The sequence below is a fragment of the Pipra filicauda genome, unplaced genomic scaffold (genome assembly GCF_003945595.2).
Source record: "Pipra filicauda isolate LSUMZ 115617 unplaced genomic scaffold, ASM394559v2 scaffold56_size3634133_pilon, whole genome shotgun sequence".
Lineage (NCBI taxonomy): Eukaryota > Metazoa > Chordata > Aves > Passeriformes > Pipridae > Pipra > Pipra filicauda.
Window position 1 is genome coordinate 1,055,394 of NW_024104720.1, and position 478,551 is coordinate 1,533,944.

General features: G+C 37.8%; 1 protein-coding gene and 1 long non-coding RNA gene across 2 annotated transcripts; one reads left to right on the top strand and one right to left on the bottom strand.

Moving 5' to 3' along the window:
• Window positions 1-431: 431 nt before the first annotated feature.
• GABBR2 (gamma-aminobutyric acid type B receptor subunit 2) lies at window positions 432-472,252 on the bottom strand. The gene is made up of 19 exons (XM_027741022.2): window positions 471,759-472,252; window positions 367,823-367,960; window positions 286,374-286,544; window positions 251,509-251,610; window positions 246,050-246,115; window positions 239,344-239,535; window positions 237,976-238,212; window positions 202,238-202,298; window positions 166,912-166,992; window positions 163,985-164,135; window positions 163,356-163,488; window positions 152,332-152,439; window positions 138,436-138,558; window positions 41,033-41,143; window positions 28,016-28,240; window positions 20,805-20,987; window positions 19,016-19,145; window positions 9,939-10,056; window positions 432-2,916 (listed from the first exon to the last, which is right to left on the bottom strand). Exons 1-19 carry the CDS (start codon window positions 472,071-472,073, stop codon window positions 2,751-2,753), a joined length of 2,811 nt encoding a protein of 936 aa, XP_027596823.1. The 5' UTR covers window positions 472,074-472,252; the 3' UTR covers window positions 432-2,750.
• On the top strand, window positions 436,477-439,244 carry LOC120324519. Its single transcript, XR_005565887.1, has 3 exons — window positions 436,477-436,549; window positions 438,478-438,709; window positions 438,980-439,244. It is a non-coding gene; the product is annotated as an uncharacterized LOC120324519 (long non-coding RNA).
• Window positions 472,253-478,551: the final 6,299 nt, after the last annotated feature.

Sequence of the window (478,551 nt, forward strand, 5' to 3'; positions counted from 1 at the left end):
TTTTACTATTGAGCTAGAAGTTTGGCTCAATTTCAATAGTTTATGTGAAATAGTAAAATCATTCTCTTCTGAATTCACACTCACTGTAGTGCAAGACAGAATAGTGAGTGGATTAAGTATGGTTTGGATATAAATGTTCAGTATATGTTATAATATTTTCCCATTTAAAAAAGGTCTTAGACTTCACTCATGAGTACTGCAATAGCTGTATTTTAGGGCAGAGGCTCATCTATCTATTTTGTCAAAATGCAAACCCTTCAACTACTAGGATGTGTATTTTTATTACATATTACATTTTTATTAAAATGTGGTGTTGTAATAGGATTCCTCTTTCTCCAAGGAGGCTTTTATATATATTTATGTTTATATACATACACACTCTCATTAAAAATGGTTTTGCTATGGGGAAGAGGGCATTGAGTCCAAAAGGCTAGGTTTTACATATTTTATTCATAAAAACAGATTTGCAACAATTTATTAAAAATTGATCTCATGCAGTATAAGGTTATACAAGAAATTCTTCATTTACATTTTATTCTGGCAGTTCCAGTCTAGTTTAAAGCATTTGTGCACTAACATCATTGGAAAATGCCATTGGGGCACAGCCTCTTCATAAATTTACAGTACATTTTTGCTGCAGTATAAAAGAACAGAAACATTAAATAGCTATATTCACTTGGTTGGTCTTGTTATCTGCAGTAAAGTAAAAAAAAATGTTATGGGAGAAACTACAGTATCATTGAGACAAAGAATGTACTGCATGGTTTAAACCTAATAAACGTCACACAGTCAGTATTCACGAAGTTACAGACACACACACACACACACACTCACCTCCAATGGTCTGATACTTCTGAATTTTTTTCCTGCTAAGTTGGAATAATATTTCTACAGAGATCTTTGTGTATACATTATATACAATATTGTAATTTTCTCTTTTTAAAAATTAACATTCCTTTTAAAATAAACCAGGCCCTGATGATATTAATAAAGCAAGAGAATACTGTCAACACACATTGAGTGACAACGTCAGTGTTTAGTGCTTAAACAGAGTAATGAGTTCTATTTTATCTGTGATTATACTTACAGGTTTTTTTTGTTCTAAAAACTACAGATATTTCCATACCCTCTCTTACTGTATGTGCCAAGTGAAATATTTTGTGATGCTCCTGATTGTAAGATTCAGATACATATTCATGTTGGTTTTGGCCACTATGAGGAGTATTTTATTTTTAATGGAGATTTATGCTAGCTTGTCAAAGCTGCAGTTAAGTCCCTCAGCTAATGAACCCCTTCAACTGTGCTTCAGTCATTGCTATTTGTAAACCTTTGTAGGTATGCCATTCCAAAGGTTTGGTCTGAGATGCACAGGTGTTGGTCAAAGAAAACTGAGAGCCCAGTGGGTGCTTCATGTGTTTTTTCCCCCTACTTTCAGCAAACAGCCCTGGAAGTCAGAGGACACATTTCCAGTCCCTTGGAAAAAGAAGCTGCACGTGTGTCTCACATGTGCCTGAGGGTTTGGCTCTAGAGTTGGTTCAGACGGTACGCCACTATTGTTCCTCCTAATTGCTTCGGTTCAGGGAATGGAGCTAAAGTATAAAAACCCTTTGTTTTTTTTTCACAGTCCTTTTAGGCTTCAGATAAAATATTCTATTGGTAAATTGGATTTGTCCTCTCTATTATCTGCTACAACTGTCACACACAGGTACGAAGCAAACATGGTGTATATTCACATCTATGTGCTCTGCAGGCTTTGCCTGCAGCAGCAAAGTGCTGTGCCCTAGCCCCTCCCCCTCTCCAAGTCAACAAAATTAATTTTATTGTAATTATGTGTGACACAATTCAAACAAATTAGGAAAAACAATTCATCCTGTGACATTAAGACTTTACTACCCATCTGTCCTCAGTTTCCTGAGTTATCAGCCCTAGGACTTTTCCAGACAGTTTAGTATGTTACGATTGGTGGTGTTTATTCTGAAATAGGTGCAAAAACTTTGCTAAAAATGAAGCTGCAGATGGTCAGCAGTTACTACCATTGCCCCTGGAGAAGGGCAAAGTGCTCCTCTTGCAACTAGCAGCTCTCCAGCCGGTGGCAACTCAGAGCTGGAGCTTCTGGCTCTGCTTGGGTTTCACATACAGCTGCAAGATAGAGGTGACCCTGCTCACAGCACTGCAGTCTCAATGACACCTGAGGAATCATTTCTCACAATTCCTTCCTACTGAACATCATCACCTGAAATGAAAACAAGCAAGACTAACCAGTGCAGAATGTTTCCAGCAATTTTACACAACTCTTGTAAAAATGAGTGTATCTATTTCAACATGGTATAGGTCAACCACTGCATTTTCCTTACATGGATACAGTATAGAATTGCATGTTCTCAGCAGCCACACAAAGCTCAGTGACATTTGAGTGTTTGGTTTTTTTTCCCTAGTGTCTTTTTTGCAAGATCCGTATTTCCCAGCCTTCTTGTTGCTAGTAGAAATTTTGGAAGAAATGTTTTTTTTTTCAGTGACTTCTAGGTGAAGAAATAAAAACTCCATGAATAAGGCTACAGATCAAACTCCTTGTGTCCTTCTCCTTTGCCTTCCCACATGAGTTACACGGGCACTCCTGTGATGAGGGCCTCAGCGGCAGTTCCTCTGTGGTAAGAGCCAATGTTACATGTTTGTAGCAGAGTTCCAGGTCAGATGTTTAGTCCAGTCATTGAGTACTTAAAAGCAGTTCAGGAAGCACTGATCTTCCTTTCCTACAGCCCCGAAACCATCACTCGGAAGGAGGGCGGCACGTGTCTGTGCCGAGGGCTGGCACTGGGGCTTACGCACGGACTGGCACAGCTCGCGTCCACTCCTCCTATGGACGGCAAGTAGGCATGGTGAAGGATGGGCAGCTGCAAGGACAGCCGACGCTGTATGCTGAAGGAGACACACAGAGAGAGAGGGGTTAGCCAAGGGGAAGATGTAATACATTACATGGTTGATATGTTCACAGGTTGCTGCTAGGATGTTTCCTGTGCCTGCTGCTGCGACTGGGAGGGTTAATGCCAAGAGCATTGCACTTGCTGCTGTTGAGCTATGCCACCATGATGTTATTTCCCCTTGGGGAATTTTTCTGACAGGTTAGACATGACAGAGGAATCTAAGGGTGCTTTCTCAGCATCCCACAACCTTGTAAAATTCCCAGGCACATTCAGGTTAATTGCTAGAGTGCTGATGCCATGAAAAGGGAAAACCTTAAGCTTGCAATAGGGGTGAATGGCTTGGTGATCCCCCAGCCCCTTGTAAAGCTATCTACTGCATGCAGAGCCCTGGCTAACTGTGTAGACATGCATGAAGTCACAGAGTTTTAAGCCATGCACCACTTAGCACAAGGATTAAGGATGGCATTTTTGCAACTCCAGCTAAGGCAAACACAGGTGCGTAGCGGGTGGGAATTGGGACTGATGGATTTTTCCAAGTAGTTCCTCTTTAAAGCTTTTGTCTGTGCTTTTGAGGTGATGGACACTTTTGAGTTCCAGCAGTCAGTGCTACGGGCCTGAGGAGCTGGCACTATAAAAGCAGCCTAACCTACCACCAAAATTCAGTATTTAAGAACCTAACAATCTCTATTCATTTTCCCAAGCAGGTTGACATAATGATATCTTGTATTAGGTTTTTCTTAAATGGATACTAAACTGTGCTCACATGTATCCCATCTAACCCCTCTCCCTGGAGAAGATGGTGCCATGAGGGGCTCTGCTACCCCTGTGCTGTGAATATACTAGCACCTTTCACAAAATCAAAATCCAGTTGATGTTCGCTAGTGTAAGAGATATTTTCAGTCATCAAGATGTTATCAACAAGATGGCTTAGCATTTGGAGACAGTCACCCTTGAAACACAGAGGCACTTTCTAAAGAGAAGACAGTTGTCAAGGTGACTGAGCTGAACTGAAGACTGGCTTTTTGATTCCAGAAGAAAAATGCCCATAGAAAGCATTTTATCAGTAAATTTATGTTTCCCTGTTAGCTGATATAATGACTGTGTATAGGCCTTTATAAGAGGTGTGTGTTTGAAAGCTAGTCTTTGGACAGCCTTTCTAATTCAAACAACATTTAATTTCTTTTTTGCTTTGTGTCAGGAAGCAGAGACAAATACCAAAGCATCCATTGCACTGCTCAGGGACCAAGCAGTATAGCTTTTAAATTCAAACAGAAAGAAATGTAATACTCTTCTCTTTTGCTTCTTCACTACAAATTTTGCCTTGCTTATAGAGATATGCAGTAGAAATAGATGTTGTCTGTCTATTCAGGAAACTCTTTCTCATTGTTTTTCACCCTCAAACTCCCTATAAAAGTTTCATGCAATGTTAATCCACAGTGGTGATCATTCTAGTGCTGGCAATGCATTCCTGGGACTAAACAAAATCCATTCATTGTTATTTTGCTACTGTGCCCAGCTCTTTCTGATGCTATCAATGAAATCATGCCTTGTTCCCAAGGAGTGCAGAGGTGGCATGGCTCTCTGTTTCCATGTGCTGAATCCTTATGAGCCTGATGCTGCGGATTGTCATTCCATCTCTTGTTGCAGGGTCAAATGCAGAATTGCCTGTGCTTATTTTCCCACCAGTGGAAATGCTTACTCTGTTCAACTGTTATAGACTTCTCATTAAAGAGCTTTCTGAAGCTATTCCAAAAGAATCCAGTTGCATAATCAAGTGAATAGGATTGTTTTTTTCATCCATTTCAGTGTTAGCCATACCATGGACAAAGCATGTTTATTTAGCTATGCCAATGGTGGCTGCAGTGAGTGGCAAATTTTCCTTTAACTGTACTTAAAAGTTTGCTTTCACTTGAAAACTAGTTCCTGGAACTGGGGCAGAGAACTGTAGCCTGGAGACTCACACATAATAAAGAGTTTAGACAGAACCCTTAGAGGGGAACACAAAACAAAACAAGTAAAAAATCCAAACAAACCTGCCATTTTCTCCTTAAGCGAAAGTAAATCTTGTGACCTGCTTCACTCTTTGTAGGGTTTGTGCCTTGCCTCACTCTTTCTAGGGCTTTTTTTGCAATATCAGTGATTTTTCTCTTCTCCCTCCCCTGCCACACCAGTGTTGTCAGTGCTTTTGGGGGATCCCTCAGTATCAATAAAAGCTAGGGGATGAAGAGATCAAGAACAGCCCTATCAAGAAGTTGGGGATGATGGTGGATGAAAAGCTAGACATGACCCAGCAATGTGCACTTGCAGACCAGAAAGCCAACCGTATCCTGGGCTGCATCAAAAGCAGCATGGCCAGCAGTTCAAAGGAGGTAATGCTGCCCTCATGAGACACCACCTGAAGTACTGCATCCAGATCTGGGACCTCCAACATAAGAAGAATGTGGACCTGGAATGAATCCAGAGGAGGGTCACAAAAATGATCAGAGGGCTGGAGGATGTCTCCTATGAAAAGAGGCTAAGATAGCTGGGGTTGTTCAGCCTGGAGAAGAGAAGGCTCCAGGGAGACCTTACAGCAGCCTTCCAGTACCTAAAGGGGGCTTACAAGAGAGATGGAGAGGGACTTTTTACAAGGGCATGGAGTGATAGGACACTGGATGATTTTAAACTAAAAGGGGGTAGATTTAGACTAGATATAAGGAAGAAATTTTTTATGATGAGAGTAGTGAAACACTGGTGTAGATGGCCCAAAGACGTTGTAGATGCCCTATCCCTGGTAACATTCAAGGCCGGGCTGGATGGGGCTTTGTGCAACCTGGTGTGGTTGAAGTTGTCTCTGCTCATTGCAGGGAGATTGGACTGGTTGACCTTTCAAGGTCCCTTCCAGAATTCTATGAGTATGAAAGCATATATATGGTCCAGTATTTTGAAGAGGGAATGGTTAGTATTAGCGGGTCTAGAATCATAGACAACCACTGAAGGACATGAAAAGGAAAGGTGGTACCACACACATAGCAGCCACCCAACAGGACAGGGCATATGTCCTCAGCTCTGTACAGAAATACCATTTATTAGGAAAATATAAATCAGGTAAAATCTTGACTTACAATGTCAGTGTAAATGGGAACACAATGCAATGCACATGGGAATGCACAATACCACAAAGGGGGCAGAGGCATTTGAAAAAATATTTTGGTTTTGTAATAGAAAACTACTACTGAGATCTATTGGTATGTGGGGGGACAGAAACAAGTACTGTAACTGTCAAGCATCCAAAGTTCTGCGGGAGTGTGTAAACTGTGTCTAAACACTCAGGGATTATTTCAGTTAATTCTGCAGCCCATAAATGTTGATTTTTAGCAGCTGCAGGGAAGCTGGAGCAGTTTTAAAGACTACAATAAAGCAAGATGTTGAACAAGCAAGTAAATTAATCATTCTAAATCTACTATATTTTAATGACAGGTTTGAGTAAGATCACAGACTAATATGATCCACTGTCAATGAAGAAACTGAATAACAGAGGCATGTTCATGCTGAGGCATATGGCTGTTAATGCAATAACCCAGCCACAACCAACTTCTTAGAATGAGAATTTTTAGTTACTAAAATTAAAATAACTGGCTCCAGTTATGCTTTGAATTTATGCTTTGAAGGTTACAAAAAAAACTGCATATAGAAATAGTCTATTAAAATGGCAGGTTTCAGTGGGTTCCTTCAGAAATCTATCATCACCTTTACTTAGAGATCTGGAAGGCTGTTACATACTGTTGCTCTTAAAATGAGAACAGTATAAATTTTTAACAGTGCCAAAAACTAATTCAGTGGATGTAGGTCACGGATGAGACAGGACAATAGACAGAAATGAAGGTGCACAGAAGGATGACTTTGAGGGTCACAGAAGATAAACCGTTGAATGTATTCATGCAGCCATCACACAGATAAGCTGACTGATGAGATCTTTAGATAAGCAAGCAGGACTGCCCAGCAGGAAAGAGCTGACTTTGTGTGTGTGAGAGAAAACTCAGTCTGCTGGGAAACGAACTGTTGCATCTATTCTGAATTGATTCAGGCTGCTCTCTGGACCTCAGATGAACCGGCATGGTGCAACATCCATCCGCGCAGCTACGCATCCCCCAAACAAGGTTTCTGAACACCAGATTGTTGCTGAGCATTACCCAGGAGAGTACAAGTTGAAACAGTTGTGCTAGGGAGTATGCTGAAAAGCACAATAGAAAATCAAAGCACAGGGCTTGAGCCTGTGCACTGGCACTGTTTTGCCTACTGTAGGAAGTGTTAATTTACACTGTGTAGCCAGTGTAAACAGGAGAGAAAGCAGTCAGCATCCACTTTTTGCTCTTCTTATCTGATGGTCTGACTAGGTATGGCAAATTTTGCACGGCAGTATGGATAATGTATGGCATCCTGGCCAGCAGGAAAGGGACTAAGATGCAACAGGAACTGAGAATCATCTCTATTCCTGCTCTAGGGCTGCTTTACAGTCATACAGACCACATTTTCCCTAGGCATGGAGTTCTAAGTCTAAGGCAAGCACAAACCAAGTGTTTCTCACATTCTGATTGAGATGATGTAAACATCACACCATCAACAAAGGTGAAAAAGCTTCCTGCACTACTGAGGCTGAAGTGCATGTATACTGCTGTGCCTTCACTTTGGACACAACTGTAGAATAAGAAATCATACTTGCAAACAGTGAAATATAGTACTAGTGGTAAGAAAGAATGAAAAAATCCCAATTCAACTCTTTTCTGTACTCTATAAGAACTTTTATGCTGGAAGATGTCAGCTGTAATGAGTGCTGGCAAGCACAGGAAGCTGGGATGATTCTTTTTCCAACAACCATCAAAGAGTTAACAGTTCTGCAGGCAAATTATTGTCTTAACATCCTCCTTTCACAGGTTTGTGACAAAGAGGAAATATTTTTCAGACTAATATCCTTGAGATTTGTGTTCTTGTAAAAGAAATAGGTTTCTCAGACTGCAAATACCTATCAGGTGCCCTATGTATGAAGTGAAATGAGAAAGAGAAGACAGAAACTACAGCTTACTTCTTACTCCTTTCTTTCTTTTATTTTTGACAAAAATTGTATATTTAGTAACCACTGAAGGCCAGAAGTCCTGCCAGACAAGTTGATAAACAAGCCCTCAGATGCAGAAGGATATCTTAAAGAGTAAAAAGTTTGGAGAGAGGCAATCTCTTGTCAAAAAGAAGGAAGTCCTGAAGATGGCTATACTTCTCCTCTCTGTCAGGTCCACTGTGCCTAGGCAGTGTGGCTCTCAAACTGCCAGCTCACCCTCAGGGGAGACATTGATCCTTGGACCTGGCACATTCACTGCTGTGCAAATGCTGAATGACACTGTTTTGATTTAGCAGGACTTTATTAATTGCTTTCCATAGATGTCAGTGACTGTTCAGATTTGTACTGACCCACTCTTCAGGACCTTTAGGAAATCTCAGTCTTGTCATCAGTTATCACTAGCGTAGAAGTTCTGTCATCACCTTTCTTTTTTTTTGTCTGTATTAAATCTATATCAAGACAATTGGATTATTTGAGTGTCTGTCTTTTTCTTAGCATCTTTCTTAATGTAAGGAGGCCACATGTGGGTGAGTCTGCATTCACAAAACATTATTTCTGACAAATGGTGCTGAAAAAAACACAGGCCTCTAATAGCTGTGCATTAAAGCACTCTGCTGACCCCATGAAGTCACGAGAGCTCTCTCAGCAAGAGCCCTGCCTTTGTGAAATTACAGGATATTTCGTATACTGTGGGCTTTTCTTGGTGTATGTGTGTATGTGTGTGTGTGTATTAGCTTCTTTGCAGGTTTGGGTTGGGATTTTTTTTTTAAGCGGAAGGACAGAGTTAGAAATCCACGTGTTTTCCTGCACCAGGTAGTACAAGAGAGTAGCTACTATCTGAAATTAGGGTTGTTGTCACAGATGTAACATGTGACTCATTCTAGTAATCTGTTTAATTTATTCTGTTTTTAAATAAGCTTTTAAGTTGCTCAGGAGTCCAACAACTATTAGCTCAGATCCGGATGAAGCAATGCTCGTGTCACCAGGCTGCCATGACAAAATGGATGATCCAGGGACGAATGAATATGGCACTTCTCTGAGCTCTGGCCTATGGCAGGTCCTTATCAGCATTAGAGGGTAGGACATGACTTTATTGCATAGGTTCCTAGAAAGAAAGGCTGACACCATAAGACTCCTTCCCTTCCAAAAATCTAGCCACTGTTTTGTGCCACCCTCTCCTTGTAGCTGCAGCATTGTTTCTAAGGGAGACTACTTGGTGCAGGCTTTCCTATGCCAAAACTCAGGTCCAGCTGCTATGGCAACGTTGAAAAGCCCTCAGAATGTTTTTTATTTCTCAGTTAGCTTGAGATTGGAGAATAAAATGTCTATGTACACCATGAACCCCTCTGGCAGGTGTGTGGAAGGACTTGGACTTTTGACAAGAGCCATAAGATATGTGTGCACTTATGTACACCCTCTTCGTTCCTCCATTCATTGGTGGTCGGGCACAGCTCATTCTGCAACTTTCTACAGAAACTTTAGCTATGGATGTTTCTGACAAAAGAAAAGCAATATGTTAGTTTGCCTTTGGGGCACCTTTGGATCTCATACCCCTGATATCCTTTAAATTTCACTGAGGTGGTGACCAGGTGGCAGGGAGGCATCACAGTGCAACGTTGCTGCCTAGTGGTGCTTTAGGAGGCACCATTCACATTCTCTGTTGCTGATGTTTCAGGCCCTCTCTGTAGCTGGGGCTGGCTGAAAGGGGGTTACAGTGAAGATCTTCCCATAAAAAATGCATGAAAGAGAAATATGGGCTTTGAGGAAATGTAATAATTTAAATTAACATTTTGTCAGCAAGGCAGCTGGTGTCCAGGATGGAATGTACGTCTAAAACAGTAGCAAGTATGTGCACCCAAGCATGTGCATACCCAGGAGAGCAAGGGTATCTCATATTGTACCAGCAGCTAATGAGATATACTTACTGTTCTGGAGAGTTGATGTCTTCTATGGGATCTTTGCTTGTTCTGCAAGGGTCTGATGAACCCCACTGTGCTGGTGGATTTTGATCAAGATGATTTTTCAAAATGGCTTTCTCACCATCTGGATGGACAAGACATTCAATTTTATTTTACTGTGACCAAGTGACCATTTTAAAATTGTTCCATTTTAAAATTTCCCAGATATCCATAATGACACAAAGTAAAATTATTCTACCTATATTCCAATTTGTTCTCAGGTTTTCCTGTGAGAATTTGGTACTCTTATGTGTTGGATGATGTATTCCTCCATAAAAACTATCTTGAAGAAACAGAAAAGTGACAAAAACTCTTTTGTCCTTCCTTTGGATCCCTCTGCCTTTAAAAAAACCCCACAAACCAAACCTTGTTGCCCGCCTCTTTGTAGCTGTATAAGGCTCTCTTATCTACACTGAGGCTAAGGGGAAAATTAATGTAACTGTACTGTTCTTACACTCAGAAATTGTAACCTTTTCATAAGAAACACCCTTCTTTGTTAAATCTTTTCCTAGAAAAACTATAATATCATTGATGTATAAAACCTTGGTACTCTCATAATCAAATAGGCAATTAGGTGCTGTCATTTGACTATCTGCTACTGCTATCATTTAGCATGGAAATATGATTCATATCAGTTGCACTGGTCCATAGGCTGTCTGCAGGAAGGACAGCTAATGATGTCATTAAGCTTTTTCCTGCCATTCTCTTTTCTGTGGAGTGATAATGAAGAAGATAATAATTTTCCCCATCTCTCACTTCACTTGATTCCCCTGGGTGTCCTGTGAGTGCTGAAGCCCATGGCATCATTCCCCTTGAGAAACACGGGCAAACACAGCCATTTTAAGAAGGCCATCTTTGCCAGGGATCCTTTCTGTTCCTGCCTGCTTTTCCAAAGTATCCTGCTGTGTTAAGCCAAATAAAATCACATGGAAAGCATCTGAATAATGAGGACAGTTCACAGCTTTCATAAATAATTACAGAGCAGCTCCAGATCCATCACCAGCAGTTGTTTGCCACACAAACAGAGAAACAGTGATTGCTGCAGGCATTGAGGCAGCAAAGAAAAGAAGTCTAAGGTAAATTCTTGAAAAGGATACTGGAGGATTTGAACATAAAAATGGGCATGAGAGGGAAAAACAGAAAAAGAGTAAAGGGAAAGGAAAATAGCATGAAAAAGCCAGTGTATTTTGAAGGCTTAAGTTGCTTTTCTGCTCAGAAGCCCCATCTAATTCTCCCAGCATACAAGGAATATATGTGTTATAGACAGGCACTGGTGGGACAAAACAAACAGCAGAAACACGAAGTGAGGAAAGAAGTTGAAAGCATAAACAGAAATGTTTTGAAGGCAAACTCCAACACGTATAATTGCCCTCCCAGCAAGGTCATCCCTGGCATTATTTGACAGCATTCCCTTTCTGCTGTGAAAAACATAACAAGCAACGTGGAAAGAGGAGTGTAGGTGAGGATGCAACAACGTGCAGACATGAGGATCACTACAGCTCAGAAGAGAAGTTTTTGCACTTATGTTGCATTGAAGAGAAGGGTCTTGGTGAGAAAGGTGACCAGAACACATGAAGCTGCTTTGGGTGGGGCAAGAAAATGTCAGTAAAAGAGAGCTAAGGAATTCAGGTGTGGCAAGAAGACTGTTTAAAAGAAAGAGATGGCAAGATTCAGTGATGGTTTAAATGTGAAGGGAAGACAGCATAGAGTCAAATCTGACAGTTGTTAAGCAATGAGGTCTATTGTCTCAGGGCAGCCTGAAGTTTGCTGGTGTGGCATTTGCTGCTACAAGAATTCAGTTTTTATTTTCTATATAGCACATTTCTTCGTATATTGAGTTTGACATTTTTTGCATAAAAGGCTTGTGATGTCTATAAACAGTCACGTAGAAAAGAACATTTTTTATTCTATGATTAAAAACAATGTTCAGTTTAGTTCAGATCAGTCCTGAGCTGATCTAAGCTGACAATGAAAACTGCTGACTTTTTGATATAGACCAAAGTAAAAATCTGAGTAACCCTTGTAATTAGGGATGGAAAAGCCCTATGACTTAATTATTTTAGGGTTTGAACTCATTTGGCCCAGATAAGCAATTTAACATTTTACAAAGCCACTGAAGATATAATTCTTCATCAAATAATTGGAATATGCAACTGTTCACGTTTGAGAGTATGTGATTTAATATATAAATCTATGTTGTATGCCACTAAAGGAGTTTCATGTACTTTCAGACGCGCTGTGTGAGTTTAATATATTAATTTGTGTTGTATGCCACTAAAGGAGTTTCATGTACTTTCAGATGCGCTGTGTGAGAGAGAGAGAGAAGGAGGTGGTCCCTGTCAAAAAGGTGGGGGATTTAGCTTAGAGTAGAGCAGAAATCATATATTCTCTGCCTACTCACCTCTCAACACCAACCGTCCATTTATCACCGTGTGTTATTCTTAATAGACCCTTTTCTACCACCCTTGCAGATGACTCTCCCTTAATACACTGAATAAATTTCTGTATACAAGGCTACCAAATGCAAGTTTTAATGTATATGCATAAAATACACACAAAATTCACATAAAACTGTCACTTTCTTTTTTTTCCTTTTTCCTTTTTTTCTTTGCTTCTTTCAAAATACAAATAATAAAAAAAAGGGGAGATAATTCTTATTTGTTAAGCTTTTTGGGAGAGGAATGGTTAGATTTTTATTTTGCAGCTACGGAAACTAGAATATCTTCATTTGTCATTTACTTTTCAGTTAAATAATGAAGAGCAAGATTCTCACTTAGTCATATGCTTCTAGGAGCTGGAGCTTAAAGGAAAAACACTTATATACACTTAAAAAACTTACAGATGGAGAAAACTAGTTTTATATATATGAACAACTGAAAGAAAAGAAATTAAGGGTAGTCGTAAGCATTTGAGTTCCCAGTTTCCCCTGGAAAGTGTAGCACTGCTTTTAGTACTTTCCCAGCTTCTCCTCCTCTGTCCATTAATTATGCCACTTGGAAAATGCTTTCCATTCTCAGGGTACTATCTTCCAATGCAGATACTACTGAGAAAGTTGCACTGGGATGATATAACTACCTTCTAAATTGAATTTACATTACCCAGAAGCACCTTCTAAACAATTTTCACCTTTGTAGACCTCAAACTGGAACTCAGAAGTCTGGATAAGTGATGCCTGAGCACTTTCCATTCAGAAAACTGTTGGGGAAAAAAGACAAATAGATCTCAAGGGCCTCGAACAGCACTCACTGATGGGTTCATTAGAAAACAAAGCTTGCTGTCAGTTGTCGGTGAGAGCCAGAAGGCTTTAGCTCGGGACTTTTTCCTACCTGTAGCAAAGCTTCCAATTACAAAGCTCTGAGCTGCAAGAGCACACCCGATGCAGGTTGTCCAGGGGCTCAGCAAGGAGGTCACTGCTCCCAGCTGCTGCCTCTCCCTCTGCCAGGGGTGACGGTCGCTTCAGACATATCATCACTCCGCAGCCCGGTGCTGCCAAAATTACCTGGGCAGGCTTAAATGTGCCATGCATTTTAATAACCCCTGTTCAGCTGCAGGCAGGAAGCACCAGGTGACTGATGCTACTTCAATTTCTTCCAAGAGTTTAGAAACCATGTTTCCTTAAGTAGAAGCTTGTTTTGTTGATGTTTGTACACTGCAGCTTTATTGAACATCTTCATCATTACATTTTAGCAGCAATATTCCTCTGATGGCTTACAACTGGGTGGCAGAACTGCTCTTCATCCAACATCAATTTTACTGTTGTTTTCTCTTTGCTATAAATCGTATTTTATGCCCCATAAAGAAGCAAGTGTGATTTAATAATGACTTAAAAGAGCTGGCAGAGATAACTTTGCTGATGTATTAAAGAGGTCTAGAAATTTTAAAGCTTAGAGGTAGATTTTTAAAATCTGCTCTAATATTTCCCAGTTCTGTTGCTTGGACTGTGAAACATGACTGACCAGTCTCTGCTTTTCAGGTGAATTGGATATAAAGAAAGTAAAATGAAAGGAAAAATTAAAATGATCACATTGTCTGCGGGGTAATCAGAAAAAGTTCTCCTGAAGTAAGCGCTCCACATAGGCAGTCTAAATTATGACTTCTGATAGTTATGTTATGAGAGGAAGAAAGGAAAAATCAGCAAAGTTCTGCTCTGATTTATACTACTTTAAGTGAACTCCCTTTACTACAGATTAATTTCTGTGAAAGAAAGGACAGGCACTGAACTTCTGACAGTTTGATCTCCCTGTTGAAATAGAAACAAGCTCCTATCTCAGGGTTAAATCCATTTGCTAGGCTTCATAGAAACTAGTATACATATCTCTATATACCTCTATATACAAGGGATATAAGGAAATCTATCCTTTCTTTAAAAAAGTATTTTTTTTACAAGAGTTATTTCTGAAAACCTTTACCTTTGAATCAGTATTTCAATCTCAAGCTTAATACTTGAATCATACAAACTTCATAAAAGTGATATTTCCCCCATCTATCACGGGTGAACTCTGTTTTGCTTCACATTTGAGAGCAATATGCCTTTGAAATCTGTTTTTCTTTGAGCTGCTTTTACATGGGGAAAAACTAACACTAGGGAACGTCATAGTGGGGTGACAGGTGACAGTATGTAGGCATATCTGACATGTAAATGAATGCTCCCAGTTCATTTACAGCAATGAGTAAAGGCTGCTTTCTGGCTTAAAACAGGCTTTCTGAGCAAGGAAGGGTGCCTGCAGAGAGATCTTGCGAAAAGGGTTTGTTCATAAGTGGGGCCTATGGCAAGGCTGTCTCTTGCTTCTTCTGTACTTCCCATAGGATGGCTGTCATTCATTAATTTCCCTAATATGCTACTCTGAAATGTACTGGCCAAGGTAGTGATAGATGGATACTCTACTGCAGGATTTCTTCTGAGCTTCACTTTATATGAAACTCTTGCAATCTATGAATCTATTAATTATTTCATGTGGAAATGATTTCATGTACTAAAATGTCAAATAGAAGTCGAGTAAGATAGTAAGATTCCAAGCGCAGCAAAATTATCCAGCCCCCTTCCCCCCCCCAACTACATAGCATCTTCCCTCTGTGTATGTTTTTTTCAGTAGTTTTATCTCTACAGGAACTTGCACAGCAGAAATAACTTCTACTTTCATGAAGTCTCTCCTGTTTCTGGCATATTGATTGGGTGCAAGGAGCCCTTTTGGGAAGCTCTGGCTGTTGCTGGGCAGCTGCTTCAGGCTCCCTAGCCTGAACACCTGTTTGATTTCCCACAGTTTTGTCCGTGTTAGGGTATTTCTTCCCTGGAACTATGTGACACAACCTTCCTCTTTACGCAGAATCACAGTTACAAGCATTCGTCCTCCTTTTTTTCCAAATGTCAGCCTGAAAAACACAGCTGTGCCTTCAAGCCTGACTCTTCTTGCTGAATGGCACTGCCAGTTACAGGGACAGCCTGATCCAAGCATTGGTCTACCTCATAGCCTATCCCTGCCTCAAACCCAGGCTCTAATGTGACTGCTGCTCCAGGAAGGCCACCAGATCTAAAAAATGCTGGGGACAGAAGTTAATGTTGCATTGTGTATACAGGTGAGGTCACTAGCAGACATAGTGACTCAAAGTCATCCAAGGAAAGTACTGAATGAAGTTAAGGGAATACCCTTTTAAATTCGACAGGGAAAGCCATCTGAAGTCCCAGAGCCACAGTCTGTGGAGCATGTTGAGAACTGCTTGACCACACAAAGCTATCTAGCAGCACAGCTAAAAGCCTGCATTAAAAGAAAGCAATCAAACCATAAACCACAAATCACATTTTCCTAATTGCCTTTCTTACGTAGCCAATTGCTGTAGATGTCTCAGGGACATTATGCATTTGTGAACAAGAGATGAGTGTTTCAGATAATATCTCTCTTTAAATGAGATGTACTGAAATGTGCTGTAAAGGAGCAGTCCCCGTGCCAGGAAAGAGCTCCTGGGCTACACTGGGAGCTGTTGCTGTTAATAGCTAACCAGGAATCCCAAAGTTATGAAGCATTTCCTGAGGTCAGGCAGGTATAGGAGTGCACAGCTGTGTCTACCTATTTTGGCTAAAACATTTTAAAACTTGTATCCTAAATCCATATTTGATATAAATGAGGGTGGCGGTGAAGGAAGAGTCAAATAACCTCCTTTGGTACTTGGCTATAGGAGTTAGGAATTTTAACTCGGGACAGTTTTTACAGATCAGAAGCCTACTGAAGTGTACTATGACATGAAAGTTTGATTAGGGCTTGTTAGAGATGCATTGCCTAAGTCCCATGTTGTGATCTGTAGTGTGAAGAGCTGTGCCCTGAGTTTGTGTAAGCAATAACAGTGGGTTACACTACGTGGCATTCTCTACATGAACTCCTCCAGAACAGCAACGTATTTCATAAAGACAATTGACGTGAGACTGAGTTAAAAAGTGAATGTGGCAAATGATCTGCTACGATTTTTAGCTCTGAGCCAGCCCCTATTATGAGTGTTTCTCTTCACTATCCTATTCCTGCTCTCTCAGCTCATGTTTTTCATAAGGTCAAGGTAGGCATAAACCTCATCATCACCTTAAAAACAATATTGGACTGGCTTCCCCAGTTGCACGGTGCAGATGAGAGACATGGTTGCTTCTAGGTCATGCTAATAGTTTATTTACAATTCTGAAGCTTCACTCAAATACCATCAGGCATGCATAATTTCAAGACTCTGTACTTTCCTTTACAGAAACTTACATGAAATACATAGCTACAGAAAGCATAGTTATGTCATTCAGAGTTAGCTTATCTGTAGCCGTAAGGGTCAGAATTTTTTTAAGTACCATTTAAGTGATGTCTGTTTGAATCTGCACAGGAGCAGCAGTGACTCAGCAGCATGAACTGTCCAAAGTTATTTTGATTGGAATGGCAAATTTAAATTAAGCACATAGGTTGACTATTGGGAATGGATGCAGTGAGAGAGAGAGAGAGGACATTCAGACATGTAGCTAAGGGACAGGGAAATGTGGAAAGAGGGAAAACAAGAGGCAAAAGAAATGGAAATAGAGGGACAGAAGAAGGCTAGCAAGGGTTGTTGGTCATGGTGGCTCAGAGCCTGGAAATATGAATATTTGATGTCACTTGATTCAGGATCAGGATACACCATAATATGCATGCTGCTTGGAGCATTTGCCACCAGGTATGGGACTAAGCTTCGAACACCTGCTTCAAATTGGGATCCAGGTCTTCCTCATTCCCAGGTAAATGGATACTCTAATCTTTCAATACCTAGATGGCCAAGGGAAAACATCTTTCTCCCCCTTCCCCATATTTTGGGTGAAGATTTATGTAGTAGGTCCATTGAGAAAATTGTCTGGCAACTTCAGTATGCAGAAGAATATCTACCCTGCAAATCCCAGTAATACATAGTTTCAAGCTACTCTGGACATTAAGGCTCTGTACCTGCAGGTGATTTTAAATATGTACCCCACAGCAGAAATGTCGAAGTCAGGGAACTCTACTGTGGGAAAAACAAAAACACAGAAAATTTTGGATGGTGCTGTTTAAAGCAGCAGTTAGGCAGCAATGTCTTTTGTAGATATAGCCACAAGTAAGTGCAGGAAGGTTATATTTTATCCTTGATTTCTTTGCCAACATCCTACTGCTAATGGAGTGTATCCTGCTGTGGGAAGCATCCCATCCTAAATTTATACCCAGTGTATCTCTTGAGAATAATTTTTTGTTTCTCATACCCAAATTCAGATGGGCATTTGGCACAATGCAATGTATCTTTTCTGCTTGAAATATTATTCATGATTTATCATTTTTCCTGGAGCATCTGACATGAGAGGAACATTCTATGTGTTCCTTTCAAACACTTGGTAAAACTGCCTCATCCCACTCACTGATGTTAGTTCTTGCTCCTGATCTCAGCCCAATAATCACACGCCTCCAGCAGCTATTTACGTTTTCATTTTCCTCCTTTCCCCCCTTCTGTTTTTTATTTTTAAAAAAGGACACTGGAAACTCTTCCTTTTTTTTTCTTTTTTTGCCACAAGTTACACAACCCAGTGTATATCCAGGCTAAAACAAAAGGCACAAGAAAAAGTAACCTCATCCAACCAAAATTTCAATATACTTCAAAAACATATGTGAACTGTTTGCTGTTGTTCTAAAATTATTTTGCAACAACTATATTTACAGGAGTAGCTTCTGTTCCACTTAACCAAGCTTATGGTTTCACATCGATAGGAAGCCTGCAGTGTAACAAACATGCAAATCTACAACTTCCCAACACAGGGCAACTAGTTTTTCACATACTATAGTAATATTCAGCTGTACAAAGTTATTTGCCAGAAGCCACAAAGTTGATCCATTCTAGAGTTAGAAATGGAAGGTGGGTGTCCTGGCTTCCACTTTTATTGCACTATGCACCAGATCTTATTGCTTCCCAGAAGCGAAATGGCTTTAATGGAAGCAATTCTCTCGCATGTATTTCTTCAGGGAGCGATGCAAGAGACAACTTAGGAATATTACAGTTGTCATGAAATCCTTTTTTATCAGTTCCAAGGGAAGAATTTTCATACATGAGTGCCTTCAATTCTGCATTTAGAGTCCAAATCAGCACTGAAATATTTACATTCTTTTCTTTTATGTGCTTGATAGCAGTGTCCAAAAGCAGGATTTGAGCATCCTAGTGAAGCAAGCACATATTAAACTAGGCTTCCTACTGCTGAAGGCTTAACTCTTGCAAGATCTGAAACATTCTGTGACTTTCCTCCCTCCATGCAACACAGAAAACTTGACTTCTGAACACAAGTACTCTTTTAGAAGTTTCCCACTTTACCATATGTGTTACAATAGCTGACATACATACATACATACCTACAGAAATAACTATTCAGTGGGTACCCTATTGTTTGTTATGTGAATCTGCATACTCTCTATAATGTAACCAAAATATTTAAAGCTCTGTCTTACCAAAGTCTGAGTGCTCTGGGACCAATCCAATGAGATTGCTATTCAAAGTTTTGACGGGTTAAGCTACTAATGGATTTTACTAACTCTCACCTTTGCTGTCTGTGAAGTTCCGTATACTAAGAATATCATTAAGATCCTGATAGTGGTTCTGCTTAATGTATGTTGTTTTCTCAGGAGTGTCCTGAAGTTGCATTGTGACCTCTTCCAAGTCTTTGTCCAGCTGAAAAACAAAGAGAGTACAAATCCCTAAAAATTCAGAAGTCATTTCTTCAGGTATCTGCACTAACTGCATAGCTTTCCATAGTTAGACTAGAGGGCAGGTGGTAATGCAATTACTACACTGTGCCAAATACAGCTGTCTTCTTATAGCACTACTACACTGCCTCTAAAAATCATGCTACAAGTAACAAATTGTGTTCAACTGTTGCACACAGCCGTATGAGAGGAATAAGCTTTAGTAGTTAGCAGTTTAAGCAATTCACAGGTACTGGTGAATGAGAAAGATATGAGATATGGGCATCAGAAAGCCCAATCTACAAACCCCTCAACTCTTTATTTTTTATGTGTAAGATTGTGGCATACATAGCTATAACCACTTCATCCATCAAATTATCAAGCACACAGGAGAATATAAGTCAGCTGTGACAAGGAAACTCTGATTTGGATCCACTGGTTCTGGGCATTTAGTCTATCCAAGCAAGGTCCAAATGAGATCAGCAGAGCCCTGTGTGCACTAGTGTGGCTCAATTGCTCTGATCAACCTTACCTGTGCTCACCATCATGAACCTTGCAAGGCACAGGCTGAGATCTTGTGAGTTAGGAGGCTTAGAAGAAAAAACTATGGTAGGGTAAAGGAACAGAAATAGCCAGTAGGCAGATTATTCATTAAAAATTTCAAGGCTCTCACATGAAAGGGAGCTGGCAAAGCTGAACTAATTTTTCTTTAACAAAGGCAGAGATAACTTTTCTTTTGGAGTCTTTGGTAGCCTGAGTAAAGTCCTTCTAGTTACCTACGCAGTTGTTGTTACTTAAGATCTGGACAAAGAAGTAACTGTTGCAACAAAATACCTTTTCTTCAAGGTATAGGAGTACTTTACAGATTGGGCAAGAACAGGTTAGTTTCTGCACAATATAGATCTGTTATGGTTATCTTATCTCACAAATTGGACAGTCTTCAAGACTGATTTGTCATTGTTTCAGGTCTCCTGAGAAAGGATGTATATAATTATAAATGTACATCCTGTAGCTCTAATGGAATTCATGTACTCCACGTACTCAGCCTTTCCCTCAGTAGGTGGAGCTCCTCACTGAAGGAGCTTCATGGCCTCTGTGCCAAAAGGATCAGCTTACATGATCATAAAGGTCTTTTCTATCTTAAGAAAAGATGTAATTCTGTTTCATAGAAGATGTAAAAACCTATCTAGCAAGTTTTTGAGCAAACTCTCAGAGAGATTGAGAAATAACAGCAACAGCAGTCTCTGAACTCAACCGTAAACAGGAACAAAGACTTAAGTGCCCCTGGGGCTGCGGGTCTCTGTTACGCTTGCGCATAAAGGTTACACTCCTAGAACTACTGCTTCTGTGGTGCTCAGCATGCCCATGTGAAACAGCAGGGTAATTGACCTGTTACAAATAAATAGGGGACGTTTCTTCTTATTTTGCTGAGGTACATTTTCATTTTGTCACACCTGCTAAGTATTCACTGTACTAATTAGCTATTCATATAAATCATCCCTTTCTTATTATTTTAGTGTTTTTCTATGGGAAAAGCTATTTTTTTCTCTTTAAAAAGTAGTCAGCATTTAAGCAGATTTCAGCATTGCTACCAAAAAAATAATAAAAGATAAAGTTCCTGGGCAGTATATACAATAAACAATACCTCTGTGATTTTCATTCTCAAGCGGTGGTTCTCTGACTGCAATCCTTCTAGTCGAGATGTGCTGGCCTGATTGACGCTGGTGACTGATGTGGATGTTTTTGAATCTTCTTTCTTTTGATTTTGAGTGAACTGAAATCTTCTGTTCTGTGTGGCTGCATCTGGATTTGTTCGAAGTGTGATGAGCTGAAAGGTTGAAAAGCCTTAAGAAATCCTGTTTTATTTTTGCAGCTATTTATTTTGTATCTCAAAATACTGAGAGGTAAGCCAAGAGTTCCTTTTTGACTTTCAAGTACAAAACTCTGGAAAGTGAGCTCTGCTTGTCATAAGCAGTACTTGAGACAATTTCTGAATAACTTTATAGAAGAGGTTGAATGAAAATGATTATGACAACGGAAGCATTAAAAAATTTAGAAAAAAAATAATTGAAAATATATTTATCTGGATTTTAATTACATTGAAATAAATATATTGTAACATTCTATCAAATGTATTTTTCTCCTTCGTTGATATATTTTTACTTTCAGAGGATATATTCCTTCCCCAAGAAAAAAAACCAATCCACCAAGCCCTTCTCTTCTCAAGCACAGTTTCATCTGAAATTTCTCCTTTCCTACTGTTACAAGTTACACTCAGGCAGAGAGAGGCATGAAGCAGGAGCATTAACAGAGAGAACTCATGGGAGATTGCACTCTGGAGATAACAGAAACTTAATTAGTTTTTAGCTACCAAAAATAAACCAAATCTGTTCAAACAAATTAAATAAGCCATTTAAAAAAAGGTTAACCTTAAACGTATTTAATTTAAGCAAATATAAGTAAAATTTAACACTCAGTGACAATGTGAAAATATCACCTCGACATGAGGAGAGAAAGCTACTGCTGTTTGGCAAGGGGGAGAGAGATTCTCAGATTACTCTAGAGAATACAAAATTTATGTTACTTGCCAAGCAGCATACATATACATTTGTATACAGACAAAGCTGAAGGAGCTCCCTGCCCTGAGAGCATAGGCATGGCATAATAAATCCAAAGCTGTCTGAAAAGAGGGAAGGGGCAATAATTTTTTAAGCATAGCCTAGACAGATTTTGTGGTATAGCTGCATTTTGGAATTGGTTCCTCTTATTTTTAAGAACATTCTTAAAATTCCGCAGCTCTGGTGGCATGAAGGAAGGCCCTAACTTCTGATTGAGAGAGATCTGACTGGGCAGACACTGGAGCATCTGGTCCCTGGCATGTATCTACAGATCGAGTCTGCAGATTGGGATGATGCTTGCAGACAATAAATTTCCTCTTTACGGTGGTAAAATAGATGGAGAAGGCTAAGGTTCTCTGTGTCTCCTTCACCATAGTCTTTACTGGTAAAACTTGCCTTCAGAAATCCCAGAACCCTAAAGCAATTGAACACAACAAGTTCAGGCAACCTGACAAGTTGCATCCCTGAGGACTAAGAGGATGGTCAATGTCATTGTGAGGCCACTCTCAGTTACTTTTGGAAGATGATGTCAACTGGGAGAAGTTCTTGAGGACTGGAAGGAAGGAAATGTCACAGCTGTGTTCAGGAGAGTGAGAGGAGGATTCGAGGAAATGCCTTCTTCCCACCTTCACCTCAGTCCATTGAGGATGCTGCAGCAAATCCTCTCGGGAACCATTTCCAAACATACGAAGAGCAAGAAGGTGATTAGAAGCAGTCATTGTTGATTTATGAAGGAGAAATCCTGCCTGACCAGCCTGATTTATAGCATTCTTCAGTGAGATATCTGGGCTGATAGATAAGGGGAGAGAATTACTTTTCTTGACTTAAGCAAAGATTTCAACACTGTGTCCCATAACATCCTCATAGTCAAACTGATAAAATAGTGACTGGGTAAGCGGCCACTGAAGTGGATTCAAAACAGGCTAAACTGACAGGCTCAGAGGATTGTGATAACGAGTCACCAGTGTTGTACCTCAGGACCACAGTAGGACCCATCAGCGAGTTTGCAGGTGATCCTTAAAGAGGAGGAGGCGGCGGCGTTGATACACCGGATGATTGCACTGCAGTTCAGTGGGATGTCAAGAGACTGGAGATCTGGGCCAATAAGCTAGGCCCAGATCTGGCCCCTGAAGCTAGGTAAAGGGGAATACTAAGTTCCACCCTTGAGGAGAAATAAATTCAAAGCACCCACCCAAACAACATGAGGGGTGTTTGGCTGGAAAGTAGCTTTTCAGTAAAAGCTCTGGAAATTGTGGTGGACAACAAGTATAACATGAGCCAACAGTACCCTGGGCCAATGGAAATGATCCTTCCTTTCTGCTCCGCCTGAGTGAGAGCACAGCTGGAGTGTTGTGTCCAGGTTTGGGCTCCCCAGAGCAAGAGAGGCATAGGTATACTGAAGAAAGCCCAGAGAAGGGCTACAAAGATGCTGAGATTGGAGCCTTATGATACAAGTGGAAGCTGATGATTACTTAGCCTTGAGATGGAAGAGATTGGTGGGGCAATGACATTGTGTGTAACTATACTACGGAAGACAGTAAGGAGGATAGAACCAGACTCTTCTCAGTGCTTTGCAATGAAAGGAAGGGAGGCAGAAGCTGAAAAAACAGAAATTTCACCTAAACATCAGAAAAAACCCTTTTCCTACTGTGAACATGGTCAAATGCTGGTATAGATGCTCAGAGGGGTTGGAAAGTGTTCCTCTCTGGAGATAACCAAGACCCAGTTCCTCAATTGCAATTACCCTGGGTATCCTACTGTAGCTGAGCCTTCCTTGAACCCCTGCGTATTCACTTCCACCTTCTTTATTTCTAATTAGGCTGGTTGTAATGACTGGCGTGCCCACACCAAAAACTACATGAAAATGAAGTTAAAGGTGAAGAATGGTAATAACAAGGCTTATTAACTTAGCAGGTAGAAGCATTACAATACAAAAATTCTGCAATTTGTTGTGGTCTAGGTTCAAACTGAATATAAGATTGAATCCTCTTCACCTGGAAGTTTATAGCTGAAAACTGGATGATTTGCAACAAGGACATATGATGCAATAAATTTATTCACGTGGTGAGGATTGTCCATGGGCAATGTTGTTGGCTTACACTGCACAAAGAATGAGGTTAAATGAGCATTTTTCTTTTTCCTTTTTTTTTTTTTTTTTTTTTTTTTTTTGTTCTTCAGGTCATAAAATCAGTGAAACTTATATCTTGCTGTCTTACATCTGTGCAGTTTCAATTTCAACCAAGGGTCAATTGTGAATAGACAAAAATTGCTACCAACACTGAAAATTAATGTTTTAATCCCTAGAACTGATTTTGCATTGCTGCTCTACAGGAAACTCGATCAGAATTAATGTGGTAATGCCATTGCAGCTAACAATGGTATGTACTCAGTGGGTGACTACAAGTGAACACAATGTTCTCTCTCCAAAAAGATAGAGTAGAAAAAATAAAAGGACATGGAAGTTTGATAAACATGGATAAACGTGGGACAATCACTTCATTAATATTAGGCTTTCTTCTTTTAAAGAAGTGAAGATTATGCTGAAAAATACTATAGACATGTCGGTCCTTAAAAAGATAATCAGATGTAGCAGTTAACTTCTAACAGGAAATATATGCATAACATGTTTCAATTCTGAAGGTCACTTCTACAAGATATCCTTGAACCCAGAAATCAATAATAGGTCTAAAAATGTTTGGACATTTTTTTATTGGATAACAAGAATGTCTACAATTACTGTCAGTAGGATGCAGTCTAATGTTATCAACATTTGTACCTTTAAATGAAGAGAGTGATGAGCATTTGTTCCCTGATCTGTCTTACTCCACTATGGGATTTTCTTCATGGTTTTTTTCTGAGGCACTTGGTACCAAATTAAATGGCAGTGGATGAAGTGGACATTTAACTGGAGAAGTATAGCAATTGCCATGTTAGATGTAAATAAGATTAGTAGAGCTGAGAAGAAGGAAGGGGAAAATGTCATGTTTCATTCCCTAATGTGTCTACATTGTTGAATAGTTGCCTATTCAGATTCATAAAAGGACTGTGGGGCAAAATTGAATTTCAGCACTGTTGACCCAGGGGACTGCTGAAGATTAGTTAAAAGGAATACACTTTACTTGGTATAGCAGAGAAGTAGTAGCACTCACCTGGCTCAAAACCACATTATTGCTTGTATCTGTCTGGTCAGATTTTAATAAATGAAAAAGCGCAGTCTTTCAAGTCTTCATTATCATCTCCTGTGCTCGACAAGCCATAGGCTTTAGCAATCTTCCTATGTCACCAAAATTGTACTAATTTAGGACATACTTGTTAAGGAGAGCGATTTGGTGCCTGTCTCACACTAACATCTCACCTAGACGTGCAAACTGGGTGGTGCCAGATACAATCTTTTGTGGGGTCCAGAAGGGCTATTGTGAAACCTGTGCTGAAGCAGGTTGCAGAAGAGGGCGCTTGCCAGCCATCCTGCTGTGACTGTGGCACAGAGCAGAGAGAAGAGACACAGGACAAAATATACGAGTGTAAGAATAAGAACTCTACAGCTGTGGAAGCACTCCATGGGCATTGGAAGTGCTGCGTTCCAGCCCTTGCTTCAACATTTTTTTTTGTATGTTATCCAACGACGAATTTTGTTGCAAAAATGCTAAGCATTTGAAAACCTGAGAATACATGGAAAGAGGTTAAATACTTCACACTAGATGGCTATGTTTCATATTTGTATTTTGAGGAAAAAAGAACTGAGAGAAAAAATAAGGGTAGGGTAATTGGGGTTTAAAAGAAGATCAGACGAAGGGGTTAAAAAAGGAAACAGAAAAGTAATTTCAGAGCCTGTGACAATGTAAGAGAAGGATGGGCAAAGGAGCATGAAAGCAAAAGGGCAAAGAGCTTGGACAGCATTAATGCTTCTCTTTGAAGAGAGTTCTGACATTCTATGGAGGTATTTTTGGCATCAGAGTTTTAATATGCATTTTCATACAGCTTACACACTTAAATCTTGCAGAATTTTGAAGTACACTCTGTTTGTGAATGTTCCCTTAATTTAGAATGAAGTTATGAATCTTCCCCAAGATCCAGAATAAAAATATGACTAGGCATGTCTACATATGGCTTTTTAATATTTGAGAAGGGAATTGCAGAACTTGTAAAGCCATCCTATTTAGTCAGTCCTGGAGGATGAATTACTTTGCTTTTTTTCAGATCAGAAATCAACTACTATTGCTAGTCTATGCCTCTAATTTCCTTCAGAGGGTACACTTCTATATGAATTTATTAGTTTTTTATTCTACACATATAGTTCTTGCCCCCCTCAGTAGATGGGATGCCACTTAGCACCAGAATCTACTGACTACAATTTGCTCAATACATTGAATGAACATTGTCCAGTAAAGAGCCACAAACTTTTTTGAAGCCACAAACTCATTTGAAAAACCTAAAAACAGATCTGAGAGGTGAAAGGACCTATATTTTGGCTCTTGCCTTGCAAACATTTTGGACATCCAACTGCATATGCATCTGATTTGGGGTGATAAGCTACATTTATGCAAGTCACTTAAAATTAATACAATTGCACATTTTACTTCAAAATATCAAATACATTCCCTAGCACTTAAGGCTTTGCTAGAGTAAGCTTACGTAAAAACCAGTTTTCCCTTCATTCAAGATTTGTCATATTCACATCTAAAGCTTAACTCTGCAAGGAAAATGGTCAAGTTCCAGCGCTCTGTGGGTAAGGGTCTTCTCAGTTCTTCCGACAAGGTGCAATGAAAGCACCCTTAGAGCCCAAAAGAGCAAAAAGAAATGAAAACATATGCCTTCCAGTCTGTGCCTCACTTAGTCCATTAATATACACATTAAAAAATATAAGTTCAGCACTTGCAGTATACATACAGATTTCCTCTTAAGTACTGAAAAAGCCTATTGTAGCACCATACTTGAATACTTAGAGATTTCAACACAGTTGACCTTACATAGTGCCAGTGAACTAAAATGATCTTATTGTTTTGTAGCTATAGAAACAGAGATCTTGATTATCTTGCTTAGGATATGTAGGAATCATAGAATATCCTGGGAAGGGACACACAAAGATCATTGAAGTCCAGCTTCTGGCCCTGCACCTCAAGAGTCACACCGTGTGCCTGTTCAAATGCTTCTTGCACTCTGTCAAGCTTGGTGCTGTGACCACTTCCCTGGAGGGCCTGTTCCTGTAGCAGTGAATCTGATGAGAAACTGGTTAAAACATGTTTCAAAATGGCTTTTTGTATTTTCTACAGTGTCACTGCCTCCCTCTTCCCAACACCCCCCTGTGAAGGGCTATTGTGTTCCATACAAGGTGCCCTGGGAAGGTGTCCTGAGGTGTTTCTCATTGGTCCTTGGTTAACCCCTTCCTATTGGCTGTTGACCCTTTACCTGATGGTTTTTTCTGTGTGACCCTGAACTTGTGATTGGTTCCCCTTTGACCCTCCTAAAAGCCTTATAAACCCCTTCCCAAAAATAAACTCTCTCTTGCCTCCTCTCCACGCCCGGTGTGCTGTCTCTGTGCCTGCCATGGAGCCACGTGGGTGCTGGGGGGAGGGGAGGGCACCTCTCCCCTCCAGGCTCGGGGCCTGAAAAACCCTGTCGCTGGAGTCCCCTTTCCCCGTCCCTCAAGACGTCGGAATGGTTCTTCAGATGGAGAAGGAACTAGAACTGGGCTCCCCCACGTCATGGGTGGGGAAAGGGATCCAGATGTTCCAGTGCCCAACTACCCTCTAGCTGAAGAACCTTTTCCTAATATCCAACCTAAAACTCTCCTGAGACAGCTTCATGCCATTCCTTTGAGTCCTATTGCTGGTCACCAGAGAGAAGAGAGAAGAAACATGGCGGAGTAGATAACAGGACCTGGCCCTCCTGAATCTCCACTTACAATTCTTTCCAAAAAGTTCCTGGAAGTTGGAAATAGAGACTATTCCATTGAAACTACAGAAAACAATGTTTGTTTCCCCAGTCACAGTTTCGGTAAAAATATAGGCATTAGAAACTCATGTACACACTCCTGTAACTTTGCATATTCCATTTACTCCAAAATCTCATGAAGCTTTGTTTTTCCCTCAGGGTCCAGAAACAAGAGTTTATAGATGGGCTTGATTAAGAATTCACACACATCCCCTGCACTTGGAAAGGCAATAAACATTTATATATTAAATCGTGATTACAAAACAGAAGGAAAAAATCCAGATCCATGCAAAACATATTCACCTACCTTAGGTACAAACACAAGGCAGAGAGTAATGGTACTGCAGAATATTATGACTAAAGCAACAATGCAGAACTGCACATTGGGTTGGTCTCGGGTAAGGAATGAAACAGCAGCACCAATGATGCACATTATCCCCACGTTGTATACACTCATTCCAATGTACTTGCTGTCATTCAAAGCAGGAATGCTGACATTTCGTGTCTCCCAGGCTAGGAAACACCCAAATAACTGAAATGTTAAAAGAGAGAGAAAAGATGATAATTATAAGAGGAACTGGCTGTCATCCAGAAAAAGCATTAATTTAAAACAGGTATGTTTTTTAACTTAACAAATGCAGGTGCTATTACAATACAGAGCTATACACCTACCTTTTATTCAGTATCTAATCACATATGTGATCTGTTTTGCTCACTAGGATAGATTCCTGCTCTCTCTCTCATGAGGGAAATGGGAAACTTGAATTAGTCATTATGGGAAAAAATTACTCTAAATGCTATGGCTATCTTTATTTTGTGCTTTTAGTAATTTTTAAAGACAGTTCTTCCTCTTTCTTTTCAAGGATTCCAATAAAGATGTAAAGTGCACTGTTCTTTCAGCTATTTTTAACAGCTGTTCTCAATATACACTTATCAATCCAGTCATTCATTATATGATTATCACCTACATTAATAAGCAGCAGTGCCAAGATGTGTCCCTATGGGACATAAACAACATAGAAAGTGTCACCCCAGTTGTTCAGATTGCAATTATAATGTCTTTTATTATAGTGGGAGTTGGTAATGGCCTTTCAATTGCAGTTGTCTAATGATTTCTGGCATAAAACATTCTTGTGGCAATTTTTTGTTTGCTTTTTTCTTTGGTGTATTTTTAAGTTTTAGCCCCTTTGTTATTTGCAATATGCTTTTGCAGTTCAGCAGGGGAAAGTCTTTAGTGGAAGGAAGCCATCTTCATCCCTTGACAAATAGGTTGGTCTGGGCTGAGCTGTTTTGAAGGATAGAAGAAATCCTTGTCTGTATTTCTACATCACATTTTTAAAGGATGACACCCTGATTAACTATGGAGAAGATTTCTATCTTCTCCTACTACTGTTCATTATTAATGAGATTTTTAGGGTTGCTGGTCATCCCTCACTCTCCTCCACTTCTCCCAGTATGAACAAATTCCCTTCCAAAAGCATTATTCTGGGAATACAGCCAATATACTTATGTGAGGACAGCACTTATTACAAATAATGGGGATTAATTTATAGCTGAGGCGGTTATAAAGCGATCTAAAATATCAATTATAATGGAAAAAAGATGGTTTGAAGAGTGTTGTGGGGGTTATGGTTTGGCCTATTCTCATTTATGATTGAGAACAGCATGGAAAATAGTTAAGTATCTTCCAGATGAAAAGAATGTATTTATTTATACAATAACTAAAGAAAGGGAGAGGTTCTTGCAGCAAGTGGGTTTCCTGAGAATGATGAACTATTGTAAGGGCTTAAGGATCACAGTTGCCTGTCTCAAGCACTGTTTAAGCCACAGAAGGACTTAGTCATGAGAAAAGCACAGAATGGAGCCACAGGATGGTGCTAAGTCCAGGCCCAGCAGAGACAGGATCTGGTTAGTACATCCTAGGTAATGTATCCAGACAAAAATTCCCACTGTGGCAGTGGGAAAAGAAGCAACTACTTGTACGAATATCCCCACATCACAGGTCAAACAAAGATCACCCCAAACCATGGGACAGAGGCCTCCATGTATACCTGAAACTCGGACTGTAAATTAAACCATCTTAATGGGAACTTGAGATAGGATAAAGGGGGTACTATTGTCTGAGTGTTATCTCAGGCCTATGGGGAGATAAACAAAGCATGGGAGAAGAATGCATCACTGATAACGGACACGAAGAATGCAGAATTTACACACCACAGAGAAAGCCAACTCAGCAACTGTGCTGAAATCTGCAGCAGGTAAAAGGTCACTCCAGCAGAGGGAGACCGTGACCACTGACTCACGGCCCACTGACCCAAGAAACCCACTGACTCAAAAGGAAAGAAAGAGTCAGCATGCAAATTAATTAGCATTAGAGAACTGTTTAGCCGATGAGCATTAATTCCTTTGTTTGCAAAAATGTGTAAATAGCAAAAAATTTTGAACGGCCTTGGGACCTCCAACACAGAGAATCCCAGGGTGAAGAAGGACCAAAAGGATGCCGCTGGATCCATGAGTGATGACTATCTTCTGCTTAATCTCTCTCTCTCTGTCTCTTTCTCTCTTCCTCCCTCCTCTCTTTTCTATGTTTTTTTGTCTTTATACCTCATATTTTATCTGACTATTGACTTTGGCATATGGTCTCATTTGCACCTTAATTCAGGCAGAGGCATCTCTCAATAATCAGATCTTAACAACTATAAATTTGAGAGCATTTTTTAAATTTTAATTACCCCTTTGGGTAAAATGCTTGCCTCAGGAAGAGAGATCTCCTTTTCTAGAAGTCACAGCTCATCTTTGAAACATGGATAGAAGATGAGAGTTTTCTGCAGCCTGTTGCCAGGGTAGTGGTGATTGCAGAGGTGCTCCTTGTTTGCCTGCTACAGATGCCTGCAGGGCTCCATGAGGTTGGTAAGATTTCTCCTCTGAGATAAAGCTTTCCCAAGGGAACATGATGCTTTGCTTTCTCCCCATCTGCCCTTCTTATTTTCCCCCTTCCTGAGGCTCAGACAATCTGCACAAATAAAAGATTCAGTTTTATGACTATAAAAATCCTGTAAATCCCCAAAATGGCTTGCTTGAGGAATGGGATGCAGACATTGGTTGTGAAAGGTTCAGATTTCTGTGATTCCTTGACAAGTTTTGAATATGAAACTTAGGAGCTTCAGTTAAAAACACAGACTCATAGTACCTAGTTCAGCTCCTCTTTACTCCTGGTACCTAAACTTTAAACATCAGTCTTCTCCAGATAAGTAAATTACATTTCAAATTATGCTTGGGGGCACCTAATTCTTGAGACTGCTGTAAATTTAAGGACTATTTGATATTTAAGGCTGCCTGCTGGGATTTGCAATGCAGCTGTCTCTCTTCCTATTGCTCCTAGAGGGTTCAGGCTGCTAAAGTCTTCTCAGACTGTCTACTGGCTTGGGCCTCACACAAAATGATGCTGGTGATGACCATTGCATATCTTCATGTTTGAAGAACACAGCACAGTGATGTGTCCAAGATGTGCTCCCCAGTCCCAGAGTAGAGGCTGGCTTCAGAAGGAGCTCTCAACTTCTTTCAGAGCTGTCAGATTTTACGTAGTCAGAAAGTGACTGTCTTAATTACTTGGGCATTTGCGTGGGATGTTAGTTCTGATCTCTGCTGGGAGTTTTGATTAAACAGTCTTTAGAGAAGGCGTGCATGAATACACATTGGGATAGAGGCAGGCAGCTCTTAGCAGTGCTAATGTGCTGGATTCAGAGAGGTGTAGGACATATTTGTCCCACTGCTTTATATCAGCCCACTTAGGCAGCTCCTTGCTGGCAGTTACAATTCCCATCCTGAGGCTTCTGATGGACCCTGTGAATCACAGAAGGAGTTTGAACAACTCAGGGCTACGCATTCTCCTATAGAAAGCAGTGGTCTAAAAGTTAAGGGTATAACAGTCTACTGTCAAGTCTAATGGCCTAATTTAAGTCCCTTTGGGGATCTCAACCAATGACTTATAAAGTATGTAACTGGAAAGGCTTTCTATATTTTTAGTCATGAACTTAAAGCCTTTTTCCACTTTGATCTTCTAAATACACATCTTACCGATATAGAAAGTGTCATAAAATGTTGTTTTGGATTTTCTCAGAAGGTATGGACTGCTGTACAGGCAAGAGATTGGTTTGTTTCATTTTTGTTTGAGGGTAGGCAGCTTCTATTTGACACTACATTGATGTAAAGTATTAACTTTGTAGTAGCTGGTATGGTAGTTTAGGCTGTGTTGTCAGTGCACCTGAAAAGGGTATGAGACAATGATTGTATAAATTTGGGGAAAACAGTACCTGAAGACCACATAGTCTGAAGGATTATATTGTGAATACACTGTGACTAATGATAGAATACTGCTCACTAAGAGAAATCTGTATTAAAATCTCAGAGGAATAACAGAACTATGGCGAATACAATACCTGTGTTTATAGAGTTTAACAGGAAAACTTTAATTTTAAAAAATCTTGTACTAACCAAATTGTGATAGCTGGGGGTATAATAAAAGTGTTTGCAGTTGATGTATTGGTAAACATTTAACACTGTCTTTTAAAACTCTACTAGCTAATTAATTTTAAAGCTTGTTCACGGGAATTACTGTTAAAGACAATAACGATTGCCTACTGATGCACAACATATATTGATACAACCAAGTGCCTAATTTGATATTGGACTGCATAGACTGTCAGATGACAAGCAGGAAATTATTTATCCTTCTCCATTCCCTCTTGCCCTGTACTGCCCTTAAACCATTTTTTATATGTTTCATTTCAAAGTCATGTCAGCTTTTACTTTGAGTGTGGGTTATGAGCAGTATTGGGAAAAGAAAGATAAAGAAAGAAAATTATACTGAGGATATCAGACAGGAGCAGAGAAATACCAAAGGAAAAGTCTCCAGTGTTGCCAGAAGTCAAGCTTGCCAATAACTAGTGGATATGGTTTTAGAAAGATTATATATTGGACCGGGCTGCAGCTAATTGCTGTACTGTAGTAGCACTTATAGTGCTCACTTGTGCATCATAGCCTTGCTATGTCACATGAAAGAATAAAACCAAGCCTTTACTACAAAGATTTTACATCTGGCGATTTTTGCTTGGTTTGGTTTTTGTTTGGGGCTTTTTGGGGGGGAGAATTGTCTTTTTTTTTTCCCTTAGCTAGGTTACCGTGAGATTTTTCCTTGTGTCTCTCCTAAAGACAAGGGTAGTTCTGGACTGTGGCCTGTAAAGAGGTCTCAGTCTGAAGTAACTGTGAAGCTGGACTTGTGGATTTCCCCACTTATGTTCAGTCATTAAATCCAGATCATCACAGACATAGGCACAATGGCTGCAGATATTTTTCAATGAGATTTTTCAAAACAAAAAAAAAGAGATTTTTGGTTTTCATGTTTTCACTGGAGAATTGGGCAGTAAAAAAATATTGAGCATTTTCCAGGAAGATGCATAGAAAAGGGATTTTTTTTTAATTAACGTCACAATAAGTAAGATTAGAAAACTGAAAGACAAACTATGGCCTTGTAGGTGTCTTACCTTCACAATTAGTACAATCTGATGTTAAACCATTGCTCACTCCCCTGATCTGGTATGAGTCAGCTGTGTATTTAGTTCATTTTCACAGAGCTGCTCTAGATAGACATTACTAAAAGGAAGCTTAATATTTCTACTGATCATTAGGACAACAACTAAATATTGTTTTTAATTGCAAGATATGATATTTAGCTATTCAGCTGAAGGACTTTGTCTTCTCAAAGGTCTTGGCAAAACCCTTTATGCCCAGTGCAAGATGGAAAGGCAGTTGCACAAAGCTGTGAACACTAATAGGCGCCCAGATAAAATTTTTCACTTTACACTCCAGCCTCCAAATCAAAGGGTCAATAAATTATTTTCCCTTCTTTCCATTCAGACTATATTTGACTTTCTATTATGAAAATTCTGCTTAGTCATTAAACACATTATGATAACTAAGTTGAAACAAATACACAATTGGTTATTAGCAAACATCCATTTGGAATAGCTTTATATTTTCTCTGGCATGAGATCACCACAAACAATCATAACACTGTAAAGAACTGAAGCACGTCTCGTCAAAACCAGTGTGTGCTACAGTTCAAGTCTTTCTGCTATACAAATATTGATGTCAAGAGACATGTAAGGGAATACTGCACTATCTGCAACATTTCAAAAACATATTTGAAATTTCCTTATGGCCATAGCAGGGAAAAATTTATCGAACAAAACCATATGAAAACATGGGGTTTTGGATACTAAAATAGTGTCAATGTTTTATTAAAGATATAATATCTGGTACCACTATAAATTATACCAGAAAGCTTAACTATGTTCTTCTCTAGTCATTGTAAGATGGGACAGATGGCTTACTGCTAAACCCATCATAAATTTGAGCTGGAATTATGAAAATTGGGAAGGGGGGCAGTCCCTTCTTCCAAGTACTCTTTTTGATCATGAAGGGAATTAGGAAAGAATGCAAGTAAATGTGTTAAAAATCAAAGGTATTTTTAGAAAATAATTAGGAATTTTAACTTTTGAAAACTATTCAATTTTTATACACATCAAAATTATTAATTTGCTAAAGAGATTAATTAACAATACTGTTGACATAGTATCATAAGATAATTTGGAGAGACTTGAGGAAATTATCTAGTGCAAGCTCCTTCGCAAAAAGCAGGCTCAGATGTGAGATCAGACTACGCTGCTTATAGCTTTATCCATCCTGGTCTTGAAATCTTCCAAGGACAAAGGGTGATCAGCCTCTCTGGGGAACCTGTTCCACTGCTTCACTTTCCTCAGAGCAAAAAAAAAACCAACTCTTTATATCCAGCCTTCACTGAGTAAATATAGTAAAAGAGTAAAAAGGAAGAGCATGTGTTGCACACCACAGCTATATGATTCATAAGCAGCTCCTGAGCTAGACATATAGAGAGGGCATAAGTACCTGAAGCAGTAGTAAGAAGCTACATCCAGCATCCAGCAAGGACAATCAGTCCATCCCCATTTGTAGGTACCTAAATGCTACTAGTGACTGAGTTTCTGCTGAGTATTTGATTACTGGTGCCTCTCACACAACCAGCCTCTGCTGGAGTTCAGAGAAGCTAGTGAGGACCTTCTACCCCCAGCAAAACACTCTGCCCTCCTGCCTACCACAGCAAGACATGGAGTGCTAACCAAAGACTGGGCCACTGGGCACCGACTGCAGCCCAAGGTCTAAATCATGGTATCTAACTCCTGTTTTGTAAATCTACTTCCAGATGCATGAAAAAAATGGAAAAGTAATGTTTATGGATTAGCCACCAAAGCAAAGGAATCTATTAGAAGAGAAAACAGGGGAAGCAACAGGAATATTTACAAACAGCAAGTAAAAAATGTTTGGGTATGTGTGTAAACAATCTGCCCTAAACTTCATGGGTAAAAAAGCTTTTCTTACCTTAAAAATTGTTTTGGTGTTGTGGAATGCAAAACAAATAAGCAATAAAATTGGCCAAAGTCTAGACAGAATGTAACAAAGGTTAAAAAGAGGAAATTAATAATAATGTTTATGAATTAAAGGTCTAAAATAGAGATAGTGGAAAGGGTAGTTAGATATATAATAGTAAATTAGTAGCTAGCAGCATTAACAGAATTCATAAGGATTCCTAAAAATGTATGTGGAGAAAAAGGAATTGTAATAATGATTCATTCCTTGGAAGATCACAAATTCAATAGTAATGATGAATGATAAGATATGCTTAACAAGTGTTTTTATCCTATATTTACATAGAGATGGAACAATCCACTCCCATCTTGCCAAAACAGAGGACTCATTGAAAACCCTGTCAAGGCAAGCTGCTGTAATCACCGAGATCTGGGAACTTACATGCAGGAGTTTTAAGAATTGATTTAGAAGGTGTCTGAACTGGGCTTAATTGTTGATATTTATTGGAATTCTGGCAAAGCTCCAGTTAAGATACAAAGACGCCATATGGGAAAAGAGAAAGTGGAACATCTTCAGTGATTACAGAGCTATTACTATAATTTCTATCCTAAGCAAATTAATAAAATGGTTGACACATGAACTCAGGCAATAAGTGAAAAAAAAAAAGTGATAAGAATATAATTCAACGTGTTATTATTTTTTTCAATGAGATTGCAAAACTGAATAGAGTCAATCACATTCACGCAGCTTACTTGGATTTCTCAGTACTGTTTGTCTTAATACTGCACGGTATTGTTATTTAAAAATAGAATGTTATAAAATCAATACAACAAATTTAAACTGATTGAAATCTACATAATTGATCTCAACATATAACTATTAACAAGAAGCCACTCAAAAAGATAATGATAGGTTTCTAAAAATTCCTAACCTAAGCTGTCCCATAGATGTACATTGACTTGAAGGAGACTATAATATCACAGCTGAAAACGATGCAGAGGAAGAAGAGGAGGAGCAACTCATAGATGTCATTTTCAATAAAGAGCAAGATTTTTGGAAAAATCACGGAAATTTGGCCAAATGCAGGGAAGTTTGCCTAGAAATAAAGGCACCAAGTCATTTTAGAGAAAGAGGGATAAAATATATGCAAGACCACCAAGGTTCAAGGTTTGGAAGTAAGAGAAATTCAACTTATCGATTAGAGAGCCTCAGAAAACAGAAGATTCTTTCAGACTTGAAACTAAGATTGAACATTATCCCAAGGATATATTTTAGTTGAATTAATACTTTTTTTGGCTTCACAAATCAACTACGGAGTTGTGTTGTGCAGTATATCAACTATAGCAGCCACTGGAATTTTTGAATAGGAATCATTAGAAGAAATTAAATTTCTTATTTTTAGTGACCTTTATCAAGTCCCATGATGCATATGCATTATTTTTTTCCTTACCTGAAATTCTGATACTTTCATCCTAAGCAAGGTTAGCTAAGGATGATACGTTAAAAACACTGTATGAGAAGTGGTCAGTATTATTATGGCTTAAAAACGCCTCAATTAACACTTACAGGGAAACAGTAGGATTTGATACAGAGAGTAACAGTCAAGCCGAAAACACACCTTTGCCGCAAAAGCCTGTTTCTCAGTGGCTTAATAACATACCTGTAATAATTTGTCAGGGACAGAATAAAACTTCCAACGTATGTACACCTTGAGCCTAATGTTAATTAAAAGCATTATCAGGAAGAGAGGAATCAAATAGTAGACAAGACTAGTTTGTGTGATTAATAAGCAAAGAATTATAGAGGAGTCTAATCCGGTATTGTTCTGGCTGAGATCAGAAAAATAACTCATATCCCTCAGAAATATGTTAGTGCACTCACTAACAACACAGAAGTCATGCAGTTAGAAGCAAGGCAATTGAAGAATTGTGAATCTGACTTTTAAAGTTTGCTTACTTTAATATAGAGGGATCTGGTGCATCCTGGAGAGTAATGCCTTCCCTTATTTTGCTTTCCCTTGCCTTCCCTGCCCTTTCCTGCCCTTCTGTGCTCTGCCCTACCCTGAGTGATTTATTCACTGTATCAGTGCATTTAAAACATCAAAATGGACAGTATTGCTTCATACTTCAAAAGAAAAGTTTTTTTTAGGTTAACCCAGTTTTTTGAATTCCCATTTTGAGACAAGAAGTCATGGTAAATAATTTTGGCCCAAGCATATCATTAAGCCATTTCATCTTAAATATTGCTTTGCTAATTGTAATGAGCAATACTAGATGTTTAGTATATAGCAAGTTAAATTAGATATAAATATTTCATTATTACAAACCACAAAATTTTGTATCAGGTAAACTTTTATAAAATGATACAGTAACATAGAGGTTCTGTTTTTTTTTCTGAAGACAAATTATGTGTGGCATACAGAAACATCTTTGGGGATGAGATAAAACATGGAATCCCATAAGTATGGGGGAATTTGAGAAGACTAATAAATTGGTCATTAAGAAGACTTACACAATGGTAAAGGCAAGATTTAGGATGATCTCCTTCCTATTATTCTCTAGTCACCAGTCCTGAGGAATATGAATCCAATAACTGAGAAGTCTTCATGCAGTTAGTAAGCAATTCCTCATCTCCCCTCAAAGGCAATTGAAGAATTGTGAATCTGACTTTTAAAGTTTGCTTACTTTAATATAGAGGGATCTGGTGCATCCTGGAGAGTAATGCCTTCCCTTATTTTGCTTTCCCTTGCCTTCCCTGCCCTTTCCTGCCCTTCTGTGCTCTGCCCTACCCTGAGTGATTTATTCACTGTATCAGTGCATTTAAAACATCAAAATGGACAGTATTGCTTCATACTTCAAAAGAAAAGTTTTTTTTAGGTTAACCCAGTTTTTTGAATTCCCATTTTGAGACAAGAAGTCATGGTAAATAATTTTGGCCCAAGCATATCATTAAGCCATTTCATCTTAAATATTGCTTTGCTAATTGTAATGAGCAATACTAGATGTTTAGTATATAGCAAGTTAAATTAGATATAAATATTTCATTATTACAAACCACAAAATTTTGTATCAGGTAAACTTTTATAAAATGATACAGTAACATAGAGGTTCTGTTTTTTTTTCTGAAGACAAATTATGTGTGGCATACAGAAACATCTTTGGGGATGAGATAAAACGCATCAATTCTCTTGTCCTCATGTCACTCACCATCACAATTATTTAAATGACTCAGATGAATATATTCCTTTTTCTTATGTAGTGATTTGTGTGATAAGAGGGCAATGGAGTAATAAAAAGTGTATATTTCACTGCTGGTTATCAAACAGTTTGCGCCTGAAATAAGTATAGCGAGTAATGGCATTTGCAAAATAAGTTGCAAATGATGCTTGCAGACTTAAAGAGAGTCAAATACCTTGTAGAAAATAGTCCAACAAATATGTTGACAAATGAATCTAGGGCGACAGACTAGTGAGAACCAATGCAGTTTGGTTATTGTCTAACACAACTCAAACTTGAAACATCAAAGAAAATTGCCTGAGAATGTAAATTAAAAATTTATGCTGCTATTTTCCCTTCCTAATTTTTAATCGAAAACATTAATGAAGTTATTTTTATAAAAACCCACCAAAAACCCAAATCCAAACCAATCCAAACAGAAACCCTTCTACCATTTGTTTGAGTCCTTGAGTACTTTTAAAGCAGTTTTAATTTGATTTGTCTATTTACACGACCTTAGGAAAATTAAGCATATTTACTTGGTTACTTTTCAAACATATTCACAGACAAAAATGCCTTAAGCAATTGTGTAAGAAACACTGTTAAATTCTAACTGGAAAAATGCAAAATGAACTGCTTAAAATTTCTATACAAGGGGATTGGAAAGTAACAGAAGCAGGAAAACTTTTTTACTTTTTACAAATTATCTAAGACAAATCTTGTAAAATTAAACTTGCCCTCCTAAGTTAAGGGCAGATATGTCAAACCATAAGTAAAGTAGTATACTAGAAAAAGGATGAAAAGTTAAGAACTTCATCCCTGAAGATAAACCCAATAGATACAAACAGACCAAAGAGATACCAGCACAAAGTATGCAAATATTGTAATAAAGTCAAATAACTTGCCAGCAACTGAGTACTAAAGCTATGCTTTCCAGTCTAACTATGCCTCTGGAAGATTTGTCTTAAAAAAGAGACAAAATCAGAAACTGGCACTATTCAGACTAGAAAGAATCAAACAAAGAAATATAAGTAGGAATTTCAGAAGCTCCCAGCTCCACAAAAGTCTTTGTAGAGGGGTACAACAGCTTTGACAGCCTGAAGGAGCCCTCGCTCCCTTTTGTTTGCAGCAATCTGTTTTGAGCTGGACTAGTTCCTTGGTGTGCAAAGGAACATGTAATGTTCAGGTACAATTTTGGGTTGTGTGCTGCGTTTTTTGCATAAAGAATAATGTTTTATGCCAATGGACAGTTATATCTTACTGTAAAGCTGTGGCCCCAGTGCTGGTCAATGTCATGGCTCCTAACTTCTGGTTCCTTGCCTTCAAGACACATACCCCTCAATTCTGTGCTACATGCTGAGGCTACTGTGAATCTAGAGCCACTCAGAGCTGCCCAGTAACACATGCTGAGGTGTGGAATCTATGCTAATTCCTGATCCCTTTGGAGGGATCAAGTATGTCCTACCTCTTGATTTCACAGCCTGCTTGGACATTCTCTGAAAAAGAAGAATCTACACCTAAAGTTGGTTTTTAAAAAAAGTAATTATTAAATGGAAATATGAGAAGGATTCCTTTTGGCTAGTAGCTCCAGGATCAGAGCTCTCACCTGGGAGCTGCAAGTACTTGGTGCTAGTGCCTTTTTTGCCTGAAAGCTCACCCCAGCAGACCAGTCTGATGACAAAACACCTGTTCAGAATTTATCCCTCCCTGTTGAACCTTATATTGGATATTTAAAGAGCTTTCAGCCTGAAAAAAGCAGCATGAAAAGAAGCAGGACTCAACAGAGCAGTTATTCACAGTGGAGAAGGAAGAGGAGGAGTCCAGGCACCAGCAGCTCTGTCTCCCTGGCTTAGCCCTGGGCAGCAGCACCAACCATGCCAAGTGGAAGCGGCTGATCCAGTCTTTCATGGATGTCCTAATGAACCAGTACGCTACAAATTCACAGAACAGATTGAATCCTTCGGGCAGTGTAGACTAATGTTTATCTAGGCTTAGGATCCAGATGGGGCTCAACTCAAGATAGGTGTTCTGCTGGTCAGTGCTGTCAAAATCAGATATTTTCAAAACCTTCAGGCTTGGGAGCTTTTAATCACTAATAGTCATCTTTACAATTTCTCTCTCTCTTTTTTTTTTTTTTTTTTTTTAATTAACTATCAAGCTTCAAGGTTCCTGGTTCCTGAGGTCTGTTTTAATAACTAAACCTTTTTGTGGAGATGGGCCTCAGTGATAAAAGGGTTATTTTCATTCAGGCCCCAAATTAATCTTGTATCTTGTGACTATTCCTGAAGGACATTTTCAACTCAGAGGCAAACATCTAGAACAACCTCATCCTACTTTTTTGGAGAACCTACAGGAATTCAGATGATTTGGCCTCTTTATTTATAAAGTTGCCTCATTTATAGACCCATCTTTTCATTATTGAATTTCTTGGTTCATGGTACATTTATGGTATTCCGCTTAAGTGCTATTAATATCTTATTTATTTTAGGCATGTATATATCCACATATTATTGCCCAATGAACTTTAGACCAGATCTGATTATAAAAGCTGTACTCAATGCAGTCTTAACTCACTCCCAACCATCAGGAAAGTAAACATAATTCAGTTCATGCCCATCATAAATAACAGCTTGAAATCCGTGTTGTACAGAAAAAGCTATGCTTACCATCAGCAGCCCTTTATAAGCGTAGACAATCCCAAGCCAAATTGTCATGTGGGTGTTTTCGCAGTGCTCCAAGATTGGTCGGATGGAGATATCTCTGCCTGCAGGGTCCGGCTGCAAAAATAAAATATGAAATATTTGGATTCAGATTCCCTTTGCATTCACACCTCAGTGGATCTTAAATCTATTTTCAGTTGATTGAGGATGTGTAGAATACAGAGTGGACAACTTTAAAATAACTTGTGATGAGTGCAGACCCCTGAACCTGCAGAGAAATACGGTGAAAAACAAGGATCTGAGGAAACAGTTGCATGACAGCTACCACATGGTGAGGTCACATCTACTGCAAAACAGAAAGAAAATGTCTGAAGTCACTCTGTATTTAACACTGTCAGTCACATTTATCAGCTTTAGGACGTCTAATTTTTCTACAAGGCAAACAGCTTGAAAGCATAGGAATGAAAATGAATGTATTTAAATTCATCTTTCCTTTCACCTGTGGTTCTTGTGTCACTGGCGAATGACTGATAAACAATGTATGAAACATTGCTGTGTTTCAGGTGTTTTTTCATTGATAACCATGAGCTAAATCAAAGATCATTTACTATGGAAACTACAACAGTAGCTTAGAAGAGAGCATAAATCATAAAAATAGGGGAAAAAAAAGTCCTTTAGAGCCAGGGGTTGCCTATAAAAAAATGCAATACTGCTGGAAGCTTTGTAACCTTCCATTTATTTTGAAAAGGAGATTGTATAATATTGCAGAGTCAAGAGGACTTGGATACTATCAGGACGGTTTGTATGAAGACTCAGAAAAACCTTCAAGAACCACCCCTTGCTCTCCTCACCTTTTTTTTATTTTTTAAACAGGGGAAAGAACATACAGAGCAAAGGGGTACTAACTACGATTCTGTGTGCAATTAGAACATATATTAGGGTCTGGTCAAACTGTTAAACTGTTTGTTAATGATGTACGTTATATAAAAACACAAGGATCTTCTTGTATGTGATTCTAAGAGATCTTGTTTTACTTATATACCACAGAACACTCCTGTTGGCTATTCTGAGACATGTGTACCTGCAGTCTGTCGTGCTTTACATAATATTGAAAGCTATTTTTCCTTTCTACTCTGAAACACTGGATCTGAACTTCAGCCAAACCAAGATCAACCCAGACATAACTTTCTGTACTTGTTTGTCTCAGCGGGCTTTGCAAATTTCCTTTTTGATGAACAACATGAGTAAAATGTGTCATACAGAAGTATAATGACTATTATATAAGAAAAATTAATGTTTTTACTAATGTAGAATGAAATGTAGAACTGTATGTAGAAGGACTTTGGAAGGATCTGAATAATTTCCTAAAGCTTATTCTTGCTACCTCTGATGGTGCATGACTTTTGCCATGGATTTCAGTGGTCACAGCATTAATCTGCATCTCACTTTCTTCCACTGGTATTTTTGTATGTGTGGCACTGCCCCATACCTCATATACTGTAAAAAAATAATGTAACAAATAAGCAGATAGATGGTGGTGGAAAAAACCCAAACAATCTTGTGCTATACACTGCAAAGTCAAAGGATTCACAATTTTCTTTGCAAATCCTTCAGTAGGCAAGACATTAACATTTAAAACCTTTTCCTATCCTGGACTTCTGTAGAAACCCTGAACAGCAAAATAAAGCTCTTTGAAAAAAGATGTCTTAAAATAAAATAAAATAAAACTGAAGGCAGCAATATTAAGTCTCCCAGAGAGACTCCATCCTAATGGTTGTTGATGGCAGGCAAACAACCATTAGCTGAAGAACTGAAATGACTGTAAGCATTAAGTGTCATCCACAACATTTAAGATGTTACAAATGTTTGTCTGGGGATCAGTTGAACTCCCTTATTCTCCATCATCAGTGACACAAGCCCAATGTTAAGTTTTAGGTACACTGAAAGCACTGTTTCACGTCAAAGTTACAACCTGTTATGTTCAACATAATTTCTTTCTATTATGAAGTAAAGTTCACAGGAGAAATCATTCACATAGAGCTCTGAATATGTAACTGATGTGTGAACAGGACTGTACGGTAGAGTAATTTTTCTGAAATTCTAAATTACACCTAAGCCTGCCAACAACTTCATCTCTCATGGTCTGGAATTATGGAAGTTACATAAAATTTAAGGATGTGGTCATCAGACTGTTTTTTTTATTTTTTCCTTCACACTGATGAGTCAGCACAAGAGTCTCTCTTTGTTTCCCCAGTTCCATATCACTCCTGTCATGTATTCCTTCTATTTTGGTTTCATCCTTTTCTGAAACAAGAAAGTGTATAAATAATTTAGTCTTCCACCTGGTGCAACGGACAATGTCATGTGGTTCATTTCACTTGTTCCTGGATTGAAAACTCCAGTCACACTTGGACTGAAGGATTCCACCACTTTTAACCAGCTATAAGTAACTGGAATAGTTCCTTGTTTCTAAGAATATTACTGAAATGAAAACTGCTATTTGATCCTTGGAAGATTATATTTTTATTTTCCCTATGTGGGTATTCTCTAATTTAATTTGCTTCAAAATTGGAAAGCATATGTCCATTCATTACTCAAAAACTCTCTTTAAAGACCCAGGCAGAAAAATGATGAAATGGAAAACATAACTTGTTTTCAAATACTATTAGAGAAAACCCATCATTTCCTTAGTAGGAATTTTGTCAGATTTTGTGAGGCATGATAGTTTAAAATTTATGTTAATTAAATAAAACAGTGTCATGGTTTGAGATAGCCCCAACATCCAATTCCCTAGCTCCATTCCCCCTCCCACATCTCAACCTAATGTGAGATGGGTTTTTCCAGACAAAACACACCAGACTCAAGGTGGGGGAAAGGGAAATATATTACAATGACTGTACAAATAAATATAACATCACATTATACACATGATCACAAACTATTTCTACCATGACATATGTATTTACAATCAGATCTCTTCTCCCCTCCAAATAAAAGTCCAGGAGGGAAAGAAGGACAGATCCCTTCCAGTCTCTGAACAGCAGCATCTTCTAAGGCAGCAGGTATCTCATGCAGCAGCTGATAGCTGGATTTCTGCCAGCATCCACGAGGGAGGTATTCAAGCTCCCCCGGCCCCATCGCCTCACAACCGAGGGGTCTTCCGTGGACTTCGTAACCCCAGACAAGGTCGGTCATATCACGAAGACACAGGGGGGGCTTCGTGACGGTCTGGTATCTCTTGCAGGGCCTCTGTGCCCTGCCTCTCAGGCTGCCACCGTGGCAGCAGTGCGAGGGGGGGAAGCCAAGGTCAACTCCCCCTGCATTCCTCTCGGAGCTCTCTAGCTCCTTTCTACAGTGCATGTCGCACTTCAAGGCTCTTTCAAGTAAGAGTCCATCATCTTCCTCCTTCCAGGAGGTCTCACAGGAGTTTTGGGGATCTGGTATCAGTCTTACCCCCAAGAACTCTGTAGCTCTCAGCTGCTGGCTCTCCTTTCCTCGACTCTCCTTCCAGGAGTCTCCTCTGCGGTGCTGCGTGTTGCTTCTGCTGCTTCTTCAGTTCAGGTTCTTATCTCTGGCTCTCTGCCACTGTTTCTCTGGTCAGCGTTGGCTGCTGCTCTGTGCCCATGGAGAAAACATCTCCCGGCATACTACAGGCACCTAGCCCAGCTTTATGCTGTTCCAGGTCCCTGCAGCCCCCAGCCAGGGGCTGGGAGGGGGCCAGAGGCCCCAAGGGGCTCAGAGCCCCTACCTCGTGGCTCTACAACATGGCCACCTCTCCTACAACAACCCAAAACCACCACTTCTTCTTTTCCGGTCTGGTTGTGGTATGTTTACATTTCTGCAGGAGCGTCCATTGGGCAGAACTTCAAAACTTCCGGGGGTTTCCACCCCTTGGGGTCTACCACTTCTCTTAGCCTCTGGGGAAAACAAGGTTCAAACTACTACAAACAGTGTATTTAGATTTTCTTTGGGAGATAGGGAAATCTCGTGAAGTGCTCTAGTGGGAACAGGGAAAGAGGATAATGATTGCAACATTAGCAAAAATGTACATGGGGCAGCACTTTTTCAAAACAATTTCCAGATCTGCTAGGTAGTGGTATTTTAAACAAAAGTTTACCAAAGTTCTGTGCATGTGGAGTTAAACATTGACAGGTAGCAATAATTTTACAGTGAACTGATTTTGCTGATTACTTATTGCTACTGCAAAATGACATTCCTGTTATACTGTCTTTAATTTGCCATTTTGTTTCTTCACTGATTTTGCATGAATTTACTAATCATAGCAAAAAGCTGGGTTAAAAAAATGATATTTTCTGATGTCAAAAGAATTTTTAAATACTCTACAATTACAGCTGAATGGGACACTTGACTGACCTCTCTAATCATCCACCATTTGTGCACTTTGCTACTGCTTTAGAGAGGATGACAACATAAATGCTACCAGTGATTATATATGTACTGGAAATTTGCCCTTTCCTTTTATAGAAAACAGTCTCAATGCCCTTCAGATGTCATTCTCAAAAGCCTGAAGACCTTCTGCCTTGTGATTAGTCTGAAGCTTTCCTACCTCTTCTGAAACCTAATAAGATTTCTGACACTGACATCAATTTCTGGAGTGCTTTCAGCAGTTGAACATAAATAGTTTAATCTGTTCACTTCATACAAGAGTTGTGTATCATCACCAGTAAAATGCTTGTTTTACATGAGATCAGCTAGGTCTAGAAAGCAACCCAAACCGGTAAACAGATTATCCACAGAAAGTTTACATCCTCTGTGTGTGTGTGTTTAAACTATTATTAGTCAATTCTGTAGGCCTCTGCTCTTCAGTCTGCCTGGAGTGCTGGCAAGTCCTCATCATAACAGGTGAGCGACGGCTTAGATGGGTATTGCCAGAATGAAGAGTGAAGCTTAAAACTACCTGGAACCATCAGGGAAATTTGCAGGAGAGACCCTGTGATGACGGAGACTGCTGAGTGCCTCCTACCTTCCTACATCCCCTCCAAATAGCTGAGCAGCACTGAGACTCTTGTTTCCTTCGCGTATGTATGGATTGCAATACCAAACTACAGGCTTGAGTTAGGTTGTTTTTCAGAGTGTCCTGTGTTAGGGAGGCAGAAAGACAGTGCTTCAAGTGCAAATGCCATTTTAATTGAATGGTTATGTCCATTTCCTTTAAGAATCTGGTTCCACTTGAATAAACAAATGTATTCAATGAATTCCTTGTCTTAAGCTCAGGTGTGGGAAGACAGGGCAAAACAGACTGAGGCACCTGTGCCTTTTGGGCACGATGATGCTATATGATCCATATAGAAACAGCTCTTATCTCTTTTATTTTGTTTTATTTTATTCTATAACTATGATTTCTTAGTGGCTACTATAGTGGCCAAAATCCCCCTGGAAAACGGAGATATTTGTATGATGGCTAATGTATCTTTGACTTTTTGTTCTTTATAGCCATTCCTTTTCTATAGCTCCACAGAGGTCTTAAAAGGGTCTATGTTCCATGGGAAACTTCCTCCAGCAAAAGTCCAGGAAGAACAGAGTGGGCTAGTACACAGTATTCAAAAGTCCTTGACCTTCCTAAAGTACTTCTTCTACACGGTCACTTCTTCAGGTCCCTTGGCCAGTACAGTAGATGATTCTATTTACAGAATTGTGGTGTTGCTTGTGTGACAGAGCTTGCAGGTGGTCAATCTCAGCACGCATGAGAAGAAACTTTGCGATCTCTGGTGTGACACTGTGCCATTTCTGAAGCTGCAGTTTCACCAGTGAGAGAATCAGAACATTAGGCCCCAGACTTTTCCGGAGATGGATGTGGAACATAAGGTAAATAGTTGCAGCTTCTGTTTACTAGGTTTAAAATAAACTGTGCAGTCCCCATAGTACAGGAAAACACAGGATCGTACTCTCCTGTCACACTGTTAACATGGTCTTCATATACCATCCCAGTGTCTGTTTTATCTTCCCTTTAAATGGTTTCAATAGAACCAGCATGAATTAGATAACTCTGGCATTTTTAGTTTGGCACATTTAACAGTCATATGGAGCTCAACTGTGATTCCTTGTCTTAAAATTCAGACTTTGCTAAATTAGAAGATCATCCTTACTTCTTAAATTAACTTTTTTTTTTTTTATTTAAGGATAATTATAGTTGGCTTATTCTATAAGTTCCGTAAAGGTGTTCCACAAACAGATTTAAACAGTTTGAGCATGCAGTGTGAAATTGAGAGCTAGGCTCTTAATTACTGATGAAAAGAGAAAAAGAAGGATCAGATTCTGTTGACTTTCCAATTACTTAATAATTTGAAGGTATTTTTACAGGAAAACAACTGTGATATGAAAAAGAGATTTTCCAGGAAATGGATCCCTTTTGTTTCATATATTTTTTATGTTGTGCAGTCATAGCTTCCACTAATGCAAATTAGGAAGTGCAATACTAAGCTGGGGTAGCTCATTTGGAATATCTTCCAATTAAAAATTTGGTAGACTAAAAACTTGTTTGTCTTTGTTCATATTTAAATTTGGGTTCAAATACATTACGAATTACATTGTATGTTATGCAGCAGCTCAGCCAAGTACAAAACTATTACTGAATTCTTACAGTCCAGTGACCAGTTTAATTTCTCTTCAAGATTAATTGAGGAGTTTGAACTTTTCTGTAACATTCTAATGATTAAGAACTGGGGTATGAAGTGTTTCAGGACAGAAGATCTGAATGCACGTAGATCTGAATGCATACCCCTTACCCTCATGACGTGAACTAAAGGATATCTTTAGGTTGTCCAGGGGGATTACAGGGCATTTTCTGCTTCAGTCATTTTCTTCCCACCCCACCTGAGTCAATGGACTGGATTTTAAGCGTTATCTGGCTGCATAAAAACTTCAACAGCTAAACTCTTCCCACAATTCAAAAGAAATCCTGTTTATATTTTAATTTCTAAAAAAAAAAATAATTCTAAGTGGTATTTTAGTATGGAACAGTAACTCTGTAATGGCTGGCTACCTAGAAATCATGGCACAATGAAATGACATTTGCCAGAATATCAATATATATATATTCTTATTTTTGATCCAGTCATTTTTCTCAATTTGGTTTTCTAAAGAATAAAAAAGATGTACCATGTAAGTCAAGGAGAAAAGAAATAATACACTGGGGGCTTCAAGGATATTGACAATGCTATTTTACATTACTCAGTTTGTTACATATACAGAATTCACGTCTAAACTTCCAAGTGGATGGGAGCAAAGAAAGACAGGAAAAAAACCCCAAAGTGTCAAAGATAACCACTGTAATTCCTACTATCCCAAAACAATAAATTTTGGTAATACAGACACAGTGATATCACTCTGCAATATATTTAAAAGAAACTTACTTTTTAGGTCCCCATCTGTCTTTTGTATAAATAATTCCATAAATCAGTGAGTGTACATACTGTAAATTAACATGATTTAAAGATGATAAAATGCCAGGAGAGCTATTTATAAGCTCTTGTATAGTGAATTTGTCCATACACTTACTTATAGAAAAAATCTTCCATCAGCATTATTTATAACATCACTTCACTTAATGAGTTTTATTTTCCTGTTGTGGTGGTTCATTTTGTTTAGATGAAACTGGTTTTTGAGAGTCAAAAGGTTCCCAGAGATTTCTTGCTATTTTTATTAAGACCATCCCCTAATCCAAGCAGTTTCATTTATTTGCATTAACATAAAATGCAAAGTAGTAGTTTTGACTGAGTAAAGAAACCCCTGTGATCCCTGCGAACAACTGTAGACTAGGAAATGAAAGGGAAAAGGCAAAATTGGCTTGGAGTGTTTCAAACAACTGTGACTGAGTCTTCCCACTCCACTCAGCTATTGCTTCAGTAGAAATTTCACATCATATTATTTCCTCAGAGGATGTTGCCCCAATTGCATATCTAGTGACTGGATAATGAAACGTTTCCATGTATGTGCATGAAGGCAGAGGGACAAGTGTTACAAAGACTTAATAAAGTATTCTCAGCAGTAGAACACGTCCTTTTCTGTGAAGGGAGGGCAAAGGGCTAAGATGTGTAAGAAAAGTAGGTCAGAGGAATGAAGACCTTTTTCACTATCCAGACCCTCTTGCTCTGCACAGATTCTTCCAGAAATGTGCTCTTCTTGGTATCAGCTTCACAAACTGAGTATGAGTATTTTCCCCTCCTTTCCCATGAAGCTGCCCAGAACTGTGCCTCACAAGGCGGACTGGCAGTCGTTTCCAGTTTTTTTTCCTTTCCTAGCTAGATTTCCAGCTATGCTGGAGGCCACGCCAGTCACTCCTTCTGGTGACTGAAGGAATTCAATATCTCCTTGCTTATGGTAATGGAAACAGACAGCTTTCTTGTGGAAGTATGGCAAATGCATAAACAAGAAGAGTGGAGCCAAACCACAGGGGACAGCCATGAGCAAACTGTTTGGGTGGCCCCAGATGGAACCAAGGAAGAGGCTCTTTTTGCAGATAATGGGGCTCTTTTTGCTAGTGGGTAGGTTTTGGGTTGTAAGCAAGGATATGAGTTACCATCCTTTCTGTGGCACTCAGAGAAACGGGATTTAACACCTTTCCTGTAAGTAAGGCAGATTTGCAACCAACAACAAGCAGAATCTATCATCAGTTACATTTTCCTGTAAGAAAAATGCTCAGGTCCTCTATTGTGCCCAGCTATTTGGGTCAAGGAGGAAAACAATCTCACCTCTATGATCATCCTATATTTTCTGGTTAATGCTATAGTTTTTTTGATCTATGGTTTATGAAAATGTTTGTTACTATCCTTATTTGCATTGCAGTGACAACAGCAACAAATGGATGCTGACTTCTTGCAGAAAGTGAAAAATCCATTCCTTAAGAGGATGTAAAAAGATGAGGTGTGGAAGAAGAGAGAAGCATAATGTGGGGTTGTATGACATTTTCACAGCCAAACATCATTGGAGACCACTATCACCCTGTGTAGTCACCGGTAAATTAATAGTTTCTGGGCAGGGGTAAATAAAAAAAGGATTATTTCTTAACATTAAGGAACAGTTTAACTTCCTCAGTTATTCTTTTATATTCTCCAAAATGATAAAATGGTGGTCCACTAACCTACTGGAGGATTTTCTGTTATTTTTATCACTGTCAGGTCTTTCCATTGTTTTCAAAAATTTTGAGTGAAATTTTTAATTTCTAAATGCTAAGACTAACTTAATAAGTATATTCCCATAATTACATCATTATAGTTGTAGCAGAAGCATGTACATCTCCTCCAAAGTCTGTCTAAAATTGGGTAATTCAACTTCTCCTTTACAAAAGCTGCCATCTTAAATCAACTCCCAGTTTCTTGTTGACAGTCAAATGTAAGGTGCATCTCAATATACAGAAGTACATGAAAATATTTGTCTTTCATAATAATTTTGAAGATTTCAGTTTTTTCTCCCACCTTGCAACACTAGTAATGTATCAGATATAAACATTTTTACATACATTTTTCAACCAAACAATGGGTGAATGAATAAATCAATAAAGGTCAAGTCAACAGAAATATTTTGATTACTTCAAAAGATTTAATTTGATTTTGACCTTCTAAAACTGCTCACCTTCTTTGATATAACCTAACTCCATTTTGAGAAGAAAGGTCATGCTGAATTCAAAAGAGATTTTCTTTAGTTAACAAAGGTCAACAAGAACATTTTAGCACTTTTCTACCAAAATAATTTTGCATGAGGAAACTGAGATCACCTTTTTTTTTTTTAACAAGTACATAAATCTTACAACTACACCACATTTTCTGAGAAAAATATCTCAATACTTAAATTAAGGAATATCATCAGCAATAAGATTGCAAATCCACCATCTTGAAAATTACCTCTGAATGTTCACACTTGCTAGTATAACTGATCCTGTATCAGAGCGGTGACACCAATGAACGAACCACACAGCTTTACAACTTTTACTGGCACAATTATGTCAGCAAAGCCTACAGACTGGAGGCCAGGACAGGTGATTAAAGGTACACAAAGTATGCCTTCATCTTTGGTAGAGTCCTGCTTCAGGTATAAAAGATGTAGGCCTCAATAAACTAAAATTACTCTCAGAATCTTAAATCTAAGAATCTCATTAGTCTTTCCCACCTTAAAGAAAGACTCTGAAGTGAGGCTTAGTATTTCATAGTTATATTGACATTACAGTTAAATTATACCATTTTAACTGTTTTATCTTCAGCAAAACACAGTATATAGATTTTTATTGCATTTAACTTCAGTTTGAAATAAAACATCTCTTTTAGAAAAAACATTCAGTGACGATGAACTTATATAGCTCTTGCTGAGCCAATTCTGTTGATTGCAAAAAAAAAGGACCTAATTTTTGTTCTTATGTCTAAAATGAATAAGGTTCCCTTAGTTCTTACTATGTTTTGTCTACTGACTTGAAAGGCTACATAACAAAATTGTGTTCCTCTCTTGGTATTTACAGATTTTGGCCCAATAAACTCTTCATTTAGTCCTTGATCACCCACATGTTTTTTACCATGGACATGTTTTGTCTTTATTAACATGTTTTATTGGTCTTCAATGGATCATTGGACCAGCATGTTTCCTGAAGACCGGAATGGAGCATGCTAAGCCCTGCAGACATATCCAGTATTAATACCATCATAATACCGAAGGTCAGGTTAGATCAATATATATATATGACATCACAGATGCCATAAAATGTCCCAATTTCTCTTTATTCTAAATGGATAGACAAATGTGAAGATAGTTTAAAAACTACAGAAAAGAAAAAAGATAATTTTGAAATCTTATTCACCAAATACTTCTCTTGACTTCATATGAATATTTGGCATGAGTAGAAACCCATAATAGTTCCACTAAGGTATCTTGAAAGTTACATGACCCCAAAACACAAAAAGAATAGCAGTTACAGGGATTTTTGATTTTTCCATTACGCCTTTCTTCTACAAATAGCTATTTCGGTGTCACTATTTCTATTGACGTTATTCAGAGCAAAGTAGGTAGTCATGGGAATTTTTTCTTTCTCTCAGTTCAGTAAAACTTTTATGCAACACTTTTCTTAAATAATTTATCTTCTTTCAGCATCTGTCAGACCAGATTTGATTTAACACAAGTCTACCACACACTTTAAATGTTGCAGGTCCTTTGCTCTGATATACAACAGGAGAATTTTCAGTTTATAAAGCAAGCCAATGTGAAACAAAACCTAGCAACCATAAAATCCATTTTATATTTCCATAGATTTTTGTTAAATTCCAAATCATATAGTTTTTTGTTTTGTTTTTGAAACATATTTGATATATATATGTAGCACAAGCAGATAACTCTGAACATAGTCTGCCTTGCAATTCCTAAATCTTCTTGACAAAAGCAGTACATTTGCTTATTTTTAAAGTTTTTTTTTCAGTGAATTCTTGCATTAGAAGATCTTGACAAGACAAAATGTTTACTTTCAAACTAAAGAATTTATTGGAAATCCTGATCTGTAACGATTCTCTGATGTATTTTTATATTTTTTTTCTATAACTAAATATACAGTGTATATCTATAGCTATACATTTTTCACTTGTCATGAGCACTTGAAGCTGTCCTGGTAGGCAGAAATGATCTTACCTACAAGCATCTTCCTAGTAGAGGTGTATCATACTGTGTCAGGTATCAGCATGTTTCAGGAAACTGTATTGTTCCAGTACTGGTAGTAAAGCTTGTAATCTTTACTGGACCTGAAGAATTTATTGAGATGGTTATTTCTGTGGTAAAGTGCTTCCATCATCCTCTGAATCTATCTATCATTTTTTTTAATGGAGTGTACTTAACAACTTTATCATTCATCCTGTTATTTTTTTAGGGCTGTCCATTGCCTACTGCATCCCTATTGCAGTTTTATTTTAGCAGGTGAGCATGTGTAATTCTCACAGAGCATTTCCAAAGCTGCCATGAAAGCCATCAAAAACTCTTTCTCAGCATAGCCCCTGACAGCTTACATTTACACCCAAGTTTTAATTTCTGAGATCAAGGCATTGAAGAGAAACAGTAAGGGGTTGATGCCTTTGTTCTTGATGCCACTTTTCACTGCTCACTGAGAGACCATCAGACGACAAGATAAGCACAGGGAGACAGGCATTATTACCACGAGGGCAGGAGAAGCAGCACATTTCTGAACAGTGATGGCTGGTGTCAACTTGGGTTTTCTGACTTGGCATTCACCTGCTTTGCAATATCCACCTACAGCCACTAACTAGCCCGTCACACATTCCTGAACAAACCTCTTCTGTTTGAGCTACCTGAGCAATTATAATGCTATCACCATATCCCCCTAAAGGTAGCAGTGTGACAAGACTTTAGGAGAGGTGGGAGGTGTGACTTTCTGGCACTTTGCACAGGGTTGTGTGTGGCAGTGCTATAGGACTCCTTGGAGCAGGACCAGCCTGAGTAGCTGGGTAAGCAGTAGCAGTATGGCCCCAGGAAATCTCAGTTTCACTGATGTGCTCTGAGAAGCTGATGAAAACGCAGAATGTTCTGCTACAGAGCTCTTAGTTGATCTTCCCTGAAGGAAATCCACACTGAGGATCTCTGGAGCAGGTATGGTAAGAGCAAAATGATCCAACTCAGCAAGGTTAGAAGTCTTGGCTCCTCTGGTGGAAGAAGCTTTCCTTACCATTGAGAAACTGAAGCTTGAGCTGGTGTTCACAACTCATCCGAGGCTTGAAAAAGGGTCAGTGGTGACAATTCTCGATCACTTGATTCTCTATACAGCAGAGTAGATTTTTGTTAAATTAATCAGGAAATTAAGTAAGAATCTCACAAATCAAGGACAGAAGTAAACCTTGGGAGAAATGCTGAGATCTGATAGAACAAGGGAAATATGAAAATTGAAGAAGACTGAAACATTAGACATTTTGGTTCAAGAAGACTGTGGGGAAGAAAGGAAATGGTGGTGAACATAGTCCATTCTGCCTGCCAAATTAAGGAGAAAAGGAAGAGGGAGCTAAAGCGGAAAGTGGACATGTTCACATGCTCCCCTAAATAGTGTTTCCTTCTATCACTTCCTGCACCAAGCGGAGTATGAATTGATTCAATACAAATTTCATACACAGTCTCCCTGTTAACATATACACACCAAAAATAGGAAGGAATTCTTTCTGTAACCTGATCAATATATTAAAAAAAAGAGTATCTCTTAATGAACTTTTATAAAAGTGATTTTTTTTGAAATGTGTTTGTATAAGTAAATGTGTGCTTTCATGGCAACAAGACCTGATATTCCAACAATAACCTTGACATTACTTTGTGAATACATGAGGCATTCAATAAAAAAAAAAAAGGAATTATTTGTTAGAGATGGAAAACTTTCTTAGGAGGTGGTTGAAGGCTATGAAATCTACCTCTATAGGAATCAAAAACTGTATTAGTGTTTTAGAAACAGGAACTCCTATTGAGGCAAAACACAAATGCATTGTTTTGAGCTTGACTTAACAAAACCAATGTTTATTAAATTGAAAAATATCCATCCAATATTACTGTCCAGGGACCAATGGACAGAGAAAGACACGCGACAGTTTCTCATACACTTATTTCTGAATAGACAAGTATATCCACTACTGAGTAGTGCTAGGATATCTTCAATGGGGTGAATAAATGTAAAAAATTTGAGTGGACCATGATTTAGCTAACCCGTTAAAATTAAAACATCAAAATTTATATATAACTTATAGTGAATATGTAGCATGGTTTGTTTGCATAGTTTAGGGGTTAGAACATTTATTGTTTATAAAAAAATTTGAAAGAGCCACCAAAGGTGTATTCATACTATTATTTTCAGGGAAAAAACCCCAAACAAATTCTTACCTTAAATTTCAGAATATTGCAGTTTTTACCTGGACTTTTTATCACAGTTGAAATTTACAAGAACCCATTCTGCACAGTTTATCATATGTAATTTATGATAGCCTTCTCCAATTAAATAGAACCAGATTCCACAAATAATTCTTTTCTGTAGTAATTTGGGCAACCCATGGAATAATTAATTAAGCAAAAATTACCTGAATAATGTAATCTAGTGTTTCAAAAGCCAAAATAGTTCACATTATCCAATTTGCATGTTAAATAGCACCTTAGTAGTGTATGAACAAATTGTCACAATATGGCCCTATGCATTTAAGTTTTTATGGAGGCATATTAACTTCTTATTGTTCTTTGAATACGTTTTTCTCCTTAAGAAATAAAGTATGAGGTATCTCGATTACTATAACTGCTAATTATGATTAAATAAAAGGTTTCAATTTTCAATGTAGTATTTCTAAATACATTCCTTTCAAATACTGTACCAAATATAATAGTCACAATATGCAATTTAGAATGAATCAAGCAACCATGAGTCTAAACATTGAGATATGCATTGTTCACATGTGAATCAAATCAAACTCTAAGGATCAGTACCTCTTGTGACAAGCAATAAGAAGCTTCCTCCAAGTCTCTCTGATATATATTAGCCGTGTAAATATGTTCTTTTTAATTAAATGTTCTTTTTAAGATGCAGATGTTATAGTTTATTTTCTATTCCCAACATATTTTCACTAATATGACACCTTGTTCTCTGTTTGATAGACTTTAATATGACTCCTTGTTCTCTCTATATTTGCCAAAAGTCTCAAAAGAATCCAATAACATCTAACTCTATGGCTAAAATTATTTGCCTATGCCACGGGTTACAAACACACAGTATGCAGCATACAGATTGAAATCAAATCCATGAGGTACCATTGTTGCTTCTGGATTTTTTTTCCAGAATATTTTACTTGGTGGAGAATTAATATAAATATGTACCTGAAATTCTCTGATCAAACACCTGCCTATATGGACATAAGAGTATCCTTACTGGCATCTCCTAGAACAGATGTGGGGTTATCTGCACATGTGAATGGCTATCTTCAACCCTTATCTTTCAAGCATTATCTAAATGAAACAACAAAAACAGAAATTATAAATATACAGATGAAGGACAAGACCGCATATGCTTTTTTTACCATCATCATGCCATTTTTTAACAAATGATGAACACTCACATCTTTAAAAATAGTGTTTAAAATGGCTGTAAAAGACAGGCAGGTGCAGGTTGTGTTTGCAGAGGAATTTGTTTTGTGTGTATGGACAGTGGCAAACAAGCAAGATATGATGTTATTAAATCTATCCGTTAACATGGCTGTCCAGCAGGGTTAATGTGTCTTTGTTAAAAGGTGTATTTTTCTAGCTCTGTGGATCAGTGCAATTCAGAGCATATTATTGGTTTGGATCCAGCAGCCATAACTAAAAATTGATTGCTGTAGTTGTTCATTCTTGTCACCCAGCTGCTGGGGTGGGAAGAGTGCCTAGTCTAGATACAACATGCCTTCCCTAAATTGAATGGGCACCTTATTTTTCACTGGAGTGTAGTCAGGATTATGCTGGTGATTTTTTGCATTTTTCAAGCATAACAGGATTCCTGCAACTGCAACTACTTTGAATCACCACCTGTATTAATGCCTGGGTTAGTCATATAATTTCAAAGTCCTGTGGTCTTAGTACCCACCAGTGGATGGAGTTCTTTAGGGACACTTTTAGAGCACACTTGATGCAGTTTCACTGAAAAAGTGAAGTTAAATCAGAATTGCATTCCCAAATCAAAATGCTGATGTAGACAAAGCTCCTTGAGGAGAGAAGCTTTTTCATATTGTATTTCAAGATTTACATTAAACTGAATAACTTGATTACCAAAGGTACATGTGTGTTTGTATGTCTATAGTTTCATATGACATAACTCTGGTATGGATTTTTTTTTTTAAATTGACTTTTAAGAAGCTGTGAGTTGAAGATTAAGAGTTTCTCTTTTAATTTGCATTAGAAAGCTGAACTATGATTTAACAAGAAGATCAAAACAGAAAATTGAACTACCTTACAGAAGCTGTCTTTCAAGCATATAGAGGGATTCAGAATGTTTCTGTAAATTGCAGTCTTCAGGCTGATTAGACATTCCCTGTGTCAGCATCACCACAGACAGAAACCTGGAGGGTCTTTTTAGCTATACCTTCATTCCTGATCTGCGTTTTTTGAATTATGTCAAACCACCTTGTATGGTAAGGCTGATTTGTGAGGGTTGCTCCCATGTACTGTAATACAGAACACCAGTCATTCTTGGTAGTGCCCTTGAGGTATTGTATCCAACTGGTCCCTTGTAATACTGTGGTATGTGCAGTACACCTGTGCACGTGCAACAAGTACAGAACTTTCTGAAGGTGACCAGGAGAAAAGCCACGGTGTGCTGTCCTCTCCTTAGTACACAAAGCTTACACAGCCAACAGCTTGAGCACCTAGCAAAAGGCATTGCCCCCAAGCATTTCTTCATATGGCAAAAAGCGTGTCCGGTTAGTTAACTAGCAATTTTTGAAGTATATTTTCAAATTCTTAGTCTATGTCAATTTGACAATGCACAGAGAATGGTGGTAAGGGGGTGGAATTTACCCAGAGAGCTTTCTTGTCTTTTCCACTTTATATCTATGTCTTCTTAAGAATGTCTCTAGCTTAGACTGTTGGAAGGACAACAAGATATCAAGCTATTCATGTATTTCAGGGAACCAAGGAATAGCTGAGGTCACAAGGCACCTCTGGAATTCATCTTGTCCTCTCTGCTTCACACAGAGTCAGCTAGAATTGACCACATATTATCTCCTGTGGTGGTATGCAGGACCCTTCTAAAAAGGACCAAATATTCAGCTTGTTTGCCCAAAGCTGGCCAAGCTGTAGAGCTGCAAGTGAATATAGGGTACTCACAGCACAGGGTACTCACGGCACAATTAGCTCAGACCCAAGCTCCTGGCTTGTCCTGAGGTTTGCATAGAAATACTTTGGTATTCAAGTGTGGGCTTTGTTCTGCACTCAAAATGAAGTATAGATAGTCCAGCGGAATATTTCAAACACAGATCCACAGACAAAAAATCCCATGTTTTACCTTCTTCTTAGTCTTCATGTATATGGTTTTTCCCCTAACATATGTCCTCAATTCCCAAAGTGATGAGTATATTGAAAATTTATGCATGCTTTACATTTAATTTAAGCATTACCATAGCAACCGCTAGATTTCAGGATGTTTTACTTTTGTCCCAAGATATCGAATATATTCTTTTTGGAACAATTTCCCAGGCTGCATTTAGCCACATTCATATGACTTTCTACAATTCAATTTCCAACAAAAATTACCAAATCATCCACCAGAAGCCAAGTTTTAACAAACAGATTAATGTTTATTATTTCTTTCATCTCACCGTGTTTAAATAAGTAGTCCTGTATCAAATGGAGCTAATGTAGCCTGATTGATCAGAATCAGTGTTTTTGATTGATAGATGCAGGTGTTTAGGAAGGTTCAACTTCCAAGGAATAGATCAAAGGTGCCTCTCCTCCTCTTTCTCTCTCTTTCTCTCTCCCTCTGGGTCTTTTACACAGGTGCTCTACTCTCAGGAGACTCTAAAGGATGAACACACTTACAAGAGGCCTGATATTCAACCAGTATTCATAACGACATAATGATAGGTAAAGCAAACATAACTGTCTGTATGCTGAAGCGTCAAACAAAATTAAAGGGACTTGAGGTGAAGTATGATGCACCTAGCAATAATGAATTGATGAGCCATACTTCTACATGGGTGAACTTAAACACTTTCAAAAACATCTGAGATTCAAGGAGGAATGAAAAACCAACACAGTTAAAAGAGGAAATTTATATACAAATAAAGGAATACAGGGGAGGTATGGAAAAAAATCTTCCTTGTACATTTTCACTTGTTTTTCATCTGCATTTTGCCTTTCTAAATGTCACTTCTGAAAAGGATTCCACAACTGCAAGCTATTACTCCTGCCCCTTTGCTGTCACAAAAGCAAACTTTCATCATGTTTGATTCCTGTTCCAGGACCACAACTGGTACAGCACACATCTTTTACACTGATATACCTCTGTGAGCAGTCAGCATAAAGCAAAAATCTAATGAACAGTAGGCAAATGAAGCATTTAAATTTGCCATCAGGTTATGCACACATCACCTTCATTTTGTTCGAGCAGTAATGCCTAAGCCAGGTGGTGAACAATCAGGCTTCCCATCCTGTCAGGCAGTAACCTGACGCTTTACTTGCCTGATGTGTCACACAAACCTGAGCTGCTATGTAAACAGCAATAAGTAACAGAGAAGTAGGTGGTGGCACATTTGCATTTGCAACTTGCGCATTTCTTCCAGTCCCATCACTTTCATGCTAGGAAGCAAAACGAGGCAGTAAGGAGAAAGGTACTCTCAGGGTCCTGGCAGGCTCCAGGATATAACTATCAAATAAATCAATTAATTTAACCCTAATGTAATTATCTGCTTTAGAAGAAGGGTGATTTTAGCTTGCTGAATTCACTTATAAGATCAAACAATTATCCTAATAAGTTTATACTGTTCTAAAGATGATAACATTCTCAGCAGCCCCAGTACAACTCCAATGGTTTGAGTAGAGCTGCTACACACTTACATAAATCAGAGCAGCTTTCAGTCAGGCAGCAGTGATTTGATCTCCAATGAAAAAATTAATTTTCAAAAATAAAGCCAACCGTTAGAATTAAACTGTTGTCAGAGATACAGTGAATGTACACCTGTAGCATTGAAATTATACTTGGTTTGTGGGTGGATATATCAATAACAGATTCAAAATTGAAGCCATTTCCTCTGGTTTCCATGCCCAGTCTGTTGTAAGTCATAATGTCCTTGGGAGGGAAGTCTATGGGTGAGGCTCACAGCAAGAACCTAGGATATTAAATGTTACACTTTAAGACCTGCTGTTTATTTTTTTGTAAAAATGGTGTAGTGAGGAGGAACAATGTCAGACTGGGAGTCATAAAAGCTGAGCACTTCACTGAATGTATGTGGTGTTCTCAGGTCCTGTTCCTGCAAAAAGAAACACCAAGGTACTTCTCCAAGAAATGTGCTAAAAACCAGGAGAAAAAAATCACAAATGTGCCTCCTGTATTTCAACAGGTTACTAGAGTAGAAACCGCTGCTGGTGTCGTATCTATTTTCACAGAATCACAGAATATTCTGAGTTGGAAGGGACCCACAAGGATCGAGTCCAACTCTTAAGTAAATGGCCCATGCAGGGGATTGAACCCGTGACTTTGGTGCTATTTTATCTTGAGTCCTCTAATACAGACAATATGCTCCAAGACTGCAAACAGAATATCAGATGGAGGAGTGCTCAACCTGTAAACCCTGGCAGACTTGGAAGAGCCCAGCTGCTCAACAACAAACATGGCTTAGGCAGTTCTGCCCTAGAAACTGTGCTTGGGCATCTGAAAAGTTAAGAGCTAGAATTTCAGAAGCCTGAAAGAGGAGAAGTGGCAGCTAGACTGAGATTGTGTTAAGATTAATTTTCACCTAGGGGCCTATGAAAAATCTAGGCAATTAAGAATTTAAATTAGTTTGGGGTCCTGACCCTATATTCCCACATGCCTCCTACAGTACTTTGGCTATTGTGGGCTTTCCCTAAACAATGCACCACCATGCAACAAATACTGTCAACACAGAACCGTCATGTCTGCCATCACCAGCTCATTTTCTTCTGCTTCCCTTGCCACTGTCCATCTTCTTCTGTTCAAAGCAGATTCCCTCCTTAGCTCAGAACATTATCCACATAGCTAATTAATCTAATTTCATGCATCCCTGGTATTTGTGGACACATTCCTTGCTCACCATTTACTTCCTTTCTGGTGACAGAGGTAAACACAAAGCAGCCAGGTTTTTAGGGGGATGAGAAAAGCTGGGAAGCATCAGAGAGGATGCCACAGTGCCCACGCAGCACAGGGCAGCTCAACTTCTGGGAAACTGAGCGACAGGCACTCTTCTACTCAGGGTGAGTGGGAAAGAGAACTAGATGTCTGAGAGAAGGTTGGAAGAGTAAAGCTACAGAGACCTAGTAATAATTGCCCACTGCATCCAGAACTCCCCAAGCCAAACAGCAGCTGTTACGTTTAACTTCAAAATTACACGTGTATTCACTCCATCTGGAAGGCATACTTGGCAGGCTATAATGATGGCCTCTAAATTATCAAAAGTATTTAACATATAATACCAAAGGAGAAAAATGGCAGCTGAAGCTAATAAACTGTTAGTAACATATTATTTCAGCTATCCACATGTAAACTGGTCAAAAGTCACGTTGGGACAAAGTTTAGAAAAGAAATTTCTTTACAAATTAAATGAACTGCCGCAAGCATGACCTAGTTCCAAGTACTGAGAAGAAGGAATGAATCTCAAGCAAAAAAATTACTTCAGCTAAGATGCATTTGGACATTATTATTCTGAAACTATAAAGGCTACACAGATTAACAGTAAAATAGTCAAAGTTAGCAATTGATTTAATTATTTCAGTTCATGTTTATTTGCATTTCAGTTCTCAGTACTAAATCTAGAAGAAGGAGTTTGTTTTAGCAGTAACTAGAGTTGAACCTTAAATAGTAATGATAACCAATTTCCTTGAAGAATAGAGAAGGATACAGTGCAATTTCTATTTATGCCTATCATGAAAATTTAAACCCATCTCAAACACAGCCATTAGAACACGAAGAGCCAATGGGTATATAAACACAGGAATAAATAGCAGGCAATATTTTAAAAAGTGTTGGAGGACATTTCATGAGACCATTCTCACTAAGGCCAAAGACAACAAAACAGAACAATTGAGAAGAAGAGAACTGTTACAAAGATGCTCAAGGATGTATTTACAAAGAGGGCAGGAGTGCTGGGTTTCAAGGATGCATGTCCATCATTTTGATATCATCAGTACCTGTGGCAGGCCAGCCTGTAGGCACCCAATCCCTGTGACACCTCAGTTTTCTCTGCAAATATTTCTAGTAGGCACCACTGTTTCTGCATCTAGGTGCATGCATGGCACCTCAGGGCATTTGTCCACCTGTAGCTTGCTTTATGATGAATCTCACCACAAAATGCTTCCCAACTGACTGACTTGTGGGGCCTGATTTTATAAATCTGCTTAGCCAGTACCTATGCCTTTGTAAAACACAGCTTGTGGGAAGGAGAGAGAAGCGTCCTTTTCCTCTTCCTCTTCCCTCACCCCATCCCAGCTGTTGTCTGTCAGGATGGAATAGAGATGGAATCCTAACTCTCTTGCCCTTCGTTGTATTTAAACCAGCATCTTCCACTTGAGCACACTAACTTGCTGGAGAACAGTAGTGTTTAAAACCTAATACCCAAATTGGGAATAGAGAGCATGAGAGAAACTGCCACTGCCACTACCCTATGTACCCTGATGTATAGCTGTCAGCTAGAGGATTGGCACTTCAAAACCTAATTTTGGGTCAGGAATTCTATTAACTAGTGCAAGTACTTCAAATGGACCTAGTTTTCTGTGTGGCTGCACAGCAGTGAAAGAAATGCACATGCAGATGTGAGAGTGATGTGTACTGGAATATGGAAATCACTGGCCATGGAGTGTCTCTAATCCTCTTCTATTTTTGGTGTAACATGTGGCACTGAAATCCATCCTGCCAGCTGTTTGGCTAGCTTTAAGGAGAAAAACAAGTTCAAAATGTGGTACAAGTCAAGGTAAATTAAACATTTCTTGACAAATTGCTGTGTGACTCAAATAACCAAGGAGGTAATAAAATAAAGAGGCATCGTGGTCATCAACACCCTGAACTGCCATCAACAGATCTCTTTATACTTTTTAAACAAAATTATCTCCAATGCTTCCTTGCGCACAACAAACAACTAATTTCTTCTAAATGTGAGTAATGCTGGCATTCATGCATATACTAGTCACTTTTTGAAAAGATGGTGACAGGAAGATGTACGTGTACAATCTACATTGACTATTGGAAATCATCCATTTAATCAACAGTCAGTGCCTTTAATTTGTTTCCTGAGGATGAAGACAGCTTCTACAGCTAATCCTAACTTTAAGTCCTTAATATTCTAATCCTTCTCGTACATGGACAACACTTAATTAGAAGTAAGCTGCATTTGGTAGAATATGAAACTGCTCAATTATCTGTGTCACCATTCATTTGGCTGGCTAAAAAGAGAGAAGAAAAATCATGTATTTTTCATAAGAATTTTGTAAGAATGACAAGTTTTATCACAAAGACATTTAACTATTCATCTTATTATTAAGTAATAAAAAATATCTTTTTAAAACCCCTATAGAGTGAAGAAATAATACCCTAAAATAGGGTATGTTATTGAAATTTTCCCACTCCAGTCCCAACAGCAGACTATATACCTCCAGTATATTTTAGAGAAAAGAGTGATTGTCTCATTTTAGTGGTGGGGAACTGCAAAAGACTAAATTATCCAAAGTTATTATCCAAAAGTTATAAAGGCTGTAGCTACACTCCAGTGGACTTAATTGGAATCCTGAGTTAGTTATCAGACTATTATGCCAATCTTCTACCCTGGTTATTGATAGGTTTGATTGTAATTTATACCGAGCATCATAAGATCTTACCTGTTCCTTGCTACAAAACACTTTTTCATGGCATAAATGACAATTATTGAATTAATCTCAAGGACAAACGTGGTAGGAAATGAGGCTTCATCCTTACACTTTGATATCTGAAGTGCTTCTGAGAACTAGGGTGGGGAAAGAAATAACCTACCCAGAAGTGTCATGACAGCATACAAACAGCATGAACTTCTGCTGTGGCAGCAGAGTTGCTTCGTTTACACAAAGAATTAATTTATTACTGATAGTAAAGAATATTTAGATTAATTTAAGTGGACTTTAAATAGAACATAACAGAAAAAGTTAGGCCTTCATTATTGCTGTTGCTATATAGAAATAATGCTTATATTTCACAGACAGGTGTGAATTTACACTTAAAAACACAATTTCTTTCAATGTTTTTACATTTTTTTTAGGGTAATTAGTATATCTGCACTGCACTACAGCAAAGACAAAGGAACTGTCACTGTAGTTAAGACCAATAGCATAGCTAGCTGGAACCTTTCTTGCAGAGGTGCTTTGCAAAATGTCCAAAACTTGTTAGCTAAACATATTTCCAGGAAAATGAAAATAAAATCCTTCTCCCCAGGTGCTGGAATTTTCTCTAAAGGAGTGGTAAAATCTTTTTTACTTGTATAATGGTTAAACTGCATTTTTTCCTCTGCATTTCTTACACCAGTTATTTTAACAGGTTAATTATTCATAGTCTGCAAAGTATATCCTTTTATCTTAAAATTGTGTTAAAAAAAAAAAAGACTTCTGCTGGCAGTTTGCTTATGTCATATTAGAAAGAGTAAATACACTGTTTGGCAATTTTCACCATTAATTATTTTATATACTACTCTCATCTTACCTCCTATGTATTTTCTGAGATTTTCCAAAAGTATCTGAACTAAACTGCTTCATCATTTTTGTTGTCCTCCTGTTATCTGAAATTTGTCCTTCATCTCTCTGATCTTGATTCCTTATATTTTCCACTTTCATCACTGTGTGCCACAGACATTTACCATTCTTATTAGCTGTAAAATTGCTCTTCAAAATGGAAACTCTTACATTATGTTTCTCTTTGCTGCCCTTTCCTCAGTCCTTTTAAGTTGTCTCACAACAATTTAAATTTAACTGAACTGATTAACTTATGGCCAGATGCAAGTTTCACTACATAAACATGACAACTTTTAAACTTGTTAAGTATCTATGATCTTCATGTTGATTTTGAGGCATTTCATCGTTAGATGAAATATATACATTTTTCTATTTATTTCTAACCAATAGATGTATGAAGCCAACTTTTCTAATCTGTTAGTCACTTTTTGAACTAAAGTAGCAGAATAAAAGCACCATCCTCTCACTTTCACTGGTAAAATGTAAGGTAATAATACCACTTTGCATTTTTTGTAATAGAGTAATGACTGCCTGGATCACTGTTTTATGTAATACATATAAGTTCTATTATTGTGATATACTTATGATTTAGTATATTGTGATAAGTGAGATAGATTCTGTAAGAAAACCTTTGGAAAATATATATAACTGCTCAAGCCTACATACATTCAAATTTTGCTACTCTTCACACTTTTTCTCAGGTATTCTTGAGAAGAGAGTATTTCAGTATATTCTTTAAAGGTTTAAGAAGTTTTAAAGCTTTAAAGATATAAAAGACAGGAATGCTTTGCTGTTTTAGTGATGTCTGAAAGTAATGGTAATCCCATATTCTTTCAAAACACCTAAAAGGTATTTGAAAGCAGGGTATTTCAGCTTCTGCTATGCTTGAAAAGTGAAACTCCAAAGGTATCCCCATTGACTACGACACATTTTATTTATTAGAATTACATTTCTCTTTAGGCTTCATACTTGAAAGTGGGAGGTTTGTCCTACAAAAGTGCTTGAAAGTTTCTACTTTCTTCATATATTACTACTAGAGCATGTCGGATATATTTAGTTTCTGTTTTTCACAACTGGATGTAGTGACTCACACTTTGTGGCTGTTCTTTTCATTTTCAAAGCAATTATTCCTGCAAAGGCTCATATACCCAGGTTGTCAGCCAATTATTTCTTATATGCCTGAAAAAAAGGGCATCTTTGCAGAAACGTATCATTTGACAATTTGCCGGAGTCTGTGGTATTGTTAGATTTCTTTGAATATTTCAGCTTGGATTTTAATTGTTTCTGTTCATAGGTGCTAAATTAATGAATTAAATCCAGGAACACATTCATCCCCGGAAAAAGCATAGATTTACTACCTTAAAGCAAGTCTCTGTTTATTCAAAAAAAAACAACATCAAGAACAAGAAGGAACCTTCAAGGTGCTCTGAAATGAACTTCCCTATACTGTGCAGTGAAAGCATACAGAAAAGAGAAGTTATGTTTAGAGCTTGCTTTGCAGTCACCACAAATAATCTGTATTTTAAATATGAAACTCAACAGTACATGAAATCTGCAAGCACATCTCATGTAGGATTTCACCCTGCTGGCTGGGGAAGAAGAGAAAACTATGACAGCCACGGTAAATTATTTTGAAGAACCCTTTCATACTAAACAGAAGCAACTCCACTTAACATGAATCTTACATCTAAATAAAATTCAAATAACTACATAAAGGCTACAGAGCCTTAAAGATTTAGAGTCTTTAAGCTAAACTGTTTAAAAAGAATGGCAGAAGTGGAAGCAATCCTTTCTAGTGTATAACCAGTGTTACACAAGGGCAATACACTTCATGAGTTCCTCCTGTCAGAACTTCTTATTGTAATTTTTCCTCCCTAATGTCAACCTTGCTGTAGACATTTCCATGTCTATGACAAGGAGAGGAAATAATATTCTCCTGTGGTTTTAGGGATCATTAAGTGTAATCATGGCAAAGCTCCTTTATCAGAACAAATCCAGTTTAGCATGACATTGTTGGAGGTCTCTTGAGATGGCTAAACCTCAGGGGTTTTCTCATGTAACTCTTACTGTGTCAATATTGCATTTAAGTATGTTTGTGACATACTGATAGACAATTTGCCTTTAAAACAGTGTATCATAGGTTCACAGGAAAATTCTAAGACACCTCAGGGACCTGTCTGTAGTTTAAACCACTGCTGAAAGCAGGGTCAGCTATGGAATCAGATCCAGTTACTCATCCAGTTCAATTTTTAAATTGGCAGACTGCACAAACTCTCTGGGCAACCCGTTTTAAGGTAGGATTGTGCTCTCTGCAAAATAAGATTCTCTTTGTGTCTAGGCCAAGCCTCTCATTTGTCTTTTTGCTCATTGTTCCTTATCCTCCCACTATGCAGTTCTAAGAGGAAGCTCACCCCATCTTCTCAGTAGTGTTCTTAGAGGTAATGGAAGGCTGATGTTAAGCCAGCCTGGAGCTTCTTCTTCCCAAGGCCATTCTCTCAACCTCTTCTCTCATGTGAAATGCTCCAGCCACTACCATGTTGGTGCTCTTTGCTTTGATTCCTGGAATAGTACAGGAACTCAAAGGAATGGTATTCAAAAAAAGTTGCATTTTTTAAAACTAATCAGTGATATATTGAAATTGAAATTTTCAAATATAATTTTAATGATTTTCAAAAAATTGAAATTTTAATCACATGAATTTTAGACATTAGCAGCAAGAATTTTAGGACTACAAACTAGCTCTGTCCTAGTGTCTTGCTTCATCAGATCTAAGATCGCATGTGACCTAGAACATGAAAGAGTGTAAATTTTATAATCTCCATTTAATGTGAATTATGGTTTTGACAGGTGGATGTATATGTTTGTAAAATCAACAACTCTACTTGAACGCTCATGGCAAGTAGCTGATTCCGTAAAAGAGAACTGCAATAAAAGTCTTCCATGTGCAACAAACCAGGTGAAAATACAAAGAAGTAAGGTTTATTCTGAAGCATATGATGTGGTTTACACTTTATTTGAGACAATGACTTTAAAAGCTGATGTTCAACTTTGTGTTTGCTGACAAACACAATTTTTTTGTTTCATTGTCTTTGCAGCGAAAATAGTTAGCAACAAGGTTATATAAGAATTTGAAATATGATGCAAGGGCATGGTGAATACTCTATCATCTTTTTTTCTGAGATGATGAGACCTTTCTGAGATGTTTTGAAAGACCCAGAAAAAACAGCAGCTTATTTATTAAGTGGAGGAACTACAGTCTGACATTCAGATTAGAAATGCCTCTGACACAAAATATATGGGAATGCATTTTTTTAAATTAAGGAAAGAGAAACTGGACCAAAAATATGGAAAAAAAATATATTCAAGGATCAATATTTTAAAAACATAGAAATATGAAGAGTCTGGATGTTAACTCTACATTGACTTTTTTTCTACAGGTTGGTTGCTTCACCTGTGCCTCTGGGGCCACGTGTACCCTGCCAGGGCAGTCGCTCAGGCCACATCTGCCCCACCTGCTCCAGAGAGCAGCGAAGAAATGGCCTGCAGGCTGAAAATGTTCATTAGAACTTCATGGTGAATGAGCAGCAATGTCAGAGCAGCCAGACGTGTGCAATGTGATTGATCAGACAATATGTGGTCCACCTGATGCTGCAGGAAAGTGGGTAGAGAGGGATGTTATGCAGGCCTAGACTGAATTTAATGCAACGGTGCTGTAGAAAAGGGGATGAGGTGACATGGAGGAGGCTGCAGTAAACAGCTCACTCTGACACTGCAAGTAAGGTGGAATGTCCTGCAGAAGGATATAAATAAGTGGTTTTCCAACCTCTCTTCCAAGATAAAAGCTACAATATCTAGCACACTCAACCCTCCTGTAGCAGTTCTGCATTGCATATTTAATTAATTACATATAGGGGACAATTTAAAATAACAGAAAACAGAATAACTATACTTACCATTGTTTCCTGCTGGAAGTAACTAATTTTTTTTTCTAAAACAGTTTGTCCAACTCTGAAACTGCTTGCTAACAATAAGTCTTGTTAGTGACTACTGTTGGCAAAGAATAACTACAATCGCACAAACACAAAAGCACAATGAAGAAAAAAACAGCATTAAAAATTGGGAGGCCATGAAGATTTTGCAAACAGAAATTCTACGAAAAATAACCAAAGGAACGTTGCAAACAGTATTTTGGGTTCCGTAGCTGAATCCGTCAAGGCACTGCTGTCAACTCCCACCAGGTGGCTCTCCACTCTGGAACATAGCAGCTTGGTAAATCCCTTTTCATAGGAGAAAGGAGTTTGTGCTTATGCAAAAATACTAAGATTTTCTTCTGAATCTAAATATCCACCTCAGCTGCTGAACAGATGCTCAGACTAGAAGATGGTGCAACAGCCTCACACTCAATTCTTCTGTTTATTTAGAGGCTGTTATTTCTGAATTATTTTCTGAATCTGGAAGGACTGTAACCCCCTCCTTACTCAACTCCATATCCTGCAGTACGTGCAAACAGAATGTGTCTCTGAGTTTGCTGGGTGCCTGTCTACTATAAAAAATAACATGGCTAAAGTCCTGGGCACCTCTAATATCCCAATTAAAGGATCATGAAATCTGGCTTATGAAATATAATTTTGCTCATCGGCTGAACCTTGTATTTCTCTTTAAATCTTTTCTATCTCTACCCATGACTGCTTAAACTGTTTCCACAATTTCTCTGAAATAAAGTTTCCATTCCTTAATAATGTAATATATTTTTGCTTTATTATGGTGGCAGGCATTTGTAAGATGTTTTCCTCTCCATCCCTGCACACCTGAGATAACAATGATTATCAAAGTCATCATGCTAAACTGAGATGTCATTACTGGGTCAGAGTCTGAAAAGGAGGCAGCAGAGAAAATCACCTTTATGTGCACCCTGCTTTAATTAAAGGACACGGCAGATTGGCTCCTGTTGCACTAACTTTATATGACCTTGGTCTTTTTTGCCATTTTAGAGGAAGACACTGTCCGTGATTCCAAGTGCTTCATTTTTTTCATACCTCACAGCATTACATCATCTTTTCCCCTCTGCCTGTTCAACAACAAGGTTTTTAACATTGAGAAAGAAGCAATGGGGGCACAGTTCTCTTTGTTTTCTTTCTCACCCTAATCTTTCGTTTTTTATTGATTCTTCATAGTGCTGGCACCTGGACAAAGAAAGGGCACTTTGCAGCCTGGCCTTGCTTCTTTTTGGGATTAACACTTCGTCCTCATTTCAGTCTTTGCAAAGCAGCTGCTTGTAATGTAAAATGTTATCACCAAAGCAAGCTAACAAAAAGAGATTCATTAACTGAGCAATCAAAGCTATTCTCACAAAAATGGAAATATTGACTGATATTATGGAATTTCTGTGAAACAAGCTGAAGTGGTCAGTATATGAGGAGATAATCCCTGAACCAGATCACAGGTGCTGCTCATTTTTCCCAAAACTCAACCCCAAATTTCATAATCCAGGGAAACTGAAATCTATCCTCTAGGTATAATGTGTTACATAATAACTTCATCTTTAGACAAAGTATATCTTTATAAATACATTTTTGTATTAATTTTTTTTAAAGTAAGAAGACTTCTAAATTCAATGCTGAAATGAGGAGCACAAACTACCTGCAGTTGAAAACCAGGTTCTGTTTTCCCCACTTCTGTGGTTAAAGTCTCCCCACATTGCCATATTTTACCAAGTGCATCACCAAAAATCCTCATTCTGACATGCTGATGTTGCACACAAGGAAATGGAAAGTGCATAGGCAATCTCCTGGGGAAGCAACACCATCACATTCTACTCCACTCAAGGATGCTAAGAGAGAGAATGTGGCCATGGCAACAGAAAAGGGATGGATGGGGCCTGCCTCCTAGGAAATACAGAGAAATCCCTCTGCCAAATAGCACATATGTCACAGATGGTGGTAGCATGGGCGACCCGGGGATGCTTTTTGCCAGCAGCAAGTGTGTTTCCACACATACACCTGAGCCCATGCTATAGAATTACAGTTGTCAGGATTTTAAAATAATAACAAAAATTATCTCCCAATACTCTATTTTAGCTTAAGGTGCAAGGGCCATAGCAAAATGTAGTATGCAGAAACTTAATTTATGTCCCTAATTTATGCCTACTTTAATTTTAGTGTGTGCATTTGTAAAGTATATATGGTATTGACTTCACAGGCACTTAAAAAAAAATAACTATATTCAATTTTTTTTTATTGGAAGGCTACATGTGTCCTAAGGATAATTAAGGGGACAATGAACAAAGCAGCAGTCACGTTGTTTGAAAAATGTAATGAAGAGTAGACTGTGTAATGTTAGGAATGAGTTACTTCTAATTTCAAAGACATATGGCCATGACAAATGTTAATCATGAGGAGTGTCCTGCTAAAATTAATAGGACAAGCAAACAATTTTGAATAATGGCAATTTTTTTCAAAAGAAGAGATAAGAAAGCCAAGAAAACCCTCAAAAGTATGAAACTCATGATAACATTGTGAAAACTCCAAGGCAGTAGGCTGATCTTTCTTATTTGCTATAACTAATATCCAACTGGACTTACAGATACATTTAAATATTACCTGGTATTATTTCTGAAGACAGAATATTTCTCTACTTTCTGCTTTTTTAGTGCTTTTGAATTTGTGATATGAATGCACTAATGTAGTTTCTGCTTTCCTTTTTTTGTTTCTTTGCATTGCCACGAGGAAAAATAGAATAAGAAAAAACTTCCTGCAATTCTAATTGTGACCAACTCAACAGCCCATGGGGTTTGTGTTCACAAAAAACTCTAGATGTGGGTCAAGTTCAGACTTGCCAATTTTTGCCTTGAGGCTTTTTCCTGCAAAGCTAATTCTATAGGGCAGAAGTGCATGACATTATACTCAGACAGACAGCTATTTTTAGCAATTAAAGACATTATGTTTTAAACAATAAAAGCATTGCAATTTGCAGAATAATTGTGCTATGCAGCAAAGATTACACAGACAACCTGAATATGCAGAAATGGCATCTCTTCCATGACAGCACTTGTTTTCTGTCCTTGATAGTGACAGCTTATTTATTTTGTATTGTTTTTTGAGATTCTGAAGTGCCTGAAACACAGTTGCAGTGTTTTTCACGTAAAATGATTCCAACAGCAGCCTGATGTGGAAGTTCTTCTTACAATCAGGTCAAACAAAAAGAATGCATTATTTTAATAGTGGAAAAGGCTAATCACGTAGGAAGCTCTGTTTTGTAGCACAAGCACTTTGAGACAGCAAACGTTAGAGCAAATTGCCATAAAGAATGAACAAAGCTGGGTTTTGAGCACTTATAAAGTGTTTTTTCCAATCCTTGCTGCGGTTCATTGTATCTCTGGGAGATGCTTGGACAAAAAATGGAGCTGGGGAATTTTACATCTCCAGCTAACAGAGAAGTATCAGAGAGACAATAAAACTGATATTTACAGTAGAGCAGAACATGATGAAAACCAAGATACAGATGTGTCTGAATTACCCTTGGTATCCCAAACAAGGAGGTGGAGTGGAACCTTCCTTATAGATAAGACTTGCCTGCTGATCCAAGAAGATAAGCACTGGAAAACACGCTATCAAAAGACACTCCTGAGCATTCTTTTCTTCCAAAACAATTTTTCTTGAGGATACAGGGAGTCAACTGTTCATTGATAATGTAAAGGAGATGTGTGGTCCAGATTATCAAGTTTGCTTCAATTACTTTTCACAGCTCAACTAGTAGAGAGGATGAGACACATTTGCCACCTAGGGATTCTTTCAGTACAAGACAGTTCATTATGATCACAAATACAGTAGTATCCCACCATTCCTAGAAAAGGAAACATATTGGAAAGGGCTGTAGTTTTCTTGCACTCTGCTTGGTTTGGCAAACAGCTCCTTTAGACCAGTTGCTAATTAGCAGTCTTCTGATCAGCACTTAATTCTCCCAATAACATAACTCATGCAAAACCATTCTCGGAATCAGCAAACAGGCAGTCTCAGTCATGATCATTGTGAATGTGAAAACAAGCTTGTTACAAAAAGTTGTTTTGTCCTATGAAAAAATTAGATATTTTAAGTTTATGCTAATTCAAAAAAAAATGCAAATGTTACAATATCTTAATTTCTTCAAGACAGTTTTCTCCAGCAGCCTCAATCGAGGTTCACAGCAGTGCCCTGCCTAACAAAGCTGTATGAGTCTTCCCCTCGAATTACACAGGTTATTTTTATTTGTTTTGCATCAGGAGTTATATACAGATTATGCATAGACACAGAATTTGTGTGAGAGTATGTGCCTCATCCATATGCTAATTATCGGGTTTTAAAATATTTTCAATTTGGGAATACGGATTTTTCCCCTCCAAGTGTCTGACTTATTGTGTAACTGTTTTGGTCATAATAGTTGACTGTATATCATTCATATATTTTCAGAGATAGTAAAAGTAATTTTCAGATACCTCTGTATTCGTGAAAAATTATGCTGTCACCAAGAACAATTACGAAAGACTGTTTCTTTTTCCTGCCATTCCAATTATATTCACTGTTTCCCTTACTTTTCTCTCCTTGCTGGATGGAAAGATGAAAATTGCCCATGGTTTCAATTCATTTTCTCACTCTGCAAATTAAACTTCCTAAAAATTGTTCCCTTAAAAATGAATTTATTACTTTTGCTGTTGCAGTCTGCACCCAGATAATCTCATTGTCACTCTCTCTCATATATATCTGCTAGTCTCAGATGGTTCCACTTCATTATGCCCAACTATGGCATTAGGATGGCTATGCAGAAATGAGGGAGTTCAGGATAAGTAGGTATTGTTTTTGGAAAACTGATCCCTACTACAAAGTAGGAGTGTGTTGTTTGGAGGATAATGTCTGACTATGTGGAACTTCACCAGCATTTGTGAGATGTTAAAAGTTATAGTCTGCTTGCTGCTGAGACAGAAAAAGGTAAGTGACATTTGACTAGCAAGATCACTGAACTGAATAGAGCCTCAACCTTGTAGACATGTAACCTCTGTGTATCATACTACAAATAAAAACGTGTTTTGCATTTTTCTGAAAAAAGATTGGAAAATGCCTAAACCACAATAAAGTGCTTGGAAATGGTTCCCAGCGGCATTTGCTCCACCACTATCACAGCGATCAAGGTGTGGTTGACTTGCCTGTAGTTTCCTAGACCCTTCTGCTTGCCCTTATTGAAGATATTGGTGACCTTTGGTTTTCCAGTCCTCTGAAACCTCCCCCAGCCATCACAGTTTTCCAAAGATAATCAAGAGTGACCTCACAATGACATCAGCCAGCTCCCTTAGTCCTCAGGGATAGATTCAGTTGGGTCTCACAGATTGTATATGTCCATTTGGTTTAATGCTCCCTAGTGTGATCTTCCTGAGCATAAAGCTCCACTGCTCCAGCCTTTCTTATGGGTCTCAGGGGATAGAATTCCTCAGGGCAGATTTTATCAGTAGAGGCTGAGGTGAAAAAGGCACTGAGTATCTCACCCTTTTCCATGTCCTTTGTCACCAGGTCCCCTACCCCTTTCCGTGTCAGGCCCTCATTTTTGTCGATCTCCCTTTTGCAGTAGATAACCCTGTAAAATTCCTTCATGCTGCCCTTCCTGTCTTTTTCAACTGCAGATGGGCTTTCGCCTTCCTAATGCCATTTCTGCACAGTCAGAGGGTATCTCTTTATTCCTCTGTTTCACCTGTTCCAGCTTTCATCTCTTCTGCTATTCCTTTCCAGGTCTGAGTTGACTAAGAAGCTCTTCCTCATTCATCACAGAATTGTAGCATCATTAAGGTTGGAAAAGACCTCTAAGATCACCAAGTCCAGCCGTCAGCCTAGCACCACCACCATATTCATCACTAAACCATGTCCTCAAGTGCTATATCCATGTTTTTTCAGCACTTCCATGGATGGTGACTCCACCCACTTTCCTGGGCAGCCTGTTCCAACGCCTGACCACCTCTTCCATGGAGAAACTTTTCTGAATATTCCCATCTCTCTACAACTTCCTTTCAGGTAAGAAGACCTTTCAGATAAGGTCTTCCCTGAGCCTCCTTTGCTCCAGGATAAACAACCCCAGCTCTCTCAGCTGCTACTCACAGGTCTTATGTTCCAGACCCTTCACCAACTCCATTGCCCTCCTTGGGACATGCTCCAGCACCTCAATGTCTTTCTTGTAGTGAGGAGTCCAAACCTGAACACAGGTATAAGCCTTCTGCCACTTTGGCTTGATTTCTTCCTCACTGGCATTGTTCACTGTTATACATGGAGAAGGTGACCCTGAAAATCATCCAGGGCTTCTCATCTGCTCTTCTCTCCATGACCATCTCCTATGGGATCCTTTCAAGTAGATTCTTCAACAGTCCGAAGTCTGCTGTTCTGTAATCCAAAGTTGTGTTCCTCCTATTTGTCACTCAGGAATGGGACCTCCATCATCTTGAGGTCACTGCAGCCAAGACTGCCCCCAACTTTCCTATCTCCAATCCTTCCTTGTTTGGAAGCACCCAGTCCAATGGAGGGTCAGCCATTGCTGGGTGACCAGCCAACCCTGCTGAAAAGTTGTCATTAATGCAATCCATGTATCCTCAGGATTGCATGTTTAATGCTGTGTCTGGCACAGATTAGGTCCTTTATGAGAAGCAGGGTTTTTGAACATGAGGCTTCTTCCTCTTGTCTGAAGACAGCAGCATCTTCTTCCCAATTAGGCAGTCTGCTACAGCATGGTCTCCCCTCTAATCCGAAGCCATAAACTGCTGACTGGCTTATTGTGTGTCCCAGGGCAAGGTTCCATTAAGTCCACCAGTCTCTCACAAAAAGCTGAATTACTCCACAACCTTCCTCATCACCCGTCTTTGCTAAAGAACATGTGTCCATCCATTGCAGTACACTGGTTGTGGGAGCCTTCCCACCACGTCTGCAAGGTTGTAGAACCACACCTGCATACATGCTTTTGATCCCTCCTTTTTTTTTGGTCTCATGCTATATGCACGCAGCAGTGTAAAACCATTTCAGAGAGGTGCTCCAGCCTGTTGATTTCTCAGATATTATGAGAGCTTCCCCCATGATGCTGTCCTTGTGGCACTTCCCTGTTTGCATGTATATGTTTCACCCTGTTTTGCCATTCTTAAGCTCTGTCTTGTCTACTGCACTTTCCTGCCAACACAGCCCACCACTTCCGCAATGGACTGTGGGTCACCATCTCTCTTCACCCCCTCATTCTGAGTTTCAGTCTCCTCAGCAGGCTTTACTGCCAGTCTGCTGGCAAAGATACTTTTGCCTGAATCCACCTCAGTGCTATTTTCTAAAATCCACCTAAGTAGTAATTTCAGACATTTGCATTACTAAGTAGAAATCACACAAAGCTAGGCTGAAAGAAATCTCTGAGACAGGATGAAGTATACTCAGCTCACTCTTGATTACACATTCATCTAATGTGTCCTCAGAAATCTCCAGTGAAGGAGACTGCACAGTTAGCATGTTCTAGCACAATCTGTCCCCACGCTTACATTTTCTTAGCATCTAACTTAACTCTCTTTTGGATAAATCCAGCTAACTATTTTTGTTCTATACTCAGTGGATAAGAGGAAATTTGGATTTTTCATCATTATAATAATCTTAATATTTCATGGTTCTTTTTATGGCAAGCTTTCTTATACTTGTTTAGAACAAAGAAGGTACAACAAATCAGCAAATTCTCAAACCTCCCTCACAAATCTTTTTCTAAACTTCTTGTACCTATTCTGACTTTCTGCTGGACTCATAGCAATTTGCTTATCTGTTCCTGAAGGCCGGGTATCCAATGTAATTGTCTAGATAAAATATCATACATAAAATAAAGTACGTCCTATCTCCCACGCTTTACATAAAAGCATTGCAATTCATCACTTTTTTTTTTTAGCAGTATTAAACTGCAGTTTCATAGTTAGATTGTGAGCTATCCCTACTCCTTTGTACAGTATAATCACCGTTATTTCAAATCTTCTGTTTGGGTATTTTATTCTTCCTTAGTAAGTGTTGCACTTCTATCATGTCTAATGATTTTCAGACCACTTCTTCAAACTACTGTGACATTTGAATTTTAATCCCCTCCTCCAAAATATTCCCATCTTATCAGTGGAAAAAAAAATCTCCATTTTTTGATGAGCATTTTCTGATAATTAATGAAACTGGAACAAAACACAGGAAAAGTCTGTAAAGAATGTTACATAAAATGTCCTCCCACTTTGACAGTGAACTGTCATAACTGCTTTTTAGTACATTTCTGCAGCCAGTGGGTGCACCCACCAGATGGCAATTTCATCCAGAACATTTCCCTAAGTTGCTTACGAGAATATAACTGGTAGTGTGTCAAAAACCTTATTAATGTCCAAATATATCACATCCAATGCTTCTTTTGTATCCACTAGGCCAGTTATACTGTCAAAAAGGAAAACAGATTGATTTGACTTGATTTGTTCCTGATAAATTGGTGTTGGCTGTTTCATATCACTTTGTTATTCTATTATCTATGTGCTTATAAACTAATTATTTAACAATTTGTTTTGGTACATTTTTCAGTATCAAAGGCAGGGTGACTGTTCTACAATTTCTATTTTGTCATCGATAATATTTCACAAAATGATCATTTCTATTGTAGTCAAAGCATTCTTGAATGCTCAAGTTCAAAGTCTACAATTTATAATGTAATTGTAAATATTACACATTTTTAAACTATATTACAAATTTCAACAGGAACCTTTGTATCTCTGTCCCTCTGTATTTGGGTTTTGCCTTTTGTTTCTTCTACTATTGCAGTTATACGTGCCCCAAGCCTGTTTCTTTATGGTAAATTATGAGGACTCCACAGAGAAATTTCTGAATTCCCCCTCTGAATTATGCCACAGACCGCTTTTCTTACCTCCCTTTGAAGTCCTCCTCAGGAAGGTCTTCCTTCATGATCCTTACACAGAATTAGCAAAGCAGAAGTGGTTTACTATGGGCTTGTTTGCAAACTCCTAACAACAATTAACAAAACAAAACTACTGATTGCATGTTTTATCCTTCCTTTGCCAATTGTTTTTGCACATCCCAAGGGTTCAGGAATTCAAACCATCTCACTGTTTGGACAGTGCAGCCTGATGGTTTTAAACAAGAGATCCAGTAGGATCTATTTACAGCAATTACAGATCTACCTTTACCTCCAAACTTTTTCTTTGTGTTTAGCCTGACTAGATAAGCATGAAGCAAGGAATCTGTAATTTCTGAGAGACAAGAGATTTAATTAGCTCATAGGACAACACATTGCAGCAAAGTATTGTGAGAAATAATAAACCAGAAAGTGCTTCAGCCTCAGGAAAATATTGTTTACAAGTGTTATTCTTACAAAAACCTCAGTAACAAAATACTTTGAGGTTGCTGTAAGAAATCTGGATGCTTGGAATGATGGATTAACTATATTGTGAACTGTCTGGTCTTAACCATTATTCAGAATGGTGTTCCCTTACTGTGTGTCTCCCAGAATTACTCTGGATGGAGTAAGGAAGACAAGGAGTTTCCTGTGGTACACAGTCCTACGGCTTCATCTTGTCTGAAGTTGCTGAGCTAGTGGAATATATTATCCAATACTTGTATGAATTTAGCACTGAGGTGCTACACAGTTAACCAAGTCAGATAACATCATCCTAGTTTATATCAGCAACTTATTTTAAACAAGAGAGTCTCCTTTTCATAAGTCAAGACCGTCTTTTTTTTGGTCAGCCTGCTCCTGCACTCTTAATGCAAGGACCAGTTCACTTCTCCGTGCTGTTTCCTCTCCACTGCAGGATTTGTCAAAATAAGGTCACTGTAACACGGTTTTCAGAAAGAGCTTCCTTATGATGCCTGAGATGTTGAAACCTGGTTACATAGAAGGATGAGTAGGAGTTAAGCCCATTACACTACTACCCTCAGCACCACTGGCCTTCAGTGAGCTCTTGGGTGGAAGTGAAAGGGACAGTTTAAGCCTATAAAGCCCTAAGTAGTCTGACAAGGATCTAAATAATAATTGCAGAATAAACTGCTGAAATCGTTATTCTGGCTGTGTAGCCTGTGAGGGTACCAGAGAAGAAGAGTCTCTGCAGAAGATATGACAGGCAGCCAGCTTTTTGCCCCAAGGGATCTTCATTCTTACTCTTCTCACCCCTGGCATTTGTTGACTTTTAACATGCTGTAACTACCAATACTCTTCTTGTATTTCAGAGGAAACGGCAAGATCAAAGTTTGAGAAGGTGGGGGATAATTGATGTGAGTATACAACTGAGCATAGGATTATGTACTAAGATTTATACACTAAGAGCACAGATGTATGTGGGCACCTGTAACTATTGCAGTGAATCCACGTGTTTATACTTTGTCATCCCAACATCTATGAAAACTATCTATCCAAACTTACAGATAAGAAAGTGCCCAATTTAATCCAAAACTTATTCAAACATTAATGCCAGCTCACAAGCATTTCTTCAGTGATGTTTCTCTCTCTTCAGATCTCAGACAAGTGATAGAAAGACAAGACAGTTGATCAAAGTAAAATTAAACCGCCTGTGGCTGAGATTAGGGAAAAAAGTAATAATTGCTAAATGAGAGAAGGCACTTCCCTGCTAATCGACACACTAAAACCTTAGGTCTGTATTTGAAACGCCATGGACTTCACAAGTTTGTGGGGGGGAAGGCTGGCTTGACATTAACTATGTGCTGCTTGGCACTCAAGGGGATAGAAAAACTGCAACAATTAAGTTTTCAAAAGGCTTTTTAGGTAATTCAAATTTTAAGTTTCAGTTGCTCTTTTAATCATTGCTGTTAGCAGACAGGAATTCCTATGAAACAGACTGCCAAGAAAATGGCTTGTTTTCAACACCCTTTATATTCCTGTCAAAATTGAAATGGGATAACTTCATTTGTCAGTCGTTTTGCATTTTGCAGTCCTTTTCTTTCTCTTTCTGCTTCTGTTATTTAGAGAAACAAAAAAGGGAGCGCACAGAAAATATTTTTCTCCTTCATTGCTGCACACTCATTCCCACCCAAATCTTCAATTTTGAAATTAATGGAATTTTCACATAGGACAATATAATCTAAAAATTCCTCTAATGTTCAAAGTGTGTTTACTGTGTGCTGATGCCATCCCTTGTCACTCCACAGGGAATTGCAGGCATTCCAATACAGAGCACTCCTGAAACTGCTTTTGCATGGAGAAGTAGTGTGAACTGTTTATGGTCTCTCAGAGCTGTTTAGCAATAATCTCCATTCTCAAAAGAAGAAACAACTCTAAGTACTTCCTTTAACCCCTCCAATCAACTTGTTATATCCTGTAAACATAGTTATGAAGAGGATACACACGTCTTCTTAGAGCTTATTTTAAGGAAAATGTCTGTAAAGACTGAGTCAGGTTTGCCAAATGAATGTCTTTGCATACTGTGTAATCCAGAACTGTGTTTCACAGACCATATTAACATGAATTGACCACTTTTATGAAACCAAATACAGCTTGGAAAAATACAGACTTAGTCATTATAAGAAGAAAAGTTCTGTTCTCCTCCAACTCATCATTTTCCTGTCTCAAAGATGCCAGACAGGATATCAACAATGCAGACAGATGGAATTAGAGTAGTTTAAAATTATCATGTTGCTTTTTGAGTTAACTAGTACCAATATGTTTTACTTCTTTCTGACCTTTACACTATATTTTTTGTTGTATATTTTCTTTTCTCTTCTTTCCAGATGATACGTTCATTTTGACAACAAGGGTCCTCTTCTGCTTGGAACACAGTGCCCTGTAGTGCTGTCAGATGCTACATGCCTTTACCACTTCTCTATGTGCTTTAAAAAGAAATTGCTGAATGCTCTTTTAGAAAGAAAGACACTTTGAATGTCCCATGGCAAGGAGGAGGATGGGGTCTGGAAGAAGTGGAAGAAGAGTAGGAGGTCTGGGCAATGAAATCGTTGAAAGAGAGAGCTGAAAATTATTCTTCCAATGTTTGCTGAATGCTTGTAGACAAAAACGTGACCGTGTCTCACTACTGACCCTGGACAGGGTCTCCTGTTGTTGTCCTTCAAGTGGAACAAGCTAGGGCTGAGACACATAAGACAGTGACAGTAATGTCAATGTTTCTGAAGGAAGGGGAAATAGCCTCTGATCTCCCCAGGATTACAGTGCTGCTCTTCAGACTGCACCCTGGTCATGAAGAACTTTCACTTAAGGCAGCTGAGATGCCTGATTTAGGTGCGCAGTATTCAGATACTGTCAGTGGAAGCTTTACAGAGTAACTCAGATAGCACAAATGCCCTCTTCAGATATGGAAATTCAGATTATGGCTTGTATTCTTCTTTCACACTTGATTGAAGGTATGAGGTTCATTGTGAATCTACACAAACTTGGGACATAATCCAGACTTCCAACTTTGACACAAACACCTTACTATTCTTTAATCATTGATGATTAACAATGGATTTTCATGCAACCAGTACTTTTCTTGATGAATGTTTTGTTATATTGAAACTTATTTTTTTTAAATCAACAATCCTATTAGCATAAAACTGAAAAACTAAAGTTCTTAAAAGAGAATAACATTTTGGAGGATGAATAGTAACAATGCAGATATGAGCAAGTAGATTTCTTTTCAGGAGTTGAATTAATTTTTTAAAATTTTGCACTGATTTTCTTATTTGAAACTAACCATAATATCAGTTCCGCTTACTGAATATTATAAATTTAACATCTACAGGCAATTGTTCTGCAACTTGGCAATGCAATGCATCCATCTGAAACCCATTACTCTAAGTTCTTTCTTATTTCCTTATTTTCTAAATAGAGGACACATAAATAAATTGCGGTGTTGTTATGATGGTGTAGGCAGGGTACTTCTTACAGCATTCAGAATTGATGGAACTTATTTAATATGTCTCCCCTTTACATATGTTAAGATAAAAAGTTCATAGTTTTGTAGAACTCTGATATAAAGCAACTGCTCCAGTTCTGGAGCACATATCTTTTAACCTGATTTACAGAAAAATTAACTGCTTTTTCTTCGAATAACTGTGCTTTTCTGGGGCATGACCCTTCATATGGAAACTGTACCATATAACATTATTGTTGTCTGTATGTGCACACCGACACATGACGTATGGAAGACCAAGTATGCCTGTGTATATGTATATAGGTAAAAGCATATATGAGGAGTATTGCACAACTATAGCTTAGAGCATAAATAAATTGATAATGACTAAACACAAGCAAGCTCAATTAGAATGATAATATCAAAGAGGAGCAGTTCTGTAGTGTGATCTATAAATGGTACCTTGTGCCAGATACTACTCAAAACCTGTCCCTCAGTGCTCTACTGAACCACTGGATGGCATCAACCTGTAACATTATCAGTTGCTGCTGCTTTTGTCTTCACACTCTTGATTATTCTACCATTTACTACTGCTACAATAAAATCTGTGCACTCTTCATCTAAAACATCAATCCTGTGAGAGCAGCCTTTGGGAAAAAAGTTAACAATTTATTATCCTAATAGAGATACTGTGATCTTATCGCCATTTCAGTAACTGATTTTATTTACACTACAACATACAGCACCAGCTGCACAATACTTGAAAGAAATCTTATTTATGCAGTTCATGCAGTCTAGTAAACTTGTTAAGGACTCATAAACCATTTATGCTCAACAGATTTTAAATAAAAAGATAGTTTTAGAGTATGAAGTCATGTACTGTCAAAGGTATTTTTTGTTTTATACCTGTCAATATCTGCTGGTAAACCAGGAAAACTTTATAATGAGTCATATTCTATGAAGAAGAAATACTACTTTTTGTAATATCTGAAACTCAAATCTTGGAATTTTACTGAATATTCATTTCTAATGGTTGTGAAAAAACATGTGTCTCATATTTGAAAAACTTCTTGTCAAAGGTATTCATTTCACAAAACATCTGGCTGTGTAGTTAATGTTGTCAGTGGGAATCTTTGTAGGATGAGTTGTTTCCACACACATCACACTTTGCAGCAATGGAGCATTTTATAGACTCAGTTCTACCTTCAAGTATATCTGAACAACTCCGTTTCAAGCCAATGTAAATTAGAAAGAAGAACTGTGCTGTTTTTATAGTTTGGTATCCCTGATAACCTTCTTCTAAGGAGAGGAAAAGTGCTTGACTGGGATGTTCAGACTATTATAGATAAATGCTGAAATTCATTGGTGCATTTGTATTGTGATACTGTCAAATCTGTACATGAATTTGTACACACTAATCCAGTTATGCTATGTACATCTGGCATGTGGTACTTGAATGGATGGTCATTGCAAAAAAAAACCCCATAGCACACAGCTAAACATGACTGACAGTACACCTTATGTATTCCTTATAGAAATTACAAACTTTTTCACTGCCTTTACAGGGTCAACTAGCCAAGATCTCCTGGTAGAAGCCTCATAGTTCTCATTCATGTTACAATTTGCTGTCCTGTGCCCATCAGTGTTTATGCCCTCATGCTGTTTATGCTTCACTTGAGGGCAGGAGTCAGCTTCATTTATCTCTGAAATATTCAACAATGAGCATCCACTAACTGTCCTTATAATTCATGCTGGGCTGTCTTAATTAAAATGAGATTTATTAGAGGGAAAGAATCAAATTAAACTTAAGCAGAGTAAAAACAGTCAGATTAATGTCATGATAAATTTAAATCTCTAGGCCAGATTCTTTCTCTTTTTTAAGGTTGTAATATATTAGATAGATAAGAAGGAATTTAAAAACCCTATATTTCATAAAGTTGATTTGCTGCTGCCCAACAGCAATGTGCTCTCAAGGCTGTATCCAACAAGATGATCCAAAATATAGGGACAGGGATAGCTATCTTTCAGGCATCTGCCTTCACAGGTTTGGTGGCTAGATTAGATATGTGGCTGTAGACAGATATCCTCAAATAAAAACCAGCGCAATCAGTATCTTGAGTGGAAAGCCGCCTAGAGTTAGGCATTAGGATGGCAGGATCATTAAATCTTGCCTCTTAGGCATATCATCCAAATTTCATTTTTTTTTTTTTCTCCAGCATGAAATACATTCATCAAACTTACCGCTGAGTTTTTCTTTAAAAACAAAGCTACAGAAGAAGTGGTCTTGCAGTCCCACATAAAAATTGGTGTCTTACAGCTCTGATCAGGGAGAGGGGAACCACTTCCTAGTTCATCGAATAAAATGCAAAAAAAAAAAGTAACCCTGAGATTAAGAATCAATCATCTACAAAGGCAGTTTGTTTCTCCAAATAATAATGCAAAGTGACAAGTTTCCAGGAGACAGACAAATGTGCCTACGAAGAAGAGTCAATGCCTGAAACTGGGAGCTTAAACTCAGAGCAGGGAATTGAAATTGGTGTTCCAGTTCTTGGGCAAACAAGCTCACCATCATCTTGTGCCATATAAAGGGTTATGTTTTACAAGGAAGGGGCAAGTGTCACAGAGATTTGCTGGTTTTACTGAAGTCTAAGTTGTTCAAACTTAATAAGAGAAGTGATGTTTCCCTTCCAAGTATTGGTGTAAAACAATGTATGTGTTTGTTCCATCCTCCCAAGATTGAAGCAACTCATCATATGTATTATCATTCTGGAAGATTTTGAAGCAACAAATGGAGTGTTACTGGTTTAGGTCACAGCTGCACAATAGTCTTCAGCAGTTTTGGATTTAATTACATAACTCTGCTCAAGTTTCAGTTAAGATGCTTGAACTTTTTCCTCTTTAATTCCAGTTTTTAATTTGTCTGTTAACATAGCCTTTTTCTTCATATTGTATATCAGCTCAGATTTGCAAAACTAAGAATAAAAGAAGGCAATCAGTAATATTATTCTTAGGCTCAAACTTCACTTAATAGAGCCTCAAGTCTTTAACCAAATTTACTCAACCCTAATGTAACTCAGTCTGTGAAATCAGCTGTGCTGATGTTTATGCACACCAATTCAAGATATTTGGACTTAGAAAGCATCAAACTGAGCAGCTCAACACTGGCTGATGCAGATATTGAAAAAGATATCTGGCTTTTCTGGCCCCAGATATTTTTGGTGTGGAGGGATGGAGTCTCAGTTTCCATTTCCTGCTACTTTATTCCATCATGGAAGGGAGGTGCCATTGCCACTGCTTGCTTCTCTTCAAATAAGATTAAGTAATGCCTGAAAGGATTTCTGATAAGTCTGCACCAATAAACTTCTACGAGTAAGTACGGCTGGAGGAGTGGTGTGCTTTTTGGTTTGAATGGGAGTTATCTTTCAGAAGAAAAAACTATTTTTTAGTCTGGTTTGCAATGATAACTGACTTCAGGTGGTGTAGAAGAGGCAAATACTGCTAGTGTGCAGCAAAATATCATGTCAGCTGGTAGCATGCTTCTCAGTCTGTAATTCCCTCTATATTCACTTCTGCAGAGCTGTTCTGGCTAATGGACTACATATTACAGTCCATACTGTTGTTTTTAGTAACAGTGTGGTTAAAGACATGCCTGTAGCAATGCAATGAGAGTATCAGAGTATATAACCGAGAGGTTTCTGGAAAAATTCCTTTTTGTCTTAAAAGTCAGGTTTTTCTCTGTACAGTAATGAACACCTCCCCTCCATTTACCCACGGGAGCAGACGTGCAATAGTTTCAGAAAGTGGCCTCAGAATCCAGGCATTTAGGCTGGATTTGAGATCATTGAGGAATTATTATGGCCTTATATTTTCATCTCAGCTGTACAATCTTACTCTTATTTTATTTATATTGGGAAAGGGAGCATAGATTAAAAACAGATTTATACAGAATAGACAGACCAGATTAAAATAGCCTGTCTGAATATTTTATCTAGTCTGACTCTCTGGAAGGCTCATCCAGGTTGGTTTAGTTATATTGGACAAAAATTACTTTTCTAAGAAAGCATTTTCTGCTTTTCCCCCTTTGACCCTTTCCATCTCTCATGCTGTCAGTTACTTCTCGATTAAAACCACTTTTCTCTTGAAATCCCAGACCAGTGAGTTCATGTCATTTGCTTGTAAAAATCTGACAGAATTCATCATCCTATCAGAGAAACTGATTGGAACTTTATGACCATTCCAGCGATACAATGTCTGATCGGGTGCTCTGTCTGAAGTGGATAGAATAGTTTTTTGTTCCTGGTAGATTAGCCACGTCTTTCATTTCTTTTGACATACATATCTGCTGATATATCTAACTCTGTTGTATTTTCCAGTTCCATCAAAATTTAATATTTCAAATGCACCTGTCATTCAACTGGTGTGTTACTCAGTGAAAAGAGGTCAAGGTGCACGGATCTCGGATGACATATCAATTATTCTTGTCTGAAGACAAACCATGTGTTTTGTCTCTGTATCTTAAAAGCAAAGGTCCATAACTTAGATTTCTGCCAGCATGTTTCCTTCTCTTTATTAAATATGAATTATTTATAAATTTCATAGGTTTTAAACTGTCATAGTGTTGAGCACTTTAACTTAAAATATTCCATTCCAGCATTTGCTGAACAAATCCAGATAAATGTTAGCACCTTCCCTCACACCAAAAATAACCTGAAAACAAATAGTGAACCACTTATCAAAACAAGAAAAAAATAATGTTTTCTGATTTATTGCCTATCATTTGAGCACTGTTTGAATTTCTTGCATGAATGATTAATATTTTTTGAAAAGGAGAACAAATAGTGGACAGTCACTGTTCCGGAAAAATAAATTTGCTCTATTAGTATATATTAATTTGCCATAAAGTTCACAATGCTTTTAGATTGGAGAACAATTTTCCTAAGTCTTTTAAACTTAAATTGAGAATAAGTAAGTGCCTCACAAATTACAGAAATGTAAATCTAGTTTGGGAAGTATTTTCTGACTCATACAATAGCTAACCCATTATACTACTTATAGTAATGTCAACAGTATAAATGTCATTGTAGCAGTGGTAGAGCTCAACAGGGGAGACACCAAGAATTGCACAGTTAACATTCAGATTTGCACATACACAAACTCCAGAAGAGGAAGAGGACTTCAAAAAGCGATTGAATAAACCAGGCTATTTCTGTATAATCCCTCCTCCCACTAACCAAAACAGATAACATTCACATGTTCACTGAATTTACTATAACTATATTTTTCTGAATACTACTCTTTATGCATCCCTTATACATCGGGACACTCCCATGTCTCTCATACTCCTTGACTGGCACATACATTTAAGGACTTCAAGTGCCTCATCTCAGAGTCTGTAGAAACTTGTATTCTACAACTTTGAGTGACGTTAGAAGCACAGCAAGGTGATGATAGAGAGAAAGAAAAATAGATAATAGGGTCCACAGAGACAAAACATTTTGAATGACTGTCATTTCTTAAGAGCAAATAGATTTAGACTCTAGTAATAATGGTTTTTTTTATAAGGATGCCAAAAGGCATCTGAGAAAGAGCCAAGAGCGTGGCCTCTTATGGCACAAAAGGGTATATTTTCAAGTCATTCTCCTTCTTGTACTGACGGGATTGGTCTTTCACATTACCTGGAAGCCTGGGGATTACTGACTGTTTAAAATAGTCTGGTGGGTTGTTGTTTACACCTGGTAACTGCAGTGCTGTGAAAGTTATTTCATGCTGAATGTATAAGGGTGAAAACTGCTTCCTTACACAGTGAATACGGCCAATGTAATGTGCACAGTGCAGTCTGTCAGGATGCAAAGTGTGACTTCTCTTTTAGGAAAACAAAATCATTGCAGGAGAACTGGATTGTCTGAGTTTCAATGCGTTTTCAGGAAGAGCGGACGACTGAGGGTGCATATGCCTCCTGTTTGCATGTGTTGAGGTATGTGTTAAGACCATACGTTTAAAGGGAGGGAAATATGACAGTGCGACTGGTGACGCTCACCACTCCTGTGTGAAGATAACGTTAGAGAAGTGATACTATAAATGCCCACATGCTGCTTCGAACTGGCAGTCAGCTTTGAAGTAGCCTCAGGTGAAATCTTGCAAGTGAAGCCATATGGGATAATGATGATTATAATCACATTGCAATGCTAGGATTTAAGCTGACCACACTGATGATACTGACCAAAACTCTTGATGAAATTGCTCAGGATCCCAGGACAGTTCCTATGGAACCAAGAATGGAGCTGAACACAATATCTGGATAAAATATCCCAAGATCCTAATGAGCATGACAGGGCTGTTGTCACAGTCCTGAGCTGAAGATCCATATGGGAAAACCGACTGAGCCATATTGGTTACATCATCCCATTTTCTCTTGGATGTGCATAAGGAAGCGATACAGATAGCAACAGGAATTTTTCCTGTAGCTCTGAGATGGAAGTAAGATATATATTTCCATAAGATACACTGGTTTACAAAACTTATTTGCAAACAATTTCAGAAATTGAAGAAGAAGAAATGGCAGCAGTAATATGTGGAAAGCAAGTGGAAGGGACAAATTTGCTGCCTTTTTTTAGGAAAAGATGTCTTGTGTCTTCCCTGTTTGCAGGATCGTCTTGTGTTAGGATCTCCATTACTGATTTACGGATCAAGAAACATCCCCTCTGTCTGATCCTTTAACTGAAGTGTGGGCTTGAAATCTATAAAAGAATGGATGTGTAGCTTTCACAAAGAAATTCCTACCTTTCAGTGACATCTGTCATTAATTGGAATGATTCAACGACTTTTATCTATGAGGCATGAGGCATTACATCATAATTGCAGGGCCAGAAAGATGCGTGCACATTGATGGAAAAATGTGTGTACATATTGTAATGTCCAGTATTTCAAAAAGATTTCTTAAATATAAAGGGGAAGTCAGCGTGACTTTGAGCAATATCAGAACAGAGCATTAAGGAATAGGGACAGAGATTTAAAATGCAGGAAAGCATTCCACAGTAAAGGTATAATGTCAATGTGATTGACAATGGTAATGCCAATGGTAATGTCAGTCTAAAGAGATGTAATCAACAGAACTGATAATAAATATCATTTTTTTCAATTCTAAGGAGTTCCAAATCCATCTTCTTTCTCTACTTGTCTGAATCGTAACATATTTTCCAAGAAAAACACCTTTATTTAACCAAAGCAGGATTCCTGTAGGCCAAAAAAATCCTTATGGTAGTCATTATTCTTCTACAAAATTTGGATACAGTGAGATGTAGAAAGAGGAGAGACCTGGTGACTGAATTGCTGTACTGAATGCAATTTGAATGGTAAATCAGAATACGTCTTTCACTGAGATTGAACTCTCTAAGGAGGAAGTTACAGAGCAATTAGAGACGCAATTACAGTAAGTCATCAGGACCAGATGGTATTTCATTCAAGGATTGAAAGGAATAATGTGAAAGAGTGTATTGAAGAGGATATTTATTCTGCAGCTTCCAAAGAGGCAGGTTTGACTCTCTCAGCAGAGTGAACAGCATACTGAATAGTCCCTGACAGTTGTCCACCGAGTCTCTGGTGACACAAGAGCAAGTTCTGGTCTCTGGGTCCTTGCTGCTCCCTGAGAAAAAGAATGAGTTTTATACTGTAAGTCTGAAATTCAACACATTTGGATTCTGCAGAAAATTTTACTTTCTTATCAAGTGATTTCTACTGAGAAAAAGGTTTCAAGAGGTCAAGATGAAACTCTCAAACTCTACCATAATCTCAGATAGCAAAATTAGTAGAAATGTAGAAGGTATTGCATTTTTTCCTCCTGGAAAGAGGAAAGCCATGTGGTTCAAGCTGGATTGGTTGTATCTATGAAGTAAATATAAAACTCTGGCTAGTAAGAGATGTGCCAGTGCGAAGAGCACTGGTTGATGTTAATCTGCAAACAGGTACAGTATAACTCTCATGTCAAGGATATGCCACAGGATTACAGGACTACCCAAGGGAATATTGCCCCATCCCAGAGTAAACTGTATGATTCTTCAGAACTAAACCCAGTTCTTCCCTGTGAGTTGTCCCTGAAACTCTCTTAGATTCTGTTAAGTGATAAATGCTTTATTGCTGTTGACCATATATATGGTCTTATATGGTCTGCAAGTTTGGACTGAGTTTTGTGTATTTGCTTTTTTGTCTGCCCAAAATTTAGCATAAGGTTCTTGCCAGCAATGGTGGGGAAGAAAATTTTAGCTGAATGTAAAGAAAACAAAAATAAACAGATAAATGGAGACTTATATAAATTCAGACCTTTAAGACTGATAACAACTATTTCAATAGGCAGCATACACAGGATTTTACACTGAATGTGCATATATTTCAACCATGCTATGCTGGCCAATAAGAACTGATTAAATATTGAAGATGAGACCAATCTCTAACATTTAGCAGCTAGAAAACATGTTTTGTTTCTTTTTCTGGGCACATGTGCATACTGAGCTAGCTTCGCTATATATCCAGAAACTACTGTGCATAATTCAGTGCAATTAAACCTACCGTTTATGCAAGTTATTCTTAAAATAGCAACTGTTTCCAAAGATAGCAAGGCTGCTCCTAAAAAGACAGTCTTGTAATCTGTAGACAGAGGCAACTTAAATCAGAACCAGGAAAACGGTCTAAGAATCTAGTTTATAAGTTAGTAAGATGCTGATACTATTTCAGATGATTAAATTTAACATCTGATCTATCAGACAAAGCAAACAAAAAAAAAAAGAAGCACAAATTTTGGCACATTTTGTCCTCCCTCAAGTGTCCCTGTACTTACAGAGCTTTTCTTATGTGAAATGTCTCTGCAGCAATCACCAGCAGTCTCTACCCAAAAAGCCAATCCCATTCCTGGATGCCCACAGCTGATAAGTCAATTGAGTAACAATATATCTAGCTTTATACTAGGTTAGAACACAGAATGGCAGGAAACTGCCATTTTCACACTGTTTAGTAGGGTTAAAGGTCAAAAAGTTATGTCCTTCAGAGTTATTATTAGGAATATTTATTTTACATATTTATATCAAGAGAGAACTGGACTGTGCATTACTAGAGTTTACTGGTTGTACTAAGTGATTTCAGACATTAAAACACTACAAAGTACTTAAACTACAGCAGGATTTGCACAAACTGGGGGGATTGGACCATCTTATAGAAGATGTTACAGAAATGAGCTCTTCAACTTCTGAAAGCATAATGCCAACATTAACTAAATCCCTGGAAAACTTACTTTGGTTTGGACTGTGCAGGAGTATGAATAAACACACTTAATGAACTAGGTGGGAAAACTGAGAGAAAAGATTATGCCAGATAATACTGTGTAAGGTTTTTTATTCCAGCAGTTCCACAGCACTGATTCATATTTTTCAAAAATATTATCCAGGTCCATATATTTATAATTTTGAATGCATAATTGAAACTACAAGATGGAGCTGTAAGATAATGCAAGTAAGCAAGTCTGCATTTATTAATTTTATTAACAAGACCTAAATCTGTAGCCCTCTGGAAGGGAAACAACTTTGGAGTGTTATGTTCACCAGCCATCTAAAATCTGAAATCAAACTAAAAATCATGTATTGTTTACAGTCTATTAAAATCCCTCTTGTCCCCTCAGAAAAAAACCTGCTGAATATAGCTAGAGAGTTTTCACAGTATCTGGGATGGAGAACCTGTTACAAAAAAAGAATATGTACCCTGTTCCATTTAACAATTTACCTATGATTCCTTACATGATTTGCAAAGGCTGGAGACATGAGTAGCTGCCATGCTTCTGTGCTTTGATAGTTATCTGTGATGAATTTTTTCCTGTCTAGAATATGTTGAGTGGAAAGTGGCAGTGGCTCTGCCACTCTGTTTCCAGACACAGCAGTTCCAAATCCCGTCTGATGGAGCCTGACTATGGATTAGTACATCTGCATTCTGACAGTCCTTACCGATCTTTGTTCTTTGTTTTGGCTGGTAGGATGACCTTTGGTACACCAGGAGAGCTGGCTTATGGATAGTTTGTTATGCTGTAACCCTAATTTGGGTAAAATTGCTGTCATTCCCGGCTTGAAACCATGTTTCCTCAGTTATTCTCCATAAAGTCTGTTCAGTTCACTCATTGATAGGTGAAATATCCCTGGCAGTCTTATGAGAATATTTGACAGGCTTGTTACCGAAACAAGAGATTCTTCCACAGAAAGTACTGCAGGGAAAAGGCCATGAAATTACCATCCCATGAAATGTTTTCTGCAACATTAGCAGAAATGCTAATGTTTCCTCTAAAGGAAAGACTGTAATTCTGATATTGTTGACTCACAGTGAGGATCGCGGTAAGATGCCTGAAGCTGTTACATAACCATGCCAAAGGATGGTTGAACCACACCTGCAGCAGTCCATAAACAGCTGCAGAAAATGCTCTGACAGAGACCATAATTTTTTTCATCTTCTGGGTTGAGAAAACTTCATGTATGGTCCAACCACACCTGCTTTGGAAGGGGCAACATCTGGGGCAAGGAGTGGGAAAACTGGTAAAGGCAACACGCACTTCCATATCTGTTAATTCACCGTGTCAACTCAACTGGATTAAAACAGAAGGGAAGAAAGGTAATCAGTGCACCAACCTAGATGAGTAGCTACACATGGTTGCTCCATAGCGTAAACTTGAATGCTTCAGGCTAGTTCATCAGACTGTGAATTGGTATAGTCAAAGCAGGTAAACAGAATTTTTGCCAGCTCTCTGCTCCTTCTCTCAACAGAACATGCCTTTAGATCTTCTAATGTGATCCACACTGTAACACTCCTGTAAAGTGCTTTTTTTTTAACTGAAAACTAATATCCTGTAAGGATGGTCAGCAGCATCTTCTTTTAATATTGACAGTAACATAAATCTGTTTGTAAATAACAGAAAAAGTATAATATCTTTATCTTCTGTCCCAAAGCACACAAAACATTACAAATCTCTAAATACTTTTGCAAATCTTGGTTATAGAGATGCTATGGTTTTGTAGAGAAGGACATCAGTCTGTATCAAACTGTTTAGTTCAGTCTTCATATTAAGTTTCAGGGCCACACTCAACCCAGATGCAGAAACGCAGCTCACAGTAGCAGTCTTCATAGTTATGACAGTAAAATTTTAGCTATAGTAAAATTAAAACAACTACTGTAATAGAAACTGTGAGCAACCTCCAGATTTTAGATGTTCATGCATACCCCTGGCTTAAATAGAAACAATACTACTGTTCATCTTCTGGAGTTACTGGGAAACAAAATTATTGTAATTCTTCCTGATTTCTTTTTTCCATAAGTCAAAAGTTAATTACTTCACAGATGGCAGAATGGCGAATTGAATGAATGCAGTCAGCTTGCCTAGAAAACTGGATTCCAGAACATATGCAGTGAAATGAGACAGAAAAAAGGGCTGGCAAACAATAAATATCTATTTCCTTTTTGCTTTAAATAGACTGAAAGGTCAAGAGAAATATATGGCTGATATTTTCCAAGTAAATAGCAATATTACTAGGTATATTGGTCCACAAGCAATCTCAAACAGAAGGATGAGCAATAAATTGGTTAGTAAAAGGTATTCCTCCATAATAATTTATTTCTTTCATATTTTTAATCATAATAAATTGGGATAAATAGTCCCAAGTTTTGCTGCTATTCTGTCTTATTGCTAACAGTGATAGAGATCAAGTTTTTATTACACATTTAAGGGTATAAAGAAAGTGTATTATATGTAGGAACATCGTAGATTGTAATTTGCAGCATTCATGATCAGCACACAGGAAACATTTAGTACCCATAGCAAAAGATTCCCTCTTATTCTTTTGTGCCAAAGCTGTTCTTCTACCTCACTGATTTAACACTGACATACTATTAGGGAACTATACTAATAATGAGAATGGCATCCCAGAATTCAGGCATCCCAGAATGAGCTGAGCTCAAATATTAGGGAGCTAACATTAGAGACAAGGCTCAAAAGCGACAAAAGTAATGTGTCAGTTCTGGCTAAATTCATCAGACATGTCTACACCAGAAACAACAGACGCAAGTGAATGCTGCATTTTTCTTTAGCTTAATCTGCTAGGTTTAACTATTTCAAATTGTACAGGTTTATGTCATGGCCATCAGAGCCTTCCCATGGAAGCCTAACTCCATTACCCACAGTCTGAGATTAGGGAACGAGTGTATTTAAAATCAGCTGTATATGAATAACCAGCTGATAAAAAGGTTGAATTCAACCAGCTGTTGAATGAAGCAACATCTGTTGTCCAAATTGCAACACGTTATAATTAGTTTGTTTAAATTTGTTTAAATTTGTTCCTGTCTTCATAAGAGTTCTTTAAATATGACCAGTAAGGAGCCTCTGCTTTGAACTGCTACTGTATGAACTTGAATAGGCCAAGTCTTGCAGTAGAAGTTCTGCGATCAGATTTTGTTCCTCAGTGTATATTAAATATTTTCCTCATATCCCTTTACAACAGTGATGGCATTTAAATAGCCAGCTATGGATCCCTTATGGTACTAGTGAAAGAGTACAATCCACCATAGAGGAGTTTTATTGTGATGTGATACTTTGGCACCTGAGAACATGCGATTTACACTCATTCCTAATAATACATTTTACACCTGAGTTAAAAGATCCATTGGATTTGGAAGTGTATTCACTGGTTCTGTTGTGTTTAGCAGAACATCAGAATGAAGCAAACTCTCAGTGCAATAGCCAAGACCTACACACAAGTCAGCAACACTAACACATCCCTATTTAGAGCTGAACTGTCAGGTATGGCAGCACTTTCAGCACCCTTGAAAACCTAATGGCAGGATGTAGCAGGTTGAAGAGCATGGAGATGAAACCAGCATACTTCTACAGGGGTTGTCAGTGCTCAGAACAGGATTTTCATCCTCTACAATCAACTGTGCTTCAGCAAAAACCTTTTAGAAGGGCAGATCACAGTTTTCATTTATGTGACTGTCACCTTCAGTACAATAATTTGTACCTTATTGTGAAACCTCTGTCTTGCTGGAATTTCGCTGTACAGGTAAGACTGTAAAAGAATCTGGGAAATTTCAGTGACTGATTCCCTTAGCTACCAGCTGGGATTTCAGTGCATATTTCCTCCACATCTTTCAAATATTGCAGTCTGGGGAGAAAAAAGTCTGTTTTGGAAACAGATGCACTTAAAAAGTAGTTACAAAATGAAGCCCTATTTAAGCATAACCACGTTTATGCCTGTATTTTTAAAAAACTTCAGAGCTTGATCTTAGCAATTCTAGGCTAATAAATTTCACATCTAAACCTGACAAAAGGGCTGAAATGATAAATTAAGCAGAAGGAAAAGAGACCTGAGAGACCAGACTTGCTGACACAATATAATTGGCATGGATTCCCACTGTTCTTTGACTGCAAATAGAATAGTGGCTATGTGAGAAAAAAATTGATATATTTCATTTTAAAATCTAAGTTTCTACAGAAGAGGTTATTGCAAAGCTGTGAGGTGATAGGCAAAATGCATACAAAAACAGTGAACTGCAAAAAAATAGTATCAATATGCACCTGACACAAGGGGCTGTTTCCAAATATTTGCTTTAAAAACTCAGTGTAGGGGTGTGAGGGATGGGTGAGGTGGGGAGACAGGAAGGGGTGTTTATTTTTGTGTGGTTTTTTTTTTTTTTTTTTTTTTTTAGTTATTTCAAAGAGACATTGATTCAAAGTACCTAAGTGTTAAACTATCCAAGTTAGACATTTAAATTCCCAGTGCAGTCAATGACAGATTTCTAGTCTTTTTGTAATCACCGGGAATTCATGAGGATTCAAGAGGTCACCAATCTGAGCCATTTACCTCTGGCACAGGCTATTGCCACCATACCAGACATGGCAGAATGGATGATATACTTGCTGCAATTCAGTTCTCACACATTAACTTAAAATCACTGCTGACTTTCTTTTAGGTTAATGACTTAGGTGGCACACTATGGCAGCCAAAATGTCATTCTGTCACTTCTGTTAGCAATCTGGAGAGCGCCAACAGATATTAGACTTGGATATTTGGTGGCAGTAAATTGCCCAGAGACCATCTGCTTAAAGCACAACCGATGGCAACTGAAGTGCTTGAAAAGGCATTTCAATATTCTTGCATAGTGGAAGTTGTCCTAGAAGGAGTGCTAAACTGTGCCTGACCACCGACCCCTCCCAGATGCTTCAGCCTGTGAATGAAGGTTGCATGGTAGGCACTTTGGTCTGCTCAAATCCAGAACTGAGAATCCTCTGCAGCTACCTGCATCTCCTTTCAAAGAGGAGAAAGACTGCATAGATGGTAAGCAACAGCACTGAGTAGCAGCAAACTCGCCAAAAAAGAGGAATTCCTCAGTATTCTTGTTGACATGGGCCCGTCTACGCATAAATGCCAAAGAGAATAAAAACTCACTGCTTAGCTAAAATCCAAGATGAAGAGAACACAGCTGGGTTTTGACCCTGCCCTCAGAAATCTCTCTGCTTTCCATTACACTAATGGGCAATGTAAAATAAAATAAAAAAATCTGATTTCATGAGCAGATTATGTTAAATATATTACCCTAACACAATTCATCTATTACAATTACAGATAAAGAATGAATCTGTAAGAGAAGCTGCAAACTGATGCATTTGAATCCAGCTCCTTCAAAGTTAATGAATAGAATGAACAGTGAAAACCTAGCACTATTTCATGACCTGAATAGACACTCTTTGCAGGGCTGTACAAAGAAATAAATCTGGAGTACAGGGTAGGACACAATCTTGTTTAGTATCTATGCAACAAAACCTGATATTACGCTATCAGTCTTCATAGAAGTTAAACAGATTATCTGTGCAAAGCATTAGCCAAACTGTTCATCCACCCTTCCAGTTACATAATGAAGTCTACAAAATTCGCTTATGGTTGTAGAGGATGATGCTACATCAGCTCATACACCTATATAGAAAGAAATCCCGCAAAATATAGCTTCATGGCACACAGACAGAAAATGCGGAAATATGTCAGGTGTTCTGCTCTTCCACATGGTGGAATAACAGCAGTTTCATTACATTCAAGCTTCTCCAGCTTTAGATCCAAATCTGAAAAAAAGCCCCAAAACCTCACTACTTAGCCATATGCTTTTCTCTAAGTATGAATCACCTGTTTACTTAAGTATGAGTACCATATGCTGAAGGTGCACAACATATTGAAATACTATCTTGGTCTGGAACCAAAGCTAGAAACAAGACAGATATTTCTAGAGACCTGAAATGGTGTGAAGTTTGCAATATAAAAGATTTACAGATTATACCAGGATAATGAAAAATAGAAGATAATTATCAATGCAATTGGGAAGATGAAAAAGAAAGGGATTGCAAAAATGGCAAGAAAACTTCTATATTCTGAGATGACTAGAAGTAAATTAATTCACAGTAATACAAAATTGGATCACTCTGTCTTTTGCAGTTTGAATGCTACAGGGCACTGTTGAATTGAGGGTTGCAAAAAAAGAGGAATGGCCTCGTGGCTCATTACTGGTGTATTTAAAATGTTCTGTCTTGCTTCTTAATGTGGGCATTAATAATTTTGATTGTCACTCAGTAAATAATTTTTTGTTTGTTTGCCGGATCAAAAGGCTAGTTAACTTTTCTCTCAGCAAATGTATTTCTGAATTTGCCTTAATATTATATTGGAAAATAAGCAACACAGATTGTAGTATCTGGCACAAAAGTTAGATCAGACTCCAAAAAGATAAAAACTACTCAGTAATGTGAGATAACAGGGTTACGAATTGGGTGTACTTGAGCATTCTTAAACTGCATTTGATACCTTTTCCAAAAGCTGTTTATAGCTCAGAGGAATATTCTCTGAGGTGTGGAGTCCCAGCTCTCCCACTTACATATGGTAATATTTCTGAATATTCAAACCCCTTAGCATCAGGCAAGGCCTCTTAGTGCTATTGTTCAGGAGTAAGTACGTATCATCCATTTCACTCATGAGGTTACATAAGGATATTTTTGGCAGAGCTGTGCACAAATGCAGGTTTTTAATGAAGCAGCTACAAATATTTTCCCTTGCTGCACCACAGAACAAATTTCCTAAAAGATAAGCAATATTAGTGTTGTTCCAGCTTCACTGTTTTAATGACATAGAAACGCAGGTTTTGTAGGAGGAGGGGATACATTTTGTCAGATTGCCTGGAAAAATCAAATAAATCTATGGATTTATGAGCTTATCATCAGGTTTGAAAAGGAAGCAAAACTTCAAACTAATGCAGGAAGAGAAAAAATGTTCCGAGTTAAACTGAATTTTGTTATGCACTTAAGACAATTTGAGGCAAATAGATAGTTAGCACTAATGGCTAAACCAGGTATTTTTATCACTTGCTTGTTCCTGGATTGAGGAAGGCAAGCCAAGCATCAAATATCTAATGTACTCTCTCAGCATCATTTATAATTGTACTTCCTAGTAGGTGCTGCGCTATGGTTCTTACAGCATTAAAGGAAAACATTTCTTCTGAATACCAGAAAGCTCCAAAGGTGGAAAAACTACTAATGTCCCCAGGATATAAGATACATAAATGCAAGAAGATTGATCTAAGGAGTAGTTCAAGCTTAGCTCAAACATTGCTCTAGAATTTGATTACCTGATGATATCTATTGTGGTCTTTTAAAATTTATTTTATTTATGAGTAACACTAAACTAACTTTGTCTTTTGACCTCACTGGCAACAGAACGTTTCCTCCATATAATATCTACTGTACTTCAGCCCTGTTCAGTAGGATGCTAGAGCTGTTCTTGCTTAAAAGACTCATGAGGTGAGCTAGTTGGCAGCCAGACTCAGCTTCCCTGTCCATCAGCATGGTCTGCATGCTTACTAGAAAGTCAAAGCTGTACAAATCATTGTGATTGAAATGCCTGTTACCTACAGAAGAATTTCCTCTTCCCTTCTGGTTTTAGTTTGTTCACAGACCACTGTCAGAGAAAAATTAGCCTTAATCTCAGTCTGTAGGCATAAAGCTTCATTCATCAAAATTACCAACTTGCAGTCTTTCATCATTACAAAATTTATATGAAGGAAGGTAATCTTCAGAGAAATCTGCAAATTTTTTAAAAAATTTTGTAAAATAATTAATGGTTAATGCATGATGCAGGTCACAACATTAGATAATAGGGACAGCTTCTTTCAGTACCTTGGGATTCTGCACTAGAATCCCAAGAAAGGACATCATCCTGCCTTACTTTCAGAACACCACTAAAAACCATCAGATTTTCACTAGGGCAACTCTACCCTGTCATGTATCTTCTAAACATCCAGTTCTCTGAAGGTTTCAAGTTCTGTTTCCAGCCTTCATCTCTGGACTCCTCACTAAACTAGATTATTCAAAATGGTTATGCTCCCAGTATACACTTGACTGCCCTCTCCGCAGTGCAATAACCACAACGAACATTGAAAATCAGTCTGTTATGAAATTCCTTTCACTTCCAAGGTTCTTCCTTAACTCCCAATGACATTTTGTTCAGTCTCAGGAAGGATGACTTTATATATCTAGACTTTCTCAGAAACTGCCAGAAGTATATATGGGGAAGTAAACTTTCTCCTTTCATAGAAACAGTCCAGAGGATTTCTTTACGTATACTGGCAGACAGATTTTAAGCTTGTGAAAGCAACAGACTTCATAAAGGCAGCTTTCAGTAGACTAATTAACTAGTTTTACGATATAAAGTTTGTGTTTTCTTGGTATATAATCTATTTTAATTAACCATGAAGTGGAATGTTAATTACTGTTGTTATTTCATTTTAGACAGTCACATCAGTTTCAGAATGGACTTCACTGGATGTTATTGAAAACGCATTTCAAAGTAAAACATGTGACAAATAAAAGTGTTTCAAATAAGCACCATTCAAATTTGATTCTGCAAGTAGGTGGGAAAATAATTTTGATCTACAGCCTAGATATCATGTCACTGTATGGAAAAGCCTTTGTGACAAGGAGATTAACATACACAGCGCTTCACTTTTCCACATAACCAGAATTTTTTCAGTAGACATGGATTGCAGAGACAGACTGGAAGGGTAAAAAGAAACTGGGCATTTCTAGACAGAAAGCTTCCCTCAAGAATTTTGGAATATTTTGTTGTACTAGCACATGCATTTTCTTATCTGCACTTTGCAGCTGCCTAGCAGACACTAATGAGAGATTTCATGTTCATACCAATTACTTGAAATATTTAATGTCCTTCTTAAGGTGCATTTACACATCAAAGAAATGACTCAGTCCAAGCATGTCACAATGCTGTAGAGGAAAAAAAAATGTCCCCACTTTGTGTTGTAAGAGAAACGACTTTGAGTTTTCCTGTAGCTAAGGCTACATCATCAGTTTTATTTTAGATATTCGTTTTTAGAGGTTCATAACCCAGGGCAAAAGCGCTGTATCTGTACAATTCTGGGTAGACAGTGTATCAGGTAAACACTAAAGTCATAGTCCCCTTAGCCAGTTGGTGACATTTTTAGGTAGGCAACAGACAGGATCCCAACAACAACTTGGACACAACAATAGTGAATAAATGAATAGTGAATGAATAGTTGTGCACAACTAATAGGCGTTTGGACACTGAAGCAAAATTACCCAGCCTATGTTATAGAACTAGGGTGTTGTAGCCAATTCTTTAAGGTCTGAGACAAATCACTAAACTTCTCTGTCTGTAAATATACCCTTCTTGAAATAATAAATTATTTTGCTTCATTGGTTTTTTCAGAACTCATTAGATAGCATTCACAAAATGCTTCTGTGAAGAACGCTGGGTGTTAATTAACCTTTTGATGTTTAAAAGTTACTGACACAATAGTTTTCAGCTGATGAGAAAACCATGAAAGATGTAGGTTAGGTTGCTAGTGATGTGTTGCAGTGATGGTGGCCAGTAGCTTAGGAAGCAAGTTGTAAATGCATAAGATTTTTTAGTTTTTTTTTCTGCTAGAAAATACATTCAGTCATCTCTACCATTATAAACATGAAACCAAAGAAAGTTGGGTTTGTCATGTGAAAAGATCTGATTAATTTTATATTGATTTCATTTTCTGTACTACTATCTTATTGACAAATTTTTACCGTGCAGCTCAGGGTCATTGGTTACAGATCACTGTTGCCTACAGGAGTACTAGCCTGCCCCTACCTAAACTCATCTACAACTACAGTGTTTCTAGTTGGTGAGAAAGGATGTGATCCCTTCAGAAGGCAGTACATCAGCTGGGTGGTAAATGGTGAGCTCAGCAGTGTCTGAGTGAAACACCAGGCACTGAAGCACCCTTCCTTCACCACAACATGAGGTGACCTCTGTCTTGCCACTTTCCATCCAAAGAAATTTTTGTTATTGCCACAGATTGTTGCTCACAAAGACAGCTTACCCTCAGTACATAAATATTATCTGAATTTAGCCTCACATCTTTTAAGGTCTTATTAGACCTGTCTCTGATAAGGAAGGATCTTTAGCTGTTAAATCAAATAACATTTTCTTAGCACACACATTTAAATGTCTGAGTTTGGTTCACAGCCTACTGCTTCATGCTGTATATACTTTAGTCTTTTTAAAAAATACAAGTCAGCATTGGGAATACATTTGCAGCCTTAAAATAGTTGGAATCATAGTGGAACTATTTTTTTTGTTTAGAATACTAATACAAACAAATACATTCAGAGATAGGAAGTATATTTCCATATGAAGAGAATGTTTATAAATAATATCAAGATTTTAAAATCTGTAATTATCTCCCATTTTTCACTGATTTGAAGAGAATTTATAATCTTAAACTTATGAAAATTAAAAATGAAAGTATTAGTCTTTGAAAAGCAATATATTCGAGATATAACAAAACCAAACCTCTCTATTTTTATGGCAGCTAATATGCAAAATACCATAAGGTTATCTTTTCTATAATGAAACTGATAAGTATCTTTTAGCAAAACACATATTCATCATTCCATTTAAAAAATTTAATTGCTGAATTTGAAAGAGTAAATTTTGCTATTATTAGTGCAGCCAGTCTTTGATTTGTAGGTCAGATGAAAAAATGGTCTCTTTGACACAATTAGCAAAAATCTCTGTGGCTTTTCATTCCAAGCAAAAATTAGCTTTTGGCACTTAGCCTCCTTTTAAATAACCTTTTCTTTTTTTTTTGGTGGTGAAATGTGGCTGAAATTGTTCAGAGGTGCCCTTTAACCTTTGTTACTGTGTGGTCAAGTATGGTCCCAGGAAGAGAAGAGAGAAATTCAGTAAATTTCCCAGAAAATATTTATATCCTCATTCAGAACCCAGAAATTACACTGTCAAAATGATACTAAAATCTCTACAGAAATGTGTGCAATTTCACAAGTAGGTGTGTGGGGTGGGGAGGAATAAAAACCTACCAAAAGAGGTTACTGAAATGTCAAAATCTGAAGACTTCAAAGGAAGCAGGAACACAACCATCACTGGCCTTCAATAAGACCTAGGAACTAAATACTTTCAAGTGACCCTTTTGCAAGTTCAGCACGACTGAACCTGTGACAGGACACTATGCAGCCATAAGTCAGACACGGATTGTTGTGGTAAAGAAATAAAATTCCTCTATGGGTGCATAATAGCTTTATGTGCGTGTGTGACTGAAGATTTCACACCATCTTCTAAAGCATGTGCTATTGTCTGTCACAGAATATTAATATGGATTGAATTACTAATGTACTCCTTAACAGTTTTATAGAAAAATTTTTACCAAATCTGGAGGTGATATAAGACTACGAAGTGTTTGTATACCTACAAAAGTAAAGAGAAAGCAGACTTATGGTACTTGCAGAGGATGATCAGGGGTGTGAAATACAGGGGAATAAAAAGATAAAACTATCCTCAGGATACCTGTAATAACAATGCCCATAAAAATTCTGCACATCAGACGCCAGTAATATTAAGAGAACTGTGGAGAATCAAGTGGATAAAAGCTTTTAGTGAAATATTAACAGAATCTTCATCCCTCTGTTTTGCTTCTCTTTCCAGAAGAGTCATAATGAGGTCTTCAGTATATGGCTCTCCCTGTTCAGGGTCAGAACAGTTGATGAAATAGGAGGAGCAGTGCAACAAGAGCAGAAATTATTCTAACATGGATAAGACTTTAGTACTGAATTTAGAAATAAACATAATTAGCAAAATTATATGAAGAGTAAGTGTGTCCTGGATACCTGCCTACAAGAATTTAAAAGAAATAAACTTCAAGAAAGTGTTTCTTTATATTTATATTAATAATATATCTTAAAAGTGTTTAAAGGTAAACTAAAACAAGGGAAGATTCAGATTGCTGAAAGCAGAAACTTTAAGAAAAGTGATGTGTCTCTAGCTGTGGAATGGTCTGGGACGTATGATGACTTTGGAAGATATTTTATGCTGTGTGGGGATACCATTGCACAAGCACACAAAGGAAAGACCCAGCAGAGTGAGGGTGCAGAAGTGGGAAGTGACAATTGATAAGTACATCATGACTCAACAAGAAAAGAGAATTCTGCTCGAGGAATTCAACGTGTCTGGAGCCTGTTGGCTTGTCCAAGTCGCTCATCCAAAGACTGCGGAGTCCTGCCCTACCTTGTGCCAGCCTGCCTGATTACTAAGCTGATGACTGGACAGGCTGCCTTGAGCTGCTGCGCGCTGAAATGGACTGCATGAAGGCATTTAGCATAAAGCGCATTTCTGCAATGCACAATAGATGAAAGACATGACTCAAATGCTTTCTGTCAGTGGCAGATTAAAAGATTAAAATTAAAATTGTAAAGGTGTGTTACGCAAAAGGATACAGACACAGTGTGAGACCTGGCATTGTGGTGCCTGACTTTGAAGTGGTTGGCATCTGCTTCTGAAGTGCAACCTACCACCCCACGTCAGCTGCCTGCGCTGTCTACAGCGCTCTTCCGAATGAGATTCAAAGCAGCAGCACATTGAGCAGTGAGCCACAAACACTACGCCAAGAAAAAAATCTAACAACAGAGGTGTGTCTGAAATTACACCTTTCTTCAGCTTTAGACTCCCAGAAGAGGATTAGCTATGCTAGGGAATCGCACACCGGTGTCTTTCCAGTACAGTAAACCAGCTTCCTAGCTTCAGGCAAAATCTGTGGAGATTTTACTCCAACCTATGGGACTGGGACACCCAGATAGCACAGCTGCAGTAATCACCCCCCAGTTGTATAATACATGTCTTCTCAAGGACACAAGGAAGTGTAGATGTTGAGATGCTGAACTGCCATCACACTTTCAGTTCCAGCTGCAGAAACTGCTATTAGTCCTAACAGAAGTCATCTTGGATATGCTGGGCTACAAAGAGAAAGGTACAGTACAAAGTACAGTACAACAGGCAGGCTGATGGGGCACATCTCAATTAGGGTGGGTGAACCGAGAACAGTTCCTCTACTTTTTTAATTAAAGCATCTGACACTGCTGTGTTTTCAGCTGACTTTATTCTCCTTGAATGAATTAGACTTGCTCTGACAACAGACACAAGACTGAATGCCTAAAGAGACATACGTAGAGAAAGGCCTGAGGTACATGGTGGTGAACATCCAGTTACATGGAGTCTGCCCAGATGCAGAAGTTCAGATGTGAGGGAACTAATGAGGGAACTAACTGGTGAAACTGAAGTGTCTGCAGACCAAGGGGCTGCAGAACAAGGGATTTCTAAATGAAGTATAAATACTGCTAAAGCTCCCCAGGAGTACAAATCTTTTGTCTTTTCAGAATATGAAACTGAGAAACAGGAAAGGACAGAACTGAAGGAAATATCAAACAAACAACAAAAGATAATTTTGGTTTTTTTCTTAAATATCAGAGGTGCAAACTATGGTGTAATTTACACATGAAGTGTGAATTAGACAAATATACTAGCTACACTGAGTACATATAGGCCACCAGAGCCTGCCCTCAAAGGCTGCAAAGCAAATAATGTAACATTAAAAGAGGACGACAAAACAGAGTGAGTGCAAACCCATAAAATAATTGTGAAAAATCACCACTATTTTGGTTACGAGAGAACTTCAGAAAACTGGTACAGGATTACATGCCACTGAGAAAAGTTCTGCATCCACAGATGGAATACTACTGTTGCTTTCTAATAGTTAAGCCTATTAAAAATCATAAATCATACCCTAAAATACATGTGTTTTACTGAATGTAAGAATTTGTGAGTTGCAATTCTCATTCGTTCACCTTTGCTAGTTACTGTAATCAACCAGCACCACTGCTGCTCTTCTTTGTCTATATTCTTCCTAGTTCTCATTTGTGTGAGAACTGCTTTCCTCATTGTGCACCGATAAACAGGAAGACATTGTCCTGCTCATAATATTCCAGGATCTTAGCAAAAAAATAGAAATAAAAAGATATGGAAAGTAATTCACCTTAATGGCAGAATCACAAAGGTGATGTTTGGCAGATTCTGTTTTAGTGCACGCATACAATGCTACTACATACACCTTATGTACAACCCTCCCTGCACTATTAAAGACCAATAAAGTTGTAAAGTTTTTCATGGCTGGGCTTCACGAACGAAGATCTGGGAAGAGCTCTACCCACGTTTGTTGCAAGCGCGTTGGTGCTGAAAATGCCAATACGAGACAGGCATGTCCGGTTGCAGAAGGCACAGCAGAAAGACTCCTTACATGGTATATTCTGCAAGGCACGATTCTTTCTGCGTTACCTTTTCTCCTCAAGGGTGATCCTGTGTGCTTTCTCAAAAGCATCAGCAGCGTTGTAGATGGTGTGTCTCCAGGCCTCCTGATTGGAGGCCAGAGTAGACCAGTTATGTTGATCAATATGGCCAAGGCTGAGATGTTGTTTTAGGGAGTCCTTGTATCTTTTCTTCGGGGCTCCTCTCATGCGGCAGCCAGTGGCAAGTTCACCATAAAGCAAGATCTTAGGGAGGCGGTGGTCCTTCATCCTTGAGACGTGCCCTGCCCAGCGCAGCTGTGTTCCCAGCAACATGGCCTCAATACTTGTGATTGCTGCTTGTTCTAGAACAGATGTATTGGTCACATAATCTGACCAGTGGATGTTTAGGATTGAACGGAGGCAGCGTTGATGGAAGCGTTCTAGGAGACGCAGGTGGTGGCGGTAGATGACCCATGATTTAGATCCGTATAGGAGAGTAGACAGCACAATGGCTCTGTAAAAACTGATCTCGGTGCTTTTCTTCAGGTGTTTATTTTGCCAAACTCTTTTATGAAGTTTTCCAAAAGCACTGTATGCCTTTGCTAACCTGTTGTCTATCTCTCCATCAATCTTACCATCTGAGGAGATGAGGTTACCTAGGTAATTAAACTGCTGGACTGATTTGAGTTCTGATTGGCCAATGGTGATGTGGGGATGATGGAAGACTTCCTGAGGTGCAGGTTGATGGAGAACTTCTGTCTTCTTTAGACTGACTCCCAGCCCAAAGAGCTCAGCAGCCTCAGCAAAGCAGGATGTTAAACGCTGCAGAGCTGCTTCTGTGTGGGCAACAAGGGCGGCATCATCAGCATAAAGCAGCTCCTGGACAAGATGGTTTAAGGTCTTGGTGTGGGCCTTCAGACACCTTAGGTTGAATAGGCTTCCATCAGTATGATATTGAATGTAGATACCGTCCTGATCATCGAGGTCTGCTGTGGCCCTTTGGAGTATCATGCTGAAAAAGACTGTGAATAGGGTAGGAGCGAGAACGCAGCCTTGTTTCACACCATTCTTTATTAGAAAGGGCTCAGAAAGTGCGTTGCCATATCTGACTTGGCTGTGCTGATCCTCGTAGAGTGAGGTGATCATTTTAAGGAACTTGGGGGGGCAACCTAAACGTTCCAAAATCTGCCACAGACCTTTTCTGCTTACAGTATCGAAAGATTATGGATAGGATTTGGATTCCTACAATACCTTCACTATTGTAGCAAGCTTGCCTTTGACAGGTACACATTGTTCTTAGTTGAAAAGTCATGATTTAAAACCTAAATCCAAGCACTGCTCAAAACCTCCCCACTGAAATCAGGTGAATGCTTGATGATTAATTAGTTCATGCAAAACATGATGCAAAGGCAGGAGACACAATACTAATATCTCAGAAGAATGGAGAGCACTATTAACAAAACCAATTACATTTGCAACAGCAAGTGACAGTTCCTTTCCCTCCCAGACTCCTAGGTCAGCAACTGTTTCTGTCTTTGGTGAGAGGCTTTTCATCTCAGGCTACTGAATGGTGCCGACAAATACTGCCCTTGCTTAACCATGGTTATTATCTATGTTCACCACCACAAATTTAACAGCACTTCTGTTTTATGCTGCTTTCTCTGAACCATTTCTTCCTGGCTTCTCGCTCAGGCCTGGCTCCTGATTCCTCTTTGCCAGGATGAAGCCTCAGTGTCAAGTTTTCCCAAATGTGTTTTGTCTTTTTTTATTTTTTTTTATTTTCTTTTCAATCTATGACCTGGCTCGGCTGGCTAAAGGGGAGAGGCTCAGCAGTCTGTCAAGTCTGACAGTTCCCCCAGGCTGGAGAAGCAGGCATGGCTCTTTCAAAATGTATGAGTGCCAAGGGGACTATTAAGAAGAGAAAAAGAAGGGAAAACAGTCCACTGGATTCTACTTTCTGAGCATGCAGTGTGGAATAAAACAATTCATGTCCTAAGTTTGGAAGACCAAACAGAAAAGCATATTCCCTGTGGGAAAATGAAAACAGGTTTTCTTGCATTCATAATTACAGAGCATAGTTGTCATGATTTGAGAGACCCCAAAATCCAATTCCCTAGTCCAAACCCCCTCCCACATCTCAACCCAGTGTGAGATGGTTTCCAGACACTACACGAGACTCAGAATGGGGGAAAAGGAATATATTACAATGACTGTACAAATAAATACTACAATACATTATATACAATCTTAGCTATCTCTACCATGACATAAAAGTATTTACAATGGATCAGATCTCTTCTCCCCTCCAAATAAAAGTCCAGGAAGGAAGAAGGAAATGATTTTTTCTACTTTCAGAGCAGTAGTAGGCTTTCTTCTTCTCATGTATGCAGCAGCTGTGGCTGGATCTCTGCCAGTACTCACGAGAGGGTATCCAAGCCCTCTTGGCCACTCGTCTTCAAGTGAGGGTCTTCTTTTCCGTGGGCTGTGTTTCCCAGGACAAGGGTGCTATCATCACATCATACAACGAAGTGCAGGGGTCTTTGTGACTGTCCTTATCTTCAGGGGATTCAAGTTCCCTACAGAGCTCTTAGGCTCTGTCTCAAGCGGGGGGGGGGGGTGGAGGGGGGGGCAAGGTCACCTCTGCATTCTTTCTTTGAGTTTTTCAGCTCTTTCTGCAGTGCTGTAGCACTCTAAGACTCTTTTAGGTAATAGTCCATCTCCTCCTCCTTTTCTAGGAGGGGTCTCCAAGGAGTTTGGGGTTTTAGTTTCAGTTCTTACCCAAACTTTCTCTGTAGAACTCAGTTCTCTCTCTGCTGCTGGTTCTTGTTCTCTTTCTCTCTCTCCTTCCAGGAGTTCTCTCTGTGTTGCTGCCTGCCTGTTGTTGCTGCTTGGTCTTATCTCTTCTGGTTCTCTGCCACCGCTCCGGCCAGTGTTGTTCTGCCGCTGCTTCTGCTGCTCACTCACAGTGGAGAAAAACTCCCAGCTTTCTAGCTACAGATACTTGGTCTAGTTTAACACTGTTCTAAGTCTCTGTAGCCCCCCTGCCGGGGGCTGGGGGGGCCCAGAGGCCCCAAGGGGCTCCAAGACCCTTCCTCGTGGCCTCAGAACATGGCCACCTCTCTCAACAACAACCTTCTCTTCCATTCTGCTTGTGGTATGTTTATATTTTGCAGAAGCGCTCATTGGGTAAAACCTCAAAACTTCAAGGGTCAGCACCCCCTGGGGTTTTACCATTTTATAACTGCAGGGGGAAAACTGTTTCCCCCCACCACAATAGTTGTCCAGGTAGTTCAACTTTTTACAACATACATTTTATTTAAGCAAATTTTCTATGTTGCTCAACTTAACTATTAAATTACTTGGCACAGGTATGCAAAATTTCACACTAAAGAGAGTGTTTGTGCTAATTTGATACTGTGAGCAGTTAATTTTGATGGATGGAAAATATGCAATATTAAGAGAGGACACTTGAGTAAAGTGAAAAAAATAAGCACTATAAAATGTCATACCTTAAAATATCATTGGTTCAGAAGTCTCACTGTTGTTGGTATGAGCTGATAAATGAGCAGTGGAAATTCTGTATTTCAGGGAAGAATAAATAGGCTTTTCCTTAAGTGTCAGATGCTTGTACTTTAATAAGTGTATACATGTTAACAGAAAGAATGGAGTTAGAACTGTCAAAGGTGGTTGGCTCTAAATTGCCTCAGGAGAGCCTTGCCAGTGAGAAGTCTCAACTGAAATATGGTATTTCCCATTCAGCAGTGAGGATGAAATCGATAGCCCATTCTTCAAAGTTAATAATAATCTTTATATAACAGCAATTTTAAAAAAATGACAAGAATATTTATAAAAAATCTGATTTATCGCACATTGAGAATATGCTTTGCCTGAAGAAGCCATCTGTCTCTGCACTTCACAACTCTGTTTTCTGTAGGAGATAGGCTGTCATATGAAACATTTCTTTCTGCTGTTTATTTTGGGGTTCTCAGTTTGAAGGAGATCAAATATTTTGTATATTTTTTTCAGCACAAGAAGACATATTTGAAGGTTGACACATGAATCAAAGGCCCAGGAAAGGTGTTAAGCTTGTATAAAAGTTTAAGTGAAAGTGAAGATTGAGTAAGACAACTGTCAGTGGCTGGAAAAGCTTTCAAGCAAAGTGCCTTGGAGAAGGGTTATAGTAGTGTTTGAATCTGAACGAACCAGTGTACTGAGCAGAGTAGTCTGGAAAAACAAGTGCTTTGTTTGCTCCAACACCAATAAGTGCACTTTTGACGCTGCCATTACGGCAAGAGTGCCCTTCTACAATTCTCTTCAAACGAGCATTTTTCTGCGTGTATGAACATTTGTGATGGAGTTCTGTTAAGAAAGTGTATTGTTAACTCTCCAAAGATTAATTCCTTTTTATCTGCTTATACATGAAAGGAAAGTGAGAAAAACCAAGACAGTTTCAGAGGTTGATAAAGATCTGATCTGTATTGGATGTAGATGATACAGGGACAAAACAGGGGGTGTGCTTTACAGCTTGTTTTGCAGCAATATAGTCAACTTCAAAACTCCAACAATAAGAAGAAACAGTAGCAGTGATCCTAAGGTTTTTGTTGTAGAATCACATTATGGAACATTCTAGCTGGACAAAATCAGTGCACATCTGGCTAATTACAGAGGTACAGTAGCAGAAAAGGAAGCACTCTATTTAACTAAACACAGGTGTGTCCTCAACAGAGGAGAGGAAAACAAACATCTTTCCTTGAAAGAAGAAGCTTTTGATGGCAAAAGCTGAGTCAAGAGATGTAGTAGGTCAAAAATTAATAAATTAATAAAGAAAAAAGGAGTAATATGGAAAGGAGGCAGCTGAAAGAATGAAAAGAGAAAAAGAGAAAATGTAAAACATCCAGAGAGAGAGAGAAAGAGAGAGAGAAAATGAGAGAGAGAGAGAGAGAGAGGAACCCAAGGAATGAGGGCGAGGAAATAAGAACATTTAAGTACTTATCTGGATCAGTCCAAAGCCACTAATTTTTGTAATACTTTCTCATCAGTTTCAACAGGAATTGGCTCTGGGTTGTACTTGAGTTTATATTTCTGTTAGACATGTAACTGTGTGAAGCAAAAGGAAAATAATAGTGGGATCTGATTGTTTCAAAATAGCAGGAATGCTGGGCTGACAAGTCTGGGGGAAAACAATTCTGCCCACACAAGCAATAAAATGGCTTAGAGCATGTGTGTTTCATGTGGGTTCAGTGGAAAGACTGTGCAGAAGTGGTGAATACACACCTCATTGCTCCTTTAGTGGTTGTATTTTTTCAGAATAAAAGTTCATTTAGGACAAGTTGTATCTGGAAGGGAAGCAAGAAGTAGCAGACAATTCTGGTACCATTTCATCAGATACAACATAAAAGGAGTTGTGTGTGCTGAGATGGAAATGTATACTATAAGTGTTATAAAGTGAAGAAAAGCTTGGAAAACAACTCCCCTTCAGGGCTTAGGTATACACAAAATCCAGAGTTCTTTCAGTTTAGCGACAGGTATTATTATATTTTTTTTCATTCAAGGAAGAAAACAAAACCCAAGACCTGCTAATCTCAGGCAAAAAAGTTTCAAGTTTCCTTCAAGGTCAAATCAAATAATCAACCCAAAGGACCAAGTCACCTTTTTCTGAGAAGTTTAAAAGAGACTCATTACACTGGCTCACCAAAGTCCACAACTGCAGAGAACCTAACTCATGAGCACATGCAGCTTACAACAGTGACAGAGTCAGACCTTGGATAACTGGCACCAGTCATCTTCCCACATTCCCCGCTCTGAAAAACGGGTTGCACCTCTCTGTTCCTTCCTCCTGCCCTCTCCCTATAGGTGCAACATGCCTGGGGAGAAGGTGCTTAGGAGGGCAACAGGGGAAAGAGGGAGAGCAGACTTCATAGGAGATATCCAAGCTGAAAGTTGCCAGGGTGCATAATAAATTGCCGAACTGGTGAATCAAAGAAGAGTGTGAGAAGAACACAAGCAGTCTAGACTTCTTACAGTAAAAACAGAGTGCAAAATCAAAACCTGTAGTATATTAATATCATGTGTAAGAAGTTAAAGGTCTTTTACAAGTCATTCCAAAGCACTTTCTCAGGAAAACAGTCCATTTTGGCCTCAGAAAAGCTACAACACACAGCTTGGGGATTTCTGGGAAGAACACTGACCAGTGTGAGCTCCTGCATTGAGTGCCATTGCACTTGATCTACATTAAAGGAAGCAATTCAGCAGATACACCTGCAATCAAATGAATTTTGCCAGTATATACCCAGTATATTTTATGGCTGGGTATTACATGATAACCACTTTAAGTCAGCAAAAGTTTATGTGTTAATCATTCTGATGACCCAGCCAGGAGAGCCACAGGTATTGCCATAACGTTAAATGAAAAAGAAAAAACAACCAAAACCACATCTTTCTTGCCAAAACATGGATATGCATCAAGTGCTTTTCAAAATTTTAAAAAGTCAAAATACACAGTACTGTATTCTTGTTTCCAGTTTCCAATATTGCTGGATATTGCAAAGAAAAAAACAGACATGTTACATGAAAACAACGAGCAAGAGAAGAAAAAGATGAATTTGTAGTTTGCCTAAACAAAACTCTCTGATTATTTTTATTATTCACAGCTTGTTCTTTCAGCAGGTGATATCATCTACTGCTACAGCCCTTATTCCATCAGAATTACCCCTGGGGCAGCCTAGGGATAGCCTGATAAATAGTTATTCCTACACATCCACCAACTTTCCTCTGCAAAACTAACAGAGGAGATCAGAGGGACTGCAGCTGTTCAGCTGTACCAGCCAAAACACAGAAAACAGGTCACATAAGGGGGTACAACTATTCTGTAGCTTGAAGACCTTGGAGCCATTCTCTTGAGGTAAGCCACTCTTCCTAGTGTTTCATGTAAGTCCATAAGGAATCAGCAGAATACTGGTTTTCACAGAGTCTATAATCTGTATTTGATGATCCATGTAATTTTTGGTTACTGTGGTTCTTAGTGCTTTTTGAGTTCTTGAGATCTTTTTAATAAATAGTCAGTTTGCCAGTTTTCTAATGCTTTTCCTTATAAGACATTACAATGTTTAATAAACAGTCTCTCATTGGAGTTTTCTCAGTAGTTACTGACTTTACAACATGCCACTTTAATGTTTTTTTCCCTCTGTAACTGTATTTAACCACTGAAGCTCTAAAGCAGTACCTTTTCATCTAGACTGTCTCAAGTGAGTATTTATTTTCTTTGAAGAGTAGCAATACAATTAAAAAAAAAAAGGAGAAAGAAAAAGAAAAAAAAAAGAAAAAAAAAACCACCACCTTTCCCAGAATAATCTTCAGTATCTTAATGCAGAATTTGTGGTAAAATGAGTACTGCATGTGTCCAGAAAAGTCACAGTGCAGCCGGTGAGCACATGTTGGTAGCTGTGCACAACAGCTTGCAGAGTCAGGGCCTGAATCAGCAGTATTAATGGTAAGAAGAAAAGACAGAGGATAAAAATCTATGATATGTTATGAGGAGCTGTTTCATGAGACAGAGACAACAAAATGGCATTCTGTACTCTCATTGTTAAGGACAGGAAATTCTGTCAGTATTTTTACCCTACTCTTTTTCAAACACTAAATATTAGATACAATAAATTTCACAGATTGTGCTGACCATGTTAATTATGTATTTTGTTTCATGATGATCTTCTACCCAATCTTCAGGACAAATACTAATAGTGAATACTTTCTTTTTAAAATGTAAGTTAAAAAATTATACTGAAATGCACCTGTGCATAGGACAGTCCCCTAAACCTAATTTGATCTTAAAACAAGACCTAAATTATAGATAGCTTCACTGATCTTATTAATTTCCTCTGTTCCCACTACATATTTCAGAAAGCATTAAATGGTGTTATTGTGTAAATATGATACCACTAATAAATCTAAGCTGATAAGGAAAAATTACAGATTTTAAAAAAAGATGCAAAATACAAATCCAGACCATACTGCATTCAAATACATACTTCTGTTATTTTCTCAAGCATTCAATGAAGTGAGCAATAGTTTCTGTTTTCTTTATTATCAATTTCCCTTATTCAGCTCCTCATTCCCTTGAAAGACTACTTATAGGCTTCATTACTTGATTTCTTCTGCTTCTCTGCCTTTGGTTTCATGCCAACCAAGGTAAAATTAGTAGCAGAAAGGAAATCCCATGCAGCCCTGAGGTAAAATCTTAGGAAATTCACGTTTTTACTTTACGAACTTGAAGAATCACAGAATGGCTAAGGTAGGAAGGGATCTCCTGAAGTCATCTTGTCCAACTCATTTGCTCAAGCGTGGCCACCTAGAACAGGCTTCCCAGGTGGCTTTTGAATATCTCCAAGGACAGAGACTCCTCCATGTCTGTGGGTAACCTGTGCTAGTGTTTAGTCACCCTCACAGTGAAAATGTGTTTTCTGATGTTCAGATAGAACCTCCTGTGTTTCATGTTGTTCTCCTTGCCTCTGGTCCTGTCACTGAGAGCCACTGAAAAGTACTTGGCTCCATCCACTCTGCTCCCTCCCTTTGGGTATTTACATACATAGACAAGATCCTCTGTGTTGGAGGAAATAAGGATGACTGGGAAAGATATGAAGCTTGGAGAAAAATATATAATCCCTGAATGGACTCCAATGTACCGGACTTGACCTCTGATAGTTATTATGACACTTTCTGGATGTGACAGTCGTACCCCAGTTACCCCCAGTTCACTATTGTATTGTTCTAATGTTATATGTACCCCTAGTTGTTGTTTAAAAATTTGTCCACCATATTGTCCCCTTCTTCTTCCCTCAGTTTTCCCGCCTTTTCCCTGTTTTCCCGCTCCTCTGCCTGCCATTGGTCAAAGTTTGGTGCAGTGCAGAGGTAGCTCTCATTGGTCCTTCCCCCCGGTGATGCCTGGACTCCTCCCCTCTTTACTCAGCTACCCAATCACCTTTTTCCCTGGGTTGTCAATCCCTTGCTCCTCCCTAGCCCAAGTTCCACCCCTCATCCAACCCTATATAAGTTGTTACCCCTCTAATAAACGTTGGCATTGCTTCACCAACCTCCACCGTGTAAAAGACCCTTCCTTGCAGTGCCCGACCCCTTTCCCTTTATCCCAGCGGGTCGTGGCACCTCTGCAGTCCCAGCTCCCTCAGTCTTTCCTCATAGGAGAAAGGTTTCAGTTTCTTCATCTTTGTGGCCCTTCATTGGACTCTGTTGTATATTCATGTATCTCCTGTACTGGGGAGCCTGGAACTGGACACAATACTCCAGGTGTGGCCTCGCCAGTGCAGACTAGAGGGGAAGGATAATCTCTTTTCACCTGCTCTCAATGCTTTGCCTAATGCAATCGAGGATATCTTTGGCCACCTTTGCGGCAAGGGCACACCACGAGTTTTTGTTCCGTGTGGTGTCTATCAGAAGCCCTGCTCCTTTTCTGCCAAGCTACTTCCACCTGGTCAGCCCCCAGCATGTAAGGGTACCCAGGCTTGATTTTCCCTGGGTGAAGGACTTTGAACTTCCTCTTGCTGAGCTGCCTGAGGTTCCTGTCAGTCCATTTGTCCAGAATTTCAAGGACCCTCTGCCTGGCAGCACAACCCCCTCATGTATTGGCCATCCCTACCAGTTATGAGTCATTAGCAACCTTTCTGGGTGTGTGCTTCTCACCATCACCCAGATCATTATTGAAGATGTCAAACAGGACTGGATCTAGTATTGACCCTTGGTATACACCGCTACCTACTTGCCTCCAGCCGGACTTCGTGCTGCTGATCACCACTCTCTGGGCCCAGCCATTCAGCCAGTTTTCAGTTCACCTCGCTATATGCTCGCACAGCCCCTATAGCAACAGTTTCTCTATGAAGATAAGGTAGATAGTGTCAAAAGCCTTACTAAAGTCAAGGTAAAAAGACAGTATCCACCTCCCTTCCCTCATTTAACAGGACAGTCCTTTCATCATAGAAATTTATCCCCCTTACTAAAAAGGAGAATATTAAACTGAATTTGTGGTTTGATAAGATAGTTATTTCTCTATCAGGATTTATGTGCAGTGAAAATTGCTAATGTACTTGTACGCAACAGCCACTGCTTGGAGAGCCACCAAAAACAGTCAAGTATCAATAGCTATATTGATGAAATCACTTGGCCAGCACTCATTTGAAAAAGAACAAAACTAAAGAAGGAAAGAGGGAAGAAATAGAATTATCACCATTTAAACAGGTTAGGATGGAAAATACCATTTAATCGACAAATAAGTAAGTAGTCAGTTTTATCTGAACTTCTCTCTGGTGTATGAAGTTACTGTGAAAAGCACTGTTGTTGCCATGACTGCACTGCCATATGATAAGATGAAAACTTTTAAGCACACAGTTGCAGGAAACAGTCTGAAATTTCTGTCCTTTTCATTATCAGGCCATGAGCTAATTAGTTGGAATAAGTACGAAAACTTCTCTCAGGGCACATTAATTCACAATGCATATTCATGGGGGTTCCTACTCATCCTCTCAAGCATTCTGGACTGCCTACTGAGAGGCAGCATGGTTTACCCTCCAGTAGTGCCCTGCAGAAAAGTGGGTATAACACCACTTACTGTGTTTTGAAGTCTAATTAGCTGTTTGCAAAAAGAACTGAGGTCGGCAGATGAAAAGTGCTTCAGAAATGCAAAATATTATTATTACTATTAATAATAGTAATAAAGCACATGCACCAAATAATTACCATAGCAAAACAACACTGATAATTTATAAGGTTCCCAAACAGTATGAAATGGATGTTAAAAGGAAGTTGAGAAAATACCTTCTTTTCCTTCAGCAAAACCACTTGAATATCATTATTCTTGTTTTCTTAATAGATACTGTTAATAATACAACTGGCATTAAATGTTGTGCATAAGCTAGGTGACTTTTCTAAATAGAGAAAATAATACAGCTAATGTTTTAAAATGAAGTCCGTATTAGGTTAAAAAATGCTGAATGTTAATCAGGAGATTTTCCAGATTTTCAAGCACTGAATTGGCTGGTCTCTTGAAAAACATGACCTATTTTTAAACACTGATCTTCAAAATGCTCTACTTACAGTCTTATGTTCAAAGTATTAGGCTGCAAGGTTTGGAACAATCTAAATAATTGATGATCGCCTAATCAAAAGGGACATACATCAAAGAGAAAAAGCTACAGTTCTGTTCATTGAAAGAGTTAGGCAAACATGGAAAAAAGAAAAAGGAATGTCATGACTGAAAATGTGGGCAAAAAAGGAATCAAATTACTACTGAACGCTTTTTTTGCAGACCACTCCTATCATAAATCCCACAAATTGTTTATGATGAATAATTCCATTGACAACATCAAGTAAAAACTGAATCCCAAAGCAAACTAAATTTTCACAAGTCATACTTTTTATCCCTTTGTACACAAGCTCCTAATAGACTCTGATAAGTATTCAAATGTCTAATAGACAAGATTCCAATCCTTCAATTTATTCCACCTAGAATGAATATGTTTTTGCGACAGGTAACTTGATAGCTTGGAAATTTGTATCTTCCCTGCATAATAAACATTACTGGTTTAATTTATTTTAGTTAAAAATATTTCAGTTAAACTGGTGAAAAAAATTGTAGAATTAGAAAAAGTTTTACATTAATAACTGTTCACTGACAAGAGTTCTGATGTGAATTAAATGGCTATAAGTTAGGTCAAAATCAATTTAGAGATGTCACAAAATATGTCCATCTTAGAATTCACCTTTACTTAAAGCCTCTAAGCTTCATATGCAAATTAAATCTAAGGATAAAGACATATCTTAAATCTTGCAGTACCAATGGAAGTAAATTTCCATGCATTCTAATTTTATAAAATTGTGTCTCTTTCTCATAGATGAAACATAGGCTCTGAGAAACCTGATCTTGTGAAAGATGTCCCTGTGGAGAAAGGTGTCCCCATGGCAGGGGGTTTGGAACTAGATGATCTTTAGGTCCCTTCCAACCCAAACTATTCTATAATTCTATGACTTCTGACACAGAATAATATTGACATCATTTCACCATGCAATTTTCTGAATAGATCTTTTAAGGCAAGAGTCTTCTTTTTAATTTATATTTACAAACTGCACTAAAATAGTCCTAACTTCTAAAACACACTCCAAGCCCCAAAATTTTAATGGCTATACTTCATTAACCTTTTAAAAGGAATATATTCCGTTATACTTTTCAGTCTGTGTTTAAGACAATAAAAGAATTATCTTGGTATTTTCTTTATAGATGTATATGAGTTATGTCCAGGCACAGGAATTTTCATTTGTAGCCATGTACTTTAGCCTTCTTTTCTTTGCTGGCTTCTGGGACTCTGTTTCAAAAGAATATTCTTCTGTTCCTTTTACCTTTTTTCTTGAAGTCACTTTTACGTTCACTGCTGTTTCTCATGTTTTTCTGCTATGTAAGAGCAATAGAAAAAGGGCTTCTCCTTTTTCTATGACACTGTTGTATATAGGCAGCCTTACAATTCAGGAAAGATTAAAAGAATCTGAAATCCTAACATCAAATTATTTTTAAAAGATTAATATGTAGGTTTCAATCTGTTTTATGTATTAACTCTACCATTATAAAAGTAACTAATTTTTTGTCCTTTCTAGAGCTTTTATGCAGAGCTTCAAATAAGGCTGTATTCTCAGTGAGCTGAATATGGTGCAAACATGTGATAGAGAGTCTATGAGGTAGGTTGCAGGATTGCAAGCAAGCAAGTTTGCTTTGTATGAACAGCTACCAGGCACCTGGTGAGAGAGATCAAAAACCAGAGAAAAGTCTTCATGGCACAGTTCCTACACCCTAAGGCAACCACACCCCTAATTATTAATACAACTTGGAAAGCAAACTTCTTTTGAGAAAAGAAATTATGAAATTAAATTTTGTCCTTTACAGGATACACGTACATAATGTTTGCAACTATTTGGATACAAAGGCAAAATATCTTGCAGCTCTCCTCTATCCATCACAAATATAAAAAAAAAAAATGCAAATTTTCTTCTAGCTAGAATGTTTTACAGGATAAGAAGAAAAAAAAAAGTTCAGCACCTGCACTTGGCACTTTCCCTGATACACAAATACCCGTTGTTCCCCTTTATCCCTCTAAATTGCTGTGAGGTTTTGAATAACACCAAAATAATGTGGCCACTTCTTGTAGGTGTCTCCTCTTTCAAAGACGGGAAACAAAGGAAGACACTACAAAAATGACTATGCCTTACTAAGCTGTTTCACAGTATGGGATAAATGTCAGACAATAAAATCAGATTTTATTCCCAGACTTAAAAAGAAAGGAAAGGTCTTAGAAATACTTACAGACTGGACATCTAATATCTTGGTATCTCCCATGACTGAATTGAACCCAAAGACTAAACTAAAAGCTCTCCATGTAAAAGAATAAGGGTGTAAAGATCTACAAAGGTGCCTTTTATCACACTCTTGGACCTTTATAATAATTTACTGAATGGAAAATCAGAGCAACACACCTTCAGGTACTCTCCAAATGGCACACACCCTTGACTCTTCTCCAAAGGAATGAGAATTGGATGTCTTAAAAGACATCCTAGGGTCCTGTTGTGATGTGAAGCTGAATACAGAGGGACCTACTTAGTTTGTAATATTTCCTTTCACTTCAGAATGTCAGCATGACACTGTAGTTAACAAAGAGGGCTGTTGGAAGTGCAGAAATGCAAGAGGTAAGGGGAGGACAATCACTAACAACTCAGTCTCTTGGCTTGTATCTCAGTCCATTTCCCACTTGATAGGCAATATAGCTCTTCTCTACCTGCTCCAAAACATAAAAGATAACTGCTTTGTAATGAAAGCAATTAGCTTAAAAAATTATGCCATTCTCTATAAACTTGGTAGTTATGAGAAGTTGCAAACTTATTTGATGGTCAACATTAGGTTCATTTGCCAATGTACTACTAGTTTGCTTCAAACACAAGGCTGCTAACAAGAAACTAAAAATGTTTTCATTTAGTCCCTCGTGATTCATGTATGAAGTTCCTGACAGAAATTAGAGTACACTGCTCCCAGTTAAAAGGTGGCAGCTCTTTGCTGAAGGACTGGTTGTCACCAACTATTAAACATTTCTGTTACACAGTTGAAAGCACCTTAATTCTGAGTTTAGATGAACATGCTTCTCTTTTGCCAAAGGTTAAACAAAACTTGGGGAACAATTTGTTACAAGGATTGACACAACTGTCACTCTTTAAGCCTTATATTTTTTTTTAATTTGCCTTGTCTAGCTTTTCCTATTAGTTTCTACAATATGCTGTGACAGTGTGATACATTCAGAGCCCTAACAGTAACTCATAGAGCCTTCTTATGTAAAATGAAAATAACTATTTCAAATAGGTTAAATATATTTACACACAGACAGATATAAAAGAGGTTTTGAGGTTTCCAGATGTGTATTATTCTGTGTTGGGCTACTGAAAAGAAATTGTGATCTAAAATAGATTTTATTTAGCCATGCTTTATTTCTTTGCATTTAGTACAGTCTTTTACTTTCCTAGTCAGCAGCATGCCACCTGCTCTTTCATTTCCTCAAAGTAGGTCAGCAGTCAGCCATCAATCTTTCATCTTCATTACAGCTAAATCCTGAAGCCTGAGGCAAATGAACCATTTTAAAGAAGATGCAGTGATAGCGGTGGTATTCTCTCTCTCGTGTTAGCCATTTGTGGTTGAAAAAAATATCACAAAATGTAGGTGAAACTAACCAACATTTAACTGGAAAATAAAAGGACTGCAAGCATTTCTCACAAGATCTTTGTAAAAATCTGGGAACTAGTTCCTAAACACAGAAAGATGGGTCCAGTCTACACATCATATAAGATTCTTCATATTATTATTAAACTCTGAATTTCAAATGTTAAATCATTACTTCCCTAAAAGAAGACAATTCTAGATCTTCAACTAATCTAGTGCCTTAGAAACATAGTCTTACTCCAGTGTCTGTTCACTTATGATCAATTTTTAACAATTTTTCTCATGTGTCAGCACTGACACACAGTTTGAATAGTTCATCTCCCCTCCTGGTATATAATATCCATGAAATTTAGACGTAATAATCATATATCCTCCTGTCATCAGTTCTGCAAAATTAAGCAAGTTACTTGAGAGAAAAAAATTGACCCCTGCCTTGCTCTAACCTCCTATCAGGTAGTTGTAGAGAGCAAGAAGGCCTTGTACATATTTGTACTGAACCTTGGAAGCCTTTGGCTTCACAGAGCATTTCTATTTCTGAAAGTCAATGAAGCACAGTTAAGTTTAGTGAAGCATGGAATAGTTATCAGAAACACAGATATTTGATAATTTCACCAGATACAGGCAATAAGTCACTGATATTTTCTTGAACAGTGAAAGACCAGGGTGAGGTAGACAAGAAAAAGCTTTAAAACAACAAAACAGGATGGAAGGAAGCCCACATAAAGTATATATGTGCAAATGACAGGTGGACAAGGGTGAAACTGGGGGAAGCGTTCACACTTTTTCTGGGAAGTCAGCATGATGGAGCATCTCTTTGAAGTGCCTGTACATAAATGTATGCATGCAGCATGGAGGAAAACCAGGTGGAATTAAGAGGTATGTACGCAGTTGCAGGGCTGCATCCTCACTGGAGTCACAGAGATGTGGTGGGAAGGTCCCCATGACTGGAGTGTTGCAAAAGATAAATAGGAAGGAAGAGGCTGAGGAGGGAAAAAGGGAAAGTTGTCTATTACATGATTCAGCAGCAGGAATACACTGGGTTCTGCCCTGGGATGGATGATAAATCCAGGTCTTAGGGGTTAAAATTAGAGGGCAGAACAAAGTCGTGTATGTTGTGGTCGGTGTTTACTACTGACCACCCAATTAGGAAGAAGCTGATGAGGTCATATTCAGACAATGAGAAAAAGCTTCATGTTTGCAGATCCTGGTTCCCATGGGGGAATTAATTGCCTTGATATATCCTGGAAATACAACACAAGAAGCCACAAATCCTGGTGTTCTGTAGATTGCATCGATGAGAACTTTCTTACACAGACGATGGATAATCTGATGACAGGAACTACACGTCTGGACCCAGAAAAAAGGCAGAAGCGGTGGAGGAGGTTGGTGACAGTCTTGGCTGCTGTGACCACGAAATAGTGGAGTTTGTGATCCTGGAAGGAGGAAAGAAGGCAAATAGCATGATAACAACGCTGGATTACAGAACAGCAGATTGTTGAAGGATTTTTCCACAGCAAAAGGGAGACTACAGAAAATGAGAGCCTGCCCTCATTAGTTGAATATGAATGGGACAAGGGACCTGGTGGCAAAAGACGTGAATGAGGTACTCAATGCCTTCTTTACCTCAGACTTGGCTGATAATATTTACTCTGAGGACCTGCAGCCCCTGAAAGCAGTGGGAAGGTCTGGAGCAATGAAGTTTCATGCTCATTTAGGAGAATCACATCAGGGAACATTAAAGCAAGCGGACATCCACAATTCTGTGGGACATGACTGAATGCATCCATGAGGACTAAAGGAGCTGGTTGATGTCATTGTGAGGCCACTCTTGATTATCTTTGGAAGATTGTGCTGACTGAGGGAGGTTCTAGAGAACTGGAAATTCCAAGAACTCTGTTACCATTGATATGGGCAAGTAGAAGGATGTAGAGAACTACAGGCCAGTCAACCACACCTTAAGTCCTGTTATAGTGATGTAGCAAATCCTGCTGGGAACTATTTTCGAGCACATTAAGGACAAGGGAGTCCTGGAATTAGTCAGCAAGGATTTTTAAAGGGGATCATTATAAAGGGGATTATAAAGGCCCTTGCCTGATCCACCTTATAGCCTTCTGTGAAAAATGCCTAGCTTGTTGGGTTAGGGGAAAGCAGCTGGTACTGCTTATCTTCACTTGAGTAAGGCTTTCAACATTGTTCCATAATGTCCTCAGGATCAAACAGTAGGGATTAGATAAATAGACCATGAGAGGGACTGGAAATTGGCTAAACTGTTAAATTCAAGGGATTGTGATATCCAGCAGCATGATATTCAACAGGAGTCAAGTCACGAGTGATTTTTCCTAGGGATCAACCTGTTGCCAATGCTGTTTAACATGCTAATGATGTAAATGGTAGGGCAGAGTGCTTCTTCAGCAAGTTTGCAGATGATACAGAAATAGGAGACATTGATAAACCAGATGGTTGTGCTGCTATTCAGTGGGATGGCAACAGCCTGGAGATCTGCGCTGAGAGAAATCTCCTGAGCAAAGAGAAATACCAAGTCCTATCCCTGGGGATGAAGAACCACAGACACCCACTCATACAGGCTGGGTGGTGTTTGGCTGGAAAGTAGCTTTGCAGAAGGTCCTGGGTTCCTGGTAGAGACCGAGTGGCCTCTGAGCTAGCAGTGTGCCCTTGCATTAGGAAGAGTGTCACCAGCAGGGTGAAGGACGTGATTCTTCTCTTCTACTCAGCCATGGTGAGATTATATTTGGAGTACTGTGACCAAGCCTGGGATCCCTAATGCCATAGTGACAAGGCAAGGACATACTGGATTGAGTCCAGGAATAGAGCATTAAAATGCTCAAGGTATTGGAGCGTCTGACATGAGAAGAGGCTGAGAGCTGGTGTTTTGCCTTAGAGAAGAAGCCTTTAGAGAAACAGCATTTTATGTGCATAAAAATAAAATGGGAGGAACTAAAGAAGAAGAAACCAGACTTTTGTCAGTGGTATTCAATGAAAGAACAAAAAGCACAATTTGAAATGCAGGAAGTGCCAATTAAACATCAGGAAAAAAAGTTTTTGTTTTATGAGGGTGGTTTAACACTATAACATGTTGCCCAGAGAGGTTGTAGAGAGTCCACATTTGGATATATTCAAAACATGACTGGACATGGTCTTGAACAAAGTGACCCTGTTTTGAGCAGGGGCATTGGAATAGAAAATAGCCAGAGATTCCCTCCACTCCTAACGATTCTATAATTCTATATTTCAGTTCTCAACTTCAGTTTCCTTTTCAGAAGTCAGTTTGTATGAATTAAATAAAAACTGGGTAAACACTGGAGATGTCTTCCTCTTTATGACATTAGAAGAACATGTTTTCCCACTTTAGCACTACTATCAAGTGCTCTAAAAATATGATATTGTGACATACTTAGAAAAGAATGCAGGGAACCTGGCATAGAGAATTACTTTCTAAACATTCTTCCATCAAAGTTCAGACGTGCTATCTGCAGTTTGCCAGAACACCTCTCTTTATTCCATGAAAACATTATAAATAACAGAAATAAAATTAAATGCCAAATGTCAAGAGAATTAAAAAATTACAAAGGCATTTTCTCTCTCCATAGCTGATGCATATAACAAGAGGCGTACTTACTCACAAAGGTCTATCTAGCCTAATACATATCTCAAGTTCTACCAAACTATCCCTTCCCTAGTGAGGGATCTGAAAAAGGCCAAGCACACAGAAAAAACTCTCTATAATATTCTGTCACTCAACGATTTCTTCAGAGTGAGGTCATGCCTTCTTATTTAACATCTCAAGACAGCTTTTTCTTTCATTGGTGTGCCCGAAAAAGTTGCTATATTAAATCCTATGTAAACATTTAGGATGGACAACACTTTGCAGAAAAAGTTCTCCATCTGCACTATGTGTTGTCTGTTCTTTGAACCTGCCAGTTCCACTTCATGCTCCTTAGCTCTTGTATTGGAATAGACTATGTGTGATCACTTCTAATCGCATTTGCTAAGCCACTGAAGATTTTATTCTTCCCCGTCCTCATCAATCTCTCTTCTAGACAGAAGCAATCACAGCCTGTTCCTTGGATGGGGGCTCTTCTGCACTTTCAAGGCTCTATGTACCTCTGTATGTTTTCCACCTCCTGAAGGTAAGGAAGTGTGTTGGGACTGTACACAGTAGATGTATAACTCCACTCTGGATTTAAACACTGGCATAATATTGCTTTATATTTTGTTGCCTACTTGTGGTCTTATAATTCCTTACACTTGGTTTGCCTTTTGACTCCTACTGTGCATTAAGATGATATTTTCTTATAACTGTGTGCTATTTTATCAAGATCTAACCGTCACTTGGTATTTATTTACATTCAGTTTCACCTGTCGTTTCATTTTCACCTAAACCAGAAATCTTGCTTGGCATTTCAATTTATGAAATCAGTGTCATAGGGACTTGTGGAAATGACTTGTCAAAGGTGATTATTTTAACAGCTTAAATAACTACTTTGATAATTTATGATATGGATCTCATTTCATATTAATTAAAATTTTATTAATTTATTAAAAAAACCTCCAAACATGGGAAAATATGGAAAGAATATCCAAATTATCACACTGTTGCCCCCACAGTGATCTCTTCCATCTTATTCCAGCTTAATTCCTTTGTAATGCCACTTCTTATAATGTTCTTTGATGGTTTGCCAGCACATGTACATTTCCATCCTCAGTGTTTCTCCATAGTGCTTTAACTGGCTCCTCTTTCTTCTATTTTAATGTATGGAAATAAAGAATATGACAAAACTTTGCTTTAAACTGCTCACAGCATTATTGTAGGATTAGACTCCAAAGAAAGCATTAAAGATGTGTACCTTCAACCTATATAACCAAGGTGAAGAATGCCTCTGCCTTGGCAGCAAGAAATTTTCATTTTGCTTTTACCTGTTGCACAAAGTTATGTGCTAGCTCCATGGCATTACTGCAAACAGAAATTCCATAGTAAATGGAACTTTCAATCATTAGCTCTACCAATTTAGGTCCTAGATGTACTGTTCCACTTTTATTTGCAACAGTCTCACAAAATGAGAGAGGACCGATCAGAGCTGTTAAATTTAAAATCCCTTTTCTGCAGAGAAGTAATCAGCATGCAGAAATAAATAACAGGAGGAATATCCAGCTTTCACCTACCACAATCTGGACAACAAATGGGTTGTTTTAATTATGTTTAGGTCCTCTACCATTGCATAAGAGATTCTTGAAAATTCACATAAGCTAGGAGTTCACCCATTCAAGACTGCCATAAAACAAGAGAGACTCCATGCTCTGTGCCTTTTGGAAAAACATATGAACAGAAAAAATAATTAAAAAAAAATAAATTCTTTAATTGGACATTTGGTCATCTGAATCATCCCTGACCAGATGCCAGAACTGAAATATCATCAAAACATTAAACATATATATGTATCTATTAACACTCATTCATACATATACATGTACATCTATATGCAACATACTGAAATTAAATATTTAGAGAAGCATTTTTTCACAAATATGTGTCTTTTGGAGTATCTAATTCTGAATACATTAGAAGACACTCTTCCACATCAGGACAAATTACACAATATTTCATTTGCTAACAAAAAACCCAGACATAATGATTTTAAACTGTAAGCAGGGTATTTCCATAAAATGAGGATTCTAGCCCTGTAAACTCTAACCTGACATAATAATAGTAATAAAGGAACTATCAACTGCTTTGAAAGATTCTTGGAGCCCTAAAATTCTCAGAAATGCTTACTTGGGTCACAGATGCAAATATCTCAGAGTGAATGCAAACTGTCGAATAAAATGGGAATTCTAAAGAAATAAATACACCAATCACTTAAATCCAAGATGTTATTTGAGATAACTAAGGGTACCTTATAACACAATCATAATAAGGAAGTTATATATTATAGTAGAAATTACATGAGAAATATTAGGATGGCTAATACAGGTTTTCAGAGTACCTAAAATGCAACACTGTTTCTTTAAATGTATGTGAAAAATCAAAACACTGGATCCATGACATGGATCCATTGCTGGATTTAAGGTGAGAAGTAATGGTGACAATAGAATGAAGTCTCAGCATTTTCTGGTGAAAATACTCTCGATTACCACCACCAAAAAAAAGGACAAAGCTGCCTGGCAACTACAGCTGTGGGGAATGGGTCTCTCCCTTTATGAGTCACCCTCATCCACTAGCAACTTGCTCCACCTCTTCCACATAACTTAGTAAGCATTTATATTTGAGTCTTACTACAGCCATTAAATCAGGTCTTACTGGGAAGCCTCAGGTTGACTGTGCAAAAGCATGTCGATACCAACCTGTGTAGCTCATGGTTGATGTGCAATTTGTAACTCTTTCTTTAAAGAAAAAATGAATGATTGGATCTGAGCAGCCTGAGCATCCTTAACAAAAACATAAACCTCGTACCTCTTTTGGAAAATCATCAGATCTGCATCCATTCTTCATTTTTTCTGCTTACTCCTGACCCATGGTCACCTGCAGTTAAGTCATTACCACACTTTAACAGCTGCATAAGAGTGGGTAGCGATCTAAAGCTGAGCTAACCCAAGCTGTCCTTTCACACAGTCAGTTTTATGAATGACCTGAAGATTAGAGTAGTGAAAATGAGCATGAGGTAAGATTTGGTGAGCATGAGGTAAGATTTGGTAAGCATGAGAGTTCATGGACAGAGGCAGGAGAAAGCATTACAGGAGGGTAGAGAAGCATGGAAGGAAGGCATGCACTGCCCGTATTACAGCTGCTGGAGGAATGAGAACAAAGACAGTTAGGAAAGTAGACTTCAGGGTGACTGAAGTCATTAAAAAGCAAGACATCCTCCATTTTACAGCTTTAAAAAATACATATGTCATTGAAGTGTTGTTAATGCATATTGGCCTCATTAACAATGCAGTTAACAGCTATTATGTGCTTCTTCTCTTTTATCCACAGAGAGTATATACAGAAAGACATTTTAAAATAAAAATGTATATGCATAAACACATTCTGCTGGATCTTGATGCTGGAGAAAGCTAATTGAGAAACAATCCTTGCTTTTGTAGGAGTGAGGAGATTTGTGATAATCTGAAATTTTTGTAGAAAAGTTCATTCTCATGTTTGGCAGATCCAAAAAAAAAAAAAAAAAGCTTTTTCTCACGTATGAAATGTCCATTTAAATTTTAGAGTATGCTTATCAGAGAAGAAACAACTTTATCCTCAAAAGCGAAGCAAGCTTTAGTTACATCATATAGGCATATAAAAGCTCTGATTTTACTACCATATGGGAAACGCAAGCAGAGAATGGCCCAAGGCACTTGCAGCAAATATCCTGTTGGCACTAGCACTTTTTTCCTAAATAATTTTCAAAATATATCTATATTTTCACATCCAAATATACTGTATTTGTGTTTTGCAGATGACAAGGTCTAAACAACTGTGACTGCATTCCTTTGCCGGGGTATGACAGAGTCTTCAAGAAATAGAGTACGTTGCTTACAGATGCTGCTCTGTAAGAGAGCCTAGTAACAACGAGGACTCCAGGACAACTAAATACAGAAGTGAAATGACCTGTAGTGCATAGAAGTAAAATGGATGGCTTTGGTCATGGAAACTCTTCTTTAGGCCTCTCCCCACCAGCACAAAGTCTATTTTACTTGGGTTAAGTTTGCAGCACTCCGCCATCTACTTATTGCCTCTGTGTGTGCCCATGCTGTCTAGCTGGTACTCCCTGTCTCCCTGGGTTCCACATCTCCCTGGGTGTGCTAGGATCAGACGTACTCTACCTGGTACTTCCCCTGTAAGTGAAAGTACATCAGTATCTTTTAAGTTTGAGCAGCATTGAAGTGGTTTTAGTGCAAAGCCAATGTGCACCTTTGGGATGATCAAGCACTGCATAAAGATCTTGAGGCTGGTGACTCAATGGCTTGTTTGTCCCAATTGACAACAGGACTAATGGCTGCCATTAATCCATTCCAGCACAATATCTTGGCCAGAACTCAGGACAGTCCAGGTGAACAATATTGACTATTATTGCTTGTAACGTAAGCTGAGGCTTGCCTTCTCCATAAGATTGCTTATGACTGAAAGTTTAAAGAAGTACCAGGATACCCATGTTATATCTTTTCAGTACCAACCTATCTAAACATTTGAAGGAACAAGGGAATATTCTTCCCCCCAAAGAAGTATTAATTACATTAGACAATTTGTTATCCTAAATAGATATTTTAATGCAAGATTCTCTATCTTCAGAGAAGGATTTTATTGATCTCTATTGCAGCCTCAGCATATTCTTGGAGTAATTCATTATGGTTTGTTTCATCCACATCAGTATGTGTTTTCTGACATAAACATTAAAGTCTGTTTTTCTTTATACAGTGGTGATTTGCTTCCAGAAAACAAGAGATATGTTACAATACTAGAAAGGGTTAGACATTGAAAACCCAGGATAGAATGCAAAAAGGAAGATTAATCAGTTCCTAGAGTCTGTTTTCTGGAAGTTTTTTTAAATCAGGTTTTCGTGATTTAAAATTTGGAGAGAGAGTTTTATTGTCTTTTTTGCTTCTGATATTAAGAAAACTCAAATCAGTGACAAAAGAGCAAAAAATGTTCCTGTCTGGATTACAAAGCCTGTAAATCTTGACTCTCAATATACAGTTTAGGTTCTCTGAAAGAAAAAAGAAAACACATGAGGAGATGAGCTTCTAAGCCCTTGTTGATGTGGCACTGTTAGACACCAGACCAGTTATTATTGGGTCAGAACCACCTTGTGGGGAGTGTGTAAGTGTGTGTGTAGGCGGAAAGAATGGGTCGAACCTCACGGAGGTGGGGTGGCGTCGTATCCCTCATGGCAGGCCCTTGGAACCCACATGGGGAATCCCCAGAGTAGCTGTCAGTCACAAGGAGCCTGGGAAAACTGTGACACACCACATCTCCTGCAGCCCCTAAGCCAGGCTCAGATTGGCAGGGGCAGTGAAGGCGCTGTCCCTCATCCTGGCCTGGAACCCCAGAGTGGCTGGTGGGTCAGAGATCCCACCTGGAGGGGTTGGCCACAGGGACCAGAGCAGATAAAACCGTAGGCATATGGTTTGCCTCATGGTACGGCCCTGCCACGTGGACTTGTGAGAGCTGGTCTTCTACAACACTTCTCTCCCTTTTTCTCCTTTTCTCTTCTTGCTCCCTCTGCTACTCTTTCTTTTCTCCTTTCTTGATGCTTAGGGTGGCTTGGAGCTGAAGGGATTGGATCTTAAGTGTTGTGGAATTGGTTAGATTTTGCCTTAAGTGTTGTTGATTTATTGGATCTTAAGTGTTGTGGGTTTATTGGATCTTGACTTCAGTGTTGTGAGTTGGTTGGACTTTGAATTAAGTGTTGTGGATTAATAGTATATGCTGAGTCAGTATTGTGGTAGAACATTTTTGTCTAGCTTGTGTAGTGTCCTTTTGAACTTAGGCCAAGTTCCTTTATTTGCTTCCCTAACTTAATAAAGAAATCCCTTGAGAATAAACTCGTGGCTTATTCTCTTGATGCTATCTCAAGGTATTAAGGAACCCTATATCTATATATTAAAGTAAAACTCCTAGCCAAGCTGGTGACCTGGTAGCTCCTGGGGCTTGGAGTCTTATGGGACCTGCTTTAACAAATGCTGAAATATTCCAAAGCCAGGTATGTTGCTATTTGGTAGTCAGTTTCTAATTGCCAAAAAGTATCAGTGTTGTCCTATACCAACTTTGTAGTTGTTTGCAGCCTTTTAAGGGTGCATAAAATCAGTATTAACTTTGGATCTGGCTTTAGGTTTCAGAGAAATAAACCTGAATGATTGTATCCTATGTATGTGACGTTTAAAGTCAGGAATAGCCACCAAGCCTATGTCCTAGTTACCTGGACTAGGACCAGTTTATCACTATGTGGGTATAACTAAAACTATGTATTCTACACCCTCATCAAAAGAGGTAAATAATTGCTTTAGTCTGTGTTTATGTGTTGCCTTCCTGGTGTTAGATTCTGGCATCTGATTTCCTTTCATCCAATAGACTAATTTCACTTAGAACTAGGGATTATACCTGGAATTCCCAAAGGAAAAACAATAATCTGAGTTTCCAAATGCAGTTGAAAGGATGGGTTCTGTTGGGTACCTCTGGTAGCAGAGTCCTCAGAACTGGAGGAGCTACAGCAAAGAGTTCACAGAGCAGCAGTGACATGCCAGAAGTGTGACTACATAACTGTAGCACAAGTAACAATAATTGTATTTTAAAACTGCTCCACTATCATGCTTCCATATTCCAGAATAATTCTTCCACTCTAAGAACCATAATTCCATACTAAAATCGGTGTTGCTCAACAGCACAAGCATGAAAATATGCAGACAAAAATACTGAAGCTAATTGAGTCTAAAAATGTGTGAGGAAAGTAACTGAGTGGGCCCTATGATGACAAATATAATTTGATTTCAGTAACTGTAATGCCATTTTCACCTAAAAACAGTGAAACTGCTTATATATTTTCTCAGAGTCATAATTAATTCGTGGAATTGATCTGGGAATTGCTTTGACAGTAAAGTCCAAAATTTTGTTGAGTGGTGTGCAACAGTGAAAAATAATACACTAAATATAAAGAAGAGGATGAATAATAGATAAAACACATTACATAGATCTTCTAAAATATGTAATATTAGTCATCCTAACTAAAAAGGATGCTTTATAGTTTCTATGTCATCGGAAAAAGAGCTTAATAAGATTGGGGCTGCCTACCGAAGAGAAAAGAGGAAAATAATGTTGCAAACACACAGATACATAGTAATAACTGGTATTGCAAAAGGAGACATGGAAGATTCAATTCTCTTTTTTTCCCTAAAAGAAAAATAATGTACGTTCAGTGAGATTGAAAAACGACACTTCCAAAAGTGAAAAAAGAACTTCTTCACACATTGCCTAGTTAGCAATTACACTGAACTGTGCAATGTTAGCAAGAGTCAAAACCCCCTGACATTTATGGGAATAACAAAAGTGTTCAACTAGTGAGGGAATAAAAGAGTTATGAGATATACTCAACCGTACACTTCAAGTCACTACTCATTATGAATTATGGCCGACATTTCAAGTGTGACTGGTAAACTCTCAAATGTGCAGTACACACTTCTATCATCCACTTCTGAAGGTATTTGGGCCAGTCATTGTTTTAAACAACCTGTTGGACAAGAGGAATTACAAGCCTTGTCCATGATAGTGGTTCCTACATTCCTGATGTTGGAAAGTAGTGCTTTTTTGGGAAGTGAATAATGGAGGCAAACCTAAAATTGGATTTGCATACTGAAGAGGAATAAATACCAGCAAGCCTCATCTTATTAAGTAGCTGAAGCAGCAGCCATTGTCCTGCCATTTTGTAACTGGCCCTGCCCCATTTATTTTTTTTTCCCAATTTGATACGTGTTTCCATGGGAACAGAAGCAGGACTAGCCACCAGCTGAGTCAATCTCAGCTGCTGGCTCCCAGTTCTCACGTTTTGTTCTGTTTCCTTGGAAACTGATGTCAAATGAGAAAGAGAAGTAAACCAGTTTTTACTCTTTAATAGTTACTCTTTCTTTGGACCTGCTCTACATCCTCTGGGCTGGTGGAAGGTTTAGAGCTGACTTTAATGGCCATTCATTTTCCTCTCCTTTGGAATGTCTGCCAGCCACCGGTGGGTCCCAGCAGATGCAAGTAAGAGTTCTCAGTTTCAGTTACTGCTGGCAGCCGCCTGCTGTGAACTACAATGGCAAGATTTTAAAGCAGGCTACAGATTTCAGGAGACATTTGGCTCCTACAGTCTGTAATATTTCAGATTGGAAGGAAAGAAATTAAATTTATTTAAAAAATAGTAGGGGAAACAGATGGGCATAATGATATTTAGAGAACAAATTGACTAACAAGCTCTGACCTGCATTAGTCTGAACACCCCCAGAAACTACTTCAGCCAATTAAATTCTTCATTTCATATTACACATTTGACAAAGTTCTCTCTAATCCAGCTGTTAGCTGACTGAATAGCCCAACAGCACATTGTAAACAACACCCCATAAACACATCTGTTTCTGCATACACACATATGCAGAAAGAGAAAAGAACATGATATGATTGTTTCAAAATGGCAAAGAATCTACATAATTTTATTTGAGTACATGAATTTGAAACAGACATCTTTATCAATTCCATACCTATGTTACTCCCACATTTTTATCATGTGTATACAAACACACACATGCACACCCTGCACTCTCTATATAATTTTGGACCAGGGTATTTTCCAGTTCCTACAGCAGCAGTGTCATTAATGACGATGAATACTGAGGAGAAAAATCTACATTTGTGCAGGTTGAATCCAAATTTTCATATAACTTTCATTTAAAAATGTAGAGACAAGTCAATTTTACAAGACAATAGTCTGTCCAAAGGAAAAGTTTTATATTTGATGGCCTCTCCTCTTAGTTAACTAGTCCATCAAGGTATAGAAGCATGCTTACCTTGGACATGCTTTTACCCTTCCTTTTCTATCACACCTAGTGCATGCATTCCTTGCTGAGTATTCTTTACATCACATCTCAGTTATGAGAGAGAAACCTTTAGGTTTGCTTCTGCAGCTGCAATAAGGAAAGAGAATTCCACTTTATGTTGAGCTTTGCAAGATCTGTCCAGAATTCTTCACAATCAGCCCTCATTTTTATTTTCTGAAATAATTTACTATAACCACTAAAACATTGTCATCTTGTCATTCACCTTCTCTTCCACTGAACAACACAGGTACCAGCACAAAGACTGGAACTTGCCCTGAAGTACTCTACTGGCTACATCTGTCCATACTAGAAAAGGAACTGTTATTTATTTCTTAATTCTGTTTCCTTATTCTAAAGAACTTAATACCCATTTCAGGGCTTCTCTCTTATTCCGTGGTTATTTTGTATCCACGAGAGCCTTTGATGAAAGAAATTGATGAGTCCTTTCTGGAGACCTAGCAGGCTGTGTCAGCTTCTATTCACATGTTTGCTGGCTTCTTCAAAGGACTTCAATAAGTTTTAATGACTTGTTCCTTCACAAGTGCCATGTCAACTCCTCCTCAATGTAGCATATCAATTACTAATTCTACTCCTGATTATAATTTTTATAAGGTGGCCTACTACAGACTTTAATTTACAAGTCTGAGGTTTCCATTCTGTCTTGAAAACATGGCAAGACATTTGCAACATTTTGCTCAGATATCAAAGTAGTTCTGAGCTAATGATTACATACTGTTGTCGGTAGTTTGACTGTTACTCTTTTGAATTACTTTAGAAAGCCTGGGAGAATATAATATTTTTACAGTGATTTATTTCTGATCAGTTTCTCTATTCCTACCAGAAACTCCAGTTACTCCTCAGTGGGTTCATCAGAAGGGTTCTAGCACAGCAATCTCCACAAACTCTTCCACTAAGAATTTTTCTGAATGAAGCAAATCAATCATTTAATCATTCTACACGGTCTTGTTTTCTGCAGGTAATGCTCTTCTATTCTGATCAAATATTGTTCCAAAGGTTCCCTGGCAAACTTCCCGCTATCTGTATTTACAGAAAGATTTATTATTAGTTTTTCATTCATTGCAAGATTTTTTTTTAGACTGCTTTATTGTCTTCTACATTTAACTTAGTAGACTTTATGATCTTGTCTGTTTTCCTCATTTGGATACAACTTTAATTTTTTTGAAGGATGTCTTCCTGCTGCTTTGTCATGCTGAGTCTCTTCTTTTTCAAGTCTTACTCAATGTGTGGCATGCATTTACTCTGTGTCTCAAATCTGGTATTCTTACTAATCTCTAGATCACCCACAAAGATTTAACTCTCTACAGTGTCCTCTTTAGTCTCTCCTCAGTTTAGTGTTGTTCCCTTTTCTGAAGCCTGAGTATCTGTCTACTGCTCTTTTTCGGCTGTTGCTTCTTCAAACTATGAAAACTAAGAACAATATATTTGGAAATATATTGGAGAAAACTCCTTCAGATATCTAGACATTGGAACAGATTCTGTATGCTATTCAGAATGAAATGAAGGGTTAATTCTCTGTAGGTTCTCTAATCTGTTGAATTACAAAGCAGTTACCAAATGAGTTAGTCTGAGCAGCACATTCATCTAGTTCACATATGCATTTTTTTGCTTTCTGTGATGTTTATGACTCCCTCAACTTATCAGTCAAAGCTAGCCTTCTGGCTTGTTGGTTAGTAATATGTATCCAACAGCATAGTTATACACTTGGAATGCACAAAAATTATTAATATGGTAATTTGAATTGATTTTTCGTTAACATACTGCACTACTCTGACACTGGCATGGCATACTCAATTTTTCCTGCATATTGGCATTTTTGTTATTGCAATATCCTCATATAAGGTTGGGTATTCTTAGTCTCCTCACTTTGCATCTATATCAATGCTAGAAGCCCAAATAGGTTGGGTTTCATTGATCTCTCTTTCTCTTCTGTGTCTTCTAAAATGGCACTTTTTCTCCATTTCACATTTATTACCATCCCAGGACAATTCAGTGTGAAACATTAAATACTAGTATTCCAGATATCAGAATAAAGTTAACTTTTAAGTATTGATATTGTTGTCATAAGAATGTATAAGAGACAACATCACAGAGATAACTACATAACTGGTACTAAGATATCAAGGAATGGAAAGGCTGCTGCACTGGACTAACAGGTTTTAAAATTCTACAAGAAATATTGTAGAATCCAGTGTGCAAGGTACTGTTTTTATTGAATCTAACACTAATGAAGATCGTTTTACCTTGGGAATTATAAAATCTAGTCCATCTCCCCTAGTATACAAGTTATTATTTATTAAACACTATCATTGTCTATCTTCCCTGGCCACAGAGGTTCAGTCTGTTGTGTTGTGAGAAGATAAGCTTTCAAGCTAAACTATAAAGTAAAAGAGTTATTACACTATTGCATTATGAGCAAGAGGTGAGTGTGACTGTATGTCTACACACAGACCCTTTGAACTGTACTAAGTACCTAAATGAATTATGCTATGGTTATTGCACAGACTCCACTTTGTAAAGGATTTTGCTATTTCAGACTGTATCTTCTCAAATCTGTCAGATTTGACTGAAACAGGAAAAGTTTGTTAGGCAGTAGGAAAAAACCACACAGAGCCCCTTGTACATAAACGCGGCCTTCTTAAGAAACCAGGACAAAATCCAGATGGTTGGGAAAAGATGGTAAAGCCTTTCTACTGGGGCAAAGCTCTTGCACAGTTACATACACAGAAGTACCATAATTCCTCATGGCCTGTTGAGCTGAAGAACCCAGACAGCAAGACAGAGAGGAAGGATACGCTCCAGTTCATACAACTGGGAGACACTTAGTCTGGCAGAAACCTAGCTGAGATCTGATCATAACCACAGAGCATTTTGACAATGAAAAAAAAGGTGACTTATGATGAAAAAAGCAAATTCCTAGTTCAGCCTAGGAAGAATCTAGTGAGAAAAAAAGCGATTGGTCTCTCCACTGGTCTGAAAAATTAGCAAAAGGAAAAATGTTACAGCCAGTGCAACTAGCAAAACAGATGAATAGGGGTAATATTATGGATTAATTCCTATTTTTTGCACTGCTGCTTGAAGTTGAGAAGCATTTTTTGTCAGTAAACTTTTGTGTTATGTGAAAATCAAGCCTACAGTACTCTATGAAATGTACATAGGGGCAACCTTACAGTTCTTCTGCAGGAGATCAACATATAGTTCTGGAAATTTTAAAGTTGTGCCTGCCTTGATCTTTAACCTGTTTGCTTTTATCCAGCAATTTTATTATCCATATATCATATACCATAAACCACTCACCCTACTGATGACCGGAGGATCTGGATGCTTTATGGTTCAGTCATTAAAACTTTAAAATGGTGTCTTATAGCAGCCACAGATGTGCTTTTCATAAAGAACCCATACATCTGGGGTCAGGATGCCAGAGACAAGTCTGAAAACTGACAGACCCAACATCCCATGTGACTTTTGTCTTCTGTAAGGGCCAGAAAATCTCCACAAAAGCCTTCACTTCCCTTTGTATTTTTAGATTTAGACTGCCTATCCTCAGCTTTTAGGCATGGATTGCTTGGACTTTGCAAACTACTCCAGAAAAGGAGCCTGAATTTTTACATTCTGGATTTAAGAAATTTTTAAGAGTTCTTGATAATTTACTGCTGTTAATTCATTGAAACAAACTATTTTGTGAATAATGGCAAACAGCAAAGGACACTGCCAGTTTTTAGGCTTCTTTTCTTGGTTACTTTGATTGACGTGTTTACGAAGACACAACTAAGAGAGGATCACCTGATAGTAACCAAATGCAGAACTATCATGTAGGAAGCCAGTGAGTATTCATAAACAGCACTCAAATGGTTCATTAGCTAGAATGACTGATTGCATTCATAACCTTGGAGCCTACAGTTAGCTTAGTCTTCATCACTTGGATTAGCTTTAACTGAGGGAAGTAATCCCTTTGAAATTATTTCATAGAAGCAAGTGGGACAAGGAATATACGTTACACAATATTCCTGAAATAAAACAGAAACTTGCCTCCAGCAGTGTTTACTATGTGGTAAGTACTTTTCAAACACAGAAAAGATAATACCTGCTCAGTCCAGCTCAACTAAATAATTGACCATTGCACTTAAAATTTATTTATATGATATGATATTAATTATATTATAGCATAATAATAATAGGGGCAAAAAATTAGTTATTTGCCTCTACTAAGGAGTTTTTTAGACCTGAAGAGGTGTGCATCAGGAAAGCAAATTGCAGTTCACCTCATGGCTTATATAATAAACATATTTTATGCACATACAATATTTTAATGACTTGCTTGCATAATACTTTTATTTTCTTCCCACCCCAAATCCACCAGCTTAAAAAACATTCTGCAAAACTTATAGTAATAGCTAAGAGCTTTAACAGTACGTTCAAGTCAATTCTACGCTGAGTGCTCAAAATATTAAACAGTCTCATGTGTGCATTCCCTGAACGTGACTTTGCATGGGATTACATAGTTCCCAGAGAATTTCAGTTCTGTTAAAAAGTTCAGGTAACTGGTGTGCAGCCCCATGGTCTAGTCAGCCCCAAACGCGGAACAATTACACTAAGTTTTTAGTATTATACGTTACATGATAAAAGAACACTGAAAAGTTCATATGGAAATTGCAATAATTTAAAACTGCAGTAAACATTATTTCTCAAATATATGGCATTTTATGGTTTGATAACTTCACAGTAATTGCTGCTGTCTATGGACATTTCACTTAAGTGATTCTGGTAAGACTAGATATCAGGATTTTTAGTTATACTAAAGTAAAAAGTAAAATTCCTTCTAAATGAGCATTATTTCAGCTGGATTTCATGACTTTTTTCATGTTTTGTTTTAGATGAGCAGAGAAACTGTTAATACTGACAATTGAAATATCAGTTCCGATACAGTTGGAACAAAATGATGTAAACAAGGCTCTGAACAAGCTACTATGGCTTTAAGCTGTACACACATAGAGCAGCAACATCTCCACAAGACAAATTTCAATTACATTTTCCATTTTTTATTGAAAACCATATTAATTAAGAAGTCTTTAAAAAAAAAGTTCAAACTTTATGGAATGACTGACATATCTTTTCAGACTCTAAAATGATTTCTTGAAAGGCAACCCTTGCAGTTCAGGAGGCATTGTTCTAAGTTATTTTCTACAAATTACATTCAAATAAAAATTAAAATCTTCTCCTAATAAAATTCCAGAGCTACCCTGCAAAGTAAGAACAAAGTAAAAGCAATGGAGTAAAATAGCATATCTTTTCTTGTGCATGTTAACATCAGAAATCTCCCATTCTTTTTCTTACTGATTGCCAAATATTGGAGAATAACATCTCTAGACTGCCCTCATATGATCTAGTTTTCAGATATCACCAGTTTCCACGTTGGAAGCAATAAACCCTCAAAAACTGCTTATCTACATACAGATAGTTTTTATTTTTTTCTGGTTGTGCATTGCTGCTGTCCTGTTTCTTACTGTCAGTTTGTCCAGAAAGCTCTACTTCAGCTCCCCTTCTAGAAACCAACCAGAATGCTGGAAAATATGTACAGTTAGCACCTCCTCCCTATTACTTCCTCCCTATCCAAATCGCAATTGTGACCTTTCTGAGAATGACATTAAAATACGAACAATCAGTATGGATGTATGAATATAAAATTACTAAAAATAAATATAGCAGTAGGTAACATAATTCCTGACCACCTCCACAAAGAATGCAGTCTAAGCAGTGACCTCTCCTGCACTTATCTTGAATGAGCTGTTACTGAAATCCACTAATGGGTTCTGATAATCTATTATTTATTGCAACAAACTCTAAGAGAGAGTCTTAGCAGAGGACTCTCCTGTATTTACAACCCTTTCAAATAAAATCTCTCACAAGTGACAGAATTGTGGCACCTTCAACTACAGATAAAATTTCTTCTGGTTGCAGTTATTTCATTTCTATTTGGTTTAAAAAACAGAACCCTTCCTCCCCCAAAATACACAGTTTGATTTGCTTTCATATAACCTACTGCATTTGTAGCTTGGTCTTATAGAAAGCTGTAGATATTGATATGCAACCACAAGTATTATTTGGGCTTGAGGACATACCTCCATGTTATATTTTTCCACTGTCCTCCTCAAAGGATCCACAACCTGCCAGCAAATCAGGATGCAAAGATCAATCAGTAGCATCCCTCCAACTATCACGAGTAGCTTCTGGTCTTTAATGATCTGGAGAGACAAAAAAAAAAAAAAAAAAAAAAAAAAAAAAAAGAAAAAAGAAGCAGGGAGATTCCCATGAGCCATAGATAGATCCCTGTACAACTTTTTTCCTATACAGGGAGAAAAATACAGGTTGCTAATAATAAAGGTTTTTAACAATGAACAAAGAAAAGTTTCAGAAATATGGAAAGTTGAAAACAAGAATACATAAATTATTTTATTTCATTTCATCATTATTAGAAGTATCTAAAGTGCTTTCCAATTTCTAAAAAGAAATTTGGAGGACTCTTAAATATTAATATTGAAGTCCAGGTTTATTATTAACTCCTGGAAAAAGAAAAAAAAAATTAGGGTGCTACTATTGTGTCTATGTATGCAAATGTGGAAAAGTGTTCATCTCACCTCTCAGAGTAGCAGGAGTTGAGATAGTTTTCACTAAGATTTACAGTGCTCACTTCTTCATAACCTTCTTGGATGTGGAAAACACGCTCAAAAGGTATCAAAAGATAAGTTTATTTTGGAGTTTTTGTGTGTCTATGTGTTTAACATTTGCCTTTGTTACCCAAGGAGTAGAAAGGAATGATGTATTTTTTCTATATAACAAAGGTCAGAGGCCTTAATGCACATCCCGTGTAAGACATGCTTTTAATTCTGCAAGGATTTTAAGTTCAAAAAAGAAAGACAAGAGTTGCTGATAAAAATAACAAGCCAAACCACATATTACAATCTTGTATAGCTTTATGCAATTCCTATGTTATATGCATAGCAACACAAAAAATATACTGCAAAGACATTATTTTAGTTGCCAAGTTGTAAACATGTTGAAATGTCAGGCTTAAATTAACTTTATGTTGGTGCTCTTGAACCTATGTTCATGGTTTTTAAATTAATATATACCTCTATTACTAATGAACACTCATACAACAGTCAAAAGATGTTGCCAAGTTGCTTTAACGTGGACAAAGCCACATATTTTTTTCCCAAATTTTGTTTCTCAGAAATAGTTGGCTTAATCAAAATGAAATATTCAAAAATATTGAGACTGAGAAGCTTAATAAAGTTGTGATTATTTCAGTTCAATTTAATGAAATCGTTAGGATTTTGAAAATGCATTATGAAGTATTAGTGTCAGCTAATACTGGCAAGGTTACTATTTCTGCCTAGAAAAAACTGTATTTGCATTGAATTCTTATCAAGTTTAAGGAAATTATTAAAAAGGAATAAAATTTTAAATATTGTAAGAAGAAATTTAGAAAGTTTGGTTTTCATATTGTTTGCTGTGATACATTCTTTATTTTGAAAGATGCTTCTGCAACATTGTGCACTGCTTTTTGTTAATCTGCTGGTTTATTTTACAGATAATTTGGAGTAGACTAAGATAGCAATCAGAATGAGTTAAAGGACTCAATACATTATTTTCATTTCCCGAGATAAGTTATTTAAATCCATGTAGCCACCATCATTATAAAGGACTGGAAAATTATGCTTTCCACATGTTTGCAGCAGTAATGAAGCAGTACATCCATTTCATCAGAGATAGCACAGGCATGCCTGGAGAGGGCAGATGAAGAGGAAGGCTGCAACTTTCATGGTGGTACATCTTGCTGCTGGATGGCTTGGCAAGGAGAACTTTGCAAGGAAAAGGTGCCTTGGTGGGATGTGTAAGGGGAGAAAGACTGTTGAAATGTGTTTCCTTATTAAGCTAAAATGAAAGCAGATATTAAGCAAAGATTCTCAGACACAGCTTGGTCCCTTGTCTTCTTTGGGAAAACAGAACTATTGCCTAATTTTTTAGTTGCTTACCAAGAGACAATCAAAGCTGAAAAGGGTCAAGTTATCAGCTGTAAAAAAAAGCCCATGCATTTTTTAATCTCCCTTACAATGCCTCTAAACAGGTCTTGAGTGAAACAAACCTAATGCTGCTCCTAGTATGAATGGAGATATGGAAGAGAAAAACCATGGGGAGTCAAGTTCAAAGAGATTTTGGATTTAGATGACATGTAGACACCTCAACTCAAATTTCTTTTCCTCCCTCTTAAATGGCTAGGGAAATTATTGTATTGGCATACTTTTGTTGGCCTTTCTTTTTAACTGATGGGGTTTATTATACTGAAGTTGGCTAGCCTTTCTCAAGTAGCCAGTGGGCAAGGACAGAAGCCTTTAAAGGACAATTCATCCCACCTATCTGGGGCACAATTTAGGATCAGAAAAATTACTATTCTGAAACATGTCCCTCCCTTCTTCCCTCCCCACACCCTAAGAGGATGTGAAGACAATTAACTTCAGCTAAAAATACTTATTTGAGAAAATTAAAGCTATGTGAAAAGCATCTACCAGAAATGTTTCCCTTTGCCCTCCTAAACCCAAAAGGTTCCTTGAAAAAATACCCCAAAACATCTTATCTTTCTAATGAAAATAGTGAGCATTTTAGATGCAGATTTACCAACATCTGACAATACTAATTAAACTGGTACAATGTCAGAAGCAAAAGAATGAAAGGATATTATTAAAAGCAGTAATACTCATAATCCATTCATAGGATCAAAATAAATCACTTCATGATCACATTGCTAACCACTCCTCCTTGCTCTTGGATGTCTTTCTTTCATTCATACCTGACCTTGCACTACTGTCAGTATTTTAGTTCACATGTAAGTTTGGTAACCTTTTTTTGGACAGGTAGTTATTAGAATAAATAAAAGTAGAGATATAACAAACAGTGGAGCTCTGCCTTGGATACCTCTTGGAGCTATTTTTCCCTACATTATGCTGTTAATGGACCTTTTCTGGACAGAAGGGGAGAGTTATTTAAGAGCAGCTGTCACTGGCAGTGGGTATTATTCGTCCTTTACTTCTGCCAGACAGCCAGGAGGAAGGCAAGCAAAAGAGAGCCCATAAGACAACCAGAGAAAGTGACCTACACTACTGTAATGAGCTCTGTAAAACACGGGGGTACTGATGCTGTGTGCAGGGTGAGCAGGCTGAATGCAGTGTGCCTGGGGCTGCCTCACACGCTCAGCACAGTGCTGGTCTATCCCTGGCAAAACCATTGCTGGAATGGTTTTTTTTCTGCTGAAGCAGAACTCTCCAACAAAATGCTAGCTTTCAGAACAAGACACTGAACTTCAATTATTTTTCATTTCTGTCAATGATTAGTAGCTTGTCCTAACATAAATTTGCTCTGAGAAATGCTGCTGGTATATCACTAGCAGCATTTCTAAAAGGCTTGCTACTCTCCTCCTTCCACCCGCAGGAAGCCCAGCTTTCCCTCTCCCCAGCCATCACTCCCACCCACCAGCACTCCTTAAGTTCAGTACATTCACTCCTTGGGAAACACCAGATGCACTGAAGGAGTCTTGACTCAGATATTGTGAATCCAACAAATCATCTGTTTGACAAAAGAAAGTCACAAGCAACTGAGGCTCCTCACAATCAAATATATCATTCTTCTTTAAGAAGAAAGCTCTTATTTTTTCCCTTTTCATTTTCCTTCTAGCACACAGTAAATCAGCTTTTGGAGAAAAGAACAGTAGCTAATAAAATCCGTTTTTGCAAGTGCTTCTGAATCCTTCCTGAGGCCAAGCTCTCACACAGCAGCATCTGTGAGTCATATTTTCTACCATCTGTGATTGGATAGGTGAATCTGTCTCATCCTGGCAGATCTGCCCACTGTTATAAATGCCATTGCTACCAGTCTGGACTATATATCTGGAAACGATGTCCTCAAAACAAATTCACTCAGTAGAGAAACTGGTAAGCCATTCTTTTCTCAGCAACATTGTTGCATGAGCAAATAAAAATTATTCTGAAAACTTGTGACTATGGAGATAGATCAAAATCTTTACCTTCCATAGACCTTGCAGTCAGATCAAAGGAGACATAAAATCTCTCTAAATCTCTCTGGGATAAAGTTTCTGCTCATGGAAACTTCAGGGGATTTTCTAGAACTATCACAGGCTACGTGCCACAGTAACTTCAATTGTCCATTTAGTTATTATTTCACAGACTTTTTGTGGGGCTTTTTTTTCCTTTGCTTCCTAAAGCACATCCATTGTGCCCTGAAGGACACTATCGTCAATCAGTTCATGGGATTACTTGGCAATCTGGCAAACAACAGTAATTAAACATTAGGCTCGTTTTTTATAGTTAAGGTTAGGGAAAACTTTTGTTATTTCTTACCTTATTAGAAATCAACTCTGCAAATGCATATGACATAGAACTTAAAGCTGAACTTCATTCTAAACCAAGAAGAAAGAGTCTTGCATATGAAGACTAACCCTTTCCTCCGGGATGCAACATTAGTGATGTACTGAGTTCTACCAATGGCTTCTCAACATCGATTGAAGAATTAATTTACCCTGTCTTTTTTTCAGAGTTAGTTTGTTTGTTCCTGGTAACAGAGTTAGTTTCTTGTTACCAGGAACTTCGCCTGCCTTTGTCAGAAGAAAATATCTTTAGATTTGAAGGAAGGTAAATTATTAGGTAAATCTTTGTGGTTTGGTTGGTTGGTTGGGTTTTTAATTGAATTCATAGAAGCATAGCAAGTCTGGGAGTATTTTTGTATCTATTTATAGGTTTGGATATAAATATATATATATATATTTTCTTTTTCATTTAAAATGTAGGGGTTTTCTGTTTAAGAAGGTGATTCTGATTTCTCTCATGTAGATCAACCATTTCTAGTCTAGCTGACAGAGCTGTCCCTTGCCTTCTGGCACTAGCTGGATAAACACTTAATGGTATTAATTAACTTTTTTTTCAGTTGTCTCTTCCCCAGACTCCGGGGATGGAATCTGTAGAGAAAAAACCTTTTTAAAGGATCCCTCTGTGAAGCTTCCTAGACCTTATTCAATTAAATGAATAGCACTGACAGCAATTATAAAAGCCCTCAGAAATCTGAAACCAAATATTCCTCTCCCTGGTACATAGAGAAATCATGCTGATAAGAGTTCTTCCTCTGAGCTGGAGGGGAAAGGGAAAAAATAATAGAGTTTTGGGGGCAAAAAATTATAAAGTCTTAAAGGCTGGAAAAGGAACCATAAAACCACTCCTGAATTTACCTTCAGGATACTCTCTCCACCGCATAAGCTACTCCTTCCTTTCCCTCAGTATGATTAATAGACACCTTTGGGTTGGTCCCCTACATTAAGTGGGTTGACACAAGTGGGATGGCGCCATGAGGTTGGTGATGCAGAGTCAGTGGTAGGTGGATGAACTTTGCCATATGTGGGTTGGGGGAGATATCTATCTTATAGTTATTAAAGCCATTAATATTTTAGAGAACTGTACTGTAATACATTCTTAATTTCTATTGTGTAATGGAATGAGAAAAAAGGACTATTGAAAACACATTATACATTGTTCCAAATAACTCCACAATGTTTTTTTCAACAGCTATTATGAGTATTTCCTATAATAGATTCTATGATTAGTATTGGGAACACATCACACTGCAATTACACTAGCTTTAGTGAGTGAATGCTAACATTTTAGAAAGCACGCTTTGTAGAAACAAGGTTTTTTGACCAGTAAGTCACTGGGAGTAAAAAGCTAAGTTTTACACTCTTAGAGATATTTTGATTAATTTCATGGAAGATTTGTATATCTATTTATAAAAAACAAACAAAAAAGTTACATTTCTGTTTCCTGTGAGAATCTACTGTGATCCATCTAGTCTAGGAACCTGATGACTTTTTCTGCTTTCCAGGATAGTGGAGTGTGTAGTACTCTTGACAAAAATGGACAATTGGATATCATCAAAAAGCTTGGTTTTGAGAATGAATTAGCTACAGTCATTAGCCTGTTAAAGAACACATTTCTAAAGCACGTTCTCTTTGCTAACTCCTGTTTAGGATAATTGCATCATTGGGCAGACTCATCCTCTCAATAACAGTATTGCGAATGTGGATCTGTTGACTCTATGCCTTGATGCCAGGAGAAGCTATCCAATCAGAGGACACATTTCCTATTTTCCAATTCATATAAAAAAAAGCAGGAACATCCTAGTGGTAATGCTCCCTAGGGGATGTAGAAAATAGAAACTTTACAGATGTTAGAGAAGGAGAGGGATTCAGTGACGGGTTAAAAAAAGTTATAAAAATCCTCATTTTTGAAAACCTGAGCCTTAGTTATGACTACAATGCACTAGAGAATTGGAGAGGTGATTGTTTTACTAATATTGCTAATCCAACCATAATGAACCCACAGAGTGATACAACATGGCTATTTTTCACAAAACTCTTTCGAAAAGACAAAAATAAAAAGCATTTTCGTTTAAAAATGGCACTAAAGAAATCTAACTTGACAAAATCAGAACCAGCCATTTTTGCTGAACTGTGCTTTAGAGAACAGTATTACAAACACCCCTGAATATTGTGTTAACTTCTGTTCACTACCATAAATAAAGCAAGACATTTTGCCTTGAGAGAGCTGCATATGACATCAACACAGCAGGTCAAATTCACCTTCGAGAGAAATGCACCTGTTGATCCCAAAGTCACATTGGCAATAAGGGTGAAGGAATTTCTGCGAGAGCTGTGAATTCTCATGTTTACTGTCAAAAGGAATCCCAATCTTCAGGAAAAAAATGAAAGTGCATAAAGGATTTAAATGTTCTAGAAGAAATGTTCTGATTTTGTTTGTGATAACATTAAAATACCTAGACTTTAATATTTTCCTTAATGAAAAATTCTGTGTGAAAGCATACTACATCATTACCAAATAGTTAGGAACATCAATGCACTTGATTACATTTACAATCCAATTTCAAGCTATTCAGGAAAAAATTGCCTCATACTGTGTAGCGACATGTCTTTATTTCTCTGTCATCCATTAGTCTCATAATACATAGAAATTCTGGTTGTAGTACCATTTATGAGCAGTTACATTTCACACACAGTTTTCATTGTTTTTGTCACTACTGAGTTTGAGCCTTATCAAACTGTACCATGCAGAAATTTACATACATAAATTACTTCAAAAGCAGATTTTTCTCCTAGATGTACAGTTCATTAGCTCAGTTTCTCTCTGTGACAGGAGCTTGAGATTTAGCTCCCTGATCCATATTTATATGAATGTAAATTTTAGAGATATGATTCCTATTGTTCCTTGGTTGACACTTTGGCTGATCAGCTCTTATGAAAACCAGGATGCTTATTTTACATCTAAACACGGATTCTAGGATTACATTGACTATTTTTGAAGCTTTGGACTTAAAATTTATAGTTGTAGCTATTTGAGGGAAAAAATAATTTGCTTTCTACTTATATCGCTTTAGGAAATACTGTATCTGTATATTAATAACCCATGAAGTCACCTGAATAATTTACACACTGCGCTGTACGTTTCATAGATTACTTTGTCCAGTGCTAAATATTCATAATAAAAAAAAAATCCTAAACATAAGCAAATTTCAAGCTGCTGTCTTATTTCTTACTCTCAGGAACTGAACAATAACACTGAACACTGCTTTAGGTATCCATATGCTGGTTCATTTTCAGCAGATGGTCCCTAATAGATTGTTATACTGTTGGTATGGTTACCCAAAGTAAATTTCTGGATCCTGACACATCTTGTCTTCAGACTTATGATCTCTCATATATATTTAGTAGAATACATGTGTATTCCAGGGGAAATCCATCGTATAACTTTTTTTCATACACACAAAAAGCTCTGGCTAGATTGAACAAAAATGTTCTGCAAAAGTATGAATATTTACTGTCTGAAAACTGACCTGGAAAAATATATTATAGCAGTGATTACAGAAAGAACTATTGGATGATATGAACTATATTCATGCTAATACAGAACCGCATCTACAAAGGATTAAAGTGAATAAAGGAGACATGGCCTGTGAGGTTCTGACCTAAACCCTCTGTCATTATAATCTGGAGAACTTGGCTTCATCTATTTTTAAATGATTAAGATAATGGGTAACTTTTTTTAAACCTCTAGCACTTTTGTGAGAAAAATTATAGATTGTAATAAATTCTAAATTCCACAGGTGGCTCAAAAAACTTATAGCAAATTTATGTCTAGAGGTTACACTCATTCTATAAACTTTCTCACAGAGGTAGTCAAATGAGAGGTGCAGATAGCAATCAACAGAGACAAGTTGTGAGGAGAAGAGAGCAGTAAAAAAGCTGATAATCGTGCACACTCCAACTGCTTTAATCTCTCTTTCCCCCCAGGGACACTGTGCAATTGCAGGAACTGGCAGCTTCCCTGCAGCTGGCACCATGCAGGTATAGGAGCACACAGCCAGCTGCTGCCCACCCTGACCTGGGGGGATCAGGACCGGGGGCTGCTCAGAGTAATCCGTGTGCCCTGCTCCCCAGAAAGAGCCTGGATGGTCTTATTCCTTCCAGTTTTCCCATGTGCCTGTTTACAAGACATTAAGTATACAAATTATGGAGGTAGAGTGGCCAGATTTGTGTTAAACATGGGAAGGCAATGAGCTACAATTTTGAGAATTCCTTCTCTGTTTCACTCAGGTAATAAATTTCCTTCTCAGAAACAATGAAACAAAATAATGATTTCTGAAAACTATGCTCAAAGACATTCCTAAAGCATAACAAATAATTCTGTGAAGTAATTATTTTTTTTCATTTGGCATTTAACTGTCTTATACATGAGACTATCTTTCTCAAAACTCCACATTTGCTCCATGACAGTGGGATTATGTAGAAAACTAAGGCTGAACTGGGGAATGCACATGGGGAAAGAAATGGAAATTGTAGAGATCTGAGCAAGCTGTAGGTTTTCAGTTATCGACATTTAGCCACAACATAGAACTTTTAATGTTTTCATGAGCCCATTCTTCATAAAGAAAACCAAAAGAAAGAGAATTCAATTATTAAAAGCTGCACGCATCAGCAAAAGGAGCCTTTACATCTTTGCACACCTCATCAGCTTGAGCTAAAACAGTCACTAGTAGCTATCATGAGCTGTACAACCACATAACAGGAAGACAAGGTACAGATTTTGCCTGTAGGTTTTATAGGAACATAGTAATAGAAAAAGAACAGTGAAATTCTAAAATCCTGTGTTCAGATTTTATGCTCTGCCCACACTTCTTGTGCAACCATTTTTGCCAGTCCTAATCTCAACTTTTTTCTTGCCTCTTACTCCTTTCTAATTCCTACGTTCCTTTCCCAGTCTGGGTCCCTACTTTTCAGGCCTCCCATTTTGCCTCTAAATTTCAATTGTAATCTAATTTTAAGTCAGACCTAGTCTCTCAACTAGTTTGCCACTTAAATACCAAACTCAGGCTCTATATTCCATCATACTCAGCTTTCTTCATCAGTTCTTACAGTCTTTCCTGTCTTTACTGGCTTGCAAACTTAGTTTAATTCTAGGGGAATTTTATACAAATTCAGTCTCCCTCTTCAACATTTTCTCCCAGTATACAGTTCCAAGCTTTTCCCTACCCTTTTCACATGGACAGGTTTCCCTGTTGAAGCTCCTAGCAGCAAACCCGATTTCTCATCTTCAGCCTCTTTCCTGCTCCCAACGTCTTGGCCCTACCATTCCCTTGCAGTGCCAGGCTCCCATCCTAGTGTCAACAACATAGTCTGTACAATCTCCTACCCATCTTTGTAAGGCATGAAGACCATAGCTCTCTCCAGTAGTCTTTTAAGGACCTAGGAGGCCAAATACATGAAAATAAGTTTGCCAGATGGCAGCCTGACAGGCATAGCTAAGTCGGGTTAGATTGATAAGTCATTTTTCTCTGTTGTGGTTGGTTTCTTGCCCTGTGATAGTACCAATACAGAGAAAAGCTTATGAATTATCATGAAGGAGTAGAATAATGTTGGCAAAATTATAGCAGCACAAGCCTCAAGAAAAGACGCTGTTATACATCCCTTGTGTAACTATATTCTGTATTTGTCTTGTAACAAATTTTGTCAGCATAAAGACATATGCCACCAGAAGTCTACAGGGGTAGTAATAATTGAGTACAAGGATAATTATTTTAGTGAAAATTAAACATAAAAACCCCCACTCTGATGTCACAGTTAAAGAATTAAATCCAAATAGACAAAGCCAGAATGTACTATGTTAACGGTAAGACAAGCTTATAACGTCAACTGAGATGTATTCCACTTTCAAATAGGAACTGTGACAAAGCAATATTGTGACCCACATCATATTCGTGTTTTATTGTAGTCATCTAAAAATGGCCAAATGCTTGTCTTTGTAGGAGCAGAATATATAAAACTTATGGAGGCTTTAAATACCACGACTTTGAATTTCTTACGATTCTGGTATTTATCAAAAGTGTATGGGCTTTATTTGGCATGCAGGAGTTGTGCAGGAGCAGTCATTATGCAGGACTGCTTTAACACCCCCAAAACCCCAAGACAGTGCAGTTCCCATCAAAACAGACAGCTTCTTATCCTTCTAAGTTTTACCAGAAGGTCTGGCTTCTTCAAATGGTTCAGCTCACTAAAGCTTCCTCAGGACATCATGTGCTCTCCTGCCACTGATATTCTCCTCTCTCTCCTCTCATCTCTGCTGCCAGCCCTCCCACTGCCAAGGGAAACATAAAAGTAGTTCCCACCTCTCACTGAGCAGAAGACATTCTGCTGCCCAAACCAACAAAAAGGAGACATATCAAAACCAGAATTGCACAGTTATTTTTAATACTAATTCTATTCTACTTTCCATTACCTCTACTAATCTTTTCAAAACTGAAAAGTAATGTATTTCCCCCTACTGACTTCGTAATTTCCATTTGACAAAATTGATTCCCTTGCACCCCTCTGTTTCTGTTCCAGTTAAAATTAATGCATTTTTAATTTGCTTCCTTTGAGCCCTAGGAAGATCAAAGATGGTAACCAAGCTCTGGGAATTTTGCAAAATTTGTTCATTAGTAGTCTGATAGCAGAAGGAGCGTATCCTTAATTTTTTTGTTTATTATTTTCCAATAATAGAGGAGTGGATGTATAAATGGGTGAAAATAAAAGAGATTTTTGAAAGCTTTATAAACAACAGTTAATGAGAATCTTTGACTAATTCAAGACACTCTAAATACTTTAGTTCCACTCTCCACTGCACTAAAATGGAGCCATAGTGTATTTTTATTATTTAAAAATCTGTACACTTTCTCACAATGAGACAGAAATCCACTCATCTCTTCACAAAGCCACGCTGTACACTTAAGATAAGTGTCCAATAAATGTATGGAAGCAAGCTTGCCCTATCTGATGAAGATAGATTTATTCATCATATTCTTCTCTCCCTTACTTAATGCCCACTTTAATGAAATCAATTAACCAATATTTTCAAAAGCTGAACAGAGATTCTTCCACGTTGTGAAGAAATTTCACTGTTGGGAAAAATTTTCCTCATGAAAATATTGAGGATGACAGGCAAAAGTGGTAGGCCTAAATGTTATATGGATTTTACTGTCATACTTACATACGAGTAGTAACTGAAGCGATTACAAATTAATAGGATCCACAGTACTTAAATAATTTTGGAACTTTGTACTCCTCTGATTGTAACACCAGTCTGCTCTATCATGAGACAGCTAATTCAAAAAACATTAATGTGCTTTTTCATGCAGCACTACTTTTGTTTATTTGTCAGTATAGATATTGTTTGTGAAAATTTCTAATGTCTGTGCACCCAAAGATAGAAAATATCTATAAATAATATCTGCAGAAAATGGAAATGGCATTCTTGTAAGACATAAGTAAAGAGTGCCACATTTTTCAATCAAGTCCTAAAACCAGTTTTATCTATCCTGGCAAATCAAAGACAGAAAATGTATGACTAGTAAATATTTATCCTGGATAGCTAATTTGTTTTACATTAAGAAAACTGTTGTCTTCTGTGATTCATGCTTGTGTTTTGGAGTGGGATAGCCAAATAAAGCACTCTTTAAAGTTTACAGAACAAAATGCATTATTTACTTAATTCCAGAATATTGAATAGGGCACCCTAATAGCCTTGAATTTCCAGTATCACTCAGAGCAAAGTAGTTCATTAGTCAGCATCCAGATATCTGAAAGTTTATCTCCCTTGTACTGGTTGGTGTCTTTTTAACTGATCTTAAATAATTTTTAACATCCAGCTGTGCATAAACAATTGCAATTTGCAATTTGTTGAAGAACAGGGGCATTGTAGAATTGGAAAAAAAAAAAGTAATTGCTTAGTAAGAGTTCATTGTAGTACCTGTTCATTCCTATTTGAAGTGTATGTGTTGTGAAGATGATAAAGTTCTGAGGATAATAAAGGTTATTAAGTAAATGCTTTTATGTGTTAGACTGAGAATATCTTGTGTAAATTCACTGATTTACAAAAACTTGTACCAACATAGCTGAAAACATATTTGCAATATAAAATTTAATTTTTCAGAAAGGTAAAATACTGGTTCATCTTTCACTAAAGAAGTTTAATATAGAAAGTGTAAGATCCTTGACAAATATATACAGAAGACTCTGGTAGCATAAACTGATATATTACAGTGGGCTCTTTGCACAGGTGAAGAAAGGGTGGTTTCCAATTCCCTCCATCCAGAGTATCCTGTTTCTGGTACAGAAATTTTTTATAATTTCAGGGTTTTTTAGCATATTTTGTATTTACTCTTCATTATTTTTTACAATGAACGATATTTGGGATTTAATTAACAAACATTTAAGCAAACCTGACAGGACAGAATAGTAGGGGGAAGTACTAGGTGGTTGTGTTGTTAGAGTGCCAGAGTGCTAGATCCAGTTCCAGATGCAATTCCTTAATAACCTCAGACATAAATCCTCTTAGAAACTGAGTTAACTCTCTGTGCCTATCTGAAGTCCAAACCTTTCAAGGGAATGATGTATCCCATTGTAACAGACTCCCTACACATTGTAACTGTGGAAAAAATAACAGTACTGACAAAAGAAATTAATAATAGAGATCTCTGACCACACATAGAGGGAAATAAAGAGAGAAATCTGATGAGGTTTTGGAATATTGTTCTACTTATTTTGGATGTGACTCTTTATCACTTATTAGAATAAATATATTCAGATGCACATAGGAACTGCATTTGGCACTACTCTATAATAATACTGATTTTGTTTCTCTGTTTCATGTGCATTTCTCTTAATGCTTTTTCTGTCAAAATGATTTCTATTCACCATTTTTCCAATTTTTAAATAAAACCATTTGATTAAAAGTACTGCATGAGTGAAAAGAAGCTCCATGGAGAAAAATATCAAATGAACAATACATACATGAAGTGCTGCACTACTCCTGAGCTGAGCCTAGTTGTTTACAGAAAATATGCTGTACCAAAAATGACAGAGACGGTTGTAGTTCAGTTCTGATCAGAGTAAACTTGTGGAATTTCAATCAAAATTAGAAATAGAAAGCTGTTTAAACAACATTTTCTCTCGCCTTCTCCTACTAATTCATGAGAAATCCGGGTGTAACATCTGTATCTAAACCAAACGTAATAAGAAAACATTTCATAACAGTTGTGAATCTACCAGAAGGAGCCCTCTGGATGCTGAAACAACATACTAAGTGAGAGTGGGGATTCGAATTCACTTTGACATTTTATGACCATCTCCACTGCCCACCTCTCGTTATAAAGACTGAAGAGAGGATGCTTGACTCCAACTCTCAGAGACTAAAAAGGAGATCAAGAAAGCCCCAGTCTTAAACCATTCAGGATCTTTGAACAGGACACATGAACAGGGTCAGCACAGCTGTGGTCAATTAGGAAAGGTAGCAAAACAATTAGAAAATTATATTTAAAAAGCAATAAGAAAAGAGTTTGTTTCTTCTCACCTTTTTCTTCATTTTTACATTTTTGAAAATTGCATGAACCCTCCATGTTTTTGCAAACATTGCTCCAAATGCAGTTGTGTATCCCACTGTAAGAATCCATGTTCGGACCTAAAATATATATACATAAATAAAGGCAAAGTCATTTAATTTTCAATGTACAATGTGGATATCACAATTTAAGCCAACTTGTTTCTCAAGGCCTCGAGAAAAAAATATTCAAAGAACTTCACAAAAATTTTAACATTTCAGAATTTCTCATTGCTTACTTGCTTTTTTAACTTCTCCCTCCATCCTCTCTCCAACCGAAACAAATCTGGATGCTGAATTAACCCTCTCTTTCATATATAAAATCACAAATCTCTTACAATATTCTGCATTTTTGTTCACTTTTGTTGTGTTCTGTGCAGATAGAGGAAAGAACTAATGGAGGAACTCGAGACAGACTATAAACAGTACTCAGCGAGCTAACATTAACAGTAACATTTTGATCAGAAATGAACAGAGAAATAGAGATGTTATTCAGACTAAATAAGATAAAATTGTACTATGTGAGATATGCATCACTCAGTGAAAACCCTGAGTATTCTGGAAAGGTAAGAAAACAGGAACATAGTCTTGGTAGACAGGTCCTGGAGATGGTGAGCTTGCACAGAGTGATGAAGCAATAGGACCCTGAGCTGGCCACAGCTATGACATAGACCTATCTAGACATTTTCCTCATAGTGAGCTTCACAGAGAAAACCAGAAAATTTAAAAACTAAAATAGAACTGATGTATTTAGTGTAAAAAAAGAGAATAAGGTGTGTGTTGTTTTTTTTTTTTTTAATAGAAAAGCTTCAAATTGATCAAGAAGGAGAGAACACAAGTTACAAAAGCTTTTTTCTGCAATTTCCCAACTGCCCATAGCCTCTTGTACATAGGCCCTCGCTTTCAGACTTGCTTTGATCTAGGACAGTGACTTTCAGAGTTGTAGTAAGTTCTGCACAACCCTCTCTAATTCCTTGGAAGTTTCTCTTTTCATTACCTATAGGTTTGGTTGTTTGAAAGCTTTTCTGCCCTCAACAGGCCATCTTCCTCCCCAAAGATGGGTCAGACACTACAGAGCATAGCAGGTAGAAGACCATGCAAGAGGCACAGCATGGAGCTGGAAGCCAATAGCTGAGAAATCACAAGGAGGAGGAACAATCTCATCCTCTTTTTAGAGACTACACATGAACCAGTTGTCAAAAAGGGAGACTGCACAAAAACAAAGAAAGAAGTCCCTTGCAGATGAAAAAAATGAGGGAGAGACAATGACTAAAGAAAGGGAAGGGAAAGCTATAAAAAAGGAAAGCCAGACTTCTTTTGGCCGTATTGATCATGCATCCTTGGCCAGTGGTGTTTTGTGATGTAAAACTAATCTGATTTAGAGAAACCAGCACATTCTGAGAAAGTATTTGGAAAATAACCTTTAGATGACCTAAAGGCAATGTTTTTCATTGGAAACCAGGCTAGTTTCACATCTAACATCTGGAGAGTTTGGGATTTTTAACTTGTAACTTCAGGATATGCATATTGATGAGAAACCAGGTGTTCTAGTAAGACGAAAAACTTGGCATCTAAGATAAATATGAGTAATAATCTAAGTGCTTCATTTCTAAATATATGCTATCTAGCTTTTGCTTTTCCAAATTTTTTCAGAATTTCCATTTTAGTATTCAAAACGTGGGTTTTTTTCTCCCAAAATTTTCTGTGGAAAAGAAATTCTGAGTTTTCATAAGTATTAGTGATTGGGCATCAAAGCAGGAAAGAAAAGATATGAAAAAAAATATTACACATTCAAAAACATTGATAAAGTAATAAGTGACATAAAATTACTGTCGTTCCTTACAATAAACAAACAAACAAACAAACAAACAAATAAATAAGTAAATAAGACACATTTGATCCATAATGGTTGGGATTATGTATAGAAGACTGTTTAGATATATATTAACATCATAGTGGCACCTAATGTTGTGGTTTATCTTTAACATTGCTCATACTGACCCTGAATGTAGAGTTCACCCATTGCTGGTTAATCTTGTTGTTAATAAAACTGATAAACCAACTGCGATTAGATTGAAACCCCACTTTGTGACATTCTTGAATGTGATATTGAAAAAGAAACCCCTAACCAAAAAAAAAAAAAAAAGAAAAAAAAGTAATAGATATTTGGGTCAGCAAAGTATTATTTTTAACTGAAATACTTCTCAAGTCTTTGCTCATTATCCACTATCATACATTATGCTTCAGTAAAACCACTGTTAGATCAACTCTGAGTGATTTAACAAATTCATTTCATATCAACATGTTCATCTTAGCCAGTTACATTTTTTTTGACTTGACACCAATAACCATACTTAGCATTCAATCTTTTTGCTGCTATTAATAAGTATTCAGCTCTTTTCTGTACAGTTTAGTGATATATTTGGCAAACAAATACATGGTATTTTCGTGTCTCTAATAAGAGTCTGATTTGTTCTCACTGAGACAGTAATTGTCTCTTGGGAATAGTAATAAATTCAATTATGCTCATAATATGTTTCTAACCCAATATTCAGAAAAATGTTATTTCTAGAATATTTAATTCAAAAAGTTTTATATATTCCTGATCTGGATTGTGCATATTAGAATAACATAACCACTGTCTGTATTGGAAACATTCTAGCTGAAACATACCAGGAGATTTTGTCAAAATGAGATCACTGTTGCTAAGAAGGAGATGGTAAGTTTCATATGAAAATAAATTTTTTACTTTGAAGAAAATTACCTCGAATTTGTCTGTTATAATTCATTAATGCAGCTGGCAAAATGAAAAATTTAGAAAATAGCAGAAGCCTCTGAAATTCATATATCTGCTCATTTATATTAAATGTATTATACCTCCAAATCCCACTCATTTGAAAGAACATGATAAAAATAACACCAATAATCATAGAGGATGACCATTATGTTATAGAATTGATCAGTAATTCTCTCATGTTGGAAGTTTATAATGACGTATTTCGACAGAAAAAGCTGAAGAAGATCACCCTTCACCCAGTACCCACCAAATGAGCAGGAAAGAGGTCTCTTTGTAGACAAGAACTTGCATTCAAATACGTATTCCAAACTGGACACAAAACTTAAAAACATTCTTTTTTTTTTTTTCTAATTAAATGGTCAGGTCATAACAAAATTCTTCATGCCTTCAATTAATTTTCGGACATACTGACTAATTGAATATTTCCTACTAATATTTTTTTCTCTATAATTCAAACACAATGTAGAAGTGTCAAAGGAAATTATATTCTTTGGTATACAACAATCAAGTATACTTATACAGATAGTAAAATGCAGTCTCCTAGTTCTCTTTCCTTTATACTTACTACACTATTTTGGTTTAGGGTCTGTTTTTGAAAGTATCATGTAGGAATTTGCGCTTTTTATAAGTAGAAGCTCTTACAGGTGCATTGCTTGTGATAACTAAAAAAACTAGAAATCATTTATCTGATGAACAACACTGTTGACAATCACCAAACACTGAAAGTGTCTCCATAAAGAAACAGACCTTTCTGGGTAATTTTTTTTAATGGAATAGTGAAACAACTTGATTCTTTAAGAACTCCTTCTTCAGCTGGTACAATATTTAAATTATGTTTCTGTAGTGGAATCACTTAGACTTAAAAATTCTTGAAATATATTTTTTACCATCTCAAAATGTGTGTGGGTTTTTTTTTTTTTTTGATTAGAGTTTTTTTGGATTTTTGGTTGGTTTGTTGGTTTTGAGGGTTTGGTTTTGGTTGGTTGGTTGTGTTTTTTTGGGGGGGTATGTGTTTGTTTTGGATTTGTTTTGGGTTTTGTTTTGGTTTGCTTTGCTTTGCTTTTTAATAAAAACTTGCACATCTTTCTTTTGTAGGACTTGACACTCCAGACACTCTCCAGTTTAATATATGAGACTCAGACTGATTAATTTAGGGAATATCAATAATTAGCCAGTTCTACACATGCACTGGGTGGAAGCTGCAGTGCCCACAGGGTTAGGCTGCAGCTGAATACTACTGCTGAGCATCTTAGAGGCATCTCGTACTAGACTTAGGCACTTAAAAGGGACAAATGTGAGAATAAATCATGCTGTTGGTTTAGCCCTGGAGAGCACAATTATGTTTAAGAGGACAATTCTGTTGATTCTTATGGACTACTCATGAGTTGAAAATTAAGTACCTTCTATTTTTCTTGGCAAACCAGAGACGTAAAGTACAATTATTATGAACAAAAATGTGTCATCTCAACAAGTTTTCACTGGGTCGTGATCCTGCTTCTATTAACCATGGCAAAACTCCTTGCACAGGTCTGCACAAGTGGACCACAAAGAATGAGTTCATCCCTTTGAATTATACTTTTCTCATTTATATCAAACATTTTTGACAAGTTTTTATGACTCTTAACACATTTTTAGAATTTGTGTGGCACCAGCACAGATTCCTGCAAAACGTAAGTGGTAATAATGTTATAGAATTGAATCCTGCTGTTTTCACATAAATTAAGTACAGTGGCTCATCACATGCTGTGAGATCTCCTGTGGTGATTTCTTAATACACTTTAGATCATTTTTCAGAGTTAATCTGTGGGCAGAGTAAAAGATGTTACACTTTCTCCTTTTTCTATAAGGAGCTTCTGAAATCTGTCTGCTGTCCTACTGTAGGAGAGGTAAAACACTCTAAAAATATTACCTTAATAAATCTCTGGCAAGGTTGTGGTGTATTTACTTAAGCACACAACATAATTTTGTTTCTAGGATCTATTCAGCCTCATAACTTTTGTTTGAATCCTTTTTTTTTTACCCCCAAGAAAATGTCATTTACTAAAATAGAAGCTGAGCAGGCCTATGTTAAACTCAGTAACATGAGTTTTTCAAAGGCAATGAGAATTGCCTTTGAATTAATAGGAGTGAGATCAGTCTCAGGCTGAAGGACAGTGAGGACAATTATGGAAGTGATTATACAAAAAAGGGATTAAAATTAACAGCTAAACAATTAAGTAGGAAATAAACTGAAGAATACACACAAAATTAAAAAGGCCAGATGAAAAAAAATAAACAAAGGCTATGGTTTCTGGAGACAAAGAAATAGATTAGAGGTCTAAATCCTCTTGCAGTTCAGTAAAATTTGAGTATCTGTCTGTTTGGGTTTTCTTTAATTCCTGTCCAAAACTAAACAATTTGTGGAAAAGAATTAGGCAAATATGAGGTCTAAAGATGGGAAAAAAACCTCACCCCAAAACCTGAGTTTTGAAAAATGCCTAAAGAGCATAAAGAACATGACTAAGGAGCACATCTTCAACTACTGTCCAAATATCAAAGCCAGACGCTATTTGGTAGCACAGCATCTAGTCCCAGGGGCTCTTGCCCATAGTATAATGAGAAAACCACGGCTTCAAGGTGGCACTGCCCAGATGTTTTACTTTCAGTCAGTTGCCTCAAAAATGATTAAACAGAGAAACTCAAAGTGACAAGTGAAGACAAAGCAGAAATAAATAATTAGGCAGAAGGTTTGTATGTCTTCTCCCTCTCCCTGTTTACCCATTAGAGGTAAGTCCCTTCTTCCAGAACTGCTCTCAGCCATCTTTCATAGTTTTAGCAAGTTGCCCACCATGCCCCTCACCCTGCAGCCTGCTCCCATTCCTAGGAATCTGTTTCATAACATCTCACAACAGTCTTTTCCTGCCTGCTCCTCACTGTAGCCTCTCAGTGTCTGATGTCTTTTCCAGGATGTCTCTCCACTGTTAAACCACCCTGCAATCCTCACCTTGCACAGGTTCAGGGTATCCCAAGAAAAGATGCAACGTGGACCATGGAGTTCCACCTTGCCTAGCTGTTCTCTCAGCATGGCAGACATAAGACTATGAAAAATCAGTAAAAAAGAACAAAACCTGCCTTTCACATTGTTACACGGTACAGAGTCAAAAGTGTTAGTGATCCATAACTAAGAATAATACTAGTTGAAAACTAGAAAGGGCTTCCTGAATGTCTAGATACGTTTAAAGGTCACATCTTAAAGTACACCTTTGAGAAGATAAGGTCTATAACATCTACTGTTGCCAAGAATGCACATGTTCTCAAAATGTTTGACTGAGAAAAACACAAATTCTGGATACTAGCACAGACACACTGCAGTAGGTAGCTGGATCTTTCAGTGGTCTGACAAAGTGGTATCTTTATACTCTCTCTCTTTCTATCTCTCTATCCCATCTCACCCCACTGTTTGGTTTCTTCCTTATGTACAAATTACCCCTAGAAGAGTATGAATCCTATACCGAATTATTTTAAACATATCATTTGCCCCTTTTCTATCACTGCCATCACCCAGTACAGCACACTCTCTAGGAGATAGTGATGCTACACATCACAACTACCAAGACTGAGGAGAAGCAGAGATGTTCAGTCTACCTAACGCAGCAGGCCTTTCTTTGCAGAGATTATGGGCATTTTACTCCAATGTGGAGCACTCAATCTTCAGCCCCAACTTAATAATTAGAAGTACCTATTTGAGGAAAATGCATAACAGAGAAGACTATGGTCCTCCTCGGGACCATAGTAGTCTTTCATCCCATAGCAGTTCCAACTTGCAAAGACATTACTTAAATGTAAACCATGAAATTCTCAGTGGAATGTATTGCAGAAGTCTAAATGTTATGATCATATCTAATATTCTCTCTATTTTAAGTATCTACATTTAGTATGTCAGCTTAAACTCTATTCATAGGATATGTCACTGGCATTGCTAATTTTGAGTCTCTCTCTTCCATATAATGAATGTTTTCAATTATATTTCCACTTGCTTGCATTTTTCCAGTTGGCATCACATCTCGTTTCACACCCTTACTTCTAACTTTTTTTTTGCTATGATATCATGGTAATTCTGAGATTAAAAACAAAGACAAAACATTCTCATTCTCTCTCTCTCTCTCATATCTGAAGCACTTTGTACTTTAGCATACATGGATTTAATGAAATATTGTATTGCTTTTCCTTGTTCTGTACGACCAATAAAGTTGCCATTAAGTAAGACACGATCTAATGATTCAATAATACACTGACCACTTTCTCAGAACTCACTGTTCTGGATCATTTTAATTCCATATAACTGGAGTTTTAAAATATGATACCTAATCTCTAATTCTGACATGAAACTAAATAATGCTACATTTGCTATTATGAATTCTTACTGCAAGTACGAACAATTATTATGCATATATTTGATTACTTTTCCATAGAAAATGGGCATACCAAGACAAAAAAAAGTGTGTTTGGGAACAAATTACCCACTCTATCACAGAGTTAACATTATATAATTTCAAAGACAAATATAATACCCCTATTCAGCAAATTATTTGACCATATGTTTGAAGTGCTTGCTGACTCTCAAATACATTTACACTTGTTTCTGTTTCAGCATAATGACTTATACACCATATCCTCCCACAAGTGCCTTACAGAGTGGAAAATGGTACTACAGCTTATCAAATAAATCCTTTGAAACTTCCAGGTGTTAATGGTTTAATTTTGGACCACATTTCAGTGTCCTTGGAATATCACAGCAGTAAGCATATGGCATATGTAGATTTAGATTTTAGAAAAGTATAAAACAGACATTACAAAGCATTTCACCCTCCAAACAGTGGTATGAACACTGTACTACAAAGGAAACACACCCAATAGAGTTGAAAGTAATACCTACAATTTGGAAAACATTTTTTCTTGCATTTGTGAGTATAGAATCATAGAATCATAGAATCATAGAATGGCCTGGGTTGTAAGATATCTTAAAGATCACTTAGTTCCAATTCCCCCTCCATGGGCTGTTATATACAGAGACTGTATATAACATATCTAATTAGGTACACTTGCTCTTGTGTATATTCTGCTACCCTGGTGAAATCTAACCACTTTCGAAATACAGAAGACAAAGAGGGTGATTACTTGGCTTAGAGAGGGGATAACACTAATGACAGAGAGGGGATAACACTAATGACAGCTTTATAGTTTTGCATGTGCTTATAAAAGCCAAATGAAAATTTTTACTTCCCTACCAAAAAAAATATCTCCCTTCATTGACATGGTTCTTCTCTGTGCCTGAGATGTATTTATTACACTCATGATTTGACTCAATGGCTTTTTATGGTCATTCTCCATTGTAGCTAGTTCTTTCAGAGACTAAGCCACAGTCTTACATAAAATGGGAATTTTAAACTAATCTCTCATATGGCTAGAATGGGTAATCAAAATCATGCATTTCCAGGGAGATGGATGATGAAGAGAGATTTGTAATGGCCTGATCCTATAAGCACTGGTATCTGTAAGCAGTCCTTATAAAACCACTAAGCATATTGCCCATATGGAAATCTGGATGTTTATGACATGGAGCCAAATGCATGTGCTGTACCCATCACTTTGTGGAAGTTTTGAGGAGAGGAGGAGAGAGAAAAGAGTTACTGAACAGAAAAGCATGTTTGTCTTTCATATTTATGAATTTCCCAGCATTAATTCAGAGTTTTCTAGATATAAGAAAAATGCATTGCCATAGTCAATGATAGCCATGTAAAGATGGTTATCATTATCTATGCTATATCTATCATTATTATCTAAGCTTCTAAGAGAAGCATAAGCTATTCCATTAAAAAATTATAACTGGAGAAGGAAATTTTATAAGAATTGTTTTAATGATCAGGAAGTCAGAAAAAAAAATTTCCTGATTGGCAGTTACAGAAGGGTTTGTTGCATCTATGGATGAAAAACTAATTGCTGACAGACCTAGGATTCATAAGGTATATAGGTAGCTGTGCACAGGAAAATACAATCAGAAATGCTTCTGTACTGGACTGAAAATGTGGAAAGCCAAGATTGGGAAGAAATCTCACAGAAACAGCATTTAACTATGTAAAAAAAAAATAAATCCAAAAACTCTGTTTAAGGCAGGTGGTGTTACTTCTTAATCAAAGTTGGCTTTAGGACACAGCATTCTCCCTCACCCTTTTCTTTTATTGGTCATTTAATCAAGTGGCTATATTAATCAAGTGCCAGTCCAGATCTATCCCTCTTCGGCAGATAGACAAACAGACTTAACATAATGTGACAGATACAAATCAGAATAAAAGGAAGAGATATGTAAGATATGACAGAACAAAACAGCTCACAGTTAATTTTTTTTTGCATTTAGAATATGAGGGTAGTGGTTACATTTTGAGAGGCGAATTAGATAAAAATCAGATAGAAGAAAGGTTCTAGCTCAGAGGCACGGGATTTTAGATGTTGGTTCACTTTTCAGACTGAGCTGTTTCACATTTAAAGAAGGGCTTAAATTTAGTTTTATATAGCTACATCTGTTTGGAATCCTGTTCCTTAGAACAGCTCAATTCTGATCAGTAGGTCTGATTCCCACATTCCTTCTATTCAGCAGTGCATGGCTGCTTCCAGAGGAGGGTTGTAGCCCAGTCATACAATGGCCTGCAGCCTGGCAATGAACTCAGGAGCTCTGAATACAAGCCCCTCAAGGCTGAGCAGACATCAGGACATGGATATTGCATCCCTTGCCACTACTGCAATGGAGGGTGAGAAAAGGTTTCCTAATGGCTATTCTGCTCCACTAGAAGTTGTTCCACAAAAAATGGTATAATTGCTGGATAAAAAACAGATGATGGCATCTTTCACTTCCTAATGGCCCCTATGTATTCACAGAGTTGTATACTAGTTTGGGAGAAGTGAACAGGATCATCCTTTTCAAGTCTTTGAGGCACCTGTTTCTACTAGCTCTATAGAGATTTAGTGCTTTACTGTAGAAAGACTGGATATTCTTTCTTTCTCTTTTCTTTTGCTGCTAATGTTTGAGTGTCTAAAATACAGCTGTGTCCATGCCCAGCTAAGGAGGGTAGGACTTTCCACAGACAATCCTGTATGTTCACCTATACTGTATCTTCTAGTCCATCTTGGCATATGCTAAAGAATCTCCAGTGTTTTGAAATGGTATAACTGAACAAGTCACATGGTATTTCACTTTTTTAATGGTTCTAGACAGTATGGAGGGTTTCAGCTGACATATTTGGATGTCTTCGCATCAACTAGCTTTATGCATCCAACTTTCATGCTTTGAATTATCCTGTCTCCAGTCATGACATCAGGAATTCAGACTCCTAAAAAAAAGGTGCAGTGAACTGCAACTTTCTACAGACTTGAAGAAGGATCAAAACCGTAGTGAAGATAACTCCTAAGTAAGTCTGATATTCTTAGGCAACAGGTCTAAGCACAGTCTTCAAATTTTTTGAGAAGAAAATGTTTGATTAAATGCCCTTCGTATTGTTTCTGGAGGGAATATCCTTGCAGTGAAGTTCTTTCTCTTTTCCCTTCTTTGAAATGTCCTCTGTAAGTTAGGCTGCACATTACAGTGAGCAATTAAGACATTTTAGGTTTCTAGGTGGACATATTTAATTTGGTTTCAGAGTTGCTTGTTTTGATTTAACTAGACTGTATTCTATATGGATCTAAGCGTGTGTGAGTTTATAGTGTAGCTTGGAAGTAGTAGTAGTCGTCTTTGGAGATTCAGCCAAAAAGATTGACTAAAAAGATCTAGGCAAACAGCAGTCATGAAGTTTAAAATAATATAGAATATATAAAGACAACACAGTAGTTTTACAGGTACTACAGTTGTCATGCTATGAACACAACCTTTAGTAAATCATCTTCATATATATGATTTCAAAACAAGAAAGTATATCTACCCTTTCAGTCTGAGGTCAAATACCAATGCACATGAAGCTTTCAATACTAATACTAACAACAACAACGTCAACAATAATAATAAAGCTTTGTGCAGGTCTCAGAATTTGGTCTCAGAAAATACCCCAGTAAAGAACAAAGAGATTCAGTTATTAAATGTACTAAGACATCCAACTACCTAAATTTTCTGCTTGCATTTCTCACAGGGCTTTCTGTAAGACTGTCTTCAACTAGAATATATGGAGTTACTTACTGTGCAAAGTGTCTCAAATGTCTTTTCGGAGACAAAGGATCCATCAAGACCAAAAAGAAAAATAGATGCATAAGAAAGCATCCCTCCAAGGATAATAAGGTTGTTCATGTAGGGACTGGACATCTTTATTAGTCTATGGACAAAAGGTGATAGTGCATTAAGAGGAAAAGATTACTGCTAGGCTATTAGAGCAATAATGAAGAGCTTTTTGTAACCAGGCAAACAGATAAACCTTCTTGTAGAACTTCGTGAAATCTATAGGCATGCACAGTATTTGCTGTTTTATAAAGTCTAGCATTGTCTAGAATTGTTTTAGTATTTGAATGTTTACTAAAAAGACCTCCTGTTTTACTGATGAATTAATTAGCAAGGGTTAATATTATTAGAAGACAGTCAAACATAGATTAAAAATATTACACTTTTCAGACAGTATAAAAGAACTTAAATACAGTCTGTTTCATATATTACACAGCGATTTCAATTAAACAGTTCTAAAATATCATCTTTCCACAGTTTTAACATTTTCCTTACATATTTATATGTAGATAGATATGTATACGTGACGGGTTCTACAAACATGGCATTTAAATATGAAAGAATTAGTGATAGAAGTAACACAAGTGTCTTACTTTTGATTTCTGTTTTTGATGTTAAAGAACAAGAAAGCACTGGCCATTATCATTCCTAGGATGGTGAGGGCAGAAAGGATGCTGTAGAGAGGCAGGGAGATTTTGCGCAGCTCCTCTTGTATGATTGTTTTGTCCTTTGGAGGCTCAAGTCCTAGAATTACATGAAGAAAAAAAAGGCAAAACCTCAACCAGAAGCAGAATTTCTGTAAGAAACTTTGCCTTATATATGATTCAGTACATTTAGCAACTGTGAACTACACCAGTAGTTGATGAAATCATTGACTTTGACAGACATATGTTAGTCACATAGATTGACATGAAGATTTGTATTTCTGGAACAGGTAAATATACTTTTTGGAAGAAAAACCACAACAAAACCCTGATGCAGAAACTCATACATGATAACTAGTCTCATTTTAAAGTTTAGATAAACACTAAAATGAATACTATGACTGTAAATTTTAACATGAGGTTATTGCTTTTCTGAAACAAGTGACAGAACAATGAGTAGAAAACAGAAAGCATCTCTTCTGTGCATACTGTCATTACCAGAGCAAATTCAAACGGCCTGTTGAGACCATTCTTGGTGTAACATCACTAGGACAGGAAATGACAGCCATGTGGGATGAAATGGGGTCCTGGGCTGAGGGCAAGGTAGGGGAAGCCCTGGGAGAAGGGGAGGCAGGACTGTTGGTGCCCTCAGAATAATGGAACAATATGGAAAAATATTTTTTGGTAGAAGTTTTATAGGAGCAGATCCACTTTGCAAATCCCTGCAGACGTGGACTTGAACATATGAACTTAAAAGATATGTTTAAAGCCATGAGCTTGATTGACAGTCAGCTCCCACTATTAAAAGTCTTGGTTTAATGAGGAGAATCACTGTCTAACAAGTGCAATAAAGCTCTGCATACCCTACTTCCCACACTTCAGTTTACCTGCTTACTAACTTTTTCCTTGGTGCAGGGAGTTGGAAAAAGGCCCTTTGCATCACTGCCTTCCTTCAGAATTGTATTTGTGTGCTCTATACTGCCTGAACCTGTCCTTTTTCATCAGTCCTCTGTGGGGCTGCAAGGGTGACCACATGGGGCCAAGAAGCTCCACTTCACAGCATGGCTGCAGAAGCAGAGCTCTGCAGAACCACAGATCACAGAGCTATAAGTAACTGACTAGCAGCTGCCATGGCTAATTTTTACGTCCACTCTTCTACTTTGCACCTAAAAGAATATTCAAGGATTTATACAACAAAATAACTTTACGCATACCAGTTAAGTTGAAATAATTCAGATCATGGAAACTTGCTATCCTTTTGTCTTTATGCCAAAGATTTTAAAAAAAAAATCCTTTAGGTGATCACAATAAAGTGACAGTGAAGGGATCATTTGCTGTTTTGATAGTGGAGAATTTTCCTCTTTTCTTTTTCCCTCCACAGAGCATGCATTTACAGTCCATGGCAATTCACAAAACTAGACGAGTAACAAAACAAAAAGATAATAAAGCACACATCTGACTTAAAATAACTAACACTAAAGAATAAAACCTCACAATGCTATATCTGAACCATAGAGAGTATACTGATGGTTTGCACTTATTAAATATAAGAACACCTTCAGATGTGGTCAGAACAAAAACTGTCTTGTTCTGAAAAAAACTATATAGAGATTTTTTCCCATCATATACTGTCTATAAAGGCAAGGAATTATGAACAAAGCCTGTCTCCTGTTACTTGATTCATCCTGCATATGTTCTCTGGAAATTAATGGTATTGATTCAGTATTCAACTACATCATTAGTTCCTCCTTGCAGCAAAAATAATCTGCTGGGTCCCAGACTCTGGCAACTGGGACAGGTTCTGAATTCTTCATTTCCAAAGCCTCATTCTCCAGACAGATGTGAGTTTATGTAGATGTGCTCTTTAAAGTCCTTTAAAGCAAAGGATACCAAAAGGAAAGGCGGAAAAGCAGCCATGAATTAGATCACTGCAGTGAAACTCCACCCATGCTCATGCCATCCTTGGGTTTTGGGACACTAGAGGAAGGTGTAGTAGAGTACAGCAGCTTGATACTCATGCACCTCACCACTCCTAGAGAAAAACCACACAGAACTGACAAAGTCAACTTGACTTTATCTTACTGAACTGCATCATAGCAGAACTTAGGAATAAATCTTAAATATTAGCTTTGAAAAAATAGTATGTATGCCTATATTCAACAGGAGACACCCTTAAAACTCATTTCAGCTCACATCTGACTGCCATGACCATATGCTCTGAAAACCATGGGTATGCCCACACTCCAACTGCTGTGAGGGCAGATGAAGTTCCCATGTTATCTTTGGAACTGCATGGGATAAAAAAAGGCAAGAAGATACAGCAACAAGGCTATATGCGTGCTGTGGACCCTGGGAGAGTTGCTGGGCTAAACACCCTCTCTGGCCCTGTTTCACATGGGCCATGTTAAAACTAGTCTTTGTATTTTAAAACTCTATTTTCTAACTAGCTAAAAGACACCTCCCAAAGAAAAACAACCACCTCCCTCTTGTGTCTGCAAACATAGCACAAGAGAACATCCCTCAGGTGAGATGAGCTGGGGGAGTGGGAAATGGGGATTAAATAAGAACATTATTCATTAGTGGAGACAAAATAGAAGACACATCTGCTTGCTGAAATATCAAAGAACATTTGCGTACACATATAAATTTGAATTTGCCCTGTCATTGGAATAAAAACTAAGTATACAATTTCCAAATATGGCGATTTTCTGTTCAGAATCCTATTTTTTAAGCACAGCTCAGTTCCCTTTCTCTTTCTTCAGTGTCATACTTTTTTATTAAAAATACTAAAACAGTTCTTTAATAGCATGCATTCTTACGAACTACATACATCTATTCATGTCACTCCTATACCTTTTTCCAGTCTTCTCTCCTACCTTGGAATCTGATGACACTGTTGTTTATTTCCAGTGTGTCAGCTACAGCATTGTATTCTCCCACCTTTACTTCCTTTCGCTCTGCAGAGAAACAAACAAGAGTGATTGTTTATGGCAGTTCACATGTTCTCAATTATTTAACTGATTTTTTCTTCTTTTTTGACAGTATGTCAAAAGGAAAAGAAATACGAAAGAATAGGGCATGAATTATTAAATCAGAATGCCAGACAGCTAACATCATTAAAAGAAATATTTCTGATTCTTGAAAGATATGCAAAGTATTTTTAAGAACTCATTTACATAATCAGGAAACTGTTATTGGGCACAGACATCTCCAGCTTAAAGATCACACAGTTTCTTACTGGCTCACACTATGCAGGACATTTTTGCTGGGAGAACAGGCACGGCTAAATCACACATTCCCCTCCCATTTAAACAACTAGGACATCTTGCTTAGTGAAGTATTTCCCAGGAGATTCATAGCAGCAGGCTCCAGCCAGTATGAAGTAGACTGGCTAGTTAGCAGATAGGCCAGGAATCAAATCTCTTACTCTGACTGGGAATTAGCAACTCATTAGTACCCTGACTGCAAACCTTACTATGTTATATAATTAAAGCCAACATGCACTTGAGATAAAATTTTACAGTTAGTCTCATCTGCTATTTTGGGACTATGGTCACATACATGACTTTCCTGCACCTAACGGAATAGAGTATGCAGATAGAGGAATTTAATTTGTTTGTCTGCTGCCTTGGCCACTGTAGCTGGAACTCTGACATGCATTTTCCCCACACATCTGATAGCATCTGGCATGAACGAATTTCTGTCATTTCTGTTGGGTTTTTGGAATGGCTTAGAAGTGCAAGAACTTACTAAATTCTCACTCTTACACTAAAACTTTTACATTTTGATCATACTTATAAACCCCAGGCACACTGGATACAGTTTTCTTTGATGAGTTAGCTCAACAGAAAGGTAGGGCCTTCAGGCCTCTATATTGAGGCATGCAATTTACATTTAAATTCTGAGCTCATGACCCTATTTGTGACACTGATTTTGGGAGCTGATGACCTTGAACTAGATTGCGAATTTGAAAAGTCTGTATTTTACCCAACAGATCCACAGTAACCTTTTCTCCTTTCTCACTCAAAGTGATTTTTGCCTCTTCAGCTCTGCTGAATGGAGCACCTAGCTCCATTTTAGTAAAATCTGCAGGCTGACTAATACTAACCTGAGAGCTCACAGGAGGTAAAAGTTTTCCTTACATAAATCATTATTTTTATTGTTAAAATTGTCTACACAGAACTGTAGATTGGGCTGCAAATCTGGCAGGGAGACCTAGGCATTTGCCCCCCCCATCAAAAGCTGGAGTTTGCAGCTCCGAAGACTAATTTTCGTTTCACATGAGTGTGATCTACTTGGAGGGCCCTAAGACTAGTTTGGAATAAAAGCAGAATCCCCTGGTCCCCAGCAGCAGCTTACAGAGCCCATCCATGTGGCATCATATACTCTTAGGAGTGAATATAAGTTTGTAATTTCTGTCACCGACTGAAATTCTCTGTGAAATAGGTACATGAATAAATTCCTGACAGTTGTAAACTGTAAAAGAAATATTCCCAGTAGTCATTTAAAAGCCAAACTTTTAAATGTCATTTAATGCTAAAATCAGAACTGATTCACTTCCATTTGTATTTATATCATGACAACTTTTACCTGTAAATCTAAAACATCAAAACACAACCTAGAGAGAAGAGAGACAAACATCAGAATGCATATTGATATACAGTGTGTATATTAGATGCCAGATGGTCCACAGCATCTACTGATAGGAAAGAGGGAAGACGTGCACCTTGATGTTGGTCTAGCCACAACTTTACAGCAACAGGCTAAAAAGCCTGATAGCTCTGATAAATGTAGAGGAGAAAAGAGTGATTGCTCTACAACTGTTTCTGGAGCTGGGACTAGGTGAGATGTGATAAGCATGTAACAGGTGGAGAAGCATACAAAAAAGACAGTGTAAATCCATGGTCTGATTAAAGTACTGCAGGTGAGAAAGTTTTTCTGTGATTACTTCATGTGACATACAATGTCATTCCTTTTCAACATTTCTATATTCTTACATGGTTTCCTTTGCAGATGAAGTAACACTGACAATGTGCCTGATGAGGTAGCCTACAACTACCTAGCCTGGGTACCAGGAGCTAGCCCTTGTAGGAGTGGAGCTTGGCAGCTGGAGAAACAAACTTCCAGGCCAGCCCGAAGATCAAGACTTTTTTGACCGAGAAACCCAAGACTGTGGGGAAAACCTGCAACATTTAGTACCAGGGAACCACATTATCAATGCCTTGTCCCTTACAAAAAGGAAAGGACAGTTCATAGAGAACATGCCAAGCTTTATTGAAGTCAAGAAAAGCCATAAAGATATCTGATATCTTAAACAACTGGGGGAATTAGTCTATGAGGGAAATAAACCAGATTTTTATTGAGAGGAAGGATATACTATCCTCCTGGTATGATTAAAGGGGTGCTGAGAGGGAGATATCAAAAGGTTTTGTTATCCCAGCAAGGAGTACAACTCAGTTGTAGGTTTTTCAGATCCTCAAGCACAAGTGCTGATCAGTGAAAAAGTCACCTCCAAATACTAAATAAAGGAAGCAAGGAGGCAGCATTATGGCTCTCTGCTGTCTTGCATAGGTCAACATAGATAAGGATGTAAGTGCAGGCTCTATATTTCTATGTGTCATTTCATCCAGTTTGCTTTGAAAGTTCTGAATTATTCAAGTTAGTATACTGTTGGTATAATGTAGCTCAGTCAAAACTTCTGAGTGTTCAACAACAAAAGGATAGGAGGAAGTGGAACTCCTCCAAAGAAACACAACAACAAAGTGCTTTGTACAATATGCACAATATGATGCTGACTTCTTTTTGTAGTGCTTCCATTATTTTTAACTAGATTTTTCCACACTCATGATAGAGAGATTGTACTGAAATCCCTCAGCTCATGTTAAAATGCGGAAGAAAAATATTGGGGGAAAATATACTGGGTTTGTGAGATAATGTTTGTCAATACCATGACAGGAGTGGTGAAATTTCAGAATTTGAATCTGCAGCTGTTCTTTCAAACAGGAACAAAAAACTATGAAAACTAACCAACACAGAGAAAACTGGCCCAGAAATACGTGAGTGAAATGTATGCCTATCTCACAGAATTATAAACAACTAATCCTTGATTTTAATTAATTATCTCAGAATAGATTACTTATATGATGAAAGCCTTCTACCAACAAAGAACTGAGCTAATCTTAAAGGTATATTAAAATTTTTTCTTCTACATATTTTATTACAGAATTTTATAGCCCACTTTAAGCAACTCCAGACAACACACTACCACTAAATAATTGGCTTACATTTCACAAAGTTAATACAGAAGATTTTCAATGGCATACCAGGTAGTTACATGTTCTTATTCAATAAAAGCAAAAGAATCATCCTACAACAGATATTAGCTGAGTAAAACAAACTTAGCAAAATTCACAGCAGTATTATGATTGCCAGTATGACTTATTCACTTACACTGAGAATTTCCAGATAAGACAGTGCTTAGGTTCAGTTCCTTTCACTACATAATTTCCATTTCCACCACATTTTTGTAAGCGTATTTAATTTACACCTCATGAAGATAGTTTCTACTGAGAGATATTTAAGGATGAGAGAAAGCATTTGTAATGCATGAGATGGTTCTTAGTTTGTTTTGAAAAAACATCCCTGCATAAGGTGCTGCGTCCATGACTCCTTCTCCTCGAAGAGCTTTTCAAAATTTTTTTATATACCTCCTCCTACTTCTCAACTCCCTTAAAACCTTCCTGTGACAGCAGTTTAAGAATCTCTTATCCCACTCTTTGTCAACTGCCCCTCTTGCTTAACCATCCTAATTCAGTGGGAGTGATTATATGCTTAGCATGTTAGAAAATCTTGCTACATATTCAGCTCTTAGCAGCCTATCTCAGGAGCCAATGTTATTAAACCTTGTCCTACAACAGATCATTTAGTTCCCTGGACATTGTTCCTCTTCCATGCATCACAGCTCAACAGGACTGCTGGCAGCTATAGGGAAAATTTACCCATCGTATCTCAGAAGAGTTTTGGAAAATGCCCAAGTGATTGCAAACTGGTAAAACTAAGCAGGGTCCATACACACCTGAAATGCTTAAAAATCCTTAGGAAGAGAATGACTCTGAAATTTGGAAAGACTTTAATCTCAAATTTCAAATCAGTCTCCTAGACATGAACCAGAAATCATGTCACTGCACAACTACTCACACTTTCAAAGACACATCTAACCTATCTGAAAGCTCACCATTCACAGGCTGTTGGCAACTCATTGATGGGCTCAGTCCAGAGACAGGGTGAATAGTGCTCAGAAACATTACATTAGCCTCCAGAGGCTTGCCTTTCTCCATTTTAGCCTCTGCTCACGTTCCCTTTTAAAGAGTGAATGCTTTTCTGTAACACTTTACACTGTCAGTCTCATCTAGCAATCATTTGTCACTCTTGGGTCTTAGGTCTTCTATGTCATTCCCACTATAGCCTTCTGTGAAGGTTCCTGAAGAGCTCATGTGCTGCACTGAGTGACAGCAATCCTGTGACCAAGAGTGTTCAGAGAGCAAGACACGGTAAGGAAGATGGGCCAAACATAAGCAGTGAAAATTCTAAACTGGAGACTGCAAACTGATGCCAACTTTGAGAACACTTCCCATATTTCAGTAAATCCTGTGCAATTTGCCTGCAAAGTCTCTTCTAACCTGCCCTACCTGTCTCACTCATTTTGAAAGCTGTTTCACAAAATAATGATATATCACAAAAGCTGGAAATGCTGTTTCAAATGCCTTTACAATGCTAAATGAAACTAAGCACGATGAAAGCTAATTTCCTTCAGAATAAATACAGAAACATTTCATGTTGTGGTTCATGTAGAAAGTCTTAGCAAATTAATGTAATTTTAACTTTCATAATATATCCTTGTCAGACAGGACTGAGAAGCTTTTCAGTTATCCTTATCACATATCAGCAATAACCAACACAAGTTGAAAGCTTCCAGTTAAAAAAAAAAAAAATCACAATAGAAGCTTATAAATAATGAATGAGCAAAGCCTTTTTCATGAATTTCATCCACTTGCAGGCAACTATTTCTTTGTTTAAAGACAAAAATGCTGAGATTAAGAATCACAGTTCAAATAAGGAAGAAAATGTCAGGTCAGATAAAAGATTATTCTTCATCAGAAGCTGCCAGAAAAGAGAGAATCAAGGAAGAAAAATAGGTTACCTTTGCAAGGATTTGAATTACCACAGTTTTTACCCTTGTAACTAGAGTTTAAAATCTGTTTTGCCTTAAGAAATATTACCTTCATCTTTAACTCCTTCATAACTATTTCCTTCATTTGAAGTTATTGTCTAATGTTTTATTTATGAAATCCCATATTCCATTGATTTGGAAACATACATACACAGCACACAGGAAATCCTGAGTTATGCAAGTAGTATATCTAACAAGTGATAATTACTCCTCATAGCCAGTTCTCTGGCTATGAATCTTTCATTCATCCATAAAACAAAACAGACAGAAAGGACAAACCATACAAAGGCCAAACAGGGTATCCTTAGAGTTGGGATAAAAGCTAAGCAGTCTTAACCCTGGACTTATTTCACTATGTTAGTTATGGTATTTAGCCAACCAGATACAGCAAGCAAGGAGGCAAGTTGTAAATAAAATATCATTAAGTAACCTGAAGTCATAAAAAAACCTAGTAATTTTGTAGTCTGAGTAGATTTTTCTATAAAAATTTCAAGAATCTGTATTTTTAAGAGCATATAAAAATTATTTTAACTGATTCTTTTTTTCACTTTGTTTTGCATTTTTACTGATTCTTTGTTTTCACTTTCCTGATTACACCTCTGCCTCCTATTTTGTTTGTTAGACTTATGTCTAGATTGGCATAGAAATTTAGTAATATAGTTCACGTGGATTTAATACCTAAATGTCTTAGGTATTTATATATTATGCATTCAAAAGCTATATAATGAAATAAAAAAATAAAAGCTTTGAGTTTAAAACAATTATTTCTTAAAATGAGAATTGTTAACACCATCATTATAGCTTTCATTCTGGAAACTGAGAAATCCTGAGATTAGCTCAGTTGGTTAAAACTGGGTGCTAATAACACCAAGGTCATGGGTTCAATTCTCTGTATAGGCCATTCACTTGAGAGCTGGACTCAATGATCCTTGTGGCTCCCTTCCTACTTGGAATATTCTGTGATTCTGTATGAACAAATATACAGTAATGAAGGCAGATCATCCATGAAGCATAACAATGGTTGTGATGAAGCAAGTGTACAGAGCAAACACTAACTCCATTAAATAAGCTAACAGACAAAAATATCTATTCAAATGGGTACAGTATGATTATATTTTAGGATACATGCATGTGCAATAACTGCAACGTCTCGGTCCAGCTAAGGGTTCTCCTATTCCATTGTTTATTGTCTTTTATGATTTAACTTTTGAGAGAATGTAAATCTTCATCGTTCTGAGAGTTTATCTGCCACAGTAAATTATTCTTTGAAGTTATACAGTGTAATTATACATATGTTTTTTAGTATTAATATTTATCTAAATGTATCATGGTCTATAAACAAAAATTTATATTTATTTCACTTATCACTTGGAATCACCTCTTCTTAGCAGAGGCCAAACCCAGAGTGCTTTTCTTAACTCAGAATTTAGAGTGAAGAATAACACTGTACATGTAAAACTACAGGCAGTCATCATGAGAAGACGTTTTCTCAATTATGAAATAATAACTTCATTACTTGTTATATGCCTTTAAGTACTTCATGCACTCTAGTCACATACACTAGAACATTTTCTACAGTGAGTGTGCTAGGCAATCAGCCTGTGCAGACACACAGGCTTGGGCTGACTTCCCAGGAGAACTCCCAAGAGCTTCCTGGGTTGGAAAGGCCATCCAGGCAGTGACAGGTTTGGACGTGGATGCCACTGATCTGCAGAGAAGCCCTCCTGGCAGAATCCCAGGGCCCAGCAGCAGCTCCATCTGTCAGAGTCTCTCTGGGAGAGGGACAGTTGAAGGCAGGACCAAACAGGGGGTGGAGGTGCCAGTGACAGAGGGTGTGGCCACGTTCTGTTGCCTCATGAGCTTGATTTCAGTGTGAAAGATCAGAGGCTATGAGGCACAATTCAAGATATACCACGATACTGCACTCATTCAAAGTTAAAGGGACAGCAAACCACAGGATGGGAGCGTATCCATTTTGACAATCTATGATGCTTCCAAAAAAAACCCAAGATGACAAAGCAGTAGTGTATCCACGTATTTTATTCAAGGGGAATAAATGTAATTATTGTCTCTCTAGTGTCCTGGAAACTCAGTATGAGTAGGCACAGTGTGCATTATCAGGAGAGTTTTGCAAAAGAAAGATTTGAATCATGATCAAATTACCAGATAATTTTTTTTTAGTTAACCTAAAAGTTACTTATCAACTTAAGTCAAATTCACCAAGCAGTGTCATTTAGGAAGAAAAAACTATGAATAGCACTGCTGTCGGTCTTTTCTGACTCACCAGGGTTAAATGCATATGCAGCTGAAAAATGCAAGACACCCAGGATAGTGGCCTAATCCCAGTTTCCATCTGCTAGCTCAGCATTTAAGCTTTCCATACAAACATGACAGAAGATGTGACAGGGAATATCCTGACAGGAAAGACAGAGTCCCTAGGGACCTGGATGACCCAGTCTCTAGCCCAGTTGAACACTCTGGTTGAATCAGACAGAAGACCAAGGTGATCTTTTCCTTCTCTGGTATGTTTAATATTCTAGCATTTAATTTGATTTTCTTGTGCGTGCCCAAAAGAAATGTTTCACTACACTTACCTAAACATGTTACTTGTAACTGAAATTTTAAATTCAGTTCAATGTGGAAGATCAACTATTTTTTTGCAGTAGACAAAACAAATTTAAAAACCCACATCAGATACCTAGAAAACCTTGTGCGGTTACCTTTTCCCAGGGAGGCTTTTCTTGTCTCTGTGGTGATTTCTTGTCAGTGTGGGGATGCACAGCACAAGAACTGACAGAAGCTCTAGTCTGTGGACAGCTTCAGCTGACCTGCACATGGCTGCCAAGTCTCTGCCACAGTGTTTTCAGTGGCTGCTCAAATGTACAGAATGAACTGCACGATACAGTTCTTTTGAGGGCTCGTTGGCCCTTCCTAATTCATATGATAACCAAACTTAAGTGCATAACATGACAGAAATAAAAATGTCTCCCAACACATGATCCCAGTGGATCATGCCAGCAATCATGCCTCTCAACAAGGTTGTTTTCCCTCCACTTAGCAAGGTGTGCCTGCTTTCTGGTGATCTCACACCACACAGGGACAACGCAAAGGCTCCATTATCGCATATTTGGATGCATACACACGATTTTATAATTAAGGCCTTCCCTCACCTTCTGTCAGGGCTGTGTTTTCCCTCCCCTGGGAGAAGAATGTTCAGCACACCGCTGAGCAGCCTCCCAGCAGGCAGTGCCTGCTCTGCTTCAGCTGAGAGGTCCGAAAATGGAATGCTCTGGCTTCTTCCTTACACACTGCATCCTTAAAATTTTTCAGAGATAAGAGGGCATTATTTAAAAGTTGGAGTTTCACAGTTACTATGCCTGAGATGGGAGGAGAGCAGCAGCTGCTGTGCATATTATGTGTGTTAGATATCAACTACTCATTATGTCCTCGAATAACCACTCTTGCCATTACACCAGGTGGCCTGTGAAAACACTGTAGCACATGAAGAGCTTTGAATATCTTCATTATTCAGGGTCAAAACCAAAGACAGAATTCCTGCTGCCTTCGTCCTAAGATACTAAATAAGGGATGTGAGGCAGTGTTAAACACATTCATACAATGCTGCAAACTCTATGCTCTTTTCTGTTTTGTCATTTGTGCTGTAACTGCCAGGGCTTTTTCCTGTACAAGAAATCCCATTTTGAATCACTCGGGCCAGTTTGTTCCAGATACTTTATTCCAGAAGAGTAGGGAAATCATTAAGGAAAAAACTTAGAGCAACAAAAAGCCCACTTGTGTAATAAGTTGCAAGTGCAAGTGCACCCTCACCAAGGTATAGGGGAAACTACAAAGGTACCCAGGCAGTGATACTCCCCTAGATCACTCGTTCAGTCTCCTCTGCTGAGATGAACAGGAGAGCTGTCACTCAAGGTGCCATCAAAAGCCGTAGACTTTGAAACTTCCCAACTCTTGCCTACTACCCCTGACAATCAGCTCCCCATCCAGAAGTCACATGGGATCACAGATTGGATTTCCCTGTCCTCAGGGAGGTAGTCTCTGCTCCCATCCCAGGGATGGGGTTGTCACTGCTGTATTTAGGGATGGCACACTAGGGAGTGAGAAAACAAGAAATGTTATGCAATGCCAGGATGCCCATCTAACTCAAGAATTACATGATTCGTAGAGAGAGAAAAGTGTGTGCATGAGTGCTACTTTGAGTGTTTCTAGAATCATAGAAAGGGACCTTAAAGATCATCTAGTTCCAACCCCCCTGCCATGGGCAGAGATGCATTTTACAAGCAGTGGGTGGCTGCTCGAAGCCTGGGGCACTGGCCAAGGAGCGCAGGTGGTGAGGTTGTGCAACCCCATGCCCTCAGGCACTGGAAGATGTGAAAGCTCAGCAGTTAGGAAAAATGACCATGGCCTACTCAGTTCTCACAGGCTTTAAGAGACAGATCCGGGAGATGGATCACCTCACGAAGGTACTGTCTACAAAAGAAATGGTGAGTTTTCAAACACCAGCATTTGAAATGTTTTGTGTGCCAGCCCAGCCCAACAGACTCCTACAATGATATTTTTCACTTTATAAATTTCCATTTGATGCTTTTTTTTGAAATGTAAGTGTATGCAAATTGTATGTCAGGATGAGACCAAAGAAGTTTTGAAACATAAGATGATAGTGACAGTCAATTCAGAATTTATCTATCCTGATACAGGTTTTTCATGAAGACAGAGTAGTGTGGTTTCCTTCAGGTACCAGCAGTACATTTTAGTAAGATGCATTCTAGTCTTGAATTTCAAAATTTATCAACATTACTATTCCTTTTTTTTTCCTTTTAAAATCTAATAGTGGTAAAACTTACTGGGGAAAAAAAAATCTTTGCAAAAAAAGCTCATTCAGAAAACTATGTTGGTATAGTCAGATTTTTTTTAATCTGAAAGCTGATCTTGTATTCAAGAGATAAGAAACACACTCCAACTGAGACTTTTTAAAAACCAAAGTTCCAGAGAAATAATTCCATTCTCCTGCTAATTCAGTAAACTTCCACTTGCTTTAACCTGTTTTGAGTAATCTCTTTTTACTAATGCACTAGGAAAAACAGAAAGGAGGAAAAAGATACAACAGTGATTTCCTCTTAGTACTAACAAGGAACAATGTGTTTTACTAAGAGCAAAAAAAGTAGTGTAGAAGACTGATTAAGACACAAAGAAGAGTTTTGAAGTAAAAGTCACTGATTATATCCATAATGATTGCTTCCAAAGTTTCCTAAAATATGGTAGATATCATTGTTGTGCTGTTTCATTTTAAATTCTGATTTATTTTTCCTTTTATTTCTTCATCTGGAATAGCTACAGGAAACAGACTAGCATTAAGAGAAAGAACTTTCCATGGAAAGCTACAGCCATTAAATTATAATTACTCTAAATAATAAAGGATTTAATAATTAATATAGAGCAGTTATATAATACAACCTCTGGAATAACGTTGCCTGGCACAGCACAGCCAGAGCACACAAGCATTTATGGATAAGCATAGTGTTGTTTTTGTGCATAACCTTAAATACACTCCTCTAAGAGCTTCCGGAATTAAAACTGATATTTTAGGTACTGAGAGAAAACAGTTCGACAAAACACTCATAGTTTGAAAGAATCTATTCTGCCCAGATAATTGATAACATACAGCAATGATGATTTTTAGTTTGAACATTATCTTGTTAGAAGAGGACAGGATTTATCCCTGTAGGAATGAAATATAATATAAGGCAAACATCCTTGAAAAGCGGATGAAAACTAGAAAATCAGAAGTATGCATTTTTTCTCATGTATGACTATTGCAGTATGAGAGTGAAGAATGGTAGAAATTTTTACAACGGGTTGGGCATAAAAGACTAGGTTCAATAACCTCCATAAGAGGAACAAAACCCTGGAAAACCACAGTACAGAATTGATGTCATCAGCTTTTTATTACAACTGGCATCAAAAGCTGACAAATTCTAGTGCTTCAAATGAGAGGGATATTTGTGTAACTCTTCTAACATAATGATTTGCCTTTTGCCTGAGACAATGTTAAAATTGTAGATGCACAATAAGTAAAGAAAGCTGAAGCTTTTTAAGAGTATGAGAGTAAGAGGAATTTCAGAAGCAGGACTTGCTAAAAACAGTTTAAAAATATTTTTAAAAGTTTTTCCCTGAAACTGCTAGCAAAGTATTAGTATAAGCTACCTACAAAACCCAATTGTCCCACAAAATTTATTTCTGACAAGTCTGAAAGTCAAAACCATGGTGATTAAACTGTGGGAAGGGTTTTAAAATCTTACTTGAAGTGAGTATGTATGAAGTGAGTACTTCAGTGTATCTGTATCTGAGTATATCTTACCACTAGTTACAGCATTCAATGGAAATTTAAGTCATAGAATTTTTCCAGAAGGAAAAAAAAAAGACTGAATGAAACAGAATGATAATCTATATCACATGTTTTATATGGGTAGTAGAATTATGAAAAGCAAGTACTTTATATACTTGACCATAAATCTTTAACTACCCAAATTTTAAGAATTTCAGTGCAAAACTATATTAGAAAAATACTACTAAAACTTAGATACAGTTTTTGTCTATTCATCGTCTTATACAAAATTCCTTCTTCTGCAATAGCATGTACAGATTAGTGAGAGCTAGCAATGCAAGCAAGTGTTCTTACTGCTTTTCAGTAAAAGATGTAAAAAAGTTGTCTTGCTTTCCTGTGTTTTGGCTAGGTACACAAAAATCTAGCACAAATTTCTTGTTTCTAGATTTAAGTACATTTGATTTAAACAAGAAACATAGGATGTAAAACAATAAAGTCCAAAACTCTGAGCACACAGAAGCCAAAAACGTATGAAACATAACGTAAAGAAATGGTCACCCTTCTTGTGTGAGACTGGTGCCTGGATCTTCACTTGAATATTTGGAAATCTAGGGCCTCAAATTCTAGTCACAGTCCTTTCCTTATTCCTGATGCCTTCAATGGTATTATCATCTGACTTTCTTGGAGGAATAGAGATGTCCTGGTCTTGGTCCTAGTAGGACCAGTACCAGGAAAGAGAAGAGACAATAAAGGGGTCAGGATTTATGGCACATATTGCATGCCCCTTGCTAAGTTTTGCCTGTGCCAAAAACCCATCCTGCCTAAATTACTTTTTTCACTCAACTAGACCATGCATCAGTAGCATGAGTAAGCATGGGGAAAGCACAGCTGCTGAACAGAACAGTGATGTGTTGCATCCTCCTCTGCTCTGGCCTTGCTGCGAGGAGTCGCTGGCTCCTTTTCAATCACACCATTGGTGGGAAAGTGCTGCTGTTTGGCAGCACCTCTGTTTTCCATGCACAGCATCAACACTGAACTGTATCTTAGTTTGCCTTGCTCTACTGAATTATTTCTGGCACGCAGCAGTGGATATGTTCCCAGAAATGGAAATTTCTCACTTAAATGGAGAATATTCTATAACTCACATATCCTATTCATGGACTGTTTCTGCAGATGCTTTTCATCCCTAAACTGTAAAGGATAGCAGTGTTGCAATTTCTCAGGAAACCAATTCTCACTTCTGCAACTGGTATTGAAACCTTGTCAACGTGCTGTATTACTTGGGTTATTTCTTCCCTGTGCAGCATGCCCTCAGGCATTCTGGCAGATTTTTAAGCTGCTGTTTTACTCAAAGATAGCATGTCATGGGTTTTCTAGTATTTCTTGTGTGTGTATGTGGGAGAGACAGTAGACCTACCATAAAGACAAAGCCTGACAGAGCTGAAGTTTGGACAATGCTCTCAGGCACATGGTGGGACTCTTGGGGATGGTCCTGTGCAGGGTCAGGAGCTGGACTCAATGATCCTTATGGGTCTTTCCAACTTGGCATATTCTGTGATTCTGTGAAAACTTTATGGACTCTTGTACTAGCCATTAACAATACAGTCGTTTCCCATTCTTACTTCTACCCTCAATACACTGAATCCCTTCACAGCTTTGACACACACCCCACCACCTCCTGCATACCAAAAATACTTTGCAAGACCAGAAGGAGTGACAAGAGACATCCCTGGTGACCAGTAGGCACAGGTGGTGGGAGGCACAGAGAAATGATGGGAGGACACAGACACTGCTTAGCCATGCTTCAGTCCCAAAAACTACAGCAGGTAATCCTGGAGATATCAGAGCCCCGAGAAACAGCAATATATATCCTTAATACTCACGTACTTCCAAAAGAAATATTATTTATAGGCCTTTTTACCTATTGTTAAGTCCTTAATCTCGTATTTGGAGAGTCTAAGTTCCTCAAAACGAATCAACTGTTTTGAGCAGAAAAGGTCCAAAGAGAGAGTTACAGGTATCGTTCAACTAGGTCCATTTCAAAGGCAGCGATTCACCAACCAGAACAGCATAACTACTTGGTTTGTGACTTTGGTTTGTAAAATTGTCCTATTGAGTTTCCTGATTTTGCCTATAAGGATGAAGTAATGAACAAGCAGAAAACATAACATTTTTGATAATGTATAAAATCATTATGATTTTTTTTTAACTTGGGGCATGATACTCTCAGATATACTGCTTCTATTTCCTTCAGTGGGGCTTCTCATGTCTTAGGTTTTTACAGGACGTGCTGTAAAACAAATATGGCTGAAAGACAGTTGCATCCAATTGAAAGGAAACACCAAATCTATCTTATGATCTAGCTTGTGCATTGTCTGTTACCTTTAATAGTTGATACTGGTTTTGTGAAAACCTGCTCACTGATTTTAGTAAGAGAAGTTGGGTAAGTCTGTTTTGAAGAGGTTCAATTTCCTGCTCCTATTTTCTTAATAAAATCCTCCTTCTTTACACCCCATACAAACCTTTCATAGAGCTTAAACACAAAATTACCTACTCTCTAAAACCCAGTAATATGCTCCTAAATTATCTAATTCCCATTCATTTAAAAAAAAATAATAATTTATTCTATACCTTGACCTAGCATAGAGTGTAATTTAACAATCAAGAGAGCACTATACACATAATTTGAATGGTGAAAAATCATTTGAATTTCTCTGCTTCTTGTATGAGACATTTTCTTAGAGGAATCTGTGTATGACTAATTTAGTTCTATATCTGAAAGAAAACAGGCCTCTTGAAGATAAAGTTGAACAGAATTATCACAACAAATTTTTGTATCATCATGCCAGCTTGGATGATATTTTTCTAACATTAAATTGCTATTGCTTTTGTATCAATCACAAATAAAAGAAAGTTTTAAAGCCAGTTTAAAGAGGACTGTCTCCAAATTAAATTACAATTTTTTGTCAGTATTTAATTTTTGGTGGAAACAAATAATGAATTAATGAGATCAGCTTGTAGTTCTGAATACTGTATAAATGATTTTTTCTTACTACAAATAAATTATTCTTGCAACTTTATTTGATCATCAAAACATGTAAAATATTACATTTGAAATATTTCATCTCTTTCCCAGGTATTAAACAGGATTACTACATGTAGCAAAATTCAGTAAATTTTAACAAATGTTGTTAAAAGAGAAAAATAATATTGCAGAGAAGAAAAATTTAAAATTATACACTTATAACCAAATGCAGCATTTGTTTTTTGCTTGTTTTGATTTTTTTGTTTGTTTGTTTTGGTTTTGTTTTTTTTCTGTGATTGCCCAAACATTCTGTGTTAGTAACAAATTTGAAAAGAGAGAGGCACAGGAATCTGCACTGATGCAACTAGATACCAAACTGGCTTATTGTACTGGACAGGCACATGGGGACAGAGTCAACCACGGCTGTCCATCAAGTGTAAGACAATGAGCAATTAGTGAGGTGCTTCAGGGAGCCCACAAAATCTCCAAAACCCAAGTATGACACTAACAATTTCTGTGCTCTTAAAATTCATTCTAAAACTGAACTTATTAGCCTGAGGTGATACATCCCGCAAGACTGCTCAAGACAGTCTTCTGCTGAAGACACAAGGTACCACACACAAGAAAGTTGCACCCTTTCATAGGCTGTTGGGTCACTAACCCAGCTACACTGGCTTAGCCAACTCAGCTTAAGTATCATAAATACACATTTAATACAATTTATCAGACCATTATCTATTAAAAAACCTAATTTGCTCAGTTTTTCAAAGCAAATGTTTATTCCCGACCAGTTTTAAAGTCAGCATAAATGGTGGAAAATGTGGATGGATCTTCCCATTCATAGTTCGCCATAGAGAGGGCAAGAAGTGCAACAGAACCTGGTATTAACAACCTTGCTGAAGTCTTCCTGGTTCTGGATGGTGTACTGTTTGACATTTACCATGATTTGCACGTACAAGAAAACTTTATGAACCAAAGCAGTATAAGTTAGGATGGTAAAGTCTCCTTTTTTCCCTTGTCCTTCTACAATAAGTCATTCAGGGTGATATCCCTACCAGTCTTACTCTGAGGAACTAGTCTTCAGATTTGCCGTGTTCTCCAAATTATTGTGCTGGGGAGGAATCTAAAATGAGTTTAATCTTAATTTGCATTACTAAAAAATACAGTTTGGGCTTTCTTAGCAAGGATTCCGAGTTCTCATATTTACAGATTTAATTTTGGTTGATTTACTCTTCAGCAGTACCAAATTATTTTCTTGAGCTCTAAAGCCAGTAAATAATAAGTGTCTGAACTTGGCTATTTAAACTTTATTATATGAAAAGAGACTGCAGATTTGAAATGTACAGAACAGGCAACTGAATAGTACTTATGATTATTGAAATATTACTGTAGTTAATTCCTCCCTTTCATAGCTACTACACTGTTTATTAGTTAAAAGATGATTTGATGGAATTCCTCTGTCCAAACTTTGATGAGTACAGTGTAGACTTCTATATCACAACTACCTTGTCTAGGGTGCCTGTCAAGATGTTGAGGAAAACAGGCACTTCTTACAGAGCATGATTTGCTTGATCTACCACAGACACATACCAAAAGATAAGATTCAGTTTCTTCTGGAATTGCCAGTATGTTTCCTTAACTTGGATCAAGACAACTTGCCTGGATGCAAATATCTGGGTAAATTCTTTGACTTTTCATGGATATCACAGGTAACACAGATTTCATCTCCTGAGATGACCATCTTACAAAAGGAAGATGAGTTAAAACATATTCTCTTCTTACACAATGATCCATCGCATGTGGTAGCATAGCTTTGAAAAGAGTTGAAGAACAAATGTTTGAAAGAAAGGTTTCTAAAAACACCACGGAAGAAAACAATACCAGCTCACAAACAATAATCCTGCTGTCACACCTGTACAACTAGAGGAGAGCACACAAACAAACAGAAACTGAGCTCAGCCAAAGATGGCTGCTGGTGCACAGATATATTTGAGCTTAGGATTTTTCTTGAAATTTCCTATTGGTTTAACTAGTTTAAGCTAATTTTTTAGGTTTTCCTGTTAATAAAGTACTTCAAAGGTCTATGACTGTTCAAATATATGTTAAAGAATTTCTATTTCTGTTTCCAGTTTTGTTGGCCAGGACATTCAATGAGCTAGGCACCAAGGTCAAACACAAATATAAGCATAATTAATAGTGCAAATATATGCTAGAACTGACCCACTACTTTTTTGTTCCATGAAAGAGGAATTCCTGTTAACCCTACTTAGTCTTGAAACAAGAGTCAGGCCTAAGAGAGTTAACTAGGACAGGCCCCCTTAACATCTACTCTGCCTGAGCTACCAAGACTCATTCTGTTCTGCCTACTGGATCAAAACTTAGAAGAATGCTAGAAGCAGTATACAATAGGCCTAGAGGTAATAAATTAGGACAAGGTAAGATAAGGTAGACATTTGAATAGGAGAAATAAGCCTGGAGCCAAGGCTTTCTCGAAGCTTCAGTGAGCGGGTTGAGAACAATGGAAAGGTAGAGAGGTCAGACCCATGAAGATGAGAAGAAGACCCCAAAACCCGGGCTGAATGCCAGAACCCCCACTGAAATTGGGGGCCAAGAAAAACACCCCCCTAAGCGCCGCCTGAGCTCCGCCTATACTCCGTCTATCATTAATATGTATAGATAGATGTTGCAATCATATGAATATGTATAAGAATTATATATGAAAATTGTATAAAACCCCTGACTTTGTGATACCTCTGAGTAAGTTTTCTGTGGTGCAAACCACACTTGCTCCCAACGTTGTAATAAATACCTTTGCTGCTCAAAAGATCCAAAGTGTCTGAGCAGTTCTTTGTACTGGATTTTTTGGCATCAGTCTCTTAGGTCAGTCACAGGACCACCCCTCTGAGATACATTACATAACAGTTTAAGTTCCCTCTCAGAAAAATCTGGATGAGGGATCTAAACTCAGCTCTCCCCTACTCTAAATGAATGTTCCAGCTTCTGGACTGTCATTTTGCTCTTTCTTTGTAGTAAATTAATATTTAGTTACTTATACATAGCAAAAAAGTACCAGCATTAATGACTTAGAAATTCACCCCAGATATATCTCAGGAGCAGTTCAGTAACTTTAGAATAAAGAGAGGTTTTTATGTAAATTCCTGCTTTGCATCGACTGGAGGATGGAACTACGTCTGAATTATGCACTTTTCATGTGGGTGTTCTGCTTGCTAGGCACAGGAGCGTCCTGAGTAAAGTTGCATCTGACAGCATACTTTCTTGTAAGAAAACATCTAATTTGTCCTGAGGTGTTAGGACTTAGAAGTGCCATATTTCAGTGCAAATGCGGAGCAGAAAAATGCTGGTGTAATTATGGGCATGCAAGGAGTTATAGAACAGGCAAATATCTGAGGAACAGTTCTGAGGATCTACATTCTTACCATTTAATTGGTAAACCAATCAAAATCAATTTCAATTAAATCCATAATATTCAGTTACCGAAGAAAACACATTTATCATTCAAACTTAGAAGTTCATTTTCACCTGGCAAGGACAGTCAGTTTGTGCATGTGTCAAAAACAAAGCAGAACCACAAAAAACAATTCAAAATGACAGACACTTTTGCAATAACTAAATTCTATGTACACCTTTTACGTTTGTAGTCCTGGGAGAAGGCGTTACAACGGAATTTCACATACTGGTATAAAAGAGTTTCTTGAAGGAAATAAGGATTTGTATTTCATATGCTTCAAGAACATAATTTCTACAATTGGGCACTTAATATTAATAGTGGTTCAGAGATCAAAGTGGTCTGTGGAACAATATCTTAAAAATTAAAAGCAGCTATAGTCCCAGATGAATATTTAGTCCACATGCAAAATAAAGTCTCTTGCATTGTCTGTAAGATTACAGGTTTGACTATGTGAGATGCTGAAAGTCCTGAAAGCCCAATCAATTTAGTATTTCAAGACTGACTCAGGACTTTGCTGTATCAGGCTCAGAGTTTACAATGGTACAACTACACTGCTTCATAAAGCACTGCTTAATTAAAGCACATACACAGCAGTAATTCATCATACCATAAGCTATTGCTGATTAAAACCTGTAAGCTGGTTTTAAAACCCTGTGCGCTCATTATAATAAATAGTAGGGAAGGATTCCCAAAGACTTGACCCATTTCCAATGCGATTTGACCCAATTCAGTTTGATGCAGCTTCATTTATATTTTATCTGTTGATTGAGTTTTATCCATCTAACAGATCAGCTATTGATTTCTACATAACAGCACAACTTATAGAATCACTCCAGATGAAAAGGAGAAACAATTATTGTTCAGTTTTGTTTGTCTTTGGTCTCTCCATCGGGATTAATTATCTAACATCATCTAGCCAGCTTGTTTTGAAATATGAAATGTGGATGGCATAACCTCCCTGGCAGCTTGTTCTACTACTTGACCATTACACAGTTATCCAGTGATTTGGCTGACATGTAATCTAAATATTCCCCTATGTCCTTCTCTAGCTCCATAATTATGGACCACAGGCAAAAATCCTGCCTTGAGAATAGCAGCTAAATTGTATTATAGGAATGGAAACTTATCATGTGTACAAGCCAGGAAGCTTTCCTCCTGTTTCAGACCTTTATGATGCACTCACATCTTTTAGTTTAGGGAATCAGTGGCAATTTCTTGAACAGCAATTTACAAATCTCAGATGAGGAGAATTCCCAGCAAACTCATCTCATCTGAGAAAAGGGAATACATGGGAGAATATTCCAGTCAAAGCACAAAGGAGTTTACCACTATTCCAGGGACTGATTGTTACTGGCCCTCTACAAAGAGTGGAAAATACACACACAGTGATGACAGAGGACATATTATATATTGCTTATGTTGTACCTGAGACAACAGTATATGCACATGACTATCTTTTATACAAAATTTGACCAATTGTAAAATTCTTATCATTTTTTTCCACAGGAAGAATTACACCTAGTTTTCAAGGTCTAGTTTCCCAGTAGTCCTCTGCTCTGGGAAGATACTAACAAAGATGAATAAAAAACGATCAACAAAGGGGAAATTCAGAGAACCCTGATTGTACTTCTTTTCTGTCCATCTTGGGAAGCCTTCCCATTTCTGTATTAGTCAAGAAACTGGTATGCTAAGTGGCAAACAATTTGACTGAATTAGAGTAACATTATGAAACATTTCAACTCTGTGTTTCCATCTCCATCCTGAGAAATGCAAAATAGGGACACAATTTCACTTTCTTAATGCAAAATGACTAAAACCAACTCTATGGCCTAATCTCTCACTCAAGTTAAAGTCATGTCTCTCAGCATAAAATCATTCCAGTTTCTTTATCTGGACCTTGAATGAGTTTACCTCAGCTCCATGTAACTTTTCAATTGCTAGAGATTTTCAGCATTAGTAATTTTACACTTAAGAATAGAAGGAAAAAAAGTACTTGTGAGCTTTTACCTTTGATCCTGTAAGTGCTGACTTTTGAGAGCTTGGTTTATGGCATGCAAATGTTGCATTTCAGTCCCACACTCCCATCTCCCTGTTTTTTGCTTGTTTTTAATAATAGCTGCAAAGCCAAGATGAAAGGAAACCAAGCAAGTGCAATATATCTAGTCTTAAATAAAGCATAATATTTCATCCTAAATTTATACAAAATAATGAGAATATAAATGTCACCTGGAATGAATACCTCCCGAATGAGTGTGAATTACAGATAGTCACAAAATCAATTACATTTTAATGAAGAATACTGATGAGCTACTTTTACACCTGTTCTTTTAGTCTATATGTTAGGGAGCTGGTGAAAGCACAAAGCAACAGATACTGCCAAGGCCTAGAAACCATCTCTTCTCTCACCCTCCTTTGCATCTGCACCTTGTAGTTATCTGAATTTCAGGAAAAGCACTGTTAATTTTGGAGTTCAAACATGCAAAATTTTAATACATGCCAAGAGTCCACAGCTGGCATCAGCCCATAGGCTTGAGTGCACCTTCCCCCCATTACCCATGCCTGGCTATGGCAATGCTACTTGAGGGAAGGAGGCCGAACATAATTGCAGAATCACAGAATGATTTAGGTTGGAAAAGATCTCCAAGATCATCAAGTCCAACCTTTGACCAATCTCCACCTTGTCAACTTGACCATAGCACAAAGCATCATCTCCAGTCATTTCTTGAATTCCTCAAATCTGTCACAAAAAGAGGCAGTACATATTTCTGTAGTATCTGTTGCCCAGCACAAGGAGGAATGTATGCAGATTGTGAAGGCTCAGAGTTACTCTTCCAGTACATCTGTCCATGTCCCTGAGGGATAGGAAGTCCTGCCAGGGATGCTAGTTGGACTGCTTTGCATGGATGCATCTGTAGGCAGCAAAAAGAGCCTTTTCTTCCAACTTCTCTGCCCATGCAAGAGAAGCCAAGGTTTTGCTAAATGGAAGAGCTCCAGGCCAAATAAATTGAACCTGACAGATCATTTAAGATAAACTTTTATTCCTTTTAGGATCTCATGCTAAGTAAATCTCAACATAAAATTTCACAAGGCAGAGATGAGGAACTTTGCAATGCTCCTACCTAGACTGTTTTTCTTTCTTTTATCCAGTAAAGGAGTAAGAAAACATTATCATTATTCTGTCCAGATCTTCTTTGTCAATCAGAACAAATGTCTAAGGGGAGAAAAGCTTGGAAAAATGCTTGCCTGATGAAGTCTTCAGTTACAAAGCTGAGGGAGATGCATTTATCTGGCTACATCGTCTTACGAAAGAGTTAGGTTTTGGATTTGCTCCATTTGGGATGGGAGGATGTGTTTATTGACCTGGCTGCCAGCTAGCTTCACAGAATCACAGAATATTCTGAGTTGGAAGGGAGCCACAGGGATCATTGAGTCCAGCTCTTAAGTGAATGGCCCATACAGAGATCAAATCCGCGAGTTTGGCTCTAACCAACTGAGCTAATTTTTGGGAAAACCCATTTTGGGTAGCCTTTTCAAAATGCCTGAGTGACTTAGAAATACATGCCTTGTAACTCATTTGTCTTTCTCCCTAACATTTTATCTTTTATATTTCTTACATTTAGTCAGCTTCTTCCATACATATAGATAGATCATAGGGGGCTAGAAAAAAATAAAATCGAACTTTCATTAAAAAAAAAATTGAAATATATATTAATAAGGGAAACAGAAGCACATGTCCAACTCAAGCCCAGAGGAGGAATGAAATATTTTACTTCCTCAGTGGTCCATGGCATCTGTAGGGCATTCTACATCCATAGGACACGTCTACATATTTATGGCTTACGAGCCCAGAGTCTTCTCCAGAACTCACGCTTTTGTAAACACCACTAATTCCAGAGCCAGCCCACAGTTAGAGTTATGTGCTCCACTGATTTTAGCTAGCACAGTACATCAGCTGGCCAAAAGCTGCCTGAGTTTTCCAGGGATTAAAACAGGACTAAAGTGCTGAAAAATGAACCTGTAACACAGAGGCAATAGTCTAGCATTTGGTTACAGGTTATCACTTAGGTTGTCAGCTTAATTTATCAAACCTGGATACAAGCAGTTAGAGAGCTTTTGAGGATTTATAACTTCTGTATACAACTGCAGCCTTAAATCCACCTTAACATTTTCTCAATGTGAAAATTCACATATGGTTTTTCAAAAATTTTTCTTTCTTCTTGGAATTCAACAAGACCTTTGTGTATTTAGTGACCTTTGGGATTCACACTTCAGGGACTTTTCAAAGTCTTTCCCTTTGAAGGGGGTGAAGCACAGACTAAATACGTGAACAAGTCCCTCCTTTTTATGGGGCCCTCTGTCATTTACTAACACAGCACAATGCAACATTCACCTGCTGTCACATCAGACTGCCACAGCCATGCCCCAAATGTCACATTAGCAAAGTCAGGTTAAAATCACTTTGTGTTACAACACTGTCTGCACCGACCTTTTGAAGGGTCAGAATGAGAGGAAGGCTTAGCTCCCCTTGCTTCGTGCAGGGAGCATTTCCTTATTTTCTCTCCAAAATGCGAGAAGCACAGGTTTCATATTCAAGAGGGGGTTGTCAGATTTTATGAATGTGCAACATTTCTGCAATCCACTGAGCTCTCCATGGCTCCATCCTATAACCTGTGGGTACAAGCAGTCTTCTAAAAGAATAAAATTGATTACTTGTGGATTTCGGTCTGTTTATGTCAGACACCTTGTTCTTTCCAATATGCAGGTTGAGGAGCACAGGGATCTGTTTTCCCCTGATGTACTCAGCTTTCCATTTTGACACTGTTTAGGGCAGTATGTGGAGTTATTTGACTCACCAGGTTTATTAATAGCTTGACCTTTTAAAATGGCCAGAACAGGGTATGTGAATTGCTAATTTGGGACCTATAGGGTACTCTTAACTGAAGCAAGGATCCACCATGACTGTATGACAGATGGGAATATGTTTCCCAGGGAAGAGCTATCCAGACTCCTCAGTGCAAAAGCTTGTGGACAGCTATGCAGAAGGACTGGAACAGACTGCCCAGTGAGGCAGAGGAGCCACCACATCCCTTGAAGCATTCAATAAGTGACTGGACCCAGCATTTAGTTCTATGATCTAGTTGACAAGGTGGTGATTGGACAAAGGTTGGACTCGATGATCTTGGAGGTCTTTACCAACCTAAAGGATTCTATGATTCTACGAATTTAGATGAAACCCTTTCATGAGGTATTGCTATTTTCCTCCTCCTTCAAACTAGCCTTTATTGGTAAAGCTGAGATGATTCACAGTGGCCAAGCCACTGGCAGGAAGCTGTCCCAGTGCTTCCAATGTCATGTGGGTTTTCCAAGTCCACCTAGTAAAACCTATCAAGTCCAAAATCTTGCAAAATAAAAGGAAATTGGTTGTTATACATAAATGCTCCTACACAAGAGATTAACAGGTAAAGATTGTACAGTCTGTCAAGGTCAAGAATGGCCTGGATAGCTCTAAATTGGATATGCAGAAAGCAGCTCAAGGAGGAAAAATATGTCAGTGGCATAGAGGTTAAACAAAGTGTTGAGGAATATAGTGAGAACACAGTAAGGTATCAAACAGCTTTGTGTCAGTAGTTTGGGATCATATAAAATAGCACTTAGTTTTATGTACAAATGACAGTTCCCTATTTCTCTGCCTGACCCTGTTCCTTACATGTACAGTATTAATTCAATACATTTTTCATACTGGTAGTAGTTTGAACTAAACCACTACTAAAACATCCATGGTGAAATAATTTTGTTACAGGTAGATGTACTAGATCAATCTAATGAAAAAACTTACTTATGAGGAATTCATCCCTTGTCCTCTATAATCATTTAAGGAAAAAATTATACATGCACTCCAGTTGAAGATAGCATATACCAAGATGAATAGAATTGTAAGCAGACATTTTTCTCAACAGTCCACACTCATGTTCTCCCTTTGGCATTAATCTCTGAACCAGTAACTCAAGAGTAGGAAAATTATGACTCAGTCCTTTCATTCCAGGGGCAAGGGGATGTTTTGGTCCATAGTAAGCTTTTTAAAAATGTTTTGCCTATGTCCAAAATATCTGGAATGTGGTTGTTGTGGTTTTCTTGACTCCTAGAGTCTGTAAGAGAAAAGTCTGAAAAAATGAGCTTACTCTCAGTCAGATTATGTGACTACAAAGGGTCTATACTGCCACTTGGAATAAAGAAATGGAAAGCTACTGTTTTCTGAACTGGCATCCCCACTTCATTTCTTTTCAAAAGGAGGGTGACAAACTCCTGTTCAAGGAAATCAGCAGGATTCACTGAAAATAAACAGAGAAATGCTTATCACAGATGTGTAAACAATTCAGTATCCAATAACATGATTCAAGCCAGAAAATGACACCTGTGCCATTGTGGAGTACTACCCAAGGTCAGACATTTAGAAACAAAATCCAAAAGATTTTTTCCTTCCAAATCTATTAATTACTTGTGCTCATTTTCTATTACTATGTTTACAGAATCAGAATTCTTTAATTTTTGAACTAGAGTCCAGTGATGATGTATTGAAATAGATAGTTTTTCCAGAAAAAAAAATGTCAGCTTAGAGAACAAGGTGCCAATACAATGACTGCATGATCTGCTATGACTTGAAAATAAATTACCATTTGTAATGACAGAACAAAACTAAACTATGATTAGGATGCAAAAAGAAGGACAAGTAAATCTGAAAAGCAGTTCAGTCTTTCTGTAAGCTTAACAAGGAGTTAACACCTGGATTAATACTGCTCCTGTGCTCTAAAACTTTTAGTATGAATGCCTCTACAAATTCTGGAGCATAAGATTCACAACTGCCTTTGGTCACCTACACAGTGAATGAACCTATATTCACTGTTTTTAAAAAAAATATTCCTTTTTCACTTCCCTTATCTATGATAGGTCTGCCTGTCATAGTTGTTTTCTTATAAAACTGTGATGAAATTGTCTACCATCTCAGAAGTAGTTCTATAAAGGACACTTTTGTCAAATGTACTTTGTTATAAAATTCCACAGATTTAGAGATCTGTTAGACTTTATAACCTTATCTTGGCATCTCTAGCCTACAACTATACAAACATTTACATACTCGCTTCCTGTACTACTAAACAATATTCTGTTTCATCTATTCAAATGGTGACATCAAATGATAAATCTATGTCCTTTCAGTCACCTAGATAAACTTCATTTTCTTATTTTCCATTAATTAAGAATTTAAGTTGTTCTAAGTCAACGTTCTCTGTCTCTTGGGGAAATATTTGAACTACAAGTTAGGGATGATGCCACTGCAATAGATGGCATTCTCTAATTATTAACTCAAATGAAATATTTTCCCACAATATATACCAGAATATACCAGATAGATTTTTTGTAAGTCTTCTGGCTCTTTTTATCCCCCTGTAGCTGTATTAAAAATCCTTCCAGAAAAAAAAATGTCTCTGAGATGTCGAGGGGAGAGATTTGCCAACACACAGCTCTGCAGAGATCAGCAGGTCATGGTGGCCCTGTAGCCCTCAAGAGAGCCTCTGCCTCTCTTCAAAAGACAGGGAGGACTGGGTGGTGACAGGGTGGGACAGCGTTGTACATCACCTGAAATGGAACATCTGAACAAGTTAGCTCTAGTAGAAGTAGGATTCTGAATACTAATTGAAAAAAAATTGTTTTCTAAATTGCAGTAAAAGTTGGAGATTTCTGAAGGAAAGACCTGACAATTCTTTCACGTCCTTTTTAGACACCATTTCTTTAGTAGGATACTAATTTCTGTTAACTTTCTGGAGCTGGGTACTTCAGTCTTTTGTAGAAATTAATTATTGTAAAATTACTTCCATTGCTTTCCAACTTTTTTTCTTTGTTGTTATGTTTGAAAGTTAGTCCTTTTTCTTGGTATTTAAGACATCTCCTAAGGAATTTTTGCACAGCATAGTGACAGAGACTTATCAGATCCTGTGAAACCGTGTGCCTCAGAGTATGCTGGATGCACTGAAACAGAATCCTATAAAAATGGCAGCTATCTCTATAATGCATGTGCTTGTCCCAGTAATAATTATTTGCACAGTTCAAGCCACCTCTCAAGGGATGAACAGTTCTGTAAAGCACAGGCACAGACACAGTGAAAAATAGGTCTCCCCCGTTCCTCACGTGCCCGGGGGAAAACAATGAGTCCAACTCTTCTCAGCAACCCTGCTTACTGCAACTTTCAGTGGCACAGAAGTACACCCATCTAGCCTGAAATTGGTTGTCTCGAATACCGACAGCTGCAAAGCTGTGGTCTCCCATAGCTGCACTCCCAATGGAAAGGTTACCTACCAAATGCTGATTTTGCTCCTGGGCAGATTTCCAGCTTACAGTCTGCTCCCTGTTATTGTTGCTACACTGCTAGCAGCACCCCAGTTGGCCTGTTTAAAGCTAGCTCAGGTAAAACAAAACAAGCTGCCATGACAACCAGCAGCTGCAGTATCAGCATACCCTTTCAGTGTGTCCTTCCTGGCCTTGCAATTTATATCCACACAATACCACTTGCTCAAAATGAGGTGACTCAAGTAACTCCACACACTTAATCCCATTAATCTTTCTTTGTAAGTAATGCCCTAAGACCTCAAACAATTTCTATAGCCCTTATCCATCCTTTTTTCAGTTTGACAGCACATGTACGCGACTTAGGTACCTGAATCTCAATACATTATTCCATGTTTATTTATAAAAACAAACCCAATGAACACAAACCCCAACTACTAGTAAGTAATACTAACAGATTACAAGAGGAATAACTGGCACAGGGGGAAACAGTGCTGCTGGTAGGTATGGAACAGAAGAGAAATCGAACAGGAAATATGTTAAAAATAATCTGAAAAAAGGGGGAAACCACTATAAACGTATATTAAAATATAACCTCCTTTATGGTTTCATCTAACAGAGGGCTGTTATAAAATTGCCTCAGATACTGATAATAAAATTATCAGGTGGTGTTCAGTGCTAGTAAGGTACAGTGTAACATACAAGAGAAAAGGAATACAAACGTAGTGGTTGGTGCTAATTAATTAATAATATCCAGGATGATACCTTGGACTTACTGTGGCTGGTTCTTTGAAAACATCAGTGGTGTGCTCACCAGTGGCCAAAGAAGCAAAAAGACGACGAATGTGGCAGAACAGAATATTGGGAAAGCAGTTAAAATAATACAGAAAGGTCATTCAGAGTGTGAGGTATGGAGGTGGATATTTCAGTGCTATGTGTGGCTCTCATTAAGCTCTCACAGAAAGGGAATAAGAGTATCATGAGAGGTAGGGGCTTATTGGAATTATGGAGTAGGTTTTACAAGATGAAAAAACTAAATGGATGACAGAGACTCGCGTTTCTAAAAAGACTCATTGATAAGAGAGACCTGTAAAACATGAACAATGTGTGGAAAGTAAGACACATTTATTAATTGCTTCCCACACTATAGGAATCAGGGTATGTCCAATGAAATTGTAAAACAGTTAATTTAAAACAAACAAACAAACAAACAAACAGATGGAAGGGCTTTAATCCTTACATGCATATTTATTTTGTGAAACTCATTGCTAGTGGATGTGTTGAAGGTCAAAAGTATAAATGGATTAATGAAAGATATGACAAATTTATAGACAATAAATTCACATGCAACTATTAAACCTGATGGTCCAAAGACACCTTCCAGCTCAAAAAGTCATGAAAACATTTGCCTTTGGGAACTCGGAGTGTAAACCAGACAAAAAACAATTCTATACACTCCTGTTCTGATACAGATACCCATAACATATAGAGTCTTCACACACTTGGGAAATCTCAGCTTCAATTCACTTTCTGCCTGAGGAGCATTATAGTTTTCACTTCTTTGTATTTATGACCAGGCGATACATAAGTCTGGATAAAGATTTTCACTATTTGTCCTGCTAAAATCCTGTACAACATAGAAAAAAATCCAGACCAATAGACAGAAGATAAAGAGCAAGAGGCCCTGACACTGTAACTTTTAGCAGTTATGGTACTCACTTGGATGAGAGATCTAAGCCCCAGAGATTTACATTCAAATACTGTGGATTTAAAGGAAAATAGAGAACTAAAAAAAATAGAACTGATGTTGGAAGAGCAATTAAATCTTATGTTTTCTCCTTACAAATAATCTAACCACCAGTCTAGGGTTTCATGATTATCCTTACTAGAAACAACACAAAGAAATACACCAAGTGGTATTAGTAGCATATCATGGACAAGTATCTGTAAATAAAGTGCCAGAATCACATGCTGCCGAGGAGCAATAGGTTAAGATTAAATACAGCTGGCCTAGCAGAGAACTCAATGTGTAGTAAAAGTGATCTGTCTGTCTCAAGGCACATCTACAGCACTTCAGAGGTCTGTTTAACTTGTTCTTCAAAATTTCCAGAGGTAGAAATTTTATGCATTTTCCAGTGTTTAAATATCCCTTTCATTAGAAAGTTTTTCCTAACATTTGGCTCAAATTTCCACTGCTACTATTCAAATCCCTTAATTCTCAGCCAGATGATGAGAGGAGGACAAGCAAAGGTTTTATCAGCAACTGTCACGCATTTCAACCATCTTCTCTTCTTTAAGCAGCCTAGATATTTTGCTTTTCTCAATGAGGTATCTTTTTAGTCTTCTGTCATCTCTGCACATATTTCTTAAATCAGCACTGGACATAGGAGTTTGCTATAGCCTTTTGGCACTGGGGAAATTAAAAGGATTATTTATACATCCCAGTGCAGAATTTTTTTTTTTTTATCTTTTCAAGTTTTTGCTTATTCATGTTCAGCTTATGACCCATTGTAATTCCTAGTTCCTTTTATAATTATAGCCTGGTGAATTGTTTCCCATTCTGTTTTTGTAGAGCAGTTTACTCCCAATGTAGCACGAGACATTTGACCTAAAATAACAGCATTTTTTTTTTCCTGATTAATTCAATTTCTTCATATTTGTTTGAATCCTTGTCTAGTCCCCCTCGTACCTGCTGACTCTCTCAGACACCACTGTACATTTTGATAATTATATTTTCTAGCTCATCTTCTTTATCAGTAATGACAATATTCCATGACTCAAGATTGAAGGCACCTTCAGAATTCTTCTTGATATACTTCTCCATATGAGGAGGCTATTATTTTCATTGAAAGGGGACTTTAACTCAGTTTTGTGGACACCTTCTATTTTGATAGAGATCATATAGACGATAGTATCCCAAACTGCTTAAGAGAATGGCATTGACAAAAAAAGACAAAAGTAGTACTCTGCAGAGTTAGTGTGACTGAAATGCAATGCCTAAAATATTTTTTGAATCAGTGTTCTAAATGACAAGTTATAAGACAAGATAACACCCCTGGGGTTTTGTATACCACAGTTCATACCAACAGAATAAACTGCTATTGAAATATCTGACAGAATGTAGAAAATTATTATTTAGGGGATATTTCAATGGGGGAGGACCTATGAAATGTTCCCCAAAGTCATCACTAACTGCCCTGGAGCTGAAAAATGTTTGGAGTGGGGCGGGGTGTCATCATGTGTGTCAGTGTATCGGAAAATTGCTACAAATCACCATGGGCACTGCTTAACAGACTTAATTTGACAGCATTTAATTTTAACGGGACTTAATTTTGACGGAACAGCATTTAATTTTGACAGGACCTAGTTTGACACACCTACAGGTTAGAGCAAAGAAGTGATTGAGAGCAGCCCTGTGGAGAAGGACTTGGGGGTGATGGCTGATGAAAAACTCAACATGTGTGCTTGCAGCCCAGAAGAACAACCACATCCTGAGCTGCATCAAAAGGAGTGTGGCCAGCAGGCTGAGGGAGGTGATTCTCCCTCTACTCTGCTCTCATGAGACCCCCACCTGGAATACTGCATACAGTTCTGGTGCCCCCAACAAAGAAGGGCAATGGAACTGTTGGAGCAAGTCCAGAAGAGAGCCATGAAGCTCATAAAGGGACAAGAGCACCCTCCCTATGGAGACAGGCTGAGAAAGTTGAGGCTGTTCAGTCTAGAGAAGAGAAGGTTGCATGGAGACCTCTCAACCTTCCAGTATCCGAAGGGGGCCTACAAGGAAGTTAGAGAGAGAATCTTCAGCAGGAACTGTAGTGATAGGAAAACAGGGAACAGCTTCAAATTGAAACACAGTGGGTTTAGATGAGATATGAGGAAGAAATTCTCTACTGTGAGGGTGGTGAGGAATAGGTTGCCCAGAGAAGCTGTGGATGCCCCAACCCTGGAAGTGTTCAGAGCCAGTTCGGAAGGGACATTGAGCAACCTAGTCTAGTGGGAGATGATCCTGCTCATGGCATGGAGGTTGGAACTAGATTATATGTAAGATGCCTTTCAACCCAAACCATTCTATGATTCCCTAAATTGATCACTAAGCTAAAAAAATACTGGTCACTAAGATACAGATAGTTACAACCAGACTACACTACTCATATGGAGATAAAATGAAGTTGATACGGTACAACAAGAAGTCTACCAAATACACATTCATGCAATTACAGTCAAGATCTCCAGTTAGGATGTGTCAGAAGAAAGCTTTCTAACTCCTTAGTTAACTCCCTTTTTTTGAGTGCAAAATGATAGTCATTAATGACACAGTGGTCTTTTCCAGAAGTATCCAACTCAGAATCCTCTGACCAAGATAAACAGCACACAGTTTAATTTACATCTTTATTGTTCATTACATGACATTAGCAATTTTTTATTGATCACTAGTCAAATTCTGTTCAACCAACAGAATTCTGAATTTCTTTATATACTTTTCCCCAAAGTTCATATCCAGATATTTGAACATACTCCTCAACCTCAAAAAACCACTTAATATTTACAAGGAAATTGTATTCTGAATTTTTAAGTTTTCTGCAGAAGCAGTGAAATATGAATCCATCAATTCTGGATATTTGACACCACAGTTTCCAGATATATATCTCTAAGTTTTCAGAGTTGTTACTAAATATTTTCTGTTTATTGAACTGTATTCCTTCAACGTTATCACAGAAATAAAATCCACAGACTGGCTCTTTGGCATCTATTCTGGACAGATGTTAAATATAAAGAAAAAAAAAAACAACAAAGGCAAATAGTCTCATTATTTAAATGAACATTTATGGAAGCAAGGACCAACAGCAGTTAAGAGTATGGTGGCCTGTACTTAGAATAATTGAAGGAAATTTTTCCAGGCTTGGATTAATGCCCCTGGAGAAGAAGCTACTGTATCTGTGGATGATTCTGGAGAATTTCTCCTTCATTGAAGCAGTTAAGGACAGTAAGTAGATGAACTGAGGCTCAAGGACAGCAATCCTGGATTCTTGTGTACCTTTCTCTTGACTGTAGAGTAGACATTTGTCTATGTCTTTTGATTAAACTCAGAGAAGAGTTTAAGTATATCTGGGGCTCTTACTGCAGAAATTCAGTAGAGCTTTTTCTAAGACCAAAGGGGTTACACTTGACAAGTTACACTCTTCCTCTTACTCAGCACCCAGATCACCTTTCAACACTAACAGATGTCATGCCATATTACCTGGCTAAACGAGTTGAAACTCTTAAATTCTTCCCAGAAAGACACAGCGGGTGATCACCCACTCTCTTAAGTTTTCTCAATATGCAGTACCGCAGACTTTTGTGCCTATCTACATGAAGCAGGACTTATACACATTTCAATGGTATTTGCTTACAGTTCACCTGTAAGTTTCCTTTTGAACCTATTTAAGCACAGATGTCTCTTAGGTTTTCTCCACAGCCTGACAGGAATAGGCATCTGACTGAAAGCCTTTTAGGCTTCAGTCTGATTAATCAGAAAAGACCTGCCAAAGTGAAACATTTTGAAGAACAGGTATAGATCTGTTCTTGAGGCCTCCTGTATCCCAGTAATCTATAATCTCAGCTTTTTTACTGTCCTCCTTGCTCCTTGATATGCACACAAAAGTTGTCAGGATTCGCTTTCAGCTCTTACTAGAGAAAAGATTTTTACAATCTACTTCAACTACATGTTTGACTATGAGAATAGTCCTTAAATTGTACCTCTGGAAAAATTGCCATTCATTTGGAAGGATGCCAGCTTCAAACATCACTTGGATACTTGAGCTAGGCTGGCAGTCTGCTCTTTATTTACCAGGTAGAGGAAGAAAAGGTTATTACATGTGCTTTGAATTCTTTGTTACATATTAAATTGTTCCTGGGTAGTATCCATGATCTATAAAGCACTAAGTAGTTTGGTCACAGCTATCTCTGGCACCATCTGTTTGACCACTTGTAAAAGTAACAGACTGCACAGAAGCAGAAAAAGAGGTATGACTAGCATGAGTTTGGGAAAAATTATATCTAGATTCAAAATTAAACCAGATATTCAAAATTTCATCACAGTGAGTCAGGCATGCTGCAGTTATCCCCTGAAGCCTCACAGGCTGTTTTTCCCTTGCCTCTGGTAGACATGACTGTCTGCTTCTTCCATAACTAAAACTTTTGCAGATAGTCTCATTAAAATAAAAATTTCCAGCAAAGAAGAGAAGATTTAGCTCCTGAGTCTGCCCAGCTGATTTTCTACCCTTGAAAATGAGGAACAGAGGTTTGGGCCATATTCTAATATATGATTCCCTATTTATCTGCTTTATTTTTCTGCACTGAATTATTTGTGACAACTGTGATAACTTTCATTCAAATTGTTAAAAAATCTGTAAAGTTATGTAAATGAAAAAATGATTCTTGAGGCATAGAGAACTAAAACTGGTGATTCCCAGTTATTATGTTTTGATAATAAGCTACTAATACATTTAATATATTCTATATTAATAATTACAATTAATCCTATAAAAGCATTTCCAAGACATCTTTGATGTGGTCTTTTTTCCTTGAAATCATCATGATTACTATTACATTCCAAAAAAAATTTAACCAATGAGTTGTATATCTGACTCATGCTTGATAGTACCTAATAGCTATAACTATAAAGGAAAAGCCCATTTTCCATTTTAAGTACTGGACTTAATTAACTTCTTTACATTACTAGGAACTTTCCCAACAGTCCAAGAATTATTAAAAGTTAATGAGACTGTTTCAGGAAGCTTCCTAACCAATAAAGGATTCTTTTGAACAAATTAATAATTTCTACAATTATACCATAAGTATTGAATATAAAAGCTTTGGATAAAAACAATACCAACAAAAGAAGAACAGAAAAAATCCCTGTTAATAGTTAGAATATAATTTGTAGTTTTTAAAAAGATAACTTTTATCTGTGTCATTCTACTGCTCCTTATTTCAATTTCTCATACATTTTTGTACATTCTTTTCATTTCCAAAATGATTGAGAAACTAAACAAAACTTGAGACCAACCTTAAGATGTGTTGACAGACTATTGTACACACAAGAAAAAAAATTAAGCCCTTCTCTGGCATTTCTCCATTGGATGACTGAGTTATTTTCTTCCCATAGGCTAATTGGAAACCTTTGTTTGATGATCTAAATCCCAAGTATGTGCCTTAATCAGTTCTGAAATAGTAATTTTTTTAATTTCAAGGAATTATAAAATGGGCATATATCTCCTATGTTCTTATTAATCCAACAGTACTTTAACTTATGGTAAAACCACTGGCATTAAATAGTATCTGATATGAAACCGAAGACATAAAGAAACTCAATTTGAATGGTTGGAAATATAAATTAGTATAAAATCAGTTATCCTGGACTTGTATTGCTCCTCCAGATTAGTTCAGAAGATACATGTTGGAGCTCCCCACGATTCCAAATCATATCCTTAATGCGCAAAGGAAATGCGCCAAATTCCCTCCTCTCTCAGATGTTCTCAAAGGTACCTGCTTTAGTCATAATGCATAAGAGCTCCTTCAGACTTCTGAGGAATAAACACATCTTTTAAAACTTTTCTCATGATTTTTGCATGTGGCTGTAAACACTGCTATTATGAAAAAAGGGTGGTGGAAGGGAAGAAGAGGAAGCAATCAATATTTATTAGTAGTGTTGAGCAAGAATTGCTAAATTATACTACCATGAGATGATGTCTGCAATGTTTTAGTGGGTTGAAATGCTTCCGGGAACAAGAGTTAATAGCATCAGTTATAGTTGTGAAGGCAAGAGCAATCCTGACCATTGCTTCAGTAATTTAGAAGGAGTAACAGATCCCCTCAAGTGCACTGCTGTTCATTAATAATAATGCTCATACAGCAGATGATTTCTGTTTAAAGAATGAGTCTTTGTAACTTGGTCAGCAGGATTATGTTTAAAGCGATCTCCTGAAAACAAAGGGAGTGCAAGCTTCTCTCTCACACATTGTTTGAAAAGATTTGCCATCTTACTACTACTCTCACGAGATCATCCAAATGCAATCATCTCCAGTTTTATCTCAGCCTCAGCCTAAGAACAAAATTGCATACTATAAACTGCAGAAACGACTACAACATGAATCACCATTTCTGCAAAAAAACTCTCCCAGCAAGCACCTCATCCTGGCTGCAAATGGCCCTTGACAAATCCCTGCGGCTGCATTTGTGGTCTCTGCTGCTGAGACCATTCCCTGGAGGCGCAGCTCAGGCTGAGAGGATGCAGCAGGCTTGGTGAGTTGTGCTTTCGAGTGTGTTGCCTCCAAGGGATGGGGTCAGCAGTTTGTGTCCTCTGCACGCTGAGGGACTGACTCCTCAAGCAACTTTTAGCAAGCAGTTGCAGAATGTCAAAAGTGAGTCTTAAGAGAGCACCAACACTAACTTGAAAGAGCTTAACAGCAAAAATCTTCTCTAAATTCCCCTTCAGATTTCGTTTTCAGAAACAACTGTATTAAGGAGTGGATGATTAGCTGACCAGGAGGGTTTTTCAAACAGCTGCTGGTTGTTAAAGATCAGTAATTTCTATAAATATGTGGACTGTTGTCAAGAAAAATTCTTGGAAATACTTCACAGAACTCAAGATTCAGAACATAGTATTTTAAAAAGCTAACAAAAACTTATTAAGTACTTTGCTGCATCTTCTAAGCAGTTCATTGTACATATTTAAAACATCCTGAAACAAATGCAACTGATACACAAGTTTGAAACTGTATACATAATTATAATGAAAATTGTTTGCAACCTACCTTGGAATTGTGTAAATTTGATGGTTCCCATCCTCTCTCCATTTCTGAAAACAACTTGACCCTAAATAAAATAAACAAATACCTTAAAAGTTTTATAAATCTCTCACAATATAGTTTCATTAACACTGTAATTTTCTATTAACTATTAAAATTACCAAAACAATATTTAAACTCTGAACATAGTAGATAGTAGATTCAACCATGGACAAAATAACTCAATTAACACCTCCTTAAAGCTTTCTTCAAATGGCCTTAGAAAGTTGACTGGTGTTACCACCCATTTTTCATGGATGTAAATGGAAGTACAATAAAGCCAGTAACTTATTGAATCTCAGATGATGAGAGATATGCAAACAAACAATTTTCACGGTTTGACTGTTTTTATCAAGGATATGTGAATCTATCCAAGATCATGCAAGAAAATCATTCTCCATTTTATTCATCATACAGTTCTCCAAAGATAATTATCATATCTTATATACTTACCCTACTAGATTAGGGATACCAGTGGCTCTTGTGGCTTCATTTTGTACTATGCCAACACGTGTGTCCTAGTATTCATTTTAAATGTAATGTCTTTAAGTCAGTACTACTGTTTGTGGTGCTACAAATTGTTATTCTCATTATAATGGTCATGCAAGGCTTAAGCCTCCTCACATATCCCTAGGAAATTACTCCCATCTTTCATCACATCTTTCTGGAGTAAATTAAGAAAAGATCTTGTTAAATTTCCTCCTTACTTCAGCTGTTTCATAATTAAGTATGAAAGAAGAGGGTTTCATTCATTTATGCTAAGAAGTATTTTTAATATTTTGAACCTGTAGTAGAGGTCCGAGTGTTGTCAAGATGGATTGCTGTTCTACTGCATCCCTGGTTTGGTTTATTAACATCATCGCCATTAATCTTTGTTTTGGCAGACATGAGGGTAAAAAAACCCAAATGGTAAACATGTAAAGCTACAGTATATTTCTCTGTGCAAGCCTGCCCTTTCTTGAATAATCTGTTCTGGTCACTGAAGAGATGCACTGAAGGCCTCTGAATTACCGAAATCAGCTCCCTGCAGGAACTGATTGGAGCAACAACAGTTTGGTAGGACAGCACACATATCTCCCATTTCCTGCAAGCCACAGAACACCATTTCCCTTTGATAAATAGAAGCCAACACTCTTAAATAAGTGTAAGCTACCTTGTGCTAAGCCTTAAAAGTCAAAAGCCCTGATCCATGTCTAAAAGGGACTGAGAGAAATGAACACTGGTAATGGGAGGGACTCTGGTGACAGTAGCCAAAGGACACAGTAACCACACCTGCTGAAATCCAGCTGAGATAAGTCTCATCTAGTGGCTGCTAAGGCAGCTCCAGAAGAGAATATAAAACATTAGCAGGCAGATTTATGCATATATTTTATCAGCCTTCATCCAGATCTCCTTTAGTTAGGAGAAATACTTTTTAATATCCCTTCATTGGTTTGAATGTAATGATAACATATTTGGCTAATTGGCTTAAGTAAAAAGTAGTAGAAAATGTTAAAGAAAAGACTTGTAAAGATGCTATGCAAGTATCACCTATTGCAGACATATATTTATGATCAATCCAGTCTTAACTTTGGTTCTGTGACCTGTGTTGGAGAATGCTGTAGTTAAATTTTTCAATATGTGGAAAGATTATTTTTTATTTGATTTTAAATTTACTGCCTTCTACTTTAACTCTGTCTCCTCTTATTCATTTATTACAAGCTAACAGGACTGTAGGTAAGAGTCTACTAGAGAGCTCTTTATAGACACACATACAGGAAGCATCACTGTCATCATCTATGGTGAGAGGCCTCTACAATTTTCTTCCATTGTTGATAGTATAGTGTTGTATACAGACTCAAGAAATTTTCTAGATTCCAAGTGCAACTGCTTGAAATATTATTGCTTCCTGTAAATCACCCACATTTTCATCATTAAGTAGTACAGACATACACCATATGCGTCTACTGACTAGAGATAAATACATACACTCTTGTTGGCATGTTCTGAAACTATCAACAGAATGTAAATCAAGTTTCAATAAATGCAAAATTTGGGATTAAAAATATAAACAGGATTTTATGGCTTATACTGATCTAAGCAGCAGATAAATAAAGATATGGATGACGATGATGAAAGTGTCATGGAACAAATTATGAAAAAATGTCCTAATTATCTGCAAAATTATTCAATCAGCAGTTTACTTTCATTAAAGATTACTGAAAAATCCTGAAAAGTCAAATGGGTTATTATAAGGAATAACAATTTCTAAATACTATTTTATGAGATGACATTGTCATGACTATTGTTTACAAACTACAGAGTTTGTACGTAACACATACGGATACTAACAGGAAAAGAAAGTGGATAAATTAAAATAGGCTACCTTTTCTGTGTGTAATCGAATTACTAAATCTGTTTTCGAAGGTCAAATCAATAAAAATCCATAACAGCAATAATTTTCAAAGCAGGATTCTCTACTGAAATCTCTGAGGTTGACAGTACGTACTTATTACCCAGGCACCAAAAGTGGACCCACAGCTGCAGTTACCATTTCGTTCTTTCCTCCTCAGGAACAGGCTGCTTCATAACAACATGTGACAATTAGCTACTGTGCCTCAAGTACCTTCAACCCCTAAGGTTCTAAAGGAGAGCTGAGGAAATCTTGAGGGTTTCCTTTAGGAAAGAAAACATTCTTAGATGTTTATTGGGGTTTTAGGTAGTCCCAACAGACACAGATATGGTGTTGCTGCTGCAGTATTTGATTCTGCCAATGTGGCAGAAAGGAGTGCTCCTCATGAACACTGAGAAACTCTATAAATAGCAATACCTTCATTTCTTCAAACAGGAATAGGAGGAAAATTAATGATAGTCATCCCTTGCTCTATGCTTCCCCTGCTATTTAATGAAAAATAGAAGAATTTGAGGTAAGTGATATAAATACATAATAAAATGTTGTAGAATTTAATTTAATAAACTACAGCAACACTAGACTAAATAAGTCAACCAGTGTTTCAGAAATCTGTTTTCTAGAAATTATTGTGCTTATTTATGGCATGGGAAGTGAGTTATAATTTGATGATGTTCTCATCAAGCCATTTCATTGCCACTGAGGTAACCTACCATAAGATTTAGCTAGAGAATTAACTTCTTTAGACTTAAGATTCATAAATTACTAAAAGCGTTTTTCCTTTATTTAAAGTAGCAGGTGTTTGAATAATAGATATTACTAATACACACATTAAGCTCTGACATTACAAAAGCTAGTCTTAGTACTATTTTGTCCTCCAGCACATGTGCCAGTATAGACTGCAGCCATCACAAAACCTAGATCTTATGAAATCCACATGAATATAACAACAGACAAAACCCTCTTTTACATTCCATTGTGTTTTAGTGATATTATATAGGCATATTTAGATACTTACGAGCAAAAAGATCAGTGGTTGTACAGATGAGAAGTACCATATTAAAGAAAATAATGGAAGTAATGTTAATACTAACTTCTTTAGAATATGATCATCAGATTAAAAAAAAATATTTCCCAAACAAGTAAATATTTTATTTCGAGAGATGTAAAATAAGAACTCTGTCCTGAACTGGCATTTAAATGAACTGCAAAAGTGAATAACTTGCACTTAGACCAAACCACACGTCTTTAAGTCAGTTAATAGTTAATCAGCAAAATTTTCCTCTTCCGTTACACACAGATCATCCCCAGGGAGACCGACAGAAACCACACTGGTATCTTAGTGCCTATTTTATTTTCTTCAATCTACCATCTACAATTTTTTTCTTTTTTTACTAGTTGTAAAAGTCAATGCCAGCGTAAACACCAGTTCTATAACAGATCTGCCCAACTTTTAGCTGTGGACAGGCATGTTTACATCAGCAATGACCCTCGAAAAGTTGATGGGAAGGATATAGAAGGTATGTGGCTTGGAGTTCAATAGACAGCAATGTGAACAGAGGGTAGAAGAGGAGCTACACGAGCTCATTCTGGCACAGTGTGGCACCCTGGTGTGTACAACCACCGCTGCACACAGTGTCCTAGTTTTTTTGGCCCAGATATATCCCTGTATTTGGGATTCACTGCAGCTGTGTAACTTATCATGCAGCCTTATGCAGGTGTACTTAATTCAGTTTGGCTAAATCTACAGTCACCCCACAAGCATAAACAATTCTAGCCTCACATTACAAGTTAGGTAGCTTGGACAAGAGAAATATAGAAGCTTATGTTGTAGCTTTTTGGTTTGGTTAGTTTGTTGTTTAGGTATTTTTTATACATCTCTGAGTCCAGCTGTTTTTCCTCCCCAAAAGGTACAGTTCTTGAATGTCCTTTACAAATTACGAAAACCAGAACCAAGCATTTCAGTAGTGTCAATCTCCCAATTGCCACATGCAAGGACATCATCTCCCTGGTTCTTCTGAGTAACATCATCTTCTTTGTGCTCCATTTTACAAGCCTAACATCAATTTATGTACTTAGTTATACAGAATAACTCTTTCATCTCCTTAATAGAAAGACAGTCTCAACCCTCCCTGGATGTACAATATTCACTTTTTATCTTGAATTGATATTCCTTAAGTAATTAGTCCTTTATTTGTGGTCAGAATAACAAATTCACATCATCTATTCACAATTACAAATTATTAGCTGACATCAGCTTTATTTCAGACACATGGGACTTCCCCTGTCTTATAGCAGTTATTTGCCTACACTTGGAAGCAGCTGTTTATTATACTTCTATATTTTTTTCATGGTGGATAAAATGTAGATATCTTTGCTATATTGTGAACATGTCATTAAGCTCTTTTTGAGCTATAGAATGCTGGCATTTACTAGAACTTTCTTTGTATTATCTCTGACAGTATTATTATTCAGCTCTGGACATAGGCCCATGCCAAAGTTAGAATTCTTTCATTCTTCATATGCTGAAATCCACAGCCAACACATTTTTTTACTGATGTCTTTAGTTTCCTTCATCTTTTTCAAGCAAACCAAAGTTCAGAAATTTCTTAACTGCTCTCTCAGTCAGGGCCAGGTCTGCACTTTGACCACCATTTGATTTTCTGTGTATTTTCTTCTGCAGAGTATCTTAAATATAGTAAACAGAGAAATACATATATAGCATTTACTTCACAATTTTCAGTACTATTCCATCAAAAACGGTCTATTTTAGACCATCTTCACTTCCTTCTCCAACACTCTTCTCCCACATGGCACCATAAATTAACTCAGTCGTTTTTGGAGTACTTGAGTTAGATATTTGATATCATGTAAACCATCTAAATAAATGCATGCAGAAATACCTGAAATGCAGTGGGATAACTATGACAACTTAATGATATTACTATACAATTTTATATATATATATATATATAATTTTATATACTATTTATATATTTATATAATGTATAAACTTAGAGCTGTCTCTTTAAGCTATATGACATCTGCTGAAATCAAGGTGTACTTCTGAACCTTCTGAACCTTTAGTTTCCTTATGGCACAATGTCCAACAAAAGTAGAAGCCAAGGAGGGTGAAGCATCACAGGACGGGAAACCTAAGAGCTAACATCCAGAGAGCAAGTATTGCCCTCCCACATTGCTCCTAGTTGCACAGTTATACACCTACCTGGTGGTAGCTCAGCATTCATCAGGCCTCTTGTGTGAGCTGCAGTGGCCTATTAAACCATCAAAATAGTTTGGTTGGTTGGTTGGTTTGGTTTGGGTTTTTGTTTGTTTGGGGTTTTTAATTTTATTTCTTATTGTTTTGGCAAGTGGGCGACATGTTGTTTCTGAATTGTCAAAACCGGAGCCAGCACAAAGGAACCCTGTATGGACGCAGAAAGAGCGAGGAGGAAGGGAGCAAGATATCCTTTGTTAGTCCCAGACGCTTTCAGAAGACTTGTTATTTTATCATGTAATTCACACAGCCTGCTACTCACATGTTGTACTTGGTTTACTCACACAGGACTCCTTAGCTGCCAACATGCCTTCCCTGACATGCACAAAACAGCAAGCTGGCATTCTGTGGGTCTTGGCTCTGCAGCTTCTGGAAGGTGAAGAGCTATACTCTGCAATTCATAGCCCCTTCCACCCTCCAAACATCATGTCCAAGAGAGCAGTGTTTTATAGAGAAAGGGAATATCATTTAGTCTACCCAATGGGCTTTTAGCTACAAGTATAACCTCATTTCTGAAACAAAACAGCAAACTTCCAGCTGGGGGCAGCTTGTGCACAACTCTTCTGGTTTCAATGTAGTTACATCACTAGCCATATTTAGACACAGGCAAAGAACTAAGCACAGGAGCTGTAAGCAGAGTGCAAGAGAAGAAGGATATTAGGGAGACAGCAGTAAAGTTGTAACCCCTTGTGGGATAAAGAGGTAACTGTCACCTTTGGATCAATGAGAGGAGAGCAGAAGGCAGAGGGTGACGAAAATTAAAATGCTCCATAAAATCAACAATGCTGCTGAGTCCATGATTTTATGTCCTTAATCCACCGTGGATAAAATGTTTCCAGAACATTTGGTCAAAGCAGGTCCAGTGACTGCTGCTTTTCAAGGCTTGAGACTACTTTCAAAAAAGGTGTTTCATTGAAAATTTTCAAGATTGAAGATTAAAATCTGAAATAGTTTATGATCCAAAGGAATGCCTTTTCCCTGCCTGTTTTCTCTCTTATGGCATTTTCTAAAAGCTTTGAGTAACTGAACTCTGGAAAGCAGCAGCAGCAGGGTAGCTCAAAGAGGAGGGTGAAGCACAGCTAAAAATCTGGTCTTGGCTAACATTTTCTAAATGAAGCTAACATTTTCTAAATGAAGCAATAACATCACTCTCATCTAAACAGAAACTTGTGTTATAGCTATGACAGAGCAGACATAAAATAGCAGCATAATGTGCTTACTTAGCAGGCATAAAATGATTACTTACAAGCATTAAGGATCTGTCTGCACCACAGTAAACATGCTGTGTGTGCTTAAAAAACACACCTCAAAACAAGTAAGTTTCCCAAACACAAAAATGTGGGTTTTGGAGGAAAAAAGTGTGGACTTTCTGTGAAGGAAGATAAGTTGTTGGAAGAGAATTGCACAGAAAAAATATTTCTGGTAATCATGACAGTGATGGAAAAGAAGAACGCAGAATTGGCATTCATCAAATCTCATAATATTGGAACTAGGAGGCACTCATCTATTAGGACAGTAGTCTAAAACAGAAAAATCAGTGATGTTTTTCATATTGTTCCTTTGCACAACAGGTAATGACCTTCTGAAATTTATACTGAGTGAGATTTCCTTGTTTTTTTCTTTTAGAAACAGAGGACTGGGAGGTGAGCCAGTCTACTGGCCTCATGAAACACTTCACATATTCTTATGTATCTTCTCTATATAAGTAAACTTAGCAAAGTCTAGTCATAAAGGTACATGGAAAATCAGCATTATCCCAGAAATCAGAAAATTCATGATTTTTAAATTGGTTACAGATACTGCTCTAACATGAGTGAAGTATGAGATAAGCAGATGTACAGGTTAACATCAGAGGCCATTTGGAGATAAAGAACACAGGATAGCGATATAAGTTCCTTTTTTATTTTTCCCCCATGGCAAAAACAGTTCTGGGCAAAAATATCCAGAAGTTTTAATAAAAAGATGGGCTAGATGTCTCATATTTGCCAAGATCTTTGTTAGCATCAGCTGATTCAAGTAGTCTGTGGCATTGGCCCATTGTGCTCTGCTTTGGCACTCATCTACCTTAAATGCCTACAGAATAAGCAATAGAGTTTCTAGAAATTAAAAAAAAATATATATATAAAAATCGCCGGAAATCCCTGGTTCCCTTAATAAATCTTCAGTTACAATAATTTCCTAAAAAAAAAAAGTCTACACTGTGCATCTCCTAATGTCATGAGTATCATTATAGGAATGATTTACAATGTGAAGACCAACACCTTCAAATTCTGGGAAAGGTGATCAAGTATAACAACATCTTTATGTGTCTACCATTCATATACATTCTGAGTCAATGATTATGTGAAAATACAAAGTCCTGTAGGCCCTACCATCATGGTTTCACCATGTTGCTGCTTCACTCCCTTCTAGATAAAGAGGTCTAGTCTATTCAGTCTCTTCTTCAATGGAGAGTGGATTTTTTTTTCGCTATCTCCACTCTAAGCCCCTTTTAAAATTTTATTTATTTTCTGACAAAGGCTCAAACACAGATGCTCTTGCTGTGTAGAAGGGTGCCTCTATTTCTAACTATGATTTTGCTATCTGATCTTTATCACCTTTTGGGCAGAACTTCCTCTCTCTCTTTTTTTTTTTTTTTTAGGGAAATGAAGGAATCAAATAGGGAACAGAAATTCTTTAGTTGAAATTTCTTCCCTCCATTTCAGCATTATCCTCTACCTTCAGTTGTCATTGCATAAAAGTGTGCTGTTGCCAGCACAATGACATAAGCTCAGACTAAGCTGCTCCATTAGATTAGCATTTAGATGCATCTACACAATTTTACACAGCTATGCTGAAATAGGACAGCATAATCATAGCATTTCTTTCAGCACAGCAAGCAAAAGCATCGTTTACAAACATCTGAGCTCTCCGTTTACACACAGAAGGGAATAATGTTCCTGACAAGGTACTAACATTCCATAAGCAGGTAAAGGTGCGGGGAAAAGGATACTATTCAGGAAATCATGTATTGAATGGTATCAAACTTGCTGGCCATTGCAACTGAAGACAAAACCTTTATGCTTTGTCACTCATTAATGTGCTTTTACGCATTCATCTGAGCTTAGGGTCAGCACAAGATAAAGCAATTAGATGCTCTTTTTTACCAATTTTTTTTGACATATCATTTTCATGCAGTGATGGAATTTTTTTGTAAAGAAGTTTTTTTTAATCCAGTGATAGAGATTTTTTTGTGAGCCACCTCTTTCAGTGATCAGGTAAGCTCTGTATTGGACATCATTAGTGATCCTAAGTTTAAAAGCATGGCAGGAAAGAAATTAAAATGAAACATATATATTTGACAAACTTTCTGGCAAGGTTTTTTTTTTCTCAATGCTTCAGAAACAAAATGACAATCAGGGGAACGGTTTGCAACAAATGCTTTCAAGTCTGGTGATATATATAACTGAGAGCGGACTAGTAGTATTTAGCCAATTTCCTAATCTGTGGTTGGCCCTTGAAGCATGAGCAAAACAATTCCTTTACCCTTGATTCAATTTCTTCCAGGAGTGCATAAAATCATTGATGTAAACAACCTGTCTTTCAAGGTGTCAAGAAAAAAGGAAATTGTCTGAAGCACTGGGACTAGGAGCTCAAGCCCTTTCAAGAGTGTATTAAAAAGTAAATATGAACTGCTGAGGTGATGTTCAGAATTGTTCTCATGAGCTTGAGTCCCTGAAGATTTCAGTTTCTAGCTCTGTGTGTCTGTAGAAACAGCATAACAGCACATTATATTTCACCATCATAGTTTTTTTCCCCACTGCTTTTGTAAGAATGAATCAGAAGAGATGGCACAAAGCCTTTTAAGGACACTACATTAAGCAGCGTTTCCGTCTCTTCACCAGTGCAATTTCAGATGATGTTCTGAAGTAATTTCTTCTATTTTCTTTAAAATACATTAAACTCAGCAGAGAGCAGAACTGTGCAGTCTGTATTTCATTTCTTCTGATGATGACCCAAACGACTGCAAGAGCTACAACCTCTTCTCTGTGCACTTCCTGCCCAGGCTCTGTCACGTTGGCTGGACACAGGAGATTACTTTGTTTACTATGTATTTTCTAATGAGCAGGCAGCCTCTGTTATTAAGAACAGAGCAGGCAGCCTCTCTTATTAGCCAGTTCTTCACATGCAAAGTAGAACACACTGTCATTACCCATGTGCAAGTGCTGAGCACAGTATCTTCAGACTATTATCTTTCTAAGTGAGGAACTTTAATTCAAAACTGCCTTAACAGGAAAGGGGAATTAAAAAAGGCACAAAGACCAGACAGCTTTACAAATCTCCTTTTAAGTATGAATACCTGTCAGTCTTGGACAATTCTTGCTACTGACTAGAGAAAAGGCTATGACAGCAGACTCATTCCCAGTGTTAAATGGCTACTCTACACCTGAAAATTCCCCAGGCAGAAGTGTGAGCTGATGCTGACCAGAAAAGACTATTTGAATCAGCTAAAAGATGAGGGTTTTTTAGTGAACAGCCATCCGTGTCTAGAACACTAAAACCGATTTTCCCTCTTTTTGCTCAGGACAAGCTCTTACACAGAAACTCAAAATATTTTATTCAATATTCATAAAATGTTTCTAGTGATTAGAGGATTTTAAACTTTTCTTTGGTAAATCAACTAAGGCAGTTCAAAGCACACTGGAACTTCCAGGACACTGACTTTCTAATACATGTTTCCCAGTGACAGTCACTGAAATGGGTCCCTTTTTCATTTCAGAATGAAACAACCATAATGTTTGTTCATTTAAATTTACAGCAAGCTTCTAACAGCCTTTTATTTTAGCCCAGATGTAGTTTCAGCTCTATTTGACAACTGTCAGAATTGCTATGACATTTAAGATGGCTATTTCTGTAAAGCTAAAAAGCCTAGACTAAGCTATTTCCAATGCTAGAACTCTCAGAACTACTTTTCTTTAAAACTTCAGATTTTTGTCTATATTGCTATCAGAAAGTATTCCTGAAGATAGCTATATTTGATGATAATGAAGTAGAAGTTTCATCCTCTTCATCCATTTTTTCAGTGCTGCATCCCTCCAGGTGATGCTTTCATCAGCATCAAATTCTGACTGAAATCTGCAGAGAAGAGCATTATCATTGCTGAACACAGACTTGAACAGGCTTGGCAGTGGCAGGAAGGAAGTCTAAGCAACATATTCTTAATAAAATCAAATTCAGCCCTTTTCATTGTCTATTTTAATCCTTCAGGCTATTCTAACCTGTGCCAACAACCTGCAGAAAATCAGTGAGATATAATTGGCATAGTTTTGACACTTTAAGGATTCTCTGTTTATATCCTTGTAGCAGTTTTGCTGAGAAAAGATGGCAGTCTCCAGATTCTTTGTAAAACAGTCAGATCCAAAGACACTGAAGAGGTTCAGTTTGGTTTCTGAGTTGGGAGTGATGAGCATCATGTACCATTAGATCCTACACAACATCTTTCCAGCTGGCATATGTCAGAGCTCTCAAAGGTGTAGCTCTCTTCATAAAGCAATGCTTAGAGTAATGGTCTTACTTTGGGATCACTTTTCCTACATTTTCAGAATACTAAAATTAAGGCTTACTGATACTTAAATATCTTCCCACTGTGATGAATGCTTAAAAAAAACTTGTGAAATACTTTGTTATTTCAAACAAATACTCTACCCAAAATTAATTAAAAATCAATGTCATACAAAAATTTGAGACATATTGAGTCACTTAACAGAGAAAACAGTGCATTTTTAAAAGAAATAGACTATTTGAGAACTCTTTAAGATTCCCCATGTATAAGATGATGGAGATGAAAGTAAGACAACAGATAATATCTCATTGTTACCCCTTAACTCACGCTAGCTAATTTGCCAAAATGAGAATAAATGCAAATTATTAGTAAACTGAGTCCTCTTTTTGGTTTTCTTCTAATTCAAAGTAGTGTTCAAAGTCCAGTCAGTGATATAAAATAGCTAAGGGATAGACATCTCTGTCTCTTTTTACCCGTGCCCCCCAACATTCCCACATCCAAGACGGTATCTACACTATATCATGTAGGCTAATTCAGATGCACCCAGGCAAGGGAACTGGTAGATCTACATAGGAAAAAAGGATTGGTTTCAGCCTGAAAGTACAGTCAGATTCCCAGACTACCAAGCTTGGTCTAGTGAATCTCCTTTCTCAGCTCAGACACTACAAAGCTGCTTCTGGACAAAAAACCAACCAGGCAACCAAATAAAAAAAAAAAAACAACCAAAAAGACCCCCCCAAAGCAGAAAAACAAAACAAAACAAAACAAAAACAAAACACAAACAACCCCCCCCCCCAAAACCAAAACCAAAAAAAACACCCCCTCAAAAAAAAAATAAAAAAACCCCAACCAAACAAAAAAAACCCACCAGCAAATCTAACCAACCAACAACAAAAAAAACAAAACAAAACCCCCCCCAAATCAATCCCTTCCTGAAAAACAAACAAAAGGATTTGCATGTATCTTTAAGGTACTGCTCCCAGTTCTAGCTTCAAGAGGAGTTCAGGCAGAATCAGCAAGTAAATTTGGAAATGGAAGGGAATTACTACGATCAATGCCTTTGCGTGGGGTTGTATTCATATCTAAGTCCTTGGGGTGATAAAACTCAGCGTGAGGAGTTTTTTTTGCTTCCATTATTTCCATCAGAAGACTGCTTCTGAACCTGAATCTTCTCATCATTTTAAGCTTTCCTCTAGCTTTTAGGTTCCTCTTACTTTTGGCCATATACTTTTAGGCACACAGTATTATTTGGAGGAGCTTTCCCCCTGGTTTTTTAGCTGATATTTATGCAGAGAACAAGTAGTTCTCCACTCAGCATACTAGGTATTCTCGGAGCTGCAACAGGGAGACAAAAAACAAACCAGCTCAGTTATCTTTCCATCACGAAAATTGGTATTATATAGGAGGTAGACTTTTACCTGCCCGGTCTGAAATGTCTCTCTCATGCACAAAGTGTATAGGAACTTCATGTTCCAGAACGTAGGCAGGGATTGGTTTTCAGCATCCTGCAAGTGAGACTGGAGAGGAAGCAAGCATTCTGGGCTGCTCCTCTTTGAACCCTGGACACCTAAACTCTCTTTAAATGCCTCTGGTATGTCTAAAGTAGACAGGTTAATGTTCTCCTCTGATTATTTGGCAAACAACACAAAGTTATTTAATACTTTAGAGAATTTGAAATTGGTATATCCCTTTTACTTAATTCAATGAAAAGGAAAAAGAATAAATTTTAAAAGACATACAAAAAATGCTTGCAAACAGGAAAAATGCACAAATTTTTCCTAATGAAAAAGGGCTAAAATAAGTTCTCAGATTTTAAAAATACTTTATTTGAAACAAAAATGTTAAATGTTATCTTTTGAAACTGTAAAAATAATTTTCTACATATTTTTAAATATTGAAAATACTAATACTTAAATTTTGAAAAAAATATTTGAGTGTGTCTATCAAAAGGGTGATGGTGTCAAAATATCACTCAAAAGAGCAGATAATCTTTAACTCATAAGTGCACTCTTTAGAGAATAATGTGCACAAGTGTACATCAAGTTCCCCAATTTATATTCAGAAAGGACTGCACTTATTTGAATACAAGGTGAGGTTTCATTTCCCTCTCAACAGCGGTACCCCAGCCCCACAGACCTGAATCCCGCTGAGCTGCGCTGAACTGCTGTTAGAGCCTCAGCAGTGTGCTCTAGCAACTGAGCAAGCCAATGCCAGGGCAAATCCACTGGGACCACTGCTGGCAGCACCTCAACTCGTGCTGAAGGAAGTCCTGAAACTGAAACTGTTCTGCAGAGGGTGCTGAACTGATTTAAAGCAAAGATTTTCAAAGACAAGCACAGACACCCAGCCATTGCTTTGCTCATTTTTCTATTCCCAGGGAAAGAGACAGTTGCCTCACACCCAAAAGCCTCATCTTATCAGCTTGGCTGATTTCTTCACCCCTGTTTAAGAGATCAGACCTTCAAGGTATAGGAAGCATTACAGTTGGAAGAGATCTCACTGGAAAACAGAGAAACTGTTCTTTAAAGATGCAGTACTATTCATTTTCCTACAAGAGATCCAACACTACAAGTTCTAAATAAGCACCATGAGTTGAAGCTCACGCTGACACCTCTGTAATTAAAGCATTTCAGCATCAGGCGCTTGGCTTCTTGGAGAGACAGCAATAATATCTAAACAGCCTGAAGGAAGACAAATGACAGATTCCATTATTTTTTCTGGCTATCTCCAGTATCGTAACCTTTTCCTTATCTTGGTCAACACACTCACACTGAATGGAATGGGACTAAATTTCTTTTTAATACTCTGATGAACTGCACTGCTCTGTACAATAGCAGCAAACCTCGTATTCACAGCTGCCCTTAAAAATCAGTTACTTCTATTTTTTAACACTCATCGTCAATCATCTATGTTAATTGGCCAAGTGTATGGCATGCCTATAGAGTATTAAATGTCCCAAAATAACTAATGAGAATTCTTTTATTTCATCTGTCTCAAATGAAAGTGGTATTAGAATAAGAAAGTGTTTCCTTCTCTGCCACTGGCATTCAATGAATATTTATGATGTTTTTCACTATATTGCAGTGATATGACAATGTTGAATTCCAGCTAGAATGAGGATACAGCACTTAAAAGGAGATTCTACTCTCTTTCTATCACTCATAAAAGGAATTAATAATTGCAAAACAGCTAACAAACAATTACTTCTCAAATTAGATCTTATTTATATTCTATGCTGAAAAAGGAATCTCCTAATGTGTAGCAATAGCTATCTTTAAAAACACTAATAATGTGAACCCATTTATTAAATATTTGTAAAACTATTTGATGCATAGCACTAATGCTGACTGATCAAAGCATATGTAATTAATGGACAAGAAAACAATCATTGCAATAATGGAAATCTTATTAACATATAAATTATGTTGTTTTCAAAAACTTAGAATGTTCATATAAGAAAGATACCTCTTATTCCAAAACATTTTTCTGAAGCCATTGAGCCAAGTCAACTTCCCTGGAAGGGCCATATTGCTGTGTCTCATGGTATCAGAAAAATCGTTATCCTCTGGAGAGGTACTTGTCGGAAATGATTAGGAAGTTTCAATGCAGATCTGGGTACCAGGTGGTACTGTTGGGCTATGTTACTGTCCACATTAGGTAAAGGAATTTATGCAGCAGTTTTTCAATCCTATTTCTCTCTCTTCTATTACCATCCACCAGATAATGTACATTGGTAACCCCTAGAGGCAAAGAGGGCTTTATCTAGCATGGTCTTTTTTTCCTCATCAGAAATCTTCCCTCTACAATGTGGCAGGGGGACTATACAGGAACAGTAGAGGTGAGGCATTTGCTAATGACAAAGGGATTTTTTTGACTCAAAGGAATTTTACTTACTAAACCCTGACAGTAATTTTTGGGCTGGAAGCCAGGAACAATTTCCAGCACTCTCTGACTTATCTCCCAGGGTGGACACAGCCTGTCCTACAGACAAAGACACAATGTTCAGACTCTTTCCTGACAAGGCATGTTCATACTCTTGAAGAGAGATACAGTGTTCACACTCATATTTTAAAGACTGAATTTTATTTGCTTCCCATACAGTGCACACAGGGAGTAGCGAATCCAGTGATAAAGCTGCTCTTAGCTGCAAACCTTTTTATATCTAAGCCCCAGAAGACTATCAATATCCTATTTAAAGGTGATGTCTGGAGAGAAAATTCATGTCTCCAGGCATCCTAACCAGTATTTGATCAACAGTATCATAGAAAATATTTGAAGTCTTCTACTGACATCAGTGATGTCTAATATAAATTTCTGTCTCAAGACAGCATTCATCTTTTTTTTTTGTCAAAATGTGTCCAAATGATGACTATTTTTTCCCAGAACATGCACTACTTTATTAATAAAGACCCTTATTTGGAGATTTTCTGAGCCTTTGAACATCTTTAAGATTTATTCCTAGAAGGTGGGCCACTTCTCACTTCACCAAGATTTTAGTAATGGAATTTTCCCATGGAAAGTAATGGACTAAATATTCTAGATGATACCTAAGAGAAACTTTCTTGCTCACTTCTCTCAGTGAGAAGGATGAGACTTTTATTTTGTATGTGGACTTCCAGATGCCATTGTCACATGTCAAAACAACATGCATTTTACATGGGGCTAAATATTCCCACTGAAATTAAAGCAGAAGCCAGCTGCTGTCTTTATTCAATAGTGCTGAATTTATATAATTTACACATGCAGTAAAGCACTATGATAACTCTTTGTGTCCTCATGAGTAAAAATGATGGTCAGGTGGATATAAAACATTCCCTCTTTTAAAATGTATAAATAGAGTGTACTAAAAAAAATCAGTTTTTTACACATCACAGATATACTTAATAGTACATACAGGTGAGGAATAGGGAAATGACAGGCAAAGCATTCTCCATTCTGATTGTTTATATTTAATGAAATAATTGTAATTTCCATGTTGTAATAGTCTAGTAACCCAGTACATCAAATATATAGGAGTTAGTATGCTATTTTAGTATTACAGAGTTTTCCTCTAAAATTTTCATTTTATCAGAAATGGTTTCCTAAAAGAATAACTCCAATTATAACTTGAGATGAACCATCTTTAGCTCCAACTTTGTCTAAGCAATCTATGGTAGGAAAAGCAAGTAGTCTCAAATGCATAACCTTCTATTGGAGGTTTATTTTAAAATTTTCTGCACATCAAATGCTATAAACCTCCTGCTTCTGATTCTCTTCTTCCCAAAACGTATTAGTTATTATAAAATTGTCCTTTTTTTTTTTTTTTTTTACGTGCATTAACTTCAATCAACATTGTTTGGTCACTGTATACAGTCAAACAAAGTTAGTATATCTGAGAATGGTGCTAATCAGGGAAATATGTTATCACCCCACAACTTTAGTCCACCCTGTAATGAACTAAGGGTGCTGTCATAGTAAGCACTTCACAACTCTTTAGGCCTTTTGTTTTTTTCCTATTACTTATGTCTTTTACCCAATGTAAACAGAAAATCAACTGAACAAAAATATTGTCTCTCAACATTTAAAATAAGCAGCAGATTTCCTCAGAGCGAGGTATATTCAAAAGTCTCGTGTTAGCTCTCCTTTTCCTGTTTAGCCCACAAACACGGCAAAAACTTCAGCAAGCATCAAATCCAGAAAAAGCTCTCATGTTTTGCCAAATCTGCATTTTTTTCAGTAAGCAGCAAACATGAGAAGTTTTTCATTCAGACGCACTGCATGAAACACCATTCATTAAAAAGAAAGATCATGCAGATAGTCGTTATAAGGATATGCACTCAGTAAAAAAATGCATTTAAATTCTATTATGCTGGCTACACTTCAAACACACTCCACAACCGCATGCTGACTTGTGTCTGACCTTCAAACAAAGCCCTCTCACCATGCAACAACTGACAGAGGCTATCACGGAACATATCTTCAGGTAAAGTTCCAAATGGTGCCTACTGCAGAGCAGGCTTGACTCAAGTGCTGCCTCTGCAGGGTGCTGTATCATGGTTCTCACATGCCAGCCCAAGCCCATTGCTGCTGGGTTATTCTGCCTCTGCACCAAGAAACAGCTCCTTAAATGGCAAGAGAGCAGTTCTCAGACTCCAAGTTCCCACCCGTGCTCAGTTTACTGTCCAGCAGAGTGGGTTTGATAGTATCTCAGCGTTGAAAAGGAAACAGTAAGACAAAATGAGGGGGGGAGCAGAATAGCAACCCTGAAATAAGAACACGAGACACCGTTTTTTAAGATGAATCATCTTTCCTTCTTGCATATCCTGGATGGCTAATCTGAAGAGAACTATGACCCCTTCTGCTGAAGCAAACAGTACCATCTGGTTTCTAATTAAGTTTTACTTTTTCTTATTTTCACCTTTTTTAGCAGTATGAAGACATACAGCCCTTAAAAAACTGTTGGTTTGCAAGTTACATAATCTTTAAACTTAAACTTTGCTCTACAGTGAAATCAGGTCAGGTCAGGTTTTTCAAATAGATTTTAAAAACAACTTCCTATGAGCAGCATTCGATGTATAGCTGTTCTAAATAACTAGCAGGAACAAGCTTCCATAAGTCTAATAACCTGTTTTGGGGTTCGGAGGGTTTCTAAAAGTGGTTTCCACTTTACCCAGAATTCAGAAAAACCCCCAAACTCTTACAATTTCTTTCTACTTACATAGGTAGAACTTAAAAATGCCAACAATAGCATTACAGTTTTGGAAAGAATTTTGACACATCCAACTTTGAAAGAAATATTTGGTATTTTTAATGTTAAAAACCTGCCATCAGTCATACGAATGCATGCCAATTACTGCACATTTAGAAGAGGTATACAGCAAATATGAGAATCACTTGAAAGTTTTATAAGTATCATAGAGCAACACACTGGACATACTCTGTCAGTAAATGCATCTTTGTTATTCTGTCTGCAAAGAGACTTCATCAAGGAAGCCTGGAGAGGGTTCCAGCTGTACCCACCTACATCACTACTACTTTCATGTATTTGATTACAAGATTAAGATAAAAAAAACACACAGGCTTCAGGAATCTGGAAATCAGGGCAGAAAAATAGCCAGTGTTTGCAACAAAATAAGGTATATCTAAACAAATAATCTTCAAACTAGAGGCAAAGAGGAAAAAGAGTGAGAAAGATAAGAAAACCGCCCCATCTGTCTGGAGTAAGCTTTAGAGTAACTTATATTGAGAAAACTCCTATCCCTTACAAACACTTCCACTGCAGAAAGATGTGAATTAATGAAGACGAATTCAGAAAGCCAAAACACAAAAGCAGCTTTTGCCAACATCATGAAAGTCCAATACTATTTCTCCTCTCAGATCACAGACTTTAAATCAATGGCCTACTCACTGCCACATAACTTCCCAACATACACATTGGTAGAGGAATTTAAATTAAATTAAATACATAGGGATTAATTTCCTGGGGAGGATTAAGACCTTTCCATCTATACGGAATGGTTGAATAAGAAGTGAAAAGAGATATTGTCTAAAATATTTGAAGCAGGCAATCAGCAAAGGAAAAAGCTTTTTCATTTAGGAGATGCAAAGGTAAAGAACTATAGCAGGAGAAGCAGATTAGATCTACAGCACAAAGGCGAGGAGAGAGAAATATATCTTTAATAAAGACTTCAAGCTTTGGTCATGACCAGCAGAATTCTTTTGCAAACACAAAAAATAGGAGCAAAAGATAGTGCCATCTCAGAGTGGAAGAGAGATGGTAGAGATGGTGATAAGGTGCATATCCTGGGGGGGGACACTTCAAGGCTGTGCACTACAGCATCTGAAGAGCAAACTACGCACATTTGATAACTACAATCATTGTTTAAGTCAAACAGACAGTGTTGTCTGATTTCTGAATGTAAACTGGGCTTTATTTTGGTTGTCAGCTAACAAAAGGTAAATGGACATGAACTTAAAGCTGCATTTAGCTAAAAGGTTGTGGCTATTAAAGGTAAATTCTCATTGTTATAACTAAAAGAATTGAAACAACAAAATCTTGTGAACGTGAGAGAGATTAAACATTTTACCATGAGGCAATTAATTTTAAAAAATGGAGAAAACAATTGACAGAGAAAGATAGCCATCCCTCTTTTCTCTTCTTAAAAATCTCATTAAAGCATGAGGGAATTTTTTCTCTTGTTGCCCTTCCTGTATGAGATCCACTGCTGAATGAGTTTATACTAGTGACGCACAGGGCATTTGGAGCACCTTCTTTCCTGGCTACTCTTGCCTATGTACTGCCAGGAGTTACTGAGCATTGTGGAAAGCAGCCTGAGATGTAACTGGTATGACAAACACAAGAGAAAATAAGGTTTTTATGTTGTATTGGGATTGCACTACATACAGCTGTGTTTTAATACTAAATGAGAGGAATCCATGGTGTATGTATTTTAAAAAGCATTTGTAGACCTCAAAGAATAAAGTCAATGTAAAATTACAATAATAACTTCAGCTTTATTATCTCCATTTGAACTCAGGATATTCTGTGATTCTATTATAACTCAAGATCATAAAATACATGCAGTCTGAGAAAGTCTAACACACGATATCTCTGATGTAGGACTGCCTCGCATGTCACTTGGAGAAGTGAAAAGCATGTCACAGACTAGTTTTTCAGCCATGGCAAGCCCCCAGGCTGTAGTATGACTTTATTTAAAAACCTAAGCCTGACATGCCTTTAATTTCACTGAGATGCACATTAAAAATTGTATAATATTTGCATTTTATATAACCAAGTTTATTCTCTCTCACTGCAAGCATTTGGGATATTGTAAAACAGTTCCACAGAGAGAGGAGACTGAATGTTAACTCTATAAGGGGTATGTTTTTCTTACTTGAATAGAACCTACCTTGCAAAACAAGGAGCCTACTCTTTTAAGGCTCGATTCAATACAGCCCTTCACTAGTCCATTTGGAATACTCACGCGTAATATTCAGGGTGCTCTTAAGCACTTCACTTAAACAGAGCCTAACAGAAAGACAAGTATAAGCAGTTTAAAATGCTCAGAGAAAATACTTTTCAGAAATAAAATATCAAATGCAGCTATTCTGCCCCTGATGTTTCTAAGTATCTGTATTAGAGAAAAATATTCTACGTTTTTTAAATATTTGGTTTCACAGTACATATTCCCTTGATTTACAGTGGAGAGATATGTAGTTTGACATTTGTAGATGAGCAACAGTTAGGATCTTCCATGTTTATTTTATAATTTTTATGAAGTTATTTCTAATACCACTCTTTTATCACTCATCATTGTGACAGCCTTTGACCAATTTACAAATTTATCACATCTAAATTCACTCCTTATCTAAAAAACCCTGAACGTATAAGACAGATAACATGATTATCAGGATATACATAAAATACATCATCATCACTTTCCTGTAGCAATACTTCATAGATGTATTTCAATCAGAAATACAATATGGTACGCTTATGTTTAAATACATATAAATAATAAGTTTCATAATAAAATCAATATTCTAAGTGCTTAGCTGCATCTTTACTTGCCTGAACATTTTAACAGTTGACATTTACTCACCAATGCCCACACAAATACAGAAACCTAAAATGCCCAGATGTTAAAAACCTCAAATGCCCAAACATAAAAAAACCCAGACTTTTTACTCCCATTAAAACGATCTTAGCTTCACGACCAACCAAACTCCATGAAAGTCAGGACACAAACTGGGATTAGATACCCCACTATGCCTTGCCCTAAATCTTGATGCTTTCATCACTCAAGCATCCGCCTGAGAACTACGAGCATAAATGCTTAAAACTCTAAGGACTTGGCAGTGCTCCAAACCCACCTAGAGGAGCCTGTTCTATAATGGATAACCCACAACATATCCAAACACCTCTTGCCAAACCAGCCTATATACCGCCGTCACCAGCTCATCCCTAAACTGAGGGACTAACAGTGAGCACAATAGCCATACTACGCTAACAAGACAGGTCAAGGTATAGCCTATGAGATGGAAGAAATGGGCTACAGTTTCTAACATAGAAAACTCCATGACAAGGAATGTGAAACCACTTCTGAAAGGCAGATTTAGCAGTAAAGCAGGACAATAATGCCTCCTTTAAGTTGGCTCTGGAGCACGTACATACCGCCCGTCACCCTCCTCACAGGCCATAATCAATTTCATTCCTAATAAACCCCCATGCTAAAGATGAGGCAAGTCGTAACAAGGTAAGTGTACCGGAAGGTGCACTTAGTCTACCAAGACGTAGCTATAATAAAAGCATTCAGCTTACACCTGAAAGATACCTGCTCCACACCAGATCGTCTTGAAGCCTAACTGTAGCTTTATATGCCACCCACCAGCATATAAACCAAATCAACCTCACCCACTAAACTAAAGCATCTTCACCCGACCCAGTATTGGCGATAGAAAGGTACATCCAAGATGCGATAGAGACCGTGTACCGAAAGGGAAAAATGAAATAGCAATGACAAACCAAGCACTAAACAGCAAGGACTAATCCTTGTACCATTTGCATCATAATTTAGCAAGAATCACCCAAGCAAAATGCTAGTTTAAGCTTACCATCCTGAAACCCAAGTGAGCTACTTATGAGCAGCTATTTACTGAGCAAACCCATCTCTGTCGCAAAAGAGTGGGATGACTCGTTGGTAGAGGTGAAAAGCCAACTGAGCTGAGTGATAGCTGGTTGCCTATGAAACGAATCTTGGTTCTGTCTTAATTCACCTCCAAGGACCCCACTCAACCTACGTGAAGTGAATTAAGGGCAATTTAAAGGAGGTACAGCTCCTTTAAAAAAGTATACATTCTTTCTCAGCAGATAAGCTAATTCACACCTTAACTGTGGGCCTTCGAGCAGCCATCATCAAAGAGTGCGCCAAAGCTCTACACCAAAAAAAAAAATAAATTCCCCACAACTCCCTCTCCCTTAATAGGCCAACTTACATTAGATAAGAGGATTTATGCTAAAATGAGTAACTAGGGATCCCCTCTACAGTGTAAGCTTACATTATCACATTATTAACAAATCACAAGATATTTACTAACATTAATAAGACCAAATATCAAAAACTCTGTTAACCCACTCTGTTACATTTTTCTTCCATCCTTCTGTCCATGTATATGCTATTTGTAGTAAGAGCTACAGAAATTCACGAGCTCAATGACTCAGATGCCACTACTCAGGTTTTAAGGGAAAGTATGCTTAATATTCATGATTCATAACACTTACTTATCCAAATGTTTTCTGAACCACATCTACAGGGATTTCTGTTCCCACTGTCATAGTTTTTCCCACAGCCCAGGAGCAGCTGGAATGCATTTTAGAAGTGCTCTGAAGCAGGTTCCCTCCCCTCCCTGATAGGCTAAGTGTTGACTCAAATTGGGGAAATGGCCCCTGCTGGGTCCCTTGGGACTTAACACCTGTGTTATGGAAAATAGACCTAAAGGAGAAAGAAAGAGCTTGCTTTGCTCTACACTGTTGGGTAATACCCACTAATGTATGTCTTTCTTCCCATAAACTTTCCCCTTACTTTCTGTAAGAGGAAAAACTTGAAACTAATATGCACAGGTCTGAAACATTAGGCAGAAAACTGAACACTGAATCTTTTCTAGGATACTAATTGCAGCTTTTAGGCCTCTATAAAATAACCTGCATTGTCAACATGGAAACTAACAGAAAACATCATCTAGATGCAAAATTTCCACAGTGCCACATTAAAACAAGTAGCTTTAATATCACATAATAAAATCATGAATCAATTAACATCTCCAGAATTTACAATGGAAAGGTCCTTACAATGCATTTGTGTTGCTGCTGAGGTCTACTCACAACAATCAGTATGTTATCTAGTATTAATGATGTGTTGGTTTGTTTTGTGTTCATATAAAGGGACCGGCAAACAATTATTATTCAGATGTATGTGTAGCTTGACGGATTTATTCCTAGATGCAATTTAAGTGATCTATGTGTTCTTACCTGAGGCAATTTATATCTTTAATCCCCGATCAAATTTTGTGGTGCCATAATTGCTTTTCTTATATTTTTGCTTTGCTTCTATATCAATGAAACTGTCATAATGGAGAAGAAATTGCGTAGCCTGACACCGAGAAAAGATTTTAATTAAAAAAAAGGAAATTAACTGACAAGTTAGATATTTTGGGTCTCAAATGCCAAGCTTCAGTGTCATTCATAACAAAAGCACTAATAACAAAATTTATGAGATATGAATGTGATTTTAGAAAACTCAATGTTAAGAAATTCCAACACTTCCAATTAGAAAACACCATTATCATTGCAGCCTCCTTTGGAGACACTCACATGCTTCTCTGGTCTGCAGCAAACATCTGAGTTCAGCAGAACAAGAACCTCTGGGCTACAGAAGAACACCTCTGTCTCACAAAATTCACATTCACCTGAGACATGCACTTCTGACCACTGAAACTTCCTTTCCCCTTTGTAACTCCTGAAGAACATTTCAACCAAACATGAACAGTCACCAGGCAGGTGCAGCATCACCACCGTGCATCAGAAGGCAAGTCAAGCAGTGGCACACAGGACAAGAAAGCCAGCTGGGGGAAGACCTTCAGTTCTTCAGACTTCACAGGCAAATCAACAAACTATTTCCTCCACTGCATGGAGCAGGACCCTGTCCTTCACCAAGGGTGGCTGAAGGAGGGAGGGAAAATTGCCGGGGTCTGCTGCTGTCTCTTACTCCTGGGACAATATTCTTTGCAGTCTCTAGCTGTGTCTTTTAACTCTGTATATTTTGCAGCACTCACAATGATGACTGCTTAGGCACAACATTATCCTAATTACATGATCAAATACAACTGAACCACTGTCTAATTCAGCAGTCAGAATGAATGAAGCAGAACTGAAATCGCACAGGCAGAAGAATTTTGCCAGAAGTTTTTGATAAACAATTTACAAGGTAGAAAAGGTGTAGAATTTACAAGGAATAAAATAATATCTTTATTTTTCAAAAATTTCCATTTAAAGGCTTGGCTCCTATATAGTTAATCTAAGCAGTCCATCATAGACGGAAAACCACTGTAGGTTTTGCTGATTTTGAAATACACTATTATGGACCACTCTTCCCTGAAATCATTCTCTATAATCTCTTGATTTGTGTTGATTTACTCTGGAAAATTCTTCAGTTTTTCAGCATTACAGTGATACTCAGAATTTTACATGTCATCACTGTAGAATGAACTCTTCAGTGATGAGGAAATGTCAGCCCTGGACAGCTTTATTTACACATTCTATGATATTGTTTAGCTGTAAGTTCCCTCTTCAGATTCAAATTACCTTTTTTTGGTTAGAGCTAGGTTTCTTAATCTATTTACTTGTTATGACACCTACTGACACTAAATGAGTGACATGATACAGAAACTGTGCAGGTTATGCTCAGAGTGAAGGGTCACTCAGTCAAAAAGGCTTGATCACGTATAAGTAAGAGAGCTGTGTACAGCTTTGCTTGTCTTAGTCACAGACACAAAATTAAAGGTTGTCAGAGCAGTCCAGCAAGTTCTTGGATGAGAGGCAGGAAGACTTCTTAAGAGAGACAATAAAGTTTCATGAAGCTTTGACTAGATATTGGAGGCTGATATATAAAAATATAGATGCTGTTGGAAGAATCAACAGCACAGAGACATGTGAACTTCTATTTAGACTGTTTGAAAAGAACGATCTGATTCCTGACAGTGGTTAGTAGGCATGGTTATAATTTTTGGTGCATTTGAGGTCAATACTTATTAAAAAATTGGAAAAATTACTGTCACACAGAAAGATTCAACAAGTGAAACATGACAGCTCTGAGATTTGATTAAAACCGTTTATTAAAAAAATGAGCCTGCTTTCTGTCCAGTGCTTTGGGTTCATATGCCAACAACCTTAGCTGTCACTACAGACCAGATATAAAGTGGGTGATAGTGTAGAAGTCAGACTCCTAGGATTGTTTTGCTAAAATTTATAGATCAGAAATACTTACAAATAGTTCACATTAGGCGACGGGGCGGAAAAATAAAAAAAAATAAGGTAAACTCCTTTAATTTGCAAAGTACTGCCTTTGGCTTCTGCCTGCTATGTCATAGCAGATCTGAAGCTGGGACACAGCACAAAGGAACATGTTGTCCTGTACTAAAGGAGCTCCACCAAGGCCTTGCTGCAATTTCTACTTCATCACCTTTCACAAGTTTCTTCATGTGAAGAACTCCAAGGGGGAAGTCCTACCACACCATATCCTCTACTAAGTGCAAGATCTTTCTTGTTTTATGAAATCTTAAAAAAAGAACTCTCTCTGCATTGCTATAGTAGAGGCTAGACAATGCAAAACCTATCCTCATCACCAGCGGCAGCTGAGGAAACAACCTCCTATAAGAAGATGGTGGGGAGAAGAGCAGAAGGTAACAAATACAGAAGTTCTAAAAGCTGACTCCAAAAATACTAAAAAACTATTTTAAAATATACTGTGCATTTGTCCGCATTAAATGTCATTATAATACTTAAATTTTCTTGTGTTTCACTAAAATGCTCGCAGGCTCCAAGAATCCTATTTGCAACTGGAGCACCTCTCCAAGGAAGAAAACTAGTTCATCATAGAAATCATGACTGTCAGAAAAGAGGAGCAGTGATGTATGAAAATATAATCCATTGAACATCAGACCTGACAACCCCAGAGCATTTCCAGGCTAAGTCAGCTAATAATGCCACTCTTAACATTGCAGGTGGATTCACACTCAGCAAAATGACATATTCAAGTTAAGGAATATTTTTGCCTAGAGCTGTCATAAAGACTAACAACAGCAGAGAGTATGTTAATTGGTGAAGCTAAAATTTCAGAAGTACTGCAGTGTGAACAGAGAATTAAAATACAGTTCTGAAAGTTAAGGGTTTTTTGCTGGCCATAAAGTAAAAATGTCACATTGCAAAATATTCCCCAAGGCAAAATTTTGCTTTTAAGTGCACACAAAAATTCCCACCAGGCTAAATTCTAATTCTCATAACATCAATGTGGGTCACTTTCACTGAAGACAAAAAAGACTCCTTTCAAAACCCTTTTAAACTTGTCCACTGATGGGGTAACCCAGATGAAAGCAGAACATAAATTAAAGTTTGCCATGCAACTATTCAGCAATGGAAAGAAGTATATTTTACCAAAATCAATTGATCTTCGTGAATATGGTACAAAAGTTATCATAAAAATGTACTTATTTAATTTCTTCTCTTAGAGTATCCAAATCAGTGCTGTAAAGGATAAAAATAAGCATGTTAAAACTAATTTTATCCTTCATAATTTATTTACTAAATGAACCTGCTTTCAGATCTAAGCATATTTAGAAAGATATTTATTATTTGTGTGCTTTACTCATTCTCTAAACTCTCAAGAAAGTCAGATGTTGAGAAGATATTAGAGTAGTATGATGACAACCCTTCAAAAATTGTAGAAATCATATTCTTAAGATTTCGACATACTGGCTTATGAATAGTCTTCCTATTGCTTCAACCTTCATAATATTATCTCTATGCTTTGAGATTTCTCGTTCATCTTTTTTCTGTGTTTCACATTCCCAGCCAACTGATACCCAGTTAAGAATTACACTGTTGTGCCAAAGGACTATACATAATGAGCACAACTGATCACTAACATATTCAGCATTTCTTTGATTTACATGATCTGCATTAAAAGTTGCAGGCTTTTATAGTCATCACTAGACATTACTTCTAAATTGCTATACTCCACCACATCATTTTAATTGCTCACAGCTATTTGACATCTGAGTCATGTAATTCCACGTAGTATACTATCTAGACACATTCTCTAAACGTGCTTGAACAAGCTCTTGAGACTAATCAAGAGCTAACTAACTTAGAGCACTACACCTGATCAACACTCTTAGAATATATTCATTAATTCTAGAAAGCATTTCAAAAGAAGTTTCTTTTAAATTTTCTGTGAATAAAAAGGATTTTGGAATAACATTTTGAGTTGTATTGGCAAATTATTTATTAAAGCACTTTGCTAGGTAAGGACCACCTCCTTCTCACAATGAAGTTAAAAGAGCTTTGCCACCGACTCAAAGAACAGAATCAAACCAGTAAAATCTTAGTATACTTTGCCTATGAAGTGAAATAATAATAAAAACAATGTCTGCTAAGAGAAGGGAGAACAATAACACTAAAATTTTGCATCTTTATGGCACTTATTGTCCCAAAGAAGTCCTGGTGTAAAGCTAGTAAATAATAACTTCCTTATCCATCTGAAATCTCAGTGAGGGTTTTAGGTACACAGAACAGAATTACCAGAGCTGGAACATTCCCAAGGCAGCAGGGCTAACATCTGTTCCCGTGGAAAATAAAACAAGAACTGTAATTCCCTCAAGCACTCAGGAATTCAGTTTTATACTATTTCTAAAATATGTTTTCTCTAAAATCATAGTGGTTTTTAACTCTAGAATCATGACAGAAAGGCATTCACATCTCAAACTTTAAGCTAAATCAGGTACTCCTGTAGTGCCCTCTTCTAGGAGAGAAGAGAGATAAATCAGAGACAGGTCTGAGGAAAGAGTTTGCAGATTCAGGTTGATGCAGAATATCTAATTTTGCTGTTCTGACCACTGTACCTAGCAAGACAGGATGGTGCACCTGAAGGCTGTACTGTTTGGTGAATTTCATCCCCAAGAAACTGGGCAGCTGAGGGCTTGGAAATATCCATGTAAGACCACTTTGCTTGTAATTTCAAATGGAGACATAGCAGATAGTAGCATCCCTAAATTTGCCATGCATATTTTTTCCTTCTCTTAGGGGCACCAAACACAGGAATAACTATAGCACTGCAAAACAGTTACTCTGGAATGTCCATAATTCATAGATTTTTGCCTATACTTCATTGCATCACTTGCAAATACGCACCTGGAAGTATGGTTCAGCTGTGCCTGTACTAGCCTGCACTTGAGTCACACACCGTCTGCCAAGTAGCCATAAAGCAGCCTAGCTGACTCTTCAGGACCATCAAGCTCCATCTAGGAAACACTTATATTGTCCATCTTCTAAACACATCTATATCTCAACGTATTTCTGTGGAGTGATCGTAATCTGTTAGTGATATGCTCTTCAACAAGGACAGTTTCAAGAAAAGCACAGTCAGGTGGGGAAATGTTTATTAAACTCTAAGCAGTACTAAGTAAATCAGAAATAGAACAAGAGATATTGGAGACTGGAAACTCAGAACTGCTCAGTGATGCAGATTAGATGAACACCTTCCAAGAAATCTTTTTCCTTCATATTATATTCTCCTAAATGCACCTTCTCCTGCAGTCTTTCTTTCCAGACTTGTTCTTCTCAAAAAAAAAAAAAAGGTGTTTGTGGGTAAGGGACACAGCTATGGATACAATTCCTCTCCCAGGGCTTCTCCACCCAGAACTCAGACTCTGCTGACACTTCATCTGTTCCCTCTCTTGGGAAGGGGCAGTCCTCCTTTACAGGCAACATTACTTGAAAGGGCCTTGAAATAATTTTAACCTGCACTATGTAATCACAGCACTCAAGTTATGATACATAACCCTAGCAAACAGCTGTTTGCTAGGCTACTGTACTGACTGACACACTATGTCAGCTACCACAGCTACCAAGAACTGCATCAGGTCCCAGGGCAACTAAATCACCTCGGACTTTTCTTTCTCCATCACACTTAAATTTCCTTCTGCACCTGCCTTAACAGCAGTGTTCTAATCTTTCCTTGGGAGGTTGCAGCTGCAGTTTCAGTAACAGTAAGGGTGACATTTCAAATTAGAACTTTGCAACATTGTCAACATCACATACCTTGGACCACATTTTCCATTTTGGATAATAATTGCAGGAAAGACTCTGTCAAAACAGTTCTTTATAGCATATATTGCAAATCCTTAGCTCTTTCCTATGGCCTTTTGTATGATGAAGAGAGATGTGTATAATCTTTTGCTGATATGGGAAAATCACCAGAGATCCACGCTGATGTGTCATCTGCCTTTGATCATAAGATACTGACATTTTTTGAAGTCACAGTGTAGGTGAGTGGAGTTACTCCAGGTTTTCTATAAGTTTTAAGAGATGGTATTTCATTGGTATGATTGTTACAAGCCGGTCACTTCTTCATAAGTGTCTGTAGGATTTTATTCTATCACCCTTTTTCAACAGGCACACAAACAACATTTCCTGTCTCTTATTAAAAAACACCAAAACACCTTGGTGAAGCAGAGCACAGGGCTTTACCACAGTGGAAGAAGTTTTCCTTCTTCTTCTACTGTATGCTGAAGGAGTGTCAAAAGAGCAGCTTACCTACCTAGTACTTCTGACTAAGTAGAACACAAAAGGCCATCTAATCATCAGGAAAAACAATCTTCTACTTATGCAACAGATACCAGAACCTGTAGTTCCATATAGCATGTCCAAAATGTATACACTGTCCACTCTTTCAGAATCCTTCTATTTTCAAACAGCCCTGTGCACCAAACTCAGAGAAACCCAACTGGTAGAGCTAGAAACCATCTTGAAAACTGTCTTTAAAACCGCTGATACCTTCTCCCAGCTTAACTGCTGATCTGGAGTAGAACAGAGATCTCAAATATCACAAATATATATTTTTTTCTTTAGTCTTTCATCCTTCAAATTCAAGTAATATAGACACAAAAAACAAACAAACAACAACAACAAAAAACCACCAAAACCAAAACAGAGCAAAAGAAGAAAAAGTCCAAAAATATAAACCAAAGATGGATTAGAAACAGCTATAGAACAAAGCACACTTCAGAAAAAAATAAGGTGATGGAATTACTGAAATGTGCTTGCTTTCTTCAGAAGTTGTAGGAGAATTACCCTGTGAAGTACAACCTGCATCATCATTTATACAGTGCAATCACCTTTCCTTGGCTTTTTTTTCTTAATTATTTGTAGGGATTTCCACACTTTGTACACAAAATAGCAACAAAGCAGCTTCTAGGGCATATTAAACATTATGTTGAACACTATCTGGATACAGAATGAATTAAATACAAAGCAGAGGAAGCTAAGAGACGGTAGCTAGAAAATATTTCACTAGCTTTTCTATAAATATATGTTGTTCATTTATTTTCATCAAATATCCAGCTATTAAAATGATAGATGCTGCAGTAAGTGTTCTACAACTTCAGACTAAAGCCTTTTTTCCTTTGACACCTACTATAACTATTAAATCATCAACTGCTGATTAGCTTGAGGGTTAATCTTTGAAATGTCATAGTTAATTTCAGTTCTCACTTTAAAAAGTTAGGATTTCCTTCTGGATGCAGTTTTACACTGTTGGCAGATGAAAACATTTGCACTGAATTTTCCTAACGAGCAAACATTGCTTATGACCTTATGCAAACTTGCTGATGGCTTACTTTAAGAGCTCTCTATTTTGAGGAGTCTCCTAAATGAACCGGCCAGATAGAGAGCAAATTAGTTCACCAACCCAGTTCACTCTTCTGACTTGCTCATCTGAGTTGGATAATGCACTGAAGTCTAGAGGAAGTAAAGAAGTAAGAGATTCACCATGTTTATCTCCGCTCAGTTAAACTGAGATTCAAAATTCAGGAAAAACAAAAAGCTGTGTAGGGGGTCTTGCACACAGCCAGACCCCAAGTATTTTTCTCTCTTGTGCTACACAAAAAATTCCATAACAGGAATCAAGTTCTGGAAAATCAAAAGACAACACAAGGCATTAAAGTCAGCATAGTTCACATTCATAATCCATGGGTCTAGGTGTGGAAAACAAACAGATTTGCCAAGTGTTGCTGGGGTTGTGACCATCTCCATGTGTGTGCATACATACACATAGTTTCCTATGTGTTTTGTTAGCTTATTGTACTCCCTCAAATCACTTCGTTAGTATTAATGTCCAATCACAATTTTTCAAGTGCTCAAAATTAAGTCAAAATTTGAATCTAAAAGCATTTCTCAGGAACAGATGTTAAGTATTCCATTGCACAGTAAACCCCCACCTCTCCCACTCCCTCTTATAAAATTAAATGTATTTTTAAAGCTCTATTCCAGATTAACAAGAAGTTGCTTGATTGAAACTTCTGCCCTCACCCCAATACTATTTACCCTACCTCAGGCATATCAACAAAGAAAGTGGAGGTAAGTTACTAAGATAAATCTTCAGAAACAATCAGTATCAAAATAGAAAGTGAACTTCATATCAATAAGTATTTTTTCAGTTATGAAACATGACTGGATCCCTTCAAACGCAGGATGCCAGGGACAGACTTGAAAGCTATTTCATGGCTGTGGTTTCAATTGTGTAGCAGTTACTGTGGTGGAATTTTACCCTACTGTGCTAGTGTCTTTGGCTCACATAAAAGGAAAAGACAACACTGTATTTAATTTTCTCTCTCCTCCACTGCAATTCTTTTTCCATTACACAGAAAAAAAAGAAGGCCATGGGGATGAGAAATAAATTAACAAATTTGAAACCTGATTTATAATAGCAGATAATAGCAATAATTGCAAGGAGCAGAATACCCCACTGCAACAGTTATAAGACTTCAGGCATAAAACAGTGAGAATGATAACATTCATGACTTCACATCAGTGACAAAGGTGAAACTAAAAGAAAATTAGAGAAAAACATTTTTAAAGAGCAGTGACATTTTTTGCATAAAAAAGGAATTAAAAATTACCTCCAACATGCACTGTATTTTTCCCACTACCTGGCTACCCCATGGAACCAATACAAACTTCTACCATTCTGAGAACAAATGAGGTATTTAATACGCCAGCCTTTCAGTAGCTACAGGGGACATGCAAGAAAACTGGAGAGGGACTATTTATAAGAGATGTAGTGATAGGACAAGGGGGAAAGGATTCAAACTTCAAGGGAGTAGGTTTAGATAAATATTAGGAACAAATTCTTTATTGTGAGGGTGGTGAGACAAAGGAACAGGCTGCCCAGAGAAGCTGTGGGTGCCCCATCCCTGGAAGTGTTCAAGGCCAGGTTTAAAGGGGTTTTCAGCATCCCTGTCTAGAGAAAGGTGTCCCTGCCCATGGCAGGGCGGGTTGGAACTAGATGACCTTTAAGGTTCCTTCCAACCCAAACCATTCTATGACATCTTCCCAGGTATAATTAACCTTTTTTTTTGCTAACAAATATCAATGCTGCTGTAGTTGTAAGTGTATCAATGCTGTGTAGCCATTGATAGTCTTTACAAGGAGAAAAAAAAGGAAAAAAATTACTAAAACAAAATCCTTCTGTTCTCTAGATGGATTTCAATTCAGTATACACTAAATATTACTTGATATCCTGAGAAGACAGCACTAATTCTTCACTAATTTTTAAGCCTACAAGCTAGGTAGTGCTATTATGGTAGTACTACACAAAATAAAGTTTGACTTTTCTTCTTCTCTTTTTTTAATTATCCTTTAGACAAACAATCTTGCTGTAGGAGAATTATTCTAGCTCTGTGGAAAATTCTCTTCGGCTTTCATACATACTTGATGAGCATGTTATAGGTAGCATGCTATAAACTGCTGAGTAATTGAAATGAAGATATATACATATCCCAGATATATATTTTGTCTCCCACCACTTTATCCCTCTGTACTGATTCCAAGTAGTAACAGAGACCTCGGTAGATCCTCCAACTCTAAATTACTTTCATTGCTTCTACCAACTATATAAGGGAACTCCTCAAACATTTAAACTGTGTCAAAATAAATTGTTTGAATATTTCTCATCTTCCATTTTCTAACAGTTAGGTTATCAGAAAGAATGTGTACTATTTGAGAAGAGGGATATATTTAGCAAGGAAACAGGAACCTTGTACTTTATAAACCACTAAGGTGGTAGTGTTGCATTCAGTTTACACAACTGCCTTTACCTGAATTAGGAAAAGTGGAAAAATATTGTCCAAATCCCTTTAAGGTATTTTCCCATTTCAATAACTTTCCCATTTATAAATAATTAAGTGTTCTGATAACCAAAGAATTAGAAAAATGTACACCATGAAGACCAAGCTAGTCCCAAATCAAAAGAACTCCAGTCCTGAAAGCTGGTCACTGCAGATGGACCATTCTAACCACACAATGCCTTACTCAATTAGAAAACAGCCACCACTAGTGAATCTGACTCCAGAATTAGAGTATTTAGATTAACAAAACTGTAGGAACATCCCTGCAGGTCTTTTGTTTGTTCATATTTCATTTCTTATCACAAAGTCCTTTTGTACCTGTAAAACGGTATCTAGTTTATCTTTGAAAAAGTGTAGCAGATAACTGTATTACTATTTTCTGATAATACACCAAATTTATGTTTCCTTGCTCTGTATTCAAAACGCATAAGAAATCCATATGGTAAACATAACTTTGATATGCACAGAGAATCAGATAAAGACAAAGGAAAAATAACAGAAGGAATCAATTTGCTATGAAAAAAAAAATCCAGAAAGAGAGCAGAACACTCAGGAATATTTAAAAAATGTCCATAATTTTTTTTTCCAATAGATTTCTGACAGCAGAATTAGAATAAATAACACTTATGCACTGAGTTTCTGATGCATAAAAATAGGGTTAGTCATGTCAAGTCTCTGGGCAATAGCCCTAACTGTTTTCTAAATGTTTCCTCCTAGAAAATAAAGAAAAAAAAATAACAGAAAACTGAAAGAATGATATTCTGTATAATCAGGAACTAGTCCACTTCATCCCAACAAGTCTTTTCAAAATTATTTAAAAATTCCACAAAACACACCACTCAACAGTTTGGTTTGCTATAAATAATTTCAAAGAAAATGAAAACTGGGTAAAGGGATTTATTATTTATGACACAACAGTGTTTCTGATATCATATTCACAGAAAGCATAAAGAAAGATGCCTCTACCTAATAGATTTTACATTTTTAGATTCTTGGCTACAGCTTCTTGTCTGTCTTCTCTTACCTAATAAATAACATCACAGTTTACAATATTATTGGATGAGGTTTTGAATATTGATAAAATTTAGTCCTTTTTATGTCTTCTTTTTTCAGAAACTCATTTTATATTTGGCATAGATACTCTTGAAAAGAGGAATGTCCTTTCCCTGTTTAGAATAAGTTTCTATACTAAAATACATTTTCTGTAAGAAAAAAAATTAGATTTGGCACTCCAAGACTTAAAACTTATATTGCAGTGAAAGTTTTAAATTAGGTCAAAAATTACAGCAGATTATTACACTGAAGAATAAAAAGTTTAAAAATATTTCTTGTACGAATCAATCTGTTCCTTCAACTTTCTGAATACTTCAATGAAAGACATTTAGTATCTCCTCTAAAACACTTTTTTTCTGTGCTCTCTGGAAAAACCTGAGTATCATTTGTTGTAATTATGTCCTAAGAAAGTTTAGCTGCTACAGATTTTTTTCTCTCCATATCTTGCACATTAAAAAATTTTGTGAATTACGGGAACAGGAAACATGATCCTTGTATGTACCAGATTTGGGCTGTGCATTGTCATTATGACTTGGTAGAGCAATGTTAAAGAGAAAGATTTTACAAAGCACCTCAGACATACACTAAATACAGTGAATAATCATGCAGTAATTTCTTTGAAAACCATTATACCTGCGAGAATAAAATAAGTAAACAGCTGAATATCGTTGGTGGAGCTTTGATTCTTTCACTCCCTAAAGGGATGTGTGCGAGATTTTGCTGGTGTCCCTGAAACTAATGAAAAAACAGGTTTTTTTCAGTCTCAGAGATTTTGGATTTGGTTTTGTTGGATTTTGGAGGGGGAGTAGTAAAGGGCAATTAAGTAGTACTAATGAAATCTATCAATGTGACCATAATTTGCTATCCCATTGCATCCATAGTAGGATTGGATCTTTGATAAGTAGTAGCTATGAACCAGACTCTACAGGGACTCAGATATACCTGTCCTGAGTTATTCCAAGTACAGCATTTATCAATAGGCTTGAAATTGCATACTGCTATGTAGTTCCTTTTTTTTGTTCAGTTTTTGTTTTTCTTTCTTTGTCTTAGCCTCTTTGCCTCCTGCTAAGTTCAGCACTGGAGTTAGAGATGGTGTACTATAACCTATTAACAAAAATTAACGATGGAGGGAAACATGTATTTTCACATCTCATTCCATCTACTCCTTAACTGCTAAACATTCACTTAGGTCACTGCATCTTGTAACACTTGTGGTTCCCTTGAGACCACTCTGAGTTCTTAATTCAAACAACATTCATGCTTAAAAATTTGACAACTAAGAAATTGTACAGTGTCATCATTTGGTATCAGAAGACAGGTAATGCACAAGAGTCTCAAGGCAACAATATTAATTTTTAATATAAAGTAGAACTGTGGAAGCTCTGAAGATAGAAGAAATACACAACTGTGTTTCTTTTTCAAGAGTACTTAATATTTAATGCTTGTTCCAACTACTGACACAGAATCACAAGCCTCCTCCACCCCACAATTATCTGATTTGGACCTACCGTTACTCCAAAGAAGTTGGTTTCATTCATAGCATCCAGGAAAATTTTGCCAAGTTTGTGATTTGTGTAGTTAAAATCTTCGATTTTTTGGTGCTTGGTGGTGGCATTCAGATACTTCATTGCCCGCTGCAGGGTCTTGGCAATCACCCATATTCCATCATAGGCATAACCATGAAATTTGCTGGATTGTCCATCACCACGCTTAGCATTGTATTCCTTTTCATACTGCTGTGGAGTCTGCAGAGGAGAAAAAACTGTTTTACCTCAATACTTAACATGTTACAGAGTTGCATCCAAACCAACACCTCAGACTGCACCCTCCTATTTAGAGACATGCATGACTAATACAGAAAAGGCCACCAAAACAAAAATTATGAAAGAAACTAAAATTCAAAAAACGTGCTGCCTGACTTATAAAACTGCTGATGAGAGTGGGAGAAAGATCTAGAAGACAGAGAGACTGAAAGCAACTGTGCTGCTTCACTGTATGAAGAACAACTTGCTTTATTTTGCTTTTGTACAAAAGGCTTTAGTTCAATCAAAACTACCAGTGTACTAGTGAGCTATCATACTTGAACAGAGAATAAGTCTGTATCCCTTCAAATTATTGTTCTGATTACACTCTACAGGATAATGTAAATCAAATAACCTTTTCTTAAGCAACCATTTGCTTAATATGAAATTATCTGAGTGGCAATTTGCCTATGTTTTACAAGTTCACTACATTCTTGATGGTGTGCTCTTTTATGATGAGTTGCCTTTCAGTAAAGTTGCCTTTCACGCTCACTCAGCAAGGCATGAAAGGTACATGGAAAAAAAAAGACGAAAATCAGCAAAATCAGGCATGTTTATTCATTGGTCAGAGTTTGTATGGATTTGCTCTGTGATCAGATGTTATGTGCTTTATGGAAATACCACATATTTATATATTAAAAACAAGCTTCACCTACTGCCCCCTAGTTCTGAAAGGCACAAATCATCACTGAAATTAGCTGTTTGCAGGAATAGGTTTAAATATAAAAGTTTTCTCTTTCTGTGCTCAACCATTTAACTTGACATGACACAGCACTATACCGCAATTATAATTCAAGCTTTAATGTACATTTGGCTATAATGTTCATACAGAGGGAAGAGGACAGATTTGAAGCAAGGGACTTTAGTGTTTTCTTACCCTGTAGAGAATTTGAATTGATTTTTACATATTTAAAAATTGCAAACCAGTGAAAAGATGAGAATAACCATGATGACTGCCAGGTCTCTTGGTAGAAGAATCATTTAGCTTCACCTCCCTTCTTGGTGCTTTATTGTGCCAATGCGCTGGTGAGACAACTGGTGGTATAATAAAATAGATGGAGGAAAAATACTAACCCTTCCTGATATAGTCTTTGATGTTTTCGAGCTGAGAGGCTCAAAATCCACTCCAATATAACCTTCCATGGCTGCGAGAAGATTTTTACTGAGACACTGTGAGGAATTAATCCAGGATTCCCACCAAAGATTTTCATACCACCCCGGAATAATCCACAGATATTTGCTGCCATACATTTCTTCATCATAAGCCTGTAAATAAAGAAAAACAAAAAAGATAATAGTCATTGTAATAGAGGTATTGAACATAAAAGCAATTGCTTTCTGTTAGCGTTTTTTTCCTTATTAATGAAATTATGGCATAATCAAAGGATTCACAAAGTATTTTGAACAGTTTAGAGTAGTCACTTGCTAATAATGAAGACTCTTTTCTTGAAGCCTCCTGCCTTTAGAATACAGGAAATTAGAAGAGAATTTACTAAATCCTATTCTGCTTTCAGTAGATCATTTCTTCAAAAACAGAAAACTGAAACTACATTCTAAAACTAGGGGAGTTAAAGAGGAACACTGGCAGAAGGCACAGTTGTGCACAGAAAATTCTTCATAACACAACTAGTACATGAGTGATAGGACTACCACCATGCTACCACATTTAAACTAAGTTATTATCACCCTTATATCAACTTAAAGACTACATAAACTAGGACTAGCTTAAACAAGAAAACTTGGATCATAGGCACCATCAAATCACAATGTGGCAAAGATGGATTAGATGACTGTGCTAAAACAGAGACCGCAGAGTTTCTTCTAAGGAGTATGAATCAATAGTAAATTGATAAAGCAAAATCTTAGTGATTTCTTTTTTTTTTTAGCAAGAAATTTCTTCATGTGAAATTCTGTACTGCTTGAATACTGAATACAGCCCACTGTACTCCAAGATACTGAGGTGGTGGTTATCTCTTTTCAATACTTAACAGATATATATAACTGGAAACAGAAATACTTTCTTAGTCAGACACATATGCTGTTGTACCTAAAAGCTGATCTATTCACAACAGATATTCTTTTTCATTGTGAAAAGTGTTCTAGGATAAAATTAGCAAGTTTTATCTCAGATGTTTCTCTCACTGTCTTGCAACTAGATATTTTTCTTTTGACATTTCAGTCAGACTCCATTTCAAAACAGCACATTTCATGCTTCTTGGGATCCTAATAGAAGCAATACTGGAGATAGAAGGCATAAGACAAAAAGTCCAATTTTCAGAAATACATGGCACAAGCTTAGAGCTCTTAACAGGAAAGTGGCAACATTTTCACAGAAAATATTACAGAAGGAGGAAATTATAAGAATGCAAACAGGACATATTAGTCATTCAGAAATAACTGTTTTGAAAAGTATCCCAAAGATCATACAAAAAGCGTATCAGATTTATATATGAATAGCAGAAAATATTAAATAGGGCAACCTCTTAAATATGTTAATACCTAAATTAAAAATGGGCTTTAAATCTGTGAATTCTATTATAGTGGTGCCAACTCAGTTCATAACTGTATTGTGCACAAAGCAGATTTGTTTGGCCACTGGTTACAGGAGCTTTTGTTCAGCTAAAATCAAATTTAATGTGTTTGTATACAACGCTGTTCAAAGTCCTCGTGTCTGAAACCTTATGTCTTGCATGTCATATCTTACTGTATTGGGTTTCTGTGGCCTGGTCATAGAAGCCACAGGGGTGGCTTCTATGAGAAGCTGCCAGAAGCTTCCCCCATGTCCTGCAGAGCCAATGCCAGCCAGCTCCAGGGACAGACTCACTGCTGGCCAAGGCTGAGGCAATCAGGAATGATAGTAACATTTTTGTGATAAAAATAAGAAGGGAAAAAAACCTCATTGTGCAGATCAAAAATGCAGCCAGAGAAAAGCGGAGTGAGAACATTGGAACAACCCTGCAGACACCAAGGTGAGTGGAGAAGGAAGTGGAGAAGGTGCTCCAGGTGCTGGAGCTGAGGCCCCTGTAGCCCATGTTGCAGACCATGGTGGAGCAGCTCCAGCCCATGGAGGACCATGGGAATGCAGAGATCCACCTGCAGCCCATGGAGGAGCCCATGCTGGAGCAGGTGGATGCCCAAAGGAGACTGTGACCCCGTGGGAGGCCCAAGATGGAGCAGGGGCCTGGCAGGGACCTGCTGACCCATGGAAAGAGGAGCCCACACTAGAGCAGGTTTTCCTGGTAGGACTTGTGGCCCTGTGGGGGACCCATACTGGGTCCTGTGCCTGAAGGAACTGCACCCCATGGAAAAATGACCCACATGGCAACAGTTTGTGCAGAATTGTTGCCTGTGGGATGGACTCATGCTGGAGAAGTTTGTGAAGGACTGTGTCCCATGGGAGGGACCCCACAGGAAGCAGAGGAAGGACTCCTCTCCCTGAGCAGTGGCAGAAACAACTGACCGTAACCCCCATTCCCCATCTCCCTGCACTGCTGGCGGGGGGAGGAGGAAGAACTTGGAAGGAGGGAGAGGTGAGGGAAGGTGTTTTTAAGATTTGTGTTCTTCTGCTCTGATTCAGTTAGTAAAAAATTTAATTAATATTCCCACTTTGAGTCTGTTTTGCCCATGATGGTAATCAGTAAGTGATCTCTCCTGGTCCTTGTCTCAACTCATGAACCTTTTGTTATATTTTCTCTCCTCTGTCCAGTTGCAGAGGGGAGTGAGAGAGCAGCTTCAGTGGGCATCTGGCATCCAGCCAGGGTCAACCCACTACACTTACTTATTCCACAATCACAGAACCATAGAATATACTGAATTGGAATCTGCAGAAATAGTCTTTCTCTTACTCATTAATTCTACCCTTCCAGAAACACATCTGCTTTTGTCCCCCTGCCCTTCTCCACTCCTGCCACAGCTATGGCAACACCGCATCCCAGATCCACGTGGGTGGAAAACAGCAATCCCATCCTGCAGTACTTCCTTAGGTATAAAAGAGCTTCCATTACACAATTAGGTTATTCAAGACCTTTCAGTGACACAGTGTCCTTTATTTGACAGTTTTCAAATCACTAAGGACACAAACTGACACAGAATAGTGCTTTTAGAGAAGGACAAACTTATGTAGCTTCCCCCTGCTCTATAGAGATTAAAGTATCAAATTGTGTGTTGCCAGAAAGTATTGGCTGTGAACTATTCTGAAATTAGAGCTGTTGGAATTTTCTGTTTGCATAAGCACTTGAACTGTTTCCTGCATAATCTGTGAATGCCCTGGGATATGTGATGAAAATTGAATGTTTCAAAAAAGCCAGGAACTCCATCCTGGAAATGAGGGATCATTCCCAGCATGGGTGCACTGAAAGTCTGGTTGCATTTTCACATTTCTGCAATAATTTGGTTTAACAAAAAGCAAAACAAACACTTGATGAGCTGGTAGCTCATTGGTAGAGATATGGTGACATGGCAGGGCTTGAAGGGTAGTCTGGGGAAGACAAAGGAAGGAAGAAAATCAGCTCCTCTATGGCTTAGTGCCATGACCATATAGTCATTTTTCTAGTGATAGCACAGTTGATAGCATTCAGTAACAGTGTTTGGGTTCCAGAAGACTTAACTGCAAAATACTGCTTTTTACCACCCTTTCCTCCCTGTTCATTCTGTTAAATGGAGATGATTTTGATGCTTAAAAGATACAATCGCTTGAAATATGTGGACCTTTGCAGAACTGTCTGAATGCATGCAGACCAATTCTTACAAGTTTTAGTTTCTAAAGGAAGATTTTTTGACACACAAGAGAAAGGTGAGGAAGGTTTACAAGTACTTTGTACCACCAGAACAGCATATATCTTCCCTACTTTTTCTCTCATGCCCTATGTAGGCTGCAAAGCTCTGAGTTGCTGTCAAACAGCCAGGAAACTGTCATTGGCAATTTTTGCCCTAGTGAAATTGAATTTTTATTTTTCTTTTTAAACTTTTTAAAGTTTAAAAAGAGAGATTTGTGCTTCAATTAATAAAGAGATGCTTATTTACAGCAAAGAAATTTCTGTAAGATATCTTTCTTATATGTAGTAAACAATTACTGGCAACTTGTTGATTGCTGAAGTATTAGGTTTTGAGCAAAAAACTCTAATTTCTATTCCATGAAAAACATCAAATTCATCCCACAGAGGTGGAAATGACATTACAAAGCTAATATTTCCCATAGAACTAAAATTGCTTACTGTTTTTGACACTGGTGTTAAATGAATAGCTAAGCTTATTTAAATCATTGTAGGAAACACCTCCTAACATTCACTTCGGCTTGAACCAGTCCTGTCTGGTTTTTAAAGTCTGCCATTGAATTATACAGTCTTTTAGCACATTTATTATGTGGATGTCAGTCCCTTCCAAATAACAAGCAATACAACAAGAGGAAACGGTCTGAAGTTGCACCAGGGAAGGTTTACATTGGGTATTAAGAAAGATTTCTTCACTGAAAGGATTATCAAGAAACAAGGAAGTGGTTGGGTCGTCATGCCTGAAGGTATTTAAAAGATGTTGTACTTTGGGACATGGTTTAGTGCTGGACTTGGCAGTGCTGGGTTAATTGTACTTGATAATCTTACAGATCTTTTCCAACCGAAATGATTCTATGATTCTATATAAACTCAAATGAATGGATATCCTGAGGAAACCTCACAGCACGACTGTTGAATCCTGGCGGAAAAGTGAGGCAGACTTTAAAGATTTTACCACCTACATAAGTCATTAGCAAAAAATATTCAGGTTATAACCACAATCAGAAAAAAAAGAATAAAGCTTGCACTCGTGAAATAACATCTTCTTTTAATAAACTCAAAGTCTTTCTCTGGCTGACATCAGTCACCCTGCAAAATATAATAGGGAATCACAAGTGAAACCTACCCAAAGATAAACCTGGAAAAGAGGGGTTAAAAACCTTGACATATCTAAATTATTGTGCTTTTAGACATATATCTGTAGGAGTCCATGAGTCAACAATATATTTTATGACTAATAACAAGCTCTCTGACATATCGTAGTGCATTAAGATATAAATGACCTACTTTGAAGTGCCCTCTCCTGCATATAGTCTCCTTCTGAAACTCCCAAATAAATACATTTGTACAAGTCTAAATACAAGATCTCTCAGATTTATCTAGGCTTCAGAAAAATCCACCTTTTTATTTTTGACACTAATGTACTTTAGAAGCAGCCATCATTCTTCAAACCGCTCAGAGTTACGCATGTCTCCCATGTTCATACCAAACCATAGCCACAGAAAGCTCTGGTGGGCATTTGTGTGAGAGAGACATCCTCTCCCCGAAATCCTTCAGACTAGAGTGATGCAGAGGAGAGGACAGCCTGCTTCTCCAAGGGCTTCTAGGATTTCTTCAGTGGTCTCACATGCATGTGGACTTAGAAAAGAATTATAGAGGAAGACAACTAGAAATAAGGGGCAGTGGCATAAATGAGATCAATCTCTTGCTAATGTTGGATTGCAAGACAATTCTGACCAGGATCCCTCAGCTGGGGAAATGCAGCCCAGTTCCAAGAGATCTGAAGAGGAGATGGGCTGCGAAGGACTATTCTTTCTTCCAGGAATGAAAAAATAACATATTATCTCTGTCAATCCAGCTTAAATGCCAGAACAAAAAGATCTATGTACAAAGACCTAGAGATGAGAAGAATGAAAAATAAAAGAATACTTTCCATTTCCTTTTGGATGAAAACAGATTTTGTTCCTTCCAAATATACTCTAAAATTTACTTTCCAAATTTTGCCACCAACTGGGACAGCTGCTGAGTATGAGCCAAAACGCATCTGGGCACACATAGCACTCAGATTTTGAATTTCTGCCTTTCCTTTCTTTTCTTGGGTAGGTAACTGTCTCCCAAAGTGAACACTAAAAAACACCCTCTGAAATTTAGATGCCATCATTATTGCTTTTCCATTATATCTATTGTGTTCTTGGATCATACAGGATTAATCTGACTATTTAGACTAAGAATTCAATACCAATACAAAATTTAGGTCATTAAAATCTGCCTCTTTGGGATTTTTTTTTTCAGGCAGGTACAAATATAGATCCACGTTTTAATCCTGCTACTTCCAGTGGCAATAACAGTGTGCATGTTTGCAGCACATTCACACACACAAACAAATGGTGAGGATAGGGAATTTTATATTTGCTAGTGTTACTATATGATTTTAATTTAAAAAAATATTTTTTACAAAATAATTAATTTACTTTTGTGTAATATATTTAATATGTACAGCAGTCAGACAGGAATGGCAACTATACAATTAGCAACATTTTCAGTAGCAGGAATTACTGGTGTTGCTGAGTTCCAATGTATAAGAACTGGCTTGAATTTCTTATTCTTTCAAAGCTAACCATGCAAAACCGCATACACCCAGACATTGCCACCATAACACAACTCTTAAACATGATTCAAATCTTGCAGTTCTCTGTATCTGCCGCTACGTATACAAGTATTTCCCTGGATCTGATGTGAAAAGAAATGCTTAAATTCGATTTGGCATTTAATTCCTCTACAGGAAAGCAATAAGAAGAAGCTAACCTTGCAGTCCATGCCTAAATTCCACTGAGTTCAAGTGTGAAGTATTTTATTGAAAGGGAAATGGAGCTAAGCATGTCTAACCTTTCTTTAGGATATAAATCTTCACAGAACCAAACTCCATGAAGAAATGTTTATGCTCAAGTTACTTTTTATTTAAATGTAGCACATTCTTTATTCTGATAATGCAATTAAATATATTTACTTACACAGCAGAAAACTTTCACAGCCATTTCCTCATCAAACTGGCCAAGGATTATCCGAACATCATTTCCCTGCAGATTGAATAAAATATGTGGCAGTTAAATACAGTCACTTTCCAGATACCACTTCAATTGGCCAGTCAGATCATGTAGGGAGTTAGCACAGATTACAACTGCAGACAGTAAAATTAATAAGGAACTAGTTAACTTTCTATAAATTCAAGAACTTGAAGCACCGCAAAAGAAAGAAGCTGAGGTGTTCGAAGAAAATGATTAAGCAATAGCACTAATTAGAATAAAATTGTGATATTACAGTCAAATATTACTTGTCATATATTACTATCCAATAACATTAAAATATCAAATATTCTTTTGATTCCTTGCAAGATTTCTTTTACAATTTTGCATTTTAAAACCAGCTGAAGGCTTACGCTTTTCACTGTTCGCATGAAAAAATGCTGTAAAATTAAGAAACTATATTTGTGAGATAAAATGCCCTGATATTATGCCGCTTTAATAATTTTTAAAGGTTTTAATCATACAGCATCTTCTCTACAGTCACTATAACATATTGTCAATCCCCCCTCTTCTCTCTGTCAACTCCGCAGATTAAAAAAAATCACATTTTAAGAATCTATGACTGAAGTCCAAAGATGACATTTTACTTTCATATTTAGAAACATATTTAGAAAGTATTCCTAAATTCAGAAGCATATGCAGGAAAATATTTCTCCAGGAACAAGCAGGGCTAACCTTTTTCTCATATGAAAAATTACTTCTAACATCTATTAAACACAGAACAGATAGCTTTTTATGACTTCATATTACCTTTTCTTTCACACAAAGGCAGAGTTCTTGGCAAAAGTTTGAGCACATAAAATTTTTCATTTCTTTCATGAAACACCTGGTTAGAATTACTAATAGCTCTTTCCCTCTCCAAGGAAAAAACAAACATATGATTCAGATTGAATTTCAGTGGCGAAAAACATTTCAGTTTTAATTAAATCAATGTATCAAAGATTTTTAGTTTAGATAATTCCAATGTTTATTTCCCATTCAGCAGAAAATATTATGATGGGCAGTGCAAAAAGATATTGGAATGCTTCTGCAATTGAATGCATGAAATTATTATCACTCTTAGCATGGTTAAAGTCAGAAATAATGCAATTTTCTTTGCTCATTCTGAATCTGTGCATTTTCAGTAAGCCTGCTTCTCTTCATTTTTATATTTAGCCACAGACTGATAAAGTAATGTAAATCTTATTCAAGTGGATTAAATTTTTTTAAACAAATCTAACAGGGTCATATGAAACTAAGCAAACAAATTACACAAATTACATCAATAGTATTACAGTTTTTGTAAGGACAATAAATAGATCTAGGAATTATGCAGAAAAAACCCACCTCATCTACTATTTCTATTTTTCACATTTTAAAAATAGTTCTGTCACTCTTGGAACCCCAAGTCTGAATCACTTGATTGCTCTGAACATAAAAATGCAGATCTGATATTTGAAAAAAGAAGTAGCAGAGTTTGATTACAAAATAAATGGCACAGTACCTAATTATTAAACTTAAAATTGAAGAAATTCCATTTCATTTTATAACATGATGAGAACCAATTTACAAAAAAACAACAACAAAAGATGTAAACTATGTGGCCTCATAGTTTATGAGAACCAAAGACTGTAGTCAGGGTGTAGAGAATAATCCCACAGTGTACATACAGCAATGCTGCCCGCTGGCTGTGCAAAACCCTTCAGATTGAAGTCATAGTGTCTGTGGTGTGTGGTTCCACTCCTTAAGACTTTGCTTGCGCCTGATTATCATATAATTCAGTAAGAAATCATGTAACCAAAGAACTGTGTGTTAGAACACAGGTAGAAGGAAATAATTTAGGAAAGTCTGTACAAGAGCTCTTCCTCTTCCATGCATAACATTCTTCCTCTGTGCAATGATGAACTCCTCAGTAAGCCTCTTTCTCTTAACTCTGCTTTTTGCAATCCTTTCTACATTTTTCCCAGATTTGTTCCTGAAGAATTGTATTCAAGATTACAAATAAACCTAGACCCATTTGATGCCAGGCTTGGGTGTCCTGTCTCCATCCTGCATAAGATACATTGAAGCTACAAATTCATTCAACTGGACGTAGCTCAAGACCCTTGCAGATGTTTTATCTGGATGAATAATGAAGTCTGTACAGAAGTGTGTCAGAGTTGGGTTAAGGTCAGCGCTTGTGGGTCAAAGTATATGCCCACATTATAGTCTTATACAAAGAATACAACAGCCACTTTCTGGGCATAACTTTTTTTGCCCTTCATTCATACTGACAACTGACTATAAATCAATATGATTTCCTGGCAAGGATATACTCTTCCTTTACATCAACCCTCTTGAGCTGATGCAAGTTAACACGGTGGAACTTTCTTGTAGGGATCAAAGAAGTCACCCACTGGATCCCAGGAAGTGTCAAGTGTCTTTCTCAGAGAGCTGTAAATTGCTTGCATGGAGCTAAAAGATATTTGACAGAAGAGTTTTTAATTCATGGAACTAGGCAGGTGATCTACAAGATGATTAAAAACATCCTGGGGGAAGGCAACTCCCAAAACTGCACTTATATAAAAAGACCAATGTTTAGACCATTTGCCAGATGGTGAGCTGTCATATTTACTCTTCTCAGAGATTAGAGTAGCAATATCAGCCTTTAAGCTTTGCCCCTCAGTAAGAAATACATATGTTCCCATATGGAGTAAAGTTCAAACAAGATAATGTACATTTCATTTACCCACAGTTGTGGCAGCCTCTGCACAAAAACATGTTTTAAAAATAAAGACAATAGCACAGCCTCAAAAATTAATGACTCTTTTGCTCCCTTCTTTCTTTCATATAGGTGAGGATATTATTCAGCTACTAAATATAAAGTGTCTTCGGTAGCACCATCAGCCGAGTACTATAAACCCTGAAAACAGTGAGGATCAACACCTCTAAGATGTTCCACCAAGGGATGAAGAACAACTTATCTCCTGCACTGCCATTTCTAACAGCCACAGACATGAGACACTCTTTAGCCTTTTCAGAGTTTTTGAGTGATGCACATTATGCTGGAATAGGCAGCTATTTTTTTCAGCCTGCAGAGCTTCTCTTCTTTGCTCAGATTTTAATCTGTCTCATTTCTAATGAATAACACGACTGTGCTGTATTATAGAGCTTTCCGGAGAAGGATTGCTACAATATCTTATATGCCAGGAAAAGTCAATGTCTTGGCATGCTCTTTATGAAATACCTAAATTGAACAGCTCAGATACTCTGTCTTATTCTCTACCATTTATCTGATAGTCAAGAGGTTATCAATAAATCTACACAAAGCGGGGTAACTTTGACACGTTCTGCCTTCTAAATACCTGAATGTCCACTTGAAGCACTATAGATGAGCCTGACCTTAACTATGGAATCACTGATGGTGAAGGTGAACTAGAGGATGTCAACTCCCAGCATCATAACACGCTGGCAAAACTTGTTGATGCCTGTTAGTGTGCATGTCACTTACTGAGATTGATGCCACTTCCAAACCTGTTCAAGGCACAAAATTTTAAAATTATTAAACTTGACTGTTAGAATGAGAGATCATGTTCAATCAGTATTCAAAAAACCTACTGTACTTGGAAAATCAGATGGAAACTGTTTCATTGAATTGGAAGTCATATATTGCAATTTTTTTTTGCCCTGCATGCAAGACACAAAAAAGTTGGAAGCAGAAGTGTCATTGCTGATACAATTTGTCTGTGCATGTTTAGAATTTTTAAGCATTTAAGTTGATGTACAAATGCATATCCTTTAACATCCCTTTCTGTAAACACAAAAATGAGTTTTCAAGATATCTCTAAGCCTAATTTTACCTTTCAGCTGTGATTCAAAGAGGCTGGGGTCAATGCAGTAGAAACTAAGGTGTTACTGGGAAAAATATAAAATATATTTCTGCAAATCATACCAGATTTTTCTATTTTCCATCACATAATCATCGATTTCATTAATTTAAACTGTGTTTATGAAAATAAAAGGTATTTCAGTAAGCAGATACCAGTTTACCTACATGAGGTTTACATCTTGAAGAAAAGAATGAACATATTTAGAACTGGATAGCTATGTTCTATGTCTAACCTAATGCCTATTATGTCTATGTGTACCTAATGACAACTAACCTTATATTTCAGTCAAGAAGAAGACATTGTCTGGATAATTTCTTATTTCTTATTTTACTAATTTGTTTTGAAGAAGAAATCAAGAGATTAATATATTTTTAGTTGAGTCTTCTGGTCTTCCCTATAAAACAACCCAGTGTGTTGTTGACGCACAGAAAAGCTAGAATCACATCTAACTTTCAGCCTAAGTATATATGCTTATATGAATTTTTCTTGTTATTACACTATCTATGGGTTAAAATAGTTCTTCCTTCATTATTGTTAGTCAAAAATGTGGACTTCACTGATAACACATACCAGAGTCTCTTCAACCCCACATAAGAAATGCAAACTGGCTTAATCTGGGCAGACACAAATGGTTTCCTATAAAGATAAACTTTACCCATTAATACTTTAAATATTCCAGCTTACATTTCTAGATTGTGGGAATAATAAAGCCCACTTAATTTACCTTGCTCCAGAACTTTTCCAGCTAGCGTCAGTAGTCTAGTCTTACACAGATCAATATCCTTGCTTTAATTTTGTTTGAGTTTTTTTTCTAATAACAGTTTACTAAGATTTTTGTAACCTGTTTTACAGATATTTAAGTGTTTACAGGATCATGGCTTTGATTGTATGTCAAATGTACTTAGTGCCAGCAACGATTTGACCATCACCATTTAAAAATGCTTTCTCCTGCTGTTCAATAATTTATTGCTGGTTGCACTGCGTGGTAATGCTAAAATATAGTTTGAATTTTACGAGATGCCAGGAGTCTAATAAATCATTATAGTAAGAAAAGGTGGTAAATTATTCTGTTATATTTTTTTTCCTTTTTTCACCCTATAATTCATATGAAATAATGCAGATGATGTAAGCAAAGAATTCAATCTAAAATGTGTAATGAAGCTAACGGAAAGAGGCTCAATGCTTTTGCTACATTTATTTACCTTTGCTACAATAATTTGCCTTAAAATGGTTCTGATTCCAAGCCTCAAGAGTTGTCACACTTATATCACTAAGATTGGGGCTTTAGGTACAAATATTAAGCTAGCAACAGCTTTCTTTACTTATTGTCACTACTGGGAACTATTAAAAATATTTACTATACGCATGGACCTTCATTGACTTAAGCAGGACCAGGCCTTCAAAATGCCGTTTTTTTAATCTTATTATGCAATGGAATGTAATAATATGTCATTCTAACACAAATTTTGTTTCATTAGCCCTCTTCATCGGAAAAAAAAAATGCTGCTTTCTTGTTATTCCTCAAGCAGCAGCACATACCTTAAGCTTCTTTACACTTGTGCAGGGATCATTGGAAAAACTCTCAGTATCTGAAATCTCGATGTCTTCACCATAAAGGACGCCAGTCAGATCATTCCTCACCTGTCAGAAGTTGAGAAAAAGGCAAACTAGTGAACTGAGATTCAGTGAGAAGGAAGCAGATGGAATATATTTATCACTGTGATGACAAGTAACAATCTTGAGAATGATAAATGAACCTGCATATCTTTTTCCATTTTGTCTAGAATCTGATCAAGGCACTATTCCTTTATGACCATAATCTACTATCAATGGCTATACTATGCAAGAAGTCTTATTATGTGTGGTGAAGAGTTCACAGTAGGCTCCCACTTTGCACCATGGGGATGGATAATTCTCCTATATTTCCTAGGCTGTTAAGACCAAAAACTTTGTTGCAGCCAAGATGATGTTTGAGACTCTATAAAGGCAAAAGACTCATTAAGGAAAATCTTACACATACTCAAGTACTGATTTGAAACCACTGTCAGCTGGTCCTAGCATGAATCAGCAGAGCTTAGTTTCCAGCATTTAGGGACTGATAAAGCTTAATGAACTCCTTTGTGCCCTCCCCCTCTCTTAGACCATGGAGCAGCAGGTGGTATAGGTTGTTTAAAGGTGACACATACAACCATGTACCAACAGATTTTTGCACCTATTTTTTTTTAATAGTGGCAAGACTGTCCTCTTTGAGCTGTGTAATAGCACAAAGAAGCCAGATAACACACAAAGCAATCTGGCTTATCGATTTAAGGGGTTTGTTTCATATAAATACTTCAAGGTTTTCTGTCTTAATCATTGATGGTTTTCCTCCAGCCACATGACTGCAAAACTAGTTTCACATTACTATTCCTAATAGATAAGCAAAAATAATTTTAGTCTGTAACATGATTACACACTGAAATGAACAGAGTGGCACACCAATTTTAAGTTAATAAAATTATGATCACATTCATGGCACTGATTATCTATTTAATTTGTTTTTAATGACAGAAATAGGAGAAGTAAATCACGGTGTAAAGCAGGTATCTCAAAAGCAAACACAGAAAATAGAAGATGGAAGATATGTGGTATTAAACATGAAAATTTAGAAGCCTATATATCATATGAAGATACTTTCCGATGACCCTCTGTATGGGTCATTTCCTGACAATCATTACTACAACAGCTGCCCTAATTACTTCTTCCATGACCTCTATGTAATTTTATCCCTTTTAACCATGCTTTAAAATCACTAAGACGCATTTTTACATTATAACCTTTTACAATTAAAACAAACAGGACATATAAGTAACTTTTAATTTAAAAAATAGTTTATCTTAAAGAAGCAAGTCAGAATGGTCAGCTCACCAACATTTTAGTTAAAACTTTTTATCTTTTTGTGATGTTATCAGTTTTTAAGCTAATTCTGTGAAAATATATTCACTGACAAAAATGATCAGTAATGACTCCTTTTTCTGCTAGTTTACTAGTAAAAATGAATTATTGTTATTTTAGCTCCAACAATGCCATTAACTGCTCCTCACGATACAGGTTTTTCTCAATAAAAAGAAAAACTTTTTTTCTGAAACAAACCATTAGTGATACCAAAAGAAAACAGACCTCTCTTGATCATAGTTCAGCTAATGTCCAAAATCCTTTTACCTAGTATGAAAGTTCACTAAAACTATCATTTGTTACTGACAAAAAGTAATATTTTCCTTAGCTATCAGCACTGTACTTTCCAAGCAAATGTGTCATATGCTTCTACCCCATACTGTCCTACTTTCTTCTGTACAAGAACATTTTTAGTTTTAGATTTGCTTTTCTGATATTTTCTTGATTTTCTGCTGAAACCTATTCTAGTCATTTTTTTAATCTAAAAATAGACTAGTTTAATACTATTCAGCTACTCTGAGCAGAAAACCTGATTTACCCAAATACTCTTTAGTCAAATTAGACCATTATTAATGTGAGAACCGTGATAAAAAAATCCACATTAAATATTATTAAAATAGATTAACACTTATAGATAGGCTTCAATGGTGGGCATAAAACTGACAATTATAAAAATTACGCTTCAGACTGTCTACTGACTTGCTGTGACTCCATCCTTTCAGAACTCATTCATGAGCTCTGCAACTGAAGAATACAATTGCATACGTTTGGTTTTTTTTCTGAGTAACATGCATTTAAATTCAGCCATTGAGAAATTTCTCTAAAATGTCCTGGCTCATCTGCTAGAAGCCAAGTCCTCTGTAGCTTTCAGAGCTCATTGAACTACTGATCAACCTCCCAAAAGACATACCTTACTAGATTTTTATGCCAAAGAAGTTGAAAAACTTTTTCCTTCACTGCTACAATCACATATTTGAAATTTTCCAGATGCATGTGTTGTGGAGATTTTGCCAAAGAAAGGTGATTCTTTCCCATTACCCCAACAAGATACTAAGAGCTTTATAAGCATTTACAAGGTTTACACTGGTTTTCTAGAAGGCAATGGTTTTTTTCCCCTTTCAATGCTCTAACCGCTAGTCTGACACGTCATCTTGTGCCTGGTCTGGGGTATTTATACTATATTTCCCAGTCTTTGTTTCCTCTTTCCATACTTTTATTTTCACCATCCTCAGGGTCTTTTCCTCCTTTATAAATACTCTAAATATATAATGGAATGGAAATTTCTGGTTTTCTTTCTACAAAGGTTATTAATTTCTTTCAAATAAATTTAACTACGGAATCTTCTGATTTGGATTTGGGTCCAAAGTCAGAATTTGCAAAGCCTCACCTCCAGTTCTAGAGCTGCCAACTCCTGTTGCAAACATTCCGATTTTGGATGAAATTTGTGAAACTCAGAACGCAAAATTATGGATATTTTGTTTTAGCAGATGCTTGCAGTCCTGGAAAGTGTGATCACCAGCAGTACAAGCAGTTTTAGAGCTCAGCAGCAATTGTTTCATTCCAGCAACTCCAAGTAAAGAGAATTATAGAACTACTATACTTCTGCTTCTTTTTTTGTGAAATAGGATAATTTCAACTTGAGGAATTTGCTGTAGAAAATTGTAACAAAACTGCATTAAGTTTTTGTGGGGAATCCACAGTTCCTAAGTAAATATTGCGCTGACTTATAATACAGAAGCAGTGTAATTCCATGTGCTTTTATTCCCTCGTTAACGATTTAATGAACGTTGTAGATCTATATCTGTTTATATCAACTTTGCATACCTTGAAGACAGCAATATTTTATTTTTCCAAAACAGGAACTACCAAACCTGATCATCAATAAAACTGGAAATTTTCACAAATCACTGCTCAGAGACCCTAGTCAGTCTCTCAGAGACCCTAGGCGGTAACTCAGAGAAAAAAACATCATTAAAATAAAGACAATTTTACTCTGCCTACAAAGATGAAATCAATATTTTGCCAGACTACATATTTAATCTATGTGTGGTCAACTTCAAAACTTACTGGGGTGGAAATACCAAGGAGCAAGCTCCAAAAAAAAATATGAAGGGTTTGTGTCATGTGTAAGGGACACATTTGCAGCAAGGAAAGGATGGCCCTTGTGCTTGAGGCACAAGAGAAGGTGGGATGCAAGAAAACGGCTTTTTCCCTCATTCTGCCAGAGCTCCTCTTTCACTCAGCTCATGACTGAAAGGTTTTAAAGTTTGCTACCAAGTCTGGCTGTATCTTTTTCCTGTGAAGTGGATGGCAACAATACTTGCCTACCTCATAGCTGCTGTATCAGATTCAGTGATGTTTGAGAGGCAAACAACAAAGTCCCTGACCCTGCACCTGGGAAGGAAGAAATACAGGGGTTTTGATGAATCAAGAACTTGCACTGCCAAGGAAGAAATTAATTTCTTTAATCTCTAGCAAATTGAGAGAGTAGATAAAATAACGAAGTGGATTGTAAAAAATAATGAATCTAGAGGAGATCAAATTGCGACACTCTTGTGCTCTGTATCAGGAGGGATGGATGAAGGTTTAAGGAAAGGAAGTAAATGTTGGGGAGCAGCATGGGCTGGCTGCCCCATAGGGAAGAGGGGTGCAAGTGTAATCACAGAGCCCCTGGGCCAGGGATCTCACCAGCCAACACCCCAGCAAGGGGAGCCTTGGAGAGAATAGCCAGTTTCAGCCATGAGGTGACACCTCCATGCAAGGTCATAGCAATAAGGCAGGTCCAGGGCAAAGCTGGGAAGTCCATCCACAAGTCTGGGACAGGAAGGGGTCTGGTGAGAACTAACAGAATCAGACACAACCCGTGATTGCTGGGTAGATCCATACCAACAAGACAGATCTGGGAACAAGCCAAGACATGGATCCAAGCCAACAAGGTCCGTGCCAGGCATGGCTGTGATGGAGAGAAGGAGAAACCAACACTCCCACAGCATCCCTGGGGCACAGACCGATGGCACCAGGCTGAGCTGAAATAGAGTTATGGACGATGAGGTAGTCTTGGGGGGCAGGTCAGAAAGGCCTTTAGATGTTCTCAGAGCCCTGGCACTGAATTCTGGTTGTTTTTTACTTCCTATATGAAGTATGTATGATGATTCTCTGCATACAATATATAAATGATCCCGTACCTCACAAGGATACAAAAGTTGCACACACGTTGATCTTGTTTTAGGTGAAATGAGAATTCTCACTTCAGTTGGAGCAAGCACCTGCTGACCAGTAGTAAATAGTATCCATTTGACCACAGTATTTCATTATTTTTTAAGCCAATTTTATCCTTTTTTTTCTCTAGTAAAATAGTAAAGAAAGGTGATATTCCTGATGCATTGTCACTCTAGTGATGGTAGTTTGGGTTCAGGGGTCTCCACTGACCAAGGTTTCAGACTAGGTTTCAAAATATATTCTCAAAGGCACAGTTCATTCAGTCAATCCTAACTCCGCCAGTTATTTACTAAATAAATTTAATAACTTTTAGATTAATAATACTACTTTGCTTTTAACAGATATTTCCCATGACCTTTTGGTTCACTAAAGCTGCATGTAAGTACAGCAAACTAAATCCTTGTCATTCAGAGCAGTTTAATCCTACCAGATGCTGACCATAAGAGACTCCTAACAAATGAGAACTGGTCAGACCAGATGGATTACACAGTCAGATATTTTACTAAGATTTCCTGCTGCCCAAAGTATACTGTGTACTTTGAAATGCTGTGATGTAGGAGTTTCAGTACAGAGTTATAAATATATGTGTACAAAACAAATGTTTGAATGATAAGAAAAAAATACTTCCTCACTATATGGACAGAATGTAAATTGTGAGTAATTGCATGGGACAGATTACAATTTCTGGGATTAGTAGAGATCTCACCATACATGATGCATTACAAGCAAACATAATTATCCTTATTTTCATTCCAATGAAACAAACACATTACTCACATTTAGAGGCTTAGAAGCATTGAGTGAAACTTACTTTCAAGAAACACTATCTGGATAAATTAGAGAGACACACTTTCATTGATATACACCTCATTTAGGACTATAAAATGAGACGGGGTAGAACCTAATTTGAAGCAGAGAGACAATGTAAAACCAAAAGATGAAGCATAAATAAACCAAGAGGAAAGAGTAAAATATTATTTTAGCTATTAGTAAGGCATCCTTAATTTCCCCCAAATTCTCTAAGGTAAAAAAATTAAAGTAAGAAAATTTCTTTCTCATGCTTTTTGGTCACAGTGGCTAAACATAATCAGGACTCTGATGTTAAACCTACCAGCTGTGTGTAAAAAGACTTGATAGGAATGTAGGGTCTTGTGGTAGGGGGATGTTAATTAGGGGGCTTTAAGGTGATTTACAAACAGTTCAAGTTAGAAGGTGATTTCTCTGCAAGAAAAAGATAAAATCCATTCATCTTATTAAGAGGTGAATCACTTGCTATCAGGTACTGGAAGACACCAGCATATTACAGTGAAAAAAAAATTTAACTAGGGAAAAAAACAGGGATCTGCACTATGACAAAATATGAACAGATTAAATTTCACTTAATCTACAAGCATGCTAAGAACATGCTCAATATGTTCAGCAGGACTTTGTTTGGTCTGAAAAAAAAAGCTCTCTTCAATAAGATTGGACACTAAGACAAGTTAACATACAACTCAGTAGTACAGAAGAGAGGGGAAAAGACACAGTACATTCCTTACAGGAAAAAAATGCATAACATATTGTCAAGCTATAAAAGCAAGGATTGAAAATTAGTGATATATGCTATAAAAAATAACATCTGTTCACATGAGGAGTTCAGAGGTACCAATGAAGAAAATGGAGGAAGAAAATATACACAAAATATACTTCTGGATCCTTCAGTGTGAGACACTATCTACAAAACTGAGGGCAGTGTGGTTTCTGATGGCTTCCAGATAAATAGGACAACCATCCTTCTACAAGTTTATTAGACTTGACTCTTACAGATAGCAGAACAAAAGCAAAGGCTCTGGAGGTTGTAATATTATACAACAGTAATTTTCACGCCTGGTATTATGGAAGTAAATAGGGGTCATATTGGGAATAGATTATTTAATAATTCATAAACCAATGCCAGAAGTGCAAGTAATTAAGCAAGCGTTTAGAACTGCTTGTTTATTAAAGCAAGGGAATGCAACAGGACTACTGAAAGTTGGTGCAAGAAGCATTCAAGTGACTAGGAGCGCTGAAATACTCAACATTTGATCTTGGAGGGAATGTGGAGGCAGACAAATAAAGGGGCTCTCTATTATTATGTGTGGAGTATAGTCACAACATATAAAACAAAAAATAGGCTATACCCGCATCTTTTTCTGAAAAATAAAATTTCTCAGGGTTTAGACTACGTGTTTAGAGAAAAAAATACTTATAGAAATTTAAAAAAACCCCAACAACTACTTAGAATACATAGTAAAGCTGCTTTACATTGGTGAATTTGGCCTAGATCAGGAAATAAGAACAGAAAAAGAAGAAAAGTCTCATGGCAGCAGAGAAGAAAAAAATAAATCACAGCCTAGAAAAAGAAAATTAATTTCTTTTGAAACACACACTGTTGCACCACCCTCAAAACCATTTCTGTAGTAGTCTTCATGTAGCAAATAGACCATTCAACTACTGAACCAAAAATTAGGGACTCAACATCTAATTACATTATTACAGGTGGACAACATATAGTAGTCATTAGTAATTTTTATATACATACACATTTCAAGCAGATTTATTATACTCAGGAAGAGCCTATTTACTAAAACAATTCTAAGCAGAATTCATTGACAGAGATAATTCAAACAAACATGAATGACAATTAAATATTGCTTAAGAAAATGTTAACAGTGTGAAAAGAGCTATTATTTAGAATTACAAAAGGAAGTGCCTCTATGCAAATCCTCCTTGATTAGGTAGAATGAAAGCAACAGTAACATTTATACATTTACAGTCTCTTCATCCATGAAGGATGAAATACTTTTTATTCCAACACTAACTAGGAAGGATGTTACATGGATGCTGGCAAAGTTAATGGGCATTTCTAAGGAATGAGTCATCTCATCCATAAATATATGCCTGGAACAGGTGAGATAAATTGCACCCTGGAAAAGCCTCTCTTCTTTCTCCATTAACCATAAATGGAGCCTAGATGACTCTCAGATATAGCAGCTGAACTGTAGCTGAATTCCAGGCCTCAAAATCTAACCTGTCTCAAAATGCCGGTGTACCACCGGCATCCACTGAAACTTAGAAGCCCCAGAGATCTCTTACTCTCATAAAAGGTTCTCAGGGCAAGGTCAGAGCAGCGGGCTGCCTTCCTGCACCCATTCTCAACCTGACCACCCAACAGCTGAGGGAGAACACACAGGTTCCCGCCACCTCTTGGCTGCTAGAGGAGGTCTGTACAAATTGAGAGGTTTTTGAAAAACCTGGAAGTCTTTATGCATCTGAGATTTTTTTTCTTTCAGAAACCCTGGACCAAGTTTGAAGTTTTACCACGCACTCAGTTGCTGTACCAAAGCTACAGCGGTTTACTAATGGTTTAATCACATCAGACTCAGGGGACTATGTCAACATTTATGAAAGTCTCTGCATCCAGGAGTACATATTGTTATCAACTGAAAACTATGAATACAAGCCTCAGTGGGAAACTAAAAAAGAAAGAAACATTTACCTAATATAAAAATTGGATGACATTTTGAAAAAAGGGAGACTATAGAACCTGTGAGAATACAGATGATGAGAAATTATTACAAACTTATTTCAGAAATACTCAAAAATATCAATCCACATTCCTCAGGCTTCCTAAATGTCGAAAGGTCAGCAATATCAAGCTTAGGTTTAATTCCGTTCTGTGCCTGAACTATGGGAGTATTTGCCTTTATTACAACACACTGGGGTATTTGGGCTTTAGGCATTTCAGGAGTGGAGGTTTGCATAAAGTTTGAGAACAGTTTAATAAAGCTTTTCATTAACTTACTTTCACGCAGCAATGCGCTGCTTTAAACAGTTTTGGTTAAATCAACTTTGTGAAAAAACCCTGTGGTTAAAATATCATAAGTCTCTATTTCTTCTTTCAGATGAAAAACAGTAAAAAGACATCATTTTAGGGTCAAAGGTCATCACATTACAATGTTGCCCAAATGATAATGCTATTATAAATAGACAAGAAAATTTTACCATATGAACCATTCTTCAGCCCCATGTTCCTTCTGGAAAAATACAGAAGTTACCTTCTAATCTCTTCTGAGTCAAATTGGTTCTGCTACATTAGAGAACTAAATTGGATGCTAACTGAAGTGATATTACTGGGCAGAGACAAGTAGTAATAAGATTTTAAAAATAAATATTCCTCTTTCTCTCCATTGTGTATCATTTACATTCAAAGAACCTTTTTCACTTGCACTTGTCTATTAAATTGAGCCATCCTTTTTGGTTTTCTTAAGACTGGAATTTTGTAGCACATTGTAGTAAGGACTGTAAACTTAATCCATTTGGAAACTAAAGTTAGAAGAAACTAAACTGAAGGTACATGACGGTCAAGAAGTAATGCATTTCTTAGTGTTACGTATTGAAATTTCATACTAATGTATAATTTTCCGAAGTAATTTTTTGAGGTCTTTAAAGTAGGAATAATTAGTCACTGATTGATTTTCTTCTGTCTCAGATGCTTACTAATACCATTCCGGTAATCACTGGGATTATTATCTGAGGAAACAACTAATTTACAAACTTAAAAGCCTTCTTTCTGCACATGCAAGCACTGCTGATCTGATCATTCTGTCAAAATGCTTCAGCATCAGCTCTCTGTGCAGACACAATATTTGGTTTATTTATTTTTATAATGCAAAAAATGAAAATAATTTCACAAATATTTCAAAAGTGCAATTTTATTTTTTTTTGCATCTTCTCTGTTTGTGAGACACAGCAAAACATCAGCAGCTCAGACCTTTGAAAGTAGGATTGTGAATCTGATTATAATAGTTGGCATCAAGAGTCTGCACTCACCCATCTCTACTGGAGGAACTGAGAAGTTATGAAATCTTGAAAAACTGAGATACTGTCAGTGTTACAGGAAATCTTCTTCCTGCTTTCAAACCCACAACCCAGAAGACAGCTGAAATTCACAGTCTTACTAGTGGCAGTCTTCACAATAGGAACCACATCCTTCCCTTTGGATCTCCTCGAAGTACTCCATATTTCAAATAATAGACATACTATCTCACAGAGTAGCTGAAAGACTACATAACCTAGGATATGGGGGGGGAAAAATAATCCCCAGTTTAATTTTTTTGTCATTTGATCTGCAAGAAAGTTCAAATGGCCAAAGACAATACTTTTCTATTTGGGAAATTTATTATTCAGTGCAGTAAGCTCTGAAAAAGTGTCACTTCAGTGTATAGTTTCAAGAATGTTCACAGAGCCTCCTATGGTATTCATTTAATTAAGACAGTTCTCTATGTCTTTTGAAGACATCCTGTAGTGACAGCTTAATGCTACAACTAAAACTTTTGTAAGATACAGCTGTTCCAGCGTTTAACTGTATGAAAAATAAATGCCCTAAAAAGTATTTTCATCAGTTGTGGAACAGTCAGAATGTTTTAAGAATTAGTCCTTGATGTCTTGACTCTACCCAAACAAGCATACACATGAGGGAGTATTCTGTCTCATCTGAAACTACTATACTTGCTTGAAGATAGGCCTTAGATAAAACCATGGACTTGCTAAGAAATTGGGGCCACTCACCAGATGACCCTCTCAAACAGATTCTACTAGCTAAAGATGAATTTTTGGTTCAGGACAGCGCAAGAATAAGCAGAAAAACAATATATAACCAACAATTACTTTTAATAAAGAAACAGAACAAGACAGATGTTCAAGCATCCAAACTCTTCTGTTTCTTAAAGCAGTACATTCATATGCAAGATTTTCTATGCCAAGACTTGTTCAATAAAGGCTGTTAATCACCTCTTTGAGGAAAAGACATTAACCTTAACACTGATTTCTGATTTCTGCAGATGCTATACCTGCAGGAAGAAGCAGTAGTCTTGTAGGAGCTGTATGGCAACTATGCACCCAGCTCTTAATCGTTGTAGGAAACCTCACTTGAGTCTACCCATCAGTGAATGCTTCCCGAAGAAATGTCTTTTATTTTACTGCTCTGTTTCCAAACAAAACAAAAAAGAAGAGAGGCAATCCTAGAAAATGTAAAAAAAAAAAAATGAAGTGGATCATGTGGAAAATTAATGGTATCTAACATTTAGTGAGCATGATAATGCCACCTATGGTCTCAGAAAAAAGTATAAAACTGAAAATAAAGCTGGCAAAATTCATAAAAGACCAGGCATACAATTTTAACTACTTATATGTATTTTGAAAATGTGCCATGCAAATCATCAAATTGTGATTTCTGGGAAGCACATGAGGTTGTCCTGTTCCCTCTTCCATATATGCAGCAGCAAGTTGAAGTTCAAGGTTGCTTAAAGGAGTGTGAGAGGAAGTTGCTAAGAGTCTGCAGCAGAAAAAATAATTGGTGTTTAAATGGCACTCCCTGGCATAAAAGGAACAACAGTAGTTGCTATCTCCCAAGGAGAAGAAATTTACAGACTAAACTATAATTTTTGCTTCCAATCTCTCTTTGTCTCTCCCCACCAGTTTCCCCTAGAAACTGATACTGGCTCTGTCATATATTACAACACTGATTTTCCCAAATTCATCATAAGAGACATGACTGTCCTCTGCTAAAGGCTTCAGAGAGTAACTACTTCTGTTAAAAAAGCCAAGCAACTAAATAATGTGTAGAAGCCATAATCAAATTCCTCTTTGGAAAGTAGGAATTTAGGTGAGTTAGTTAATAGCTCAGTTAACCCATGCCAGTTAATTTAATCAGGTTAATATATGGTATGCTAACTTTAAATTAAATTCACTTTTTAAGTTAAATTAAGGTAAAGCAAGCTAAAGTAGTGTCACTATTAGAGCATTTTCATCCTATTTTCTAGGACTACTAGATGATTAAACTTTATTAGGGAATTTGGGGATTATCCCTTGGTTCTCCAAGATTAAAGAAAATATGAAAACTCTATTAACATCTCTTTTAATATTGAAGAAAACCTTGCAGCAACATTTCCTGCAATGGCGTATGACTGTTATTTCACACTTTATTTACTTCAGAATCCTCAGAAGGATGCCATATGGTGGTGATAATTTACTGTACTTGAGCGTCTCAGTTTGGTTCACATACTTCCTCCACTGAGATTTCAATTGTTGGCTGAAGCTGTACTGCAGTTACCTGTGAAAAGTCCTTCTAGAAAAGAGATTTTCCTCTGGCTCTTGTACATATCTTTTTGAACCCTTTAATACCTTTGTTAATTGCCCTTTGACAGACTTCTGTGTTCTGAGATTTCTTCCTTCCAGTATCTTTTCTTGAAACTTCCTAAAGCACAATAATTCTTGGTATATCTCATATCAAGTCCTTCATAAATAAATTCTGCACATTATTTTATGTTATTCTCAGTGAGATTCTGAATAGGCATTGTGGTACATCTTGGCATATTGTCTTAAGCAGCCTTGTGGGGGTTGCACTCATTCTTACAGTAATGGCCAGTCTTCGCGAGCGAAGATTTTGGGAAAGGTCATTAACCCTTCCAGCCTGCGCAGTGGATTTTTAGGTGAGACACAGCGTGCGCTGAACTGAGCCCACCCTTTAGTCCTGAGGTTCATCTGCCGGGGCCGAGCAAAGCTTGGACAGTGGCAGTGAGGTCCCCAGGATGTAGGTTTGTTTAGAGTGACCTTCTCTTAGGTGGATTGCCTTCCACGGCTGACGAGCTCCACCTGCCCAGGGGGCCGGGAATCGAACCCGGGTCGCAGCGGTGAGAGTCAGACACTCTAACCACTAGACCACCAGAGGCCCCTCATTCTTACAGTAACGTAATTAAAAAAACATGGTGGCATCTTTTCACTTCATTAGTTTCAATTTCTCTTTTTCTGCAGTCAAATCCTCCAGGATCACATTAATACAAGCTATTTGGTTTAAGAAATTAAAGCAAATTTTATCCATGACTGGAAAATCATACAAAAATATAAGCAGTTTATCAGTACTGTCTGAAGAAGACAGTAAGAAAACAAAATCTCTAGGTTGCTAAGAATTACTTGAAGTGTTTTATACTACAAATTAAGGAAGCGGTTTCAATCTGTGTCTTTGGGCAACTTGTTGGCAACTTCAGATGGTAAATATGTGTGTTTACTATGGACTGGTGGTCATCTCCTTGACCATGTGTGCTAATACTTTTTACTGTTGCTGTCCTTGGAACTCACAAAACACCTGCAATCAGACTTTACCCTTCTATATCCCCACAAGAACTAACAACAATCTGGTATAAAAAATGTTTGGTACCTTCATAAGCGTATGTAATGTTTCCCTCTTAGGAAGGAGAGAATCCTTGTAGCATTATTTAGGGATACACATTTGACCTCACTGGAATTGGAATCTCTTTAAAAATAATTTTTATCTATTGCTGAGTTTTATACAAATTCCGTGTCATTTGTTACATGTTTTTAATTGGTCTGAAGGATAATGCCCATTTAGCATTAAAAAAACCCCCCAAACTGTAACATTAATAGCCTGTAAGGAGGGATCCTTTAAACCAGAAAGAGATTTAGAAGCACAGGCAATAATCCCAGTAGTCCACACAAGCAAACTCTGGCAAGAAGCTGGGACTGGGAGTTAGGAGAAAGCCATTGATTTTGTTTAAAGGATGTTCTCTTTTTTACAGAATATTTCTGTTAAAGCTCTGCAGGCATATTTGAATTTAGATGTGTAGATCCTGCAACCTGAATAATTCTTTAAATTGTCATCTATTTATTAATCTTAACGCTCAGAAAATTTGACAGATAATATCTAAGAGTGTAGGTGTTAGAGGATTCAGGAAACTGATCGTCCATCACTAATTTGTGTGAATAAATGTTTAAATATTGATCTATTCACATGGAACCAGAGTCCCCTTCACATTGTATGAACACGTCAAAGTAAGGGAAATACAAAAGTTATTGCTGACATTTGGGTCTAAGAATGTATATTAGAGAAAGGAGGAGGGGAATCCTTCCTCTTTCTCTCCCTGCCCTGATTCCCTACGTCACCAGATGATGTGATACTCATAAGTAACGGCCCTAAAGAAGAGGAGAAATGAAGAAAGTGAGAATATCTTACAATGCAATGCATCTCTTAGTTTCCAATTGTTTCTCCAAACTGCTATACCATAGAGTTTAATAGATTAATTTTCAGTTTTACAAGAGGAAGTGGCATGCAAGTGTCTTCATATGGTGTCATGGTGTGAAAAGAACCTACAGGAATTGAATAGGGTACCTTACTAAGGCCTTTTATCCTTGCGAGAAATAGAGAAGTAACAATATACAGAACAGAATAACTTCCCCCAAAGAAGCTGTGCTCGATTCAGGGGGTACTTAGATTACGTAAAGGGTGGAGCCCTTGCTGTGAACATCTGTTTCCAAAATGTGCTCTCCATAGGAAAAGTTTGCTCTCTAAAGCAGTGACTTTCTCATTCACTGTTAAAATGTCACCTTCATATTGAAGGGACACTTTAAGTGTGTGTCTTTTTTTTTTTAAATATCTACTATGGGTAGCTTCCTTTCATCACAGAAAAGGTCAGCAAGTTTGCAACACTTGTTTGTAAAATAAAAATGTGTAACATCTTCAAGTTTGACAACCTTTTTAAGCACTTCACCATAAGAAAACCAGTGAACTTCTATGGGCTACAATGAATGTTCATGGTCATTCCCCACCTCATTAGAGAGTACTGTAAATATATTACTATTTAAAGGTATTTTTACATATAAAATTAACCACATCGATAGCACCCTGGAGGACTTCATAGACTTTTGGCTCCAGCTGCTTTGCTGCAAGAGCTTGTCTATGGCTGACACAGCAAAGGAATTTCATGTGTGATGCTAGCTCTGCAACTCCCTAGAACACATTTTTTGTCCCAGCTGCTCCATTAGTGGTTACACTTACATGATTTTTCCATAAAACATTACTCTCATTAAAGAAGTCATTTACTGCCAAGAATGTATCTTCTGCAGTACATTTTTCCTTCAATAGCTTACAAAGAAGTACTTCTTTATTCGTTTCATTATTGAAACAGAATCTAGCAAATACCTGAAACACATTAGAAACATCTGTATTTTCACCCAGCTGCACTAAACCTCGTACACTGTATGCTTTGTTTTAATATCTGATTTTCAACTCTTCAGCAATTCTTTAGTGCATCTTTCAACAGTATATGCTGACAAAGGAATGGACTTTTTTGTCATATTGTTTTCCATGTATCATTTCAGCTATTTTCACTACAAGAAGAACAGGTGTTGCCCTAATAATATGGGCCTTTTTGTCTTTTCCTATAAAGAAACATCAGAATTTGATTTTAAACATTTATCATTATGTTTAGTTATGTAAAGTACTGGACAGAGTATCACATGACTTTAAATATCACTTGAGGCTTGTTTTCATGTTCTGGATGCTTAACTTCTCAACGTCTTTCTAATTGCTATGTCTTCATATGCTATCAACACCAAACATCTCAAGGCAGAAAATAACTTTAGAGAAAGGTTCACTATTAGCAACCGTAGCTATAAATCTCTATTTCAAGTTGTAATTGGGGTGGGTTTTTTTGGCTCGCTTCTTGTCAGATCTCGTTAGCTGATCCTTGTTTTTACCCATAACGTAGCTGATGAAAAGCTCATACTAGCAGGGGAAAAAATGCCAGCTTTATCATTTTCTTCTTGTTCACTTCTACTGGCATTATCAGTATTATCTTTGATCTGCAGTTGCTTTGCAGGAATCTTTTTAAGCCACTTGTCCGTTTTGTAGTTTAGTAAAACTAGATAATATAATCCGTAAATCCACTTAACTGTGGACATGTAAACTGTAACACATCACAATATGCTGAAAGTGAATGAATGAGTGAGCATGCCCAACCCCTCTCAACCCCTCAACGCTGCAAAGTACCCACTTTTCCCTTAGGACACTTCATGAACCCTACATGACCATATGACATGGATCAACTAAATGCACCAGTGTCAATTTGCGTACTAAATATTAGTAAAGCTTAATTTCTTTCTTATTTTTAATATAAAAAGAAATATAAACGCAAATTTAGCCATTTTCTTCCTGCACCCCAACAGATCATCCACTGGGGTGCAGACACCCCTATCTGGAGATCACTGCTCTGGGGATCCTTAGCCCTACTCACTCTTTTGCTGGGCACAGTTCAGAGTATGCCAGCATGTATTGGATTGCAGCATGGATTGAAAGCAGTCTGTGCCCATCTGAAAAAAGACATGCACTTCAAGATATATGCCTAGCAAAAAAGACATATGTTTACAGTACCTGGAGTACTTTTAAAGCACCTACTCTCCCAAAACTGAAGATAGCCAATTCTATCCAGTTTTTCCACTAAAAGCAATACCAAGATAAAGCTCCAACTTTAGATGAAAACTGTAAGATTGATTTGCAATTTGGAAATAGACTGTACAGTGAGAGGCTAAATGAGCTCTAAGATGGATTAAGACAGAACTGAATCTTGATGATACAGTCTGTACATGATAAATTACCTACTTAAGGAGATTTTCTAACTCCCATCTCTTTAATCTAGCAGACAAAAATACATAAAATACGGTGTCTGGAAGTTAAAGATTAAATAAAACAATTTTTTAAAATGTGTATCATTGGACATTAAAGCAGTGACAAAAATATAGTAAATTTCCCAGATTTCTAGTGTTCTTGAGTATGAATACATGCAAAACAACAGGATTATACATATATTAATTAGATTCTGTAGCATTTTTCCTTATCAAACCAAGAAACTCTGTGCATTTTGACTAGATATAACAAAACTTTCGTATTTTGTACTTACTGGCATCCGGTCTAACTCTTTCACGTATTTTCACCTTGGTGTCTGCATTGTCAAAGTGATAATAAATCCCTGCAAAAAGTAGATCTATTTAAGATCTACTGATTAAAACCATTAATGGCTTCCATTTCACTGGCAGCAACCTGAGTACAAACGAGTAACATGATGTACTGGGTCTGGATGGAATGAAGTTACGAAGTCAATTTTGCTCACAGCAGCCTGTGTGTTGCTGTGCTCTAAAACAGCAATGATAACCCACCAATGTTTCGGCTGTTGCTAAAACATGCTTGCATAATATCAAGGATTTCTCTCGGTCTGCTGCTCCCAAAAATCAGTAAATGGGCAATACATAAAATGTTGTGAGGGGACAAAGCCAGAACAGCTGATCCAAATTGACTGAAAGGGTATTCCCTATCATACAATGTCATGGTCATCAGTAGAAGCTCAAGAAAAGATTTTTACATTATACCACATAATACTGTATTAAGATCTACTGGTACGTAACAGGTTTTTAAGGAAAAATAAAAAGATTTTAATGCCAGAAGGAAATCTATCAGTCTGAACAGCTGCAAAATAGAGGGCATAATACTTTAGTCAGAAAGTACTGCATCAAAACTATGTAATGGAGGCTGACAGTATCTCAGCCTTAATAAACAAAATCCTTTTTTAAAAGTCCTTTCTGTCTTGGAGACAACTAAGAACTTTTAATTTTTCTTGTAGACATATTATTAAGATCACACTTGGAATCTCTGATCCCACAGAGTTTAGCATTTGCTTATCAAATAATTCTATTTAGTTTTATTTTTTTCACAGATAAAAGTTTGCAGCTAAGCCTTACTACAGATTGATCTTCTTTTGTTGCATTGCTGACTGAAATGCAAACGTCCATACTGTGTACACCTGAAAAGACTTGCATTATTTTTCCTTGCCTATCTTTCATTCTTACATTGAATTTTAAAGGAAATAGTAAAATTAATAATTGAAGATTAATGTGCATTCTGTACTTGTCTACAGTTTTATTTAAATTGACTAGAATTTCTACCACAGATTCAAAGGATCTGGGAGCTTTATTTAAGTTTACTTTCTAATAAATGTGAATCACTTCATCACGAATTACCAGACTGCTTACTATTCATTCAGCAGAAGTGATGTTTCCACTAGAGAAATAAAAAATAATCCATTTAATTTCAATTAACTATTTTTTTCTTATGCAGATATGTTAAGCCAGTGTTCAAAGCTCAGTACGTTCCACATTTCAGGCTGCCTGATTACTTCCGCCAAACTCTGATCGATGAGAATAGCTGTCACAACATACCAAGGCTGTACTGTATTTTTCAGTAAGGGACTACAGATATTTGAGGCAGGTGTCCCTTCACCCTGCTATATTGTTCCTGTAGTCTCTCTTGTTCCCATCACTCTGCACCCTGTGCTTTAGCTCCTGCCTACCATCATCTCACTCAGCTGTGATAACCTCCTTCCCCTATGTGCAGCTCTACAAATACGAATACTTTCAAGAGAAATGAAAAGCTAAAAACAACTAGTTTCCAGGTGAAAGGGTGTTGTGAAGTTCTTGCTTTCTGTCTTTGCATTCATCCTAAAGTGTCTAACATTCATATAAACAAAAGCCTCAGTGAACCCATGGATGGTGGCATTTTAAGGAAACAAAGTTTAAGCTAAACAAGGCAGTCCAGGTAGGGACAGAAACCTTCATAACAAATACCATGGTTTTTCATTTCAGCAAGATGGACAAGAGAAGCAAAGCTGGTCTGAGGGCAGACCTCAGGACTGATTGCAGAAGGCTGCCGAGTTAACACAGAGCACTTGTCTGTTCCACCAGTGCAAGAGTAAACACTTGCAATTATTAGACTTGACAGAGGCAAAACATGAATATTTTCCTAGGCTGTAGGCAGATTAGTTTGCTAGTGCATCAGAACATTATACAGGCTGAAATTAAACAAATAACGCTAAAGTGAAGAAAATGTCTGGAAAACAAAATAAGAGCTGAAGGCTACACTGCAGAGTATCATAATCAAAAGATAATTCATACATTTCCCTCCTCTCCTTCTCCAGGGCATAGCATTTCAATGTGATGTCAACAGGCCTACAATCTCCGGTACTGCAAGAAGTATAACTTTCCAGTATAGACAAAGAAACAAATCAGAGCTGGGAACTTTGCATGTAACACTCCATGAGCATGGCAATTTGGAACTATGCTAACCTAGGGGTCAGGTCTCTGAATTCTTACTGTAACTGTCAGAACTGGATAGAAAACCATGTAGTGAAAATCAAAATTTATATAATTTTTGTATTTTGAAAGATATTTCACCCTCTTATACCTTCCAACTAGTGATTTCAATGCTTATATGAATTGCTGGTTTAGAGCATTAGAGAGAAGATGTCTTGAAAAGACCTATGGACATATTCTTGATGAAGCTGGGAAGTGATGAAAATTACTTGTAGGACATGAAAGGCTAGGTTTTTCATTGATAAAGTTGCTGCAGCTGGATTCTGCAGCCCTATTCTGTTTAAAATTAGCATCTCATATACAGAATCACTTTAGACAGATGAAGGGTACAGTGACCATATCTCTATTGTATGCAACCTCAAGAAGCAGAAGGATCAGAGAAGGGAAGTTTTCAAGTTGGAGGCATGACAAGATTTAGAAGAGTTCAAAACAAAGCAAGGGGGGAAAGTGGGCCAAGTAAAGTCTGGGGAAAACATTTCTGCTTCCTTCTTAGTGACTGCAAACAAGAACTTTGTTGTGTCCTGAGCTTGAAGGCAAGAGGAACTGTGGGGGAGTGTAGTTCTATATTGAATAGGACATTTGTTCTATGGATGGATTCTTGCTTCGGTAGGAAGCCATGGTTTCAGCAATCACCATGCAAAGCACCACCCCTGACAACTGCAAAGCCATAGCCTCCCGTTTCCCAACATACACTTTGACTAATGCATTTTTTAAATGCTACTGTTTATTTACTTATTAGGAAAAGTAACTGCATCCTGAGGTATGCAATTGAGATGGCTTAACAGATTCCCCTATTCCTTGACACCTATTTGTCCTGTCTGGCAAGTTGCCCTTGATCACAGAGTTTTTTAAGGAAGTTTTGTTGTGACTGTTAGGACCTGTTAATGCCATACATTGTCTTGTCTGTCATCACGAAGTTTTACTTTCTCTTAGCAACCCCTCTTTAGATCGGGGATGTAAAACATGCCAGAACAAATCTCCACCACATGCCTGCATGGCAAACAAAGGTGCAGTAAAGGCACTCCTTTACTGCTCATGCCACATTACTAACTGTACATATTGAAGGAATGATAAGAACAGTCTCTCCAAAAGAAAGACCAACATCTGCTCATTTCTCATCATCCAAACAACTGCCAACTCAATGTTCATGTACAGGCTGAACTTTAAAAAGTTTTGTAAGTGAAATGTTCTCTACAACGCTGTCTAATTCTGCTCTGTATTCCTCCTCTCTTTAGTACATGTGCAATTTGCAGAATGAAATACAGGAATTCACCACCCACCTTCCTCCCTCAGAACAGTGCAGAGCAAACATAAGCATTTCTTGTTATGGATCTGTTTAAGAATATCTGGACATATTCCTAGTTTTCCACCTACACTGTACCTTTCTGGAATGTGTTACTCTCCCATTTATTACAGTACCGAAAGTACTTGGAGTTACTGCCCGAAAAGGTTGCAGATGTCTGCCACTTGGTCCTGACAGTGGGCTGATGTAAGTTTGCATTCCTTTTAGAGGATTCAAAGAGAAGGGAAGAGAAAAGAGAAATCCCATTTCTTTGGTGTCTTCTTCAAAGAGAAATTAAGATAAAAATATCATCATCTGCAGAAATAGCTTTCTGAGAGAAAGGACTGACCTCCATTCAGCCTTTGAAGTACAGACAGTAGCACTCTGGAGTCCAGAAAATTATTCAGGGATGCGAATTCTGCATGTACAGAAATACATCTGTATAGCCCCAGAGGAAGGCTTTAACTTCCTAGAAAAATGCCAGGATTTATAATACATAGAAATCTCAGTGCTGACTCTTTGCTACCTTTACTAGTTCCTTGGTCTGTGTGCTGTCATCTCTGACTGATTTTAGGAATGCATCCAAAAATCATTTATCCACTACTCCATCAATTGTGTAAGGAGTAAGAACAACTGAACTCCACAGGTTTTGAAGCTAGAAATAAGAAGCCTAAATACTTTTTACAGACCCAGCTTTCTGAGCCTCCTTGAAGCTCCTTCACAGCACTTGCAAAGAGCTCTGGAGAGGAAGCCAACATAGCCACTGCAACAACATTTTTAGTGAATCTAACTCCTATTTAACATTTATGTGATTTAGCTTTTGACATTTACAAAAAGGTTGATCTCAAGTTCTTTTTTAACTGTATTGACTGCAGTCAAAGTTTAGACATGTGTGTGCTGGAAGCCTTCATGCATTCATTCAGCCAGGCAATACTAATACAATGTCCAAGTAGTTTGTCTGATCCGGACTTTAAAAGAGGCATTTGGCAAAAATTAGAACATCTTCAAGTGTAGTTTCAATATCAAAACAGAATGATTATTATAATAAAATTTTCAATAATTTGGATTTAATTCTGTATTTTCTAGTAAAAAGAAAAAATACATTTTTCATAAATAAGTTCTCCACAGAGTGATGAAACACTGATTAAACAAATCAAAAATTTTTACTTGCAGAAGGAACTCGTGGTTACAATTCTGATTGATTAGACGTAAGAAAGAACTAGGAAAGGACACTCTTGTTAAGAATGGGGTGTGTTTAAAATCCACAAGAATTTACCACTGAAAGGGACTGCCTGGGACAACCAGACAGCTGATACATAGTTTTAAAAAATCCACACATGGGAAGTCTCTTCGTGCGCTGTAGGCTGTAAAACATTTTACAGAACCAAAACTTAAATCTGCAATAAAATATTTAAAACTACAGCTATAATGTTCCAAAGCAAAAGAATTTAAAAGGAAAATAATTTGAAACCGTCACCAATGTATTATGGTCCTGCAAGAGCTGAAACCTGTTTAATTAAAATCCTAGAAATTCTAGTAAGCTTACCACATGTGAAGCCTACCACACTTCCTTTCTAATTCCTGTTAACAAGATCATTCAGACATCCCCTATGATGATTCGTTTTTGTTTTTTTAATGGGAATTTCTTCATTCCCTGTGTCATCTACAACTTTCACAAGTTTGTAAGTTGTTCTCCCCAAAGTAATGAATTAATACAATTAAAACAATTGGTCCCAGGGCTATTCCTTTAAAAAGAAAAAGTCGCTGGCAACTTCTTTATCCTGAAAATACTATTTGCTGCAGTCTTCCTTCTGGTTGTGCTTCTGAACTGCCTTAGAAATCCCTGCACTGATCCTATCCTCCCTATTCTACCAAGGTCCTGCAGGGCACTGTGCCAAATAAAATAAAATTCAGCTAAGCACTAAAATCCACTCTAGTAGTTCTAAGAAATCAATTAGCTTAACATCTCTGAAATAATTTTCCTTTGATGAAACTATTTTTCCTGCCCTCTGCCTCCCCCTGTATTATTTCCTTACAGATTTTGCTTTTCCTGAGTCGCACATGGACACGGCAGTCTGTGCAGAAGTCTATGGGCTTTGCTTTGCAATCATCTAGGGACAAGGTCTGGCATCATCAGGAAACTTCTAGGAACCCTCTGAGAAACTTCTTGCAGACACTACAGTCTCAATATCTCTGTATTCCAGGGTTCAGTAGAAATTGAGACACCATCTGTCCCAAATTGTGATCTCTGCCACCAAGAGGAAGGTTCCTCCTCCACCTAAAGGCTTAAAAATATGAAAGAGATTCGCCACCCTCAAAGTTGAAGATGAGCCATATGTACTTTCGAGTAAAGTATCTGGGTCCCTTACACCCAAACCTGACCCTAGACCAGGCAAGACCATCAGGAAGAAGTGGCAAGATATAGTAATGGGCGGCTCCTTCCTGTGGAAAACAGAGGACCTGTTCCATCTGTTACACATCCATCTGCAGACCTGACCTACCACCTAGGGAAGACGGCTACTTGCTGGGGACCTCAATTCAGGATGATGTGGAGAGGACACCAAGGCTTGTCTGACACTCTGACTATCACTCCCTGCTGTTCTTCCATATGGGCACCAATGATGCTGCCTGGAGAGTATCAAAAGTGTCTGCAAGCTCTGGGAGCAATAGTCAGGGACATGGGGGCCCGGGTGGTGGTGTCTTTACTCCTGCCAATAAGGGGAAAGGCTGGGGGGAGGAGGCAGCTAATACATGTCCACAACTAGTTGTGGGGCTGGTCTTGGTTAGAGGGTTTTGATTTCTACAATTATGGAATGTTCCTCGTGGATCAATATCTGCTGGGGCGAGATGGGATCCTTCTCACTGAGTGAGGCAAAGTTATCTTTGCCAGCAGAATGGCTGACCTGGTAAAGAGGCATTTCAAATTAGGAATGAAAGAGGAGAGTTACCACAAGCCCTGTGAGAGAGTGATGGGCAGGGAAGGTTGATAAACAAAGGACCTGGAATGATGTGACTAAAAAGGGATCACAAAAACAACAAAACAAGGCTTAAGCAGGTCACTTCCAACAGCTAAACAAGGATGTGCCTACAAGGCACCATTATGGAGAAATCTTTCCAATCCTTTTAGGGAAGTCAGCATGTGGGGTGCCTCTCTGAAGTGCCCATACACTAATGCAAGCAGCATGGAAAATAAACATGGTAACTTTGATTCAGTGACCAGTTGTGGGACTACCATTTTATGGGGCTCACAGACGAGGTCAAATAGATCCTGTCACTTGAGTGCTGCAGTGGAGCAATACAGCCTCCTTAGGAAGGAGGGAAGGAAGATGAGGAGGTGGAGTTGCTGTTTATGAGGCAGAACAGCCTGACTACAGGGATAGAAAATGAGCCAACTGAGATCTTATGGGCAAACAATTACTGAGCACACCAATGCAGGTGATAGTGTAGTGGGTCAATAATCTTTGAATAATCATGGTGACTTGGAGAAGTGAATGAAGACTGGAGGAAAGGAAATGTCAGAAAACTACAGACTGACCAACCTCACATCAAACCCTGTGAAGGTGATGGAACATATTTTCTACCTAGAATTCATCAATGCTTTTGATACTGTCCGATAAGATTCTCCTAGAGGAGTTAATAAAGTCTGGGCTGGAAAAGTGGGCAGTGAGATGAATGGCCTGAATGGCTAGGGCAGAGGGTGGTGATTGGTGGCATGAGGTTTAGCTGGAGGCCAGAAGGTACCCCAAGGGTCAGTACACTTGAACTTCCTGTTCAATATCATCATTTATTATCTGGACAATGGGGTAAAGTGTACCCCCAGCAAGGTTGCTGATGATATGTAACTGGGATGAATGACTGATACACAATAGGGTCATGCTGCCATCCGGAGGGACCTCAATAGGTTGGAGAAATGCGCTGACAGGAACCTCATGAAATTCAACAAGGGGAAGCATAAAGTTTTGGGCTGCGGAGGAACAACATGCACCAATATATGCTGGGGACTGTCCAGCTGGAAAGCAGCTTGGTGGAAAAGGACCTAGTAGACACCAAGTTTAAGATGAGCCAGCAAAGGGTCCTTGTGGCAAATAAGGCTAATGGCATCCTGGGCTGCATAAAGGAGGAGTGTTGTCATAGTAGGTCAAGGGAGGTGATCCTTCTCCTCAGCGCATACATGGAGTGCCAGGTCCAGTTCTCAGTTTCTCAATACAAGACACATGGAGACACTGGAGAGAGTCCAGTGAAGGGCTATGAAGGTGATTAAGACACTGGAGCATCACTCCTATGAGGAGAGGTTGAGAGATTTGGGACTGTTGAACATGAAGAAAAGAAATCTTGATAGGGAATCTCATTAATGTGTACTAATATCTGAAGGGAGGATTAAAGAGAATGGAGCCAGGTTTCTTTCAGTGGTGCCCAGTGGCAGGATCAGAGTCAATGGGCATAAACTGAAACCTAAGAAATACCATCTGAATGTCAGGAAACACTTTGTAACCATGAGGATCACCAAGCACTGACACAAGTTGCCCAGAGAAGTTGTGCAGTCTTCATCTGTGAAGGTACTAAAAGTCTGCCTGGACACAGCCACTTCTAATTACTTATTATTCACAATTTTTACCTAAATATTACTCCTTATTCTGTAGTTGAATGTGCACAGACCATTTCCCATAAAGAAGGGCAAATGAAAGGCTAAGGTTCCATCTCCAATTTGTCCCCATTTCCTATATCATAATCCGAGGATCTTCCTATAATCTCAGGGCCTCCTGGACTCAGAAGAATCATGCTGGATCCAGCACTTCAGTAGTGTTCAAAACCTCTAGAAATCCCACCAATAACTTTTCCCTGTTTTGTTTTCATCATATTGTCATATTTTTTGCAAACAACAAAAGAAATTTACCATGGCAATACTCTTTCCTAGCAGAAATACCTAGATCCACTTCATGCCCCACTCCTTCCTCTCAGATGTGAAAGTACCTCTCAGTGCCCTCCCCCAAAAACAGTCCTTTACACTCCCACCATGCAAAATCTTTACTCTTCACTTTGAGTGATGTCCAGTAAGTCTCCATTAAATTTAAGTTCCCACTTTTCCAAAGGACTTTAGAACTGCAGTGGAAGTTATAACCCTAGAGCTTGAGTCACTCCGAAAATGAAAAATTAGCTTTGGACAGATGAGCTGACTCACAACACAGTGAAATGACTGCTAAGATCAATTGCAGCAGAGAAGGCCGAAACTTGGGAGAGGGGCAGAGGACCGCCCCTTTCATCAGCGGTCTGCAATTATAGGGAAGTAAATAAAACATGAAACTGCACTGGAAGCCAAACTATATGCAGATCAATCTGTCTGTTCCAGACAAATAAAAAAAGACTGGCCGGCTGTTAACAGCTTACGTTCTTATTTCTCTGGGAGACTGCCAGACTGAGCCATAGGCTGCAGCGTGGTCCATACCACTGTTTCATTCAAGATCCCCGCTATATAACTATAGCACAGATAATCAGAGGATGAATAGCACTGTACTAATAACAGTACAGATACATGTTTTGGGCATGACTGAGAATACATGAAAAAATCTTAGAATAGTGTTAATCCTCATCTTGGACCCTTTCTTCTTTTCCTGTAGAGAAAATTATTAACATGAAAAGATGGCAGAATTGTGACTATGTGACACTATGTATGTTCTCCTACATTTCTAGCTTTAAAGTCCAAGAGGGATGACTATGATGTTTTTTCTTAAAGCCTTTTCTTAGGAAAAGGTATCTCTAGCTCTACAAAGGTTCCAGTTTCCTCACAGGGCACAAAAGGTTTTGAAACCTGCTGAAACTCAATTCTGAACCATCACAAAACCATCTAAAAGCAAGAATGAATATAGAGAAAAGATGGTATAAATCTGAGTTGGATACAACTAGAATAATACAGAAACAATCACATTTCTTAAGAAACTATTAGGTTGCTTTTATTTAAAAAAATTCAAATAAATAAATGTATCTATGAACAGACAATAGTACTGAAGAGAACACACAAAACCACTTAAAAATTATTCTCATAACCCGAGATAATTCTAGCTTTAATCATTCATAGTGAAAGTGATAGGAAATAGGCATATTTTTTAAATTGAACTCAAGTAACGGCCCTAGTCCTGGACATGGTAACTCCAAGCAGCTTAACAGCTGATTTATCTTCTTGACCCCAGTACTTGCAGATTACCTTTCACAAAGAACAGATTCTGTTAAATTTGCATGCTCTTCTGGGAAGGTTCATCATTCCAAAGGACATTCTGCGACTTTTCCAGGATCTTATTTTAATCTCTTAGCAATCAAGACCCTGGATTTTGAGAAATTGTTTCAGAGATGGATATTTCATGAAATAAGCTTATCATCTTCTGATTTAGGCAATATCACATTTTTCCTACTACTCAGCTACATCATGTGCACTTTTAAATTTTATCACTTTACCATTGATTTTAATTTGAAAATATCCTGTAATTGCCTGATGAATGGAAGGTAATTAGAGACCAAATCAAAACTATTGTGTGAGGGAGGATGGTTGCATCTGAAATCACTGTTTTGAATCACATTTCATCCTTGTATTACCCTTTTCTAAAAAAACAAGCACCGAAGAATAGAAAAACCCAAAACAGAAACAGGACAATGCTGCAGTATAAGCAATAAAATTTCAATGTGCAATGTTAACATCTGTTACAATTAGCATTGTCTTGAAACATTTTTTTGATATAATCTAAATAGGATTTTTTTTCTTTAAATACGTCTTGGTTTCAGATAAAGTGAAGATTTTTGTATCAGATCCATTAGGAAACTCTTAACCATGTGGAATTCTCAGTCATGAGGTATTAGACATATAGAAGGTATTGATCATTCCGCTGCTTTATCTTGTGTTGCAAATACCAACCTATCACACGTGCACTGTGTAAGGTTTAAACATGAAAGAATGGTGAGCAGTTCTCTAAAAAACTCTTCAATTTGGTTTGGTTTTGTTCAAGGCATGGAATTTGACAAGGACTAATCAATTCATGTGAACCCTGGGAACTCTTAGGGTGATAGTGGAGTGTGAAACTTCAGTGCCAGATGACATAACCATACAATACTACCGCATAGCTCTAATTCTCGGCCAGGTGAATTTCTTCTTTTCTTCTCTCGTTTTTGGAAGCTAAAAAAATTTAAGAAATGTATTGAGAAACAGACTAAAAAGTGAAAAATATTGGATAAAATACTACTGCCATAAAGAAAAAAATTTCCTTAGCACGAATGATGTTTGTGCAAAATGCCAAAAACACACTTATACACGACCTTCAGAAAATTCCAGCAAGTGACCATTTGCCTAAATAGCTTCTTTTAAGAGTCTGAAATTTCTTACTTAAAGAAATATCTTGGTTATTTCCATCTGAAATTACTGCAGTGATTCTTCTTTAAACCACCTACAAGCACCATCAAAGATATAGTTTCCCTTTTATTAGTAGAAGTCACTTTCAGAGACTGCTTTTCTGTGAAGATCTTAATGGGTCAACTTGAATTATAGGAAAGCATAGTTATAGAACAGAACAGGGCAATTCATTCTTCTTTGCAAGCTCAAGAAAACTTGAATTAAATTGTTCCTAAGACCTTGCTATAGAAATTAGCCAAGAACTGGGAATATGGCAATATGAAGGAAGACCTCAGGGACATGACCCTTTAAAAAAAAGTATAAATTAGGAAGTGATAGTTTTAAAAAGTTTTATAGTTAAACAATTACATTTATGCCTCAGTTTCTCTGCTCTCATTTGCTTCTTTCCATGCCTTTTCCCACATTTTCCCTCTACTGCCTTCTGTGTCTCTCTTACCTTCTACCTTTTTACTGTTCAAAGTTGAAGGCATGGCACTCCTTCTAGGATGAAATCACTGTGTACTGTTCAGAGCTCCAAGATTTAACACTGCTGTTATCGGTCAAATTTGAGGCTTCCAAGGTCATTCGTGGACAAAAAGTAACATTATTCAGCTGCCTTAAAACATCTCAGCAACTGTGATGGAGAGCGAAAATCTCTGCTCTTCTTTTCTTTTCTCAGAAGTCAAGCCTAATATGTCAAGAAGCATAATCACACATAGAAGTCTACATGATGTATACAAAGAGTCATTAAAAACTGGTGTCTCAAGCTTGTTTTCTGCCTGAAATTTGAAAGGTCAACAGATATTTATTTTCCCTGCTTAATCCCTCTCAGCCCCTCAATAACTCTCTCACTGCCTCTGCTTATTCACTGAATTCTCATCATAACTGACCACTAACTCAGATCCAAATTTGCAGACTCCACAGTGAGAGAGCAAGGCTACAATAAATAAACTTCTAGATTAACAATACTTCTACCCTGCTTTCTCTAGAGCAACAGACACATACTCTGTTGAGAAGACTTGTTTGCTAGCTGCTTTTCTTTGGAACAGTTTTCTTTTTCCCAGTATTACATTTTCTGGGATAAGACTTGGAACTGAGATGCTCAATTCCTTTAAGTTAGATAAAACAGACCCTGATAACCTGCTGATTTTTGCAGATGATGTCTGTGTACAAAATGCAACACAATCTAAAGAAATCCTAAGAGTGTTAATCATGTCAGAAAAAGTGCTATTTTGTCCACTTAAAAGGTTTGTTTCTCTTTAGTTTCTGTCACCAACGTATTTTTAGGTTATTGAACTCAATGAAGTCTGTGACAGAGTCACAAGAGAGAATATTTTATCTTTTATTTTTCATATTGTTAATGTATTTCATTAGCTTGCTGCACACTTCTCATTTCTTGTCTTTTTGAAATCCCACCTACACTGATAAAATTACATTAGAAGTTCTCAATATTTCCAAGAAGAAGCAGAGAAAGCACATAAAGAGACAATTAATAAGAAGTAGCGAAAAACAGTCACTTGAGACGAACAGAATTTAACTTATTTTAAAAACAATCCCAGACAAGATATTCAGTGGGAGGGAAACATATATTTTAAAAAAATCTAGAAATATCATGAATATGATACCAAACGTCAAGTTAAAATGCAGTTTCACTGAATTTTAACACGAGAGGATAGCAAAAAGAAGCAACTGAAGCCAGTCTAGAGGAAGTGTCCTATCACAAAACAAGGAAGACAGAATCCCTCTTAGTGTACCAGTGCAATCAAGTGGCAACTTTCATCTTGAAACATACTATGAACAAAAAAAAGTGTATAAATAAAATGAACAATATGCAGGAAACAACAGAAAAATGCTGAAGTAAGGTAAACTAGAATTACTGATTAGCATATATAGCATTATCTGAAACCCAATACACAACACATATACAGTATACATTTTTCTGTTTAGCAGTCATATTCTGAAGCCTGTACATCTTCTACAATACTGGTGGCTCCCATCAGTTTTGACTTATTAATAGGTAAGTATAACTTCATTCTCATTACTCTTCCCATTGAAGCATGAAAAACAGCAAACAACAGATCACAGGAATATTGCTTGGTTTGCCTAATTCAAAATACAGTCTCAAACAGGTAGTGCCAAACAGCATGAAAATTGGAGGCACCAGTCACTGCATAATCTCTAATCAGCTGAAACTTCACCTGGGAATTGGAAACAGGACATAGTCAGGACTTTTCCGAGAACTGTATGTGCAACAGTGTTATGGTTTAGGAATGTTATTCTCCAGTTTAATGCTTCCAGTGAAACCATGTGCCACTCACTCACACTCTCCCGCCCCCTCCTCTGCAGTGGGCTGGAGAGGAGAATCAGAGGCACTGAAGTTAAAGATCACAAGTTGAAATAAAAACAATTTACTGCAAACAGCAATGAGATAAGAAAATGAACAGTAATAGCAACCATACTAATGACAGAGGGTACAAGAAAGAGGTGAATGATTCACATGGAAACAAAAATGCTTGGCCATTCCCTCCACCACACTACATCAACCTCGAAAAGACTCTCTTTCCCTGGCCCTTGGCAATGAGGTGAGGTGGTATAGAATAACCTATGCATCCCACCCATGCCCCCTCCTGGCTACTGCAAAAATCAACCCTGTCTTGGTTGGAACCAGGACAAACAGCTACAACTCTCCAGGGTTGATAAATATTAAAGTTAGCCTTGCCTTGAGCAGCAGTTTGGACGAGAGACCTCTCAAGATCTCTTCCAGCCTCAATTACCCTACAGTTTATATACAGCAAACACTTTTAAGCTGAAAATCCTGAAAATATTTTGTAACCTCATTTATAAATCTTTGCCCCAGAATTAACTTTTGAAACACAATCTTCTCCCAGAGGATGAGAACAGGGCAGCAATCCATAAAATCTAGGACACAGAAGCACAATAGGTATGAGCCTGTCCTACTTAGGTAACAGAACTGATGAAGTGTGTATATTATCCTTATACCAAGTCAACTTACACAATTTAAAAATTAATCCAACGGAAGGGATATTCTCACTGTACAAACAGACCTGAAGAACTCACAAAGAATGCTAACAGTGAGCTGAGCTATTGGCAGCCATAGAATTCAGGTCACTTGAAAAGTCATAATCCTTGAGATTCAAGTAATGCCAAGAAAGGGAGTCTTGAGCCACACTAACAGTATGAGATGTATAGATGTTGCCCATGTGCTTTAAGAACTGAAACATTAGCATAAACTCCTCCATTCTCTCTACCTATCCTTTATTTCCCTATGCAACCTGGAGAATAAGAAAGATGTAACAGTTTTTAAAAAAGAAAGAGAAGATTTGTCACCAAGTAAAATGAAATGGATGACAATGCAAAGTCTCAGCAGAAAGGGTTACCAAAGGAAACAACTGAAGTAGAAGTAATAAATCCTCTGTGATTTTGGCCTTCAGAGATATATTGGAGTAAGACTGATAATCTAAGCAATTGAGACAACTGTCTCATTACAAGGCAACGTAAACCAAAAAGCTTTATGACTTTGAGGAGCGGCTAACTTGCAGAGAAATTAGATGAGCTGAAGTTATTCAGGAGATAAGACAGTGATCCAGCTAAGGAAAAATGTGGTCAGCCCCCCCCCAAAAATTAAGTTAGATGGGAGTTGAAGAGATGCAATCAGAGTTCCTGTTGACTAAACTACATGAGTATGAAGTCCCTGCACAATAAGAATAAGAAAGAAGCATCTATTCCTGTATGTGCTTAGGTGGAAGGACCACTGGAGGAAATTTAGATAGATATCCAAATTGTTCTAGATTAAAAAAAAAAAAAGAGATCTGTCAAACTGATACAGTCTTTCTGGGACATGGAAAAATGAGAGAGAGAACTGCTCTGTCTTGCTGCTAAGATTAAAACCTCCCAAGTTACTACACAGGCTTTTCTAAAGATTCCATTAATTTATTTCTACTTATTTTATTTCGAATGAGAGTAACAGAGATGACATTCAGTTACTTCTGATTTAGTGCTTTGTAATGCATTTTCAGTATACATAAGACCAATCACATCCTAAACTCAGGGGCATTTTACAACAAAGAGAGAAGTTTTAGATGCTTTTCAACTATTTTGTCACTTTCAAAAAAAATGTTAGAAGTGTAGTTTTGCCTGATATTTCTTTAGAGGGAAAATTACGTTTTCAGTGGATGTATAGACTTATACCCGCACCAGGAGGCCACAAACAGTCCTTGATGGTCCTTCCTCTGGGAATTCCACCCACACCTTTTAGTCTTGTGTTTTCAGTTTCTGCCACAGACCTGTGCAGCAGCCACTAGACCTGATCCTGACCTGTGGAATGATTTCTCAGCTTGGCCTTGGACCTGCCTCAATGCTATGGACTTACTTGCCTGATGGTCTGAATGCTTGGCTGATACTGGCCTCGACCCCTGGGTCTGCCTTTCTCCCTTGCAGTGGGACTGGGCTCTGCCCAGACACCACATGCTCTCCTACTCTGTTGCTGGTGGCTCCCATCCCTCACTGATCCCAGACAACAAATTAATTGTTTCCTTCACTTCTTCCTGTGCTTTCACTGTCTGCATGAGGAAGGGAGAAACTGCATTGAGCTGAAAAAGGAAGGATTGAGCTCTAATCATTTTGAAGATCCAGGACTCAACATGCTCTATAATAATCAGAATTCAAGGAAGCTTTAACTGGATCTTGCTTTACCTGAAAGCTTTAATGAATCACACTAAATTGAGTTTGCAGTCTGACTTAGAAGGTTGTTTATTACCTTTCAAGAGAAATGGAAAGGCTTTGAATGCAAGTGCAGCACTCTTGCAAACCTTTGAAAGTTGCAGTTTTAACACTTCTTAAGTGACCCTGATACACATGAAGTCCATCCCTCTGTCCCAAAGGAAGACCAAGAATCGCTGTATTGTGTTTGTTTAGTCTTATCCTAAAAAGCCCTACAAGAGAAAGATTAAAAAACCTACCCTGTCTATTCCACTATTTTCCACTTCTAATTGTTCTCATTAAACTTGTTTCCAGATGACTGAACTTTTTTATAGGTGTCTCTGGTCTGCTTCCTTCTTGAAGATGATACTAGATCTGATGTTCCAACTTACATCTAATGAACGCTAAGTAGCATTGAAGTTTACTCAGTGTGTCATGTCAATATTGCATTACATTAGTGTGGTGAAATGGGAGCTGTTTGTTTTTCTTTTTTATTTTTTTACAAGAGGTCAGGCACTATGAACTTCTTGACCCTTACTCAGTTTGTGGTTTATTGTAGTGTCTCCCATATCTTTCTCTGGAGATCTGCTGCCTAGATAGTAATTTTTTTCACTTAAGTATTATTTATAACTTTTATCAATGGGCTGGTTTTGGCTGGGGTAGAGTTAATTTTCTTCACAGTAGCTTGTATGGGGCTATGTTTTGGATTTGTGCTGAACATGGGGTTGATAATATAGAGATATTTTTGTTGTAACTGGGCAGTGCTTACACAGAGCCAAAGCCTTTTCTGCTTTTTGTAGTGCCAAGCTGTCAAGAGAGTTGAGGGTACATGGGAGGTTGGCAGGAGACACAGCTGGGTCAGGTGACCCAAACTGACCAAAGGGATGTTTCATACCATATGACATCATGCTCAGTATATAAAGTGGGGGGAGAAGGAGGAAGTGGAGGACTGATGAAGTGATGGTGTTTGTCTTCCCAAGTAACCATTAACACATAATGGGGCCCTGCTCTTCTGGGGGTGGCTGAACATCTGCCTGCCCATGGGAAGCAGTGAAATTAATTCCTTGTTTTGCTTTGCTTGTGCACACGGCTTTTGCTTTCCCTATTAAACTGTCTTTATCTCAATCCATGAGTTTTCCAGCTTTTACCCTTCAGATTCTCTCCCCAGTCCTGCTGGTGGGGGAGTGAGTGAGTGAGTGGCTGTGTTGGGTTTGGCTGCTGGCTGGGGTTAAATCAATATAATTCTGAAACCTAATCCTGTCCTCTGCAAAGTACTTTCAGCTTTTCCCAAGTAGGTATCAACTGCAATTTAATAAACATTTTCTCTATCCCACTGTCCAGAGAAAACCTTATCTCTTTCTGGAGAAAACTACTTGACAGAATCTCATCCTTCTTGTTTGACAGTAAACCACTGATAACTACTCACTGAAATTATAATTCCAAGACAGAGAAGGGTAAAGCATACCATACTTTTTGGTGACTTTTAGCTTCAGCATTTGTTTTAAAAACAAATATTTTACTGACTTGATGTCAATTAACTTTGGTGGCAGCAATATTTGTTAGAGACTAGACTGCTCTTACAGTTATCTTCACCAAGATCAAGTTTCCCTACTTTTCTTTAGGAGCACTTTTAACATTTTTGTAAGTAATAAAACACCACACTTATCACTATCACACCTCTTTGAGAGCTGTTATCTTGTCATAGAGGGAAATCAGATTGCTTTACAAGATTTATTCTGGACAAATCCATTTTTGTCATTGTTTAGCATCTTTTTATCTTCTGTGTAATTCCAAACAGATTATCTGCTCGAGTGTCTTTCTAGGAATTAAAATTAACCTGACTGGCGTAATAATTCCCTGGGTCCTTGTGTATTTTTGGGAAAGGCAGACACAAATGTTTCTTCCCTCCCTCTACAATTCATTTACTTTTCATCCTTTAATTCTTGAAGCTCATAAGGGAAGAGTCTAAGATTTCTTAAGTATTCCATAGTGAATTAATTGTGTGAGACAATTTGAAAATATTTTACTCATCTAAGCAGACTCTAACCTGTTCTTATCCCTCTTCACTAGTTTTAATTAGGCTGGTCTTCAGAACACAGTCAGCCTTTTTAAAATGAATGCTGAGGAAGATAAAAAAAACGAACAACCAAACAACAAGGCATACCTCTATTAGTTTTGCCTCTCTGTCAGTTAATGGGCTGACTCTTTCCCTTGTCTTTTTGTTATTAATTACTTATAGGGTGTTTACTTTTACTCTATTGTTAAAACCATGCTTAAGTCACTTGGTCAATACTTTACCACCATTACATTGACCAAAATGATGGTCAGGGTGAAACTCAGATTTTAGGAGTGCATGGTGTGTGATCACAATAGTTCTGTGGGCCTCAGTCATTTCTGTCTCAGTAAGCTCCCCCAATATTTTCAGCCATAGACTTACCAGATTTTGTTTGTCATAGTTCAGATTGATGCTTAGAAGAAATCAGAGCACAAAAGGAGCACAACAAAATTTGATTTATTCTCTCTTTTATGTGAGCCAATGTCAGGATACCAGCCTCCTTCAAAAACATACATTTTTGCAAGTCAAAGAACATAAAGGGACTCTGCACGTGGGTGCAATGGTCTTGGGTGTAAAAAAACAGACATGTAAAGGTGTGGGTAGTTTTTTACTACAGACAGTCAAATAAACCCCAGAAGGGAATTAAGCTTATTCAATACAGAAAAGGTGACCTACTAAGAGAAAGCCAAACAAGACTGATATAGTGGGTCTGTTTCTTTTTATTTAATTGCTATTAATAGAGGAACCGACTCTTTAGAAATCTGATATTAGTAGCTCTCTGTGTGTAAGAGAAATTATGCAAATCTTACCTCAGAAAACCTTGGTAAATCCTGGGTTAAAGTTCCTACTCTCTTCCAGTGATAGTATTTGAGTAACTTCAAAATTGCTGGATTCACTGCATTATCAGATGGCACTGTCCGGAAGAAATAAGGATATTTTTTCTTATCAGCCAACTCTGGGGTTGTTGCTGCAAATGAAAGCTGGAAAAAAATCAAACAAAAAAAAATAAAAGTCAACACAAGTTCAGCTAGCAATCAGAAAAAAAAACCCTTTGCTTTTCTGGGTGCGACAAGGCACAATCCGTGCACTGCTGTCATGTAGAGAAGTTTCATCATCATATAGCTTGGAAGTCCTACAGCACCATTTACTTTTAAAGAGATTTTTTAACTTTAGCTCTATAATCCACTGTCTACAAAATTAAACTAGGGAATCGTAAAAGTCAGTGGTGTAAAATCCTTTGTTTGAGATCATGCATCTTACACATTGCACAGATCAAGAAGGCCCAAGGGATTAAATCACCATGGTGAATTCTCCACCAACTGCTCTTCATATAAGTTGAGAATAGCTCCAAGAGGATATCATATTCTCAAAGTCTTATCTATCTTTAAATTACTGGGTGAACTTCTAGTAGCACTTCTTCCTATCTTCAGGTAATAAAACAGCTCCAGGTAGCAGAAAAAGAGAAAATAATTATGTTAGCCAAGGCTGCAACTCAGAACTTTACTTGAGTTCCAGCTTCCTGCTGGTTTGTGTTATGAAAGGGGGCTCAGTGGCTAATACACACCTGAAAACACCAGAAATTGTTCATGATTTCACAATGGTTATAACAAAAGAAAAGAGGAAAACCTTTAAAACATACACACAAAAAATCCAGAAAACTTCACCAAATTCTTCTGCCCAAGTTAAAGGCAGCATATTTTCGTGAATGATTTTCAGGCATTGTTATGAATAGAATGCCTGCGTGTTCATTTTTGAAAACAATCCTACTCCGAAGATACTTCTGGTCATTCCCTCCAGTACTGTTTATATTGCTAGGAAAGTGCTTCTCAAGTCTTATTTTTTATTTTTCAGCCGGGCATAGTGGTTGAAGGGTTTCTTAAAGTAATGTTTTAATGCAAATTGGTTTGACTGTCAAAAAAATAAGCTCCTTGATACAGTTACTTAAAGTCTTTCAAACTCAAGACAGTCAGAAAATGTAGGTGAATTCAAGCCTATGTAAGTATATCCAACTGTAGCATTAAGTTAGCTTTCTTCAATCAAGCATTCAGCATATTTGGGTTAGATACCCTTTTTGGAAATTCAGATAGACAAGTTTAATCTGAAATAAAAATTCAAGTCTTTTCTTCATGTTTATGAAAATCTTGATTTAGCCTACCAGAGAGAGGACTCATTTTCTGACTGATTTTAGACTCACAAAGAATATATTATATTGTAATAATGGCATAAATACAGTCTATTTTCCTAGTTAAAACCCCTAAACTCCAAATAACTTAAAGTGTCCATAACTGGACAGTTTACATTATACCATTTAAATAGAAGATTCTTCCTCTTCACCGGTCAGGAGCTACAGAATATTTTTTAGGACCTTCTGCTGCCAGATCATTCTAAGGTAAAATATTTTTATTATAGCAACTGATGTTCTATTAGATTTCATGAAAAAAGTATAGCATGAAGAGGTGCTGTTTATTGTCATCTTTATTTTCCAAAACCATTCCCAAAAGGGAAGAAGAATGAACATCTCCCAGGTGGACCTAGTCAGCTTTTCTGTTGAACATCATTCATTCACTGTACAATGAAAGTGGAAATAAGGACCTGTACCTCTGACTGAGAAAGAGAGAAAATTCAATGTTAGAAATCCAACATGAAGAGGAATACCTCTCAGCAGCCTACCTGCTTGCAGGCTGCTGACTGCAAAGGACTTGTTTTTCAAGCTATTATGGTTTTGGATCAAACATAATTTGATTGATCCTTAAGAAAAAGAAGTAAAGAGCAACACTGAAGTAACAGTAGTGGCAAGAAACAAGGTTCACCTAACTCAGGTTTCAAAGATTAAATGGTAGATTTTTCTGATCGATAGTACAAAGCTCCATAGTAACAAGAAGCATCTCTATACCTGTGAGATCACTTTAGGATGAAGATCTGTGATATAAGCAAGACAGCTCATATCCCTCCTTTGTGACTTTTTTGTGACTTATAGTGCCTGTATGCACTATCCTAATTGCTTACATTTCCTTAGAAACAATGAAGCAAAACCTTACTTTTCTTCATTGCTTACAGAAAGATGAAGAAGACGTAAGAGATTTCTCAGCCATGTAAGGTGAGATGAGGTGAATTCAGGTTTAAGCGTAAAACTGATGACACTTGAATTACAAAAGAACATTATTCTTCATTTTCTTTTTGAATAAAGGTTTTATTAAAATATAAAATGAGAAAATTTCATGCTCAAACAATTCTTGGATTTTAGGATATGTCCAGAGGCTTTTCTTTCAAGCATCACATATATCATGGTTGATCTCATTCTGCATCACTTTGACATTTAATAAGACACTCAAATGAGAAGGAGAAATATCCTGAAAAAGTTAAGTCATTGAAAGAAATTAACTTTTCCTAAAATCATCCCTGTGAGAATTTGGGACATGCAATGAACTTAACCCAACAAACACCAGCACTCAATATTCTATTTTCAGAGGGACAAAGAGGTAAAATGAAAAACCTCATTAAATTCTAAAAAGTGGTAGTGAAAAAATCATGTTAATAAATGAACTGACATAAGGTAGACTTACTGGAAAGGTATTTGATACAGCACAACTATATGGAAATATCAGGAAAATATTCATAACTAAAAGTTTATGTGATAAAGCAAATAAGATCACAACACAGTCCACCCACATATGCATTGAGATGGTGTAGGTCTTTTTAACCGAACAAAAATCCTCTGTATTTTAGGTCTAAAGTGGTTTATTCATGGCTGATTTGAAACTTGCAGCCTTTTCATAGTTTCTTTACTTCATTCTACAGGACAGAAAGCCATTCTGCTTTTTCTTACCGGAATCTCTTTTTATAACTTTCAGTTATGTAGTCAAAAATCTGGATGAATGGCATCAGTCTGAAGTACTTTAAGTTAAAGCAAGCATGCTCCTGTTTAAGGAAGTAATGGTGCATTCCCTTAAAGAAAGTCAGTACAGAAGCGGGAATGGTAAGATGATAAGCTCTGCCATTCAATGGGAAAGACTAGGAGTTCCATAAGAAAGGATGGTGTAGGAATAGGTGCAATTGTGCAAGAATTTGTAATGGCAAGCTAGAACTGGTTTTGCTTAGGAAGACTGCAAAATGCCTTCTCAAATAGGTTAGATGTTTTTTTTCCTTCCTTCTGCATCTCAGATAAAGTTGCAGGGAGAAGCTGTGAGGAAGCTCTGTCTCTCCCTGATATGCAGAGAGATAATATGTTTGCAGACATGTACAAGGCCTCCTCGGGACAGAGAGGGTGGGGGAGGAGAGAGAGAGAGAAGATACAAAAAACCTTGGAGAAGGTGGGGCATTGTCTTTTTCCCTGGGGCCTGGTGTGTGCAGCATCGTTTAGAAGTGGTCCTTGCCTCTGAAATAAACCTTCAATCCTTCCACTGCCTTCTTGGGAAGAATACCTGCGTATGTTTGACCTTACAGATGGATATTAGAAAGGTAAAACAAAATTAGAATAGGAAACAACACTATATACAGAATGCATATCCATATAGGAGTCCAGAAGTTGGAAGTTGGAAGGCTGAATGAAGCCACACTGTTGTCCCAAGTACTGCAAAGAGAAAGGAAGCCACTGGAAATGACAAGTGATCTTCTGGTGTTCGGATGTTTTATTATCTCAAGGAAGCATTTATGTTTAATTTTTGTCACTGTAATATTGTACAGAAGTCTGGGAAAAATAAAAGAGCAGAACTATCCCTGGGTAACCAGTCACTCTCATCTAAGGCAACAGGTCGGTTTAGGAGTTAAGTTTGTTTAAGAGGACTGTATCAGCTAAGCTAAATCAGTAACAGAAACTCCTAGCAAAGTTATTGTAAGTCCAACAAAAGAGTAGGGCAGGAAACTACACTCCCCTCATAAAGCAAAGAATAGCTGGTGGAGTAGAGTGGTGAGAGCATATCCCACCACACGCTCATCAGCAGATCAAAGAAGGAGCCTGTCACCCAGCAGAAGGTGCCAGAGCACTTGCCTCTCCAAAGGAGAAGACTGTGAAACAAAGCTACACACTTGGAGTATTATACACATAATGGAGTATTATGCATTGGAGGGGAAAAAGAAAAGTAAAAAAAAAAGCATCTTAGGTAACAGCATAACCTCTCTTGAATAAAATGTCTTCTTCTAAGACAATTGATTCATGTTTGCAAATGGGGGAAATCTGCTGATTGAGCACCAGAGAGACCAGAGAGATTAGCTTAATTTTCCTAGGTTTCTGCACTAGGCTTGTACAAGAATTTTATTAATGATCACTAGAAATTTAAATCTGCCCCTGCTGCTGCAAAACTAGCCGTCACAGAGAGTTTTTTCCATATGGCAGTTATCACCTTTATTTCCTGCACCTTTTCTAGAAAGCTAAATTGTGCTGATAAATCAGCAAAAAAAGGAAAATGCAAATAATTCTTTCCAGAAAAAAGGGCATAATGTCAGAAAGCTCCATACAAAATAGTCTTACAGTGATACAGGGTTGGACACAGAATCTTGCCATAGGATAATAAATAACAAGGGCGAAACTCAGGAACATGATGGTAATTTGCAGAAATGAGTACTTGTAACACCACACACCACTCCTTTGTGTGCCTTGCCAGGAACTCTTATGCTCTGACAAGCCTGTGCCAACAATAATACTAGAGTGCAAGCATGTGATGACTTGATGGTCCCAGGAGCTAGAAGGACCAGAATGGAAACTAATGAATAATGAAGAGTTAAAAGATTTGCCTGCCACAACTCTTGAGACAGCATTAGATGACTTCACATAACGAGTGAAACAATACATTCTTAACCCAGAGACAGAGAATAGATTGAAGCATAACAATTAAATTGCATTTTTAATGGAATGGTAATTATAAAATATAAATATTTAGGTTAAATGTTAATTTGCAGTAACTTTACTATAAAAGCCAACTTTTCCAGATGTGCAGTCAAACTATCACTGAACTTGATCTTGCCACTAGTGAAGTCATGAATAAATTTTAATATCATAACAGTACTTGAAATAAGAAAAGAGTGATATTTATTCAAGAAAAATATTAAGGAGAACCTTAAATATATGATAGTATGTAAAGAAAAAAAGGAATATATTAGACTGCTTCTTCCCACCTCAATGCACAAAATGTACCATTTAATCAACTTTGATGGATGACTTAGAGAAAAGGAAATAACATTGCAAAGATTGTTGCAAACACCTATATATTTGGAAAATATTTCAATATAAGAAGCTAGGTGCAGCAATTTCATTGACAGCTGCATTGCATAGATCTTCAAACCAGGTGAAAGAAGCACAAAGTAGCGAAGATCAAGAAACAAAGATAACGTTTCTTGACAATTTACCTGTACAACTGCTGGTCATAAGTGCCTATATAAAGACAGCAAAGAAGGAGGTTCTGAACTGGACCCAGGAATCACAGTGGCAATCTCCCCTCCTAGCTATGCTCTAATCCTGATCCCCAACTAGCACAGGTAACACGCTAACGTAATTTGACTAATGAAGAAAATATTAATTTTCCAGTTTTTCCAGCAGTGGTAAATCAGTTACATTTTTACCTGTCATATAATAGTCTAAAATATGTGAGTATTTTTGAATATTTGAATATTTTTTAGCTGTCATATAATACTCTTGGACAAAAGCTCCAGAGACTCCATCATTCAGAAGTTTTTATGGACTGGACAAACTTCATTGCTTTAACAAATAAAAGTAATTATAATTAAAAAATGTTCTGTTAACTCTGTAAAGGCTTTAAGTATGACAGTTACAAGAAAAAATAAACATCTGGGAGAATATCTATGATGGCTCACTAGCTGGTACATGGGCAAGATACCTCATTCAAATGGGAACATAAAATGCACGTTGTATTAAACACACTGGACAAGAGTCGATCTCATGGATGAACATCCCTCTCATCATCCATAGCACATTATCCATGTGATTAGAGCTACTGTTCCTTTTAAAATCAGATGTTTTGCCAAACGCTGCTGCCCAATATCATCTGTTGTTACCTTCATTAATTCTGTGTCTGAAATTGCTTCCACTGACAGCCTTTTGGCACCTGGGAATTTTCAGAAAAAGCACTTCCAGCTGGTCTCAAGGTTGGAAGGCACCCGCCTCCACGCTGATGGTATTTCAGTGAATTAATCCAATCACAATAAGTCTGATATTCAGCTGCATTCTGCTCTGGAGACATTTTAGGAAGCAATTCTGGCTACTGAACAAATCAATATTTTTGAAGACAGAAACTGGTTTAGATAAAATAAAATCCATATGAGAAATACTTCAGCTGAAAGATGTGTGCCTATAGGTTAATGGGAAAGGAACGTTCAGTCCTCTCTGTTCCCTGCTTGGGCAGCCTGACCTACTCCCAACGTAACTTGGTAAGACCTGCAGATGTCTGAATGCAAGAAGTCAGACCCGAAAATAATATCTGGTCTTTTGCTGTTAAACATTTTTACTCCCATAAAATCTGTGGGTTATGATGAGGAACAGTGAGTGAAGCTTTGGGGACCCCAATATAAGAAGGATGTGGACCTGCTGGAGCGAGTCCACAGTTGGACCACAAAAACATTATCAGAGAGCTGGAGCACCTCTCCCAAGAAAACAGCGTAAGAGGGTTGGGGCAGGAGAAGAAAAGGCTCCAGGAAGACCTTATAGCACCTTCCAGTACCTAGAGGGCCCCTACAAGAGAGATGCAGAGGGACTTTTTACAAGGGAGTGGAGTGATAGGACAAGGGGGAATGGTTTTAAATTGAAAGAGGTTAGATATTATGAAGAAATTCTTTACTATGAGGATAGTGAGGCACTGGAACAGGTTGCCCAGAGAAGTTGTGGATGCCCCATCCCTGGAAGTGTTCAAGTCCAGGTTGGATAAGGTTTAGAGCAAGCTGGTCTAGTGGAAGGTGTCCCTACCTATGGCAGGGGAACTAGATTATCTCTAAGGTCCCTTCCAGTTCAAGCCATTCTATGATTCTATGAATTCATTCTCAGCTGACAGGGGTTTTTTTTTTCTTCAAGTCATGAAAAGGATAAACAGTCACTGAAAATTGTAGCAGATCTGCTCAAAAAAAAAAAAAAAAAAAAGAAGAAAACAACCTAGACATTAGCATTACTGCTTCACCTGCCTCTTGAGCTAAAAGATTCACTTCATTCTACCTATTCACACCACCAAGAGCTATGTTTATGAACTTTGTAGAAAAAGAAAAACTAAAAGGAATTCCTAGAAGAACATTTCAGATGAACAGAAAATTTAATATTTATTATTGTTCAGAGCAAAATAAAGTTACATATCAAATCCAAGTAATAGAATCCATTGTAAGTTCTAATAAATATTACCTAACAAACTTAATGCATTCACCTTACTTCTGAAACATGCCAAGAAAGTATACAATGGAGTTATGGAGAATGTCCTTCAGTTCAGTGGTTAACAGTGCAACCAGTAAAATTAATAGAGACTTTATGGTTAAAGTTTCAGTAGGTAGTCAAGTGAACATGAAGCAGAATCATCTCAAACCGATTATCCTATCCAAATTCAAAATTTATCATTACGTTTAACTTGATTCTTTCACTATTAATGAAAAATAAGCAATTGTCATCTCCTTTTCATTGCATATTTCTTCTGACCATTCATTTGAAAAGGTCTACTCGAGTTTGAAGCAGATCTAAAAAATATCAATAATTGCTTTTTCTACACTCCAGAAAATATTTTCAGATCTACATTAGACACAAATAATTTACAGCTAACACATATGTTCTATATTCTGCTAGAGGTTGAACAGAGCATTGAAATTAAATGGCAGATCTACTGAAGTTTCTGCAAATTTTGTTTCCAATTCCAAACAGAATAAAAGACAAAATCTATTGAGAATTTTCCATAAATGGAACTGTATTGCAAAAGAGGGTTGTATATCTTTGTCCGTCACACTCAGTTGCTTAGCATTTGGCTGCTGGCCTGGAATATATTAGAATTCAACTTCAAATCCCTGCTGTCCTTCAGTCATGGTATTATTGTTTATCCCAAATCAAGCTGAGTTTCCTCCACTCATACTCTTGCTATCCAGTTTGCATGTTTCTTGTCTATAACAGATTATCCTCAAAATTTAATAGAAACCAACAACTTCATAAAATATTTTACCTTTGATAAAACAGGCTATATTGCCATAATCCATTAAAGAAAAAAAAAAAGAAAATTCTTTTCAGACCTATTCACAGCAGTGTGTTCCTGGCTGGCTGCCCAAAACTATTATCATTCTATTAGTATTGTTTGTTAGATTTCATCCAGCTATCACATGCTAAAACTACAGCTGTTCTGTCTACATTCGGATTTTAAATATCTGCTCTATTTTTTTTCTGCCTTTAAATGATGCAAAGGAGGGAAAAAACTTCCCCAATATAAAGATACCTTAAATGTGTGATATGGATATGTACAATACTGTTCTTGTGAGCAAAGGAACCCTGCACTCTATTGGAAATGGGGAGAAGAACCATTGGTGGGCTTTAAGTTGAGAATTTCTCAGTTCTTCTGTAGAGTGGACACTCTAATACAGCCCCAATTCCATCCTTTCCATCTTTTATTTCTTTTACTGGACTACAACATCTTAAGAAATAAGACACACCATGTTAGCTCAAGATTTAATGAAATCTTTACAAAAATACTTTTCCATCATCCTAAGTTGTGAATTAATGGTTTGTTCATTTCTTCATTCTCTGGTTTCAAACCTAAGCAAGAAATACCAGATTTTTCAAGCTAAAACAGGTGACATCCTCCCATATGCAATACATAAAGACATTGTTTATTCTATACAGAACAGCACAGCTTAGAGACGACTTATCTGGTCCTGGGAGCGATACCCCGTCACTAATTCTGTACTTGGCCCGGGCTAATTTGCCTTTTCTTTCAGCTCCGTAACTTCTCCAATATCTCAGAGCTGCATGCTGCAGTTACACCCCACCAGAAGTGCTTAGAGAGTAGTTTGACATCAGTCGCTTGGAACTGTACCTTCTCTAATAATGGATAAAGAAGGGTTATGCTACAGAAGTCAAGGGCTTGCTGGAGGGGAGATGTTGAAATAAAAACTAAACTAAAAAATAATAAAACTAAAAAATCAGGGAACTTTCTCTGCTAACAGACGTTGCCAGCAAAATAAATACTGCTTGCCCAGCAGCAAGGGCAACTTGAGTTACGTTACCACTAAAGACCTTCAGCAGAAATGTCAATCACAATTATGATTATGATATATTTGGCATTAAAATGTCAAATGTGTCATTGATCTTCCTCTAAGAAATAACCAAGATCATGCATACTATATGCATATTTTTCTTAATCTGTGGTTAATACAGATTTTAACAAGATGCTCTAGATGAGAATCAACATGTACAAAACCTTTGTAACATATGCAACTAGGAAAGGTTCATGCAGATATATTCAGACAACCTAAATCGCAAAGCTGCCAAAGCGGCATTCTGTGTTTTTCGATCTATAACTATGAGAAGTTGTAAAAAAAATCTAATGAGCCATTGTAATCTATTTTTATGAAATAAAAATGTCAAACAGTCTTGGTCCAAGCACAGTTACAAAGCAAAAATCCCCTCCTGAACGTCATGGAGGAAGTGGAAGAAAGCACAAGTGTTTCCTCCCAGTGCTGATGGCTGCAGGACATAAGCTAATCATTGCCTCAGTAACCCTCAATGTGGTTTTCTCAATACCTATGCCTTGCAGGTCACTTCAGCAGTTACTATTAATTTAATAAGAGTTTCTTTATGCTTGCATTTAAGTACAGTACTTGCCCCCGGTCTTTGAATGCATGCTGGGTAGAAAGCATTAACATTATCTACACCATTTAAGATTATGCACACTTCAATTAGATCTCACAACCATTTTTCCTTAGTTGCTGCCATCATCCTAGTTCCTGCAGGCTGAAAGTGGAATGTTTTCTCTAGATCTTGTTATCTTTTTTGTCACTTATTCCATAAAACTGCAATCCCATCTATTCCTGAAAAATATTCCTTATCGATCTGCTCTTCTTACTGTATTTTCCATAACTAACATCCGTTCAGGTGAGATAAAAACTGAACTAAATTATTCCACATTCATATGTAGTACTAAACCCAATGTAGCCTTAATTTTTCATACGCAAGGAACAGCTTTGTGCTCGATCGTTGTCACAGAGCCAGAAAAGTGCTTAAGAATATAGTTGATTTTAAATATTTCAATAGTTTTATTGATTTTAGAGAAGGAACTCATATATGAAAACTCAGACATGCATTAGAGTTTGGTTCTGCTTATTAGTTTTGGAAGGCTGTTTTAAATATCGTCTTTCCTAATTCGATCTCATGTATTTCATTATTTATTACTTCTCTGTGCAGTGATTAAGTTGAAATTTGTGAAGTTGCTTGCCTCCTCTCAGCCCTCTCATTTGCAACCCAGTGTTTTCTGAATTGCCATTTATTTTTATACAACACTTCTGACCAAACTGTTGTCATATTTGCACAGGGTTTTTTGGTTGGTTTTTTTACCACATATCCTATGGGTTTGTCTGCTTGTTCTCAACAGTTTACCGACTTGGGCATCTGTTATTTTGGGTACTGCTGAGTTCTTTTGGTCTTTTTCGAACACTGCTCTTGGACATATTCCTGAAAAATGTGAACTTGTCTGCTATTTTTACTGTCTCTACATGGGACAAACTAATGATGGGACAGACAGCAGGGAAAGTGAAAAGCATCTGTGAGAGAGGTGACCGGTGCAATTCCAGATCAGAAAATATAAACCGTTAATATTCAGCTGGAGATTTCAGAAATTAAACTGGTAATCTGTATTGCTTTTCCTAAGGAATTATACTTTATTTCATGCCAATATGGTTTCGCTATGAATTTTGAAGTACCTCCTGCAGTTAAAATAAAGTCAGCTTTATCAAGAATATATGTCAAGAGGTGTATTAACAACCAATATTAATGTACTGTGCATCTAGGTGAAAAACAAAATAAAATCTTATTTTCACTGTCCTTTTTACAAGCAGGTTGTTCAGAAATTCTCTGAACGCTAAAGTTTCTTAAATGAACATTGATTTATTTTTTTCCATTTAAATATAGCTACTAAAGAGAACTATGTGTTTGAGAATTGAGACTCCTGGTGTATTTAAACATTTATCCAATAAAAAAAGAGAAGGCAAACCACAAGTGACAGACTATCTTTCTGCTTACTGAGTAGTAGTAAAATGTAAGGTACTTTTACTAATATGCATATGCTACATTTGCAGCAAGTTCACAGAAACCACTAGAAATGAATAGGGCATTCTTTTCTTTTTTTCTTTTGTTACTTTGTTTATCATCAGATTCACCCAGTTTACTATCCATAAATTACTAGAATTGTCAGATTTGTTTCTACCATACTAATAGTTTATTTATTCTCCAACTTCCCGGACTCCTGTTTTTCCCCTCGTAGAGAGATTCGGATTACTCTGAGCAGAAAAGCATGTCCCAGAGTACAGGTAAGGAGTGACCAGGTGACCAGCCTTAATACAACCTCTTAACCAATTCCAAAATAAAGCTCTAAAGAGCAGGGAGAAAACCCTGTCAGAATATAAGCAACAGCACAAGAACTGGATAAGAGGCTGCGAGAGAGATGGACAAGACAGAACATGAGAAGTGTTGTTCACAAGAAAGACACATTGTAGGGAAAAAAAATGAATTAACAGATCAAAGCAAACCATGTACAGATAAAGTGAAGAAAAGGAATCTTGGTCTTATTTTTGTAATTTGCTGAAAGCTTGACTTTGTGAGTACTTGGACTGATTATGCATACAGAGGCATCTAACCAGCTGCACCATGTCCACATATTTAATGAATGTACTTCAGAGCTCTACAGCCACTGAAAAACCTGTGTCACTTGGATGTCAGAGATAGAAGGTAGAGACTAGCATATGCTTTCTAAGACTTTTCTTAAGTTAACATGAGAAATTTTACATACCACTATATTTAAAGGAGTGTAAAGCTTCAAATTTGATGCAGTTTATATTGGTACATCATAACTTATATTGACTTGCCTAGGGTAAACCTTAAGGTAAGATGAATCACTCTTTAGAAGCATCTGCTTCTCACCACTGTAAGCACTAGTGGGAACTACAGTGACTGTATCAGATGCAGCCACCTACACTGCACCTGGTCAAATGAATTCCATAAAAAATATTAGACCTATATAAATATTTAAGCATGTTAAGCAGTGAGGCACATAGAAGACACTTTGCCTCTTAACCCCTAAGGATTTCTAGGTATTTGATTTCTTTAAAAGGTTAAACTGGATGGTTAGTAAAGCTGACAGTGCCTTAATTCTTCAAAAATCATATTAAAGGCAAATATGGATGTCATAAAATTTTCAAGTGGATCCATACCTTCACTGTCTGGGAAAACTTTTAACATAGTGCTAAGATTTTAGATAACTGAATTTGCACTGTAATTTCTCTCAACCTTAAAAATACTTGGAGATTCAGGTCAGGTGTCTCAAAACAGTCTTAACCTTGTTCTTACCAGATATTTCATCATAGCATAGTATTTCTACATCTACATAAACTACCAAGCAGCTTATGGGGTAGCTGTTTACTTTGTTGACTATGAGTTCTCATTTGAGCCAGTGATTTTTTGCAGTGTCATTAAGCATGTAATGTCATCATATGCCATGCCCATATAACGTTCCTCTATGACTAGTAATCTCATTTACCTTAAACTTCAAACAATAGCCAATCAAAACTATGCTGATACACCTTTACCTTCTCCTTTCATGTTTTTGTATGTATATCCACACAACCAAGGCTGCAGTTGGACTAGGTTCCTGCTATATCCCAACTGCTGCATGGCGCTGGAGCTTTCAGTCACTCATGGAGCTAAGCCCTCACTCTCTATTTTCTGCATGTTCTGCTTGACCAAAAGACAAATGCAACACGCTTGAAATATAAAAAGAAATGTATTTTAAGTGAACAAATCAAAGAGAAGAGATTACAACTTTAACCCACCCCTTTCTACGCTAAACTTCAAGGCTTTGCGGCAGAAGTGGGTAAAACTGAGGCAAAAAGGATACTGGACAGATACTGCAAACAAATGCAATCTTTGGCTTGGGGATTTAGGAATCATTATTCCCTTGTGACAGCCAGCTAAACATGGAAGAGAAGCAAAACAGAGTAAAGCCTCAAAAATATATGGTCTGGAAATGTTTTGAATTAATTGATCCAGTAAAAAAAAAATAAATATATATATAGGGAAATATTATACTTCCAGTTCCTAAACTGGCTATAAATAATATGATGATGTTGTCAGGATGTCATTCAAATAAAAATTGTCTCAAGTCCTTTTGTGTTAGATGTTTATTTTCAAGTTACTGGTGGAAAGGATTTTTTCTGTATCCACAGAGAGTACACAATAATTCAGAAATTTTGATGCTATTACTTATTGATGTTGTTGAGAACTCATAAGCTATACATAAAGATCAATACACATAATCTACCTGTATTGAGAGCCTCTATCTCTCACTGCCAGTAAAACCATGCATTTATTCAAGTTCTGAGCCTGCAGGACACAATTGAGTGTAGTTGCTGGAAGGGAGCTGGTCAGGAAGTAGCAGGGAAGGGCAACGTCTCCAAAAGGAATATTACAGCTTCTGCGTTTCTGAATCCTTATTTCGGAAAGGCATAGCATTGCTTCACAACAGCTTTCAAAGAGCAAGAAGCCACTCCAAGTTTTTTGGGGTGAGATTGGGAACAGACATGTACATCCTCTCTGCCCCATATGTCTTCCTACCTTTCCCTTTTCTCCTTTATTACACAATATTTGCCTCCTTCTTGAGACTTGCAGTACAAAGGCACAAAATAGCCATCTTTTTACCTGTGGTATAACCTCAACTCACCTCCTCCTGAGCTGCTCAGAAGAGGCAAGAACCAGAAGCTGTTCCCCAGAGAAGATGGAGTACAAAGGTGAGGGCAGAACAAACAACTCAAAGGGCTGGAGAAAGTGGTGTCTGCCCTTGCTGATCTGCCCCTTGCTTCCCTCTGCAATGATCCCTCTCACCCTAGCCCCTGCCTCACAACTGTTCAGAGAAAGAGCAGATACCAGTGGGATGCCTGTCCCTGTGTTTGAGCACAGAGATAAGACAGGCACCTCTGCCCTCACGCCACACCCCAACCTGGTGTTAGCAGCACATGCAAGCTGCTGCTGCAGAGTACGACTGGGATTCTTAACAAGAGCCTGTTATGAGCGTGTGAGCTGTGTCCCTTGTGGGTTCTTGAGAATGAAGTAGTTGTTCGTAGTGCCAAACACTGTCTTCATTCTTCTAAAATCCAAGTATTAAAAAAAAAAAAAAATTCCTAAGATTGTTATACAGTGTAAGAACATATTCATACACACGTCAGATCTCCTCTGAGACTTCGCCAGGCTAAACAATCCTAGCTGTCTCAGGCTCCCGCATATGATAGGTGGTCAAATCCCTTCATCCTTGCAGTAGTTTTTGCCAGACTTGCTCTAGTACATCCACATATCTCTTGTTTTGAGTAGCCCAGACGTGGACACACCAATGCAGATGTGCTCTAGTCAGGGTTGAGCAGAGGAGAAGACTCACTCACTGCCCTTGACCTAGTGGTAACCAAAAGAAACTTGGTGGTTTCAACAAGAAACTTGCAACCAGAGATATAAAACAGTCATAAAGATGACTTTTAAGAACCACTAATGTGCAGTTGCAAGTTAAAGCTCTAAAACATCATTCGTATAGTATATTCCTCTATTTTCCTCTCTGACAACAAACTGGTAGTAGAGCGAACATTATTCTGTTAGAATGATGCCCCCTAGCCCTATTATTCACACACAGTTATACAGAAAATATCTTCACTAAATCAGAACTAACAGTGTTCAACCGCAATTCTTTGCATTGCTTCTGTATATGCAGTTCCATGCAGTATTCCAGGTTTGGGTAGCCAGCTTACTGTCTCACTATTTAAATGGCTGTCATCAAAAAAACAGTGTTACTTGAGTCACATAATTCCAATACATGATTTCACAAATGCAAATTCACAAATCCCACAAATACAGTTCTCTCAATGCTTCTGCACTCAGAAACTGCCATGCATCTAAGACTGAGGATAAGAGAGTAGCTTTAGATTTCATTTAAGATAATGAGCCATAAATTTCTTATCTCTTCACTCCTCTTCACAGAGGCTTGAGAGCTGACAGTCTGAGGAGATGAATGGGAAAAATCCACACAACATTAAAATTTATTCAGTCAAATTTATTCGATCAGGTTGTTCACAAAGGCAGGCAAACACCTATGCTGGAATCCACTGTGCCCAATCTCCACACATTCAAAAAAGCTTAACATATCAGGGCGATGGCCACACCGGGTCAAAGCAAAAATATATACCATTGTTTCTTTCACCTCTGTGTCTGCTCTCTCCGAGGTATCTGCTCCTAGATATCTGCTAGTAAACATTTCCAAAAGAAACTCCCAACCTCCAGAAATTTGCAGTTCAGGAATTTATTTGGACTTGATGATCTTAGAGGTTTTTTCCAACCTTAACAATTCTATGATTCCATGATGTGCATGCCTTAAAATGACTGTGTAGCAACATGACATATTAAATACTGTAGGACAACTGGCCTACACACTGACCTTTTATGTTCATACAGATAGATGTCTTTAAAGGTTTAGTTTTTATTACTAAAACTTTGTAAGGGCAGAAGACCCTTCTGGAAGAAGACCCTTCTAAGCTTGTTTCACTTAGAAAGACTTTCCTGCCTAGAAGAGGCATCTTTCCCTAAGACAGTTTTAGATGTTTTCTCCTCCTGCATTCCAGGGAAACTCTCCCTGGTATGAGAAAAAGACAAGTCTTTGCAGATATGTGAAGGGCTCCCACAGAGTGGGGATAAAAACCCTGAGAAGAACAGGGTATGTGTCTTACTCCAGGGCCCAGTGTTTGAAACACTGTTAAGATTAATGTTCTGTAAGTCTAGTGTTCTTGACTTTGGAAATAAATTTTCCTACAATCCTTCCACTGCCTGGCATTTTGGGGCTACCTGAGTGTTATCTTACTTCACAGTCTTCCTACACTCACTGCAGCTTCCTACAACGAGAATAAGTAGAAGATGCAACTTGCTGGCACAGTGTGGCAACTCTGGTAATTCTTAGTTGGAAGTTAAATCTCTAAATCCTCGGGCTGCTTTCAATTATAATGAGATAGGAAATTGCATGGAATTGCTCCCAGGATATGAATTTTATAAGTGGTTCTGTAAAAGTCCATCCCCACCCTCAGGCAATAAATAAAGTAGGGCCACACTGAGAATCCAACCCTTTTCTTTCTTGAAAATGCAAGGACAGCTGTAAACTATTAAAAAAATGCTTGTAATGAAGCATATCAGCAAAAATAACTACATGGACGTTCTAGAATTCCTCAGGTTTCATCTTGGCAATTAGATTTCACCACAGCCAAGCAGACATAAAGAAAAGAGAAGATGCTGCAAATCCTATATTTCGAGATCTGTGGCTGTTACATTTATTACTAGGAAGTCAGCAATGCTTGCAGCCATCAGGAGCCCTGCAGTTCAGCATTCCTGGCTGTTACAAGCTCTGTCAGGCAGCCGGCAACGCTTTGAGCTGACATTAATCACCGACTTTGGGGTTCACAGCTGTTACAAGCAGTTCCAGCAACTTGGCGGTGCTAGTAGCAATTTATTTCACTTAGCAACAAACGCTGGCATATGAGTGTTGCTTATAATTTCTAAGGAGCTTTTTGCCAATGCTATTAGCTTCCACAGTCAGCTGGGGTTATAGTAATGGGAGGTTTAAGAACTTTTAAGACCCTTTCTAGCTGTGGTGCCTAACGACAAAGAGTACCTTTGGCTACAGTAACTGTGCATACAAACATTGCTAATATGTTGGCAACTTTGCTAATAATAACCGAGTGCCTGATACTACCTACAGCTGTGGAAGCATTAGTCAGTGCTTCAAAACGCTGCTGCTATGTCAACAACATGTATAGAGTTTAACAAGTCATTCTTACAATACCAGGAGATATTCTGCCAGAGCTCTGCGCTGCAGCTAAGTCCCTCAGCAGGGTATATTAGCTCAGGCTCAGCACTGTGTGAATAAAGTCACACAGATTTTGAGCAACGTGAAAATATTGAAAGCTACACTGCAGAGAACAGGGTGCTGAGAACACAGACAGAGACTCTGCTTCTGAATACCAAAAAATGTATTTAATGCATCAGAGAGACAGTAGAAAAATTTAATTCAGACATCACTGTCATTATTTGTGAAGATAACTACAGTGGGGCTTTTTTAAACCTAAATTAAAAATAAAAAGGAAAATACTCAATGCTTTATAAACAAATTGTGGATTTGCTCCATTATGTCTTAATAAAGAGATGTCCAAGGAAAGGAGTGAAATAATTTTGAAAAGCAATATGTTATGAAAGGTATAGTGTAATTCAATCCCTGAGCAGGAGAGAAACTTTTTTTGCAAAATCTTTCCTTATCTTCAAGTTTCACCATATCTGTAAATTGCACAAGGGAGTTTTTGAATATTTTTTATTTTTTTATTGGCAGAAGACAACCTTCACATTAAATTAAAGAATACCTGTGAAATTACTTGTTTTAACCCTTCTTAATAGAAAAAGTGTATTACATGTGATTTCTTAATTTCATTTTGAAAAATGGTTAAACATTTGCTTCTACAAATCTTTGGTTTATCTTGGATTGGATTTTATATATTATACACCTAAATATGTGACATTAACACTAATGCTTTTCGATGTGTTAAGATGTCTTATGAAAAGTATGTCTAAAGGCAATTTTGATTTAAAAAATTTCAGACAGATGTTGAAGGACACAATTTTAGTGCATAACTGACTGTGTTTTCAAGTTTTTTTTTCTTTCACTGCTAACTCCTTCATAAAAATAAAGGGTAAATCATGCTAAACTAGTCAGATCACACTTTTTGATAGAGAACAAACTTTGTATCTGAAGGAGAAACAAGGGAAATGACACATCTCATTTTTAACAAGGTTTTTGACACTATCTTACAGTATTTTCTAAGCAGACTTACAACCATCCTAAGCAGACTGAACTACCATTCAGTTGGTATATAACTAGCTAGGAAACTACAAAAGAAAACTAGCTATGAAAATTTCCTACTGTATCATATGGTTTACTCCACTTACATACAGTCTATTCCATTTGTGATATCTTATGGGGCTGAGTGATGAAATAACATGTAAGCTATCACACTTGCAGATAACAGTTCAGAAGGGATCCAAGATACAGAAATGCAGTTGTATAATTCAAAACAACAGTAAATGAGAGAAATACTCTGGAGAAAATAGGATGAAATTCAGTAAGATTAAATGAAATTTAGCAACAGAAACCCCATCAAATTAGAAAAAAAAAAAAAAGGAAAGAAAAAAATTAAAAAGCTGTTAGTCTTGCTCCAGAAAATAAAAATATCTGAGCATATAACAGTTCAGAAAGTTGAATGCGAATCAAAAATGGCATTCTGCAGGAATAAGGTCATGCTATTGTGTATGAACAGGAATCTTATCTGTACTCTAGTGGGAGTAGATTTTGTCCTCTACTGCTGATATGTGCCAGTACAGCAGCTGAGTCTAAGAACATATTGTTGTTTCCAGTACCAAAAGGAGGAGAGGTCAACCATTTCTTTTGTGCTTCTTTCCAGAGGTTATGCCCAAGATCAACACAGAAGGTCCAAATGATACTTATAAAGAAAGCGCTTTCAGTTGGTAGCATATTGTCAGTTAATTCTGCCCACCAGAATATAAAACTAGACCTTATTCATTAAATCCCACTTCAGCAATCGTAGGATACCACGTAGTGAAACGAATCTAGAGAACATGAGCTCCAATAACCCAAACCCACAGAATACTGCCTGCACACTTTATTAAACTGAAAACTTGTACTAAAACCCGCTTCGAGATAGCAATGATGTGTCACAAAACGAGAGCATAGAAAGATGAGAAACAATGCCAATGCCCTTGACCTACAGAGAAACGGGGAATTTATTCTGTGAAACTCCTGATGACCTTTGTTAGGCTTGCTGAATCTGGTGGCCCAACAGAGTAGAGGCAGCCACAGCTCTGTGTCCCCAAGTCAAGCCAGTAGCAAGGCTGGGCAGGTATTCCCTGTACAGAGAATACACAAATACATGTATATGCATGAACATGCACACACGCATGTATAGATACAGACTTAAACAGTCTGTCCAGCACCTTTTCCTGGACAGTCAGGTCTCCCCAGCTGGTGGCACCTGGACATACAAACCCCTGATATCCCCAGTCCTGCTCCAGTTGGTGCTGCTCCGGCACACACAGGCACACTATGGTGTTGTCCAGTCACTGGCCTTAGACCCTCAGCCTACTCATACACAGGACAAATCGTACTGGACAGGCACAGGGCATGGTCAGACAAGTGCACTGACCAGCAACCTGTTTCCATACAACTAGCCTCTTTTAACCCCTTTTCCCACTATTTCCCATGCTTGTTCCTCTACAATTCACCATGATCCCTCTCTTCTTCCCTTCTTCCCTGCTTGTGCTTCCTCCTCTAAACATCCCATAACAAGTCTTGCACAGACCCAAGACACCCTTTGCCTGCATTCCAGGCAACCCCTATACCCTATAGGCAGTAAGATTCCTCTTTTCAAAGGTGGTCCCAAGACCGACTCCCACTGACTGATCCTGATGGGCCTCACACCTGGACAATGGGGCCCATCACTCCCTTGCAGTAGACCTGTGAGTGTCTGAGTTAGGGTCACCTCTGTCCCTGATAAGCTTCTGATGTTCCTCCAACTGCCATTGTCCCTTTGCTCCTTTGTCCTCATGGATACAACCTCTTTATCTTATCTTATACCATAACAACCTGAAGTAGTGGGCTATGTATCACGTGCCAAAGGAAGAAAGGAAGGAAAGGGAATCACCACTAGCCTGAGGCGGCAGACTTGTGATTCTGATCCCAACCAAAGCAGCCACCTGCACTCATGAGCAGTACAGACAAAGTGAAAGAATTGCATATGAAGAGGAATATCATCATGACTTGCCCTACTTTCTGTCTCTTTCTGTAGACAGTTTCCAGTGTTTAAAAGTAAGGCAATAAACAAGGAAATAAACAAGCAGAAAAAAACAAATCTTGGAGGTTGAAACCTTTCCTGGTCCTTGAGTGCACCTAGCATAAAACACTAAGTAAAGTGATTACTTATGTAGCATTCATAGAATGAAAGAATGGTTTGGGTTGGAAGGAACTTCAAAGAATATATATTTCAAAACACCATGGCATGAGCAGGGACACCTTCCACTAGACTAAGTTGCTCAAAGCCCCATCCAACCTGGCCTTGAACACAACTTCTCTGGGCAACCTATTTCAGTGTCCATTATATATTCACACGTATATGGAGAGAGAGTGACTGTTTACATATATGTTCATGCATATATAGAATCATAGAATCATAGAATCGATTGGGTTGGAAAAGACCTCCGAGATCATCGAGTCCAACCCTTGGTCCAAATCCAGTCCATATATTTATTTGAATGTGGTATAAAAATATATACATTATATATTAATATAATAATTGTCATCACAATTAACAGAGATCTAAACCTCTTAACCCCTCACGGGTTTACCAACCAGTTAGCTATGCAATGACTCATCCTAAGCCTAACTGTTTCACCATAAACTCTCTACAGTTTCTCTTGTTTTCCCTATATAAACACAGTAACACAGTCTACACACAGCCATTAAATATTCCCAATCTCTCTGCCCTCAACAACCTCCTTTGATGGAGGTCATCTAAGAGCTTCACCCTTTAATGTTTAGAAACTTTTTTAAAACCTTCAAATCTGAATACTTTATGAAGCCTGTACATGCATTTACTCTTTGAACAGAAAGATAACTAGCCTCAAAGCCAGTTGGAAAATATTTATGTACTTTCTCATCATTATTTCAGTAAACAAGTTACAACATTTTTCCCCCAAAATCCTTCATTCTCTTATTCATCTTTTTTGGGTTGTTCCAGTTCAAGTTATATGAACATTTTAGCCAGATTTTTGCAGAATATTCTAATGATTTAATGAGATACTACCCATATCTTGTACCATGGTACTCATTGTTTCCTGTTCCAATAAAGAATCTCTTGCCGTGACAAAACTGAATTACCTTTTGCATACACATGGTGTTTTACAGACACAGGTGACTGTCTGCAGTAGAAATTTCTGTTATTAGTTTCAAAATGCACAATTCTGCACAATTAATCCTTCCCTATAATCTCTATTGCTCCTTCCAAAAGTGTTTCCTCTGTAATACAGCAAGAAAGTTTTTTTCAGCAGTATAATATGTGGCAGCTTTGACATCAGGATATGCAACTTCCCCCAAACTGTTGAACAGCCACCATGCTAATGATTTAACGGGTCTTTGTAAGAAGGTGATAGATAGGGGTTTGAAGTCCTTAAGAAGAATAAGGGCAGTAAATCTGCATATAGCATGCTTATGATTCCCAACAGTTATAAAGGAAATGTGTGTCTGTGTGTCAGCAGCAGGGAGGTGGAATAACAGGAAATGCTGGGTTATGTTGGACAAAAACATTGATATTCATTGCTATTATGGAAGAAGTGTAATTTATAGGGATGGTCTAAGTAGTAGACTATTTTGGGGGGTATTCTGATTTATTTGGTTTTGTTATTTACTAAAAGGCTTAAATACAGCAATGGATTGGTGTGATTGGTGTGCCCTTATCTTTTATAAGCTTAGCTTTGTTAATATGCACTTAATCATGGTGCTAGGTAAGATTAATTGACTTTACCTCATTAAAGAAGTGTTTATTTTCTACCTCAATCTAGTTCAAACAGTGAGATTTTACAGAAATACTGAAAATTTTTGCTGTTGGAAATATTTGTGGGAGTTTTTTTCCAAATCTTTTTATTTTACTTTTTATAAGTCTTTCTGATTCTAAATCTCTTCTCTTTTAGTTTGAAACTGTTCCCACTTGTCCTATCACTGTCTGCCTATGTAAAAAGTCAGTCTCCCCCTTTTCCATAATCCCCTTTCAAGTACTGGAAGAACGCAATGAGGTCTCACTGGAGCCTTCTCTCCTCCAGGCTCTATCCTTTCAGCCTGTCTTCATAGGAGAGGTGCTACAGCCCTCTGATTATCTTTTTGGCCCTCCTCTGGACATGCTCCAACAGGTCCACAATTTGCATGCTAATAATTTCCTTTAGCTGTATAATCATGAGCAGTAGTCACAGAAGACTACAGAAGGTAACAGAGACAAAGATAATTTTTGATACTAATTAATTAAAAATGAACAATTAGAGGATCTGTTAATTTCATTTTGTGGCACCAAATCAAATGGCCCATGTGTAAAATAAGAAGAGTACTTCTTGCAGGGGTAGAAAAAGAACCAGGCCATTAGGGTATAATCTGTTCATGCACAAATTCTAGCGAGGATAAAGAGAAATCTGTCTAGCAAGATCTGTCCTAAATTTGTCTAATTGCTTCATAAGTGCCATTGAGACAGGAAATGTAGCTGCTACTGCAGTTGTAAAATGAAAGGCAGAAAAGGAAGATGGTTATTGAGTCTATTTTTAAGTATGAAAAATGCACTCGCGTAGTACAATGATGCAGACGTTCAGACACACCAGAATGGAAACGAGAATAGTACAGTGAAAGAACTGGTTTGTGTTACATTTCAGCATGATGACAACCACCCCAGACCTACGCGGTATAGAAACACAACGGCTAAATAGCTGATAAGTTTTAAAGGTTAGTAGAAGCATACCACAGATGATATTTCCTGTGTAAAATATGCTTCTGAAAATTTTATATTACATCACAGTTTTAGAACTAGAGGGCTACTGTCCTGTGCATTCACATAACTTAAAGGCTGTCAGTACTTTCCTGAGGTCCCATTATTTGGAGAAACAACTGACTGTACTGACAGTGGCCCTCCTAAACAAAAAAAATCCCATTTCATGTCCTATTACAGTGACATTATTTAAAACTATTCCTTCAAGACTTAGGTGGTCTCAGAAGAGAAAAAATATCTTTTTTTCTTTACTCACGACAGGAGAAAAATTACACCTGGATCTGGCAAACTACTGGTGTATTGGTAGTCCTGAAATCCTAGAATCAGAATCATTAAGGTTGGAAAAGACCTCTAAGATCACGAGTTCCAACTGTTAGCCTAGCACCACTAAACCATGTCCCTAAGTGCCACATCCAGACATCTTACAGAATCACAGAATCAGAGAATATGTTGAGTTGGAAAGGACCCATAAGGATCGTTGAGTTCAACCCTCGAACTCTGCCAGGAATGGTGATTCCACTACTTTCCTGGGCAACCTGCCCCAATGCTTGCCCAGCCTTTCAGTGAAGAAATTTTTCCCAATATCCAATCTAAACATCCCTGGCACATCTTGATGCCATTTCCTCGTGTCCTGTTGCTTGTTACCTGGGAGAAGAGACCAGCCTCCACCTGGCTACAACCTCCTTTCAGGTAGTTGTAGAGAATGACAATGTCTCCCCCCAGCCTCTTTTTCTCCAGGTTAAATAGTCACAGCCCCCTCAGCCACTTCTCATCAGACTTGCTCTCCAGACCCTTCACCAGCTTTGTTGCCCTTCTCTGGACAAGCTCCAGTATCCCAATGTCTTTTTTATAGCAAGGGGCCCAAAACCAAACGCAGAAATTTGAGGTGTGGCCTCACGACTGTCAAGTGCAGGGTGACAATTAATTGTCAATTAATGCTGAGGGGGGAAAAGATTAAAACAGGTAATTAAAAAGTGAGGCTGTTGCAACTGAATCTGGAGAGGGACTACCATGTTCCCAATAAAGAAATTTAAAAGTAGTGTTTACTTTGACATACACATTTCCTTCTCTATTTTTTCATCAGATTTAATGTTTGTATGATGTTCATGATTGAAAAACAAGTTTTCCATAAAGCAGAGGAATGGATAAACAGATTCCTCCTTCCACACTGATAAAAAGCTTGTCTCAATCATTATTAGATGAAATTGTGATCCAATTAGACTAGTACAAATCATGCCAAACTACGATGACAGAAGTGACTGCTGAACTTTATCACAGAGCTAGTCCCCCCTGAAATGGATAGATGGGCATGGCACTGACACAGCGTAATGCCGACGAAGTGTGTCCAACTACAATTCAGAAGGACATTTAAACGTTTAGTAGACAGAGAAACTGTCTACTAAAGACAGACCATAATCTCTCCATGGCTATAGCAAAATGTTTCTTCTGGGGGGTTTACATGAGATGTATCTAGACTAGCATTGAAAAAACCAGGTATTTGTCATTAACAGAAGCATTATCTAAAAGAAACCATTTCAGCAGTTAACCTATTACAATTTGTCTCACTGCAGATGGGAGATAAACAGAACAAGATAACAAACCGTCAGTAATTTTTACAGTACTACCAACATCAAGCATCAAAACCCCCCACTTCTTCCTTTTTCAATAAAAATAATATAAAAAGAAAACACAGAGGCATTCTTCATAAGGTTCATAGTTTAAGCCTGACCTACTCATTTAAAGTGGAAAAAAAAGAAAACAGGAATTTATTTTTGCAGGGAGGATGAAGATTCTTGCATAACAACAATGCAGGAATTGAGGTATTAAGTAAAGCACCAATATCACAAGTTAATCCTGAGGGCTGACAGCTCTGTTCAGTCCATGTCTCCAGGGCCAGTGGCAGCTGACGAGCTGGGGCTGAAAATGAGGGAGTTTGTGTACGAACAAGGATCTGATGACATGTACCCACCGACCAGATTGTGGGTGATGACTCAACTAAGTTTGTTAATCACTTACTAAGAATAAGGTCCTAATTAACAAGCTAGTGTGAATGTGGATTTATGGCTTTCCAGCAGTCACCAAATTACAAGCCTAATGTCTATGTTTGAATAAAAAAACTTTTTAAAAGTATGGTTGTTTTTTTTTCATTTTAGCTAAATAATAAAATTCTGTTAACCCTTAACTATCCCAGTTAAACCCTTATCTTCCTAAATCACTCACCTAGATTTCAGAGACGCGTCTTAATTAAATTAAAAGAACATCCCTTCATGAATGGTTATCCTATTTGTGAGCTCACTGAACCAGCAGGTTGAAACCTGCAGGGTTGGCAGATGAGAGAGTCTGCTTCCTTCCCCCAAATCCTACATCCATCAGTGGCTCTTCTGGATTCACAAACTACTGGCATTTCAAAGTAGTTCTAACAGTCCTCAAGATTCTGCTGGGGTAGCTAGAAATTACAGCAAAATGGAAGACCCTCAGTCAGGAACAATGCATGGTTTTTCTCCTTTGCAGTGTCCTCAGAAGTGTTATCATGCTTTGGGAAACCCAGGAGTAACAGATGTAAATGCCTTCAGACTAGCAGATCCTAATCCTGTTGTGCTGGTGTATGGCACAGAACATGTATATGGCCTTTGGCTTTCAGCAGGCAGAACATGGGAAGAGTCCATCTCCTCAGGGCACCCATTTGTGTAACTGTCAGTAGCCAGAGGGCAATGGCAAGCAGGAAAGCAGGTATGTAACTAATAATTGCCTTTCTGCAAAGATTACAGCTATCCTCTATATAAAAGCCTAATGGTCAGGAATTCCAGGATGCCTCCAGGATGACCAGGATGCATGCCTCTCTTTAATTCTAGGTGTTTCCATCTTCCCCTCACACCATCCAGAACATCACTGTAATGACAAGATCACAGCTCCATCAAGGAAGGGTGCACTGCTTGCAATACACAGCAAAAGGTCATCACAAACCATCCAAGGCATTCATACATTCCTTTTTTGTCCCACTCTGCTCCTCGTGTTAAGTCTTGGAAGAAATTGTGGAGGCCACTGCTTCCACAATCCTGACCACACTCATATAGCACAGACAGCTTCACAGCATGACTTCTGGTCACTGCTGTCAGGACATTTATGCAAAAAATCAGGTTAAAGCTGGAACTGGGTGATCAGAGCAGTTCAGGCCTGTGGACAAGCAGAAGTATTGGTGCCAGCAGAACTTTAAGTAGGGACATACCAAGCAACTGCACCTAGAGACATCATGAAAATTCAGCTTCTACAGCTTTTATTTTAGGTGCTCAAAGTCTTCCTACATCCAACATGTACAGCTGCACATGATATTCCATGTTTGAACTATTCCATGGAATTGTTGAAACAAGTTGTTTTGTATTGTGAGTTTCTGTTGCCTTGGAAGAGTTTATCAGTTAACTAGTTATGTCAAGGACAAAGAGATAGGTTTGGCCACTAACTCCCCATTTGGTTTGCAACAAGCATTTCTACAGCAGTTGGTTGTGATCTTGAAACTAGAACCATGAATTCATGTGGTGATTAAGTAGATCGAGGAGAATGATAACATTATACTCAGCAGAACACACACTAAAATATCTTCCACTGGAGGATTTCAGTCTCATCACTGCAATGCTCTTCTATGCCCAACAGAGGTTTGGAAGGAACACAGAATCAACACTTGCTTGGAAAAAATAGTTAGCTGACACTTCTAATATCACTAAAATGAAGTTTAAGCTTATTTTTGTCCACTTTATGTCTCAGGTATTACTAGAAAAACCCCTAGAGATTCTGACTTAATAGACTTAGAACAGATCCATACAGAAATGCATGTGTGTTGAGTGTCAGTATGAAAGCTACATGTCTAGGAGAAAGATGAAAATTTCCCCCATTGGAGGAAGGGGACTATATCCACTAAATGAGACACAGAAGGAAGAAATGAAAGCATAGCCCGAGAACCAGGATAGTATAAAGAGAATACTACCTGGTTTTATAAATACTATATAAAAGTAGATACAGAGTAAGGAACCCACTGTTTTGCCAAGAGGGGTTTGTTTGTATTTCCTTGTTGTGAATGAGAACTTGTTATGGCACACAAAGCAGAAATTGCTTGGGAAGTAATTAGAAAAATTACTTTCTGAAGAATATTAATCAATGATTGCAGACTTCCTGTAAAATGAGGCTAGAGCTTTAAAAAAGTATTTTTCCATGATGAAAAAGAATAAAATCATTACGCATGTGCAACTACAAAAGAAAAAGGAGCTGAGAAAGAGCCTTTAAATATGTAGGAATGAGAGAGGAAATTAAGTCAGGTATGGGAGAACAGTGTAACAGGAGCAAGTCAGAGAATCCTACATCAGGCTGAAAAGGATGTCAGCTCTCCTGGCAGAGAGACTGCTCTGCTTTATTTCCTCAGATAATCTGACAAACAATAAGTCGGAAAGTTGTTCCTATTCTCATTGCAGTGGAGGAAAGATCCTACCTCTGCTCTGTTCTTCCTGAGAATTAGCTCCTTCATGCTTGAAGCTTGTCTTCCTTCTTCCTTTGAATTCCTCCTTAAATAACTTCAGGTCTTCTGGTCTTTCTTTGCAGATCAAGCTTTCTGGACCAAAAATAATTGTCATCGCTCACCTCTGAACACACAGCCTTCAAGTGTTGTGCTCAGACACGGACACAGGCTGTCCGGGATTGAGTGCTTATCCCATTATCATATTTCCCCTTGTACTTCTGCCGTTGATCAGAGAGCTGAGCTAATTCTTTGGGCTTTATGATCAGGTCAAAATTCAGACAGTGCTTGGTGGATCAAGCTGTACTAATTAGCTGAACACAGAATAAGAGAGTTGAAAATGCTCATAACTTGTTAGTTTCTGGACCTCTCAAGGATATTCTTCCACGGTTCTTGAAAAGCCAGCATGTTTCTTTCTGTTTGTTGGCATTTTTGTTTCCATTTTTTAATGCTTTAAGTTCCAGAATTGCCTTTCCTGACAGAAAAATTGGCCGACCAGAGAAGACTTTTCAGTGGCCGCGCCTCAGTAAGCAAAGGTAACTCAGAGGGACAGGGAGTATGTGATTCCATCTTTGTCTGAGTGTCCAATAGTCTTTGAACACAGATCATACGTATTAAATCAGCAGATAGCACTAGGTAAAGATGGGTGCTAATCAAATCAAAGGTCAAAATTAGCACTAATAAGCAAAATCCCAACAACTTGAAGTAGTAAATTGCAAATAAATCAGGAATTCAACAGAAATATGGGCAAGCCATCAAATTTGCAGGCAAACATAAAATGGAAAATTGGAGTTTTTGCAGAATAGAACGTTGGTCCAGTTTAGGAAATAACACTTCAAGTAGGCTGTGGACCAAAGACAGTATGTCCAGAGATGAGCATGAGAAAGGACCAGAGGTCCAGAAAACAACTTTAAAGAAAAATTGGGGTTTAACCTCACTGGAAAGAGACAGTGAATCTGATAGGAGTATTCAAGAATACAAAAGCCTTCTTTCATAAAGACAAGAATATTCTTTACTCTTTTTCAGATAGAAAGAAATAACTAGTTTAGATTGCAACAAGAAAGATTCCGGTTAGCTATGATGAAAAAAATGCTGGTAGCCAAGCCCTGGAGAAGGCAGGTTGCACAATCACCATTTTGAAAACTTTAAAACCAGATTATTAAAGAACATTGCCAATAATAATACAGATATGATTTCTTTAACTTGAAGCCCTTTCCAACTAGAATTGCTATGGTGACAAGATAATGACTTCTTTTTTTTTCTCTCTGTTGTGCTTATGAGGTTAAATGCAGAAATAAAAATAAATTTTTTTAAAGAGTGAACGTTCCCACCATATATATAGTCCCAGTGGATTGCAAAATTAATCAGAAACTGAAATGCCCAAACACCATAAAAATCTTGGGGTTTTATGACAGAGTGAATCCTGTGACCACTTCTATCTTTCAGGTCTATGCCTGCAAATTGCGTTTGATCGCTAACGCAGTCTGAAAACATTCTTTTGTCCCTATGCCCTAACTAATGCCTCATGCAGACTACCATAAGCCCTTTCTTAGAGCTGGGAAGTAAACATTGTACTAACTTCAGAAAGAAAAAAATTAAGTGAGAAACTGTCAAATAAATAGAAACGAACATACTAAATATGAATAGAAAGTTGAATAAGAAATCATTTCAACTGTTTCCAGTCTATACTTGAAGTAAAGTAGAAAGAGCGCCAAAAAAACCCTCTCAATTGCCTAATTTTCCACTTCCATATATTGTCAGAGAAACATCAAAATATTATATCTTAAAATTTAAATGGCAGATCTATAAAGATCTATATTTTTATCACTTCTATTTCTAACCATAAGCATTTTGACAGTATATGAAGCAAGATATAAGTCTATAAGTCTAGTTAGTTTCTATAAAAATTATATTTTGTTTTCCCCAACAATGAAATGTTTTGTTTTCCCCGACACTGAATAGAGTGTTTACAACCTTTGGGCAGTGCTTTTAATTATCTACACTTTTCTTCAACACTTAGCAACATTCAACAAATTTTCTGTTATCTATGTTTTATTTCTGAATCACTGGGTAAGTCAAACTACTTCTAAAAGAACTTAATGTTTACCCACACTCAGAAAACATACCAAAACAAAGGTCTGTTTATGATGAACAACAACAGAAAAGTCTGAAAAATTGTTTTAATGTGCAAGTCCCAAAATGATGGTAGACAACAGTTACCCAATTTTATAGAAAGCACTTCTGCATCTTAGCAAAGCAAAGGTATATTCCCCTTGGTCAAAAGCAGAACAGTGAGGTTTTGTTTGGTTATTTTTTTTTACATTTGTTTTCATTTTATGATATTGAAACAGTCAGTCTATCCCAACTGAAAGATGCCACAAGGATGATACTTAGAGCAGATACTAACTACCATCAGCCTAAAGTAGCCAGTGACCAACAACTGGTTAGGCTTTAACTGAATATATAAAATTGGTTAAGAAAAGGAAGATTTTGCCAAACATTTCCTTCAGCTTTCATTTTTTAAAATCTAATTTTCTTTTAAAGCAAGAAAAATAATAAAGAAGATTGCTACCAACATGGCTTTGATGTGATTGGTAGTCACAGAAGATAAACTCAAAATATCCTAATTGCTGCATATTTGCTCAAATACATTACTCAATGTAATTGGTCTTACAGAATATATTTATCTAAATGTGTAAAAAGACAGCTTTTCTTTAATATGTTTCTATCTGATGGTGTAAGAGAAGTTATTTTTTTAAGTGGTTTGGAAATAATATGCATATTTTACTTTCCCATCTGCCTGCAGGCGTGAGTTGGCATTTGCTCTACCAAAGTGTCTGTGGTAGCCTACTGAGTTGCCATCAGGACTGCATAGGATGTTATGTCACGTCAGGTCAATAGTAAATGCAACCAGATTTTTAATTAAAAATAGCAAATCCAAAGATAATACTTATATAAATGTATACAAAATGAACAAATACACTGAAGTACTGTCAGGGCTTTTTTGGTGTTTCTGAAGAGAGAAGCATAGGGCTTTTTATTTTCCCTATCCGCCTATTTGTCCATATTTGCTTATTAAGTAAATTCACACTAAAACTAGTACACAAAAGTAATGTTGTCTGTCAATTAAGGCTTCCCTTAGGGGAAGCATTTTGTGATTCTGTTTACTTAATGCCTGCAATGTACTTGTTACAAGTAGTAGTAAATATACGTTACTTCACAACGTGCTACATTTCCCAAGACCTCCTATTCTTTGGCATAAAGTTCTCTAACAGTACCAGTATATTTAACTTTCAGGCATCTTATGACCCGGGAATTTTTCTGCCAAAAAAATGACTGCCAAAGTCACTCTAGAAGCTTTGCTTTAGCCTGCAAGTTTCATGCATATGGGACATGTATTGATTTTGATACTTGCCTAAGACAGATCCTTCTGTATGTTGTTATTAGCTACTGGTCAAGCAAAATGAATGTCTGCAGAAATTACGTACAGAAATACACTCATAATACACACACAGAGTCCGACACTGCAATCGGTAAACACCAACCCCCAATCATTAAAGTACAACAACACTAAGCACTGAAGGTCACCACACGCCTGCACTTTGTGCTACATCATGACTAAACACCCAGTGTGCTGATGGAGTCTATGCTGCCTGTGATACATGTCCCTGAGAAGACTGAAGAAAAATATAACTGTCCACTTTTTCTCCTGTAGATCTCTAGTCGTATTGTGAATCCTTCATGATTTAAGCAAGGGTGTTACTGGTGACTTTGAAAACAAAGTGGACAAAATGTGATCTTGTAAACTTGATTTCGTAGTAAAATAATGAAATATTCACTTAATTCTACAGGATTAAAATACTAATGGATTTCTATTGAAAACACATTTACAAACAATAAATCATGACAGATGAACAACTTCATGCAAGACTGCAAAATTTAAATAAGTAACAGATTTAGGCAGGTTATCTATCTCCAGGAGTCGTGCCTTTCCACTGCAACAGTTTTCGAGACAATTTCAGAAAGACTGAGAGACCTTGACTGAAGATTAATGACAAGAAGCACTAACAAAGCAGCTGCTTCTGCTACCTTCTGCCACCATGGTGAGAACAGATTAGAAAACCATTATGACGTGATTTCCCTGAGAAATGCACCCCTGTACCTGTATACACTGTCACCTTTGATAAAGAAAGAAACAATCATTTCATCAGAGTCATCCAGAATGCTCCTTCTCCTCTCCAAACAAGCAAGGAATTGCTGAATGCTGTATCTGGATAACAGCAGCACAAGCTGAAAGCAGAATTCCTCCCACAGTGATAGGAGCACAGGGCATATAGTGTTGCCTCTAGTACACCGCTGGACAGTTCCGCATCATCTCCTCTCAGAGTAAGTGCCTTTAATTAGAACTTGGCAGAAGGAGCAACAAAAAATACACATGACCCTCATCAAAAGTTGGGAAGGTGCAGGAAAAAAGGTGAGCTGTTACCGCATCAGCTCAGACTCTGAAGTAATATTCTGTTCAATATTTAATTACTAGCTTATTAACTGAGTATAGAGCAGTAATTTAAGAGAGATATAATCACATAATGGCTTAGACTGGAAGGACCTTGAAGATCATCTAATTCCAACCCCTCTGCCATTGGCAGGTGTTCTGGTTTAGGAATGGTATTCCCCAATTTAGTATTCCCAATAAAAAGACCACAAGCTGCTCACTCCCTTCCCCCTTCAACTGAAAGCACAAAAGGCAGAGATCATGGGTTGAGATAAGGACAATTTACTGAAAATAGCAATGAGATAAGAAAACGAACAATAACAGCAACAATAATAATAACAAAAGATATAAGAAAAAGAAACTATTTACACATAAAGTAAAACAATACTGGAATGCCCTTCTTCACAGAAGCCAGAGAGAATCCCTTTCTCTCATCCCTGGCGATGATGTGAGGTGGTATGGAGCAAAATTAGAGTCTGGTCCCACCCTCAGGCACACCCCCTCTCGGCTACCGCAAAAAATTAACCCAGTTGTTGGCCAAAACCTGGACAGAAGAGACATTTGCCATTTGATCAGGTTGCTCAAAGCCCCAGCCAACCTGGCCTTAAATGCTTCCAAGGATTGGCTATCCACAACTCCTCTGGGCAACATGTTCCAGTGCCTCACCACCCTCACAGTAAAGAATTTCTTCCTAATATCTAATCTAAACTAACACACTTTCAGATTTAGAGATCGATTTATTCCTTTCCTTAATACTTTTTCCCCCAAGATTATCTTAACTCAATATGTAAATTTTCTATTTTCCTATAAGACTTTTGAATATTGGTTTATTAGACAACAATGATTTTTAACTTTTTTTTAATCATAAATATTTTACTTGTCCTTTAATGACAACCTGTTTGTCGCTAGTGGTAAAGAGCTGGTTTGAAAGACTTGATTTTCCACTTTTCCTTCCCCCACCCAAGCTGTTTCTTTACAATATCCTCTCCTTGTTTACCAAGGCCATCCATGATCAGGTTTTGCTCACTGCAACAGATTTTGATATGTCAACAGAAAAACGATGAGGGCATTGCTGCACCCTCTTGCTATTCAAGTGTTATTTTTGAAGTGCCTGAACTAATCTATCATGATAAGCACTTTAAAACACTATTCCTAAGCTCATTTTACTGCTTAATTCAGAACTTTTATTTCAATCCAGCCAAGCTAGAAAACAATATAAAGATTAAACACATCCATTTATCTGAATTTTATTCTGTGCAGATACTATATTTCAGCAGATCCTGTCAAGTGGCTACATGCTCAAACAATATTCTACTATTACATCATTGCACATATGTCCTACAAACTTAACTACTCATGGTGCAACTTGCAGCCTGTCCATCTTGGTGGCATCTGTACTCCAGCAGATAAAATCTGGATTTTTAGGAATAAATAACTCAGGATTTCAAACCAGCTATACAGTATTTCCCTGTTTATCAAAGAAAATTATATCTTTGTAGCAAATGCAGCTGCTTGGCTTCTTTTAAGAATTTGTATCTAATTTTTAATTTGCTAAAGCTACTTTGTAGACACTGGGTACTTTTATTTTTCATTATAGCTTAAAGGACCTTACTTAACATCTTTCTTTGTATGCACTTGTAAGGTCACAGATTAATCATCTCTTAATAGGCACACTGATTAGGCAAATATTTCATTGTACTTTACACTACTTTCTTATACCTAAGATCACAGGAAAAATACACAGTATTTTTAAATGGATTTAAAGAAGACATGACAGTCATGTTCATTATATCATTGAGTGGAAGACCAGGTCAACTCTTTAGCTTCAGAAATCAAATTATTTTCAGTTTCAGTTGACTTATTTTCTGAAGCAGCATAAAGAATTACAATTCTTAAAAATACTTCATTCAGCATGAAAGGAAATGCCTTCACATTCTCTTTTTCTGAAGGGCTGTACATCATTGAGAAGTGTATACTCAAGAATAAAATCAGCTAATAAATTTAGACAGGAACACTAGGAATAGGAAGACTTAGATGTTTTCCTGTTTCTGACTAAGTTATTTCATAGGGTCTTAGGGGAAAAAATATTGTACACGTGCTGCAGAAAGATCAGTTCTGGTGAACTCTGGAGATTCTCTAAGATGTGATGAAACTTAGTATTTTTGAATCACAAAGACTAAGAAACATCTGGTTATTACAGGGCGCAACGGCTATCCAAAAACCACTCAGGAAATTTTCTGGAAACCACCTCAGAAAATTGTGAACTTCAAAGAATGTATTTCATCTAAAGTACACTTCATACTTTCTTCAAATCAAATGACTTCTGATAAGGAGAGTCTTTGAGTTTCAAGGCAAGACTAACCGAGAAAAATTGCTACCTCCTTTCCTTCACTGCAATGAAAATGTTATTTATAAGATGCATCTTCTCAGAGGAGTTAGACAGATTCATTATTAGAAGATTCTGGGAGAGAGAGGGAACAATTCCGGCTCATGTAGAGATACTTTCTCCCAAAATAAGAGGAAAAGCAAAATACTGCATTAGCTACCTTTATGCAACAGAAAGGACTCATATTTGCCTAGTATTTGTTTTGCTGAGATATCTATCATGTAACATGGTAGCAGTATCAGATATAAAGATATAATCACTAATAAATGGCCACACTAATAAATTCCCTGTTGCACTGTAGATACTCAAAACTGATATATTGCAAAGGTTGTCAATTCTCTTTTCTGTCTAAGTAGACTATTTTAAAGCTTACATTGAAATATCTAGCCTCTATGAAATTCCTTCCTTACTGTTAGAACTATTAAGAGATGCTAGTATATACACTGTAAAAAAATATAAAGCTTTATTATAGTTTTTGCACTGCAGTATTATTTTAGTGACTTTGAAACATGAGTATATTTCAGGTTTAAGGAAAAAAAAATATGGAATTGTTGTAAAATAAACATTAACTGTGAAAAGAGATAGGGAAATATAATGTGATTGTACTGAAAAAAGTAAAATAAATCTGAGCAAGGACTCAGATTTACATTGCCTGCCACACAGGTGTTGTTAACACAGATTTAAATCTGATTCCTGTGCATGTTTGTGTGGGAAATAGCCATTCTTACATGCACAAAACCAGGAGGTATAACCTAATTGATACACCTCATTACCTTAAGTGCAGGCAGCAAGCAGAAGAGCGCAGAACTTAAGAACTGTCAACTCAGACAGCAGTTCTAGTTCAGGCCCCCAACACACTGAAACCATCCCAGTGCAACACTGAGCTCATTTAGCCTGCCTCTCAATAGGAAATAATTTGTGCGGAAGGTTGCATGCTGACACTCAGCAACTGAGTATCTCTGCCACTCTCTGCTCTAGAATGAACTTAGTCACAGTATTCCTAGGACTTCTAGACCTCCAAGGTGGCAAGGCCAAAGAGTATTGTATTTAAAAAAAAAATGGTGGGGGAATTAAGATGCAGAAGGAAATCATTAAGTTTTGTAACCTCTTTTTGTCCTGCACCAAGAAGGAAAACCAGGAAAGTAAAACTTACAAGACACAAACAAAAAAAACCCAAACCAAAACCAAAACAGACAGAGCAGACATTGTGGCTCAGTGGAATCCATAGTTGGGGAAATCTCATTGACAGAAAGATGAGCTGCCAGGACACAGCTGGTGTGGAAAGCGAACAGCATTGGAAGAAAAAGTGAGAGGCAGGTCCCCAGGGGAATGACTGCAGAGAATTTCATGCAACATGGAGTTACAGTCTTCTGGATGGATTGCCTCTAATCTCAAGGGACAAAAACAGCAGTCATAAAATAACCCTCCATTCTACTGGTGAATTTACTGCTATGCCATTTTTTATTCATTGATTATACTTCTCTGTAGCAGTGAATCTGATGAGAAACTTGTTTAAACATGTCTTAAACTGGCTCTTTGTGGTCCCTTTGCAAACACGTGTTTCTTCTTCCCAACACCCCCCACAGCAACTGTTATCTCCCATGCAGGAGTGTCCTGGGAAAGGTGTCCCGAGGTGTCCCATTGGTCCTTTGTTTAACCCCTTCCTATTGGCTGTTGACCCTTTACCTGATGGTTTCTTTTGTGTGACCCTGAACTTGTGATTGGTTCCCCTTTGACCCTCCTAAAAGCCTTATAAACCCCTTCCCAACAATAAACTCTCTCTTGCCTCCTCTCCACGCCGGTGTGCTGTCTCTGTGCCTGCCATGGAGCCACGTGGGTGCTGGGGGGAGGGGAGGGCACCTCTCCCCTCCAGGCTCGGGGCCTGAAAAACCCTGTCGCTGGAGTCCCCTTTCCCCGTCCCTCAAGACGTCGGAATGGTTCTTCAGATGGAGAAGGAACTAGAGCTGGGCTCCCCCACGTCGTGGGTGGGGAAAGGGATCCAGACTTCTCTCTTTAATACTTCATTCAGGTAAATCCAGATACTTTTTTTTCTTTAGCCATCTCTGCTTAAGGGTAGTTGATGTTGGAAGTGCCACTCTTGTTCTATCCCTCTGGTTGTAGTCATGTTGCAATTACCTTTGGTTTTCTTTCTCTGGAGCATTTTTGTAAAATACAGTCATCAGAAGTGTTCTTGATGTAGAATGAAGTTATTTAGTTATTAAGGATACTTGTAAACAATTCACCACCTATTATCAGTATTACAACATTTTAGCCCTTTTGTTTTCAATAATGGGTTGCAATCCACAGAGGTTTTAGATACAAAACCTCAAGTAGTTTAAGACCTTTCCACATGTCAGCTATATTAGACATATCATGTAGGCTGCAGGGATTCTCAGAAAAGTTCCAGCATTCCTTTGCTCTGGAAGGACCAGGCTAAGTAGATTGGTCTGGATGACTGTTGGACATGCAGCAGTTATAAGACTAGCAATTACTTCATAGAAACAGAAGAGAATACTGTGCACCTATTTCTTAACACAGTGTCTGAAACCTGTTTCTATTTTATTTTACATCTCTGCTTATGGTATGGTCCTGTTGGCAGCTGATCAGAATAAATCACTCTCTAGGACACTGTCAGCAAGGTTGTTAATAAAAAGCAAACACTAGACATATTAATAAGTGTCATCCTAACTCTATTAACTGAAAGAAGGAAGTTTCAAAAAGTGACAATAACAAAGTATTATTTACAGAGATCATCTTTCAAATTTTTCCACAGTGATAAGAGGAAATCCACTGCGAATTGTACTTCAACATTCCATCTGTTACACATGCAGTACTCTGTCCTGAAGGTCAAAATTAAGTTTATTTAATTTCTAAACTGCGGACATGGCACATGATAAATAATAGTGCATTTTAAGTCTCTATCACTGCTCTGTCTCCAAAAACTACCCCCCAAATAACAAGATTCCTATATTCAATGTGTCAGATTTTATTCAATATTACAGCTGAGAACAAGACATAAATTTCCTAAATATGATTTTCCTTTCAGCATTCACTCTGTTTTCATCAACTAGAACAGTAGGTCAGACAAATATATTTAAAAAGGTAAAATAGATTAAAACACACAAGAAATTAAATTTAGTCTCCTGCCTAAAAAAGGTGAAGTCTATTTTAATTTTTTTAACAAAATTCACTCCAGTTAGTGACATATTATGGCCAGAAATTTAGGGTGTTGCAAATTTTTATTTAGGGTTTACCTTTATTCCTTTCTGAAACATGTAAAATTTTACTCATGTTACAAATAAATTACATTTTAAAAAAAATTCTTTTAAGTGATTGCTGCTGTTTATATTTTGAATAAATACATATTCTTGGGCATTAAACACAAAAGAAAAACTTAAAGCTGAAGGAAGGTGCATTGGATCTAGGCAGTGATGTTCAGCTGTGCAATAAGCACTAACAGTGGGAATCAGAAGGAGGGGAGCTGGAGTGAGGATTGTTATGCAGTTGATGGGGTCATGGGTGCCGTTTTCTAGGTCATAGTTTAAAGAATGGGAGGGATTCAGAAAAAAATTCCTTAGTTAGGAAGCATTTTGTAATAAAATTAAGAACTGTTGCCTTGTCTTACATAGGGCAGTGGTTTCCTTTCAGTTGACATTAATTGGGTGGAGTTGTCCAATTTCTTTGTTTACAGCAAATAAAAGACACTTTGAGTTTCAAGTCTGGATTGCTGTGGGTTTCGGCCTTGAGAAAACCAGTCTCTGGATGGCAAGGAATCTGGGCAAACTTTGGTAAATTGGTAGGGCACGTGACACCTCCCATTAGTTGGGACTTCACATCAGAGCAAGTGTTTGATCCTGACGAGATGGCATGTCGTCTGGCAGAAGGGTGTTTGAGGTTGACATGAGGCCCCGGTTTTAAGAGCAGTACTTTTCCATTTTACGTGATGTGCATTTATAGAACTGTAGAAAAGAGACTTCAACTTTATGCATCAGTCAGGATCAAAGTAATTCTAGTATAGACTAGTATATTGTGTTTGCAATAAGGGAAAGGTAATAGGAAAGAGGACTTGTTAGAATATGCCACTTAAGTGTCAAATAAGAAAATGAAAATAAATTAACATTTCTGAAGAAACTGGGCTGCAAGAAAGACATGGACTTTCGGGAATGAGTCCGGGAAAGGGCAACAAAAACAATTAGGGGACTGAAGCATCTCTCCTATGAAAAAAGGCTGGGACTGTTCAACCTGGAAAAGAGAAGCCTTGGGGAGGATCTTATGAATGTGTAGAAGTACCTGATGAAAAGGAATGAAGAGTAAGGCAAACTGTTCCCAGTGGTGCCCAGTGTCATGACAAGGGGCAATCTACACAAATGGAAACATAGGAGGTGCTGTCTGAACATCAGGAAACATTTCTTTTTACTAGGAGGATGGATATACAAAAGCTGCCTGGGCACAGGTAATCAGCAATATGCGACCCTGCTTGAGCAGATGGGTTGGACTAGACAATCTGCAGAGGTGCCTTTCAGCCTCAACTAGTCTGCAACTCCCACAAATATGACTGGAGTTGTCAGATGGTAACTCTACATCAACAGGTCAGAAACTTACTGGCTCATACCAAAGGGAAGGCTAATTAGTTAACTGTTCTCGATTTATAAATCAGTAGGTTCATTCTTAATACAGAAGTTATAGACATGTTACAAGCATTACTGGATTAAACAGCTTGTGATACACAGGAGGCAAGCCTAAGTCATGATAGTAGAAATGCATTAATTTTTTTGCCCATAAAGACCTTCTAGGCAGTCTTTTAAGATAATTCATTCCATCTAAACATCTATTTTATCAGAAATCAATTTAGTCAAAGACAGATAATACAGAAAATATCATCTGACACATGGCTAAAATTTTGGAGTTCTAAGCAACTTTTAAATTCTCTCTTCTGAGCTCTTAAACCTCATAACCTCCTGTGACTCCAGTGATTGCTTGAGCACAGAAACAATGATCATAGCACTAGTGTGTTCTTTACCTTTACAAGATAAAGGTAAAAGTCTTAACATTGGTATAAAACAAATTCTTACCAATAAAGGGTGATCAACCATCACTGTAATCACCATAACTGATTTCTTTTCTAGAATAGAAGTCAAGACAATATCACTCCTCTATGACTTAAAACAAAAGGTACTACAGCCCCACAGCAACATTTGCAATGAAAAAATGTATTAAAATGAGCAGGTAGATGCTGCTTGGAATACTCGTAAAGACTGGAAAAGGAAGTGAAGAGTACTGCAAGCACCAAGATACATGCAAGGGGCCAGTGTTGCTAACATGGTGAGAAGAGAGCTTTCTTCTGCTCCATTTGCCAGGACACAACACTTCCTGTGACTATCACTTCTCAAGGAGCATTAAGAAATCATACAAATGTTTGACAAGCCAAACACTCCCCTAAGATATCATCCAAACTACCTAGTCCAGAAAAAATAAAAAATCATGCTTTGCTACTCTTGAAACATGTCTTCTTGGCTGGGATGTGGCATGACTTTACAATTGCTACTGCAGGTGCAGTGATTTGAATTCTCATTTAACTCACTCGGTTCTTTGATGCTACTTTTATCTTCTTCTAATTGAACGTGGCAGAATATTCAGTCTACGCCTCGCAGCTGCACAGGTGATAGTATAATAACATGCAATAATTACATTTTACTGTCTCAGTTGTTATTAACACTTGTATTCAAAGTTACACATATTTTTGAGCTGTCGGCTTCAAAGTCAAGATTACAACAGGTGAGAACACCTGTCCTAGTAACTGCTTATTAGCTGCAGAGATCTATATCAGATTTGGAGGGATTTTTTTGCTACCTTATTTGCCAATAAATTTAAGATGCGGCATTTCATATAACATCATAATCTACACTGGAAATGCTTTCCTATTAGTGTCTTCGGATCTCTAAAGAATTTATGAAATTGATAAATAATCACTCCCTCTCCAGAGATTTCTTTGTCCATGTAAAAAAAAAATGGTGCCATAAATATTTTTAGGTTAAGGCGGACACTTTAAGGGCAGTATATCCATACATTGGTAGTATTTGTGCATGGGAAACCACATCCATGTAGTAAAACCAAACAAGACCTTCAGCTCTAATTCAGTATATACAAAGTTGTGCTCTAAAACATTAAACATTATAAGGTTATGACAGGTAAGCTGCTGCAGACATCATGTTAGTGTTTCCTGGTAGTTAAATATTTCAACAGAATATTAAGAATTTCTAGAAAGATCATAGCATAAAACAGAGGACATCCTTATGACAGTGTATTTGTGTCCATGATGTCACCTCAGCTGGAATACTGTTTCCAGTTCTCTTTTCCATACTCCACTTCAAAAATGAGACAGTAGAAACAAAGAAGTTACAACAAAAGTCTGCAAAAAATGATCAAAATCATGGAATGATTCCCACAATGTGACACTAAATACACCAAGGAGAGATGTGAATGAGTTTGCAAAGCAGCTATGAAAATAAAAATAATAGTGGAGAAGGTGGTAAGAAAGAAAGTGGAGGTGGGGTAAAACCAACACTGGACTCAGTATGGAACCTTGGAGGACACCACTAGCGACAGGCCTTCAACTAGACCCCGTGCCACTTATTACAAACCCTCTGGGATCTACTGTTCAGACAGTGTCAATCCACCTCATTGTCCAATCTACCAGTCCACTGGTCTTTCAAGGGTACAATTAAAAAAAAAAAAAGTCAAACAAAAAAGCTCATTGCTTATATGACCCTTCTCCCATGCTTTATATGTCCACAGGGGAAAAAAATGAAAGAAAAAAATCATACAGTCCAGCATCAAACAGTTGAAGTAAAATCTCAGCAGACGTGGAATTCCACGTTCCACTGCGCTTTGTTCTTTTTTCCAGTCATCATCTTATACTATAAGATCCCACTATAGCTCTGAGCTACAGCCCCTCAACATAGAACACAAAAAACTGGAGAGAGAAGTTTCCAGAAAACAACAGTGCTCTTACCTTTCGGCCATATCCCTGTGGTTATTCAAATTAATTCCTGAAGCACTCTAAAACACAGGACTCCCACTCCCAGTTCCTGTACAAAGCCCTAACTCAAAGCCAAGTGAAGCCCTTCCACTGCCCTAAGAGGAATAGATCCTTTGAGCCCAGAAATAAGTGACTACCATCACTTATTACAGACTTTTCTGTAGGAGCTGTGTTGTGTTAATGTTCTACAAAATTTCAAATGAAGGGCAAATCTTATCAAAGAAATGTTGAGTAAAATAAACACAGTTCATATAACAATTTGCTTCCTCTGCTGTGAAAGACACTCTCATACCATTCAAGTTAAGGATTTTCCATTACAGTTTGCTCATCTCTTCTCTTTCAATTCTATAAAAAGAGAAATCACTAAGGAGCAGCTGCCTGTTCTTCAAGAGCAAAAACCAGCAACATAATCTAAATTCTGTTTTTCGTGCTATATAAGCATTTTCATTTCTTGACTTACATTTTAAACTCATTTAGCAGTAAACATATATTTAAAAAAGAAACCAAACATGTTCCATTTTCCACACAATCATGGTAAGTGGTTTAACACTGGAAAAGGACAAAATGCTTTTGATATCTAGAAGACAACTGACCTCAAACAAAAACTTTACATATTGTCACACTCTGGTGAGATTTGGTAGATACCTATCTATTGCTACCTTTATCTACTTATTTTTATCAATTGACTTTAAGGCAATCCCTATTAAGTCATTCCAGAGCAATATTTTACAAGTAGTGGAATTCTCACATAGATTCAATACAAAGCCCAAGTAGTGCAAATTTCTTTATTTCTAAAGCTCCTGTAATGCAGAAAAGGGCAAACCTCTTCAAAAAAACAGGGCAGAAGATGGACCACACTTGTCATGGAGCTTTTCAGGACCCAAAAGGGTTTCCTGAATATCAGAAATGTTTGGTATAAATGAGATTTTTTTTCCAATTACTCAGCCTAATTCAAGTTAATAAAGATCACTGCTGCTAATGCAAATTCTGTTCTTTTTAAGTACCTTTTCTAATTATCATTATTTTTAAACAAAGATGCATGCAGTGCTATATTCCCTGTATTTTTCTACCTTTGCTAGTTCTGCAGAAACATTTGTGCACCACAACTGGCTTACTCGCAGCAACAAATTTTCTTCTGGTTGACATTTTCCCCAACTTTTAGCTCTGTAGCTTTTTACACAGCACACATCGTGAAGCATTAAATACTTATCTCTAGTTATAAACACAAATTCACTTTTTCTTGGTTAAAGGTCACATAAGGAGTTGGGAGACAGTTCTTGTTTTCCTTTGTTCCCTATAGTGTTTAACATTGTCATGTTTTATCCTTTTTTCCTCTATAAGTTGAATAACACTGATTCTTTTAATTGCTTGTGTTTGTAGCTTATAATCTTTCCTCTTTCTTCCTGGAAATCTCCAGTTTAACTACTCCTGGTTTATACTGTGATAGGATTATGTATTCCTTGCAGTTGCAAAAAAGGTGATTAAATTATTCCTTTAAAATAAGAGCACAAAAACTACCAACAGAGTAAAAGCCTGATGACTGTAAAACTAGGATCCACGAGTTATGCATTTAAAAAAGCTAATGATCTGCATCAACTACGAATGCATCACTGAAATCAAAACGCTCTATTTCTATTTTTACTACAAAGTCATTGACAGAATAAAGAGTCTAAAAGTAGTGCAATATTCATGAATGATTTAGTATGAGGAGAAGATGCCGATTACATCAAGATTCAGACATCAGTATTTGTCAGCCAAATGGGACTGAAAGTTTCTTATAAATGAACCCTTAAAAACAATTGAAATAGAAAATGGAATAGCTATCAACATTTTTTATTCATTATCTATAGATAACCCAAAAGTCTGGTATGTTTTTCTTGTATATCATGATATATTTTCTTCTCTTTCCTGTAAGAGATAAAAGGATCTCCCTAACATGAAAAGAATAATCCTCAACTGAACAAATGTATAGTTTAAAAATCCTCTATCTCCACACTCTTATTCACTATAGAATCGTTGAAAATAAAATAAAGACAGAAAATGTATTAAACTCCCCTTTGGTAGAAATCTGACCCTGTCTCCCCGCCCTGTATTTCAGTAGAAAGGCACGGAACACACAGAAGTTAACAATTTAGTAACACATTTCATAATTTTATAATTTTAAGAATGGATTTCTGACATCTGGTTCAAGATACTCTAATCTGTCCCAGAAAACTTGAAATAGTTCTTTTAGACTTTTTTTTTGTAAATTTTTGTCCTGTTTGCTTTTCATTCGAAAATGGGACTTAGAACTACATATTGTATTCTAAAAGAATTAATTACTTAATTACTTGGCAGCTAAAAAATATCAAAATTAAATTGCTGACGCAAGTAGTATGCACGAGACAGTACGTATTGACAGAAATTATTATCACACATAGGACTTAATTATGTTCCACTGAGGTGCGCTTTCAGAAAAAAGTTGAACCGATCTGGATGTAACAAACAAATTTAGATCTAAAAATACACAAAACCCCAAGAAATTCTGCTGCAGAAAAATATGAAAATGGAAAAAGGTCAGCATAACCATCCAAGTAAGGGTAGGTCAAAGTGCAGTATCAATGATACTAGGATAAAGTAAATTCCATGCCCAAAGAAGGGGAAAGGCAGACGGATGAATATTCTTGAGGAAGTAAGAGGAGTTTCAACAAATTCCTAAGAAAAGAAAGTGACATGGTATACCTGAGGAACCAGAGCCATTAATTCACAAGAAAATAGATCAGAAAAACTCATAAAAAGGGGGGAAAAAACCGAAGCATTTCATTTAGGGACATTTTATTTAGGGACAAACTAAAAGCAGAGAAAAGGATTGGATTATACCACCACTAGGAAACTCAGGAATGGAAGTAAATTTTCCTAATATCAAGATCCACATCAAGACCTAAGAGAATAAAATGGAAAGGTTTGAAGAGAGTTTGTAAGGAAACGCACACAAGTAGTTGAAAACATGCAGCCCAGCACTTTGTAGATACCTTAGTAAAGTAACAGTAAGCTAAAGAAACACACAGCCATTTTTGAATACATCTAAATGAAATATCAAACCTCATCTCTACTCCTGTAATGCAACACTGGGCAATAATCTTAAGATTCAATGAGTTTTATGAATTAGTTTAAAAGACTTTTCTCCAAGTTCATGAATTACATCAAAGGAACTAATAGTTCTATCTCATCATGACAGTTCCCACTTGAGTTATTTCTTAAAATGAAAGAAATCTCTAAAGAGACTACCTATAACTTGATACGCTTTACTGAACCAACAGTTTGAAGATAAAATTATTTCACTTTCCTAAGCTACAGCCGAGGTTTTAAAATAGAATCAGTTTTGCTCCCTGTAGTCATTAAGGTCAGTGAATAACTGCCCAGCAGAAAACCAAAGGGATGTTACTTGTCAGTCAGACTGCACTGTGATTAGAACCAAGAGAGAGTCCATTTTTTTAACCATTTTTGTTGCATGCTAATTACATGGTGACATAAATAGAACTCTTGAAAACCTCACAAACAGGGACAGAGACAAGGCAGAGGTGTTTAATACATTCTTTGCCTCTGTCTTCAACACGGATGACGGACTGAGGGGGTCACAGTGCCCTGAGCTGGAGGACCACGACTGTGAGAATGATCAAGTCCCAGTCGACCCTGAAATTGTGAGGGATCTGCTGCTCCCTCTGGGACCTGATGGGATTCACCAAGAATCCTCAAAGAACCGGCTGATGACATTGCACAACTTCTCTCAATGATTTTTGAGCGGTCTTGGGAATCCAGAGAGGTCCCAGCTGACTGGAATCTGGTGAACGTTATCCCAGTTTTCAAGAAGGGCAAGAAGGAGGACCCTGGAAACTATAGGCCTGTCAGTCTCATTTCAGTGACTGGTAAAGTTATGGAGAAGATTATGCTGGGAGGTATTGAAGAACACCTGAAAGACAACATTGTCATCAGTCACAACCACCATGGCTTCATGAGAGGAAAGTCTTGCTTATCAAACCTGATTTCCTTTTGTGAAAAGGTAAGATATCTAGATGATCAAAGCCAGTTGATGTAATCCTTATTTGCATTTCAGTAAAGCTTTTGATACTGTCTCTCATAGGATCCTTCCAGACACAATGTCCAGCACACAGCTGGACATCCATGTGGTGGATGAGCAGTTGGTTCACAGGTTGAGGACAGAGGGTAATAGTGGATGGGGTGACATCAGACTGGCAACCTGTCACTAGTGGGGTTCCACAGGGCTCCATCTTGTGTTGGATTCCAAAATTTGGATATGAGAAAAAGAAAAAAACTGCTAGGTTTAAACAAAAGCCTTGGGTTGACAGAGACGGGGAAAAAACCTCCATCTAGAGTCCAGACAAGGATCCATTGATGTCATGGGTTTGGAATGTCCCGCCCAAGCCTGGAGAAACCATGCCCTGATCTCATCAGGCTTGTGCAGAAGACCTATTGTACCTTATTTCTCCCTTTGTGTTCCCTGAATGCCTGCATTCTGTAGATCTGAATACCTGTTCCCCCCTGTAAAATTCCCTAAGACAAAATGGGTTTTTACCTATGATATAAGTGCTAAGACCCAAAAGTTTGTAATTTAGGATTTCCCCTTTACCTCATCCCTGTAAAGTCCCTAATTGTAAGAGTTCTGCCCCCGATGAATATGTAAACCCCCTGTTGAATATGTAAACCCTAAACCCTTTAAATATGAACTTGTAAGTCCAATAAAGCATTCCAGTTTTCTGCCTCTGCTGGGATCGTCAAAGTTATTGACCTCCGCAACCCTGGGCCCTGTGCTCTTCAACATCTTCATAAATGACTTGGATGCAGGACTGGAAGGGATACTAATCAGGTTTGCATTGACACAAAACTTGGAGAAGCTGTTGACTCCCTCAAAGGCAGGGAGGCCCTGCAGAGAGACCTCAACAAATTAGAGGACTGGGCAGTCACCAATCATATGAAGTTCAACAAGGGCAAGTGTAGGATTCTGCACCTGGATGTACATAAAGACTGGGGAATGAGATGCTGGAAAGCTGTGCCATGGAAAGGGAGCTGGGGGTCCTGGTCGGTGGCAAGTTGAATCTGAGCCAGCAGTGCCCTGGCAGCCAGGAGGGCCAACCCTGTCCCTGGGGGGCATCAGGCAAAGTATTGCCAGCTGGTCGAGGGAGGTGATTGTCCCACTCTGCTCTGCACTGCTGTGGCCCCACCTTGAATATTTTGTGCAGTTTTGGGTGCCACAATGTAAGAAAGATATTACTATTAGAGAGCATCCAAAGGAGGGCAACGAAGATGGTGAAGGGTCTTGAGGGGAAGCCGTATGAGGAGCAGCTGAGGTCACTAGGTCTGTTCAGTGTGGAGAAGAGAAGGGGCAGGCTCTGAACTCTTCTCTGTGGTGACAGTGACAGAACCTGAGGGAATTCCTGAAGTTATGTCAGGGGAGGTTTAGCTTTGATATTAGGAAAAGGTTCTTCACCCAGATGGTGGCTGTGTGCTGGAATAGGCTCCCCAGGGAAGTGGTCACAGTACCAAGCCTGACAGAGTTCAAGAAGCATTTGGACAATACTCTCGGGCACATGGTGTGATTCTTTGGGATGGTCCTGTGCAGGGCTAAGAGTTGGACTCAATCCTTTTGGGCCCCTTCCAACTCAGCATATTTTGTGTTTCTGTGAAAACAGAATAGTTCCATTTGTATCTTTTAACCCAAAGACACTATTTTCATGCCTTCCAGTTCTTTTCCATAGCTGAGATGACATCCTTTTACCCTCTCCTGAGAAATGTGACTGGTCTCTATTTAATACCAGTGGACAAAAAATTGCCAACAACTACACATGGAGTGACAGAATTTAGAGGGTGAATTAGAAAACCTGAGCTTGTTCTGGATAACTCCAAAGTAACAACATTTGCAATGGTGTATAAAATCTTTTTTTGAGTTAGTTGAAAAGTCTTATTTAATCTCCACTTTTTATATTTCGTTGTTTTACAACAAAAGAATGAAAACAAAAATAGTTTCAAAATGACAGTGAACTTTCTTATTTATAAAATCTCTTGGCTACTAATTTTGGTTCATCCATTTTGATAACCCTGAAATTATACAGCCAGTTTTTCTTAAAAAAATACCCCACATCAGAAAAACCTCATACAAAAACTCCTGCAATGTTCCCCCAGTTTCATTAACCATTTAATATCAGCACAACTGCTTGGACTGATCTCTAAAAACTGATGTCCTGTTTGAAATTTCTGAGTGGCTCACTCAATGAAATCAGCTGCACGATAAGTCTCCTGAGTTATGATAAGCAACTAAGTCATGCAGCTAAATCACATCGACATGGATTAACTGGAAATGAAATTTATTTACGATGAAATTGAATCTGAATATAGTGAGGTTACTTTCAGAAACAAACTTGACTTGGCAGGAAAAGTGTATGAAAATAAAGCTGTTAAATGCAGAAGAATGGAAACATCCATAGGTAAAAGTGTAGCATGCTAAAGACTTACAAAAACCATAAGCAAATAAAAACTACCAACTGCAGATAGAAAAAACGAATGACAGTTGTGTAAAATTACACTTTCAGCCAGAAATTCCAACCTTTTTAAACTACAAACTAGTAACAAATACTAAAGAGTCAGCACAAAGATGGCAAAAAAGACTCTGATGATGAAAGATATGTTTCCTTGGGTTCTTCAATAATATATATATATATAAAATTAATAAAACTGCAAAGAGCAGATTCTGATATGGGAAATAAACAGACCAGCAATTCAAAATACGTATCATAGCATGTTCATTTTGGTAAGGAAAGTTTTTAACTAAAATTTCTGATACAAAGAATAAAACTCTATAGCTTGTATTCAAAGACAGATAATTTTAAGTGAATCAGGAGAACAAAAAAATCTATGATTAAAAGCAAAAGCTTAAACAGGAACACATATATTTTTACGGAACAAATGAAAGCAAGTATGTAAAATCTAGTTATGTTGTATTACAAATACATCATACCTACCTGTAGAAAATTCAGGTATTATGTGCAAGCGATGACCGATCTTTATCAAGTAATACAGAACATGGATCTACATGGAAAGTGTTCTTCATGTGTGCCAACCAGGTTTCACTTTCAGTGGTACTTTCAGGGGTTATTTTAAATCAAATACTATTAACTGGTTGGACAAGCTAGAAAGAGTGCCAAGCTCCTTGCAAATTCCTCTTAAAATAAACAACACGCAGTAAGAGGCTATGTAGCATTTTACTGCCTCCCTGCAAATGATCTCTACATTTTTCTCAAAAATAAATTTGGAAACCGTTTTCAATGACATTCTCATATTAACTGAGATATTCATGGAGCAGATATTTTGACTAGAAGCTAAAAAGCTAAAAAATAAGGATGAAAAAGTTGTGCACATGGAAGGTGAATTTATATCACAGAAAAATCTCCAACATGTTGATATAATTAAGCCTCTCTTATGAGTTAGAAATCCAGACTAGTCACACAAGATATTTCAGTTTCTCTAGCCTTCTTCTGCAGTCAATAGGGAAAGACTCTTCTTGAAGGCAATGCCTCATTTGGGGGCTGATCTTGCTCTCTAGAGGGTAATCTCTTGCTCCCTCTTTCTACACTGACTACAGAAAGAAATTAGAAAGATCAGAAATTAGCAGCACACCTTTGTTAATAAACTCATTCCATACTAAATTAGTGTGTGGAAAGATTGGAAAGAGCAATTACTTTAAAGAATTAAATATTGTCCCAGGTATAAAGCTCTAGTGAAATATTTCAAGTTTAACAAAGAAGCCAGGATACCTGTTAATGCTGGATCATCAGCAGGTTAGAAGGTTTCTTTCATGGTGATTAAACAGTGGCATAGTTTCTTAAACAGTTACTAAAGCAAAGTGAAACTGTTCTTACTGACAAAATAATACCAGAAACTTGTCTTTATGCTTGACAAATATTTATCATTTGAAATTTACTGACAGCAAAACAAATTAACCATTAGAAATCAGTTTATAAGAATTCTAGTGCAATTACTTGTTAAGGTCTTTTTAGGCTTTTAAAGTGAGGCAAACTTGCAGAAGTACTCCTAAAAATGAAATACTATGCCAGTAAGAAATTATTATTGCAGAAAAATTTCAATGACACCTTTCAAAAACTATATTAAGAAGGTGTAGGAAGGGAAATTGTGACTCATCTACCATCCTGTCCTGTAAAAAAAAAAAGTTATAAATATATAAATTCTGAAAAATTCCAATGGGAAACACTTTTTTAGGAGCAGTGATTCTGAAATTTATGAAGATTACAGCGATAGAGAACATGTTTAAGTCAAAATCTAACTAGCTTCTTGATCCAAAACCAGAGGTAAACCTAGACATTACTCACAAACCAGTCTGACCAAACAAGACACAACATTAGGTATCAAACGGAGTTTAGCAACCTGCCAAAATAACAGCCTGTGTTAAGGCTGTATATCCTTCCTTGCTGCACAAATAAAGGACACCTAAAAATCCAAGGCAATAAACTGAGTTAGCATTTTTGAGGGACTGCTGTAGGCAGAAATAACTCCTTCACTGAGGAAGTGACTAAAGGAAGGTGGTGAAAGGCAAGAATAAGATATAGAGAACACTAAACAGTCAAATGTAAGAACTCAACTCTGAAGTTCATCAGGGCAACATATCTCTAATCTCCCAATAAGAAGCGATGGAAAGACCAAATTACATTCAATGCAAAACCCCTGGAAGACTAGTGTATACCTGTGTGTGCTGGCTATCACCAAAAATTAGCATCACCAACCAGGAGAAGGAGGGAAACTGAAAACAAGTTATGGCAGCCAATAAAGGTAATGATGTTGACTTCTCTTCTGTGGCAGTGGGACTGATCTCTGAATGAGATGAGGGGTATGTGTGTGTTTTGTTCATATAATTATATATTTTATTTATATAGATATATATACAAGTAAATATATAAATAAATGTGTTTTACCAACAATTTCGTAACAACTTTGTCTTAAAGCTTAGTAGTAGTGCAGCTGCAAAACCCTACAGAAATATAGGAAGCTTGATCAGGAAGGCTAGGGAGAAAAAAAAACCCACACCTTTTGGCTATGTAAAAGTCACCTTCCTTCTGTATCAGCCACCTTGGCTAAATAATAGAAAAGTCATTTTATTGATGTTTTATTATCTTTTAAGAGCAAGCACAGGGACTCTGTTCTCTTTCCAATGTTCTGTGTTACTCAGGGCAAAAATGCAAATTCTTGATCCATTGGAAGCTAGCCATAGGTATGGATGAATTAGTCAACATCCACAAGGCAGATCAGAAGGGCTGGTTACTGTTTTTTTCTCCAAGAAAGGTTTAAACAGTTACCTTTATTTGTTCGCACCCAAAATTTAACAGTAAAATCTGTCAAATACTCTCGATTCTTCAACTTAATTCTTCCCCAGCAAATGGCAAATGTCCTTATCCTCTAAAGGCAGAAAACAGCGACATCATCACCAGCAAGGACATTATGGTCCCAATTATATGTTGCACTGCTATGCCTGGCAGAACTTGGGAGCTGTTTGATGTTCTTTTGTCTTCCTGAGTTGGCAGAAAATAAAAGTCTGAAACATGAATTTCCCTACCCTCGGTTAATCTAATTGGGTTGTTCACTCATTCTAAGTGCCAGCATTAACTGTTCAATGATCCTATTTTGGAAAGCAGTTGTGAGAGGAAGTGGAACTGAAGCACAGGAGGATCAGCTGGGAGTTCTCAAAAGCAATAAAACACAGGAGGGAAAAGTAAATGAGAAACAGAGGATGAACTGGAAAGAAAATGCTCAGAATGCCAGGAGAGAAAGAGACAATAAAAAGCAGCTCTAAAATTGGCTTTCCAGGTCTTTGTGACATTCAGTCTCACCGAGACATTTGCTCTGTATACCAGCAGTACATTTAGACATTATTGTTTATTTCAGCTTCTTAAGAACTTTCTACTCGCTTTAGTGGGAAATCTGTTATGAGGCAGAAGTGGACAGTTCCCAGGTTGTGTACAAGGGTAGAGGTCACCTTCCCATGAGGATGTGTTCAGTACCAACTTGTAATGCAGAAAGCCATTTTAATTTTTGTTAAGTGAAAACAAAATTACAAATGTTTACAGTGCTCTGGGCATAAAGTCAAGCAATAATTTTCTTAAAAAAAATACTTTCTTTTCTGGAACTTGCCAGAGCAGAGAAGGCATAATAAGCTCTTGACTTTTGGGGGCAAGTTGATTTGTCTGTGGGAGAAAAAGTACTCAGTTATATGTGATGAGATGACATGCAGGAGAGAAAGTAGAAAACTTTATTGGTTATAATGAAAAATACAAAAAGATGGGTGTGGGTTTGCTGCAACTGTTGCAAAATCCTACTTACTAGGACATTATTGGTGCAACAACAGGAGAATTTTACAATATTTGCTATCAAATTTATTTTTCACACTGCTGGCAGCACCAGTCAGAGATTAATCAACATTGCCTAGTAAGACAGACAAGTGTTCAGTAAGCAAGTAGGAGAAACTGAGCTAAGTATTTAACATGCAAGAGTAGAAGGCCTCTTTCAGATGCGTTATGGTACCATGAGGAAAGCTGTGGGTTTGCAGGCACGTTTTGGTTCTAACATACTGAAGCACTGAGTGATAGACACCGAAAAAGAATTTTTTTTTTATGGCTGCAAAATTAAATTAATTCCAGCAAGTAAACCTTAACTAAGCATTGCAAAGGAAAAAAGATAAACATCCCCCTTTGACATTCAGCTAAAAATTTTCTTGACTTCAGAGTTTTGCTGATTATTAAAAGGAATGACAGAAAAAGCAGGTGTCATATGTTGTTTGTAAAGAAGGTTTTGATTGTCAAGGGGGCATCTTTTGGTTCCTTTGATATCAGAAATGGAAAATTTCTACTTCAAGTATTAAGCTACAGCACTAAAAACAAATAAGATGGTTGAATCAAGGTGACATACATAATCTATCATCTGAAAACATGACTGAGTAAAAAAGACAAATGTACTTTATCAAGGTAAAAAATTGTTATTGTTAGAAAAAGAAAAGAGAAAAAAACCTGATCAATATTTTCATACATGGAAAATGTATAAATGTATAAGATTTTTGGCCTACAGACCTTTTTTATTTAATTTAGTATTTACATTGCACTTATTTGGAACCAGTTGTGATTAAAATCTTCCTAAATTCTTTGGTTTAGACAAAGGCCATGACAATTTGCTGATTATAAGAAATATGTTATTATTTACATTGATTCTTATCTAATTACTTAAACCCAAATAATTTTACCAGCAATTAAAAATGCAAGAACATGCTAAACTTTGTGGGACTACAGAGAGATCTAATTTTCTGAGTACTTTTTAAATAGTCTTAATGTAAAACCACAGTAAGTGTATTGTATTTTGCTTTCTTGATCCAGAAGAAAGGAAACTGAATATTCAAAAACTCTCACACATACACATCAGTAAAGATTTCCTCCTTTATTAGGCTCTTACCATAACTTGGCCCTATGATTTCAAGTTACCTCAGCTAAATTCCTACTTACAAATGGTGAGAATGTTTCTGGTAAAATATCTGAAATTAAGTTAAATTGCCATAAACTAATACTGACAGCAGGAAGGGGAGGTGGAGGGGGAAGAATTCAAAGGATTTTTTTCAGTCATTTTCTCAGAGGAGATTCAAATGTCACAACAGGTAAAGTACTTCTCTGGTCAGAACAACAGACACATATTATTAGCCCACATGATTTCTTTAGCCTGCTCTGTAAAAAAAAAAAAAAATCAACAAAGCAAAAAGTTAAATACCTTATTTAAACACATGCTGCCTTGTTCTCAAAAAAAAAATTAAAAATCTAGGCAATTAAAACTAACATGAAAAAGCAAAAACAACACAAAAAGGACAAAGTTGCTTGCTTTAAATAAATAAGCTGACAAAGCTTATTTATCAGAATTTCATTCAACAAAGTAGATTTACTCTTCAGTGCCAAAACAAATTTGGTAAGAAATTTGTGTGGGTGTTTTAAGCATGTATTTATTTTTTACAAGTGCAATAGATTTTTCCCTTGAGAAAACATGTAATATAAATTCATTCAATTAAGTAAAAATTAGTTAGAAACTCAGGGGAAAGAAATTTCATCATTTTCAGTAGATTTTCTCTCAGTCTTAAAACTATTCTACTGGTTATTCTAAATATACTACCACTAAAGTAAATAAAAGATAAAAATGATGGATATCAATAAAACAGATTGGGTACCCAAGCAGTCAGTAGGAATCTAATTCCGATTTGATTTTATTTTCAGTAAGGGTATATGTCATATGAGAACTTACTGAGAAGCACCTGAAACTCCTTGAAACCAAATCCATTATCTTTTCTGGTGTTTTCCTAGCAAGTTGCTTTTCATTTTTCAATCTCTTTCCTTGCTAACAAAATCCTTTTTGATTCTGTTTTCACTGTAAGAAGAGCAGCAATACCTGCCTAACCTTCCTGCAATAGCTACCACACAGTTGTTTTAATGCCAAATGCTGAAAACTGACAGAGGAAGTGAGATACTTTTAAATCTTCCCTTTACAGAGTACGTAATTCACTGCTTGTGAAGTTCCTGTCTGTAAGACAGTTAACAGTCTAGACAGTTTTCTTCTTCATCTCTAGCCATTAGAAAGTAATACAGAGAAGAACCACCATAACTTGGATTTAAAAAGCCCCTAACACTGTCAACAGGGAGCACAAGGAACAATGCACCTTCTCTACTGCTTTTCCCAAGAACAGTTGGGGAAAAAAAGGCACTAGGAAGAGACAAGCAAACACAAATATACCTTCATAACATCTAACTTTCACCTCTATTTGTCAATGGCGTGGTAGCAAACAGTCTCTACAGGGTTAAGACGAAGGACAGGTAGGGTGTGAGGCCTGGAGGAGCATCAAAGGTCTTTATATCCGGCTCCCCGTGTGAGATGGACAAGAGAAGGTCGTTCAATACTTCCCACGCCAACGTCCAACCTCCTGTACATAACCCAGAACATGCTGTTCAGAAGACATCCAGTCACAGCAAAGCTCCCACAACCCAGGAAACTGCAGCTGGCCCTTGCACAGAAACAAGATGTCTCCTCATACATACATTTGAATTTTTGTAGCTGACTAGGGATCACATTACGTTTTGCCTGCTAAGTCAGAGAAGGTCAGTAACATTATAAATCATCTCCTTGCATACAAATCAAGTTCTCTAAATCCTTATTTGATCTCTGAGAAACTAGATTGAAGAAAGAACATGAAAAAAATTGCCAAAATGTTCCCAGACAGATACAGCACCATTTCCATAAATTTTAATTTTATGGTCTTTTAATACATGTAATTTTTGAGTCCTCAAACTATTCTTCCTGCAGTTTCTGCAATGTAAGGACTACAGATAATCCAGTAGTTCCACTTGTGCTGGAGTCAAAAGCAAAACCATCTTCTTTATTCTGTATTTTCTTGCATTTACTTTATTAAAACCATGGAACCATGTGTTCACTTCATCTAGCAAGACTGCTCAAATGACTTCAAAGTAACTGATGTTGAGTCTCTACAAGTCTTTACACTTGATATGCAAAATGTATATAAAATTAGGATTTATTTTATCATGTTTAATCCAAAGTAAGCTTTCAACACCATTGCATTACATGTCAATAAAACTCCCTCTCTTTTACAATAAAGAAGAAATTCTAAACCTTAGAATTCTAAACTCCATACATGTGGGTGACATTCAAGGCAAATCAGACTTGAAAAACCCTACCATAACACAGAATGGAAAAGGCGCTGACATCAAGAACTATAGAAAGACTTGAAAAGACAAAAATGAACATTATGAAGACCAAAAGCATGAAATGCTTGAGAATGTACTTTTAGCATGGCTTTTGGTATGAAAAGGAGTATTCTTGTTTTAAAGATCACAAGCATTTCCTTTCACAATTCACATTCTGTCACAGAATGATGCACCAGAATTTTTTCTTACATCAAAAATTAAGTCCCATAATGTTGGACTATAGCTCAGCAGGTACCTAGTTCCTCTTCTTGTAATCACACACTAAAATCAACAGGCGACAAGGAAACTAAATAGCAGTGAAGAGACTAAATCTGTAGCACAAATTGGTATATGTGCTCTGCATATTTTTCCAAAATGACAGCCCTGAATGGTGCCTTTTCTCTTCTTGCCTTTTTCCATTTTTATTACGCTGACTTGAAAATTTCTGATTTCACTATTTAGCTAAAGTGTAGACTAGGTGCAACCTCTCGAGTCAGAATCTAGTCCCTTGCTATTACAGGTCTGACTGCTCTTAATAAGAGACAGGTCCAGACCATCACTACTCTGCTGATGACAAACCTTCTAATTTTCAACACACATACATGAAAAAAGTTGTGTAAATTAAAAGGTAATTTCGTTTTCTTCCTAATTTATGTAGAGAAAGCAATTAGCCTTTGCAGATAACTCTTGGAAGATTTGCCCACTGAGCACTTTAAACAGATTACAATGCATGGTTCAAAAAGATAGGAAGTAAACTAATGTTAGGCTTGCAGAGGGAACAGAAAGATCTCGAAAAATCGGCCAATAGAGTCAGTCACAAAACTTAGGCTATTTTTTCCACAGAGATTCTTACATTGCACTGGAGACTTTAAACTACTTAATGAACAGAGCAGCAGTACAGACTTATCAAAACGGTGAAGACAAGCTGCTCTAACAGTCTTCAGGCTTAGTCTCTCCTCTGGCAGATGGGAAAAAGCAGGTTCAGGCAGGGATTGTGTGTGTTGTGGCCTTACTGCTTGGAAAGCATTTGTTGAAAATATTAATCCAACATGAAATTTGTTGATTATTTTCATCTATTAATCATATTTTGTGTCTTTGCAAGGGTATAAGTGAGGAAAAAGTAGTGTATTACTTGGCAATGAAATAAATTGATATTGCCATGGAATTTAACGGCTGCTACTGCAAAATACAGAAGTTGCTAACAGAGAATTTGATGTCATCATGCAGCAGAATACAAATGATTTCAGCTACATTTCAAAATACCTGTATTAAAAACTTCAATTCATAAATTGCTTGAAAGATCTTCAAATCACATGTGCATTACCATACTCTGACCTATTTATCCATGAGTAGATATCATCATTCAAACCAAAGCAATTCCTAGTCAAAAAGCTGAAAGATCATTCTGTGCAAAAACAAAACTAAACTACCTCCCTCTCCACATATACAGAATTGTGTATAGCCAACATTAAAAGTCTCCAATTTCTCATTTTATGATTCCCCAAGTAGATTCAGACAACTCAAACAAAATCAAACAAAACCCCAAAACCAAACAGAAATCCCACCACAACAACAACAATAGCAAACAAACACCAAAAAAATAGAAAAAATAACCACATACCCCTCTGTCATATAGAAAACACATTAGAAATTGATAGGCATTGTGATTTTTTTTAATATATTTTTCAATTTGGACTACTACAAAAATAATGAAAGTCTCTTTCAGAAAAAAATCACCACTGTTTTACTGGTAAGCAAATATAGTGTAGAAGAAGGATGTTAATCATGGTAATAATAATATATAAGGGAAAGAGATATAAATACTGTCTGAGTTTTAGTCACACTGATCTTGACAAGATTATGGGGAAAATAGAGGAAGAAAAAAGAGGGGCTTAGCAATAATTAACTGAAACACAGAATCATAAATGCACATAGAGAGAGAACACAAAAGAAAAGGGGTCATGGAATTGAGTTGAACTGTGTTGTGTTTTTTTAGTAACCACATTTGATCAAATACCATGATTGCATGACCCCCACTATTAACAGTGAATTGAAAACTCTTTAAAATGAGTTTACTGTGGGTCCATAACTACCAAAATATTTGACCTTACTGAAACAAGCAATCAAACCAAATAGCCAATCCAGCAGACATATTGTTAATGATCAGTAGAGACGAAACGCATTTATGTTCCTAATGACGACAATGACCCTTGACACTCAATAATTTTAAACTGACATATGTGTATGTACTGAATACTACCAGGTTCACTTAAGTGCCTAAAAAGCTAAGCATGTAATCACTTTGCTGAATCAACACCTTACATAACAAGTTTATTTTTATCAGATGCATATCAAAGAGTATACTCTTTGAGACAACTTTGAATTTGAATGCTGACAGCCTGGCTTCCCTGACTTAAAAATTTCCAGACTTCATGGTTTATTTACAGAAAAATTACGAATGTAAGTTTTCGATTAAAAGGAATGAATTAGATAATAGAATAATACTTGCTTAAATGTTGTGTCACAATACAATGCACTAGAATGAGAGATCCATTTTTCTCAACTATTAATTTGCATTGCTTGTAGATTGGCTTGTCTCACAGAGGCAGTATTTTGTAATGGCTAGAGAATTGTGAAACAAACTTCAAGTGAACAAAAATGGGTTCTGTTTCTTGATTGTTGGTGTCTTTCTGTCTAATTTTCAATAAATGCAAATGCCATGCCTCAATTTACTTAGTACCAGAAAGAGTTTTAATTACTTTTAGGTGTCACTATCTACCCAAATGTGACTGATTGTCAAAAGATAAATTTGTGAAATTGAGATTCAGTAATCAGCAGTATAGAATATGGGTAGTTTACTGTTTCATGTCAACAAAGCTGCCAACCTAAATTACCAGTGTAATAAAGCACTGTTTCACATGCTGCATGTGCATAGACGAGATGGATAAGTGGGGACCTGCTATCTGTTTTGGAACTTCTTGCCTAGGGAAATGAAGCTTAGTTGCTCTGGTCATATGTTTCTCTGAATCTCAGACACCTGTTTTCAACAAACTTCATACAAGTTCTTGACCAGGTGGAGGGGGGAGCCCTTGTCAGCCTCCATCAATGACAGAAAGGCTGAAACACTCATGTAGCCCTATTTACAGTGTTACTTCAGAATTCAGGACAGAAGGGACCCCCGAAGATCAAAGAGGTCAACTCCCTGCATTCAGCAGAATCTTCTAGATGAGGTAGCTCAGGGTCATGTATAGTCAAATTCTGAACATCACCATGGACGAAGATTCAAAAACCTCTCTGGGAACCCGTTCCAGTCTCTGATCATGGTAAAAAATAAAATAAATTTCTTTATATCTAACCATATTGCAACTTATGTTCATTGCTTCTTGTCCTACCATTGTACACCTCAGGCTGGAAAGCTTGGCTCTACCATTCCTGTGCTTCCCATTGGGTTTTTCTCATTTTATCATTTGGGAAAAAAAGAGCTTTTTTTAGTAGCAGCTATAGTAGGAACAACTTTCTGAGGCAAAACTGATTGAAAAAAAATTAAAAATAACCATGTTGAAAATTATAACATCTTTGAGGTAACAAAAACAAATGCTATTCCAGGCTTTCTTCATTTCAACTCATGGCCACAGTTTGGTAAAAAAGCTCTCTCCATCTCTTGAAAGTTCAGTATAAGTATACCATATAGAAAGAAACTGTTTTACCCCGGAAACTGGAAAGATTTGAAAACAAAACAATGTTTTAAATGCCGGTTTCTTTTCTTTTAAAGGATTTCCAAAATGTGTATCTGTTTTCCCAAGGGCAACAAAGTCTCAGTTTGTAAGTACCTTTGTATTAAAAGATTTTTCAGTGGCAAGCAGCTCCTTGACAGACAAAGTTACAAAGACAAATGACTGGAGACCGAAGCTAAGCAAGGCCTGACTGGAAATATTTTCAGAGAGAGTGCAATTAATCAATAGAACACCTCACCTAAGGGTATGCTGGATTCTCTGTAGAACATTTTAAATAAAAAATGGATGTCTTTTATAAAGATTCAGTCTAGCTTAGCCATAAATTACTACGATGTACAAAGAGGTACAGTAGATGAAAAATTTTGGCCTGAGTTTTAATTGAATGTCAAACTAAATGTTATACTAGCTGCTTCTGGCCTGAAGATCTTGGACTCTGCAAATAAACTATTTTCAACTTTTAGAAAACAGCAGTTTCAATAAAAGTTTTTAAGGCCCAGTTTTAGAATGAGTAAAGCCTCAGATACACAATTAGATAAGCTCTGTGTGATAACTCCGCCCACAGTCTCACATTTCAGCTCTCTGAATATTTGGGATACTGGTTGCAAGAGAACTCTTTAGGCTTCTAAAGATACAGGAGTAAAAAACTGAGAAACCCAGCAGTTGCATAGGAACAATATTTACCGTGTACAGATGACAGAGAAGGCATCATCCTTTCCCCTTCAGTTAGCTTATGCTGCTCACATCACAGAAAGAGAACAAGGATCTGCTGTATGCTTGCAGTTCTGCCAGGCCAGTGCAAAGAAAGAAGAGGTTTCTGCCTGGCAAAACAGTTGCTGCTGAGGACCCAGCGTTCATCACATTGTACAGATTCACACGGGTCCTGTGGGTAAGCAACAATTTCTAGAGGAAGAAGAGTTAGTTGTGTTCCCAGAGCACACATGGCTCTTGGTTCTTCAGTAGGTCAAGAGAGGTGATTCTTCCCCTCTACTCTGCTCTCGTAAGACCCCACTTTGAGTACTGCATCCAGGTCTGAGGTCTCCAGCACAGGAAGGACATAGACCTGTTGAATAAAGTCCAGAGGAGGGCCACCAAAGTGATTAGAGGGATGGAGAACATCTCCTACTGGAAAAGGCTAAGAGAATTGGGATTGCTCAGCCTGGAAAAGAAAAGGCTTCAGGGTGACTCTACTGCGGCCTGCCAGTACCTGAAGGGAGCCCACAAGAGAGATGGAGAGAAACTTTTTACAAGAGTATGTAGTGATAGGACAAGGGGCAATGGTTTCAAACTAAAAGGTTTAGATTAGATACCAGAAAAAAATTCTTTACTGTGAGGGTGGTGAGGAACCCGAACAGGTTGCCCAGAAAAGTTGTGGATGTTCCATCTCTGGATTTGGTAAGGCATGGTTGGATGAAGCTCTGATTAACCTGGTCTAATGAAAGGCATCCCTGTCCATGGCAGGGGGGTTGGAACTCACTGATCTTTAAGGTTCCTTCCAATCCAGGCCATTCTATGATGTTATGATTCTATGATTCTTCCTTGTGGAATCTGGCTCGTGCACTCCAACACCTCCCCTCGCTAAGAGTCAAAGCATGGTAAGTGGAGACAACAGTACAATTTTTTTTAAAACCATACTCCAGATCTGAACTAAAATGCTAATGGAGATACTGCCTTAGAGTCTTAGCCAGCTGGGCCCAGATGCAGTCTAAAAAGCACAAGGGCAATTTTCCTGAAAGGCCGCCTCCATGTCTTCACAGCTGCAGAAGAATCTGTGATGTGTCTGATGCCTTGGGGCATCGAGACAAGCTTTTCTTCACAATACAAAAGCTAAAAAATGACTAATGATGGAAACAGAGTCTATCTTTTTATGTGATTTAAGGAACTGGTGTTCAAGCATTTAATAAGATCATTTCTTTTTTACTTTAAGAACAAAGGCAAAAATAAATTGATATAATTCCTTCATCTCCCTGCAAGCTAATGTGATTTGTAATACTATTTCCTTCCTATCTTTCCCCAGAAAACACCTTCACATGAACACATTTTCCACTTGAAAATGAAAAATATTCTGTTTGTTGAAAAGCCAAATATTGGGTTTTTTACTGAAAGACAATTTCCTGCCTCTAGACTGTATGCAAAAATGAGGACAGAGTCACTAAATTCTTTCATTATGGATTTCTGACAAACAAAAAAAAGCAACCAAGTTATTAAAAGATCTGAGCAAAGAACTTAGTCAGTCATGGTTATTCTTTTTTTTTTTTTTTGTGGCAATTACTTTATCTTGTGTACAATGAGCTGTTAATAGCCACTACAGTGATGTTTCACGCAATTTCCAGATGAATAATTTCCTTCTAAAACTTTTTCCTCAATTTAAGACACTAAGTAGCTTTCTCCATTATCCAAGGTAGGCTTTGTCATTTTTTTGCAAAAGGTAATTTTCCATGTTTTCATACTATAAATGATAACACTGCATTTTTCCTCTAAGAATATCTGTATTCAACTGACTTCTAGATAAGACTGGACAGAATAATTTTAAGGATCTAGAGTGACCTTGTATGAATGACAAGGCAAAGGATTTCCCTAAATCGCATTTTCTTTATCCTACAGCATAGTTTTAGAAAAACACTTGCTCTTGACCTGCTAGCAAGGTAGAATTGAATGAAAGCTTCAGTAAATTGTTATATTAAATATTTCTGCTGTTAAAAATGTATACCTTATTTCTAACCTTATTCCACTTATTTCAAAGCTTTGAATTATGTTTGATGTTTCTTTTTAGTCTGAAGTGGTTAGTTTTTATATGGTTCAGCTGACAAAATTTCACCATCATATGTCTGAGGGTTTGAACAGAATCCTTGGAATCTCTCATTATAAGAAGACCTTTTTACTGCATTTTAGCTATTTGCATAGTTCTTCTGTGAAAATTTTGGAATTTATTGTCTTCAGATATGGGCACCAGAACCAGGTATGGAATTTATTCTAAAAATTCCCCTATTTATCTGCCTATCCATCCAAGAATCCTGTTTTGTTGAGTGCAGCATCACACTGTGATGATAGACCAATTATCTACCGAGATCATAATTTCTTTTTCAGGAACACTGCTTTCCAAAAGAGAGGAGTATAATCCAGAAGAGAGGAGTACGAAATGTAGGAAGACGTTGTTCTCTCACTAATCAGGATCACTCTGTGCTAGTGACTTAGTTTTGTTACTTCTAATTCCCTAACCTCTGCAAGGCAAATGCCTCTATTACTTAGAAACTAACTCAATTTATAAACGTGAGGATTTTTTCTCAACAGAAAATATAATTTCCAAACAGGACAAGTTTGGCAGGAGGTAATTTTTCATAAACTTGTATGCATCATTTTTCTCTTCCCTCTGTCTGCTCATTATTAGTCAAAAACCTGCATCATGTGTTCTGTTTTGTAGGACTCACTTCAACCTGTATCAACTCAAACTGTCCTTTACAGTCTTTTAACATAGTAGTGAAGTGTTGGGTTCCTTCTAGTTCTTTGAAGTTCTTTGATAGTCCTAGATGATAACATTCATGACAAACAGTCACAAGGTTCTTTGACCAATTTTTCAGAAAACTTAAATACAAATTTATTTAGAACAACTGGTTCTAAAGTACCTAACTATCATCCTCACAAGTTACTGCAGAAAAGCTTATAGCATTTTTTTTGTCATCTGTTTCCCTGAAAAAGACATAGAAAGCACAAGATTATTAAAGCAACTCTTCTACTGTTTATACATTGTTACTGACAACATTATTTCCTCCTAACACTTAACTAGTATCTGTCAGATTTCTTTAGTTCCTGATATACTTAAACATAGCTTATTGCTATTCTCGTTTCTCTTACCATCCTGGAATTACAGAATAGTTTAGGTGGGGAGGCACCTCCAGAGATTGCCTAGAACAAATCTCTGCCCAGAGCAGCACTAATCACATCAGACTGTTCAAGAACTTATGTTCCAGACATTCCTACCTTCTGATTACCCTCAGTTGTTATCACTTTCTCCTTTTTAATTTTTTTTCATTAAATGTCATACAGTATGCTAGTTAGTTTTTCCTTTGTTTGGTTTTTATAATCAGGAAAGCCTGTAGATGTCTGGATATGGAACAATATTATTAAACAATTTAAATTATAAACTGTAGTAATTTAAACACAAACCTCTACTTTCAACAATCCTTTTTCTTTGTTGTTGTTGTTCAAGAAGTTGCCATTTCTAACATATTTTATCCAGACTAAAGTCCTCTATCATACATCCTCATTTTCTCCTGTATATATCAGAACTACATCCTGAGTTCATCATCTTGTTTTCTACCATGATCTAATGGTTTTCAGCAAATATCAGGTAATAACTTTACAATGATTACATGCTTCATAATTCTCTAATCTGAAAGTAATCTCTTAAATATTAATTTTCTTTTCAAAAGGTCACTGACATCGCAACAAGAAATGCTATTTTTGAGTGATACCTCTTATGTTTTGCTCATTTAATCTTTCTTAAAGAGGCTGTGACTGTTGAATTTACTCCAATCATGGAGTAAATTTTACAGTCTAATCATGTCAATCTTTCAAGTAGAATTCAGTAATACATAAGATTGAATTTATATTTATATATGAGGAATTATAGTTATTTTCATTTGAAACTCAAGTGCAAACAAGTAAAGAATGTATTGACCATTTAACCAACTATGCAAAATATAATTTTGCATTAAGATAGGTAGACTTTCTCTCTTCCCTATATTCTTTTATTATTTTCAGTGCAGTGATCTTTTGACCATCTTCATCAAGCTATCTCCCTCTGAATATCCATCCTCGTTTTAGTGAGGAGGAAGCCATACAATTTATTCAGTCTCTGCTTAGGACAGAAAGCAGCCATTGTTTCAATACATTATTACTGTAGATTTCTGCCTGCTCTCTTCTTTGGTTTTTGGGCTTGACAAGATCTTTTGGCTGTCATATTTTTGTATTGTTAGAGTTGTGTAGTAAATTACAAAGAGGCTCAAGAATTTTCCTCTTAGAGCAATAACTTTAATACTTTACTAACTATGGCAAGAGAGATCACTTTGAAAAGACTATACTATTCTCTAGAAATACATGAAGCTAGAATTAACAGTTTCAATACATAGGCAATTGCCAAGAATGTCAACACTTTCAGAATTATAATGTGTGAGAGATAAACCATCTTTAGCCTTTTAAACCCAATAGGAACCACCATGGTTCAGCAATCTCAGAATCACAGGAAAAACAAGTAGTCCAACTTCCTGCTCAAAAGAGGGTCAAACCAATGTTATTTGTGTTATTAGGATCTTTAGGTTTTTAGAAATGCATATTTATGCATGCACTTATATTCAATTCAATATTCAAAGGGTATATCTCTCTGTTTCATTGTTATTGCTTTTAAAGCCTGAAGGAGGATTTGGAAAAAAACTGGTAACAATAAGTGCATACTGAATTAAACTGGATTAAAATGAAATCTGCTCATCATTTTTAGTTGATAAGGGAATCTGTGGTGATTTCAGCCTATCAGGGGAATTTCACTGCTATTACTTCAATTTTTTTAGTCTACATTAAAAAAATCAAAATAAAGACTGAGGGCTACATTCACAAAATCACAGAATAGCTGAGGCAGGAAGGAAACTTGAGACACTGTCTAGTCCAATCTCTCTGCTCAAACCAAGGTCTATTCATACAGGTTGCTCAAGGCCCTGTCCAATCACATTTATGAATATTTTCAGAAATGGACTTTCCACAATTTCTCTAGGTTTGGTCATCCCTACAATGAGACATGGAATTTCCTGTATTTCAGTCTGTACCTGTTTCCTCTTGTCACTGGGCACCACTGAGAAGAGTCCAGCTCTGCCTTCTTCACTTCCCCCATCAGATATTTATACAAATTGACATGATCCTCTCAAGTCTTCTCTTCTCCAGGCAAAACAGTCCCAACTCTCTCAGCCTCTATTCATATGGCAGACACCCCAAACCATTAATCATCTTTGTAGGCTTCCATTAGAGGCCTCCATTCCTTTGCCAGGAAGCCCAAATCTGGACACCAATACACCATTCCAGCTGTGCCTAGAAGAGGGGAAGGATCACCTTCCTCAGACTCAACCTGCTGGTTACAGGCTGCCCAATGCATCCAGACCAAGGGTACCAAGTATCTCCAAGGATGGAGACTCCACACCACTCCTGGGGAACCTGTTTCAGTGTTTGACCACCCTCATGTTAAAGAAAATTTTCCTACCTATGTACTCAGAAGATCCTGTCTCTACTGTTAAATTATCCAGACTAGGAAATATGTTTATGCTAAAACCAGAGAATATACTTACAATGAGATCTCATTTGTGCACTGCAAATATAGGTCCCATTTCTCTAGCTCAAGATATTTTGCATATATTTCTAAAGAAAAATTAAACTAGACGTCAAATGGAGATAAGATATGTATAACGGTTTTAACCTCCAACCACAATAAGGTTAACACAAGCAAAGTATGTCTCCCTGAGAGCAGAACATTTCAAAACCGGTTTATGCAAAAAATTATGAAGAATTTACATCTTCATCCAAGAAAAAGTTGTATAGAGTAATAAAGACACTGAAGTTTTTATAATTATATTATATTTATAAATACTCCCAGATATCAGGTTTTAATTTTGAGCAATTTAACTAAATTTTATATATATATATATGTATATATTCTAGATGTATATATTTTAATAAAAACTTCAATATTTGTAGCTCTGATCTGCATGCTCTATCATACTTTCATAGTGCAGAATTTTATACTTTTTCTGAGCAAAATAAAAATAGAGATGCTGCCATAGATAAATGGCAGTATACAAAGATAATATATATAATAGAGATACTATCATAGATAAAAAAAACAGAGGTTCATAATTTTTTATTTATACATAATTAAAGTAGCACATGGGATCTAGGAATCACCAAACAGAGATAAGTATCTTCAAAATTAAAAACTTAGTCTCTCAATTTCCTTGAAGAAAGCTTAGAAAACATTAAAATGAATTAATTTTTATTAATGTCTATGTTTTGAAATATTACAACATGTATTTCTAGATTGTGTACATGCTCAAAAGAAACAGAAGATTACAACTTTTGGTACCTCTTGGCTACTGTCATATATTATGTCGTGAAACTTAGGCTCAATTTTTTGTAAAATAAGGAATGTTGTGATCTGTGTGTTAAGGTGGTTAAGATTATGTTAGGTTAAGATACAGTGATTCTTCTGGAGTCTGCTCTGGAAAAGACTTGCATTGAAATTCTGAAAATTGAGTGTAATCAATACCTAAATTATATAATATTCTTCCTCTATAAGGATTTTTTGAAAGTTATCCATCAGATTATAAATGAACTGAGGGTTTCTCATACTGTATAAAAAAACCCATTCTAGTCATTTGTTCCTGTAAAACAGATAATTTGAGTGCCCTATCCTGAATTGACTCCAAGGAACTGACAGTATTCTACATGGTCGTTAAGTTCAGACATACCAAATATCACATTCTAAATTTCATAAAAATTTAAGCTGACAAGATGAGTCATATACGGTTTAAGCTATATCTTCATGAGAACAGAGACAGATTATTGCCCTGTACACATCTAGAATTTTTGAAAATTACCCCGAAACTACAATCAACAAACCACTTATTTTCTGGTTCTGTCCTCACTGTGTGTTTATATTGCACAAGGTAACTGCAGGCAGCATAGTAAATACAAACTCAGGTATAGGTAAAATTAAGTATCCCAGTACCTACAAGTTAAATAGTGCAGAACACAACTTGTGGGACCTGGGTCCCAGAAGGGGACCCTGCACTCTGTGCACATTTATCTTCCTTATAACATGAACTGGAAACTATGGTGGTGCAAAAACACAGCTGAAAACAAGTCATATACTAAACAGGGCATATTCAGCTGACGGGAATGCCAAGGGTAATGGTGAGTGCCAAATCCCTTGCTCTGCAAAGACCAGGCACATCAGTCAAGGGAGCAGATCCGTACACCCATCCATGCAAATCACAGACTGAAGAGCACTGATACTTGTTCTGTCAAAGCAGCGGGCTATAGTTCATTATTTTTATCCAGACACATTGGCTACCAGTACGTAGGAAGCACTCATATTTTAGAGGTAGTGTAAGTCTTGCCCAGAAGAAAGGAACCTTAGATGGTATACAACCCTCAGGCTGGTGTACCAGGACTGTTTTTATCATCGTACAAAGATCAGGGTGGCAACTACACTGTGAAATCTTCTAACCCATGTCAGTGGTGCCTCACTGCACAGTAAAGTATTTAAAAGGTTCATGTGACCAGAAAAACAGAGCATGAGAGGACAGTGACTCCATAGCCTACTGGTTATGGCACTCAGATGTGATTTTGTCTGTCGTGGGGGAGAATTGTAAACCTTCAGAATTCTGAGCAACTGTTCTGACTATTTTATTTTAGCAAACACCAGCATCCTCTTTACTATCATGTCTGCTGGAAACATCTCAAAAGAAAAACAGTGGATTTTATTAAGGCCTGTTTCTGCAACTAAGTGACTATAGCCTGCATCAATTAGAGCAAGACTAAATAGAATGCACAACAGCAAATTCATACATATCCAGCACGTGGTGCCATCTGAGACAAAAATGGAGCTGCCTTATACATTTAGGCATTCCTGAAATCAGCCAAATCTCCACGAAGGGGATTTTTTTTTCCTATCAGTATGCTGATCTTCAATGTCTAATAGTATGCCTCAGTAGAGGCATACAACTTCCTCTGTGTTAAGCCCATAAAGTTGTTATAACCACTTTGAAGAGATTTCTCCAGATGACAATTAGATTGCAGAGCAGGAAAAAGGATTTGGCTAATAACTTTTCATTTTGTTCATTACAGTCACTTCCACAGAAGCCAATTGTGATGATAAAATTAGAACTGCAATTTTATATATGGTGATTGAACATAGTAAGCAGTTGCAGTATGATGCAAGATAGACATGGTTCCAGAAATATCTGGCAAACACACGTACTCTGAGAACATCAATGCTTTTTCAGAGCAATGGAATACAAAGTTGGGCTCTTAAGCTCACTGTACAGCACACAGGAAGAGTTAAGTGCCTCAGGACTCGATTCAAGCGCATCAGGCATGATGAGCATGGGGGTGGTTAGAGCTGGAGCAGTGAGCCATTCCAAGCCAACAAGTGCATCTGAAATCCCACCCTCTGCAGGGCTGAAGCAGCAGGTTTCGTAAGTCCATGCTCTTGGGGACCAAAGTATGCTCTGAAAATGTGTGCACTTCATCCTTTTTCACTTTTCGGTTTTCAGGTAAATGTGAAAGGTGAGTATTATTATTCCATATAAATCCTGTTTAGATCACCCAAAGAGAAGTGGAAATTCATCCCTTCTCTACAGTGACACAGGTACTCACACAGAGCTTGTGTTTGTACCACCAAAAAAGAAGCTGAGACAGTACCACTTCCAATTCTTAAAAATTAATTTCATGAGAGTAAGAACTGAGCTATGACCATTTGAGACAGTTCACTGCACCTTTGATGTTTTGTGGTAAGACAGAATTGCCTACCTCAAAGGCCAAAACTGAAGGAGGTACAAAACCAGAAATTGTGATATTGGCCACAGTAATCCTTGTGACAGTTCAGGAAAGTGACATTTGTTTTGGTCCCCCTGTGATTTTGTTTTTCATAATGACTGTAGAAATTGCAGTCAAAACTCCTGGTAAACTCACAAGCAGCATCAGCTAGGATGGGACTCCTCCTGACAGAAGCAAGCATGCCATGGAGGTTCTTGTGCTTGGCTACCAAGAGATGCAGAATGAGAAACATTTACACTCTGAAGCAGGGCAGGATCAAGGGCAAAGTCTGACGGCAACTTTGATTTGAGAGACTGGGCCTCGAGGTGTCCTCATATAGTGGGGTTACCAAAATTCATTTCATACATGGACAAGTCTGAAGCTCTATAGAACTCAAGTGATGCACATTCCATTACTCATCTAGGGATCTGAGGCAATAATGTCACCCTTGAGGGTGCAGTTTGCTTTCTGGCAGCATACATCTTATAAATTCAGCCTTTGTGGAAAACATTCAGGTAAGATTTATGTAGTCTCTGGACATGCAGCTAAGACTTCCAAACTAGCACTCTCAATCACTTAGTAAACATTTATTCTTAGATTTACTGCACAGTGACCTCTCCCCTTTACAACTATGCTAAGAATGTCATATTCTGTGTGAATTCATTTGTGACTGGAGACACAAGATGCCTTCCTAAGGTGATTATAATACTATAATAATCTGCCTGTAAAACAGTAGAATACTGGGTAAAAAATGTTTTAAGTTTCGTTTTCCTCATTCACATAACCAGTTAGACCATTGAACTAACTATGAAATTACACCCTGTTGGTTCATCTGCAGTAATAAATGTGGACTTCTGGACATAAAAATAAATGCCTGTTGTTCAAAGGAGCAGTGTGCAAGCCATGACTAATTGGCAATATGTCGCCTTTAAACCCTCCTAGCACTGCTTGTGGCAATAAGAAACATAAAAGTTAAGAAGGAGGTTAACAGAAAGAACAAAGAAATAAATATTTGTCCAAAGATTATTACTCAGTTTTGTTGTCTTCTGTTTCAATGATTTAAATTAAAAAACCTCAAACAAAAAACAAACAAAACCCAAAACAAATCACAAAACCACAAAAACAAACAAAAAAACCCCAAAACTAAACCAAAAAAGCCCAAACATACCTACATACTGGTTTTTTTAGGGCATAGTAAGTTGCAGAATCCTACATCTCTTTTTGTGGTCTAACCACTGTACAGTGAATAGGAGACAAGTCATGCTGGTGCCAGCACATTTGTCATGAGGGAAGATTTGTTTTATAATTTAGGATATGCCTCCTACAACTTTGCGTACAGTCTATTTATAGGGTGACTATATGATAATTATAGTTGCAAAAGCAGTAGCTTGAGGTCTTGATGAATAAAGGTGAATAGTCAGGCAGTGAAACTCAGACCCTCACAGTTGCATCTTTCTGCCTTTTGCTCTAACAAAGGAAAAAGAAAAGAAACCATCTTCTGCATTTTGTTGCTTCCTCCCAAGCTAAGGATTTTAGGAGGAAAAAAAGCTAAGGACTTGGGAGGAATTTATCCTGTCCTAGGAAGGATGGGATTTTATAACATTGTCAGACAGACTTTCAAAAGCAAGGACAAAATCACATTGGTCACAAAATTTTCACACTGACAACTCAAAGAACTCATTATCAACATTAATGTTAATGTAATTAATCATAATTAGATTTGGCAACTGCAAGATTACTGAATTTTAACAGCTAAGAAGACACAAGCATTTGAAAAGACTGAATTTAAATTACTAGGTAAGAATTGTTTCTTAAACTTCTGTCTCTACAGCCAAATTTTTTCCAGGCTGGTCTGATTAGGGTCCCTAATCTGTAATTCTGACCTCCTGTATCTAGATCCACAAATAACATACAGGATTTTTCTGTCAGAGCAAATTATTGGTTCTGGTCCTTCCTTCACCTTCAGATTTGAAAATTGCATTTTTTTTCAACTTCTCACACATAAGCAGAATAATGCAAAACAGGTGAAGGGCAAAAACAACTGGAGAGCAGAAAGTCACAGGAAGAAAATTTCAAAGCGGGCTCTTACGTAGCACCCACTTATGCATGTCAAACATATTTCTGAATGAGAATTAATCCTCAAGCAATGTAAGAGAATGCAATTACTTTTTTCTGAAACACGCCAATGCCCTATCAGAAATGGGCTGTGCCATAAAAAAGACTGAAGACAGTTTCAGATAATTCTAAATAGATAACTGTGTATGTATACACATATAGGTAGGTACACAACTTTATTATTTAGTTTTCATATTGTTAATAAGAACTAAACATCATCTCTATTGCTTGCTCAGTAACTCTGCTTTTCTCAGCAGCATTCAGAGCCTTCAAAACAGAAGGAGTTAAAATTTGCTTCCCAAACAAATCTTTGGATTGATTGATTGTTTAAATTAAACAAGAGACATGAGGAAAATTATCTTTTTAGCATGAGTATGTCTTTATAGTGAAAAGCCCCATTATTAGCAAGGCTGCATGTCTATGCCACTTTCTCAGAACTGATCGTTTTCTTGTAGCTATAGATACTCCCAGACAGAATAGTGGATTCAGTCTGGGAGTTTGTTTGGAATCATTGAATGGCTTGTGTTGGAATATATTTTAAATATTATCTAGTTCCATCCCCTCTGCCATGAGTAGGGACACCTTCTGTTAGACCAGGTTGCTCAGAGCCCCATCTAACCTGGCCTTGAACACTTGCAGGGTGGAGCAGCCACAGCTTCTCTGGGCAACCTATTCAAGTGCCTCACCAACCTCACACTAAAGAATTTATTCCTAATAGTAAATCTAAACCTACCGTCTTTCAGTTAGCCATTACCCCTTGTCTTATCTCTCCAAGACCCCCTAAAAAGTCCCTCTCCAGCTTTCTTCTGGATCCCCTTTAGGTACTGGAAGGCTGTTTTAAGTTTTCCCCAGAGCATTCCCTTCTCCAGGTTGAATAACGCCAGCTCTCTGAGCCTGTCATCACCGGAGATGTGATCATCACAGTGATCATCTTCGTGGCCTTCACTGGACAAATACGAAAAAGCATCCAGCTTTTTATTTGTAATTGTAGAATATTTCAGACTTTTAGACTGTCATCACTCTTCTAAAAGCTTTTATTTTCAAAAGGGTTATGATGAAGAACTTTCTTGCTCTTTTCCATAGAAAAAAATTAACACTATGTCAAGATACTAGCGTTTAATAAAGAATACAAAGTTGAAGCTCCCAAGCACTTTACTGAATACTTTAGACTGTGGCGACCTGTCACTCCCATATCCTGTGTATTCCTATTCCCTTATCTGAATACTGAAGGACTTTAACAAACCTTTCAGAAGCTGTGCCACTAATCTTTTTACTTTCAGAAAGCAAACTGACATAATGAATCCCTATGAATACATATTGTACCCTCACAGTAGCTTAATTATAAGTAATCATAGAAGTTTCCTAGTTTAGTTTGTATCATAACACAAACAAAGCTCATACTGGTTATACTGTCAATCTTGCTGTAGTTTATTAATTAGCTTGAGATAGGTTGTCTATCAGATAACAAAGTCTAATGGACTTCTTTTGCAAGATAAAGGAAGATGAGAACTACTCTTCACTGGCAAAATGCTTTCCTTTACTCTGAGAATTAGGAGCAGAATGTGTCATAGCTTAACACAGAGTTCAGAAATCTCAAGCTACTCATCTCTTAAATATGAACGAAAACAAGGTAAGACAAAAAATCAAAGTAAATTTTAAATGTGATGAGAAGGAAAAGGAAATAAAATTATAAGTCAATGCTTAAAAGCTGTGAGATGTGTTTCTCTTCTCAGTGTAATCCTAGGGCCAAACAAAGCATCTTACTCCAAATACAAAAAGTGGTTTCAGCCACAATTTTGTATGCATTTATTAGTGGTTTTCCAACAGAGTCTGGAGGTTCTTAAGCTACACTGATCATACCTGTTTTCTCTGACACTGAAAGTCTGGTTTTGCTATGTGCGATAACTAAGGCTGTAGGAAATAAATGTATTTCCAAGACACTTGGTGTTTAACTAAAGCATAACTATCCCTTGTTCAGTTGACCTTATTTTTCTCCAACTGTGTTAAAACTTAACTGATGCGTGGAGAAAGCATGTAGCAAGATCTACAAGTCCCCAGGAACTGTTCTAGAGGTATCAAGTACTGAAAATACAAAAAAATTAAAACAGATGCCATACAGATTTCAATACTAGATGAATCATACATCAAGAACACCACCGCATTTGAGAATCATGCCCTTAGAACAGCTTCTGTTATATGAGGATTTGTACTTTAGCGCTTCCTTTTCTGTAAACATATCAGCATTTTGTTACTTCTCCAATGGAGCATTAACCTTTTTCTGGTTTTAAAGGTCAATAAATATTTTATTTCATTTTCAAAGTTATATAAAGATGCTCTTTCTTTTTCCAAGCACTTGGTGTATGAGTTTGTTCTAAAATCTATGCCCAGGAGCTGCTGTTGTTGAATTTGTACGAATTATGCTATTCCTCTAAATAAGTAATTAAGTAGCTGCTGCCAAACAGCATTCAGGAGAAAGCAGGTTAATTTACCACATGAAAATGCTTTCCTTGTTCTGTAATAGAACAGTACTTTGAAGAAAAACATTCAAATAAGAAAGACCGAAATGAAGGAGTGAATTTAGGGCTGTGGGAGTAGTATTATGACGCAACAAAATTTACCGTATCAATTTTGACTTAGTTGTATTTGCCTTTTACTGTGGAAAGGTTTGTGTGTTCCAAGGACAGCTGTAGCTATGGTAGAGGGTGCCACTCTATATAAGGCCACTCAAGCCAGGCTGGACAAAAGGACTGGATAGAAAGCAACCACAAGGCTTTTCAAGAAGGCTGCTGAGGAACAGGGCAGCAAGCTGGTCCTGTAGAACACACTCAATGCCACCTTTCAGAAACAAATTAAAGTAGCCACTCTGACAAACAGCATACCAAAATAATCAATTCTAGCTTTACAGAAGTTATAGGTATGGTGAAAATAAACATAAGGACCACGTTTGGGGAATTGGTGGTAAAAGAAACTTGAAACCAACTTTTCTAGAATATTTGAAGTGTTGCAACAATCAGAGAAATACAGCACTGTAGTCTGAACATTTTGAAATAAATTAATAATGACTTCCAAAAATCAACAAAAAAGTGATAAAGTGACTTTCAGTGAAATAAGATAGCTTTAATCAATATAACCTTTAAAGCAGAAAAATCATATTCAGATGAGCAACCAATTAGCATCTGATTTCCCTGAGCTAGCTTTCAAATGAGAGATATAGAAATGAGACTTGTAGAAAGTCAGGCACAGGGCAAAATGCAAGGGGTAGCTCAAAATTCAATGCTGCTAGTGCTGAGAAACTATAAAAATGCTCCCACTAAACAATGGGAGAATTCTAGGCATGTTTGTGGGTCACAGAGTAATGAAAGCAATGGGATTAATGAATCAAAAGGTGATTCTTTTGGCTGGTAGAACCATGAATAAGTCAAATATTATCATTAATGGGGTATTAGTGTCACACAGTTATATCCCCACAAATCCCAGAGAAAGTCAAGTGAAAACATGATGACCAGCTATGGAGTAGAATGAAATTTGGCAGCACTACTGTCCAGTGGGTTAGACCATAAAAACCCCAGACAAGGTATTAGAAAAAGTGCCATAAAAACAATCTCAAATCTGAAAAAGAAATTAGTGTATATCCCAGTCATCATCATTCCGCATGGAAAGGATGCTGAACTACAAGTGATTTTACAAAGAAGCAAATCTTAAATCTGCCTATTGTATCAGGACAGGGAAGAGGAGAGAAGGAAGACATGGCAATCAAAACTGCCCATCTATGTCCCCTCCCAAAACCACCTCCAGAAAAATCAGCAGCAAATAGCAGTAAACGAGCCTGAGGGGACGTGAAGGGATACCTTCATAGCAGTGAAGGAAGCAGTAGCAATAGCTGCAAGGTGCAGCACTGAAACATTTTGGTGAGCAAGATTCTACCTGGCAAGTCTACCCTAGCTGAAGGGCTGCAAAAGCCACATGAGAAAAGACTTCAACCCTCTTTTATAGAAATGAACAAAATAAGGAAAACAAAAGACCAGCTGAAAAAACCCTCAACAATACAAGCAGTGAGACAGAATAAAAGTTATACAGATGAAAAAAAGAAAAAAGAAAACAAAAAATCCAAGCACACAACTTTTATTTATTCTGATAATAAATTAACCTGGATATTTTAAACACTTTATCAATAAAGTGAATTAGCATTAAACCTTAGGTTTTGTATTTGAAAAAAAAATATCAGCGCTTGTATACTGCATTATGGGTTGAGGGTTTTAATGCATTTTATTTTTGTTCAAGAAGCCATTCAGATTCGTGGGAGGAGTTCATGAAGGAGAGGGGATATCTAATTCGTTTAGAATTAAATGTGTTTTCCCAAACACAAATTATAAAACATGGCAACATAACACCCTTTCCTTTTAAGTGTGTGTCTGTTCCCTAGACCACAACTCACATTCATTTTATATTATTGATCCAACACTAAACAAAAGTGATTGAATTATTATGTACAAACAGCTAAGAAAAAAAAAAGTGTTTTTTTTTTTCTGACATAACATGCAGAATAGTTAGAATAAATAGTTAGAATAGTTAGAATAAATATATGGTTTCAGTCTTCAACCGCTTTGACTTAACCCTAGAGCTGTATTAAAATACCTTTACTCATGCTTTATGCAATGAACTGAACTTTAGACATTAGATCAAAGGCAAAAACTAGACTATATATTGCAGTTTTGCTGTTTTCTCCAGAACAAACAATATGAAAAAGGACAGTTAATAAAATTTAAAGAAAAGTGAACACTGGATAGAAGCTAATTTCAAACTGATGGAAAGACAGGTTAAGCCATAGAAATCAATGCCACAAATTTAAACAGAAGGCAAAAAGAAGAGGAAAAAAATGTCCTACTAACTCTTGCAGGGCATCTGAAATTTGGGATGTACACTTCTTGCCATAACTCAGCCTGGAAATTTTCTGAAATTTTCAATTTAAACCTTGTGGACCAAATTTCTACCATTAACAACAATGCAATGCTAATGTCTCCTCTGGAGTACAACTGCAATAATGCACTGGGAATCCGAATCAGTGCTTTTAATCACTGCAAAAGAACTTTTCTCACTGAAGTTATTCTTCCACCCTAGGTCAGTCTCTCCTGCTGCACTGCCACATTCATTTCTCTAAGTTTAAAGGTGAACACACAACTACTTCCAAGAATCCCAAGTGTGCTTTATCTTGTGCACGTGTGCATCTGTCCACACACTGAGACACATAGTCTAATTAGGAAGTATGGCATTGATGATCTGTTTCAACTCCCCATGCTTCTGCTCCTCCAGCAGCAACCACAGAGCTTCGGAGGGTCCATCAATAAGAGCAGGGTTCCTGCTGACAGCTTGTATCAAGGGGAGGATTTGCAGAACTAAAAGGTCTGTCTCCCTCCAAGTTCACCAGAGCTTCTCTCAAATGAGGGGTAACTTCACATGAAACTCTGCCTGAAGGTCAGACCTACTGTGTTTTCTTCCTGTTCAGGAGCTCCCGGGCATTCCTACGGCGAAGTGAGCAAAACTTCCTTATGTGCTCAGCTAACTCCCAAAAGTAGGACCAGAATGTCATCAGGTTTGCACCTTATTATATAAGACCTCAAGAGTTGTTTTCCCTCACACACTTTGCGTATTAAAAGCACAACACAAATACAGAAAGTCTATAAAATCCCTCCAATCCCAAAAGAAAAAATAGGAAAGCAAAGGGAAAAAAAAGAGGAGGAAAAAAAGAAGAGATCACAGTGGTGATTTGTGGGCCAAGAAGCCAAAGACTTAGTTTTGTGGTGCATTGGGTCATATTCCGGTGGGAGAAAGGCCTGTTCAAGTGGGACTGCCTGCATCACATAGATAGAAGTTGCTAATCTTCTTAGCCAAAGACTAGTTTAAATGGCCTTTTCATTACTCAAACTAATAATACATGGAAATTGTGCAATGAAGGCAAAAGTAGCACAAACTCACTCTACTGGAACAAGTGAGACAAGGAATGTTAAAAAAAAGGAAAAACTCTGTGATGAATTGCATTACTGCAGTGTTAAAACCCACCATTTATAACCTGCATATAGTTATGAAATCCCGTAAACATTAGAAGAATTTTGCTGAGTAACAGGGACACCTAATAAAGCCTCGTTTCCTACAGATACATGTGTCTTAGGTTTCTACAAACACATACCTCAGCTCCTACTCGATATCCTTCTGGGTTTCACCCTTCCTCTGTGTTCCCTTAAATTTTTTTCTTCTGCTTTTTAACAATCCTCTCAACGCAGTCAGTTCCCTTTCCATAAACAGCCTCTGGACATGAAGCACCACACTGCATGGTTGGCCCAAAGTTCTCTGTGATCATGCTGCAGCCTTTCCTTCATTCATCTGGATCCCTCTCCTCAGCAGCTCATTTTCACAGAAATGTATAATCTTTGGGAATAATGTATAATAATCTTTGGGAAATCCTTTGTTACAATTTGGTTGCAGTTGGCCAGTGGTCAGAGGAGGAACTGACAGTGCAATCACATCAGCCTTGTTTCAGAAGGAAACCAAAGGCTAGAAACATCACTGATTTTCTCAAACACCAGTAGCCTTTTCACTGATTCAGAGATGGGATCTTGAATACCTACGGGTTTTCTCTGGGACAACAAAAGAAATCTTAGGGTAGGCTCTTTAATATTCAATTACATGAGCTAGAGAACTAAAGGAGTTTTCCCTTTCTAACATCCCTTTTTAATACATGGAACTTGCCCTATGTTAATATGCCCAAAAGTAATACATCATGATTAGGGTACCTATAATTTTGTTAGAAAACTTTCCAACATGAGGTGCTGAATCCAAAATAAGGTTACTCAGTTTTGAATGTCATTACGATCTAATCACTGGATTGCCTGAAGCAGTTACTTGCCTAGAAGCTGGCAGTTATGACTAGATTACATAAAATACGCAGAAACAGAGGATATTCCAAAGAAGCACAAATATTTATACTTTGTTTCTAGCAGAGGCTTATCTCCAGAGTCAAATGAAATTGTAAATGAAGCAGGTTGTATGAGAATGTAAATGGCACAACAAAAGAAAATGACAAATCTCCAAAAGAGTTTGGCAGATTAAGAGAGATGACTGTTGTGGTCATAATCCTCATCCCAATTAAATGTTTCTGTTAATATGACAATGAGGGAAAGTGAGAGATGACAATGAAAACAGAAGAAACAGCAATATAAAAATATATAAATTAGATGCTTTTGCCACTGAAAGAAATTCACATGGAGATGTAAACAGATGTAACCCTGAAATAAAAGAGAAAGACTGAATTGCTAATTATTTCCTCTGTTTTGCACTACTTGGATACTAGAAGGAATGCTTCAGTATAAAAATTCAAAACAAATAACTTGTCTTTTGCAAGATGGAGATACTATTCATTATTCTTCCTCACTTTGTTTAATTGCCTTGAACACACATTGAAAGGCAATGAGGAAAAGATTAATCTGGAAGAATCTGACATTGAAATATTCACCCTACAGCACAGCAGCTACCCAGTATTATACCTTTGTGACTTTAGGGCCCACTGTCAAAGGCACAAAATATTAACAACACTTTTAAACTGAAACACGAAGGGTTCAAACTGATTTCACACCACAGACTGGAGATCAAAGACACACATGCATCTTCCAGCCCATGCTCAGACTGTCACTCAACAAAGTAAGGACTGCTGGCACACAGAGATTACTCATTGAGAAGGTTTTCATTTGAGAGGCTAGGGAATGGGTGTCTGCATATGTCCTACTAAGAATGTGTGTTAAAAAAATATTTTCCAAGTTGTGTCACCTGGCATACCTCAATGAAAGTCCTTCAGGACGACATAAATCTTTGCAGACTAAAACAACTTGCTCTTTTCGCAGACATAAAATGGTCCATTAAAATATAATTAATTTTGTTACAGTAAGAGATAATTAAATCAGTCAGCAGTTGAAGACAGCTAATTGAGAACACAAACTCCCTTTCTGTTGCTGATCATAACTAAACAAGAATTTGTCAAGATGTAGAAAGAAAAGTACTCTGTTTTGATGCAGCACGGAAATAAGGCAAGTCACCTTCAGACTGACACTCTTCTCAACCTCTGATAGTCTTGCATATTTCACCTTGTTGCAGGCCATCAGTGACCTGATTTAACCAGTTAAGTAAAACAGACTACCATTATCAACAGCATACAGTAAGGAGAGTAGAGTCGGAAGCTACTTTGCAAAAATCTATTTCCTTCCCCTCCCCCATCACTACAATAGTTGCCTGAGTAGCAAATGTAACACAATCATTTCCAGCACATTTATACTCTTGGGGTTTTGGCAACTTTATACTGCAGAGAATGAAGAAGAGGCAGAACAGAGAAATTTACCCAAACAGAGGAAAAGCAGTCACCCAGAGACTTGAAATTCAGGGCTAAAAAGTTTTCAAAAAAGTTTGGGGTTTTTTGCAGTCAGCAGGTCTCATATTTTATTTGCCTGGAGAAGCAATTTTTTCAGTTATTATTCTTCTTTTCTTCTCTATTCTCCCCAGGACTATCAGTATCATCCTGCATTTCCCTTGCATGGAAGGCAGTCATCACTTCGCTCAACCTCATGACACCTGTGTAAATCAAATCAAATATTCCTGCTAGGGTTAAGAGCTTTGTTTTCCTGACTGCAGGCACAGGGACAAAGTGACGGGGACATTCGAATGCAAATAGCCTACTCAATAATACAATGTCAGGTTCTTTTTTGTCTGTATGTTGTTCTCCCTCTTCTTGACTTGAAATGATTTTATCATAATTTCATATAACTATTTGTGTGAGTTTGCTGTGATTCTTTGAGGTGAAGTTTCAAGTTTTGAGGGTGGGCAATCTTGTATTTTATCAGGCCGAATATTGCTCCACTTCTGAGAACTACAGATTTCTATCTTTTCTTTCTATTGAAGTTATGCTTTTAATCAGAGACACTTATGTCAGTGTATCCTGAGGAGTCAAAAATTTGTACTGTTCTCCCCACTACCTTATACATGCTACATCTGCTGATTTGCAGATACACAAACCCCTGTCACCATGACATAACACTTTCACAAGCAGTATTTAGACTGTTGCTGCTATACCATCCACTAAGCCTTGCCACACTTCCCAGCCATGCTGCTATTTGTGTTTTTTCATCATCCAGCCAATCAATATCTAAAAACCTGACACAAAGTGCAGTTTTGCCATGTGAGGACTTATCTAGTGCCCACAGGATACTAAACCCAAGAAGTAAAGAATCCCTTTGATGGACTGATATCATAAATAATGTTTAAGACATAGTCACAACCATAATGGCTAAATACAAAGAAATAAATGCTCTCTGGCAGCAATGCATCATATCATTCTATATTTTAACATATATATTGACAAGTTCAGACATTTAAAAGCTTTCTAATCACCCTTCCTTCTAGTCTGAGCAACTTCATGAACAAATTGATTTTCAGATTTTATCAGGTAGAACTTGAATGCAAATGAAAAGATTTTCAGCACAATGAAATCCAGCTATTTAAAACATCCTACATCATATGGAAGTTCCATGTGACAACTTAAAAAAAAACAAGAGTTCCAGCCACATACTTCATTATAGGTCATGAACTAGGCCATTTTCAAGAGAAAGTGTTAAAGGATAGTGTCAGGCTTTCTGTTTTTTCTCCATTCTCCCCAGAAACACACTATTATTTTGTTTCCACAGTAGAACTGATGTTTTTCACATCAGAAAAAAAATCCTGAAGCATCAGAAAAAAAGGTCTGATCTGACAAGCATTGCAAACTCAGTTAACAAGCTACTTTAATTATCCTCCTAAGATTTTCCCATTTGTACTCTGATCATCATCTTCTTCACAAACTTAATTATGCCTCATTTGTTCTTTCTGCACTACTCTCAGTAAGTATTCCAGGTGGAAAAGAGGAGCCTGTTTGTAACTGTAACCTTAGGTAATTTTTATATATTATTATTTTTTTATTTTGCTATAGAATAATTTGGGTTTTTTTTAATAAAAAAATATACAAACTTATCTTTGGGCAATATGAATATTGAGTAGAAAGCTACAGTATTTCCACATGAGAAAAGCAAAACTGGATGGCTATGTGAACAGCCATCAGTTCAAAAATTAACACTAGACAGATGATTGAATAAATGAAAATCATGCTGTTATCATCTGCATTTTAAAGATTAGTATTAATAAATTCTGATTCCTCAGCAGAGGGAACCTTTCCACAAACTTGACCTTTGAGAAAGTCAGGAAGAAGAACAGCTGGGAATAAATGTGCTTTGTGAGCTACGTACTGAGACATGAACCCAGTTACTACTTAGAATTTATGCACTTCCAACAGTTTTAAAGTCAATAGGAATTATTGCATTATAACTGAGTAGAGGCAGAGTAAATACCCAGAAGTACCATAATTTGAGGCCTGAGGAGCTGTTTCATGTTTTCAAAAGTCCTAGATGCACCCGCCTACCATGATTGAACTTGATTTCATTTAGGTTGCTTTTTGAGATACATTAATTTTATTTAATTAACCTACTGAGACACGTGACTGCTGCCCCATACTCACATGCATTTTGAGTACAATGCCAAGCCTTAAAATCCAGTACTATATAGAAGTAACTATTCTTCTTTACACGTAATTTCATTGGCCTTCGGAACTGAGACATACTAATTACACAAAATGAGAAGCTAGAAAAGCGTCAAACCTAAGTTTCTATATTTCAAAAAAAGATCCAGAGATACAAGATAGTTAACATTTGAATATATTCCATTCCATGCCTTACCTGAACCAAATTCCATCCCTTTAGAGATTCAGCAATGATAGAAGTAACTGTTGCACATACACCACCAAAAACCATCAGATGATTAGGTCCATATTTTATTGCATCATAGAAGGCTTTGAGTCCTTTTGCATTGTCGCACTGGGAAAAAAAAAGAAAAAAAAGAGTCAATATTTAATGTCATAAATAAAATAATTAACTAAGAAATAAACTATTGGGGAGTTAGGCAGGAAAAAAGAGTCAGGAGTTGCACAGATATAAAAATTGTACAATATATAACATCTGAAAAGCTAAACATGAAGAATTAGAGTATTCGCTTCCAGACTCCTAGTGTGATGTAGTAAAAGAACAGCAAACCCCCTCCTTACATTGTATAAAACCAGAACTTCGATACCACTATTTGACAAATAATAAAAAAGGTTTTGACTGAAACCTTTTCTACATTGAGAGCTACCATTTCCAAAAGTAAAATTCGGAATTAATACCAGATTGCCAGCAGGACTTCCATAGTTGGAAGAAAGTTGGACAATACTGCTGGTCTCTGTAAAAAAAGTTCTGTCTGTAATGAAAGCTCCTAAGTAACCTCTCCTTAAAGTCCAACCCCAGCATTCTGTGCAAAAATATATAATGAAGAGACTATTACTTAGAAGGATAACACAAAGTCTTCAAAAGGTAACAAAAGAGTATTCTTTTAAGAATCTGCTAAGAATTAATTGTTCTGCTCTCATAACTCACACTGCTTTGAGCAGAAGGTGGGGCTAAATGACATTGTGAGGTCCTTCTAACCTGACCTGTTCTAGGCTTCTCTGATAATTAGTTTGATCTTTACTTCAGATGTAAAGAATTTTACCGTAAACTGAGACCAGGATTCAAAATTAAGAAACAAGGGCTGATGCTAGTCAGGATTGCAAAAGATATATCAATCCATGAATGGAGTAGTATCAATCATTCATAATAACCCATGTAGTCACGGCTTTACTCCTGAGCTTACAACAAAGTATTAATAAATTATTTGCCTGAAGTCAAGAATTTGATTCCAAACCATACTGGAAGTCAGAAATGCCGACAGGCTATAATGGCAGTTGCCACTGCTCCATTAGCAGCCACTTCCTTATCTCTCTTTTTGAAACAAAAATTTTCTGCCCATTTTTGCTTCCTCTACAAAGTCTTGCACAAATATACTCTTTATAAGAAATATCATACACCAGCCTCCCACATTTCATTATCACAATTCAATAAAACAATTCATTAACTATCAGCATCCAAGTAGTAATTGTATTGCATTCTTTGGAGAGAAAAAAGATTTTGACTAAGAAGTTTGGAAGCTTATATTAATCTCCTTACTGAATTAATATGTGAAATGAAAAATTATTCTATTTGCATTCTGTCTGCAAGAATAGAATTATTGCTCCCACTTATTCAAAAGGATAGAGATTTTTAAGGCATAGACCTCTTTAAATTGCATAATATAGCACAACGCCTTCCTTCTTAATGCAGAAAAAAACCCAAACCACTTCAGTATGGTAGATGCTTCCCTATCAGTTTGATGGACTGGTGGCAAGCTCACATTCTGAAGGAATTGAGAATGTGATTATTGGAAGAAGCAGTGTCCTCTATTCTTACTCCTCCACTCCCTAAAGACCAGTTTATTCCAAGTGCAACTAGAAGGCTCAACTAAATCCTGACTTTTATAAGCAGCCAAAGACACTAGAGCTTCAAATATCTGAACTTAAGTGGCATTTAGCCAAGTTTTTGCCCTCATCCACTGTATCATTTGAAGGTGCAGTAGCAGAGATTGTTGAACTTGTTTTCATAGCAACTTAAAACCAGTTAATACAAATTTTTTTTTTGCATTGTCACATTTTAGATGTCTCGCTGAGGAGCAGTTCAAGAAGAATACAAGTCATATATTAAATAAAGATGATGTTAATGTAAAATAACACTCAGAATCTGTAGCCCATGAAAGACTATGTACATGAAAAGTTATGGAGAAATAAAATTCTGCATTCTAAATGATAAAGACCTATGGCATGTTATCTGAAGTCGAATTCACACTGAAATTTACCTTTGCATCACGAAGCACTGATGCATTTTTAACTATTATTTGCCTACAAAATATTTCTCACTGCAGTAAACTTATGCAATTATGGGTCCCAGTAGGTTGACTCACTGGGAGGTCTAGAATTGCTATTATTATAAGGCTTTTTTAATTTGATTTTTACCTGTTCATGAAGACACTTGCATGACAAAAACCCTTTTTTAATCACAGAGCAGTTCTCTTGGGAAGGTATGCCAAAATCTTTATTCGTCTCTCCCAAAGTGAAAGGTTTACGCTGCTGAGATTGATATTACTGATCAATCAAAAGTACATGCAATAACACCTGAGCTTCTCTTCAATGTGATTCAGTTAAAAGCCTACCATGTTCTCACCTTTGTACTTTCCTCCTGAATAGTCTTATCTCTGTCTTTTATGCCACCATGAATAATTATACTAGACTCTGTCTACTCCTTGAGCAAAACCATCCCAATAGTCCAAAGTATGTCTCAAAGACAAAGAATAAGAACTTAACACTGTGGCTGGCCACAACTGGACAGATATGAAAGGAAAAATGAGAAAGATGGGAGAAAGCAGACTTTCACATTTGTTTAATGTCACATTTCACAACATACATTGTGTATAGCATTCTTCCCTGCAAGCAACAGAACAGTCTGTCACAAGCATTAAAAAATAAACATTCAGATAAAAATAATAACCTTACCAAGCCAGACAGACAAGTAGTAGAAAAGGTTTCTTCCTGCCTCTAGTCTGACGAATGTATCCTTAGTGAGCTCCTGAAGCCCTCTGAACAAGGTGAGTTTTTAAGAAATCCCAAGCAGCACCATTGCTGCTCATGGCCTTCTATTGCCAAAACCTACATATGTAACCCTAAATGAGGGCAACACTGTTGAAAGACAACAATCACTGAAATTCCCATTGTATAACCACCAAACGAGTTCTTGAGTTGCTGTCGCCAAGTGACTCCAAACAGGTTCAGGAAGAATGCTATGCAGTAATCTAATTACTAAAATCCACATTAAAACGCAGAGGTTAGAAAGTCCTGGCCACATGTGGATGACGAGAAGCTGACTGGCTTTAAGTGACTAAAAGCAATGAAGAGGAAAGAATCCCTCGTAAAAAGTCACAAGCTTATATGATGAAAGATATAATCTGAAGGAGTCAACACCCCTTTTACTACCTAGTTTTGCTCTTTCATCTAAATTGTCCTCAACGTGTCTATCTCACCGAGCTGAAGTGCAACCAGCTCAGTTTTGATCCCTATACAAAACTAGACAGCTATGCAGTGCCACTGAACTTGACTCATTGAAACACTAAGGATAGTTGTAATACCTTTCTTATTGAGGAAATGTAGTTTTACCATAACTAGAATTCCAAATACATGTATTTTGATAGATGTCCCAATTTTCTTCAGGGGAAGGAGCTGAGAACTACCTACCCCAAACACATCAATTGCTGTGCTCAGTCTCAGTCAAAAGCCTGAAATAAGAAACTTATAAATAGTAAACATATATATTAAAGAAATAATTATGTTAAGTGTATTTCTTAACACATTCACTTGATACAGATAATATGGAAAATTCACAAGGAAAAATACTAGCAAATCACCAATCAAAGGTGTGTGAAGTGTCCTGCGTCTTGTTGCGTCAAAGTCAGCTTAATATCACAGCTGGTATCCGACAAAGTGTGCATAGTTCTCATTTCCAAGGAAACAGAACCACCTATTTTAATTAAGAAAATAGTCAGATGAACTGCTGCATGGGAGAGGAGTTAAATAAGTTTGGGGATTGAGGTGTTAACCTTCCTGAATGCACTTCAGAGGAGAGGTTGACAAATAAAACTATAATCCTCCATCGAGAAAAGGATCCAAATGCACAGGGAGGAAGGACAGCCTGAGGCATTACGAGTGCACAAGGACGAGAAACATTTCTGTAGAGAACAGTACAGCAACTGAATACACAAGAGACCTTCTCCACTGTACCCAAAGGCCCTCTGAAGTTGAGAGAAAGGGTGTCCCATGTGAAGCCACTCATCACTGAAGCCAGGAGAAGCAGCAGGACTGATCGGTGAGGGTTGTTGGCTCCCAGGAAGGTTGTCTGGCAGACACTGAAAGAGACACCAGGGTATGCACTGAAACCCTCATGGACCTAAGCACAAAACAGTGCAAATCCTTGGTGCACAGAACGGAAATGGGTATGGCTTCTATACGTAAAGTTACTCATAATTTAGCTGGTCTTGTTAGAGTAGCACAGCAATAAGAACTACAGGGATGAATATAGTGGTCAGATGCACGATTATGTTTAGATTTCTAGCTGTTGGATAGCTATGCCAAGCTGTTTCTCAGTTAGCTATATTCTGGCACAACTTGACTTTTTCTGAGTGGAAGTAAACCTGAGGAACAAGTATCTATTAAGCTACTGACAATTGATATCAGACATCCTTTACGATGAGTGGGAATAACAAACTGCTGTCGTCTGCATAATAAAATATCCAACTTTATCAAGTGATATGAGATTTTTCAGCAGCACTCTGCTGTGAATATCGTTGGACAGAGAAGGAAGTGCTCATAAATATATAAAGAGACTTCTTTAATCAGAGAGAAGAGATGTACAAAGCTTTATTCCTGTCCTCTGCAAAATCTTGCTCAGGAACTCTGTGTTACATCATTAGCTCGAAAGGAGCTAAGAAATGAGGAGCACCAACAAATATTTCAGTTTCATTTTCACTGACTTCCTTAAAGTCATCAGTAAATACAGACCATTTGTTGAAAAACATACAGACAACTACTCTGAGCTACAACAAAGGTCAACCAAGTTAGCATCCTCTGCCTGTTTTATGGGCAGGGCATGCTTCCCCTGAGGTTACCTCTGTTTTAAAGTATCTGCAACTTAAGTGCTTTCAAAGCCAGCAATCATATTTTTACATTAAAGAGCTGTAACTGGATTTTCTTTCCATGAGTTTGTACAACTGCTCTTGGAACCACCACTTTGACAATCACAAACATAATAATCCATAAAAAGAAAAAGCACTACCTTTCATTTGTTCTAGAATTCTTCACATTTTGCAAAGTAGGTGTGAGGTGTGTTACTATGAATGTTAAAAGTTCATAAATACATGAAAATAAATGGGACTAGTTCGTAGATCAAAAACCAATTCAAAACTTCCTAATAGAGACATGGCAATTTTCTCAGGAAACTCCTGAATCACAGCTTGTTGATGGCTAGGACGCTGTTCTAGGGAAGTAGGATTAAAAACTTGAATTTCCTGCTGATCAGAGGTTTCAGGATGATGCCAACCACTTGCATCGAGTCTGGTCTGAACCACTATAGGCATTCCTATATTCTGCATTTGAAAAACAAAAGCAACGCCCTCCAACAACACCAAACTTCTGTATCTTAAAACTGAAGCTAACTCATCCCAAACTGCGGGCTTTGCTGTATGTGATTTCTCTATCATCTTTTAATTTTAACTGCTAGCAATCAGATTTGGTTTTGCTTTAGAAAGTGTGGACGCAGCAGAGAAGGACTTAATCTATTCAGTGAAATATTTCCCAGTAAATTAACCCTCTCACCTTGACAGCTCTTGACATACTTTGAAATTTTACCTAGCAATTTCTTTATCTGATTCTGCCTGCTGCACACGGAATAGTTCACAGAGTGCTACCACTAAGGTACTGGTGCTTGGCATCCCATTTAACAGATTATATTCTGCCTCAGGTGCCACCAGCCTCTTAAGTCATTGACCCCACAGCAAGGGTGTCCACTCACTCCTCTGACACCTCATTTCCTAAGAGGATGTCTAAACACCTTGTGAAGGCTCAGCCTCTTGTTCAGTGACATTTTCTTTCTTCTTGGTTCACTGTTTGGGAACTGAGTTCACCCAGCAAGATAAACAAAAATTTCCTGTCTCTCCTTATAAGAGAAGTATATTTACTTTTTCCATTCAGATACTTTGTTTTTTTTCATTATATGACTTATAGTTTCCATCTTGTTACTATTTCTTGGAGAATATAACATTTACACGGAATTATTCCAATTTAAGAACTCCAATATGAAATGGAATTGGATTAAATATGCAGTAATAACAGAGATCAATTTGTCTTCCTCTTTTCAGAGTAAACTTGGATTCAGCTTGAAAGGTGAAGTCTTTCCTCAAAGAAAGTTGAAGTTTTCCCACATATATAACTGTTACACGCACAGGAATTCGGAAGATCATCAAGAGGTATTTTGCATATTTGCAATATGAAGATCACTCCCTTTCGATAACACAACCATTGGGTTAATGTGGCAAGGTTTTGGTAGCAGGGGAGCAGCAGAGGTGGCTTCTGTGAGAAGATACTAGGAGTCGCCCCCACATTTTTGCCCCCAGAACTGGCAGTCAGTTCTGGTCTGCTCCAAAACAGGTCTGCCACTGCCCAAAGCTGAGCCCATCAGTGGTGCTGATGAAATTCTGTGATAACATATATAAGAACAGGCAAAAAAAACCACTGCACAGCAGCTGTGAAAGAGGAACAAGAAAAAAATGTGAGAGCAACAGCCCTGCAGGCATCAAGGTCAGTGAAGAAGGAGGGGTAGGAGGTGCTCCAGATGCTGCAGCCCATGGTGAGACAGGCTATCCCCCGCTCCCCATGGAGGTCCATGATGAAGCAGAGATCCACTGTGTCTTTTTTCTGGCTAAACCACTAATCAAATGTAGGAGTTGTTCTAGGGCTACAAAGTGATGAAATTCATAATTCAGGTAACACTGGCCAGGTTGTCTGTAAGATGGTGAGCAGGAATTCAAAACATTAACATCTCACTGTGAATTGCTAATGGAAAGTTAGCATTTGGGCCTTGGAGAGATCCTATTGTGCAATATGAGCAATTAGTCAGATCCCACTGTATAAATTATTGAGTCTTGCTGGATTATTCTGCAGCTGGAACTGTCATCTTACCAAAATCAAATTGGTGTTGATTTAAATATTCCTAGGCCAGAGGGGATTTTATAACATCCACACTGTATTTGCTCACCTACAACATTCAGTCTATTTTGTTATAGTCATTCACTTCTGCATCAATCCAATAAAATATTCCATAAGACAGTTTTACTGGTGTTTTCTAATTAGCAGCATTGATTGAAGTAGATGGATGTTCCCATACACAAGGTCATCTTGAACTAGAAATTTTTCCAAGTATCCTTAAAGCTGCATGTAGATGCTCACATTCAGAGTTTTATAGTATAAATACATAAAACTAAAAACTAAGACCTAGAACTGTATTGTTTTCTTCTGACCCCCTGGTGCTCAAACACTGTCAGATATTTTGGTACATTCAGTATTAACAGGGAGAGGATGCCTTGCTCACTTCTTCCTCCCAACATAATCAATGCTACTCCACTGCCATTATGTTTTATGGAAATAAGTCCAATTATGGAAAAGCATAAAAGTCCAGAGGAACAGTGTAGGGAAAATAATGTATTCAAATATATTTAGAAAACAAATAACATATTCTGGTTTTGAGAATAAGCTGGCTCAGTCTTCTCCAGCTATTCCAATTTTTACCAAGAAGTTCAACATTACAATGATTTCTTACTAAACAAAGAATTAATTTTAATTATTCAACAATCCAGGAAAATATCTCTGGGCTTTATTTGCATCAAAAGACTTTTTAAATCCCCCCTAGGAAATCAGTTGTGTTTTTGCATTTAAGTAACCTCAAAAGGTGCTAACTGTTTCAGACTCTTGAGCCTCAAGATCATTATCACTTAAATTTCTTGTTGCCACCTACTTACTATTTTGCTGCCTCTCAGACACGTGCTGAAATAGATTTACAAAGCATTTGTCAGCTGCAACTCAAGTAAAAAATGATGACATAAGGGACATAACGTTGCTGGGCTCAACACAGAATCGCAAATGTCAATTCTTCAATTTTGTACTTGTCTCATCTTTTCTTTCCTTGCCTTTATTCATTACCATTTATTATTACACTAGCGTAAATAGCCCATATTTTCATAGTCACACTCTGTTGGACTATTTCACTTAGATTTCCTTTCATTCCATTCTCTGTGCTTTTAAGAATATAGGGAAGAATTCACAGAAGTAAAAAGATGTGTTATTTAAATATGATATTTGATTTTCTTTTTTCAGATCTAGAGTGTAAGCACTGCAAAAGATATGATTTTTGGCATGAACAATCAAAGTAAACCAAAAATTAAAACAGAAGTACATCATTCTATGTTTAGTAAAATAAATTTTCTGGAACTATCTTTAAAAAGTAGAGTTTTAGCAATTTTCTCCTTTTGTTATGTCTACTACTGACTACATACTCAGCTTTAATAAGAGTGGGTTTTTTTCCCCAGGTCATTTTGGGAATAAGAAAAATCGCAGGATACAGGGAAGGGTACTATCTCCGAACTGTTAGCATGTCTTTTCTGTACCCTGAAAATCATTACATACTAAAAATGGGTAACTCCTTTTAACTGTAGCTGTGCTCTTTGCAGGAAATAAAAGGAAGGAATGAAATAGGAGATTATAGAAGGAGAAAAAAATCCAAGTTTATAAATAACAATCAAGAAGCTCTTGTAGATGGAAGAAAATAGAAGTGTACTACTACAAAACATTTGAAGTAACAGTGACACACATGATAGTATGCCTGGCATCCCATTCCTGAGTAACAAGCTGCAATTGAAACCGAGGTAGGAGTGCAATGATATTTTGAAAAATAACTTGGCCCTCAGCAATCAGCAAGAATCAGTTGTGGGGGAAGCCTGCTGTATGAATTGTTTCTTTCCCATGACCTACTTGCTCCTGAAACAGGCTTTATTTTTATAAAACAGGTGGAAAAAAAAAAGAAATATTTCTTGATACTTTTCTGGCACGAAATAAAAATATTATTCTAAGGGTGAGGAGATATGGAAAAAGAACTCTTCAGCATTTTCCTGGTTAAGAGCATCATGTTGAAATAAAGTCTCCCTTGTGTGCCTCTGTCATAAGGCAACAGGGCCTGTCTCTCAGTGCGCACAACCACAGACGTTTCTAAATAAGCATTCACCGGGGATGACATGAGGCACAGATGACTCCAAGGCCCTTCAGAATTGTTCTTATAGCTTCTGAAAGTCACTTACCTGGAAGATGTGAGGCAATCTCTTAAGCTGTCACAAGGATGTGTGTAGCATCCTTGAGAATGTATTTGAATTTTAATAAAAGGTCCGAGAGCACCTGGAAATTTTGGAAAATAAGATGAAACTCTTTTCCTTTAGAGGTCAATGTTCAACATCAAGAGCGTTAAGTGCTACGTGTAGCTCTCAGCATGACTTTTTCTGAAGCAATATTGTTTGAATTTTTTCATTTTATTTTTTATATTTTTTTTAAAATTCCCCAACAAGAATTTCAACACAGATACAGATCAGAATTAAAATACAGTTGACAAAGTAGAAGTTTAGAAAGGGCCTAATGAATTAAGAATAGCAAAAAAATATTTTTTTCTACTCAAGGATCAAGAAGATCTGGTGTAACATTCTTTGTTGCACATCTCCAATTTTTTAATTAAAATCTTTTTACATCACAATGTAAAACAGTTCAACTTTGTCTACAGTAAATAAAACTTTGTTAGGCTAATTTATCTAAGGAAGAATAATGCACAATCTTTTGGATAAGCTATCATTAAAATTAACCCATAAAAGCCAAATTAAATTCATGGTATGCTTTAATTTGACTTAAATTAACATAGCACAAGATTACAATAATTCACCATTTTATGGAATTCTTAGGCTGGAAACGGATAGAGTGCATATCAGCACAGGTAAATATTATATTAATTTTTCCCCATTAATACCTGGCAAAAGAGACAATACGGAGAGAATACAGTTTTATTTCAATGACTACACAGATGGCATGACATTCACTGTGTAAGTAGCTGCAATGCTTCACAGTTGGCAGGTATGAAAATGCCTCAAAATCATGGGCTTATCTGCACTGAGGAGCTGACTCAAAGTTGAATGTTAGACGCAAAGGAAAGGAAAAGAACAGCCCTGGAAGTACAGAAAGATATTGGAATAATAACATGTTTAAAACAGTTTCCAATTTCATGACTGCAGACAGGCTTATCACAGGTATTTCTTCACAGCTTTTCTTTAATAACTTGCCCAACTTAGTTTGTGTTTTCCCTATTTAAAGGCTCACTGTGATCCAGCTGAGTTTTATAGTCTATGAAAATAACTGGTAGAGATTAGGAACCACTTCAAAAACATAAAATGGCGGAACTATCTGACTCGTGGTCCTGTCACATTAATGTATGGACACTAAATTTCAATAGTTTTAAAGCTATACAAGCAAGATATTTCCTCCACACTGCAAACTGCAAGATGATTAACAAACAGCTGTTCCTTTACAAGATCAAGACAGGTTAGCAGACTGACAAATAAATCCTCACCACTTGTATTCAACAGCGCAGTATGGGATTTTTACAAGCAGAATGACTAGTGCTCTTTCCCCTTAGAGTACCCACAGAAAATCTTGATTAAGCTTGCCAAGAGCAGGGTATTGACCTGTTTATCAAACTTAATTTCCTTTTATGAGAAGGAAACCCACCTAGTTAATCAAGGGAAGCCAGTTGATGTAATCTTTTTGGATTTCAGTAAAGCTTTTGATACTGTCTCTCACAGGATCCTTCCAGACAAAATGTCCAGCACACAGCTGGATAAACACATCATGTGTTGGGTGAGCAGTTGGCTCACGGGTCGAGCACAGTGAATGGGGTAACATGAGACTAGCGACCTGTCACTAGTGGGGTTCCACAGGGTTCCATCTTGGGCCCTATGCTCTTCAACATCTTCATAAATGACTTGGACGCAGGACTGGAAGGGATACTAAGCAAGTTTGCAAATGACACAAAAGTCAGAGGAGCCACTGACCCCCTCAAAGGGAAGGAGGCCCTGAAGAGAGACCTCAACAAATTAGAAGACTGGGCAATCACCAACCACATGAAGTTCAACAAGGGCAAGTGTAGGATTCTGCACCTGGGACGATGCAACCCTGGATGTACGTACAGACTGGGGAATGAGATACTGGAAAGCAGTGCCATGGAAAGGGACCTGGCGGTCCTTGTTGACAGCAAGTTGAATCTGAGTCAGCAGTGCCCTGGCTGCCAGGAGGGCCAACCCTGTCCTGGGGGGCATCAGGCAAAGCATCGTCAGCAGGTCAAGGGAGGGGATTGTCCCACTCTACTCTGCACTGGTGTGGCCTCATCTTGAATATTGTGTGCAGTTCTGGGCACCACAATATAAGAAAGATATTAAGCTCTTATATATCATCCAAAGGAGGGCCACAAAGATGGTGAAGGGCCTTGAAGGGAAGCCGTATGAGGAGTGGTTGAGTTCACTCACTTGGTCTGTTCAGCCTGGAGAAGAGGAGACTGAGGGGAGCCCTCATTGCAGTTACAACTTCCTCATGAGGGGAAGAGGAGGGGTAGACACTAATATTCAGTGACAGAATCCAAGGGAATGGCCTGAAATTGTGTCAGGGGAGGGTTAGGTTAGATAATAGGAAAAGGTTCTTCACCCAGAGGGTGGCTGAGCACTGGAACAGACTCCCCAGGGAAGTGGTCACAGCACCAAACCTGACAGAGTTCAAGAAGCATTTGCATGATAGTCTTGGAAACATGCTATGACTTGGCAATAGTCTTGTGCAGGGTCAGGAGCTGGACTCAATGATCCTTGTTGGTTCCTTCCAGTTCAGCATATTCTGTGATTTCTCACCTTGATGTACTGACCCTTGAGGGTTCCCTCCTTATACTCCAGAAAAAAAAAAGGACATGGAAAAAAATTGAAATAGAGCTGGGCTGTGTGCAGGTGCAATGCCCATGGAGTGCATAGCTCAAACCCAGATCAGCCCAGATCAAACCCAGTCAGCCCCAGATCAACCACACAGATGCTTAAAAGCAAATTCATTCAGTGCAAGTCTGGAAGCTGCAAATAAGGTTCATACCAGAAGCTAAGGTCTGCTAGCCTGTCCATCTTAGCCTAATTACATCACCCTAATTCTCTTCCTTAGTTATCTCATTTCATTTCTTAAATGTGGTATATACTTGTGACACTCACAACAAACTTATTTGTTCTTCAGCTACTTTCCTGCTTGCCACCCAAGATGAATCAAGAGCTACAGAAGACACTGTTCTCTCTCTGTGCATGCCATACTCCACAATGAATCCCAATATGAACTCCCTCAGACGTGTCTCACTGAACGAGTAATTCCTGCTGGCTGTTAACCAAGCTCTACAGAAATTTCATTAACACACCATAAAGAAGCTCCAAACTACCAAATCCTCTGTCATTTGCCTAGTTACCTTTATTGTGGTTGTATTTGACACTTCCCTGATTGCTGCTATTAATTTGGCACATAATGCTCTGCTAGGCATTGCTACTCCCCAAGCAAAGCTCATATGCATGAGTAGAATTCACGGTTTTGTAAACTGAATTTTGACTTGCCTAAACTCTAGTAAAAAGGGCTTGACTAAACTCTACTTAACTCCGAATGACTCATAGTAGGAAATTCTCATATTAGTTTAATAACGGGATAGAGAAACAGATCAGTTTTTCTATCTGTCTACAAAAAAACCCCTGCCTTAAACATCCCCATGACTTTGACAGACTCATTCAGTCCTAAGTTGCCCAGAAATTTAAAAAATAATGCAAATATCAAGTTCCTCAAGACAGTCTGCTTTCTCTTACACCATGTGCTCCAACAGAGCTAAATTGCTTTAAGCTTGCCCAGGGAACAGTGCAGATTCTTGACATTCCGTTGTCAAATATGTACTGACTGTCACCCAAAATCTTAACAGGTTGACATGGTATAAAATGCTAATAGAATGATTCTAATCATTTTGTCAAGCATGGCTGACACTACATTGTCAAGTGAAAAAAAGTACTTTGTAGAGCTCTGGATCAATTTTAATTTTTGCCCTGGCATCAGAAAGGGAAAAGAAGTGGTGGGAATGAGTTAAAATTTTCTTGCTACTTTTTTTAGGCAACAAACTGAAGGGAAATGTACAAGTCCTGACCAGGTGAAATATCAAATTGACAATGACCTTGCCCAAGGAAACCACCCTCAAAATGAACCAGTGCTCTGAATACCTTACAAGATTTCAAATGTTTTCTTGATGCAATACTCAGTGTCTCAAGGATAGGAAACAGATTTCTGTCATTAAGTCTTCTACTACAAAGTCATGGTGCAGTAAAAGAGATATAAATAGGTTTTCTTTTGGCTACTGGAAGCTGCATAAAAATTGGCAGCTGTGGAAAATGTTGGTGCAGGATAGAGGCACAACATCTATTTTACAACCAGTACTGGAAACACATACTAGCAAGCCTAGGATCTCAAGGCTTTGATAAAATACAAAAACACTCTTGTGCCATAGACCAGATGGTGCAGTAGAGCCAAGAAAAGCATTTTCTACTTAAGCTGTGGTCAGAAACCATCACCTGGCTGCTACCTTTCCACAGCCCAATGAGAAGAGTTTATGCAAGTAGTTCCCACTTCAGGTAAAGCAAGTTGACAAATTACAACCAGTATTTACAGTTGTTCGAATATAAATCTCTTGACCTGACATTGAAATGGATAAGAGTTCGCATCACCTTTTCCACTTTGGCAAAGCAGGATGTGTATGTACGTGTGTGTGTGTCAGCATGTGCATGCAGAAGCAGGCACAGAGGAAGGATAAGGACAACAGTGTTGCTGGTTGCCACAAGTCTTCCTGCAGCTCTGATTTGACTGGGATGATTTGAAGGTGAAGGACAACACAGCAGTCAAAAGGAAATGCTCTTTTCAAACACCCAACTTGGCTTTAAGAATATGACAATTTATTAGCAGAGTTCCACATACTAATCATGAAAAACGAATCCAGAAGCAAACAAACAAACAAAACCCACCTACTGTGAAGAAACAAAAAACCCCCCCAAAACAAATCCACACCATCAATCGCTCCATCAAACAGAGATGGAAGTACAAGTCAACTTGCCGAGCTAAGAAGTATGAAGTGACTAAATGACATCTCAGGTGCCAGTTCATGAGACCACAGAGCAGGTTGTTCCTTGGGCACAGTGGAATCTGTATTCCCTAGCAACAGTAAAACCACTGGCAAAAAAAAAAAAAAGGATAATTTCTCCCACTGCCTCCTACTTACACTGCTATATGTAAACTGATGGGAGACTCTGTCAGTGAGTACCTGCTTCCAGCAAGTTCAAAACATAGTTTAAGCTACTGTATGAGTTGGAAGATAGAAGACTCACACCCACAGCAGAGGAGAGAAAGGCAGGGATATGCACGAATCACAAAACACACAATATTAATATGGATTTGGGTGGCATGTAGTGTGTTAGCATGCAAATGCGCCTGAGTTGGGGGTGGGGGGAAAGTGTTATATGTGTCTCCTCTAACCACAAAAGCTTATTCACTTCTTTAAGCTCAGCTTACTAGAGTATTTCCCCAGATATCAGTTAGATGTGGATATGACAAAACAAGCACACCTCCAGATTTCAGAACTCCTCATACTTTAAATTCACTATGATAACAAAACTCTATAAAGGAAAGGAAAACAGAAGATTTGTCCGCTGCTTTCTCTCCATTATGGTGTAACCATTTCTGTGAATTTTCTTTATTCATAAACTGTCAACAGTGTGTGTTCAACCACAAACTTTAGAAACAAATATGAACATAATCAATTAATTGAGATCACAATAGAAAACAAATTTAGAAAAATTAAACTACAAGAGTTATTTGCAGTGTTACTCAGAGAAATTATTGGGTACATAGCCTACTGATAATCTACTGGTAATCAACTGATAGCCTACTGATAATCAACTTCTGAGTGCTGCATACTTCTGATCTATACCACAGCATACGGAAAACATATTAGCTCGCAGCTAACAAAACACTAGTTCTTCTTTTGACTAGCTCCTGGCAATAGAGGAGAGACCCTTTAGAGTCCTGTTTTGGTGGTTTTTCAATTTGTTTGTGCATTAGCTCTACCAGGTGTATTAGGAGCAACTTATACTGGTCACCCTCGTATTTCTCAAAGCAGTTACCTTCCAGTGCATGATTTACTATTGCAAATAAATTTGCACACACATCTTGAAATGTCATTTAACAGTCTAGTTTGGCCTTTTCAAAAATATTTAGCAGCTTTAGTTCCTGTACTTTCTCATCTTCAGCAAATATTGGATAAGTTCTTAATTACAAATTCTTAGTGTTCAACAGATAGGATGCTGAACATTTAATCAAAGCATATAAAACAATATGACTAAGTTATGTAAGATCTGTGTAAATTAAGCTGATATGAAGTACTAGTTCAGCACAAAGACAACTCCTTTAAAAAAAAATCACATTTTTATCAAGTATCTGCATTAAAAGTGACACACTTTGTTCAAAGAAATGCAAACAGCACTGCTTCTATTCAGGAATAATAAAACAGAAGTGATCTTGGCACAGCTTTAATCTGTTATAAATAATTTAATTGCTTCCATTTGGAAATAAGCCCCATTTAAAACCTCACAGAATTTCTGTAAGCACCCCTACTAACATAACTCATTCTGGGACTTCAAACTTTAAGAAAATATTTAGGGTTAAGTCTTCAAGAAGGTATTAATGAAAAATGTTTATTTTGTGTAAGATGATTTTTTTTTTCTTTTTAATATAAGACACAGAACCAGTCATTAAAGACCTGAGTAGAAGATACCTTTTTTCCCCCCTGATGGTCTAGACAGAGGAATGCTTCTAATTCAACTCAAACAGTTTCAGGACACCTTTAGCAGGAAAATGGAAATATATCTTGTCTAGACAATCATGTGCCTGACAGTTAAAAAAAACTCTTCTGAATGGCAAGACTGGACTACCTCAAGCTGAGAAGAGATACAAACATGAGACTCTAAATATCAGCTAATGCTGTAAACACAAAGGTCAAAGTCAGCAAACCTCTTGTTATGGTGAGTCCAACTCCCGCCAGCAAGTGCTCGTCTGACCTACCCTTTTAGACTTGAATCTAAAGGCAGTTAACTCCTTGATGCCACCGATCTCTGAATAAATATTTTGGTGATGTACAAACATAAAACATGTCATTAATTTAACTACTTGAGGATTTCCAAGCTAATATTACCCACTTTGCTAGCTTCTTATAGAGTTAATCAATGATTCGTGAACTTCTTGGAAAGTACAAAAAGTCAGAAGTTGGATGAGCTAAAGGGAACATCATGGTAACCCCACAAACTGTCGGGCCACATGGAACAGGACAGAGGCCAAAACTTCGCATTGATAGACCCCCCAAAGGACACACCTTTCTCCTTCAAAGAAGCTGCTGGAACAGCAAACTGAAGTCCTTTGCTCATAACTCATTTACCTGAGCTCAGTCAAGTCAAATTGTTATGTTTGCACGATGCAGAGCTGCACTGCCCATCACCGGGGCCTTGACAAACCAAAGGTTAACAGCACCCTCATGAATTTCATCAAGGCAAATACAAAGTCTTACACATAGGAGCAAAGACTCCCCATGCAGAAGTTCAGTCTGGGAACTGAGAGGCCAAGCAGCACAGACATGAGAGTAGGAGTCTAGTGAACAGTAAGTTGACCGTGGGTCAGCAGTATGGTTATGCAGTAGTGAGTGTAATTGCTGACTGCTCTGCACTAGCAAAAGCATAGCCAGTGCTTTGAGAGGACTGACTATTCCCTTCTAGTCATCGTTGTTTGTGTTTCAAGCAGCCTGCTCACTTTTAAGCCTTCAGATATAAAGGACGATAAACAGGAGAGAAACCAAGGAGAGACATCAAAATGGTGATGAGCACACGACGCATGAGAAACAACTGAAGAAGCTGGGCTCCTTCAGCCTTAGGAAGAGAAAGCTACCGAGGTCTCTAATTGCAGCTTTCCAGTCCCTAACAGCGGGAATACAGATGGAGACAGACTCTTCTCACATACACGCAATGAAAGAACAAGAGGTCACAGTCACCAGTTGCAGCAAGAGCAATTCTGACTAGACTTAAGAGGTAAAAAGGCAAGCTGAATGATCAAGGACTAGAACAGGTTAACTGGAGAGCCTGGAAAATCTCCATCCTTGGAAGTTTTCAACACCTAACAGATAAATGCCCTGAGCAACCTGAGAGAGCTTCAAGATCAGCCCTACTTGAAGCAGGATGTTGGCCAGATGATCCCCAAAGGTACTTTTCAAGAAAAATTAATTGTGATATTCCAATAATAAGTAGCCACAAGAGCTGAAACAAAGAAAGGCAAAAATCAGCCTCACAACAACAATAGACCCTCACATGGGTCTATTCACAGCAGCCTCCAATGCAGCATTATTTCTAGCTAACCCAGCAGCAATTCCAGCACTGATTCAACAAGGTCTGCAAAATTTCAAGCAACATCCATGAGTGCTGAAAAAATAGGGTATTAAACTCCATTTTTTGAATGAAGCTGTGCGGATAAAACTGTAAGGTTTCGAGCCTAAGGTCTGTATTACAACTTTCCATCACAGAAAAGAATTATTTTGTATTGGGAAAGCTGAAAATTATTTTGGCTAACATTTACTTAAGACAGCAGTAGGAACATATATGTTTCAGAAAGAAAGGCATGTTAATTTTAACATAACAACAGCATGATCTCTGGCTTTCATGTGAGATTTTATTTGAAATATTGATTTTTGTTTTGCTTTTTTAAGTTACATTTTCAACATGATTTGTTCTCTGCAACCATAAAGAGTATTATTTACAAATTCCTATGGATAGTTGGACAATTGGTATCATCTGTTGTTTTCTTTGTACGAATGTCAAACTGGCATGCAGTAATTTTTCTAACTAAATGAATTTCGATTTGTCTAAAAAGCTTTTTAAACATAGTTTAGTCAAACAAGTGATATCTTCTTTTGTTTTTACACACTTATGTTCACCCAGCAACTTCAAACAGGTGAGTAAAAATGCTATATGACAATATTTATTAGTCCACAAACACAGGATGTGTCACCTTTTGCTGCAGTCCCAGAATAAATCCTGGCAAGCTAGAGTTTACAAAAGCTCAATGAAAGTAATGACAGTAACATTCCTTGTAATAACTTAAATGAAATATTGAAATACTATAATCATTTAAGGTATTTATAACTTATTGTAATTAAAGCTTCTCCTAGAAAACACCAGATTGTGTAGGCTATATTCCCGGAAAGAAGGCATCTGCTAATCTTGGTAAACAGAGCAGAAAAGTGGGATCTGATTTAGAATAAACACTCTTAATATCCATTCATTGCTTTTTCAAGATTGTTCCTTGAACTGGACCAGCCCCAGAAGTTGCCAACATATGCTCCATCCTGTGGAACTAAACCCTTGATCACCATCACCTCACTCCTCAGCTGTAGGGTGCACAGTGTTTCACACTGGAGTTACTGCTAGACAGGAGGCATACAGAAGCCTGCAGCTACAAAAGAAAAACACTTAAATGTAATTCATGTGTTTCAGCATCAGAATCTTGTCTTTCACATGACTGTTATACTCTATAGATCTGTGAAAATAGTATGGGGGAGATTTAGGTTGGGGAAGCAAAATGGGTAGGAACAGAGAGATGGTAAAATTAGATAAAGTAAGACAACCTGAACCAATCCTTGCAGACAAAAATCTCACTGAGTGAATCTGCGCTAAAATACTCTTCCATCTAAATTGTGATTGTGAGCCTTTGTCATTTAAGGACAGATCTCATTTGAATTACTCCCTTTAGGTAATCAAATAAATTCTTTTGATTTCCTACCATCTGTTTAAAATAGGAATAGAAATAGCAGATGTCAGTTGTGTGTGCAAGAATGTACTATCATATAGAGTTCACATCTCTTCCCTGAGTACTCCTTAAGCCTAGCACCACTTCTGCCCTGAGAGATCCAAATTACTTTCACTCCAATCCTCCTTCACACTCTATCGAAAATCTTTCCTCATTCCTTCCATCTGCATACTGTTACTCCGGGGCTAGGCTTACAGAGCCCAAATGAATATAAGCATAATCATAATCTTTCCTGCTAAAGAGTGACAGACATAAGTCTCTGCCTATACAGCATCTATATGCCCTCCTATGTGTCCTAACTCCCCTAATACTTGATCCTGAGCTCAGACCTGTGTCTAACCCAACACACTTGGCACCCTATCAATATTTCTGTCCTGCTTTCCCACTGACTACTGGCATCTCCTTCAAAGGGTACAACCTGAAATGTCTAAATAAGTACAAGATGCTGGGCATGCTACTGCAGCAGATGTACATTCAGGAAATATCCTCTGAGAAACCACATCTGTGGCAGCCTTTTGAGAATCTGTTCAATACTTTTATAAGATAGCCTTGTCACACTGATAATTTGGATTTCTAACAGACATCCAAAATTTTTTTACAGAGCATTCTGTATCAATTTTACTTGGGAGAACATCTTGTATGTTGCCTTATTACTGTATGCTCTGTTATTCAGTGTAGCTTACATAAGGCTTTTTGAGATCCAGCATTCACAAATGTTGGCATTCAAATACAAAGGAAGTGGTCCAACACATTGCAATATCATTATAAAAAATGTATTTTTAAGGATATTTGAATGCAAAATTTTTTTAGTATAAGGAGATGAAAAACAGGATATACTATGCCTGTGCTTTATATAGTACTATCAACATGTTCTCTTTCTTTTTTTTTTTTTTTTTTTTTTCCACTAAACATGATTGAGATGTCGGTCCCAAACATTCATGACACTAGCATACCCTTGAGTGTAATATACCTGTATTGATTTGACTGAAATTTGCTATAGAAGATAATTTAGGAGTTTCAAGAATAGTATCTCGTGCTATGCCCCCTCTTGCTTCTTCCTCCTCTTTGTTCTAGCCCACTGATCATGAAGTTAGGGAGTACAAGCCCTCACATCAGCAGATTAGTACAATAGTTCTGTAATACAAGGACCTTTAGGATTGTCACCAGACAAAATTTGATATAGAACAGAAGCATGCAGCAGCTGTAATAGCTTCTGCGCAGCTCTTCCCTACATCCCACAGTATTCAGCAAACACTAAAACTAGGGAAGAGGCGGAGGCAGAGAGAGAGAGAGAGAGACAGAGAGACAAAAGGACAGAGAGAGAGTGTAAATAACTAGCACTTCGTTGTATGTCAGGAATAACTAGCTTCCTATCACCCACCTAGTGCAGGTAATACAAGTTAACACCTTAGTTGTTCTTTAATTAAAATTTTTAAAGAATTTAATGAGTACAGCCAGTCAGAAGATAGACAGCAGAAGAGCGCACTAAGCCCAGCATTAAAACTCAGTCTCCTCGGCAGTGTTTGCACTCCTTTGCCTGAATTATTTTCTGGAAGAGAGGAGGGGATATTGTTGCATTCCTGATTCTCATATTGACCTGGGGCTTGTCATTAGCCCCGCATTTTATTTTCAGATAGGTTCTGAATTGGCTAAAATCCAGTCCGTCGTTGCCAATATGGTGGACTTAAGTTGCACAAAGTTCTCTATAGGACCCTAATTTATTGCTAGAACCAACATTGTGATCAGCCAACACTAGACCAAACGTTCTTCTGGGCCCAGAGTAGAAGATAAGTTTCTACAATTCCCACATTTTTGCTTAATGGTAATGATTAATCACTGTCAAAGTTAAATTCTGTTCACACACACAAGAAAACAGTTTACTTCTGCTACCTGTTATTCTTAGTTGAGGAGGTAATGATTTGTACTGTGCATTTAAAGTTTCTCCTTTCTAAACACGCTGTTGTCATGTCAGGAGCTTGCACTCTGAATTGTTCAAGGTAGCAAAAAAAAATCCGTTTCAACCTATTGCACAACATCATTTATGAACAGTCAACAAACATTGGGAAGATTAGATGTATCCAGACCAATAAATCTACTGCTACTATTCAAAGCCTATGCTAACATCTTTTCTGGTAAAACAAGAGTGAATGAAAGGGGAAATTACACAATTACTGATGCTTGACATCTAAGTGATGAACAGACAATAAGAAGGGTGAACTACTGTCACTCACTACTCCATTTAGCCGTCTTTAAGAAGGATGCTGTGAGGACAGATTGAGCAGCCTAAGGAACACATGAGAGTCAGAAGACTGAATCTCACTATCAGACCTCCCACCCTGCCACCTCTGTATGCACTAGAGGTGCACAAGCTAGGGCTGGGACAGCCTGACCAAGCTGGGACAGCCTGACCAAGCTGGGAATGAACCCGATAGCACCACCATAGGAAACACAGGATACTGTTACCTTTATCTGCCTTTCCTTAAATTGTGAACACCTGGGAAGTGGCATCTATGTTTCTGCTCTCCCAGGTCTGTTTTCACTCCTGCTACGTCAGTGTCATGTGTCCAGCAACACTCTTCTGTGCTGCAAGCCAACAGTGTGCACTCTCAGATCAGAGGTTAAACTTTATCCTGGGTTGCATCAAAAGGAGTGTGGCCAGCAGGTCAAAGGAGATGATTCTGCCCCTTGGCTCTCATAAGACCCCACCTGGTCCTCAACACAGGAAAGATGTAGGGCCACAAAGATAGTCAGAGATGAAGCACCTCTCCTATGAAGATAGGCTGAGAAAGTTAGAGGTGTTGAGCCTGGGGGAGAGAAGGCTCTCGGGAAACTTTAGCAATCTTCCAGACTTTAAAAGGGGCTTATAAGAAAGAGGGAGAGAGACTTTTGACACAGGCAGGTAGTGATAGAACAAGAGGGAATGGTTTTAAACTGAAAGAGAAGAGATTTAGATCAAATGTTATGAAGAAATTTTTTACTCAGAGGGTGATAAGACATTGGGACAGGTTGCCCAGAGCAGCTGCAGATGCTCCGTCCCTGGAAGTGTTCAAGGTCAAGTTAAATGGGGCCCTGAGCAACCTGGTCTAGTGAGAGGTGTCCCTGTCCATGGCAGGAAGGTTGGAACTAGATGATCTTTAAGGTCCCTTTCAACCCCCAAACCATTCTATGATTCTCCTCACAAGCACAAGACCTTCAATAAAATCACCATGAGCCTGTGCTCAAGAGAGCAAACTAGATGCATTTTTTCAGGTAACCAATACCTCCTCTGACAGGAGTCTAAATGCCCCTACTTTTTTAGGGTGAAAGTTATCATATGTTATCACATATGTAAGTTGAGCTTTTGCTGTTTTAATGAGTCTTCATTTAGAATCTTGGCATTTGCTGAAAAATATGAAGCTAGAGTAAGCAGAAAAAGCCTAAAACTGAGTTGTTATAACAATCCACATGCACTTTCCACACCCATGCCCTTAATGCATCTGAGAGTACAGGTTATCCCCATGATTGAAGCCGAACTAACACCTCACTGCTGATGAGAGCAAGAGGTACTGACCTTCTGCTCCCGCCACCCTCTCACTAAGCCTGGTTTTGACAGTCATTTGATCATGCAGTGAATATAATGAAACTATAAAAAAGCAGAAAAGTACACAGGTGATTTCTTTTCCCCTTATCAGTGAGTTAAACTAGCTTACCCTGAAATAAGGGGCAAGCAGGTGGGACGGGGAGGTCCATTCAGGGAAGGCACAAGAAATTTCCCTTTCTGCAGCAGCAAGCCCTTAGCTGGGCTGGCTTCACTGCGAGCTCGCTCTTATGATGGCTGCAGAGATGCATCCCCAGTGTGTTTTATAACAAAGAGCAAGTCTTTACAACTCCTGAGGCTGTACTCACACCTCTTCTCTTACTTTTTTACTGATTTTCCATTCTTTCTGTCCTATTTTTTGGTTTGAGCGCTCACACACATGTATAACCTCTCAACATATGCCTTCAGCTTAAGATTGTAATAAAACAATAATATTCATCATCTAGCTTTCCTAGGTTCCTATCTATCTTCTTACCATGTCTAGGTATCACTGTGAAGAAGGACATTTAATTCCACTTACATTTAGCTTGACTAAACGATGATTAAGCCCATAGTTTTATCCACACCCCTGATTGCTTACACATCAAATGGGCAGTGGGTGGTAGCCATTAACACTACCAACAGTTGAAGAGATTTCTTTTTCTGGCAGCATTTCTTAAAGCCTCATCTTAGGGCTTAGTTTTTAAGTCATATTTTTCAATAGTTCATTATAAAAGCAGATTCATGAAGAATTCTTTTAATATTACACATCCATGTCTGATCCTCCTCTTCCTTACAGTGGTTATTTGCTACAGTAATTTCACTATCTTCAGAGGTCTTGGTTCTAAGTACATTAATTTAAGTAAGTTTAAAAGTAGGCCATGCAAACAAAATGAAATACAGGCAAAGTGCAAAAACTCTTTAACAGTCTCATTTAATTTGACATATAAAATAAATATGGATTTTATTCAGGGATGTATTGTCATCTTCAAAAGTCTGCTAATCCTAGAAGTCATTTTATTGAGTCTTTGGTTCGTGATTTTTAAGCAATAATTTATTTCAATTAAATGACAGCATCTTTTAATCACAGGGAAGTGACTTGGCAGACAAGCAATTCTCTCTTTGGAGCTTTCATACATTTATTCATCTGCCTAAATTTCCTAACACTTTGGAGTTCAGTTGAAGTTTCATCCTGAATTAATGATTTGGGTAAAGAAATCTGTTTCATTACAACACATAAGAAACACACATAAGAAATGAAATAAGGCGAATGTTAGGGGGACCAAGGGTAGTGTGATAACTTCAAGCCTGAAAAAAACCAGATGTAAACCCACTGTGATCATTGGCCATCCACCTCCATGTGCCAGAGTTAAAATTAGTCCACAATAGCTATGATTTTTACATCAACAAAACCACAGCTTTCCCCAAAAATTATACAGGTGTCATACAAAGCAAGCAAAGGTGTTAAACACCGCTGATGCAGGTAAGAAGTATCTCTTTTCCTGGAAGATAATGTTTAACGTCAGATCAGGCAAAATAATTAAGCCTGGTAGTAGTCACCAGACCTCAGTACCCACACCAACGTGACCATTCCTGGAGAAGGGCTGGAGAAGAAACAAAGCTCCATTCACTGACATCAGGCTGCTGCGTATGTGTGCCCTGCTATCATACTCCATTTTTGAAATCTCTTTGCCTGCATATCACTGGAAAAACAACAATGCCTGAAGCTTTCTGATCATACATTTTTCCCCGTTGTATTTTTCAATTTAGAAAGAGCCCTAATAGCTCCGTTTTCTATAAATGGATGTTTTCATTTGGCAGACAAGCAGCCCTTAGACACCAGGGCACACTTTTTTTTTGTTGTTCTGATGGCAATTGTTCTGCTGGAGTACATCAGAAAGCACTGAAATCTCCTTACAGAGTTTATCACATTTGCTTTCTTCAGCCAGAAATGAAAATAAGTTGTAAGTTAAAAAACTATGCCAGCCACTTAAGAAGTAGTTTCACATTATTAGACCACATTGCTGTAATTATAAAAATTCCACACAAAACCTCAATTCCCAAACTTACTAAAATCTTCTTTTCATATCCTATACCTACTTCTTTTCCTATGCTATTGATCCAGACTAAGTACTTGCTGTGTTATCTCACCATCTTCCAAGAACATAGTTAGGAAACAAAAAACGCGCAACAAATCCATGAAATTGTTAAGTGCACCGTAGCATAAAAGCATTTAACAAGGTTCTCTGACCACATCACTTGTGTTCAATCCACAAGAGCACCTCCTACTACTTAGCCTAACAGTTCAGTTTCTATTCTGATACACACATCTGTCACAAAAAAAGGAATTAATTCAATCTACCGTGAATTCATGGACTCCCTGAATCTAGGATTTAACTCCATGGTATGTGCAAAGCTGAGCACTGTACAGCACTGAAATCCTGAAAAGTATCAGGTAAATTATATATAGAATTAGAAGAGCAAGAAATAGGTGCTTAAATTGCTTGACTCCTTGATGCTGTGGTTTACAGAGGAGATATTTTAATCATGGAAAGATACCCTTGCTACACCTAAATAAGCTGTGGGAAATGATCTAGGGGAGAAAACTGTATTTTTAAACTCAAGGTCCAGCCAGTAGACAGTCCTATATAATTTTATCTTAGAAAATAGCTCATAGTGCTGTGACACAAAGGGAGGAAAAAAGGAAAAAGAAAACCAAACAAGCAAACAAAAAAGAACAAACAAAACACAGTCATCACCTTGAGAAACTGCTACAGAGTCTGAAACTTAGACAGATCTCCAGCTTTTTGCTAGCAGCAAGAAGCCACAATAAAGAGATGAAATAGAGTTAGAACAGCAGTTGGGATTCTCACTTTGTTACACGTATATCATGCTGAATTAGAAACTGCACTGCACCCAGAGGGTGGTTGGGCACTGGAACAGGCTCCCCAGGGAAGTGGTCACAGTACCAAGACTGTCTGAGCTCTAGAAGCATTTGGACAAAACTCTCAGGCACACAGTGTGATTCTTGGGGTGTCCTGTGCAGGGCCAGGAGTTGGACTCAGTGATCCTGATGGGTTCCTTCCAACTCCGCATATTCTATGATTAACAGTCTTAATAAAATAACTGTGCTTATTTAGACAGTGTGTTTGTAAAACTCAAGAGCTTTAATCTCTCCAGGTTCAGCTTATAGCATAGGTCAGAAATTTAATGCTGTGCAACCCAAAACACAATCCTGATTATCTTATGCTCACAACCCTTAGCTACACTGGCAGCTAGAGTATATGGAAAACTTAGTCATTCATTAAGCAATGGGAACATTTAAAGGATGTTTATGAACATTGCCATCTGAATGGCACTGGAATAAATTAAGCCAAAGTTCAAAAATATTTTCTCAGCAAACTATGAGATACACCTTATAATTACCTACAGTTGGTTTATATTTTAAAGGCTAACTCATTTGAAAGAGGGAAAAGACAACAGTTGATAGAGGCTGTGTCCATACTTTTCCCCCTTGCTAAATGTTTCTATTGCCTGTGTACAGGGAATAGAGGGGAAACACCTTTAAATTGTGTTACCTGCAACATTTATAATAAAATTTATATAGTATTGCATGCATTTGATGTACATCCTTCTGTGTATTCCAGCACTGTGTCATTAAAATATTAATATCTGGTCTCTTCCTCCTTACAGCGTGAAATTGGCCATATTTCAGCTTGTTTGTTTTCCTAACAGTTACACAGTTTCAATGGCTATCATATACAATATTTTCTGAATATATAAATACACCTAAATAACTGCAAACTATACAAATTATGAGGTTACATTTACTCATGTATCTTGACATTTAGAAATTCTTCTACATTCTAGTTACTTTCCCCTCTATGACATTTAAACATCTCCAGAGATTTCACTATGATTGCTTCCTTTTATATCAGGTCACATTTAACAAATCTCAGCAATGCAAAAAAAAAAAAAAAAAAAGAAAAGAAAATTCACCATCTCTGTGAGTAGCTCCAAATGCACAATTCCAAACTTGCTCAAACTGTAGCAAAAGCACATCTCCCAGTTCTTTCACAAGAACAGATTACATTTGTTTTTACACTCCTTTAGCCTAATACTAAACACAGATGATATCTTAACAAACAATTTCTTCAAGAGCACTCCACCTCTAACTTCTGTCAATCTGTAAGTTAATCTTACTCCCATAGAAAAATCAAGCAATCGCTTGGTTCCTCATCTGTTATTGCACAGCACCCATGGGACAATCACAGAAAAGGCTTATTTATACATTAGTGGAAGATTAGATTATTTCATCTGTGGTTTGATCAGGCATTTCAATTGGGGTGTTCTCTTAATTTTTCTTACATCCTTACTAGCTCTTTAGTTTCCTTCAGCTGGAAAACCTGGCAAACCAAAACCACAGTTTCATACAAACCCATGGGTGGCCTATGTTCCAAAACACAGGTGCTGCTGCAAAGCATCAGTATAAAGGAACTCACTGGAATTAGTCCTGTAGGTCCAGATCTTCAACCACTGTCAATTCGTTTCTATACCACCAAAGTAAGCTCACATTAATAGTTTGGTCAACCCTTTAGCCATCCTCAACATCCTTAATTATGCAATGAAGGATCACAGTCGTAACTGGCACTGATACTTTGCCCTCTGATATCTTCCTTGAAGTCAATATTTCTCAGCCTATTTTGCAGCTAGATCACAACTGCTCATTAAATAATAAAACCCAACACCATTTACTTCTCTCGATCTAGTTAGAAAAATCTCTATGTCTTGAGTAGCTCAGGCAATAACTTAATAGTCAATAAAAAAAGTTATCTTTACAATTTAAGCTTTAAAGATTTTCCTCCCCAATTACATTTCTAACAAGTTAAAATAATGAGACTATGCAATATTTTACATTAAAACTGCAGAATATACAGGATAGAGTGGTACCCATTAAAAAGTGTTTTAAGTTGGTATGTTTCAAAAATGCAACAGACTGCTTCCATAGCACTATTGTACACACATTGCTACATTGAGACTTTGTCTTTCCAGAGGGCAAGGGAATAGTGCAATGGCAGACACATTAATTGCCTTATGGCACAGGGCTACATACCATGCTGGCTAATAAAACTAGGAATCAAAGAAGAACCCCTCCCAAATCTTCCACAATAAATCCATGCTTTTTTAGCCATATATATTTTTGTGGCAAGTTTTCACAAGAATGGTTCTTTGCACTTCACCCTACCCATGCAAGAAATTTCTTCAAAGTTATTTTGTCCTTTATTATCATCAATAAACCTATTTAGAAAAAAACCCAAAACAACCAAACAACACACTATCTGTCATTTAATCCTATAAATGTAGTGCATTTAGTCAGTTACCTTATGACAGACGCTGTATAAATGCAGTATCACAACATGCTGAAGCTGGTGGTCAGTACATACTTAAATCTGTACTGCTTAATGTTACACATTTGTGATACATTAATTATACGTTAATCTTTTGAGCAAGCCTAGACATCTATCCCTTGATCCTTAAAATTAAGGACAGAAGCAACACAGGGTTTAAGCCTGCACATGCCTCCCTGACAACAGATTCGTCAAGCAGATTCCTTCCCAGAGCAGTTCTCCAAGATATATTGAAAATATTCTGTATTTCTCAACGGAAAATTCCCAGGCTCAGCCACAGAATCACCTGTAATGAGGATTGTCTCAAAACCAGTTGTATTTTGGATCTACTAAGTAAAATAGAGGATAAGATGATGTTCTTCCCAATGCCTCCTTGGCCCTTTCCCAGAGGCTGTGTTGGCCTCCTTACACAACCACTCCCTCTCCCACCCGGCTGATGCCTCAGCATAACCACACGGCTCTCAAACATATGGTTCAGGCACTTGGCTCTGAAGCTGCCAGGCACACACAAGGAAGTTAAAGTAGGTTAACTCTAGGAGGCTGCTGAAAACAAATTATAATATCAAATAGATTCAAGTGAGTAGAATTGATGAACTCCACTCTTTCTTTTAACAGCATTTAAGCACAGAATAGATGCACTGACCTCTGTGTGCCTGTTCAGCAGACCTGAAGGCAACTACATGAATATATCCCTCAATAAAGGCTCTAGCCTATTTGCACACAAGTGATAACCCTTTTCCTAACAAAAGCAAAAGATACTTTGTTGCTGAAAGTGATGCATTTATGAGAATCTTAACTACATTGCCATTATCTGCTTTTACTCAAACACATAATTTCTATTTATAAATAGCAATGTGGAACTCAGTTCCCCAGAGACAGGTATAGATAGACCACTGCAAAGGTCTGGAAAAGGGGGTAGGAAATTCTTATTTGCTGTGTTCTGTTTAGAAGTTTGTCATAACAGTCTCATCTCCTTCAGTTTGTAGAGATGCTTGGATCCATCCACAGTGCAGGACAGTAACCAACAGAGAACAGAAGGTGAACATGTTTTGACACACTTCAGCCTTCAACACCTTTAGAAGACTGTGTCATACAGAAATTATTTTTCACTCTTATGACTTACTGGATCATGTCCAAATTATATTAAGGCATATGAGTTCATAGTAAGTACTCTACATAACGCTAAACTAGAGGTTAAAAGTTGGCATAGATCTAGTACTACCGGTAAGAGGTCAGGCACAGAACATTCATCAAATGGGACAAACCCAGTGTTTCTATCCTTGATCTACAGTTAAACCCAGCACTGTTTAGCTGAAAAACTCGTTTGTTTTTGAGTCACAACTGCTGCTTCTGACTTGTGATTACTGCCCCACTGCAATCCCCAGTTTTCAGTTCTCCACTATGGTACATTCATTCCTATTGTCATTCCCTCAACAAAGAGCTTATCAGTAATTCATACCCATGTCAGTTATTTCGCTTAAAAATGCCCAAAATGTCTCCCTTCATTCTCCTCAAAAGAGCATCAACTTTCTTTTATGTAAGGACTAAACGACATTTCAACTTTTTCTTCAAAGTGTTGGAGCAGAAGCTTATTTTTGATTTTTACATCAAACTTAAACTAAAAAATTTAAGCATATACTTCTGATGCTACTCACCTAGATCTGTCCCATAACTTTAGGTTAATATTTCTATCACGGAAAATAAGAATAGCTAGAGAATGTAGGTACCAAAGCAACTTAAAAGAAATAAATTTATTGCAGCTGAATCACACAGAGATGCTTCCAAAAGAGAGAGGCAAAGAAGTCTCCCATTGCTGCAACTTCTCAAACCAAAAAAAAAAAAAATAAAAAAAATAATTTTTACTTCAAATAATAATGAACAGATTATTTTTTTAAGAAAAAAAATAATTTAACTGATTTGTACTGTGCTGTGCAAGATAACACAAAATGCTTCATCATAGTTAAGGATGTGATTTATTTTTTACATGTTTTCTCAATAAGATTAAGGCCATCTCATTACTCAATTGGATTAAAATGTCCTGATTTACAAAACTGAAAAATGGTTTTCATTTTGGTCATAGAAAGCAGTTTTGAGGTTATTCACAGCCACACCAGTAAATTGGCATTAGGTAACAAAATGAAACAGGGACAGAGTTCTTTTGTATATTAAAACTATAGTGGCCAGTTAAAAACTGAAAAACGTACAAAGGGATGAGATAATTAACACCTCTTAATTCTCTTTTTTGGTCTCTAAATTACAACCTTCTTCCTCATGCTGGAACACTGTTAAGAGTCATTTTGTTCCTTCGTTAAGTTATAGATCTGATGCAACATTCCCAGCTAGACTCACTTATAACAACTGGAAACACTATAAATGCAAAAAGGACTCAGGTCAGTCACTGTCAATTAATACGCGACACTACACATCTGCAACACAAAAGAAGTTTTTGCAATCTTAAAAATAACTGAACCAAAGTATGAACCTAAGGGCTTCCACAATGACAAATTGCATGACAAATAGGCATTTTTAAAATATTAAATCCAAATTTCCAGAAGTATTAGAGATATTTGTTCCCTCTGCATCTCCAAAGTGACATACATAAAAGGACCCTGACCACCAATAGGGCTCTTCTGCTATGAAAAAAAAAAAATGCTCCACAGTCTCTGAAAATTTCCAAAACACCAGAAAAAAAATTTTAGACATGTAAGGTCTGCATTTCTAAGTCACACTTTTTTCCCAGTTCCTAGGCTCAGCATTTGTAATCAGCAAGTCTCTAGTTCCACACATAATACACCCAATATCACTCTTTCTTTCTGTCTCCATCTGTCTCTAGTTCTAGCTTTCTTCTTCCTTTATCATATTTCTGTTATGAATAGTGGGAATTCTAGTTTCTTGAAGACATGTTAGAATGAGCAAATATCCTTAAAACAGAGGTACTGCTTGAGGTAGACAGTGAGAGCACTAAACGTGCTTAGATATCACATATTGGACATATGCAAATATTAAGACTTAGGACTAGACAGTCTCCTGTTTGTATTTGTACTGACAGATGTGAATTTGTCTCTTAATATATTGAGTTACACTGCAGAGTTTGAATCTGAATTTAGAGGTTTGTGTCCTTCAACTAATTCTTCCTAGTGGTGAAGCAAAATTAAGCAGAGGACCCTATTGTGTTTCTAGCACAACTCTAAGAAGTCTGCTTATTTTCTACTCCTCCTCCGCTTGGCCTCCTAAATGAATGCAAGAAAGCTAACATTCCACAAGAAAGATCCTCAGAGAGCAATTTCGTTCTCCCATTGCTCTGAAGGAGAAAATGGGCCACCAGGGGCAGACCACCCGGGCATGTAACTCCTTTGGGATTGGTATGGTCAGGATTCCCCTGCTTTGAAGGCAAACACAGGCCCTGTAGCAAAGGGCTGCAGTGCACATGGGCAAGTTAGTTATTATTAATTTAGCTTACATAACAATGGTCCACCTCTTGCAGCCTTGCCTTTGTACTGGGACTATGAATACTGGCTCAGTAGCTCATGCTTTTTGTTCCAGAACATCTCTGGCTTGCATCCAGGCTAACTATGTAAACCTGCTCAGACTGGGTTTCACAGGGTGCAAACACACCTCTGACTGCAGCAGGCACTGTAAAAACATTCTTCTAGCCCAGAGCTGACAACTGGACCATATAACATACCTGTACGTGTTGCATATGTACATGAGCAGTAAATTACTTAGTCTACTGCAAGGGGGCTAGAATGAGATGATCTCCCTTCCAAGATAAATCAGTAAAACAGAAGTACACACTAGGTTTGGAGCTCATTGGTTGCAAACTGAGGGGTAAATATTTAAACATCACATTTAAATGCAAAAGCATCAAACGCAATTTTAAAAATTATCTACTGAAATGTTTCCAGACACAGCAAATAATCCAAAAAGGACTATCATGTGCATCTTGAATCATAACATTTGAGAATGATTAATTCATTGTGCAACTGATGAAGAGAAAGTCTTCTAAAATAATAACAATAACAGGAATGGAAAGTATATCTTAGGAGAAGGCTAAATATTAGCTTGACTTATTTATACCACAAAATAGAAGGTGCAGAGAGTAGTCCTGTTTTTTTACCAACTATGTCAAAATGGAATTAAATTATATTAGGAACTTAAAACACCTTATAATTTCTATTTCCACATTCAGTTTTGAGCATCTGGAACATTTTGAATATTCCACCTTTGAATGGAATATATTTATATCACAGCTAATGATCTTCATTGCAACCCAGAGGATGGGAAATTACTTTCTTTTTTAAGCAATTATTCTGAAAGGTTTTTCAGAGTATATAGATATGTCAAGCAGATCAGACCTGACCCAGCATGTGAAGAGTGTCACACTTTCACATATATTAATAATATTTCTGAATCATGTCAAGCTGAAACCTGAAGTCAAAGACATTCACGGAGACTAATATGCCTGACCAAGAGGAGAGTATGAAATGGAAGAATACGAGACTGAGGAGACAACACTGGAACGCAATTCCATAATTCCAATAATTTATATTTATAGCAATAAAATACTACATAAACGCTTAAGTTTAAACTGATTCATTTAATTTTAAAGCATCACTTATTAGAACACTGTGTTCATTATCTGGGAAAGCAATTTGCATCCTTAAACGCGTGATTTAAGTACAACAAAATTTTAGCACAATTCCCTTTTTTTTTCCCTAAAGAGAATAAGCCCAATACACTGCAAACAAGAAAATCACCCAAATTACTCATTCTTTCCTTCTGTGCAAAATGTCAGTATTATTAATTGAGCATTTTTAGTGAGTGTTTTCCATATGGAGGTCATAGAGATGAATTAGGTACATACAATATTAGCATTTATTTCATTTTACACTTACTATTGCTGTCATATAAATGCTTCCACAAGATGTGTTCTTATGGACACTGAAATCTCATTGAGGGAGGAAATACTTCTCTTATTTTATCTTCTGGAAATTATCTACTTCTAGAAAATTCTCATAACATCAGTTATAATCATAGAATTAATAGACATGCGGTCATTATATACTACACATTCTTCCTGAAAAGTGAGCTATTATTTATTGATAATTTCGGAAAGATTTGTAAATGGAAAAGATGCTTCTCTAACCCTTTATCCTGGGGAATGATATGTGCACATTCTCTATCATAAAGCAGTTTAATAGAAGTATTGATGAAAGAAGTATTGACATGGCAATTCTTGCAGAAGCAAACTCATCTTGTGTTTTAAAAGTAGAATTACCTGGTATACATGTGATATTGGTTCTTTACACACACAGGAAAAAAATCAACCTTAAAATATTTTGTTATCATATCAAAATATAACTGCAGTTAAAAACCACATAAATAATTTCACTCACTGGAAAATTCATTAAATAAAAAAATCCCTGTAGTTGTCATAGCTTACAGTTTAATGAATTGGTTCTTTTCCTTTAATTTAAATTCAAGCATGAGATGCATAATAAAAATCGAAATGGCTATACATTTTATTGCTATGTTAAGGTGAAGAAATAAATATGCAAATATGGAATTTCAAATTACTTTAGAGACCACGCAAGCAGGCAAGATTTATAAATATGAAAGGAAGTCAGTCCTGCTAAAAACTCATCTCGCTCTACTGACATTCTTCATAAATGTATATTTTTAGAAATGCATTTATACCAAATCTGTTAACACTTTGGGATCCGTACAGCACAAACACACTTGTTCCCATATTATTTTTTTCCTGAATTCTGCCATATCAACACTTTTCAACAAGTTCATTCTTTTCAAAAATTACACTAAGCTGTTGGTTGTGACTATTCCTTTGACTTTAAGAAAAATTTAAAATTTACCACTATTTCCACATGATGAATTTTTCTTTCAGTACTACTTTTCCCTCCTCTGTATTGTTCATTGTTTCTGCTGTTGTTTACAAATTCTGGGTTTGTGCTGACTGTGACTGAAATCCAGAAAGGATTATCCTCTTCCGAAAACCAGCAAGGTCCAAATCCTGTCCTGAGGATCGAATTTGTCAATCCCTACCAGAGCTGTTAGCACAGATTCGCCCCTAGACTGAATGCATCACACCCAGGGAGGGTTTTTCTTACCTACAGGAAACAACCACTAGGAGGAAAAGCTTCTTTTTAATGTCCAGGCATGGAATCCTAAACCTGCAGGAAAACATCACATCTTGCCCTTTGCTTTTTCACTTCTTGAGTGACTTTCTAAATGTACCAGTTGTATCATTCTCTTCATAACCCTTCACCTTTTTGAACTCCCAAAGGATTATCATTAAGTTGGATGAAAACTAATGACCAAGAAACGGTAAGAGGCAAACTAGAGCGCTCTAGTGCCTAAGGTGAGACAGTCCCGCACGCTCAGTCATCTGCCAAGTGGGCAGGACATGGGCACTCTCTGGCCACACACAGACTCTACGTGAGCCACAGCTCAAGGCGTTAGGGAACATGAGGTAGCTAGCAGCGCTATAAAGACCGAACAGGGACGAAATCCCACTGGACACAAAGAAAAGCTTAAATTATATTTGTCACAGTGCATGCAGAGATCAGGCAGATGGACAGAGGACTCAAATCTCCAGGACGTCAGGCTTTATTAAGTATTTTTTCACAGAACTAATTCCTAATTAGATTGTACACATTTAATGACAAGTACACTGTGCCTACTCCTTTTCTCCACAATTATATTACCAGTTACTGAATACCACAGATATTTTTTTATGGGGAAAAAAAATCCAATAAAATTTAAGGTATCTTTACACACTTTCTGAGCTTTTCCCATTATTTGTGCTACAACTAGGCTACTAGCACCAAAATCCTCAACAGTCCTATCTGACTTTATAAAACAATAAAATAGTAAAATCATAGCTTTGCACTTCTGAGCAGTCATCTGACAGCGTGGAAGGTGAAATCAACTCCTCTCCTAATTGATTCTGTGGAATCTCTTGAAACAGAAATAAGGAGAAGAAAGTAATCATGATGGAAGATCAAGAAGTTTCTCATTAAACTTTCCAAGAAGCTTCCTTGCTGTGAATCAGCACAAGGTAAGAACCTACAAATACAATCTAAAAAAAAACCAAAACCCTGGTGATCATTGTGACCCAGTGTTAAATTCCTTACAGTTGTATTACTAGTTCTTTTTCTTGCAACTTTAGAGACAGTAAACAAAAAATCCTTTACACTATCTCCAAGGTAGCATGGCCATTCTGTGCCAGACAAACCACAACATTGAGTAAACTCAGTTTTCCACCACATCTTAACTCTTAATTCATGAATTTCTGGAAAATAAAATTGAAAGGCAGCAGTTTCTTAGCTTAACTCTCTTGTCAAAGCTTACTTGCAAAATTAAATAATGAAAACTTCACCTAGGATTTACTGACAGCTGATATCTGGTAGTATGTTTACTCCAGAGCATAACATCTATGTTCTTTTCTCATAAACTCTGTAGTGGTGACCATATGAAAGCTGGAAAAATCACCTTTGATATGTCTCAATTATTCCTTTTTATGCAGACATGAACCTTGTGGAGTGTTTGATGACTTAAGGCAAGGAACAGAAGTCAAAAGGAAGGGATAATAACAGGACCTGCTCCAAGAGAGATTGAAAAACTAGAGACAGACATCACCACTGCAAGACTTTACACATTAAGGCACACACCTGCTGTGGACTCTCAGCAAGAGCTTTTCTGCTTTCCATAATTCTCTAAAACAGGACAGGTGCAGGGCTAGGAGCTGGACTTGATGATCCCTGTGGGTGTCTTCCAACTCAGCATATTCTGTGATTCTGAAAGGTAGTAATTTAAGTGCCACAAAAAAAATACCTGGGGACTGACCAATGAACCACCTATTCCCTTTTCACCTGTGAAAATTATTCAGACCTCTTCTACTCTCCCATTTTTGTCCCAGGTCCTTAGAAATGTCACAGCATATGTTGCTTTCTGTTGATCACTTGATTTTAAATGGTACCTTAATTCTGCATTTTCAGATTTTCTTTTGATTGGGCTAGAGAAGTGAGAGATCATATCGAGATAAAGAGATAGGGAGATAGAGATATGAACTTCTCCTTGGAATCTCCCAGCTACCAACTTTTGTGCCCAGAAACTACCTAGGACAGAGACGAGCAGATCTAACCCTCCAGTTTTGTGTAATGAAGATGCCTTGGCTGCACCAAGTCATCAATGAAGTCATGCTTTGACACAAACACTCTGACAAATCTAAAAACTCTCTGCTTTGATTAAGGTCATCAAGAAGGCAGACCCAGCGCTGAAAGCAAATACAAAAAAAACTCTGTTGATAAATTTGCTAGGGGAAACTAATAGGAAGTAAAGAGGAAAAGCAGGTAAAGTGTTAAAGATAACAGCTCCACATAGCTTTCTGGAGCATAGGGATGGGCTGAAAAAGATAAATTACAGTACTGATAGACCAGCTTACTTTCAATACACTCTCCACTTAAGGAAAAGGACTGCATTTGAGAGCTACTAAGTCAGGATCAGACTTTGGGACTGCAGGGAGTGTCCAGAGGAGTGGTACCAATTACTGATGAAGACAGGACCTGCTGGGGGAAGCTTCACCACACAGCAGACAATGTCTCGGTACCATTTCCCACAAGGGCAGCACTGGAGTGCCTCACAAGCAAAAAGAGCAGCAGGCAGGAGGACTCATAGTCTTGTGAGAAGCAGACTGCTCTGGAGTGCAGAGTAAAAAACTACATCCCAACTCCTGCTACCAGCAGAAGGGTGTGCACAGGGGCCCAGGGATGCCACTCAAGCTGCCAGATGCTGTGGGTGTCTGCAGTATACAGGTTGCATGTACCACATCACATGACAAGATAACTTGTCAATATTGGTACAGGATGGGCCAACCAGATATGATGCACAGCTGGATCTGCAGTTAACTAACAGAGGAAGCACCAGATGGACATAAGATAATCAGTTGTAGCATTGGCTGTGGTGACCCTGAAATAGGGTTCAAGATCCTGAAGGGAGTGAAAAAGCGAAGTAGAGACCTCAGATCTGGGAAAACAATGGAGTTAGTCCTCTTTAATTTCTGAGCACATGAAGGAGCGAGTGACTGGGAAGAATCAGCAAGGGTTTACTAAGAGTAGCTCCTGCTGGACCAACCCGATTGTTTAACCTCAAGAACCAGAGGAAGAGTAGATGGGGTATCATAACACCAGGAGAGATTGGTGTGTAACAATTTTAACAGCATTATTAGTCTTGCTTTTCTACAATTAATAATAATTAGACTAATAATCTTTCAGTTATATTAAGAATAAATTTTTGGCTTTACATATATAAATATATATATATTATTTACACATATATACATATATTATATACACATATACTCTGCTTACTTATATATATCCTCCTTACCATAACAAGATTTTCAAAGTAACAGAAGGCCAAACTGTTTCAGTCCCAATCAACACTGGCCACTGAGTCCATGGCACTTGGGTTTGCTGGAGTTGCAGATTCCCATGTCCACCTCTGTGTATCTCAGCTTTATAGGAAGCACAGGTTAAGCATTTCCTGCGAGTTTCCCTTTTGCCTTTAAAAGGTAAAAATTTACCAGTTCTGTACAGGATCTATTAGATACAGTACATGAGCCTTACAGATGCGGATAATAAATATGCACAGTGTATTTATGTACATATAATATCATTTCATGTAAATGAAAACCAGCCTTTCACATATTCACAGAGTCCTTCTGGGTTCCCAGCTGAATAGGAATGCCCTGTGCCCACAAACTGTGCCACCTGAGCTGTCACCTGCAAGGGCAAACCAGGACAGAGGGTAACAGAAATCAAATAGAACAAGAATAAATTTAAAATCTAATGGAATAAGGTTTGGTCATACTCCCTACCCCTCCCACACCTAACTGCAAGAAGAAAAGGACAAAGAGATGGGATTGACAAGGAACTGAAGCAACAGGGTCACATGATGAAGTGACTGAAGCCAATTTGCGGTCACAAGATTGAAACCTCCAAGTCCAACCAGTTCTGGTTTGCTTGTGTGAGCAAAGTTCCTTACTTGTCATACCTGACTGCACCTCCATGGTCTCTCTCAGGGCATTCCTAGTTGCACCTCTTTCCCCAAGACATGCAGAGCTTGCAGCCTGCCCTTCCAGCAGAAGGATCTCCTCAGAGTGCAGGAGCCAGCACCTAGGCAGTGCTCCCCTGCCACCCAGGTCCAATCTTGTCAGTACAAAATACCTTTTTTCCTTTCTTTTTTTTTTTTTCCCTCCCCTGCCTTTTCCTTTTCTTCCTTTCCTTTCTTTTCTTCCTTTAAAACACAAAATTGAAATCAAACAACATTACAGAATAATTGATCAGCATGAGAAAGAGGTGGGTATCTTTTGAGTATACACTGAAGACAAAAACTGCAGAGAGGCTCTCTGATGCAGGTGGTTCACAGTCACCCCGTTTCAGACTATGCATGGACTACACCCAAAACCTGAAAGGATGTAATGTGCAGATTTGCTTTTTATCCAGGTGTCACAAGCCTCTGAATAATTTCCCCCTGATGCAATGGGGCTTACTTCTCACACACAGCTTTTTGAATAGCTGACAGTCCCATCAATAGAGCCACTGTCATTCCGAGATTGCACAAGTGCAAGCACAGATGCCGTTCTACAAAAAACACCCTAATCTATTTGCTTTTTGAGCAAAACAATTTCTCATAAGAATATGCTGGTTTATGTATTTCAGGACTCTGAGCATTCTCCTCCTCCTGCCTGTTACCCAGGGAGACCATATGATGGCATGGTCACCATGGAAACAGTGGACAAACTTAAGATGTTTTCATTGCTGTAGATAAAAGCCATCTGCATTATTTTTTTCATTTCTCTTTCTCACACCACTAGCACGGGCTCCCAAGCCAAACTGTGGCAGCTGTGGTGCCACCCTGCAGCCGAGAAACAAGTCCTTTTCTCAAAGCAGGACCCTAACCACGTCCCTGCACTCACAGGTGGGGGAGAGGGCAAACCTCCTACTGGTTGCTGCAGCAGTTATCTGCCCTCCTTACTTCCCCACCTCACAGCATTCCACTGGGAGATATGTTTCTGAAAGTTTTCTGACCATGTTCCAAACGGGGGAAAGTACAGTTTGCCTGAACAGACACAAAGGGGCCAATGAGCATTTGTGTAGGTTTATAAAAAAAAACAAAGATCCAAACCTGAGTTGGAATACAACTATAGTTCTGGTTTATTTAAGAAGAACTTTTTTTCTCTCAAATTGATTCATTTCTATTCCCACACATTCACTAAAAATGTAGCCCCTTACCGGCTCTACAAGCTTCCTAGTTTTACTTTCAAGATCTGTCACAAACATGCTTTACTGTCCCAAAGATATCATCTTCTGCAAAGTAGGGAGAGATCTTACTTAAAAACAACTTATCTTCAATCAAATAATTTTAGTAACAGATAGTACAAAAAATGTTTGCCTAAATAAACAAGGAATATTCAATCTATACCCTAATTCAATCAGGGCTATGGTGTACCTGTTGAGTTTTTACTAATACAGCAATACAGCATTTCAAGGCTGGTACCTTTTTTTTCTGATTCAGGAATTAGCAATCCCCAGGAAAGGCCTTGACCATAGGTATTTAGCACTAATGGTGTCACCTCTCTGTGTACTCAGGTACAGTTCATCAGAAATTTATAAATAATTATTTACACAATACACAAGATGAAAATTCAGTAAGCACTCTTGAAGCTGTGCTGTTTCACTGTGGCTAACAGATAAAAACACTTTTTCTCTGCAGTAGGCCAAGATGACTGAATACAACCAGAAATATCTATTTATTAAGCATCAAATTAGGTTTCTGCAGTGTTTTCCAGACAACAACTGGATGTTCTGTTACACTCAATTTATTTGCTGGAGGTTGAATTTTGCTGTTCTTGCAGGGTTTCGGTTTTTTTTAGGAAACCTCAGGGTTTCCTAGTCATTAAGCCAAAATTTTGACGCTGTTACATGAGCATACCCTTTCCATGTATTAAAAAATTATATTACTGTAAAAAGCCAATTTCTTCACAATGGCACTTCAATTAAAATGACAGAAATCTCAGAGAATGCTTCTTAATTTCAACAGTCACTTGTAATTCTGTTTTAATCTTTGAGTGGGTAGAAATGTACTGTTTAATGTTACATGCCTGTACCTGATTATGCTCTCTGTAGCCTATAAATCCTCTGACTCCTATCAAAACAATGGTATGAAGTAATTTTATTGTTGGATTTTGTTAAAGCTGGGAGCTTCCTATCAAATAAAAGACCTGACTGTAAGTTAAAGACAGTCACTAAGGAGGCAGCTGGTGTTTTGGACAGCTGGAGTTTCTTCCCCACTTGTTTACAGTTAATTCTACCCTGCACAATGGTCTCCAATGAAATCCTGCCCCAGGCTGTGATCAGGTCACTTCTGAAGCAACGCTTTAGTAAAATAGACTTTCCTTTTCTCTTATATTAAGAGACATTCCAAATGTCACATCAGTCTTATTTCTTACTCTGAATTCTTTCCAGCTTCTTTGCCGAATGCATAAACCAGAACTGAGTAAGCTTTTGAAGTAAAAGAATAAATGTTCAATTAAGAAAATCTGTAAAATGTTCCTATTACCACACAATATTCTTGTACACTTGAGAATTACAGACATTTGTTCAGCCCATAAAGTGATCCCCAAATCCTTCTTCAAGCTCCTACTGTCATTATACCCAATATTCCCTGATAATGTACACAAAGCAGGAGTACAAATAGCTGTGGTAGCTCAACACATTGAATTAAGAACACAAGTAAATTGTAGCTAGTTGATTTCAGATCCCAACTTCAAAACATAACTAGTTTCTTTCAAGTTTAAAATTTATTACTTCAAACCACTGAGACAGCTTGAAATCAGCTGACAGCCAGAACAATCTTGCTTTAAAAAAAGTCAATATAAGCTATAGAGAAAAGATCATCAAGATTGAAAATAATAATAATAAATGGTTTGCAACCTTTCTGCCTAGATTTACTACTTTCATATCCTACTGTTTAAATAAATAAATAATACACAAACAAAGGGGAAATTAAAGCTCTAGTATGATTTTCCATTTTGAATCAGATAAAGAATCCATCAGTTGCAGACACAGGACACTGGATGTTTTGTGTTTCCCTGTGAGCATCATAAGAATGCAGCGTTCAAAAAACATACCAGTACGAAAAGAGCTGCAAGACATTAGGAGGTTTTGGTCAGTCTGTGACTTTAGTCTCAATAAGCTCCTGAAAGATTGTGTCTTTCTTAAGAAGACAGAGATCAGAAAGAAGAAAATGAGATTCACCAACATTTTTGATTGTTTTTTTTTTTTTCTCCAACATAGTAGCTGAAAGCAGGGACATTTATCATCATTTTTGTGGATAAGATACAATAATTATGACCATCCTTACTAATCCAACCTATAAACTTACTGACTGAATACATCCTATACATGCCACTGTTGGCGGTCACGCCTAATAAGTTTAAAGATCTCCTTCCATTTATATTATCAAAGGTGAAATCCAGAGGAGTTTTGTCACAATTTGTAAATGTCCATAGGGTAGAAAGGATTTATTTTTAAGAGACCAATCTACCAGCCAAGTTTAATGAAATCTAATGGCTGTGTGCTGTATAGTAACATACAGAGCTTTTCCACATTCCCTTATGTACTGCATAGAGCTGTAGGAAACAACACACAAGCTTGTGACTCCCTCAGTGCAGCAGAAGTGATATGAAGATTCAAAATTGAAGCATTTATGATGAAATTTAGTTTGTGATTTTAAATTCTACCTGTCATTTGAAGTATAATAATCTCTCACTCTTCAATAAAACCTCTCTATCAGTGTAGAGAGGAGGAATTACTTCCTTTACAGAAATTCTTTGGGATATAGAGTAAATCAAGGCAGCAAAATGCTTTCTCTGCAAATTTCTTTTGCTGTAAGTCAAAGCTATATCTGGAAGGCCAGCTGTGGAAAAGCAGCATATAGGAGGACTTGATGCTGCATTTTGGAAGTCTGGCAAGGTGCAGAGCACCAGCAAGCTGAGAGGGATGTATCAAGCACAGAAGCCAGAGACAGGAGGTGACAACAGACCAGGAGGATGATCTGAGGAACTATCCTTAAGAAAAGAGAGGTAAACCAGGCAACTGTAAAAGTCTAAGATACTGTAAGTGACACCTAGACACTTAAGTCATGGTAAGACAATGTGTACAGAAAGCGAGACACCCTGCTCTGGAAGGCCTTGCAGCAAGGTGCTTGAAAAGAGCTGTTACCAATGAAATGGCAGACCTCTGCCTCATTTTGTAACTAAAGATGCTTTTGCATCCAAAAAGACATCCATCAACACCACAACTAATTCTGGGAAAGCAAAGGGCAAGGATGAGATAGAGTGTTTTACTTATACCACATACAACTTTGGCAATTAGTGAGAGATACGTAGAAATCAATACTACTTTGAGGAGAATACTACTTTAGCATTAGTACTAATAGTACTAGTACTGCTTTGTACTTAAGTACAAATACTAAGTATCTCTGGGGGAAAAAAAAAAAGTTATATTTAATGTTTTTTTCACCTGAGAGATATATATATACATTTGTTGTCACCCTATTCTCATAGCAAAATTGAGATCTTTTAGCCAACCAGCAGTTTTTTTCTCTTATCAGAGTATTTGTAGTGGTACCTCAAACCAAGCAAGCCTCAAATCTACCTCCTTCCTTCTATTCTTACCAAAGAGTTTGAGTTTCTCTGTTTATGGGCTTCTACACCAAGAAACAGTTGAAACAGTTGCAATAGAGTAGCTCCCCGACCCAGCACTCCTGGAACTGCCCATGTCTCCAGAGTTATCGCAATTCTCAGGATGATCTTTACATCTATCTAGTTTACAAGCAAGCTTTCAGAACTTCTGAGGATAGACAGATCTGTGTGTCTTGAAATACAGTGCCATTACTCTCAATGATAATGCTGGCTTGTGACTTAAAAGGACAGTCAAGCCTTTAATCCTTTAAAATTACAAGATGAAAGAGAGGATTGAAGCAGTATTTTCACAAATGTCAAACTGATTCAGTTCTCTCCTGAAATTTTGAGAATGCAGGCTTTAAAGTTGCCTAACAACTTATTTTAGGGGATCCAAATCTCTAAATAATGATAAGTATGCTCCATTTATGTAAAAAAGAAGTAAGAGAGCATGCTCAGAACTGATTCTTAAAAACATTAAGATTAAAGCAATCAGAAGATAGAACAGAAGTGTTCAGATATTTCCAAAGTCTCAGTACAGAGCAGCATGTATGTGTTTCTATAATTGGATCTCACACATCCGAGAGAAATGTAAATTGTTTGGAAGCAAAAAGGGTTTGCTTTTTATATTTCCTGTATATCCATATATTTATATTTTGGAAAAAAATATAAAGTATATTTTATATTAGAACCAAGTCAGCCCATTGCTGAGTACCAAATAACAAGGGAGATGGAGATGTCTGGAGGAACAGAAGAAAAGAAAAAGAAAATAAACACCGAAACCAATAAAAAAAGAAGTTTCATACTCTTTTTTAAAACTTACTTCTGTTGGTTTGTTGATTCACTAGTCCCTCTTAACAAAGCAGTATTCAAAATTTCAATAAAGATTGCAGAACATACAGCCTTTTCTTGTGCCAGCTCCCATGGCCTAGCTCTCCTTTGAACTGTGATATAGGACTCTCATCCTTCATCTCAACATTCCTATTCTTGCCTGACATGGGAGACAGTCTGGCTGGTCTCTTAGAGATTTTCCCTTCCAATAAGCATGCAAATATTTCTTTACTACACTAAATGTTATCCCCCCACGCTGGACCAGTTACTAGGCAACTCCTTGCTGCAATGAAACTCTAAATTCTTGACTTCCCCTTTGGTGGTTATTTGGCTTTATGCAGCAGCCAGGAATGCACTTGTCACTGGACCTTACAGTTTATATCACTGTAAATTAACTAAAAACACAAACATTTTAGTAGACTATGTGTAGCTTATCACTGGCTCTTGACTGAGAACAAACATCATGATAATAGGCAACTTTGTGGGGCCAGCAGCACTGAGGCGATTGTAAACCTTCTACAGAGGACAGAAACCACCTAAATCTTGCTATTTGACTACAGTCCACATAGAAACAAGGCTGAGGAGAAAGCAGTTATTTATCAATTTCCTACATATTGCATTTTTCCTTCTATGTCTCAAGGGAGAGCTGTTCTGTCATATACAATAGTAAAAAAAAAGTATATATACAGGTCTTTTCTCCCACATATTTCTAACCAGTCTAAGTATCCGGTTCAATCTTATCAGGCTGGCATCCAGGTTACATCTATAGATGCCACAAAGCTTATGTCTATTCGCTTCTGCAACTTACCTTCATTGAATCAAACAAAAATTTACTAAGTCTACAGGCCAGCTACCAGAAGGCAATAACATCTTAATGTTATGTGAAAACTACATGTGCTGAAAAGACATTTGCTTTTTTATCTGTCACAGGAAATCAAAGTTAATCAGGTAATCAACATTGTTATTTGAACAAATGGAAAACAAAATAAAGCCCACTAATCTCACTCACTCCTCATAATTCTTAAATTCTAGTTTATGACAGAATAGTGAGTTTTAACAAATTTTATATTCAGCTAATTTTTATCATCAACAGAAATGTTTAAATAGATAAATTCCAAACTTTAACACAGAATAAAAGAAATCCCATTTCATATATAAATGAGCATGAGACAAGTCTGTTTGTTTTGTGTTTTCCACCCATCTCTGCAATGCAATTTAAAGGTTTTTGTCTGAGCTATTTTTAAATGTTTCATTTCATTGCTTCCACTTATTTACATTAAGCAAAATTCTTCTTTACTCTGCTTAATCCAATTATTAAACACAAGTTAAATTAAAAGGTTAGTCAGAGGATTAGGATGGCAGAAAAAAAGACCATTCAGAACTTTGCATTTTATGTCTAAACTTCCATTTGTATCACACTTCTGTCTATAAATAACACTGACTGCATAAAATGTTAGGTCTAACTGAGGTAGGATTTCTGCTTTTTAGGACAAACAGGTAGGCAATATTCCTGACCTTCATTATATCTCATTCTGAAAGCTACTCTACTTTCTCAGGAGGAAGAGATATCTCCTCTCTTTGTAGGGCACCAAGTCAGCTGCCAGATTTTATACAGTGGTACTGAACTCTTTTTCCTGGACTATGTAGGCTGGATCACGCTTGTCCTGAACACGTGTGATCAAGGAGCGAGACTTCACCCACAGGCTAGACCTCAGCTTGTACAAAGGAGCAGAGTGAGAGCCTGGTGTGGTAGGGAGAGAGGAGAGATCCTGCTTGTTAACACATCAGACAGCAAGTCATGCCAAGGCTAAAGGAGTGGAGGGACAGCAGCTTGTTTCTGAAAGAGGGACATTAAAAAAATAGGAAGTCACCGCTGAAAACCAGAGTAGATAAGGTATTCTTATGGATCTTTTGGAGGAACATACAGTTCTGTTCTATCCATACCTTATTGCATAGGCTTAACTTAGCCTTATATAAATTATCATCTGCAAGATGCCCCTAAAATTTTTTTTTGCTTGACTCTGCAGCTTCCCACATCTAGTTCATTCTGGGCAATACGCTGACTAGCTAGGTAAACACTTTTCTATCACTTTTATTAGCTGACATTGTTTCAGAGTCAGTGCTAGTTTGTTTTCCAAGTACATCACTGCACCACAGCATGATTTAAGAACTAAATTGTCACACTCAAGACCAAGATTTTAAATCATAGCTCTGCTCCTGAGTTATTTGTTTATTTTACACAAGTTGCTCAATTTTCAGTGCTTCTGATTCCCCACATTAAATCCTGTTATCAGCAAGGCTGGATTCTCCCCTTAAGGCTATGAGATCCATGGGCGATAACCACAAGACTTTCCAAAACCTTTGCAGATTCATATGTGTTTTTCTACTTGAAATCTAGAGTTAAGTAAAGTAGATTAGGCAAGGAGAACTTTGAACGATTGCCAGGCTCCCCCCAGTCCCAGCTTAGTGCTTCCTATAGTCTCTTTAACTTCCTCTGCCCTGGCTCAGGGGTTCAGATAATCTCTTACACGCTAGCTATATCAAGGATACAGGTAAAAAGGAAAAGTCTCCTGCTCTTTCAATAAGAACAGTTAAATGTAAGAATTATTTTCTACAAGCTGGGGAAATCTGGAAGGAAGCAGATAGTGCAAAAATATCTTCACAGAAGCAGCTAATAAATTGTTTTATCAGTGCTAAGAGGCTAACTAAAAATTGTTAGTGCAGCAAACACAGAGAATAATTGTCTGCATAAGTAGTAATGAGTTTACTGGGAATACTAGAGGGTTTTGCACGTTCACTGCGAGTGATCTAAAAACATTGCTTAGTACATCAGAATCATCGCCAGTAGAATAAATAAAGAAAATTACAGACACAAAAAACTTCAAGGTCTTTTTCATCTTCTGCCTTTCTTTGCTTTTGCAGCGATTCAGTGGAACCAAAGATGTCATTCAGTAAATGGCAACAAATAGGTGGTTGCAGTTCATCTTCTAGATGAAAACAATCCAAAACAGAAAAAAATTTCTTAGCAAAAAATTTTTGACAATGTCACTGACACATATGGAGTTGCAGACTATGGAAGATTAGATCTATTAAAAAAAAAAAATCCACTATTTTGAAAGACAGGTTATCAAACTGTTTTATGAAGTATTCCATAAATTGCTAGTCTCAACTACAGATACTTACTGCTAAGATCTTAATGCTGACAGCCTAAAGTCAGCATTTGCAGATGAATCCTTGAATACCGTATCCCAAATGTCACTCAGATACTGACAATATACAGCAACTCAGAGGCAGGGTTTTACTAGCAAGTTTCAAAATTAAATAAAGCCACAAAAGATTCAGCTTGCAAGTGTCTAACAGAGATTACTTCAGACCAGAAATTATATAGCCAATGTGCATGTGTTGTTTTAAATAGCAGATGAACAGATACATCTTCTCACTATGAAGGACATAACTGGGTTTCGGGAAGAATCGAGAAGTATATTCCCTGACTATTACCATAAATACATCAAAAATACACATGCACTTGTACAGATGTGGGTCTGTGAATGCCATTTGTTTCACTGTGAAATCATCTGACAGCAAAACTTTTCCAGTCTTCGCCTAAGTACAGATTCCAGTCAAAAAAAAAACAATCAATTTTCTGACGCTTCATCTTTAATAGATTAGAAAAAAAAATAATAAGCCTAACACAAACAAAAGCCAACTGATTGAAAACTAGCACATTTTTGGTTTGTTTAACATAGGGAAAAAGAGAAAAAAACTTTAGAAAGTAGTCCTCCTCATTAACTAGCTTAGTTTGGAAAACCTTCTAGAGCTCCCATTGAAATCACGGGCCTTTATCTTAATTCAATAAGAACAAAGGCAAATTTTACATTTTCAGATCTATAGATGTAGGATAAGTTACTACATCAAGGGGAAAAAAAGAAAAATCAGAGGAGGAGGCAGGTGCTGATCTCAGCTGATGGTGTATTGTTTTCTTAATTAAAAAAACAAGGACCACACGATAATAAAAAAGGAAGAGTATTATCCATAAGACAACCACACAGAAGTGCTTTTGCTCTGTGTAGCACTAGCAAGGTCTTTACTAGCATGTCCAGTTGTGACTGCTAAAACTAAAATAGTACCCAGACTCTTCACAGTTGGCCATTGGGCAATTAATGGGACCAAGCAGAAACCTGAAAAGTATAATTTGCAAGAAAGGGTTAAATGAGTTGGGACAGTTTGCCCTGGGAAGTGAAAATGGGTAATCATTCAGAGTCATCAAATATCTAAGTGGCAAATTAAAGAAGCTTAAGGTATGATTTTCCCCTCCACATTTGCTAGCAGTAGAGTATGGGCTTGCATCACAGATTTAAGGTAGAAAAAGTTTCCTGTGCCCAAGACTGAAAGCTAGAATATGAGTAGGAAAGGATCTGAATCCCCATCACAGAAGATTTTTAAGAATAGGTTGGACAAACGTTTATGAGAAGTGACAGTTACAATCGATCCATTTATATTTGGACGGATATATAGAAAACACAGCCTCTCAAAGTCCTTTCAGTTCTCTCCAATTTTCCTGTCAAGGATTTGCAGAGTTTACTTCACGAGTATATCTTGAATGTCTCACATTTTTCCCATGCTGCAGCCGGTTTAATGGCAAAGTGTATGCAGCTTTCAAAAAAGTATTACCCAGGCAAATTGGGATAAGAGACAATGACCAGCAGAACTAAGACTCACCAACCAAAGGAGCAGGCAGGAATATTGTGCTGCACCTTGTTCCACCATCAAGTTTATAGCCCACAGCAAATCAGCTTATGAAAAAACAGTAACAAAAAGGTGAAGGAAAACATTTCAGATCTGCAAATATATGCTAGGATATTTAAACATCTGCTTCTTCACTGCATCCCATCTGCCTGTCAACTGCACTACAGGCAGATATAGAGATACACTGCTACAATGCTATAGGACCCCAGTAGCGCTCTGAGCACAGGCCTGGACTGAAAACTAGTGAGAACCATGAAGCTCAGTTTACCAGTGTCTGATTTTCAAACCTTGACAGATTTGGCAAGTAAGGAAGTCTCTCAGGCACAAACATTAACAAAAAGAATAAAAAACAGGAATGAGAACAGCCAGGAATTGAAGAAATTGTACAAGAATAGGTGTGAAAAGGATTCTTTATATTTAAAAAAAATGTAAAAAATGTCATATGCTGACATAATATTATACACATACACAGCAAGACAGTAGGTGTAATACAATATTTTTGTTAATCACTCTATGTAGTTTCATTTCCACAATCATTATAGCTACCAGAGAGCCCTGTAGCTTCTGATCAGATCAGGGCAGATGAAGCTCTAATTTAATTTGAATTGGGTCAAACCAAATGAATTGATGGTGACTCATTTCAGAGCATATAGCTTAGCAAAGTAAAGAGCTGGAGGAATTTATTCTCCCATCTGAGATAGTACTATTATTATTATTACTAGGAGTTAGGAAGTCTCCTTCACTTGTACTTTACTGGAAGCATGCAATCTTTCTTGTGACTATGCTGTCCCAGTTTTCAGATATTGTCATCCTGCTGCATGGGGTGATGCTTGGAATCATTTCAAAGCTGAAATCCAGGGAAGCAAAAATCCTGTTTTCGAAAACTGAGTTGTAGGAAAGAACTGTTATCCAGGGTTTATGATGACCTGGGCAGAAAACTGCTCAAGTACAGTCAGTTTGCTGCTAATTAAAAAAGCTGATTATCTTTTCAGAGACATACAGTCAATGTTTGAAATAGTTTACTTCACTGTTTTAAAGATATCCATGTATGCTTTCATACTGTTTTTACTTTAAGTATTACGTAATAAATAACATTTTGACTTCTTAGACTGCAAAATCCTGCTAATGTTCAATATTTGCATCGTTTAGTCAGTAGTACAAAGAATTGTTCTGCTTTAGTAAGCATTCTCTAGATATCATATTTTATCATGGATTGGGTTCATAGGAGCACTAAACCCACAGTGACTTCTGTATTGATAATGCATGGAGCTAAAAAAGTCATTGCATCTGATATCACAGTATCAGAGAATCACAGAATAGTTTGGGTTGGAAGGGACCTTAAAGATCATTTAGTTCTAACCCCCTTACCACAAACAGGGACACATTTCATTAGACCAGATTGCTTATAGATCCATCCAACCTGGCCTTGGACACTTCCAGGGGTGGGGACATCTGCAGCTTCTCTGGGCAACCTGTTCCAGTGCTTCACCACTCCCAGTTTTTTCCTGATACCTAATCTAAACCTTCTCTCTTTCAGTTTGAAGCCATTCATCCTTACCCTGTCACTACCAGACAGCTCTCCAGCTCTCTCGTAAGCCCCCTTTAAGCACTGGAAGACCACAATTAGGTCACCTTGAAGCCCTTTCTTCTCCAGGTTAAAAAGATCCAATTCTCTCAGCCTTTCCTCGTAGGAGAGGTGCTCCTTCCCTCTAATCAATTGGTGGCCCTACTCTGGACTCACTTCAACAGTTTGATGTCCTTCCTGTACTGAGGACCTCAGAGCTGAATGCAGTACTCCAGGTGGGGTCTCAGGAGAGCAGAATAGAGGGGGCAGAATCACCTCCCTCAACTTGCTGGCTTTTGATGCAGTCCAGGATGCAACTGCCTTTCTGGGCTGCGTGTGCACATTGCTGGCTCATGTCCAGCTTTTCATCCACCAGCACCCCCAAGTCCTTCTCAGCAAGGTCATAAAACTTTACAAGCAGGGTGGGGAGAGTGGGCAAGAGCTCTGAAAGTTCACATTGGAGTCTGACACGGGTACTTGCACAAGAACCAAGCACGGTTGCTCTGCCTCTAGCTGGCCCTTATCAAAGGCCCAAGAGGGCAAGACATGAACTTGCACTTCAGCTCCTCCCACTGACAGTCTGACTTCCTAACAGGAACCCATTCTCATCAGCACTTCAATCTACGTGGGTTAAGAAATGGAAAGGCTGAACTGCAGGTACTTGCCTCATTCTTCTGACTATAATGAAGACGGTAATTTCCAACAGCCAGGGGAAATCTTAAATCAGTACAGGCAAATACATCAAAACCCACCTTCCAACTTCTAAACTAATTGCAATGCAAAGCTGCCATAAAATCCTAAGCACAATCAATCATAAACAGGCAGACTGCAATTAGATACATGGATACTAATCAGACTCAGCTACAGCATTTCTCACGTCAGCCTCAGCTATGCAGAAGAAAGAAAGTGCAAAACTTTAAGGATTCCTTACCTTTTTCCAGGTCACTGTTTCCCCTCTAACATTTTAAGAAATAGAGAAACCCAGCAGTTCAGGTGCACAGCTAGTTTCTTCTCCTCTCACTGGAGGTGACCTAATTACACTACCACATCAATGATTCTTTAATGCATCTCTGTCCCTACGCTGTACTGATAATAAAGCAAAAACATCAGTAACTACACAAGATAGGAATAACCACTGTGCCATTTTTATATACTTACTATTTACTATAGTACTACTTACTATAAGTGCTATTATTTATAAGCTACCATCAATTTTTGAAGCTCAGTCTTTGACTGTCCTGCTCACCCAGCACTACCAGAGGCCCCTTGCATGAGAACTAATTGCTCATAATATTCTGTGTATACTTACAGACTATGTTATGGCCCATGACAGTACAGGACCTCTCTTTGCACTGTGATGAAGGGCTTCTTTCCTTCAAGATTCATTCCTCCTGATTTACACCACAATAAGGCAGTACTAATACAAGTGAAGAGAGTTACACAACACAGAAAGATTGTACCTGGCCTTACAGTTTCAAGTATAAAATTAAACCGTTTCACGTAATTCTGAGAGCAAGACAGAGGGAAGAGAAGATGACAGCTCTTTCTTCTGTCCTACTTAATTCAGCGCACAGCTCTACCATATTCTAGTTCCAAGAATTCTCCCTCTGTGATTCCTCCATAAGTTTTACAGCATCTACGTACACAATATATTTTAAATAAATTTGGTTTCGCAGCATACCTACAGCAAGAAAAAAATTATAAAACAGGGCCTAGAGAAACAGATTTAAAAAAAACCACCACCACACACTTACTACTAATTTTGGATACTCAGTCTGAAAGTGCTGAAAACTGCTTTTTCAGAAGACTTGTTCCATGGTGCTCTTCCATGTTCAAAGCCCAGCTCCTATTAACTTCAGCTGCAGCTGCAAGTACTCAGTGCTTCTGCAAATCAAACACTGAGGTCGCAAGTCAGCAACCCAGAAAATGAGAGCCACCTGTGAAAAGCTGTGTTTCTCTGCCGTGACTGGCACTGCATTAGCAGAAATGCTTCTTCACAGCTGTTCAGCTGTGACTAAGGCTAGGCAAGATAGTTGTTTGTTTTGCAGAGGGTTTTTTTTAATTATTCAATTTTTAAAGAAAATAGTAAACTATTTACAAGCTCAGGTTGAATTCGGTAATAAAGAACTTGACAAGTGGGAAAGCTCTACAGATGTCTTCCCTCTGAAGCAGATCTGGCTGAGGGGTGGAGAAAGACTTGGCACAACCAGTCCTACTGCTATGTAGGCATCAGCATTGCAGAGATTTTCACTGTCTCTTTTTCTGTTGCCTGCCATGTTGACCTTCCTTTCAACAAGGAAGCAGGTTGCAAAGAGTTAGTAAAAGCTCTTGGAAGTAATTTATATTTCCTGCCTGTGAACAACTTCCCATTTCACTGCAGAGTAGCGGTGGTCTGAACTGGAGGAAGCCACGGAGCAGGAACTAGGATAGCTCTATTGGCCACTTGCCTGCAGCATCTAGGATCTACTGAGTACTGCAGGATCTGTGCCAGCTTCCAGGTGTACAGCTTTGCTTCAACACAAAAAGTGCACTTGGGCCACCTGGAAGTTGTGAGCTTCAACAATTAAAGAGACACAAAAAGTTGTGCTCAAGATACAGTAGTGACAAAGCTAGTCTTTCCTAGATAGCTGCTCACTGAGGGAACTCCTGTGATGATTCTCTCTCTACAAGGGGAAAAAAACCAGTGTGGTGTTAGTTGGATGTAATGTCTATAGGGGTTTTTAGACCATTTTAAAAATCACCTGTGATTTTTTCTGGGTAGTGTTTTTAGTTTCATGATTACCTTCAAGATACATCCATGCTTTGATTTTCATTTCTCATGCATCATTTTTCCAAGCCTCCAGTCTTACAGTAAATAACTATCCTCACAACCAGGCCGTAGGAATAATTCAAATTGCTCCCTACGAAAAACAGTGTAGAGTTTCTTCTTTCAGAATTATGGTTGTAGAGGAACATGATTTGGACTTCCATTATATATAACCTTGCTGCTACTGAGTGTATTTCTGTCTCAGCTATAAATCTCTTGTCACTATCACTGAGTGCTGGCCAGTACCTCTGACCACACACAGTAAGGAGTTACAGTAGTGAAACTGAGCCTACTTCTGGCAGCATGCTGAAAGCAAAATTTTTCAGAGGAATTCTTTTCTGCTCAAGTAGCTATTTGAAGCTTAGAAAACTACATGATGATGTGTTATCTTTCTCCCTTCTGTTTCCAATCTATTAATTCCCCTTTTATTCGTAGTTAGATATAACAAAATTTGTAAATACTGGTTGCATAAACCACTCAGACTAATGAACAGCAAAGCATGATTTAATGCTAGTAGGCTTCTGTCCTTTACATTAATTGCTTTCATAAAGGATATATTTATTATTTTTCACATTGCTTTTACTGGAATACAATGAAATTTTTTCAGTTATAAATAAAAGGTTTTCAGTTTGCTTTATTCAGCTCTTTATATGATTTTGTTACTTTTGTAAGAGCTTTCTGACTACATCTGTCTTGATAAGTTGTCTTCAAAGGTTTTATTGCCTTATTTGGTCACCTTGTCTCAACCCATATTGCCAGGTAGCTGCTGAACCAGTCACCTGTACATTTGAATCTGTCACTTGTTCTTTGTTGTTAGAAATCGGTCTTGCACGCATGTCTTCTTGTGCCCTTCACGACTTATCTCTGGTTTTAGATGCTAGATTGTGTCCTTGTTTAGCAAGAATATTGGAAATCCCAGAAATCTGTCTATCTCTGCATAATAATATTTGGTTAGCTACCACTGGCTTAATGCTTGCAGTCACAATTTCATCTGCTGCTGGCTTCAAAGCCTCATTTGCTATAAACAAAATAGTCCATATATGGTGTGACATAAGCTGTACTGGAAGGCTGCCTTTGCCTTCTGCTGGTGTTTTTATTTAGTGTAGTAATTCATTCTACATGCTTTGTTATTCTGATATGCTCCCACTTACCTATCTCTCTCCATCTGGAGATGGGGGGGAGGGAGGGAGAGAGAAAAACAATACAATCCGAAGCCCAGGTTTTTGGCAGTCTTGACAATTATTTCTGCCCTGTCATGGTGGAAGCTGTGCTGTGAAGAAGATTAGATGTGTTCAAGCTCATGACAAGAAAACTAAGGCCCATTAACTGTAATAACACTTGACACCTTCTGTTGTTCATTATGCTATCAGGTTACAGTCAAGAACTTCCTCAGCCAAACGTTATAGTGTCATCTGTGTTTGTATCTAACCCCCCTGAGGCCCCACACAACTAAACTGTCATTGGCACCATTACAGCGCTAAGAAAATAGCAAAATGTCCTTCAAAACCGGGTGTATCAGCCAAAAGCCATCCAGAAGATCAAAAAGTTATTTTTTTTCTTTGTCAATTGGTGTTTGAAGGCATTCTGAAGGGAAATGTCTAACACTGAGTCTCTTGCTTGTGTGGCTGCTAGCTTTTTAAAAATTTTCAATGAGGAGTTATTTAATATGCATTGAAAAATGAGTGAGTCAGTAGCTATGAATTCACCTATGTTTCTCTAGAAGTTATTACACTGCTCATTCCATCTGATGATCGTATGATCTTGTTTTAAAGCTTCTTCCCCCAGGCTATCAATTTGGTCTGATTTCTTCTTCCAGAGACACTGCTGTTGTAATATTTCTGCAGGAATGATCTCCAAATGATATTTTCAAGCAAATCACTTCAAGCCTTTGCCTAATGGTTCTAGGGTTTTTATAAAGGACACCTACATTACAGCATGAGTTCATAAATGTTTCTATATACAGCAGACATAAGTCACTATTGAAGTCATAGGCCTGGGTATACCTCTAGTACTGACATTGAACTATTACCCCACTTATTCTTCTCCATCCACAAATTCTGGAAGATTTTAATTTCATAACTCTGAAATTGATGTCCAGATATTTATTTGTAGAATTACTTTTTCTTCTTTGTTTCACAGCTCCACCACAAGGAACAAGAAGCTCGTGCAAGTTGAATTAATTTCCCATGTAACTAACATACACTTCATATTTGTTTCTGCTAGTAAGGGAATTGCTGCTTAATCCAGACACTGTACAAGCAGAGTTACAGAGATGTCACACAAGGTCTGGCCTGTTGAACAATAGGATTATCAGTAAGCAAACTGTTTTCCTGTTGCATTTGGACAGATTAGCCACAGTGAATATAGCAAATAGCATTGCAAAGCAAAAACAAGTCATCCAAAATAGCTGAGTGGCTTGCATTACAGTAATTGCTTCCAAAGATGAGTTATTTTTGTCAAGGTAAAAAGAAATACTTATAAGACTATTTTAAATGACTGTAATGTGACCTCAAAATTTGCATATGCAATAATGCAAATATTATTATTTATTGACTTATAAACTCTAATTTGCATGATATGTATATTCATATACTTTCAAAAAGATGCTGAAATGATAAGGATGAAAACAACAGGCAGCATAGCAGTGTTTTGCACTCCAAGAACATAAACATTACATTATCCTAGAAGATAAACATTTACAAATAAACACTTGCTTTGCTTTGGAGGAAAACGAAAAATGAGCAAAAAAACCCCCCAAATCAAAACAACATAAAACCTGTCACATCTGCCTCGGTAAACTTGGTTCACCTGTCCCTCACACCAGCAGCTTGTTAAGAACTGAGCCATCCTGTTCAGGTCAATAACCTTTATTAGGCAGTGGCCTAATAACATGACAAGTGTAGCTTGAGATAGGCTTTGGTTCATTTCCATTTAGAATGTGACAATACACCACCAGTTTCAAAACCAAGTAAAATCTTACCAGACCTTCAAACTCATTAACAGAAAAATTCTAGATAACCAAGTTAAGTTGATGGAATATGTATATTAAAACATCTTTCTATGCACAAAGAAGCACTGAAACCATGTCATTTTAAGGTGGGCTGGGGCTCAGGTGCATTATCTCCTCAGTCCAATTGTGCTGTAGTTTCTGGTGGAAGGAGAGCTGGGCAAAGGGCTCCATGTGCTTTACCAGGCTATCCTAGCTGTGCAAATGCAGTGCCAATGCTTGAGCACAAAACAAACACGCTCTTTAGCTAACACAGAGCCTGTGAGCATGTTACTGTAACCTCAGTCTTTTCTAAGTGATGCGAGTTGCCTCTTAAACCGAAAAGCTGTTACCATCCCTTACAGTATTACACAAACTCCACTGGGGTGTCTGAGGCCATGGAGAAAGCATTGATGTTGTGCCTTATCTCAAAAAGAGCCATGACAATGGTACTGTGACCATTATTGCAAAAGAACTTCTCACCTCAGGTTTCCAGTGAAGGTTCCATTTCTTCCAAAAAACTGTAACCTGGGAAAAGTGACCTGAAAACTGTCTTCAGTATTCTTTTTGTTTTTTGTTTTTTCCCAACAGTTAGAGTTTTTCTAGACACTTTTCACAGCCACTGAAAACAGCCAATCAAAAAACAGAAGGCCTCTTATCAAATGGAGAACTTATGGAATAAACTGAAAAAACAATATTTTAAAAAAGCAAGAAAAACTAAACACAAAACCAAAACTCACAAAGAAAACATTTTGAATTATCAGTAAGCATCAGATCTTTGAATCTGAAGATACTATTCCAATATGAGTTGTTTGGCTGGCATATTTAAATTCATCCAATTGTGCTGCATTGTCTGTCTTTTGGAGCAGGGGAAGGGGAAGACTAGCCCTACAATTAGCTACAAGGACTGCTACATTTTACAGGTGGAATTTATATGAAGCATTCAAAGACTGAATAATTTTATATGGCAGAGAAAGGGATGATAGACACAACTTTCTAACTCCATACTTAAAATAATTTCATTTTCATGGCATTGGAAGAGTTAATACTACATACTCATTGTAGAGTTGCATTCAGGAGAGGAATGACAACCTGACATAGATGCCCTCAATCACTGGAAATCATCAAAATGATTGAGAGAGATGACTTCTGGGTCTGCTTCAAATTTATTATTCTCATAACAGCAAACATAGGCATGTCCTTGCTTCACAACCCACTTTTGGCCAACTAAGTGACCTTCTGAGATGCAGCAAACTGTGCCCAGCCTTCTCTGCCTCCAAGAAAATTTTTTTGTCAGTTGTGTAACTAGTGCATTTGCCCTACACTCCCCCACCACCTCCCCAATGCTCTTGCTGCTCCACAGGCTCCTTGCCTTTTGCTGCCACCTTCCCTCTGGGCAGACCTCTGTTAACCTAACCCAACAGGAGCAGCCTCCCAATGCCATCTAGGGCTGACCTAAACAAGTCCTTCTAATTAAAGGAAGGAGATAAAAAAATAAACAAAATAACTAAAATAATCCCCCAGCACTCAACGAAATATGCCATCGGCCATGCCTCCTGTCAGGTTTTATTCCCATCCCTGTCTTTCATATTACTTTTACAGTCTGTCAGTGCAACTGAGATAGTTGTTTTCCTTTATTGACCCTTCCACCTCATCCACCTGATGCAGAAACTTAGCCTTAACTTATCCCTTCATCTCTTCTTCTCCAACTCTTAATTTTAATATTTCTGGTATTTCCTTACTGTACAGTTTGTTCTACTCATTATTACTCTAAACTCAGTCTTCTTCACTTCTTTTTAAGCAAACTCTTGATTGTGTTTGGCCATTTGGTTATTTCTTTCTGCATGCAAGATTTTATGTCACACTGATTTTTGCAGGATGTGAGATTGACAAAATATTCTGTCACATAGATGAATAAAATTTCAATAATGTAAAAAGAAAAATTTTCTCCCAGAAAATTACATTTTTTATGTGTATAGGGGGAGATTTTTCCCTTTAATAGTGGAATTTTTATTTTTTTTCTTCAAATCCAAAGGGTAAAAGAAAGTCTAAAGTATGATTTCTCCACTCACCCTCCTCTCATCAACTCTGTGATTATATTTTTATATTATTATGGCTAGCTCCTGTTTGTAAGTCCCTAAATAATCCAATACACAGTTAATGCATCAAGTCTTGTTTCAAATGCTTCCTTTAAATCTATCCCAGCAGGACACTTACAAATCCTTATGCACCTGTCAATCTGTTTAATTTGTCTTCTTACACTTATTGCATGTGCTTTTCTAGCACGTTGGCCACACGCCACTACTATCATACATCTTGTACCAAGGGAACAAGATTTCTGGGATAGGGACATCTTTTTGGTACTAAAGCTACATCACATGAAAACCTACTCTTTTCAGCAGCCTTCTTGCTATGGTAACAGAAAAAAATAAGCGTTTGGAAACCAAGTCCTAAACTATTTTGTACTTACGAGCATATTTGACCTTTATGCTCTTTATATCAAGTTGTATTTCAATAAACCCCAGTTCTGACATAGTTGCTCACAACAAATACATTTCTAAAGGAAACCAATATCCTTTAAAGTTGAATAGAAAGAAAAAGCAATTAAAACAGGAAATATGTTTCCACTTTTTTATTAAAATTAGAGCTGTTGCAAATGTCAAACTGGACAAAGGACAAAGAAAATAAAACATTAAAAGCAATTATAGAAGATATTATGCTCAAATACAAATTATATATAGAAGCTTACACAACTTACAAAGTTTGTGATAGGATGCATCTCTTTTCTTAATATTCTTAAAAATTATAATATGTACTATATAGACTTAAGATGAGTCTTAAGTTACTATTTTTGAGTAATTAATATCTACTTTAAAACACATTTTTTAAATAATATTCCCATTTAGGTAGACAACTAAAAATGGATGTCAGAAGTAGAAGTGAAGCAAATCACTCGTATCACCTTCAATACCTTTGTGAAAACTAACAAAGTCTCTTTCAGGAGAGATGGAAGGCATTCTACACTCATAGATCTCTCCTGTGCTGTCGTCCCTTCAAACAGCAGTGCAAGATATGTGTATGTGGGGGATACCTGTCTTTTGATTCTATTGCCAGAAAGCATGAAAGATGAAATTAGCCCACAATCGTCCATGTTACCTTGCTTCTGCAGCTTAATCAAGTTCAAACTTCGTCTTAAGTTTGAGAAAAATAGGCCTTGCATCTTGAAGTCATTTCTTATCAGTGTGATAAGGCTCACGAATTGATTTCTCAGCTCCATGTATTGTTTATGTTGGCAAGACATCTTGAAAGCATACCCTATTTTTGGTGGAACTTGTAAGAACAGCATTATTTTAGAAAATGATCTTACCATATTTCTCAAATATTTTTTCTGAAACACTATGACATGATGCAATTAGCCTGTAATATAACTAGATGTAATTAGACTATAAGAGGGAAGATATTATTCTCTTCTATTTGGCACTATGTCTTGAATACTCTATCTAGCTTTGATTGTCCAGCAAAAGTCCAGTTACCAGGTTGGTCAGAAGCCTGAAGCGCACAGCCCAGTACAGAGAGACTGAGGGAGCTGAGCCCGGCTGAGTGACAACATAACAGTACCTGAAAAGGGGCTACAAAGATGAAAGGCCTGGCAGTGGGACATAACAGTGGGCAATAAAATAGCTAATCCTGGGAGATTCATCAGGACACCAAGAATAACATTTTCGCTAGAACAGCACTGGGGCAGACAGCCCAGTGTGGCTGAAGTCTGTACCCTGAGGGTGTCTGAGGTTTGGCCAACTGAGCCATGGCTGACTCTCTGGAGCTTGGGCAGGAGCACTACTCGGAGCAGGAAGTTAGACTAGATGACTTTTTCGTCTAAGGGCGCAAAGATAGGAAGGGACACAAGAGAATATTTAAATCCATAACAGGTTGACTAGAGCTTGACTAGAAGTTACATAAATCCATAGAGCTTGACTAGAAGTTACACCTGAAATATAAATGTACCTTACCTTTGACCAACCCTAAAGATGTATTTTGAAATGTAAGCACTGTCTAACTTTAATAACTTTGTTTAAAATTAAAATTGAATAAAATTTTTCTGAAGTGAAACTGCAGTTAGACATCTCTTCACACTGATCCTCATTCAGAAAGAATTAAAAAAATATTTATAGCTTTCAATAGTAGTACTTTCTGTGAAAACTGATTCAGAGATTTACATAAATGGGTCTACTCACACAATTAAAGTCTGTTCTTATTTGTGCTTTCTACTTTCAACTGCTTTAATGTTCATTCGTCTTTTAAAGGTGTGTGTGGAGGAGACAGGAATTACATTTCATTCTGGGTGCATCATGGTTTTGCCATCTATATGCTATTCAGATTTTAAACCAAAACAAGACAACAGAACAACCTACTGGTATAAATCCAAACAGTACACATTTGCTGTTTATAAAAAAGGCTAAAAAATATTAAGAAGAATGTGCACTGTCTCTGGAGAAGTAAGGAAAAGATCCATGGTTTTCACATACATTACCAACGTGCTACCCTCTAAAACAAAAAAAATGAACGTAAGCACACAACAAAAACCTTCATGCCAGCAGAACTAGAAGTTGAAGAAAGTATATTTCAGAATTGTCTCTGGCTAACACTGCCATCTCCCCCACTCCTCCTGAACTTTCTGCTTCTTTTCCAGCTCACATAGCCTCTCTATGAAATACTTGAAGGGCCAGGCTATCTACAGGTTCTCATGTTGTAGTACATCTGAAGTGTTGATAATACACATGAATATACTCTTTTGAGGGGGAGAAGGAAAGAATCTTTCATCTTGGGAGATCCAGAAAGGTCACCATTTCAAGGGATCTGAAGGAACCATATCCACACCCGATGGACACTTTTTTATAATTTCTGTATTTTTTTTTCTTCCCAGCACCACTGCATTTAAGATCCAGAAAAAAAATTTTGAAGGAGCCAACTGTTGTATGAGAGCACAGTAAAACTTAGCAAAAAGTGATGCTAGGAGAGGGAGCTGATTCTGTATGTATCAGGTGACTCACAACTGCATAAGTAGTCGTGAGCTGTAAGTAATGACGATGTAATAGAGACTTCTTGTCTTACTGAGCATCCTTACCATGGATACAGAAAATATCTCAACTAAATTTTGGGGGCTTTTTTAAAATTATTATTTGGCCAGTAAAGTGCTAGCTCTGCTTCACTGTTGAAATAACAGAAAGTTCTAAAACCATGTTGCACTGAAGCTGACAGACGTAATGGTGGAGTCTGATGCAGAACAGTTCAGCTGGAAGCTGCCAAGGAACAAACAAGGAAAAAAAATCAATGCTAGATTTGCAGATACTTGCACAATTTCATGTTGCATATAAATGGCTCCTTTCCCCTACATTCCTATATAAATATTTTTCAAATATTTTAATTTTAATTAAAATTATTTCGATGACGAGCTTAACACTCCCTGTCAGGCAGCAACACCTTTCAATACTTTTGGCACCATGCACTAATTAAAACTTTAAAAAAATATTTACATAGTATATATATAATACATTACTAATATGTTATATATATATAATTATTCTAAATATCTTCTGTAATCATCTAGAGCCTTATCTCCCCAAGATACACCCTTGCCAGTGACAAACAAGGATCAACTCTTCTACATGTGCATATGTGTACATATTTTAACAAAAACACCAATCAGAACACTTTTATATTGCACATGTCACTTCAAAAATGCAAAATGAGACATACACTTGGATGATGTGGGAAATGGACTACAATCCACTTAATGCTACATTTTATCACAGTGTAATTTTTTTCCACAAATTAATCTAATGGGCAATTCTAGTACAGAACAGGAATGGAGTAAATGATCCCACCTCAATCTTACATAATAGAGCAAATCATCACCCACTCTACATGAGTTTTAATTTGTTACAGTAGAAAACAATTATAGATCAATCTGCCAATGGACTAATCTGAGCAACTAAAACTAGTTGACCTTTCTGGTATGCAGTTCCAGGACCAGAATCGCTCTCCTGCTAAGCAGCAGCAGATGGCCAAAGCTGTGCAGTTCTACTTGCTGGTAAAAAGTAATTTGTTTTTCAGGATCATTAGGTATGTAAAGAAAGAAGATACTGGCAAGCCCTTACTTAAGAATCCCAGCCCAGAACAAAAGTGCATCCACAAAAGGGGCAACAAAAGTGGCTGGCTGCTCTGGGTTTGGCGTCACTGAGGTCATCTGTCACTGCTCCCGAGTCACCTGTGGCTGCTCAGACTCCTGCTTCAGTTTGGAGCACCCATGCCACCCAGAGCTACCCAGAAACGCTGATCTAAGCACGCTGTACACCACAAACAGCATGCCCCAGTGCTGCAGCACAAGAACGGAGATGATAGAAAAGAAGATCACGATCAAAGATGTAAAAGCAGAAAAACAGGAACAGGTAAAAAAGCACAAAGTTGAGAAGGTGAAAATATTACATGAAAAAGAAAAATTCATTTCATAACAGCGACAAAAAAAAAATTAAAACAAAACCTGAGGTCATGGAAGAACGACAACAACAAAAAAATCTTAAGCTTGGCTAAATAGTTTTCTCTTACACAGTGTGCATTCAAAATAGGAAATTTGGAAGAAAACCCTAGAGTAAATGTACTACTACTCAGTTCCCAATAGCCAAGAAACAAACAAAAAAATTTACTTCTGTCCTCATATGTTAAAATATGATGATCTGTTGGTTTTATTCTGCTCAAATTTCTTTTATTGATGAACAAGAAATAACACGGGTGTAATAGAGAAATCTTTTACAGAGGAGCACTTTTGCTACCCCAGAAGGTGAATCTTCCCCTCACCCAAAAGATTCTTAAGGCATGTAGTCTTCAATATCAGTACATCACTTTACTAACCACCTTAAATGTGAATTTTCAGGAATGTTCATTTAGTATTGCATACATAATTAAAGTGCATGATAATATACACTTGCATCTCAAGTTGCCCAAAAAGTACCTGATGCTAAGAAAAGAGGTAACTTTTCAGAAGTCTATAGTTACTAATAATCTAGATGCTTTTATTTCTGCACGCTGCATTTTTAACACAAGATGAAGTTATGTGGCCATTTGGGTAAATGGCATTTTGTTAATATGGTTGCTGGAAATTTTTTTAAGTCAAGCAGAGCAGGTTCCCTAAAATTACTTGTTTAAAAAGAATTTGTATTCAACAGTGCTCATAAATAAACAGCTTAAAAAAAAATCCACTCATTAGTGGTGAGTGGGAAGCCACTAATTCCCTGTTGTAGGTCCTAAACCAACAATTCTGGCTAGTTTTAGGCTTTCATTTTTAAAGCTATTAAGATTAATCCTTTGGAAGTAAATAAAGCATTTCAAATGAATGTATGAAAACCAAAATAGTGAGTTCTTGATTCTGCAAAGTGCTTATGCACTACTCACAGTTTTACCAAGAAATTAAAGTTTCTGATCAATTTTGATGTTATTGACTTGAAGATATCCAAAGAAAAAACTAATTGTCAACACTCCTAGTATTCTTTTCACACACACACCTGATGTGCTACAACATAAAATTGGTTAGGAAAGAGGAAAATAAGGTCTTGTATTTGCACCTCTTAGCTCTGATGCATGACCTATAGACTAGCATTAAGCCCCTTGTTCACACCTAGCCATCCATGCAAGAGGCTAATCTGACTATAAGCACTTTTGGCAAACTCTTCCCAGGCAGATGAATGGATTTTCCAGAAGGAGTTGTTAACCATTCATAATCTGCTGGCAATACTTACTGGGTCAAAGTCCAAAAGGTTTTGCTTGTTGGAATGATGCATCAGCTTAAATTGATGTTAAAAGTTCTCACTATTATTGATTTTATAAGGCATTGTGACCCAAAGTATGGCCCTGGAGAGTGCTCACAGACTCTAATCTCACTAATTCCTCTTGTGCAGGAATAAGACTTTGTTTAGTGTAGCTCAAAAAAGTGTATCTGTATCAAATCGGTAAAGCAAATGTCCAGGATAAAATGATCAAGCTGAATATATATTAGATCTGGTTTTAATAATAAAAGACATAAATAGACTATAACATAAACTTAACCCATTCTATAACTAGCAAATGTGGCTTTTGGGGAGGAAAATTACTGTCAACCATGTGGGAAGTTTGTAAGCATATATATGTGTGCATATACATACATATATGTATATGCCTACACATACATGCACAGACAAAGTACTCAATCTGAGAATTATGCAGGCAATTCATGTTACTTCAGTTAAAAACTTTTGCCACACAAGTAGGAATTGGAAGTCTGTTTCAGGTCTTCACTTTGAGAAAATTCAGAAATACTGCAATTGCAGAGCACTAAGGCAATGCATACAGTCTTTGTTCTCTAATTTAGCTTTCTTTGCACAGATGAGACATCTGCTTGGAGGAAAATGGGAAAATGTCGTTTTTAATAAATATACAATGCCTGTGGCAAATTAGGATTGTATTTGACAATCCTACAAAAGTACAGAGGAGGCAAAGTTTTTAATGCTGATTATCATCCAGATCTTCAATATATTTTCAACAGCCATTAAAATAGTCATCTTCAAAGAACTTGTCAGGGGAAAAGTAAAATATGGTTATATGGAACAAATTCCTTCATACAAAGATTCTTTTTACATGGTTTCCTACCCAGGATCATCAGTCTTTTTAAAAGAAGTGGGAAATACTTTGGATCATGTTTCCTATTGTCTTTGAAAATATTGTTATTTAATTTTCTGACAGTATTCTCCTAATTGTCAAACACTGTATGTCATCCTCCATTTCTTATTTCCCAGGCAAATTTAAAATTTTGTGTTTTAAATCCCGGATCCTGAAAGCAAATGCATACATGGACTATAACAGACTACGCAAATATGAATTATGACATAATCTGGTAACATGCAATGAAATTATTATTAACAGTTAAATCTGAAAAAAAAAACAAAACAAAACAAAACAAAAAACCCAGCACAAAGATTGTTATCATTGTTTAGTAACTTACACCTTGAGAACAGAGCATAGGACATAATGGATCTGTGAGGTCTCATTATGCTACAATGTCTGTTCAAGACTCTCTTCCCTTGTCTACTGAAACCCTTGATCTAAGTTTTATTATTATTTCCACTTCATTAAAGAATTCATCTTTCTTGGTTGCATTAAACCTAAATAGCAGGATGAAAAAAATGTTGGAAAACGGCTCTAGTTCTGTATCATCTGTGTCTGGGCTTAGATCTCTGCAATCCAGGCAGCAACCAGCAAACAACTACTGAAAGGACGACTTCTGCCCACAGTATACCTTGCTCTCACTGAATTTGCTGCCAAAACAGCAGAGAGCAACTGGAAAAAAGATTTCCCTTTGGCACAGAGCTTGACTGAAAAGACTTCAATTTTAAAACCACTCAGAAAATATTCTCTGATCAAAATCAAAACCTACATTCTCAAAAAAGACATCCTGGACATTCCTAAAATAGAAAGATAATGGACAGTTTTTCTGTTGCTGGCATATGAATTGTTGCAAGAACCCAGCACTGCAACCTGCTGATGTAATTGCTCTTCTGACAACTCATGAGCTTATACTTCTGATGCCAAAAGATCCAGGTTCAACCTTTAAAATAGACCTGAAGGAAGACGTGCAAGGAAACTGCCAAGGAGAACCCTACTGCCCCCAAGGGCAGGAATAGGCATAAAGAGTTCCTGGAAAGATTTTCACTTTTAAGAGTGCACAACAATGTAGACAATTTTGGATGCCGCTGGCACTGTCACACTTGACTTGTGTTTTCCTGAGGTTTTGGTCTCGACAACACATCCTTCCTGATAAACAATGGATAATCCATGTCCTTCCCATCAACCTTTCATCATCAGTGCACCCCTGAGGAACTGAGAAATTAGGAATTTCCCCTTAGTGGTAAATAAACTCCTACTTTAGCTTTGTAATACCTGTCTTTAAAATTACAACATTTTGGGACCATATCTGCTTCAAAATAGAGCATTATAACAAGAATAAACCTAGTTCTGGTCAAAAATAGAATTGTAACCAACTTTGAGCCATCTTTCTGTGCTCACATGCACATCCAGAAGAATAAACACTCCAAACAAGTTCCTCAAAGGTCTGAAGACATCTCTGACACTATTATTTTATATTACTATTATTTTATTTTATAATAAATGCTACAATATAGTACACATAAATGGTGTATATACCATCCTATTATTACATTTTCTGATGATCAATATATTAGTGAGAAGACAATAAACCATTAAGTACATTATAAATGACAAAAATAGTTCATGAGAGCAATGTATCAAATGACTCTGCATAAGCCTCTGCCTGCCATATCTGCTCTCTGCCCATTATGGGTAAAGAAACACCTGGACCTTATAAGCAGCTATCTGGCAAACCTCTATATCTTTCATTTAGATAGCACTTTCCATGACTTTCCATGCTAAAACTAGTTCTTGAGGAAGAGAAGCATCCTTTTTTGTCTAGATGTTTACATAAATATTGATATGGATAAGGCCAATATAGGCAGATTAGATAATAAAAAATTCTTTGCTGTTTCATATCAAAGAAAAACCCAACACCTTGGGCTTGGGGCTTCAGTTCCTCCCTCATCAGCTAGCACAGCAAGTCACACTAACGTCATGGATTTGTCTACATAAAACATCAACTTTCAGTAGGAAGTGAACACTAAGGCAAGAGGAAAGGCACAGATGACTTCTTTGTTCTTTCTCGCTGGTTTCAGGAGGTTTTCATTTTGCTTTGTTTCAACCAGAGTTTCTCACTGTCCATTCATCAGTAACACCATGAGGATGTGCTACCCTAAGTCCAAGACACTGTGAAGTGCTGTTCAGGAGCAGCAACAAAAAGCAATCCCTCAAATAAAGTTTTTTTTGGGACAGAGTGTTCCTGAACTACATGGACAGAGCAGGAAGGTCTGTTTCTCCTGTTCTGCCAGGGATTAGGGGCTGAGAAGGAAGAAAGGTTCAGGGAAGGAGGCCCTGGCCTGTGGTCTTTTTACACAACTCGAGAACAGAGGACAAATGACATTTGTGGAGCATCATATGATAGAGTAGCAAATGGGAACAGGTACGAAAAAATACATGAAACGAGAGTGAATGATAACTAGAAATTTACCCTAGGTCCTCACTTGGGATCATGTCTCCCTCACCTCTGCTATTCCACAGCTTGGACTTTTCCAGACAGAAACAGAGCCTCTGTCTTTTGGTTTTAGGGTCTGGGACTTCACTGCTCACAGCTGGGAAGCAAAAGCTGTGATTGCTCCATATGAAGCAAGACCATATTTTCTATTTGAGTATTATGTTGTTCTGTTCCTCTTCTCCACAGAGAATAACGGAAAATCAATCTAGTGGGACTTTTTTACTTGAAAAAGTACTACTTGATCTGCTTGATCCCTAGAAAGAGCACAAACCTCTCTACAGGGTTAAATGAGTGCAACAGGCACTGCTTGAAAGGTATGAAATTTGCAGGTATCAGGTAGCAGCAAAGATGTACAGAGCTGCATGCAACACAAATCAAAGTAGATGCAAAGAACCTCAGAAGAAATAAGTGAGAAGGGAAAGAGAATAGAGATAAAAGCATTTGTATGTATTTACATAGATTAAGCTGGGCAAACTGACAAGCAAATATACACTTCTGGAAGTGGCTGGCAGAAACTGATTACAGGAAAAGGAGGGAAGGAAATTAAAAATATACAAGTGCTTCTAGAATATACGCATTCATGTAACAAGATGGAACAGCTGAAGAGAAGAGAATGATTTTCCAGAGCCACAAAGAAAATCGTGAGACCCAGGGCATGGCTTTTGCTTGACTGGCATGATACATCAGAAAGTTAAGAAGAAAAAAAAATTAATTTACACATTCTCTACTCTGGCTAACATTTCCAGACCTACCCAGGCATGTGTCAGAGATCCCTGTCCTTGCAAATCAGCCCCTAACAGCACTCCAGACCTTCTTCTTCCTTAGTGCAAACTCCCATAAGCTATGGAAGTCTTCTGCAATCAAGCCTTTGTCTCAAACTTGTACATTCCTATGGTCTGTTTTTCTTTTAACACCACCCCAAGAATGACCAAGAACTGGTTTTGTGTTCCTCTCCAGAGACTGTAGTCCTAGAGACTTGTATGAACCTCTATCAGCCATGGCAACAGTTACACACTTATTTACTCAGTGCATTTATTTCTCAAAAAAAACAACTGTATTAAAGAAACAACGAAAAAATTATAATGCTAGACATACTGAGGTTATAGTATTGAAAAAATTAACACACCTGCTGGTCAAAATGTTATCTTTAGTCTACTCCTCACTCTGATGCACTGTCTCAATTTAAAAGTATGTTTATTACGAAGGCATTTATGAGAGTGTCATGTTACGGATATGAAGATAGACCAATATATTTGTAATGTATATAGATGTACACATTTTCTTCCATAAAAATCTAGCAGCTGGATAGATTTCTGCAGAGCTAATGGAAACTCTTCCTTCCTCTTCACAGTTTTTTAGTACTAGCAGGAATCTCTGATTTGACCTTGGGCAAGGCATTTAAATTCTTTGTGCCTATGTTTTGTCATCTGTAAAATTAAGGCTATAATACCTACCTACTTCACAAGAGGGACAGTGTTAAATTTAATGCACTAATGTTTTAAAGTGTTTTCAGACAGCTGGATCAAAAACACTACAGAATGTAAGTTATTATTAAATTATGCTTCACTGAGTTAATGTTGTTGCTTTGATTAAATAAGAAAAAAATATTCAAATGACACCTCTTGGATACTTTTTTTTTCCAGAGGATGCAGCCTACAGATGGACTCAAAGGCTTATTTTGGAGAAAGAAAGAAAGTAGGGAAATGTAGTAGTCAATAGACGTGAAAGAGTCCTGAGGAGTGGATGATTACAAGGGTGTTTAAAGCAATTGTGAAGTAGAGCAGAAGGCAACTGCACCTTGTGCCCTACTGTGACACATCAGTCTCTGGAAGCAATACAGTCGCTGTTCATCTCTATGCCAGTGGAACAGGAAACCCCCTCTGTACCATCACATTAACTGCTGCATTTGGCCGCTGCTTGGAGTAGTGAAGTGCAAGATCTGAAGCCTGGAGTCTCTTTCCTGGTGGATCCGACCACCTCCCAGGCACAGCTCAGATATGCTTGGAGTCTGTTCAGTCATGGCAGCTAATCTGTCTGCGATGAACGTGGTACACAAAAATATCAGTTGTAAAAAGGGGGATTTATTGCAGGAGGGTTGTTCGTACCTGATGCCTCTCCTACATCTCCTCTTGACCTGATGCGCAGATGCCTGGTCTTGTCCTGTGATCTCACATCAGGATCTTGTTGTGTGGGGGGAAGGGGAAGGAGTGTTTGGAGCAAGAGCTGCAGGAAGATGAGAAGGGTTTTTGACAGCATGTTGAGTTGGATGTTGTACTGGTGTTGATGCCGCTGGTCCCAATGCCATCAAGACATTTCTTGTGGATGACAAGGAATCTAGGAAAGTAGTGATTAACATGCATATCAGTGTGATTGACAAGCTATGTTGTCTGCTTTGTGCTAATGTATTGCATGGATAACACCTATTCTTGGCATACCAGAGTCAGCATATAGATTTAGAGTAAAGACTTAAATCAGATATATCTAGTACCTTTCACAATAAATAAAAAGAAATTGTTTGATGGATCTATATGCTCAATAGACCATGGAGATCAGATTCTGCCTGGTAAGGGAACATTTTTGCCTCAAAGGGTTCAAATGGCTAGTAGGCAACATTCTTTCAGATTGCAGAAAGACCCATTCATTTGCTTTCCCATTCCTCCATCCCAAATTTATCACTTGCAAAGACAAGAAAAAAATAAGTACAACATCAGGTTTGATAACCTTCTGATAGTAGTGTGCTATTAAATATACACAAATCAGGCAGCTTGGAAAAACATAAGCCTTCCCAATCTGCCAAGAAGATTGAAATGGAAGTTTCAAAGTCTAAGGTTGTATATATTTTATATTCTTTCTGACACCATGCTGCACTCATTAAAATTACCATTCTTTTTTTCTTTTCTTTTCTTATCAGAGGCTAGACTACATGCTTTATTACTATACAGGTCAAAGATCACACAGGTTTCTAAACAACAACGATGCTACTTTATTTTCTTGAGAGAAACCTTTGAGATGTGAAAACTTACCACAAAAGCAGAGATGCCACTTTTGTCTGTTTGAATCCCTGCAGAACTGCTGCTGTGTGAAATGTGTGTAGTAGCTCCTAGGATTAACTCTGTGTGACAACTCTACTTTCTGTTGGTATTCCACACAAATATTCCTTCGCAATTTTCCTCTCTTCAGCAAGGCACATATGTGCCATTCCCAATGGCACTGTTTTATTTTTTAATCTACCTCATATTTTATAGAATTAAAGTCAAGTACCTGAAGTTGAATTCATAATGGCATCAGTTTTATCTATTTGCTTGTTTGGCTGACTAGAAATTTTTAAGTTCCTGGTACAACTCTAACATATGATCATCCAGAATCAGTCTCCTGCTGCCAAAAATTATCTATATCCTTTGATTGAAAGATCAGCCGCTTCCTTTGTCATCTTTATGCCAAATGTTAACTCTGAATCTTCTTTTAGCAGCAAAGAGGTAACATTTCGCAGTCTGTTACATGTACTACTTCTGCATGTAATTTCTATCAGACGATTAAGTGTAAGGATCTGAATAACCATATTTCTGAGTGATAAGCATGAAAATGTATTGTCAGAATATCTTCAGCTAGGACAATATACCTCATCACTACTGCAGCGAAACAGTTTTCTTCCACCTCTAATTTTAGTGACATTATATCTTCTAACAGTTACAACTCTACCTTACAGCAAGGCTGGCTGGAGGAACAATGATGTGATTTATGTCTGAAAGCCATTTACCCAAAGTAAACTACAGTAAAATAAAGCATGCTCAAAAATATAATTTAAGACTACCATTTTCGTGGGAAGATAAAGTGTGTAGATTTGTATTTCATTTAGGAATAGTGCAGTAATCAATGTTTCCAGTATTGTTTGAAGTGACTGATTCAGCAAGCTGTTGCAGGGAAGTGGGGCTGTTAATGTAGCAAGCTAATTTCTGGATATTATTTTTATGCACAGAATATAGAACCTTATCGATAATCATTTGGTTAATTACAAGCACAAGACGAAATGGCACTCCGTGTGCGTAAAAAAGGTGTAGAGAAGGAAAGCAGGAACTACACAGAACAATTCAGCATATAGTGTGAAAATTAAGGATGTCAAGTCATGAGCAGAGCAAGAATGTAGGGGTTGCTGTCAGAGGTGACAGGAACAGGAGGAGGTGCAGAAAAGATCATCACCATCTAAGCAGGTAAAAGTATAGCCCCCTACTGTGAAAGGTTTTTTTAATGATCTGGAAATGAACTGATTTCAGAGGTTTCCACAATTCACTACTCCTGGCATAGAACAAACCCACTATAGTTAATATTTCTAAGTTCTACAGGTTGAAAGGTCTGTTCCAGAGGTTTTGATCTTCTTCCTAGCTGTTTCACAAGGAGAAAGGAGAGGGAAGGTTGGGTTGTTTGTTCTGTATGATGCAGCAAGTACATTTATACCCCTGACATTTCTCTTCTTTTGGCAGCTCCCCCACAGATCACCCTGCGCATGGAGAATATAGAAGCAGCAGGACAGAACAGCACAGCAATCACAAACCTCCTGTGTATCTGAAGCTGAGATAGAATCACCAGCACTGAAGCTAAAAACCGATTTCAGTGACATCTGGCAGAATTTGCCAGCTGTTAATATGTGACTTCATCCATGGTAAAACAGGTAAAAATGCACATCTTCAATGAATGAATTGCACAACATTGAAGAACTGAGAAAAAGCACTAGAAATGAATCGTATTAGGTCCTTCATAAGACAATTTCTCAAACACTCTTTATATTTAAATGACTGTTAAATGAAATTGTTAAAGCTGTAACCCTGAACTTGTCTGTATTGAATTGTACTTATTTTTTCCAGACTGTTTCTCCAATTCATTGTGATCATATTCAATTTTAATTCCATCCCCCAGCTAACACCAAAGAAAAAATATCAACACAAATTTACAGATCATGTCCTGAACTGCTGGGCAGATGTCAGATAGGAGGAACACGTTGCATCTTTATTTTTAGATTCCAGCAGAAATGTTTACAGCTTATTGGCCCCAAGTCTGACTGTTTCTGACTTTCAGAAGGATTCAAAAGGTAATACTCTAAACTACACAATTCACTTCAATAGCTATGGAAGTCCTACTGCAAAAGCAACTTGAAGCTACAGGATACCACCAAAAGTCAGCTACCAGATCCATTCCATAGAGAGTCTTCAGAAAACAAATTAAGCAGCCACTGATCCCACAGACTCATGTTTCGGACTGAATATTCACTGGATAGGACAGTGTTTTCAAGCTCTGGTCACACTCTCAGAATTCCCTTGACACAATTTTGTTTTTTTTGTGTCTCACTCTCCAAACACTGCCCATGTAGGCTCCTACCAGGCCTGTTGTGTAAACCCACTATTAAGGTCTCATCCTGCAGTGCTTCATGGAAAAAGAGTGTCAGATCCCACCGAGAATTCTACCAGAAGATAGTACCACCAGTGCCAGATGCAAAGCACTGTGTAACTATGTAGACCTCCCTGGGCTGTGAGAAAGCCCACAGGGCTATTTACCCAAGCCACCTCTTGCAGACTGACACATGCCTGCATTGTGGGCTCCCCTGAGCAGAGGAACTGAACAGTATCCATCTTGATGATTCAGGATCAGGGTGAACTTGAAAGCTGCTTCTCCTCAGGACTGCATGTTGTTTGAGGATATACTACTGCTGCTACTACTACTGCAAATACTACTACTCCTACTACTACTACTGTTATTACTGCCAGAAACATTAAATATGTAATAATGATCCCCCTTTATGTTGAAATTACACTCTTTCAGATTTAAAACAACCACAACTTCCAGACTGCAGACTCTTTCATAACAACCAAAAAAAGTTCTTTTCTTTTTTTCCCCCTTTTTTTTTCAAATAATAAAGATTTTCCCACCATTTCTTCCTGCTTTATCTTACAAATTCCACCCTAAAAACATTTGGAGCCTCATGATGAGTAACTGCGATTCTACCACTGTTAATCTTGCATATAGATTGACATTTGAGTCAGGTTTAATATAACAGATGAACTCAACTGCTGACTGGTTCCAGTTATGTTTAGATGTTCAGTGAGTGACTTGTAAAAATAGCAAAAAAAATACTTCTCTAGAGGCTGAGAAATTAACACCATACTGAAACACAGATCTCTTCTCAAGTAGTTTTCTTTTTGGGGAGATCTTTTCATTCACCTGTTACTAAGAGAAATCAATGCAAGAAAGAAATGTATGGGATGTGGGAAAAGGGAGGGGCCATGCAGGAGAGCTATAGGAACACTGTCAGAGTACACAGGGATGCAACGAGAAAGGCCAAGGTCCACCTGAAATTGAGTCTGGCAAAGGACATCAAGGACAACAAGTGCTTCTACATGTACATCAGCAGCAAATGGAAGATTAGAGGAAATGTGGAACTGCTGCTGAATTACATGAGTATCTTGGTAATGGAAGACCAAGAAAAGGTGGAATCACTGAATACCTTCTTTGCCCCAGTCTTCACTGCTGAGAACAGCTCTCAGGAGTCTCAGACCTCAGAGGTAAGAGAGAAGGCCAGAGAAAGGAAGACTTCCCCCAGTCATAGAGGGTTGGGTTACAGATCAGCTAGGCAGACTAAACACCCATAAATCCATTGGCCCTGATGGGATGCACCCACGGGTGCTGAGGGAGATGGCAGATGTTGTTGCTCTACTGCTCTCCATCATCTTTGAAAAATCATGGAGAACAGGAAAGGTAATGTTGATCCCATTTTTAAAAAGGGCAAGAAAGAGGACCTGGGAAACTACCAGCTGGTCAGCCTTACATCCATGCTTGGGCAGTGATGGAACAGAACATTCTAGAGGTCATTACCAAGCATGTAGAAGAAAAGAAGGTCATCAGGAGTAGTCAACATGGATTCACCAAAGGGAAATCATCCTTGACCAATCTGATAGCCTTCTATGGATGCATTGCAGGATGGATCAATTAGGGGAGAGCAGTGGATGTTAGCTACCTTGACTTCAGCAAGGCTTTTGTCACTGTCTCCCACAACATCCTTGTAGGTGAGCTCAGGAAATGTGGGTTAGATGAATGGGCAGTGAGGTGGCTCAAGAACAGGTTGAATGGTAGAGCTCAAAGAGTCGTGATCAGCGGAGCAGAATCCAGTTGGAGGCCTATAAACAGCAGCATTCCCCAGGCTTCAGTACTGGGTCCAGTCTTACTAAACTTGCTTATCAGTGACCTGGACAAGCGATAGAATGCAAGGGATCATCAGTAAGTTTGCTGACAATATGAAACTGGAGGGAGTGATGCCATCTGAAGGCTGTGACGCCATCTACCCTTGATAGGGTGGAGAATTGAGCATAGAGAAACCTAATGAGTTTCAACAAAGGCAAGTGTAGGATCCTACAACTGGGGAGGAATAACCCCAACTACCAGTACAGGTTGGGGGCTGACCTACTAGGGAGCAGCTCTGCAGAAAAGGACCAGAGAGTACTGAGAGATTGACCATGAGCCAGCAGTGTGCCCTTGGGGCCAGGAGGGCCAATGGTATCCTGGGGTGTATGGGAATAGTATGGCCAGCAAGTCGAGGGAGGTGATCCTCCCCCTCTATTTGGCCCTAGTGAGACCACATCCGGAGTAGAGCGTCCAGTTCTACTCTCCTCAGTACAAAAAAGACAAGGAGCTACCGAAGACGGTCCAGCAGATGGACACAAAGATGATTAAGGGTCTGGAACATATCTTATGAGGATAAACTGTAGGAGCTGGGTCTGTTTAATCTGGAAAAGAGAAAACTGAGAAGGGATCTCATTAACGCATATAAATATCATAAAGACGGATGCCAAGACTCTCTTCAGTGGTACACAGTGACAGGATGAGGAGCAATGGGCATAATCTAAAAAAAAAAGTTTCACCTCAAGATGGGGTAGAACTTCTTTACATTGAGGGTGGTAGAGCACTGGAACAGGCTGTCCAGAGAGGTCGTGGAGTCTTCTTCTCTGGAGACATTCCAAACCCATCTGGATGCATTCCTGTGTAACCTGCTCCAGGTGACATTGCCTTGGCAGGGGAGTTGGACTAGGTGAACTCCAGAGATTCATTCCAACCCTAAAAATTCTGTGATTTATCTGCCAAATGACAACACAGAACGCAAGAGTAGTGAACAATTCACTCATTTATTTCCCTGCACTATCGCAAAATATTAATGGCAAAATGCAGATTTGCATAAAAATTGGCAAACTGCATGTTTGGTCATAACTGATTAATATGAAACCATTTTCATTTCTACTCTTCTTACAGAATTCAAGTTATATATGGATTATAAGAATGTAATGTCCCTCCATTTCTTCAATTCACTGTGCGCTTTCCTTCCCTGTCTCGCCATCTGTTTAGGTGTTGTGTTTTTTTTAAGCTCTACTATTTCATGCTACTAAAACTTTGCAAATTTTAAGCTGAAAAGGGAGTTGAATAATGAGTAATTTTGACTCTTTAACATGGTTAAGTAAAATATTCAGTCTTTAATAATTTGAATTATCTTTGATATTTCCTATTAAATAGTAAATCTTAGTAACCTTACTTAGTTCTTATACAGCGGTTTTCACCATGGACAAAGCAGGAAATTATCAGTTTGCCAATATTTCAGATACCCAAATATTCCTGAAATTCCTTCATTTCTTCCCACTCAGGTTCAATTTAGCTTATCTTGCTTGACAATCAGAAACCACAGAATAGATGAGGTTGAAAGAAGCATATGAGGATCATTCAGTCCAACTCCCTTGCTCAAAACAGGCTCAGAAAAACTAAATTTTCCAGGACTGTGTTCAGTTCTGAGTGTCTCAGGATGGAGACTATACAACATCTCTAGATAGCCTGTTCCAGTGTTCAACCACTCTCACAGTAAATAAAAAAAAAATTCTTATATTCAGATAGAATTTTCTGTGTTTCAGTTTATGACCATTGCCTCTTGTCTTCTCAATGGGTGCAAATGAGAAAAGTCTGTTTCTTCTTTACGCTCTGCCATCAGACATTTATAAATATCGATAAGATTTCTCTTGACCCTTCTCTTCTTCAGGCTAGATAATCCCATCAGCCTCACCACATATGACCATTTGCTCATCATCCTCGTAGACTTGCTCCAGTAAGTCTATATCTCTGTTGTACCAGAGCGCCCAGAACCGACACTCCAGATGTGGCCTCACAAGTGATGAATAGACAAGAAGGATCACCTCGCTCAACCTCTTAGCAACACTCCTCCTAATGCAGCCAGCCCAGGAAGCTGTTGGCTTCCTTTGCTGCAAGGGTACATTGCTGGCTCATGGTCAGCTTGTTGCCCACCAGGACCCTTGAGGCCTTTTTTCGAAAGCTGCTTTCCACCTTGTCAGCCCCAGCATGTAACTGGTGCCTGGTGTTACTGCTCCCTGCGAGTAGGACTTTGCGCTTCCCCTTGCTGAACTGCATAAGATTCCTCCCTGTCACTTCTCCAGCACATCACGATCCCTCTAGCACACACACCTGGTTTATCAGCCATTTCTCCCAGATTTGTATCATCCGCAAACTTGCAGAGGGTACAGTCTGCCCCGTCATCCTGATCATTAATTAAAAGGTTAAGCGGTATCGGCCCCTGTATTTATGCCTGAGTGTCTGATCTCCAGCTAGACTTTGTGCCACTAATCACCACACGCTGAACCTCGCAGTTCAGACAGCTTTCAGTACCCCTCCACTAGCCCCTCCTTCATCAGCTTGTGAGCTCCTTATCACTTACGTTGTTTGCAAATTATCACCAATACCCTCCAGAAACATCCTGAACTGTCTGTGCCCTTCTGTGTTGTCCCTCCCGCAGACGTGAGAATGGCACAAGCCACCCATGAGATGAAGAGATGATAGCACAATATGGTAGTTGCACTTTACCTTCATGCTAGTGAGTCACCAAATACCATCTGTTTTGCCTTCTCTTACATACAGTGTTTCAAAACTAAATTTTTAACTACATTTTGTACGTAATGTTCTCCAAACCATTTAACCGTCTTGGTAACCCTCTGCTGGACTCATGCCGTTAAGTCAACGTCTTGCACTGAAAGGCCCCAGGTTAGGTCCTTTTAACCCAATCTTGTTGAGCTCCCTCTGCCTCCAATCATCTACAACCTGGTGTCATCTACAAACTTGAGAAGTGTGTGCTCCATCCCGTCCTCCGCATCAATAACATAACAGAGGAATTACACAAAATCAGCTCCAGTGTTGGTCGATCTCAGAAGGACACTGCTCAGTCTTCTCAGTCTTTAGGAGGGATATATTTAGTTAGAGGGTTAGGTTCTAGGTGACATGTTTTAGAACTGAAAAATAGTATTTATAATTTGGTTTTTTATTTAAGGAACTCTCTCTGTATTTTTACTGACCTATAAAATCCATTCCGTATAGCAAAGTTTAAATATAACATATCGTTACATTACATTTCTGTTTTCAGAAATTTTGAGGACTCTGATCAACATTTTTCATTGTTTAAGAATTACTTGCTCTGTTATACACACAATTTCAATGCATATTTCTACTTTAGCCCAATCAGACCTACAAGAATTGCAGTTACCAGAGGTAAATTTAAAAGCCTCTTAAGAAATACATGCTTATATCTTACTATTATAAAGAAGAAATCTAAAATAAAGTTTCAGACAGAAAAACCACATTCATTTAGTTAAGTGTGAAGTTGTTAAAAAGGTATATTTCTTCAAAGTCAAATGGAACAATATAAAGAAAATGTCTACTCTGCACAGGACAAAAAGGCAGGAAGTTAAATTTCACTGCAAAAGGGCTGACAGGAACTATGGTCCTTACTTGACTGCTACACCTTATGAATCTCTTTCCTATTTTGTTAGTACCATCCATTACAGATGTTGGAAAACCATGAGTCAGGCTCCAAGATGCCATAAAACTGAACCTATAATCATAATAAATTTGTATTGCTTATTTACCTTTTGATTTTGGAGTGCATTCCTATTACCTTTTCAAGTTTTACTCGGCAACCACACAAGAGACTGCATGCCTATTTTTAAATGAAAGCATTAGAGTGGCTTCCTGATCATTTATCACACCACCTTTCTCACTGCTTCCAGTACTCACTTCAGAGCTCTCTCCTACTTGTTTTTTTCTTGTGTGCTATGGAAACTGTCCAAGACATCAGCTTCATTTCAAGGACCCAGAGTCTTCCCACATTTCCTTATGCTTCAAAAGAGGCAGAGTCAAAAGAAGGAAAGGGTGATCTAGGGCAATCTTTAACTGAAATAATAATGGAAGCAGTAATTTCATACATCAGTTCGAACAAATTAGAGGAACTGGTACAGGACAGAACTGTCTGGGTGTGATCTACCTGTGCATTATATATTGGGCAATACAAAAAGCAGATTGACTAACACTCAAGTAAAACAAGAATCTATGTGGGTATCCCAGTGAAGCCAGAAATACTGTCACAGGTTTCTACATGTGATATCTGGGCAAAGAAGATTTCACCAAGCCAAGTAAAATGCAAAAGTAAAAAACAAGAAAGTCTGGGGGCTTTTATTTAGGGGAATTAAGTTGAATAAGTCTCCCTATGTGATACTTGGGACTGACCTTCTCTTTCAAATCAGGCAGCGTGAGGATTCAATCAGATCCTAGCTGTGCATGTGTCTCTTCTGACTGAGGCATCTGCAGGCCTTTGACCAGACTCATCTCCCCTCTCTGAACCCCTTTTATTACTCCTGTATTCATATTTACGATGGAGTTCAGCTCATATATAGATGTATCACTGTTTTGTCTAATATCTGTTTATAATATTGTATCCACTCTTTTCTATTTCATTTTTTGTATATTGCACTTTGATTTTAATGTATTTGCTTTCCTGATACATTTGCCCACTGAATGGGAATTTTAATTGAAAACTGAACTTGAACTCAGAATGGTTGAAATTTAACATATTTTATATTATCTTACCAAATTAATTACATATGTCACACATATGCGTGACAAGATAGTCTGAACTGCGGCTGAAGCACCACAGTGATGATGAACAACAAATTGTTAAGTTTGGGAAAAGTGAATATGACTAGACTGCCAGAGGATCAGTGTCAGAACAGTCCTGTTTAATATTTTAATTTTTATATGGAAGGCATAAACAACCAGTTAATTTGCTGGAAATTTGCTGATGCTATTAGACTGGATGCTATCAAGAATACTAACGAAGGCAAGGAAATAATAACAAAGAATTCAGTTTAGAAATGTGTTTGGAAAATAACAAAAATTTTCAAAGGTGTAAAATTATTAATTAGCAAAAGCATCCTGCAAAATTAAAATATCAATAACAAAAACAAAGTGAACACAGTTCTAGAAGAAGCACTGAAAGCAGAAAATTAGACAAACATGAATTCTACAGTGGAAGTAAAGAGAACACATATTAGGTAACACAGGCAGCTCCTGGGAGGTAGCAGTCCCTCAGGCTCAAAGATATATTGCCATTAGCAAGTTTACTTCTCAGATGCTAAATGGATGGTCTGTCATGTAAAAACCTAGGTAGTATCCAGGCATTCTATAAGCACATACACAGACTTGAAGGTATTCCCTAGACTAAGAGAAGAGCAGTTCATGAATATGAAAGAGTAAAAACACTATAAACACACAGTTTTGCTACACAGTTGGTCAACAATCTAATGATTGTCATGTATTTGAACAGTACATGCCCAGATACACAGTGTGATTCATTTGACCAAACTTAGACATGCTAAATATTCTGGCTTAGTTTAGTAGACAGTGGAAAGAAACAGACTATTCTAGTACAAGATTCATTGCATTCTAAAGCAGATGTCTAAATGTCTTGACTACAAAGGCTTACCAGCTCAGACACGCATATCTAAAAAAAGGTGTGATGAATCAGACATCATCTTTGCATCCATCATCATTTCTCAGTTCAGTTCAGCTTTGATGGGTCCTATCCATCCATATGGATCCTGATTGTGGATCAGGTCTTAGGAAGGGAAAGGCTAAACTAGCCATACTTCTATAACACTAAGAAAGAAAGTATTATCAATAATGATCAAGGCAGAAAACTCCACAAGTGTAGAGAAAAAGTAACAGGGACAGGCGGGAATGGCCATAAGATGAAGGAGGGTAGATTTAAATTAGATCCTGGGAAGAAATTCTCTACTGTGAGGGTGGTGAGGCACTGGAACAGGTTGCCCAGAGAGATGTCCCAATTCTGGAAGTGTTCAAGGTCAGAGTGGATGGAGCTCTGAGTGACCTGGCCTAGTGGAAGGTGTCCCTGCCCATGGTAGGGGGTTTGGAACTAGACGATCTTTAAGGTCCCTTCCAACCCAAACCATTCTATAATTTTATGATTCTGTGAATGGGAGCTTTAGAAATACCATCATTTCAAATTAGATAATTTTATTAGCAGTTCTCTTCCAGAGATTTAAAGAAATGTCTATAAAGCAAAAGAGCTCTCATACAGGAGAGATGAAACCTGAAGCAAGAAAATGGTCTTTTGGATGTCATATTCATAACTAGCCACAGTCCCACACCTTTTCCTTTAGTTATACATAGCTACATGTATTTACACACACAGGCTTTTTAGGTAAACAAAGACAAAATACAAAACTTCTGTTGCATCATTTCTATTGATTTACAATCTTTCACTGATACGTGAAACACTGTAAAATCTTAAAATACCCTCTGTTTCTAAAGCTAAGCTTTTTGTCATCAAGGGGATGGGTTTCAAATTTCTCTCAAGCAGAAAAGGTCATACTGTGACTCTGTCTATCAAGAAAACTCAGACTAAAACAATTACAGTCTAATCTCCTCATATTTTAAGAAGACAGTCTGTATCTCAGTATATTCCAAGAAGGAAGACTAAGTGTTCTCCATGTGCTGACAACCAAGGACGTGTCAAAGTTTCTAGAGACACTTTTACCTTAATATACAATTTTAAAATAAATAGGGCTCTTTTCCTATATCAGATATGTATCCCTTTTGCTCTTTGGACCTCAGCACATCAGTAGTAATAGCAGAGGCAATGCTGTGGGAACCGTGCTTTTACAGTGTGAGGTTAAAGTAGGAGTCAAGAAGGGAAATGGAGAATGGTGATACTCTTATGTTCCTTCTCTAGAAAGCTAATTTGATGAATGGTGTAACTTCTGAAAATTCTGCCTTGCAGCAAGAAAATAAAAGCACTTCCTCTGTTTACCACAGCTAATAGAAAGTAGTGAGATGAACTCACAACCAGTATACGGAGATCACAGTGTGATCTTAAATCTAACAGAGAGCCTTATATATTACAATTGAAATACAAAATGAGCAAAGTTGAACCAGAAATAAAATGTGAAATCGCTTATTGGTGCAACTTGGCAAAAAATGCAGTAAATTCTCTTCACCTTTGGAAGACTCTGAATAAAAATTGCACATCTTTCAAACAGATATATTACAATTCTGAGGGAGACTGGTGAACCGCTGTAGGAATCACTTGATGGATAGAGTAACTGGTCCATGGAAGGCTAATGAAGTCAAGATTACCATATTGTGCAAATACTGGTAAGTTTTTGACCAAGTTAGGACGGACAACAGTAACAACAAAAACTAGGCATGAAGAACTAGCAGTTCTTGTCATAAGCATACCACACTCAGCCTACTAACACTTCTATCACCATGTCCATCTCTGTCAAGACAAAAACTATTGCTGATGTACCAATATCTACATGCAAGTATTCCTTTCAAAGCCTATGTTTTGTTTCGCTTTTCAGTCATCTGGTTTTCTCTGCTGTTTGGTATGTAGGTTGTGCTACAAAGGAGAGGCTTTCTGATATTTCTGCCAGTTTCTCCCCTGATTTTCCATATAGAAAGTTCTCTGTATGATCTCTTAATAAGTAGAGCTTAGTCCCATGGATAAAGGCTTGGCACATCACCCAGCTTTTAAAAATGCTTGTATTATAGCATCACTTTGACTGCAGCTACCAGCACACCAAACTTAAGGGAAACAACAAGAATTTTTTATCTTATCATTGCATTTCTACCCACCCCACAGGTTATATATCTCACTTTATTAATACTGCGTTTTGGATTTTGTGGAGAGAAGCTTACACTGAAGTAAATTCTTTTGGCTGTGGTTGTGGTTTCTGTCTACATAGACTTAAAGATCAGACATTTTTAAGGCACCTTTTACAGTAAAACAGTCCTTTGCATAAATAAGACTCAGATCAAGAGTATTTTTCCCATTTTTATATAAGTACCTACAGGATTGCTTGCATCAGCAAGGTTTAAATAATTTAATAGGTATCACATAAGTATTATAAACCAACTCCAGCTACTTGTCAGATCTTCATGTGAGTTTTGTTATGTATCAAGGAATTCTTATTTCTATTAGTGTTGTTTCATTTGGAACAAAATGGTGAACGCAATTCACTGTCCCTGTATTCACAGTAAAAATAAATAAATACTTAATTAGACATGATTTAATCACAAAAATGAGAAAAAAATTACAAAACCCGCATGATTGTCCTTAAATTATGCATTAAACATAGTTTTCAGAAAATCTTCCATTCCAGCCTGAAATCCATGAAATATATTCAGTAAAGTACTGTAGCAATTCTGGATCCACTCAGCAACAAGAAGCCAATTCCAAACAAAAATGTGAATAAAAATGCATTTCTCTCTTCTTCCTGTTGCTAAATACCTTTGGAGTTAACACCCTTCACTACAGCTTCAAACTGCATTTCTTCAAATACAGCACTCTGATCATAACATTTGGGTCTCTGAACTTCTTGTGGTTTAGCTGATACCAAGCCATGCACTCCCAAAGGGTTCCTGTGCTTGGAAGTTGAGCATAAGACATTGGGGTGACATATTTTCCTGATCCTTCTCATTTTAAACCCCTGTGAAACGCCTACTTATTCTTCACAACATTTCATCAGCCTCCTGTTGTTGACTGCTCTCTCTTGGATCCCTGCCTCTCTCTCTTACTGTGGGCAGTTGAGAAATCACAGAGCACCCAGAGTCAGTGGTCATGGGCAGGAAAAAGGAGCTCTGGAGCAGTAGTGATGTGAGACAAGACAGAGCATATGCTAACTGTGAGCAAGAAGACGCCAGCATTGGGAAACAAGGATAAGAGCCACAGATGGACTGAGTACTTTGACTATGGTGAACATAGAAGATCTGGAGAATAACTAGAAGAATTGGGTATGAACATCCTCAGAGAACAATGCTACATTCCTTTTTTTTGTTGTTTGGGGTTTGTTTTGGTTTGTTTTGGTTGGTTGGTTGGTTGGGTTTTTTTGGTTTTTGGTTTTTGGGGTTTGCTGGTTTGTTTGTTTGTTTGTTTGTTTGTTTGTTTGTTTTTAAATTCCAGATTCCTTCTCTATGTTTAAAATATTTACTCTGCATCTCTGTCAAACAATAAAATGTTTCTAATGGTATGGTATTAGTTATATCAGAGAAATGCATAGATGGCACCTGAAAGTAAAAGTCATTTTTATTTTAAAAGATTACCTGTGCAAAAAAAAATTAATCAAGTTTAATTGTCATGCAAAACCAAAATGTCTAATCCTCCAGTGGGACTACTCAAATCAATCACGTGGTCTGACCACCTCTTACTTTGAAATAAAGCCTGGTTTACTTCTCCTGACACTGTGCTAGTTGTCCAGCAGTTCACTATTCTCAGAGCAGTTCGTGAAGCTGCCACACTTCAGTCTAGCTGCAAATGATCCATAATTTAGCAACATTTTTTTTTTTTTTAGTTCTTTGTCTTCAGAAGGTCCTTGCATTTTTTTATCACTGCTTTACAGTGAAAGCTAAGAAAATTGCAAGATGTGTCTGAGAATGGCAGCAGAATGGAGACATCACTGGTGGTGTTTCTTTAGAGACTGATATTGCACAAACATAATAAACCAGCATAAAAAATTGAAGTTGCCCTAAACAAAGTGTGCTTATATGCACTAACTTTTCCAGAATCTGATTGTTCTGATGGATCTTCCTTTTCATTTTAGAATGTGAAAAGAGGCATTTTATGAAATTTTCACAGTACAGATCAAAAAATATGCATGTGTAGAATTTTCATATGGAAAACATCCATGAGGAGCTATGAGCAGGGAGGTGCAGAACAGGAGCAAGTGATTTGGTGAAGTTTTGCAAGTGGTTTGCATGTTACTAAGAATTTTAATCTTCATAAAAACAGTAATTCAAATTCCGACTTTCTTTTTTTTATTATTTTGAATTTTAATATGTAATATAGAGCAAAACACTGCCATCTCAATTGAAACTAATTTTGAAAGGAAAATACAAGAGCATGCAATTTCAAAAATTATGTCAAGACTATCTAAATTATCCTTCCTTGGTTTTTGAACTTAAGGCTTGGTCACAGTAATGTCGTTTCACAGTCTTTGTGATTTTGAAAGAAATTGTGCTCTGCATTGATAGTTCTCCTTACCATTTTCCCCTTATACAAGAGTTAAAAGCAAGACCAGAGAGCAGGATGTGTTTCCCCAGCATTACAAAATTTCATCTATGAAAAAGCTGAAAATGGGGAGGCCCACCTAAACTACAGCTCCACACCAAGCCCATGGTCACCTCTGGTGAGGGGTGGCCTGGCTGTCCACAGGGTTGGCACAGAAATGCTTCCTGGTCTGCATTCCTGGCCACAGTGTGGCCACCATCCTGCTTCCCAACACAGGATAGAGTATTGCTGACCTGGTTTCCAGGTTTTTCTGCTAGACATGAGAGACCAAAGAAGGATATTTTGTAACCAAGAAAGATGGAGTGGGGGTGGTGGGAAGAGAGCGATCGGAATGGTCTGCTGAAACCCCACAGAAAGCGAGAGGTGATGGAAATGCATTGTTACTACAGGTTTTTAAATTAAAATTCCCATAGACACTTAGGGTAGGCTCTAGCTGACACAATACAGACCCCCACATAGGAGACATTTGCATCTACACTAGGCAACTGAGGCTCCCTTTATACTTCATAGGAAGAAATAGGCTTTCTCTAGTATACAATTCTTTTTATCTTAAAATAGTCACCTAAAATAGGTTAGATGAATTTTTCCACATAGAAATGCCTACTCTTTGACAGTACAAGAATCCTGCCACACTAGCTGAAGGGAGATATTCCCAGCCCAGGCCTCCAAATTCAGATCAGATGAAATCCAGAGCTTGTCTGCCCTGGACATACCTCAGAACACCCCTGGCTTTATAGTGCCAAACCCCTCTTCTGCTCTGTCAGCCCTCATTGGATCCACCAACCAAATCCTCTGCTCAAATTCCTTACGGCTCAGAAGCAGTAACAGGAAAACAAAAAATGCCAAGCCCAAATAATTTTTCTCACACCAGATGTCCGTATGTACACCACCCATATGTATAAGGTACATTAAACCCAGCAACTTCAAAGGCCTGAAATGAATGAAGGGTGACACTAAGAAGACAGAGTAAAAAGATAAAACTACATAAGTGAATAAAGACTGAGTCTTCTGGGGCCAAAAGGTAAGAAAGACTACATTTCTTTCTGCTATATGAGAATTAGCTCAAATAACATTTAGAAAGGGTTAGCTTAAGGCGACTGTGTAGCCTTTGTGCATTCTGAACCCCTGATGCACTGAAAAGTAAAACATTAGAATAAAACTGTACCTGGGTAGATTTCATGGCAGTTCAAAAGAATTGCTTATAAGGAATTTAGCCAGGCTTATCCCATTTTTCTTCAATATATGATTTAGAAAACAAAGAGCTATTGCCAGGAATCATAATTAAGACTTTTTTTGGGGGAAAATATAGGCAACAGGACCCTTTTCTTATTGTTTTCAGTTAGACAGTTCTAATAATAGGGATAGTGATACAACAGTCTAGGAAAGCTAAAATTAGCATTTGACAAGTGTTTTATGCTTCACAATTTTCATGACTAAAATACGGTACTGAGAGGCAGAATACAATACCTTGTTCAAGTGAATGTTAGATGTCAAGAACCAACTTACCAAATACATGGTCTTCTAATAACTTCCTAGGACATCAATTTACAGAACTTTTCAAAATGTCAAGTCTTTACAGAACACGAATGACATGATGCTTTCATTTCCTATGCTGTCCTGGCAAATGGTTTCATAAAGCATCCCAGAAGGTATGAAATGTACAAGGTGGAATTACAGATCATATGCAACAAGTTGCACACACAAAAAATCAATAGCTATTTTTTCTTCTTTATGAAATAATGCTGGTGTTTTATACTAACACCATTGCATATGGGTTTTTTTGTTTTCTTTTAAGAAATTAATGTACACATACAATACAAAATTGCTTCAGTTTACTTCATCTTAAACCTGAAGTAGATTTTTTTTCTTACTTAGGTAGGATAAGAAAACAAATATGTCTTGAAATTTTCAATTTAGAAATAATTTGCTTCTCAATGTCACTTTCAGTGACTGTTCCATTGCTGGTTTGTGGGGTTTTTTTGGTTTAGTTTGTTTTGTTTTTTTCAATAAACACATAAAGATATGTCTTAAATAAGCTGACAAACACCTATCATGTTATTGTGTTGTTCCATTACAAAGGAACCAGTTCATTAACAAAATAAAGCCAACAAACCTTTAAGTCAGACAGATATGTTGCATCATCCCTGTCAGAAATGATACACATTAGGATAGGCTCAGCCAAGTGTCAACAAGCAATGTGAGTGCAAATCAGCACTACTGAGATAATCCCAGTGGTAAAGTCTATTTGTTTGCTCAGGCCACGTCCTAATTACAGCACTTAAACCTTTCTTGTTAACACTATTGCTAATAAAGTCCTGGCTTCATTTCCCTTTAATTGGCTACTAACTCACTGAAAACTAGGTAAGAATAGAAGAATAACTTTGAAGGACCAACATATTTTTCTTTACACACCAGTAAAACTATTTTTAGATTTGCCTAAGCCTGTAAGAATCCACCAGCCAGATCACCCTGAGGACAGCGTAGAAGGAGAGACTCCAGATGTCAGCCATACGGTGAAAGACAGAAATAAAGTGATATGCAGACAGCTCAATTATACCTGGCTGCCCACTCCCATGAGTGAAAATCTCAAGGGCATAATTTCCCTTACTGCACTAAAAAGCTACTCCATGGTTGGATTAACAAATCTGCACAAATCAGCTTTTCTGCCTTCCCACACCCTTTGTGCAACACTTCAAGGATTTGTGCTCTCCACACAATCCAGGTTCAGCCTTGCTTCAGCCCTGCTGCCTTAGAGGGGGTGAAACACATCTCCCCATGATGCCTCTGCTTGGGGTGGCTGGAAAAAAGAGAAATATCAGTTCTATTAACACTGTCCTTCTGGTACAAGTAACTAAACATTGCAGACATAGATTTCCATTTGATGGATAAGCAGTCATTTACCAAACTACAAGATTATTTTCACTTGCTTGTTTTTCATTCTCAGTGAATATTTAAGCATTTTTTATGTGAAAGTGCTACATGAGTGTTCAAGGGACTCCCACTTGCAAGGAATTGACAACGCAGTAATTAGAAAATGCACATTTAATCACAGGAGACCTGAGAGACATCAGTCAAAGAAAGCATTCAGTTCTCAGCTCAGTGCCAAAGCCACCAGGTTATAAAGTACTCTACTGAAGAAAGTTTTCCCAAAGGCTCCAGCTGAAACAGCTTCCTTTAATACAAAGGATTCAGGCAGTTCTTGCAAGAGTGCTCCCTTTGTCTCATGGTTACCATTCAAATTCTGGAGTAGTGACAACTTAATTAGATTAAAAAAAAAACAGTAGCAAAGCAGAAGACTAAAAACTCTCCCAAAAACATACTACCTTGTAGCAGAGAAGGTGCTCTCTCGTAGGCAGCAGAGAAGGTGGATTCAAAACCTCGGGGGCTCAGGACAGAGCCCAACCCTGCTCCCCTGTGCTCTTGAATGAAGCCACAACATTGTTCAAGCCCCGTGCAACATTTTATATTGGGTGTCATGATTTCTTTCCATTTTTTATTTCTGCAAAGGCAACACAAGTATTTTTGGTTGTAACTTTTCTCTCTTCCTAGTTAACTATGCCAAAAAGTCAGTTATGTTTCCCCTCCTGAAAGATCTTGCATCCAAAAAGCAAAGTATGTGTATTTTATGCTTAAAAGGAAGTTAATTCAAAGGTTGTGTAAGGTCATATGTGGCAAATCTAGGCTCACAACATTAACAAACAGAATCAGCTCTCTTGCATCCATACTGTCACTGAGAAACAATTAAATCCAAGGACCTCTGTAGCTTGTCTGTAATCAGTACTTAAAACTCAAGACTGTGCACTCTACTCTCAGAACCAGGAAGAAAAATCAGAAACCTTAAGGACCCGCACTTCGTTAATCTCTTATAAGTCACCACAACATATCTTTTTCCAGGGGTTGCTTCAAAAAGATAATTATAGATTACTCCAACATTTCAATTCAAATTGTAGAGGTCAGTGCAAAAGAGCTGAAGTTGCGCAATTCAAATACACTGAACGTTTATGTGGGGAAAAATATTTTGGAGTTGCTCCTGGAACTGGAAACTATGTAAACACAATCAGCAAATAAACATCCGCCTACACGCACACACACATACGCACCCGACCCAAATGAAACAAATACCAGTAGGTTGTAATTGCTGTCCACTTAAAATCACATCCACAGTTTTGACTTATTTAAGCTGAAATGTTACTGCGTATCTTAATCTTTTTACATGAGAAATTAAGATGTACACATTTTTCAGGACTGCATATCTATAATTGAACTTACAGACAAATAAATAAAACAGTGAATTGTATTAAAAGTAATTTACAAGACAGATATTTTCTTAATGAGTACATGCAGTTGATACATTGGTCTTCCAGTATTAAACATGGAAACTATCCTCAGGTAATTTTATGGCATGTTTGTTTGATGTTAAGCACTTCAAAAATTACATATAAGTGCTTATGAACCAAATACACTATTAAAATTACATTCTAATTTCTCCCTTGGCTAATTTTCTATAGCTTCAAAAGAAGACATATAATATCTTCTTCCCATTATATAATGCAGCACAACTGTCATAGGTGTAATATTGTCACATTTCAATAACTTCATCATAATAGTATAATCCATATTTAAAGGTTTATATATAAGCAAATATGTTGAGACGCACTACTTCACAACTTCAAAATATTAAGCAGTATAGGGAGCCTGTATGCATGTAAGTGTGTATGAGTCTGAGGGTAACTGCTCCACCACACATCTTCAATGCAGGAGAGAGAAGTTCAAATCAGTGAAAATCTCCTTAAGAACAGGTTTAGAGTCCCAAATCAACCTGATATGTGAGTTCCTCCTCTTAATTTTGTCACAATTCTTTTGGCCAAACTGAAAGACAGGTTTTAGAAGCAGATTGCCTTAATTTCTGCACAGGAGATGGGGAGATATATCAATCCTAGAAGAAGATTTTCTCAAATTTGAAATTATTACAAAGATATCCTTTCAATACCTTTTATATCTAGTTTCTCAGAATCCTCAACTCTTATATTTTTCCTTTAACTTTCCTTAAACCAGCAATCAAGAATCTACACAGTCAAACACACTGCTCCAATGGCACAGCACAGACCTCTCTCCTGCTCACGCAGAAGCAGAAAGAGAAAGATGTCAATCTGTAAAGCTCTCACTGTGAAAAGCTGGAAGAGCAAGATGCAGAAGACAGTGCAGAAGAACAGGGCAACTCAGCAAGCCATGGATTTGGAGATCACTTTCTGAGTACCTCAGACACACCTGAAGATACAATAGGTGTTTGCCATCCTTCCTAATTTGCACACTCTTTATTCCTGCTTCTAGCACCAAGAGGACATGATTGCACTGCAAGGTCCCTGTCACAGTCAGGCAACCACCCAAGAGCCCAAACTTTTCTGGAAAGCCACATTTGCTGTATTTCAGCAGAGCAGGGTTCACCAGGAAGGGATTCAGTCAGAAACTTTCCAAAGTGTGCTCACAGAGAAGGCTCGAATATTACACAACTCTACACCTACATCCATTTACCTGTGTGTCATGGAATGACACCTGGAGTTCATAGTTCTTCAATATCCATTTATGCTTGTATAAATGTTTCAAGGCTATATGGACCGCAGGCAACACATCTGTCGTTATGTTTCTCTGATCAATCAGGCAGCTGTTGGGTAAAAGCCCGAGAAGAGAGAGGCGAGTACGATTCAGTTCCTCAGAGCACCTGATTACTAGTAACACAAACAGCACCAGTGTGTCCAGTTTCCAGCTCCAGAAAACCATCTTTCTTGGTGCTTTTCTTCTTTTTCTTTCCCTTCCCCTGCAGCCCACATCCCTGAAGAGAAGGCCTTAGATTCCCCGGTTGTCCGACATTTTGCAGCTCTCAGTTGCTTCAGTCAGCTGTGTCCCTCTAAGAAAGGAGCTAATTGTTATTAAAGGATAAAGACCTCTCTACGACTGGCTTTTCCAATTTGGACAGTAATCCAGCTCACAGCAGTGCTGTGAATCAATACTTCACAAGAATAATCTCTAGGCAAATTGCTCTGCCAAGTCTAATTTTAAACGTGTCATTTTAAACATTTCTGTAGCAGAAATATTCAACCATAGGTGACAAATCAATACACAGACTTGTATGATTCCTATGAAAATAGATATTCTAGGGATTGATCAAGGTGGTTGCATACTGAACACGTATTTGCAGCAACCTGTATGCCATTGGCTCAGAATACTGCTTCAGTCTGTTTTATCTTGCACAGACCACATTTTCTATTGGTTTCATACACACCAAAGAGAGAATATGCAGTGTTGTGTATTGATAATACTCTACATACTTCTAGTGCAAAAGCTGGATCAGCTTAAAACCGTAGATCCTCTGCCTCTGCTTTTACCAGAAACCCCATGCCTCTCTTAAAATCAGTAGTAGTTTTGAGAAAACAGCATTCAGGCCTGTTCCTCCAATCTACAGTCACACAGCTTTTGATAGGCATTTCACATATTGTCGTAATTTCAACACACTATTTGCAGTTTTCCAAGTAATATGCCAGGCTACGAAATGGAACAGATGCTGTACATGCAGAAGTGCAGAGAAAATAGTAATGCTGGAGAAAATCTTCTTTGCTGCTAATCAAAACTCGCCAGAATGTGAAGGGATTATATATAGGATCACCACACCAGAGAAGAACATGCACCTCTGCTCTCCAGGACTTGCAGCCTACCTCACCCCGCGGACAACCACTTCCCTGCCCCTTTCACAGCAACAATGCCACTGTTCTCATGTTGGCAGCCACCTAGGTGATCTTTTTCCTCCCTTCAAGTAGCCAGGTCTCTCCAGGCACAGAAAGCCCCTACTGGAATGCTATCATAGGCAAAGGAAGGAAACACAAGAGCCAAATCCCAAGGCAGGGAGAGGAAGGACATGTGGCCAGGGAGATGCTTGCTTCTCCAAAAAGAATAAAGCTCCAGTTTTTAGCAAGTGTCATTATATATACAGTTGAATAGAAAATTGTTTTGCCATCTTGTGGAAATTCAAGATTTCAAAAGAATTCCCTGTGCCAAGCTGGGATGGAAACCCAAAACCTCAAAGGTTTTCATGACTCAATAATCTGAAAGGAAAACAAATGGAAGGGCCATAAGCAGAAGGCTAATTTGGTACAAATCAAATTTGAAATTACATGTTCAGAGCTTGGCAACTTATTTTGGGGTTTTTTTGACATTTCAAAAAAAAAATAGTTTGCTGCAGAAAGTAAGGGTGGTTTGTCTAATTTTAGTTTTCAAAACACAACATTCCAGGTCAACAAATTATTCTGAAACTGACATGCAACTAAAAAGTTTCTACAGAAAATGACCAAATAAATTCTAATTATAAACATTCTAATTACAATCTATATATTGTTGAATGAGGGCATGGAAGTAAATAAATAAATAAAAAATTTAAAAAAGAGTAAAATTATATAGAATAAAGAAGCAATAAAAGATTATCTTGGGCCCAGCAAATAGCCCCAAGCAGGAGATATGCTCAATTTATCACTAACTGCCCACAGAGACTCTTCTGCCAATTCACCTGTGCAACTGGATGGGCAAGAAAAGAGCCCAATGCATTCTTTGACACAAAAATGAGGTGAAACAGAAATACCTGATGCATAACCCTTGCTTTTCTTTATCACCATTGCCTATAGTCAGAAAGCAGCAAGGCTGTATTGATTATATATATCCCCTCCCACTTTGTGTGGGGAAGGAAAAACAGGTTTTCTTCCTACACAAGGCTATGACCAAATCAAATGCATTAGGATCAAAATTTATTATAGGCATAGCAACAATTTTACACAATGACTTAATAGGTATCTTCCATTGTTTAGTCTTATGATTCCATAATGTGATTACTGAAAACATATTTTTTAAATGTTTTTAAACTCAAGATGAAATTCTTCCCTGAGCAGAGGGCCAGTTTAGGCCGAGATGTTGCTTAAATCCCATTTAATACCTTCCTTAGAAGCTTAAACGGGATTTTGTTGGTGAATAGTCCTTGGACCAGCCTTCCTTACAGCATTTTTTCAACATTGACTACGTTAAGTAAGAGGGGAGGAAAGCAGGTATTCACACTGCCAAACCACAGCAGCTAAAGTGCTCTGAACTCTTCTTCCTTTGCCTAAATCTTTTCACCAGCTAAGTGGATACATGGGGCTCCACTGAGTCATAGTTTTGGCCCATATGTAGGTAACAAAAAAATGTGCTTTGACTACCCAGTGTCCTCCTCTGTGTTCAAAAAAAAGACCAATCTGCCAGCACATCTTACACGACCCCCGTTGCTCAGGCAGTGGCTTTAAATTCATGAGAGAGCACGGGTGTATCAGAGGTTATGAAATCATATTCAGCACCGTATGGATGGACATACATTTTGGGGAACATCACCTTATTCTATAGATGCGTGACTGGTTTCAGCCTAGACAAGTATTTTTTCTCTCCTTGTGCTACTTCTGTGTGTCCTCAGCATTGCTGCATTTAACCCATGCCTCACAAAGAAGCAAACAAGATTATGTACTTGAGCAGCCTCCTGTTACTTGTGTCCTTGACAGAAACCTTAACTATCTAACCAGATGATTGTTTCTTATACAGTATTTTTATTGCTAATTAATCCTGTGATACTTTGGGAAAAACAAGGCCATGTGTTTTCGTTTTGATTGATAAAATAACCATGTTTGCTATGCTCATGATTGATCACAACAGGTATAATTTTTGGGTTTAGAATACCATCTTTCTTACATCCCTTTCTCAAATGGGAAGCTGAATTTCCACAATCATTTGAAATAGCACTAATTTTGAAACTTAACTTCAGTGTCAGAAAATGAAGGCTATTTCATTTTGAACTCTGCCTTCCTCACTGTTCTGGGAGGTTTTACCAAAGGTAAATAACTGTTGTTCAGCACAGTAAGGTAGATTTTACAAGATCTAGCTGAAAGGCTTAGGACAGAACTGGTGACCAGATGACTCACTGTTGGCATCTCCTTTGTGAGATCCACACAAACTGAGTAATTTTCAGAGTGGGAAACTGTAGGAGGAAATTGTGCTCTCCTGTAGGAGCACAGTCCCTGAGAATCTAAAAATAGAAGAAAACCCAAACACCTGGCATAAATGTATTGCCCATAACCAATATTTTCCAAAGGAAAAAGGAGAAATCTTCTCAGTGTTGTCCTCCTCTATCACATTATCCTCTGCTTTGATAGCATTTAAAATTCAGTTCCCAATCCCCTGATCAGTATTTTTGAACTGTAAATCACTTAGAGTTATTAGTTCATGTAAAAGGTTGACTACAGAGTGTATTAACTATGTTAAAGGCTGGCTATATATTTAAGCTATATGTCACCTCATGCCTCCCACACACAGTTTCCTCCCCCTTGAGTAACACCCATTAACATTTATAGGATGTTCTAATCCCAGCCTCATATGTTAGTTTTTTCAAAGTAGGTTATCATTCACCCTTCTTGTCCCACATGTCTCTGCTCTTGCTGCTTAATCGCTTAGTGTAATTAGAGTACAGAGCACTTGCACATCCTATGAAACCTTGGTGATATATTGGAAACCAATACATTTATTATGGATGGCAACTCCTGTTCTTGTACTGAGACCAAGCCTCTACCCATTGCCAAGAGCAGTTTTAATATCAATACACTATTATCTGCTGTAATGTGTCCCAGCTTTCTAAGTAGCTGGCTGTTCAGCTAAAATTATTTACCTCCCACAGCATCACCCAAATGACCAGGCAGTGTACGTTGAACTGCTCTACCAAGACTGACCAGATTTGCTTGTAGCTAGAGAGATTCACTTGGAGAAGGCAAATGAAAATTTATTTTTGCTGCAAATCCTAGTGTTTCACTCCTCATGTGTAGCCTGAAAATCCCATCTCTGCCTCCTTTCCCTCTTTCCCAGCAGTGCAGCACAAAGATCAAATTAATTTCCTCCATTCTGAACAGAAGGCTTGAAGAAAACAGATAAAATTACTAGTATATACGGCAACAGTGAGATTATTCCTGAAGTAACAGATCAAATTCTAGTAGCAGCACTTTGAGAACGAAGATGAGAAATCGTAAAAGATTGAAAGACACAAGAACACATAAAAATCTGAGAGAAAAAAACACAACACCCAAAAGCCAATTCAGTCTATCTAGTTTAATGTTCAGAGGCGGCTTAATCTGTAATTTGTTCCATAGTAGATGAAAAAATGATTTCTAGTAATGCCAAAATTTTGAACTCAAGGATTAAGGAAAACTCACTTTTACCCTTCAGTAAACTATCCCCTTTTAATGAAATTATCTTTACTATATCTGATAAAAAAGTTGTTTGCTGCAGTAACTACTCTAAGGGCTTCTGCTGACATTGAGATAACACCTCCCGATAGCCACCAGTGCCATAATTGTGCCAGCCATATAGACCTGCCTTGAGTAACAAGACCCCAGAGAAATAGCGTTCCCACCATGTCACTCCTTTTGTTTACATCATACGAGCTGTTATTTTTGCCAAGGTCAAACACATCGTTTTCAGATATGTGTTCATTATAAAAAATACTATTTTTTAATTGTCTGGTTTTTAAAAATATCTGTACCTTGCATATTTCTCAACTACAAGATCTGAGATGTAATAATCTAATTCTACGGGATATTTAATACTGCTACTGATTCTGAAAGGATCTCCATCCTAAAGGCTGAACAAAATCAGCATTTTATTCCATCAGGAAATCTAAAACTTTAAAGCAAGTAACGATGAATGCCTTTGTTCTTAATTAAAAGTGGCAATTCTAGGTCTCCTCCTCATAGAAGCACGTCGCATTTTCATAGGTGGGCTGGCTTTCTAAAGTGCTGAGCATTCAGCAATTCCCACTGTTGTTGACAGAAAATGCAAATCACTCGGTGGTTTTGGAAAGCAAATCTTTAGTTCAGGGAGCTAACTGGAAACTCTTTTTCTTTTGTTTTGTTTTTTTCCTGTGGCAAAAAAAAAAAAGAAGTGATCTGGAGCTGATACTATTAGCATGCTTCACAGCAAGAAATAAGGAGCAGAGGGGAGCTTGGCTAAGTTTAAAGATCTGGAATGCAAAACTTTTTCTATCACTTATGTAGTGGTACCTATTCCTACTTAATTTACATTACTTAATTTACATTAATTTACTACATTGCACAAAGTCTTCTTGCCGCTAGAGCATCCCTCCAGATTAGATTCTTACCAAAAACATGGAATTTTTAGAAAGGGAGAAAGTTGGATTTCTTTCTTGGTCAACCTCCTGTAAATTATTAATACTTAAGGGCTTGCCACATTTACAAGGAAAAGTGGAAAGCAAAACCCAAGATGCTTTTACAGAACTTCAAAATTACATAGAAGACCCGACAGAAACACAGAGTTTAATACTTTTATACCTTATGTGTATACAAAAATATCCCTACTTGATGCTGTTAGATACGCAACAGCGCACGTTTGAATCAGAGTGCTTGAAAAATGTTATGTATTTTGTACCACACCAAGTGTTAGTCTGTCAAAAACTGTCCCTTCATATAGAGTAAAAATTGTAAAGAAAGAGACGTATTCTTTGCTAGAAAAACATTTAATTCTCTGTGAAAACAGGAGCAGTAAACAGCGGAAAGGAAGTTAATTAGCATCCCAAAAGGGGCCTCTTACTACTTCTCCCTGGAGGTTTTGGATGTAAAATGGTTACTTAGACACCTATTGTGTGTATGAATCTTCACATAATTCTGTAGTTCAATGAAGCTGCAGCAGAAGCTGAGGCCTATCCTAGATAAATGGTAAATTAAAGTACATAACTACTTTAAGGACATAAAACATTCAACAAATAGATTTTTTTAGAGGTATATGGTTGTGATTATTAAAAAAAAAAAAAAATTGAGACTCTGGAAATAATCAGGCAGACAGGATGAGTTCCTCTGATGAGGATTGTGACAAAATAGGTCTTACAAAAATAGTGGATGTAAGGAAGAAAATGAGTTTAGCAAGAATTAAAAAAAAGTTCTGCAGAACCAGCTACTCGGTGGCAGAGCGCATGAATCCAGCAGACCCAGCTTGCAAAGAAGGAGGCAAACAAGGTTTTCGCGTATGGTCTGCGACAACCTGGCAAAGGGAAGAAAACTTCTGATTCCGTCAGGATCTAATCCACCAGAGCCCTTCATGCACGGTCTGGATCCCCTGGATAGCTCTAAAAGCCAGAAGGCCTTCAACCCACTGTCTTGCCAGTGATGTCCCGAGTCTGTAGCCAGGAAGGCATTGCAGGGCGAATAGTGAATGCAAAAACCGGGAGCTGCTCTCTCACAGCCCTCAGCGGCTACAGGGTCAGCAGAGTTTAAGCTGGAAATAGCAATGGACTTTTAAAGGGATTTCAGGCAAATCATAGGGAGAAGTTTTCCAGGAAGAAGGATTTGGAGGGATCATTAAGACAAGATCTGAAGGTTTTCTAAAGTACATATTCTAGTTGGCAGTGAAGCAGGCAGAAATCCCCAAGTGAAATACATGGACTATATTGTAAGAGGTGGAAAATCCTAATGGTCTTCTGATCTAAGAACTCATTAATTATTTAAGGGAAGTACCATGGCCATAGTAGGAAATCTAAGTTTTCTAATCCTATCCCTCAAACTCGTGATGTTCACTTTAAAGCAATTAGTCCATTATCTGGGCCTTCATCTCCCAGGAGCCTCAGTAACAACAATTTGGATAACCCTGCTGAATTAGCCCTCATATTCTTCATTCTTTGTGAGTATAATTTTCAGGCAGAAGGTGGATATTTGCCTTTAATTTGATATTTGATATTTGCCTCTTCACATTTGAAAAAACTTATTTGAAAAATACTATGGATAAAATTGTCAGAAAATTTAGGCCGATGATAAAGAAAAACTAATGGCACAGAAATTGGACATCAATCACAGACTTCGAAATAAGATTACATGGTTATTCCATCACAAGGGGCAAAAAAAGAAATTAAAAAAGTGTTTGCCAGTCAGTATGTCCCATTTCCACTCAACAGGCAGTATGAAGCAGTCCCCAAATACAGCAGATCTTAGCCACAGCAAAACCTTCTGCAAGCAGAGAAATTCCCAATTAGCAAAGAACACAGCCTACAAGCGTCAGTGGCATGGCAAGGGAAGACAGACCTTGACTGCAAATATATTCCACCTACTCTTAGGGGCACTACTTTATTTAAGTCAGAGCAATGGTGTGGCTGAACCAGGCTGCTTCAGGAGTCAGGCTACAGATCGATTAATGCTGGAGTCTGGGGACCATGAAAGTACTGCAAATCTCATTTCTAGTTCAGCTAGACCCACAAATCATAGAACAGCACATTGGGTTCCTGAAAATCTTGAGATCTGTGACTGACTTAGTTCCAAGATACCTAGTACGAAAATAAATTCAAAAAAATATGATGTATGTGCACTGTACCATCTCAGTTTGGAATCCCAATTTGAAATATTCCTACTGCAATATAAGGGGCTGATGTATATTAACACACATCTCCACAGGACTGAGTCACACCCATGCTGACCAACCTCAGTGCACCTCTCTGCTATCCCCAGCTGTTTCAAAAACTATCTGAGACAAAATGGATCACAGAGGGTTGTCCTCTCTTAACTCCCACCACTTGATTCCCTGAACCAGACTTCTGTATGTAATGGTTCAACCCTTCCTAAGGAAAAGTATCTTCTTTCCTGTGATAGCAATGGTCTCCACTTGAGTTTTCATGAAAGAGCTGTTTGGCTCCCAGCTTCTTCAGTTTGCTCAAATGCATTGTTCTTCTGCCATATGCCATGGAAACGCCCATAGAGCAATGAAATGAAAAGCAGAGAATAAAGCTTGACATGCACATGCATTGTCATGCTCAGATCATTAATGTGAGATGGTGTTTTGTAGCCTTGACATGCAATGCTATTTATGTTTTCATCCTAAATAGTTACATGTATTTAATAAAACCAATATAAACAGTGCATGGACAACTTTCTTTGTGAATGCCATCATTAAATCTCTCTCATCTAGCTCCTTCCTCTCCCTTTTCCTATCGCAAATATTTTCTTCACAGTTACCACCAGGATATTACACCCCATATTTTCCACAAACTTGAGTAAATCACTCTGGTTGATAACCATATCAGAAGATAGGGCCTTCCCCCTCTTTCTTCAATTGTAAATGGAAACTCCTTCCTAGATTTATTCAAAAAATAATTTTTCCCTTCTGACGGAGTGTGTTTGGCATTTGAATCAAAAGATTCCATAACAGTGTGTTTTGCAGTATGCATATATACAAGTTATACAAGAAATTGCAAGACATATGCCAGAAACTGATTTTAATCTCTTTGAAGAGATATTTAGAGGATATACATTCTGCAGGTCTGGGATCCGCACCCAGAGGAGTGGGTGCAGTGAATACATGATCTCTCTCGTCTCCCCACCCACATCTTAACATCAGCAGAGAAGCCAGCATAGAATTAACATAAACACTTAACTTTTAGATTATTCCCTCCAAGTTTAAAAAACTCTAAAGCAAAAAGAGGTTATGTCGCAAATAGAGTCCTATTACGTGAAAGTCAAAGGGGACACTGACTATTTAAAGAAATATGTCCCTCCCAAGCAGAACGTTGTCAGCAGAGCAGACAGTGATCGTCACCATACACGTAACGTATTGCATTTTAATGCCACAATCTCTGCAAATATCAGACAGTGCAAGTACTTGGTAATATTAAAAGGTAAGAAATTACCCAACTATCTCAACATATGCCAGACACAGGCTCACCTGATGATACAAGAAAAAATGTCTGCCAGTTCTGTCTGCTATAAACTGGACTCCCTTTCAGGCTCTGATGTCTCCTGTGTATTCAGCTGTTACTCTTAGAAGACCACAACACCACCTTGTTTGTTCCATTTTGAGCACTACAAAAATGAAAATAAGGCTCCAGACTCAGAGTACTCAGAGCATTCACAGGCATGACAGGGCTTACCCCCAGGAGCCCCACTTGACTTTGGTACACCATGCTTCCCCTTGCGAATCCAGTCGCTGCTGAAGTGACTTCAATCTATGCCTCCTAAGACAAAGGGCCTTATCCACACATGGCATGCACTTCTTTTTGTTTGTGGGGGGGAGAGAACTGGGGAGGGGGGGGAGACAAGGGGGTTGCTCCCTTGCTCAGTTCTTTTGTTGTAGAGTTTTTCAGACAGCAACTAGTAGCTGTTTGTCCCTCTGTGAGGACTGTTATATGCTATTGAACACTGAGCTCCAGTGAACAGATACCTTATTTTGCATCACTGACTCAAACCTGTTCTTCTGTTTCCAGAATATATTCCCCATCCTTAGCAAAAATAAACACTTCTCTTACTTCCACTTGCAGGAACAAGACATGAGTTGACTTTGTTGACACTACTCATGACTGGACTTTCTGGAAAAAGCATCTTTATTTGGAGGCTTGGGGTCTTTTAAATTTTAGAACAGTTGGCGAGAATGATGCAAACTGGTGCATGGCCTGTACAACTTTCTTAAGCTTTAAGAGTTTTACTGAAAAGACAAGTAATTTTTTAGTAAAAGAAAAAAACAGAGAGAAAGTCTACATATAATACACCTAGACTGTAATTTCTTATCAGATGAATTAAGCAAGGCACTTTCTACTTAGTTACAGAACAGAAAAAGGTAAATATGTATCAAATGTCAAAAAGCTCACATTTGCCTTCAGATTTTGCGGAGTCCTCTGCATTTTCCAGAGCTCCCTCTTCTATGCCAACCTGCTATTTAAAGGTATTAGAGTGTACTATTACACGAAGAGGAGATTATATCATGATTACCACAAGTTATTTGTTGTAGGTAGAGAAAAAGAAATAATCTCATCCCCAGAGTATGAATATTCTTCCCTCTTTGTAATAATATACCCACTTACTTCTGTAAGACTTTTTTTTTCAGCTTGTCAAGACTCACTTGGATCTTCAGAAACAAGTGACAGAATGCTAACTTGCATACACTGCTTTCTTGACTATGCATGTTAAGATTCAAAACAAATTCACACTGTCTATGCACCACTTGCAGCACTGCTCCTACAAGAAATCAGAAAATACGTTGCATATTTGAGGGAAGATGTCCAGATGCAGAAGGGCAGATATCCAAATTCCATTAAAGCCCTTGTCTTCTTCCACGATGCCTCTTCCTCTAGTTCCTGTAAGGTTATTTTTTCCCTGATGCACAAATTTAATACTGTTGAAAGTTATAATATTGTCTACTAGATGCTTAATTCCTTTCTTTTAATGTTATTCTGCTTTTTTGGCCTCTAACATAGGTATGTCAGGGTGCTTTAGCTGAAATCATCTCTCCTGATTTACATGAAGTTGTGAGCTTTGTCTAGTGTATGAAGGGCTTTTTCTTTCATTATTTTGTGAAACATTTCTTTGTATATTCAACCAACTAAAGCTACAATCACTGGGATGGAAAAAAAGAAGATATACCGTACCATCGTCATTGATCCAAAGCCATGAACTATCAAGCACCCTTAACTTCTAGGACCTGGTCCAAGGGCTGCTGGAATCAGTGCATTACTGCCATTAATTTCAATGGGGTTTGGATGAGACTCTTTAGAGAAGATAGCTTCATAAATCCTCGAGTTTCTAAAATAACATAACTATGAAATTTTGCCTGAGAGTCTCATCTAGTGTGAGACCACTGCTCTCATTAAAATGAACAGTAAAAATTAAAGTCACTAACTTAGACAAGAGTTCTGCAAATGCCTACACCTGAGCTTTGTTTCATTGACTGCAACTAAGTAGGAACACCTAAATAGACAGAGACGCCCAGGGAGTAGCAAAACAGAGTTTACCAAACTGGATCAGGATCATACTCCAAGTACATTTAATCTCAAAAAATACCCAAGACAGAAGCCTCTGCATTTTTTTACTTGAGGTAGCCTGTGATCATATTTCATAACAAAGATGTAATTCACACAATCTCAACTGAGACATAAACTAAGCATTGTATTTAAGTGCTTCATTCAATTTAAATGCTTTGAAAAACACTAGAGCTGCTGCTCGTGTCCTCAAAGGTTAGTGAGTTCAACTGCTGACAAACAGCAGTCAAACTTAGCAGGCATACTGCAATTCTTTAAGATGGTTTGTCAGAAAGTAAAGGCATTATAATGCTTCATTATACAAAACCAGAAATATCAAGCAAGCTAGAATACTCAGTTCAATTCTGACAGAAAGGTACTTGAATGCATAATTAAAAAAAAACAATATTTTTATTTTCATTATTATTTTTCACAAGCTTTTAGTTAAAGTATTATAGAAAATTGCAATACAAAGATCAGATTGCAAAAATAAGGGAGTTTGGAAAGACACAAGGGAGAATACACAATCACTGCCGTACATTTCCTAAGCATTATAAATATGCTGCAATTATTTCTCAAACCATTAAAAAAATCCCATGTGTTCAAGGCTCTACATTCTCTCTTTCAAGAGCCAACAATGTCACAAGCACCACCTGTGAAGCCCTGAGAGGGAGAACTACTCCCTGGTTTGTGATTATGCAATGATAAGGATCCAGGCCCTTCAGGCATATCTATTTATTGGCGGCCTCAGAAAATAGGCTGAGGACCAAGTGGGCATGATGAGCCAGCTACCCTTCTGCTTACTGTAAGTGCACTGAAGGAATAAGGTAATGTCTGAACCAAGAGAAAAAGTTTGCACTGCCATTATGTATTTAATGGCTATTCCAGACATTAGTCTGTTCCGTTTTGGTGCAGTCTTCATGAACACTAAGTTATTTACTTGTCACTATTAAGCATGCAATAATAATCCAACCATACTCCAAACATATGCATTCGCCTGACTTAACATTCCACAGCCATCCAATTATTAATTGCTTAAAAGCATTCAAAGCAACACAGCAGGCTGGCAACATGACCCTGATTCCTTATGTCCCTAGAGTACAAAACAGTAAAAATGCAATTTTTAAGAAACTGATACTCATTCCAGAACAAACAGGGCATTTCCCTCACCCCCCCCCCCCAAATATTTTAATGATAACTACCTAGTTCAGAATCCAAAATCTTTATTAAGAACTTCAAAATATTTTGACTGCAATGAAGTGCAGCACCTTATTCATTATGATGTTACTATATGAAGAAAGATCCTACCTAGGCTTCTCTACTTCCTATGCATATGTCATTTTTATAATAGTTCCATCCAAGGAAAGAACTAATATAGAACAGTGTAATGAAAATGGGATTAGAACTGTGATTTTTTCCTAACATGCATCTCGCCTTACAAGACAGGTAGTGCCATTCAGAAAATCCCCCATAATTCTTTTCATTATGATTGCAGAGTTCCCTGAGATTCATTTTTTTTTTAAGGAAACAAGCATCTACTCTAGCCTGATCTAGCCTATTCCCTGTCAACATCTCAGTCTTGTTCACACAACACAACAGGATGGCAGAGTGCTCCTTCCTAAGTGACATCTTCAGCAGTATTGCCCTCCATGCATTGCTGCTCAGAGGTATCTAAAAAAAATACTATGACAAATTTATGTCAATAAAAAGCAGCCACCCTTCAAGGAGAGGCTTTTGGTAGCCGTTTTGGGGACAGAAACACTATCACGGAAGTGGTACAGCCTGTCACTGCTGCTCTCAGCTTGGTCGCCCCGGACCCTGAGAACCGAAGGGGAGCAGACAGGGGCTTCCTTAAATTACAGGCAGGGAGATTTTCAGCAGCCACTCGATTTACCGGGGGCTGTCTTGGAAGCGAGCCCCGGCCGCCAGCATTACACAAGAAGCGACTGCCATCTTCAGGGGAGCCCCGGTACCGGACCCGCGCGTACCCTCCGCAAACACACCGCTACTGAAGTTATGACCAAAATCAAAGGCAGTTGTGGGCGAGTGGCGGTGGCAACCAACTCGACAAAGCCCTCGCTTTGCTCCCTGCCTCTCTGCCCCAAGTAAATGGAAGATGTTTCTCCGCGAAGCACGGCGCAGGACTCCCTCTTCTCCCATCCCTGACGGCTGGCCGTGGGCAGCGCTCCGGAACGGGGCGTCTCGCAGGCATCCCGCTGCGCTGCTGGGCGCTCGGTGGGGACCGGGACTGCAAATTTAACTCTTTCCGAGGAGCCAGCGCCTCCGCGCCCCGCCGCCCACGCACTCCCGGGCGGGCGCTTAGCCGCTCCCGCCGCGCCGGCCGGAGGGCAGGGAGGGGGCAGACCCCGCGGAACCCTGTGAGAGCTTCCCCGCCTCCTTAAGCTACGGTCGCTGCCCGTCGCGTCCCCGCGCCGCATGGGATAAGCCGGGCTGGCAGCGTGTGCCGGCTGGCGGAGCGGGGAATCGGAGCGGCCGGCGTGCATCTGTTGCTGAGCGGGTGGCGGCTGGCAGAGGGACCGCGGCCGCGGCTCCGCCAGGCGAGGAGGCAGAGCCTTCCTCCCACCGGTGTACGTGCGTGCCAAGGGCAGCAGATCCCAGTCACCGCCGCCACCAAGCACCTCCGGCACCCGCCCGGGCCCACCCCCGCGCTGTAGGCGACTCCCGGGCAGGGGCGCCCCCGGGACGGCGAGGAGAGCCCCAGCTGCCGAGGGAGCCGCTGCTGACACTCTGGGCGCGCAGGATACGGTCCGCCGGCTCCGCGTCCTCCCCCTCCGCCGCCAGTCCCCCCACATCTGCCGGCAGCCCGCGGGGCTGGGCGGGCGAGGCGGCTCGGAGGCGCCGCGCACGGCCCCGCCGGCAGTCGCAGCCCCGGCCCGGGCGTCCGCGCTGCCCTTGCGCCCCTGCACCCGCAGCGCCCCGGGACTGGGCGGCGGCGCGGGGCCCGCGGCGTCCCTACCTCTGTGTCGTAGAGCCGCAGGTCTAGGAAATAGGGGTTGAGCAGAGACTCGTTGCGGATCTGATCCATGGCCAGCTGCACGGCGGGCAGCACTCCCCGGCCGATCCTGCTCTTCTGGTCCTCCTCGGACTGGCTGAGCGGCATCAAGCCCATGATGGAGATCGGCGTGGTGGCGTTGGGGGGCAGCCCGGCCGCCCCCCGGGAGCTGCCCCGCGGCCAGCCCCAGCCCGGCGGCGCCCAGCCCAGGCACAGGAGCAGCAGTAGCATGGCAGGGTTGGAGGTAGCAGCGGCCGGTCTCCGCGAAGAGGGATGCATGCTGCTGGATGGGGGGGAGGAGGAGGACTGAGGGTGGGGAGACGGACAGAGCGGCGGAAGGGAGCTGAGCCCCTCTCAGTCCGGGCGCATCCCCCGGCGGCAGAAGCCAAGGCGGGAGAAAAAGAGCTGTCACTCTCCGCTTCCCCGGGAGCTTCGGGGTCTTCTCTCTCTTCCCCCCCCCCCCTCCCCTCTCCTGGCAATAATCCTTCTGGCAATGGCGCCCTACTCCTTCCCAGGTCTGCCAGCTGCAACCACCAGGAGCAATAAATAAATAAATAACCCCCACCACCACGCACACTGACACGCTCCCCACCACCCTCCTCCGCTCTCCCCGGCAGCACAGCAAGGGAACGGGACCTGTCTCCCCGGCAGCTCTCCCCTTCTCCGCTCAGGGAGGGACAGCACCTCTCAGGCGCGGGGGGGGGAGCCGAGCAGCCCTCATTGAACACCTCCCTCCTTCCCCCTCCTCCTCCTCCAAAAGGGGGGGAGGGGGGGAAAGGATGCTCCGGCAGAAAACGCCGAAGAGGAAAAAGCCCCCCCTAGAGCCAGGGAGGCGGAGAAGGGGAGCGGTGCCGATCCGGGGCGGGGGTGCTAGTGCCGCATTCCGTGGGAGTCAGGGCAGCCCCCACCGCGGGCGGGAGGTGCCGCCTGCGCCCGTCCTTCGGGTCGGGCAGAGCCGCCGGGCAGGATGCGCGGCCGGGGACAGAGCAAAGTGTGCAGAGGCCGGGCCGGGCCGGGCCGAGATCCCCTTCATACGGCAGCAGCGTCCGCTGCCGGTGGGTCGGGCACCTTCTCCAGGTGGAGCTCCCGACGCGCGCGCAGGTGGGCGCGGGGAGGTGCGTGCGGTGGCCGCTGCCCATCCGCGGGCGCGGGGGGGGGGGGGGGGGGCGGCCCGCGCACTGTCCCCACTCACACAGCCACTCACACGCACACGCAGCCCCGCTGCCCGGCGCGGGAGGGCTCCGCGCACACTCCCCACCCGCCTCCGCGCACACGCGGCACGCAAGCACGCTCCCACTCGGGATCGGCACCTCGCACACACGCACACGCGCAGGCAGCCCGGGCCACGGCAGCTCTGCGGCACGCAGGAGCCGCGCGTTTCGCAAGAGCAGAAGCCGGGATATTTTTTTTTTTTTATTTATTTATTTTGACTGATTTCTTTTTTTCCCGCAGATTTTGGCGGTTTTTTGGGAGCCTGGCACGACTCGCGGCTACAAAAGAAAAAAAAATAAAATAAAAATTAAGGCTGCGGCAGGACTCTGAGCTCCCCCGAGGGCTGCTACAACCCTGCGAGTAGCCTGGGGGAGCCGAACCCTTTCCACGCATGTTCTCCCAAGTAGTTCCCTCCACATCTCACTGGCCGTGGGGCATATCCCATATACAGCCCAAGGCTTTCTGCCTCGCTCCCAGCCTGTCCCTGCACTCCAGGGAACACATTCACACTGCCCACCCGCATCCCTGGTCTGCAGAGTCCCTGCACAGCAGTGTGCTGATCTGTTGCCTGGCAGGTGGATCCCACACAGGAGGCAGTACTGGCAAAATGCAAAACTTTTCTTAGCCCTCCCTTAGGCACCCCACTTTTTATACATATTCATAATTTTCCTGAGGTCACTCAGAGCAGAACTTTGAAGATCAACCTAATGCATCTAATTTGTATCACATACACGATAGCAGTATCTGTGAATAAACTGGAAAGAATCTTCATGGATTAATAAATTCTAAGATCATAATGATCTGACCCTGGGCTAAAAGGCTTCAACCAGTAATTTCATAACACTTGCTGCTTTATAGCCTTTCCCTCAGAATGACATCCAGAAGTGTTGATTTTAAGGCATCTGTAATGAAGAGTCCACCACATCTCTTGATAAATCATTTCAATCATTAATAAGTTTGCTAAAAGGTGCAACTCATATTCAGTATCAATTTGTCTTATTCCAGCTTTCAATCATTGGTTCTCACCATGCCTTTATTAGCTTAAGGGGGCATAGTATTACTAATATTCTCCCATGCACATGGCCTAAGATTAATCACACTTTGCTTTTGTAAAATAATTAGGCCAACATTCCCTCACCTCAAGAATCATTTCTGGAGGCAATTCCAAGGCATTTTGTGTGAACTAGTCCTTCTAACCACATGACCTGCCAGCACTGGGCCATCAGCTGCAACCTCAGCACCTCCCTCAGCACCAACCAGTTCTGGAGGCTGGGCATGTTGGGAGAGCAACGGGCAAACCAGTCAGTGTATTGTCCTTGTGGGAATGCCTCTTTATCCAATAATCTACACTGTGTTTTGAATCCATGCTGCCTAAGCATGACCTACTTCTTTACTCCTGTGCACTTGATCTTGCACTAGAACAAATCAAACCATGAGCTTTATTTGTACAAGTGACTTGTCAAGCAGCTTGTTACCTGCAAACTTTTCAGTAACTCCTTTTCTGCCAGAAAATTGATTATTATGACACCAAGAACATTCCTAGGATGCCAACAGGAATAGGTGCCATATTGATTTTGTATAATGCTATTTTTAATCAGAATGTCATATGCTAAATCATGTTTTGCCATTCTCAACTTGATCTGCAATTGATACCAAGTTTGTCTGTTACAATCTGTTTCACAGAAAATCATTATTCACTCTTTGTACCCTGTGTCATTCCATGACTTTCTCCAGTTCTCCAGTACTTGGCTACCAGGACTACAGTTACTTGGATCAATTTGGTGATCATTTTACAATATTGGCAGTTTATTAGCACACACACATTGTCTCTGGAACATCAGCAGCTTTCTAAGGTTTTTTGTTTTGTTTTTTTTTTTAAAGCAATTTCCCAGCTTTTGGAGAACTCAGTCTTTCTGAAAGAAAGCTTGAGTCCGGATTCTGTGGTACAACAGAATTAACACCTTGAATATTATTAGCAGCTGGTTGATATCCTTCTTTGTTACTTCTGCAGCAGCAAATGTCCCTTTGTTAGCTGAAGAATGAAATGCATCTCCTCTCTTCTTTTCCAATACAGGTTGGAAAGAGTGATTGCACAGTTCTACTCAGCATAAAGTTCAAGGCTTGCCTTCGTGTGGGAGGCAGAGCCCAGCCACTGGCAGTGACCACACAGTGCACTAAGAAGGCCAGTGCTACAGAAGCAGGGCAAAGAAATGCACCTAGGAACTGCAGCAGTCTGGAGTATGGCTGGATATAATTTAAATCACGCAAAGCTACACTTCAAATTACAGTATTTAACACTGTGGTACTTCTGACTTTAATCTGTTTGTCACTGCATTCCCTGTCAGTAAAACGTGGGTGCTCCTCCTTCATGGTAATACAGTCAAGACAAACTAATAAATATTTGGGAAACACTGAGGTACTGTAACATTCAAGTTCTATAAAAACAAACAAACAAAACCCCAATCAACCAAAAAAAAGAACCAACCAAAAAACCAATACAAAACAAAAATCCCCACAACTAAGAAAATAACTTTTATTTTTCAAGCTAGGGATTTATTATGGGGAAGTAAGTAAGACATATATTGAACAATGAGGATTAGGCATAGTAAATCTCTGAAGATTCTTCCTGTATATCAGTGAGGCACGAAAAAGACAGTTTCCACAACTTTTGTAAGAAAAATGTCAAAAACCAGGGAATATATTGCACAAAAATATTGTAATTAAAAATAATGGTGTAATAGATGCACTGAAGCTAACTTAGATTTCACAAAAACCTTTATTTCTGGCACTCAAATATTTAATTTGCAATCTGATAAAAAACTTTCATGTTGCACACATATGTTTTCAATATGATTCTATGATAGTTAAATTTTTTTAAAGCCTGCTTCTTTCCAATTCTCAGCACCGAGAAATTTCTTCTTTCAAAGGCACTATCCCTTTGTTTATGTATAACAGATGGCCAGGTAACAGCTCATTTTAAATAAAAGGAGGCCTAAAGGAGAATTGCACCAAACTGCTTATTAAAGATTGTGTCAGACACAGCTAGTTGCCCAGCTACCTTTTTCTTTTTCATTAGAAATCCCCTGAATGTTTTGCTATCATGAAATTGGTAAAGTGCATTCCCTAGGATGAAATTCTCTGAAGCGGTGCACATCCTTTATCTGTCTTACAGCCTTTTTATGCAAAAAGGCTTTATATTCTCATTTGGTGGTCCACATCAGACATCCTCTGCATCTGTTTATCCCTTGTTGGCTAAAATATCAGTTCACAAGAATTGGAAATCCTGTTCTTTTTACTTGAAAAACAAATGTCACTTTCCTCCTGGCATGTTACCCAGTCACTTCAGCATTTCAATCACGTGAATCCTTCAACCATATTTCTGTAAAAACAGTGTCAAGTATCTTCCTGCTAATGATCACTTCCAATTTCTCAGTTATTACCAAGTCTTCTCACAGTGTAGGCACAGTTAACATTTTTGTTCTTTGTATATTCTTTATATTTGCTCATCACAGAGTACCTAATTAATTAATTTCACATTTAAGTATCTGTACTGGTACGACTCTCTTGACCACTTTTTCTTCAGTTGCAAATTAAGTATCTTCAGAGCATGGATAAAGTCAAGAAATCCAGAAAACTGATTTTTCCCTTAACATCAAGAAAGAAATTGCATCTGCTGCGAGTCCCTTCCACTCTGGGAGATGGTTTGATGCTACATGAAACCCATCAGGCCAGCAACTCACTTCCTGCATCTTGCATCTTCTTATTACTCTTGGAGTTTGAAGAGGTCACTGAGAAGGTCCTGTCCTGTTTTTGTCTCTACCCCCTTTGCAAACCCTGGAGCCATGCAATTCATGTCAGTGCTGACTGGGACTGGTCTAATCAGGATTTGCCTATTCATAAAAATGTCACTGAGCAATGGATTGAAAAAAAGATTGAAAACTGTTGATCTAGGCATATTAATTTTAGTACTGCATATACATAAATAATGTTATTCCTCTGTAAATGGAAGGTGGAAGAATACTGTAATGCTATAATTCAAATGCAGCTATTGCTGTAGCACCCTGACAAAACGGGGGAGGTCTGCTGTCCTTCTCTTCCCTCCCTCCCAAGGACTTTCCCACCTACCTCAGCTAATTTGATAGCACAAAGTTCTGTGTTTGTTACAAGCCTATACAGCGTTTCCAAACTGCCAAAAAACCCGCACAGTTGCAAGCATGTATATGCAACTGCATGATCCTACCCCTAGGATCTCTAGTCATCTTGATATCAGGGTATAAGAACAAAGCTCAGCTTCAAATTAATCTCCAAATCTAAAGGCTGTAAGAGACATGAATGAAGGTAAAAGAGCATCAGATTTTAAATTACACACCAAGCAGCATCACTGTGTAACCACCCGTGTTTTCATAAACAGGGAATAGAAGCACAGTCTCATCAGTCTTGGTGTTGTCAACCAATATGAATTTCCCCTTGCAGTACATCTTACCACTTCCTATAAATATAACAAAAATTGAATACAGTTTTGAGTCTCTGTTTCAGCAGAGCCAGCAAGAAATACTGTTTCTAATTTGTGTTGACTGATGCATGTACAATGATGACTGTTGTTCCCAGGTGTTTGTACAAGCTCTAACAGTTCCCCATCATAATGGTTTGGTCAAGACTGCACATACAGAAGTCTTAGTGGTTTATTTCATAGAAGAAAAGTTTATATGCTGTTTTCTGTTGAAGTAAAAATCCAGTAAGTTCTAGCCCATACTGAAGACCCACAGTTTTTAAATGAAAGGAAAATGGTGAAGGAATAAAAGAAAAAAAAGTCAAAATAGTTACCTGATGATTTCAAATAAATAAATATGATAGACACCAGACACCAGACTGCAATCTGGATTGCTCTTATTTTGTTTGTTTTTGTTTAAATAAAGGAATACAAAGACTAAGAAATTAGCATCGATAGGATTGAAGTCCTCCAATTTTTTCCATTTCTATGAGGCATGCAGCCCCATCTCTGCCCAGGAGAAACCCAAAGTCCACAGTCCATTACTCAGCTGACCTCCTGCAGAAGGAAGTCTGCAGATGTGACTCAGATGCTTGATGGAGTCCTTCGCCCTCTGAACCTGAAGCCAGACATTAATACAGCTCCAATGAGCTGAGAAGAAGAAAAGGCTATCAAGGAGAAAAAAATGGTAAGTAGATGGTAAAAGGCCTACAGAGGGGGAGCAAGTTGATGATTTTGCTAACGTTCAGTGTCTCCTTTTGAACTCAAGTGTGTTTGTCTAGCAAATGTGCAACCCAGGCTGGCAGGTTTGCTGGCATATGCAAAAATGTCTCAGCTGCATGTAAGTGGAAGCCAAAAACATCAATACTTCACTCTAAACAAGGGCAGAGTGGAAAGATGTATGGAAAATAATTTCCAATTACTAAGTTTCACTTGCATACCTCCACATGATGATGAAATCTTGAAATCCCAAAACTAAGAAAACCTCACTGACCATGGAAAGTCAATGAGAATTTTGTCTGTGACTGTAATAGCTGGGCTTTTATTAACTTACTA

Coding starts and splice junctions, on each gene's coding strand:
- GABBR2 (XM_027741022.2), bottom strand. CDS start 472,073: ATGCATCCCTCTTCGCGGAGACCGGCCGCTGCTACCTCCAACCCTGCC. Junction 367,961..471,758: donor TGCGGCTCTACGACACAGAG/GTAGGGACGCCG, acceptor TTTTTTTCCCAG/TGCGACAATGCAAAAGGACT. Junction 41,144..138,435: donor TGGAAAAATATAACATGGAG/GTATGTCCTCAA, acceptor TTATTTTTGCAG/CCGGACCCTGCAGGCAGAGA.